This window comes from Aphelocoma coerulescens, chromosome 4 (genome assembly GCF_041296385.1).
Source record: "Aphelocoma coerulescens isolate FSJ_1873_10779 chromosome 4, UR_Acoe_1.0, whole genome shotgun sequence".
Classification (NCBI taxonomy): Eukaryota; Metazoa; Chordata; class Aves; order Passeriformes; family Corvidae; genus Aphelocoma; species Aphelocoma coerulescens.
In genome coordinates, this window is record NC_091017.1 from 52,492,942 (window position 1) to 52,985,652 (window position 492,711).

At 39.1% G+C, this 492,711-nt stretch overlaps 11 protein-coding genes and 1 long non-coding RNA gene across 43 annotated transcripts; 5 read left to right on the plus strand and 7 right to left on the minus strand.

Annotated features, from left to right (window-relative positions):
• The first annotated feature begins 8,769 nt into the window (after window positions 1–8,769).
• LOC138109074 (uncharacterized) lies at window positions 8,770–11,564 on the plus strand. Its single transcript, XR_011150250.1, has 4 exons — window positions 8,770–8,851; window positions 8,987–9,067; window positions 9,157–9,325; window positions 11,224–11,564. It is a non-coding gene; the product is annotated as an uncharacterized lncRNA (long non-coding RNA).
• Window positions 11,565–83,997: 72,433 nt separating this feature from the next.
• On the minus strand, window positions 83,998–96,908 carry SPATA18 (spermatogenesis associated 18). 8 transcript variants are annotated; one of them, XM_069014125.1, is made up of 13 exons: window positions 95,306–95,336; window positions 95,073–95,189; window positions 94,571–94,676; window positions 94,377–94,459; window positions 92,862–92,980; window positions 90,957–91,091; window positions 90,067–90,301; window positions 88,930–89,088; window positions 88,375–88,550; window positions 86,369–86,492; window positions 85,957–86,022; window positions 85,116–85,161; window positions 83,998–84,641 (listed from the first exon to the last, which is right to left on the minus strand). In XM_069014125.1, exons 3-13 carry the CDS (start codon window positions 94,674–94,676, stop codon window positions 84,634–84,636), a joined length of 1,257 nt encoding a protein of 418 aa, XP_068870226.1. In that variant the 5' UTR covers window positions 95,073–95,189; window positions 95,306–95,336; the 3' UTR covers window positions 83,998–84,633. The 8 variants fall into 8 exon arrangements, with proteins under 8 accessions (XP_068870226.1, XP_068870222.1, XP_068870227.1 ...); XM_069014121.1 differs by lacking the exons at window positions 95,073–95,189; window positions 95,306–95,336 and adding an exon at window positions 96,644–96,908; XM_069014126.1 differs by lacking the exons at window positions 95,073–95,189; window positions 95,306–95,336 and adding an exon at window positions 96,396–96,491.
• Window positions 96,909–97,035: 127 nt separating this feature from the next.
• On the plus strand, window positions 97,036–104,359 carry SGCB (sarcoglycan beta). 2 transcript variants are annotated; one of them, XM_069014132.1, is made up of 6 exons: window positions 97,036–97,108; window positions 98,597–98,806; window positions 99,610–99,795; window positions 99,908–100,099; window positions 100,599–100,730; window positions 101,564–104,359. In XM_069014132.1, exons 1-6 carry the CDS (start codon window positions 97,085–97,087, stop codon window positions 101,765–101,767), a joined length of 948 nt encoding a protein of 315 aa, XP_068870233.1. In that variant the 5' UTR covers window positions 97,036–97,084; the 3' UTR covers window positions 101,768–104,359. The 2 variants fall into 2 exon arrangements, with proteins under 2 accessions (XP_068870233.1, XP_068870234.1); XM_069014133.1 differs by lacking the exon at window positions 97,036–97,108 and adding an exon at window positions 97,976–98,046.
• Window positions 104,360–104,541: 182 nt separating this feature from the next.
• LRRC66 (leucine rich repeat containing 66) lies at window positions 104,542–112,852 on the plus strand. The gene is made up of 5 exons (XM_069014131.1): window positions 104,542–104,602; window positions 104,816–105,316; window positions 107,689–107,858; window positions 108,373–108,700; window positions 110,093–112,852. Exons 2-5 carry the CDS (start codon window positions 104,821–104,823, stop codon window positions 112,564–112,566), a joined length of 3,468 nt encoding a protein of 1,155 aa, XP_068870232.1. The 5' UTR covers window positions 104,542–104,602; window positions 104,816–104,820; the 3' UTR covers window positions 112,567–112,852.
• A 2,660-nt stretch (window positions 112,853–115,512) lies between these two features.
• DCUN1D4 (defective in cullin neddylation 1 domain containing 4) lies at window positions 115,513–156,496 on the minus strand. Of its 11 annotated transcripts, none has more exons than XM_069014134.1 (12): window positions 156,397–156,496; window positions 147,824–147,894; window positions 146,837–146,876; window positions 140,895–140,924; window positions 139,485–139,599; window positions 129,919–130,010; window positions 127,548–127,618; window positions 125,981–126,072; window positions 124,993–125,101; window positions 120,514–120,618; window positions 119,954–120,056; window positions 115,513–119,843 (listed from the first exon to the last, which is right to left on the minus strand). In XM_069014134.1, exons 1-12 carry the CDS (start codon window positions 156,419–156,421, stop codon window positions 119,788–119,790), a joined length of 909 nt encoding a protein of 302 aa, XP_068870235.1. In that variant the 5' UTR covers window positions 156,422–156,496; the 3' UTR covers window positions 115,513–119,787. The 11 variants fall into 11 exon arrangements, with proteins under 11 accessions (XP_068870235.1, XP_068870240.1, XP_068870238.1 ...); XM_069014139.1 differs by lacking the exon at window positions 140,895–140,924 and adding an exon at window positions 154,363–154,448 and having other exon boundaries at window positions 147,828–147,894; window positions 156,397–156,470; XM_069014137.1 differs by lacking the exon at window positions 140,895–140,924 and adding an exon at window positions 154,363–154,448 and having other exon boundaries at window positions 156,397–156,470.
• A 3,580-nt stretch (window positions 156,497–160,076) lies between these two features.
• CWH43 (cell wall biogenesis 43 C-terminal homolog) lies at window positions 160,077–190,448 on the minus strand. Its single transcript, XM_069014146.1, has 16 exons — window positions 190,343–190,448; window positions 189,301–189,492; window positions 185,939–186,059; window positions 185,645–185,799; window positions 184,054–184,255; window positions 182,964–183,052; window positions 181,400–181,654; window positions 178,529–178,654; window positions 175,605–175,684; window positions 174,565–174,670; window positions 171,717–171,852; window positions 170,393–170,542; window positions 167,988–168,132; window positions 167,326–167,387; window positions 166,130–166,285; window positions 160,077–164,623 (listed from the first exon to the last, which is right to left on the minus strand). The coding sequence occupies exons 1-16, from the start codon at window positions 190,383–190,385 to the stop codon at window positions 164,536–164,538; spliced, it is 2,106 nt and encodes a 701-aa protein (XP_068870247.1). The 5' UTR covers window positions 190,386–190,448; the 3' UTR covers window positions 160,077–164,535.
• Window positions 190,449–195,916: 5,468 nt separating this feature from the next.
• Window positions 195,917–211,079, plus strand: OCIAD2 (OCIA domain containing 2). 3 transcript variants are annotated; one of them, XM_069014148.1, is made up of 8 exons: window positions 195,917–196,010; window positions 199,212–199,341; window positions 201,714–201,804; window positions 202,608–202,661; window positions 204,484–204,531; window positions 205,535–205,640; window positions 206,847–206,934; window positions 209,341–211,079. In XM_069014148.1, exons 2-7 carry the CDS (start codon window positions 199,282–199,284, stop codon window positions 206,926–206,928), a joined length of 441 nt encoding a protein of 146 aa, XP_068870249.1. In that variant the 5' UTR covers window positions 195,917–196,010; window positions 199,212–199,281; the 3' UTR covers window positions 206,929–206,934; window positions 209,341–211,079. The 3 variants fall into 3 exon arrangements, with proteins under 3 accessions (XP_068870249.1, XP_068870248.1, XP_068870250.1); XM_069014147.1 differs by lacking the exon at window positions 195,917–196,010 and adding an exon at window positions 198,508–198,592; XM_069014149.1 differs by lacking the exon at window positions 195,917–196,010 and having other exon boundaries at window positions 199,193–199,341.
• A 7,554-nt stretch (window positions 211,080–218,633) lies between these two features.
• On the minus strand, window positions 218,634–234,477 carry OCIAD1 (OCIA domain containing 1). Its single transcript, XM_069014150.1, has 8 exons — window positions 234,394–234,477; window positions 232,909–232,993; window positions 229,368–229,421; window positions 228,832–228,879; window positions 225,797–225,926; window positions 223,430–223,638; window positions 221,927–222,076; window positions 218,634–219,056 (listed from the first exon to the last, which is right to left on the minus strand). Exons 1-8 carry the CDS (start codon window positions 234,436–234,438, stop codon window positions 219,019–219,021), a joined length of 759 nt encoding a protein of 252 aa, XP_068870251.1. The 5' UTR covers window positions 234,439–234,477; the 3' UTR covers window positions 218,634–219,018.
• Window positions 234,478–239,541: 5,064 nt separating this feature from the next.
• Window positions 239,542–410,317, plus strand: FRYL (FRY like transcription coactivator). Of its 11 annotated transcripts, none has more exons than XM_069014158.1 (64): window positions 239,542–239,669; window positions 259,397–259,607; window positions 314,616–314,815; window positions 321,224–321,277; window positions 325,716–325,855; window positions 326,314–326,410; window positions 326,993–327,072; window positions 327,557–327,637; window positions 328,100–328,268; window positions 329,114–329,206; window positions 332,683–332,781; window positions 334,178–334,279; window positions 337,080–337,124; window positions 340,365–340,468; window positions 341,103–341,211; window positions 342,224–342,310; window positions 342,973–343,144; window positions 343,837–343,969; window positions 344,215–344,322; window positions 345,533–345,770; window positions 346,394–346,579; window positions 346,670–346,756; window positions 347,521–347,789; window positions 348,174–348,369; window positions 349,325–349,449; window positions 351,593–351,650; window positions 353,156–353,247; window positions 354,353–354,525; window positions 354,960–355,120; window positions 355,608–355,718; window positions 356,611–356,765; window positions 357,011–357,110; window positions 358,229–358,397; window positions 359,180–359,439; window positions 360,655–360,795; window positions 361,982–362,150; window positions 363,433–363,517; window positions 365,293–365,405; window positions 367,719–367,869; window positions 368,210–368,313; window positions 368,882–369,067; window positions 370,756–370,960; window positions 371,801–371,922; window positions 372,422–372,612; window positions 373,308–373,402; window positions 374,393–375,000; window positions 375,589–375,686; window positions 376,679–376,849; window positions 377,807–377,947; window positions 380,047–380,244; window positions 381,432–381,593; window positions 381,885–381,959; window positions 383,099–383,275; window positions 385,876–386,079; window positions 386,945–387,115; window positions 390,937–391,190; window positions 393,346–393,553; window positions 395,482–395,631; window positions 397,974–398,072; window positions 402,687–402,755; window positions 406,076–406,093; window positions 407,061–407,171; window positions 408,514–408,710; window positions 409,133–410,317. In XM_069014158.1, the coding sequence occupies exons 3-64, from the start codon at window positions 314,696–314,698 to the stop codon at window positions 409,389–409,391; spliced, it is 9,105 nt and encodes a 3,034-aa protein (XP_068870259.1). In that variant the 5' UTR covers window positions 239,542–239,669; window positions 259,397–259,607; window positions 314,616–314,695; the 3' UTR covers window positions 409,392–410,317. The 11 variants fall into 11 exon arrangements, with proteins under 11 accessions (XP_068870259.1, XP_068870260.1, XP_068870252.1 ...); XM_069014159.1 differs by lacking the exon at window positions 239,542–239,669 and adding an exon at window positions 240,657–240,714; XM_069014151.1 differs by lacking the exons at window positions 239,542–239,669; window positions 259,397–259,607 and adding an exon at window positions 273,997–274,238.
• A 3,993-nt stretch (window positions 410,318–414,310) lies between these two features.
• On the minus strand, window positions 414,311–415,850 carry ZAR1 (zygote arrest 1). The gene is made up of 4 exons (XM_069014164.1): window positions 415,026–415,850; window positions 414,849–414,941; window positions 414,700–414,774; window positions 414,311–414,620 (listed from the first exon to the last, which is right to left on the minus strand). The coding sequence occupies exons 1-4, from the start codon at window positions 415,842–415,844 to the stop codon at window positions 414,477–414,479; spliced, it is 1,131 nt and encodes a 376-aa protein (XP_068870265.1). The 5' UTR covers window positions 415,845–415,850; the 3' UTR covers window positions 414,311–414,476.
• A 217-nt stretch (window positions 415,851–416,067) lies between these two features.
• Window positions 416,068–418,826, minus strand: SLC10A4 (solute carrier family 10 member 4). Its single transcript, XM_069012169.1, has 3 exons — window positions 418,312–418,826; window positions 417,698–417,908; window positions 416,068–417,025 (listed from the first exon to the last, which is right to left on the minus strand). Exons 1-3 carry the CDS (start codon window positions 418,695–418,697, stop codon window positions 416,510–416,512), a joined length of 1,113 nt encoding a protein of 370 aa, XP_068868270.1. The 5' UTR covers window positions 418,698–418,826; the 3' UTR covers window positions 416,068–416,509.
• A 15,560-nt stretch (window positions 418,827–434,386) lies between these two features.
• SLAIN2 (SLAIN motif family member 2) lies at window positions 434,387–474,165 on the minus strand. 2 transcript variants are annotated; one of them, XM_069014165.1, is made up of 9 exons: window positions 473,740–474,165; window positions 464,128–464,276; window positions 454,083–454,247; window positions 452,520–452,681; window positions 450,925–451,284; window positions 448,677–448,814; window positions 443,660–443,737; window positions 438,755–439,064; window positions 434,387–437,026 (listed from the first exon to the last, which is right to left on the minus strand). In XM_069014165.1, exons 1-9 carry the CDS (start codon window positions 474,096–474,098, stop codon window positions 436,960–436,962), a joined length of 1,788 nt encoding a protein of 595 aa, XP_068870266.1. In that variant the 5' UTR covers window positions 474,099–474,165; the 3' UTR covers window positions 434,387–436,959. The 2 variants fall into 2 exon arrangements, with proteins under 2 accessions (XP_068870266.1, XP_068870267.1); XM_069014166.1 differs by lacking the exon at window positions 443,660–443,737.
• Window positions 474,166–492,711: the final 18,546 nt, after the last annotated feature.

The window sequence follows — 492,711 nt, forward strand, 5'->3', positions numbered from 1 at the left end:
ATCAGTGTTCCCACATGCAGTGCCTGAGCATGATCTTGGACAGCAAGGAAGAGGTGAAACTCTTGGCCAGTGATCTCCAGCTTGGGTGGTGAATGCAAGCCAAGGCTGTAACACATATTATTTCATGGTGCTGTTTCATGCTTCAGATGTATCTCCCCAGGATGGTTCCAGCAGCCAGTACATGGCTGGAAATAACAACTGGGTTGGTGCAGTTCCAAATGTGCCAAGCCCATGCCTGTGGGAGCTTTAGGCTCGGTGCAAACACAGAGGATGTGAGGCAGGCACAGTGCTGCCTGGCGACTTCGCTTTAAATGCTATTGCATACTAGAAAAGGCTTCCTTAAGGCAGTATTTCCTTCAACACAGGATGCAAAAGTTCTGTTTATGGGCAGATTTCCATTATCCTTTTTCACGTTTCATTTAAACGCACCCCTTCCTCCCCAATTCTCCTTTGGGGAATGATCCTTTATATGTTTGGTCCCAGGCCAGGGATGAACTGTGCATGGTATGTGGAAATTGTTGGAAAACTCCCTTCAGCTATTTTTGAGGTACAGCAGTGTAAAACAGAGCCCTTCACTCCTCCCATGCAGATATGCACTTTTTTCCAGTTTATTTCCATTTGTCTCCCCTCAGTTGCTGAGTGTCTGTGACAAAATAACCCACCAGAACGAAAATTTCTCACCAAGTCCCCCAAGGACTTCTCATGGCAAAGTCAAGCTAAGATAACAGGGAATGCAACGGAATAAATCTTATATCAATTCTCTTTAATAAAACCTGAAGATTTGCACACAATGGCAAAAAAAAAAAAAAAAAGAGTGAACAAAACACAGTTCTTTAAGTTTTTATCATTAAACTTGTGTGAATGTTTTTCTGTTTAAGAAACAGCATTTTTAGTTGTACTCTGCCAGCTTATTTTGATTTTGCTATGATTGATAAAAAGGAAATGTTCCAGAAATGGTTTTTTCCTTAACTAGCATTTAACTGAGACAGAAAGGAAATCTTTGTTCCACATCTTTTTCTTTGTTTCTCTGTTTACCAGTAAAGCTTATCTTTAATCTTCAACAGCTTTGGAATGATGGGGAGAAGCTAGTATGATGGCATCTTAAAATAAGGCACACCTGTGAAAGCAGATCACTGGACCAAAATAAGCTTGTTGATCTCACATTAGTGTAAAACTGTAATGCCTCTAGACTCACACCAGTGTTTCAGAGATCAGCATCTGGCCGAAAAGACTTAAGCATTACGTTTTTGGAGGTTGATGTTGATGCTGGCTACAGTTTGGTTTAATTTAATGAAAAAAGATACTGTTTCAACAGCTGGAGAATCAACTCCAGACAAAGCATACACGACATTGTGATTGCACTACATTATATAGTGGAAATCAGTTGCAATGCTGTTCTGGGGGTGAAAATCCACTTCATACAGTTTTGGCTCCAAGACACAGCCTTCCACTTTATCTCAACATTGCACAGAGCCTACAACAATGCCAACATCCTTCAGTGTCACCCAGATGGGCAATTTAGGCAAAGGCTAATCCTAAAACTAGAATGAAGGAATCCAGGATGGGGAAAGCCAGACAAGGCTCAAGCATGGCTAGAAAAGGCTTGCCCTATGGGTGTTATTTGGAAACATGGTCCCTCAAGTATTGACTGCCTAATTCCACCACAGGAATCAGACAGGATGAAGCAGTTTTATTAACTGAAAAATTAATTGCTGTCTAATAGGGGAGAACAGGGTCAATAGCCCTTTGTCTTCACTTCCTTTCTGTAGCATTCACGCTCATTAGTTAGCTTCCAAATCTTTTTCCCCTTTCAGATTTGTTCACAGCAGCAGACAGCCAATAAAACACCAGAGAAGGCATACTAACAACAGACTTGCCAAATGCACTCTTGTGACACATTTTCAGTCCTGTATTTATATTGTCAAGGCCTAAATTCTTGATTTTTTTGTCTAAACAAACAGTCAAAATGTTGAAGGTGTGTCGGGTCTCGCTATATGGTGAAAGACCTGGATTCTGTAATGTGGTTTATCAAAGCTGAAACCTCACAGAGGGTACTTTTTCATCTCATGTATCCATTTGTTTTCAGTGTTTCATTGTTTAAAATAAAGGTGGAAGAAAATCTTACTTTGCACTAGGTATGGCAGAACATCTTATGCTTCTGTGCCTCGATATCCCTCCTATTTTCCACAAACAAATTTCTGAAGGGTAATTTTGTGATGTTTTCTAAATGGACAGCTGGAAAATATAGCCATAACCTTAAGCCACCTCCACTGATGTTCAGCCACAGATGGTGTTGCTATCTATCCATCAAATCCACACATGCCCATAAACTGTTCATACCTAACTCAGAACCAAATAAGAGTTTTTTCTGCACACTGTTCAGATGTAGTCTGAAACTGATGGTAGAAAAGAGCTACAGGAAGTGCTGATGTAGTTTAAATCCTGCTATTAGGACTGTTCTGTGCCTTCAGATGGACAGGGAAGAGCTTGTTTGAGATCCTCTGGGCTGCCTGTTCCTGCCAGCAATGTGTGTGCCTGCCTGGTGGGAGATCTCGTGCTGCAGCTTGAGGAGCATTACAGAGTAGCACACAAACTAATACTTAAAGGCAGTCATGGGACTACTGGGAGTAGTAGTGGGAGATGAGGAGGCAAAGCCAGAACAGAAGTGAAGGATGGTGTTGCCAAGGAAGCAGTGCAAGAGGCAGTAACTGGAGCTGGCAGGAGAGAAAAGAGACGGTAGAAAGTAAGTGGAAGGACAAGACAAGGCAGCAGCAGGAAAGTCAGTCTGCAAAAGCTGTAAGCAACTACCTTATTATTTTGATTTTCTGGCCAAAGTCTCTACTAGTCATTCCTACATCTGGCCCTACCCATGGCTGCTAATGTGCAGTGATTGAAAAGACATTAACTCTTGATGTCTAAGACAACAGTAATAGGGATTCAGCATAGGAATGTTGCTATTAAAAATGAGCACCATTTTTCCAGCATAATCTTCTCTAGGATTAGATTCCAGAGCTGAAATCTCCTTCTGCTGTTGTAGAACTTTTCATCTATTTCCAGAAACAAATAATTTCCTTACGTAAGTATTTTGAGACCAAGATAGAAATCTGTCAACTTTTTCTTCAATCCCTCAGTGTAAGGAAAACTTTACAGACTGGATCATTATTGCATTTTTCTTCCAAGAAACTTCCAGTTTGACAATGTTCATTTTGAAAAGTGTAGACTTCAGAAGAAGTTGAATTTTCTAAACTAGAAAAATGATAAAACCAGTTGTGCCCTAAAACATCCTGAGTTTAGCCTAAAAGCCCAATACTCAGCAGAACCCTAAGCCCTGAGTTTGCAGAAAGGTACTGGAGAACTCTCACTCTATTTGTACACAAAGAATCGGCTCTTGGTGGGATTAAAGCCCTTATTTGAAAGATATGTCTTGAAATTGTCATCACATCTATGTTTTGTTTTGCTCTTTCCAATCAAAGATGGGATTCTTATCTAAGCAAATGAATGCCAGGAGTGCTTTTGTCTCAAATAAAAAACCTAAGCCTGCTGAAACTTTCAAACTTAAATGGAAAGAAAGAATCTGCTAAATCTACTCAGATAAAAGTATTGGATGCTAGGCTAGTCCAAAGAAAAATCTAATTATTAACAGTCTGACCTTTCTATTTTGAGGAGGTGAAGAACTCTTAATTTTGGTTATTGCTGTATGCTTGTCAAACAGAGAGTAGAGACTTTCTTTTCAGGTTAGTGATTTGTCCTGGTGCCCCAACAGAATAGTTTTATCTATCTCATCTTTGAAAGGATCTAACATTATGCTTTTTTTTTTATTTTAGAAAATTTTTAAAACTCTAGAATGTTTCAACAAAATACTGTACTGAGATTTAGACAAGACTTCTCTTCATTCCTTACTTGCCCTCACTCATGACCATTGCTAGAATGAGCTGACCATTTCATGTCTGTGTTGTAAAAGTTAAAACAGTGCCATGTGCTGGTTACTCTCTGCTGAGCCCAGCAAGAAGCTTTGCAAACATTACCTATACACAACAGTCACATACTTATAGACATCCCAAGGCTCTCAAGATTCTCTTGTTTGCCCTCAGATTTCTTGTTGTAGCTTCAGCACTGCCTACCTGAAAAATCAATAATTTCTGAGGGACATACCTGGGTAATCTGAGGGCCATACCAGTGTAGGAAGCTTTCTCTTCACATCCTCAACCCAGGCCCCAGAGTGGCAGCAGACTTCATTAAGTCAGTCAGGTCTGCATATTGGGCCTTCTGTTTCCCTTAAGAGAACCTCCTCTGACAATGACTGTCTTTTTCTTTGTGGAAGTGGTTTTGATGAAGGGCATATACCTCCTTAACCTCAGCAACACCTCCATGCTGTATGAACCATTGTCCTTGTCATTGCTCAGTCCCACTTGCAGAGCCTCACACCTACCGTGCAAGGGCACCTGGGGACGTGGGGCCTGCTGCACTGGGCAGGAACTTAGGAGAAGCTTTGCTAGAAGGAAGGCAGAGCAGGCCTGGAAAAGGCTGCCCAGGGAAGTGAAGGATTCTCTATACTTGACAGTTTTTAAAGTTCGGTAGACAAATCAGTGGCTGATCTGCTTTCACTTCAGCAATACCTCTGCTGTGAGTATGAGGTTGAACCAGAGAACTCCACAAGAAGTTCTAGCCAGCAATTCTGTGATTCCATAATTCACTGGAGAAAGTTCAGGAGTCAACTAGGAAAAGTAGTGTTGATGAGAAACAATATATTACACCTAGATATTATTTTCTCAGAAAACTCACAGGCAAATAAAGACAAGTGACATTTAACTTTGCAATGAATGTAAAAGAAGTTTGGTAATGCTTACATGCATAAAGTGCATTTCTTCAAACTTCTAAGTCAGAATAGCTTTGACAAAAAGCGTCGAGTTTATAAGTAGATGAAGTACATAGACTGTAACCAGAGGAAGATGAGAGAACCTTTGTTCTCTCTGGTACAGCCTTAAGTGCTGTGCTTTCAATGTTTCTCAATGCTGCTGAGAAACAATCTGATTTCTCATCAACAGTTTCATTAGCCCTTAGGGTAAAATCTCTCTAAATCAGGGTGAAAGTTACCTACATAATGGTCAGTTGTAAGAAGCACTTATTATATGAGAGCAGGTATCTGGAAGTACCATAGGTTTCCTTCCAACCACCAGCAGGCGTCCCTGTCCAAAAAAAGAGCACCTGCAAGACACATGGGTGGAAGGGTTTTACTGGCCATTGTTTTGTGATCAGTTGGGTGTCTGTGAGAGAGAGACAAAGAGATCAAAGGAAGAGACAAATGGTGGCAAGGAAAAAGCCAACAACACAGACATAACAAGGGCCAGGACTGTGCCTCTGAGAAAAGCTAAGAAAAAAAGGGAAAAACAGCTTTTAGAGTGTTTAATGGAAAATAGACTTGAGCTGTAAACAGAGGCCATGCCTTTTCTGCAATTCTTGCGGTGTGAAGAAAAAGAGGCCTTTGTACTTTCTTTGCAATTAAATGGGATTGCATCAGAGAAACCTCATTTCAGAAAACATAAATTTCTCCTGGCTGGAACTCCCTATGACCCAGGGGTTTTATTTAAATTTTTACCCAGCTCACATAAGTTTACACACAGTCACCTTGAAAAGCAATATTACTGCTCTATTTACCCCTAAAAGAGCACACCCAGCTCAGCAGTCAGTCAGTTATGTTTCTAACAAGCCCATTGCTGTTACACTGAAAGAGCTGCAGTTCAAGAGGGTTTCAAACAAGATCGTGGTCATGTAATGGGACTGGAGTCAGTAGTGCAGGGCAGAGTGCTGGTGAGTGTGTTTTTCAGTGGCATCTTTCTCATCTTGTACTTCCCTTGTTTTTCGGTCCTGAGAAAATGCTGGAACTGTCAGACCTGGAAGGGGACAGAGACCACTTGCCCTGATACTGACAGTCTGATTTTTCGAAATGCAAGTGAAAAAGGTTCTGTCTTCCCATTCAGGAAATTGACTAAACTGGGAAAACTGTCTATTTCCTCATTTATACTCCTTCTGATCTACTAGATGTTCATGGAATACAATTAGTGAGATAAGAATTTGGGGTAATTTGTAGATGGCAGACATACAATCTTAGAACAGCTGAATTGGTAAGATTGGAAAAGCCCTTTAAAATCATTAATTCCAACCATCAACCCAGCACCACCATTATGTTCACCATTAAACCATGTGCTCAAGTGCCATATCTGCACATCATTTAAATACCTCCAGGGGTGATGACTCCACCACTTGCCTGGAGGGACAGCCTGTTCCAATGCTTGACAACCCTTTTGGTAAAGAAATTTTTCCTAATATCCAATCCAAATCTGGCGTAAGGTTTCCTCTCATCCTGTCACTTGTTAACCAGGAGAAGAGGCCAACTCCCACCTGGCTGCAACCTCCTTGCAGGCAGTTGTAGAAAATGGTAAGGTCTTCTCTGAGCCTTCTTTTCTCCAAGCTAAACAACCCCAGCCACCTCAGCCTTTCCTCACAGAACTTTTGCTCCAGACCACTCACATTTTCATTGCCCTTCTCTAGACTCACTCCAGTACTTCAATGTCTTTCTTGCAGTGAGGAGCCCAGAACTAAACACAGAACTTGAGGTGTGGTCTCACCAGTGCCAAGCACAGGGGGCCCTGGTCCTGCTGGCCATGGTATTGCTCATACAGGCCAGGATAGCATTGGCCTTTCTGGTCACCTGTGCACACACTGGCTCATGTTCAGCTGCTGTCACCAGCACCCTCAGGTTCTTTTCTGCTGGGCAGCTTTCCAGACACTCCCCCAAGACTGTAGTGTGACAGGGGGTGTTATGACCCATGTGCAGGACTCAGCAAATCCTATATACAGACATGTCTTTGGTGTACCTACACTATGTAGAAAAGATGGCATGCTAGTGAGATGAGCAGGTTGTTTTCTTCTTGCAGCTCAACATAACTCATGCTTGCCTTGTTTCCTGCACAATGTTCAAAACCTGCTCTGAAGACAGTACCCCTGATTGCCATAACAGAGCTTCACAGTGAACTTCCTGCACAGTATCACTTCAAAGTGATGAGCTTGCCAGTATCCCTTCGTATTGAAAACTGGTGAGTCCCAGGAAGAGTAAGGCCAAGCATAACCATGTTGGACACGATTTTAAATTCCCCAAACCAGATTTTTTTTGTATACTATTTTGTGTTTGGAGCATGGCTTCCCTGACTTCAGCTGCAGTTGAGAAAGTTCAGCATGCCTACAAGTCCTGCACTAAGAATAAAGGCAATGTAAAATTATTGACAGCTTCTGAAAAGATTGGCTCGAGTGACTCAGCTATCACCACATGGGAGCTGTTTGACAGAAAAAGGGAGAGTATCCAATTCTCCAGGGTAGAACATCACCCCCTTGCCATATGTTATCTTGCTAAATTCTGTCTCATTCTCTATACTCTTTCCCATTTCTGGGACTAGTGAAGTGGGAACAGGTCTTATGGTGTTTTTAACCATGTTCAGTTCCTGGAACTCTCTGTCCTGATTACAGAATGAGCCTTGTCATGAAAGACAACTTGCATAAACATGAGAAGTACCAAAGCTTTCATCCTTGATTATGCTTTAATCAATTGGCATGTGTTTTGCTTGTTTTTCAAAAACAGGAGCAAATCCCCATATTTGACATTGTCCTGCCACTCACAAGGGCTACCAGGAGGTAGATGAAGCCTTTAAAAGGTACTGCACCGATCTCTGCAGTTTGGCTAGTGGCATGGCAGAAAATGATGATAGGTGTCAGATACCGCTACCAGGGAGCTGGAATACACATGTTGATGCCTGGCTCATTTCTCCACCAGCCCCTTATTCCCTCAGCCTTGTTAACTCCTTATCTTTTCCTTTGGCCAGTCACATTTCTTCTCATTCAGATATAGTTCCCTTTGCAGACCTACAGCTGCTCATTCAGCTGTACGTAGTTTCTCCCATCAGGCCCCTGTTCTGGACCTTGACTTGAAACTCGTCACTTTTCCTTTAGAAAATCTTTAATCAGCAAAAGACTCTTTTCCCATTATTTCATTCCCAGCAACATCTAAAAATTTTACAGAAATTTTCCAGGAGAAATCAGTCTAAAGCAATGCTTACCATTGAAATGGTAAATGTTTCAAAAAATTTTAAGTGACTGAAAGCCAGCAAATATTTCAGGTGAGAAGAACAGATTTATCTCCAATATGAATAAAAGTTGGTTGTATAAAACCTGGCATTGTATCTCCAACTGTGTAAACACCCTGTATGGATGATAGTCACACTAATACAAAGCATTAAAAAACAAACAAACAGAAAACAACAAAACTCAAGACAAAGCATTAAATACTGTATTAAAATCTTTATCCAAGGCTATTCATAATTTGATCTTAACACTGGAATATCAGTTTCCTATAAATATGATTTGCTGCCTTACCTCCTGCCATGTCCCCAATACCTGTGCTGGACTTGCAAAACAGAAAGGCACCTTTGCAGAGTATACCCCTCTAGTTCAGAAAGTTACTTTTAGACACCGTCTGAAAAACACCCAATAGTTTCACTTCCCTGAGCTGCAAAGAAAGAGGGAAAGGAACAGCAGTGACTTGTTTCAACCACCTCATCAAGGATGGCTTGAAAACATGTAGAGTTTTCTTCATGTTACGGTCTATGTGGGTTAATGCACTTCTGGGAACGGAGATAACTTGGGAGAACTTGCCTTGCAGAGTACTGATTAGTGCCACTTAAAATACCAGCCCATCAGTCCCTAACTACTAAGTGCTATGGTCAACCTTTATCTGGAAATGTTAGGCAAAATGTTGTTGATTTTAGGCAAAGTGGAAGGCACTCTTGCTGTTTGCTTCAAGGTAGGCTTTCACTTGTCACTTGCAACAGACTCGAGGTCTGACATTGCATGGCCATGTTTCTTGCTGTAGACACCATTCCTCTCCCTTCACCCATAGCCTGCTGCTTTTATTTTGCTTTTATTTCTTTTTTTTCAGGCTGAGGAGAAGCTGGCTAAGAGATGTTTGTTTTGGGAAAAGAAGAAAGAAAACGACTCTGGAATTATTGAAAAATGCAATGCAAGTTTCAACAAAGAGTCACTTAAAGATGGCTAAAGAACTCTATAGATCTCTTTTTTCTCTCTCTTATTTCTTTTTTTTTTTTCCAGAAAACAAAGTTGATGGAAACAGCTGGAGACTATAACTTGGAAAACTGAGAAAGTAAGATGAATAAAACTTCCTGTTTTCCTCTCCTCTCCCAGCCTGCGGGAGACAAGGTTGGGGGGCAACCTCTTCAACCCCTTTTCGAAACAGATGTTGGATTCCTAAAGAGTTCAGGTTTGGACTATTTTTCTTTAAACAAAAATATCAATTTTTTTTTTGTACAGTGCTCAAGTCTTTAGCTCAGCTACAGCTTGTCACACATAAGTAAACGTGGCAGCTCCACTACTTAACTCTGATTAGCATAAAAAATTTGTTTTAATAAACCATATTCTTTAATGCTGATGTATACCATTATTTTCAACTCCATGCCACACTGGAGTTTTCCTAGCTTAGTATCTTACAATTAGCTTATGTTATCCTCTTCACCATTGCTACAATTCATTGAATGTGAAAAAGCAGTCATGAAATTTGGCTTGTAAATGCTCTTGCTGCAGGTAATAGGCCTTCATTCTGCACCATTTCCCCAACTCTTTTCAGTTATCCCTTCGGGTGCACAAGCTGGGACACTTTGAGGCTCATAAAGATAACAAAGTACTGACATGTCTCAGATCAAGCACTCAAAATTTAGGTTTTATTACTTTCAGGTTTATATGGGCTTAAACACAGGTGCACCAAAGCTAAGAGCTGCTGTGGGATAAAGATGCCTTGGCTGCTCTTGCAGCACATTCCACTGCTATAAAAACAGTGAAGACATCTCTAAACCTCTTCTAAAACAGTGACATAGAAACCTATAAAAATGAGTAGAATCAGAAGACCTCATTTCTGTTCCTAGCAATGTTATTGAGACCTCTGAGATCTTGGCCAAGTGATCTAACTCCTCCACAGTCCTACTTCCCACAGCTGAGAAGGGGAAATACTGATTTTGGGCATGATACATTGAGATTTCTGCCCTAAACCTTTAGTTTAGTCATGAAAATTGAGCAAGGGCCTACAGTCAGCAGGAAAACAATGGCAACCGTTTCTCTAAGTTCAAAGATTTCAAATAGTTAGCTCCTATGCAGGAATCTGTAACAATTTTATAAGGCAGACACACTGCAATATTATGGTTTATATGGTTTAATCAGTGAATTTAGTAATTTTATTTTTGATGGTTTCGTTTTGTTAATTGTCATTGATAGCATGAATGTTCCAAATGAAGATGGTTCGGGACTTCTAACATACTCTGTGGCAAGATCTATAATTGTTGGGGTTTTTTCTTATGATATCTGTATCAGCTCTACCTCTATTTCTGTAACCCTGTTATTGAACACTCACTTCAAGAATTAGCGTGTTTATTATGCATCACCCCAGCACTGCTTTTCAATTGTAAGGCCAGGCATGTGTACAGAATAAGAAGCCTCTATGAAGGATGGATTTTAAAACAGATTTGAAATATACCTACCATCATGTAGAAACCATGCCCAGGTGCAATACTGGGTTGTGTGGTTGTGTGCAATCTCACATTGCTAGGTTCTTACTACCTCCCTCAGGAAACACCTGGAGCCCAAAAAGTCTGCTGTTTATACTTTTTAGTGTATAAGTCCTTTGTTTAAATTACATTGAAAGTTTTAAACAAAGCCCTTAAATCCCACATGTGTGTATAAGCTCCTCAAACTGCAAAACATGCCAAATAAATCTAGAAATACCTGACGATACAGTGACTGGGGCAGCAACCACAAGAACCCAGCACAACTGAACGTTGAGCATATCTGATAGAGCAAAGGCATGTAGACCTGTATCTGCAATCTGCAATGGGAAAGAGGTAAAATCAAATACAAGCTGAGGAACCATTCCTTATGTATAGATGGTATCCACTGATAAGTGTTGGTAGTCTTTTTTGTTGTCACGGATGTCTTCTACTTTAACTCTGAAGATTCTAAGTCCTCATGCAAACCTATATCTGAAATTCTGTTTGTTTGTTTGTTGGGCTCTTGGGTCTTAAAGTGTTTACCTGAGGCTCAAAGTCAGGCAGATTTTATCCTTATTTCATTCAGCCATATATTCTACTCACTGTTTTTACCTCCTTTCTGTAGAATCAAGTGAGCATGAGAAACGGCTGATTCTAAGCGATACGGAACCAAAGCAAATTATTCTGGGGCCCATGGCATTCATCAAAGCTGTGCCTTGTGGCTGGAGACACCAGCAGAACTGGGCACATGCATTTGGGCCAGGCAGCCTTGTTGGCATCAAGGGTCATTCCACTTCCCTGCAACAACATGGATCTCACAGTCTTTCTCCAGCTGAGGACTTGGCTCTGAGTCACTCTTCTCTCTTAACAAAATAGTTTCAGGGCTGTAAAGGACCCCTGCCCTTCCTGCTCTGGTCGGCCTCGTTGCAGCCCTGCCCTTCCTTTGTGCATTTGCAAACAAGCAGCAGACACAGATTCCAACTGCCCTTAAGTATTTCTGTACCTTCAGGGTTACTTATTTGAAACAGTACTGAGACAAAGCAGATGAACCAGAGCATGGGGCACACCAGAGATTCAGGTCCATCTCTCTACCCCAAAACACCACACAGAGCAAAATGTGCATTTTTGTGTTTCAGAGGTGCTGGAGCCATGGAGCTCTTCCCCAGACACATCAGGTCTGCCAGGGTACTTCCAGCCTTACTCACTGAGTTATTCCTGATGCTCTCAGGACCTTCAGGATACTTGAAGCTCTGCACTGGAAGAGAGGCTGCTTGAACTGTTCTCTTTGCATTTAATTTTTACCAGAAATTTAGGGCTGGGGACAATAGTATCAGCTGAAGATTTCACATAAAAATGAAATTCTGCTATTATTAGAGTACCATGCACTAGCCTAGTGGAGCTTTTCCACTTTCCTTGAAACAAAAGAAGAAAACACTGCACTCACATGAGACAGAAAGGTAAACAAATCTAGTAGTGCAGCAAAATGTTGCTTCCAACAAATTTCATGGGGTATTTTATCTCCTTGTGAAGTACCCTGCCTGCCTAATCAGTGACACTGAGCACAGCACCATTTGCAGTGTTCCCTTTAACAGGCCACAGTGCTGTCCTCTACCTTGTGAATAAGAAATCTTCCCTGAGACAGCATTACTATGGGAGACTGAGGGGCTCTCATCTCAGCCAGAGCTAGAAAGGTAACAGCCCAGGGCTACCCTAAAAGGCTGGTGTGTGTCATATCTGCTGGCTGGGCTGTGCTCACTTAAAAGAGCCGGGATTTTGTTCTAATTTAAGTCCATTGATCTGACTTCGAGGAAGAAATTAAAGGGTTTATCAACTAGTGTCATTCTAGGAATACCACAAATGTCTAAACAAATAAATTGGGAAGGAGGTTTCTGACTCGTTAAGGACTTGCTTTCCAGGGTAAATAAATTTGCAGAATTCTCATTGTGCTGCCATATGCTTATTTCTCCAAAGTCTTCACCTGGGTCATTTGTTTTAGGAAGGGTTCACTTTCAGATGACACATAACAGAGTCAGTTTAGGAGGAAGAGCTATAAAAAAGTCAAAGGTTTTCAATTATTTCCTCAAATAAAAAAATACACAAGATATGACCTTATTTTCCTCAGGAAGGCTATAGGTTTATAACCCTAGAAAGAAAATGCAGATACAGGGGGAAATTGAAAATTCCCATCTGTGTCTCACAGCTGGATCAAAAATGCAATGGAAATGGAAAAATACTTATAAAATTCAATAAGCTTCAATATAGACTGGTATATTTTTTCTCTAGATAGGAATGTAAATTTGTATAATCAAACAAAGTTCTTCCATCACTTAAGGATAGAATTTCTGCAGAACTTGAGAGACAGCTTGAGAACAGAAAAGTGTATAGCAAAAAAAAAACCCGAATAAAACATCTTATGCTGTTTCATCTCAACTAAGACTCTTTAGCCAGTGATTAGGGGACACTACAAATGATTTGCCAAGGAGAATAGAGGAAGGGAAGGTATTTGGGTAAACTTAAGTGCAATTTAGGCACAAAAAACTAGACTGATATTGATCCCAGTTCAAAATGAACAAGAAACGGTTAAAAATAATCTGCCAAATAATCCTTCAAAGAAAATCCAAATCATAAATTAATGTTGATAGAATAAAATGTCTAATGATGACAGACTTTATGATGACAGGCACCCTGATAAATGGTGGGAGGAGGAAGAACAGAGGGATATTTTTAAAATCTATCATCAGTTTGTGCAGGGAGGATTTATTTCCTTCATAAAGATGTGACGAAAATACAAATATGCCTGTAGATTTATGTTCCCTAATCTCCTAATCAAGAAAACACTGAAAGCACAATATTCAAGAATATCAAAGCACAGTTTCAGCTGCACACATAGGTGCTGAAAATACAGGGATCATCCCACAGAGCAGCTGTTATATCAGCAATGCACAAAAGTGAGTTCAGGACACACAGGAGTTGAGCCACAAAGCAAAACTCATTGCAATGTAAGTGCTTCCAACATGTTAATCAAACTGATTACAGTTGTCTTAAACCACATGAAACAAGAGCTCAAAAATGAGGGAACTAAAGAAGGTCGGAACCAAGAAAAACAATGGTTTGAACTGTCTGTGAAGCATCAGCAATAGACATTATGCTCACATTCAAGAGGGCAGAAATAAAGTACATGTGCACCATTAATCTCAGACCTAGTGAAATTATTTGCAGTTCTTATAATCACCATGGTAAGCAAGTCCACGGTACACAGTTACGTCTCAGATTCAAAACAATTTTTCTGTTTCCAAAATCTGTAAATGTTTATGGGTTATTACACTGGTCAGTGTGCAGAGCAGGGTGGCTGCTCACTACCAGAAAATGATGAGCCACAATCCTGCCACGGGGCTGGATTCCAGGTTCTCTCATTCACACTGTTCCAGTGCTGTGGATTTCCACAGACAGGGATGGGGTGGCCTCCCCAGCACGGAGGAGCCCTGCATGCCCTGGGAATGATTTCAGGGACATGGTCTTTGAAGAGTCCCAAATCAACTGCACCTTTGAAGAACAGCAAGACACTCTTCCAGTGGATCTGGGCAGTATCTCAGGAGAATGGGTTTCTCCTGGGGAACATTCAAAGGGTGATTTGATCATGTTAGAAAATAGGACGTCCCTGAGGAAAGTGCTTGGCATCTGCTGACAGAAACAATAAAGCTTCTGGATAAAAGACTAAAAGCTTCCGGAGTCTCCAAAAATAATTCTAAGCAGAGTCAGTTCAAGCCTCGGAATTAAATACCAGGTAAGAAGGCTGTGAGGGCTTCAAAATGGGTTCAAACAGCACAGTTCATGGAGATTGACTCATTTTAGAGGTTTCAAGTCCTGTGTGGACATGTCTGATCACCTCTGGAAATCTCATTGTGTTCTGTTTTAATTGACACATTCACAAATTTTGTGGTGCCACTCTTATGCGAGGGGTTGAATTGAGCAGGATTAGTATAGTCAATAAAAGTTGGTGGTCTCTGTAATGTATTCTGGATCTTTTAGCCAAACCAAGTAAGAGCTATTTCATCAGAACACTCTCCCTTTTGTTCTCAAACAGAGTAACTGCATGCAGCTTTACTCGGGATGGATACATGTCCCTGAATTTGCATTAAGCAGACACTGCCTAAAGGGATGTGTCTAGGTCCCAGTCAACCTACCCTCCCCTCCCCCCCCAAAAAAACCCAAACAAACAAAAAACCCCAAAACAAATTTAAAACAAACAAACAAAAAACCCCCAAAACAACAACACAAAACTAACCAAAGAAACCCAACCCCCTCAAAAAAATCAATAACAAAAAAAGACTAAAACAAAATTTAAAGAAAAATAACAAACCACTGAGTAAAGCACTAAATTAGAAACAATGGTACTTTTTTAACCTGTGGATCTGATTCTTCTTGCCTTTCCTGCTAGGCACCATATAGCCAAACATTTGGAACTTGCCTGTGCAAAAAAGTTCTGCTTATATCATTAGTCACCTCCATCTGCCAGCAAATAAATCCCACTCAGCTGTTTGTTGAGCCAGCAGAAATATGGCAGGGCTAATGGTTTTATTGTTAAAAGAGCCCTGATTGTATCTCCTCATTCAGGCTCTGGTTTGTTTGAATATAAAAGGATTTATTTGGAGAGGAAGTATCCATTTCGTGCCTGCAGAACAGAATTCAAAGACAAGATCTGACAGGCAGATTTTTTGGGGCAGGCAAAGTTATTCACATGAGTACTAATCGCCTAATTTAGAGGCAATCTCATTTGTGTACCTGTCTGACCTCCCATATACTTTTTCCCCTGGATTGTTATGAGCAAGAGAAGGCTTGCACGTATCCATAGTGGTAGTTTATAGTGGCACAGATTTTTTATTGGTAGTTTTACTTAGGCAATTTGATGCATTGTAATAATACCAAGTAGACTTAATTGTATAAGGTTCACAGTTTTAAGTTTTATATATTTTCATCTGTAGTTTTGGTAAAATAATGTGTGAAAATAAAAGGGGACCATTTGCATCTGCAAATGATACAAGATTCAGGTTGTAATTATGACTTTTTGTTTCACCATTTTAATTTGCAATTGTCTAATCAATAGCTCTTGTTTTATTAATAGATTTTCTCAAAATTACATGATCTTAAAAGAGTTGTAGTAACCTTAGGCTTAAAGCCCAGGCAATAAATGTAGTAAACTTAGATTAACACAACAATACTTTAAACCTGAAATAAGAATCCAAACCCTTAGATTCAGGCCAGCACTAGTGTTGCATATAAGGATGTATTACAAATCAATACAAAAAGATGACTGTATGTCTAACAATGACCAACCAGAAGAGTGATATTATGCTATTCTCATTTACCTTGGTGCAAGCCTGAAAAAAGTTTAGCTACTCCCTGATTATATCAGAATTTGGAAGCAGAAATATACTGCAATTTTCCATCTATGTAATTTATGTATAGAACTCCTCTTAAGTGAAAAAAACCAATTTGGTTCCTTTCTGTCAAAAGCAAACTCCCCCAAATAAAATGTTAAGACATGAATTATGGTGCAAGGCAGTTTTCCCCTATGCTTCTCTTGGGTTATATCCCAGAGATATAAACTGCTTGCAAAGCAAGCAAAATTTGACTAGGTTTCTGTCCATCATATAAAATAGCATCTGAAATGTTAGTATATATTATGACCATTATGACATAAACTTTTAAGGCTTTTCTTTTCAGTAAATTCCTAAAATGACCATTAGTTTTGATGCCTAAGTTGTGATTTCATTCCATCAGGACCCAGGCTCTACTTTGACTTAACACAGTCATTAGGAAACTGTTTCCCCTATTTTCCCAATGTTCCTTAGAAAGAAATATTTTACAGATGCAACCTCTGCCACCAGCTATATTGTGCATTTGAAACCCATACAGAACCAAGCTCTAACAAGGAGTTCTCTTTTCCAATGATGCAATCCTGCCACCAGACCAAGTACATCCTGGCCCCATGACCTGCTTCTTAATTCTGCGCAAGGAAAAATACCTTTAAAAAATCCTCCAGAAAAGCGGGGCTTTTCCCATGATTTATTCCACTATTGTTCAAGGCCTTGTCCAGCTGGGAGGTAGCTGGCTGTAATATTTTGAACTCAGTGGGTGTCAGACATGATACACTTCTCAGGCTAGAGCCATCAATCATTTCAACAAAGCAGATATTTTTAGGCTATCAAATATTGAAAGTTAGACTTTCTGAATATTCAATATTCACCATACCTGGTGAATAGCTGTGCATTTCTTGCTGCTATACCAGGTATTTAAAATATTTTTGATTTGAAGATCTCAAGCCCAGCACTTATGAGATGCAAAGACTTGATAACATTGACAGAGAAGAAAGTCAACAAAATATGTTTCAAAATAACATCGGTGACTGATCAAAGCGAGTTGCTCCAAGTCCAAGATCTGGGGCACAGAATTAGAAACTGACATCCAACACAAATGTAATTCTAAACTACCAATAATTGTTTTAAGAAGTTTCAAATCTTAAAGAAAAAAGAGATTTTATAGTGGCTTTGACCTTAAAATATTTGATGTCTCTCGTTTAACTGGAAATCCTCATACTTGAAAATGACCAATATTTAACTTTGTTATATTTCCATTTGTTTAATGAACGCAAAGATTCTGCTATGCTCTTTGGAATTATAAGTGGACATTTCTGTTCCAAGAAGTTTATACTAAGAAGGCAACACTCAAAATAGTTGTACACAAATCGAAGTGCTGGAGATAGATCACTTTATTGTCATTCCAAGTCATTCTTACTTTTTCAGCCTAGTTTCCTAAGGAATCCTGTTATGTTCATTTGTCTGTCTGTTTCTATGAGATGACCCTTCCACCTTACCTTATACCAATAGATTTGACCTTGTTAGCCAGTACAAGAATTATGTTTTTGGTAGTTCTTTGGAGGCAGAAGCCAATCATAAGATGAAATTCTTCTCTGACCTCTCACAGAGAGAAAAATGAATGGTGTAAGGATGACCCTCCAACATAACCTGGGCATCTCAAAACAAGAAAATTGTTACAACCAGTCTAACCCCTAACATCTTCAGTCAGGGTTTACATTTTATAAAATGCTAGAGAATCATTCTTATAAATCAGCAGAGAAACCAGCTCTTTCAGTTTCTCACCGTTATGGGTTTTCTGATGTCTGTGTTCAGTCAGACTGAAGTTTTCTCAACAGGTTGCAGTGTTCTCAAGTCTTGATCCCTAGGAGTATGCTGATGTGTACTCCTGCTACAGACTTAGCATAATCCCACTGAAATCACAATCGATGACAAAATTCAAATCCACTAAAAATCAGACCCAGGTTCAGCATATGCCCAAACTACATATTTATGATAATTAATGATACTGCACCTGCCAGGACAAAGTATATGTTGAGAATAATATGCAGCAAAAGGGGGATGGGCTTCCTAGGACAGAACCACTTTGTGAAGATTTGGGACTGTGTGGAAGATGGGATGATTCTCGGTTTGGGCAAAGCAAAGGATCACATATGGGTAAGAGCAAAGGCAGTTCTGGGGGAAGTGGAAGAGAGCCAAAAATGGAGATAGGAGAAGAGGTGTCCCAAAGTCCATGAGAGAACAAGACTGAACTTGGTGGTACGTCCTTCCCACAGGCTACAGTTCTTCATGAACTGCTCAAGCATGGGCCCTCCCATGGACTGCAGTCTTTCAGGAGCAGACTGCACCAATGTGGGCCCTCCATGGTGTCACAAGTCCTACCAGCAAAGGTGATCCAGCTCAGGCTTCCCACAGTCTACACAGGGCATCCACCTGCTCTGGTATAGGGGTCCTCCAGGGTCTTCAAATGAATCTCTACTCTACCATGGACCTCTATGGATTGCAGGGACACAGCTCCCTCCCCATGGTCTGCACCATGGTCTGCAGGGGAATCTCAGCTCTGGCACCTGGAACGCCTCCTGCCCCTCCTTCTGCACAGACCTTGGTGTCTGCAGAGTTGCTTCCCCCAGCGCAATTCCTTCTGGACAATAACATTTCCCCCCTTCTTAAATATATTATCCCAGAGGCACTACCACCATCACTGATGGGCTCAGCCTTGGCCTTGAAAAGTCTGTCTTGGAGCCCTCAGGCATTGCGTCTGTTGGACATGGGGGAAGTTTCTGGCAGTTTCCCAGAGAAGCTACCCTTGTACCCTCCTGCTATCAAGACTTTGCCATGCAAATCCAATTAAAATGGACAACATGAGAAGGAGACAGAACTGAATTTTACAGAAGCAGAGTCAAAAAGGAGCAAGGACTGGCCAGGAGAGTGCCAGACCACGCAAAGGGCATTGGTGGCCACCACACAACATTCAAAGCCAAAGGTCAAACAGAGGCATGTGAAGTGGGATTCAAATGGCTATCTATCTGCAAAGTCTAATTCACCATTCTTGTGTTAGGGTGGGAAAAATGAAGTTTTGGAAGGGTGGCTGCTGATAAGAGGGAGGAGACCAAATATCTATGTTTTAAAGAGTGAAGGTGGTCTTGAAAGGAAACACGTCACAAACATACACACACTCACCCACCCACACCCCAAAGAAAGAATAAACAAGCTGCAACAATAGCTCCCATGTGTAGGAGAGGATAAAGAACTGGACGTGACATTGGAAGCTGAACAAGGCAAATGGGGTGGAGAGAGGAATTTTGACAAAAATTAAACCAGCAGACAAAACTCAGAGCTTGTTTTCATCCTCTCAGTATTCAGCACAAGTGTTCACAGGGTAATACGCCAAAGAGACCACTGGAAATACTAAGAATAGTATAAGGAGTAAAAAAAAGCTGCACTTGTACAGCAGATTCTTTCCTCCTTTTTACCTAAGACAGGCCATCACAGTGAATTATTTCTCGGGAAAGACCAAGAAGCTTCAAAGTGTCAGAAGCCAGAAACTATCCTCAGAGTTCCATTATGCAGTCTGTGCTGCAATGCCCTACCAGATGTATGGGCAAAATTAACTGCATGAAAAGGTGCTGTCCTCTAAAATAATGCCATGTATGAACTCAGCACTTCTTATATACTTTGTAAAACAAATAGTAGTAATTCACTGGCTCTGTAGCAAATAGCCTCTGTCCAGAGTGAGCAGTCAGGAAGGCCAGAAAGATTATTTAGTGTATAGGACTTAGGACTTGCTGCAGTGAATAAAGGCTGACAGTGAACCTGGCAGTACAAACCCAGTATTTGCTTTTAAATTCAGCTTCTCAATAACCACACATACTGTAACACCTAGAATTTTGTCCGTGTCCCTCTTCTTTGAGAGAAAGGAATAGGTTTCCCTCCTTTTTGAGAGAGGAATAAAACAGCACTTTGTGTAATTAATTTTCCCCAAGCTTACTCATCCAATCTACTTCTTTTTTAAAAAAATCACTCTTCCCCAGGCAAAAAAAACCAAAACAAAACAAAAAAACCCAAACCAAACCAAAATATAATAATTAAAAAAAAAAAAAAAAAGCCGGAGAGAATCAAATAAAGCTTATATGTAAAATTAGAGTCTTGCACCTTCACTGGTGTTATTTGGATGAACATAGGTTTGCTGGTCTCTAACATTACAGACCAGGAACTTTAAACACTTTCTCAGTACCAATTGAAGTGAGGACATCGCAATTCATAACCGAGGGAAGCCTGCTCCTCTATGCCAAAGAGTAAACTTTCATTTTATGAGAACTATACATGTAGGAAACTTGCTACCAAAAAAGCATAGAAAGCAGCAGATGTTTGTAGGAAGAAATTAAAGAGGTGTCAAAACTAGAATGCCAGAAATTATAGAAGACAAAGGAAGAAAATATGGAAAATGAGCTGTGAACATCATAGACCTATTTTCTGACAGTGTATCACCCATCCTTGCTGATTTTGGAAAGCCATGAGTATGATCTTCCACTATTGCCTTCACTGATTTAAACTGCATCAGCTTTCCTAATGCTTGTATTTCAAACTGATCAGCCAACATACGTGTTCTTTCACAATGTATTGAAAAAAAATAGGCAAAAAACCTCCCTTCTGTTTTTTGTTTTGTTTTGTTTTTAATTTAAAGTGTGCCCCACCCTTTTCATCAGTGTTGCCTTTCAAATGTTCATGTCAAATGAGCTTCAAAGTCAGCACAGGCCAAGCGTAAAAAGCGTGACTAGAACCGTTCCCAGAGAGGAGCTGCAGACCAGATGTGCATCACACCCCCTATCCAAGCCGCCCCCGCAGCAGAGGGATGGACTGCTGCTTCACAACATTGCACTTCCCAGCTTGTTGCTCCAAAAGAGCAATGCCACTCTAACTCTTGTAAAATAAAGCATCAGTTACATTAACATTTTAAAGGAAAAAGAAAACAAATTTGTTGCAGAGGAGTCCAATATAATGAGTGATGTTTCACTGCTGACAAAGCTAGTGCCAACAGTCTGGGATGTATTTAAGGAATAATGGAAATTTGAGACCTTCGTCCTCACCTCAAGCTCTTTTCTTAATAAGGTGTCTCATCCCTTCCCTTCTCACACAGATTTTTCTTGTTAAAAATCCTTGCTTTTTACTGATTGGAAAAAAACCCACAGATCTGGTCCTGTACAGAGGGGAACACTGTTGGATTTCAGTAGCAGAAGAGTAGGGAATGGCAAAAAAAGCAGTGGTGACTTCCATTGTGCATATTACACACGTTGATAAGGCTGTGAGGCCCACCATGAAAATAAAGCAGGCCCTGAAGGAAGTTTTACAGTCAGTGGTTTGGCAGTTGTAATGGAGAAACAATGAATAAATCCACAGGAGGGGAGAAGTCTGTGGTGGATCTCAATCTGTTTATAATATGGGTCTTATTTATAGCATGCACCAGAGAGGTCCTTTTGCCTTGCATAATTATGCTGGCAAAAATTTCCAGTGTAGATGCTGTTTTATCACAGTACCAGTGCTCAGACAAGCATGGCATCCCACTTAAAACTGTGAGAAGGCATAAGAGCTGCATCTGTATAAACTGCTTCATCCACATGCCACTGAAACAATTCAGTGTAAAGGGTTCTGAAAGCCTGTTTTATTCAGAGTCAAGTGAAATGAAGGATGTAGGTACAGGAAGACAAATGGGGTAGAAAAGTGTCATGTGCAGGTGGGACAAATAGCAAAGTACTCCTGTGAACATTTTGGCACTGCCTCTGTGTGGAATTACACAGGTGATCATGAGTAGGTTGTTGTTTCACCCAAGACCAAGGGGCTATAAAAGCCTGATTGTTATATGGTGTCTGGTTACACTTGAGGTGATGATATACCCCCATGCTATAGCCCGGAAAGGCAAGCCTAGGAATGCAGAATAGAGAGTTATAGGGATTGGACACATAACTATGTCAAGGGGATCTAGATGATTCCACAGCCTAAAATATAACTGAGGTTTTCTACAGGTAAATATACAGTAAATCCATATAAATCTACAAACAAAAGCTTTGCAACTGCTCCCACCCCATGTACAGAGCTGCACATTGCACCAACATTTGATCTGACCCTGGGCTGCTATTCACCTGAACATTGCACCAGCTGATAAATCTGAGAAACTGAGCAGTCTAGATCAGACATCTGCTAGAGAACATCTGGTTGACACCAGCATTATTTCTAAAACCAAAAACGTTTCCACAGATTTTCACAGGCAGACCAGAAAATTCGGGTGTGGGCAAAGAACTTGTTTTACAGTGAGCAGTGCCATGAAGAAAGTGTACCAAGGACAACTTGAAGATTTCAGTCACACTTTTAACAGTGTTTATGTGGTGATTAATCAGCCTGGCTAGTAAGAGACTACTTTTTCAGTCTTCCTTTGGTGTTACGTCCATATCTAATACATTTCCTGCGGGTGTTACTCAGTGTCTATTTCGAATATATTCCCTTCAGCAACATACTAATCCAGATTCAGAGGCAGGATTCAGATCTTCATCCCTCCAAATCCAGCTCTCAGCAGCTGGATGGTCACTGACCTGGATGCTCACTAGGTGGATCTTCTCTGTGTTCTCCCACCACTCATTCTCTGTCCCAAAAAAGGAGGCCAGAAGATGTGCCAAGCTCTGTTCTCAATTGTTGCTGGTGCCAGGAAAGCAAACAAACTCGAAAGAGGAGAAGGGCAGAAAGAGCTCACACAGACAAGGAAACCAAAGCCTGTTTGTTCCTGTTGCTTTGTATGGTGGCTGAGATGCATACAGCCCTTACCACACTAGTATCTTTGGGACCTAGTCATAGTCACAAAAATTTTGGGAATGAAAGGGTGAAAAATTCACATTTCAGATGAATCATCCATTAGGAAAAAAAAGAGCTAAGAACTCCCAAAACAATAGAGACCTCTCAACAGAGTAAAGCAAGTGACTTGAACCAGAACACATTTCCCATTGTCTTTCCTAAAGAAATTTCCTCTCTTTATCTAACACATGCTAGCTTTGGATATCTGAACTAATTCTAGTCAAGGGCAGAATATAGCCAAATGCCGTATCTTGGCTGCAGTTCTTTTTGGACAATAGTCAGACATTTTATTGCATTCAAATATTGTTGTACATATCAGCACCTGCTGCATGTGCATATTTTAAGGTTTATGGGTTTATTGCTTTATTGTGGATTTCCTGCTCTTTCTTTATTGAAAGCAGATAGCTGTGATTTTTCACACCTGTTTTAAAAATACATGCAATGGTTGTCACATTTTAGCACTTCAGATGCAAGAATTTCAGCTTCCTGTCTAAAAATCACCCTGCAGATTTTACCACCTTGCAATCCCATTTATAAGTTTAAAACACAAGTATTCAGTCCAGAGTGGCTGGTGGTTTTTCCTTACAGAGGTTTGAAATGCCTTTGAGCCATTCTTCGGAGATTTTCATTTTGAGAAACTGTGGTGCATTTTACCTGTTATTTTTCTTTACATATCTCAGTGTTTTCAACGAGAGACTTAAGGAACCCAGGTTTGATACCGCTGAGGAGAAACATTACTCTAGAATTAATCAGGATCTGCCATTTTTTCAAAATTATATGTTGTGATTTATTCCTATTTTGAGATAGACTGACTTTAGATTAGCATAATCTAATATTTTAAAATGCTAAACTGCTAGCTATTTCCTCCACAACTTTGGCTTCTGTTTAATAGAAGAAGCTGAGCAGATCTATATTCTTGTGAAAATAAGGTCAGAAAATCTGTTTTTCTGAAATGGATTATCTGGCTGTTGACATGTTGCCTGTGCCCATAGCAAAAATTACTATCCAGCTTGTAGACATGATAAAGATAAATACATGAACTTTTGGCATTAAAAGTAAAATTACCTCATGCAATTTAATACCAAATTGCTAATATTAAAATATCAAACAAATCTTTACTAATACTCCTAAATTATCTTCAGAGAAAACAAAACCACATTCTGTTTATTTCAGAGGAATGCTTTAAAGAAAATGAGGGTCAGTAGTGGAAGGCTAAGAAAAATACTACCCTGCTTTCTCATGGCTTCTTTTTAAATCAAAATCAGCCATAGCATCATCAAAAAAAAATTGTAATGACACCTTCATAGACACTTCTAACCACTTGTTTCTATCAATGGGCACAGCCTCTTGAGCAAAGCCTCTGACTTCAAGCATAAGGTATTATCCCAATGGTATGAACCAGCATTTATGAGCTCTCATGGTTGAGTATGTAGACCTCTAGGTTATAGTTTCTGTCACAGTCTGAAAATATCCTCTTGGTGCAGTTCTGATCTGAGCTAGGGCTGCTCTCAGTCTTCCCACCAGCTGAAAGAAAAAAAGTAGATGGAAAAGCCCATGATTAAACAAAGTAGGCACAGCTTTGCTGTTGCTTGTCAAGCTAAGAACACCCTGGAGAGAGTGGGACAGAAATTCAAACACACTAACTTATGAATGACTTCTGATTCCATTAAGGGTAGCACAGAAAAGAGGAAAAGAAGTTAGAAGTGAGGAAGCTATGCAAGGCTGTCCTACATTTCCTGATGGCCCAAAGCAGTTGCTGCAGTACTGACTGTGACCCAACGTGAAAGCACAACCACGTACCTCCCTCATTCTCCAGCACCAGAGAGTGCAGGAGAAAAAAAAGGAGCAAATCATGCTGTCATGAAGCCTTCTTACAAGCACTGTGGCTGTAGTTTGTTGGTCTGACCTGCTTTGCCAGTGTGGAAATTTAGGTTATTACAAGTTATATCCAACCTGCAGGCAGGAAGAGTTCACCTCCCTAGAGTGACCTCCGGTCCTTTAGGGTGCTCTCTCAGAGAGGACTGAAATCCAGGGAATACCTTTTTTTTTTTTTTTTTTTTTATGGCTCTAGTTAGGGACTCAGCTCTATACTGTGAGTGCAAATATTAAAGACCACGAGAAACTGAACAGAAAAACCAAAAGTCCCGCACTTGAAAAGAAACAGTGCTGGCTGGCCCAAGCAGTCACTTAAAAATACAACTGGGACTGGAAAGACACAGCATGTGAATTGACTGTCATGAACAACTCTATTTAATTCAGAGAAAGAACCAAAACCAGAGGTTTTTAAAATAGCTAGGTCAGATATTCCTTTACAGACGGGAGCCCACAGCATGCTCCCAAGATGTCCCATGCCAAGTACCAGAGCAGGGCTGGTGTTGCCCCTCCACCCTCTACTGCTGAAGCTCATCACCATGTCTGGCAAAGCACAGCACGTGCTATGGGACTAATGGACTCTACAGCTGGGCAGGGTGCAACAGGAAGCCACAGTGCTCCTACAGAGAAGAGCAAGTTTCTGTCTATAGACCCAGAAACTGGATCAGTCTACCCAAATCTGGTGCCTGTTCTCAGGAAGAAAGTCTTTTTTTCTTCTTATTTTACAACCTGCCCATTCTTCCACACACACTCAAAAAAGAGAAAACTTGTAGGTGAATGGATTTGGTTTTGTTTCCTAAGCTGGCCTTTGTCTCCTTAATTCCCTTATTTCCTTTTCAGAAAGAACATTTTCCCTGTGTTACTTAAGACTGGAAAGCGTAGAAGAATCTTCATTTCAAACAATACTTTTGGCTGCAATACATGTATTTTGTAATTACATTTGTTTTAAATACTGCCCAGCTAATCTGGTTATGTCCTGGGGCCATTTTCCCTGGTTATAGCTCTGAAACAAATGATGATTTATTTTCTGGTTGTTACTTAAGTGCATATAGATGTGATCTTTGAAGGAACCTCATTTGTCTTTACTCAGATAATTCCGTAATCAGGCACAAGAAACTAATCAAAGTGACTAAATTATGTCAGCTGACTACAATATTATTTTCCAAAAACTTTTAAGCAGTGCTCTGCAGCTGTATGTAAGTAACCTTTCTATTGGGAATTGATGTCTTCTAGGGTTTTGTGTTTTGAAGGAACATGTGTTCAGAGACCTCACCAGCTGCCTATGGAAACCATTTTGCTCTTAAAGCAAAAACATATGTCAGGCCAAGGTAAGGGAAGCATTTGAAAAAAAGAAAAATGTCTTTAAAAGTGATGCTGGAAACTGTCAGACAGCCAGCCATGCATTACAGGAAGTGGTAGCAGATTAGACTCCCCCCAGAGTTACAGAAAGGCAGGGTGCTCTGCAAAGGGATTAATTTCCATTCCTAACCTGTGAAAGCAGGAGGCAAGAAAGTAGAGCTACAATTAGCAGTTTGGCAGAGGCTCTGTTTTTACTGAACGTGGCCCCACAGACTTGTAAGCAACGTGCCAGTTCAGTTTGCCCACAGACAGCTTCCCTTGGTGCTGCTGATGTCAGCACTTCCCGCCTGGGTCTGCTCCCGCTCCCCAACAGCCAGCCAGTGCTTCTCCCACAGGGCCCCCATCAGCCCTGAGGGAAGCCTTGCCAAACCAGCAGAGCATCGCCCAGAGCTGGGAGCGTGGGTTTCTAGCAGCCAAGAGAAGGTTGACAAACAGACATTAAGAGCTATAAGATGCACAGGATGGCAAAGCAGAACAGAAAAGACTGGCGGTGTCTTTCCAAAGACCAGGGTCTAGGGATTGCTAGAGCAGCCCTGTGAAACACAGCACTGAGCAATGAGTTTGAGATTTCAGCACCTACACAAAATAAATACAGCAGTGTGCAGTGTCCTGAGTAAATGTGGGGGGCAGGAGGAGAATCCATGTCTCTATAAATTCACAAAATTCTTTGCAAAGCATGTGCAGTGTCTTGTCCATTCTCCCGCTTGCAATGTGTATTGTAAACAATACACATACAGATCCCATACACTGTACTTATTAACCTTGCTCTTTGGTGATGCTCTTGCAGCAGTGAATATGATTATTATCAGTGGTTAACTATATGCCAAGTAAGTAATGTATGAATGCAATCTCACACTTCCAAAATGGGCCAAAACAAGAAAGAGGATATTATGTCTGTCATATAAGTCACATGTGTGTCAATGATAGAAACAGTAATAAAAAAAACTTGGTTACTGCACCTTCAGGAATACTTGTGGACTACCAGTAGTAGGTCAATAAAAATTATAAATAACAAAACCAGTAGCATCTAGATGTTGCTTTTCAAGCTGACAACAAGCAGGAACATGAACTTCTGGAAGGAATATAAATTAGCACAATTTGGTCTCCTGAAAAAAAAGTATCTGCATGGCAGTACAAATAGACATCTCCCACAAACACCCTTGCACCTGACTTCAAGGTCCAGTACCTCCTCAGCATCCTCCCTCCTCCAGCACTTCATCCTAATCACCATGTCCAGCTAGTCCCTTTCTTATCCTGGCAAGTCAGCCTCCCCACCTGATTTCAGTCTCTCTATCACTGTTCTTCTTCCAGCCTGTCTATGTGCAAAGGACAGAGGACTCACAAGAAAGAGAGGTATGCAACCCCTCTTGACCAGGTACAAACCAAGCAGTGGGAAATGGGCATCACAAAATCCTCCTGGCAGCATCCCTGAAGCCTGAGCCTGAAGCGTGCAATGCCAGGTCTGTCCTGCACAGGAAGCTGTAGACGTTCCAACACACCATGAAGATTTTCATTGCTAAATTCTTCTGAGTATGAATAAGTTGCAATTTGTCAACTGTTTATGACTTGGCAAAGCATGACTGGGTTTTCCCTAAAGGATCGAAAAACACATCCCTAGCAGAAAGGCAGCTCTAGTGCCAAACCAAGAGCCTCTACTGCAAAGCTCCAAGGCACTTGAACTTCCTAAGGAAAAGGTTACTTAACCTTTTTTAGCTTTGGAAACCAGTGCATTGTTTACCCTTAGCCTTTGTTCTCATAAACAGCAGAACTGCTTCGACTGATGTTTTCAGAAACAAAAACCTCCGCAAGGCATGGAAAAATCTCCTACATGTTGTGGTACACAAAAGCCAGAGTTTTACTGTGGGAAATAACAAGAGGCTTGGGTAACGGTGTTGCCATCCCACCTAAAATCACAATGAAATAAGCAGCATTACAGTGGCAGGGTAGCTGTACCTCTCCTTGCTGTCCTTGCACCTGCTATCCTTGCACCCAAACCCATGGGCTTCCCTGCCCACGCAAGCTGGGACTTGTGCATGCAGGTTCCTTCTCCCAGGCCCCCATCAGCCCAGTGACTGGGATGTGTGCATTCAGCAGACATTGGTTTGGGAGGCGACTGTCACCCACTGCAGAGCAGCAGATGCTGGTGACACCAGGACTTGTCCAACAGCTTTCTTTTCCAGCAATATAATATTTCAAGCCAGCAGCATGAGGCCAGGAAGGAGCTCATAAGTCACTGAAGTCCCAGCACTTCCCCTCAGAAGACACTGTACACCACAAGCAGTATGTCCCAACACGACTCATAGAATAAATAGCTACATCTCTTTCTTCCCCCAGACCTCTACAGACTCTCAGGGCCATGATATACCTCATAATGTATTCCCACAAAGCCTGCAATAATTCACTTGTCATAATACACCCAGGATACAGGCCAACAAAAGCAGATTTGTGTTTCATCTTACATTCTGATCTCTTAAGTTATGATAAAAGAAAACAAATTCAAATGCAAGGCACTTTTTTTTGGACTCCATTTGTGGTTTATTATTACAATGAGCTAAACAGACCTAGCAGAAACATTTGATCTACATAGATCAATCTTTCATGAGAGCCAAAAGACCACCTCCACCACTTAAAAGGATGAACAAAGATCAGGACAGTTCCAAGAGGTGGCAAAGGGAAGGTGTGGATCTCAAAGGGTTAGCAAAACCCTTTACAGGAGCAATTGGAGAACCCAAGAACAGTGTCCTCCCTGTTTCCACAAAGGACAGAGTTCGGTAACTTAATTTTCCTTTTCCAAGAAGTAATCAGATCTGAGGTTAAAGTCACATACAGTAGTATAAAAATCCAATCACACTACAGAGAAGGCTCTCTTCCATACCAAACAGAAGCGCACTTGTGAAAACATATGGCAGGAACAAGTTGGCATATTGGTTCAAGTTTACTTATTCTGGAAAAGAGGGGAAGAAACAAATTATTTATAGTAATTTGTTCTTCGTTACAGTGTTTTGCTTTGCATCCCAGATAATTGTCATGTATTTTACTTGTAAGCAGTTTGCTGAATTCCAACACGTAACCACCTTCCTTTGTACTATCCTTTCCATTGGTGTTACTTTCCTGGGTTCAGGTACATTCTTTACACATACCTTCTGTTTTTCCCTTTTTTTTCTTCTTTTTCTAAGTAGATCTCCTGCACCTATTTTTTCGTGCTGGTAGCAAATGAATGTTATTGAACACACCAGCAAGTGCTGACAAGGTGTTCTAGCCTGTTAGCAAGGGGTGTCTTCTTAAACCTGCTGGAGGAACTGCATTTATGTGTCTGTACACATAGGTAGTTCCACTCCTAATCTCAATGCTTGGAACACCCACATAAGCTAAGCCTGAATGCACTGGCAACCCATGGAGGTAGCTGCAAGGAGAAACATATGTCAAGGCTGACAAAAAGCAATGTACAGAATCTACAAAAGTATGACAGGAAGGCAGCAAGCCTTATTCATCTCTGCTGGAAGGAAACTTTTCATTCATTCTCCTGGCAGGTTAGAAGAGTCAACTAAGAGAGCTGCTTCCAGCCATGGTGTCTGAGAGCATCCATGAAGTCACAGTCACACAGAGGTATCCAGGAAACTGTGTAGTGCAGTCACTTCAGGGAATCTGATAGACATGGTCACTTCTTTGATTTGTTCCTATTGCCTAGCCTAGATGTTTGTCTTCTTTCTTTCATCTTCAGCCACAATGGTTTTTTTCTTTTTTCTTCTTCAAAGGAGTGAATGATTTGCTGTCTAGATAGGGATTCAGGTTACAACTGGGATAGTTACACCAAGTCCTCTTAGCACGTACAGGATGAGCCAGTGCATTAGATGTCTTCTCTTAGGTTTCATTTATTCACAAAAATCCTGCAGCTATAGCATTGTAAGGTCTGAGGAAATAGTATTTTGAACATTGTCAGGAATTATTGACTCCATTACATGCCAACACAATGCAAAGACATTGCAGGGGTAAAATTTGCGACTTTGTCACAACTGGTCTCCTTGATAACATGCAGGAAATTTTTATGCATGCATTTCCCATTCCACAGTTTAATAATAGCTGACATAATTAAATCCTATAGGTACACAGTTCAGTGAATCTTCTGCATAATGGAATTTATAACAAGTACAAATACTACCAGATCTAATTAAATTTTATAAGTTGAATGAAGCTTGTGAATAAATTTTATGTATCTGCCCAACTAGATTTGTGTGAGATGCTCTTCTATACACAGAGACATAAAGGTGAAATTTAGACTTTTTACTTCGGTACAAAATAAGCTGAAGAAAGAAAGTGGCATTCACTTGGTTTTATTCAGTTACTGTTCTTTTCGCAATCATAGTGGATTTTTTTCTCTATGATCTCCAGGGACTGTCTAGAATTCTAACACAGGAACAGCTACTGGCAGTGTTATTTTCCTGGACTGATTCTGTATGCTTTCATAATTCTGACATCCCTTTAATTAGCATCTTCAGAGGAAGTTGGGGCATGGATCTCACCATTTTGCACTATTTTTCCATATCTCATAATTATATTTAGCAAGACTAACAGCACTAAGGAATCTGTATTCAATCACTGGCTGTTGTACATCTACAACATCAGAAGATACAAAAGAGAGTAAATGTAGTGCTAAACAAGATATGTGCATGGTCTCTGGGCAGCACATCATGTTGTATGGCATTTATTATGAGTATAGCTAAGAACTTATTTATTCCCACAGAGGAAAATTTTAGGGGATCCTCTAGAAGCCAGCCCCCATAAAAGGATTCAGGGATAGTCTTGCAACTACCAAACCTTAGACTCTTACTATACATGATGGAGGAGATCAACAACTCTTTCTGGCTTTAGATTTAGGCATGCTTGTTATTCCCAAAACCTCTTCCTGAAAATTATTACAGATTGTTGTGGTTATTTTCCATCTATGTGACTTCAGCCTCTTTGAGGTGGTTTGGAAAAAGATGCACAGTATGTTAAGTGTGCCTCTTATCTCGAAAGAGATCACCTTTTTACTGACATCTTTTAACAAGAAGTGCTTACCCAGTGCACTCAGATTCTCTTCTGGAGACTTAGGGATTCAAACTACACTTTTACTCTTCTTCATCTGTTCTGTATTTAGACAAAGAATCATGACAAGAATCCAGTTTGCAACTCAAGCGTGTTCCTCCTAGATATCCTCAACACACCTTCTTAATGAAACAAAGTATCACACAAAGCTTCCTCTAACTTTCCTCTTTTTTCCTATGGATATTAATACAAGGGAGCAGTTCATTTCTGCTTTAGTCAGGTCAATTTTGTACAATTAAGAGCTAACTAGGAGGAACAAGAGGGTTTATGTACAAAGTACGCAAGTGCATGTGTGTGTCTATATACAAGCATGTGTGCACTCACACTCCAGAAACGTGACACTTAACTTCTACAAGATGGTTTTCAAACTGAGACCTCACATAATTGTCTGACGACTGGTTCTAGATCCTAATAATAGGTTCAGAACACTGTCCTTACAAATTAAAAACTCCCAACAAGAAACATCTGTTTTAGTGCAAAGGAAGCCCAAATGCAACAGTTTATATCCTACCCAGAACACTGCTGCTGGTTAGGATCTAATGGGTATAATGGTACAAAAGAAGAAAATCTTTGTTTCCCACACCATCACGAAATAGTAAAAATCTTCAGACGAAAATCATAGCTCTTAGGAATAGAAGCAATTCTACTCTGTCACAGAAGCTACAGCTACACCGGTTTTGAAGCTTTCTCATTTAAACCACATAAAATATCTCCCTGTGTAATCACCACAGAATACATTTGTGGTTCTATAAGAAGGCTTGCATGTTGCAGGTTTTGGGCAAAACTCAAAATGTAGAAGGTCTGAATGTGCAAATGGAAAGTGAGAGGTATTTCCAAGCACTCCAATTAGATGCTTAAAACTTGATTGTATATCCTGTCCCCAAATGCCTCTGTGTAAAACTGCATTTCTAAACTTATTGTTGCAAAGCTAGTGCAGGTTTCTCATTAAAAAAATCCATACAACAGTGGGAAAAAGCCTTCCAGCAAAATGTTATAACAGAGGAGCCACAATGACAGTTTTGTTAAAATTATAAGGAAATAATAATGTAGGCAAGACACAACAAAAAATAAATTAATGAATCAAGCAGTCAGTGTAAATCATCACTGAGGGGTTTTTTTTCATACAGCAACATCAGGCAGAAAAGACTGAGCCTGTCTGAAGATCACAAGAGTCAGAAGACTGCAGTTCCTGTATTAAATTAGTGTCACATACAATTACTAATTATGCTATATATTCTGGACTGAAAAACTTGCTCCATCCAAAATTTGCTCACAACCTGAGAGCTTTCTGTAAGAGCCCTAAGCTTAGTAGTGTATCCATCTACACCTCAGTGAATTCCTTTTCTTCAACCAACAGTGACATGGACACCAGGTGACTGCAGTTTCACTTGGGTGTGATGCCCAAGTCGATAAAGTCTTTCCCCACTATGCAGTAGAGGAGGTAATTATCTGGCTGCTGCTGCTAGCTACACAAAAGCCGTGCACTGCAAATACATGTGGAATGGGGAAACATGTTTCCCTGCTCTTTCTGTGCAAGAGACAGAGGGTTGCAGAGCACATGAGAAGAAAACAAAAAACCTCGAGGGGCAGAAGCTTAAAGATATTTCTTCTGCCCTAAAATACAACTACAAATGTCAGTGTATGAGTCAATAGCTGAGTGTAAATACCACATCGTGCCTCACACACAGAGTTTTCAGGGAGGGAATAACTGTGAGACTATCCTAAGGTTGGCTGAGCCTTGACCTCAGCTCAGCACTGATGAAAAGAAAGCCCAAGAAGCCTCCTGGGGAATTAACTCCAAGTAGATTTCAATGCAGTTCAGATTTTGTGTGTGGCTACCTGAATTTCAGACCCAGTGAGAATCCTTGGTCCCAGGCTATGCTTTTGAGGTGCTATTTTTTCTCCTGTGCTGAAATACAGCCAGTCAACTGCTGTTTTCAGGCTCCTGGGGAAAAGAAAGGTCCCTGAAGAGGTGCCTGAGATGCACATCCCTCCTGCCGGTTGGCAGCTGCATTGGGGAAGATGCAAGACAGCATCCTCTGCCTTCACACTTCTCCCCAGCACTGGCTACTCTATATTTTCATTTTGATAGAAAATGAACAGTGAGTAAATCAGATGTCTCAGACTCTTTCTTTTTGGCCTAATATCCCTCTAGTTTTCCTGGCAATGTTCTTTCAAAGGTTACAGTCCAATCCTCAAATACTGAACACTGTGTACGTCTAGTAAGCATCAAAAGCTTAGAAATAGGGAACTGCTTCACAAATCTTCATGTTTGACAAGCCATGTTCTTTTTCATTTGGAACATGCTTTTCTCCCAGAGGGAAATGCACACATTAGAATGTAAGATCAGTACACTGTGTGTGAACTTCTGTGCTGTTTCCAAAGTAGATTTTAGCCTATAAAGCATTTAGATACATATGCATTTATGTGAAAAACAATGCTATTCATAATGTAAACAACTCACAAATATAATTTTGACCATTCATTTATGTATTGAATTGCAGCCAGCTGTACAAACCAAACTTTGCAGCTGCATCAGTAAAGCAGCAGAACAGTAGCCATAAAGGGAAAACTGTCCTCTTAAGGCTGAACTGTGTTATGGAGTTAGGGACACAGTTTTAGGTGAATCGGCATATAATGCATCACAGTTCTGTAGGAGGCTCCAAGCATTATTCTTCATAATAAATACTTTCAATTTGCATCAATTTTATCCTAAGGAACTAAGAATTAAGTATATTGCTACATAAAGAAATATCACATTTGATGTTTACTCCACGTGCACAAGCATCCCAACCACAACAGCTTTTATTTCTGCTGAATCAGGACCAACCCACTCACCTTCCACCACATTTCCTCTAGAGTTGCCTAAAATTCAGAGACCAGCTTTATACAGAGAATAGAAAACCACAGCACTCTAGATGAGAAGGTTTTGCTGACAAGACTAAAAGCAGTTCCGTTTTCCAGGGTGGTATAACTCTTGACAAAAAGTTTATTTCAAATTTTCTCTGGGGGCAAGGAGAGAAGAGTCTGACCCAATGGCATATTTACTATTTCATGCAAACAAAAATAAACTCAAATGTCTAATTGCTTTCCTTGGGACCCATCCAAAGTGTTATGCAAGTGCTTAAACAGCCAACAAAACCCCTCAGTTAGATCTTCTACTCCAGCTGAACCATGTAGTTTTTCTGACATCTAGTGGCAAGTAACTGTGGAGTTTTTTCTTCATAACAGAAAGTTTGGAATGAATTTACTTCCTCCTAGGAAGTTTTGACAGGACAAAGCCTTCAAAAAAGCAAACTGTGTAGGAAAACCCTAGCCAGCCCCGATGTCCTTCCCTGAAGAACACATTTGCTATAATGTGTACTGAAGACCCATGAGGCAAAGCATCAAATCCAGAAGATGCTAGGGCTCATTCTACAGGCCTGTGAATGCTTTCCACATGCAAGCTCTAGCATGGCTTGTGGGCTTCTTCCCCATCTTTAAGAGATGCTGCAGCTAGTTTCTGTAAGCTGTATTGCTCTGGAGAACTTTTCCTCAGCTGTTATTGGATTGTTAGAGAAACACACAAATACTTCACAGAACTGGCTGCGTGTGAGTTCTAAGTCTTTCAAATAATGTGCAATTGTTGCAAAGAAGACGAGTGGATTTTTCTTTCTCCTGAAAGCACATCTTGAGGCAGTAACCAGTCACCTTCAAATGGTGATTATTCCTCGGGTCCCTAAAGCTCAGTAAATGCCTAGACATTTTAAAAAAGGAACTATTGAAATGCAGCCCACTAGAAGTTCTTGGATTATACACTGTATCAACAGAAGTTGCATGGGGAATGTGAAAGTGAACCACAAAGAAGTTTTTCATCTTTAAGGTTTAACATTCTGTATTCCACACATGGTTTGAGCCCAGTGACTTCACTGGGACTTTGTATACATGAGTAAGTAAAGCTGGACTACAGAAAGAGACCTGTAAAGCAAAATAGCTGGTCCCAGGGATATGATATCCATACAATCTTCCAGTTCATAGGGGACCACCTTAGAGAAGGTCTAGCAGTCCAGCTGCATGGACAGGACAGCTGCCAGTGGCTGCAGCACCAGTGTTCCCCTCGGGTACGCCTTTCCACTCCCTCTCCCCAGAGGGATTGTAGTTTGCATACTCTGAGGCTAAAATGGTAATGTAGATGTATTTTACTCTAGCTTCTTCATGCACGAGCACTATTCTTCCCTGAACATCACTCATCTGCTTGTAACATGCCAGGAGGGTGAGCCACCTGTATTCCTCTTGTGCATTTCCTTTCTCTGGTCACACAAAGCACTAGCAGCTGCTTGTGCTCCTGCCTCAGTATCAACCTGCTCTGTAAAATACCTTATATTCTATGGATTAAAAAACAATTAGACTGAAGCCATAGCTCTTCAACAGAAACAACAGAAAAAGTTATTAACTCTATCATGGAAAAAAACCCCGCTGTGGATAAAGAAAGATTGAGAGGCAAAAGTGACTGTGAGACTGAACATTCCCAGAAAGATGGCCCTCATTATGCACATGACTGCCAAGTAGTAAGATAAATGGTGACTTTGAATTCCCTGAGCAAAACTATAACCCAGCTTTACATATACTTGTGTCTTGCTGTGCCTCTGTCCTATTCTACTCAATGACCTTGGCAGGCACATACCTCTGCCTTTCTAGTTCCCATTCCTTTCTCCTGTCCTTTTCTACCAGCTTCACAGCATTGAGCTTCCTTTATAAAACAGAACAGAGGAGCAATCTGCTCCTGTATTACTCAGCAGTTACTACTCAATAAGTGTTTTTAGGCAGAACTAAAAATAGATTCTGGATCTCTTAAGAAGTCCCCCTGTAGTCAAGAAAATTGTTAATGAAAAATATTTACAAGATGTAGATGTAGAAATGAAGTCTTTTCTTTTAAATAATCTCCCTAATTTCTGCCGTTTCTGATGCTGGCTGCTAGTTTCACACATAATCAAAATAGTTTAATTTTTTCTTGGTCTCAACACACAAGTACATGACAAATGCATATTAGGGTTCTTTTCCCCCTAAAAAATAATCAATTTGCACCATAATTCTTTTATCATGTGGAAGAGCCCCCTGCCCATATGCAACTGTGGAGTGCCTGGCAGACCAACTACAGTATTAGAAAGATTTTTCAGAGGAGCAATGGTGATGTGGGGCTTGCAACAGGACAGGGCACCAAGAATCACCTTCATTCTAAAGAGGTGATGATTTAAAGGTACCATCTTGGCAGAAGAGCACAGGAGAGTTTTCATCAGCATCCCATCCTCCAAGACATACAGATGGTGCATAGGGAATTACAAAGCTTAAGAATTCAGACAGTGTTGTGCCCATTAAAATACAGAACATACAGTACTTTATTGAGAGAAGGGGAAGAAATCTCCCATCTGAAAGAGACCTGTCACCTTGACAAAGACATATTGTCTGTACTGCACAAAGGTCTGCAACACCACGTAAATACTGAACATGTAATGAGTCCTGCAGTTATACTGAAGGGAACATCCTCTTATGTTTCATACAAGGCCTGATTCTGCTGTGCCTTGCAACAGCACAAGGCAGAAGTCACTCACCTGAAGTCCTTGGTGTTAAAATGACATTTTCTAAATCAGAGCTGTGATACTTTTCTTCAAAATAAAAAAGTGTTAACTGCCAAACCTGCAGCCCCTCCAGTTCAACTTCATTTCAATGAGGATCACAGTTATCACTTGGGCTTGAACATCTTCACAGACCCTTCTCCAGTCAACGTGACTGCCCCTGTTCTTAGCAACAAGTAATTAATTTATGCCCCAAGTTGTGACTGAAGTACCTTACATACAAACAGGAAGATGGGAGCTACCTTCTCCCCATTTTCAAAACTGTACTGGCTGCTGCTGTGGTCTCCTATGTCTGTACTAGTATCATATCCAACCAAGTCCCTTGCAAATGGAACAACAAATGAACAGCATAGCCTAGAAATGGTAATAGGAGAGAAATATTAAGCATTTTCATCCATACAAAGAGAACATGGATGAAAAAGGACACTGTTTTGTTCTAGACTGCGTATCTAAGGGTACAGGACAATAATCTTTCAACTGTTGGGTACCCTTTGCTCATTTGGCTGAATGGGATCTAAATGTGTTCAGGTTTTATGCATGGCCCTTCCCTAAAGTATCAGCTCACTCTCTGCAAGAGGAAGAAAGTTTAAAGCCCACCTTACTGCTAAAACAATGGTGCCAAGAAACATGCCTTCCATAATTCTGGGACTGTGAAATGACATCTATTTGAAATGGACAGGAAATTTAACAGTTTTTCCAAGCACATATTTTTTTCTTTAGTATCCTTCTGAGAACAATTTAACCTCAGATGCTGGAAAATCCATGCTTTATTACAAACTGGGAATTTTCTTTGCGTGATGAGTTGGTTTTGCACACATTTACTGACATTTCATGATTCCCAGTATAGCAATTGGGTTAAGCAAGCACCTGCACTGCAAGGTCTCCAAACCTGACCAGAGCAAGTTTTGCTTATTTGTTGGGTATTGACAGTTAGTTGAAGCACAAACTGTGCAATAATCAATTCCACTTAGTTTTGATCCTACTTTTAAGGACCCAGATATTATTTAAAAGTTCATATTTATGCCATCTCTGAATGGTGTAAATGCCATCTGGGAGTAGGAGTCAAAAATATTATGTGGACAGGTATAAACTCAACCAATTATGCCTTTTAAGAAATTCTTATAAACACTGGACAAATAATAAACAAAAAATTGACCTCAGTGCCAAAGTAAGGTAATTAAAATAATATTATAAATGTATTTATAAATTTATAATTGTTGACAATATCTTGCAACATGACACTGTTTGCAGTGGGTCTGGGACAGTATATCCAATTTCAGTGTAAATAAGATAAACTCCTTTACCCTCACCTGTGTTGTTAATCTGCTTACCCTGGGGCTAAATATCCCCTGTGGGTTCCTGTTTCTTTCTACACAATGTATATACATGCCATGTCCGTTCAAAATAAGTGGTTTGTTGGAGCATTATACATCTACCTGCACAGCTTGTTCCCTTCCTCCATTAGAGGGAAGCAGATTCACACTCAAGTACATACAATTTGCTCTTTTTTGCTCATCATCAAGAACAAAACCTGCTACCACCAAATTTTAAGAAATAGCTATGCTGAAAAATGTCTGTGGCTCATTGCCAGCAAACTGGTGACAGTTACAGTGACCATATACCCAGTCTTTTTCCACAGAAAGGTGCTACTAAGATCCACATTGTTGCACAACAGTTTTAAGCTTGAAGGCATCTCAGACAATAGCACAAAGATTGTTTTCTATTCTCAGTCTTGTTTTCAGTCAGTCATTTCCCCTGCTAAATAGTCACTGGTTTACCTTCCAAAAAACCAGAGATGAATGTTAGAATGGGCTCTGGATAACATATCACCTAATTCTGTTCAAGACCAGGAGAATTACCTGTTGGAAATTATCTGGAAGGGTCTTAATGAATACCACAAGGTTTCTGCTAAACAGACGCTCTTAGCCAGTCTAGAGAGATTCTACCTTGGATCACGATTAATTGCTTGGATTTCATAAGGTGCACCAGATGTCAGGGTCAGCAAGTCCTCTTGCTGTTTCAGGAATACTGCCAAAAATATTGGCTGGCTCTGTTCCAGGGGACTGACTTCATGCAGCAGCAGGATAGCAGTCACTGGTCATCCTATAAAGGTTTAATTTCAAGCCTGATTTCTAAATGGTGAGAACTATAGATAAACAGGAAACTCAGGAGTTTGTTATGCCTATAGGGACACACACCTACCAAAATTATTTCAAGCATAGCAAAGGACACTTAAGATCCATTGTCTAAGGGATGGCATAAACACTGACTGTGAAGAAAAGCAGACAGGAAAGCAAGGAAGAGGTTTTATTTATTCACACTCAGACATATGCATTAGCACTGTTGACTGTCTTTTGTCTGCCTGGAGAGTTCATTTTGGCAATTCCAATATAAAATATTGCAGCCCTTTAACTATAAGCTCTCCTGCTGCCGGAGGTCAGCTCTCATCAAGCTGGTAAGTCTCTGGGAGAGTCGAGTTGGAGAAAGCTGCCCTTTCCATCTCAGCAAATGGTGGGAGTGGCTCAAGGCAGAGAAAGGCAGTAGTCCAGGTCATTTGTTATAACAACAGAAATCTGTTTTTCCTTTGCCTTTCTCACACAAGAATTTTTTCACTTTTATCATTTAAAATTAAATGGTTTATGTCCAAAACTGTTCCTCAACTTTTGTTAGTGAAGTTTCTGGAGACAGATACAGATGCTGCAGATCAGTCTTTCCTTGTACCAAATTAAATCTGTTAGTAATGATGAGAACCAACTTGATGTCAGGTTTTTGAGGGCAAAAAAGGCTTAAAGAGGGTAAAAAAGACTGTAGGATTAGGTTAGAGAAAAACACAGTATCCACAAGCAGCAGCCAGGACAGGTATAGGAAACTAGACCAGTCGAACAGTTGCATACTGACAATTTCCTACAGCATATGAAAGCCTATGAGGGAGAAAATCTGGAAAGGAAGGTTGCAGATGGCTGCTGATATGCCTGCTAAGTCTTTTTCTGGCAGTGGTTTAAAACCAAGGAAAAGGGTAACAAGAGACCATGTCCATTGTTACCATGTGCACAGAAAGCTGAGCTGTAGTTAGACAGCTCTGGTCAGCTGAGACAAAGTGTTCCTCGTAGACCTTCTGATATTTTTTAGCCATCTATTTTCAGAGAGTTTGTCTTTAGTGCTTCAGGCTGGTTTACCCCTGGAGAGTTTCAACCATCTGTAAGTAAGTTTGTCATTGGAGAATTTGCTGTAGGTAAAATAAAGGAGGAAAATGCTTGGAGAAAAGTAGAAATGCCCTCACTGGACAGCTTGCTTTCACTGGAAAAGTCATCCATTTCCTCTAATGCTCACGAGTCATTTACTGGACTGTATTATTTTTAGTTGGGTGGTTGTTAAAGATAGGATTATAAATAAATGTATGCCTGAGTGCTCTTCTAACCACTTTTCCTTGACACTGTGAATTGATATTGCAGGCATCATTACATGGGTTGTACTCTAAGGGGTGAAGGGCTCTGTTAATAAAAATATGCTTTATACAGAGCCTTTATGTTAGTCTTTTTAGGCTCAGTTATGATTGACTTTAAGCTATGTGAATTTCTGGAAAACATTCAAAAATATCCATTGCTTTTCAGCTGAAACAGGAACCTTCTGTAAATTAGGTCTCTAAGAAGAAAGGAAGAGACCAAGGGAATTGAGTACGTCATTCTATAGTTACCCAGGCATATCAAGCCTGTCTCAATAAATTACAGCAGACATCAGCTGACAGGCTAGTATGGAGGGGCATAAAAAATTAAAGCCAGTAATCTGCCCATTTAGAAAGGAAAGGTAAGCAGCACTTAACAGTGCTAAAGATTGTGCGACAATTTATGATTCAGGATTTTTACCCATTTCATAATGGGCTTACTGTAGGTTTTCAGTGGGTTATTTTAGACTGGAGGTCAGAAAAATAAGAGCATGCATGCTCTACTGAGAGCAAAAATAATAGCAATGATGTTTCATTGTCAGGTTAGTACAAATATTCATACGTTTATGGTTAACTTTAATTTCTAGCATCTTGGCTTTCCACTAATTCTTGCTGTTAATATTTTAGTTCATACTTGTTTGCTAATGAATAAAGTGACATAGTGGCAATTAAAATAAAGATGAAAGAAGATTCTAGAGGTCTCTAAGACACTGATCTATTTTTTAAAGGAATCAACTGACATTTTGGATTGGGGAGAGCATGATCAATCAAATGATAGACTGATTTAATCAAACCGATTGACATATGTTATAGTTTAACATTTGTCAGGAAAGATCATTGCATAATTAAGACTAATGAGCTACTTTACAGTCATGCTTTCATTCCTATAAATAAGATTACAAATGCAACTAATACAAATATTTTAATAATGCTCTCAAATCTGCATCTCTGTAATGGCTGATTATGACTGAAGCATTCAAATCATGGCAGTGCTTTCATGTACCACCTTTGATACTTCATTGACCACAAGCCCATGAATCACATACAATAATTCTAGTCCAATCTATGCTCCTGCACAAAGACAAAACCCACAGCATCTACACTCTTTCCCACCTTGGTACAAATATCCTGTTGGTAAACTGATGATTTCAAGTAACACTAGTGTGTCTATAAATATTGGTGCTAAACCATTCAGGAGGCTGAAATCTCTCTTTCTATAGGGCAAGACCAGCACCTGCATCCACAGCTTTTCTGGGTATCTCCTGCTAGGTTTCCCAGTAACTTCAAACAGCATCCAGAGGCACCCTTCTTTCTTCCTGTGACAGTCATCTTCAAGACAGCCTGCTCTCAGGACTGGCAGAGCTGTAAGTATTTGAACAGTTATTACTTGAATTGATTATATTGAATCTCTGGATAAAACAGCAACACAAAGTAATGCATATTTAGTGAAATCATATAGGTTATCCACCTCAGGCTTAGAAATGCAGTATTAAGACCCTAAACTTGAGAAACATTTTACACAGAACACATTCAGATTACCATGGAGTCCTAGCCTTTAGAACCTGAGTTCTCATAGGGCAGAAAAAGTCAGGGTTTTTCCAGATCTGCAGAGCTTAAAGGCAGTCAGTTTTGTTCAAGCTTATTCTTAAAATATTCTTGGGTTGATAATTCTTTTAAATAAACCAAGGTATGAACAAAGGGGACTGCAGTGGAAATTTTAATGCAATCTTAAATAAGATGTCTGTTACAAAATGACTGACAGCACAGCAAGGAATACAATGCAGCAGAACAGCCTCTCAGTGGCAACTAAGACTGAAGTCATAGCTTTAAAATCTGATGGAACACTGTCATCTGGTGGCAGTTTGAACAGAGTACAAGCTCTGAGCTTGTTTTTGTTGCACAGCCTTCTTTCCCTTGAAAAGGTTCATTTTAATAATCAATTAATTTGATTCAAATTACCTAGAATTCAGCCCAAGGTCTGGATTGTTCACATCAATAAAAAGGAAGATTGGCACCACATATCCTGCTAGTTAATCCAGAAATAAGTTACCACAATTTTCAACTTATATTGAAAAAAATGCCTTGATATTTCAGTTCTGCAGATTATCACAGGATCCTGCAGCAACCCAGACAAAAGCTTCTACTGGACACACTGCAAATTTGTGCAGAAAATTCAGAAGATCTGGAAGTGATTAGAAATTTAACAAAATTTTAAAATCCCATGCTACGTGAAGGTTGCATCTTACTTAGCAAACTGCTCAGTAGACATTTCTCTTAGCAATTCAACCACTAATTGTGACTAGGAGAACCCATATACATGTTTTTAATCATGAAAACCAGCTCAGACATTCAGATTTTCTAACAATAGGGAGACACTATTGTTGGATGTATTTCTGGTTTCTAATTTCAGATAATTCTTTAATTTCAGAGAATTCTTTGTCAGTAAGTCTCAGTTAAGATCTCAGCAGAGACATTTGTGACCAAATATATACCTGAATATCTGTTATTGAGAGAAACCTTACAATGGCTGTACAATGACCCACACCACAGTCTGAAATAACCTTGTGTGAGCCTGAAAAAAAATCAGATTTAGGTCCATAAGGGGGACAGAAGTATACATGGATTCTTATATATATGGTCTCATCAGCAATAGCTTGCTACCAGAAGCCCCTGATCCTTGCTGAGTTCAGACCCAGAACTGAGGCTCAGCTTCTCTTAAACCTTTCTCTCAGGCTGTCACTGTCCCTGGTGCACACCAGTCAGGGACCAACCAGCAGGCCATTTTGGAAACAAATAGTTTACTTCCCCCTGGGCCACTGCTAAAGCAACGCCAGCAAGCTGAGAGACCAACTGATACCTTTTATTGTGTTTACTGAAGGAACTCAGCAACTGATAACAACTAATAACAGACAGGGCAAGAGTCAGCAGCTGCCACTGAAATATCCAGGGTGATGCAAGTGCTTTGAATCCATCACACGAGCAAAGCATGCTGGCAGCTCTGACACAATACAGATGCAGGTAAATTCAACTGTAAATAGAAAAAAAATCACAAAAAATACTGAAGAGCTCCTTTGCATGAAAACAGAGAAGCAGAATAAACAGGGCAGACTCTTAGTTGTGCTGAGCCGGGAGATGGAAGTAGACCATGAAGATGGGTAACTTCAAACTAATTCTGTATGTAAAACCACTTGAAAACTTAAAAGATTAATATATTATTACTGATATACTATTACCTGCAGATTTATGATAACAGGCTTCAGTTCTAAACATTTGTGGTTCTCCCTTGCCACAACAGAACAGATAAGAAAACCAGTTGTGATAGACTAGAAGAAGCATCAAAGTGTTAATATCTAGATTTTTATTGTGGTAGGAAAAAAGCCTGGGTTCTTACTTACTTTCTATTCAGGCAAACTTTTTCTGCCTGGAGTTAGAGGTTTGTGGGACAGACAGAAAGAAATCTAGATAAATTAGATATGCATTTGTTTTTTAGGGTTTTGGCCTTGACCAGGATTGTTTGCTGACAACTAAATCCCCTTTGGTAGAATTAGGTGGTTATCATTAATGGTCTAGTCACAGCAAGGAGATGGGAGGAGGGAGAGTTATGTAGTTTATCATTTTATGTAGCTGTCTGGCAGGTTGACCTCATTTTTCACTGCCAAGAATAGCTTTAATAATTTGTATTTAACTCTCTGCTAATTATAAAGCTGGCAAAGTTTCAAATTAAGGTTCATTATACAGGCTACTGCTCAGTTCTTATACATGACATTTGATCAGGACTTCAAGACTGAAAGCAGTTGGTTAACTTACTATTTCCTCTTTGTTTAAGCAAAGGATTAATTCCTTGTCTTTGCAGTGAAGCTGTTGAGGCTGCCTATAAATTAAATTCATCAATCTAAAAGAAGCAGTAGCAACTGAAGAATTACATCAAAATCAAATATAGCTGACAAAATTAAATGCTAGGTGAACTACTGTTGAACACAAGAATAGTACCCACCAATTTAACCTTATGGGGAAGGATTCTGGGAATCTAAATAATGATTATGACAGGATAGGTTTTAGTTACTTTTGTCAACAAGTTAAATGACAGTCTGGTCTCTCTAAAAACCACTGCACGATTGTGGGGTGACAAAATCTATTAGCTGTCTTACTTGGAGACATTTGCCTCTTGCCTGAAACTCCTAGCAAACCAGTCCAAGGCAGACAGACACCCAAGCAGTGCTTCCCTGGGTCCTGGTGATGAGGGCAGTTAGGATGGGTCCAGCTGGGCTTTCAAAACTCCAGTGATGGAGTCTACCTGCTCCAATCCTTTACTGTTCCCATGGGATGTCTTGTGTCCATTCAGCTAACCTCCCCACAGGCACTGTGGTTCTCCAGATGGCTCCCTCTGAAACTCCCTCTCCTCCAGGCTGCACAAGCTTTCATCTGCCAGCCTCTTCTAACAGGGCAAGTGCTCCTGCATGACCAGTTTGGTGGCTCTCCCTTGGATTTGTTCCAGCTTATTAACATTTTTTTCTGTATTGGCTGAGAAGCTGAAAGGAGAAACAAACCTAGGTGTAATATCCAGATTTGGTCAATCAGGTGCTGAGGAGGGGGAATAATCCCCTTCCTGGATTAGGCTATGCTCCTGTTAATGCAGCCCAGGATGCTGATGCCCCTCTCTCTGCTGTGAGAGCACACTGCTCCTCATGTCCAGCTTGCTCATCAGCTTTTATAATTGCAAAAGTTTACTCCTTCCCACAGTTCTCTTTTTTTTTTTGCCATTAAATCTATTATGGCTTGAATATCTAAACATCTTAAAAAACAAAAACAAATCAACAAAAACAAAATCCAAGCAGACAAAAAACCCCAAACAGCAAAACCTCCTATGAATAGTCCAGTTAGGTCACTCAATAGTGCTGTTTGAATAAGTTTTATATGTAGCCTTTTTTCTGAAAAATAACCATTTATGCAAGAATTCCAGTGTCTGTAGATTCAAAACAGAGGATGGACTTCAGTGGAAATTCTCCTGCTTCAGGCAGACATCCAGCTGCTCCTAGTACAAAGTACTTTAGTACCAAGTGCTTCCACACCTTCAGCCTAAGTGGAAACCAAAGCTGTTCCAACATTCATTGCCTTGATAACTGATAAGCAAGAGAGCAGTATCTCCTTGATTTCATACTCCAAGAGGCCACACATTCAGAGTGGCACAGGACTTTTTATTTTGCCTTTTTTTCCGCATTAAATGTACCACATTGTATACAGTAATAAGCACCTCTCAACATCTTCGCTCTCCAAGTGGTCGGCAGCATTTCAGCTTTGAGGATAGTTCATCCAGAACCCTAAGCTTAGGGGGAGCCTTGGTGATCCACCCCTCACACACTGAGATACCATGCAAAACCCCTTGCTTTTTGTATACCCACAAATATGTCACTCCAGAGAAATATCTTACATAAATTCCTTCTCCGTACTTTGAATTAAAAGAGGTACTAAGGTCCCCTATTTGTCACCCTTCTAGTGGGAAGAAGCCTATGACCTGATTCAGGCATGACCTCTCCATGCTGTTATTGCAAGGCTGTAGAACCCACAGCTGAATGGCTTCTCCCCACCCTACCCTTACTTAGGGGTGACAGGTATGTCATAGAAGACCCTAGACAGCTGAAATAATTTTGTAGACTGACAATGTGCTGCTCCTGGAGTGCCTCATATTAGGATGCCAGTTTCTGTCATGGAACTACACCTGAACCAGTGGAGTTTCCAGCAGGAGCTGTGCTTCTGCATCTTAATGGCAGTGGGGACTGCGTTGGAAAACAGTCAGCTCACTCCAGGGAACTCCTACTCCTACAGAACAAAAGCACAGTGTCCTTAACTGATGGTGCCATTCCACAGACAAGAGTGTTAGTGATTCCTCATGCAGGGCAAGCACATGTTAAGACTTAACAAGCTACATCTGAAACCCAGATACATTTGCAGGTTGGCTAGATATGAAGGCAGCTGTAATCATCAAAATAAACAGGCTTTCAAATAACCTTAATCAATGATGAAATATCATTAAATAAGTAATTCACAAGGCACTGGATAGAAGGAGCAGGCAGAAAGGAGTACCCTAATGCTCAGCAGGTCCTCTGTCATTTTTGATCTCTAGATACTGATCCAGCCACATGAGATTCTGGCTCACTATATTTAGATCTCAGATGTATGATGCTTAAGTTGCCATATGCCACGACTAGGGTTGAAAACTTCCAGAAATAATTTTCAAGTACAAAGGATATGTGTATTTAACCAGTTCTTCAACATCTCTTTCATAACATTGCATAATTTTTCTGCATGGCTCCACAGTATCATTTCTCCTGTTTGCAGCAATTGATCAACCAAGACATTGACAAGTTAATAACTTTGTTTTCTTCTTACCATACCCCATTTTTAGTACTTTGTTTTGACTCCTGTGACTAAGCAAACTAATATTATGATTCCGCTTTGCCCCAGGAAAGTAACCAAGACCTGTAATTCCAGCTTTTGATGAAATTTGTACAAGATGTTTGTAGGAGTCTCCTAGAGAACTCTGCATCAAAATTAACTTTTCTATTAAGTTAGTCATGTTTCAGTTTATCATTCCAAATACTCAAAATGAAAGTGCCCCTCATTTGTTTACAAAGGCTGCATCCTTTGATGAGATCCAGCAGCTCTTCACAGATACCAGAGCCATGCTCTAGCCAGAAGCCACAGGGCAGGCAGGAATGGAACAGGACTCAGCAGAAATCTCCCTTTTCCAAGGGAGGGAAACCCAGGCAGACAGCTTGAAGAGAACCAGTCCCCAGGGAAGCAGAACTCACTTACAGATGCTTGCAGCTTAAGAAATATTACCTTGTCTTTTGCAAAGCCAAGAATAATCCCAGAATCTAACAAAGGAAGCTGTAACAAAAGCCACGCTGCCAGAAGATCAACTATTTCATAGAATATAATCACTTCAGTATTATCAAGCAGTAACAAGTAGTTGAGAAAGCTGTTTCAGATTAAATTTGCATGTCATGCTTATTAACTTCATTAGTCACAAAATCTCCCTTGGATCTGCATGCAGTTTGACAGCCCATCTGAATGTCATTGGCTGATCAGACAGAGCCAGGCTTTCAAGACCCTGACAGATTATGACCACCTCTTCTTTCTGCCAGTGTCTGCTAACATTGAAGAGACAAAACACAAGATAAAGTTTCGCTTGCCAGCAAAGCCCCATGAGACATCTTCTGTCATCTCAAAGTATGACCCTTAGGAAGCAGAAGCAGCACAGTAGTCTAAAAGTGTTAAAGCAAGTCCAGTATATAGCCCAGCTGGAAATCTCCAAAACAATCCTTCACACTAGGTATGCTTCCAACCCTCCTCTCCTCTTTCCTGCATCTTTATCACATCCTCTCTCCCCCATATCCCCCAAAAGAACAACTCTAAGCATAATACCTCTGGTTTGCAATGGGAAGTCCAGCATACTGCTTACTATATAGCATCAAAAGAGTTCTTGTACATTTTCAGGTTACTTATCTGAGGGCTGCTAAAGAACATGTGTGAATAAAAGAACATGATGGCATTTCAGTCAAATTAAATGTTGGAATTTAAAAAAAAAAAAACAAACAAGCCTGGTTAATATCTTGCATAATTCAGCTTCAGAATTTGTGGCCAAGCAATTAGCAAGATTCAAAAAGCTGGATATTTATATGAAGAGCCAGAAATTCCTTTAGTTACTTATTTAGTTAGAGCCATTAAATATTTTACACTATTACATTCTTCATTTCAAGATTTAAGCTAAATCTAAAAACCAAAATGGGATTTAATAATGTACGTGACCAAACAGCTCTCAGTAAATCACTTGTAATGGCTTGATCCAGGGCTGACATATTGAATATTATGGGCTTTTGATACCATTTGTTCAGGCTTCAGGAATTGCCATGATTTTCTATACATCAAAACATACATACAATGTAGAAGGTAGAAGGTAGTCATTATTACAATTTTACATATAGGAAAATAATCTACTGAAATGAAAGAACTTCCAGCTTCATGCAAATAAGGAGCAGGACAGAGAGGGGAGGATTTTGTTTTCAAACCTCTACTCTAACCATTTTTTAAAAGCAATTCAAAACCACAGTGCTGTGATGCCCTTTCATACAGAAAAGGGCTGACACAACCAAGGGTCTATTTACAGCATGGTTTATGCTCAGTGTGTGCTGAAGTCAGGCTGCTACATCTCAGTGTGCTTTGCTAAACACAGAATAAACTATCCATCTTGTTTCTTAAGCACTCTATGTTTTCTTCCTATTTTACCTTCTAATATCAAATTAAAATACAGCTCCATTATGAACAGTTCCATGTTATGACAATATTTCTGCCTATCTTGTCCTTTCAAAGGGGACAATATACAGAAAATGCACTGTGAATGTGTTTCAAACATCACTCCTCTTAAGGCTTTCCAAAGTTACCTGCAAGACATCATGAGAATCTTTCCTACCTGCACACTGGAAGAGCAGCAGCAAGACCTTGTGGCAGCCTGACAGAGAAGTGTTCAGGCTTTTTCAACTCAACAAAACAGTTTGTTTGGTCAACCCTGCCCAAGGCATCTCATCCAAAGTATTTGATTCTTGTCTCTCTCATCTGGACCTCAGTTCAACAGGTCACTCTGCACCAGTACTGGATTATAGCTGTGGCACAATGTAATGGGCACATCTGCTATACAGGATCAAATGGTGTCCAGGTGTGCTTAGAGGTGACTGTGGAACAGTTGCTAACCAAAATAAATCTGCAGAGGTTTATTTCTCCAAAGAGTTATGCAGACTTTATCCACTAGAGTTACAGTTCAGAATTCAAAACCTCAGGTTTGTGAGAAATTATGAACTCTACTTAAAGAGGGATGCTAAGTGCTACTAGATAAACCATAACTTCTTGCCTGGCAGCATCTAGAAATATTTCTGCTGCCAGTTTTCTGCAACACTAAGAAGGAGAATTTAAAGGAGCAATATCTCCTAAAGAACATGATGATCAAAACATACTATTGGTATTGACAATAGTAAGGATAAACACAGAGCTCTTAAAAATGAGCAAGGCGGGTGGTAGATGTACCAGTGCTTTGAAAACCGCTTCAAAAATGGATGACAGCTGGCAAACTCCAAGTCAGTTTGTGGTTTGTTCAGCAGGCATAAATCATACTTTTTTCTTCACCTTTTACAACTTCTAAAGAGCCACAGCTGGCTTCTGAAGCCTTCAAATTGATCCACTCCCTGAGAATTAAAGCCATTCAAAGTTAAGGTGTATGAACTCAAACCTTTGATTTCATCTGGCTCAGATCAGGTGTCTTAGTACAGGTTTAATTTGTATGCAAGTTCCTAAGGGAAATAAGGCTCTTTATAGTTCTTATTTCACTGAAAACTGCATGCCAGATGCTATGGAAATCCAAATGATCTGTGCCAAAAATAGGAGACTAGAATAATAATTATTATTATAACAGGAGCTTCAAGAGGATCTGGAAAGTTCTTCTTCTTGGTCATTTAAAAAAATTAGGTATGCACACTCAGTTTCATAATAATAACTAATTACTTTTCACTGATTTAAAATTTTCTTCAAGGGCTACAGTTTGGCATGGGCCTGAGCCAGACAGCTACACACCATACATAAGCTTCCAGGGCACCATCACAAGGATCAAAGAACCTGTGTCAGATTTTGTCAGCTAGCTCCATATTTCCATTTTGACTTGTAACAGACACCATATATAGTGCAGAAGTACTCCTAGGTCCCCTGAGCAAGTTAAAGCATCCAGTTCATAGTCTAAGGGCTCACAAATCCTAAGTAAACAAGGCACTGTCAGGCCACCTTGCCCTACTTGAGAACACAAAGAGGCAGAGAAGTCTCCCCTCTGTCAGAGACATGGGCCATGGGACTGGGTGCACCCTCAGCAAATTTGCTGATGACACCAAGCTGTGTGGTGTGGTCATCATGCTGGAGGAAAGGGATGCCATCCAGAGGAACCTTGACAGACTTAAGAGGTGAGCTGGTGCAAACCCCATGTACAACACCTAGTACAAAGTCCTACAACTGGGTCAGAGCAAACACAAATACAGACTGTGTGTAGAATGGGTTGAGATCACTCCAGAGGAGAAAGACTTGTGGATGCCCATGGACAAGAAGCTTGACATGACCCAGCAGCGTGCACTTGCAGCCCAGAGAGCCAACCGTATCCTGGGCTACATCCAAAGCAGCACGGCCAGTAAGTCGAAAGAGGTTCTTCCTCTCTGCTATGGTGAGACCCCATCTGGAATAGTGCGCCCATCTTTGGGGACCCCAACATAAGAAGGATGTAAACCTGCTGGAGTGTGTCCAGAGGAGGACCACCAAATTATCAGAGGACTGGAGCACCTCTCCTATGAGGCAGACTGGGAGAGCTGGAGGTCTTCAGCCTGGACAAGAGACTACAAGGAGACCCTAGACACCTTCCAGTGCCTAAAGGGGACCTATAAGGAAGTCAAAGAGGAACACTCTACAAGTTGTACTGATAGGACAATGGGGAATGGCTTTAAACCAAAAGCAAATATGTCTAGATGGGATATTGGGAAGATTTTCTTTACTGTGAGAGTGGTGAGACACAGGCACAGATTTCCTAGAGAAGCTGTGGATGCTCTGTCCCTAGAAATGTTTATGGCCACGTTGAAAGGGGCTCTGAGTAACCTGGTCTAGTGGAAGGTGCCCCTGACCTTGGAAGGGAGTTTGGAACTAGATGATCTCTAGTCCCTTCCAACTGTCCTAATTAACAATTTTTCTCCTCCAAAGTGCTATTTCACTTGCAGCACAAGAGGGAAAGGCAGTATCAAGTCTTTCCTGTCACTGATCTGAACAGGACAGGATGACCACACCTCTTTGCCTTTTGATTCTACCACCTCCAGAAGCACTGGAGAGACCGGGTCAGAGCTTCACAGCACATCATCCCTAACTCTTCTTAATAGTCTACTCACCAGCAACACCCTTAGTAATTAATCTCTTCAGCTTTTCTCAAAACGCTTCCTACAGCACAGGACAATAATAGCTGAACTCTCATGGCTCCTCAGATACTTAAACCCATGACCAAATCTGGGAGTGCCCTTCTGTCCCACAGCAGGAAGCCACCAAGTCCTCATATTTTAGGCCATTCAACTACTTTTGACCTCACTCAGGCTAATCACTCCTTTTCTCTCTTAGAAATTGATTTAAGGACCATACTTACTCATACTAAAGCAACCCTCTTCTCACATTATCTATGTTCCCTGGCATACCTAATCCCACAGTTTCTCAATCCAGAACACTCTTTTCCTCCGGGAGGTGGCAGCCCCAAACAACACACATAACCTTGTCCTGTAAAATATCCTTTCCCTTGTACTCTTCCTAGCAGCTGCCTTTACAGCCCCATTTTCACATTAATTAGATCATTTTGGTACATGACTGTGGTGGAGTCCCCAAGATACTCAGCTGCTTGCTGAATCAGAATCCCCATCCTTACAATGCTGCTAACTGCTAGAATAAGTCAAGGGAAAGGGGCTAGTAGATAACAGACAGCGTTTGGATGTGAGATGTCTCCTTCATTCATTAGTTCGCTCAAGCTGAAAACCAGGTGTAGGGACTTTGTCCCAGAACTACCACAGCTGCCTCAGCAGTGTATTTCTTTTCCATAATGTCAGAAAAAAAGTGTTTTCAAAAATTATCAGTGCAAGTATGACTATGCCTGTGGAGGAACAGCAGTTCACAAGTTTACCTGAGCAGTGACACATGAATGAAGGACAACTGTGGGAACTCATGCCTTCTGATCAACAAATCAATATGATTTCCCAGAAGCTTCTTATTGTTTAAGATACACTCCACTCACACATCTCACAACTTTGACGTCATACTCTACTTATACACTTTACTTACTTATACATTCTACCTACTTATCTTATACTACTTATATATTTACATATCACTCTACTTATACATTTTCTTACTTATACTTTTTACAACTTCTACATAACACAGTACTTATGCATTTTACCTACTAATTCATCTTAAAACCTCTACATGATACTCTACTTATACATTTTACAACTTTTACATAATACAGTACATATACATTTTGCAACTGCTGTGCATGAGATCTCACATTGCTTGATTGGTTTCTCTATTTTGTCCATGAGCTTTGCATGCACTTTCCTGATAATACGATTGGTTTTAGTCAAGTGTAGCACAGTCCTTTTTTATCTATTCCTTGCTGTCTCAGTATTTAGTTTTCCAGCTTCTTCTTTCTCCATTCTTTTCCAATTTAGCACAGTTTACCTTTCAGTCCTTGATGAATTCCTGAAGGCTCTAACAGGTAGGGCTCCTGATGCAGGCAAGCAGCATTAAGATGATGACAGCAACAAAACCCACCCAGCAATCAGCAGCCAAGTTAGTCCAGGAAAGCCAAACAACAAGACAGCAAAGGACAGAAAGCAGATATAAGCCTGTCCCTCCTCTTCCCTCAAGACTTCAGGCTGGAGCTTAAAAACCCTCTTGGGGCTGATGTGCTGCAGCTGAAGATGGAAAGGCCAGGTGAAGCCAGTGAGGGTAATTCCAGCCTGGTCCCACTCTGAGGGCTCTGGTAAAAATAACTAAAAATGGTTTGGCTGGGGCACACTATCAAGGTTCAAATACCTTATAACAGACAACTGTGATGCTCATGCTGAAGGTAAAGGACTGCCTTTAACTATGGCACACCAAGTAAAACCATCCATGTCTGGAACACCAAATAAGAAAAATCCCAGTTCTGTGGTGGCCGTTACCTTTAAAAGACAAAACAAGAGCTTAGTTTGTATCTTATGAGCAGTCTTGTAGCATAAGTAATGAGATTTCCAGTTTGCTGGAAATTAAAAATATCTTTTAAGTTTTTCTCCCTAAGTGGAATGGAAACACTGAATTTCTTAATTTCCCTAATTAAGGAGGTGTTGTTTCAGAAAGTACAAAAAAGTTCTTGCTGACCTTTTTGAAAGCATAGTGATCCAGGATTCACCTTGAATCCCTGAGACTTTTCTCTGCCCCTGGGAGATCTCCCCCAGGCAGCCTCGCCGGGAGTGGTGAGGTGAAAAACCCATTTTTGTTGTGAAAATTTCTGCCTTTCTTTGGAGAGCTGAGGTCACTGCTGCAAAGCCATGCTCTCCTGCAGGCTCCTTCTACAAGTCACATTCATTGCTCAAAACATCAACATCCTCCTACACATTTATTTCAGCTCTAGCACTGTAGTTAAGAAAACCTGTTAAGGAGTTATGAGCTGTAACTGTATGAATTCTTCTCTCTGCAGCATGCAAGGTTATAAATAGAATAGGAAATATAAAAAAGTTTCATGTCTTACCCAAGTCCTGTAGCTGGCTAAATTCCATGTCCACAGAACATGATTCTTCTTTAGTCTGTGATTCTTTCAGTGTGTAGCAGGTATTTTGGCTCTTGTACTCTTTGTTCACATTGGCTGACAAGCTCCAAATTGGCCAGAGCCAACTTGATCATATTTTGCTAAAAAAGCTTCCTGTCCATGGCAGTCAGGATGCTGATCACCTCATCAGTTCATCTTGGTAAGCCAGAGGTGTCACAACTGCACTTCTCATCTAGACAACTGTTCCTTCACAAATAAATGGTTTTACTTTGCCTGGAAGTATTTTATCTGGTCTTTCTGGGGAACCTCCAAAACCCAAAGCTCCTTCAGTCCTGTGAAGGCCTACTCTTCAGTACTAGCCTTAACTACTTTTGCAAAGTTTCAAATCATTCACATGCTATTTCCATCCTTTAGATCTTCATTGGTTGCTGCAAGCACTCCCATTTTTGTCCCACCTCATCTGAACAGGAATATCCCAGAAATATCCTAGTTCAATTTCCTTGCCAAATGTCTCCTCTTCCTCCGTCAGTTTCTTTAGTTGCCCCTTTCTCCTTGTTCCCTTGGTCATTGTCCCATTAGGCAGGTGTTCTGAGCTGCTGCTTTAGCTCAGTTGGTCAGAGCATGGTGCTAATATCACCCAGGTTGTGGGTTTGATCCCCAAATGGGCCATTTACTTAAGAGCTGGACTCGATGATCCCTGTGGGTCCCCTTCCAACTCAGAATATTCTGTGATTCTGTGAAAACCATCTTCAGACACAGTAATCTCCTGTCAATCACAGCAAGCCTCCTGTGCTTCTCACTTCTTGGCAAAAAAAGATGGGAGATGCTGCATCACACTGGGAACTGCCCACTCTTTTGCTACCATCTTCAGAAAGCCTGTGTTCATGTACCCTTTCAGGAGACATAGACACCTCTTGGAGTGAGACTTCCCATCAACAGGGCTGTGCCAGGAAGGACATGCACACATGTGAATATTCTGCCTAACATGTTCGCAGGTGCAACCAGGTGAGGGAAGAACAAAGGAGCTCTGTGGCCAAAGGGTTAGGGGCCATCCTCCCAGCTATTCTGAATCCCAAACCTCCCAGGTCATTCCCTAGTCTCTCAGAGGCTGCCTGCTTCCCACACAAGCTACCCATTTGCCCCTGGATATGTGAATATGCTGCCCATGCAGAGGCTGAGCACAGGTGAGTTGAATACCTGCAGTCTGTAGGCAGTAAGGGCATAACACACCTAAACACAGGGCACACCTAGAGAACAGATACATGTTTTAAACCACAAAAATACCTAATGCTGACTGCTGTAAACACCTTTTCATATTGCTAAATGAAAGCAGCCATAGGAGCCTTGCATACAGGCTGCTGGCAAGGCAGGAGTCCAGGCAGTCAGTCCACACTTCCCAACACTATGGGGATCACCTGCCTCAGAGACTGGGAAGCAAATGAGTATTGGACATGGGTGTTGGCCCTTGCATCAGGGCTGCTGGTAAGCAGTTGGTCTTGTGTACTGAAGCCAGGGCTCAAGGCATGGAGTCCTTGGCTGGAGTCACACTTATTCATCAAAGCCAGATTAGCTGCAATTTTAAATGCTGAGGTGATGTCTATTCAGCTGGGCACATATGTTTACAGCAAGCTGCACTTACCTCTACTGGCCAAAAGAAATAAGGTACATACAGCCTGTCCCAGGGGTACACCCTTTTAGACAGACCTCTCCCACACTGGTGGGGCCACCTGGAACCCTTTGGAGTCTGTCAGCCTTCAAGGACGTCCATATGAGATGAGTCTGAGGCAGATAGCCTGGAGAAAGACAGCCTGTGGTGATCTGGGCTTTAAAAGCAAAGAGGACCAAAAGGTCCCAGTGTCCCAGCCCTGAGGTGCTCTGCAGAATTTACAGCAGAACAAAACTAGCACCAGTCCCCTGGGGCTCACCACCCAATTCATCAAGTTTTTGTCATCACAACATGTACAATTTTGGCTGTGACAGCCCACCCCACAAAGGCAAAAGCAAAGAAAAAATAAATCACTGCCAGTATCCCCTCTCAGCCTTGACATCCAGCAGCTTCCTCATTACCCAGATCCACCACTGCCAAGGGATTTCCTTGTGAGATAACCCTCCAGAAAGGCAGAGAACATTGTAGGTGTTTCCTCATCCATCTGCTAAAGGTAAATCCATCTGTTGGAACAGCTTAGGAGACAGTGAAATCAGGCAGCAAGATGCCCAGCATGCCCAGATGACTGTTTGGCAAAGACATGGGGATTGTCAGCTCAGTAGCTGGCAATCCCACTGCACCCACAAGCTGCTGAGTGTGCTGACCCCATGCCAGACACATTGCTCTGTGGACACCCCTGAGTGTCCCCATTCCCATTTTCCTTTCAGGCAGCAGCCATCTTCAGTCCCTTCTGCAGCAGGAGGGATATGTCATCTGCTCCTCTGCCCCACTCCCCAGGCCCGTGCAGGAGGGAATGGCCAGCTTATCGCTCTCCTCCACGGGGAAGCATTGAAGAGTGCCAGCTTTGCTGTCCAACAGAGACCATCCCCTCTGACCTGATAGCATCCAGGTGGGCTTACAGGTACACATAGGTAGTTTCTGTATGCAGCCTGAGACCCGTGCACAGACTACAAGTGCTGTGTGTTCAAACAAAAGGGTTCATGCTGGGAAAGGATGTTAGTACAAGCTTGAGAACAAAACCTGGTCCTAGCAGCATGACCTGGATTTGCCTCTATTTTGATTGGATGGCCAAAGGGCAGGACTCCAGTGGTCCCTCTAAAAATGTTGCAGCTCTTTCCTTCAGGTTTAGGAGATCCCAGTATTGACTCAGACAAACCACTCATTGTGTCAAGTCTTCTTCTGACAGCGTCAGTCTCTAGGATCACATCACCCACAAAATTCTTGTCATGTGTCATGCCTGCCACGCTGGCAAGGGGACATGGCAGGGCTGATGAGCTGGCCACAGCACCATTCCCACACACAGCAGTGGCAGCCTGGGACATGCTCAGAAAGGTGACCTAAAGAGCAAACACCAGACATGGCCCCTAAGATTCCTGCCCTGGTACTCTCACCAGCACTGGGACACTGGTGAAACTGGACTTCATGGGCAAACAGGCACAGCTGAGGGCTGAGCTAAAAGAACACTTGATTTAAGCCCAAGTTTGCAAAAATTAAGTCTCAACAGGGATTTAAATGATAAAAGATACCTTTTCCTGCCGACTAAAAGCAAGGTTTAAATTTTTTTTTAAAAAGCGAAAGTCTTGAAATAATTTTTACTATATTCATTTTGACCAGGAGATGAGTTGGCATAAGTTACTCAGAAGGAACATGTTTTAGGAAAGGGAACATATGTGCCTAGAAAATAAAAAGGCATAGATAAAAACTTCATGATCTAATTTGGACCATCTTATGTGAGTTACTGCCCTGGAAAGCAGAAAGTCTTTGCTACTGAATATAGGTGGAAAACGTAATTTGCCAAAAAATCCTATTGAAAGATTAAATAAAATTCCTTAAGCTAAAATAACTCAGATGTTAGAGAATTCGTATCCATTTCTTATTTTGGCAATATTTATATAGCTGACTAAAGCTTTTAAACATTGAAGAAAACAGAGTATGTCTTTATAATACTCCCTTTCATGAAAAAAGGGGGATTTGTTCCTCTTTGGATCCCCAAATAAGCATTTGCCATTGTTTAGCAAACACTTTTTCAGCTGCTTTTGAACAGCTAGGCATGTCCAAGGCAATTATCCCAGAATCACAGAATCACAGGATAAGCTGACTTGAAAGGCACCCTCAAGGTTCATCAAGTCCAACTCCTGGTCCTGCACAGAACATCCACAAGAGTCACACCATGTGCCTGACAGCATTGTCCAAACACTTCTTGAGCTCTCTCAGGCTTGGTGCTGTGACCACTTCCCTGGGGAGCCTGTCAAGTAATACTTGTCCAAGTTTGCCTCTGAAGTATCTCCCCCCTCCATAAGTCTCATCATCAGAACTGTGATTTGCTCTACCTGTCCTCCACATTTTCTCATGGAGCTAGCAGAAGTTAGTTTGATTGTAAGCTCCCAGAATCTATTCCCTGCACTGAGACAATGGAGGTTGCCCTAGCACATGCAGAGAAAAGCATTGTAGGCTCTAGTCCTTGGGAACAGGAGATTAAGTCCATTGCCAGAGCAGCCACATCAGAGAGGAGCACAGACCCTTGATGGACATCAGAGTCTAAGTGGGGCCTGTTTAGATGGTTAAGACCACTCATGAGATGGGACCAATATCCTATTTTTTCCAAAGTGATTTAACCAAAACCAAATACAAACAGGAGTATCTCCTCCTCTCAATCTCAGACATTCTACAGAAGAAAGAAAGTTATCAGACTTTAGATGTCTTATTTCAGTCATATATGACTCTTGATTTATTTCACAGCCTGAATAATTTCTGATGACTATAACGGGTCTTATGATAAAGAAAAAAAAAATTAAAATTCCAGTTAGGAAAATACTATATTCTCATTTAATTTCAGGTTTTAATATTGATGAAGGATTTTTTGTTTCCACACTGTAGTGGTCATTTAAAATAATCTATCCAACAAACAATGAGGAATCAAAATACCACTGAGGTGGAATTTCTCTTGCTGAGGGAGCCACTGTGGTATCTAAGTGATTTCATCAACTTACCTCATTCTCTATACTGCATGCAGCATGACATGTCAAGTATCAGCCTCACCCAAATTTTAAACAGTAAAGAACCCCAGCATTGCCTACATCATACTGTACTGTCCAAAATGAAACCTGAGCTACAGATTGCTGAACTTTTAACTCTTCTGGGTAAAGATTTTCCTACTTAATGTCTTCTCTCATCACAGAGGTCATTTATGTCTTCCTGATGTCTCCTCTGCAAAAGTGGAAAATAATTAACTCCTCTATTCCAATCACTGCATTTTCTTCATATTCTGTGAATGGAGACTCCTGAGGGCTGCCCACAAGCTGATGTGTCTGCTCACAGTGGAGGCTCTTCTGAAGTGAGCAGGGCACTTCTGGCCATGCTCATCTTCTGCACAGAATACTTAATGATATCCTGTCTCCCTTCAGCCAGTCTCACTCCTGATTTTCAGATATTCACCCTTCCAACCCAAGACCAAACCCTCTGTGGAGAGACCACACAGACAGAAACAGCAGAGGTTCCTCCCCTTACCATGCCAGGCACAGCTGGTAGACCCAAACTTGGCCACTAATCTCCAGCTGGGGATGTGATTAAAGCCAGATGCTCTGCCAAGCATGTTGTCTACCTTGATCTGCACTAACCCCCTTCTGGTCCACTTTCCTCTGCCCTCTTTCCAGACAGCAGCAGAAGCCTCCCATGGGCTTCCTCAGGAGGTATTTGCTGGCAAGGCACAACTCACACAGATCTCTCAGCTACACACAGCTCCCTTCTTCTTTGATCAAAGGACACACAAGTCCACTGAGCTCCAGAGCAGGCTGAAAACCTTATTGTTTCCTCCAGCTCTTCATGATGGGGAACAGAGTACAGCCTGGGAGCCTGGGAGCTGACAAGGTATTTCTGGGTTTCAGATTTCCAGCAATTCACTCTCATTCAGGGGTTGTGGTAGTGAAGAACACTGTATTTTGCTTTCTCTTCTTGATATTTATATTGGGTATTGTGCAATCCAAAGAATCAACGATCTGGTTCTTGAGATGCAGTGACCTCTCATGGCACTTGTGCTGCCTATCACCATAGAAAATGTAGCCTCTGAAGTCTGTGGTGAGCTTTACATTCAAACACTCTTCAGTCTAAAAGTATAAGTAGTAACTACTTCAGGAGTCCTCTGGCATCCATGTGGCCATCCAGGAGCTGCTTCTTGCATCTGGAACATGTGAAAATCTGATTTCAAAAGAAGTTACTGCTCATGCATGAACTAGGTTGCTGGTAACAGACTGGCCAATGGATTGCTTCCAGTACACTTCAGCTAAAAATAAAAAATGTCTGGAAGAAAATTTTCTTCCACTTGCTGTAGATTGCTAAGTAGATATCCTGAAGCATTATGCCTTTCTCTACAAGACTCACCTGAGCCCAGGTGGAGCATATTTTAAGCCTTGAGAATGACACCAAAGCTCTAAATATCATTCTTTAATTTGTTGTAGGATCTTTGAAGGCCATCTAACTACACCACTCCCTCCTATTCTGGGACACCTCTATCCAGATGAGACAGGCTCACAGATTTTAGGTGTGAAGTAGAGACATAATCAATGTAGAATTAGAAGAAGAGACAGGAAACTTCTGAGTGTGAAGTTTACTTATCTTTATAGAAAATGTCTCACATAAACCAGATCTATGCCCAGAGCTCTGTCTCAATTCATAGTAAGCCCTTAGGAAAGGATATGTGCAGCTAATGTAAAACAAATGTCTATTTTGGCAGGGCCTGCAGCTAATGTCAGTTTTTTCCCCCTTTGCTAAAGAAATAAGAAAATCGTCACAATGAAATAGACTGACTGAAATACTTTGGTTTTCTCTTAACCGTTTGAGTGCTTCTCTGATACACAACATATGTGACAGACCTTATCTCTGTGGTTCATGAAGAGGAAAAAAATGCTGAAGAAATCATGCTCATTTTCATTAAAACATACAATGTCCTCAGGAAGGAAGTTCAGAGTTGAAAACAGATATGCTTCATGGCTTGATAGCGCTCAGTAAGGACTGTTTTAATTGGAGTGTAACTTCTAAACTTTGTTTTGCTGGACTCTGGCCAGAAACAGAACAAGAGCACCATGCAACCTTTAAACTGTTTTCTAAAGAAAACAGAAGCCTAGAGAGGGCAGAATTATTAGCTGTGGCTAATACCTCAAAGCAAATTAACATAAAGTATAGTTATTGTTCGTTTCTGGGGCAAGAGCAGTACTGTCAACACAAGCACAGAAACCACCAGAAAACAATTCATCATCAGGATTATGGCCACTAAGCCATATAAACCATACCAAACCACAACCCAGAACACAAGTAAGAGTCTGACTTTAACTCAGTAACAACATGAATTGAGGGTCACAAAACAGCCTGTAGGATGCTGGCTCATACCATGGTTGAGAAATTATTAATACAGAATTACCAGGGCTGGTAGAAAATTCCGCGAATTTTACCTTTCTTGGGCCTGAAGGATCTCATTGCCCAAAGCTTTGTCTCTTCTGGGACAGCAGATTCAAAAGGCTGCGAGAGTGTACAGGAGAGGAATCACTCCTCTACCATGCTTCCTTTCCTTAGGCAGCTGCTGGAAGCATGGTTACAGGGAGACCAGACTGGCCTTGGTTTCATCAGGCCATTGCAGTCTTCCACTCTCCCCCAAGCGTGCAGCTGAGGAGGCTCACATGCTGAACCCAGGTGCAGCACCTTGCCCTTGTGATTCCTAAAACCATGCACCCACTTCTTGAGCCTGTCCGAGCTGATACAGGCAGTCACAGAGTCACTGCTATGTAACATTGGGAGAAAGCCACCAAAGAGTTTTCTGGGACAGGAGTTAGAAAATGTTCCTCATGTAAGAAAAGAAACAGTCATCTGGTTTTTGACTACTTCCATGTTAAAGCCAATAAGCCTCTTTGGCCCTTTAAAAATAAGGGGATTTCACCAGAGAAAGCAGTAAGGCAAGTAGGCATTGTAGCTTTCCACATTTGAAGAGAAATTCAAGCTACTGGCATGACCTAAGTTTTGAGACACAGGCTTTTCAAGAAACAAAAGAGGCCAGGAGCTTTTAAACTGATCTGGAAGTTGCTAACATGAGTTTTGCTGGAGTGACTGATATGTCAGGCAGCCATTTCTCTACCTTCAATACAAGGAGTAATATTCCACAAAATAACAGCTCACAGCCAGCAATGACCAAATGAATCTTCTTGTAATCATTCTGTCTGCCCAGACATTGTCTCTTTGCTCTGATCTTCCATCTTTGTGCTTCAGCCCAAATGCCTTTGTGCCTCAGACCTTCCTGACTACACTGACTGAGGCTTTGTTCAGCTTTTACTGCAAGGTCTAACACCCTGGTCTTCAGTCTCAATGGGCACCAGCTCCCTGAACTGCCCCTGAGCTCGTGTCTCTGCTGGTCTTCCTACTTCTGTCTTCCCTACAAATTTAACCTCAGACTTCCTGTCTGCTGGGCTTCTCTGCACACTGGCCAGCAAAGAGCTGCCGATAAAATGATGGAGGTAAGAGTCATTAGATCCACAAAAAACCTAATGTTAAAGACTTCAGTCAAAAGTCACCACCTGGGTAGTGAATTAGGCCCACCAGAGAACTTTTCTACAGCAGGAATTTCACAACCTTTTTGTAGCCAATACAGATTCAGGACATAGACTTCAGATTGTTTCAGTTCAAATAAGGAAAACACCTGCTAGTTTAGGAGGACAATTTGCTAAGAAGCCTGTTTCTCTCAGTTAGTTATCCAGCCACATAAATTGTTGGGAAGATGAACAAAAAGGTGTCTCTATCTTGAAGATGCCAACTCTGAAAGACATAAAACAATAAAGAATATTCTAGGCTAGAAGCTCCCTTCATTTATTTGGATTCGGTTTGATTCAGTATAGCGTGGGGTGGATCTTAAATTAATGCCTTCAACACAGCTTGAAGATAAGTTTTGTTTAGGAACTGTCCTTATCTCAGATATCAATCACAGAGCATCAGTCCAAAAAAGACTGATGCAGAAGGAAGAGGCTCTAGAAACATCCATCTCATCATTTGGTAATTGCAAAGGACAAAGTCATCTTACAAACCATTAAAAATTGTTCAGAGACTTTGGCCATCATTTAGCAAAAGAAAAAGACATCAGAGACCATCTAGAGCTGGCCACAGAGAAGTTACCAAAGTCACCGTGAAGATTATCGTGTTCTGTGCTACACACAGATGTTACCCTTGGGTGCAGGAGTGCACCCACTTATTTTTCTGTGCTGGATTTTAAAAGCAAGCAATGACAAATGGACCCAGACGATGTGGGAAAGCCTACAGCACAGGCTCTGAGTCAACAGAAAAGACTGTGGTTCCAACAGCTTGTAGAACACAGATGATCCTGAAATAGCTGGCAGACCTCTCTAACCATCTTGGCTAAATCTAATTCCAACATGTTGCATGCTAAAAACAAACCAAACCAACAGAGAAGCATAATCAGCAAGGATGGAATTTCCATCAACAAAAGCGAAATAAGACTGTGCAAAACCAGCCAAATTTGCAGCTTTACAGATGTGCAGAGTTCTGTAGGGCTGCCATGACAGGAAATACATTTGAGGCTTCTACAGGATCCTGAAAAAACTCCACACACTTAGTGGAAATGGGAGAATATTTCTCTGCTTACCTGAATGCAACAGAACTTTTCTGGAATTTTAAGAATCCCTCATGACTCCTCTTGTCTTGGTTTTCTTGTACCTCAAAATTCCTAATACTGGACAGAGATGCTACTGCATGTGGTTTGGGGACAGCATTATGACACAAGTACACAAAAAATACCCCATGAAATAATGCTGGTCTGGTACAATAAAATTTAAGACCTTGCAGATAAACAATTATGTCACCCATTCGAAGTATCTGAATATAAATTATCCTTGGCACAGCTCAGGTGTCTTCTAGCAATCACAGCTACTTCAGAAACAAAGCCTCAAACACACAAATTGGGAAATGGAAACCCTGTCAGCAGCCGAAATTGTCATTAATAGATGCTGCGCCTATGCCAGGGTCTTCCATGCTTTCTCTCTTGGACAATGCATGTGCTTTGCATTAAATACAGCCATAGTGATTCAGAAAATCTCACAATTTCTTTTTCCTCTAATCATTTTGCCTCGGAAACCTACTAATGTGTCCATAATCCAATGGGAAGTCACTGGAATTCAAATTGGAGTTTTAACTTCCTGTAATAGTGTTTCTCAGGGATTTAGCTCTCCAGCCAACATTCCTGTGCAGCTGGCTTGCAATGGATTTGCAAAATGGTAACACCAGGACCTCTTCTGGCTCAGCAAGGACCAAGATCTGATCACCTGAATGGTTTTATTTCCTGGAGCCTGATGGAGCTTGTTAGGAAACAACAAGGTTCTTAGGAGCTTATGCTCTCCAGTCACCATCTTCCTGGGCTTCTATGAGTCTTCCTAAAGTACCTGGTGAGTGAGTGCTTCCAGATGTTCTGCAGACTTCAGGGCTGTGAGCAGTGTAACTCCAGCATGAAGTGGGTCCCTGTGGGAGCACAAGGCAAAATTGCAACCAGCCATGACTGAAAGGACTGCTGAGACACCTGAGTAGCACTTCTGGCTACACCAGACCACCTGTTCTGCTGACATTAGCCAAGTTTTTCAGTGTCCACCCAGATTTCTTGCAAACACTGTCCTTGGGCTGCACCTCTCCTTCCATGCCCAACTGCAAGTAGGTAGAGAAGGGACAGAGCTTTTGTTCAGAGAAGAAAAATACTGGGAAGGAATAGGTGGTTAATTTTTCTGACTAAGCAATCAACTCTATTCTTCTCAAAGATAAGATGTGGGAACTTTTTTTATGGGGAAAAGCAGATGATTAAAAAACTGCATGCCTCTTCATTCTTTTAATCTGGAAAGTTTTATGGAAAAGACAAAATCACTTTTTTTCATTTTGCTGAAACCAAAAGGTCTTTGTTCTTTTACTCCCCTACCAAAGATAGGATAGAATATGCCATCTTGTCTTCTGTCTCCCACATCTTTCCCTGCCTCTGTGTCTGTGGCCATGTGAAATCCTGCTAATCCAGCCTTTTGCATGGAGGTGAAGACATCACTCATAACTGTGCACTTAGAGCAGCTCTCCCAGAAATTTTCAAGCAAGACAATCACTATAGTCCTCTGAAAAAGATGCATGAAATAATCTCTCCATGTTAGTATTACATTATTTATGCTTCATTCCAGCTATCTCCTTATTTCCTGTAGACAGCATGTTGATTTATTCATGCTGTCAGCCAGCCTCCTCTGCCTGTGTTTTCAGTAAAAAACTGAAAGGGAGATTTAGCCACCTACTCCCCAGATGTGCAGTGGCTCCAGCTCTATGGCATCTGTGTAAACATCAGCAATAAACTTCTAACTTAGAGATTAAATATGGAGAGTTTTCCTTTCACTTCACATTCAAGCCCCTTGCATTGAAATCTTTTAAAGGCATCTCTGGCATTTTTTGTTATGAAAGCATTTTTCATGCTATCCATCAAGGATACATGTCCCCAGAAAACGATCCACCTCTGGGAGACATCAATTCATAGGATAACCCCAGTGTCAAGGCTGTGACGTTCCCACCAGGGAATATGCCCAGGAAGAGCACAGCTCTGAGCTGTGCAGGTGTTAGACAGGAATCCCAAGGTCTGGTTGAGCTGTGGAGGTGTCACTGCTGTCGCATAAATGAGGATAAGAGGAGTTGTCCTGGAGTATTTAAATATTACCAAGTTAATCATGCTGTTTAACTAATGGTACTTACTTATATGTAGAAAGAAAAACTAATAGATAAAAAAAATTAAAATATCAGCAACTTTCTGCTTATCAACTTAGTGATTAATTCCCTGAAATCAGTGATCTGTTTGAGTATCTTATAGGAGTCAAAGCAATGCTCATATTAAGCAATATACTACAGAAATGGCCTGGAGGAAGGGCACCAGTGGAGCATAGCTGCCTTGAGAAGTGCATGGCCTGGAAAGCTCCTTTGCACATGAGACAGGTCCAGTTCATTACCCTAATGACATTATTTTGTTCTACTCAGCTTGTACAAAACATGCCACTGTACTTGAGCCCACAACATGCTGGGGGGTAGAAGAAGGGCTGCCAGAACGGAAAGGATCAGCACTTGTGTGGGACAGCCAGCAGGGCTGGAGGAGGACAGAGCAGCCTGGTTCACACCAACACCAGTATTTTCTTAATTGTAGCTTACTACAGTAGTAGATTTTGACCTGCAGGACTCTGAAAGGGAAGGGCCCTCTGTTGTCTTCCACATCACTCACTTTTGACTAGGTTTACAACTGCTGGCAAAGGGGGCATTGGCTGGGGGCTGCATTGGTTTTCCTGATGCTTCAGTGCTAGACTTCTCAAACGCGGAAATATTTTTAATATATTTTAATATAGTTTCTCATTAAAACCCACTTAAATTGCCCTGTTCAATGATGAGTTTAATCCTTGAATGATTAATGCCCACCAATGAGAGACAGGAGATTGATGTTATTTCCCTGAGTTGGGAATGTTGCTGGAAGAAGAAAGCACTACACTGACAACAGACAGACAAAGGGCTGTAGACTTAGCCTGTGTGGCTGGTTTTTCAATTCAGCAACAGCTGATTTCAATCACTTCTAAACAAACTTCTGAAGTATTTTGTACAACCAGCTAATGCCTCTATAAATATCTTCTGTTTAACTATGGACAAATTATCTCCCAGCTTGAAAAGCTAACCAGGATTTGTTGAGGGGGGTGTTTCCTTCATCTGTTTATGACAAATACTTATCAATAAGAGACAAACTGTTGCTTTGGAGCTCACACAGCTGAATCCTGCAATGTGTTCTGCGTAGCTATAGAATACAAAACCACTGTGTCCTATTCATCTTTGTGACTCTGGAAAACTCAGCAGCCATACCATTAAACCCCCTGCCTTGTTAGGGGTTACTTTCTGAGGCAAACGTCAAAACCCAAGAGTGCCCCAAACGTCAGCTTAATGAGGGGAGTCTTTTGGCCTTATTTCACTTTAGAGTGGAGTCTAAGATCCTGTGTGATACATGGTCTCCTTGGGCCAGAGCATGACTTTGGCCAGCAGACTGTCCCGCAGAAGGAGCTGCTGACCATCTGCATCCTATCAAAACACATTGGAAATTGCACAAGATAATGTCCTTCTGAGTTAACCTCAGCTTTGTGGAGCTGTCCAGAGAGCTTCTGGGCTAAAGCACAGGCTTCTGGGAGCATTGGACATTATTCATCCCCTAGATGTTTTCTGCCTGTCTGTGTGTCCATCCCACGTGTCACCCCCAGCACCAGGTGAGCTGTGGACAGGAGTTTCCCCTCAAAGCACACAACAGGCAAGCCAAAGAAGACAGGGAGCCAGGACTTAGCTGGCTAATGTAGGACAGGGCTCACTGGCAAACAGCGGTGGTCAGGGATCCCTCACTTTTCACAGCCTGAAACCTGCTGCTTGTACCATCCTTGGAGGAAGATTCCCACTGGGAAAGGGAAGATGGTACAACACAGGCAATATCCTCCTGCAACCCCTTCACATTTTGCCTTAGCCTCCTCTCTCCCCTCCTGTACCAACAGGCATAAGAACATAGGTTGGGTTTTCTGACTCAAACACACATTTCTTGACATGCTTTGTTGTAAGCAGGGCCTTTAAAACTACTTTCATAAAAGCTGATGTGGCTGTGAGAATGATTAAATGTTATATTTGAGTGAAAGCCATGTCTTCCTTTGGTAAACAAAAACCTTCTTAAATAGCCTGATGGGAACTACTCAAAGGAAGCTGGTGCATTGTACATACCAGCCAAGGCAGAGAGAGCCTGAACAAGCCCAGCTCTGAAAAAATAACTTCTTTCAAATTTTCCACTAGGAATTGTGGGTGTGCTGTACAACATGGCTCCTGACAAAGGAATTAGTCATTCGAAAAAAAACCCAAAACACTACTGGGGCTTACATATGAGACAAAATGAAAGCATTTATATTTCTGTCTTTCATGAATTCAAAATACATGGTGTCTTGAAAGTGCCATATCAAAATTTAAAGCAATTGTTGAAATCTTGATTTATGCTACACTTAAACCCAGCTTTGGAACATCTGCTTGTCAATGACTGTATCATTATGAGCAGATGCTGTCTTCAAAGACTCAAACAACACAAGGGGAGGAGATATTTCATTTTTCTCTATCCTGTGTATATGTATGTACACCCATATACAATAATCCAGAGAAATTGCACTTGAAGAAAAATATGGGGCTATGCCACAGCACCCTGGCATAATAAACATATATATGTCTACAGCCATCTATTACACATGAGCCCTATGGCATAGATCCGTAATTTTATCACCATGCAGTTCCCCTTGATTATACTGACAGCCGTAACAGGTTCCAAAGAGTTTGGCTTCCATTATATCCTGCAGCTGAAAAAGCTTGGCAAGCAATAACTTAGCAGTAAACTTCAATTTTCCCCTACCTTTAAAAAAAAAATTAAAGAAAGAAAAGAAAAAAGGAAAAGGAAAACTTTGGCATAATATCCAGGTGTAAAAACAATAGCATAGCAGTAGTGAAACCATTTTGCTGTTATCTGCTGGCAATCAGAGAGGTACCAAAAATACAGTCTGTGTATGTATCACTGTTTTCCTCCTTTTAAAGACATGTAAGACAATCCTCCTAGTAAGATAATAAAGAAAAATATACCTGAACCTCCTTCTTTTCGAGCAGGAAATTCTTATATACTTGAAAGCTCCTGTGCACATCTATTACTAGAATTTTGCGAATACTATCATTATCACAGAGTTATCTGGGGAATGTAGTGATTACCAAGCAGCAAGGAACACATCTGGAGTATGTCTACATAAAGGGTCCAAAAAACGCATACCTTGATGCTCTGTGTCCAGAAGAAAACCTTCACTGTCACTGTTCATTAACTGACCTTATATGAAAGGCATGGTTAGAGGGTCCACCCATGAGGTCCTCACCAGGCTGTGGTTTGTGGATGACACCAATGGTATTTACATCACCACAAGTGATCAGGGGCCATGCAAAAGACTGCCAGCACGTGCAAGAAAACTGAGTTTGGAGTTTGATATTATGACCCAGATTTGGTACAATGGGAATGTAGAAGACTATTTACACAAGAAGGAAGAAAACTATCCAGACAGGATCTCAAAATCACCTAGAAATGGGACAAAGAAATGATTGCTATTGCTGGCAAGGGGCAAACTGACTCACACTTCATTCGTGTGGCTGCACTCTCTTCTGCAGGATCTGGGTTTCCCGTGAGAAATAACTGAGTAAGGGAACAGCTGAGTACAGATCAGGAGATTCTGGTTTTACCAATTTGATCTTGTGAATGACTATGCCTCTGTCCTTCATTAATGAACCTGCTCTCTCCAAATAACATAGGTCTGATTTTTCAATGTAACCTGATTTAATATTACTACTGTGGTTTCCACTATGTTGCCACAAGACAAGGCATTCAATTTTAGAAAAAAAGCCACTTCCTCAATTGTACACAGAACTTGAGTACTCAACATTAATACAAGTGCACAAGCAAAATGATTTATTTATCACTGCAAGGCAATTTAAAGATTGACTCAATTATTTTCTGTATGATACCTAGAATGCACCTTTCTGTTTTTCCTTTACAGAACAAAAGGGCACAAGTCAGCGGCGTCCTCTGTGAAGCCAGGTGCAAGCACATGTGGAATATTCTCCTTTGCACCCATTTTTAAGGATAGCCTACCAAGTGTCACTTTTGCAACATCTCTGGAGAAAGGCTTTTCTCTTCATAGAGACATTTCATCTCTAGGCTTTTTGCACTCCATGAGCCTACATGATACAAAATTTGGTGTTCACAGGTAAAAATGTCTTCTGCTGTCTGAACTGCCCTGGCCTCTGGAGCAACTGGAAGACACCATAAACCAGGCTGCAAATCAGTCTCCGGTGACACTCTTCAAATGTTGACCAAAGTCATGCATAATCCAGGATAAAAATTTTAATAATAATTTCCTAAGAACGTGTTCGCATTTTATTCCAATCCAGTGCAACAGGCATCATAAAACCCCTTAAAAGTCTATGCAATAATAGAGTAACATTATTGCTTCTGTCTGAGTCATTTTTTCTGTCCACAGTGAAAAGTAGTCTTGCTAAAAAGCCACCCAGAGGGTTCCAGTGGCTTCATCTTCTATACAAAGAGGTTAAAAGCCCTCTACAAAATTCTGATGTTTTTCAGCCAACTATTAGTATCACTTTGTCTGTTTATAACAGCAACATAAAGAAACAGAAATTCCTGTTTCTGAAGTCACCATGACACCTATAAAACTGGACAGGCTGAAAGATTAAAACAAAAGCCTAAAAAAAGGTGCAGTATAAATCAGCTATCCAAAAATACTTCAAAGGTGATTTCCTAAAATATCATCACATCCACTTTTTTAGAAAATGATGAAAAGGTAAGTATCTAAAAGAATTTGATTAATACTGACTGCATGGCTATTCTCATGCCAAAACTGGATAGTACTCGTAAAAACAAGAATAAAAAGATCTTCCATACTTTTAAAGCAAGATAATGTTTTATCTATACTTGTCCACCCTTCCAAAAGCAAGTTATATGGCAATGCACTGTGCTGAGAGACATTAAACCTGGAAAACCTATCAAATAGCTACAACATACTTAAAAAAATAATCAGTGATAATTGCAGAGACCAGTGAAAAATAATGACACCAAACCAAGTAGATGGCCCATGCAGTTAATATATTTTTTTTGTGTTCTATCTTGGTACAAAGTGAAGAGCACAAACAAAAAAGAATAAAGCAAACAAAAACAAAACCCATAGAAAATCTCAATTAAACAGACCCTGAATCAAAATTGCAGATCTGAATGCTCTGAATGTCCATGAAAACATCCAAACAGTCTAATCAATGCAGATGAAGTAAAATTTCACTGTTCATTCAGTGAAAGTCACTAGAAAAAACAACAAACCAAAATGAATTTGTTATCAGTTTTACATCCCCCCAAATCACTCTATGGCTATCAAACACGACCATGTAGGACTTGATGTAACTCTGTGTCTTGGTCTTGTCACAGCTTTCTGTGGGAGATGCTTTCCTGCATCATGTGCCAGATGGACCTCTAATAACACTGAATCCCAACAGCTGAATTTGATGTGTTCTACACAATGGTAATGGACATGAGTATGTTTATTTGACTAGAAATAAAAACTATTTTTCTGTTGGAACTCAGTCTTGTTTTGAAAGAATCATTTTGTTCCAAATCACTGGGTGACAACAGAGGGGATGTCAAAAATTCCGTGTCAATAGTCCCTTTGGACAAGAACTGTGTTTGAAGGAATCCTCTAGAAAAATTGCAAAAGATAATTTGGGACTTTTAGGCTAAAGCAAACATCATCACCCTAAAATCACTAAGGCAATACATCAAGAGCTAAACTGTGGCTTCAGCATAGAATAGCTGATCTTTATTGAAAGGCAAAAGGTTTAAGGAAACCAGGCAGACCATATTATACACACTGTGGCCAATGCTGGCTGTCTGCTACCAGATAAGATTTTCAGTCATGTAACAGTTCAACAGAGAAACTGGAAACACTGAAATCTAAATTAGACAGGAAAGCTCACAGTCTAAAGCTGCCTGATGTCTCTCCAGCTTCAGACAAACTTAAGGTCTCTGTTAGGAGGGGAAGGTTAAACAGACTGACACTTCCTGAATGAGCACAGGATTTTACCATTCCTCCATCTTGGCCCAGTCCTAGAGATTTCCTTCCCCTTCCTCCTTGTTTTGGGCAGAATGCCTTCTGCTTGCAGCACCTCACCATCTGGTCCAGCCCAAAGGTACATCCCTGCTTTATCAGTTCAGCACCTCTTTTCATATTTCACTTGAAAATGCACATGCTAGATAAGGAGAAATTTCTTCCAGATGTCAGGAAGTGAACATGAACTTATACAGAGGGAGGTGATATTATGTGATGAGAACACTGTGGGATAATTAGAAATAGAAAAATTTTTTCTTTTAGAGGTCAGTGTTTAGCTGTCTGTCAAGACATTGTAAGTATTTTATGCCTCCGCAGAATTCCCCACTCTAACTATGCCATCCAGAATTCACCTAAATAAAGACTTGGGAACATTTCAGAAATATGGTCTATGTACTGAAGAAAAACCTGAAAAGATGATAAAGACAAATCTCCCTTAAATCCAGCTTGGTCCTAGAATTTGTCCTATTCAGCTCCAAGGGATTGCTTTCCATGCCCTCAGCTTCTCTAAGGGAACTGGTTGCACCTCACCATGAGATATCAACTCACCATTCCCATCTGTGGGGACAGAAGTAAAGAGATACCCTTTGTGTTGTAGCTATAAACTCCAGGTTACACAAGTGGGACATTTTCTAGACTCAAGACGTGTTTTCTCAGCTCCTCACCACTACAACTTTCCTTGTACAATGGGAACAAAACAAATGCACCCCTTGTTCCAAAATCCAAGTGTGGTACATGCACGTGATTGAATGTTTGCTGCCATAGTAGTGGTTTATGACTTACTACATTTAGCCTGGTTCTTTGTAGCTGCATTAATATATATTATTTTGCTTCACATGAGACTAAGTCTGGTTTTGATTAGGCTTGTAGAGAGCTGTCAGAAAGTCAGACTCGAGAAAATAAGCCCCTGTAGGTTGTCTTGGAAAAGCCCATAAAATGTCTGCTGTTCATTTAAATTAGGCTCAGAAAGAAACACAAACCTGAAGGCTGCCAGTGTTCATACATTTGTTTAAGATTTTTTTTTTCTTGTGGGGCAAAGGAGGCTGGGAGAGGAGTTATTCTGGGAATAAGCCTAGTCAGAGAGCAGCCATGGGCCCAGACCCTCATTCCTGCGTACAAAGTAAAGGAAAAACAGGCTTATGCAGGCACCCTGAGCTGTAGTATAAATCCCTCCCACGAATTAAGCCCAGCAGTGGAGGAGCAGCATGACTACTTTGCAGTCATTTCTGAAACCATTAGGTTGTGGCAGTGGCTAAAGCCAGTTCTGAGAATACTTTCCTGTATGTGGCTTGCTTAATTGCTGTTTTTCTACACATCTCTGAGCCTTGGTTGAGGAAATCTGCCTAGGCCACAACCCAGATGGCAAGGCAAGATTTCCCATGGCACCTGAGCTCCTGCACATCTAGCTCGGGTCTTCCCATGGGGCTGCCATCCCCAGAATGTGGTCCCTGTCCTACACTTAAATGCCCCTACACGCAGTAACATTTTGCCCTGCTTAGAATGGATATGTCAATCAGCCCCTTTATGTTGGACTGTACTTTTATCTTAAGTGCTCACTGGTTTATATACCCATGCTTTAGCTGACAGGGGTGAGGTCTGCAGCACCAGCTGAGATGATGACATTGTCATCTCCAACTCCCACTCTGTGCTGTCTGAAACTCTCGTTACAGTTGGGTTTACTTTGGAGGCATCGCTTGTGCGCCTGTCTCTGCTGTTTGTGAGCCAAGCAGGCTGGCTGCTCCCTGCCCCTCTCCCTTTCATTAATGAACATGTGGATCCTCAGCTCTCCCACACCCCTGACTCACGCATTCTCCATGTGTGATAACAGGCTCAAAACTTCATTTCTTTTCTCTGTCTCATCTGGGTCCCACAGGCTCCAGCACGTCCCTTCCCCATGTGCAGATCCATGGCTGCCCTCCAGAGCCTTCCTCCAGGCGCCTGCCTGCACATTTTCCCGCCCAGCACAGTCTCTCAGCTTTTGGGGTCACATCTCCTACTGCTGGGCTGCCATAAATCCAGGACTGCCTCCCAAAGCCTCCGGCTGCATGTTTTTATCTGGGGGGTTTACCTGACCATTGCAAACATGTGCACACACTGTTTTTTCCTGTTGCTCCTGCTCAGCACTTTCTCAACATATTTTTGGCCTCTCAAGCTGGGGCAGAGGACAGGAACAACCTCTGAGGTCCCTGAGGGTCCAGAGCCTCCCCCAGGACCTCCACCAGCTTCTAGTCCTGAACTCTCCAGTGGTTAAATGAGCCCCATCCCTGTACAAGCATCCCAGCCTTGGGGCTGTCACTCTAGGGGGCACAGAGGACAGATTTCCTCAGGATTTTGATGACTGCTAATTCATTAACAGTCTGAGAAATAAGTAGATCTAAACACAACTTGGATGCCCTGCACAACTGTCTTTGACCACTCTGGATCAGCATTTAAGCCCCCAGCAGGGAAATTCATACCTTGGACCCCAGAGGGAGACAATTTCCCTTTCCTTTCTCTGTTTTCTCTCTGGCCATCCACTCAAAAGCTTACAGAGATGTTGTAGCTGCTGCATCTAAGCTACCAGAACAAAGTCCCTTGTTGCCCACTGCAGGGTCCTGGGGACAGTTTGGGTGTCTCTCAGTACTGAAACTTTCTATTGATTGTTCTTATTGTTGTCAGCAGGAAGGTGGGAAGGCACTGGTTGGCTCAGCAGGGCAAGTGACAGGTGCTGCCCTCTATTCGATCCAAACCTCTCCTTCCCACCACATCAGGGTCAGGCTGCATTTGGCTGAACACACACATGCTAATTGTAGAAAGCAGTTAATAGGCACAAAGCATTATCTGTATCTTATCTAGTGCCAGCATTTGATTAATTGTTCCCAAAGACTGAGGCTTTTCAGACTTTCATTTTAATTAGGAGGAACAGTTGCCAAAAGCAATTTCTCTCAGGCAACTTTCACCATGTGTTGAAGTATTCATTTATCTGGTATTATTCCAAGGCCGGGTTAAAACAACAACAACAACAACAAAAACCACCCTATAAGAACAGCCAATCTATTCAAATTCTGAGAAGTCTCCCAGACAGCAGCTAGGGGGGAAGAGCTCGCCTTGTGAAAAATCTCCTGTCCTTGGCCCAGCCAAATCTCCCAAGCAGCTTTGTTCCCTGTGTGCACTCCATGCTTCAGGGAGATAAGGAGGAAGCTACTTTTAAGCCTGTTCAAAAATAAGGGAAAATTGTACAATTACCTTCAAGAACGTTTAAAGGCCCACATATTTCAGGGGTGACTTAGGAAGGCTCTTAGTGTAAGAGGCAATCTGCCTTTTGATCATATTCCCTCTAATCCTTCCTCCCTGCCTTTATTGCTCATAGGAATTTGTGCATGTAAACACTCATCCAGATGCCTGGTTTGTTTTTATTTATATTAGATGATGGAGCTATTGTAAGTGCACAATACTTGGGCACAGAGAGTGATTGATGCTGTGCAATAGGAGGGTGCATGCGTCCACAGCCGACTCATGGCACCAGGGGAGTGCATTGCACCAAGCAGTGACAATGGTAAGGCTGCATCTGCTTTGCAGACACATCACCTGTGAAATCTAGCCCTGCTGCACAAAAGGTAAGAAAATGTTCCTGACCCAAAGATTTTAGTCTGAAAGCTGACAGTAGATGAATTGTGGAGGAAGAACCATAAGAACAATAACCACACCCTGTGGGTGCACAGAGATTTAGATACATTAACAGGGTATTTCAGCGACAGAGGCAGCCCCACACATGTTGGCTGCTTGCCTGTTACTGGTTGCATGATTCAGACAAGAAGCAATGGCACCAAATAGCCTGGGGAAAGTGCCATCCAACCAAGGGAACAGATTTCAAAGCTCTGGATGACCCAGGACTTACAGATAAACAACACAAATCCAGAATCACGGTAAAAAATATTTTTAGAAGGGTATTTTATCTGTGACAAGTGCCATACATATATTGTGGAGATGCCTATGAAGGCCCTTGGCAAGTTTAAGAGGGAGGCAAATACAACTAAGAAAAAACTCATGTCTCAAGAAATGAGAGCCATGTCATCAATAAATCAAAAGGCAAGGTTGTACTACTTATAAAATATTTCAATGTTATTTAAAGCTCTTGCTTTAAATAACAAACCATCAGGTACATAAGTTCCATTCTTTTCATGAGGAGTTTCTAGTATTTCATTCTGTTAATACTGACAGAAACCTGTCCATTGAATGGTCTCCTATATTTCAACAAGTTTTATAGTGATACTCTTCACGTTTAATTCTTCTCTTGGCAAAGTGGACATAAAAAGAGCTAAGATATTTTCCTTTGCATCATCAAGCTTCAGGTAGCTACTTTGAAACTTTGTAAGGCTGGTTACTAAACTCTGTTCAGGCAGTTTATGCAAAGCATCACCCTGCAGTAAGTTTTAGCAACAGAGGAAGCCACCATGATGCATTGTGGCATTCACAGACACCACTGTTATGGTATGCGTGCAAATGGGTGTCCAAAGTTCAGCATTTCTAAAACAAACAGGACATTCATATGAAAAGCATTTAGACACCAAGAGTCCACCAAAAAATTGTGTGGATGAATTAAGTTCTAGGGGGGAAAAGACTCATCAGTTTGAAACAATTGAGGATAATAAAACTTATTAACTGATCATAGATATTGAGCCACTTCCCACAGAGGCACTACAATGGTACAATGAAACTGATAAATGGATGATGCAAAGCTCTTGTCAGGCCTTATCCTGAATACCATGCACCATTTCTAGTCATCTGTGCTCAACAAAAATGGTCTGAAACAGAAATATACCCAGAGCCACCCAGAAAGGATAATCAAGGCAATGAAAAACCTCTCTTCAGAGGAGATGGAAAGAGTCAGTGGTTTTAGTCCAGAGAAACAAAAACTAGGAGAAAAGATGATTGCTCTCATCAGTGGGGCAAATACCAAAGGCGGGAACAAGGACTTCTGAAGATAATCATACTGGCAGAAGAACAAAGAGGTATAGCCTGGAAATGAATAAATTTGTGCTGGATTCAGAAGAAAACTTCCAAGAAACGACATTCTGGAACAACACTGCAATAAAAGAGCAAAGCAAATTTTCTTTTAAAACAGTAATTAATAAGTTGAAGAACATAATTATCCAAACCATTTGCTGTGACAGCAGCATTCCCTTCAGCTCTATCCTGAGGGTTCCGCAGGTGCAATTGACTGTCTTTGATTAGAAAATGAACAGAAGTTGCAGCTTAAAGCAGGAAGTACGTTCCTGATTCAAAGATTTTGCAGAATTCATTAGAAAAATATCTATTTCAGTCATAGAAAAAGGGAATAGTGGAGCAACTTGGCAATCAGCCATCGCAACTGACCAATCACACAGAACATAACAATCTTGCAAGCTGCCATTTTGTTGAACTAGGTAAGAACTAGAAGTAATTTTAAAAGGACAAATGTTAAGAGTAGTTAATTTTCAATCTGAATTTCAGTTTGGGATTTGCTTTTATATATGTTCTTCAAGAGGATTGGTCAGAATATAACCAGATAAATACCATTCACTTTGGAAAGACTCATTAATTTAATTTTGAAAAATTGACCACCCCAAAAACTAAATTCAAACACTTTCTCCAATAATGGATTGATAGTGATGTTCATCTTACAACACATTTGTCAGGATTTTCACATTCTTATCAGGCAGAAAGCTTCAATAGTTCAATCAGCAAGCTAATTCCCCATTTGACATCTGTTGATACTGCTCTGATCTGTGACTATTATACATTTATTTGCAAACCTCACTTTGGTAACAGGCTTTTAAAACTGCAGTTGAAAACCTGATTTTTTTGTTCTTAAGGCAATAGTGCCATCTCGTGGGAAATATTCGGCTTTGTGTCCTATGCTGGGCAGAGGAGGCCGGAGCCTTTCTTAGACAAGCAATTCCTCAAGAAAATGAGACGTAATTTTTTTTTTTCCCTAAGTTGGCCCCCTCCGGTTAACACATGAACTTTCATTTAAATGCCTACTAGCCCTTTCTAGTCACTATGTTACGGTTTTGTAAGGTTTTTGCTCTGCTCCAGGTGTTCTACAAACCACAGTCCCGGTTTGGATACAGCCCAGGGGAGCACAGGTCCTGCATCCGGCCATGGGCAGGAGGGAGAGCTCCCAGCCCAACTGCAAGCAATGCTACTCTGCGTTGTCCAGCAAGACCAGCCTCACCAACCAAGTCCATGCCGTGAGTCCTTGGCTCTGCTGCACAAGTTACACACACATGCAATTGCCAGTTGCATCTTAACCCTGCTTCTCCTGTCAATATTTTTGGATCATTTTATCTGATTTTGTGCCTCTTCTCTTTTTAATGGCTTTTTCCCTCAGTTTCTGCAGAGTCAAAAGATGAACAACATGTCACAAGCCAGACAGCACCAGACACCTTTTTACATTTAAAATGCTGTCTTTCCTGCAGAGTGAAAATGATGAGGATGCATCTGTTTTTTCAACAAGCAGTGGAAGAAGTGTGCCAGAAGCAAAGCTCTGTCATCTAGAGAGCTCCATGGGCATGGCTCCTTGGTAAAGATGAAAAGTAATGGACACAAATCAGCTTGCTTTTACACAAGGCTGGTTCAAACAGAAATAGGCTGCCTGCTTCAGACTCCAGCATTTTCTGCAAGACTTCTCCCACCACTGTGCTGGTGTTTTTTGACTCCTCAAAGGTTTTAAGGGCTCTCACACCAAAATCACACCATCTGGGCACCAGTCAACCTTCTTCTCTGTAAGCAAATTCAGGTAAAGCTCAGCACACTTTTGTTTTGCTAGTTCCCTGATAAAGATAGTGAGTTATGGAGCCATCAGATAGATATTAACCAGAAATAGGAATTAAATACGATCATGTATTCACAGCAAGTTTCCTTTTGCAGTCTGCACTCACTGTTTCAAGACATGCCCAAGAATGAATCCTAGGCTGGTTACTTCCATGATGCTCTTTGTTCAGCATTACCAATGAAGCCAAGCCAGGAAAAGCTGTAAATTGCTACCTTCACTTATAATCCTGGCAAGAGCACACAAGATTTGTATTTATATGTTATAACACCAGTATTATAAAATGAAACTGTCACACCTATCTATTTCTGTCTTCCTGTATGAGGCTCTAGCCTGTTTCCCTGAACTGTTATATATGTGGTGTAAGACAAACATTCACTCCCAAGCTTAACATTTTTGTGGTGGACAATTTATCACAACTCTCAATAAGTTGTGCTACTATAGTTACAAGAGCATTAACAAAACAACAACAGAAATGAAAAAAGAAAAGTTTACAAAGAATAGATGTCACCTTGATGTTCAGCATCAAAACTAAATTCACAGCAGGTCAGGTGCTATAAGATATAAAGAACAGAGGCTTGGTAATTCTCAAAAACACCCCCAAAACAATTTACCATACAGTTTTGAGGTACTAGTTTAAAACACATTTTTTATTCAGACTAATCAAAATGTTATTCCGATTGCAGTTAGTTATTCCTGAAATGTCCATCTGGGTGAGAAAACATATGCTATTAACTGGTATTAATCAACTGAAAACAGTTACATTCAAAATTTCATACACATTTCACTCATTTAATAGCTGAATTATTTGAAGACAGTACTACTTTTAAACCACAAGTTCTTCAGGTTGAAAAGTACACCATACAGTGACTGGAAATGAAACTATTAATTGTACTTCTATATTAAAGGACTGGCACAGCTCTAAGTGTGTCTGGTTTTAGTTGGGTACATTCCTGCCCAAATTACAGCAGCATGAAGAAATAATCAAGTTTCCTAAGCACATGTGTAATGTTCAGGTTAAAGTTGAAGGCTTAACAGTGTGCCTTGGGGAGGACTTCACACTGAACCAGCTGATACTTCACATGCCCTCATGTGAGCAACTCACCTCAGTCTAAGGAGTAAATAATTCACTTACTTGTGGCATGTAAAGGACTTTCAAAGAACAAAACATTCAATTTATGATTGAGACATAATATCACACATAAAGGTTTGTGAAAAGGAAGTCTATCTGCAAGCTCTAACAAATAAGTTTTCATTTCTTTAATACAAAGTTAGAATATTTAATACAACAGTAAGAAAATAATTGTGTAGTTAAGACCATTCAAAAATGGCTGACAAAGTTGAAAGAGTACTTAATTCTGGTGGCACTTCCATGGGATGATAAACATTTGCAGTACATAAATGCATATAAGAGTGAAGTTAAAAGGATCCAGCCCTGAGGGATGCAAGGCATAAGTCTTCCAGGGAGCATTTTGATAAATTTTGGCCATCACATTTACTTTCTTCCGGCTGTGGAGAATTTTTTTGCCTTAACTGACTACTCATGTCCAAAGCTTCCTACAAGACAACCAGCATCCCAGCTCACTGCCAGCTGTGACTAGGTGGCAGGACCCCACCAACCTGCTCCTCTCAACTTTGTTTCCTATGCTGGGAAAGCCTAGCTAAGATAATTTTTGAATTTAAATCTTCCTTCTGCAGTAGCAAATTTAGCTGAGCCATTTTTCTTCAGCATCTGCTAGTTCTGCACAAGTTTCTATAATTTTGAGCTGTAAACATTGAAGAACAAAGACTGTATATATTTTGATGATATTGTATTTTCTCTGAAATAATTGATAAAATATCCACGTTTCGACTGGGTTTGAGAGAGCCTTTGAGTTGAGACAGACAACATCAGCATTCAAAGGGCTGACATGCAAGAGAAACTCTTCAGCAATCTCAAAATCCCTCATAAAAATGTTCTACATGAACACCTTGGCCTAAAGGTGGTGCTTCTTTACATTCTGTGCTGTCTCATTTCTGCCAGTCCAATCTGCAGAGTTTAAAGTGGCTCAAAATCTAGCCTTCTCTTCCCTGATAGTAACACTTTGACCATGATCATACTGTTCTAAAATTATCTTCTAGTTGAAGTCTGAGTGGCTTTTTTGGCACCTATTAGAATTCACCCTCATTGTTTCTACTTTGCTGTACTTACAAGTGTGGCATCATCCACATTTGTGATTTAGAGGAGAAGGAAAAAAAATCTTAATTAAGATGTTAAAAACTCTTATTAAAATAGCAGGTCATCAATTTCACATTCATGATCCATTCTTTTATTGTCTTACAAGCCACTACAGATTCCCCTTTTTATATGTGATTTTGCATTTTTTTGGTTAATGCCACGTAATCTTTATTGGTTATGCATTCTCTGCACTGCTGTCCTGTGGATAAAAAACAGCACAGGAGCTATTGTTGGCAACAAAAGCAATCTGATAAATAGATTTAATTGGCTATAAATAAGCAGCGCAGGCAACCAATACAAAACAGTATACTGCAAAAAAAAAAAAAATACTATGGGCTGCAAAGTACAACTGAGTAGAAAAAGGTTTGTTTAGCTGTTACCATGCTGTGGACTTTCTATTTTTCTGAAAATGGTTTGCTTAGCTCCGAAACATTATGAAAAAGAGAAATCCTAGAGCTATTTTCCCACTACCAAACAAGACATTGGCTGCCATTTCATTGGTTTTCTCTTACTTTGAGACTAAGTAGTTCTCAGGTAGTTGTTGGGGGATCAAGATGAAATCGTCCACCAACCATCGCGAATTTGTCTTATGGCAATTTTAGATCTTTGGGAATACTAGTTTCTGGTGGCACCACAAGCGTGTGCAAGCCTGGAACTACCTTGCTTTTCATGCTTGTCAAGAAAAACATATGTTCTTCCATGTAGTCTTAGCTTTCTCAGAGTTGGTATGGAAACTGTTTTTCATAACACAGACATGTCTTGGTAATTATATGCAGAAGACAAACATATATCTAATTTTTTAAAAAACTACATCTCTTTAGCTCTTGGTAGTTACAAGGTTTTGTGGAAAATCTTCATTTCATTATTTTTTTTCTTGAAACTATACTCAGGATATCTAACTGTCTTCTCTTGCCACACAGGTTGCAGTTGCTCCGTTTTTCCAGAACTGTGGTGATTTGAGTTATGAGATCATTGCTGAAACATGCAGGTTTCCAAGATTCAGTTATGAACAACAATCAGGCTCTTAAAGAGAAAATATATTGCTTTTTATTTTCTCCTTTGACTTTCTTAGACAACAATAATGTACACCACATATGTGCATGTGCCATTGTGCCCCCTGAGTTCATTCAGAGTGGGTCTACAACCATAGAGAGAGTGACTCCCTATGTACAGGACCTCATTTTGCTTTTGTTGGTTACTAATGGGCCTAATTCCAATGAAAATACGTCTGCAGACTAGAGTCAACTCGTGGGAACCATTGCTAAAGTCTGCCTGAAATCTGTTCCTCTGCCAATGAGCCTTGTGCCAAAGTCTTAAGCCACACAAGTAGAGAGAAAGTGCATGGAAGTGTAAATCTGCATAGGATCCTTGGAAAGGGATCACAAAATCTGTTCCTGCAACTTAATTTCAAGAACTAAATAGTTTCAGAACTAACAAAAATATATTTGTTCGTGTTATTGCTGTAGTACTAATGAGCTGTCCCATTCCACGGCATAGGGTAAATAAGAGGGCACAGAAAAGAATTTTCCCTCCTTATACTCCAAAATTTTGGGGACCAATTTGGGAAAACTCCACATACCTTTGAAAGCATCAGATATTGACTGTAATGGGACAGCGCAGCTGGTGAATTACACCTCAGCTCTATTATGACATTTTCTGTGTAAAAGCATAAAGATCCAAGCAGTCACTTGTGTGGCTTGTACTAAAGGCTGGTTCTACAGATCATGTTCTGAGAGAGAGACATTATCAGTTCTCAAAAATAAAAATGCTGATAACAAAATAAACATTTACAATGGGAACAAACTATTTAAAGTGCCAGAATAAAGTCATAGAATCACAGAATGGTTTGGGTTGGAAGGGACATCAAAGATTGCCTAGTTCCAACCCCCCTGCCATGAGCAGGGACACCTTTCACTAGACCAGGCTGCTCAAAGCCCCAGGCAACCCATCCTTGAACACTTCCAGGGATGGGTGTCAACAACTTCTGTGAACAACTTGTTTCAGTGCCTTATCACCCTCACAGAAAAGAATTTCTTCCTAAAATTTAATCTAAACCTATCCTCTTTCAGTTTAAGGCCATTCTACCTCATCATATCACATGCTCTTGGAAAAGTCCATCTCCAGCTCTCTTGCAGGCCCCTTTTACATACTGGAAGGTGCTATAAGGTCTCCCCAGAGCCTTCTCTTCTCCAGGCTGAACAACCCCAATTCTCTGAGACTGTCTTCATAGAAGAAGTGCTCCAGCCCTCTGATTATCTTGATGGCTCTCCTCTAGACTCGCTCCAACAGGTCAACATCTTTCTTGTGTTGGAGGCCCTGCAATAATCCAGGCAGGGTCTCAAGAGCAGAAGGATCAAACCACCTCCCTTAACCTACTGGTCATGCTTCTTTTGATGCAGCCTAATGTGGTTGGCAAGCACATTTCTGAGTCATTGCTGCCCTTGAGCTTTTTGTCCACAAACACCTCCAAGTCCTTCTCCCCAGGGCTAGTCTTGACCATTCTCCACCCAGCCTGTATTTGTGCTTGGGATTGCCCCAGTCCAGGTGCAAGACTTTGTACTTGGCCTTGTTGAACCTCAAGAGGTTCACACAGGCCACTTCTCAAGCCTGTCCAGGTCCCTATGGATGGCATCCTTTCCCTCCGGCACATTGACTACACTGCCCAGTTTGGTGTCACCAATAAACTTGCTGAAGGTGCACGGTCCCACTGTCCATGTCACCAACAGAGTTATTAAAAAGTGCCGGTTCCAATACCAACCCCTGAAGAACACTTGTCACCAGTCTCCACATAGACATGGAGTGACTGAAAGCAACTCTGAGTACAACCATCTGGGCTGTTTTTCTGCCCACTCTCAGTCCATCCATCAAATCCACGTCTCTCCAGTTTACAGACAAGGATGTAATGCAGGACAGTGTCAAATGCTTTGCACAAGTCCAGGTAGATGATGTCTGTTGCCCTTCCCTCATCCACCACTGCTGTAGCCCCACTGTAGAAGGCCTTGAGCTTCACACTCCCCACCAGCTGCTCCTTGTTGGTGAGCATGAGGTCCGGCATACACCCCCCCCTCATTGACTCCTCTGTCACTTAGAGAAGGAAGTTATCATCAGTGCTTTTCTGGAACCTCTTGAACTGCCTGTGCCCTGCTGTGTTGTTCCTTCAACAGGTATCAGGGTGGTTGAAGTCCCTCATGAGAACCAGGGCTTGTGAACATGAAGCTGCTCCTACCTGTCTGTAGTGGGCCTCATCAGCTCAGTCTTTCTGGCCAGGTGGCCTGTAGCAGTTCCCCACTTATCATGTCACCTGTTCCTGTCCTCCCTTTAATCCTTACCCATAAGCTCTCAGTCAGTTCCTCATCCATGCCCAGGCAGAGCTCCATGCACTCCAGTTGGTGGACAGAGAGGGCAACACCACTCGTCTCCCCTGCCTTTCCTTCCTAAAGTGCCTTTGCCCTTCCATTCCAGCACTTCAGACATGAGAGCCATCCCACCACTTCTCAGGATGACAATAAGGTCATAGCCCTGCAGGCATGTCTCTACTTTCTCCTGTTTACTCCCCATGCTGCCTGGTTTTTTTAGAACAGATGAATTTAAGCTGGGACCCTGACGAAGCTGAACTTCTGCCTGGAGTGGCTGGAACTCCTTGGTGCTGTTACTTCTCCACTGACCTGCACACCCTCTCCAGGTTCTGGCCATCTCTTTCTGGCTCAGACATCTAACTGGTATGAGTGTTATGTCATGTTATCCCACATCTTATCACTGTTAAATCTCTTCGGTGTCTCTAATTTTTACACTTAAAGTGCAATAAATGTCCACAGTAAGAGATAACTGGACAGGATTTTTTTCACCAGATTCACAACAATTACTGATCTATCAATACGGTATGAAAGTCCAGTAAGTGTGACACTGAAGAGGCCTCAATCAAATATTTCAAGCCTACAGATACTCAGTGGCACACTTTCAAAGTACTTTTAGTGTCAAACTACAAATTTTTATTATAATAATTTCTAAGTAACAATGTATTTAAACAAGGACTACTACTGCCTTGCTAAAGCACACATGCGTGCATTCATACAAAAATACCAATAAAGGCCTGGGGATTGCTGGAGTATTGGCAGTTTATGACTGTTCTGTGCAACTTCTGCATTGTAGTTAGAAAATTCAGTTTATCACAAGGATATATTTAAAAGGTTGCTGTGTGAGACTGGCACATCCTGAGATTACCACTATTTTCTAAAACTGTAAATAAGCACGAATTAATTACATTGTTTTCAAGTAACAGCTAACCTCAACATTTTGCAACATTCACCATTTAGGTTATATTAAAGATCCTATCAAGATAAACTGCATCATTTGGAATCTGTGGAAAGCAAACATTCTAGATGCAATAATTCTATCTCCATCTGCAAGATTACATCATGGGCTCATGAGAGCTTTGCAGATTTTGCCAAATGATCCTGTACTGCGTGCACTTTTTTTTTAAAATCAAAACAGCTTAGTTTCTAAAATTATAAATAAGCCTTCTATAATTCTAAAAAACACACTGCACACAAACTCCATTTGAAGTGACAATTGCCATTCACATTATTGAGAGATTTGAGGTATTTCTGAAGAGAAAAGGCACCAGCAAAGTTGTTGAATCCAGATGCATTGCACCGCAGGAACATGTTCAGTTAGTACCCTATGGAAGGAAAAGGTACATTTCAGTACAACTATATTTTCTAAATCTCTAAACTGGGTTAGCTTCAAGATAGGCACACATTCATACTGCCTGAAATCCCTCACTTCACTGTCACCACTGAGCTATCTCTTTGGAATTTGAAAGGCAGGGAGCCAGCAGGTGTGCAGCAGCAAACTGTCTCTTGTATAGGGAAGGGAGAAAGTTTTACTTACTGCAGGACTGGCCACAGTGAAGGCAAGCAGCAGAAAGAAACCATGACAGTGGTCCCGGTAAAGTGAAAAAACAAGCTCTCCTCCAAGTCAGAAATCTCAACATTTTTCCACACATAAAGAAAGGGCTACCCAATTTAAAATAAGACTTGGGCAAGTATTATAGAATCAAAGATGTTCAACATGTTATTTTGTTTCTTTGTTCAAACGTTCAGGAGCTTAATGTGAAAACCATGAATCATTAGGAACCAACATGCCCACTTACTTGACGTTTTGATCCTCACTGTTGAAAGACTGCGGCTTCGAGTCACCTGCAAGACAAACAGAAAAGGAAAATCAGGTGTGCTAAAGAACTGTACCCAAGAAAGCCACGTGGAGACCCATCAACATTCAGGAAATTTGCACATGTCTATCCATGCAGCTCTACTGTTATAAAGTCAAGTTCAACAACTTTCTAGGATTTTTTTCCACAGCCTGCACACACACAAAAAAGTGAGCCCTACCCAAAGCCTCTCACGATTTCAATATTCACATTTAAGGGCCATTTAATAAGATGGGCTAACAATTAGAAAAATATACATGTTTTTTACAGAAATAATTTAAAATGTTGTGTAATTATAGCATATACAGAACTCTGTTAAGGTTTCTCATATTTGTATCACCTCGGTTCTTCCCTTCCTGCTCACTCTACAATATTTTCTGCTCCTTTGATGCATTCAGTAAATTAGGAGTAAATTTAGGTTACTAATTCCAGGAGGCAGGAACTATGTGTTGTATATGTACTCCAAGATGACTGAAATACTTCCAGATGATGTAATTATTTATTCAGAAGGGCACTAAAGCAAGGGGAGCAGGGGGAAAGCATTTCAAGATACACAGTTGATACTTCTGAGAATTACTACTTCTCATACAGTATCTCTACTGATCATTTTACCAAGCAACTATCTGTCAGTTCAGCTTCACCTCATTTGAGACCTTCAAGCAAAGGCCTTTTTTCCCAGTGTTAAAATGTACATGTGGCACATCAGCATTTTTAAGAGGTTGCCTACATTCCTAGTTAAAATGCTTGATGCTGTTAACACTACAAACATTCAGCTGAGGCTTACTTGACCAGACCGGAGACGACGGCCACAGCTGCAGCTTCTGCTTCTAATTCTTCTTCTGCGAGAACACTACAAGAGAAGAGTTTGACAAACCTCTTTTGAGAGAGAAGGTTTAATAAAGACAGACTCTGCAAGCAGACTTGCCATGCTGGAGACAAGGTTTGAGGACAGAGAGGAAACAGAGTAAGCTTTCTCCTTAGAACAGGCTCTGCCAACAACCATACATCTGCATAATTAATACATTAAGGAAAATGGAACTATTCATCCTAAATACAGGATGAGGCACTAAAATCTAACTGATATTTGATATACTACTCCACCCATAGGGAACAGTTAAAAACTTACTTTTTAAATTTTAAAAACAGTGTTGAAATTCACTGACTTCCCTTAACATATTCCTTAACAAAATACATACCAGAACGATTTTTTTAGTGACTACCTCTCCCTTCACAATTACAGCACCATTTTCCATCAGAGCAGGCCAGACATGATAGGCCACAAAGGGAGCTGTGAAATCTGAGTCACAACTACGATAGTACCTGTTGAAACACACAGTACAAGAAATGTCTGCATATAAGTGCCAAAAGATAAATATGTTTCAAATCATCAATGCTGATAAAAAGCAACTACAGCTCTAATATCTTCCTTGACAATTTTTCCACATCACAAAAGTAAGTACTCTTAAGGTGATCCTGTAAAAGAAATGCACTTGGAAGACAGACTTAACAGAACATACTGTTTACTTATACTGACAGATATGCCAATAAAGCCATCTAACATTCAGAAGGCCACTAGACCTTAATTTTTCCAGAAGCCCCACACAAGCTAGGGCCCCTGTGTCCACTGACAGATCAAACCTTCTGAGCAGCAATTTGGCAAGCACATTCATCCCCTCTTCCTGAAATACCTTGCTAAAACAAGCCCACTATAAAGGATATTACAGAAATAGTCAACTACGAAGTTACATCCTAGTATCTTATGAGCCATGAGGCAACTTGATTAGCAAGATCCTCATGTATTAATAATGAAACAGTGGCATTTTAGTGATGAAAAATTAAATCAAAGGTATATATACTGCATCTCTAAGTCTGGAATACTGGCTAACTAACATGTCTGGCTTTATGGGTTCAAACTCAGAACAAATACCAAATAACAGAAATTTTTAAAAAGCAATGCATTTATACTTTAGTAATGTATTACAATAGTAAGTTATACAAAACAATGTCACAACCAGAGGCATGAAGCAAGGCATAGGGTACAATGATGTTTGGCTAGCCCTTTATAGAATGGTATCACACATAACAAACAGAGATACTTCAATTTCTACAAGTTTTGCTCCATCTCTGTGTACCATGTATACGTGTAAAGATATACACATGCCACATTTATCTAGATAGATAGACAGATTGAGTATGTGTCTCCCACAGCAGCACACAAAAACATGTTACATGTGGTTTTTTAAGGCCATACACACCAAGTAGGTGGAGAAAGCATCCCAAGACTATCCCACAGTGTTACTGCTTCTTAATTTAGCCAGGAGCTTTGAGTGTCAAAAGCTAACTGTCCAGGATTTGGATAGGATCATTAAGTAGTCCTGTATGACTTTGCACTCTCCTGTCGAGAGTCTACTTTCATCTTCTCTATTTCTCTCCTTGACTTCTCAATCTCTTCAGCACCTAGAATCCATTCTATTCTAAATTATTATTAGAAACCTCCTTACTGATGTAAGGTTCTTTTTTTTATGCAAAATAAGGAATTTTTTATGACCTATCAATCCCATTAATTTTCTAGACAACAGGGAAGCACCCTACAGTTCTCTGCCTGCTAAAAAAGCAGCATGATCCTATAGAAAAAAGAAAAATCATGTCATGGTGTGAATTTCTTATTAAAAATTCCCATTTTTAAGAGGCCATTTTGGTTTTGCTCAGCTCTAAACCAGAAGAGATGGAAGCATATTAATACTTGTATGTTGTACAGCAGCCACAGCCTGGAGGTGGCAGCAAACATGTTGATGATCCGGGTAACAGACACCAACTGCCAGATGCCAGTAAACGTGACTTTCACAGAACAGGCCGGTACAGAGGAACAAAGATGCAAACATTTTTAAAAATGCAGATAGAAACTAAACAGGGAAAGCTGATGATAATTTTCTTTTTAAATGATAAATTAAATATGGTCTTGAGACAGAGGTTTATCCAGAAAATTGCTCTGCTGTTCACTAAAAAAAAATGTTGACACTTGTCTACATGCTGGTATTTATACAATATCATAAACCTTAAAGACATATCAAATTCTACTACAGGCTAGGTTTTTTTTCACCAATTAATGTTTAGCAATCTTAAACTTTTTTATTAATCAGGAAACAAGTAGACTACACAACCTTTAATGGTAAGAGTCTGACTGAATATAAAGATTTCTTACATGGCCCTATTGAAAAGTTCTCCATCAACACCAAGGGCAATATCAAGAGGAGGAATGAGTGTCTGCATTGAAAAAGCCAAACAGCACAACTCTTGAATCAAAGTGCGGATCAGAAAGAAATCAACTTCTGGTGGATATGGAATCTTTGGGTTCACGTTCATGGAGCAAACCACTTCCTGAAAATAAACATACATGAGTCATTTGCACTCACTAACAATTTTATTCACAAGCAAGTATAGAAACCCCCCCTAAATATGCCTCTCAGCCTTCTACATTTAAAAAACAGTATAAAAAGCTCATAGTAATGCTGCCCTCGACTACGCCAGAAAACAATAGCTTAAGAAAGAATGTGCTGCTATAAACAAATAAAACAAGCTATTACTAAGTCATACATATACTAGTCCTACCACTGTTGTTTTGGAAAGTAAACTGCTACAAGTCCATGCAATAACTTTTTTCGCCTTCAGGTTACAGTGCATTTCTAGTTTGCATATTCTGAATTTACTAGCTCCTGAAAGAGATCACCATGTCACTTCCCCACTGCCCTTGACTTACCTGGACACTCTGACAAACATCATAGAGATCCTTGTGGCGAGCTAGATAATCCAGGGCAGCAACTTCAAGTGACTCAGGTCCCACATGATCTAGAGCCAAAGTCTCTTTTACACTTATTTTGAGCTTCCAGAAGGCCATCTTTGCTGCACGAAAAGATTCCTGCAAACATAAAGAACATCTAGTTAAATACAGAAGACCAAGAATAATTTTTTATCAGTTATCTGAGAAAATTAATTTAGCCCACTGTCATCATAATAAGGAGGAACATAATATACTGCTGTAAAGGAGAAAGTTAACTCATCAGGAAGGAATTCTCTGATTGAGTGTAATTGCAGAAGATAAGATTGAAAAGCTTCCCACCTAACCTTCTATATTTGCATAGGATTCCATCACACACCCATGATCAGTTGCAAACACATTCAAAGGTATCATCAGCATTAGCATTTTATGTGACATGTAAGACCAGAACACCTCATTTGTTTTTGGGAAAAGAGGTTGAACTGGAGAGTGTAAACTGAATGACAGTTGAAAGAAAAAACTTTCAGTAAGTTAAATGTGCTTGGGATCACACACATTAAGAGATGCTGCTTTCTGACACAGGTATGTGTTACATCACTTTTATAGAAAAGAAGATTCCATACAGAAAAAATGAAAACAACTTTCTTCACACCGAGCTCACGGTAAATGTGAGGCATCTATGTGGTTTCAAGGGACCCAATTAAACTAAAAAAGCACATAGCTACAAGCAAAAGGAAAGCATGATATGGAAAGATTTTTAGCTTTGTAGTGTTGTAGTATTTAATGCAGCATTCCCAAAAGAATTTTTCTAAATCAGGCAACATTGATCACTGGAGGCATCATCTACTCTTCAGACCAAATCAGTTTTGTTTTAGTACCTGTATTGTAAACCACTGACCCTGTTCCAATCGTGGGACAGGTCAGGTAGGACACTACATTGACTGTTCAATGTAGAAATGTGAGGGAAAGAAAGAAAAATCAAAATAAATAAAAGAAGAAAGCTTTTCTTGTCTGCACTTGAGAGAAATGCTAATTTACCCACAATTTAATCCAATGCAGACATAGTATTTTACAAAACACTTCTGGCCTGTAAAATAAGAAATACTATTTCTTTCTTACCACAGCTGCAATGTATATTATCCTCTGCACTGTCTCTATGTCACAGATGAATGCCCTCAAAAGAGTCTCTGCATCCAAGCGTTCTTGAGCATAAATGAAGCCAAAGCGGGCTATGATGCAGGCGCGATGCGAAGCATTGACCCGCCCGGCCCGAGCAGGTGACCAGGTCCTCACGGAAATGGTGCGGCGTGATTTGCTCACACTGCACCTGAAAGGAGAGCGGCTCCGCACAAGCCTACGACAGATGTGCAAAGAAGCTTCATGTCACTTTACCATCCTCAGATGTTTTTCCCTAGGGCAGATTTTTTCATCAATTTAATTTTACAAGGTTAAGGTGAGATTTTGAGCCAACGTAATTAAAGAAGCTGCAGCTGGTTAGTCTAATATGAAGGCATTTGTATCAGTATGTTTTATGGGATAAAGCCTAAATGGTAAAAGTAAAGTAATTCCTAAAGCATGTGTAGCCAAGCAGTTTGCTCCTAGGAAACACACTTTCAACTAGTAATATTTTGGAGATTTGTTCCTCTTTCAGTACCTCTGAAGAGTACAGTTAAAGTCAAACAAGCGAAAATTGAACACTGTACAATTATAGGGCAGAACTTATTATAAGAGGACTCATCAACAAAAAAACTCTTTATTCTATACAGTTGCTCTCAATGTACTTTGTAAAGCTGCATTATTTGCTGTTTTGTCTGAAACTTAACATAGATGCTTTAAAATAAAATATTTGGGCACTAGAAGAAATCATCTAAAGAGTTTTATGTTCCTTCATAACAAAGTAAAAAAGCTTAGCTTTTGTTTATACTTCAATTTCAAATGAGGAAGAAATTCACGTGACCTAACATGACCAATTTCTATGATTCAGTGACTTCTCTGAATAAGGCCTCTACCTGCTGTGGAGAAGAGACTTTTGGGCATCCAGGAGAGAAATCTCATCCCGTAGTGTTTGAATCTCCTGTTCATAGTCATTCAGTTGCTGTAACAGCCTCGAGGTTTTGCACTCTTCAGCACAGGAAGCCCTCAGACTTAATCACACAGAACAGTCAGTCACAAGATGTCCTTCTATCAATGTAAACTATCTATCAACTAATCCTCAACATCAAGCAACAGGAGCAGAAAAAAGAGGAAAGTTATTGAGCAAGCTCAAGGAAAAATCAAGAGTTTAAAAAAGCATAAAACAAAGAAGACCCTTAATCTTACTTTAAATTGTATAAGTGTATTGTGGCAGGAGAGTGGATACACTACACTCTGTGCTACAGGAAAAATCACTGGCTAACATTTGGTGTCCTTAAGCTAGCTCAGATGATGAGGTCTAATAGAAACTGATTTCTTTCTCATATTTAAGATGTTAACGAAACCAGCTCAGTTTTCTTTTCTACAGATCAAGAACGTAGGTATTTTCTTCTATCATGTTCTTGGGCTCTTTTCTTTGCTGTAATATATTAGTCAGTCAAAGGATATCACAGATGTTATTCAACTGATACCAAAAGCTAACAGTTTTCTCTCCTGCTGTCCCCAAGAAAAGGAGTGTTTCTTAAAGATTGGCAGACAAGCAAGTTTATCTTCTGTCCTTTACTCTTACTTAATATTAAAAACTATCCCAACATCTCTGCTTTCCCTCTAAACACCAGTATTACTGTTGCTTTCCCCTTACCAAAAGTGGAAGGAAAAAATAAAAAAAAATATGTTTTCTATTTATTTTGAAGGTATTCAGTTTGTCCTTCCTTTTCTTTACTGGAGGACCCTGGTGAGATTTCTGAGGATCTGAACCAACAAAAGCTCTAACACTTATCAATTGACAAGATTCTTGTTCCACCTTTTTGAGGAGCAGACTGATTGAGATGACGACAGGTAATAAGGCCAGCAACATCTCCTAAGAGGAAAGACTGCCAGGTTCAATCCCTAGCTCCTTCAGGAAGGACTTCTAGCAGAATAGTGGTAAAAGAGGGCTAAAGAATTCTACTATAAAGGACAACTGGGAAAGAAAAGTAGATTTGGGAAGATGAGTCCTAGAAATAGGCATGGGGAAAATCCAAATTGATATTCTTGGAATCACTTAGTAAGGGCATGAAATTATATCACTTAATGTATTGACCCAAGACTTCTGAACATTCATTGTTCTCATGCTAATAGGATGCATGAGAATGTGTCTGCCACTTGGAGCTACCTCCTAAACGACTCTGGAACTGGTAATAACTGCACAAATTTGTATCTGAAGCAATTCAGTAATTTTTATATTACCGTGCTCCACAAAATATGATTTATGTAACTAGGCAAAAATTGTTCAGGTCCAGCCACTTATCTGGAAATCCAACTCTCTTCCTCCATCTTCCAACAGTGGCTTTTATCTTCTCGGATACTTACATATCAATTACGTAGCATAATTAATTGTAATATTTTGTAGGTCCTTCAATAGATGTTATACTACAGCCACTCAATTGATTTTTTTATTTAGGGTTTGCTCAGAATGCAACATTTCATAGACTATAACTCCACATGGGATTGTCATGGACTATACAAAACCTTTTTATGTAGAATACTTGCATGTTTTCCAACACCTCTTCCGGAAGCAAAACCTACCAAGTCAATTTATGAATGTGGGTGTGACTGTATCATTTGTACCCCACTTTGGATACATACACATGACACAGAGCCTAGATGCATTTTGAAACTCTGGCTTTAGGCCAGAAATGAAACATTTTACAAATCTTCATCAGTCTTTAGATGTCAAGGGAAAAATGTGGCTTGTTGAAAAACAAAAAGCAAACAAAAAGAATTGCAGTTAATTTCCCTACTCTTGTTCCATCTGCTTGATCTGCACACGAGTTGCATATAGTTTGTCCTCCAGCTCTTGCAGTTGACAATTCTGATTGCTGGCCAAACCTCTCAGCTGTAGCTCTCCCCCAATTGAACCCTACCAGGAAACAAAGTCACACTGCGTGAATGTTCTACCTTACAGATTCCCTCAGCAATGCACCATCGAATTATTGGCAGACGTATTTCTAAATATTTCAGTAATGACCATTTCTAAAGAAATTGAGAACAAAAACAATTGCAGTCTCTCTGAGACATAAGCAATACCTTTCAGGCACACCAAACAAAGACTCAATTATATCAAGAAAAATATTCACTTATTGTATACCTCATGGTAAAAATTAAGGAAGGTCTGCTTATGCAGATCTACTGCCTGAATCAGAACAAAGCATTCTGCAGATGTGTTGCACAGTTGGTTTTTTTCAGTTAGTCAGATTCTGATTGACTACATCACCAACTCAAGTAAACTTTTTGGGAATTCATGTATACAAAACAACAGAAGAAGTTATTAGAACAGAGGAGGCAAGTATTGTTATTCCAGAAAGCACACTACTGCACATGGAGCTGTCTTGAACAACCCATAAAATGACCTGATAGTACTGGAATTAAATAAGTAACTGTGCATAGGCTTTTCTTTAAATTTTGAATGTCACATGCAATGACAAATCTCTAACTGGTATGTCTGGTGTACTGTCATTTAATAACATCATTAGTTTATATTTTGGGGGGGTTTTGGCAGAAGCCTGCTCCTGCATTATACTAGAATCTGACTCTTAAGGGATATCACTTTTTATTTGTCCCATTTTAATTGTGAAAGATTTTGACAGAGCAGGTGTAAAAAAGAGAAACCAAAAAACATGGAGACATCACTGTCAAATCTCAGGATCTTGAAGATCTTCCTCTAATCTGAATTAGCCAACTCTCTCATTTTCTTTCAAAGCAGAAAGTCACAACAGACCTCTTTTCTGACAAACTGTTAGTATTACAGCCCCTTCAGTAAATATCAAACACATACTAACTCCAAATACCATGGCAGGAGCATGGTGGTATCACAACACGCAGAAGCACTTCTTTTTTTTAACTCTTCAGGAAATAGTATAATGTTGAGATATTAAGAGTTTTTTCTTAAAAAAAAAAAAATAAGCTCACAGAATAATGTATGGAGTTTATGCACACCTTCAGCTTTCACATGTATTTTCACATAGTGTTATTTTTCGTAACAGACATCTGGCATAAATATGATGTCTCTGCAAATGTAAACATAGCAAATCTTTACCTAGAAAACGACAGCAGTATAATAACATAGACTTCTTATACAATGCAAATTCCTCCACAATAGCACAGCTGTCTCCATAGGTGTCCCCATGACCAACAAAGGACACATTTCATTAAGTAAAATCTGAGAGGGAGGCTAATATTAACAGAAAGTCATTAAAGCTCTTCTGCAGGTATAAATTCACATGGTTCTATTCCCTTAAAATAAGTTTCTTACACACCTCAGTAATAGAGAGGCTGTTTTCACCTCCTGAAGCTAGGCTTGGCAGGTTTTTTATTGTGTCTGCACCTTCATTAAGAGTATCTAAGAAAACACATACATTAAGAAATGGTGAGAAAACTTATAGAAAGAGCAAGAGTTGGGAAAAATGTCACATGTGAAACATGTTAGTAATTATACAAGGCACTGACTTACCTTCTCGAGATGTTTCATTGAGAATTGAGAAGAGCCGCTTTTGAATTGCAGTGTTCAATTCTAGTATTTCACAGCATCGGTTCAGATTTTCACCAAAGGAATTCATCTGTAAATAATGTTCACTAATACATCTGTGTAATCTTTCTTACTTACAGTTATTCCTGTTACAATCATGGCATTTTTCCCACCTTATAATTACATCTTCCCAACCTTTTCTTACTGAATCCATTAGAACACTCATCTTTCAAGGTTCACATTTTTAATAGGCAAATGAACAAGACATCAGGACTTCTATGACCCAGTTAATTCACTACTTGAGAAAACATACTCCTTTTCCATCATAAAGAGGCTGCAACCACAAGCATCTCTAAAAGAATCATAGTAATTGTGAATCTGAGTTACAATCTTTCAACAGTTATTCAAATAACAATCTAGGAGATGGTTGGATTAAAAAAATATAGTCCGAAATCTGGTCTTCCATATTAGCTGAAATAGTACATACAAGGCTCTTATCTTGCTTTGTCAGCAGTCACATGAAGCCTCCATGCAATTTCACCTGATTTTTAAGAGTTACAAACTGAAACAAATACTACTGAAGGAGAAAAACCTAGCATTATGCCTAGAAAAAACAGCAAAACGACATCACTTTCAGCAACTGCAGTTTTGAAAAGGAGCTGATGGAGTTAATCTGTCCAGGATACTACTGCATCTGCCAGGAAAATACACACTTTGTACCTGCTTCCTTAACCTTTATCTGTAGCCTGTGTATCACCTTCCACATAGATCACCCTCTAGGTCTTCAGGTTTTATTGACTCCATATGGTTTTTACAAGCTTCCAAAACAGCTGAAATTCCCACCCATGCCCCATCAGCTTGGTTTTAATTGCTGCAACATGCTTTCCTCAGCGAGCACAGTCAACCTGCTCACCTCCACAAGAACACGGCTGCAAAGTGCATTTTTCCAGCTCATTACAGCGACGTAACACCCACGGTGTTTCCATCTGCCAGCTCCTCTTTTTCTGAAACAGCAGCCTAAAACTGTTCATTTCCCAAGACCTGAAAGACTATTCCCAACTCACTTATTATGGAGAGGTCAGCCCCCACTACTGCTCAGCCCTCCTACCTCCACCATCCATTTGCAAGATTTTAAAATGCATGGCACTGTTCCTCCTCTGGCATCTTCTGTGGTAGTTCTACCAGCTAGTCTCAAACTCCTTAAAACTGTCCTTTGCCACGAATCCGGCAGAGCCACACTGGCTATGTAACTCCTACGCACCGTGAAGTAAAGAAAATGAACTGACTTCCCCCTGAAAACGCTGCATCTGTGCTCAGCACCTTTTCTCACCAACCACAGCACACAGTAGTTACAGGCTCGTGATCAACTATCTGCATCCAGAAGCTACAGAAACCTGGGGACGCAGAAGTGAAAACTCTCTTAAGATTTTCCGCTGAGCAAAGTTACAGCTCTCAAGTCTCAGGTTCCTTCACTTCATCTTTCCCTAAAATTACACCTTCTCTACTATTTCCCCTTTTTCACCTCCTGAGGTTCCTGTTCCTCCTCCATGGATACCACTACACCCATCTGCAGCCTTCTCCTCATACCCGAAACTCTTCCCTCACACTCGCTTCCCTCGTTCTGAAGCCCTCCGGCGGCCGTGCTGCCTTGCAGCAGCCTCTCAGCTCTAAGAGGTTTCCCCACCCAGAAGAGCTGGGATGCTGGATAACCCGTTATCACTCTCAGAACCCTTTTTCCTCAACGTTCTCCTGACTGTTCCGGCGCTACAGCCCATTGCTTCTGAGCACAACCCCCCCGTGGCCCTTCCACCTGCCGGTCTTTTACTCCAACGCTCTCTTCTGTTCTAAACACAGCCGGTACCGCTCAAACCTCGCTTTCAACCTCCAACCCTTGTTTTCAGGGAACCTTGTCATAGACAAAAAGCCAAACAGCTGAAGCTGTGAGTGCTTTAAAGGTGTCAGAACTGCGGTGACTGGATGCGCGTGCGGGGCAGTGTCCCAAACCGGCCTGTGGAACGCCGAGCGGAGGCCGCTGCCCCGGGGAGCGGCAGGACCCACCTCGTAGTCCCGTTGCCAGTTCTCCAGTTTCTCCTGCAGCTCCCGGGCGCTCCCCGAGCCTACCAGACTCCTCAAATCCTGGGCCATAGCTAGATATCAGCTCGCTCCCGGGGGCGCTGCGCTGACTCCCCTGCCCCTCCAGGAGGGCTCCTCGGGCGGCGCAGGTGTAACGGAGATGGTACGGCCAGCCCGGACCCCCTGCCCTGGGCTGCGCCGCGTCCGAGTGCCTTTGCAGCCGCGGCGGTGACGCGAGGGCCGGCGCGGCGGCGGCGGTGCCACGGTAAACCGGCGGCGGGGAGCGCGGCGCCTCCCGGGGAGCGGGGACGGCCCGCGGCCGCCAGGCGGCGCCGCCGGGTAACGCCGGTGGGCGCGGGCCGCAGGGAGGAGCGGCACCAGGGGGCGCCCGCGGCCCCTGCGCAGCTGCGGCGGCGGCGGGGGAAGATGGCGGCGGCCGCCCCCGAGCAGGTTCGTCCGCGCCGGGACACGGGCACGGGAAGGCGGCGGCGCCGCCTCCGCCGGGCCCGGGGGGAGCGGGGTTGTGGGGAGCGGCCAGCCCGGCCGGGGGTTGCTTCTCCCGGAGGGGGCGCTCGGGCGGGGGTGCCATTTTCGCCGCGGTGGGCGAGGCTGGCGTGGTGCCGAAGCCCTCCGGCCGGGGAGGGGGAAAACGGCGCTCGGGCGGCGCTTCCCGCCCCGTGCCCGGGGGTGTTCGGGCAGGACGGGCTTGGCCGTGCCGGGGAGAGGCGGCCCGAGCCTGCTGTCCGGGCGGGGCGGCTCGGAGCGGCGCCGTCCTGCCCGCAAGCGTGGGTGTGTGACAGACAGAAGTACTTTCTGCCCTGGCAGTGAGGCGCCTGGCATTTGAGCATTGCAGGGATGCCGCTATCGCGCGTAACGAGGCGCTTGGCACTGACGAGGGGGCGGGAGGCGGCGGTGCGCGCCTGCGGGGCCGCGCAGTTCGTGTGGGTTCTGCAGGGTCACAGTGGGTCCGGAACGCCTCCGAGGGAGCGAACCCGCCATAAACTCGTCCAGGTCCTTTCTCAACACCATCTCTTGCTACTTCTTCAGCAGCAGAGGAAAACACGGTGTTGCTACATCAGTGTAGACATGTGCACGTGCAGTTACTTAAGGTGTAGCTTTAGGATTCATTTCAAGTGAACAAACTTAATTCCATCCAAAAGATCAAGCTCCTTCTTTGAAGATGTGAATCCCTAAATAACAAACTGTTCATTCAAGGGAAGTGGAACAAAATTTTGGACAGCTACGAAAATACATTACAAGTTTATTGTGACTATGAATATGTACAAGAGTTTCCTCTATTAATTTCTTACTTTGACAGGATATCCCTTACAATCTCGTAACTTCAGATTATTACATGAAAACTACGCTGGCCAAGTTCCCCATGCCAGGTTTGAAGCCTCACAGTTACCTTTCTCAGTGCTGCATGCAAGCAACAGGATTTAAATGCAAACCCTGTGCTATCAAACTAATTTAAAGACTGTATCCACCACACTTTTTGAATAGTCATTGAGAGTCTATCACACATGAGCATGGAGGAAACTAAAATCCTGTGTATTGGCAGATGACCTGCAGGATTATGTCCTTTATCATCCCTGAGAGTTACAAACTTGATGAAGTTCTTTGTAGCTGGTTTGTTTTCGTTTTTTAACTATAACAATGAAATTAATAATTCCTATCTGCCATGATAAAAATGAGATATAAAGTCATATATTATCTGAAACTATCTGGATTTTAAATTTAGTCATTGTGTTAGCAGAGGTTGCTGTGGTTCTAAGTGCATATTCTGACTACAGGGTGGCAGACTGAAATCTAACACTGAACATAATATCCAATATATTCCACTAGTCACTTCAAATTTGCATTTTTTGCATTCATATGTGTGTGTCGTTGTGGGTAATTTACATGTGTTTTAAAGCTAGCCCATGCTTTGTGTTACAGCAAAGTTCTAATGGCCCGGTGAAGAAGTCTATGCGAGAGAAGGCTGTGGAACGCAGGAACGTTAATAAGGAGCACAACAGTAACTTCAAAGCAGGATACATTCCAATTGATGAAGACCGCCTCCATAAGACAGGGTTACGTGGCAGGAAAGGCAACTTGGCCATATGTGTGATTGTTGTTCTTTTTATTTTGGCTGTCATCAATCTGATTGTGAGTATAATAGCTATACTGTAAGCAACATAAGGTCATATTTCATTTTGACAAATAAAAAAAATAAAACTTTTCCAGTGCCGCTGAGGACTTAAACTGTACTGAAGGAGATTCTCATTTTTCTCCTTTCTTTTTAGTTCTTTTGTAGTCTGAGCAAGATTAGATGGAAGAAGGGTGTAAGTTTGGTTATCATGGTTATTTCAGTTATCATGGTTCCAACAAGGAACCTGCTGTTCATGTAGGAAAGAATTAGGAACCTTCAAAATGCCACCCCATGAGAAGTGTTAGTTGTACAAATGTGTTCAGGATATATGGCAGGAATATCTTACATAACAGAGCTGTATGTGAACATTCAGAATTAACCAGCCACTGCACTTCAAAGCTTTATTGATGGTCAATGAGAAGTAATACATTATTTTTCATAATTTCACATCCATCTGTGAGGGTGCGTTCTTGTAGTTCATTGTTAAGTATATACCAAGCTGAACTGTTCAGGAAACTTATTTAGTCAATGATTATCCTTAAACAGAAAAAAGATGTAATTATGAATGTGATTTAATATTTTATATATATATAAATCATTTTAGTTACTGTTTCAAATAAACCTAAAAATAATTTTAAATGCCTTTCGTAATTAAATGCGTTATGAAGTTTTCAGTAGGAACAGACTAAAGTAAACTCACAAAGCTCACTTAAACACTAGCATTAATAATTGTTCAAATAAAACATCTAATTAATACAATAATTGTGGTAGGAAGATCCAAACAATCAACATAATCTTTGAAAATGTGTTTCTCTTTCAGATTACCCTGGTTATCTGGGCAGTGATAAGAATTGGTCCCAATGGTTGTGACAGTATGGAATTCCATGAGAGTGGCTTGCTGCGGTTTAAGCAAGTGTCTGACATGGGTGTTATACATCCCTTATATAAAAGCACTGTAGGAGGGAGGCGGAATGAAGACTTGGTGATCACTGGGAATAATCAACCTGTAAGTTATACCATGAATTGAAAGTTGGTGAGCAACACTAGAGAATTACACTCACATTGCTAATAAATGTTACATTTAAAACATCATTAAGTTCATGACTTTGTTTCTGAAGATTGTATTTCAGCAAGGAACAACCAAGCTTAGCGTGGAAAAAGACAAAACTTCTATTACCAGTGATATTGGTATGGAATTTGTTGACCCACGAACACAAAATACTTTGTTCAGCACCGACTATGAAACTCATGAGTTTCATCTGCCAAATGGAGTTAAAATCTTGAATGTACAAAAGGCCTCTACAGAGAGGGTATGTCTCATTTTTTGTAAGTAATAATAATATGGCCCATTGTTTGTTTGTGTAACAGTAGAGTTAGTGGTTTTGTAGAAGGTTGAGTGTGCCTTTGGAAGCACTGAGCAATCCTGTTGCAGAAAAAACACCCACAACTACAAATACATAGGAGGAACAGATTAAGTGAAAACAGAGGGGTAAGTTTACATAATCTGTCCTAACAGGAAGCCTGTATTTGCTACAAGTGTTACCTGTTGTATCCATATTGTCAAATGAATTGTTATTTTTATTGCAAAACTAATTTTACATACCTTCCAAAATTTAGTAATCCTGTTTTGAAATGTGAACGTGGAAAATAACAAATATGCAGAAGCTAATGGCAGAAGGGCAAGAAGTACATTCAAGTTTTTTATTAAATTTCTTAGTACTACTTCTAAGGTAATTAAAGTTACTCAGACAAACAGAAGTGGCACATTTTCACTGATCTGTAGTACACTTTTTTTGGTTATGTTCTTAGATTACCAGCAATGCAACGAGTGATCTAAACATAAAGGTCGATGGCCATGCCATTGTCCGTGGAAATGAAGGTGTTTTCATCACAGGCAAGACCATTGAGTTTCGAATGGGTGGAAACATGGAACTTAAAGCAGTTAAGTATTTCAAATCAAAGCATTTTTTAACAGCTTAGTTTCAAATTGAGGCTGATAGTAAACTGATGTAGCTTTATATAGTTTCAAATTTTATACATATTAGTCATGCATAAAAGTTTAGTCTGTATATTTAGTAAGATTTAAATAGGTGGTTTATTACTTTTGCTGTTAATTAGTGGTTGAGTAGTTTTCAGGTAACATTGATTTACTACTGTTAAAACACAAAAACCTACTATGCAGTTAAAGCTAAGCTATTGACCTCTGCACTGAAATGAATACCAAAGGGAATTAATATTCTCTGAAGCTTTACTGGGGTCGGCAACCTTTGCCAGAAGAGCAGAGCATATAGTTAGGAGCACTACCTTCTGTGCTGCTGCTGTAAGAGTCACTAGCATTCCTTTAAGATTTTTGGAGATTAAGATGGCAGTATATACAGAACAATGGAAAAGAACGATAAAAGTATATGCACTTCCAAGTGTGAATGAATTTCATGTATGAATTCAAACACTGTTTCCTGTGTCATGTCCATATTTTTACATTTACTGCATTTGCTAATAAGTCTGTAAAGTGAAAAGTCACCCTACTGCTGTCTTTCTCAATATCGATCCACCACTGGAATGGCAAGTACATTGCTCACTATAGCCAAGAAATCCATAGGCATTGCTATAGTTTTCATTAAAAAATTAAACTTCTTTAAACATACCTTTTTTATTATGTTGATTCTGTAGCCATCCTAGAGATGTTATTTATCCATTAAACCAAGTTGTCATTCTCAAAAACAATCTGCCTTATTTACATTAGAAGTTGTACTTTCTTTCTTTCTCCTTAATAGGAAAACAGCATTATCCTGAACGGAACTGTGATGGTGAGCCCATCACGACTGCCCAGTTCTTCTTACGGGGAACAGTTCAATAATGGCAACTGGCTGCGCTTCAAGCTCTGCATGTGTGCGGATGGGACACTGTTCAAGGTTCAGGTGACAGGGCATAACATGGGCTGTCAGACTTCTGTCAACCCGTGTGGAGCCACACACTAAAACAAACCACTGCTGGGACATGTCTCGTTCGTGTTTACATATATTTGTATGAAGTAATTGCATGCCTTCAAGGGTTTCTTTTTTACAGCAGTTTATACTAACATTTCTTACGTAGTGTTTTTAAGGAAAGGCTGTTACGGTCAGCAGTATTAGATCATCATCCTGTTAGATGCAATAATGGCACTGACTCAGTAAGCTTGCAGTGTACATGCATACTGAAGTACCTTCCTGAATTGGGATCAGTAGAATACATGTAAAGAACGTGATCCTCTACTGCCTTCAGTTGTCTCTAGAGGAGGATTTTTTCCTTTGTCCCAAGACCTTGAGGACTGCTGAGAACACAGCTGCAATCTGAAGTTCTTCAAGAGGAATGTCAATTTTTTGTTGGAAATTGATTTTCCTAGGACGGCTGAAGTGGCAGACTTCTGTCTTCTTTCTTGTTGATACATTGATTTCCCCTAAACTCAGGTGGTTTACCAGATGTGTATGGAGAGGGGTAATGGCAGATCACTTTAAAATATCCCATTGTTTCTGCCATATATTTTCATGTTGTTAAAAAATTATGCTATCATAAATAGTATTTGGGAAGTAATATTGAGTATGGAAATGTAACTTGAATTTTGAAGTAGTTTTGCAGTTATTGAAATGTTGCTTGAGCTTCCATTCTATCTATGCAGTTAATGCATTCTGCAGTTGCTTAATTCATGTAAAGTACTTATAAACATGTTTATATTAGAAGTACATTTTTAAAGATGTGCTTATAGCTTGCTCACTATCCAAAAATAGTGTTTTCCTGGGTGTTCTAATGTGAACAGTGTCTGAGTCCATTATTCAATAGCTAATAATCTAAAGCTGTAGCAGTGTCTGAGGTCAGATTTGTCCTTCCCCATAAATGTCAGTACTGATGCATTACTGAGAACCTAAGAATTAAATTCTGAAGTTAAACTGTAGGACTGTAATTCTAAATGTGATGGTAGGACATCACGGTAAATACATGTGTATCAGAATTGGTCAACAGTGAAACTGTGGTGAACTGGAGCCTATTACAGCCTTGCAACTCCTTTTGCAGCAGTGAGGTGTTTTGTGCTAAAAATAGACCAGCTATTTATAAGATTCCTTCTTTCCCCACCCCATGTATTTCTTCAGTTTAAAATAGCTTTGTTTTGCAGTAGCATCAAGTAATCTTAATATTGGAGGCCTCAAAGTGACTTTGCAACAGGTTTTTGACAAGTTTTTTGATAAGCACACACTTCTTTATCTAAAAGATAATGCAAATTTTACACATTAACTTCAGAATTAGTTACTCGTTACTGGAAGGAAGATCATCTACCCTTGTTTTACAGTGCTCCAAGTACATAGGATTCCATTAAATACAAATCAGCCCCTGCTGAATTCATATCCAAGGTCCCAATTTCTGAGTTTACTGGAAGGCAGTAAGCCCTGATGCAGAATGTGTATGGGTGGAAGTGATTTCTGGAGGGCTATTCCTAAGTCAGGCATTACAGCACATGGGGGAGGTCAGAGGAGTCGTACTTCCCTCACTGCTCAAAGGCAAAGCCAGATTTTGATGCTCAGTAGTTGGGGTTTTGGGGCTGGACAGCAGTGGAGCTGTTCTGACAAAATCAGAATAAGCAAAATATAATGAAGCAAAAACTTTGAGTTCTCACATTAAAGATTATGGGGAAGTACTGCCAATTTGCATACTGCCTTCATGAACCTCATAGTTTTACTAGAGTTAATATTTACTAAACACTTTAACTTTGCTGCTTTACATCCATATTTTCTGCTAAGCAGTGCCTCAATTAGTATCTGTTACAGTTAAGAGGAGGAAATAAACTAGCATTTTTAGAATTTTCACTCTCATGCTAATGGAAATCTGTCACTTTATTTTTATGTATACAAATGCATACGCATATAAAAAAATATAAAGAGCAGTATCCTCAAAGCTGAAATACATCTTGAAAATGACAGATACTGCCCTGGTCAAGTAGGTTTCACACATATTAAAGCTCTTCTCTGATTAACACTGACATGCTTATATGCTATAATTAGATTCTTATAATTATCAAGAGTTCTTTGTAAAATAGTGTGCAATATACAGCTGAAAGATTTCAAAAAGGTACTCTTATATCATGATTTGCAGAACTGTTTTTGAAGTGTGGATTTTTTTTGTCAAAATGTAGCAAAACCAATCATAAAAATACCAAATGAAATAAATTATCAAATTTGCTAGCCACTCTCTATGTGTTAATATATTTTATATTTATATTACACAGTTTGACAAATGTTGGCACCACATATGCCTTCTGTAGAGGATTTACTTGTTCATCTCCTAACTGCCTAAGGTACATTTTTCTATATGTATTTAAAACACTGAGTGGAACACTATTTATTTCAGTCCCACAGATGCACTTAAGAGTCTGTGTGTATAAAGTGCATTCTACATGCCTCTGTAAAATGGGTTCACTGAAACAACTTGCATGTAAAGAGTTCTCACCATCTGTAAATGTGGTTGTTCCAATGAGTGAAAGAAAAACTGAATTTCAAATGTTTGTTTTGAAATGAAACAATAAATTCTAAGATGCAGCTGGAGTTCAGAAGTGTTATTTGTAAGAATATAGTTTTTCATTAAAAATACATTGTTGTGTTATTGATGGGGAAACTGGAAGTATGAAAATTGTTCCACACCTGTTTGTTATAGATTGTATGTGGTGGACTTTGCTCAGTGCAATTGTGTGCAATACCTGAAGCAGAGTTCAAAAGTCTCCCTTTTGTTAGATCTCAAGCTCCCGAGAAGTTGTGTTTCTCGACCAAAGGGCTGGAAAAGACAAAAAGGTTCTAATTGTTTTTTGGGATAGATGGAGGGAGGGGGGAGGTTACCAGTTTATGAATGTTCTTTTTAAAAAATAAGACTCTAAAAGGGAATGTTTAAGGCAGAATGTTGGTAATGCTGTGGTTATTTGGTGTTGATTTTTTTTATGTCAAACTATTTTCGCTTTCTATTCTTGTTATGCTGAATTTAACCATAATTCTACATTTTACACATAGATACTATGGATAACCTTCATTTGCATGTCATAGCCGTGGTCCTTTACTTAAATCTTCCTGGATCAGTGGGAACCAAGTCACAGTGGACTCTTCCTGCTACACCTCACCATTCAGAGTGCCGGTGGGATGGGCAGTTCCTACTGAATTGCTCTTTTACCAGAATATCTACTATTCCAGATGATATATCACAAACAGCAGTAACAGCTGATTTGAGTTACAATAATATTAAAACTTTTGTGTGCCCTGATGGAAGAAATGAACAGTGGATGCTAAAACACCTGAACCTCAGTAACAACCGGATTTCTGAACTCACTTTAACTACTTGTACAAATTTACCCATTTTAGAAACTCTAAATCTCAATGGTAATGCCATCCACACCCTCACACTGGACAAGCCTACACCTGCACATGGGTCTAAAAAGTACAGCGTTGTTGATCATCTCCTGCCTGCTTTGAAAGTATTGTCAGTTGAAAGAAATAATCTTCAGACAGTTCCAAGAGGTAAGCATTTTTGGAATCTTTAAGGACTTGACTCCCAAGGGGTAAGTTAGTTTTGGATGCAGTTCATACATCTTACTGAATCCAAAATGTGACTGTCTCATTTTATTATATTTGAGGTGAGGGAAAGTTCCAGCTGCAAATACAGAGGCTGAAGTAAATCAGTTGTTTTGGTTTACGTCATTAGGTATTTTTCATACAGTCTTAGCAACTGTACTGCCTTAATAGCAGTCAAATATAACCAGATGTATGCTCTAAGAGCCCAAGCAGTATTCTTGCTTGTTATATAGAAATGGGGAGTAAGGATCTTTGGAAAAACACCAGCCTCCACATCCCAGTCCTGAACCTTAAAGTCAAAAAAATCGCAGATCATTAATTTCATACTACCTTTCAAATCAACATTCTTAAATAAAACATGCTGCAATTTCACTATTTCACAGAGACAGGAAAATATATTTTGTTCTGTCCAAACAATTTTACTCAGCGCTGTTTAATAATCAATCACAGCGACACCTTGTTGTAACAGGAGAGAGCTGTAAGGTTTCGAGAGACTTTGAGAGACTTTGACGTCCTGGTCACTGAACTATGCTGGGCAGCTCAGCCTTTATCCAAGGATGATTCACAGTGGCCAAACTGTTTAAATGAAGCAGAAGCTGCCAGATGAGCAGCCCTATCCTATACAACGTGTTGAATTTATTAATCTCTGATACTACCATCAGGCTCATTACAAGGACATGTGATAACAAACAAAAATACTGCTTATCCCACAAAGTCAGACAAAGATAGTCTTATTTGCCCCTACACAGGGTGATGAAAGTTCCATTTTTCTCATTTTATGCTAATTGAATAATTCTCTGGCATACAGGAAACCCATTTCACGTAATGATTTCGTAGTGTCTGTAAGGTATCTATAGACAGTATAGAAAAGCTTACATTATAAAATACATCGATGAAGATTTGATTTGTTTTGACAGATAAATATGCCCATTGTAGGATGCCTCAGAAGGTCAGACAGATCAATCCTCTTCTGTAAGAGACATTTTTAGATATCAGATACATCTGTATAAAAGAATTTTTAGATGTTAAAGTTCAAATTGCTGTGCATGGTACCACCACACTTTTAAGTTATACTTAAATCCTATATTCATTTAAATACATGCTCAGAACCTTATTTTCCTTATCCAAAATACTTCACTAAAATTCTGGGGTTTAAGTTCTGGAAAGAAAACATAAACTGCAGTTCTGTAGCAGAGGTTTCCCACAGAGAAATCCTTCTCTCAGCCTCCCCCCACTCAGGAGTAAGGCTGCTGTCCACTGCTGCCACACCAGTGTGTATTTCTGGCACAAGCATAGATTGAGGGAAGTATCCACAGTACAATTCCTCATGCAGGTGTACTGATGAATTTATGAACTGCCAGAACTTCTGTATGCTTTTCCTATCACCTACCTCTAGTTTTACAGCAGGAATGAATGATTCCCTCTGCTTTTCACAATAAACCCAAAGATCGATTACATAGCAAACAGAACTGCTAGCTGAAAAAAGAGGTTTCTGGTAAACAAGGTGACACCAAGGGCAAAATTTTTAAGAACTAGTAGCTTCTCAACAATGCTGTATGATCAAAAATCACTTTAGAGTGACATTGTGATGTTGAACACTCAGCATCAGTGGGAATGCTGAGTGTTCAGGTGCCTGCCTTCCCACTGGAACTTGCAGGTTGGAGCTTCAGGGGCTGCCTACACAGCACCTCAGAAAAATGAGGCATCTCCAGCAATCAAAAGTGTTCCTTATGTAAAGTGGATGTTATTGTAACTAGGATACACTGAAGAATATACTGTCATGCTTTATAATTCACAGGCAGCCAGGCAGAAGCAACAACATGTTTTTGTTTTCATTCAGTTTTACATCCTATGAATACAGTTCAAATAATTCCACAAATGAAAAACTCACATGAAATTGCCTATGGCATCTCCATCTTTTACTCAGAATTAAAATATTTGGATCTTGTAAACTCAATATATTCCACACTTTTCACACTCCTTTCCTACCTCCAGTTCTCCAGAAAAGCTTGCTCAAAGTACAGAGATCACAGTCAGAATAATTTTGTAAGCACAAAGAAATGTTAGTGCTTTTATGAAAGTGTCAATTTTTAAGACATTCATTGACTGTGAATGTTTTAATATGCCAGCTGTTGATGCTATGCAGCTTTTAGAATGGGACAACCCCTGACTAGGAAAGGCATAACACAAAGGCTGCAGCCACTCATTGCAACAGAGAGGAATGGAAGGAATTTTGTTGCAAAGAATTTTATAAAGACACTTGATGCAATTAGGAAAACAAGAATATGAAATGTGAAATAGGTTTTTTTTCTCCCTAGGACTAGGCCTCCTGCAGTCTTTACAAACTGTCTATATGTCATCCAATGCCATACAACAGATTGACCCAAAGGATTTTCAAAACTGTTCACAGCTGAAGGACATTCACCTGCGAAACAACAAGATAACTAAAATTCATCCAGATGCCTTCAGAGATCTCAACAAATTACAGGTTGTAAAGGAATAAAACTGTTTCAATATTTTATGTTAATCATTAAAGATATTAATTACCAACAGTTCAGCATGATTATAATATTAGTGTACAGTTAAAAAACTAGAGCAAATGATGAACATATTATTTTTATATATTTGCTTTTTATATATAGGAAAACATACACGCTGAAATGTACAAGATATAACCATAAATTCACAATTTCTCTATGCCACATACCAATCCATAACTGCCTTAAACACACACGTCCCTTTCTACCCCCATCCCTTCCATGGCAAGAGCCCTGCAGCTCCCTATTCACACAGAGCTAAGTCAACAATGGGAGAATTCTAAACATACCACAATTTAAACTTTCATCTACATTAAAAAGTTTAGAACATTATTGAAATCCTGAACAGATGTATTGTTCACAGAACTACAGAAGTGCTTGTACACTAAAACACTGTTGTAAGATGTTGCAATAAGGATTCCATTGTAAGCCTTATCAAATTAATTCTGTATTATTTCCAAATAGGTCGTGGATCTCCGTGAAAATGCTCTGACAATCCCTCTACCACAGATACTAGTCAGTTTGAACTTTTTTCAACTTGAAGTGTATTTGTCAAAGAATGCCTGGATCTTTAACTGCAAGCTAAATGCTTTTAAACATTTATTTCATTTTGTCTTTGACTCCACAAGGAAAAAATGGAGCCTTTCATACAAGTCTGACAACAACTCCCAGAAACCTCTGCTGTATCTTTCAAGTTTCCATTTAAACTGCAGGGACAATGTTTTGCTCAAAAGGGCTACAGTGCCAGCAGGGAACACATCAGTGCTGACGTGTAACTTGGACAACATAAGGGGTATGTACATCAGGCACTCCATAATGGTGCTAAAATCCAAATGAATACAGAATGATCAAATAAATCTGGGTTTAAAAATGTATTTCTAAAGATGCTGTTTAAAAATAACTGAATAACAATTTAATGTGCAAAAATATTTCATTAGAAAGTAGTATTCTGCTTAGAATATTTGAAAGTTAGGTTTTCCAAGTCTTCATCACCTTCATTACATTAAAGGAGTAGGTGATGTCAAATTACACAAGTAAGTTTCAGTAAGTAATGCACTGCAAAGGTATTGGTTCATTTTGGACTGAGACAAAGGACCACATAGTGGGGTGGCACTTCTGGGGCATGTAGAAAACTGAGAAGGATGCAATCGTTTTCAGTATTCAGTTACAGCAAAATGAAATGAAGGTTTATTTGCATGGGAAAAGATTTCTATTTCTTCTAAAAAAGTACAGCTACCATAGCACACACTTCACTTAAGATTTACAAGTAATAGAGAACACTGAAAGTATAAGCAACAAAACCTACAGAGCCAAGACCTACCATGCAGATGGAAAAATAAGACCAAACTTAGAGCAGAAAGTGTATTTGTCATGTGTCGTAAGGCAGAACAGTTTAACTCTAATGTACTAATAGCACTTGGAGGTGGTAAGGCTTTCCCCCGGGAATACTTCATCCCCGAATGAAAATATGCAGGACTATCAGAAATGCCACCTGCTTTGTCTGTTTACAAATCGCAGAAATCTGGATTAAAATCAACACACTGGATTGCAGCAAAACTCAGCTGGGAACAAAAGCTGATCCAAAGACAAAGCTGAAAATACGACCTTGAAACCAACTGCTAAGAGCCAACAACCAGCTGTGGGCCACACTAGCTCAAGTTTGAGTAATTGCTCAATCAGTACAAAGACCCTTGATTTACAGACTTTTTTTCTGCAGTCAGATCAGCAGCTACAGGAAAAACAGTGGTTGAAGCAGTGACAGTTAAGAGGTCCTGTTTTACTCACAGCTGCATGCAGTGCCCATGGCCAGGCTGCAGAGCAGCTGGCTATAGATGTGTCTCTTCCACAAGGAAGATCAGCAGGTGTTTCTAATACAACCCTGAACTTGCTTAGATGATTTCAGTGACCTCCTCCCTCACTACCATTTTCCTTGTAAAGTCTGCTATTAAGATCCCACATGTACTGTGCTTTTAGATGGGAGGCAGTGGGGAGGGGCCTATAATATGGTTTAAGAGACTTCAGACCATGTTAAATTACTTAGGATGGATAGAAGGAAAATGGGGTTTACAATAAACTGTTAAAATTATCAGAGATAGTCCAGAGTATATTCTTAAAAATATCACTGGACCCTACAAACCAAGTATACTATGCTTTTAGCAAAGACTGAGTTTGTATTTTCTTTCAGGTAATGGAGTCTCTTGGTGGACACCTAAGGGCAGAATTTCAAAAAATCATGGTTTTCCTCATATGACACTGGATAAAATGAATAATTTAGTGATATACAATGCTGAGAAAACTGCTGAAGGATTGTATTTGTGTCTTTTTAATACAACAAAGGAGAAATACCTCATTTACAATATACAGGTGAAAGAAAGAGTTTCGGCATTTTTGGTTAGAAAAGCCCGGGATACTAACACTGTTTTTAGAGAGAAAGAAACAGAGCCAAACTTTGCACTGGCTGTCTCCCTCTCTGTGCTCATTACGTTTGTTTGTGCTTTCTGTCTGGGTGCTTTTGCTAGACCCTACCTGGAGAACCTTTGGAGACTCATGCGCAGGAATAAAAATTCAAATTCAGAACATACTTATTCTAATCAAGCTTTTTCAGATGAAACCTTGAGCAGAGAGTCTTCTGCAAGCAGGCCAACAAACACACAGCATAGTGTGTTATTTTGTGATAAGAACTCTTTAGGAAACACATACATTTTTCCTACAGAAACTTCTAATTTGTATGAAAATATCACTAGCAGTGGCGTACATCCACCAAATTCAGAAGCAAAGTACCAGAAACAAAGCAATACTGAGATCAACATGAAGAAAACACCAGTGTTTTCAAAAACCCAAACTAGTATTGACAATAATGAAAGTATAAATATTTATGATAATGGACTATGTTCTGTAAGGACAGATTACCAGAACAACAATGAAGTAACGCCAAACAGCAAAGTAAGCAACTGCTCTGGTCTGCTGCAGTCTGAGATCACAAAAGCTACACCAGGATCTCCAGAAAGAAAAGGTATTGTTTCACATAATGAACCCAGACACACTACAAAATTTATGCAGGGAAGGCAAAGCTGTGAAGAACAACTTGGTCTAAACGGCAACGAAAATATACCTAGTGATGTTGGAGATTTTATTTCACCTGGTAGCTCCAGAAGAGATGCAGATACTGAGAATTTAAGCATCTATGAAACAATAGAAAACTCTCCCTTTACAGAGCATGACTGTAAAAGGATACATTCAGATGAAAAAGACGCTTCAGCCGATATATTTGGTGACAGTTCTTCAGCTGAAGGTACTCCATTCACATTGAGTGACTGTAGCTCTTTAGCAGACTTTGAACTGGAACAAGCCGAGGTTAGTGACAACGTGCCCGTCTGTCAGTCATCGCTAGAGGAAGCTGATACAAACAGTGGAACTGAGAAGCTCTCAACACTGCCAGAGTCTCTAAACATTACTGGTGAACTTCAGCAGATTGGGAAAAATGCAGATGAGAACAGTGCCTATTTTGAAACCACTATTAATTATGGATCAGATACCACCATGCATGAAACAGCATCCCCTTATACTGATAAATGCAGTGGCCACATAAGCATGTCAGATCCAGATACAGCTAGTTCTTCAAATCAAGAAGTTCCAGATACATTTGATTATTTTACTAATGAGGAATCAACAGTACAAAACTGTATTTCTGATTCTCTCTACAGTCAAAGTACAGATTTTGGTAATACAGTGCTTAAGTTAAAACATTTTTCCACATGTGACACAGAGAACACTTCTGAAGAGGCTGAACTGCAGCTGTCTCTGCTTCCCAGAGAACCACAGCATTCCCTCAGCTTCAGTCACACAGAACAAAAAGAAAATGCACCAGCGGGAAGTACAGATGAGCACACAGCCAGGAACTCCCCTGAAAAGAATCATGGTGGAGAAGACATTACATTAAGAAGAAACATGAGTACATTTGAGGACAATGGCTTTATTTTTGCTCCCATTGATACTGGTTTGAATGAGGTTGTTAAAAAAACATCACTGCTGGATTCCAGCAAAGAATCATCTCTTGAACTGCTGCCTGAACACACAGCTGAAAAACATTTCATGTTTATTACACAGCAAGATGACTGGCTACTACAGGGGAAGCAGGCTTATGCAGATAAAATGCAAGGAGGTTCTGATGAGAAAGATTCTGATGGATACACAGAATTACAGGATACCAGCAATTGCAGTCTGCCTGAAGAAACACAGTCTTGTAATCCTACAGCAGCTCTGCTGCAGCTTCATAGTTCTTGGAAAACACAGTCAGGCTTGACAACAGATGATCACTTCCAACTGGATCAGAGTGATGAGGATGCATATTCCTTCTCAATCCCACAAGGTTTCTTCAATGAAAGCACACCATACAGTTCATGTTCCTTCCCACAAAAGCCTACAGTAAATACAATCTCTGAAAGCACCGATTCCAGCAAGATGAAGGATCACACTACTTTGTCAGAACTGGAGAACCATTCTGCAGCAGCAGTAGAACACCTTCAAAATTCCAGTGAAAATGTCAGCCAAAAAAGTCAGACAAATTCAGGACAGGACCAGTTTTTTGTTAAGAAGAAAAGAGCATTTGATGGTTTTGCTAATATTTTGCAAAGCAGGAGAACAAACTTCAATAGTTGAAACATAAAATGGTAATACTAAGCTCCCACAGTGTGTATGTCATTACAGCAGGTGCAAAAATTTTGTTTCAAAGTGAAATGACTATTGTTTAGAAGGGTACTTGTAAAAACAACAGTAATAGACTTTATAAAAAGCTACTCCAGAATATTAAAAAAGCTTTTCCTAAATTATATTTACTTTCTCATTATTGGTAGTTGATACTAATACATCATTTCCCTTGGAATTTGCTTCAGATACTCACTGGTTTTTGTGTCTTTGTCTAAAATAAAAGCAACACTGAAATTTACATTATTACTATTATTGTGTTTTCTTATGGGACTCAACCTATACAGTGAAATAGTACATACTACTGTCTTCTGCTTTTTGAACCAGATTTGTGGATTATCTCTGAATTCAGTTTTGCAAAGATAAATGAAGTCCAAGCAGCATTCAATTACATTTCAAAAATTACTTTTTAACTTGGCAAGAGAGAGAAAACCACATTTCTCAAAGAAACAGAATAGAACTCAATTCTTGCAGAAACGTCAGTTATAGAAATGTAGCTATAATGGGACATCACCCAAAGTTTGCAGATGTGATGACACAGGCAGGGTAGTTCAAAAAAGACAAAGGATCCTATACTCACTTGAGAATTTTACTTAAGAGTGGAAAATCAAGAGCAGTTCAAAACTGCTGTTTTAGAATATCAGTAGCCAAAAGACAGAAAATATAAGGTAAAATTACCTCTAAATATATCCCAAGGCCCTTTCAACAGACTCAGTACCACTGATGTAGTCCTTGAAGGGAAATGTCATCCTGAAGGGGAGCAGACCCAGTTCTGGGAAAATGCAGGAAACTGGCTACAACTCTGGGAAAACTCTTTCATGAAGACACAATCAACTCCTAAAAACTCCAAACAGAAGGAACACATTTCAATTCCATCACATGACAAGCAAGTCCAGTGGCACACTACATCACACCCACTGACAGAACAAGAGGACAGTCTTAAGGTGCGCCAGGGGAAGTTTAGGTAAGATGTCAGAAAAAAATTCTTCACTGAAAGAGTGATTGGGCAATGGAATCATCTGCCCAGGGATGTGGTGGAGTCACCATCTCTGGGCGTGTTTAAAAATAGACTGGATGTGACACACAGTGCCATGGTTTAATTGATGAGAACGTTTAGGTTCAGTCATAGGTCGGACTTGATCTCATAGGTCTTTTCCAACCTAGTTCATTCTGTGATCATTGAGACTACCTTTAAAGAAAAAAACTAAGAACAAAGAAGCCACTGCTAGCTTTCAGTAGAGCTCATTATCCACACAAGTTCTTTGTGGCTAAAACAACTTTAAAAATGCAATGCCTGAAAAAAGCACTGACTTGCTCTTTTTGGTGTCTGTGAGTCTTCAAACACTGTCACCTTTTGGCTGTAGCAGCTGCTAACATACTAAGAAATCTAACCATACAAGCAAGGCAATTTTGTGAATCATGGGGAAAAAAAACACACTTGAGTGCTCTATTGATGTCTCATACACTGAAATGTTTTGCCATTTGCTTGTGCAACAGTCCAATAGGATTTCAAAATATACACTGGAAAATTATTTTCTCATCTTTTTTTCTGACTGTGAGAATGCTGCTGTGGCAAGGCAGACAGTACACTACTTGTGAGAAGCTGCAGGATTTCTAAGATTCCCTTTATGCCATAAAGCTGCAGAAAGTTTCTGTTCTTGTCAGACAAAGTCAATTCACTCCTGTATCACGAGATTTTAACATGAGGCAAAGTATTCATTCTACTGTCAAAATATTATGTTTCATCTCAAACTTTTCTTCATATTTCTGCCTAATCTTGCCCACTGTCCTTTGCTACTCATCTCTCCCCTCTTATTACCACTTCTTCATTCAAATCCAAACACGCAGTTGCTTCTCCTTCATATTAGTTCATTTCATTAGCAATTGCTCCTTAATACAAAACCTTTCTATTTTCTGTGACTTCCACGCAGTAGTCATCATACTCTGCTCCTCTCTACCCACCCCATGTTAGCATGCCCTTCTGTATGCAATTAGTTACACAGTCCCATACACACTGACCCCAAGATTGTATCCTCACTTTTCTTTACATTTCATCCACTGTATCTTGTTCACAATGAAAACTGATTTAGCTTATTTGGCCACTGAGAATTTTCTAGGACACCTATACTAGTAAGAAGCCAACTGCTGTTACTATCCCAGTTGACTGTGGGTAATCAGACAAAGTCACATAATAAGCTCAATAAAAAAGGTGCCTGTGTGTATGCTGTATGAATTTGTAAATGAAGCATGAGGAGTCAGCCAAGAGGATGTTGGCAATAGTCTGGACACACCTTTCTCACAGGGCAATGGCATGCTGAGCTCTGCAATTGACAGGACACAGAATCCCTCACACCGTGAATCAGGACGGGAAAAAATACTTTAGTTTCAAGAGCAGATCAAGAACTTCAAATGCAGTAATCAGAATGAAACAAAAGTCTCCTTTTCAAACACAGACTTATGATAGTTTGGTAATTATCAAGTTATTTGCTGTAGGAACAAAGCATTTCAAACTCTCTTGAGTCCACCTATCTGCTCTTCCATACATCAACAGCTTTTCTATGAGGACCTTGTGGGTCAAAAGGCTGGACCAAGACGAGTGGGTAACGATCATGCTTCTGTAAAATTTTGTCTTGAGACATTTCTGCTCAAATTGACTTACTGCTGAAAACTTTGGTATTATGATACTGTTTTACACTCTCACACTCCATTTGACCCATAACCGTTCTGAAACACGTACCTGTTCCCAAGAGTTTTAAATACTGATTTGCTCTACTATTAGAAACAAGGGTGACAAGATCCTACACACAAGTTCTCTGCTTATACTTGATAAAGGTTGCCTGCTGATTTATGTTCAGATATGAGAACTTCTGAAGTATGAATCACAGAAAAATCTGAAATCAGTTGCTGAAACCAACACAAATACTGTTTATTTGTGGGATGCCATTTTACATCAACACCATGAAAAGACCTAAAAATCAACCAGGTTAACTCAGGTTAGATGGCATAATAGTATTTTCATCATATTGTGACTCACAGGAGTTTAGCACACCTTGTTTATGTAATATCCAAGTAACTAAGACGTAAAGCATTCACAGTTAGAGGTTAACTGCTGTTCCTGCAACAGCAGCATCAGTAGGTGCTATTTTGACACAAGTACACATGCACACACACACACAGAGTGGGGGGGAACGGGCAAGGATTTAAAAAATAAAAGCAAACAAAAAAATCAAGCTGAATTTTGGTCCCAATTACAGAAAACAAACTTTAGTTTGTGGATGGATTCTATATACTTTTACAATATGAAAAGACAAAATATAAGGCCTAGAAAGAGGTATGTTAGCAGCTATAATTAAAACCAGGGCACAAGCTAACCTTTAAAGCTGTCTATATGAATTCCAAGAGTATCAAACAGTTTGTTAGACTTGTGACCAAGGATCAACAGAAATCTGGGAAAACCTTAACACAACTGAAGTCCATTTTTGTCCTTCAAAATAGTGACTTGGGAACATTAACCAAGCAGCAATAAGCTGTAACTAATTTTGATTGTGTGAGCATATTTGTGATGAAATAAAATGCACATGTTTGTGGTAAAATGGGAGAAGCCTCTACAGAATTAGAAATGGTTACACAAAGATAACCCAAGTATTTATTGTAGCATAAAGACAACCTTAAAGAGGTTTTAACTGAAAACTCAAGTACATAAATAATTTCAACAATTTCTATGTTCTTTATCTTGCTTTCCTTGCAAAAAAGTGAAAAAAAATCAGTAATAGAATTCTATAAATACTTTAAATACTTAGTATCACTTTGCTTTAGAAAGAAATTTAACCCATGGACTGTTTTTGTTACTAACATTAGTAGAATCGTTTAGGTTGAGAAAGATCCTTAAGATTATTGAGTCCAAAGAGCTCCAAATGTGTGGCAAAGAACATCAGCTCATATAGCCTCTGGACATTGTTTTCCTCTCACTAACTGTCTTTCCAATTTACATCTCCCAAATACCAAAAATGAATTGTACCTTGATCATCAAATTTTTGCTAAAAGTTCAGTAATAGTACACCAGAAATATTAGCACAAGACCCATGACACTTTTTCAGGAATGACCTCTCAGTGTCTTGTCCCAGAAATCAGCATAATCTCTGTACATTACTTTTCAAAAGGGGAGGGGGGGAAGCCCACAATCAAACAAACAAAAAAATCCACATAAGCTATTTGATGGCATAATAAACAAAAAAGCAAATGCCACACTTGTACTAAATACAAGATCAACTGAGTAGGCTAGTTAAGTTTCCACAACTATTAAAAAATTCTCCAATATACAGGAGCAGGCAATGTTAGGATCTTCTGCTTATCAGCATGTATCAGCAGGATGGATAGCACAGGGAAGCTCATCAAGCCACACAGGTCCATTTTAGTCCATTTGTTCACTGTACATGTCAGTAAAGCTGTCTCTACTAGCTGTAATTGAATCTGTGGTTTACTTTATCAAGATGCATGTTTATAAACCTGCTGATGGCTACAGATTGATCCTGTTTCAAATGGAAGAAAAAATCTGCACCATCTGATTCATTTCCAAACATATTCTTCCTTTCCATCACTCCCAACTACTTTTACCCAAATTAAAAAACCAAGTTTGTTTGCTTACACAGCACAAGCACCTTCTGAGGTTTCTCTTCCCATTTCTTTGCTTTTAATTAAATTTTGTATTCTGATAAACATTTCAAAACTGCCAACACCTGGCTGAACAGATTTCTGTCAACCCTGTTATATGAAAGCTGTACCTGTAACAGTAATAGATTAAAAGTGTCTTTGGCTCTTGCTTCCATTATTAGAAGCTCAGTTATTTGTGACATACAAAACCTTTTATACAAACTTGTATTTGTCGGAGGATTCACACCAATTTGTTCTGTGAACACAAATTCTGTGTTCAGAAACTGTGAACAGTTTCCTAGAGTCAACAGCTAGCTTAATGTTTTAAGAACAATTACACCTATTTCACTTAAAATCTTGGCAATCACAATTTGGCCTAATGTTAAAAGTTATATTGCTTCTAAGTTCATTCTTTTAAGAACTAAACCAGCAGCTCCACTGGTACTTCATTACAGTAATACTATTGTAATATACACATTTACATCAGAAGTCTTAATAAAACGTGTTTTCTTAAGAGGCTTATTGTAAACACTAAATACCACACTCCACTCAATTAATTTCTTGTGCAAACTGGCATCAAACATCTAATTATGGTTATGTGCTTTAGTACACAAGAAAGCACTGACTATGTATGTTTTACCACTACTAACTTTAAAAAGCAGTATTTAGTATTATGGAAGTCCAAATGTAGCTATTTCATGGGAAAGGTAGTATTTTCTTCTTAGCATCATGAAATTCTAGGTTTTGTATATGCATATATATTGTATATTTATGTATATACAAATATACACAAACAGATACAAACATTTTTTGTCTTTGGCAGCTGAGCTTGAAAAATAAAAACCACCACCAACAACAAACAGATCTGAACACAACTGACCACCTGTAGCACCCCAATTACAACCTCCTGGTCCAGGGCAGCAAAATAATGTGCTTTTGCTTAACTAGACTTAATCCTAAAAGGAGTCAAGTCAATGGCAGTTCCTGACTTGACAGCAAGGATAGAACCTTCAACACAGATGAAAATTTCACTTTCAACAAAAAACGCTTTCCTCCTGCTCCCGTGGATCACATTCTAGGGAAAAAACAAAACTGCCAGTATCTTGTAAAATATTTCTACAGAAAAGTAATGTTATTTGTTGTTCCAAAACTCCCACTGGCCCTTTGTTCTTAAATGCTCCATGAATCGATAACATTTTAATAAATCCTTAGGGATCAAAGTTTAATAGCACCAGATACTTCAAGGACCTGTTTATAAATATCAACAATAACATTACTCAATAAAGAAGGGTAAGGCAAAGACAACATGACAAAATTACAAAACTTAAACAGTATTCCATTCATCCATTTTTTTTCCCCCAAAATAATCACTATAACCATCCTATACAGACAAACAAATGAGTGAAACAGGCAGTGGTCCCTACTAAAAAGTACTGTCATTTAATGCTGGTGTTTTACATGCCCATTGCCTGCAATGGACGTTCTGCCAGGAAACTAACTCCCAAAAGGAAAGAAAAAGTAATGTTTTGACTATTCAACATCGTATTTTTAGTACTCAGAAACACAAAGCTGGAGGCCCCTGGAAAGACTAGTGTTACAAACAAAAAAATCCCCAAAATCTTTATTATGTATGTGCTAGGGGCGAGCATACTTCATTCCCCAAACCACAAACTTCAGCTAGAACTTTCAGTGTCATTGGGTCACTAGATCACAACATAGACCAAACACTCTTGGCACAACAAAAATTAAAAGGAGTATGCCAAAGGCAATTTACAAAAGTCTAAAACCCATTTTTAAAAGGTACTTTAATTTGTTCATTTGTACCTGTAATGACTACTTCAGTTTTAACATTAAAAAGTCAGTACTTTTTTCTTCAAATGGAAATCATCTGTGGCATGTACAACTATTACAGTGTTTAAATATTTATATGTATATATATATTTTTAAGACACCAATGTTTCATTCCTATAAAGCATTAGGTCAGGTTTGGCGAAGTCTGGTGAAGGAAGTCACAGCATGTCTTCTCAGAAACTGGCATCTCAAATAGTAACATTGAAACCGACAATAGTTCTTCACATAACTATGTCCAGAAAGTCTGAAATGCTACATTTGAGACCAAAAGAAAAACAAAATAACTAAAAGTTTCGACAGACATGTTAAGTGATAGTAGAAATATGCCACAAAATTATTTTTACAATACATTTCTGCAGAAATAATCCCTAGGTGAAGCCTTTTTTATACACATATACAAAATTTAGACAGCAATATACACATAATCACAGTGAAGACTCTGGCAAGTTCACCAATTCATAGTGTAAATACAAAATGCAAAGCAGCCTTCAAAGAGAACAATGCTAAACAGCAAGCATAGCTAGCTTGTTAAATAGCAAACATCAAAAGTTCCCTGCCAAAGGGATGCAGTGCAAGAAAAGCAGCATGCACTTTGATACAAATAGCAGTTTATGGCTAATGGTTGATGTAACTGTGGTAACAGTGACTCTTGAGTGGCTGTGCATAGTTAAACTCCTATGTCATTTGTTTTCCTTTATACCATTCCACAAACTCATCCAACAACACTGGCCCTGTAGAGAGATCAAATAACTGTATTTTACAAAATTTTGTAGAAGCACACTGAACAATTAAGCTCAGAGAAATAACTTATTTTAGAACATCAACATATGGTAGTACTTACAGGCTCCATCTTCATCATAGTTACTGAGGTCAAGGTTAATTGTTCTGCTGAATTCAAGAACATTACACCATTGGTCCTTATTGATGACTTTGTATTTTGACTGCTGCTTGAGGAAAGAAACAGAAGTTACTAAAATGTATTTTCAACTGTCTCAAACTCAGATTTTCTTACAGAAAATTTAAACTTTGTGATGCATTATTAGTTTAATCTGTATGTCATCCAAAACTAAAAAGGATTAAACCAGCGAGTATTTAAACTAGTGTTGAATCATGCTTCTGATTAAGACATCTTTTAGAAGGCAAACATAAAGCAATAAAATAAAGTCCAAAAGCAAATAAATAACATTCTATATTTTGTTCTGCATTACACAAACCCTAACAGCATAGGAATTTGGGAAAAAGGAAGAAAGGAAAGATAACCAGTTGCATGTGCTGCTTTGGTGGTTACAATATCCTAAATCAGGACACAGCATTCTTAGCCGTTCATTCTACCTCCAGTGAAAAGTATCAGAGAGAAGACAGATTAAAAAGCCCCCTGTCATTCTGTTTCCAATTCCATACCTCTAGAAACTGATGAAATACTGGAAAAAGGGACCATGCTTTTCCTAAAAGAAGGCCCAACATACACTTGGCAGTATTGATATCTAGGCTGCGCTGGTCCTTTTCCTGCATGAAAAGGTCAAAAAGGAAAACGGAGCATGAATTCAGGATTTTTCACTTCCCTCACAGATCACCCATGCACAAAATAAATTAACAAATAAATAATATATAGCAGTATATAACAGTGTTTTTTAATAATACACAACTTGCCAGTAAAATTTCCTTCCTTACAGGTAATGGTTTGTTATACGGACATGTTGCTTTCCACAGATGTTCCAAAAAAAAAATCACCGTCAAGGCAGATGAGGCATAAGGTCATTTCTGACTTCACACCTCCCTAGTAAGCAATGGCCATCAGATCCCCAGCCATGTTTGCACATATCCTCTGCACAGCCACACCTCTCAGAATAGCAGTGCTGTACCTATTTCCTGCCATATCATTACAACTACATGGACTGTCAACAGACACTCAGGGTTACTTGACAGCTCCTCAACTCTGCGAGAGTGAGCCAAGGAGGATCTTTGCTCTGTTATTTTAACTGATTATATGAAATTCAGATTAAATTATCAAATGAGCAGAAAGAACATAATACACTAGCACATCAAGACACCTCTCTGGACTGTCCAGTTTTAGTTCAATGTAGCAGCAGTATATTAAGGCTTAAGGGTTGATTTTTTTGTTTCTGCTAAGTAAAAGCAGCAGCACCTGTGTCCAGCATATGTTAATCAGTGGCAAAATGAATATATTTAGTAACATAACTTCTGCGCATCTCAAAGTATCGTGTATGTGTATGATTCCATTTTGTTAAGCAGTTTATCCATCTACATTTGTTGACACAAAATTAAACCAATTTTGCTGAGAAGTGAGATGTAAACCCCCACATTTTTATGCCTCGGTTATAGCACTGAGCTACAAATTCACAAGTCAATGAAATCAGTAAAAATGAATTTCCTTATTAGCCAATGTATACCTTGTTCTCTGTACATATTCATGACTGCAGACTGCAGAGTCTACATTAAGAAAATACAGGATATCACAGAATCATGGAATGGGTAACTGGAAGGGACCACAGTGGGTCATCAGGTCCAACCCCCCTGCTCAAGCAGGGTCATCCTAGCACATGGCACAGGATTGCACCCAAGTGGTGCTTGACTATCTCCAGTGAGGGAGACTCCACAGCCTCTCTGGACAATCTGTTCCAGTGCTCAGTCACCTGCACAGTAAAGAAGCTCTTCCTCATATTCAGGTGGAACATCCTCAGTTCCTGCCTATTGCCTCTTGTCCTATTGCTTGGCACCCCTGAGAAGAGCCTGGATTCATTCCCTGACACCCTCCCTGCAGATACCAATACACAGTGGTAAGCTCTTATCCTTTAACCATCCTCAGTGCCCTCCACCAGACCTGCTCCAGAAGCTCCATGCCCCTCTTGTCCTGAGGAGCCCAGAACTGGACACAGCACTACAGATGTGGCCTCACCAGGGCTGAGTAGATGGGCAAGATCACTTCTCTCAACCTCCTGGCAATGCCCTTCCTAATGCACCCCAGGATACCACTGGCCTTCCTGGCCACAAGAGTACACTGCTGACTCATGGACAGCTTGTTCTCCACCAGGATATACCCCATTATAGGGATGTTCTAGATACAGGGAGTGTCTAACAGATCACTGCAAGACAGCTAGCTGCCCACGACAAAGGGAATTGAGTCCTGTGTTTCACCTGCACAAATGCAGTTCTATGTATTACAGAATACGCATCTTTATTAAAAAAAAAAAAATCAAGCTCAAATCATAACTGAATTGTCTTCTATCACATAGGATGGATGTGACTGAGCAAGATCCCAGTTCTCAATCAACAACTGAATGCCCTAGTCACAAGGTTATGTTCATTTCATGCTAAACACTCCTCAATTCTAAAATTGTGTGGACAGAATTTAATGCAGATGTGTTTTGAAAGTAAAGTGGGGAGACCAGCAACTCTGAAAACATGAGAAACTGTTTTGCATTCTAGGCAGTAAATCCAAGAGGGATTTAGAGAAATAAAGTAAATTCCAGGATGAACAAAGCTCTTCAATTAGTAATAAAGATGAAAAAGAAACCTGCAAAGGCATTTTTGTACTAGTATGATATAAATCCTTTGTTTATTTCCAACATCAGAAAGTTCTAAAAACTAATTCTCTTTCCGAAGTCCATCTACCTTTATGTCACAAACACCTTTAAGCAGAAATCACACTGCTGTCAGAATACATTTTATTTTACATATTGCTTATATTCTGAATTCTTCCCATACACTCAAGTATTAATGAAATCAGGCTCTATTGCCTTCACTTTGGCCACATTGGTTTTTCATGCCTTATATATTTACATTCCTACATTCTTTTTCTCTGACTACTGATCAGAACAAATTGTTCAGATAAGCCCTTTCTACCCACCTCCAACTGCCTAATGGCACATCTGCCATGACAGATGATCCAACTGCACCCTTAGCACACATTCCAGACACTTATATTCCTTGGATACAGTTGAAGGAATATATTAATAAACTGTTAAATCTGAGTATTTGTTTTACACTGATGATAGACAGCCTTCCTGAGATTTCCCCCCATAGTATTACAAATTAAAGATCTATTTAAGCCATGTAATGCATGTATGTTCTCAAACTTGGCAATGATGAGGGCAAACATGGATTGAGGAATGTATTTATGTTTAATATCAACATATGGTATTTTAAATTATTTCCTCAAATCTATGCCGATTTAAATCATGCATGCCACACGAAACCTTGATGATACATTTTTATTCACAAACTAACTTTAAATGCCAAATCAACAGACTCTCTTAAAAAAATTTCTCTTAAAACTTGGGAAGTTTAGACAAGTGCTTTGTTGCCATGGAGCACTTCCTTGAAAGAATTATCCTTAGGACAGAAATTATGCAATCTCTCAAATTGGAAACCATCACCTTTTTTCTATTAATCACTTCCATGACCCTGAAAAAAACTATGCCCAGTTTAATCTGGCATCTATAAATATACTTGCCTTTGTCAGCGTTCTTTTCTGGATGCCATTCTCCTATAGACTTTCCCCAAGTTTGTAGTATCAAAAGTTTAATAACCATATTAGCCTAATATTGTTTTGGTAATTCCCCAGTTTATATGCCTTTGACTTGAAGTTCCATAATCTGCAGGGGTTTTTTGTTGTAAATAAAGTCACAGTGCCTGTGTCTCAAAGTTTAAGTTCTTTTCCAAGACCACCGTTTTTCACATCAGTTTGGTACCTCTTGAAAAGAACTCACACACTAGCTACCTCTTAAGTTTCTGCACTTACTTTTGACAGGCCATCAGCTGGTGCGGGTTTGCTCTCTATTCCAAATATTTCATCAGTATCTTGAACTTCTCGGGCAATGCCTTTGCATTTTACATTGAGCAAAACTGGCAGAACAAATCTTCATACAGCAAAGGAGGAATTAAGAGGCTGATAGGGCTATTTTTTTTTCCCCTCTCACACTACTAACTAATCCCATGCATTTTTTTATACTCAGCTCCAAGTTTCCTTGTTTAAAAGTGAACTACCATAAATCTGAATGCTGAGATGCAGAAAGCACTGAGGTGCCAAAAATCTGAGTTGCTAATGAGAGACTATTAGAACTGCTATCAGTTCAATTTCTTCTTATTTCTCATGCTACTTTTTGTTTGCTGCAGATTTTCTTAGTATTTTTAGTTCTCTTGCACTGAAATCTGAGGTTCAGTTTTACCTTTTTATGTTAAATCTTCTGTACATTCCATCACATTAGCAAAATGGACGTCCAAATTTTATTTCAAAATGTTATTTCAGAAAATAAAGTTCTGTTACTCTGTCCTAGTAGGAATATTCTTATGTATATTATGGGTTCCATGACAGGAAAAATTTCATCAAAGCATGTTTTATAGCAGGAAGACTGGTATCGGGGTCTTTTTTAATAAATACTGAAAACATCATTAAAGCCATTCCAACAATCTTCTGAATCAGTATTTATATCATATCCAGTTTTTACCATGTTACCCATTTTTACCAGCTACTGAAATGTGTGAAGTGTCTTCCCATTTTAAATATGTTTATGCTCACAAAATTCAGAGTAAGAAAAATCACAGTAATTATAAAGTCAGGGGAACTCAGTGGTCAAGTTCCAGTATACAACGGAATGGGGCTTAAATTATTTCCCTGAAGTCATAAAATGGCTTGAGGCACAGACATAACAAAACATGTCACTAAACCACTAAATATTATACATCCAATATACTTTTCTGGTTTTGACATCTTACATATACTGTTTTAGAACACAAATGATTCCATTTGTTAGAAGCAATCTTGAGTGGCACCTTAAGAGGAACAAACTTAGAAGTACACAGTCTTTCAATTATTACTTATGACAGTAAAGTTTTTAATTTCAAATGCACAGTACTTACCCGTGCAAAGTCAAAGGCATATCTATAAATAAGTTTAAAATTGGTAGGCTCATTTAATAAAGATCTCAAGTAATCCAGAGAGTTTCTCAATTTTTCTGTAGTATCGCACCTATAAAACAAGCACCAAGTGAGTTGAGTCTGCATTCTTACAGAGATGTCTGATGTTCTAGGAAAGAATCTCTAACATGTATCCCCATTAACCTGCTCAAAACACATCACTCTGTACAGAGGCATGTTTTTGAGTCTATCTTCATAAAATGTCTTACTAAACCCACGGTGTGAAACCAACTTGGATAAAGTAGCAAAGCCTAACACTGGGACTGGCTGGCTTCGTAAAAAATGCACTCTCCAGCAGATTGAACTAAGAGCTTGTCCATGCATGGCAAACAACAACCAGTTTGCAGTGAAATCAAAGCAGTGAAAAACACTTCTAAAGTCTTGCTGAAACTACAGAACTTCCTACACAGTTTTAGTAATTCTCTTCTGAAAGGTAAGTCAAAACAGTTCTTTCTTTCTCCAACTCTCTGTGAAACATGGTTATTCATCTATACTTATGTTAATCCTGCCATAAAAACAAGCTCTTAACCGGAGACAGCAACTCTTAGAAAGAATAGTGGAGAGTTACAGAAAGGCTTTGTATTATTCAGCATTTTAAACCAGTCTAACAACATACCAATATCTGAAAGATTTGTGCCATCCAGCAACAAAGATAGGTGTCCTTGGGGACACAGAGAGTGTCAAACCTCATGACACTTCTCTTTTATCGAGACTGCAGACATTTTAATCCAACTGTATTAACATGTGCAACTTCAGGTTTCAAGTTGTCTCTAAGTGACCATATCATCATCAATCAGGCCAAAAACTTATGACTTCTACTCCATGGTAGAGCTCTCTGCTTTAGGTGTTATGAGTCAAAACACTGAAGTGTGTTTTTTCTGAAAAGCTGTGTTTACTAGAACAAACTTAAGAGAATTTTCAAGGCACTTACTGTAGCGATGTCATTCCTTTCAACCATTCTTGTAATGTAAAGTAGCCCATGTTTTGTGCATCCAACTTCCATGCTAGCACAAGCATAACTACCTGTTTCAAAGAGAAAAAAAACGGAGATGGAAGAGTTAACAAAAAGATCCATGTTTTCCAAATAACCACTGTTTAGTAGGCTACAAATGCTTTTACTTGTATAAGTGGGAAGTTCAGAACTTTGCTACACTATTTTAGAAGTTTAAAAAACCCTGTAAGTGACAAACCTGTACACAATCCAAATGAAGAGAAGGTAACAGTACAAATATAGAGAGTGAACATCCACCCAAGCTATCAGAAGGGACTTCAAGGGAGTTTTGCACAGTCATCTCATGAGCAATACAATGAGGAAGTTGGTGCAGAAGCTACAGAAAAGGTTTCCCAAAGTAACTACAAAATTTCAGTAGCAGTTTGACAAGTTATATCTGACATTTGTTAAACCTTCATCTCAATGAACCATCAGCTGCAATCCACAAAATTCAGTTATTTAAAAGCTAATAACGATCCCACAATTCAAGGTGATGTTAAGTAAAACTAGAACAAGTAACATTAACACACATTCAAAGACAGGCTGATACATAAATACTTCCGTTTTGGTCAAAAGGAAACAGTCTCTTTCACCCCTCACACAGAAGACCAAAGCAATAAGGAATTTAGATAAAGCAATACCCTAAGATTATTATTATCTTATTCGTCAACTTAAGAAAACACTTTTGACAAATACATGAAAGAAAAACTTGCAGGATAATTGACCCTGCCAACTAGGAGAAAAAAAAAATTCAATCATGAAGTCATTTAAACTTGCAATTCAGCCATTATCTAACGTTAGCGCAGCTCTGTACAGCTTTCAATGCAAAATCAGAATACCTGCTTATATATCCAAATATCTGCATAAATCACAACATTTATTACTTTCATAAACTCTGAAATTAGCAAATTACATCTTATTTTTCCAGTACATCTTTCAAAGCCAAAATTCTCATTTACTTATATGCTCCATGAATTCTGCAAAAGACACGACTTCCAAATGCATTTAAAGAACAATGATTAGGCACTATGAAAAATCCTGTAAAAGGCAGAATTATTTTTAAAATTTTTTTCATACATATATATACACACACACCCCTATAGAATACGTATCTGTAAATATATTTATATTCCTTATTTGTTTTTTGAAATTGTATAATCGTAGTGCCACTACTGCCCACAATATTTGAAATACTTTTCTCTCCTAGGAAACCTAAAGGAAACACTACTTGTTTGTTAGCTGCTACATTAAATCTTGAATGTTGTCTCATTGTTCAGACAACCATCAGCAGCAAAGACAAATTGAGGTTTTACAGGTTGACAGTCTGGGGGTTAAAATAATGGCAAGTTGTTCCCAAAAGTGTTTCAAAACCTCCCTGGTTTATATTTCTTGAATTTTTTTAAACTCTCAAGAATTTTTAAACTCTTGGTGGAAAAGCAAGAGCTGTAAGACTGGCTCATGTACACCATAGCAGATGAGGCATTTTTTAAATGGATTCTGAACTTACATTTTCCGGTTCAACTCCAATGTCTTCACAAAATTTCTCCATACCTTCTGGCCCTACAATGTCATCTGTGCCTGCAAACAGAATGCATTTTACTAATCTCTAAAAATTAAAATAGCCTGTCCTTTACAGCACAAAAGAAGTGCAATCACACAGTACAATCTAACTTTCATACAGTTAGCTTGTTTTGACATGAAATAACTATTTCCATACTTACTATCAGACTTGGATACACTTAAATCTTTATCTCACCTTTGAAAACAGAGAAACTGTAAAACAACTTTTCATCCCTGCCAATTTTTCTACTCATTTACTGAGATAATCTTGGAAGTGTAAAGTAATAAGATTTTTAAGAATGGACTTAAGACCAACAGAACACCCACATAACACTACCATGCTTAAATGAGTGGACGATGTCTAGTGAAACTCATTTCTTGGCCTGAATCTCTACTGTTATCGTAAGATCAAATCACACAAAAACGTGATGTACAGGATACAAGACATTATCATTTCCAGAATCTCATTCCTCATTGTCTCATATACTATCTTTATATAACGTTATCTTGCTTATTCAATATTGCTACACCATGGCCACATGTCATCTGAATAATAGTAACTGCAACAGGAAGGAAATAATGAATTAGTTATTTCTTTGCCTACTTAAAAGGAAAGAAAGATTCAAAATATAAGAGCTATTAAAATGCACTACTAATAAAACATTACATCAAGATTTTTCTAACTTCTATAATACTTCTGAAAAATTATACAGGCATTAAGAATTGTACTGTGCAATTCTGTTTTTAAATACATTTCAAATATTTGAACTATTTTATTAGAATTATTTTACTCATGTTTAAAAGGGTTCATTTGAAAAAAAATACAGGCTGAAATGCCTACTTTCCTCCAATATAAAGATCACATGTTCAAGAAAAACAGGGTTTATAAAGGGAAGATCAATCTGTATTTTATTATTAGGTGATCTATTCTAGAAATAACAAGGTTTAATTATGTCTTTTCCCATCTTCTCATCACAGCCTCTCAGTTCTCCAAGTGTACACAACAGCCTTTAAAAAGATTCGTTCTGTAATGCAAAAATACACCAAGGGAGGGGGGAAAAAAAAAAAAGAAATGCAGTCTCAACATCTCCATACATAAAGAAGACTTATGAAGCAAGAACACAAGAGATTATTCCTCGAAAATTCCATTTTTAGAATGTTACTCAATACTGTAAACACAATCGTACTCTCCACTTTTCTGTGTTTTATCTTGGTGTGTGCATCCAGTGGAAACACCAAAGTTCTTTCACAAACAGCCTTCCTTTCATCCTTTCTTTCCATGAAAGTCTTGACAAAAATGAGTCATGCCTGTTGCTAGAGTAAAAAAAATAAATCAAGCTGGTCAAAACGGCAGAGAACCTAACAGGTTAGATTTGCCTTGAATTTGTCTGAATCTCCTCTCACAGACTGCCACAGACAAGTATGATCTCAAAGTATTTAATTTCATTTATGTAATTTTATTAGGAGAAAAAAATGGTTGATTACATCAAATTAAGTCAGTCTTGATTATGTTTAAGAAGTAGACAAAACAGAAGAAGCTGTGAGACATGTTATCCAAGACAGCACCAGAAAACTACAAGATGACATTAAACATCTATTTAATTTCTTTTTGGTCTTTACAGTTATGGGATCATTTTTACCCATACTTTCAGAAAAACACATGCAGGAAAACAAATACAACAACCAACTTCACTATAATAAAGGAGCATCTTTTGTGACCACAGGCCATAATTAACATTCCTAGAAGTAATGTCTGAAGAAAGTTCTCATACACAAGGGCAAGAATAAATAATACAGACTACCTTCCCTATACCTTGTGATGGAAAACTATCTGATAAAACTAGTATGGGATATTTGAATCCATTCACCTCTTCGCTTAAAACCCTAAGCACCAGATTCACAGCAGGAACAAAACTAACATTACTACCTCCCTCACCCTTTGGGTGTTTTTAATTAAAGACACACCATTTCTCCTGAGGCTAGTTCTGTACTGTTCAGCACTATCATGGCAGATGACAGAGAGGTAACAGCATGTTCAACAGAAGTACAGCTTTAACTGTGGATTAGAATAGTAAAGTACACGTTCCAAAACATTTCAAGTTACACACCTTCTGTATTCTTTTTATAGGATATAGACAAAGACAAAATTGAACCTTGAACTCTTCAACCTCATGCTACACAGAATATTAGGAAAGTTTCTCTAAGACTTTTACAAGAAATCCTTTATATTCAGTCTTTCAAAAGGTCAGTTAATGCAATTTTCATATTACAATATAAATTAAATTGTTATAGGTAGGAAATTTGCATCTCACACTTACCTGCATATTCATAGAACCATTCTAAGCATCGCTTACTTGAAAAGACTTCTTCCTCTGCTTTAATTCTAGTTGAATCATATTTTCTATACATACTTAGAAAAAAGAAGGAGAAACAAGTAATTATTTCATCAATTTTTTTTAAAAGCAATGTTTTAGTCAACAGCCACTCTCAGCAGAAACATTATTCCTTTCAGTTTACCCAACATTCTGTCCTCATATCCAGTCATTTGGAACACTGCTTAAGAATCACTGAAGCTAAATACTTTGCTCACTGTCATACTTCCATTGATTTATAATCATTACCCATGTAAACGACCTTCCCCTAAAACAAGTACAGGAGAGTTCAAATTCAACCCCAAACTGTTCTGTGTAAGTTCACAGTACAGCCCTGCCTTACACCACCAGTTACCACAGTCAAATGATGGGCTGCAATCTGGCTGTAGGTCTACGGCCAGAGCAATTCCATGTCACGGTCAACACAGGTCCTACCTCTAAGTGCACACATACTCTGTGCACTTTGAATTATAAACTAAAGAGAACTGCAAATACTCTTTTTGCCGCCTCAAAAAATGCTACAAAAGGCATAAAGGCCAAAATAGACATGATCTATACTTATATTATTCTAAAGCCAGTAAGTTGGTAACATGGAAGAACCACAACAGAAAAGAGGTTAAAAGTCCTCATCAACAATAACTCAAGGAACATCATTTATCATGGAGTAAAGAATCATCTGAAAAGCTGGCCCCTTTCCCCAGAGACTACCAGCAGGGTAATGCTCCTCTCCTTTGACAAGAAGTGCAAGGAATTTTAACTACACTAAGGAAAAAAATTTAGTATCTGAAACACCTAAAGCACAGAAAACATAGACAGAAATTAAAGGGTTACTCCACCCCAGTTAGAACTTCTGAAACAGGGACAATATCATTTGTGCCTGCTAGAGGAAAGAGACTCAGCAGTCCAAGTAGTTATCCACTGCTGCATATGCATTCTCTGATCCATTTCCACCACTCTTCAGTAGCTTGGGCTCATAAAGGCTGAAAAGAGCAACAAATAAATGGTTTAATCTAGAGGAGGTAGCCAAGAACAGCTCTGTAAGTGTTCCAAGCATGCAGAGCTTCCTCTCACAATGTCAAATCCTGCTGGGGAAGGACAATGAAGCAGCTAACTGGTTCAAGGAGAATTTTGAAACAATTTGAATAATAAAATTAATTTGGAGTTGATTTCATCACTGTTTCGTCCTTCTAGAATGACATGTAAAAGACACCTAGATTTATAAGCTTAGAGTACACTGATCCCACTATCCTCCACCTAGCTCAGCTATCAGCTGTGAGAACTGTAGCTAGAAGTTAATTGCACACGGATCATTCTGACAGGAATTCAAAGAAATATTTAATGTTTACTGTGATAGTTCCTTTAAAGCAGCTAACCTTTAGAAAAGTAATATTAGTCAGAGCAAAATGATAAACTGCTAATTGGAAGATAAATACAAATGAGGCTCTTAAGAAATTTCTTAAGAAAAATTGACACTGTACTGAAACACACTGATCTGCAACAAACTGGAACACTGCACAGAAATGTCAGCCATACGTGTTCCAAACATATATTCATACACCCACAATTTTAGATTTGGGGGGTTTTTTTCCATTTTGAAAATACTCTTTTCCTATTTGAATTACCTATTTTGCATAAGCTTTACTGAAGTTGCAAAGGAGAAGGCTGACAGCATCGCCTCAGTAAGTAAGGAGCTAATCCAGAAGGTATAAGTCTGAGTTGGAGTAATTTTTTTTTAATACGTCCGATAACATTTTCATACTTGCAGGATGAACTGTGATTATGAAAGACCTATCCAATAATTTTTAGGCTATTCTGAATTCAGAGCAATCAAGACAAAGAAAGGAGGCATTCTGCCACTTTGGCAAAAGTCTTAATTATTCAGTATCCCCATTTTGTCACAAACAAACGTGACAAACACCAAGCAGAATACCAAGTTGGAAACTGTAGCAGGAGCTAGTCAACATCCTTATTTTATTCTCCTTATTCAAGAAGTCTGTAAGAGTATTGCTGAGACCGAGGACATGGCAAAGCTAATGAGGTTCACAAAGGAAGATACTTATCACAAGACTCAATGCTTTTTCTTACAAAGGGATGATAACCAATTGCCTTGCCCTACTTATTCATGTAACTCATCAATACATTAAGCTCTCAGTGTGCAAACAGTGGATTTAAGAAGGAACCCTCAAGAAACAGACTTATTGACACAGCTTTAAGTCATCCAGGTACTTCAGAAAATAAGGTTTCCTGCATCTACAAATGGCAGAGCTAAATACTGCAGCCTGAAACAAGACATCAGTGCCAGAATTACATGTAATAGGAATGGTGAGCAAGAACAGAAAAAAACAGCCCTTTTTATACACTCTGCATCTGCACATAGCAGGTTTCCAGACAACTGATATGAGATTGAAAGTCACTTGTTGTGTTTAAGGCTAAGGTCACAGTTTGGAACTGCAAGAAGTAACAACAGTAATTACTAAATCCATGTGCCCAACACACGGCCAAGTAACTCCAAGGAAAATGCTCTCTCCTGAAACTTATGATTGTTCAAAAAGCTCAATACCTGACCACTGGAGTTCAATTTTTGAGAAACCAGAACTGATTACAGATATTCTAGTTTGTGCCAATTCACAAGTTCAGAAGATAAAGTCAAAAGGGATATAATCTTGAGCTATCCCCCTCTATGCTACAAGCTAATTAGTCAGACATTCATTAACAGTGCGGGCGGCATTATCACATTTATAATGAAAATAGACTATGCATGGCCAGAACTATAAAACCATGCCACAAAAACAGCGATGAGTCTCAGATATCTTGGATGCCTCAGCCTAAAGGAACTATACTAGATGACATATTCTGCAAGACAAGGATCACTTGAAAAAAAGTACAGTAAAAATGAGTAACATCAATACCAACCCAGAATTAGGGATCTCATGTATAAAGACAAACCCTTTTCTCTCCCCGCTTACTCCAAACATTCAATGAGTTTCTTACCCCAGTCTAGCCAAGCCAACTATTTCTACTACCCAGAGACTCCTAGTATCTGAAGTGCCTAGTGAAGCAAGATGAGTGGGGAGATGCAAGCAAGTAAGCAGACAAGCCTCTGAGATTACTTAACCTAGGACAACTTGGTTCAATCTGGCGGCACAAAGTAAAGGCGTTTTCAAGGACTACATCCACTGAACTATCATTGATATGGATTTGATTCTCTCAAGAACCATATATGCAGAGGAAAAAAAACCACAAACTGCCAGACACATGGCATCTATTTTGTATCTTGCAATATTCCTCATCTCCTTGGAATTTCTCAGGACATACTGCAAGATGATGTGCCTTGTCTTTGTTCTAATGACAGCATCTCTTGCTATGCAGAAAAATACAAACTGCCAGAGTGCACAGGGTAGGTATCTGAATACTTTGTGAGTTTCAAACAGCAGGTCCTCAAGGGCTCACAGCTTCCTCAAGATGATCAGCATCAGTACCTTCAAACAGATGGACAACCATTATGCCAACCAAGTTCTGCTTGGTAATTCGCTTCTGTATTGATGGTCTGTAAGAGGAAACTGCAGTGTCAGGTGTCAGTCATACACCAGATGTGAAAGAACACATTGCCAAAAAAAAAAAAGACAAGGTGCAGGGGGCAGGGGAAAAGTAAAAAATTCAAAAAGATGCCTTCCATAAAGGAAGGGCAAATGAATAGGCCTGGTACTTTTGGTACCAGAATTTGTACCACTGTCAAAGAATGCTGACACTGAAACAGGATTGCTAAAGGGCATTTCCTCCATCATCAGTTAGAAAGGTGCATGCACGATTTTTCCCCAGTGTCTGCTATACCTGTCACTACCAGAAATACCAAATTCAGAATCTTTGTTTTTAGAATTACCCTTCATTTCTGAACCATGTCATGATACCCATCAGGAATAGCAAGGAAAAAAAAAGTATTACCTATAGGCATAAGTATGTATTTGCCTCTCAGACAAAACACACATGTAGGTACAATAACTCAGAAAAATCTTCACTTGAAAAACAGTATTTTTTGTTAGTTTAGCATGACACTGTGTCAAGACAGTGACAGCTATATACAAGTTATTTGTAACAAATAGCTCTGTAAGGAGCATTTAGGTTTTTCTCTTTTATTATCTCTAACAGCCATTTTGTCAACTAGCACGAGGAAAGAATGTGGGACAGGGCAGGGCAAAAGCAATATGAGATAATCTGCCTGAATTTTGTAAAAGTGGTATCAGTTACTTAACCACATCAAAATGAAATAATTTTCTCAGAGATGCTTGCATGTCCATCATGACGTAAGAGCTGACTCATAACATCCATGTTTAAACTTATATTTGAAATATTCGTGTGAGCTAGGGAATTATAATATACCAGCAATAAAGGTAAGGCAATGTAGTTTATGACTGAAAGTGTTATAGGCCAACACAAACAAAAAAAAAATATTTAAACTGAGTGTCTTAAGGTATTTCATCCTTCTTTGAACACACGGTCGTTCACATATTTTCCAGATTTTCTTCCCTTCCTAACTGATTTGGTGGGAAAGCAAAACCATGAAAATTCCATACAGCTTTTATGGGGTGACTAGGCAAGTCATTGTAAGAGTTGATGGTTGCTCACAGCAAAAAGAACAAGGTAAGGGCAATTCTCTTCAACCCATTGCAGTCTTCAAAGCTGGGTTATCCACTGCTCTGAGCATGTTTCACCTGTACTGGAGTTGGATAAAGCTCCACCCACAGCCCCTCCCACTGCAGCAACTCTGGGCTGTGTAGTTCCAGAATACTCAAACCATGATCAGTGAAAACATAAGAGTCTAGATCACACAAAATACTCTCTCCATGGTAGAATCTGGTAATAATTCATTGAGGAGGGAAAAAAGAAAAGAAAAAAGGAAGGGGAAAAAAAGCTACATTTAATATGGTAAGTCAAAAGTTAACCTCCCATGAAGATCAACAGCCTGGTTATTTCAGATGGCCAATGCTTACTGAATGAAGACATCAAGAAACTCACCAACAGAAGCTTTGTTTCTAAGCAACCAGAATTTAATCAAAATCTCTACTGGATTTCGTTTGAGTTTTTGGATTTTTGTTCAAGTAGCTGAACTGAGTAACTAATTGCTTCCAGATTATTTATATTTCAAAACGTGCAAACTTTTGATTGAAGAAGATGCCCCACACTACTTCCATTAATACTAATTAATTTAAAATTTTGGCTGAGAATTTTCATCAATGCAGCACAATGAAAGTATTTTAATAAAGCCTTATCTATTCACTCACAAATATGATTCTAGCAATAATTTCATTAAAACTGTAGTAGAAACAGAAGGGTGGGAGAAGAGATGTTCTGCAATTTGCAAGATGTGACAAAAACCATTTAAAGCAACCCTCAGGACCAACTTACTTGACTGTTAAGTTTTATGAATGAATATGCCTTATCTCTCCCTGTTTCAAGACTTACAATCATATCTAATCTGTTTAATGTTTGGAACTTTCAGGCTTATTTAATGAGCAGTATGTGTAACAACACACATGCTGATAGTCACATGTCCAGTTTAAGAGAAGTGCACTGAAAAGCTACAGAAAAAGGAAAAATTATACTTGTGTGTACCTGAAAATCCCTACTTGAAGGAAAAAGATCTACACTTTTATGACAGCTGGGAACACAGGCGGTCTGCATGGGGCAGGACCAAAACAGTTAGTAAACAACAACAACAGAACAAAAACCAAACCAACTCTCAACACCGAAGGTTTTGAAAACTTTGGAAGTTAGTACACCCCATGTTAATGACACCATGTTTTCCAAAATTACATTTTTCCACTACAGAGTATGGAATTTAAAATTCAATAAAGAAAATCTGTTTTTCATGTTAGTAGGCCCTTTTTTGGTTCCTACACACATAAAGGTAAACTGATAGAAAACATTTATCTAATTGTTTGAAAACATAAATTTCAGGGAAGTAGATAAATATTCCTAGTTTTCATCCTCCTAAGGTGGCAATATGCATTACTGCAAGACTTTTGCCCTCAGCGTGATTCCAGAATAAGGAGCAGAATTATTTTTTAAATGAGACTGTAAAAAAATTAAGACGTTAATACATACTGCTCATTTTTCCCTAAGGAAAAAGAACAATATTTGGCTAGATATTGTGTAACAGATAAATAGCATTAGAAAATTACACAGTGAGGACTATCTTTTTACCTAGCAAGTATTTTACATGAATCTTGCTTTACCTTTCTGAAGATGTTTAACACAATGATGGAAGAGCGATGTACAGAAAACGTAATTTTAACTCCAATTTGAGAATACTCTTACTGTGACAGTTTTAAGTACAATAAAGTCAAGACTGTGATATTGAGATAAAAATACAAACTAAGTCTTCAAGTCATTATGTTCAGGTTAGCACATGCTAAACTGTTTATTTCCAACAGCTATTCTTTAAGGCAAGATAAATCTTACTGTGATCTATAAAACACTTGAGTTCTTTTTACTATACATCACCTGGTATAAAAATTCCCTCCCTCTGAAACAATGCAGTCATGCATGGTTCAAGGTGATGTTATGAACATTATTTAAGAGAATTCAAGCTCTTCTTATGTCAGGGTAGAATACTAATGAAGATGTTTGGAATCTTCCATAATCAGTCTATGCACTAGATTGGCATTTCCAAATAATTTCACAACAACTAGATTTGTTCCTATAAATGTTTTTCCTCAATTGCCTGTGCATTCCACTAATGCTTCTGAGATGAGGCTGTATTCCTAACAGCCTGGAAGTAAGGGTATAAGATGTGTTTAAGTTTATGACTTTAAGAGTCTTTAGAAACTACCTTCTCTTTCAGCATAGAGACCTGCTGAAAGAAACTTTGTGAAAGAATACATATCTAAAAATATCACTATCAGATTTGAAGAGATTATAGGAGTGAATCAAAAATAGTGAAGACTGAAAATACCATCCAACAAAACACTCCATGTACACATTTTTAAAAATGATACTTTTTTTTTAATGGACACACCAGGAGAAATCAACATTCACTCTCAGCTGTGGTAACACCACTAATGATGACATCCTTTGAAAATCTTTGGACTACCACCCAATATTTTCACACTGAGAACAAACAGGAGACTTGCAATTACTGAATTTGTTAATGTTGACCCTATAAGTATGCCACTGTAACTGAGAAACATACAAAAATTTATGTCATTCCATTAAGTATTTGAGGTGACAAATCGCTTCTGTTAGGAAATACAGTCTTTTCTGGAGAGGACACAGTGTAGTTTTTCAGACACTGACTGCCCTTCTTCACTTCAGACAGAATCCACACAGACTAATGTCCCTTGAAGGCTTATCCTGAGTTACTAGAATGCAGCTTCTACGAAGTCTGTCTCTAAAACAGAAGCTGAGAACTGGGCCTAGAAGCCCCTTATTCTATGAACTGGCATTCCACCATCCATACTATTTTTACTGTATATAGCATTCTCTGCACACAGTGTAAGCAGAACTGGCTTTGCAAATAACTAGGTATGCTACAGGACACTGCTGTAGAGCTTCCAGATTTCAGACCAATTCCTGCTTGACTAACTGAGATGTCTGATCCAAAACCCAAACTTGACAGGTATGAACTCCACCTGACAAAACAAGCATGGAAGTAGGAGACTGCTTTTTCACTAACCTGATCACAGAAGGTTACAGGAGTAAAAATCCTTCCTTGGAAGAAAACAGAGCTTCAAGACCAAGCTGAATGTCCAGCAAATAATTTCATACTGTCAGTCATGCTGAAATAAAAAACTGTTTTCTTGAAGACCAAAACAAAAGAAACACTCTGGGAAGCAGAGAAAGCTCAAAAACCTTTAGAAGAAGGAAGTCAGATAAAAATTGGAACCACATCAGAGGATATTACCCTATGGTTCATGACTAGCAGATCTGGTTTCTCCTCCAATTCAAAAACCAGGCTGAGGTCTTCCTTTTAATAAAGACTTAAATGGCAGTAAAATGAAGACTAAATGCATTAGTTAGAGAGGCAGATACAAAAAAAATCCTTCAAATTACATTTTCAACAAGCTCTTAAAAACTACTAAATATATAGTATTGATAGAGAAAAAAACCCCATGTCTTTATAATTTTCTTATGTCACTACACAAATCAGTATCTCTTACAGACAAGCTTACTTTTTAGGGGGTTGCTTTTTTTCTATCATCAGTGTCTTGGCTAAGGTAGATAGAGTTCAGTTTTGTGAACCTCTCTATATTCTAGAAACCTTTTGTCCTCATATTGCTTCCATATTGTATGGCTATCTTTGAATAAGCTGTAATGTCCTCTATCAACTACTTAGCTTTTATATTTCATTATTTCTGAAAAGCAACACAAAATATTAAGAACATGAACTGCTTTTTTGTTCTAGTGTTACAAAGCAATGAAAGAGTTGAAATCTTTCTTCTGCATCAACAGATCATTTAATAAATTCCAGTGCAGTTACAGTTGTGCAACCCTATTAAACACAATGGAGTTATGGGGGCATGACCAGATGCTTAATTTGGCTACCAGTATTTTTCTTACTCATGCTAGAGTATAAAAAGGAGAGTACCCAGCCTGATTTCAGGCTGACAGTTAGGAGAAAAATGCCTCTTTTAACCTCCCAGAAGGTACTTGCTATGTAAGCGTGTGTTTTCTGAGACACCAGTAATACATAAATGTAGTAGAGCTCAAATTCCACTGACTGATGCAGTGACAAGCAAACTTTCTAGTTGTATAAGCCACTTTTCAACATCAGAACAGTCCTGCATCTATCATGCAGGATTGTACAGTTCTATACTCCCACAAGTTCTGAATTTAGTCCACATAAATAGTGATTCCTGCACACAGGGAACACATTCAACGGTTTCTGAATGACTCACTCAACATACTACACATACTGGAAATCCAACACTTGCAGAGCTCTCAGCTATCCAATACCTATGCCAAAGAATACACTGTTCATGCACACAGCTATAACCTAGTTGGCTTCTGTTGTCCAGTGAGAAGCACCTCAATAACCACTGAACCACTGGCTATCACCTTACCTGGACAATTTCCCCTTACATGATCAGTATCAAATCACAACAGGGAGAGACCAGCAGGATTTCAAGTAAGATCTGAGTGGACTATAACTACATTCACTTTTCTTACAGGCTGGAGACTGGTAATGCCCAATCCAGATCTTATGAGTGCATATGGGAAAATACTACTGCATCTCTTAAAAGCTGTTTTTGAACAAACAAGTATGTATTTTGACAGCTGGCAACTAGAGCAAGGAGAAGTTCCCTACATGCTTCTTGTACAACTAGAGAAAGGTGAGATGCAAACTGAACCTACATATACTTATCAATATCCCACAGTTCAATCATCAGCTATGGTTCCACATTGAGAAACCAAGCATATTTCAATATAATTTCCATTAGTATTTAAACACATGATATATCAGCTATTCAACTTCAGATATTCCATCAGTCTTAGCTCATGGTAAGATGACATACCCATCATGTCTACTTTTCTTAGCAGATAAATCATCTCCTGCTGCAGGTCTCCTCTTTTTCCTTGGAGGCATCACTTTACTAAAGCAGTCTGATGAACTGCAAGACCGAAGACTTCCTACAGAGGGAATTAAAAACACCAGCACAAAGAAATGAAACTGTTGCAGACCAGTTAAACTGCGTCCACTAATAGGCATATTACAAAGGGAAGGGAAGGGAAGGAAGTTAGTGGATTTAAAAATTATAAAATAAATGGTCTCCTTTCAATAGCAAAATCCATCTCACTTTTACATGGTATTCTATGACCAGATTTCCGTTAAGGTCAAAAGTTACAGTAAAATATAAAGTAGCACTAGTATTGCTTCAGTCTAACAGCGGTCAAGAACTGAAACTATCCTGAAGAAGTATTAAAGTCCTCAAAAAGTCATCCTTATTTTTAAGTCATTTATTCAAATCAGAATTTCTAAGAGTTGATCATTGCTTTTTGCAACACAGATGTGAGTGAGCACCTACCTCTAGAAAACAGAACCCTTTCTTTTCAAGCCCCAAGCTTTTTGTGATACAGAGAGCAAGAGGTAGGAAAGGTTTTGTTTGTTCTCTGGCAAAAGGGTCTTTTTCAGGTTTTTTGGGAGGTTTTTTTTTGTATTGCAGGGACAGGAAGAGACATCCAGCAACCACCAGGGAAAAAAAATAAGTGGCTGGCTGTATAATTTGGACTGAATAATTCTCAAAGAATAAGGGTCCCCAAGTAGGAAACAGCCAATTCAAGACACTGATGCCAATCAGGTGGCAGCCTTTCCATCCCCTTCTCTCAGCTACATACTCCTATGTCTCTGGTAACTCTTCAGTGTGCCAATCCAGCTCACCAAACCTGTAGATAATTAACCAAAGAAAAAAAGAGTAACAACTTTCTGTACATTAGCACAAGAAAGAGCACAGGACCAGCCCTTTTGACCACAGCAAGTCATTAAATTGCTTTTGCTGTCTCATGAAAACAGTAGGCTAACACTCTGGGCAAAACTTTGTCCTACTTTCATATGCTGAAGACCACATTGACACCTGAGAAAGGTGTGTGTAAGAGCAGCTCAAAGAGCTATCAAAGCTCTAAGTGTTACACAGAGAATTTTAAAAGAAAAGGAAGAGACAAGTGAGGTATAAAAATTCAGACACAAAGTGATGCCAAAGAAATCTGCAAGAAAATATTAAGAACTCCAGCATTTCTAAGCTACCTTCTCTTTGCTACAACAGCATCCAAGTTTAGCTATGCTCAATTAAGATGCCCACAAAATCTTGTATCTTACATCACAGCACAGAAGCAAGCAATAAAATGTTGACTACTTTTTGACACCAAGGGAACAGACTGAAATCAGAGGCCCAATTCCCAACAAATACTGACAGCAATCTTTTGCTTACCTATTCTTCGAATCTTTGAAAGGCTCTCTCCTGTTATAGGAGAAACACATGTAAGGAACCTTACAGCCTCACAGGCTTTGCTGCATGCACGTTATTTCAAACATGCACGGAAACTCTTACGCATAAGAAAGTACAGGTTTTTCTAGTAATATGTAAGATGTTCAAACCAGTTTTTACATCAAGATGAACTAATCTGGTTTCAACTAATAAAGCTTTTGCACTAAGTATGCCTTCTTTGGTCTTATCTTTATTCATTTCTTTTAAGAAGAGAATTAATCTCTCTAGTTCAATAAAAACTCTCAAAAAAATTCTTCCTATATATTCCTCTTTTTTTAACCCTAAAGCTCCCTCGCCAGCATTCTCCCAGGAAAGTATGGCCATATACTACCTTTTTGAAAAAGAATTAAGAGCATTGTAAATTCAAATTACAATTTAACTAGTCATCAAAAAAACTTGCAAGTATTACACTCCATAAACTATTACCACATGAAAAAATCTTAATGGCTGTGTCAGAACATACTTCTAGAAGCACTGTCCAGAATGCATTATAAAAGGAAATTGACAACAATAATATTTATTTTTGTCTCACCAATAGCAGATATATTTGAAACAGGTAAGCCAGAGACCATAAAAAACTCACAGTGCACCGAATGCATTTTACTACAAATTAAACAAACTAAGGAACCTGACCTGCTGAATGTCATTTGTTCCATCTGAATATGCTTGCACATTATTGATACTGTAACACTGTATTCTCCTAAGTTATTGAACCTGTGATAATTTATCATTTAGAACAAATTTCTAAAGACTCTGTCAGCAAGTATTTTTTGAAAGCCTACACAGACTAAAAACACTTAAGATGACAGCAGAACTTAAGAGATGGCTACAAAGAGCCAACAGACTTAAGACACACGCTGAACTTAATAAATGGAAACATGATAGTGAACACCTTTGGAAAATATGTATGTACTTGAGTACAACCTGTAGCTATCTCATTCCTTTGAAAGCAAATGGATTGTTTTTAAGTGCCTTTCTTTAAAAATACAGAAATCCATTTGTGATAGCCACAGGCTTTGGATGCTGGCAAAATGCAAGAAAAAACACACCTCCCCCTTACACCCCCCAAGTTTGTGCAGTTTACTGGTCAGTTGATTGTGAAAAGAAATATGCAAGGCCTATGTGAAAAGAGAAGCATAGCAAAAGATAAAAATAAAATAAATAAAAGCAAAATAAAACAGTTATAGAACAGAGAAATCATTTTGTCAGACCTGCAACCCCATACAAACCAAAGAATTTAACTCAAGAATTCCTGTTTGGACTCTTTGCCTCCTTAAATGACAGGATATTTCTAAGAAGACTGGTGAACTTGTTTTAAAGGTTTAAACTGATAACAGAATTCACTACAACCCAATTTCTCCAATGACTCCTATGAAAAACTTGTACCCTTTTTGGTTTGAATGTATCTAGTTGCAGCTCTCAAACTGATAGAAAAGGGAAGAAAAGAGACAGCTCAGAAATTGGTAGGTGGCTATTAAATGCACACATACACTGCCCTCACTCACTGACAGCACACAGACACTAGGTGGACAAACATATTGTACATGCTTTCAGAGACTTAACATCTTAATAACTGAGGTTTGGACCAAGTCTTCACTAGGCTTTAGCTGTTGAATAATCTCTAAACTACTAAAAAACACGGTGTAAGAATTTTCATTTCAAAGTATTTCTTTTGTTACTAAAATTGGTATATTAAATTTGAGGAGCAGTTATAATATTTCTGTAACAGCAGCAGAATGTTCCTATCTTTCATTTTCATATAAAGCTAAAAAGTATAAGTTTGGGTTTTTTTGGTTTGAATTCCGGCAATTTCTTAAGTTATACTGTAACTCACTAAGTAGCAGCAGTACTAACCTTTCCTACACAGAGCTTGCTAATTCTGAATGTAATTTCTAGGTCTAGCACTGCACAACTAATTTCACTTCCATAAGATCTGACCACCTGCAAACAAATGTGCAGCTACCTCTGACTACATGCAAAGTTTGACAGAATTTTACTTACCAAATGCAGCTTTGCTGATGTGATTATCTTCAAAGTTTCTCACTCCTGGGTCTCAACTCAAGACTGGCAGAACCCTCCTAGTTCTCACTGGTTTTTGGACACTTGAAGCTAGCATTTTCAAGGTAGAGCCTCCAAATGGCTGCTGAATAGGCCACCACCAGCCAAAAGCCTGCCGAGTTTAAATGCTGTTTGCCAAACATCCTATTCAGTACTTCCACATTTGGAGGAGACAAAGCTTCCAAAGGGAAGTATCAACTCAAGAGCTTAAATTCACCCTAGGAAATTTAAAACAATATTACAAAATAGAACCCACAAGGGAGGGACAGTCCTAGAAGAGCAATAAAACCAGAATTTTTAAAAAAAAAAGGAAAAAAGTCAATAAAGAAGAACTCTACAAGCTGTGTCCCTACAGAAATGATTTACAGGCATGGAATTTTCACCTTCTCTCTAGATAAAGCCTGTGAGTAATCCTGCTCTTCTGATGCTTCAGTAGAAGGATGCTTCAAAGGAAAAATAATTAAGAACTGTGAATTCTGAAGCAATTGGGAAGATAGAGCTGCTCACTTAATAATGCAACAAGACCACCACAAGCAGAGTTAACAATCATCAATTTTCAGATGAGAAAACTAAGATACTCATCAAAACATTAAACAACTTGCAATCCTGTTGTAAAAGGAAAAATCATCTTCTCTGTCTTGAATTCCACACTACAGAATTGCTTTGGACTCAAGAGGGGTTTCTTTTTTAATATAAACAAAAGAAAAAGCCAGCAGAAGCAAAAGCAGTTTCTCCTTCTCCAAAGCTTCAAGAACAGTAATGAAGCCTTGTTTTTGTTGAAGATATTACCTCACTGTTTTAAACAAGCCAGGTGACAACAGGAAGCATACTTTTAAAGACTTTTTAGTCTGGATAAGTAAGTCACAATTTAATTAGCAAATCATGACTTTAGCTATTAACAAGCTGCAAGATTTGTAGTTATGACATAAAAACAACTATTATTTCAAATGTGAGTTTTCCAAGTTAATGCATATACATACTAAAAGAAAAAGAATTGTTTAATCTGAATGCTTGCTGTTCTTACACCTGTGAACAGGTGAAAAGACAAAGGCCCATGACACATTTGAAGTCTACCTTATTTTTCAGATAGATATGCATACTGAATGATAGCACATGAGACTCCAATCATTGTAGGGGACTGGAATTTTGAAACAAGATCCTCCTTAGCTCTCAAATCACTGAAGGAATTTTGAAACTGCCACTTCCCTGTATTTCTTTGATATTTTAAGGCCTGGTTCCAGAAAGGAAATCTGGCAAATACTTAGAAAAGACACATTTTGCTTTAAGTAATTTAGATGTCCAATACATTTATGTTAGCTTAGAAACAACTGCTTTGAAGTAAATGTACTATGCATTTAGAAGTTAATATTATTATTAATAAATATTAACCTAAACCTAAGATTTTTTAAATAGCTTTTAGAAATCTCAACCAAATTCAGATATGCATTTATTAAGTCATCCCAAAAGCAAAGTCCACAATGTAGTAACAATAACCACAATAATGTCAGAAAATGAACAGCGATCTTTAAGAAGAAGGCCTGGGCCAGAAGACTTAGAAGATTTAAAATAATCTCAGAACTATTAAAAAACCCTTATATGGGTTTGGCAACACTCAAACCTTTTGCAGTTCTTAATCTGACTTTCAAATGAATTCTAGACACAGAATCTCAAATTCACAGCACCTAGGCAGTTCTATAAATTGAGTAACAAAATTAATAGGTCTTGACAACTTCTTACTGGGAAACAGAAGTTACAGAAGTTTAGGCACATTGAAATCCAACAATTTGCAAAATAACTCTTTATTGATTTACATAAGTTTCCCCAAGTAAGATGTTTCAGAAGTGTCAAGTTCCATACAAAATGGAAATAGGAGACCTCACTGTACTACATTCACAATTACCTATAAAATAGCTCCTTGCATGTGTATTTGTCCTCGTATGAGTCAAATCAAGCACACATTTCAACTGAACATCCCTGGAACTTATGCAAACATTTGGGCTTCATCTCTTTCCATAAGGAGACACAAAATAGGGCAGAAGCATAAGAAATACTGGAAATAAAATCTGAAGATTAGGAGGGAACCTGGCATTATGAACCTCTACTTTTGGTTCTAATTTCCTATTTATTTCTGGTTTGAAAGGTTCTTTTACAACTATTGCAAAAGATTACACTCTTTAGTGGCATTTTGTTTCCCAACTCATTCAACAGACATGTTTAAACTTTTGAAACAGCTTAATTCAAACAACACAATGCAGGCAATAGGTTACCATGGGTTTCAGTATAAAACTGTTCATCAAAGCCAGTAACATGCTCAAGCACCTTCTAACAGAGGTAATGAAAGTGCCAAGGCTAATTTCTCATACTTTATGATGGAAGTGCTAGGCAAGAGATAAGACAAATTCCAAATACCTCAAGTACATCCACACTTACTGATTAGTGACAGAAGGGGACTACCTCAATGCTTCACAACAGGTCTTGGTCATCAAGAGTAAACCAAGATTATAGAATACATTTTCATACATGAAATCAGTATGTATCCGTTTAGTTTAGAGCACCTGGATCACATAGGAGAAAATTCCAAGTCTCCATCAGGAGATGGGAGAGGACATCAGATCTGAAATACAGACATTAAAATCTCTGTCTTGAATTACCTGTAACAATCTCTTTTGCAGAGGCTTTTCATTTACACGATGAGCTAATTTCACTAACCACGCTGAAGGAAAGTATTTCAGAGAAGCCTTTTGTGGCTGGGGTAAGAGTTCAAGCATGAAACGAAGTCACTTGCTGCTGTACAGAGGAGGGTGCATAATCCCTAAGTGAGTTCTGTCCAATCCCAAGCAATGCAGTCCTGTGCATCTCTTCTCATTGCTCTAGGCTGTGTGCTAGGTTTCTAAGTGTGTGCCAGAAATCTCCAGGAGGAGATGACAGCTCTCTCCACTTTCCTAAATGCTCAAGGTAACATCAGCAAATACAGCCATCACCTCAGGATAGTGAAAAAGCTTTTGAGTCAGATGGTAGGAGAGATATGGTCAGTTTTAAAGAACAGCTCTGCTGAGTGAGTGATCAGGGCTTAAAGACAGTAAGTTATTTCCCTCCCTCCTCAGGTATCATGCCTGAAATACAGAAAGGAAGGGAGAAAAAAATCAAGGAAACTGCCAGCTCACAAGTAAGAAGTGCAAAAGGAGATAACAACTCTTGCCCAAAACATCAAGTCACAAAGCCCAAATGCTGACAAATCAAGAATGGCAGGAAGCTGGTACCAGGCACTGGAGAAGAAGGCCTTGAAAAATGATGACATTTCATTGAACAAAACACAGATATGAGCTATTAAATAGATAGTCCTCAGACACTGACTGAAAATCTGCACAAGAAACAGAAATAACCTGCATCAAAAGCACTCAAGAAAAATGCTGGTTGTTTGGAGCACAGCATTTAAACTCAGTCACAGGCACCACAACAGCCAGAAGAGGTCTTGCTTCTGCTCTGTTCTCACTAATGCTCTTTGAAGACTCAAAACACTACAAGAACATGGATATTCTGTGGCCCAATGGGTTGAGTCCCAGGAGTGAGAGAAATTTTTCATTAAGTCTTCTAAACTAAGAAATAGTAAAATTACAGGTACTGCTGAAACTTGTTCAAGTCCTTTATGATTGGATAACTTAAAGGCACAAACATCTATTTTGATAAAAACTAGGAAACCCTGGCGCTTGTTTCCTCAAACTCCTTTAGCCTTCTAAAAGGTCATTTTCAGCTATGTTAGAGAGACTTCTTTATTAAAGTGTGTTTAAATTGTTTCAATCTATTTTTACTCCATTCCTATTAAATACCTGTCTGGTGATCGTCTTGACCAACGTCCTCTGTCAGATTCTGCAAGAGAACAGGAATGATACAGTTAAACAAGATGGTGATCTTCGTTCTTCTGTACTGTTTTTAACTTTTACTTGGTTAATATTCCTCTTAATTACTTAAGGATCATCTACGTAAGATTGTAGTCTTTGGGTTTTCAGCTCATATTTACCTAAAAAGTTACCATTGCAAGTTTGTCTAAAAAGTTCAAGTAAATTGAATTTGAAAAATATTTTTGAGTTTTTTTCAATCAAAAACTTACCAAATTATTTCAAGAGTGAAAATAACTAGCCATTAGATGGGGAATTGACATTACTGTCTTGAACAATTCTGCCAATAAATGCAGCATTAGAAAGACTGAATTTACCATTTAGCACAGAAATGGCTTTACTTAAGGATAAACACACATAACGTGTTCTAAAGAAAACTGATTAAAAACCAACTGAAATATTGGAAACAAGTTACCCCCTTCTGCAGGCAGGGTCTTTTCCACTAAATTTGCTGTGTACACACAAAAGCCGTATCACCATTTCCAGCTATGGTTGCAATAAAACAAACGTAAATACACAGCAAATAAGCAGGAAGCGTCTTCAAAAAAACCTTGTTTCACTTTCTGCATGGGTGTAAGAGGACAGCTTGCTCATTCAGTATGTTTTTCAGAAGAACTGTAGGAATTTGGGTAACCATGATGATTACCATCATTTGGTGTATCTAAGAAAGCTTCTTGAACGGAGGCAACATCTAATCCAATGTTCAAACAAAGCTCAAACTCCACTCTGACCTCTGGAGTACAATCTTTCACCTTTTACTAATACTGCTTATCTCTTCACCAATTCAAACCCAACAGCCTTTCATACAACACGGCAGTTATAATTTTTAGAAGTGTAATCACTTAACAATTTCAATCATGAAATATTCTGGACCAAAGCCCTAGCTAATTCTGCTAAGAGAAAATGGCAAGTCATTACCAGCCTATTGAGGGTGTGGTAAATCTTGTGAATATTTGCCAGTGTTGATAGATGAGAATTCAGTTGAAAATCTAGAGGGGGGGAAAAAATGGTTTTAAATGTCTGGTTTCCAGATGTAGCAGTCAAGATCTTTTTATGTTCTGGCTATTTAATAAAATCATCACAAAACTATAAAACAGAAGAAAATCTCAACACTTGAGTAGAATAACTGAAATCTGCAAAAAGATATTCTAGATACGCATTTTCCTTAAGGCACGGATGACCTCAGCAGAACAGAACTATAGTTGAATAGAAAAAAAAAAAAAAAAATTACAACTTTCTTTTCCTTTACATTGGGAATCATTATAACTTCCATGTTACCCAGTCCTTCTGTTTCATCTATTCCAAAACCAAGTTAAGTACCATGTAACATTCTAAAATCATTACTAAAAATCCTAGTTTTTTAAAAAATCTGATTTTATTAATTAATACACATGTATTATCCTTTATACTAACTTCCTTGCAAAAATAAGTGGCTAGCATACACTTACACAGTTGAAACATGGCTTTTTAATAACAAACCAAAGGTCACAATGCAGCAGCTGTTAAGACAAGAGCCAATAAAACTGATAATAAAATATTCTGACACTTCTTGGAAGAAGCCATAGCATAGATGTTGATTTTGCTTCCACGCTCCAAATATAAAACACTCGCGTTTGTTTCAGTTGCTGAAGAGCGACCAACTAATTTTCCTCTATTCTTTTGAATTCCCTATTTTTACTAGGAATGTGTCAAGAACAAAACTGGAAAGTAAGTAATTTACAAAAGATCAGCTGAGATCCAGCCAGACCACAAGCAAACTAAGTAGTATCTCAAAAGCTGAACAAAACCAGCTGAGAGGGCTTAAAGACTGCCAACTTCTACAGAGTATTTCCATTTAAACTAAAAATAAATTAGCTACCCCACTGGAACTCATGTGCCAAAACACTCTAGAGAAATGTACTGTATGACAAGCAAAGTATTTCAAGCAAACTTCTTCTGTATGTGAAAAGTTTCTGTATGTGCCTAGTGTCAATACCCAGCTAATGCACTAAAGCATTTCTAATATGAGACATTTAATTTGGCTTTGCCCAGCAGCTGATGCAAGATGCAAGTAAGGTCAAAAACATAATTCCTTTATTTCCATCCAGAGCATTTCAAAGGAATGCTCTCAAGATACATTTAAGATGACCCAGATAAACAAGAGTCATCATTAAACATCTGATTGCCAAGTCAGTGAACCACACTGCTATGAAGTTAGCAAGTGGAACTGAAGAAACTGCCTGCTCTAAGTACTTCTTACATCACTAGGGAATTCTCTTGTCACAGTGAATTAAAAAAAAAATAAACCATAAGATACTTTTAGGAATCATACATTTCATTCATTACATTAGCTAGAGTATCATTTAATTAATTACTACCTATTTCTTAACATGTTCTCCCCAGTCCACCACCAATACAATTGCTCTAAGTCAGAAGTACCAGAGATGGAGTTTCCAACTTTAGCTAACCTTATATATACAAAGTCAAAGACAATCCAAATCTTCTTACCAAGCTACAATAGGAAGGTTTTGAACCTTCAACAGGGTGCTAGAATTTTTCCTGCATTAAGTGCTCAATAAAGTTCCATTTTGTTAGTCAAACAATACTAAGCAGAACCATTCAGCAAGAAAAAAATAACTCTGAGTTTCTTAGTCAACCCTCAATTCAATATAAAGTAATGAGAAAAAACAAAAGGAGAGAGGGACAAACAGAGATGAGGACAACAGGGAACATAAAAGCCATTCTGAAGAGGGCAAGATTAAAAGATAAGATTTGATTTGTTAACTGGCAGATCAGACTAAACTTTCTGGAATATGAATTTTACAGTTTCCCTTACTGCTTAGCCTAAACTCTACAAAAAACATGAGTCATTAGAGAAATCAGTTATATCTGGAGGTAAGCTGAGAACACTAAGCAAATATTTTATTTATTCTAATCTAATATTAATTTTAGATAGCACTCTTAAAAATAATTGAAAAAATATTCTAAAATTAGGATTCACCTGAATACAAGAGTATCAAAGCACATTAATTGGTCTGATTTATTTTTTTTCTACAGAAACTAACATCCAGCTCTGGGGTCCTCAGCACAGGAAAGACATGGACCTGTTGAAGCAAGGTCACAAAGATCACTGGAGGAACAGAACACCTCTCCTGTGAAGAAAGGCAGAGAGCTAGGGTTGTTCAGTGGGAAGAACAGAAGACTCCAGGGAGGTCTTACAGCACTTTGAAGTGCACTTACAGTACTTTAAGGGGGCTTACAAGAAAGCTGGAGAGGAACTTTCCAGAAGAGCATGTAGTGACAGGACAAGGAGGAATGGCTTCAAACTGAGAGTAGGTTTAGATTATATATTAGAAAGAGATTCTTTACTGTGAAGGTGGTGAGACCTCCACACAGGTTACCCAAAGAAGCTGTGGATGTCCCAAGCTTGAAGTGTGAGGCTGGATGGGGCTCTGAGCAACCTGGTCTTGGTGGAAGGTATCTGTACCCATGGCAGAGGGATTGGAACTTGATTATCTTTCAGAACCCTTTCCATTCAAGCCATTCTAAGATTCTGATGTACCACACAGTTTATTGATCTCGTACCAGAAGAAGGAAACCTGCTTGCTTTGTAAATACTGAAAGATGATGTGTGGAATGCTTGCTAGACTTTAAGGGGTGTACCTCAAACAAGCATACATATTTTGTTGATTAAATTATTTTTCATGCAGAGGTTAGCTGATCTTCAGTGAGGACTGAAGCAATGAAAATTCCAAATGGTATTAAATATTTTGCAGTAATTCAGAATGTAATGGCAAAAAAGAAAAAAAAATCTGAGTAAAATAATTGCAAATCCAGAACCCAGAACAGAGAGAAATGACAGAGCCAACCTAGTTTCATGGAATTTAAACCTTGTCTGCAGTCTGTCACTAACACAATGTTAAGTGTTAAAGGCTGGGTTAGTCAATTAGTCACAATAATATACCATTTAAAAGTAAAAAGAAAACAGTTTAAAAATAACTTTTAGAATATTAGAGATTAAGATTTAAACTATGGACCTGAGAGTTACAGAGGTAAGAAAAGAGCTAGCTGAGCTTGCTTCCATAACAAACCAGAGAAAAAACATTCTACAACCTCTCATAAATGCACACATGAAATACAATAAAGAAAACCAAAAAACTCAATGTATCTTAAATATAAGCAAAGTATACAGGTAAACTGAACTCATATACTTTACTTTGCTATCTGAAATGAAAAAACTGAAATGAAAAAAGGTCAAGTCCCAATTTTTTAGAAGGAGCAATGTGTTGCCAAACTATTTAAATGAAACCAAAAATGAATGCCAAAAAAAAAAAAAAAAAAAAGTACCTGCCTGAATAAAACCTTTAACTTAGTTCCTGCTGTCAAAATTTAAAGTTTGGACAAAACACAGCTACAGGCTGCAGTACAATCTATTAAAAACCTAGTAAAAAATTAACAATAGTAGTAAACAAGATCAGCAGCTGACTCCAAGTTTCCTTTAAAAGCTTCTAATTTTTCTAACCAAATACAAAATCTATAAAAAATCTCACTTTAACTGTATGTCTAAACATAGTTATCCTTGATAGATATGCCATATAAATTCTATAGATACAATATTAAAACTTAAATATAGAAATAGCAGTAGTAATAACATAGTGGTAATTCCTATTACTGCTAAGATATACCTGTGAACTTCTCAGAAAAAAAATAACAGAAAACACACATCAGGCAAACTCATACCTAAAAATTAAAATAGAATGCTTAGGCTTTTATTTAATTGTTTTCCTTGCTTTCAACTAAGAGAACTAGAAAAAACTTGTAGTAGTACTGGCCATAATAGTTCAAAGTTCTATTGCCTTAGTTTGCTTTAAATAAATTTTACTTATTCAAAAAAGAATAATTTAATCTTCTATGAAATATACCATTTTATGTTTTGTAGTCTACTTACAGCATTATCCTAACAGCAATACAACTTATATTGATTAATGATGAATTGATTAATGAACTTAGAAGTTCAGATCTGAAACCTACACATTTGGTGAAAGCCCTCAACACTTGCATTCAGGAAGCAGAATTTTTATATTCATTACTGAATACAGAAGGCAAAAGAAAAATGTACATCAGTCTTATTTACAAAAAAACATCACAATACACCTGAAGACTGAGAATCCCAAACTGCAGCACAAAGAAGCTAGGAGCTGACTCTGCATTCCTGTCAAAGAATCTATTTCCAATGTGTCTGTAGCTGTATCCCTGCAGGCAGTGACACCCTACACCAGGGCCAGCCTGCAGAAGAAACCTTTCTCCCAGTCTGTAATGTGACAACAAGCCTTGGGTAAAGGGAGGCAGAGAACAGGCTTGAAAAGCAGGGTCTCCCCTTGATCTGGTGTGGTCAAATAAAAGGCATGATTCAGAAAGTAAGGAAAACAGAAATGAATTCCAGCTTGGAAAGCAAGGACATGCAATTAGATGGGATGATCCAACCTATCTTGAGGAGCATCAGGACCTAGCCATTAAAGCTAAAGACATGATACTGCAGTGTTTCTCCTGTCAGAGCTGCACCGAGCTCAGAGCTACTGCTGACAGCAGCGGTATCCAAAACCCACAGTTGCAAATTTGTGTACATTTTCCAAACACAACCACCTAAAATGTTCTGAAGCAAAACACAGACTGACTTAAGCTAGTAAATAAAAAAACTCTACAGAAAACCCAAACTCAAACAACAAAATGTGGTAGGAATTACTACGTGCACTATGAAACATTCACATTCACACTCAACTCACAACATTTGGTGTTACCACTCAGAATGACTTACTGCAACAAAATACTTTAAGATCACTGCATGCTACATAGATAGGAAAATGTATAATTCCCCCCCCCGCCGGAACAAATCTTTATTCTACCTAGTTGTTTTTAGAGTACTCTAATCTGAAGGCTTGTTTACAAAAAGAGCTACTGCAGTTTTAAAGTTCATTGAGAATTTTAGAGCAATTTAAGCAGTGCAAAATTTGTGTAACTGCTACTTTAGTTTGAATACATTTCCATTTACCTTAAATTGACTGAAGAAGTAAGAGCTAGGCTAATTCTCCTATACTAACATATAGAATAAAATATTCTGCACAACTGGCTCATGGCAGGATTTGGGTTTGCTTTGGAGGCTTTTGGTTGGGTGTTTCGTGCTATATAGCGAAGACCTAACACTAAGTGGGTTTCTGGTGCAAAACATCTGCTTCTGTTGATGAAAAGTGTTCATCCAGTCTAACACTTATTCCACCATCAGATTAATTCAAATTCAAACAAGTGTCAGTGAGCTAGTTTTGCATCATTGGCTGCCATGACCTGAACGTTGTTTGCAAGCATTAGTCTTAACTTCATGCCAGGTGTCATCTGGCATCCTACAAAGGGCATAAAGCTAATACAAACTTCATCTCTTGTGCTCTAGCTAATTCAGCAGAAATGCAACCCTGTCAAGCACACGCTACTAGGGTATCCAGCACCATGCAGATATGGCATGCATCACAATGGAGCTGCAACAGCCTAGGAACAGCTATGCCAGTCAAAAGCATTACTGTCCCAGCTGCTTGCGTCTTCATCCCTGCCAAAATTTACTGACTCCACAGCTCTGCCAGCACCACAGGCCGTGGTAACATTCCCTAACCCACTTCAGGCAAGAAATCAACCCGGTCAGTTTAGACAACTCAAGTGAGTGGCAAGAGCTAACCCAGGTACATTTGACTTGAGTGGATTAGAAAGTGCTCCTACAAACCACTTTACCAGCAGAGGAAGGGAAGCAGTAATCTACAGCTAATGAGCAGTAACAAGCAGCTGCAGCAGACCGAGTCCCACAGTCTATGCAGCCACACATCTGCATCAAGTGTGTCACTTCAGTCAGTTCCCCACACAATTTTACATATATATACACGCCCCCCACTGAACGAACTGGTAGTTGTTTATATCTCTTTATGAGCCAAAAATAAAAATTCTGTTTAACCTCAGACCATGATTTTACATAAAACAACTTAATTGGACCATACGACAAAAATGGGTTCTGCTTCAAGCCCCTGTCAGTAGTCTTATTTATTGTAGAAGAAATAACCATACTATTAAATGCTCTTAATATTTAAATTGGATACAAGAGTTGAACACTTTCACAGGATGTACTGTACTTCCTAGTGCTATGTTTTTTGGCAAGCACAAGACAGACAAATTAAGCAAGTTATCTTCTTCTGCTTGAAGACACAAACAAAACTAGGAAATAATGCTTTGAAAAAGCCCAAAGTCTTTGCCGTCAATACCTGCAAAGAAAGTGGGGGAGGAGGAGAATTAAAGAAAACACAAGATTAATAATTCACTAAGAGTTAGCACAAAAAGTACTCAGACAAAACTATACTTAAATGAAGTGCTGCAATTACACAAATAAGAGCTCACCCTGATACAACAAAATGAAGAGAAGCAGTAAAAAAAAAAAACCTCTTTACCTGCCTAATTCAATTTATTGCATGGTCTTGTACAGAGAAGGCTTTTCCAATTATACAGGAGCTGCAACAAACTTTTAAGCAAACATCTTCAAAAGAAAAAAAGGAAAGTTGATTTCCTCATATAATATGAAAGGTGTGTATTCAGAAAGTAAAACTGAGACTGAGAAAAAATGTATTAATAGAGTTTATATCATAAGAACAGATAAGGATCTAAGAAGGATCAAAAAGGTGGCTCAAAATAAATGTTCACTCAAAAGCCAGCTTTTATATGTGCAAAACTATGCTATGAACACTTCTTGCTTCAAGCATTTAGATCAATGAAAAAAAACCCAACCACTATGAAGCTACAGATAATTAAGTTAGCTAATTTATGAAAACATATCTATTTAAATAACACATATACAAGCCCAAAAAAAAACCCCAAAAACAAAGTGAGGTGTAAGATTTGATCACTCCAAGGCACATTTTTAATGAAAAGCCTGTAATAGCTGAAGGCTGAGGAAGAGTACTCTTCCTACTTTCTGCAAACAAGTTAAAATTTTTAAAAATTAAAAATCACTATGTAGTCTAAACATCCTACATGAGGGAGCTCTGGAATATTTGTAACTAACTCACATGCGTATAATGAGGACCTGAATTTTTTTGCATGGGCACATGACAAAAGACACTGAACAGAAAGCATTTTCTAGAATAATTACCCTGCCATTTCTAATATGAGGCAATTACTTGTGCTTTAATGGCAGCCTGCACCACCGACACAAAATGATCCCCAAATATAAAGGTAAAATAAACCAGAACCACTAAAGAAATGATACAGCCTTATGAGTTAGAGCCTTTACCAGGCTGCCCCTGTCCGACATCTCATTTTGAGAGACACGGAAGGATTCAAGAAAATCCAGGCATTATGCAGCATTTCTTTCCACCATTGCTTTAGGGACTTTGTCCAAAAGTCAGACCATCATTCATTAATGCATGATCAAAGCTTCAATTTTCATTATTTTTCCCACAAGCAAGTTCTACAGTAATAAAGCATCTCAGAGCTGCAACTCCTGCCACAGCGAGAACACGTTGCTGGGAGATTTCACAGGGAGGTCGTTGTGGCAGGACAGCTTTGTGCTCGGGATGACAGCCTGGTCTCTCCAGCGGACGCGGACGGTGCCTGTCCCCCGGCCACCCCACGGCCACGCAGATGCGTGACCGTCCTACGCCAAGCAAGCCGCCTACAGCATGTGGTCCCTGCTGTTCGGAACGCACAGAGAGAAATTCTGTTGTGGAAATAAAGCCCTCGCTACGCTCCTCCAGAACAGGCGGCGCGATCCCCCCGTGCTCCCCGGGGCGGGCGGGCACGGCGGCTCCGGCCGGGGGTCCGCGGGGCGGGGGCAGCACGCCGCGCCGCCGCAGGGCCCGCTGGGAGTTGTAGTCCGCTACGCCGCCTCCCGGCGCCCCATTGCGTGGGGCCGCCGCCGAAGGGACTCCACCTCCCACCATGCGCCGCGGCTCCGCTCCTCAGCACACGCAGCCCGGTTCTCCCGCACCGGCCAGACGGAACCCGCTTAATTCACCCCCGCCCGTCTTTCCCCCACACACCCAGCCCCGCAGCCCGCGCCCGCCCTCCCCTCAGCAGCCCCAGCCTTCTCGCAGCCAGCCACGAGGGCCGGCCGCAGCCTCACCCGTTCGCCAGCCGGGTCGGGCAAACTGCGTCACGCCCTCCGAGCGCCCCCGGCCCTCTCCGGTGCGGCTGCCCCCGCCCGCTCCCGCCCCCGCATGGGCCGCCCCCTCCCCCTGGGGGAGCGCGCCGAGGGCCGCGGGGCTCCCGCTGTCCCCGCGGGGACCCCACCGGCAGGCACGCACACACCGCCCCGATCCACGTCGGTCCCGCACCCGCGGGCCTGAACCCTTCCCCGGCATCGGGAGTCCCGGTGGCACGTTCGGCCGAGCCTCACGGGTCAGGGGCAAGAGAAGCCGCCCCCAGCCGGACAGTTCTTACGGCCGGGCAGCGGCGCAGGCGGCGGGCCCGGCCCCGGCGCTACTCACTGACAGCGGCGGCATCCGAGTGCATTTTCGTGCAGCGCTGCACACGCTGCCGGCCCGGCCCGGCTCCTGCCCTGCTCCCAATCCAGAGCCCGGGCACGGACCCCTCCGCCCCGCCCACTGCCCGGGTCCATTGGTCCGAGCTGCTGCGGGAGGCGGTGAGTGCCGCCCTCTTACTGGGTGAGGCTCCTGCCACTCTACCCCCGCCTGCCCCGCACCACCTCCCTGGCCTCCCATTGGGCAAAAGGCTGAGCCGGCCACGCCTCTCTCCGCTCTGATTGGCCTCTGGCGCTGCCAGTTTTTCCCGGCCTTTAAAGCGCGTGCAAGGAGCGCCACTTTGTGTCACCCGCTGCACTGATTGGCTATGGGGGCCAATGGCCGCGCCCATGCTCTGATGCGATTGGGTGAGCGAAGAAGGGGGCGTGACCTCTGCGGCTGCCCCGCCCCTCAGGGGCCGCGGGCGGGCGGGCGGGCGGGCAGTGCCCCGGGGCGAGAGGGGGGAGCCGGACTGCGGCACTTTCCTGTTGCTCCGTGATCCCCACGCGGTTTTGCCAAATCACCGGCCAGTCTAGAACGACTTCCTTATTTCTTCCATCTCCCTCTTCCAGAGGAGAACAAATGGCAGGCTGCCAACGCCAGCCGAACGCACACAAGTGTCAGGTCAATGTTCCAGCAGCGGCAGGATAGGCGGTGGGGAAACCTGGGGCCAAGAGTGCTCCTTGCCGGACGATGACAGAGGCTCATACCCCTAGGTATTGTCCCCGATCCTAGAAATCTAGTGCGTGGAGCCACCCTCCCTTCTCCCTCCTTGCACAAAGAGGTCTCCATCCCCGAGCCGGAGGAGGAAGACACCTTGCAGGTCATTGCTGCTTAGCATGCGAGCTCAGCATCCCGTGTCGTTTCAGGGATAAATACCGTCCCTGGCACTACTCGGTGCTGAAACACAGATGAGAAGAGACTGCTAGAGCAGCGCCTGTGTGCAGTGGAGGATTATAAAGACAGAACTGAGCACTGAAAAAAACCCTTCTGCTAAGAGGTTAAGTTAAAATAAAGTCAAAATTATCAAGTGCCAGATAATTGTCCTCTTTGGAGTAATGCATTAACATACAGTTCTGAATTGATCACAGGCCTGCTTGTGTTTCTTTGGCGTTTTTTATAAGCTTTGCCTTAGCTTTGAATCTCAGTGAATCAGTCAGAATATGCAAGTGCAGATGATTTATTTTGCTGAGCTACATCTTATGTTTTCAACTGCCTGTTTTACAGAGAAGAGGATGGAGTCCACAAGAAAATGAATCCGCTTTTCAAAAGTCATGTACTAAAAACCATGTCAGAGCAACGAAAGATCACATTATTTGAAATTCTTACTTACTCACTATGTCGTTGAAATTATTTCCGTAGAACTTCCTGCCTTTATCTCAGGATATTTTCCTATCTTCACCATCTTTTCTTTAGCTCAGTTGGTTGCTGTTAAGAACACTAAGGTTGGTGTTCAGTCCCCATATGAACCATTTACTTAAGAGCTGGACTTGGTGGGTCCCTTCCAATTCAGAATATTCTGTGATTCTGTGAAACCTTTGCAAAAAAATAGTAATTGTAAAGCAACGCAAACTAGGTTTCACTTCTTGGGTAGTTCTATAACATCCCACATGCCAGACATTCATATCAGCATGTGTCATCCCAAGTTCTTTACCCAATAGGGGCACCACTGAGTTGCAGTTCATCTGATCTAATTCTGGTTTAAGAGGAACGATCCCTTTAGGGGTGTCTGTTCACTTGACCATAAAAGCATGCAGGCTGCTAGTTCAGAATAAAAACGTATTCAAAAAGAAAACTTCTTCCATGCCTTACAAAGTCGTAAATTGATACAGATGTAAGGAAATATGGCACAGAAAAACCCTTTTTGGTTCTATCTGAAGACAGAAAGGTTTGTACTTCCCCCCATTCATATTAGTCTAAAATGAAAGATACTACTTGGCCTTAAAAATATTTCCTTAGACTACAGCTTCTGTAACTACTTCCATTCTAAACTGTAAAGCAAATAAGCTTGCCAAGCAAAACTTCAATGTATTTTTGAATGCACAAATATAATCTCTGACCCTTAAAAACTAGATCTGCAAAGAAATCCATAGGGAAACATAAAAGAGACTTTGTTTTCTGCTTCTGCCTGTTAAACAGGGGATTCATGCATCAGCCAGAAAAGGCCTGCCCCATGAGAACAAGGTGCATTAAAACATGCACCTTCATTCCAACCTCAAGAAGTTATAAATGATCCCATTTGTTACCACTAGCTGTAAACCACTATGGAGGTCTCCAAGCCAACAGATGTTACAAAATCAGGTCTGTATTTTCTTTCTGAAGCCTGGGTTTACAAAATGCAGAAATGCTTCATTTTACATACAGCAGACCAATCAGGTCATGGCTGATCAATCATTGTATTGGGTCGCTTGGCAAGGTTCTGATAGCAGGACTACAGGAGTGGCTTCTGTGAGAAACTTCCCCTATGTCTGACAGACCCAAGGCCAGACAGCTCCAAGGCAGACAAATCAGTGATGGGGGTAATGCCGCTGTGGTAACATATTTAAGAAGGAAAAAAACATTAATGCACAGATGTAATCGTGGCCAGAGAAGAGAGGAGTGAGAATATGTGAGAGAAACAGCTCTGCAGACATCAAGGTCAGTAAAGGAAGGGGAGGGGAGGTGTCCAGGTGGCAGAACTGAGGTTCCCCTGCAGTCTGTGGTGAAGCCCATGGAGCTCCACAGGGTTGCAGAGATCCACCTACACAGCCTGTGCTGCACAACATTGCAGCAGGTGGATGCCCAAAAGAAAGGCATGGCCCCGTGGGAAGGCCACACTGGAACACGGTCCTGATAGCTAGCACTTGTGACCCTGTGGGAGATCCATGCTGGAGCAGCCTGTTCCTAAAGGACTGCACCCCATGGAAAAGTGGCCCACGCTGGAGCAGTTTGTGAAGAACTGTAACTCATGGGAAGGACTCAGGTTGGAGAAGTTTATGTAGGACTGTCTCCTGAGGGAGAGACCCCACACTGGAGCAGCTGAAGGACTCCTCTCCCTGAGGAGGAAGCAGCAGCAGAAACCACACGTGATGAACTGACCATAAGCCCCATTCCCCATCTCCCTGAGCCACTGGGTGGGAGGAGGTAGAAAACTGGGAATAAAGTTAAGCCCAGAAAGGAGGGAGGGGCAGGGGAAAGGTGCTCCTAAGATCTGTCACTTCTTATTGTCCTGCTCTGATTTTGATGGGCAATAAATTCAACTAATTTCCCCAAGTCAGTTTTGCCCATGACACTAACTGATGAGTGATCTCTCCCTGTTCTTATCTCAACCCACAAGCCTTTCATTATATTTTCTCTCCCCTGTCCAGTTGCACAGGGGAGTGACAGAGAGGCTTTGGTGGGCACCTGGCATCCAGCCAGGGTGGAACTACTATGTGGACAGAGACAGCTTAAGCAGTTCCATCATGAGTGTCTTAATACTAACCCTCCTGGCATCCTTTCTTTTGTGCCAGAGCAACCACCTGGACAGCTAAATAGCAAGATAGGTCAAAGAGCAAGACTGTCCTCAGTGCTCCCAAAAAGCAAAAAATTCCAAAACAAAACAAACCCCTCAACACTTCTTTTAGTTTTATTTGTTTGTTTATTTTCCCAGCCAGCTGAATATCCAGATCTGGCTTACTACACATACGTGTAAGTGCTCCCATCAATGCACAGGAGAGGAATAACAAACCATGAAGTGGCAGTAAATGCACCTGCTAGTTTACACACTGTTAAATCAAACTTGAAACTGCAGACTTTTTTTCTTTTTTCTGAAGAAAGACTGCCATTGTTTACTTTTTTTAATGTTTGCATTGCTTTTTTAAATTGATAGCTAAAATGGCAACCACATTAAAAAACTCATATTGTAGGACTGTGAAAAATACTGGATAATATGAGAAAGAGGAGCCATCTTATAGGAGTTGTATCTTCTTCACTATCAGAAACCGTGCAGATGCATCTTTGAGAAAGAATTTCCAAAAGGAAACTCTTCCCCTCTATATCCAAAGGATATCAGATTCCAGATTGCTAAAGCCGTTGTATCACTTGAATACCTTCATTCATCTTGCTTTGCTTCGAAACAAGCTTGAAAGTTAATTTTAGGCACAAGAATCACAAGTCATGATGTGTTTTACAAGTCAGAGGGGGAAGAGAATTGTATTGAAAAAAAAACATTACCACAGAAGAATTTGCTGAACATTAAGAAAGCAGATAACACAGCAACAAAGCACAGTACAGCACAGGGTATTGTAAGAAAATAAACAAACTGCCTACAAGAAGCCCAGCAAACACAGTTCTAAATCATTTGCAGATTTGAAGAGGTAACTGATACCCAAGTCAACACAACTTTTTGTAATGCTTCTGAAAAGATTTTTTGCCCTCAGACCTACAATGAAGCACCTAACACCTGATAACCTGTGAGTTATTCCTGCTTCGTATCAGCAAACTGTACTAATTAGGGATAAAAGAGGACCTCAAGTGGCAGAAAGCAGTAGCTGCAGATTTTACGAACTGCTTCAAAGCGCTACTCATTAAACAACAGTTCAGCTCGTTTTAATCTCCCTGTCCCATGGGCCCATACTATGTTCCCCGTTGAAGTGAAAAGGTCTATAACACTTGCTCCATGGCCATATTACTTTGGCCCCAAAGATCCTTTTGTAACACCCTGCAAACAAATGTCATTTTACATATATGAGAAAAAACATGTTTCAGGGCTGTTGATAGCTGATACTTAAATTCTTACATTCAATTTATAGGGTTTTTTTCAACTTCAGTTTAAAAGTTTAAATTCTCTTCATTCATGATGAGACAACTCTAAGCAGCCAAGCTTGAGAGCAGCTCAGAATTTCTTCCTGAACCCTGGAGGTGCATCAAAACAGCCAGCACCTCTCTCTGGGGGCACAAAGCTCCCTCACTGTCAGTAGAGGACCGTGAACATTCTCAGTGTTCTGTTTCAGTGAGACAGGTGGGAACTGGTTACCTGCACACTTAAGCTGCAACAACTTGTTTCAATAACATCAACTCTGGTTCAAAACCAAAGGGCGTGTCCTACTTTTGCTCAGTTCGTAGCTGCAACACTGTTTTTGGCAATGGGAAATAACAATTCAGGTCTTTCTTAGCCCAAGAGGTTTGAACAGCAGACCCCAGGTTTTGGAGTGCTCTGTGACAACACTGGAGTCACTGCTCCTGAAGCTAAGTTTACAATACACATAGAAATGCCTGAGTCAAGGCAGGAATATATATGTAAGAGGAGACTGAGTCCCCACCCTGCTGAAGAATCCAGTACAATTACTCTCAGAAGTTGCTCTCATACATGTTACCTAGAGTTCTTTTTTATTCCAAGATAGGCACTGGCAGACTCCTGATGTACTGCTGTCTCTTCCTGTACATTCCTACAAACTTCAACTGACCTGCACAAAATGTCAGAGGATGACATTTGGAGTACAACAGAATACATATCATTTAGAAGTCAGATATATGTAATCTAGACCTTTTACAACCAGCAAAAGTTGAAACCTTTAGTAAATAATGCTTATTTTATACATTCTTTCTTTGCAAGCCATCTTGGAATGCATGAAGGTATCCACAAACTTCTTCTTTCATAATATACTTTCTTATGAAAGCTGAGATGTAGAGAGTATGATTAGAAAACTAAAAGATTAGTCACACACCCCTGCAGCAGGACCTGTTCTAGCACATTTCTGTCATAGTTTGAAACAGTGATTGTGACTTAGATATATAACGCACATTTTTCTAAATCAGTGAGATACAAGAGACTAGATCAGTGTATAGATGTAAGGACAAATAAAGTTTAGTTTTAGCTTCCCGATTCTAACCACAGTAGTAGAAGTATACAAACAGTTTGTGGTCATGATTTTCTTAATCATTCTGATAAAATAATGCAAATGTCAACAAATATTAGCTACGAATTACATACATTAACCTACACAAGCTACTTAGAAGAGAATATTCAAACTTTAGATTTTGTCACTGTCCACATGAACCTTTCTAATGGGGTGAACATGTCTAAATCAAAGTATGCTCAGAGACTTTAAAGATTACATACAGATATGATTTATAATCTGATCTGTTATACAAGTCATGTTATGCTGTCTGACTTCTTGAAAAATATCTTCATCCTATTTTTCAATTGTTAAAAAATTAGGAGTTTTCAAGCTTTTTGTATTTATACGTATCATTTCTTGCATTTCACATTAATAAACTGCTCACATTACAAGGTATTTGCAAAGTCAGCCTGTGGAGAATGTTAAGTAATGTGGCAAGATAATTTTATGTGTTCTACAGACTATGAAAAGGCAAACCTGTGGCTGGATGTGCATCAGAGCTAGCATGAGGGCATGCTGAAAATAAATTAGGGTACTCAGAGCACTGTGCAATGTTGGTGCCAGTGCCAGCTGCTTTTGCAAGATGGGAGAAAGTAGAGACAAGGGCTACTGGTGTTTGCAGAAGAAAACTGCCAGAAGGGCAAGAAAATCACTTCTATCACTCCAAAACATAATTCATCCTGTCTTGCTGGACAGTCACACAGAGAACAAGTTCAGAGAGCTTTTAAAGACACCCACAGCACACATAGGTGAGAAATTAGTTCAACAACGGCTGGTTAATTGTCAGTTACATCTGAGATGATGAATATATAACCACTGAGACTTTTAAATGGCTTTCAGATATCCTCTGTCCACAAAGACCAGTGATCAGTTTCACCCTCAGAAACACAGCTCCACAAACGGGGGAGCAAAACAACAGGTGACCAGATAAAGTGACAAGTTTGGTGCTGGCAGCAATTACCTGACTCCATAGAACAAGAAACCCTGGGTAAAAACACATCCTGTATTTGCTTACATAGAGAAACAATAAAATAGAGTATGCTCAAGCTGTTCTCAACATATATGGTGAAGAATTAGAGGGAGAAAAAAATATCCACCCTCTTTCCTGTAATATATCCTATTACTTTCAGTTATGGTATGCTTAGATATTACTGGAAAGACACACAGTACTAAATACCAACATCACAAACGTGGTTTCCAAACTGAGTGGGTCACTTAAATTATCTAACGTTTCTCACAAGCAGGAAACATCCTTTGGACAACAATGAAGATGTCCTCATTGTTTAAGGGAAGCTCTGCATGTATACAAAAGGATCAGGAGCTAAAAATAAAAGACGTTGCCAAGAGACCCCGAGATGGCACAACATTTTACATTGTCACGTGCATTACATAATAAGGAATTCACTGCCTAGGTCAAAAAAGCAACACCTCTATTTAGTCCTACTAAAGTGTAATGATAGCAAAGGAACAAAGATTTTTTTTTTTTTTCTTTTTTACACTTCATTTTAAATAAAAGTTAGAACCAACTTTTTTTCCATCTCAGAAACCTTGTTATGCTGAGCATGATTGTTTTTAATTCTTCATCAGTGTGTTCATGTAGGTGCCTCACAACTATAAGTATTCAGAGGTACGCCATTATTCCCTTTGTAAAAGCACTGAAGTGTCTAATGTCCAGTTAATGAAAGGAAGTCTATAGAAGCCACCTCTTTTTCTCCAGTATTATGAACATCAATTATCTGCAAATTGTTGTAAAACTCATTTAAGAATAAAATGTAGAATAGCAGCAGATGTAAATACTGTTTGAGTCAAAAATGCACACACTTCAACACATACTTACTGTGTATCTTCCAATTAAAAAATGCACTAGTTCCATTCCTATTTTGAAAAACCTATGACCAAGCTTTTTATTGCAATAGCAGCAATAGCACTCTGAAATTTCACGATATATGATACCTACACAAAAGCTGAAGAAGTTGTTGCCAAAGCAAGTTCCCACCCTTGCTTGGCTGCATACAAAGCAGGGATCTGGCCAAGGTAGATACCAGTTTATCAAAATGCATGCATCTTCCCTCCCTCACAGTGATGGCAGCTCATTAAAGAAGAAAGTCACAACTATCACATAGACATCCACAGTGTTGTGCAGCATGGGAGTTGCTCATCCTTAAACAAGGTAGTCTTTTTGGCTGCCAAGTCAGTTTCCAGCAAAAAACCTTTCTTGTTGGTCCCAATATTTTATTTTCTTGCTCTAATTTGTCCGTTTAAAGTATTTAGGAGTGCTCATATGAAAGTGATGAATAGGCACATAATTATGTCCATCTTTATAAGATCCAAACCTAAGAAAAATATTCAACAAAGCAATACTATTACAACATTATTTAACCCATGCAATTAAATCATACAATTACTACCCTACTTCTGAATGTTCTAGGCAGTTTATTTCAGAAACAGGCCCCAACCCCTCTTAAGTGTAAATCAGATTCTATGAACCCTCTCCTACTAAAGGTCTTTGAGTATAATGGAGACAATTAATTATATTGATTCCATTGATGCCATAGGCAGTCTGCAATTGGAACTCCTGGTGACAAAGCTGAGGGTTGCATTTATCTACTCCAATTCTAAGCTAAGTTTTTAGTCTTGATTTCAGTGGAGATGTAATTTAAACACCCATAGTATCAAAACAGTCAACCCTGTTACTAATATTGTACATCTCACTTTTGAAAATTATTGTGAAAATTGTAATTTTTCATTTTTAAATATGAAAGTTTTGACAACTGACTGTTATGGTAGACAGACTTGCAAAAGTAAAATGGAGTACTTATTCAAAATATCAGTGCAAAGTAATATTTAAGAGCAGTATCACTGTATTTCTAAAGAAGTAGAGTTAATCAGAAAAAACTAAATCTATTCCAAAAGGGTCTACATTTTCTGATTATACGGAGACAAAAGAAATTAGGACAAGATTCTGTACTGAAGTCAACTGAGAAAAATCTGAACATGAATGCTAACTGTAGGCAAGTTCCATCATGTGGAAAAGTCTGAGCAAACTCCTGCTTAGACAGGAAGCCAGTGGCTGAGTGGTGCATAAAAAATGAGTAAGCTCAACTGTTGGGTGTGTATGAGAAAGCAACATACTCTGCATTTTGCATGTCAGGAGTAGTAAACATGGCATTGCTGGAAATTATCCCTCTGTGGCAACATCTATCACAAACTTCATGACTCTTTCGCTGATACTAATATTAGAATAAACACCTTTCTCCATATTTCTCTTCCTTATGTAATATCAGTGGTAAAATGACAGCAATTTAGAAATATATAACTCTTTTACATTAAACCTAGTCCTTTTCTTTTCCTTCTTGACACATGTAGCATACTGCCTCAGGCATTCTCTTGAATTTTTGCTCCAATTATATGGTAGGTTTTGAAATGCTTATGCAAAAAGTATTTAATGTATATATTGTAATTGGTATTCTAAGTAACAGTATTTTAAGACCCCCAATCTCCAAAGTGCTGAGAACCATGGGAGATCTTTCATCATCTATAAAATGAGTCACCACACCACTTGGCAAATATCCCTATCAAACAATCTCAGAAATTAATCTCCTGGGTGAAATGAGCATTGCTTGCAATTTATGCTGTGACACAGCAGACTGATTTTCCCAAGGTACATGCCAAATCAATCCAAAAAATGGAATTACAAATCAGAAGTTCTTGACTCCTACTCTTCTGCCCAACTGGGTACTGATCAGTGTCTCCCACTTTAGAAAAAATCTTGTTCCTAACTTCTCTTTCACAAGATGCCAGCTACATCATCCCCTTCATTTTCTATGAGACACACTGACCTGGGATTGAAATGGATGTCCTCAGGAACTTGGCTGGGATCAGTGACAATTCTGTCATTGTCAACATAGCTATCCACGTGATCTGGGATTCTAAACTTGGCCATCTGGACTTCTGAATCACTTAAACCAGCATGAGATATGCGGGCATAACCCAGCCTATCAAATATGAGAAGAGTTAGTTTGAAGAAATAACTCAAGGTAATTTCACCATATTCTTAATGAATACTGTTCTTTTTTCCTAAGAGTTATGCTTTAACTTATCAACACAATTTTCCATTTCTGTGAAAATCACCTTCAAAAAAATGAAAGTGCTCTATAAACAGGATCATAACACCATGTCACAAGTAAAAATACTAAAAAACCATAAGCGTTTGACAATAAAAATAAGTTCTATGTCTAAAAACTTTTTTTAAAAATTACAGCTTTAGAATATGAAAGCTGGTATAAGTTCACCAAATTTTCACTGAAAAGATTTCAATATTCAAGAAAGAAACTCAAGCATCAATTGAATGAATAATGAGAAAAATTCAAATTGCACATAGAGTTTAAGTTGGGCTTTTTTAGTTGCCTTTTTTTTCTTTTTTACTCAATACTGTTGAGACAGCTATCAAGTTACTCCTGTAAACACTGCAGAACTAGCATAGTTTATTCAGGATAAGCTGAATTTCATTCTGGTCCATCCATCACCAAGAGAATGATTTACAAGAAATTTGGTATTAAAAGACATGGAGTGCATAGGTCCTGTGCCTCAATATGGGTCTACACAGTTCAAGTTTCCACTAAATCCAGCATAAAGATTGCCTGGATTAGATCAGCATTTTGCTTCAAGAAACCGCAAGATCATAGTTCAAAATTTGTATCTTCTATGTCACATACAAACAAGGGCGTAGCCTTCACATTTTAGAAAGCCAGAGCTTTGGAAAAATGTAGTTTTATGCTACCGAAGCAGAGTAGATCTGAAGGCTTTTGACACAGAATGATAAAACCTGTAATAGTGTCTTTGCAAATTATATTCAGAAATACATCAGCTCTTGTGATCCTGAGATCACTGTTCCACATTATTTTATGATAGACCCAACTGCCCATAATAATTGTTCAGGGATGTAAGAGTCTTCCACAATCACTTACAAAAGATTATAAAACTGATAACCATAAAGATACTTAAACCAACAAATAAGTGATTCACTTTAACATACCTTATTACTCCACGATACATAATATAGCTACACCATCTGTCACGATCTGTACTGTCAATATCCTAGAAGTGAAAGGGAAAGAGGTCAAAGAAGTAAGGTAAGTGTTCATCTGGGTAGGCTTTAAATCAGTAACAATGTGTAAACTCACGGCAGAAAAATATTTTGCCTAAACATTGTAATAAGGTAGAAAGAAAAAACCTCACTGTTAGACAGGGACAAATCAGACAACTTTTTGACGTCTCTTAATGTGGAGCTCATTTTTAAAACAAAAGAATCACAGAATTAGAGGCTGGCTGGAGGTCACCTACTCCCAACCCTGGTCAAAGTAACTTAGGTCGTTCAGGGCCTTATGCAGCTAACGTTTTAATATCTCCAAGGATGAAGGTTTCACAACTTCACCAGGCCCCTGTTCTAATGCTTGACAACCCCGCGACTTTTTATTTCTTCTGACATTTCCCTTGCAGTGACGGCTATCCATTGCCTCTTGTTCTTTCACTGTGTAACTCCACCTTCTCTGCAAGATACCATGAGGTAGCTAAAGATGGTATTTGTAAATGGGCAGGTATTTTCTTCTCTGCCTGTATTAAGTTACCAATTTGAAATATTAAGCTGAGTGTTTCCAATATGTATTTTCTCTAAAGATGCAGTGTTTCTTATATTACCTGGACATTTCCATTTTTTATTAATTCGGTATAGTCTCTGGATCCAGGAGCTGAAGTGATGTATCCTAGAAATACAACTTGCTTAGAGCTAGTCTTCAATAGGTTTGAAACAGCTATTGCTTGGAGTTTTCTGTCCAAGTCTTCTCTGAAAGAAATGGAAAATACTTTAAGACATATACATTTTAGCTCAGAATCTTTGTGCTATGACATAGTAAACCACAAATTAATCTGGTACCATTTTTGTTGCTCAGTATTAGAGAGTATAAAAGTTCACAGAAAGCTCATTGATTCAAAATTATCACTATATCTAATAAAAGCCACATGGCCATGGTAGATGTAATTCACATTCTCTTTCTATCCATTACAAGAACAACATTTTCTATTACTGTTTTGTTTTTAATACTGATCCCATCACTAGGAAATGTGAATGTTAGTGTTTTGGTTATCTAAGGCTTTGTGTCTGCTTGCACTTAAAATTTAACTGCGCTAGCACGCTGTGGTGCATAACAAAGAACTTATATGCTAACAAAAATTTTATGATGGATAGATCATGGTAAATATAGTCTTAAAGTCTGGGTCCCATAATTTATGAAATGTAACTTGGGTTATATCATTAGCATTACTTAATTACATTTGGCATGTGTTCTACATCTCCTTAACAAGATTTACACAAGAGTTCCAACTTGACCAAAAGTGATAGCACAAGTGGGGCCTGGTAAAATACTTCACTGGATCCCAGTCCCTGTGCTTGGATTTGTCATAAAATAATGCAAAAGCAGTTCTCTTTCTATGATTCTTCACGTTAGTGACTTTAAACAGTTGTGTAAATCATGTTGTCCTCTAGAATTTGGTAGTCTGGGCTAAATAACATTGACAGAGAGAGCTGATTTTGGAATCTGTAAACCCAAAAGAAGACAACAATTTAAGTGCAGCTATGCTTTCTAAATAGTGGTGCTTCTGAGTGAAGCAAATGCATTAGGGAGAAAGAGCACACAGACAGGAGACAAAAAACCCCCCAAACACTTAAATAGAAACCTGACCTAGGTATATACGAAGTTGCCTGCTCAGCTCAGTTAGCTGCTCTTTCCATAATTACACCTCTCCAGAAGATGGGATCTTTTAAAGGCACAGACATAGTTATATTCCCACATTTTAAAAATTGTGTTTAAAAACAACCCTAGTTATCCAGTATTCTGTAGTCTATGTCCACCCAAGAAGCAGAAAAAAAAATACTAAAAACGAGTTATGCGCAGTATTTAGTTACAAATTCATTCCCCTCTAAAACACAATTTAATTTGCACTCATTTCCCATGCGTCTCCTCATATTTTCTCCTCCATCTTTATCTCATTTCTCTGCCAGGGGAGAATACAATGTTATTTTCTTCTACTTTGACAAACAGTTTCTCAGGCTGGCAAGTCTAATCATCTGTGTGAGGCACAGAATTAAATTCCTTTCTAGAATTAAAAATGGGGAGTCATTTCTGACAACTATATTTGTTTAGTAAATGGGAAAATCTATAAACAATTTGCAGGTTTGGTGCAGTTTCTACATAGGGGAAGGAAATCGGATACAGAGAATTCCTATGGCTTTCTGAGCAGCTTCTTTGCGTTATAATATTCTGCACCCTATCCATAAATTTGCCTCTCCATGAATTGTAATAATTTTTTTTTAATTCCAAATCTTACTACATAGCCACAAACATACTAGATATCCCATCAATTGTAACAGAAATTACAGCTACATGGAGCATTCACAAAACTATCTCTTATTAATACACACAAGTAATCAAAACATTGTTTTCAAGAATTGAAATATATACCTTATTCTTTTCCATTACTTGAGTTATTTTGCTTTTCTCAATTCAGAGATCAGACTTCATATTTCCACTTGCATACTCTCAGAAGGAAAGTGATGGATATTTTTGCTGCTGTTTCAACACTGTCCTTTCTTGGAGGTTTCAGATTTTTTACTTTTTATTTTTAATAAATAACATTTTTCCATTTATGCTATCTATCTCTAACTATACCTATCTACACTTGTTGTGGAATGGAATAGATCTATTCCACATGCAAAAAGTCAGAAGGATGCTATCCTGCACTGAGATGCATCTGTAACCCTATCATTTGTTGTGACTTTGCAGAACAGTATCTTGAAATCTCTACTAATTCAGATAGTAACTTCAGCTGAGTTTTGCATGACACATTTGTCCTACTTAAAAAATGCTTCAAAATTTTAAACCAGTAGTTTAACCAATTTTAAACTGTCATACTATTTCTTCAAATGTGCCCTGTTAGAACCAGTATTACAGCACCAGATTTTAAAGGGTACAGAAGAAATCCCAGTTGTTCGCAAATTACATTACGTGACTTCCTACACTATTGTTAAAAATAAATAAAATACACACTCTTCATTTCCGAAGTGAGCGACGACAAAATCAACCAGCTTCCCTGTGAAGTTGACAGTCAGGGAGATGGCTGGTGCAATCTCTCCCTCTGGAGATGGAAGAAGGTGATGGGTCGATTTTATAATTGGATATCTTGATAGTGCCATAATCCTACATGAGGAGAGGCAAAAAGTTACATTTTGTGGTTCACAAGCATCAAAGGTGTAAACTAAGCAGGCAAAAGTGAGCAGAAGACTAACAGTCATTTAACAAAATTATAAGACCAGAATACTAACCCTCTCTAGTGGATTTTTCTGAACATAGAAGGTTTCCCTCTAAAATACTGCTTAAGTACGTCTAAAAATGTATAATCAAGTTAATTCCTAAACTAAGAAATATTATTCCATAAATATGAATTCTTTCACTGAGCTTTTCACAATCGGTATTTCAGGCAAAACAGAGTTTTGTACTACCAGAAATTAAAATGCATTTTATTAAAAGTAGAAGCAGGTAGAAATACATCCTTAAAATGGGCGATTTCTCTGTTTTCAGCTTCTGTTTGGACATTTTGCATCAGGTTTTTCAATGTATTTCATTAATAAAATCTCAGAGAATGACTTCTATGCCCCATTCTGCTTCAAATAGACAGGCTCTGGAAGAAGAAAGTTACTAAATGCCCCTCACACATGGCAAAATTAAATAGCCATTGCACCATCAGTAGGAAGATCCATCTGCCACAGAGATGTGTATATCCCCCTGAAAAATAAAAGCCACATTATATGACACTATTTTTCCAGAGGGCAAAGATATTTAAAGGTATTCAACTGGTAGGTGGTCAAGCATTAAGGTAAAATTCGACAAAAAATAGCTGGTCAAATACATAAGCACCTTTCTGTTCTCATTTCCCATTATACAGCCCAAGCTGGATTTAATGAATTGAAAATTTCTCATACCTTCTGATGCGCTACATTTTCCAACTGCTATCACGTTTTTAAGTCTAAAATATAAAATTCTCAGAGCCCAAAACAAAATAATGTGAAAAGGACATCAGATACAGTATATCCAAATCTGTATATTAAAGGGCAGGATGCCGTTCTCTACATCACCAAAACCAAAGTAGGTTACAGGCAGGCACCAAAACCTGATCATGTTTAACAATGAGAAAATTCCATCCACATTGCATGGTAATGCTAATGAATCAAAGCCTCTTCCTAAAAGACAAGCTTCAACAAGTGATTATAGTGATTATTATTCCAACTATTCTTTGCTTCTGTATTAGTGCAGTTTGTATTGGGCAGTATATTTACATCTATTTACTGTCACTGTGCATGGAAAGATGACTCACCCCCAAGTGTGATCTCTTGTGCTTGGACCAAAATCTGTAAAAAATCCTAGTCTTTCTCCTAGCCACATTGTTGGATCATGGTTTCCAATGAATGGTTTAGAGGCATCACTCTCTATAATAGTGATAAAATCTGCTTCTAAAATGGGCAGAAAAAAAGAAAAAAAAAATCACATTTATAACTGTCACCTATAACTACATAATGTCATTATTTCCCTTTTGATTACAGAGGGATGGACACAAGCCCTTCAGGAGTCAGTCAAGGCAAATCAATGTTGGCCACAAAGTCATGCCCAAACTTCTGGCTATTGCAGGCCACGCAGCCTCTGATGAAGACGTACTTAGTGTCTGCTTGCCATAGCTCATCCTTGGTACATAACCAGAGATACGTGAGACTGCAGAGTACAGCTGGCCTGAAGAGACCTCATGCCATTTCAAAAGCATTAGAGATACTGTGCACACACAAATTAACAGCAAGTCTACTGCTTTCAACTCGATGAACAAACACTACATAGCACATCTGCACTTCCCTTCATCTACCAAATCCTATTGTGCTTCAAAGGGTCCTGTCCAAGACAGAACTGGATGCTGTTGCCAAAATAATTATTCAGCCCAGAGCAACCTAGCATCAGCCCCAGGGCATGGTAACAGAAGGGTTCCCAGCTCCAATGAATTGCTGACCATCTGCAGCCACTTCACTTTCCCACAGCACTCTGGTCCCTCCCTGTTTACATGCAGAGGTATGGTTTTGCCAGGGGAAAATGATGGGTTCCCCTGTATTTTAACTGTAGGATACAAGAACTATGCAGTCCTTCGAGGAACTGGCATCTAAGAAAGACCTGCCCATGTCTGAAGGAAGGTGGGAGTCTGCAAGCTGTCCACAGGATGGCTGAACCATCCAGACTCAGCTTGAGCAGCAGGTCAGTATAGCTGCAGCAGCAGCAAGTGCTCCAAGTGCTCCCTTCTTGCTGCAGTTATGCCCCCCTTGGAGTGTTCTCCTACACAGGAAGGGAAATAGTCACCACTTCACCCACAGCCCTTCCACAAGGAATTATGGCTACTCCATCCAGCAGCACTCGACACAGAAGATTTTTTGCTTTCGAAATCTCATATGTAGCAGTGTAAAGCATCGTCAACAGGGAAAATGGGAGCTCAGAGCTCTTAAGTGGATTCCCAGGTTTTTCCTTCTACATCATTAGCATACATGCTGATCACAGGAACAGTAACTGAAACCATTAAGAGGGGTTGATGTTGCATCCCTCCAGGGCAGACAGAAGTTCCAGTCACAAAAGCCATTACATGTTGCATCTTCACTATTCCAACAGAGAGACGAGCCCAAGTAATGCACACCACCACAGTTAAAAATAGAAAACCCCTATCCTGAAGCAGATAGCCACTCTTTCCTCTGGGGCTCTCAGAATCAGGAACTCTTCTTACAGGAATCTCTAGCCTAATTCTGAATGCATTAACGAATGCATTTACTGACAATGTTAATGTAGTATTTTATATAACAATATACATGTAACATAAAACTCCAGAATACTGTTTCCATCTATTAGAAATTATGATTTATTAATTTGTATTTTGGAATTTGCTGCCTTTTTGACTGACCAATTGTCTTTTTTAGAAGTGATATTTTATTACCACAAAGAAATGCCAGGGGACATAACCAGGTAATCAACTTTTTCTAACATTCATTAGTTTGAACTATAGGTACCAGAAATAAATGCATTCATTAAAATTCGTAAATAAATATGCAAAGATTAAATAAGCACCCAGACATGACTTATGTACAAGAATGCTCCAAATTTCAATTCATTAAATGTCCTGGCTGTTTTCTCACAACACCAGACAGCCAGCATAGCCCAGATCTCTGAACCTTTGGTCATGGGACAATGGAGTGAACGATGCTAAAATCTCTTCACTAATTCCTGCGTATTTCTGCCACGAAATCAAGACTTGCACAGGAGCACCTGTCAGTGCCTTCTCACTGCGTGGGTCCGTAAAGCCTCAGCTGCTCGGGAAAATCCTGTGGTGGACTGGAGAACAACAAATCCTGGAATGCAACGTTTCCTAATCTCCTGAACTGCCTTAGATCTTAAGCTGTCAGTCCCCTGTCTACCCTATCTCATGGGCATCGCAGGAAAAAAAACACCTACAAGCACTCCTGGCCAATTCCTTTCCATGCCCTCTGCAACAGCACTAACCTTGCGTCCAAATTCTTCATTTCCTATAGTTAATTTTCCAACCAAAATCCTGCCCATGAGCAACAGCTTAGACACTCTTCTTTACAATAAAATCATGACAACCAAGCTACAATTGCTACTTTTCTTGTATACATTGCTCTGGGTCAATGATGGAAACAGACTTGTCTGTTTCTCCTCTGTATTCATTGTTTAGGACAGTTGAATTTCACACCCTTTAGGAATTATATAATGCTTCATATCTAAAAAAACCCACAGAGAACTTATAAAACATTGTATTTTATCTAAAAGGATATTTACCTATGTAAATACCATTATACTTTACCTAAAAGGATATTATTTATGCAAAGAATTTCTCTATAGACAAGTAACTCATCAGCAATATGAGAAGAAAAATCCAAGTAAGAAGTGTTTCCTCTGACTAGAAACCTCTTTAAAATATATTAAACAAATTATCACCTCTGCAAATGGATTTTTGACAGAAGTGATTGTATTGGAGCAGCTCATAAATTGAGGAGAAAGCCACTATAAACACAGGTTCTTGTGTTAATGCAAAAATGGCCTCAGTTACCAAGCTGGTGTTTTCACTTATGTCTCTTCAGATGAATCCTCCCAAATAGAAATGAAGTGGGGAAGAAAAAAGTTACCTGTCTGATTAAGCAAATTAGCTGATCCTTCCAAATTAGACCATCCTTCATTGTCATATCCAAATCTAAAAGGCCAGATCATTGCAGAGAAATCCCTTTTTGGAACCTCAAAGAATAAATGGATAAAAGTTAAATACAATTTGAATTTTACGTATTATAGCTTTGCAGTAAATAACATCAGACACACGGTGCCATAAAAGAAATACAAGAAGAGATGTTTTAACCAATATATTTTCCTAATAAAGATGTCAGAATTACAAAAGACTAAATCTGCTATTAACAAGGGAATAAAGTCATCATACTTAAAATTAATTTGTACAAGTAACAGCAAAAAAATGAAGAGGAAAGAAACAATGCATCTTTTCATCTTACTAAGAGGAACTACCCACTTTTTGCAGCGCAATAAGGTACTACAAACCTGAATTAATTGAAAAAAGCAAGCCACCTGTATAAATCTGTGCGTGTTTGTGAATCTAACACTAAACTTCCTAAGTGTTAACCATCTTGTTATCACCATTGCAATACTTACTTTCTTGCCAGATAGAAAACTGGAATCCTCTAATTTTTATCCAATTTCCATAACTAGTCTAAGTCAACCAACTTTTCAGAGACCTTCAATTCAGGGCTATGGTACAATATAGAACCATAGAATTACTTCATCTGGAAGAAACCTCAGGATGTTATCTGTTTAAACTTCCCCTACATGAGGTCAGGCTGCTAACAGCATTGTCCAGTTTGAATACAGTTCAAATAAACTAATTTATAAAAGTAATGTTCAAATTGAACATATGAGGCAAAAATCTCTCAAATTTTCAAAATATTTTTTCCTTTGTAGCATCACTATAAATCTCCAAAGATCCAGACATTTTAATTCGACATGAATTTATAAATTAAATCTTTGCATCTTCATTTATGCATTAGTTTTTCTGAATACTTGGTCACAAAGATTTCTTCAACAACAATTAACACACCTAAGCTATCACACACACACATATTACTATGTATTTGGAAGTTACTATTCTCACAAACATCCTACTCACCCCTTGGCCCAACTTCTTGTGGTAAGTTTTATAACGCAAACCTAATCCAAGCAAACCAACACCAACAAACAGCCACAATACTTGAAATAGAAAAACATAGAAAAAACGTTTTTAATGCAAGAAAAAATAATATTATTATTGCTGTTAAACAGGACACCGTTATTCTAAGGTGTCCTATTCACAGAAAGAGAAATGTGTACATTTAAGTGACACCACCAGATCAAGGCAGTATCTATGCATGCAGAATATGTATATGTGTGCAAATACACTTTCCAAAACACAACATGCTGAGCAGGTAAAATGTACCAAAATTCCTTGGAATAGTTATGTAAAAATCATGCCTGCTGAAGAATTCATTATAGGACATGAGTAAGAGCATCATGTAAACCCTTCAGTGTTTTCCTCTCTGTGTCCAAGTATGCATTTGTAGTACACAATTTTTATTTTGTATTAATACAACATGTGGAATAAAATTCATTTACTTTGCAAGCCTTTAGATGTCAGAAAGATGTGACTCTTGCCAGACTTCCAGAGCGGTCATTTGTTTGACACACCCTTGGAAAGGCAGTGCAGCTTCACAGAAAGCATATTCAGAGCTTTCCCATTGCTCCTGCAGCCTTACAAATAACCACAGTGTGCACTTAAGAGCTTCCACCATTCAGCACAATGTAATTTGATGACCAAAGCCCTCTGCAGTTATTTCCTTTACCCAGTGGCATATGCTATCTACAACAATTTCAGTAACTCCAGTTTATTCTTTCATATATTTAAAAATATATGAAATTATTTTAATGCAAGTTTTCTGGAACAGTTTTGTATAAAATTTAAATACATTTTATAGTGGTTGCTGTCAGAAGGAAAGACATGCTACTTATATTAGCATGTCAAGGGATTTCATACTCTGCAAGACACGAAGGTTCTTAAGAGAGGAAGCTGAGAAACAGTACAAGTCTGGGCATGATGAGGAAGTACAAGAAGTACTGTGGCAAAGTTACAGGATTAGTTGAGCAAGGGCTGTGCTTTGTGACAGGTAGTCTTTTGAAATATTAATTTACTTTTGTGAAATGTTTCTTAGCAGTAATATTCAAACTACTTGAAATGGTGTACATGTTGCCTCTGACACACAAACTCTCACAGGCCACATACTTTTGGCCCCTGAGTAAACAGGGTAAAAACCTCCATAAAGATTCCAGAAACAGCCCTGAAAAACTGTGAAGCACTTTTGTCTCATTTTTCCAAATGCAGCAAAATGTACACAAGTGGCAAGCAATTTGTTTCAAAGTCACAGAAGAAGAAAAGATGCAGGAATTGGAATCTTCAGCATCACGATCTCTGCAGCGTTACATGCCCTAATGCCTAGCATTTTGTTCCTTTACCAAACTTCACACTATTGACAGACTTTTTCTTTAGAAACAGTAAGCTGACAATGAAAACAAACCAGGGGCTCAAATGATTGTAGAGAAATAGTTGAAAACATTTGTATGATTTAAAAGCCAAAAAGTGATAAAACCTCAAATCAAAATTTGATTTTCATTTCTCTTCAAAACCTAAGGAAAGCAGCAGACCCCATATACACAATCTGAAAAGCTGGGATCCTTAAGCATAGTTTACAGGCAGCAGATGACAACGTTTTCCTGAGGATATGACCACAGATTTTAAAAGAAACATGAAGATTTTAGTTAAAGGTTAGCTTTGCTGAAATTAGTTAAAATAGGTAGATAAGTAAGCCTGTCTGGAATTAATTAAAAGTTAATAATTTGTTAAAAAGAGCCAGACTTGAAATAAGCTTTTAAGATGTAAGTAACTGATTGCCTATCACTTTTATATTTGTTTAGCTGTGCTTATAATGAGAAACAGAAACACTGATAAATAGATCTAAAGAAATGTAGACAATTACCAATTTTTTCCCATCTGAGAACCTATTCAGAAATCACAAAGAGAGGAACTGGAAGTTCACCAAGGGTAATTTGTATTGTCAAAATTCAGAAAGGTAGAAAGGTCAAATCAAGGAAGACTACTTTTACTTCATCTTCAAGACCACTGACCCAATTCAGAGCACATACTACACATGCTTAATGATATTTAAGCTAATTTCCATACAAAGTGGAGAATGGGAGGTGTCGATGTTATAAATATGGACTTGTATTTTGGATATTCAGAACTTTTGTAGATAAACAGACTTTGTAGTGGCTTGTAACTTCGCACTGCATATTAGGGAGCTACCCCACGCAGCTGCCCGGTGCAGGAATAAACATACACTTTCTAACTCTAAACTGTTAGAGAGTCTTTGTCCATCTCAGTTGGGTACAGATATTAGATCAATGCCCATATTTAAATGAATCAGATAGGCCTGGTCTGAACACAGAGCCAGGCCCAAGTGCTGTGCTGTGATGTTGGCCACAGCAGGCCCTGCAGGATGGCCTCCCCACACAGGAGTGTCACACTGTACAGCAGCTCTGGGCCAGCCCAGTCCCACCACACTGCCAGCCAGCCCTTTCAATGCTGTCACACTGAACTGCTTCAAAATTACCATACTGAATGGGCTGGGAAATCATTCACATCTTTTGCACACACAATGTTAACCCCAAGGTTCAGAGAGGCCTCCTCCTCAACCACTAAAATGAAACCACAAATGATGCTGAATACATTTTCACATTTTGGTTTTTGCCCAGTTTCTGGTCTTTGTTTAACACGCTCCATTAGGAATAGCCTCTGTCAGTCACAATCACAGTGAGTCAGATTCTCCAGTAGTATATGTCATCATTGACCTGGAACTAGGGAAATACCAACTACAAATCTGTCTCTAAAACTAGTACCAAAAAAACATTTCTAAAACATCTGAGCAAAACACTCCGCAGTGTTACCTTTTTTCCTCAGACAGTATTCCTAGCGTCATGGAGAAAAGGAACTAAAATTATACTTACATAGTTTAATATAGTTTTTACTCTTTTTGAAGAGTGGTTTTTGATTGCTTTTCACTTCAAAGACAGAGCTAAGGTCTTTCTTGGGTCCTGTTAGAAAGTCTACCCCAATGCATAACATTATAAAACCTGTAAAAATATAAGTAATTAGTTTTGTCATAGGCCTTTAACATTTAACATTGCTCATAAACACATCTTTAATAAACTCCCAGCTGTTGTGTTACAACACAACAACCTTATGGCTCCAACAACAAAGATGATTCAAAGCACAAATGCAGATAAATGCCACACTTAATGTGGCAATGCAGGAACTATGAGATTTATTGACAGCACTCTCAAGTAAAGACTGATTTGCAGCACAGTTTCAGGGTATTATGTCAAAAAGGCTAACAACATGGTAGATAAATTAAGCTAAAATCCTTCCAGGCAGTATTGATAGCTACAACTCTCAGCTGGGCCCACGGTTTTCAAAGTTTACTGAAATTAACCTGGACAAGAACAATTGAGTTACACCTCCATATAACAGAACCTTGATATAACATCTTGATGAAAAAAGTCCATTGATGATTGCAGATATCTATTATCTTTGACAATGAACTGCTCTGTCACCAAGATACAAGTAACACATTTTTCATATAGTAAGTACAAAAGCAATTGCTCGACATTTTGTTTTAGAACTGTGCATGCAGACTGCAGCAGGCTGTAAGGCCAATTTAGCATGGCAGCAGCTTGTATCCTGGAACTCCAGAGCCAACAGAAATAGTTCTGCTTTTTAAGAACAGACAACTAAATACACCTACAGATACATTTTAAAAGCTAGTAAGCAACTTCTGTGCACTAACTGTTGCAATGCATGGGGATGGTATCTTTTCAATAAATAGCTCAGACTGATAATAGTACAAGGTCTTTTCCAATCCCTTATGAGATAAAGGATCCAATTACCTTCAAAGAAAGCAGGGGGGGATAATGAATTGGATAAGAGCTCTGCTGGAGAACATATATGCCCTTAATATCTTTGTGGCATAGTTAATTAATTATAGAAGCCATGTTTTACTTCAGAGTAATAGCCAACTATTACTCAGTATTTTTTTATTGACTTTACTTGTTACATTAGTTGTAGTGAAAGTTTACAAACCAGGACACTGGGTCTAGTGCAATGACTAAGGGGGCACACACAAAACCTTTCTCAAACGGAGACTGAGTCACAGCCATTAAAGTTGATGAAGACCAGGAATCTGATCCCTCAGCATTATATCACATCACAGTGAAGCAGCACAGAAGTTCTGAATATAATGATCTTACTTTCATTGTCACTTTTCCTGGTGCAGTTCCCTACCCAAACCGCAGCAAGAGAAAGGCAGGATATTGGACAGGAGAAGAAAGCAAGAAATAGCACTTGCACCTGAAAGAAACCAGAAGAAAACAAGCAGTTTTCCAGAAAGCCAAGCTGTAAGGGTAAAAGCACTGCAACAAATACACAGTCTCATGGTATAATCTTTGATAAGCTATGGGATGGCATCAAGAAGATAGAAACTGGATGGAATTTAAACTCATGTAGTGCCATCAGCTGAGATGTGTTCCATTTACAGTTTTCTTTACCGAAGAAAAACTTAGGGCCATCGCTGTGCTACTACACAGTGATCATGCCAAGTAAATTAATCACAAGTGTGCATTTCAAAGGAAGTAACAGAGAGGGATTTTGAATGAAAGTATTTCTTTTGTCAAAGCATTACTCAAGAAAGTATTTGACGCTTCTCTACCACATGCTTTTTTCATATAACTTAAAAAAATAAATTTAATTAGTTAAGATAACTGTTGCTAAAGACTCCTCAGAGTGCTTTCAGAACAAATAAAATAATGCAATAATGGAACGAAACTCTTTTCAAACCATAATGAACTCAAATCCACCATCTGATTGCTGTAATATAAGTAATACACATGGAGAGTAGGAAACTGGAATGACACAAAGTGGTTGCAAAGACATTTACGAAATCTAAAACCTTTGCAGCAACAAGTTAAGCACAGCGTTCATTAATCCTTTCCAAATAAAATACAGGCTAATGCATCACATTTTAAAAATGTGTCACACAATTAGCCCAAGACAATGTTTGGCATTGTTTAAATATAGTTAGTGAAATATGCCATTGAAACATGTTAGTATCTATTGCAAAAATATTTCTGGAGACAAAACCAGGAAGCGTTGGTTTCCTTTCCACCTCTCCACCCTCATCAAGTGATCATTTTGCTAAAGCCTTTATATTTGCTCAACTTAGTTCTTCCTTATTTGCAAATACCTGACAATTTCTTTTCTTCGTGTCCTGGTCACATGTTTCTGATGCTACAGGCTCATCAAAATTCCCCCCAAACACACTGGTGTGTCCACAAAACATAAGGTAGGGCCACATGGGAAAGAAGCTCAGGTCTCAAATGGAGACTACCTAGATCAGCAGGATGCTGCACTTTGCTCTGTAGAGCAGGGCTAAATAATGCACTGAATTCTGTTACAGTCTCAGTAGCTACCCCGTTACCTGAGGCACTGCTGCCTTAGGTAGCCAGCATATTTGTACATTCACACCCTGGATTGCAGCCATATTTTTAGGGTGACTGATTAACAGATCTCTTCCTCCACTGCATACTCAGTTATCAGACATTTTTTCACTTTGACATTTCCTCTTAACTGAATTCCATTTTCTGTTCACATTTTAGACTATTTCTAACAGTAAAGAAACAAGTAGATTATTTTTTGCATGTCTCATTAATTTTTGCTCTGAAACTCTTGCCATAGTAAATCAAACAGTGACTGAGCATTTGAAAAGACTCTTTATACACTAGATACATTTCCATATTTGTATTTGTTCATTATCGCAAATGTACCTAAAAGAAGATGGGAGCTTTCTCTAATGTAAACTCCTCCAGGTACAAATTTATAAGCTGTACACCACACACAGAAGAATAATTCAAGAACATAGGCAAACATGGCTGTACTCATGGCTTTCCCAGGATGCAGACAGCTAACAAAACGTCCAGCTAGTTGAGGCCACACACACATAGTAAAGATACCAAGAATGTTGCCTGCAACAGCAGCACTCCAGGTATGTAAATAAAGGAGACCAGCTGAAGATGCTAAACCTGTGAAGGGATAGAAAAGAATAGAGTAAGTCTCAGTCAGGTATATTATCTACAACATGCATTTTCATATTCTGTCTAGGGAAAAAATAGAGTCTGGGAAATATAATTGTGCTTTGCAGCCATGAAAGCTGCATCAGTAGAGGGACAGTTATTCACAGTAGCCAAAGACAGCCTTTTATCTTTCACAATATCTCATTCTTATAACATTGCCTATTCAGCTGAAAACAGTATAGCAAAAAGACAACAGAGATACATCATCAAGAGCCAAAACTGAACAGATTTTCTTACAGAGTTCTTCAGCACAACAGAGAAATTATGCAGTTCTCAAAAGAGTAACAGGTTTGCCAGTTATGAATCTCTTTTACCATAATACAGAAAGAAACAAAAAGGTTAATATGAAGAGAAAACATATCTTTTCCTGATCTTCTCTCCCTGTAGATAACCATATGATGGGCAAGAAAGCAGCAACTATTAATCTTTTACTACCTGCAAGATCCTTTACTTACCATGCTATCTTTGATTTGGGGATTTGACACCAAACAGAACATTAACAACCACAGAAACTCTGTATAGTAGGACAACTTCATTTTAAAATGTTATTATAGGTAAGAATATTTACTGTCACACCATGAAAGCAAATGTATAGAAACACTTTTAATGTTTAACTCTTATACATCAAGGTTCTGAGCATTTTAGAATACATTGTTTGAATCAACTAAAGAACCTTTCTGTACTTGTCTTAAATAATCAGTGTGTATACATCAAAACTCAATTGTCCATGCTTACATTACAATCTGCACACACATTTCTTAACACTAAAATCTGCATGTTCATTCTATTTTACTGCCTGCAGAACTTGGAAAATAAAGAGATAGGAGGTAAGCTTGTCTCCAGGTGGACTGCTTGTCAAATTACAAGTTATTTTGCCTTCTGTGGAATTGAGAGGCTTATGTCATCTCAACCCCATAACCCTAGATATGGCCTTATAATAGAATCACTAAGGTTGGAAAAGACCTCTCAGATCATCAAGTCCAACTGTTATACAATGTAGATGCCCAGAAGCGAGATGCTGCTCAAGGGAACAGAACCTTAGCAGGGGCTTCTGAAGACAGTAACACTGCTTGGCAATGGCCTGGAGATTTGGCCTGTAATCCTTAGTCAACTGGTCAGACATACTGTACTATAGTCAGTGGCAGAGAAAAGGAGGCTTTGATTAACCACACTTTTCTGAGATGTGCTGTAAGGTCAGAAAACTTGAGTAAAGGGAATAAGGTAACAGACAAAAATTCTGCTCAGGATTTGCACCTACCTATGAGAAACAAGGCAAAACTGATGACAGAAGACCAGCTCCAAAATGAAAGCATCAGCCCATGAGCAAGGCCCAGCAGAACTGTACCTCTAAAACAACCATAAGGGAAAAGAAAATATACAGTAATATGATTTTAAAAACACCTGGCATTTAAAAAGAAACCTCTAGATATACAGATAAGGGTCCTAGGTAATATATTATAATTATTTTACTTTAAACAGAGCTAAATTTTGCTCACACCCAACTACATTTTCTCCCCTTTATTGGATGTAAAAACATCCATCTGAAAATAATGGCAATTTATTGTAATGTATAAGTGAGGTGTGTTCAGCAGCAAAAGCAGTCCACTGAAATCCAGGTACAAAAGGCAAAAACAACTCAGAGAAAATGAGAGGGAAGAATCCACCCCAAACAGAAGTATTTTCTTCATGTCAAATAAAGGATCCTACAGTATCTAACACTGCTATCAGTCTTGGGTAGGTCTTTTGTATACGAATTACAAATTACAAACTCTGTCACCTGCCACCACATGTAGTTTACTCAGAATAACTAATTTGGTCTCTTCCTAGATTTTGGAACCTGAATGAACCACACACAGCATTAAGACAACATTCTTACTAATCAAAACTTCTACAGAAGTGTATCTTTTAATACTGCACACAGTTTACTTTATTTATGTGCATGCATCCCTGATCATCTCTCTGAAGCCTAAACTGCTAGACTAATTTACTGCATATTATAGATGTACTGCATTCATAAGTCCTTGAAACTCATTTAAAAATTGTTTTGCAATGTGGCAAACCAAGATTTTAGTGCTGAAGTAAAATAATTCTGTATCAGAAAATGTTAAGATTTCCAGGTCTGGACAAAATGCTCAGAGATTATGGAAAGGAAGAATGAATCCTCTGTGTGAAGTACCTTGTACCCGCTTTTTTCTATCTAAATTCTTATACCATCATCTGGTTGAGTTTTAACTTTTCACCCACTACAGCACTGGATTTTGATTACAAATTTGAAGTAGTAGTAGTAATAATAATAATAATAATAATAATAATAATAATAATAATAATAATAATAATAATCCACTTACCCATATGGATTAGGATCTGGACCTGTATGTGGATGTCCACTTACTGCCCATCTAGAAATTAATGAAACCTCCCCAAATATCCACAGAGTGAGGAACATGAGGCTGCCAAAAGCAATCCCTGATAAAAACCAATGAGGATGGGAAGCAGTCTGTCTAACCACATTACCAGTTTTGTTTGTTTCTTGTTTACTCTTGTCTCCACCTAGAATAAGAATAGAGATACAGCTAAGCAAACTGTCAAATCCTATTAGCAAGAGTTTCTGATAACAATAAATAGCCAAAATCACAAATTTACCAGAATAAATTATATGCACAAAAGCTAATTTATCTGATTAGGATTGTGTTATCAGAAATTGATAACACAAAAAAAAATTAAAAATCTCTACTAACAATCCTAGGTCTGTAAAAAAAATATACTCACCATAAGTGCACAAAATTACAACCTGCCCATCTGATTATTTTCATAATATTGGAATTTAAATATTTAAATCTGCTTTGAAAATCAGCAGAAAACTTACTAGAATTTGTTCAGAGGATTCTGTTGTCTGAAACTCTAAACTCTGATAAGAACAAAACCTGACACTTCCAAATAAGCCAGAAATAAACTCCTTCCTTCTCCTTTTTTCCATGTACTTTAGAACCTCTCTCATCTAAGGAGAAAGCAGCACCTTTAATTGCATAGGTATATCACTTTGTCACCCACAAACAAGACAGATTTCCTTCCTAATCTCCTGCAGCAGATTCCCTTTCTAAATTCTGGTGAATTTGTATCATGTAATGCAAACTTGCAAACAATATGCATTATGCTAATTTCTACCCACTTACACACAGATAAGGTTTTATCTTTCAATTAATTCATCATGGTTATACTGAGAAGGAAGGAGATTCTGAGGATTTAACATGAGCTGCCTTACCTAATCAACCCAACCTTGCTCTCTTCCTTGGCAATACCACCTCCACAGTTTAGCCTGTGCCAGCCCCCACTGCTGTGTACCCCATACAAACACTCCAAGAACTTGGGAAAATTTTAACCAGACAAGCTGTCCACTCTTCCAATTCTTTCTGTTTATTTTGACATATCAGCTGCTCCCCAGTTTCATCCTGTCTCCCCTTCTCTGTCAAAAGATATGCATTGGCAGAGAAACTCAAAGTGCAAACTGAATTAACATACTAACAAAAATACTATAGATGTTTCATGCTGGAAAGACAATAACCCATTCTGGTTTTATTGGTCTAGCTTATGCCTTTGTTTGTGCTACTGTCATATTATTGACACTGCAAGTAGGAAAAAGAGGCAGGTCTAGCTTATGCCTTTGTTTGTGTTACTGTCATATTATTGACACTGCAAGTAGGAAAAAGAGGCAGTTCCAGTACCAACTTACTACACCTTGTATGAATTGTAATACCAGTTCTGCCATGTTATGGGAAGATGGAAGTACCCCATGGCTTCTAAAGCCTGCAATGCTCATGCATCAGGTCAAAAACCAGACTGTGTTGGGGAAAATAATCAAAGAATGAAAACCCAGTGACACATAGCTGGGTATACTTTAGGTTCTTTTCATAACCACCATCTTTGCTGTAATATGCTTACCTGAATGAATTTGCTCCACTGCTGCTACAAAACCAATTGTCAGTATGATAGTATTGGCAACTTGTGAGCTCCACACTGGATTAAGTGATGTATACCAGATACGAAGAACAAGGAGCATTATCTTGCCTAGCATGAAGCCCCATATCCTGATGAACCTGGAAGAATCAGTTTTTGAAATAGTGAGGCATTTGGGGAAAAAAATAAATCTTAACTTCTAGGGGACAAGAAAAAAAAAAGAAAACCGTTTTTAATATAAAGAAACATCAGTTAAGTTCCATCAGGATAAGAAAATACCTTTGTACACTGTTTCCAGACCACCATGTTACTGTTTGAACCAGCAATGAAGAAGAAACACCAGCAGCCAAGATGAGTAGTCTAATTGAAGCATTTGGTGCCTGGTATGATGCTAAGCTTCCTATAAAAAAATACACACACACACCGGATGCTTTAAAGGGCAATACAGATCAGGTAGTAAGGATTTCCTGTACATTAGTCCAACCTTGTCTGTAATTTGAATGGCTATACCATTCATCTGAAAACACATGACACTACACATTTTTAAACAAACCAAAGAAATGTAGGTATGCATAGAAACTGGGTATACATGACTTTATAGCAGTTATCATTTTCAAAGAAAAAATTATATGAAGGAACTATCCAACAATCCAAGTGATTGCCCTAATTTAAGTACTTACGGTGATCGATTCCACAAAGAGGATATATGGATAAAATATCTAAGCATACAGATAGTCCTCAATCATGCACTTAGACAACTCAAAAACCGTAAAGTTTTATGTACGGTGACTGCTCCTGTCTAAAAAGGATATGGCTTTTGCCACAGTGTACTTACTTTTATAAGTGGGCTGTGGCAAAAGCCATGTTCTTTATTAGACAGGAGCAGTCACCAAACATAGCACAGGGATTAGTAATCAACTGCCTTAGCAGGGGTGAACAGGGCTTTCTCTGGCCCAGTATCTGGTCTCAGAGTGGTCACTACCAGCCTGTGCCATCTCATTACTGAAAACTGCCACTTTCCCAGTCACTGAAGTAGAGCATGCACACATCTCTTTGCCATTTCCCAGGGCACAATGACCTCACATTATCAGCAGTTTTAAACTCTGCTAACAGGCTTCCAATTCAAGCGACTATGGACCACATACATTCTCTTCTAATCTCAGTCAGTGTGGCAAATTCTGGCCCAGGACCAATGACCAACAGCAGAAGAAGCAACACTGTTATGCTACCAGCCATTTGTTAAGTAAGCATGAGTCAAACTTGAAGAGACATTAAGCAAGTAACGTCAGAAATGGAGCTGCAGATTCTGGCAACACATGCTAGGAATCCTCCAACTGTTTACCTGCTCATTCTGCTCAGAGTAAAAGATGCAAAGCTTAGAGCCAAGATGATAAACAAGATCAATGTGAAGTGAAGGTGTACTTCTGTGGACTTCAACAGAAGTTGCATGTACAGTACAGGCAGATTTCTGTCCCTAAATTGTGCTGGCAATCCATAAACCTGCTTCTTCAAATATTTCATCATGTGGGCTACCCTGATTAAAGCTAGCATGGGTTTGCCAAGTTAGAGCAGACACACCTTTTGTTGCTGGGCAAGTACACCCAAGACTTAAATATATCTATCCAAACACCCAAACTTAACATATATTGTCTGAAGACACAGATGCAAATAGACTCTACTCAGGGTACTTTGTTATTGTTTGTTTGTTTGTTTCCAAATAGAACATAAAACCAAGTAGTATGAAAGGATACAGAAATTAGAAGTTGCAGGGAAAATAAAGCTTTCAGAAAAGGCAGAAAGAAACAGAACAGAAAAAAAAATTGTTTCACTCACAGAAGACTACTTTTATAATAGCCCCAAGCTGTTCTGTAATGTCTTGTCCATACCCATTGTCACAATACAAAAAAGCACCTGTTCTGCTGATATTTGAGTGATACTGAAAACACCTTTCCTATTGGGCATCAATCATACCAAATTAAAATTCTAGTTTCAGCTAAGCATGAGGAATTTTCATATTATTTGATAGTGAAATTGAAGACTGAGTAGAATGGGGTGGAGCGTGCATGGGGTAGATCGTTCTGCCTGACAGTTCAACAGGTCCCATAGGAAGGCCATGGCCTTTCTGAGAAGGAAAACAGATCAAAAAGAGAATGAATAAGAGTGTCTCAGTATGAAGGAGGAAAAAAGCAGGAAGAATTGAGAAATAGCAGAATCAGTATGATGGGACAGAACTAACATAAAAGACCGTCACTGCTCTTTATTTAGCAGAACAAAAATTACACACTCTTAAGGGATTTCCATTGCTTTTGAGAAAGTGAACTAATAAACACAGAAAGGTGATCTGAAGAACTAATCTTAAATAAACATGGCAAACTTTGTGTTATTGTCACATCTGAAGGAAGGTAAGGTGCCATTTTAAATGCTCACACTCACAGTTTCTAAACTAGAAGATATTGGAGAAAGCAAAAACACTGAGCACTGCTGCAGGAAGGTGAAGATTCTGCTCACTGAGAAGCTTATTACAAAACAACAAAAAAAGCATTGGGATGGATATAATGGGAAGAATAGGAAAAGTAAAGAACATGGTAAGACTATGCTTCATCAAAATCAATGACAAACAAACTATGCTCAGTTCTAGTGTTTTTCTAGAGATAAAGAAAAAGAATTCTTTTTTTAAAAACTACACAGGGAAAGTAAATAAGATGATCTTACTCCATCTTCTAACAGTAAAAAACTATCAGAAAAGTGATTATCTGACTATCATCTTTTATTAACAAATGAGAAGCCAGGAAATGCTGCTTCTAAAACACATCACTCAGCAGCAGCATTTTCACCTCTACACAGGATGGAGACCCTTGTCTCCTGCTAGTTCATCCAGTGTGGCAAACTCTTCAGCAGTAACTTACTTCTGAACGTGGCTGTAACTGCCAAACCTTCCCCCAAAAAACTTTCAAAAAATCAACAAGAGCTAAGATTTGCACCAGTTAGCTGAAGACCAAAGACGGAATCCCAGCAAGACTATGTTTAAGGAGGAGCCTGTGGAATGGGTAATGGGGCATCTTTTTCCTAAGAGCAAACTTTCTTCCTGTGCAACTGACCATATAAGGGTTATTTCATATTTAGAATGAGCCTATAACCCCATCATTATGCTACAGAAAAGTAGATAGATTCAATTTTAAAAATACATTCCTAGAAGGAAAAGACTGCCTCAGAAACTGAAAAAGGATGTTTCACTCACAGAAGACTAATTTTATAATAGCCCCAAGCTGTTCTGTAATGTCTCGTCCATACCCATTGTCACAACAAAAAAACCCACCTGTTCCGCTGGTATTTGAGTGATACTGGAAACACCTTTCCTATTGGGTGTCACTCATACTAAATTAAAAGCGCCTAGAAATAAAAGTGAAATGAGATTTTTCTGTATTTATGCAATACAACTGCTGCAAAAAGTACTTCTCTGATTATAGCTAAAAGCTTGAGAGGATAAAAAAGAAACCAATAAAACATGAGTATGGGGAGAGCAAGAACTTCTTACTCCTGTCTCTTTTTGTAATCACCTGAATTTTAAGGCAATTTGGACTGTTGGTTCTTACAGATTGATACCAAAATGGAATCTATAACTCACTGCAGTACATACTTACCAACCATAGTCAATCTCAGAACGGCTAGGACATACTTATTGTTAGCCAACCTCCAAAAAGGGCCTATTGTCAAGAATACTGGAGAAAAGAAGGCAACAGCAAAAACTTCTAGGCCCGTGAGTGCCAGTGTCTGAAGGGGGAAGTAGTAGATCATTGGTGGCAGTGCATGGTAAAGAGACCAAGAAATGTAGCCTAAAAAAAAAAAACACAAACCAAAAAAAGAAAACCCCGTCATGTATTTTCAGCAGCAAGATTTCTTGGAGATTACTTTAAAAGTACCATTTTATACTTCTGCATATAGACTATCAAATGTATTTGAAAGTAGTTCAAGCAACAACAGTCACTTTCAGTGAAGAAATATTTGGTTATTTTGAGTTAAACAAACACATTTTCCGAGGAAATAGAATGATGAGAATAAAACAGCTCTTCCCCCATACTCAGTTCTTTGATCCTCAGTGAAGTGCTCAACTTCGGAAAGGATTAGTGTTCAGAAGGCTGGCTAAATAAGCACTCCACCCACACTCTCAAGGCTCCTCAAAGGCAGACTGGTGGCTAAAGGAATTATTCTAGTAAATCGGTGTGGTGTTCTCCCCTGGAGACACCTTATCCAGGCACACCAGCACAGCGCTGTGAGTTTCCGTGCTTTGCAGGAGATGCACCAAGCGGGCGATACCGCGGCTGCTGGGTCTGGCGACCACCCTCGGCGCCCTGCCTTGAGCAGGGCAGCACAGCACCGGCTCTGCAACACCTGCACAAACACTTGGCCGGGAGCAGCAATAAATTCTAGGCTGATCCAAGAAACAAAAGGCATTCCAGCGCTAGAGGAAAAAAAGAGCCCAAAGAAGCACACTCAGATGTGAGCACTATTTACTCATTGCAGAGGGGAGCCGTTCGGCGGCGACACGCCTGGCCGTACGGTGAGCCCCGCGACACCCTGCCGGGGCCGCCCTGCCACGGCCGGTCCCGGCTGAGCCCCGCGGGCGCCCTTCACCGCGGCCCCTCGCCCCCAGCAGCCCCGTCGGGCGGCACCGCCGCCACCTACCCAGGAGACTCTCCGAGAGAACGGCCTTCCACAGCGGAAACATCGCCCCCGGCGCTGCCCGGCTGTGCAGGGGCTGCGTCCCTCTCACCGGGAGCCGAGTCCCGAGTGCCCGGGAGGGCGCGGCTCCGCCGCCCGTCCCGCCTCACAGAGCCGCGTCCCCGCGGCGGGGGCGGGCAGCCCGCTCGGCCGGACCGTGTTCTTCACAGCCCCGCCGCGCGAAGCGGCCAGGAGATCTCGCCCCTCCATTTATGTGTCAGCAAAGGAGCATTTGTCCCCTGAACAGTCACACCAGCAAGAAAAATAAAAGCAAAATGTTGTCATCGCACAAGCTGGCGGGGAAAAGAGGAGCTAACCCACTTGGCAGCTTGTATAAACACATGGTTGGTTACGCGGAGTTCGGGGATGTGCGAAATAGTACTGTGCTCACCTTTGTGAAATGTGAGTTGTTTTATAGCAGAGTTAAAGACAATGCTGTCTACAAAAAGCACCAAAAGAAGTATTTCGTTTGCTGAGATTACTGCGTAACTACCTTTGTTAATTTTAGAAGAAATCATGAGTTAAATCGACCCAGCCATGATCACAGCTGCCAAGTTCTGGCAAAAAGATTGCATAAGCAAAATCTGAATTTTAGAATATTTTTTTGGGTATAAAAAGTAGAATTGTAAATATGAACTAAGAACTAAGAAGTCCTTCTGCTGTTGGAATATATCATCATATTAAGTTTTATTAATCTTCATACAGCATTCTATGGAACTGCCATCTGTATCTTCTCATTTGTGTTAAAACTACTGTCCCATTCCAAATAAATCGTATGGTATGCATTTTCTTTCCCCCGTTTGTGAAACTCTAAATCCATAGGAGTAAATTATAAACACCTGACATCAATATGACCCGTTATTAGCAATAAAGTCAGGTCTAGACATTTGAGAGGACAGGGTACTTAACTAAATGTTGCCCCAGTAGTCTCAAAGTCAAGTGATTCATTTACCCTGCAGTATGATGGGGTTCGGCTAGCTACAAAAACTTTGTTGAATTTTGGCTGCTATTTGAAAACGTGTTTTAAAAATTTGAAAGGTGTTTTAAATGTCCACAAAAGAATTCAAGTATTTCGATGGAAAAGTTGACCTCACTAGGGAAGGAAGAATGAGACCCACAGATTTAATGAGCTTCTCTGTTTTCTCCAAGTTCCATGTCATTAAAGGCATCTTTTTCTTCATTAAAGAATATTCATACCAGAATAGTCACCAAGTTCACTTATCATTGGTTCAGGATTGTGTAAGTGATGACACCATTTCATCTTGCTGTGCTGTGATGCAAATGGAACTTGGAAGATGAGATCCTTGGCCAGAATAAACCCAGAACTGCTGCTTTTGGAGCTGCATGGCAGGAGCGTAAGGCTCACAGCATGTATTCAGCCAATAAAGATTTGAAAAAATTTTGCAACACCTTTTGTAATTACAGTATCTTGCTTCATGGTTCAGAGGTGGAGTTCCAGTAAAACTAGACATGACTGGAATAGTAAACCTGATACGCTTGTGTGGCTTCCATTAAACTCATCATACAATGAAAATAATGCAAATCCTGACAAATTTAGCAGTTGTATTCTGGGTACTCTCTCTGAGATTCTTAGTAACTATTAAGTTTGGTTTCACATGTCACAAAGTTACATTCCAGTGCTCTCCATAGGGCACTATATATATGTATAAGCATCAGAGCAAAAGAGGAGAGAGTTTTCAGGTGTAATGTCTTAAATACAAAAGCCAATGCTTGCAAGGTGCTTAGTTACACATGTATGTGTAGCAATGACTTTCACTATATTTTTTTTATCCCTGGAGTGCCATATGCGCACCTGATAAAAAATAAAGCAAAACCATTTGATCTTTACAGGAATACAATGATGGCAAACCAGCAAAGTCAAGAGAACATACTACAGTAGGAGTTTCCACTCACAGAACAAGGAGCATTTTCATTTTAGAATAGTATTTAATACACCCCTACCCTAAAACAGACATAAAAAATTATCTGAATTTAACAGCCCCATAAATACATTGGTTGACAGGAGTAAACTTTTATAAAGCTAGTGATTGTAAAAAACAATGCTTTATTTGGGTTCAAACTATAATACAAGCATGTTTTGAAACCTGAGTAAACACATGGAATTTAAAACAACTTTCAGACCACTGAGAGAAGTTGTCCTTGCATATTTCCCAGTAGAGATGTGATTGAATGGGCATGATGAAGAAGCAGAAGAAAGTGCCAGAGAAATGGGGGGGAAAAGCATGAACATATGAGCCCAGATTAGATTAAAACTGCAACTCTGGAAAAAAGCAAGAGTGGGTGAGTTTACAGTTAGGCACCTGTCACAGTCTCAGTGGAAACACAGACATGCAGGTCTCTGCAAACATTTTATTGGGTTCTTCACACTGACCAGAGGAAATCCTATATCTTGAATATCTCATAATTGCCAGCTACTCATTTCTACTAAAAGATAATCCAGACAAGTATAAAATAGAAGTACATCCAAGAATCAGCCAAGACACAGAAAACTTACATGATTTCTTGCAAGTAGTGAGGACAGTTTAATGTTTTACTCAGAAGTATGTTGACTGCTTCCTGTGGAAACCATGTTTTTACTAGAAAATGGACATATCGTGAACCAGCCATAAAAGAGAAGAACCAGAGCGCATAAGACAAAAGGTCTTAAGCATCTATACAGGGGGAAAAGTCCATGGAAGGTTGTGAGAAAGGAACAAGCAGCATTGGGGAGGATGTGAACAAGGAACAAGCAAAGGAAGAAAAGGATAAGAAAATGCAAACTGAAGGACAGTTGTGACATACACGACGGATGATGTGACACACATACAAGAGCCAATCATAAAGCATAAAGTAGCATGAGAAAATAGGCCTTGACCAATAATAATTATGCATGATTGCATGTAGGGAAAGCAAGAATTGTATATTAGGGACAGTAGTTCATCAATAAAATGGCTTCTGCCTGATTCACATTGAATCGTGTAGAGTCCATTGTTTTTCTCCGCAGTTTCCTGCTGTGACTTTTCATGTCTTTTCATTCGCCCTTAACTCCTACTCCCATCAGTGTGAGAACAATGCCCTGCCGTGTAATACTTACTTGGTTTTCCATACTCTGTTATGATTACAAAGCAAGGAGGGGGAGCTTTGTTTCTCAGGGAATTTTTAAGCAATTAACAGTGTTCAGTTTTGTAAAGGACAAATAAACCATGTTTATGTAAGTGGGAATAGTTCCTCCTTCTGGCACGCACTGTATATACAGGTGGAGTGTTTCTGTTAAATATGCACACTGGAAAGGCTTTGCTTTGGGGAATGTGGTGAACCTCAGGACCCTGGCAACCCTTCAGTGGTTTCTAAGAGGTTCTTCAGCTGAACAGCCAAAGCCTGTAAACCTTCCCTGAGTTTGTGAAATCTCAGTCCTTGATCTCTTTCTACTCTGACAACAGATAATTCCTCAGCCAAGCATTCAACTCCATATTGGTTGTTTTATTTTTGGTATCACTTGGGTTTTTTTTTCTCCTTTGATGTGTAAAGTTGGTTTTGTTCCAGGAACAATAAAAATCTCTCTTTTGCTTTGTGTTTATTCAATTGTGATGACTAACTTTAAATTTAATGTTAAAATTAAAAAGAAGCTTAAACTGATTTTTATAAGCATTTTTGCACAGGAAGGTGCAAGAATCCAAACAGTCCTATCTAGGCAACCACCTAGGCAACCACTATCCCCAGGCACACATATGCCCCACGAGAAAACTGTCATCCCAATGCTCTTTCATTTTATGTTCAGTTTAAGCTGGACCAGTTAAGAAGTTATTGGTTAATAAGTGCTCACTCCACACAGGATTTTCCTGTGTATTGTATTTTTCAGAATAGTATGTAGCCAGTATCTATTAAATAGTTTTCATGTATGTTTTCAAGAATACCTTTTAGATCCCAGGAAGTATTAGATACCCTTTTAAGACTTGTTTTAGGACATCACTCTTGCCGAGTCTCCATGTGAAAAGCACATTTTGCAGCAGCAAAGTCTGATCCTCTGGTTTGGCAGGCTAGAGTGGAAGAATAGTCTGGTGAAAGGGGCTTCAAGTAGCCAAGACTCTTGGAAGCTGAAAGCTTTTTTGGACTTAAGAAAATCAACTACGACTTATGTTTCTTATGAAACTGAGATGCCAAGGTCATGCAAAAAGAGGAAGTTTAACAGTGATCTCACAGGCTATTCACTTCATGATAAGCACTGAAGTGTCATATCATCATTTAGGATACTCTACTGAAAACTTATGTCTTCCTCTGAAAAAACAAAGCAAAACAAAATAGAAACTGAGACCTTTTTTATTAAAATGCAAAATAAAACTCATGTTTATATTTTTTGTTTTAGAAAACTCATCCTTAAAGAAGGGCATTACATTTCTCATTTCAGAGAAAGTGGAACCATTTTTTTCAGTATTTCCAGAACAACCCCTCCCACACCCTACTGACATTTTCAGGATAACTTTTTCTTGCAAAATTATTTGCTTGATGAAAATGCCTTTCTTATTTGTTTAATTCTTGTTAAATTAAAATTTATTCATTTACTTACATAAGCATCGTAATATTAAAATCGAGGTAGATAAGCAATGCTTTTCATTCCAAAATGGTCAAAGTAGAATTTGTTGTTTCTTTTTTAAAGAACAAGATTTCATTTCTACAAAAATATTTTCAATTCATACAACAGACCCCATATGTTGTATGCTGGGCTCCTCACTACAAGACAGACAAGAAGTTACTGGAGAGGGTCCAGCAGAGGCCACAAAGGATGAGGGGTTTGGAGCATCTCTCTTACGAAGAGAGACTGCAGCAGCTGGGCCTGTTTAGTCTGTGGAAGAGAAGACTGGGAGTGGGTCTCATTAATGCATATAAATATCTCAAAGGCAGGTGTCAGAGGATGGTGCCAGACCCTTTTTGGTGGTGCCCAGTGATAGGACAAGAAGCAGTGGCCATAAACTAAACCACAAGAAGTTCCACCTCAACTTGAGGAAGAACTCCTTTCCACTGAAGGTGGCAGAGCACTGGAACAGGCTGCCCAGGGAGGTCATCGAGTCTCCCTTTCTGGAGACATTCCAAAGCCACATGGACGAGTTCCTGTGTCACCTGCTCCAGGTGACCCTGCCCGGGCAGGGGGGCTGCACCAGATGACCTCCAGAGGGCCCTTCCAACCCTAATGATTCTGTGATTCTGTTACCTTCATTAACCCCATACCCTTGCTAAAAGACCGTTCTGAATTTCACTGGGGAAATCCGAGAACGCGGAATTTTCTTGGCGTCCTCGGTGTTTCTCTACCGGAGCAGCCCACGGGGAGGCGAGAAGTGCTCGTGTAGTAGCAGATCCTGGTAGGAGCGAGGAGCCGGGGCACGAGAGGAACTGGGTGGCACTGCGGGCCGGCTGCCCGGGCTGTCCCTGCACCCGGCGGCCGGGAGGTGGCGGTGGAGCCCGGCAGCACGGGCGGGCCGGCCTCCGCCCCAGCGCCGCTCAGCCCGGGAGGCGGGCACGGGCTGCAGCCGCTCCCCGCCCGGCCGCGGCTCCTGTGCAGGCGGGCCCACTCGCGGGCTTCCGGGGCCGGCCGGGCCGGGCCGGGTCAGCCCAGCCCATTCCGCTTCCTCCGAGGAAGGTAAGCGCGGCTGGGGGGCTGTGAGTGTCAGACTCCTCCTTTCCGCGCCAAGCGGCTGAGCTCTGCGGGGCCGGGTTTCTGCGGCGTCACGGCGGGGGGAAGGCTGGAGCCGGGGCGTGGCTCTCGGCGGCCGGCCCGGGGCAGGCGGGGTCTGCGGGGCGTGTGCCGCCTCAGCCCCACGGGCCGTCTCCCCTCAGTGTAGGAAGCACATTGATGTGCTGGAGGGTCTGGAGTGTAAGTCCTGTTCGGAGCGGCTGAGGAAGCTGCGCGTCTTTAGCCTGGGGAAAAGGAGGCTCAGGCTTATTGCCCTCTACAACCACCTGTAAGGAGGTTGTAGCCAGATGGGGATTGGTCTGCTCTCCCAGACGACTAATAACAGGCCAAGAGAACGTGGCCTCAAGCTGTGCCGGACGAGGTTCAGGTTGAACATCAGGAAGAATTTCTTCACAAAAAGGGTGATTAGACATTGGAATGGACTGCCAGGGAAGTGGTGGAGTGGACGTGACACTTAGTGCTATTATCTAGTTGACAAGGTGGTATTCGGTCATAGCTTGGATTCGATGATCTCAGAGGTCTTTTCCAGCCTAATTCGTTCTGTGATACTGTGAAAGCAATCCTCTGTGCTGGCCGGGCGTGGACTGCCCGGGGTGAGGGCACTGAGCAGCTGCTGCATTCCCCAGCCCCGTGCTGTCAGGTGGTGGTAAAGAGTTTTTCATTGACGACCTAGTGCAGCTGCTCTATAGACTCTCCTTTGAAATAAGAGCCTGAGTTTAAAACAAAGAGCCAGTTTAGTTAGATGTGAAACATGTTGTGTCTTGCCACCTTTCGTCTTCCTCACAATGGTCCTTGAAGCGCCTCTCTGAAATCCTTGACGAGTTGTCTCGGTGATGAGTGCCCTGGGCATCACAGCCCACTGCATGTACTAGTTAATACGTGCAATTTTGGCTCCCTCTTTCTTCCCCGAAGTAGTCCTAGAAATTATGGGGTCACCATTCCTATTCAGAAGGAGGCTTTTTATTGAAAACAGAGTATAGGAAGTTGACAAGTCTCACATTTGAAAAACTTAGCTATCATCTTGCATACTGCTTCTTTATCATCCCATTAGAGGTATTGAAACCATGAGATATTTCAGGAGCCTGATATTATCATTTTCCTCCATAAATGAATAAATGATCCAGAACAGTTCTTGTAGAAGACGAGTAAGTTTTTTGAGTATTTGATCCTTGCAAACCACATTGATTTAATCTTGTAATACATAGGTATTTCACTTAAACTAATATAATTGGGGAATTCTTCCCAGAATATATAGTTAATTGTTACACTTAGAATTACATGTCAGGTTGAGAAAACAGCAATGAGTATTACAGAAAATTACAAGAAAGTTAAGTTTCTTCAGTAAGCTAATGGAAATAAACTTAATTTTTGGGATGACACTTGTCTTTGCAAGACACAGGGCCTCAAAATACTGGAACACTTTTACATTCCTCAGATAGGAGACACCATGTCTGCTAGGTATGAATATTAATAATTCAGTTACATAATATTTTTATGACATCACTTCTGTCTATTTGTTTCATTCTTGCCAGTATAGCTTTTGGCTTTCATCCCATGAAAGATGGGATGATGGCAGATGTACCATGAGGCTGCTTAAAGGGCTAAATATTTTTGGGGTTCATAATGTTGAAGCAGTAGCATAGCTGAATAACTTATAATTCAGGAGAAACATGTACTTTGGACAATATAGGAGTCCAGTGGCAAACTGGAAATCTTTATAAACTTAATTTATACCCATTCTTTTCCCCTTGTTTTATTATTATCCCCCTGTGACTCAGCTGTTTTATCATCATGAAAAAGACAAGCGCTTTAAATCTGTTGCAGCAGTTAGAAACTGTTTCCAGTGATTATTTTTATGCAGCCGTCTGCACAAGTAGGCTTTGTGAGTAGATAAGAACAAGAAAGCAGATAAGAATAAGAAAATTTGATTGATTTTTGATTGACGCAAATCTCTTTAAAGTTTTATGCATCTTTCTCATATTTTATGTCCTTTTTTTGCATTAAGTGACAAGAGACTGATAAAACCTAAATTGCTCTCAGACTGAGGAAGACAGTGCAGAGCTGTGAGCTTCCCTCATATAATATGGGTTTTCAAACCTACGTTTTTTCAAAGACACAGTGATCACTGTCATTTCTGCAAGTGTCTGAGAATAAAGTGCAGACTGGTGCAAATGCAATGCTTTATTTAAGTTTTTTTTACCAAGGGGAGAGGAGGTTATGTTGTTTCTGTTCCATTTCTTAAAAAAGCTTCACTGTCTGAATATCTAATGTATGTGAAGCAGACGTTGCTTGAACTTTATAGCTATGTAACTGACCCCAAAATAAGTGCAGGAAGTGGTTTATACAGTAATATTGTGAATGCCAAAAAACATTTAGGTCAATAAATTGTTGCATATCTTTTCTGTTTAACTCTGCCCTTCACAGTCACTTTAGCCTTGCACAGTGCCACCATTCTCAGAAGGTACTTTTGGAAAAGCAGAAGGGCCCTCTATGTTAATAAAGTGCCAGACCATGCAGCAAAGTGCTAGGTAAAAATCCAATTTACATGTTTGAATTACTCTATAAATAAATGAGTTTCCTTCTTGCTTTTCCCTAGCAGTGCAGTTCTCAGGCATGGAAGATTGCAACTCTAAAACTCTTTGGAATCTATTTATTCTTTCTTGTTATTTTTTTAAAGGATGTTTGTAACTGAACTGTGGTTTTGGATTTACAGATATGGTTTGTGATAGGCTTGCCTGGTGGGTCCCATGGAATCCAGGCTTCAAATGATGGCAGTGAGGATAGAAGTAGTGCAGTAATGCTGGACAGCACTCTAAAGAGGCTATTTCTTGGACCTGCAGTACATTAAAAAATTAGGAAGGTTTTAAATTACTTGCTCATATTTATTTGCATTTCTTCATGATTGAGCATACTGTACTAGGTCATGATTCAGCATTTAATTGTAGTTACTGACTTACCTGCATAAGTTAGACACAAGTCTGTGTTGCTGATAAGTGATACACTGTGCTATAGACTGTATCAGGTGACTGAATGCTGTGTGCTGTAAAAAGTACACTCCTTTCAACCTGGTCATTTTTGTTTCTAGGTGAACATTGGACTTACAAATATCAGTATGATATCTTGACTTTTTACCTTTGTACCTAGCAGAAAGTAGCCAAGCATAAAATGCATAGCTTCTGCTGAACAAGAGCAGTAGCAGAGTACAAGGAAAGAGACAATGTCTTCTGGAACAGTCCAACAGGAGAGTCAGACACCTCCAATAAAGCAACCTGGATGGGTAAGCTGGGTTTCCTCCCTTTTATTTCAATGCTATTGCTAATGAATAACTAGGATTTTGCCTCAATTGCTCTTACTGAAGAGAGAAATAGGTGTCTGTTAGCTTAAGCGTGTACATGAAGAGGGGAAAGGACAGTGTGTTATTTTTCCTGGTTCACTGTGCTCAGAGGGCTAGGAGTTGTGAATCTTAAGTCTCTGATTTATGCCCTGAGTTACAAGCTGGCATAGCCATGGTGTCAGAGTACAAGTCCAGTACAACCTGTCCCCAACAAGTTCCATATGCACATGTCTATGTATTCAGAGGGGGAGAAGGGAACAGTATGGCACAAGGATCTGGTCTACAGCTGTACAGAAGATGAACATTCTCCTCTGATAGAGAAATCAAGGAATTTAAGTGTGGTACAGTTTTTTGCTAACCAGTCACTACCAGGGGGCAGCAGTATTGGGCCGATCTGCAAGGAAGGGGCACAAGTGACAGCAGGGTGGCAGGGGCTAGGGCCTCAGGTGCAGGGAGCACAGTACCCAAAAAAGGAAGAGAGCAGATCCAATGATGTTAACCAGGGTCAGCCTACAGTCAGTTCAGTGATGCCAGGCAAGTCCATAGGAATAAGGTAAGTCTGATGCTAAGCCAGGTGATCAGGTTAGCACGGCAAGGTAAGACATGGTATACCTACAAAGTTAAGGCAAGGGCCTGAGCTTATATACAGCTCCTGAGCTGAAAGGCAGAGGCCCTGGGCAAAGCTTCTTGCTGCTTTCTCTGAGCTTTGCTCTTTTCACAGCAGTCTAATTCAGTATTACACAACTGTGCCATGTTAGAGCTGACTCTGAGCCCAAGCAGCTAAAACCCTGGCAGGATGTGTATGGAGGCAGAAAGGTTGCAAAGCCTGTTGGTGTGCTTGGGGCTCTGATACTCATTTCCTTATCTTTCAGTCAGCCTGTTTGTATTTTACTGTATTTGCTATGACCTTGCTCTGAAACCAGTTTGAAGTGGTTCTCTGTGGTCTGGAGTGGAGTCAATTCTGTGTTGTTCAGCCAAGCAGCACCACCATTAACCTCTGTGGGAGCAGTGCTTGAAGAAGGGCTGAGATATTAATTAGCTATAATGTGAAATGTGTGGCTATGGCCAATAGATTCATTTCATTATTATGTCTATAAAATCATGGATCAGTCAGGCATAAAATGAGATAGAATCCTGTAACAGATGAATGTGCTCTTTTTCCCAAGATATTGCTTGTTCTATGATGTCTGGTTTTTCTTTCAAGAATATGTGTGTTTGAAGATGTTGTGTTTTTACAGAAAAATGTAAACATTTCAGTTAATTTTAACTTAATGACATCTCCGTTCCCTTGGCTTTTCTTGATGAGCACAATGTCATGGTATGGAATTGGAATATCCCTTGGATCAGCTGGGGTCAGCTGTCCCAGCTGTGTCCCCTACCAAATTGTTCTGCACCCCCAGCCAATTTGCTGGTGGGGCAGCCTGAGAAACAGAAAAGGCCTTGACTCTGTGTAAGCTCTATTCAGCAGTAATTGAATATCCCTGTATTGTGAACACTGATTTGGTCACAAATCCAAAACCTAGCACCATAGCAGTTACTATGCAGAAAATAAACTCTTGTCCAGTTGAAACCAGTACACCCATTTATTTCAGATGTCTGATAATGACACTACAAGTGCTAAAACTGAGTCTTTTCTTAAAGAAGGAAAAATAATTTTATGTCTGCAGGTCAATACTCTGGATAGTAGACTGCAAGAGAGAATACTGTCACTTTTTCCTCTCAATCACAATGGGTGAAAAAAGAGCTACCTTAAAGAAGTCTATTGGTGGCCTAATTTGTATTAGGGTGAAGCCAGTATGGTTGAGTTCAGTTAATGCCATGGATATATTTAAATTGCTCAGAGAGAAAGTTCTACTAGTGGGGAGTCTGGCAGAGTTTATGTTGACCCTCTTCTGAATACTTGCAAAATCTGCTCTTACTGAACTTCAATTGACTTCTATACAGAGCAGAACTTGATTTTTGAAACTGCCACTCTGCCTTTATTTCCTGTCATTTCTTGCTGGGAGAGATAATGTAGCTCATGAGAATAAAATTACTAACAGATATAAAGCAATATGCTTCTGAGGCAAGCAGCAGCTGAGTAATTGTAGGAAAGACCAACAAGATGGGTGGTTTAAACTTAAAACCTATGTAGTTCTTTCTGTTTCTGTATTGGGGCATCAAGATTTTGTCACACCGCTAACAGAATAGGGAATTTCACTTGGAGGTTTTTGTATTTTATTTGTTTTTTAAATAATTTATCTTCTTTAATTGATTTATTTTTTTTCTTCCTGTAAGATTAAATTCAGCAAACTAATCCAGGTTTATGCTTTCAGCCAATGTTGTTTTGTCCCATCTCCCAAATTCAAGATGGAGAGATTGCAAGGATCCGTAAAGAATGCAAACAGGAAAGTTTCTGGTACAGAGGTGGGTGATCCAAAGTCATACTTACCACACAGAATGACTTCTTGATGTATGTATGCAAAACTGTCTGCAAAATGCTTTTTTGTTGGAACACTGTTGTGGGTTAACTATGTCATGTTAAGTTAAGCATTGTATTCTTAAAGGTTTAATTGAATTGTTTGCGTAATCGTTGTAGGTAAAAGTGGTTGAATTGAGGTCTTGTTTAATGTGAACTTTAGCAATTGTAGAGTTGGTTCTATCCTTGAAGTCCATTATTACAACCACCTTAGAAATGTTTTACTTCATTACATACTAGTGCCTTTGAATGGAAGGCAGGCATGGCTACATGTCTTTGATTTCTGAAATTCTTTGTGTGTTAGGACATCGAAAAGATTAGTACTCAGTGTTTTAGTGCCTTTTAAGTCCACCCTCTCAGTTTGTATCTAAATTACATATTTCCTGAATAGAGAAGATTGAAAAGGGTTTCAGCATTTCATCGGAGCTGCTGTCGTTACAAGTGTTGCAGTAGTTAGAGGAGATACTCAGATTGTGGAAACTATTATGTAATAAATATATATATATATATATAGCATTACCTCCAGATGTTACAGCATGGCTGATGTCTAATGTGTGAGGACATCCTTGCTTCGAAGAGAATGTAATCTGAATGAGCAGATATAATAGGTGATTAAGACAGTAGGCAAAGTTAATGTTTAGAAGTAGTATGTTTAACATTAGAAACATAAAACATTTAACATATAAGAGTATTTACCAAATAAGTAGTGAATTTTGGCTGATACCAGCTACTCTCCTTTTCATTTTCACAGCTCTTCCTTTATCTCTTGGAAGCATGCTTGTCACCCAGGGGCTAATCTCAAAAGGTAAAGATATAAAAAATACATTATTAAAGTGCTGGTTTTTAAGACCAATATTCCTCTCACTCATTACCGTCATTGGTATGGTGATTTGATTATTATGTGTGCATTGCCACAGTCATTCTTTTGAAAGAACATGAACTGAAAAGAGAATTTGCAAATCCAAAGACAGGTGGCTGGATTCTGTCTCCATGATTACATGTATTTGAGTAGAGCCTTCACTGGGGCAGCCTGTGAGGCAGAGCATTGTACAACCCGAGCGGGGGTGTTAGAGTTGGGTACAGTAGCTCTAACTGTTTGTTTATTTGAAAAATGCTGGCAATGTTTTTACAGTGACCATGTATCAATATGACTACAGCTTTGGTGCAAAGGGACAAGGAGTACTGCCAAAGTGAGGAGACAGAGAACTTTCTGTAGAGATGGCTTACGATCTGCAGGCTAACACAAAAGAAAATTGTATTCTGTTTATGTGGTGGATGAGCCTGGTTCTACACATGGCACCTTCAGTTTCCCTGCTGGGGGCCTTGACTGTGTATAAGGTTGAGGTTAGTGTTTTGGGGAAAGAGTGAGGGGCATCCACCCTGAAGTCTGCTAAGCTATACCACAAGAGGCTGATGTGGGTTCCCAATTCCATCCTTGACCTACGAGCTTGTAGGGAGACAGGGAGGGAAGAAGAGAAGGTGTGTCAGAGAAGGAATACACATTCAAGAAAGGGTGAGCAGCGATAGGAAGGGCACTGGGGCTGTCTCCGTAGCTAACATGCCAGCCTCTGGCACCAGGTACTCTTCTCAGTTTCTGTTCATTGTACTTGGATGTTTCTGACCAGCTGTGAAGTAACAAATGCCCTTATTAAATAATCATTATCGTGTGTCAACAATTGGAGGGGGGTGATTAGAAACAAGCAACACTTTTGTTCCTCCCTCGCCTGAGAGACACAATATAAAATTGCATAGATCAAAGTGGGCAAAGGCCCTTGTGCTTAGCATAGGCTGAATGCTTCTCTGTCTAAACACTCTTCTGATGGCTGCACACAGTACCCTGCCTCTAGAAGAAGCTGGAGCTTCTATGCCTCATTATTACTGTCTGAATGCATGTAACAGTGCAACCAGTGTTCGCTTCCCTTCCTTTTGCCACGGTAGTCTTGCTGTGTGGAGCCCTCCTCCACAGCATGGCACTCCTCTGCCAGACACATAGCTCTCAGAGGAATACTGGTTTCACCTCCTGAGCTTAACTGGGGGAATGTGGATTTTGGTGGAAAAGCTAAAGACAGCTTTTTGCTTTTCTTGTTTAGCACACTGTGTTCTCCTCTTAAAGGCCCAAATGTGTGATCTTCCCTCTCCAGAGGAGGAGGCTAGATACCAGTGGTACAGTTTTAATCAATAGCCACAGAAAGCTGCCAAAGAGCAGTTTTGTCCTACTTACACAGCACAAGGAGCTGGACCCTGTGTAAGAGATTTAATTTTGCTGTTTTATATGCAGGGTTGGTTTGTGCTGAAACATAAGCCACCATCACTTCTGCAATGCTGCAGGTGTCACCAGTGGCAGACATGCTGCTTTCATGTTGGTTTACATTCTGAGCTCCTGCCTGAGCTGAATCCTGCAAAGTCCAGGTTCTCTTCCTCTTACAACTCTAGGACTACCCCAAAACACATGCACTAAGAACTAGTGGAATGGAAAGTGCCCTGATGTACTGAAATCTGAGTTAGTGGACTTAATACCATCCTCACCTTAAGAAATGCAAAAGCCTGTAGGAAAATTGGTGCCCTGGTTTTGAGGGCTGATGAGTTCCTCAAGTGAATAAGCTTTCTGCCCATTTCCTTTTTTGTAGGCATTTTCTCAGCAAGCGCAAGATTTGGTCCATACCCCAAGATGGCAAGTAAGTTGTACCCAATTCTAAAAGGAAAGGAAAGGTTCTTTACAGGCAGTATGCAGACCTTAGATGCATCTCTCTGAATTTCTTTCCAAAATCTTATTCTTTTGGAATTTATATGTTACCCCAGCAGATTAGGAAATCAGGTTTCTGATGTGTTTAAAAATAAATGTATGAAACAAGATTCTTCTAATGTAAATATTTTCAGTAGCAGCTTATGTTTACGTAATGCAATCTCTCAAATTGGTATAAACTCCAGTCTCCACTTTGTTTTATAAATTATGTCAGCCTCGTTGATCAGCTGTGCTTGGCAGATTGCACAACTTATGGTATCAAGAAGTCACAATACTAGAATATATAAAATGGTATGGTCCTTTTCGTGTTTTCATTTGATTGATCTCAACTGTCTAATTCAAAACCATGGATTGATAAAGAAAGCAAACGGAAGCACAGAAACTGTACTGTACAGTAAGGTGGCTCATAAATGACAAGAAATTAAATTGATTCCTTCTTCAGTAAAAATTCAGCAGGAAATCAAGGATATTGAAGTAGTCTTTTATTCTGACTCCAATGAAAGCCACAGTGCAACAGTATGGCAAATTGATGTTCTGGCTTCTTAGAAGGCCAGAGAAATTGGTGTTAAAAGTGTGATCATTAGAAGTAAACCATGGTGTGCAATTAAAGGCAAGAACAATTAGTGCTGACATTGTGTATTAATTTTATTTTCACTAATCTGTTCCTCTAAATATTACATCCTTTTCCTGTATGCAGGAATATTATATCCTTTTTCTGTATGCATTGTTTTGTACCAGTTGCTCTCTCTCATGATAGGTAACCAGTTTTCAGTAGTTATTTAAATTCACCCTGTAATCCCTGTGTAACTTCACGTGTTTGTGACGTGTTCTGAGAAGATGTGATACACAATTTGTCGTATGATTAAAATGGAGCCAATAGCACACTCCAGATTTAAGCTCTTCTATTAACAATGTTTTGTTATCTGTCTCTGTAGTTGCTGGTGTCTTAGGCTTTGCCATTGGAAAGATGTCATACATGGGAGAATGCCAAAAAAAGTTTCAGAAAATTGGTATTGCACCATTTGGTCCACAACAAAAAAGGTCTGTGCTTATTTAAATTATTAAGCCTAGATCAAAATAGTCTAAAACACACTAAAAATTATATGCAGCAGAACTATGAATTTAAATTCTGTGATCAAATCCTGAGGTGCTAGTCATAGTCTTAGGCTATATATTGCAATATTAGAAACTACTACACATTCTTCAGAAAATGCAAATTAAACTCACTGTAATACTTGTTACTAGGATATCCATGATTTCAATGAAAATTTTATACTTTTAGGTGTGATGTGACAACAGTTACTAGTTCTATTCTCATCTAGTATCATACTGCTAAGATTGTCCATGTTATCACTTTGACCCTTTGAGTCTTCCTTTGGAACATACATCAGGCCAAATATGCTACAGATTTTTTTATAATGTTCTCATATTTTAACAAAAATTTAAATCTCAATCCATATTCCAACTTTCCCCTCCTCTGTGGCTTTGCCCAACCTCATACTGTCATGCCAAACCATGAAGAGCACGAACTGAGAGGGTGTTTTTTCCACCTTGCACCTCTAACCATAGAATAAATCTCAGTGGTTGACTTCTGTCGCCTGGCACCTCCACATTTCAGTCATTGTTTTCTCAACTTCACATAAAGTACTCCTTCACATCCAATCAGACTCTGACTTCCTTCCCAGCTCCTCCTTCAACTGCCTGTTATACTCTCTGTTCTCGATATGGCTTCTGGTACAAACCTTTACTCACAAAATTTCCAAAAATTCTACACAAAAAATTGTTCTCCTTTGTCTTTCCACATCTTTCCCCCAGACCAACATGAGCTTTTATGCCTATAAAAATGCCTGACTGATAATGGGAAGCTTCTTCATTGTTCATCTATTTCTCTACTTGTATTCTTCCCCCACATAAAAAGCTATATACTTGGTATTACACAAAATGTTATACACCTTACTCCTAGCTCAGTTTGCTCATAGGCACAATGGCAAGGACTATCTTTTGCTGCTTAGAAAATCCTGTTATATTTTGGCAATTGCTAGAAGGAGTACTTAATATTAATTAATGGGGGTTTATTGGCTGAGACATTTAGATGTCATATTTTGCAGTTTATATCCCATATTACAAGAATTGGGGAATATAGGCAAGAGATAACTTCTTCAAGAACTTTTGCCATCATGCTGTACGGTTGTATTAGAAGAAATCCAGCAAAATTTTTCAATGTTTTATTTGCTTTCAATATTATAGGCAGTGTCATCATGCTTGCAAAGAATGTAAAGCAAAATTGGGATCAAATGAGAGAGAAGATTCAATTCCTTCAGCATCTTAGTCCCAGGTAGTCAACCTTGTAATTTTTTTTAAAAATCTCATGTTATTCTCCATGTTGAATGGTATTCTTCTTTTGAACAATATAGTGAAAATCACAGATTTTAATAATGGATCAAAATCCAAGCATTACTCAAGGAAATACTCCGTATCTGTAATTTCTGATTAATTTTGTTCTTATTTTTACATTGCATACCTTTTATGCTAATTTTAAATCCCCCATCTCTGAGGAGTTTTTTTCTTTAGCTGTAGCAGAGTATTACTGATTGACCTGAGTGGAATTAATTTGGATCAACTGCTTGTATTAAAACAAATGCAACTCCTTTCAATTTCCAGCTTGTTTTACTTAAGAATCAAATAATTATGGATTATGTTGATATTTAAAAATGTACTGAGATATTGAGAACTAAAAGGAGACACAGCTAGGTGTGGGATTTTTGCATTCAGTACTACAGTTTGACTAGAGCCTTAGTGCAGTAGCGGAATAGTGATGCTCGAGCAGCCTGCTGTGGTGGGGCAGGGGACATGACTCATGTGGTGTTTTCACCCCAGAAAGGGGCAAGTTCCCTTTATGAAAAAGGAGGGTTTACAGGGTGGAAGGTAGGGGAGTGTTTAAAAGGACTTGTACTCTATGAAAAACAGGCCAGCAGCTGGGTTTTTTAAGAATGCTTTCACACTTTCTGCTTGTGGTAAGCTGGCCTACATTTCTCACAGGCAGGAGAATGTGTGAAAGTGTTGCAAATAGCTTGGCTGCCTGCAAGAGAGAAGAGCACAGGGCCTGTTTGAAATCCTGCCATGTGAGTTTATATAGCTAAGAACAGAAGCCTGATGCAGAAATTGTTGGATTAAGTCTGGCATATATTATGTAGGAATTTAGACAAGGATATTGATAATAGTCCCTTTCTTACTCTTAAGTGCGTGCCCACAGAGGAATAAAGAGGAATATCCTATCAGAACCTGCTTACTTGCCCAGAAGAGAGATTTTGATGGACTTTTATTATGCAACAATGCATTGTGGCAGTGAGGATTGAAAAGAGTTTTCAGAGTTCTGAAAGAAGCCATTAGAATAAAGTCCTGATTTTAATCAACTTTGGTTCAGCATTTTATATCAAGTGCTGCAAGTGCTCAGCCACTAGCAGAAAATGCACTTTGGCTTAGGCTCACCTAATAGGGTTGTGCCAAAAGAGCAGTGCTTCCCTTGTGCCAGCTATAGAGATCGTCAAGTGAGTTGGCCCTCCAGGTCAGCTCTCTGTGCTAGTTTGGTATGAGGAAAGGGGTAAAAAAACCCCCAAAACTTTCTGAAAGGTTTCTTGCTAGTGCCAGCATGAGGGAGGGAGTTAGCAAGACTTAATGCTGATAATTCAGATAACTCTGAATGAAGAACATTCTAAATCCATTAGCAGTTATGAGTTTAATTAACCTCTTGCAATACTGTGCCGATTAACTGCTTTGGAAGATTTTCTTTTAAATAAATGTTTATGTAGGCTCACTTATTTCAAGTAAGAACCCCAAAGCATATTTAATTGAGGATGGTCACTTACTAGCAATTACCTGTGTAGAGAAATTAAATATTTATGGTGGGATTTACCTCTGCTGTTTGTCAGAGCTGCAGCTTGCTGAACCTTCAGTCCAAACACATTCTGTTTTTCAGCCTTCCTCTGTGAGCTGACAGTATTTTTTCTGGTGTGCCAGTACCAGTTAGCTTTTAAATAAATTCCAAATTGTCTCAAATACAAAGGAGCCTCTCAGCTTTTTGAGGGGAAGAACATAGGATGCCAGAGGCCCCGCTCTTTGTTTTCTTCCTGTAATGGGTCCTGGAATTTCTGCTGTGGAACCTGTTCCCTGTTCCAGCTCACATGTTCATCAAAGACATTTTAACAGCAGCTTAGCTCTTCTTGTTTGGTTTTTAGAAGGTCTTGAAAGCTTAGTCAGAAACTTAGTTTGAAAACAAACGTAAGATAAGTGTATTTCTTTCAAGTTTTAATTGCTGTAACGAAAAAGCGATTATATTTGGGCCAGTGTGGTATTTTGAATTTGCCAGAAATCAATTTTGATGGACAGGTTTTAGAAACTTAGGAAAAGAAGTACTGTAAGCATTGTGTTGTTTTGTGTATTGTTAAACCTCTTCTCTGTTTTGATAAAAGTACTTAATTTAGCATGCTATGCTCTAAAAATGTGCAGACCCCTTGCTGAGCACATCTTGCTACTATCCATGCTAAGCATATGGTGCAAGCTCTGGCAGTGCTTAGGAAGACCACCCAGATAAAATTGTATTCATGTTTATGAGTCCAAAGGTAATGTCTTTTATCCTCAGGGACTCTGGAATGTTCTCAGAGAAATCACCAAGAAGCTCCATGTTTCACATTGAAAGCAAGGTGCCACTCATAAGTAACAGGTCCTTTTATTCTATTTACAGATGTGGTGAACACGATAAAAACCTTATGGACCAGCTTCTTTCAAGGCACTTTTCTGTAGATGAGAAATAATAATTTCGTGATTCTATCGCTTAGATTTGGTATAAATTGACTTATTTGAAATAGTTGTGTGTTGTTATATAGTTCGGTTTGCACTAAATACCAATTTTTTGTAATGCACCTTTTGAAATACACTTCTCTCTTTTCAGCATGTGTTGGTTTATTTTCCTCTCTTCTGTGCAATTTAGCTCTTAGTGCTGAAAAATTGCATTTGTCTATTGTATTTAGATGCTGGCAGTACTTTGTGTAGCAGGCAAAGTGGTTTATGATGGAATGTTTGTCTATGTCAAATGGAAAGAGTGTGAGGATGTTTAAGTGGTTTGCACAGTGAAGCAGCTGTTCAGTCTCTGAGCTGACCCCTTGGTTATGGAGTACTTTAAGAGTACCAAATCCAGGGAATTGTCACGCTGCAGTTACTATGCTGAATGAACTTCCCATAAGCCAGTTTTACACAAAGGTCCACTTTGCCAGGGATACCAAAAGTGTGTGCCACATTCATGAAAAAGAACACACAATATTTTGGAACAGTTTGTGGTCTGCACAAAATCTGAGGCCACCAGATGTTGAAAAAAACAACCAAACCTAGATGGCACATGCTCTCTACAAACAGCAGGACACACAGTCTTCCATGAAACATCTCAGGAAATCAAAAGCAGACACTTCCCCTAAACACAGTGATGGCTTTCACATGGAAAGAAATGCACAGCTACTGAGAAGTTTGGGCTTCAGTGTCAGCTGATGAAGTCTGTCTTCTGTGGGGTTCTTCTGTTTGCTTTTATCCTGTGCCTATGGTTAGTGCCCCTTTTGAACAAGCTTCTGTGGGCATCTTTACTTGGACAGAAAGAGATTCTGCAAGCAAAATATATAGTATGGAAAAGTGTAATGTAACTATTAATTAGTTAGTAAACACAAAAGACATTCTGGATTTGACAAAGTGATTAAGACTGAGTACTCAGCTTCCTGATACAGCACTTGGACAGCCTTTCCTCTCCAAGCAGCCACCAGGCAGAAGGGGAATGGTTAGACTGACTAGACTCCCTGTCCTTTTCTTTCCTACAAGATTTTATACTTTTCCACTTGGTGTTTAGCCTCTTGAATTCTTGAGCTGCTAAGAACCCCTGTCTAAACAGGGGCTTCAATTTTACACTTGCTACTTTTCTGCAGTATTTTTCCACCGCTCTTTCAATTGGAGTCAGTGATACACAGCTGATGCTGTCACAGCTGATGCTGGGTGCAGGCAGGAGAGCCTTGGAAAGCCTTCCACAGGGGCTCCAGGGTGAGGGGCTTACACAACCACAGAGAAGGCGACCTCCTTTGTGAAAATAATGTAATTGTCATGGGTGTACTGTGATAGCCACCAAAACTTGAATGGTGACATGTCTGAGCTACTTCCCCTTCATCTGTCATCTGCTGTCAAGATAACAGCAAGAAGCTGCACCAAGGTTAGTCATGCCTGGAAGGGAGGGAAGCCATCACATCCAGGTGGTGCCAAGGAGAGTGATGCATGTGACAGAGGACCTTTCGTGTCAGACTCTCAGAGGCTGTTCTTGTGGTCAGTGTTACCTCTTGATCAGTGTTACTGCTTGATTACAAGTTAGCTACTGAACTTTGCTTTAAATGTAATTTTGGCTATTTTTTGCTTTCAGTTATTTTTCTGTAATAAATATTCTGATGTATAAAATTTCTTGTCTCTTTTTTTCCTAGCTTTGTTTCCATACTTTGCAAAAAGCTGATTAGCTAATTGTGTTAGCTAATTGTGATCTAAGTTCATGAGCTACTGTGATACAGGTATGGAAAAAAGGCAGTTTGTGAATCTTAAGATGTATTAGCACTAAATTTATGCATATCAAAGGAAAAATGAGCACAGCTAATGGGAAGACACTTCTTTGAAGGCCTTTTTACTACAAAACAGCTGCTTTTAATTATGTCCAGTTTAATGAGCTAATCTTTGTTGACCATTGCTATTGTGCATTTCATACAAGCACGTTAAAGAACTTATTTTTAATTGAAGCAGAAGTTGAATGCATTGAATTTACGGGTGACCAATGAAAAAAATAGGGAAAGATTTGTGGTAATCAGTTGCTTCTTTAATAAGATGGGAAGAGATCTCCAGGAGGAAAAACAGTTGACCTTGCAAAGGTAAACTAAACTTTTCTTAGTGTTTTCTTACGCTGATAATAGGCTGTACATTTCCTTTTGGCAGAAGATGTTACTAAAAGGCTAAAAAAGCCAATGAACTTACACAGCTTCCTGTGAATCATTTGTATCTGGAAAGCTGAACTTGTTTTCTTCACCCAGAGACAAGGGAGTTGAACTGTGTGCTTAGGCATATCACAGCTTAGTTGAAGTCCACATACATGTTAAAATCAGGAAACAAAATTCCTCCTTCAGCTGTGATATACAGAGTGAATTGCTGTATGGAAGCCTCTATGCACTTTATGAAATTATGACTAGAAAAAGGGTGCAAGAGGAAAGCTGTAGTGACATTAACCTCAAACAACTGCAGTATCTTTGGGGACTTTTGTATTAGCTGTTTGCAATCCTTTTACAAATATGGTATTCACATCAAATTTTAAAAAAAAAAAAGTGTTTTAGAAGAGAAAGCAGGTTGAAAACAGCACATTCCTGTTTAAATCCTTAGTAGGTGGACTCTAGGCAAGCCAGCTGGTCTGTAATTATTTTTTAAAACTGGGAATGAAAGGGACATGAAGGCTCACTATCCAGGTTTTTGTAAATCTGTATCAAAGCCAAGATTTGGGGCTTATTTTATTGTTAGAGAAGAATGGGAGAATAGGGCATGCTATGCAACAACAGGTAATAGGAGGGGAGAGCTCTGGAGTGAACTGGTAAGAAGAGAGCAGGTTCTGGGGCAGGATTTACAACAGGAGCATGCTGGAGCAGGCCAGCAGGAAATACAAAGTGGCAGCAACGCTAACTTGCAAGCAGGAGCCTCTTCCTAATGACTATTTCTACCAGTGAAAGTGCTGCTGGTAATTTGTCCCACTCACCCAACTTGTTTTTGGCATCACACACAAAAATTCCATTTGAGAGGACAAAAAGAAAGGAATCCAACTTCTGACATCAATATTGCAGTAGCTCCACATCCTTGAGGGACTAAGCTGCTTGTACTTCGTATGGGTGTGGAGGGCTTTCTGTTTTGTTTGTTTGGGGTTATTTTCCTAGTAAGTCCCTCAAAAAAATAAGGTTCCCCAGGAAATAAATGAGACTCTTCTCAAGGCCAGTTTAAAATCTAGAAGGCCTGAGAGAGCTTCTGGGGACATGTTAGGGGGCATCTGGTCAACATATCAACAGATAATCTGACAAAGGAAAACACAAGTGTTTCCTGATGACAAAACTACAGAGCTAGGAAAAAAATCTTCATGTGAGAGGCTGACTAATAAGCTTCATAGTTATGCAGAAAAATACTAAATGCATCACACAGTTGGTTTTAAATTACTCTGACTTTTTCAGTACAGGGACCTGAGAGTCATTTTGCATAGTTGCAAGACATAGGATCAGTGGTCCATGACAGCCAAAAGGCAAGCAGAACATTAACAATTCCCAGGAAAAAATTAGGGATAACTTAGACTACAGAGCAATTCTATGGCATGCCCTCATTTTGAATATTATGGTGCTTCCAGTGCATCTCAGAAATTGTACAACACAGAGACAGAAACAGGAGAAAGAAAAATTAAAATAAAAAAGAATGATCAGAAATAAAAAGTGGTTTCTTCAAGAGAGATTAGGTAACTCACTTTCCAGGCTGAAAACATCTCAAGGTGAGGAATACTGTGTCTGTAAAAGTGTGACAGATGAATAGGGAGTAAGTAATTGCTGTTTTTCTAAAATCAACTCATTGGCACTCAGTGAAATCAGATTTAAACAGCACAATTCCATCAGAAGGATTCTTGCCACAGGATACGGTAGAAGCAAAGAAAACAGCTTCAAGAGACATGACCTACACAGAGACTTGGTGTCTGCAAAACACCTGCATTTGCATGATCCAAATGCAACCTTTGTGTCACGAAATTTCTCAGCTGTGATCAGGGGAGGACAAGAGGGTGCACCAGTGAAGGATCTCCTTCTAGAAGGGTCACTAGCCAGGGTGGGAGACAAGGTGACCATTATGGCAATTCTTATGTTCTTACAGCTATTGAAAAACCAAATTAAGAGCCTTGCCAAATGAACTAAACCCCAGGTGTCTCATACCTATAAATGGATACTGAAACATCTTCATGTGCAGAGAGCACAAGTTCCAAGATTCCTGAACACACCTTTAAATTATTTTTGTTACAGTATAGTGACTTTCTCTGCAGATGAAGGGTGAAAAAGAACTAAGGGTGGTAATGGGTGCTTTTCCTATTGTCTTTGGCATACAGATTGTTTGAGAGCAATGGCACTTCCAACTTCTTGCATAGAAAAACCCCACTTACCTGAACTTGTAAATGTTTCTTCTCACCTGTGTGCATTTTGAACATTCTGCAGCCTGTGCTAAGGTACATCAGCAAGCTCAGGTATTTCAGAGCAAGAAAGATCTTTAGTACTTCCTCCCAAAGACACATTTTAAACCTGTCCTTCACTCAGCCAGCTGGAGGCTGAGGTCTGCCAGGGCTGGGCTGGACATGCCCAAGCTTACTTCATTCTACACTGTCACATCTGTAATACTTCAAAATACAAATCGGAGACCTTTTCTAGCAGCAAACGCTTGCCATTTACTCACTCCCATTCTGCTGCTTAGCTCCACAGATCCAGTAGCTCGTAGTACGCTCAGGCGCTGCTCTGAGCCGTGCCAGGCACGGAGCCTGCCCGTGGCTCATGCAGCACAGCTGCCAGCTGTGGCCGGCGGCCGCCGCTGGTCAGCGCAGCTCCAGCAGCCCGGCTTCTCCGGTCCCGCGCCGCTCCGCTGCTCCCGGCATAGCGGGAGCTGCCGCGGCCCGCAGGGCTCCCGCTCGCCCGCGGCTCCCGGCCACAGGGCAGCCTCGGAGCGGGCTGGCAGCTGCGCCTTCTCTGCCGTGTGGAGGGGCAGTGAACTTCCTAAAGTCTTCAGGGGACCCTAAAAAACACACTTCGCTCCTCAACGCAAACACACAGCCATCTGCACTGACTCCATGACACTGTACCAGCAGAAATGTTTTCTACTTACCATAGCTAAAAATTATTTTGACATTGTTAATAATCCATTATTGATGTTTAGGTATCAGCTACCGCAACCAAATTCACCCTTACTTGTATCAGTTGCACTGTTTTAAAATGTTAGGTATCCTAAAATAGTTAAGATTAACAATTGTATTTAAAGTACAGAATTAGGCAAAGCAAAAGTATTTATTTTGGCATTATATTTATATAGAAACTAATTTTAGCTTCATAATTAAAAAAAAAAAATTAATGCATGAAATGTGCTGCCTCTATGGGTTAGTGGGAGTAGAAAAGAATGTGTATCATTCTGTGTAAGGAATGAATTGAAAATTTCAGGGTTTAGAAGCTGTCCATGCAAGATCTCATATCCTGAAAATGGAGTCCTACATGAGCAACTGGAAAAACAGCAACACAAAGGTTATACACTATGAATTTTTAGTTCTGAATAATTTACTTCAAGTTTTGGCACAGGAAATCTAACTCTCTATTTCTCCTTTTGTCTTAAAATTTTTCTCCTTTCAAGGATAAGTGAAAATTGTATTTCATTGAATATCCATTGCATCAGATGATTGTGCAGTGTCTTTATCATACATCCTTTGTTTACTGCAGCATCACATTATGAAAGTAGCTCATACCAGTCTCTTGCTTTTTAGTTTTGCAAAAATATGCTTCTGCTAGACAGAACACATGACCTTAGGTTGAAACTATGTATTACCATTCTGCCATGCATCTTAAAATCTCAGGAAATTTTGTATTGCTCCATCAAAAAATTAGCAGCAACTTAATAAAAATAAGTAGACAAGCAGTAAGTATTAAAACACTGATATATAAGTAGCATAGTACCTGGTATTTGTTAGTATTAAAGAGAAAAAACAGATACTTTAAATCATGACTGCTACTGACTGATTCTTTTATACTTTTTTCATTTATCTGAAGTAAATACATACTAATTATGTTCCCAAGGATTATCATCCACTCTCTGGCAGCTCTCTCAGTGCTGTTAGATACAAGAACCTGTTTGTTTTTCAGCATATCTTATAACTCAAACAGTTACGCATTTCTGGTTTTGCTATATTGCTTGACTTAAGTTAAATGAAAATACTAGTTGTTCATTTCCCTCATTATTTGGAAAGAAAGAATAATATGCTTGATGGTCTTGTGAGCTGGAAATCTGTACCCTGGCCAAGGTTCCAGTTTCAGGTTCTAATGTAGGTATTCAAAGATACCTCAAAACTTTTGTACGGTGCTGGTGGTTCATGTCCAGTTCTGACATCACCAAAAAATATATTTGAAAGTATAAACTCGAGGTATATGTGTGTCCAAGCCTGCCCTGGCTTTGCTGAATTAGCACAAACCCAGGGCAAGGGTCTGAAATGGTAATGGGATGCAAATTGTCCCATTTGTTACTTTGATATTAAAACCCAAGGATTTGTGGATTTCTACAAACAACTTAATAGGCAACTAAATTGCAAAAAGTAAGACAGTATTTTTGGACCTCCTCTTTCATGTAAGAGATTACAGAGAACTTGTTCTGGTTGCGAGTCAGGAAGCTGCAAGTAAAGCCTTCTTATGGCAGGTCTGGTGTATTTATGGGAGCCAAGGAACTGAGCTGGACCTGCCTCCTGCAGATGGGCAAGGTCTTCACTCAGGGCCACAAACAAGAGTCCCCCATGAGAGAACAAACAGGTCTTTTAGCTTCCAGCAAACAGTAGACAAGTGAGGATTTCTTCTTGAATCGCAAGGAGGCAAGAAAGTTGTGGGTTCAGTCTGGAGTATTAATATTTCCCCAGGTTTCTGCAAATCTGCTTAGCTTTCATTAATCCAATCCAATCCAATCCAATCCAATCCAATCCAATCCAATCCAATCCAATCACTTTTCATTTACACTTTTCTATTCCACATAGCTGTGTTCCAAACAACTTTAATAGAGAAAAAACCCTGGAAAGGTCAGATTAATACCTACTTGGGGCTCTAAACATGCCTACTAATTTGGGGAAATACAGAAACATTCAGGACCAGGATTTTTGGTAGCTTTACCAGCTATAAAAGAGCTGAGGCAGATTTTTGCAACCCTCTTCTCTCTGTTCATGCACATTAGTAACAACTAACTTGGGGATAATGCTACCAGCTCCTTAAACTGGCCTGCTTATTTTTAAGAAATTGTGAAAATTATTTTATAGGGTTTTTTTAGAAATGTTCATAATGAAGCATTCAGACTCCTTTCCTGGTGCTTGACTTGCGGTATAAGAGGGTTTTTCTAATGTTATTTTTAATTTGAGGAAGAAAATTTACTTAGCTTTACAATAAACATTGGGTTAATTCTCAGTTTTTGACAAATATACAGGTATGATGGCCCATAGGAAAACTTTAAGTATTTTTTAACACCACTGTTCTGTACATCTAGTCACATTGCTTTCAGCAACTGTAACCCTGCTGTCAGCTCCAGGACACTTGGATTCAGTTAAAAATTCCTAAAAGTCATGGAAGTGCAATATGAGCAAGCTATTCATGGGTGACTGGGGAGCTGCTATGAAACCATGAGACTGTAAAGGCCCACTCTGAAACAAGGGGGTACTAATGGAAGATATGCAGGAAAAGAGAAGGAAGAAGATTGAATTCCCATGGCTGTTCAGTGAATCAGGGGCTCAACATACACATTGTCACAGCAATGACAAGTGACCCAACTCTGACAAAACATCAGTTCCCAGTACCCTACTAAATTAACAGCAATGTTTGTGAACTCTCCTGCATTTAGTATGTATTAAGGATGTGAAATCCAAATAATTTAAAATTGATTGATAGCAAACCAAACTTGTTCAAGTACAAAAAAAGTATGTCCTCTGAGAGACAGTAACTAGATGCAACAGAATGAATGCGTTATATTCAATCTAAAACCGCTATCTATACACAATGTTACCTCAAGCAGAACAACATTAATTGACATGCCTTTTATTTTCTCCTCTAACAAAGGAAGAAAAATTATAATACAATTAATTTAAAACACTGTGCTTGTCCACCCAAAAATATTAATGTGAGGCAAGACACTTTACAGGAAGGCACCATCATAGGAATATGCTCTATTATTATCCTCTCAATCTTCTGCCTCCTGTTACTTGCATAACTTACAACTAAGAAACTCTGTAAATATTTTCATGATAAAGCTAATCAGCTTTGGAATAGCACACTGAAAACCACAGCAATGCAATTCTGGCAGACTGTATTTTCAGAGTTCACTCATCACAGCCATAAGAAGCATTCTCTACAAGGTAAATTTCTGATACAACTTCAAGATTATCCAATTAGCACATTTTGTTTTTAGAAGATCAGCTTTTCTGAAAGCAATCTTCCTGTTTTGATTATTTTGAGTAGCATTTGGCTCCTTAGGCATCCTCCTCTTTCCCCCCTTGATAGGCATGTTGTTTTTCAGCTCCAACAAGGATGTCAGGAATGCTTTTGTGCTATCAACTTCATCATGGTTTTTGCTCCCGTATAGCCCAAACTTCCAAATAAACACAACGCTGTGAGATAAAACTGCACACGCGAGAACATGAAAACCCCTAAATGAAGGCAACATTTTGATTGAGACAGAGCAGGTGATGCAAACACCAGGAAATACTCTTCAGTTTTGCCAATGTAGCTCTTTTCTCACAGGCAATAATAATAGAACGTTCCATTGATTGGGATCTCTTCTCCATAAATGATGGTTTTGTCATGACTTGCAAAATTTGAGAAATACAGTGAAATATACAGAGCCTAACATTAACAGTCAATATATCATTCAAGGTTTTACCAAAGTTTGTCAGGTTTAGCCTTCTGCACTTAAATGTAGCTATTTTCAATACCTGCAGTTTAATTAAATTATTTTCTTCAGAAATGACTGTCTTTAGAAACCCGTTGTGGGCAAGTCAGAGTATCAGTCTAAAAATACAGCTGGCACCATGAAACAGTTTTGAAAAAGTTATGGTTACTCCTGTGTCTGGCTCAGCTCCTCAGCCCTTTTCCCCTCAACAGTTTAGTAGTATTCCTAACATTACAAACCAAGTATGACAACAATTTTAAGTTCCCAGAATATCACTTTCAGACAAAACAAAGTCAGAGGTGAGTTCTACAGGTAACTTTTAATGCAAGTCTTGAAATTTGAGAAGATTCTTCCCTTCTCAATACATGGGATTGCATTTATTTACATGTATTTTTACCTTATGCTATACATTCATATTACCAGTTACCCTTTCCATTCCTAAACTACAGCACAAATGGTTTATAGTCATAACACCTCACAATAGCCTTGTATTCCATTTATGCAAAATTTTAAAAAATTAAGCATAAACATATCTTTTAATCTTCTGGCAAGTCAGGATTTTCTCCTCATTTATTAATAGCTGTGTCTGGCAGAGCATACCAAAGGTGCTGATACTCATGACTAATCTAGATGAAGTTCAAGTTAGCTGGCAGGAGGTAATTGTCTTCAGTTCTTCATTTGGCTCTTACTCGTCCCAGGTATCTCCATATTTATTTACTTTAACTAAAGAAAACAAAAGAAAAAACAAAAGTAGTCACGTGATAGTTTAACTGCAAAAGTTTATCATGTAAGTGCCAAAAAGTATAATGAAGTGCACTGTCATCTGAAGTGGTGCATTGGGGGAGTGTCAGTCACAGAACAACAGATTAAATTAAATTAATTAAAGCTACTTTTGAATAAATGGGGAGAAGAGTTTGTTAATCATTTTACCTTAATGAATTAATAGTCAGTCAGGAGGCCTACTGTGCTAATTCCTGCTCTACAGAATTTGTAATTACTTTGAAACAAATGTAACGTGGATGAAACAAAGACAATTGGAGGAAACAGGCAAGGAATGTTACAATAAATAATGAGGCTACATAATCTGGTTACGTGCACAGTTGGTTGGATTCAGGATAGTTAAAAACATTCAAAGACAAACAAACTGAAATCGGTAATCCCTACTAGGAAACTGCTCAGCCATTATTATTTGGCAGCTTCTTTTAGCATAGGAGTGAGTCAGAGAGGAAAAAAACCTGGGTACTGGTCTAATGGCCTTGTACAGAAGTGTGTCACTGTAAGTGAACAACAACCAGAAAGTGAAAACAGGCTCTCTTGAAAGTGAGCTGCAAAGTCCTCTGTAATTGACTGCCATCACTGAAATGGTTAAGGATGGCTCTACTTGATCCAGTAGAAATGCTGACACTAGTCAGGCACCCCTTTATAAACCCCTTGCAAGTTTATTACTAAGCTCACTGTTTCTTAATAACTATGCAACAGAACAAATGGAATAGAGCAAAATGCCTGGTCCTTGTCTCAGTGAGCTATCAGCAAACTGAGCATAATGCCCTGACAAATCTCTTTGGATCAACTGATATTGCAGTGAGACACAATGAGAAGCTCTTTCCAAGTATGATTTGATTTCCATTTCTATTAACCATGGCAGCTGAACAGGCTGCACTCATTCCCTGGGAAATGGGCCAGTCTAGATCACTATGCAGATGCACGTATTTGTGCCACTGCAAGGAAGGGAGAAGGCACCGGCAGATGGAAGTCAGGGATTGCTTAAAGCTGGTTTAAACATAGTTTGGTTTCCCTTCTGTCATTGCAAAGGAGGGCAGAAATTACTGTCTCCTATTTGGGAGTCTGGGACCCAGAGATAAGAGGATGAACCAAGGGGTAGTGACTGAGAAAGTATGAACAGGCACACAGCAAGTAACATGTCCAGTATGACACAAGAAGCTAAATCGGATCTTAGCCCGCAACATCAGTGTAATCCCTGAACTGCAGATTTAAATGTACTTGCAAGTGTAAACCATTCCTGAACTTTTGTATTCCCTCCTTACTCCTTTTCCCTAAAAATGCAAAGAAATACTTTAAAAAGTCAAGAGATACTTTAAAAAGTCTGTTTACAAATCTCATGCACTGCTCAGTTTTATTCTCAAAGCCCAGGTACAGCCTTCAAGTGGAACACAGAAATATAATAGAAAGAATGCAATATTTGGTCAACATTTTATAGAGATCTTTTATATACCTCAAGTAACTAAAAATAAAGTTACAAATGCACATTCTCATTTCACAGCCACAACATTTGCCATGGAATATGGCAAGGTTTTCAGAATGCTGCTTAGCATTTCTGTGTATGGTTTTCAAGTGACATTTCCAGGCTATTTGTGGAGAAGTATCTTGAAAGAGAAGCATTCTGTAAAGCCATGAAGTGTCAGCCAACAGAATTTAAAGGCAATCTGAAACCAGAGCTTCAATAATTTTTTCATGTCTCCTTTGGCACAATTACATGATAAACGAAAGCCTTTTATCCTTGAAGTAACAGATAAAAATCATTACACAAAAATTGTTTATAAATTTTCTTTCAAGACTGCAGATCTGTTCAAAGATAGATGATCTGCAGAAAGTAATTCACAAGCATCAAAGAGGCTGACACTCTTAAGCAACACTGTTCCAAAGCTTGATATTACGACTTCAGAACTTTTTGCTTTAATATATTTTTCTATACTTACTACCACCTGTTATGCCTAATAGGAGACAACAGCTATTCCTAAAAGTCTTGTTGCAACATGGCTGACAAAACTGAGCAGTGCACACAAACCCAAACAATTCAAGGTGACTGGTCCATCACTGTGTTAAATGGTAAAACATTCCTCTTGCTACAATCGTTTTTACAGATGCCACATTAAATTTAAAAAGTTCTAGAACAAGCAATTATGAATTGCTTCTGTGTCTCCTTTTCAAAAAATTGATTGAGTCGGAAAAGTTGTCTGAATGGTGTCTTATTCTTCAGGACATTGCATTCTTATTTTGCTCTGTAAAGTTTTCTTTTTCACTGCGAAAACAAATCTCAATATTGCTGCCAAATACCGTTTCCTTCCTCTGGGTTTTAATGTAGAAAATGAACCTCTACAAACAATGCCTCTATAGAAATCCACTAATTCCACATGAAACAATTCATACAAATAAATACCCTCCCCTTCAAACCATCAACCATGTGCTCTATTTTGAGAGAACAATGCTATCTAAAACACACACCCCCTTCCCATAGCTAAAACTCCTTGGTATAGCTCTGAGACTTCTTTGTTGAAAGAGGTTTCTCAATATACTCAATGAAGCAAAACTTAGAAGCTTTTCAGTCTGGCACCAAGCAGTATGGCTAGAGAAAAGGAATTATTATTTTCTATTGGATGATCTAAATTTTTGAAAAAATAATTCATCTGAAATAGGAAACTACAGACAGTATGTATCACATATGAGATACCTACAGATACTGTAAATATAAATTGCTTAAAAGGTCTGCAGAATTAAGCTTTGTGTTGTGATCATTTTAAACATTATGGCAAATATTTGAATTTAGCAAGTATTTCTGTAAATCAGAATATTACCTTCCTTAGCTGGTTTTTCCTGTGGAAGCTTGCTTGGAGTTTCTGCCTTTGGTGGTACCATTACATCATACGTTCCTCTGTGTTTATTCCTTAATTCCTCATATGTGATGCCTTTTTTTTTACGACTTTCTTCTGGAACTGGAGCAGGTTCTGAAAACAAAACGAACAGAAAAATACTAAAGATGGCATAACGCACCAAAATTTGGCTTCAACATATTGTAGAATAACAGTTAATTACTGCTTAATCCCAAATGAAGAGCATGACAGCTGCAATTCTAAATACAACAGTGAGTGTGTATGGTCTTCAAGTAGTCCATTCCTTGTATCCTTTTCATTTTGTCAAACTGTTTTGAAACACTGGCAGCTAATTAATTTTCTTCATTTTACCATAAGAAAATCTGATGGCTAAAATAGTTCTGGTCCCTTTATCTAAAATTTATGATAATTATACATTTGAGATATATATGATTTCTGAAGAGAAATCTACATGAAGCTCAAGGGTTTGCATTAGGGCTTTAAATTTTGCTTACAAAGAATTAGGACAATATCTATCATATGTTGCCTGTTGAACATTTGATCCTTTTATCTATATTTATAATGCAGAATCTTGGATATATAATAAAGGTTTTACCAACTACTGATATTTATGATTAAATGCAGTAACAATTTTCTTGACACATTTACATCTGATACTTTCACATAATTATAACCAAGTTTCATGAAAGGGCTTTTTTAGTGAAATAAAACGTTTTTCATAAAGAAGTTGAAAAATCCAAACTAATTCAAAGTACAAAACTTTGCATTTGACAGTAACTTCCTCCTTTGTGTACCAGAGACATCTGAATTCAGAATCCTGTGTTTCCCCTGCAATAGCTGAGGACAGTTCATACTGGAAGGAGGGGAACAGCAGCATGGTACCTGAAAACCATTTTAGTTCTCTGTGAGAAAATCAGGCTGTTGGTAGATAGAACACAATAGACATTCAGTTCCCCAGAGACATAAATGTTTGTCACATTATGAAAACACTTTAAAAAAAGTTTAATGTCCCAGAGTTACAGCAGTATCCAGCTACACCCCCACGGATGGTAGAACTGCAAACATCTTGGAATGGCCACAGGCAATTTGCAGGCTGTGGTTTATTCAGCAGAGTGAAGGCATGGCATATTCTCCCTTCTTTCAATCAAAGAGAACTTTCAGTCAGGCTGGGGTTTTTTGCAGCTTTAGTTCCACAACAGATAACATCTTGTAAGTTAATTCAGGATCTTTACTTGCAATTAGAGCTAGAAAACCCTGAATTTAGTTTACAGTTAGAACACAAAATAAAATTTATATTCATCTTCTGTGTAAAAACAATTCTAGTAATTCTTCAAGCTCTTTCACTCAAAACCACTATATTGTGCCATGTGTGTTTGCATACGGTGAAAATACATAGTTTATTAAGATCAGTATCTAAAAGAAAGGCAAGAGTCTTTGCAGTACAAACTGCTAAATACTAAGACTCACCTTGAACAGTGTAATCAGTAATTCCTGTAGGTGAGGATTCGTTCAGGGAAGCACTGAATGGAATGGGTTCATAACTTGAGAGGCCTCTATCTGTAGAGCTGTAATCATCTGAATAGCTAGAAGAAAGTGGGAATCCAGCTCTTGAAGAAGATGACTCAGTAAATGACTGAGAAGGTATATCTGAAAATTCAGATTTCCGACTGGAACGGCTGGAAAAGAATACAACTAAATATGAAATACAGAAGTACTAAAGTTAAAAATGGAACTGTAAGAGTAACAATACTTGCAATTCAAGAAAATGTTCTTTCATTTTAAGAAGTTTACTTTCCAACTGAATCATCATCTTAAAAATATTTTGGGATGTTTTGGGTATTTTCTGTACATTGCAAAGATTTCTGTAGTCTCTTCCCCAACATTCTTCCCTTCCTCAAAGAATATTAGCTCATACCTCCAGAACAGGAGACAAAACCTATTGCACTTTACAAGACTAAAGTTACAATCCTTTTTCCCAAGGAAACTTCAGAAAAAAACACCCCACATCAGACACAAATAGTACAGGGTATGCCCATGTAACTAGTGGTAGCATGAACTATAGTTAATTTTAAAAGCCTCTTAGGAAGAATTTGATATTTAAAACCCTTCATCATTAGAAGGTGCTGTAATTGATCAGTACTGAACAGCAGAAGGTCAACAAACAGCTATCTTGGGGGAATTAAATTATGAAAATTAATCAGGTTGCTGAAGTCTGCAAAAATATTAACGAATTTTCTCTTGAGAGGGAAAGGTAGTATCATATAAAGAATATTCTGGAAAATGGTGCCAGATACTTTAAAGTATTCATTATATTCTTAGAATGGCCTTGCAAGCCACTACACAACATGTCCTTCTATCAGGAATGCCACCACTTGGTGCCACTAGAACATCTCTAGAGTATTTATTAATATTTTACTTTTAATTTCTGCTTAGCTGTACTTTTAGTTTCCTATGAAAAACATTTGCAATTAGTCTTTAATTGTCATAATAAACATACAGAGCAAAGCTATTTTATTGCCTCAATTATGTTTTTAAAATATATGCAAACACAGCTTTAAGAACCACCTAATCTCTTAGCTCTCTACGAATTTTTAACTGCAAATCAAATTACCAAAATACAGTAATTAGTAGACATACAATGCCCAGGAAAGTGTATTGATTTCTGTTGCTGGTTTAAAAGGGTAGCCTGTATGGGTAATAATGCAATTGAAATTAATTTAAATTATTCATTCAACCAAGAAAAAGGAATTTATCACTTAGGAAATAAAACTTTACAGATACAAATGGGCCATTAATGGTTGAAGGAATTTATTGGTGTGGCAGATGATGGTACTTAAACAAGTTCTCATGTAAACACAGTTAACGAGCATGATAATTTTGTATTAGAAACTGGAGGGGGTGAAGTGGCAAGTCCAACTCCAATTCAGCTGATTCTATACAGTAAGTGCATGAAGTGGTAATTCCTAAAATTATGTTTGATGTCATAAAACCATAAACATTTCAGAATAAAGGTAAATCTTGCAGACAAAATATAAACTGTCATAAGTCTGAATTTATAATATAACTAAGAATTCAAGCAAATCTTTATAAACATTTAACAAATCTCAGCACATACACAGGAAGACTACTACTCACTATCCAAACACTATTCGCCCAGTTTTGAATCAAGGGTTTAAGTGACATATTCTGAAAGCAGCTTGCAATTAAAAACCAGTTGAAGTAGAAAACATTCTGGAAGAAAACAGGAAATAGTTTTAAGAACCTGATGAGTTTCTCATATGTACAGCATAATGCTGTTACAGATGTAAGGCATTTAAACAAACAGCAGTAAGTTTGACCACCATACTTCTTCCTGCACTGATATTGTTTACTGAGCTCTTTCCTTTGATAAACACTGAAATCATTTCCACCCTTTTCCTACTTCAATCAAACTAAACCATGGGAAAAACTTCCAGAATGTTACACTATTTTATTTCAGTTAATTTAGTTTACTTCTAAACTAAGGAGGCAACTTGTACTGTCACGCTTCTGTAAGCAAATTTCATGAGAAACACTCTTAATTTTACAAGGAATACAGTTTGCTAAGTAAAATGTTTCTTTTTCTACTCTTTAAAGTAATCAGTTGTATGTAAAGAGCTCAAAATACATATTTTATAGCTTGTCAACTGATATGAATACAGATTCCTGAAAGGTGTAGATTTGAGGTAATGGGGAATGAGGAAAGGTGCAGCTCTGAAGGTGTTTGAAAGCTGCAAAAGCTGTATTGATCTGTTAGTGTTTAAAATACCCTATTCAAGAATATGTTATAAATTTAAAAGATAATTCAATTCTTACTTAGGTGAACTATGTCTCTGAGCTTGTCGTAGAACATCTCCTATCGGGGAATCCTTCAGTTTCTTAAACTTCTCGCTACAGATTGGCAAGTAGGATATCTTTCCAGCCAGGTATCCACACATTCCAGCAACTTTTTAAAAAGAAAAAGAGATGGGTTTATATGCTGCACTATAGCATTCAACATAGTTTTAAAATAATAATTTCAAGTAAATCATGTAGTATCTTGAATAAAAGAAAGAAAACCAGTTTAGATCTAAACCAAAAACATGCAGTAATCATCTCTGCTTCTTCTGCAGACAAAGGGTACTAAAACCAAATGCAACAGCTGAACAGAGACATAAAGTAATGATTTAGACATGGTGTGAACATCAGATTATTTCAGCTAGTACTTGATGAATTAAAGGTGACCAAAAAAAAGAAAAATAATTGCATCATTTTTTTCTCAAGATGCAGAAATCACAATTAACTACCAAAGATGAAAAATCAGTCAGAAATAAATACAGGCAGTAAATTCTGCTAATTTAATCCAGCAGAACAGTCAGATCCTGAAAAGGCTTTCACTAGTATGAAGAGGAGTCTAAATAAACTTAGCATTAGACTCAGTATCTTCTGAAAAGCATTCTGTGATTTGGCTGCCAGAGGGCAAACAACTAAATTAGCTGAACCCTTCCACTCACTAGGCAAACACTTTCAATTTAGTGCATGAGCTATTTCCATCTGCTGCACAGGACATAAGAATAAATTATCAAAATAGTTCTTTCTGGGCTTAAGACTTATGATTTCCATCAACTGGCTCCTTCAAGTTTTATGAGTGGCTCAGTGGAGTATGACAGATTCTGTGGAATTAACAGTTTTGTTGTCAACTTTGTAGGAGAAAATGATTAGACCCTTCTTTCATGTGCCGTGAATATTTCCTAAATAGAAGGACTAAGAGTCTTGATTATCTTTAAGTCAGGAAAGAGTTAATTACCAGTAACGTTAATCGTCTGCTGTTCTCAGCTGTAGATTACATTGTCTGGGAATCAATATAAAAGGGGATTTTACCCTAGCCTGCTGTACTGGTACTGAAATTGTGATTCCTGTTCTAATGTCTTATTTTCAAAAGAACGGTAAAAGTCCTTTTCGAAGGGAATAAAGAAGAACAGCCACAACTATGAGTGAAGTTTACAAATGAAGAATATAATGATTTAGGTGTTTAGCAGGTTAAAAACCCCCAAACATCTCAAATACAGTAAGTATCTGCAAAGAGAAAAATTACAAGCCCTTAAATCAGCCTAAGAAGAATTAAAACTATGTATTTAGCAAAATAAAGCTTAACAGAAAAACTGATTAAGAGAAAAAGAGAAAGTCTTTTTTCTTGAGGCCTTCTAGTCAAGAAAAGGGGCAGTATCCCTCTGGAAGACGTTTCAATCAAAGTAATTATTGGCTAAAGTATTTGGTTTATTTTATTACAGAACTAACAGCCAAACGATCCACATTTTCTAAGTTAGCACAGTAAATTACATATTATTGTTCTTTGCTTCTATATTCACTGTGACAAGATCTTAGAGAAGCTGATTAGATATGGCCAGGTCCCACTGCAGACTAACATGAAGTACATACAGGCATATGAATCTTCTCCTTCTTTGTCAGAGAGAGGACCAATAGCTCTCTGCTGTGTTGAAGGGGATGCTGTCAATGTAGTGAATCAGCCATGACTAACTAGAAGTTTCAGTAAATTGTCTGAGTACCAAGAAAACTACTGAGAAAAGTATAGTAATTCCTACAGGCAGAACATCCTGGCCAACCCAGCTGCACCTTATTTTTTCCCCTGATTTCAATAAATTAGTTCTATTAAATAAGAAGAATGTGGTCCTTATGTGTAGGAGTGATTGGGGAAATAGCAGTTCTATTATTTATTAGAAATGTTTGTTATACCATTGTTTGGTGTTCAAAGAAAGTAACCAGAATTTAGCATAAACAACTGGGGGCCCTAGTCTCTCACATTCATTTATCTGCTCAAACAACACTTCCTTGACCACAAATCATAGGGTTTACCCTCTTCCCACTGAAGTAAACTGGCTGTATCTGCACAGATTGGCAAGATGGCAGCTTCCTGTTTTACTGTCCTGTATTACATTGAAAAGGTTAATTTATTAAGTTAATAATTTATTTTTGATTATATTTAATCCAAAAATCATTCACATGAAATTGCTGTTTTCCTACAATTGTACGTACATAATGTCCAGGGAAAAAAAAGGTAATTAAAATAGCCTGAATGGGACACGTGAGATACATGAATAAAGACCTTCAAATTAGGAAGGGTGGGGTGGGCGTATTCCGGCAATGTAATTTAAAGTAAAGTTGTACAGTATTTATTTACAATGTTTTTATCTTAAATGATTAGGTTAAATTTATCAAGCAATTTTATATAAACCTTATAAAAAAAAGTTGTCCAAAATCCGCAGTACAAATTCAGATGGTGAATAAATCACTGAGTCATAAAATGGCTTGGGTTGCAAAGAGACCTTAAAGATCATCTACTTCCAACCCTGCTGCCATGAGCAGGGATGCCCCTCACTAAGCCTGGTTGCTCAGGTCCTCATCCAACCTGGCCTTGAACACTTCCAGGAATGAGGCATCCACAACTACTCTTGGCAACCTGTCCAATGCCTCACCACCCTCAGTAAAGGATTTCTTTCTAACATCTAATCTAAATCTCTCCTCTTTTAGTTTAAAACAATTGTTCACACTGGGATTTAGGAAAAGGTTCTTCACTGAGAGGGTTGTCAGGCACTGGAACAGGCTCCCCAGGGAGGCAGTCACAGCAAGCCTGTTAGGGTTCGAGGAGCATCTAGAAAACACTCTTAGTCACACAGTGTAGTTTTAGGTAGTTCTGTCAGGAGCAGGAAGTTCAGACTCTGGTCTTTATGGGTCCCTGCCAACTTGAGTCACAGTGAATTAGCCAGCCAGTCTCAGGGGAATTACATCTGCGTAAGAGACTCCAGAACACAGAGCATGAATACAAGCTGAATTTATATGGAGCTTTTACTTACATGCAACTTTAATAAAAGAGCCAAATCTTGAGGTATCTCTTAGAACACCTGAAAATGAGGATGAAATCAGATATTAAGATAAGATATATGATATTACATAAGCTATATGTAATCAGATATTAAGAATTAAGTTGAAAAACCTCAATTGTAGTTATGTTTGTAGGTAGCAGGTTACTCTTTTACACTTCACGTTAAAGAAAAATAAAAAAATCCTAACATCTGAATTCCCCAAAACATTAAAGAATCTATGAATTATCTCTTTAATCATATTTAATCACAGAGTTATTACACACTGAGAACATATTGGTTCATAATCAGTGAGATATTGCACTTGTCACACAACATAAAACACACATGAACTTGATTTTAAGTTCAGCTCCCTCTTTTTGTTGAGGAACTGCAAATCATGTAGCTGCAGAGTCTGAACTTTAGTTACAAGTAGATTAGACATTATATTATCATCATAACTTTCCTAACAGCAGATAGTAGTTCATCTGAGCAAATCCAAATGAAAGGGAAGTATTTTTACACTTTACCTTTTCTAATTAAGAAACTAGTACCAAGCATGCTCACTGCAGCCAAAGGAAAAGCTGTGAAGAAGAAAAAAGCTGTTTAAAATACAATTTTCAGTATTTTTAATCACATTTAACAAAATTTGCAAAAATGAGAGTTGCTATGCCTTCCTAAGCTCATTTGTATATGAATATAAGGAAATACATATATATATATAAAATTAACAACCGGTATATAAATTATCAAACATTCTTGATTCGATACTACAAATTATGTGGTACTAATTAATGAGTCATCTGACCTGCATTATACTTCACGCTTCCTAAAATACAAAAGCTGGTGTCAGATGGAATAAAGCTCTCCAGACAAGACTCAAGTCTAGCTACAACTGCTACAGCATCAAGGTGCAGGACTTTAAGCTAGAGAGGCACACACAGTTCTTCACGACAGAAAGAAGTTATAAAGAGGCCAGTGCCTCTAAAAATTTTTGATAACCAAAACTCTTGATGTTTTAACATAAGAACTTTGGAAAAAGTTTACATCTTATAGAGTTATAAATCAGATTGATTAGAATTAGATAATGCTTTATTCACCAGTAAATTAAAAAACAGGGCAACTTTTTCTGTAGCTTACAGATCAAATTATACAACCTGGGGTTAGGGTCAGGAATGCATAGAAAACAACTTTATGGAAGACCATCACTGCCTACCACAACCAGCTTAACAGTTCGCATCAATTTTTATTATATTGAAAGGCTTTGGGTGGCAAGAAGCATTTGAAGATGGCAAAAAAAAAAAAGGTATACTTCTTTCAAACAATGATAACTATTATATTGGGAAGATTAACTGTACAACTATTCGTAAGGACCACCACCCCTGCACAAGATACAGGGACAATGAAAAAACAAACATGACAGAAGACTAAAATTATTTACATTAAAGATTTAGATATGCCACAATGAAATTTAATTTCATGCAAATCTGAAAATATAGATGTTACAAAAAGGCTCAGTGACATCTAGGAGAGAAATTTTTGCAACAGCACTAGATGCTTATAGTGTTTTGATGCACACAATTTGCTAATTAAGTTCATATTTGAAGAAAAATCACTTTTTTGGAGAGCAAAGTATTAAAGAATACTTTGCAAATTAACAGTTTGTTCCCTCACAAATTCTGACAGGTCTAAACTAGTAAGGTGTCCAACCAGCATCTCAGGGTAAATGTGACTGGATGTCACTTTTAAAAAGAAGTATTGGCTCCTTTGTTCAAAGTAAGATTACAGCAAAACTTCAGAATAGAGACTAAAACCTTCCAACCTATTAGATATTAAAAATCTGATGCTTTTAGAGATTCCAGACCCAGATTTTCCAAAATTTACAGTTCTAGATTTTCTGAGATATAGAATGACAGCACAGATTTGAAACTGAATTGTAAAAGAAAAAAAAACCAAAAACAAAAACAAACAAGGGGGGGGTGGATGTGTTGAGAAAAATACATTCAAAAAGAACTTATTACAGTTAGACATCAGTCTAACTCTTAGAAGTTTGAAATTATTTATAGACCCAACACAAATATTCCAGATATCAAAGACAGGTTATACGAGTATTGTGAGCATGTAAGTGACCTGAAGTGGTAACTAAAAATTAAAATAATAATAGATAAATAAAAACTGGATTCACACATAAAAATTAATATGAATTATTCAACTGTAAGGAAAAAACCCCAACAAAACAAACTTAATAAATCCGAAAATATCAATGCTATGGGCAAAAAGTACTTTTTCTGCTTCAGGAACAAAATAAATCCAGGGAAAATAATGGAAGGCTGGTATATCAACAGCACATAAGGACAGTTATATAAATACCCTAGTCAAAATTGTTTTATAGGAAAAAAGTTGTGTCAGTATGATTTGATTTTGTTAGCAAGATTAGAAGTGCAAAAGACAAAGTTGTAGATTGTAGGTAGTGTGAATTTTTAAGAGTGTTAGAACTTACATGATAACATGATTACAAACTAGTAACTCCAGTAAAGCATGTATTAAACTGAATTGTGAAATGACTAGCAGCAGAAGCCGTCGAGAGAAACTATGTCAAAACACAGAGGGTCTGTAAAAATGAGTAAAATTTGCCACAGCTTGGAATTTGAATAAACGAACTGAAAATACACACATTTATAGTAATTTCAGTGAATAACAAAAGCTTACATAATACAAGGTGAGGAGTTCAGGGCAGTCACATAAGTAGCCTCTTGCAAAGGGGAGTTCAAGCAATATGTGTTTAATACAGTGAATATAACAGTTTAGTATGTGTATGCAGAACAGGGAAACAAAGACAGGAGACCTAGAAAACAGTGATGGACTTTAGCCTCTCCCAGAGAGATAACAGCACAGTACACAACCTCTGGAAAAAAAAAAATCTGTTACTGTTGTAGCTCCCTAAAGAGAAATGACTCCAGAACTAATTAAGGGCTTCCAAATACTACCTACATGTTGTTTCTTCAGTGACTGTATAAAGATGCACAGGGCAACAAGCTACACTGCCAAGCAGCAGAACAGCTCGGGAACAACAAACAATACTCTCCCCTCTTTGTCTTTCAGAAGAGACATTATCAATAAACCATAACCAATCATCATTGTACCACTAAGGGACCTGCCTCTTTTCACTTATAAAATTATACAGAAAATGGTTACGTTTTAGCAAATATGTAGAAGATTTCCAAGTATTTGTGTCAAAGTGGATGAGGAGAATGCCAAACCAATGGAGAAAAACAACACAGAACTTTGAATCATTAATTCAAAATCACAGTGCCTTAGAAGCTAAGTCCCTGAAAGTGCTGGCTTCCATGAGAAATCAGAGCCCCGGTGTGCTAAAATTAGCAAATCAGCTGCTAAATTCTTCATCCATCCTGGTTTTTGCCAAGCCACCAGCATCAGGAGTAACCTACTAGTGTGTGATAAAACAGCAGGTAACAATCACATCAGAAGGCTTTTCAAACCTCGTGGCCAGGTGTACAAAATCAAGTATGCCTTGAGCCTTTGGATTACAGAAACTATGCCCAGACATCTGGCTACGCAGAGACACAGCAATTTTCCCCAAAAGTTGAACTGAGTGACTACTTATATATTGTTCTCTTCACAAGTCTCAATAAAGATGAAAAGCAATGGTTGTAAGTTAAACTATTTTATTCTTGCATGCTAAAGATAACAATACAAATTTAAAAAAAAGCAGAAATAATAAACAAAAACTCCCCAATAATATAAATGAGACTCATTAACTAGATCTATTTTCAGACTTTTAATAAGCACATTAACTTAAAATATGAAGAGACCTTGTTATAAAGCATGAAACTTAGAAATTATGTTGCACCTTTTATGAAACTCCTGCCCTGCAAACTCTTAGGAAATACTAAATGGATCAGCATTTGCTGGGATGCAGTTCTAGTGCATGTGAAGCTTGTTAATGCAGCGTTGTGCTGTACTGACCCAGGCCCTCCATAATGCCTCAGATAACAGCAAAAGCTAAGGGTAGAAGGAAAGTAACCAAGTTTACCAGCAAAGTGAACTTACCTCTATACCGGAAACTCTCTTCAGCACATTCCTTGAGGAGTCTTCTTTCCTCCTCTGTTGGAACATAAGGCTTAGGTACTTCCCTCTTCCATCAGGGAAATAAATTAGAGAAGAATGGACAAAAGAACAGTTTGGGGACATTTTTCAATCAAAAAACTTAGTGTCTAGCTTTCACACCTTGTAGTTTCCATTCTTTCACCCAGCTATACTTAAGAAACCAGCGCCTTTTGTCCATGCATGTCACATGAAAAATCATTAAAAAAATCGAATGCTTCTAAAAATCACGAGAGAGCAGAAAATACTTTGTGCATAGTCAGATCCCAACTCAGCTCAGTCCTTTTACTTCAGAAAAGCCTGCTTTGGTCCCTCCAACCAGCCTTCCAAGTGGCTGAAATCTGACAAGTCATTAAGTGTCTTTTTAAGGTATTTCTCAGGGTTTCAAAGACACAGGGTATGTTGTTGGTTCACAGGGATGTAATTCAGCGAGAGCTGATCAGCTGTTTCGCCAGCGTGTGAGAGGTTTGTGTGGAGGTGCCTGACCCTGTCCTGCCGTGAGAGCCGTGCCGCCGGGCACGCTGCCAGACGCCGGCCAGGAGAAGCACAGCAGTGAGAAGGCCATCGACACCACGGGAACAGAGAATCACAGAATCAATTGGTTGGAAAAGACCTCTGAGATCATCTAGGACTGAACACCACTTTGTCAACTAGACAGTGGCACTAAGTGCCACGTCCAGTCTTTCCTTAAACAACGCCATGGACGGTGACTCCAGAACGTCTCTGAGCAGTCCATTCCAATATCTAACGACTCTTCCTGTGAAGAAATTCCTTCTAATATCCAATCTAAACCTCCCCTAGCGCAGCTTAATACTATGCTCTCTTGAACTATCGCTGGTTGCCTGGGAGAAGAGGCCGATCGCCACCGGGCTACAGCCTCCTTTCAGGCAGTTGAGGAGAGTGATAAGGGCTCCCCGAGCCTCCTTTTCTCCAGGCTAAACACCCCCAGCTCCCACGGCCCTCTTCATAAGACTTGTACTTCAGACCCTTCACCAACTCTGTTGCCCTTCTCTGGACATGCTCCAGCACTTCAGTGTCCTTCCTGAATTGAGGAGCCCAATTCTGAATGCAATACTTGAGGTGTGGCCTCACCACTGCCGAGTACAGGGGGCTGGTGAGTTCCCTGGTCCTGCAGGCCACACCATTCCTACCATTCCTGATACAGGCCAGGATGCCATCGGTACCTGAGCACATTGTTGGCTCACGGTCAGACATGAACACCTCCTTATCTCCTGCCAGCCCCCCCCCGCCCCCCCCCGGCCCCCAAGAGGCCTCAAGGGCACCATCCCCGCGGGGAGCTCAGGGCAGGGGCGGCCCAGCGGCTGACAGGGATCCCCTTTCCCTGGCCCGACCCCGCGCCTCGCCCCTCGCAGAGCCGCCCCCAGCCCCGCCGGGTTTCCCGCGGCAGCGCCGCCGAGCCAGCGCAGTTACCTCGGCCGCGTCGCCGCCGGGCCCGGGCCCCTGCCCGGCCTCCATGGCCGCCGTGACCCGGAACTGCGCGCGGCGCCGCGGGGCGCAGTGCGCGTGCGCACAGCCGTGACTCCCGCGGGGCGGCCCGAGGCCGGCGGGGCTGGTCCGGCGCCGCGGCGCTGCCTGCGGCGGGCACGGGCCGTGTTCTTGCGAAAGGGTAGCAAAAAGATTTTGTCTGTCCGTGCCTAGGTCGAGCTGTAGGTACGTTACCCACAGGTTTGTTAACCGCTTGCTAAAGATGCGTGGCTAGAATTTCCTAAAAGAAAAGGATCTCTGGTGCCTAAAAAAAGGGCTTTTCTGAATCAGGACTAAGCAAGGGTCTAGGTGGGCAACTCTTGAGCTCGGAAGTGGTATAAATTTGGTGGTTGATTTGATTTTGATCTGGTGGTAAATTTGATTTTGATTGTCTTGAGGAGGAAGACTGGGAAATTGTGTGCTTGCTTCTAGCTAATGCTGTGGAAATGGCAGCTTTAGTGGGTGCTTGCAGTTTATGAGAAATAAGGAGAAGTTGAGGAAAAAAATAAAAATATGTTTCTGACAGTGCAATGTATGCCTTGGCATTTTCTTGTAAACAAGCAGTACTGTGACTTGAGCTCATCATATCCTGATATGCCTGTACTTGTTTGTGGAATGCACCACTCCCTTTAAGCCTTTCATAGAGCAAGTTATTGTCTCTTTACCCTGGAATTTGGCTTAAATTGCTGCTTTCTGATGGCTGTACAAAAAAGGGTCCATGCCTGAAGATAGGAGAGGGAAGGTTTTCGAGAGCGAATGTCTGAAACTGGTAGAGAGCTATAAAAGGAACACTGTGAACATGTGAAGGGCCTAGGACAAATGGACTAATCAAAGTTGTAGAGGAGATTGGATTAATGAAAGAAGATGGGTGGATAGAACCAGGAAGTATGTATAGTGGGGTTCTTTAATTCATAGCTCTCATCATACAATGAATGCATTTCTAATCTGCATGAGATTGGAAGTAATTGGTGTTATCAGGCAGTCTTTATCTCTGCTTGTCCCCTGGGCCCATGCTAATGAAACACTCTCCAATACATGACCATCCATGATGCGCATTATTAGTTGGAAGGCAGAAGATTTTGGCCTCATCAGCTCAAGACTGTTTTGTTATGGGACCTTAGCACATTTATTAAGACAACTTATTTCATGCTTTTTTCCACTTATCTTTCAGTACATTCTAGGCAAAGAATACAATGGGTTTTTAAAGCTTGAACATTTGGGGGATAGGACATGCTTATCAGCTGCACCTCCCCTAAACACGGAGCTTCAGTGGGGAGGAAATGGCAATCAGTCTCCTTCATTGTAGAAAATAATGACTCTGAGGTGCTGTTTTGCTTCTCTATTGTAAAATTAATAGTTATCCTTTCCATTTTCTCACTTCACTGTCTCCAAGTCTCTTAGACTTCGAATGGGACAAAAATAATTAAAATAATGCAGCAAACTGGTGCGTTCACCATCCATTCAAAAATCTTACCTAGAACAGCCTGCTTGTGAGATGCTTAAAGGTTTCACCTGGCTATATACATCCATTTGTTGGCTTAGATCTTCAGTTCTAGGGCCATATGCAGCATAGATGGTAGGGCCTATCTACATCCTTGGCACTTCATTCTCTGTACTCAAGACCTGTTTTTGAAGTTCATCCATAGAAAGAAATATCAACAAGGACACCCTTCTGACCCTCTGGTCTATTTTGACAACTTCCTTTATACTCATGCTATCTTTCATGCAACTATGAGAACTTCAGTCTATAATCAATGTGGCATCAACAAGTCCTCCTGATAAACATAAAATGTTGTTCTCTTGCAAGGCTTCAGGCTGGATATTTAACTCCTTTCTTGAATACTATTTTCTCTACTTTCTGCTTTAACCGGCGCCATTATGCAATATGCCATTTTTTGTTTATAAATCTATGCTCTAGAGTAGTTCTTAAAAGAAGAACTCTCAGGGATCTTGAACTGTTTGTTTTAACAACAGGCACAATGGTGGTTTGATGCTTCAGCAGTTGTTTTATAATTGCTGTTCTGTGTGGTTTTAAACACAAAAATGGTAGATTATTTGTAATAGCATAAAGTTATATATTTTTGGACTGCTTTAGGAGTCAAAATTATTTTTAGAAGTATTGCAACTCATGTATCTATGTCTCTAAACTTTTCATCTTTTATGACTTAGTATCATATAAGAATGAAGAATATATTTGAGATTCAAAATACTGTAATACAAAAACTTGATAATTAACCTTTAGAAACTGGGAGTTATTTCTCATGAAGGAAATGCCTCCAAGGAAAAATGAAAACTTTCAAATGATGAGATTTTCTTAAAACGAACTGATTACTCATATTAACAAGAAGTTGGAAGGTGTGAAAATTACATGGCTTCTAATTGCAGTCCTTTGCAAAACAAAGTAACTGGTGAATATTTAGAACTCTTGAAGGTGGAGCTCGAAAAATTATTAGGGTGAGTTCTATGCAGTCTGTCAAGTGGTTTAAAAGTTTAACTTTCTGATAAATTCTTTTTCATCCCCTAGTTAACAGTCAGTGACAGGTTTTATACAAATCGACTACAAAACAAAGAGGTGGCCTAAAAAATAAGTTAAGATTTACAATACTGTGTAAGACATAAGTAAAACCATTAGATATATGAAAGAGTTGGGGTAAATGCTGATCTGGTAAGGAAAGTCTCCAAAACAAGTGCTCGAAGTTCATGTGCTTAAGTACATAGAACAATGTGAGTGGTGATTTTTTTTTTTATATTGTTTTTTGCTTGGTGCTCTGGACAATACAGTAAAATGCAAGAGCTGAGAGGTTCTCGTGGCTGCCAAGAGTTAACAGGACTGTATTTGGAAAAATCTCTCCCTAATGAGGAAATAACAGTGCCTCATTTAAAAAAAAAAAAAAAAGCATTGTTGTAACTACTACAACTGGTGGCAAACAAAGAATCAGTTATTTGCCTGAAGCATTATGGCACATCAGCAAGAACCAAGAGTGGGTGTCTTTGAGGAGCTGATACTCAAAGCCTCAATTAGTAAGGACTTTACCCACATAGATAATAATTGCTATTAATATTAACTGGTACTGTAATGTATTTTGAAAATTACTTTATATGTTAACTAATCTTTAGAGCTATTTTGTAAAGCTGGCAGGTAAAGGAGCATTTGGGTTCTGAAAGTGGTGTGATTGTACATCCTGTAAAGTTCAGGTGCTCAGTTAAATACCAGTGGTCTTATTTGCATTGGTGGTGAGGTTCTGCTGCTCTTGTCTCAGTTACATGCATTTATTGGGAAGATCACTGAGCTCCTAACTCAGGATAATTCAAAATCAGAAGCAACTTGTGGCGTACTTTGCATCAATCAATTGTCGGAAATGATGCACAACACCAGTAGCAATGAATCCTGTTTTTCTTGTTAGGTGCTCTATCACCCAGCATTTAGACTGTGGTACAATTGTTAAAATACAATAAAAAGTACTCCACTCCAAAAAGTCTATAGGGAAGAGTTAACCTCAGCTACCAGGATACCATTATTTTTTTCCTCTCCTCTTTTCTTTTCCTACTGGTTTCTGCAAGTTGGTGGGCTTCATCTGTCTTAAGGGTATGCAGCACATGGACATAAATCATTGAGCATGGAGGGGCTTTTACACCAAATAAATTATAATAATACAAAGTGTGTTACAGAACTTTGAACTTCTAATAGAAATTGTTACAACTGTTGTGCTGCTGCATTTGTTGTTTTACTGGTGCATTTGTTCTTTGTACTTGTCACTCAGTTCTGGTTTTGTTGGATATGCTTATTATAATACAGTACATGCATGACAGGCTTATGTTTAACAGTGGGAAAATGGTGACTTCAGGATTCTTTCTAATACTGTTTTGCAAGTCTTGTGTTATTTTATCAGACTTCACATGTATTTATTTTTCTTCCCCCCACCTCTGTTTTCTTTTAAAGCCTGGAAGCTTTGAGGCACTTTAACAGAAGATAGTTACTTTCTAACCAGTTAGAACGTTAATGTTGGTACTGTTTCTATTAACATTGGCTCCCAGGTCTTTGCGTTGTTTAGAAATACATTGTTACTTCCAGCCACCAGACCTGTTGTATTAGTGTAATCCTGGACAGCCCCCGGACCAGCTCAACTGAGGATGATGCTGTGAGTTATCTCATTACTCCTCCTCGCTGCCAGTGCATTGCGATAAACCTTGCAGCTTGGCGCCTGTGGGAACTACACGAAATCAAAGTGAAGTTCCAATGGCCAGAGCAGTCCAAGTGCTTCATATGCCATGCAAGGGTGGCGGCAGCCTTCCCTGCCCTGCCCCGCAGGCTTCCGGGGAGCCAGGCTGCTTCTGCGGGGGAAGCCCGGCGGTTTGCGTTGGTAGAACAACGCCAGTAATTCCTGGCAAAAAGGCGGTATCTTAGCATTTGTGGAGCTGGCCGAGACACAAGTATTTGCCCTTATTCGCTTGGGGGAAGGGCGGATTTTCCGACTGCTTCCTACGGGCGAAAGGAGCGCTCTGACGGCACGGGCACGGCGCGGCGGGACGTCTGCGCGGCCTCAGCGCCTCAGTAGCCAGGACATTTCCTTGACGTTCCCCAGCCACACTGCTGCGTGCCCATAAAGCCGTTTTATTCCCGGCTACCTTGGTGATACCGGCCTTCTTAACGGCAGCGATCGGCCCTGCTCTCGCCGGGGGCACGGAGGCTTCCTAGGGCCGCGCCCCCGCCGGGCAGGCCCGGTGCAGGGCTGCTCGGAGCCGCCGGGGGCCGGGGCGCTGCCCGGGCGGGAGCCGAGCGGCTCGGAGGGAGCGGCGCCCGAAGCACCCCAGGGGGCGGGACCGGCCGCCGCCCCAGCCTATCACAGCAATGGGAAGCGGGCAGGCGCCGCCAATCGGGGGCTCGGCTCGCCCCTCGCCGCCTCGCGATTGGCCGGAGTGTGGCGAGGCGGTGCCTCGGGGGCGGGCCGGACGCTCGGGAGCCAACGGGGAGGGAGCGCGGGGGCGGGGCCGTGTGAGTGCTGCGCGTCTGCCCCAGTGAGCGCCGGGGCCGGGCGGGGCGGTGCGTGCCAATGGGGCGGCGGGGGGGGGGGGGGGCGGGAGCTCCGCGCCGGGACGTCGAGGTACCGGAGGGGAGAGGCGGCGTCGGGATAAAGCCGGCGGGGGATGCCGGTGTCGTGTGTCGCTCGCCGGCTCCTACCAGGGTCGCTCTGAAGTGTGGGGGGAACCGCAGCCGCGCTGAGGTAGGCGGCGGCGTCCGGGGCTGTGGCAGCTTCCACCGGCGGCAGAGGTGAAGCGGCGGCGGAGCCGGAATCCGGTCGTGGCTGATCGGAGGGAGGAGGGGGCGCCTTGCCCCAACGGGAACGGAGCCTGCGGGTTGTGCTATACGGCCCCCGGCGCTGGCCCGGCCCCGGCCCTCGCCGCTTTGTTTACGGCGGGGAGGGGAGGGACGAGAGGGAGGGCAGCGTGTGGCCGGGCGGCCCTGCCCGCCGTCGCTGCGGGGGCACGAGTAGGGCGGAGACGGAGCAGGGGTCGGCGGTGCTGCGTGCGCTTGGCGCTGCCCGGCCGGCCCCCCCTGGGCTCCGGACCTCCTGCCCCGGGGAGACGGAGCCTGCCCCGATCCCCTTCGCGGCCCGCGTTCCGTCGCCTCGCGCCCTCTTCCGCCCCTTCCTCCCTGGCCGCGGCCCCACCCGTGCCTGCCCAGCCTTCTCAGCTTCCTAGCCGGCGGCCCCCGGAGCTCCCGGGGTGGGAGCGGTGCTCGCACAGCCCCGCGGGCCGAGCGTAAAGTGGCGGCGGCTGCCGCCGGGCTCGTCCCGCCCCACGCCCGCACCCGTCCGGCCGGCTCCGGCCGCCCCCCGCGGCACCGGGGCCGCGCGGCCGCCGGGCAGCCACCACCGCGGGGGATGGCGGGGCTGGGAGCGGGCCAGGCCGGCCGGGAATGGCGGGACGGAGCGGGAGGGTGGCACGGAGCCGGGCTTTGTTCCCGGCCCCGCCCCGCCTGGGGGTGCCCGGGGGCTCCGGCGGAGAAACGCGTGTCCCGGCTCCTGGTGGGGAGGGCGGCGCGGGTGAGCAGCGACGCCCCCGGCCGCCCGCGCCGCCCTCCGCGCAGCTGGCCCGCTCCCCCGCCTTCGGGTGAAACTTGGGAGACCTGAGCGGCAAAGTAGACGTGTGTGCGCGCCCTTCGCTTAGTGTGCAGCGCCTCGCTGATGGGGTCGCTCTGAGGTGCTCTTAGGACCAAGTTTGGCTTCTACAGTTTTTACAGTCTCAGATAGGCGTGCTTGTGTGGCTGTAAGTATTGTAGGGCCTTAATTAGTTTTCCCCTCTCTACTTTCATGTATATGTTTCTAGTACTTTGGTAATGTGATAATTTTTGCTGCTCAGTGGGCGGTTCGGTTTGTGTCTTGACCAGAAATCACTGTCTGGCAATCAGGGTAGCTCTAGCTAAAACATCCTAAGGAATCAGATGGAAAACTTAAAAAAAAAAACCCTGAAAACCCAACAAATCTCAAATATTTTGGTGGTCACTTATACTGAGGGAGTTGCAAAAGCGATTTGCTAATACGGTCTTGAAGGCAATCTGGAGATGAGGTAGAGAGATTTCCTTCAGAATTACAGATCTGAAATGGACGTTAGGAAAGAAATATACTAAAACAGAGAATGAGTTCTTTACTCCTTTGTGCACTGCATATCTCCCTGCTGCAGACTTCATGGAGTATATAGAGTACTTCGAGAAAGAAGGTGATTTGCTGATTGAGGGTTGAGCAAAGAGTGAAATTGACTGTAGTTTCTTAAGTATTTCCTCAACGTGTCGTTTCATCAGTAGCCTGTTTCAGTTGCTTTGCTTCTGTGTTGTTACTGTCATGCTGAGGATATGTGCCGAATACTTTAGAATCTTTGTGGAAGATCGTTGACCAAGTGCTGTAAAACCACACTGATTCTTATCTTGTGACACTGTCTCAGGAAGGAAACAAAACTCTCCGTAAAAAAAATGTGTTGCAGGTTTAGTAAGTCACGTATTTAAAGATGAGAACATTTTCACTGTCAAAAGCTTGCTTTATCTGTGTTTTTTAGAGGCCCTTAGTGGTACTTGATGGTGGTTGTTGTCAGTAGACAACCGACTTCCCTGGGCAAATTGCTACTGTGAATGACTCCTTATTTATATTCCAAAATTGATTTGGTTAAGGTCTGTGCTGACTTCTCTGGAAGTGGTATCCTTGGAGCAGAGTGGTGGTATGTTGCTTTGGGATGTTGTAGAGCCCTGTTGCTGAGCTTCATTTCAAAAGAAAAGTTGTTTAATTCTTCTGCGAGGTTAGTTAAGGTAAAGTTGGAAAATTCAACTAATTCTGTTTCTGTTTGGCTGGCCTAAGTGAACTGAAGCATGGCAATAGGTGGTTTTTGTGTAATAGCATAATACTTTTGGGGAGAGAAGTTGTAGGTTGTAGAGGCTAAGGCAAAAAGTAGAACTGTTCATTTTTCATGTTTAATGTATTAAAGCTTTGGAGAGTCATCCTGCTAGGCTTCAACAGCTCAAGAGTGGTCCCCATATGTTTATTTCACTGTGAATGCTTGTCTTTCTAATTTTGGGTGATAAAATTAATTGCTATGCTGAAAAGTTTTTGCTAATACAATTGAGATCATGCTGTCTGTATTTACTTTTTCTAAGAACTTAAGAAGATTATAATTCCCTCCAGTGGGTATGCATCAAGGAAAACAACTTGGAAAACAGTGTGTTCCACATCAGGCAGGAGTTGCCTATTTTACATCTAGCTTTGTATTTCAGGGAGTTGTCTTCATCATCTTGCCTGGTGAAAACTTCTTCATTATTGCGTAAAGGACCAAAGGACAAATTTAATTTTTTTGTCTGAGTTCCTTAGGAGACATGAAGGCAAACTTTTTGTTTCAGTGGTCTTGCATAATACAGAACATCGGTTTATAATGTGCTCCCTCTAGCTTAGAGTGCCATGAGTTTTTAGCAGTTTAGCTTACATTTAAGCCTTAGTTTAACAGAAACTATAGGTGTTGTGCAAATAATGTCAGAGGAAGGAGCTATATGCACATGTGGGTTATGTGAGTTACTGTGAGAAAAATGAGGATAATATTTCAGGGTTTGTGACCTTGTACCTGTAGTTATTGGCCTCCCTTACCAGTAGAAAATGTGATGTATCTTATCCGTCAGTGGGAGGGCAGCTGGCCTAGCACAGAGCCTCGCTGTGGTCTGCTGCTTTGTACAGCTCCTGCGTGCTTGCACCCAAACAACCTTGAACCTTTACAACTTTTGTATCTGTAGTAATCCTCCCAGGAATCACAGTGGGCTGGAGAAGTGTTGCAATGTTAGGAGGCTTTAGAATTCAGCGTTATTCTTGTCTGGTCTTGCTCTAAATCCTGATGAACTCCAGTAATAAATGTTAGCCAGACTGACTCAGCTAGGGTTGCTTCTGCCTTTTCATATTGACTAAAAGAGCAATTCTTTCTGGTATTTAGCTTGCTTATCCTCAGTGCTCGACGGTTAATTGTCTGAGTATCTGTGAACTGCCATATAGCTCTGTCTCTTCTAAGACTTGTGTTGTCCTTCCTTTCCTTCCTTCCCCTCCCCCAAATCTATTATAATCCTAATTCCCTCTGACATGAACACCTCCCAGGAAGAATTACAGAATACAATCTCAAACAGTAAGTGACCAATACCATCAGTGGAAGACATCAAAAAGGAAAAAAATCCCCTTGAGCTAGTTGAACAACAGTATTTGCTCTGGACATGCTTCAGTTTTGAGGGATTTTTGTATTTATCCCAAAGTTTTTCCTAGATTTGTTTGTGTGCAAAAATAGAAGAGGAACAAGTATTAAAAACAAAACCAAATGAAACTTCTAAGGTTGAGTTTGAGGTTCTCTGAAATGTCTAAATGTTTGGTCTGGTACAAGGACTTAGTGCCCAGAAGCTGTTGCTTTGGGGTTTTATTGGTTTGTTCTTTACATGGGTATTCTTGCCTTTGTCACCAGAAGCAACATGAATTGTTTTTTGTGGTTAGTGACAATAGTCAAAAGCTGAGCTGCATGGAGTTTGCACAGACCTTGTGACAGGAGGACCTTTCTTCCATCATTCCAGCTGCTGCTTTGACAGCTGGTCCATACAGGTGTAAGAGAGCTTTACTTTTCAAGAGCTGGGGCTGGGCTAGCCTGAAATAGCTGCAGACAAGAGTGTCTAGCAGTAGGCTTGGGACTATCGACATGCCACTAGAGTGGTGCAGCTGGTTGCTTTGGAATTAGTGTGGTGATCTATTTTCTTCTTACTCCCTGTTTTCCAGAAAATGGGAGAAGACTCCTGGCTTGGACCTTTTTTTCCCCTCTCTTCTTTGATTTTTAAATTTTTTTATTACAATTGAAGTTAGATGAGATGATCATGATAATAAAACAAGCTTTGTGTGTTTTGTCAGCTAACTATTGGAAGGCTGCTTCAGAATTAAATAACTGATACTTGGGGAATATTTGGAATATTCAGGTTATATGTTAAAGCAGTTTGTCAGTTGCAGTTGCCAACATTATTTTTTGTCTTAGGTAGCAATTCTTTCTTTTTATTGTTTGTTTCCCCTTATCTTTAGTGTGTTTCTAGAGAGTAATAGTGTAATTTTGCTAAACCAGATGAACCAGACTCTCTCTTGTTTGGGTGAGATTTCCTGTTCACCTTATCATACTAAAATGCTATCATTGCCTTCTTCATATATTAGTCTTTTTAGCATGCATTGGCCAGACTTCTATAAAGTATTCCAGTGGGACTTTATAAAGGTTTTTTAATTCTCTGGTGGGTGTATCTTGCTGGTAAACCTTAGGGATCCTGGTTTCCTTCCATAGTCCTCTCAAGGTTTCTCTTTGTCTTCATAAACTGCAACTTTTAACAAAAAATATTCCTGCTCAGGTATGTTACATTAAGGGGGAAGAGAAGCTGTAGGTTAAATGCAGCTTTAGTAAGTATCACTTTTGCCAACAGTCCTATAGTTTGGGTCCCAGTGGGCATGATGTTAGTCATAGTTGTGCAGGGAGTATTCAAGGAACTCAAAGATACCCCAGCAGCGTGCAATAGGCAAGGGAGAAGAGCACAAAGTAAAACGGTGTGTGCTGAAAAGATCCTTGTGAGGTTATGGGTAAGACGTGCCTTGCAATATGCAATCCCATTTGCTTAGCCTTTCACAAGCTTCCTGCTGCTGGAACTTTCACTGCTCGTTTTTTGTAGTAGTCTCAAGGACAATAATTGTGTAGGTTTTGCCAGCCCTATGCAGTTAAACTTGTTTGTTTGGAGTAACTGAATATAATGTTGGACATGTTTATAAAATAAGAGCTGGAGAGAGCATAAAAACTACAAATAGAGATAGTTTTGTTGTACTTGATCCAGAAGATAAGCCTCTAATAATTCAATGTGAGAGACTGTTAAAAGAGAATAAAAGAAGTGTAATTAATTTTTTTTTTTAAAGTGAAGAAATATCTATACCATAAGGCTTGGGAATGCTATGATAAAATGAGACCTCAGGAATTTGCATTTGAAGTTGATATTGCAAAGAGTGACTTTATTTCTCCACTGGTGTTGTCCAGTTTTGCAAAGTAAAGAAGCATCTTCTTTTGTAAATGCCATGCCCTAAAGCGGACTTGGAACTAACAGCAGACCTGGACAAAGGCTGACTCTCTTGAGAGGCATTAGCATGGAAGATAGTTGAAGTATTCCTAGTAATTTTCATCTGTCTTTCATGAGAATAGTCCTTATCAACACCACTTCTGCTCTTGTGCTAAATGAGAAAGCTGTTGGGGTTGTGCCCATAGCAGCTGGACATTTTGACATTGACAGAATTTTTCATGATTTTTAATTAATCTAATCTGCCAGTAATGCTGATTATGTTAAAAAAATTGCTGTAAGCAAATTTCTACCTCTGTAGACATCGTCCAAAACCAATGTCATCCGAAAAGCTGAAGAATTACTGCTCTGTGCACTGTGAGTGCTGACTGGGTGATGAGTAGTCGCTGGTCCCATGATGGCTGTTGGAGTGACTCAGGGGGCTCCTGGATACCCCACATCAGCTCATAAAGAGAAAGGAGTTGCAGATGAGTGCTCTTATTCTTGGCAGGAGTAGCAGTATGTGGAGGTCTCCCTGACATCTTCACTTGGATGTGGCAAACCTGTTTCTGTTTCTTGACACAGAAATCATGGAGATCATGCCCCATTTGCTCTGTTTCTTCAGTTTAGACCTTACCACTGCCACCCTCTTAGAAACTACTTTGGTGGTAGATATTGCATATAAAATTGGGGATCAGAGATGTTTCTTCAGATGGAGTTGATACATGTGTTTGTGTATATGTTTATACGTATTTACAGGCACCTACTTGCAGAATTGATAGGTGAATAGCTGGGGAGGGTGAGAGTGGTGGATAGGAAGTGTGGGAGCAGAAAGCTGGGTAAATAGAAGCACAAAATAAATAGAACAAGCTTTTGGTGCAGGAAACGGAGAGTTTTTACCTACACATTTCTTTAACACTTCTGTATAGTTTTGGGCCTTTGCTGTATCAGGGGAAAAAATGAGCCTTATTTAAAAGCATTTAAGAACACTTCTCTTCCTGTAAGTAGCGATCAGGCTATGATATTATAGCCTGTAATTCGAAATCTGTAAACAAACCAGCAGTTAGGCACAGATTATACTTGTATTTTTTGTGGTGCTGAGGTAAATTGTGTGCAACTGGTTTGATTGAGTTTGAAGCCCAGCCTTGTATCTCCTGTGAGAATATCTAAAGAAGGTACTGCATAGTGTATTCCATTTTATGCCATAGTGCAAGTTGTTGTTCTCTTGTCTTGCCTTTTTAAAGTAAGAATAAATAGTTCTGTTTTCAAGTATTTCCTAGTCTCCATAATTTGAAAGTAGCTTTTATTGCATGTTCCCTTCAAACCATATCTTATATATAAAACTCTTACATATAACTTACATAGTTTAAAGGCATAAAATCTTTGTGTCTCTAGTTCAGTGATACAGATGTTCCAAGTTTAAGAACTGGCATATGTTAGGGACACAAGGCATTCTGAATTTAGCAGGTGGCTGTTTGAAAACTACTATGTGATTATTATGGGAAGATTAGAATGCATAGGAGAGAGAGAAATCACTAGGGCTTTAATAATGTTTTGTGCCTAGCAACAAGAAGAATAATTCAGCTACTTTAGTGTTTATCTTATTGTTGTGCTGGAGAATGCAGACTGGCCTCATTTGAGCTTTTCTAAAAGTGAAACAGCAGTTTCATATCTCACCCTGTGTAAATACAGATTCTATGAACTGTTCAGGTTAAATGCTGTTTAAGAAAAAAGAATGGGTTGAGAGGGTCTCCAAGTACAACAAAGTCCCCATTCTGATCATTGTAGTTCAAAAGCAGTTAGCACTACTGCTTTTTATGCAGTGTTTGTATTCTGTTTCCAGAGGCCAGAGATAATTGCACTAGATTGGAATGTATAAATTGAAATGTTTTTCTGCAACTGCTTGAATACCTAAGAAATCTGCTGACTGATGTTATACTTGCTATATTATACATTATTGATGTTCTACTTCATTGTTGTCTGATCAGCATACTTGAAGAACTACTGGTGTTTTATATATAGGACCTGAGTTTAATCTCTGTTGAAGATGCTTTGAGAGGAGGAAGTGGGGAAAGCAGCTTCCTGCTTTGTTCAAGGGAGTAAAGTGGTGTGGCTTTTTTTGGCGTGAGCGGGGCAGTGGGGAGGTGTTATTTATTTATTTAATTTGTCTAGACCTTGGTACTGAATGTGCATAATGTTCATGTTGGTTCCTCCTAATGTTATATCATAACTAAGAAAAATTGCCACATTTTTCCTTGTATAGATATATGTACTAGTTTGAAAATAAACCAGTGAGAGGCACCAAGTCAGAATAACAATTTAATGGAAATTAAAGAAAAGGAAAAGAAAGTAAAAGAAAACACTGACAGAGCCAAGATACAACCTGAATCCCTACTAGGCAGGGTAGTGGTAGCAGTCTGGTGGAATGGTGGCTGCAATCCTCTGAAGTGGTGATCCTGTAGTAGAAGGGGTCTGCTCTTCCTCAGAAAGTCCAGCGATGGCTGTGTAGCTCCTGTCCTCTGGAAATCCAGTGGAGCCCGTCCCTTTGATGCTCAGAGTCCCAGTTATATCCATGATGGGATGCTTGGTTCCTCCCTCTGGGTGGAGCATCTCACAATGAGGTAATGAGTCATGAGGCCAGGTGTTGATTAGGCTCGTTAACAGAAGATAGTCCGGAGGGAGTTATCTCTGAGTCATGCAGCAGGACAATGATGGGCCATTAACAGAAAGATAGTCTGGGGGGAGGAGGCAAGGAAAACACTGCCCCACCTGATTTCAACAGCTCATGAGGATGGTAATAGAATACACCTCAACCCAGGACATTATCCACCCCTTATTCTATTACCATCTACATCATCCCAAATCAATACCTTCTTAAACTCTAAACACACATACATATATATATATATATATATACAATGAAACCCTACACACCGTTCTCACCTAAGATTAGGTCTCCCTGTGGTACACAACGGGTTTCCCCATCTTTTTGCATTACCCACCAAGTGCAACCAGGTCCTTGAGCAAAGACAATCCCACGGATGGGTTTGCCTTTGCCTGAGGTGGGATTAATCCAAACAGTCTTTCCTAAAATACCTCTCAGGTGTACCACAGGGACTCTATCTCCATCCACTGTGTGCAAGGGTTCAGACTCGGCAGGACCAGCTCGATTGATGGACCCTCGGGTATTGACCATCCAGGTAGCCTTCGCTAAGTTCGCTTCCCAATTTTTGAAGGTTCCCCCACCAAGTGCCTTTAGGGTGGTTTTAAGTAGTCCATTGCAGCGTTCAACTTTTCCGGCAGCTGGTGCATGATAAGGAATGTGATATATCCATTCGATACCGTGTTCTCTGGCCCAGGTGTTGATGAGGCTGTTCTTAAAATGAGTCCCGTTGTCTGACTCGATCCTGTCCGGGGTGCCATGTCTCCACAGGACTTGCTTTTCCAGGCCCAAGATGGTGTTCCGGGCTGTAGCATGAGGCACAGGGTAGGTCTCCAGCCATCCAGTGGTTGCTTCAACCATGGTCAACACGTAGCGCTTGCCTTGGCGAGTTTGGGGAAGGGTGATGTAATCAACTTGCCAGGCTTCCCCATACCTGTACTTTGACCATCGTCCACCGTACCACAGAGGCTTCACCCGCTTGGCCTGTTTGATTGCAGCACAGGTCTCACAACTGTGGATGACCTGTGAGATGCTGTCCATGGTAAGGTCCACCCCTCGGTCACGGGCCCATTGGTATGTTGCATCTCTCCCCTGATGACCAGAGGCATCATGGGCCCAACGAGCTAGGAATAATTCTCCCTTGTGCTGCCAGTCCAGATCCACCTGTGATACTTTCACCTTGGCAGCTCGGTCCACCTGCTCGTTGTTGCGATGTTCTTCATTAGCCCGACTCTTGGGTACGTGTGCATCCACGTGTCGAACCTTCACGGTCAGCTTCTCTACTCGGGCGGCGATGTCCTGCCAAATCTCAGCGGCCCAGATGGGTTTCCCTCTGCGCTGCCAGTTGGCTTTTCTCCAGCGAACCAGCCATCCCCACAGAGCGTTAGCTACCATCCACGAGTCGGTGTAGAGATAAAGCCTCGGCCACTTCTCTCGTTCAGCAATATCCAAAGCCAGCTGGACGGCTTTAAGCTCTGCAACCTGACTCGATCCACCTTGTCCCTCGGTAGCTTGTGCAACTTGCCGTGTGGGGCTCCATACTGCAGCTTTCCACTTCCTGTTAGTGCCTACAATTCGGCAGGAACCATCAGTGAAGAGGGCATAACGTCTTTCAGTCTCCGGTAGCTCATTATATGGTGGGGCTTCCTCAGCACGAGTCACTTGCTCTTCCTCTTCTTCAGAAGATAATCCAAAAGTCTCACCTTCAGGCCAGTTTGTTATAATTTCCAGAATCCCAGGGCGATTCGGGTTTCCAATACGGGCACGCTGTGTGATGAGAGCAATCCATTTGCTCCATGTGGTGTCGGTGGCGTGATGCATGGCAGGAACCTTTCCCTTGAACATCCACCCCAGCACTGGTAGTCGGGGTGCCAGGAGGAGTTGTGCCTCTGTGCCGATTACCTCTGAGGCAGCTTGGACTCCTTCATAGGCGGCCAAGATTTCCTTCTCTGTGGGAGTGTAGTTAGCTTCAGATCCTCTGTAGCTTCGGCTCCAGAATCCCAGTGGTCGGCCACGAGTCTCACCAGGCACCTTCTGCCAGAGGCTCCAGGACAGACCATGGCTCCCGGCTGCAGAGTAGAGCACGTTCTTCACCTCTGGTCCTGTCCTGACTGGGCCAAGGGCTACCGCATGAGCGATTTCCTGTTTGATCTGGGCGAAGGCTTGCTGCTGTTCAGGGCCCCAGTGGAAATCGTTCTTCTTGCGGGTAACCAGGTAGAGAGGGCTCACAATCTGGCTGTACTCAGGAATGTGCATTCTCCAAAAACCTATGGCGCCTAGGAAAGCTTGTGTTTCCTTCTTACTGGTCGGTGGAGACATCGCAGTGATCTTGTTGACGACCTCGGTGGGAATCTGACGTCGTCCATCTTGCCACTTTACTCCCAGGAACTGGATCTCTTGGGCAGGTCCCTTGACTTTGCTCCTTTTGATGGCAAAGCCAGCTTCCAGGAGAATCTGGATGATTTTCTCTCCTTTCTCAAATACTTCCTTTGCTGTGTTTCCCCACACGATGATGTCGTCGATGTATTGCAGATGTTCTGGGGCCTCACCCTTTTCCAGTGCAGTTTGGATCAGTCCATGGCAAATGGTAGGACTGTGCTTCCACCCCTGGGGCAGTCGGTTCCAGGTGTATTGCACACCCCTCCAAGTGAAAGCAAACTGGGGCCTGCATTCTGCTGCCAAAGGAATGGAGAAGAAGGCGTTGGCAATGTCAATAGTGGAGTACCACTTCGCTGCTTTGGACTCCAGCTCGTACTGAAGTTCCAACATGTCCGGCACAGCAGCGCTCAATGGTGGTGTGACTTCATTCAGGCCACGGTAATCCACTGTCAGTCTCCATTCCCCGTTGGACTTACGCACTGGCCATATAGGGCTGTTGAAAGGTGAATGGGCCTTGCTGACCACCCCTTGGCTCTCCAGTTTACGAATCATCTCATGGATGGGAACCACAGAGTCTCTGTCGGTGCGGTATTGCCGACGGTGTACTGTTGCTGTGGCGATTGGTACCTGTTGTTCTTCAACTCTTAGCAGTCCCACGGCAGACGGGTCATCTGAGAGGCCAGGCAATGTACTCAGTTGTCTGATATCTTCTGTCTCCACAGCAGCTATCCCAAAAGCCCAACGATGTCCTTTTGGGTCCTTGAAATATCCATTTCTGAGATAGTCTATGCCGAGAATGCACGGGGCCTCCGGGCCAGTCACGATGGGGTGTTTCTGCCACTCGTTCCCAGTTAAACTCACTTCAGCTTCCAGTACAGTCAGCTGCTGGGATCCTCCTGTCACCCCACAAATGGAAATGGGTTCTGCTCCCACATACCTTGATGGCATCAGAGTACATTGAGCGCCTGTGTCAACCAAAGCCGTGTATTTTTGTGGGTCAGCTGTGCCAGGCCATCGGACCCACACAGTCCAAAAGACCCGATTATCCCTTTCCTCTACCTGGCTAGAGGCAGGGCCCCTCTATTCCTGGTTCTGGTGCATGTTGCTCCCTTCCGGTGAGTATGTTCCTGAGGTCCCTTCAAGAGGATCAGTCATACTGTCATTCTGGTACCGTCTGGAGTTCTGTGTGCGAGAGACCGGAGCAATGTTGACTCTAGATGCGCTTCTTGTGGTAGTTGTCCCTCTTTTTAGTTCACGTACCCTGGCTGCTAAGGAGGAGGTGGGTTTTCCATGCCACTTACTCATGTCTTCTCCATGTTCCTGAAGGAAAAACCAGAGATTACCTCGTGGCGTGTATCCTCTCTCCCTGGTTGGGGGGCGCCGGCTCCTAATGGCAGAGACTCTTGTTAGTTCTGGCGAGATGTGATAAATCTCTTCCTTAAGTTCCTTTTTCAATTTCTGATGGCCTTCTTCAACCAAGCTCCGGACTTGCTCAGCCAAAAGACTTGTTTCCACGGATGAGACATGGGTGCGAAATGGGGCTGTGACAGTGTCCTCGTAAATCCTCAGCTTGTTCACCAAGACGCCCACCCTGTCCTCGCCTTCCCTCCATTGCAGCGTTGCCAGGTAACGGGAGTATATCTCTGGTCCAAGGCGTGCGAACCTCAACCACATCTGTGATGTGCACTGGACACCATCTGGGCTCTTAGGAAATCTCTCATCTTCTGAGAAAATGATCTCCAGCACAGCCAATTCCCTCAGGCACCGGATACCTTGTTCCATTGTGCTCCATTTTCCTTGGTGTACCTGGAGGTCTTCTTTACAAAGGTACCTGTCCCTGACACTTGTAAGCAGTCGCCGCCAGAGGCTGAGGGTTTCTTGGGTTCTCCCGATCCCCTGGTCAATGACCACATCCCGGGACAGAGATCCCAGTTGCCTGGCCTCACTTCCGTCTAGAATAGTGTCATTGGCTGCAGCGTCCCAGATGCGGAGCAGCCAGGTCAGGATGGACTCATTCGTCTGGCGGGTGAATTCCCTCCGCAGGTCACGCAGCTCACCCAGGGATAGTGACCGAGTGATGATCTCTGGCTCTGCCTCTTCTGCTGGGTGCGAAGGTCCTGCTGCATCCTCGTCAGTCACTATGCGGACTGACTTGCTTTTTGATTTCTTCTTCTGCACGGGGGCAACTGCAATCGGTTTAGGCTGTTCTGGTTCAGTGATGGTTTGCGTGGGGATGCTGACAGTGCTTTTGGTTCCTTTCTCCTCTGTGTCAGTCTGCGTAGACATGGGCGCTGTTGTCTTGCGTCTGGCTTCTTTCTCCTCTGTGTCAGTCTGCGTAGACATGGATGCTGTCGTTTTGCATTTGGTTTCTTTCTCCTCTGTGTCAGTCTGCGTAGAGATGGACACTGTTGCTTTGCGTTTGGTTCCTTTTTCCTTTGTGTCAGTCTGCGTAGACATGGACGCTGTTGTTTTGCATTTGGTTTCTTTCTTCTCTGCGACAGTCTGTGCAGACATGGTGTTTGTTGCTCTGCTCTTCTTCCCTCCCTCATCCTGAGGATGCTGTGCCATAGCTCTGATTCTGAGCATGGTGTACATGGTGCAGGCTGTACAGAGAAGACAAAGCAGAACTGACAGCAAGTTTATGCTATCTTTGACATCCAGAGGGAGTTCAATATTTTCAAAAACTGCTGTGCCTGGCCTGAAAGGCTGGAAGAAACCACTCTCTACTCCTCCCACCAGGGGCTGGGTGCGATTGTTGAGGAGATCCCAGAAATAGGAGCCCAGACTAGGACAGCCAAACAAAATGGAGTATATTTTCCGAATGGCATTCATCGCCTCGCAGGTTATTATGCTATAGACATAATAAACCATTAAAGCAATTCTCATACCATTCCCTGGTTTTAACAGGAGTAATACTACAGGCAGGTAGTTCCCCATGTGAGGAAAGATATAGAGAGCAAGATACAGTACCCATGCAGACAAGCTGAGCACCATGGTGAATACAAAATTGTAATTCTGACTTTCTCTCAGAGCAGGCCCCACGTTGGGCGCCAAATTATGTACTAGTTTGAAAATAAACCAGTGAGAGGCACCAAGTCAGAATAACAATTTAATGGAAATTAAAGAAAAGGAAAAGAAAGTAAAAGAAAACACTGACAGAGCCAAGATACAACCTGAATCCCTATTAGGCAGGGTAGTGGTAGCAGTCTGGTGGAATGGTGGCTGCAATCCTCTGAAGTGGTGATCCTGTAGTAGAAGGGGTCTGCTCTTCCTCAGAAAGTCCAGCGATGGCTGTGTAGCTCCTGTCCTCTGGAAATCCAGTGGAGCCCGTCCCTTTGATGCTCAGAGTCCCAGTTATATCCATGATGGGATGCTTGGTTCCTCCCTCTGGGTGGAGCATCTCACAATGAGGTAATGAGTCATGAGGCCAGGTGTTGATTAGGCTCGTTAACAGAAGATAGTCCGGAGGGAGTTATCTCTGAGTCATGCAGCAGGACAATGATGGGCCATTAACAGAAAGATAGTCTGGGGGGAGGAGGCAAGGAAAACACTGCCCCACCTGATTTCAACAGCTCATGAGGATGGTAATAGAATACACCTCAACCCAGGACAATATAGTAACAGAACTGGTCAGTGTTTTATAGTTTTTGGCACTTTTTAAAAAAGAGAATGTATTTTTAGCCTTAACAGGCTGTTAAGGGAGAAAATGTTCAACATAAGATGTTGATTTTTTAATCGTTCATTAATTTCAGGTGCTTGAACCCTGCTAGATGCTGATCTCCAAAAGCTGATTGAATAAAAAGGGATTGTTTGTTTTGGTTTGAGATACTTTCAAAAATAGGAAATTGCCAAAAGCAGTTTGAAGGTGTGATATAAGGTCCTGTTCTTTGGATCTAATTTATTTCGTTTCATGCTTATAGGCTCACTTTTAGTTTAGCTGTGCTTGCAATTTATTTTGTAAAAAGGGAAAAAAGGAGTTTAGTTTCTAAAGTCATTTAGCCTTTTTTGCCTTTTCTCAGTTGTTGCTATAGTGGTGGTTGTGCAGAGGTCAGAGTTTAAAGCTCCTTGCCTACCTGGCACTCTCATGGAAGTTCTCACTTTTCCTGTGGCTGAAACTTTATTAATATAGATGATGGTGAGCAGGGGTGTTCAGATGAATGCAAACACTCCAGACACACTGTTGTGTTTTACTGTTGCAGGCAGCGGTGCATCTGAGGAAAAGATGATGGTTGTTGCTCTTGAGAAGGGTCTGCTGTTTTCCCTTCCTAGCACACATGAAATAAGGCACACGGGTGATTATGATAAATTCTAGGGGACATAACTGCATATTACACAGACTTGGTTTTAGCTGTTTGCCTGGTGGAAGCAACATTCCTTTAAGGTAGTCTGAACATCTGGATTAACTACAACCTCTGATACTAAGAGGGAAGAACTGTATTTTCTTGGTCCTCTGCAGATCACTTGCAGATTGAGCACTCTTATTTTGCAGTTTCATGAAAAGCAGCACAGAAATACTTTCTCTTGCATTGCTAGTCCAAATTTATAGTTGGTGTAATAGAAGATAGCTAAGGTCACTTTTGGGGGGGGCCTAAAATATTTGGTTCTGTACTACAGCTGAGGAAACACTCCTCTAAATCAAGAACCAGAGAATAGCAGGGGTAAAGGAGCAATGAGAGGGCATTAGCACCACGGGAAGGTGTAACTGCATCACTGGTTTCTGAAGGCAGTAGGTTCCTTGTCTTGTGGCACTAGTAAAGGCAATTTTTCTAATGAAAATAATCTGAGAAACTGAAAAGGTTGTAGGCCTAGATGAAAATATCCATTCTGAATTTTGGCATAGTCCTAATACTTTGAAATTAGATTCCAAAGGATAAAAAAGTTAAGATTCAAAGAACAGGCAGGCAGGGTTTGTGGCCCTGGCCCGCTGGATATGATTTGGGATTCACTTCCTTTTCATGCTAACTAAGGAAAAGAGAATTCAAATAACCCATTTTAAAATAATTATTACACATTTAGTACCAAGCCCTCCTAAGTTTATCTTGCAAATCCTTCTTCACTGCAAATGGAAGTTCAATTTTCAATTGAACTTTGTCAGTTTGTAAATGGAGAGCTATTTGTAATTCTTGGGAGAAAAAAGTGTTGAACCAGTAAAACACATGTAGTTCTCAAGTGCAGGTGGTTGGATATATTCCAAAGTTTTGTTATGACAGAGATAAGCAGTGTTTTCTTCTTTTCCCATGAATCCTCTTAGGTGATCTTGATATACCTTGTGAGTGTTACCTCATTTCCATATCAGTTATGTAAAAGCTGAACCTACATTAATTTCATGCCAATGATCTATGCATCTTCCAGTTGCAATATTTGTATTTAATGAAGTTCTCCCTGCCCAAGTCCCCTGAAGGGTTGGATTTTGTATTCGTGACCCTCTGTCTTTCCTGTTTACGACTTTTGTAGTTCCTCACAGTTAATTGATCAGCAGCCACCCAGCCTCACTGGTTGTGTGGATTGTGGAGTGGGAAAAAACCTTACTTTTTTTTCAGTAAGGAGATGGTTGGTGAAATTGGGAGAATACTGCATGACTACTGTGTTCTTGACAGCATTTAGTAACACTCAGTTCATTATGTACCATTTTAAATTTGTGGTGTTGATTGTTGTTATATACTATTAATATACTTAAAACTTTTACAGGAAGCAAAAGAACCAAGTTGTTACTAAAAATCTGTTGATATACAGTGTGCCAAGCTTCAATAAGGAAATGGAGTATATTTGGGTATGAAGAAGGAAACTTCATTCCCCCTCTTTATTCTTATGGCATCCAATTTTATGAGGTAGTTAGCTTAAAAGTGGCTTCTGTAATATTCAGGTGCCCTCAAGCTCTTGTTTTTGCTATTTCTGATGTCAGTCACCAGTATCACTTATTTGAGAGGACAGCAAGCCGTAAGCTCAGTATAGTCTAGTAGTGCAGGCTATTGCTGAGGAAAAGGTTGGGAGAACAAGGGAACTGGTCAGCCACTGGAAATATTTCAGCCCTCTGGTATCATTTCCCAGTGCTGTAGTGGAAAAAATGAGTAATTAGTTTGTAACAGGGAAGTCTTGTATATAGTCAATATGTTGTATAATAAATCTAGTTTATAGTTACAATGTTGTTTTCTTCCTTCTACCCCCTGGTAAGTTGACAAGAGGACAGGCAAGCTCACAGGGGGTGGTGTGTTGTCTTAGGAGTGCTTGTGACAGCAGGTTACTTAGCTCTAGAAAATGCTGAAGTTACAGGCCAGCCACAAGTTTGGGTGACCATAGTGCCATTCTGTAAATGTTTGCCCCTAAACTTCAAAATTCTTGTTGTAATTTTTAAAACGATGTCTTAAAAACTGATACAGTGTGTCTCTGCCTTTATTCTACCTGTGTAAAAGCAAACAGTGTGTTGAAGCCTGGTTAGGGTTTGTAGCATGGAAACACCAATTACTTCTAGCAGTTGGCTAAAACTATTAGTATTTCTTTCTTTTGAAGTATCATCTTATTAAATCTTTTGGGCCAGTAATTATAAAGAAGGCCCTAATTTAGTGTGTTGTACATATCTTTCTAAATGAACGTGCTGATACTTTGATTTCCTGCAACATCCCTGAAGTTTTTGGAAGTGATCTGCTGTACCACCTCTCCCACACTTAGCATTGGCAAAAAGTATGCTGAATTGGAGCATCTTAATTGCTGCTCAAAAGGTAAAATTGAGTTCTGTCTTGCATAGTAGCCAACATTTTAACAGCTACTCTGTGAATATAATACAACAGCTTGAAAATAATGCTCTTTAAACACACCACCACCCCCCAAAAAAAGTTTATGTAATAAAAAGTTACATGTGCTGTTACTTGATCAGGTTTGAGGTTGGCTGGATTTTTAGTTGCATTTTCCAATTCAGGTTGTTAGAGGAGTTCTCAATTCTTTTAGATATAAAAGCTTAGAGGTAGCATCAGTTTTCTTTCAACTGGTTTTTGAACCTTATGATAGCAAACCTCTTGTACTTTCAACTTCATTATGTTTCTTTTTTCATGTTCTACTTCTTAACTTTTCGTCTTCCATCGGAGTGAACCCCAAACACTGAAACTGCGCCTGTGTGATACCTTTGACTTCAAATCTGGGAAAGGATAGTTACATTTTAACTTGTCAGCTGTGGTTAGGAAATGAAGCCCAATGAACCGACAATATGCTGTAGCTACTGTAAGCTTCACTGGCATCTGTTGGAGACTTTTGACCTTTTTGCTACCTTTACTGATACTTTATTTTTCCTGTAGTCGGAGTTAATCTGATCAGATTGATTCTGTAGAATACCTCAGGTTGTAGTCAAATTCAGCTGTAGTTCTACTTGAAGTTCTGAGCAGGAGCTACAATATAAAATTCATTATTGCTCAGTGTGTACCAAAAAACTCGAGTACATTGCATGGGTTTTCCCACCCTCTGGGCTCTTTCCAAACAGTCTGCCAGCTGAACTGACAGTACCTTCCTAAAGCTTGGATGATCAAGTCAGTTTTCAGCTTAACTTTATCTCCTTGCTTAAGCAGCTGGGCTGTTGGGTGGTGGTGTGGTATGAGAGTGAGATGGAATCTGATGAGGTAAAGAAGGACGATGTGTTTGTAGATGTTTGCTTTGAAGGCAGCAAGCAGGGAAGCCCCTAAACAGAACGGATTATGTACCTGTGAATGTATGTTTTGCTTGAGATAGTGAGCTAAAGTCAACATATGCCAGGGTGGACTTCTGTCTGGGTATTCTTTCAATTCTATGAAGGGTAATAAGGCATGGGTTTGATTTTGTTAGAGTGCTGCTCACAGTGAGTGTATTTGGGGAGGAGTTAAAGGACAGCTGACCCACTCTCTTTCAAACTGGGGTGAATGTAAAGTTTGGCATGAATTGATTTAAACTATTGCTTACCTTAAATTAAAAAAAAATGGAGCAAAAAGAAGAGAAAAAAGTGAATAGTACAGTTTATTGATGTAGATAGGATGAAAGGTCATACATTTCTGCTGTGCAAAAAACTATGTTAACTTACCCTAATTGTCTGAAGAGGTAAAAGTGATGCTGATTTGATGCACTGCACTGTCAAATGCACAAACTATGGAAAGCAGTCGACATTTTCACTGAAGAGTTGCAAAATTTAACAGGTGAATTTCACAGTCAGAATTTTGTCTGTCTTTAAATGCTTCCCTTTGTAACTGGTCAAGTCTTTAAAAAACTTGACTTGCTTTTCCAAGGAATTATGTAATATGTACTCAATTTAAATATAAACATCAGCTTGCCTCCTATTTGTAAAAGTTTATCTAATTTTCTTGCTTGTCTCACAGTCCCACTTTTAAGCTTTCTTTTACATCTTAAAATCTTCAGGACGTGGCTTTTTACTTTTAGATTACACTTATGTGGGTCTCTCTTTTGTATTTTTGGAAACACTAATTAAGAAGTGGAACAAATGGTACATAAAAGAATTGATGATGATTGAAAAGTTCACGCATCCTTAAAGGAAACGACTACATTTGTGCTGCATCAGAGCACTGAAAATCGTGCTGATGTACAGGGTTTTTTACCTACCTGGAATTTTTCAAGCTATGAATTTTAAAAAGAAGAAAAAAAAATTCCACATATAAACTGGATGTTCTGGAGTGGTGGATTGCTACTGCATGATGAGACTTGAGTTGTTAAAAGCAGTTGAAAGTGCCTGATCTGCCTTCAGGGTGAAATTAAAAATACTGAAGTGCTTTTACTGTAGTTTGGCGCTATAGAAGAACAAAAACAAACTGCTGCTTGGGCAAGTTGTGGCAAGTATGTCAGTTGCATACAAATTTCTATTCTGAAGGAATCTCCAGAAGTTCTCAAGGCTTTGTTAGGAAGACCCAGCTGAAGTACTGTTTGTTTCTTTTTCTGACCACATCCTCCTGCTAACTGAGCAGAGGAAAAAAAACCCCAAAATCAGTAAAGAAATAAATAAAAGGACTAATATGAAAAAATTGATTCAGAATTACTTGTATTTTAGAGTGGTTATGTATGATTAATAAAAATATGTTTGTAACTAAAGATAAATTAAAACCCTTCATAAGAATGGATGGATGCAGAATATGCTGAGCGTGGGGAACCAGATGTTATTTTGGTGTCAGTTTGAATTTTTCTCTTTCATGGGGGAAAAAATCATTAAGAATCATTAGCTTCTGAGCAGAACAGCAGTTTTGAAGACACATGTAACAGATTTTTATAGTTAACTTTTCAATGATAAATTCATAATTCTGAAAGATTGGGAAATTGTTGTCATCTCTGTTAAGTGTTTACAGTTTGATTGTATTTTCTCATTTCTTTTTCAGAGTTCTGTACTTCATTTGTCTGTACTGTGTTTGGAGATCTTTCTCCAGTTTTTGGCTACATACCAGCCGACTCAAAGCTGTTTACATCTTTGTCTACTCTTACACCTCGAAGCACAACGTTGGACTCGGGGGGGGAAAATGTCTTGATGGATTGATCCTAAGTGCGACATGCTAAGAGCCCGCCTCAGTGGTTAACAATGGCTTCTAAGTGGTAAGGTCTTTCTCGCAGTACTGTCATAAATAGATTTTCATGTATCTTTTTCTGGGTTTGTTTGTCTGTATTGTACTGTTAACACATTTTGAGCTGCTACTTCACATATCAATTATCTGACTACAAGACCGTCGGTACGGTGTTAAATCCAGTAAGAGCATTTGATTTAATACAGTGTAGTAAGTGATCATGGCCAAAAGTGAATGTCTAAGGAAGAGGTCAGAAACAGGGCAAATAGCCTCCTAGTCACCTGCACCTTGGGGACTTCTGAAGCAGCTGTGGTCTCTGTGCGTTTAGTAATTCTCGAATTGTAGTATTGATTTTGTGTAATTTCTGTATGTTCAACAGTTCTCTCCAGTTCTTTCAGGAACGTCAGTGCTCGGCGCAAGTCGGAGCTGGTGGGAACAGAGCCCTCCCTCCTTTGGGTTGTGCGCGCGGGCGTCTGCGCTCTGCCCCCTTGTGGGTGAGGCCGGGTACTGCAGTGCATTGGCAGAGGCAGTCATGGAATCGGGGAAAGGTTTGGCTTGGAAGGGACCTCTAGTTCCTTAGTCAGTGTTCTAATTCCTAAGTCAGTGCCTCACAGACGCTCTTTTCTTTGCTGCTTTTCATGTAAGGATTTTACCAGTAGGAAATAGATATGCACTGCTGTTAACTACAGGGCAACTATTGTCACTAAAGCACTTCTGAGCTGAAATGAGTATGGATAGATCTAACCAACATCTAAACTGTCCTTCAAAAGTAATATAATACACTGCTTTTCTATAGTCAAGTAGTAAAACTGATAGATCATACTTTCTTTTGGCCTTTTAAAACAGAGAGTACATACACCAAATCACTACAGTGTGACAGGACAAAAATATTGAAGTGCTGTTGTTGATATGCTATTTGCTATGTGGACTTTTGTATTCAAGACATTTTTATTAGTTATATATTCTATAGTACTCTATACAATGTAATAGAATATTTTATGTTCTGTTATTAACTGTCATCAATAATTAGAATATTATATGTTCTACAGTATTTTCTCATAGCTCTCACTTTCCTTTATTTGTTCTATATATTCTATAGAGGAGAAGTATACAATAAAATAGAATTTGAATGCATGCTGAGATCTGCCACTGGAACATCTCCAGTGTATCACATACCCATGTTTGATTCTGTTACTGATTTTCATTTCTAGTTATATAACATGCTGGCTTGCTTAACTGTTTTTGTTAGAATTTTATACCATAATTATTTTTGTTCTGATGTATTCTTTCTCTCAAAGTATAATAAATTTGTTGCTGCAGCAGTTTACCTTGAACACCATATCTTGCTATTGCTGAAGGAAGGCAAATACATCTTTGAACATTAGAGTGGGAACTCCAAATCAATCTTTTAAATGAAACAGAAAAATGGAGGCAGAGGGTTTGAGAACATTAGTATAATTTTTTACTGTAAGTTTTTGTTCTGTGGATGCTTTGGACAACTTTGGTTTTACCTAATTTTAAAAGATTTTAGTGCTTATGTATGTTTCTACACTTCTATATGTTTATGTAGAAAATGTGCTCCAATTACAAACATCAAATGTTAGAGTTGTGTAGTTTTTCCTTATTGGGAACAAGGCTGTCCAGTGCTGATCTAGTTTTTGGACTACTTCTCAGTAATTATTGTGCTTTTTATACTTGCTGCCAGATGTTTAAAAAGCAATCAGGTAGTAGGTTTAAAGCAAATATTCTTAGCACTGGATCCACAGCTTTTTATATCTATTGTTTTCTGTATTAAAAGCCTACTGTGTTTTGTATAGGCAATAAACATGTGTTTGGGGTTTCTTTTTGTTTTTTACTTTAGTAAGAAGTTGTCTTTCAGGGTCTGTTTTCCTGTTGGAGAATGCAGAGAGTTTTATCTCAAGTGCTTTCCTTTAAAAATGTGCGGTAAAGAAAAATAACATATAGGTGGAAAAATGTGCCAGCTGCCATTCTTCGGTGTTACTAATTTAATCCCTGAAATCAGTTCCCTGATCAGCCTTGGTGCTCAGGGCTTTATCCAGTCAGGTCTTGAAAAGCTCACATGACTTCTCTGTAAAATTGTCTGGAGCACCAGTTATGCTGAAAAGCCTATTTCTGTAAATGCGATTCCTGAACAATATTCAAAATAATTAATGTCCCTGTTAATACTTGACAGGCATTTTTGCAAGTATAGCACCTAAGTTTGGTTAATTTCTTTTTCAGCATAATTAATAAAGGACCATCACAAGGAGAAAAGTGTGGTGGTTTTTTAAGGTGTATTTTATTAAAAAAAATCATCTTATTCTTTCTTTTCTTTTTTCTTCTCCTTAAATAAACATTTAGGATTAAAGCAGTACTTGGTACTCATTACCTTGCTCAGCAGTTTCATTAGTTGTGTTTATATAAACTCTAAAGTGGACATTGGAAAAATAAACAGAAAATTCAAGTTCTTTTTTTATCACAAAGTTTCTATTAAGATATAGCTCAGTGAGCCTCACTGACTTTTAATAAGGCTTTTTGTGGGCTTTCCCCCCGCCTCCTGCTTCATTTGAACGTTAGTTCTCACTCTGATGCCTGACTAGAGAGGTATGTTTCTGCTGAAGAGCTTTGTAGACTGTACTGTACTAATTGTAGTGACAAATTACTTGCAGTGACAAATGCCTCACAGTCAATGCCTCATGTTGTTCAAAAAATGTCGAACGTCTGAGGCACATCACATCTACCAAACAAACCCCAGAAGATGGAAATGATAATAGGGACACACAAGAGCTGCTGTGAAGTGGGAAAGTGTCTGTCAGACTAGAGGGGAAAAGAACTGTTGAACTTGTCTGGTAGGATTTACCTTCCTCAGGATTCTGGGGACTTTGTGCTTTGTTTTTGTTTGTTTGGGTTTTCTTTTTAGGCAGTATTCAACATTCATAAATTTTATGCTTTCAACATTTTGTAAAGCTTTTTCATTTAGAACTTATTTTCTGGCTTGAAGAACAGTTGTGTATCTTGATAATGAATGATAAATTTTAGTTTGATTTTTCTTTTGACCACATTTTTTTAAATGTCATCTGCTTGCATATTGAGCATAATATACAAGGCACTACCTTTAGGTGTTTTTTAACACCTAAAGTGAAATACATTTGGCCTTCAAAGGGGCTAGACCTGTGGTGAATTTCTTTTAGAAGTCTCATTATGCATCAGCAGGAAGATGGTGGTGAAGAACTCTGTATGCTAAGTAATTTTGCTCTTGCTTAATGTTGCAGTATTACAGCCCTTTTAAAAAAAATATATATACACACATATATAGAGCTATCTGTATCCATATATATCTTCAAATTTAATTTTTAATGCTTTTTTTTGTCAGACAGCTGTTATATATTGGTTGTGGAGATGCTGCTCTGCATTTGCAGCCAGCGACTGCTTGAAAGCAATTCACTTGGAGAGGTGCTTAATTTAAAAGTAACAGTGACTTCTACATTAAGGTGTGGGGTAACTGCACAAGTTACAATAAAGACTCTGTATTACAGTTTGAATCTATGATAAATAATGGAACAGAAATCCTTAGGGAACTGGAAGATGCTTATTCCTTGGCTAGTAGCTAATGAAAACACTGTATGTCTTTAAACAAAACAAGTACGTCAAAGATAAGACAATGAAAAGCATTTTCTTTCAGAGGTTTGGGTAAAGCACAAGTGATGCAGCTACTTCTGATATCTCCTATGTAGCTGCAGAGCTTTCCTGTGGAAACTCTGAGTTCCCCTCCCTTGTGCCCCGGCCCATCAGGGCACCACTGGTCATGAAGTTCTTGTCTCTGCTATCCTTAGCTCCTCCTCAGTAATGCTCTGGCTCAGAAATGCCTAATGAAGTGCAGCAAGACTCACTTCTGATGCAGAACTGTTGTTTTGATTTGAGCCACTCCTTAAAGAATATAAGAATTCAGTCTAAAACATACAGCAGACTTAAGCAAGGAATAACAGGGTTGTGCGAGGAAAGGAGCCTTCTCCCTTTCAGGTGTACTTAGCTCCTATTCTTAATTTTAACCACGTTTCATTGGCTCTTCTGTGTGAGTGATGAAAGCTAGTATGAACAAAATGACAGTCTTGACACCACTTTTACATTTCCTCAAGGAGGAAGTAATTCCCATCTTTGAAAACTTTTGGGAAAGAATCCTCCTGTCTTTCACTATTACAATTACTAGTCTTTTATTATTAAAAATCACAAGTGAAGAAAACACTCAGGTCTTCTTTAGTCTTTCTGTTCTCATCAGATGACTGGAGCATCATTTTTTTTTTCTTTAAATAAAGGAATTTTTGCCTTCCTTGGTGCTCATGCTCAGCCAGGTCCTTAAATTTCAGTGGTTTCCTCTCTGCTCTTCAAAGGCAGCTTATTTTTCTCCTTCTTGCTTCTAACAGGAACAGGCTTAACCTCTCCTTCAGATAGGTGTAATACAGCACTTCTCTTCCATAATAAGGAGTTCTTTCATAAATCTTTTACAATACATGCCAATCTCATACATGTTTCTTCTGGCATTAGAAATTAGAATAATCCTTTTAATCTCATGATATGTGTGAGTTAAAAGTATGCCACCACTCTTTTGTCTTAGTCTGTACTTTACAACTTATCACTCATAGTATGTCTGTCTGTTCCATAGATCCACCTTAATGTATGATACTTGGGTAGAACTATAAATACAAGGAAGTGCCCTTTGAGCATTTCTGTTGCCCCCAGGTGATTGCCAGAATGCCTGAGCAGCGGAGTGTGTGTGTAGGAACAGTGACTTTGCCTTGACTGCTGTCTTTTAAGCAAAAGTCTGTTCACTCACCTTCTGAAGCTGCAAAGTTAGTGTGCTGTGTATTGCTTCTGTTTTTTAAATTTTATTTATTTATGGTTTACCTCTCTGCAATTTTATGAGCTTTACTGTGATAATATGACTATATTTAGCAAGCAAATCTGCATGGTTGTACATAAGTACATAAATATTCCATATAGGGTAAAAATTTCTCTTGGGTGGCTCAACAATTTTTTGGTTTAGTTCCTTCGTCTTTCTATGTGTTTGTTTACTTAGCGACTTTGCTATACTGAGAATTAGTTATTCTAGCAGTGCTTTTAGCAACTGTGTTTAGTTACTTGCTAATAATCAAAAATTGTTTGGTTTCAAACCTAGGGGTTTTTTCTTCCTTTCTTACTAGAAACATTTTTGAACTTTAATTTAGTAGTTTAGTTGGACCCCTGTTCCATTCAAGTATGTTGCAGCCTTCCAAATAGGAAATTAGATTTCACGTAACATCTAACACTGAAAGTTAGAATTTCCTCTCCTGTGCTCAAAGCCCTGAAACGAAAACCTCACCAAACCTAAACTACATCTATTCTCTTTCCTTTATAGATATTCTAAAAGTGGAAATTCTCCTCCTCTTTTCTTGTTTTCTGTTAAACACGAATGATATTTTGCAAATGCTTATGTATTTAAAGCTACAATACAGTGGTGCCCATAGGCCTATGTGGAATTCTACTGGGAACATCCTCTGCAGTATCTAGTGTTTTGGTTGTTACTGATTTTTTTTTTTCCCCCCTCTTCCTTAAGACAGGAGACAATTGTATGTTAATTAGAAAACAAACCCAAACCCAACAAAAAACTTCCTGGTTTGTTCAATGGAAACAATATCCTTAAGCATTCTATGCTTGCTACACAAAAAAAACTTTACTCTCTTTGAGGGATACAAAATTTACATGGAAGAATTGCTTGAAATTAGTAGCAGGTGATGTATTACTATGGTGAATCATACTCAGTCATGTACTATCTGATAAGTAAGTTCCTTAAGTATCTAATTTTCCACCTGCCTTGGAATTTGATATAGTCATTGTGTGTCCCCAGTAAGGGGAAAGCATCTTGTTCAGACCAGGAGTGAATTTGTTTTCCTTTGATACAGGTGCTAATCTTTTATAAGCCACAAATGTTGAAGGCTTCAGCCCAGAGTACCATAGTACAACTACATTTAGTGTAAGATTGGGGCTGTTTTCTATTCAAGTCAAATTGCATAGTTCTGCAGCATTTATTCTTTGTGGTTATGTTCAGATTATCAAGTGGAAATGCATTCAAGTGTCTAAGTAAAAAGAAGGGGCAAAGACATTTGTATTGCAGAAGAACTGGCGTGCTGTTGCTTTACACTGAAGGAAGTCTTTCATTCATTATTTAAATAGGAATAATACTTTTTAAAAATCAAAACTTGGGTATTTTCAATTGAGGAATCTTGTAATGCTTTAGAGATTATTTCTGTCTGACATAGAAAAGAAGGGAGAAGGTTTAAAGTTCTGTCGCAACATATATGTGGGCAAACATACAGTATCTAACTTTTTAAAAATTCTGTTAGGAAGATAGATACAATAGTTTTAACTACCTCTAGCTAAGAGTAACTTTCTGAAGCCTCACAGCACCTCTCTGTGAGAAATAATTTGTTCATCAGCTTGATTTAGCTACCATTGTACAAATGGTTAACAAATATCTAACTTAAGAAAACTAAGTACTTATTTCTTCCTTGACTAATTTTAATATTAATCCATAAATCTTCATCTCTATTGGGACATCCTTCTTTTGACATAGTGGTTTTGTTATGAGAGAGATATGACATTATGCAATTCTATATAGGAGAACTATATATTGTGTGAGATTTATAAATCTATTGCTCCACAGCTAGTATAAATCCTGTAATAAATATATTTCACTATATATATAGTGTTTTAGAGTTTTAGTAGTATGGTCTGTATAACAGACCCTAAACTAGTAGAGCCTTGAGCATGTCAATCCACATGAATAGACTTGTGAATGCAGCCACCCAGGTGGGTTTTGTTTTTTTTTCAAGTAGGTTGAATATTAGTTTCTACTTTCTGTTTTGCCATGTAGATTAAACTTCCTGTGGCCATGTTTCAAGAACCTAGTTAATTTTGGAAGAGAAGAACTAAAATAGATGAGACTGGATGAATGCTTGGTAAACCAAGACAGAACCTGTATTTAATGTAGGTGTTGAGAACTTTTTCATTGATATTGCAAATGGAGCTTATTCTATGAACTCACTAAGCATGGTTTTCTTTCTTTTTTTTTTTTTTTTTGCATTTTAAATATGCCTGCCTTGTATAAAATTTTAAGCAATAAACTAGAGTTAGGTTAGGCTTGGTAAGGGAAGCAAGATAAGTGTGCTGTATGCAGTTTTGGGATTGGAATGAAGGTTATTTTGAACAGTGCTGTATAGATTTCCTTGCCATTTGACTTTTATGCTTTGTACATGACTTTAAAAGTTGGCCATTCAAACATGAGTAATTTCTTCTACAGATGTGTGCTTTTATGTGGTGCTAGAGAAACTTAACAGAAACAGTGACAGTGGCTGTAAAAATAATAAACTAAATAGCCCAAATACTTGTTTAAGAAATACATGTTGAACCACTGTCTTGAGTAATTCTGGAAATATGTGTGTGCTTGGTCTCTAGTTATCACTTACTGTCTATGTTCTGATTGTTCTATGCATTAACAATTGGCAACTCTAGCTTTTCTGTAAAGCACTTAAAAGGCTTTTGGTAAAGGTTTTCAGGTCTCAATTCCTTAGAGATCCAATTTCATAGCAGTGTTGCCATTGTTGCTCTGGCTTACTAGTAGCTGTTCCACAGAACCTTTGGTTTTAAAATGTTGCTAATTTTAATGTCCTTTATATAGAGATATCAACATCAAGGTTGTCATCATTCACTTTGATTATTTTATAGGAAAAAAAAAAATCTGGCCACTTCTATTGTTACAGGATTGTGTAATGATGCCTTCTCTTGCTGTTTCTACTTGCATGGAAATGCATATGGTTCAGGTTATGTACTGCTGCAGGTTCTTATTTGAAGAAAAATCTGCCAGTGGGAGAAATTCATAGGTTTGGAACATCTTGTGTGGTGTATCAGGACTTGGAACAAGCAAGAGGTTAGCAACAGGAAGCCCAGATCCTTATCCTGACTGATTGTAGAAGCTGTGGGATAGACAATACCTTGATCTTCTCAGGAACTCCTAATGAGTTCAGGAAAGCATTGTATTCTTGCATGTGACCTCAAGATAAGAACAGTTAAAACTTAATGCATAAATGGTAAAAATTTTGGGGCTTTTTTATTAAGCAGAATAATACTGTATTCAGTCAGTGAACATAACAGTTCTTATGTTCAACTGCTGATGGATATATTTTGACAGATATTTCTATTTTTTTTCATATTAATGCTAGATAATCAAAGCCAGATTCTGAAAACCCCCCCTCAAATCATTCCCAGAAATCTGCAGACTTCCAAAGAAAAAGCCCCACAACTTGCTCCAAAAGGATCTCCAGCCCCCAATATAAAGCAAATGAATACAACCTAAGTGTTTGAAAGAAAAGTGAAACTTTACGAGAAACTGACAGTTTGTTTCTTTCATTTCTCAGGAAATAGCTAGGTGTGTCTAAGAAAAGCATCGGGATAATTGAAACTATTTACATTTTTACATTAAAAAAAGCAGTAAACCTAAACTATAGAAAGGTTAAATGGCTTAATTTTAAAATATTTTGTATGCAAAATAATAGCTACAACAAGTTTGCACAGATATAGAAATAGTTTATTGCAAAATTGCACATTGATTTGTCCCTGGTTGTTTTTTTTCTGTGAAATTACATTAATTGAACTTAACCAAGGAAGCCATTAATGCCAAGTAGCTTAGGAATTAACTGTAAAGTTAAGTGTAAGTTATATGAAGGATAGCCTCTTAAATATATTTTAGAACTTTGAAACAGACATGGAAAGTTAATTCCTTTAAATATGTTAGGTCCTTACATGTGGTTAGTGCAAATTGCCAAAAGATGAGATGACTCCACAATATTACACTATATACACTGTTTTCTCCCTATGTGTTTGTTTTTCTATGCTATGTTCTTTGTTCAAATTTCTCTATCTAAAAGAAAAAAAGAGAGCTATGTGACAATTGTAGTTCTAAAGCAAAAAGGCTTGCCGTTTAAAAAAAGTGCAGCATATACAGAGGAAGAAACAGGGTTTCTCTTCCCTACCCATGCAGTCTTTGTGAAATTATGTGTGTCCTGCTATTTGCCTAGAAGGTAAAACATGGATGTCCAGTACCCACTACCTCTCATGAATTTAATGCAGGTGTATTAATTTATACCTGCAGGCTGGACTTCTGATTTCTAACTCTACTGCTTTATTCTGCTTTCAGTTGTGTATCTCGTATCTTAACTTTTTTTTTTCTTTTTTTTTTTTTTTTGTAAGAATAGGTCGTTTTCATTGGGGTAGGACAAACTATTACAAATATTCTTACAAATTTGTCTTCTATTCTAAGAATCAAGAAGAAACTTCCCGTACTTGTGTTTTTCTCCTAAATATTTGGGTGTTCTTGTAGTTGCTGTATTTGCTTAGCAGATTCACTCCCCCATGAAACAGTGATGTCAGGTTGAAATGAGGAAGTTGGTGAAAATAGTAGTGTTTATTTGGTGCACACTGATGCTGTGTTCAATATGTCTTATATGCTATGTTCAGTATGGGATGCATAGTTAACGCCTTTAATCTCAAGGAATATTAAAGTTTCTTGAAGAGCTGCAAACAGAGATGACTGCATCACTTGGCCTGCTCACCCTTTCAAAAGGCAAAACTTGCACCCTTTCTGTACTGCTTTCCTGTTGAACTCCTTTGGTGATGCCTCCAGTACCAGTGTCCTAGCAGGAGGGATAGTTTTGCTTTGTAGGTTTTTGTTTTGGTGGGGTGGTGGGTTTTTTTGGAAGGGAATGTTGATGGTTTTTTGGGGGTTGTTTTGGTGTGTTGTTCTGTCCAATTAACGTTGTCCCGTTGCTGAGAAGCTGGGAGAAAGCACAGGTTCTGCGTGCCTATAGATGTGCCACACCCTAGCAGTGTTTACCGAAAGGGGAGATCATAGAATTGTTTAGGTTGGAAAGGACCTTTAAACCACCAAGGTTTGCAGTGTGACCTTCCACTTCGCTGGCACGGGAACGCCTCCAGCTGCGTCCTCTGTCAGCGTGGTTGTACCAATGGCCGTATTGCCAGCATGGCTGTTGAGGAATACATTCCTCGCATGTGGCTCGGCGTGCAGCTCCAGGCTGAGCTCTGCTCTGCGACGAGAGGCCGTGAAGTGCCGACCCTTTGCACAACGAAGGGCACGGGGACCTGTGTTGCCAGCCAGGGGACCGGACACTCAGAGACACAGGGACGCAGCAGGAGCTGAGGACTCAGCTGGGAGACCCCAAACGGCCCTGCGCTTTGATTGTGAGGGTGTAAAGCCCAGGGGCTCCTTTGCTCGGGGTCCCTCCCCGGAGGCACCAGCTCAAGATGTTGTGATTTAATTGTTACACGGTGATTAAATTATTTTAAGGATCTGGACGTCTGAGACTCTGCTATGGGAACCCTGGGATAGAACATACAGGGAAACCTCGTCTGACTGTGAGTGCGAGGCGTGTATCTGCGAAGGGGTCTTCGTCCCAGCTCAGGTGGTGGCAGAGTGGTTCCCGCATGGGCGGACAGGGGAGTTTCCTTAAGATAGCTGTATTTTGTAACATGTGTTCCCACCGTGCCAAGCCAGCTCCCTGAACTCGTTGCCTTCTGCGGAGGTCCGTGGAATCGGGCGCAGTTCTCCTCTTTCCTGTGCCGGGGCGGTCTGTGCGGCACCGACAGGCGCACCCAGGCCACAAGCGGCCCGCTTGTGAGGGCAGTGGCGCGGGCCGGCAGCTCGGGACCAGGAGGAGGACGAGCGGGAGGGCGGCGGGCGCAGTCCGGCCTCAGGCCGCGGGGGGGCGCTGCGCGCAAGGCCCTCCGGGCGGGGGCGCGGGGCTCCCCGGCAGAGCCGCGTTATTCCCTCAGCCGGCGTGCCTTGCACGATCCCGGTGGGACCGGCGGCACCGCGCTTCCCCCCGCCCTCCAACACCCCCGCATCTCTCTTGATCTTACGCGTTAAATATAAAAGAACCTTTGCCCTCTCTCCCACAGCAGGTAGGGCTGGGCTCTACTCTGGCATGGTGGGGAAGTTCTAGAAACGTTTTGTGTTAAAGCTGCAGGTTTGCAATGCACGCTTGCTCGGGAAGAGACCTGTCAAAAGATGTTGTTTGTGGTAGGCTATAGGGCCTCTAGGCGATCTTCCAAAATTGTACTTCCCAGTGTCTTGTCTGGTTTATAATTGTCTTTTACTATTATTGTTGCTAATTCTAGGAATTCTCTACATATGTGAATTCAAGTCACTTGCAAGTAGTTCTCTCTCACATGGATCTTTCTTTCATTGACTGTGTTTTGTTTTTTCAGTACTTCTCGTTCTTGGGTTGTTCCTCCATCAGCAGGTTCACCTGCATCAATGGAATTCCCATGGACGTGGCCTTCTATGCACCGCTGCTAAACGGCTTGGCTGTTTGTGTCCTGAAAGATCAAATCCAAAGAGGCAGTGCTCTGAGAAGTGCTGTTACACTGTGATCATTCACTGTGTCTCCCACTATTATACTTCTGTTTCGTGATCTGTTTGTAATCCCTTCTGATACGAAGTCCTGCTTTGTGGATTCCTGTTAGTGACAGGTGCAGAGCTCAGACATTATCTTGCACAGCTAGTGATATAAACATCAAGAACCGTGGCAGGGAGAGCCTGAATGACCTCAGCAGGCACTTCAGTGCAAAATCAGGGTCATCCTTTGAGTGTAACAGAAGTGAAATACACATGAGAAGACAACAAAGAATTTATTGTAATGCAAATAACAGTTCTACCTAAGACCAAATCTTCTATTATTTTTAAAAATTTATTTAGAGGTTCCAGAATAAGAAAGTGTTAAAATTTATTGAATCAGGCTTTTTCTAGCCTGTTTTGGTTTTGTTTAAGGATGACTTTAGGTATAATAATTGTAAGACTTCTGATATGTTTTACACTGACAGATAATCTGTAAAACTTGCTCAGGTTGTAGAGAACCCACAAATGTACATTGTACTGTTTAGGAAGATGGTAAGAACAAATGTGAGGGAGGAGTGTATGTGAAATGACATACCAAGGCAAAAACATAAGCCTTGCATCTTGCCTTCATTTTTTATAAAATGCTGTTTTCATAGAATGTTATGAAGTATGGAAGTTCTGGAGTTAATCTCCATCCATCCATATACATGTATAAACATGCACATATGTGTCCCCAACTATCTTCTGTTGAAAACTTCTTGATGTTCTTTTCTTAAGAGTCAAAAGCTACCCTGAAGGAAAACTCAGTCAAAAGCTTTGATAAGTCTTTGTAGTATAAGCTTTATTAGTTTATCCTTAGTTTATTGGTTTAATCTTGAAATACGATCATGGGTATGGAGGGTGGGTTCTATTATTTGCTTGGGTTTTGTGTCCTATTACTTGAAAGGCTGTTGTTTTCTCATTTAAAAAAAGTATCGTTTCAACACTTAATTGTTTTTTAAATTCATTATTCACATATGCCGCATGTTGTGTAAAATGTCACACCTTGTGCACTTAATTTAAGTGATGGACTAGGTACTTCACGTGTGGTTAAGAGCACTTTGATATGTAGTTTGAGCTTTTCAGAGGGTGTTTAAGATGGGTACAAAGTGAAATATCTGGTTGCTCCATCTGCAAACTGCAGTCTGGCAGGTGGATGGTTGGAAGCATTCTCAGCCTTACAGAAGCATCTGAATTTCTGTGTTGTTCCCAAATGCTAGGAACTGCAAAGTAGCTTTGTGGCAGGATTTCAAGGGCAAAAAAAATTCTATAGAAAATAATGCTATTACAAATAAATGATGGCTTGAGTTTGTAATGACTCATGATCTTTTGTAATCACAAATTGTCTTTGTGGTAATCTTTATTATTTGTTCCAACAATGCATAAACCCACTTCTCTGTAATTTTTTTTGTATTGTGGAAAAAATACTGTGAATGAAATCATTATAGGTAGAATTTTCTGCTTGATCTTCCTACAGGAAGTAGTATTCTTGCAATATGTCTTTTATGATAAGACATATCATATAAGGCCAGAATTTTGTATTCATTTATAAGGAAAGAATTGTGTAGATATTTGTATTCATTTAGAAGGGGAATTTAGACTAACTTGAATATCTGGGGATTTTAATGCAGAATTGATTAGAAAAGACATTTTCAGTCTACATAGAACTTGTAAAATGTCTTAGGTGGCAACTTCAATGAACTTGTACCAACTTTTTCAAGTTGTGGCATTCTGAACCACAGATGTGGCAGTTGAATAAGACTGACAACTTAATCCAGTTGAGCAGCCCCTTGTGAGCATTTAACTGAAACTCTTGAGACCTAAAGCATGTTATGCTGCATACCTTTCATAGAATTTCTTTTTAAGAGCTAAACGACAGTAGTGAATTTCAGATTAAATACCTTCTTTTAAGGAATGTACAGAAGTGTGCTATGCTTCATGTGTAGCTTGGGTAATTGCAATGCATGCATTCAGCAATGTCTTGGACCCTGAGCTGCATTCTTAAAAACAACAGTAGCATGCAGGCTGCCACTGAAATGTTTGGAGTGGGTATTTAGTGTATTTCCTCTGAGCAGTGTGTACAGTCTTTGGTGGTAAATGAGGTGGGAATATTGCCTAGTATTGTGTCTGTCTAAGTCTAGTAAATAAAAGAATACTTTAAATCAAACAATGATACATATTCCCAATTGTAGAAAGCCTTAAGGAACATTATTCTTCTATGCTAATTCATTTATTTTGTCCTTGAACTTTCTGCTCCAAATGCAAGGCATCTTTCTTAATGGATTCTTTAAGCTAAATACAAAACAACATTTGAACTTCCTGAAATAAAAACAAAATACTCAGCTAAACCAGGCATGTATGGAGAAGTAGCCCTAGGGATAAAGTGGATATTTGGACAAGAGACAGGTTATTTCTGTACTTGCAGTTTTTTGGAAGGTGGTGCGAATATTTTAAGTGGTAAAAATAGCACCAGAGTCCCTGCAAAACAGAACTTAATATATAATAAAAGTTAGCATTTTTGTAGTTAGTGGCTAAAACTATATGAGAATGTGAATGGTGACATTTTACACCAGCTTTACAAAGTGCCTAGACTTTCTGCATGGTGTTATCTTTCAAATACAGATGAACGCTCTTTGTGCACTTCATGAAAATTAAGAGCTATTGAACTCCGTCAGATATGAGTTTGCAAATGTGTTGTGAATTTTCTTGGTGCTTAAAATTTTTGCAGTGCTAAATAGTGTCTCCTTGGCGTGCAGAGTTTAGCATGCGTTGGTTAATATATAGGCTTGGTGGTGTTTGGTTTTCTTATCAGTCCGCACAGTTAAATGTCTTTAAAATCTGCCTTGGAGCAGCTGGCTGGCAGCTGACGCTGCTGTTGGCACCACCCAGGTTTAACATGACATCACCAGGAGAAGTCCACCTCTGTGCTCAAGGAAGTTGATGTGGGAGCCTCGCTCTGTAAAGTGGAGCGAAACTGCTGAGAACACAGAGGGCATGTAAAAATGGAATTCCTGAAAAAAATTGTTCCCACTGTTGCTCCTGGAGATGTTGTTCCGGATGTTGGGAGTACTGCCCGTGAAAGCTCTCCAAGGCTACTGAAGATGAGACGGGTCAGACTGTTTTCGTTAGGACAGACAATAGATGAAGACGAGGAGACACATGTTTTACATCCTGAATACTGTATGTATCCATGTCATCAACCTGGTGAAAGCTGATTGCTAAGCTCTTTCTTCTGATCATGATTATTTTGCTAAATTGACAAATTTGATTGTAAAAGGCCTTTTTGTCAGAGTTCTTATGATAATGGTGTTTTGAGCTTTAGAACTACTTTATCATTGACACATTATCCTTTGTTAGTGACCTATGTGGAAGCAATTTTTCAGGATTTCTAATTTCAGGATTTCTTCTTGTCTTTGCATGCCTGTGTGACTTTTTTCCTCCTCTTTCTGGGATAAGAATCTGTTTAAGTTGTTAAACTGTAATGTATGTAAAATTAGGCAGTAAGTTGTCTAGACAGAAGCATGCTACACAGAGATCTGTGACTGCAGTGCAAGGTGTGAGTTTTGTGTCATCTTTTCTTTCCCTGCTTTTCTGGTCCCCTAAGTTTTCAAAGACTTTCCTTTTAAGAGTTTTTTTGTCTTGAGACAGTGTAAATTTCCCTTTTCTAGTGTTATGAAGATTGCATATTTTTAGTAAACATAGTATGTAAGTAAGTAAGAATATGGATATTGTATAGAGAATTTTTAACCTTAAGAACATGGGTAAGGTTGCTTATATGATTTCTTTTTTAAAAAAATTTTTACTATGTGTTAGTGGCTAAATATTACAGTGTATTGTGCTAATAAAAAGTAGAATTAGTTCATGTTCCTTTTTCAGATAGTACAGCTGGGTGGTAATGGAAAATTCAGTTTTACTTTTTTTTTTCTTTTTGCCTTCAGCTAAAATAGTGCAGCCTTGAGCCTTTATGGTCTTGGATTCTGCTGGCTGTCAGATGCAGTTTCTGCGCTTTGCTATGTGGTTGGATATTTTCAAGAATTAGCATGGCTCTTAAATTTTTTCCTTACCTGCAGTTTTTTTCCTTTCTGTGTGCAGTGGTGGGAGATGGAGACATTCGTCCATCTTACTGGGTGATGAAGTTACAGCCTTAGGGAATTAAGCTTGTGGTGGTGGGAGAAAAGGATTTCCTTAGAAAGACTTCTCTTAGCCTTTCTGATTGAAATGTGAACCACTTTTTTCGGTACATCAGGTTGAATAAGATGGGCAGCTGAGTAGAGCAGGGACAGTTCTGTTTTGTTAAACAAGTTGTTCCTGTGCACAGCAAATTACAAGTTAACATTGTAATGGATTATTAAAGGCTGCCTACAGAATGAAGTCTGTTCAGGCTGCCTATATGCTTGAAAACTGATAAGAAGCCCGTGGTGTCTGATGGCGAAGGTTTTTTAGCCTCATTTAACTTGGCATGCTGTACCACAGCCCTGGAGTTTACAGTTGGATATCACTGTGAATTTAATATCTCCACAGGTATATCTCATCAATTCTGCTTCTATGCTCTATTCTCATTTCTTTATAGCTCTCAATTTAAATAAGATTTTATTCCAAATGTTGTAATTTCAGAAAAAAAGAATTGTCTTTGTGTCAGGTTAAAAGAAAATGCTATAGGCTGATTGAAGTTTGTAGACAAAACAGATACATTCATCTTTGTTCAGTGTTTTGTTGATCGTTCAAGCAAATGAGGATAATAAACACAGAATACACTAGTCTTACTGTTAAAGATTAATTTTCCTCTCTTGCACGTTAAATATGTGCCAAATGGTGACTATTAGGAGTAATTTTGTGGAAACCAGCAGTGCCTGACTAATATCGCTTAATAGTGTGATGTCATCATTTACGAAATGAAGACTTATCGTCTGTGCTGGGATCATGCTTTTACAATAGCAGATAGTAGCTGAATCCTCTTTAAATTATCTGCTTATTTCTATTTTTGTGTCTTGGTAATGGAATGAACTGCTCTGCTGGAATAGAGCAAAAGAACTACTGTGTTTACCAGTTGGGTATGCTACGGGAGGCAGGTGCTGACCAAACAGGTAATAAAACAATAGAATTATTTGAAAAAACATTGTAAATGTTTACTTGCATAATGTTGTGGTGCAACATTATGCAGATGTGGTGTTAATGCACTACAGAATTTAATATAATGAAGCAGTTGAGGAACTCAATAGTTTTTTAAAGCTAAGGTGGTTTGTCCTAATAATGTGTTTAAATTTGAGAGTGTGTGGGGCTTAGGTTTTTTTTTTTTCTTTTTACTTTCTGTTCCTTATTGCTGCTGTTTAAGAAATTTTTTTTGTTTTGGTGAGAATTTAGGTGAAATGCTGAGCCTGACAATTGTTATTAAGTATAAATGTATTTTAGAAGTTCTCAAACAGACAGACCAAGTAAAAAAAACTATTCCTGGCATTGAAATCATAAAAGTATTATTTTTATAATACCACCTATTTGGGTTTGCATCTAACTGACCTAGAAATTTTGGTTTTGTTTGTTACTAAAATATTTATTGTATTGCCTTTCAAAATACTTAGTGTATACTTTGTTTTGGAGCTGAAAATAGGGCCTTACAAATATGTGCTCTGTGATAAATCTTCTAAAATATGCAGTTTCCATCAGAATGGTTTCAAGTGTATTTTAGAAATCTTGTCAGAACTGTCTTTTTATATGTATAAGATTAGTAGAATTGTAGAAGAAAACCACAACTGACTTGTTGAAGTATTTGTATATGACTGTATGCATCACAACACTTAATAGAGATTAGTAAAAGAGCAGACAGTTTTTTAAAATTTGTTCTAGCAATTAAGAGTTGGTATGTTCTCAGTTTTAAATTTTTTTTCAAAAAATCTACAATCCAAACAAAGCATTCAAAGGTGAGCATGGAAGATTCAGATTGTGGCATTAAAGAAGGGAAACGCCACAACTGCCCTGTGTGAACTGGCAAATGGCAGGTGTACCTGTGGTGTGTGAAATGTGCCCTCCTGTTGCAGCTCTGTGCTTTGGTTGTGCTACAATGCAGGGTAGCTAATACTGTGGAGCTGTCTTAATGGCCGGCTGTGTAAGTCAAATCTGCAAGAACTGTAGAAGAGATGTTAATTTTACCAGTGATGTGAGTATTCTCACTGCTCACAGTGCCCATGTTATTTCTGTGTATAGAAAACCTGCTTCCCTTCAAGTGCTTCTGCTAGGAGAAAATAACCAACAGGAATGTGTTCTTTGGTGGTAAAGAAATGAGTGATGGAGCTGCAGCTGCCTCAGGGGGTTGGCAGCAGGGGCTGGATACACAGAAAGTACCTGTAAGTGCTGTGTCCCTATAATACCAGCAGCTCTGCAGGGCATATTCAGCTCCCAGTTGCATCTCTAATCAGCCCTGTACAGCAAAGGATGACCTGGGATGTGATGTTTATATGTGAAATAAAAGTCAGTTTCTGTACCCAAGTACAGAGTTTTGATTAGAAAAGACTGGAGGGGTTGGTGGGCAACTAAGTACCATGGCTTCCCCTCACAATCTCTGCTCACTTGCATTTAAAGACTGCTCCATAACCCTGTTTGGGATCCAGAATACTATTTACATAAAAGTCTCTAACCCTCTCTCCTTGTTTTCTTATCACTGCAGATAACACTGTTTTTGCTTGAGTAATGCCCCAGGAAATTGTTCTATGTATATTTTCCATAAGAAATAGTAAATGAACCTCTCCTAAGGGCCTTTGGAATCTGTGCTTAAAGCTCTTTGCAACAGAAGGTAGGGAAAGGAGATTTTGGTTCGATTTTTGAGTGCGGTTTTACAAGCGGATCAGGCTGCTCTAACAGTTTGCTGTCAATGAAAAGGGCAATCTCACTCACAGCTGTGCAGCCTTCCCCATCTCCTCTTGGGTTCTCATGTGGCTTTTCCCTGAGCTGATTAATTTCACAAAGCCATCGGAAAATGTTCTCATATTTTTGGGGCAGTTTCTGAAATGAATTGGCAAGGGGAATCAGCTTGCTGAAAGGGCCTTCTGGGTCAGTAGTAGGGACAGCAGTAGATGTCTTACCATCACCAAAAGTAGCAGTCACCTTCTGGATATCCTCTGTTGTAATTGATTTGTGGGAAATGAGCTCTTTAATATTTTAGATAAATGGAAAAACAAGCATCTCTCCAGAATTTTATTTTAAGTGCAGGGATGATATGTTTTATTATTACTGCTTATAGGCAGATAAAATGACCACTGGGTAAATGTTTATTAAGGAAGGCATTAGCTTAACATGGAGTCAATAAAGAACTGAAGTAAGGTCCAGAAAGTCTTTTAAAAAGTAAGCTCAAATGGAAAGAGAGTACGCCTCTGACTTGTTTATTTTACCATTAATACAGAAAATCGACTATAGTTGTTTAATTGTCTAAGAGACATGTCAAATATAATTTTTTACTTTATTTTTTTTAAGATCTGTTTTTTTTAAATTGCGTACTTGACTAATATACTTCTGCTGTAGTTGTCTCAGGGTTTCATCTGTAGAATATATGCAGAAATTTACAATGAATATACTTTAGTCAAGTGGTGAAGTAATTGTAATTTAGTGCTTCATACAAGGTGTGTATCAGTACAAATCAAAGGTGGATCTAGAAGAAGTATTTCTTCATACTCAACAGCTACTCATGTGGGGTATATTTATATAAATGTATGGAGTATATGTATATAGTAAGGAGGTAATTCACTTGTTTTCTTCTGACACATGGTGAAGAGAATGTACCAATTTTTTATTGCTATTGGTCACTTAATAGATTATCTTTGTATTGCATTTGCAGGGTCTGTTTTTATGCATCTTCTGGACTTCAAGCACTTAAAAGGTTTTCTCAGACATAAGAATGCTAGTATAAGCTTTCATGTGACAGCTGAATCAATGTAATGGCTCAGTGTTTTGAACAGGAGATTGGACCCTTCCACCTGTGTAATTGTCTTGTATATTAATTTTTGGTATTCCTGTTGCATATCTGTCTTTGGTGAGACTATTCAACTTGCTAAACCAAGAGGAACCCCCCCCATTCGTTCCAGTACCAGTGGATAGGCAGCAAACTGGAACACTGTGAAAAATAACCAACAGCAAATTTAGGAAGTGAATGTCAGTAAACCTTCTGTTTGGACTTTGTTTTTCTTTCTTTTTGACTTTCTGTCCTGCAGATTGTAAAGTGAAAAGTAAGAACTAATAAAATCTCTAGTTTATTAATGGGAAAAAAATAAAGGTGAAATTGGACAATATTTAGCTGCAAATATTCTTTGAAATGTTACCTTTAGGCTAATTCTTTGAAATAATGCAGATGAAATTTAGTGGGAGGATTGTAAATAAAGCAAACATCTTTTGAGCTTTCCAATCTACAGTTATTTTTACGGTAGTTGTGAGAGGGACAAAATAATGCTTTTAACTTGAAGGAGAGGGGAGAGACGTAATACATGTAGGGGATGTGAGAAAATGTAACACAGACAGAAAAACAAGCAGGTTTTCAGAGGATTCTACAAAAGCTGATTAAGGAGAGTTGTGAAGTGCTGAAGTCAACAAGATGTTGACTTGTTGCAAAAATAGTATCTACTACTGTAAAACTGTTCTATGATATACTGGTAATACAAGAACAAAAATATTCTTTAAAATTCTTTGTATCTAAGGTGTCCACAGGCCTTGAAAGTGATATTTTGAGAGGGAGAGAAGAGTTTAGCATGTTGTTCCTTTTTGATTTATACTGTAAATATCTTGCACATAGAACAGATTTTAAAACTTAACCTGCTATCAATAATGTCTGTTAGTGATCTCAAGGTAGAGTATATAAAAGGCTGGACAGCATGTAAAGTAAAAGGATCAGCTTATTTTTAAGGAGCTGTTTTCCTTGAGGTAAAGAACTGTTATCCTTTAAAACATTAAAATTGATCTATGGGCTAAAAAATCCTAACTAATATCCTCCTAATGCTCAAGAATGTATTTGAAAGGTCAGTATAGTATTTACTAGCAGGATTAATTCAGCAACTGCATATGAAGATGCCATGTTCATGATATCAGCAATTCAGATTAAAGTTACAGAAAGATTAGAACTGGAACATTGTTAAATAGTTTTTAAATTTTCACTTGAAAAACAAGTCTGTGTTTCAAATGGAAAAGTTTTAGTTTGTAGGTGATCAGACGAGTCTTAGTCTCCTTTAGGGGTGATTTTCTGTTTCTAATGAAAATGTGAATTTTAAGTGAAAAAGTCAGGACATTTTTCAGTAATTTGTATTCTTGATGACTGTTGGTAGTTTCTGTTGGCTGCGTTTGCTAATTGTTTCATGTCTTGGTTTGTAAACTTCTATGTTTCTAGTTGCTTTTGTTCTAAGCTCTTCAATAACAGGATGATTCTTACCCTGTGAGTTCTAACTTTGTATGTGTTCCTGTATTGTGGGGATCCAAACTGAGGGAAAAAGAATTTCAGCTACTTCCTCTTAATCAAGAGCTACTTTGGAAAGCCTTTCCACTTTCAGTAAATGTCATTCTTTGTGTGTCTAACTTAGCACTGAATAGCCTCTAGCTGCTCTTCAGGTAAGAATATGTTCTCTGAGGTAGTAAATGTTATTGAAGAACAGCTGTGATATGGAAAGTAGCATTAGCAGCGTTGGTTGTTTTACTCGACATGCATTTTGTTCTCCAACCAAGTTCTAAAAGGTCCCATCAAGCAAAGACCCATCCTCCCAGACAGGAGGATTCTTTGCTCATGCTTGTAAATTTTTGATGTTTGTATTTATTTATAAAAGAAAGATTTTGTTATGAGAAATCCAAATGCACTATGTTTTGAAGAGACAGGTAAAACTTTCAGAAAGCCATGTAACTTTAGCAGTGGTAACTTCTGAAGAGATTAAGTTTCTGTCTGCAGCAGTTTTTCATTACATGTTCTGGAAGTTCAGGACTTGGTGTATCCTCACTTCATGAGCTGTGCTATATGCCTCATAGGGAGATACTACATAAATAATAATAGTTCTTTAGCTGATTAGTACCAGTGAGGTCTGTAGTGACAGACATGTTCTGTACCCTGATTTCCTGGGAGGCTTTCAATGCTCATTGACAAGACCAGTGTGGCAATATAAGCTTCAGGTACTCTAACATCATGATGCTGTTGCACAGTTGTATTAGAGACTGACTCAAAACTGGTGATGCTTGGCATCTCTTGAAAGTGCACTGATGTGAGCTTTGTCTCAGTTACTTCTTTGAGAGGATGACTTGCTGAAGGAAGGATCTTTTTAATCTCAAAGTATTTTCTAACTTAAAACAGGAAAACCAGTAAGTAATACATAGAAAAGAAATTTAAAACTTTTATAAAAATACTGTATTTATCTAGTATGTTGTTTTCAGTGTGTTAGAGTTAGTTTAAAACAGTTTTTTCTTTGTTGATTGGGGTTTCCTAAATCCCTGTTTCATGGAAGGAGCCGTGCAGAACAGAGTAGGTTAATCTGCCCAGATGTTGAGGAAGTTATACCATAGATGTTTATAGGTACGTTGTATGTTTGGATAATTAAAATGTTCATATCAGTTACTGGGAGAAATGAACACTATGCAAGTGCTCTATCAATAGATAATGACTGACAAATAGGGAGAGCCAGTTGAATGAATGGAAAAAGCTAAAGCATATTGTCCATTTTATGTGAACATGTTTTTACCACCAGATTTCAGTTTTTCATTTTTCATTAATTAGTAGGGCTTGCAGTGGCGTGACACCATCCCTTTTGTTTGATGTGCTGTGCAGGATGCAGGTGTGTGGATGCAGAGCTGCCTGACGTGGTTCATGTGGAGCTCTGGGCTTCGCAGCTGCTGCCCCATGTGCAGCTACTGGCAGAGGCTATTTTGTAGTCCCCCAGCTAAGGCACTTTAAGGAACTCTGTGTTGTGGGCTATTTGCACAACTTCCAGACGCATGCGGCCTTGTAAAGTTTTAGTGTGTGTTAGGTGTTTAGTATCTAACTGTTGCATTTAGCTGCCCTTGGGTTTGTTACTACTTCTGGTTCTCTCCCTTTCTGATATTTGTATTGCTTTTCTTGATTTTCTTTAGTGTAACAGCATGCTTGCTCAAGATAAAGGTTCAGAAATGACGCTCATATGAATGCTGTTATTTCTGATTTGCAAAGCAATGTGTATTTTACCTTTTGACTACCTTTTTAAATCTTAAAAGCATTTCTATTTTGTTGCTATGAGAATATCTGTTGTTTCCTAGAGATGGGAAAGCTGCAAAATTCAGCATTAAAAGCACTTAAGTGTTTAAATCGTGGTAACTAAAGCACTAAAAAAGGCTTTTGCAAATATTTACTGGCTTTGGAGTGAAGAAATATGCTAGTTTGGTTCTGCTGTGAAAAATGCCATGTTAGTGTAATTACTACATTTATTTCTGGTATTGGATGATGGAGCTCCATATGCTCCTGCCCTGTGTAACTGAAACATCAGGAAGGGCAATTTCAGGAGTAGAAACCTAAAGAGAAAATTGGCTGTCCATGCCTTGCCCCTTCTTGCTTTCCTTTTCCCGACTCTTAAGTACAGCTGTCCAAGTCCTTATGCTATGTGTGCAGAGCTGCCGCCTACATAGGGATTTGAGCCATGCTGCATGGTGGAGTAAGATAGCAAGCTTATGATTGTAAGGGGGTTTTGTAGAGACACCTGTAGTAGTTCCCTCTTGTAACTGCTGTTCCTCATCCCTCTGCCTGCTATTGGTGCCCTGTGGCAGAGGTGGCTGAACCAGACATACATCTGCATTTTGCAGGGCTCCACAGTACTTTAGTGTATGAACAGGAATGGACTGCAGTGACAGTGACTCAGGAGCAAACATTCAGCTTTGCTTATGGCAGAGGGAGGAAGGCAGGAATTCACCTCTAGCCACAGGGCAAGCACATACACAAGGATCTTCAGCTGCTGTGTGAGTTTAGTGGTAATCTGCATCCAAGAATATTTTCTGCCCAAGTACTGTTGCGCTCATGAGGCTTAACATATTGCGGCTTCTGTGCTGAGTTTATCCCTATAGGTAACTCTTGCCTTTAACTTTTTCTTCTTTGACGTTTTCCCAGATGAATCAAACTCTCAGTGGTTTCCCCCCGCCGGTGCTCTCTATAGGGATAGAATAACTGATCCTTACATAATGCAAATATGATGTTTCCCATGAAAGTGGCACAGACATCCAGCAGCTTGAGAGGAACAACAAAAATAGAAACATAACTGATTTGTAGCAGTTGTCTTGAGGCCTTGTAGGGTAACAGAGTTAAGCCTTTCCTTTCTCTATCCATTTAAATGCCCAGCAACTAAGCAGGGATTTTCTGTGTAGCTCTGTAACTGTTTCCAGGTTCTGTTTAAAAGGTTGGTGAAAACCAAGGGCTGGATCCCCAAATCCAGCACGTTGGTATGTTAGTGCTGAAGCACAGTGAGGAGACTGACAAGGTACAGCATTGGACCTTAAGGCTGTTATTTCAGGTTGTCTGACATAGAACCATCCTAGTTGGGCTTTAAACTTTTATTTGCTGTCATTGAAGATTGAAGTTTAGCATCTTAGAATGGTGTAAATCACTCTGTTTTCTAGAATTTTAATTACTGGGCTGCTTGTGACATTTGAGAAACTTGGATTTGTCAGACTTATGAGATATGGTAGCAGCTTTAGGCTTGTGTATCATTTTACTGGGCTCGTTTCCTCTTGGAGGGAGATTGGTTAAATATCATCTCAGAGCAGCCTATTGCGGTTTTTGAAATGTTTCACCTTTTTATTACTGATTTGTTTCCTTGTAGTCTTACAATGTTTGCTGATCTGGAAAGCTAGATTTTCAGGAAGGGCCGGTTATTTGTTTAGTATAAGTTCTTAAAAAATTCTTACAGCTGTTGTTAAACTACCTTGAAAATGATTTTTCAGGATTTAATTACTCTTTCTTGAAGGTTGTGGGGGATTCTTTCTCTTTTTTTTTTTTTCTTTTACAGCAGACTTACTATTCAATCTAGATACTGTTAATGAAAAGTTAGATATTAACTGTAGCCTCTTTGATCTTATTCAAAGACTGTGTTCTGCAAGAAAGCTGTGAATCTTCAGTGTCCTTCCAGAACTAGCTGGAAAATTCATAATTTACTTTAAATGGGAAATATTATTTGTAGTTCTTTGCGTGAATGCATTTTCTGTCAGTCTGTATCATCCTGAAGATGAATGTAGTAGGTCTGAAAACGGTAAAGAAACTTCTGGAAGCAAGAGTAGCTGCATGTTTTTTGTTACTGAAAATGCCTTTAGCTGTGGTTTTTAAATTGAGTGTTAATGCCAGAATGATTTGTTCAAAATAATCTAAATTATTTTGTAGAGGGATAAGTAGAAAAATCGTATTCTGTTATCTTGGCCATTCCAGTAGAGAAAAGCAAGAGCTGCTCTGGGGGTTTGAGGGAGGGGAGGTAGTGTGTTATGAATATGCTCATAGGGAAATGAAACTATTGTAAAACTGGGGAATAACACTTCAAATGAAGAGGGGAAAAAAAAAGGAAATGAAGCTAAAAATCTGTCATGCTCCCTGTGAAAAACAAATTAATGACTTATAAAGTGTTATTTCTTTGTCATTTAAAAGAAAACTCTTTGAAGTTAAATATTGCTCTTTTAAGATAATATATACAGCAATATCTTCAGTCATGAAGCCCCCCTTACCTTTTCAGTCTGTAGAGGTGAAGCAAAAACAACATTGTGTGAATCATATTAATTTTTTTGGTCTTTCATATCAGTGTTTGCCACAGGCCAGATCTCTGGCAGTTACTGAAGCAGCAGTTATTATGCATGTGGCACTTAGTTTGTGTACATTGTTCAAAATAGTTGCCAGCAATGTCTCTGGGCAGCTCCTAGAAAATGGCATGATGTTACTTGAATTAAAGCAAAGCTGTGCAAATAGCCTTTGCACACACATTGGTGGTAAAGATATTGATTCTACTATGGATAGTGATCCTTTTAGAAATGTTTTTATTAAATACCTAATTCTACAAATAAAGAAAAGTTCTGTTATCTGTATTATCTACAGTGCAATAGTTTTTGGTCTCTTACATTGCTTTGGTCCTTTAGCTATTAAAATGCTCAAGGCAAATCTTACCCGTCATGTGACTGGACTTGCTGTACATGTACTGAATATTCCATCTAAAAATCTGTGTTGAAGTGCTGAATGGACTTTGCTTGTACAGGTCACACGTGCTATGGATGAATGGTACCACAAATGGACAGTCCTCCACTTCCTGGAGCAGCTGGGCTTACGGTGTGTGGATCTTGTATCCGTCTATTTGCAGCCTGGAGTCTGCTGACGTAGGTCACTGAAGCACCTTGAGCAATTTGCTTCTAGCCATCCTCTTTTCTAAGAGTTTTTCATATCTGAGCAGAAAGCATGGTGTGGACTGGGCGCATGGATTAATAATTTTTAACATCATTTTAGTAGAGTACAAACAGGTTGCATCTGCAGATTGAGCACTTCTGCTTTACTGCATTTACAGTCCAATTCTTGTCATGTTAAGAGCTTACTGATACCAGTGTGCTTATTCATGCATACCTCACCTTGACTCTTGAGAAAGATAGACTTCATGGTAGTCTCTTCCCTTTAGAAATGAAATTGATCCAGAATCAAAAGGCATGCAAATACTGGGATCAGTATATAATCTGTGTATTTATTGGAATTGTGTAATGTTCAGCCTACTAATAAAAGTATGCACAAATCCTCAATTTCATATTTTCTTTTTGGATTTTTTTTCTTACATGAACCAGCTCCAGATCAAAGCTATTTGCTTATATTTAAATGCAAGTACTTTATTTTCCATTTTATCTAAAATAGTAAAATATTAATCTTATGACTTCTCTTAAGACTTCTAAGTACTCAAAGTGATAGGTATTTTTAGTGGTCATACTTGTTGCTCTCCATTTTAGACACAGTGTACTTTCCAGAAGACTGTTTCATTTTCCTCTCTGTGAATGAGGAACTGGAAAAAATCCATGCTGTAAATGACATTTTTCTAACACAGTTTTAGAAATACAAGGTAGTGATATCTTGTAACTCTGCACGATGAGTTTTGTTGGCTTCTTCTCAATGAATTAGCCTTGTCTGTGATTGTCCAACGTTCAGAGGCTTCATAGTTTTTCTTTCCTGTGTCTACTATTCTTGTTTTGATTAAAAATAAATGATTACATTTTAAACTTTGTGGTTTATACCAAAATCTTCTGTTTATTCTAGTATTTGGTAGGTTGTTTAATGAACTCATTTCAAAGGAAAACCGCAATCCAAAAAGTCTGATATGGGAGTAATTGTTATCCATACACCTTTGGTTATAAAAGCAGTTAAATTGAGCTGTGAGGAAGAAGAAATGTTATAAGGCTTGTGCACAGTTGTACAGTAAGATAACTCTTGTGGCACTGATGCTTGTATGATAGGTCTAAGATACTGACAGACCCATTACTTCACTTGTTAAATGGATTTGGACTGATAATTTGTTTTCTTCTTTCTTGGGGGAAAGGGAGGGCTGTGAAAATATTTGGTAGAAACCATTTTTAAATTTAATAAATTAGTGATGTTCGTTTAATCAAAGTTGCTATGTGTGGGCATGTATGTATGAGAGCACACATATTCATGTAGTATTAAAGGAACATTTTTCCTTGCAAAATATTTTTGTTCCTAATATTATATATTCCTAGTCTTCAATGCATCTACTGAAATCTTTAGAAGGAAAAGCTTATACTCTTGGTGAATAGAGTTCTTATTCCTTAGAAATTGTTAATGGGCTAATATTTTCTATTCATTGTTTAAAAGCAATTGCTAGTATCCTTGAGGAAACCCAATTGATGGTGACCATTAGTTGATACAGTGAATAAATAACAGTGTTACAAAATCTCAGACGCCATGGTGGAAGGCCACGTAACTTGTTTGGCCAAACACCTCTATGTCATAAACAAATGCAAATTTTGAAAAAGATTTCCTAATAATAGTTTAATTTTGAAACACTACCAAAATACCAACAACTTCCCTGTTTGTTGAAAGTCTTCTTAACAGGACTCCAGAAGGTGGAACATGGAGATCAGTATTTCTGTAGGTTTTAGTGTATCTCCTGGGGTTTCTGGGATGATTGTTTTTTAATAAGTTTCTGGCACTAATAACTTAAAGAATAAAAACTGAGGGGGGGTGGAAAGGGCAATTACAAAGAACCCAAAGTATATTTTAAAAAGTCATTATTTTTGAGGTGCTGAGAGAGTTGGCTCATGATATTGGAATGCACACTGTTAACAACGATTCCTTTGAAGAAGTCTCTGTAGCCCAGTGTTAAAGGCAGTCAGAGACCAACCATAATTAATACAGTCTTTCAAATTAGTGGTGAAATTCATCAGCCAGTTCCAAAATCTGACCTTTATATCCTACTCATAACAAAATACAACCTCTGTTATATCTTATTTAGTAAGAGGAAAAAGGAATGCTTGAAGTGTAACTTTGAGTGTATTCATAAAAGGAGTGATGAAAAGGAATATGAGGTAATACTACCTACTACAGAGGCAATACTACCTGAAACAGGCTTATGAAAGATTGATGCAAAGTCCCAAAGAGTTACTCTGTGGATGCATGTTCTGTACCCTGTTTGGGAAGAAAGAAGTCCTATTTGGATATAGGTAGCAATTTAGTATCTTATTATAGAAAAATATTTTTTGCATGGGGAAATTTGGATTATTTTTAGTCTATGAAAACTGAACGATATTACCAGTCTCTCTCTTAATAAAACTTCATCTCCTGAGTGACTGCAGCTGGTGCTTGAACCAGCCTAATGCATTGATAGTCTTGTCCCATTCTTTCTCCAGTGTCCTGCTGCTGCTGTGTTAGACTGTCACGTAGAACCACTTAGTTTTACATCAACTGGTTTGTGTTACCTCTCTGTTAGTGATAATTATTTTGTCTTTTTGGGGTGGGGGATATAGATTCAAAAAGCCCCAAACAAACAAAACCAAAATCATAAATGCCAAACCTTAAAAGTATTTGATGTACACTGTTCTTAAATCTTTCCTACAACTTCAGATAAATTACAATTATCTGAGGACACAGGTATTATTTCCCCCTCATGGCTTGTTTACTCCTAGTACAGTATGGGCAGCAGTTTTGAAACTGGATTTTTAAAAAATCACCTTGAAGCGGATTTAGTTAATCAGTCTACCTTGGATCCACATGATTTTTTGGTTCATGTGTATGGTGTGGGTCAAGTTATGATTTAAGTAGACCTAATTAAACTGCTGTTGGCAGCCGCTGGTACAATAATCTCAGCATCCAATTCTCTCAGTTTCTGTTACTTGGCGCAAGGGTAGTGTTACACATGTAATTTGGTGGCAGTTACAGAAACAAGCATTACTTTCTTCATGTCATTTCTTCCTGTCAGTATGTAGAAATCTTTCTGAAATTTTTAAATTGTCCAATAAAATTTTGGGACACTTTCAGGTGTGTTTTTGATCTGTGTAAAGATGACACCTCAAGGTGACAGAGAGCCACCACTTTTTGGTTGTATCTGGTAGTGTGGACAAGGTGAAGGAGGTTTATCTCAAACTGCTTTACCCAGTGCTGAAGTGGGCAAAGGCTATTGGTATCTTCCTTTATCCAAAAAGAATGGCATTAAAGCCTTAGTGCTACCTAAAGCAGCATTTGGATTGCATCCCTAGGAATCCAGAACCGTCAGTTCTAAGATACTTTCACTTTCCATTGTGGCATTTGAGATTATACTGGACGGAGTAAACTATCACAAGAACCAAAATTGTGTCAAGTCCTTTAGAAGACACTAAGAAAAAAGCCTAAACCAAACGAACCCCTACCACTTCAAGTCCTTTAAAAGACACAAAGGAAAAAACCACCACCAACCAAACTCCGAAGACCTAGTAGAATCATGAAAGGCTTTGGAGTGGAAGGGACCTTAAAGCTAGTCTAGTTCCAGCCTGCTGCACTAGCAGGAACACCTTCACTACACCAGGTTGCTCAGAGCTTCATCCAGCCTGGCCTTGAACACTTCTGGGGATGGGATATCCAGAACTGCTACTGGCTGTAGGTGTCGGACATAATTGGCTGTAGTTCTCTTGCAGGCAGCCCCCTGGGAGTACTTATGGCCTTCCTGCCCTCCACTGTGATTCTGTTTTTCCCATTTGTGATTTTCCGTCCTTCCCCCCCCCCCTTTTTTTTTTTTTTGGTTTTGCTGATCTTTTAACATAGAAGGCTTATTTGGCTTTTGGCACTGTGCAGAGCAACGCTGGGCAGTTTATTTAATTCGTCACGATTTTAACAGATCGGTTGGAAGTTTATTTAAAACTCGGTAAAGCACAAACAGCCTTTTATAGCCACTTTTGGTTGTAGTTGCAAGGAGTCTCTTCGGCTGCCAAGGGCTGGGTAGCTCCGTCGCTGTGCCTGCGTGGGCTGGGAGCATCCCTCGGGAGGAGCGTGGGTGCAGCCCGGAGGCGGGAACACGCGCAGCCCCCGCGGCGCGCCGGGGGGGCCCTGCGGCGGGGCGGCCCCGGGGCGGGGCCCGGCGGGCGAGGAGGGGTCGGTCCCGGCCGGAGCCGCCCGCCGCCCTCCGGGCCCTGCGTCACGGCGGCACCGGCACGTCCCTCCCGCGGCTGCTGGCGGAGGCGGCAGCGCGGCTGGCGCCCCGCTCCGCCCTGCCCGCACCATGCTCAGCCTGCAGGACTCCCTCTTCTTCGAGATCAGCATTAAGTCTCTGTTGAAATCCTGGAGCGGCAGCAGCAGTAAGTATGTTGCTGCACCGGGAACCACAGCAGCGTAGGAGATGCCTTATCCTTTTTTCTTTTTTTTTTTTTTTTTTTTTCTTATTGAATGCTGCCGCGTGAATTTGCCCTTTAAAAACCAGGATTTTTGTGGTCCTGTGTGCTGGTGCAACTTGGCATAGCCCGTCTGAGAGCTATCCGCTTCTTAGTTTGCATGTAAGATTTTGTATGTATGTATATATTTATTATTTTATTTTCTTAGGCTGCAGTTGTTTCAGTCTGGTAAAGTTCTTTGCACGCTTTGCTGTCCAAGAGAGGGGACAAGTAGATCCTCATCTCTGCAGAGTTACCAGATGCTGACACTATGTCTTAGTTCTGTCAAGCTCCAAGTGCTCCTTTGAAACAAATCAGTCACCCTTGGACAGTGTATTTCATAGGGGGGGGCATTATTTTTGTGCCTCAAACCTATTATTATGTCTACAAAAACTGCCCACTTTGATTTTCTAAATGGCCTAAAACAAGAGTTTCTAGGAGGATTCCTTGTCTGAATTGAACCAGCGAAGCAAGGATGCTGCTCTTGGTTCAGACAACCCATCTGTCCTCACATCACCCCTTCACACATGCTTCAATGCAGGGTCTCAGGCCGGGAGCTGCCTCGCACTGTGTAGAAAGCTTTGCTAACGTAAGCACAGCAACTTCATGACAGGACACCAGGAGGTGATAAAGATGACGTAATCGAGTGTCAGCTGAGTATTTCGTATGTCTTCAGTTTCTTGTATTTGTAAAAATGAAAAAAGTTAAAATCTGGAGGTAAATGGTATCTCCATGTTACATTTCATTAATTGCTTCTTGAGATGTACTGGGATGCACAGTTTCCACTCACCATCCACTTCATCAAAATACCTCCATTAGGATTTTTACCCCAATACAGTAGTATATATTCACCTGTCCAAACTCTTGTTTGGAGTAACTAGTAGCAAATTATTTATTGTACAGTGTATTAATCCATGCTTGGAGAGTATGCAGATACTTAGTTTGTCCTAATAGCTCATTCAGAGCTGATTTGCTTTTGTATTAACTGCTGTAATTCATATTTTGGACTTATAACTTCTAGGCTATTGTCTTATGAGTTAAAGCGATTCGTGTTTCAGAGCAGGTGTTCTTATAGGTTTTGCTTTTTAGTTTGTTTTATTTGTATTTTGCAGATTAACAGTACGTGTTCCAATTTATACCTTGTAATTGTATTTGGTAGTTATTAACATTCTTGCTGCAATAGACATGACTGGAAGGATTTTTCTAGTATTTTATAGTAGAAGTTGAAGCTGCCATATGAAAATGATTGAAAGTTCTTTAAGTTGATTCCTGTATATTGTTTCCAAACTAAAGTAAATCATAGGATACAATGAGTTACAATAAATTCGGTCTGCAACTAGATATATAATTGTATAGATAAGGAGATAAATTGCAGCTTCTAGACTAGGTAATTGTCAGCCGTAACAAGATAGAGTAATAATAACAACAAGATAGAGAGTAATAATAATAAAAAGGGTGTCTGAGAAGAGGTTTTATATGATGCTGTGTTTTCTCCTTTATGCCCTCTGTTATGTAAGCACAACGGAGTAAGATCTTCCTGACTCCTTCATCAGGAAGTGGCACTTGGATCATCTACCAACAAACCAATTTTCTGTGTGCTCCAGTGAGATAGCTGGGGTTTTGTTTCACTTTTTCAGGAGTGTGACTCCATTTGTGAAAATGGTTGCGATTCCAGCATAGCTGCACGTCTACTCTGTGAGTGTGTGAGAGTCGCATTCTGATGGCGCGCTGTGCAGACTGGCCAGGAGCAGAACCCTCTGTGCAGCCTGTACCAGCTCCAAGGATTGTGATTCACAGGCATACCTTAGTGACTTGAGCTGAAGTGGGCAAGCTGTTTGCTTTGTTCCTAAAACATTTTCTAATCAAGTGATTCAGTATGTGCAGAGCAAGGAATTACACAATATTTATGTTGAGGATATATTTGGAAATTCAGTAAACATTCATATGCTAAGAAATTACTTGAGAAAAGTTTTTGCTGTGTTTTCATAAAATTTTAAGGTGCAAATGCTACTTTCTGTGGTTTATATCTTAACTTAAAATTTTTATATGGTGAAGGATGTCAGAAAAGGAGTGGGTATGCTTGCATGCATCTCCATGTACATAAAAATAAGCATCTGCAGAGAGTGTTTAAGTGTGTAGCAGAAAGGCAGCAAAGCTCCATGGGTCTGGTTAAGGGCTTGCTTAGCTGGCATAATGTTGCAGTGCTGGCTAAGGTTTTATTGTAGTTGATCTTTTTTCTTTCAGTAACAACAATGAAGTGACATTCATACGGCCTAGTTTCAGAATGCTCTCTCTGTGCCAACAATTTTAGGCATTACTTCTTTTTAAATGGAGTCAGGAATGTTCTTTTAATCCAGCAGTGAAGTGAGGATGTTCCTGCATAAGAACTATTTGCTTACTGAAGTTGTGAATGTAATGGGGGCTTTATACTGGCTTGTCCTCAGGTTGCTTGGCTCCACAGTATTTAAGGAATCTTAGTTGTGATGATGTATCTCAATGTTCTTGGATTCTGTTGTTTAGCCCACTGCAGTTTCAATATGTGGTCTGTTTAACTGTTTTTCCGAGTTTCTAAACTGTTGGAAAAAAATTAATTTTGATTGTTATTTATATTGGTTGGTGTAAGAAAGCTCTTATATTTTGTCCATAAAAAGCTCCATTAAAGGTTAAGGAGGTCGGATGCCATGAGAATTGCATTTAGTTATGCAATATGTGGGTTCAAAAACCAAATGTGGTGCTGCTAGCAATGAAAAGCATTAAGTAATAAATACCTTTCTGTAAGACATGACACAAGTTTTAGTGAAAGCTAGGCATGTATTTCTGGGGCTTACAGTCTGGACAGGAACAATGGCTTTCCAGTAAACACAAGTACAATCCATTACTACTTTATTAAAAGCTTTTCTGTGTTTCCAAGATATACTGTATTAATAATAATTCCTGTTTGGAAATTAAGAATTATTTCTGGATTTTTTTGTTTTTTTAGTAGGATGTATAGTCTTTCTAAAACCTATCCCACAGCTTTCTGTTGCTGCGCTGCAGTTGTCCTGTGTCTATCTGATAAATAGAAGGGACTGAACAGAAGGGTACTCCTGTGGGTGGGTGCTTCTCTGTCCTTGAATTCATCCCTATCTCCTTTTGGTAAATCAGTTTTGGAGGTGCGTCATGAGATGTTTCGTACCACCTTGCTCAGCTTGATTCAGAAGTCATGCATATGTTTCAAGAACTTACGCTGGTTAAGAGAACAGGGCTGCACTTTAACGATGCGCCTGCCAAAGCTACATGGAGGTCGTTGCCCATGGCCTCTTTTTGATAAGGGTTTGTGGCAGTGATTTTCAAAGTTACTTAGACTTGTGAGCCTGGGAACAAAGTCCTGCCAGGAAAGTGAGCTGTATCTGCCTGTACAGCAGTTGGTTTGGAAACTGTGTTATAAAATCAGAAAGAAATGGAGCAACTCTAAAAGCAAGTGAATTATTGGAGCTATGGCTGCCAGGTGCTGACGAGCACGTGAAAACTGGGAACCTGCCTGGCAGATGATTTTGAATCATTCTTTCTGTGAATGAAAAAAAGAACTTGGAGTTTGCTTTTTAAGATTTCACCTACCTTCCCATAGGATTAGTCTGATTGAAGATTACTTCCTCCTTTGCCAACCAAAAATGAACTCTTGGCTCTCGAGAGAGGTTCTGCTCTGCTAATACAGTATTTAACAAAGTAGATGTAATGGATTCATTTTTATCCTGTGACTTTTTGTTTGAGGACAGCACTGAAGCTGTAATTTAAATAAGAAAGGTCACGTTACAGTGACATGATGGGAATGTAGATGAAAAGCACCATAGGAAGAATTCTGAGAAAACAAATGTTTTGCTGACAGTCTTGTTCTTTAGGAGAAGATGGGTGAGGTGGAGTATGTGTGGAGGTGTGCATGGCTTTTTAGCAAAATCACAGATTTGCTGCTTCTGTATTTTGTAGCAAATTTGCAATTTGCTAGTGGATTATACTTTTAAAGAGTGATAAAAGCACAAGTTTTTAACATATTAGGAATCATTATTGTATGATAAATTTCAACTTGTTTCCCCATTAACTGTTAAACTGCAAAGAAAAATAAAACCTGAGGAAAAATTGGTCTGAGACGTTACATGATTGCTTCTCCTCCAGACTGTCCTTTGGGCTAAGAGTTGTTAGTGGCACTGTGGTGCTCTAGAGAATTTTCATACAGCTTTTATATTCCAGTTGAAAAATCAGTATTACTTCACAATTTAGAGAAATCCTGTTTTCATGAGATAATATTTTTGGTGCCTCTAAAACAATAATAGTTATTAAATAAGTACAATATTAAGTTGGATGTTAACTTTATTTCTCTAGTGTTAGGCATCCCAAACAATAATATGCTTAGTCTTTTTTGTAGGAAGCTTTTTCTTTTTTGTAACCTTGACTTCAAAGGATCATGTCAGTTAGTAGTGTTGCCTTGTATGCCAAATTCTACAGAATGTAACAATTTTTTAATGATTATATCTTCCAAAATTGTTTTGACATATTGAAAAGTTAATTTTTTAAATGAAAAGTGAATCCAAATGTGTTAAGTTTTGAAAAAGCTACTAAATTTTGCTTTTTTGGAAAAAAAACCATCTAAGTGTACATTGTGTTAGTAAATGTAGTTACAGGTCCCTGTACTGCTGGAGCAGCAGATTTTTTTTCCTGTAGAAGGGACGTATGATGACTTTTCCATAGTCTTTCAGTTGTCATGCGAAAAGCAAGTTTCTGTCAGTAGTTAATCACCCAATACAATGTGATTTTATCAATGTATTAATGTATTGTGGCGTGTAACCTCCATGTTAGGCTCTATTTATGAACTTAGGTGGCCTTTGATGGCCTCTTGTGCAGTACCTCTTGAGTCACATTCAACAATGTCGTTGCATTTCCTGATATATGGTGTGTTGGCATATATTCCATTAAATGAGGTGCTAGTAACGTTCTGTGTAGTAAAATTTGGTCTGTAAAGAGAAGACTGGGTGGGATTTTTTTCCCTTTCTTTCTTTGTTCCTGGGTAAGTTTGGAATAACAAGATCTATAAGTGGGTGTAGGCTGGAAGAAGATAATAAGGCTGTCAGTATAGCATCCAAACTAGTCAGAGCCAAGTACCACCCTGAAGCTGAGGAATATCCAGCATACATAAGTGAATGATCTCAAGAGAAGGAGGGTGGATGTTGAGGCTTATGTAAAAGAATGTTCAGGATCACCTGCCTAGCAGTGGTGGGCATGTATGGGTGTCTCAGCTCAGCTGGATCACTGTCTTTTGCATAGAAGCCTTTTTATGTTTGCTCATTTTTCTTCTGTATGACTGAAGATTTGGGGGGGAGGGAGGGTGTTTGACTATTTTGGGGTTCCATTATTGCTAAGCATTTGTACCTACATGTATACTTACCACTTGCTGTACCTATTTGATGTCAGCAGTCTATACTGTAACACCTTCCATGTAAATTGGGCGTTAGAGTGTGGATGCTCATTAGGGAAGTGTATGTATCCAGATTTTTACCAGTCTTAATTAGCTACAGTTATATGATGTTTTGGGCCTTACTTTGGACCTCTCTGCACGTAAAGATAGAAAATATTGAACTTTTATTTAAAACAAAAATTATTTTGAGTATTGTTTTGTGTGAAGTTCTTTGTATTATTTTTTTAATAAAAGGTGTGTGTTGTAGGAAGTACATTATATGTTGGGATATACATTATTTATCTTCATCAGGCACAGATATGCTAGAATGAGCTTCCCTTTGGGACACTGTTTCTATGAAAGTAATAGACCTTTTGCTAAACCTATAACTAGGTTCTGTAATGATTCAAATTGCAGAAGAGAATGCTGTTGAAAGGAGAAAGTGCACCAAATGCAAACCACTCTGTCAGCTACTGTTGCTGGAATAAACTGCATGCACTGCATGGACTTCAGGAAAGCTCCAGATAAACCAATTGCAACAAGCCATATCTAATACCCCATTTCTGCTGACTTTTTTTTTTTTTTTTTTTAACACTCCAGCTCTGGTGCTTTTGTATTTGAAGGGGAATGGTTTAGACATTAGGGGTTTAATAGCATTTAAGAGATAACTGACACGATGACATTTATTTATTTAGAAAGGTGATTGCCAGCTTTTGTTTGCTATGTTATGTCCTGTGTACATGTAGTTAGAGGTTTTTTCCTCCACAGAAATAAACATTCTTCCTCATTCCTATACAAAGAGTAATGATGCTAGTCAAAGGGAACTATTTGGTACAGTGCAAAGTTCTGTTAGGTACAGTGCAAATAAGGGGTCAGTTGAAAGAGGAAAAGGCCATTCTAAATCAGAAAGAACACTTGGAACCTAAAAGAAACTGGGCCATGCTACTGTAAATAAGAATTAAGTTTTTGAACTCTTAACATTCCCAGTTGCCTGTGTGAATGTCAGAAGCAATGGTTTATATTAATAGGTCTGGTGGAGACTACATTCTGTGAGAGATTTCAGGGGAGTTAAATGAAATATGATTTGTATAATAGACTACCAAGCTGCAATAGAAAATTAAGGTACAGAAAGAAATAAACTTTTTATCACTGAGTTTGCATTGATAACTCTCAGTAGACAAATCCAGGAGTCTCTTACAGACTGATTTAGAAGTACTTAAAATACAGTGATTGTCAAAAAGCTAGATGTGGAAAATGTTTCAATACAGTTACAGAATTACGTGGTTTATTATTCTTTAATTAATTTTCATCAGAATGTAAACTTGATGCCCTAAGTAGGCATAGTTAGAAAAAACAAGAAAAGCACTATGTGTAGGACAGATTTTACTCAGTTCAGAACAAATTCTACTAATGAATATATATGTATATATATTTTTAATGCTTTCAAAATAGTAGTGGAAAACAACAGGCATATAAAACATTTTCTTCATTCTTTGCCTTTTCTCATTCTTCTCCTAAGAATCAAGAACTTGAAAATCCAAAGGAAAGAAAGAGTACTTTTTGCCAGATATATGTAGCCACAGAAACAGACCACTAAGAGTTAAAAAAAACAACCATTTCAATCTTTAAAAGTAAAAATTTTAATTTAAGCATTAACATTTATAGGTTTCTTGCTCAAGAATTCGTTTAAGTTCTAGAAGCAACTAATTTTGTAAAGAGATCTTAGGAAAGCACAACATGGGAGGTATAAATAACTCCTCTGCTTCTGCTCAGCAGGCACGTGATTTGGGGATATTTTCAACTTTATTTTTTTAAGTTTTCTTTGCAGGCAACTGGTACAGGCAAGAATGGTGGTCTAGAAAGATGTATGGATGCCTTAAGCACTTGCAAATCAGTGGTAACTAATTAATGGATATTTGAAAAAGTTGTTACATTCACAGCGCTATCAAACCCTGGGGGTTGTTAATTTTTTTCCTTTTGCTTCTTTTATTCATCATCCCCGTTTGCTTCCTTTGTTCATGCTGCTGAACTAGAACTGAAGGTGTTCAGGTTAGGAACAGTGATGTCTGTTAGGGTTCCAGGGTCAGTGGTCAGTAACAACTCAGCAGCTCTTAATGCAGCCCAGTTTCGGCTTAGAAAAATCGTGTGTCTGACATCTCAGTGGAAACCTGCCTCTTTTTTCTCTCTAACATCTTGCTTTATGCTGGCTGTCAGCAGGACATAGCAGCTGGGCCAAATATCACCAGATTTTTACTGTTCTTTCAGCTACAAATGAGGTCTTGTCCTGAAAAAAGAGAGGATGGCAACTGGCACTTTGTTTTTATGACAGCAAAGTGAAGAAGGAAGCTAATCCAGGTGTACAGAGGTTTGGCTCAGAAGTTCAAAGTTTTTATGATAGTTATTTGAACACTGTGTCCGGAAACCCCTGGTAGACTAAGCCGGGGATATTAAGGTGGAATCATACATTGTTGTGCTTGTAAGGGTATTTTTATCTTTGAACCTCTCTCTCTTCAGAAAGTAACTGAGTAGGAACCTAGAAATAACCCAGCAGAAGTGCGTGAATGGGAAAGATTTTGCAGCCTTTTACATTTTTGCTTCTTAAATACTGATTAAAAAAACCCCAAAAGAGTACTTCAAGTTATAGTTTATCTTCCATAGGAAAAATAAAAAGTTTGTCACTAATTCTGAAAGAACTACCTTAAAACTATGGGCAAACCCAGGTTTCACATATATGGCGAAAGGTGACCAAAAGGAAAGTGATTTCAGTGTTAAAAGTTTTCCTAGTATCTATCACTGTAGTACTGCTCAAAGATTTATTTGAATAGTTGGCACGTATGTATTTATTTTTAATTTATAGTTCATGCCTATCTTTTATGGCCACATTGTCTTTAAAGACATTACTGCAACTGGAAAACTGGAGTGCTCATCTTGGAGAAGACAAGGAAAACAAGAATGTGTTTAATCAAACAGGGGAGAGGATGGTGGGACAGAGCCTGGGAGGTCCTTTGGGAGAGCACAGGCATTGGTTCTATATTATTTGAAGCAAACTGTAGTATTTCACTATCTGAAATGTGGTAAAGGATGTGAATTATGCGTCCACTGAGCACGAAAACTTTTTAAAGCATATTGAGCTGGAGTTGAGCATCATTAAACTTCAATCTTGCTGTGCCAAACTGGTGTCTTCCTGTAGATGCAAGGTTTTTTAAAAAAAAATAGTATGCACTGCACTTATTCTGAAAACCTGAAGTGAGGAAGTACTGTGTCGTTGGTTAACTTTAATTTAGATACTGTTTTTTTAACATATATTCTTGCACACTTGTAGTTTTTTCTCAAGCTTTTGCACCTCTTTTCTGCTTGCTTACTTCTACCTAATGGTGCTGAGAAAAATTATGTTAAGTCCTTGAGAATTGTTTGCAGTTTTAAGACTGAGATTGCTAAGATTGGCTGCCAGAAAGCAATTGTGAATATTGGATAGTTTTAGCTATTTGGAGACTGAGGGAGGTGACAGAGACCCATGAGGTGTGGCTGTGCCATCCTAACATGATTAAATCATCTTGGTGTTTTATGGTGGTGTTAATATGTGACCACACAAACTTAAATATCACATCCTGAGAGAAAAAGATGAGCAATGAGCTCTGGATGTGAAACGCACATTTCCAGGTCACTGGCCAAGAGTGCAGCTTGGCAGAGGCCAGAGCTTGTTATCGTTTTGTTGTTTGCATTTGGTCTCCTTCCAGGTGTCAGCATTGGAGCGCTCCCTGCTTTGAGGCCCTATCCCCCAGCTGAGCTGCACAGTCTCACCATGGCCAAACTGCATCTCCACTTCTGTTCCCCCCAGAAGTTGTTCATTTGTTATCTCACCTGTGTTTTATCACTGTAAAATTATTAAAGAGGTAACGTTTTATTAGAATACATACAGAATTTCCCTGTGTAACCGTGATATACTGAGAGAGCTTGAGGTCCAAAACCTTGACCAGAGAGGCTGAGATTTCCAGGGTTAAGTGGGAATAGCTGGGCAATGCATAATACCAGTTTTGTTAATAGTATACCTGAGCAAGAATGAAGTGAGTATTGCTCCATTTTAAGACTAATGCTGCCAATATATTTATATATTGCAGCTTGGGAGTTGGCAGCATTGACTACCTGTCTGTACTAATTCTGGTCGGAAACCCAAGTAACTTTTTTTTTTTTCATCATGTAGCAGTAGTAAGGAGCCCTACAGATTATCAGACCATTATTTATTTTGTGATATTCTCTACTAGGAGATTTCACCCTCTCTTCCTAAAAAGGGATGAACATTGGAGAATTTTTAAAGCAGAATATTAATAGTTTCTTACCTTTTTTCCCTGTATATTTTTATTTCTTATATTTGTGGTGAACTGTGTAGTCTCCTAAATATTGTGCAAGTACTGCTGTCATTAATGGCCAGCCTTAGTTGGTGTCAGCACATACAGTTAGATGCTTAGTTACTTTTCAAGCCTCAAAACCTGGTAGTATTTGGATGACTGCAATTCTGAATGTAGCTATGACATAGTTGTCTCACCTCTTTATAGGCAGCTCTCTTTAAAATATGGTTTTATGTATAAACATGTTTTTATCCCTGTCCATCAGCATGGAAGATTTTACAATACTTCATTTTGTAGGCCAGCATTTCTGTTACTTTGCTGACAGATTGTGGATATTTTCCATGTCTTCCTACAAAAATACAAAACCTACTATTTAATTTTTACCGCAAAACTGTGTAGGAAATGCTGTTGCAACACTGTATAAACCATGTAGCAGATGTAAATGTGAGACCTTAGAGAGGGAAAGCAGATGTTATTTAAAATATGAACTGAGGGGAGCAAAGTGTATGTGTCCAAGAGGTCCACCCAGCAGCCAGGCACTATGACGGCGGTGCTCAAGGTGTCTGTCCAGCAAAAAGGCACCACAATGCACTATTACATCTGTAATCTATGGTCATGGTATGGGAGCCAAGAATGCCAGGTGTAACATCCTCCACATGTCCTGGCCTCCTTTTCAGTTGGCAACAGATTTTGGAGCTGTTTTTTTGGAGTTGTCACTGTTCAGTGTGCCCATCCTGTCCCACTTCTGTGAGTCATTACATGGTTCTTTGTCTCCGGATCTGGGTGTGCTGTGAAACTGCAGGTGGGTGCAGGGGGCTCTCTGTACCTGCTCAGCCAGGTGTTGTTCATGCAGGCCATGCTGAGAGCCCCACTTTCCCTGGTGCCTCCACAGCCAGAACTTCCCATTCATGCCAGTCTCAGCCTCTCAGTTACAGTTCTCTGCAAGTTCTCTTACAAGCTTTTTAGAGCTTGTAAGAATGTATTGAAATCAGAGAAAGGTTCCTATTGTGGAGGGAGCAAACCACTTTTGGAAATAAATTAGAATGAGATAAAAAGTTAAAATGAAAGCTGAGGAAGGTAGGAGAAAAAAAGATTTTTCTTTTTCCTTGTAATACCAATACATGCAGCTCGAATCTTTTAAATGACCAATTTAGCCATGTATTTTGGAGTTCCGTGGACAAGCATATGACAACCTATTTTTATTTCAGATGTGACTAGTCTCCTCCCATGAAACTGACAAAGAAGCTGTTAACTCTGAAACCTTGGTGTGTTTCTGGTGGCTAAGAATAGCTCTGCATGGCACTGAGTATTGTCTTCTTACAGAAGTCCAGTTTGAGTGCTGGCTACGTGCATGCTGGGTAGGATTTTTTTTGCCAGGTTTGTGCTGTGGCCTTGTGCTTCATCTAAGGACATAAAGCCCTGAAGGCTGTCATCTGTTTCCCCAAGGAATTGCACAACTTGGGATTCTTGCTAACTTAGTTTAGTTTTATTTGCAGTAAGTGTAGATAAATTTACTCAGAAGGTCTGATTAGAAATACAAGTGTCTCATGCTTATTCTTAAGAAAAATATTGTTAGTTAGGGTCTCATGAGAACTCAGCACTACCTTTTGCTGTTAAAGACTTAAAAAGCACTGAGAAACCTCAAAAAACAATACCCACACTAACCCACACATGCAAAGCAAATTCGGATAAGCGGTGTAGTGAACATTCCTAAATTTTCTATGTATTTGTTAATTTTCATATTCATCTAACTTTTTTTCCCCAAGAAAATAGATACCCCAGACTACCAATAAATTAAGTAGCTGACACTGCTGTTTTTCTGTAGAATTTGATGAATGAAAGGACTTGGCTTACAAGAGTGTGTTTGATAAACATAAAGAACACAGACAACTAACTACACCTAATTTAAAAATAGAACTTACAACAACATTATAAGATATGTGTATTCCATCACAATTTATGCTGTAGTTGAAAAATAGTCGGTCTCTCCTATGTGCTAGTAACTCTTTGGTAACATCTACTGGGAACTGAAACCCATTGGAGTTGAATTTTCAGAAGAGCGGATCCCCTGACTCAGGGCAGAAAATTTCATTCAGGGAAATGATTAGTTTTGGTTTTTTTTTTACAGTTAAATTTAGGTAGTTACCTGGATGTGAATTAAAAGTGTTTCTTTTTGATTCCTCAGCAAAATTACTGTAAGAATATGCTTTTGAAAATGTTGGTTTCACTTTTCTATTTTTCTGTTCTTGACATACTTGTGTTAAATGTGGCAGATTGAGTTAGTCTAGTTTATTTTCCTTTTCAGCTCATATGGAGGATTACTAGGCAAAACTGACAGAATCGGAACATAGAACAGTTGTTCTTTTCTGAAATCGATATTTAATGCATGAGACATTTTCTCTCCCTGATTTGTGTATGCTTGAGCATATTCCAATGCTTGATTGTTTATTTATTCTCTTCTTTGCTTTTTTAAATCCTTGTGTATATGTATCTAACACTTCCATTTTCAAAACATACCTTGGTATCAGAAATACTATTACAATATTTCTGAGCACTTCACTAGACAGTTATTTACAAAGATGTGAAAGTGCTCTCCAAGTCAACCCAGTCTGGGCTAATGTATTGGTTTCGGGAGTTTTTGTTTGTTTCTTAATGATACATGATTTGAAGTTCTTGGTTACTTTATAACAGATGTTCCAGAGTCCTTTTCAGAAATAGTCTTTTAGAGCAAAACTGCCAGCGTTCAGTACTTTTTTGCATTTACTCAGGAAAGGTATCAGTTTGACATTAATGAGAATAATTGAGGATAATGAGCATAATGATGATAATGAGGAAAAGTATTTTCCTCTTTGAACTGGGAGCTGGAATTGCCCTCTTCTCAAAAGAAAAGAATAAGCAGGCAGCGAAGGGAGAGAAGGTTAAACAAACTACCTTGGGTTGTGCTCTGCAAGAGAACTCTGCAAAAACTGCTGGCTTCTGACACAATCTTTTTGGAAGTAATATCAAGCATAAATTTGTTGAGCATTTTGACATTGTTTTTTCTTCAAGTACAGTACACCAATAGAGTTTGTTATATCCTTAAGTCTGCAAACTGAGGATGTGAAGTTTTGTTTTTCCAGAGAACTGTAGATTAGGAAAGAGGAGATAAGGTATTTAAGTTTCTGTTTGATGGTTAACAAAGGCATGCGTGTGGTCATTTTGGCCTTGTTACAGGATGCATTTTTTGTATGGGGTGTATACATACCTTTTAATATATTGAAAGGAAATAAAACCTCATCACAGATGCTATGTTTGCAGTGAGAAGTGTTAGAACGAAGTTTGTCTGTGCAGCCTGTATTTGCGTGTATTCCTTTGCTGCTGTATCCTTGCCTTAGTTTTAGGTTTTAAATGCTACTTCTTAAAACTTTAGATTTAGTTTGTGTTTTTCTTTCTCTTTGTGTAGTTAGCATACCATGGAAATGAATTCTTTATTCAGAGTAGGTTCAGTCTTATCTTTGCAGTGGAAATGTGTGCTTCCTTAACTTACAGAACAGTGTATAAGGAAATCTGGAATAAACACTAGCAAATACAATTCTCTTTCCTTTTTCTTCCTATGTTTTCACTCCCCAGGCCTGACTAGTGTAATCTTTCCACTGCTGCCTTTGCCTCTCTTCTGCTTTTTAGTTTAATATAATTTAGCCAAGCATTGATATAATTTTATAGCCTTTGTTAGCTCATGCTTAATACAGGATTCAGAGCATTGGTGTGTTTCCAGCCTGGTGCAGCCTTCAATTTGATGGTAAAAATGGGTTTCTCTCTTAGCAGTAAATGTTCTGTTCTCTGCCCCACTTCCCTCACCCCATGGGCTGAGCAGGGCACACTTTCTGTGCCAATCAGAAATGTCATGAGTGCATGCAAATTTAGTAGTGCACCCTTACCTGTTGCTTGAAAAGTTGACCATCAGTCTGTGGGTCTCAAATAGGAGTCCACTGGCCAGGGGAGGGAATGATGAGAAACCAATCTACCCTCAGAAAGCTTAAATTTGCTCAGTAGGAATCTGCATCGCCCTTGGAAACTTCTTCTAAATAATAAGAAACTCCAGGAGACAGAACTGAAGGAAAAATAACGCTAGTGAGTTGTGGCCTCTCAGCTGTTACATGAATGCACAGTACCATCTAAAAGCATGATAACTGACTGATACGGTGATGACCCTGAGCTTATAGGCCTCCATGAAAAGCAGGGAATACTACTGGCTCAGACTTAGAGGAGGCTTGGTTTACATTTTCCAAAGTGCAGGTGGATCAGAAGAACTAACAGAACAAGCCAGTGTTATGTAATTCTGTCTTTGTTCTCAATATTCAGTGCTAAGTTGACATCTTTGTTCTTGTTGCAGTAATGAAGTAAAATAAAAAATAAGCATCAGATACTGCCCTTTAAAATTAATATTGTCATTAATTTTTTTTGGCAAGTTAATCATACCGGAATAGAATTGCTTCTGTGTTTGGTTTGCATCATTACTGAAAGTATGACTTGAAATACTGTAGAAGCCTAATGCTAATGAGGATAGGAAGCAAAGAAACAATTTTAGGGTTTTTTTTTATACTTATGTGGTTATTCTTTTGGGAATACAAAATTTGTAAATGAGTGAATCTTGATAGTTATATATGCTCATTTGTTAAAGTTCAGTGCTTTGAAGGAAGCTGAGATACCAGGATAGAGACCTACATTCTTTGCTTGTGCTGTGCAAAGTAGTTTGTCAGTAAGGGCATGTTAAGTCTTCACGAGGTCTACTGGGGAAGGAAACTGTAGGTACCAGATGTGTGCTTGAGGTGATACTGTTTCTCTGAGAAGTTTGCACCTTTATTACAGAATTGTTTTTGAGCAGAAATTCATGTGTTAAAGTCTGACTTGCTTTATTATATGTGCACCTGAAAAGTGAATTGGAGGCTACAGTTGTATAAAACATCAGGACAGTAAGAACATTTCTGAAAATAACTGTTGGGAATTTAACTTACAGCCCTGAACCTTTACATTTCTACCATTATCCTGCTTCCAAATGTGATGGATTATATTTAGATTATTGACAGATGTGACTTATCCTTTACATTCTTTGAAGCTGATCTTGTATGAGAGCAGCTCCCTGACAGTGAAACAAAGCATGTTAAATAAATTAGTAGTTTGGAAGTATGCTGTTGATTAAATCTAGCTTCTTTCTAAGTAAGGGTTTCTGTGAAATTCAAAATATTATTTTTGATGAAAATATTTTATCTTAAGAGGTTTTCTATTTTGGCAGTTGTTCTAGAAAAGGACTTACATAAACTATATTTTTAATGGTCTGACACTTTAATGGTCAGGATTTCCTGATGGCATGCCGTAATCAAGAGTGACTGGGCAGGACTTGAGACAATGGAGTTCAAACTGATTTCCTCTTCCCCCTCCAGTTTTTGTGTTTTATCACATTGTTTTCCACTCTGTATGGTTTGGTCTTTTGGCATCTTGTGCTATCAAAATTATTTTGTAGTTTTGCTTTTTTTCCTGTCTGATAATAATCTACATGCGTGATGTACCATACAAGGCTCTGTAAAATGAGTCACATAGCGAGTTGTGCTTCTTGCACATGCTAGTAGCAATTTCAGCCAGTATTTACCATGTATGCCCTAGCTATTGTGTTGTTAAGGATTTTTTTAAAATGTGAGTATGTAAAATTTATCTTATATTCATCTTCATGAATTTTTTTGGAATTATTATCTAAGTTTCTTGTTTGCCATGGTGGTTGCTTGTGCCGTAGGTGGGACATTCTGCCCTGCTGTCAGACACTGTGACAGAATTACGTAGCACTAGAGATGAGGGGATCTTCAGCTGTATGTTTGGGACTGTAGCTTCTAGCAGCCTTTGATGCTGTCAAATCCAACATTCTCAGTGGACAGAGGGAGCCCAGTAATGACTAACAGTCTATTTCTGGCTATTGCCCTGGGTATCCTCACACTATCCTGTATGTCAGATCTGACCTCTTTTTCAACCACTAAATTTCTTAGTAAAAGTATTTGTGTGTTCTACTTCAGTAAATAAAAAGTACTCTTCCATCTGATTTAGGTGACTGTACATTATGTACATGGCTGTTAGTCCTGTTCAGTCACAGTTCTGTAAAGAAGCAGGTGCACTTTATACAGTATGGGGATAGAGGTTTAGAAGGAATGTTTTGTGGAGTTGGTACTTCTCACATATATATAAAGATAAGAGGAGTTACTACCACAGTCCATAATGTCAAAGCCAGTAGGATTTACTTGGAGAAATTTATAGCCCAGTTTCTCTCTTACATGTCTGAGTTTAGGCAAAATAAGTATTTAAAAATAATTTCTCTGATTTTATCTCTAATACATTTTATCTTTCTGTCTGTTTTAGAGTTTCAGGAAAGAAATCCTATACCTATCTTATTTCAGACTGTTCAGAGTACGGAAGGGTCTGTAAGAGATGAAGCCCCATACAGGAATTGGAGTATTTGCTGGTTAGAGTTTGCTTAAAGCAGCTGGACAAGAAAAATGTCCTGTTCTCTTCATAATGCTTCCTCAAAGAGCATCTGAATATTAGTACAAAAAAAGGGGAAAAGGAGCAATGTGGCAGAGAATATAGCAAAAAGTCTCCAGAGGATTATGGTGATGGGGAGTTTAGAAGGGAAAAAGACCTCTCAAGGACTTTTTTGTGTTTGACACACAGGGAATTCACTTCATACATCCCAGACAATGGTTATAGGTGTGGAAAAGATGGAGGAGAAATTTTCTTCTAAACTGAAATATTTGGGGTTTGTTTGTTTGTTTTTTTGTTTGGGTTGGGTTTTTTAAATAATAAAAACATCACTTTTAAGTCTGATGCAACATTACTTCTCTTTTGGTTTTTCTCTTGTGGAAGACTAGTTACATTTCTAGGAAATTTATGCCAAATGAAAATCTAAAAATCCCATTTTAAGAATGAAAATGCCAAAGATATTAACAGCAGTGGAGAAAAAGACTACTGAATCTCTGGAAGGACTAAATTACTTAGTTATAAGGCAAAGCTCCAAATTTGAGGATCATCTGTAGCAGCAAAACTTAAAAGGGATTGTAGTCTGGCCCAGATACCTAGAAAACCAGATATTGCCAGACAAGGTTTTATGCCATAGATTTTTTGCTGTGTCTTTGTGTTGGCAAGAAGTAATGTTTCTATTACCATTCTTGCCTGTGTTTTCAGAGACTTTGAGAGCAGAAAACAAGCTTCATGTGAGTACCTGTTACTAGACAAATTGACAACTGCTCTCTCAGTTGAGTCAGCTTTCCTTAAAGAAAGGATGTTCATAAAAAATCTTTATGATAAAACTTAGAAGATTTCTGTGAAGATTTTGTTCTGGGGGGTTTTTTTTTGCTGTCATAGTACCAGTTCCCACAATAGTCAAAAAGACATCTGTATTCTCTCCCAGGCCATCCTTCATGTTACAGCCATATGGTTAATTAACTACTTGTTGAAATAAATTTATCTTCTGTTTATTGATGCAGCATTCATTTATGTTTCTTTGTCCCAGAGTTTGGCTGAAATATAAACATATCTGAAACTAGATAAATTGTTAATAGGGAAGTGTTTCTACTGCAGAAGTAAAATGTAAGTTCCGATTTAGACGTGGAGGGGAAGTTATCAATACACATAAAACTTCCTTTCACTGAAAGGTTTGACTTGGCTTTGCAAACATTACCACTGAACCATACCACTGAACTAAGCCACTTGTAAGCTTGTTTCTACTTCACAGGTAGGTAATCCATTCATTTTACCATCATGTGACATATCATAAATGCATGACAGAAGTACCAGCTACTATTGCTGGTTATTTAATTATTTCCATAAAAGTCACTTAAAATCAGTAAAGAATTGAGAGAGATGAGGTAAGAATTTGCAGTCTGGGCTTAGTCCATGTGACCTGTTAATGAGATAATAGTTCTTCTTTGCCTGTTGTGTAATTGGACACATGTGTGAAGCCAAAACCTTTGTTAAATATCTTCCAAAGAAAATTCACTGTATACTGCCAACACAGAGAAAGAGGAGAGAATTCCATAGCTGGTGTTGCTGGATAAATTAGTTGTGTAGTCTGTACTGAAAATAATAGCATGCTTGTTCATCAGGAACTATGTATCCAAACTAAGATATGAGAAATAGGGGAGAAAGAGCAGGTTTGTTTCCTTGATCATGTATATTCTAATGTATTTGGATTGATTTCTGTTTCTACTGCTGTGTTTGTATTTGTGGTGTTACCAATCAGCACATGTGTATTATGTAAAGCAAAGGAATATCTAGATATCACACTTTATGAAAATGTGTGGTTAGCGGCCCTTAATAGATACTTAATTTCACTGTCAATGACTGTGGATTTTATTCACGTTATTTAGGTTATCTCGTAAAGTGACATTGCTCTGGTGTCAGGAGGGTGCTGTGCCTCTCCCGTTGCTTGCAGTGTTTCATACCAGTATCAAAATTAATATTCATATTAGGTATGGGGGTTTTTAAGGACCTCGTAAGAATGCCTCAAAAAAGGGCATCTAGCCCTCAATTCACACTCAGTTTCTTGGTCCATCTAAAGATGTTATTGAGAATAATTTACATAACTGAGAAAATCAGAATAGCATTTGTATATAACTGGATGTGCTTAAAATGAGTATAGATTTTATGAGTTTGCAATATTTTTCTCTTTTATTGTATCTATTAGCACAGTTAAACATTAGTAGCATCTTGCTGGTAAGTGTTAATGAACTAAATGAGAAAATCTGGATAAATGCAGCATAATGCAGAAGTGTCCACTAATTCTAGTGACTCCAGTACTTGTGTGATGCTGGTGAAGCAAGAAACCAGCCAGAGCCACGTGTGCCACAGTACTGGGTGCATGACATCAGCAGGGATTCAGTGCAGTTGGAGCAAGTAAGGCAGGCATAAATGCAGCTTTCAGACAGGCTTCACACACTGTCAGTAGTGCTACATAGTTTGAACAAAAACCAGTGAAGTAGACCTCGTGGTCTGGTGTGCCATCACATGCTGCAGCAACCCAGGTCAACTGCATCCTTCCATCGCTACTGTGAAGGCAAATCCAAGAGATTTAAGTGGAGAATGGCTCTTTCTTTATATTTGCCTATAGGTTGGAGGCTGAGATCTGGAATGTGCACCTGTTACTAGAGCAGTGTATGTTGAATTTCGTTGTGTTCATAAAGGTGTTCACTGGCCTCTTCATTCAAGTCATAAGACTTTTTTTTTCTACTGGTAGGAGTAAGCAGACTTTGGAAACAGTAGAAACCTGATGATCAACAGGAATTTTAGAATTGTGAAATAACAATAAATTTATTGAAGAAGTTGCTCTAGAAAACAGGGGATGCTGATCAGTGACATGGGAAACCTAGGTTTAACATTTGGGCTCTATTCATAATTTGTTGGGATGATTCTGGATACGTTGCCATCTCTTTTGAACATTGACGTTCTTTTTAGGAAAAAAATGATTGTTTTGGTAAAATAACTAAGGATTTGTTGTTATGAAACACTCTAACAATCACTACAGACATGTTTCCATGTATATTAATATCACTTCTGTGAGGCAGGATAAAATGTTCTAGATGTTATCAGAGTAGAAGGCAAGGAGCTTAATTAAAATTCCTTTAAGTAACCACACATAATATTTTTAGTCTTTAAAAATTTTTGTATTGTCAGTTGGACATGCAAACCCTATTCTGCAACAAGTGTCACAGGAAATATAAAGTACCTGTGAAAGTACATGTGCTGCAAAAATAACAGTAAAAAGCTTAATTGCTAAATGTGAGCCATGTAAAATTATCTACTACTTTAACAATTAATTAAAAATAGCAACCACAAATATAATCTGCTTGATGAAAACTGTGGAGGCTCCTCAAGATTGTATTGAGCATGCTTATTTTATAGCTCGGTACCTTATTTTAAAAAGCTGTGAAGTCATTCCAAATGTGTTTTCAGGTATCTGGAAGGAGGGGAGATACCTGATGGAAGTTTTGCTTCAGTCCAAGCATTCCAACTTCCTGAGACACAGGAGCAACCAACCCCAAATTTCAGTTAAAGCCAAAACCATGAAAAACTTAGGAAAAAAGCACATAAAAAGTGCCAATACTTGGCTAAGTGTAAAGCAGTACCCAAAACAAGTCCAAAAGATAAAAATCATGATTTTATATTAGCCATGACATAAAATGGACGCAACTGTCACAGGCTGGGGTGCATTTGTTACCTTTCGGTACCTCCTTTGTATGTTTGAACCCTGAATAGTCTCTTTGGTGAATAGGATGCTACTTTATATCCTCAAATACTTGATGCATTTGGGCTATGCAGAGAGAAACAGAATGATAAAAAAATTCTTTACTATCAACTTGGGTATTAAATAACCTTTCCTAGTTCTAGACACTTGTGTTTAACATGAAACAACTTTGTTACTCATTTAGCATACATCAGGGCATGTTGCCTTTTGACCTAGAAGTGTGTTGTCTGTCTAATTACCCTCTGTATTGTTTCACTGTTCCTTGCAACTATCCAAACAATTTGGTGTGGCCCTAGCAACCAAACAATACTGTTTAACAAAGATTTCCTTACTGCATTGCTCCCACATTTCCCACGTAGCAGTAGCTCACATCAGAGCAAACAAACAGGATATTGTTTCAACTGAATAATGTTCACTGTTTTCAAGCAATTTATGAAAGTAGTTTTTTAGTTTTGAACTGTTGCAAGTTGCCTGGTTTCTGGTTCCAGATCTCATCTGAAGGAGATGCTGAAGGAGATCTGTAGGATGCTCCATGTTTTGAAGCTTTCGAACGATGTTTGAGACGTACATTTTCTCCGGCAGCTAAGAGTAAAGAATGGCTTATGCTTTGATGGCAAAGAATAGCAGAAAGAAATTATTTAATCCTGTCCTGAAATAAGATTTTTTTCCATTAAGTACATTTAAAATCCATATAGTCCTTCCTACAATGTTATTGATTGCAAATTCATCAGTAAATGGATTCCACTGAACATAATTATACCAGATAATAATGTTGTTTGACCTAGTTAAGAAATCTGAGAATAGATTTTGAGTTTTCTTTAACGGACTCTTATATATTTTGTTATTAAACACAGTCGAGCTCCCTCTCCATTTTCCCTCCTACATGTTTGTTTTCTGTGTGTATTTAACTAACTTAATGGTCTTACAAAGTGCATAAAACCATGAATATTGTTATATGCAAGACGAGGGTCTTGACATTAATGTCAACCATTAGTGGTGTCGTAAATTAGAATCCTCAGCAAGTTCATGGATGAAAGTAAATCCTTGTAGTTTTTTCTGCCTTTTACATACTCTGGCATTTTAGCAAAATGAAGGTATTTGTAATTCTCTCATGGCAGTGTTTATAATTGCTTCAGTTTGACAGTTTTCGCTTGTTTTTTGAGGGGTAGGTTCATTGCCACCTGAAGAGTTTGTGCATGTGAACACAGAGATTAGTAACACCTATGGCTGTAGGATAGCCTTGACTCTGCTTTGCTGCTGAAAGAGTAAAAAGGCAAGCCCTGTCCCTGCACTGTGTGTGCTGGCACACACCTGTGTATGATGTGTGCCTTGGACAAATGATTGTGTCAAAATTAACCTGGGGAAAAAATTAATACATGTGCTGCTTTTCCAGTTCAGTCCTTTGCACACCTGCACACTTGTGTTTCCGCACTTGTGTTTGCTCGCTCAGGAAAGGAGAGAGCTGGCTGGAAGAGATTGCATCCCTTGACAGTACTGCAGCTTATGCCATCCAAAGTGGGCTGTGTGCAACTACAGCCAAGGACTGGAGTCCACAGTATTGCTGGTGGATATAAGGCTGTCCTGGCACCACGTTTCCTTGGCTGCATGGTCATGACCTCCGCCTTGTACTGAAATTTCTGGTTCAGTCTCGTTATAGTCCAGTTGCTTCTTTTTTTCTTGCCAGTGATAGATTTTTGCCCAGTTTATCCATTTCCTATGTTTTTGCATGAGCCTGAGGAGAGAATTTACCTGGGATTAGATCAGTGTAGACAACCTTGGTGTTCCATCCTTAGTGGGGGAAGCTGTTTTATAGCTTTGAAAGTTAATACACTAAGGTGGTCCCTTACTGAGGATTAAATTCTTATCATGAAGTAACACTTAAAGATGATAAGGTCTCAATGTTTTCCTGATTCTTAAGTGACAGGGTCTTTTTGAATGTGATATTTTAAAATCTGACAAATGTATTACGTAAACACACTATTAAGAATTGTCTACATAAAGCACATCTAAATACAGTTTTGGGTTAAGGAGCACAATGCTCTCTCTTAGTTTCCCCATAGAGCAAAAAGAGCTGGTTGAGTACCAGCTCCTCATTCTTCAGGAGTTGGAACTGGACCAGTGCTCTGGCATTTTTGCTTCAGTCCAGATAATGTGACAGTTGTGGCATATCCAGTAGGTAAGTCTAGAATGAGCTGAAGCTGCTGCTTTGCTAAATTTCTTCTGCTGAGACGCAAGTAATGATATTCAAAAGAGCATTTAAACACTCTCATTTCTTTCCAGCCTGCTAGCTTCAATATGTCTTTTAAAATAAGACAGTCCAACTTGTCTGTTGACTAGAAAAAAGCTTTAGCTTTCTTAGAAACTCTCATATTTAGGATAGAAGCAACTGCATATATTAGAAATCCGTGGTATCTGTTAATGGGTCCGTAGCTACTCAAATTTCTGTTTTGTTTATCTGATGGAGATGAAAAGGGAGTTGTTCAAAATCTGTATGTTGCAGCATTCTTCTGTTTTGCCTATCCCATGCTTGGTATTTCTGTTTGTTACCTGCTATGGCTAGGAAGGATGTATTTATTCCTTCTTTTCACCTCTTCTCAAACCTCTGTGCTCTTGTTCTTGGCACATAATTAATCTCTCTCATTTTCTGGGCTTCCCTTGGAAGCACTGGGGCTTAAGGATGGCAAGAGTACGGATGCTGGAGGACATAGGCATTGTAAAGACATGAAATATTTTTTGAAGTCCCTGAAATATTTAAGTTTCTGTACTGAAGGACAAGGCAATCATCAGATGTGGGATGAGAAAGTTTTGGGTGGTCATCTTCCTTTTGCAGCGTCCACTTCATTCTGTTTCTTAATGTTTTTGTGTACTTCTATTTAGTGAACTTCTACCATAGGTATCTAGATCATGGCAGTGACTGTGATGTCCCATTGTCTCTGCTGTGTGGGACATGCTCTTCTCTGTCTTTTAGGGCCTCTGTTACTGAGGTCAAAGTGCTGGATTGAAGTGTTAGAGGGTGTTTAGAAATATTTTATGAGATGTGCAGTTGTGTGCATGTTCTGGTGTTAGCCCTGGTTTCTGGGAGCTCAGTTTTGTCATCTTGTGCAAGTCTTTCCAGCCTCGAAGAAAGGATACTGCAGTTTATGTACAGGAAAAAATATGCATTACTCCAGCTAAACATGGGACTGTTTGTGCAATAGCCTAGAGAATAAAAACAGGTCATTTGTAGTATTTACAGCCTTATGCAAGGTAACCTTCGTTTTTGATTAGAAGCTAAGGTAGTTGGGAGCATTCAGTTTTCACTCCTGCAGAATTGCTCATGTCACAAATGCATTTGAAAAATGATAAATTTCAGTAGAAGTTGCAGGAGTCTCTGTTATGTAAAATGTAACTTTCTGAATTCATAGAAGATGGAATGAATGGCCAAGATGTAAACTTGAGAAGATGTGAAGTACAAAGGTTTGGTCTCCATGTTTGGTCTCATGTATTTTCATAAATGAGTTGAAAAGAAAGTTTGAGTAAAAGCTGTGGATAATATTTAGCTAAAGGGGTTTGCACATGTAAAAACTGAGAACACATTAAAAAATTTTCAGGTTCAGCAAAATAAACCAAATGCGTCTCCTCACACTTTACCTGTAAAAAGCCCTTAAAAAGCTTACCTGAACAAATCATGAAATGTAATAGAATAAAACAGATGGGAGCTAGGCTCCTTGCATGACTGTCTTAGGAAAATAAAATCTTAATATCAACAGATAAGAATTGTTAATATCAATTCCTAATATAAATTCAAAAATAACATCTTCAGTCATGGAATATGCTAGGGAAATATCAGACCTCCCTTGGTACATCTGGGTCATCGTTAAGTGGAGTCAACAGTTATTTTGACATATTGTGTGCAAGACAAGAATTGTAATTATTTATCCTAATTGTTTTGTGTATTAAACCTTTGTGTGAATTCTGAAGCATCACTACAGTACTGCAGTTCACATTGCTGGCAGCTTTCACAATAAATAAAGATTTTGGAGTGCTTAGAGAGAAAAATAAAATTAAAGGTGGATAACTAGATGTAAAGTTTGTATATGACAATTTTGGTATAAAAGCAAAAGCATTAATTCTTAGAAAATTAGACTGATATATACATGATATTTGTATTGATTAATTAATATTTTTTACAAGGAACAGGTCTTTAACATGTATGACTAGAAGATCAGTTAGCCTGATATGTCTAAAAAGGGTTTGTGTTATTGTTAGGAAAATCAGCTTACTGACAAAAAGTGCCAAGGAAGTATTTATCTTGAAATTATTTGGATACCAAATAGAAATGTGAACTTTATGGGTAATCTATAAAATGGAATCAAGCAGATGCCTCTCATAATATAGGGGGATAACCTTTTTCATTCAACCTTCTGATTTTTAGTCATACTTGGACTGAAGGTACTGTATGTTAATCATGGTCATTGTAGAGTATTTTATCAGTAACAGAAGTGATCTACATTGTAAACCCTTGTGCAACTAAAGAGTTATTCCGACCTAACTAAAACAAATTCCTGTTTCATGTTACAGCTAGTTGTTTCCTTCTGTTTTAGAGAATTTACTGTGTGAAAATGTGTGTGGGATGAATGGGAAAATACAAAGTGACTGGCATCATGTTTAGAAGCTCTGCTTTATAGCTCTGTGTTTTTCTTGTTTTTTTCCTATAGCCTCCGCACCACCCAGCAGAGTAAATAAACGTAGAGTTTCTCCAAGTGTTGTTTCCACCTGGGAAAAGAGAGGCATCATCATGTCTAACATTACTATTGACCCAGATGTGAAACCTGGCGAGTATGTCATCAAAAGCCTCTTTGCTGAATTTGCTGTTCAAGCTGAAAAGAAAATTGAACTTGTAATGGCTGAACCTTTGGTGAGTCCTTTTTTTTCATAGTATCCCTTGAACAGTCTTATTTTTTTCTGAAATAGGCTGATTTATCATATGTATGGTTACTGAATAAAGCACTCCCAGATACTGTTGACTTTTCAAATGTATTACTTCAGGAATAAATAAGCTTCTGCAAACAGGGTTGCTACCTGATTTGTTTTATTGACTCGTGTTAAAACTGTTACCTAGTAGTTACTGGAAACAAGACCTCTTAATATCCCTAAGGTCTGTGAAGTTACAAAAGGAAATAGCAACAACAAAAAACATTCCTTCATTAATACTGTGAAGTGTGTTTCCTGTCAATGTTTCTTTGAAGTAATACTTGGGCAGTATACTTTCAAGAAAAGATTCATTTGCTTTGTTTTCCAAAGTAATGATACTAACATCTGGAATAATATAGTAGTCCATGTATGTTGCAGATTAGGCAAAAATGCAAAATTCCATTGGTGACCCAGACCTCATGGTCTTGAAATAAATGGATTTCTTTTAATTTGGGAATTTCGGGGGGGGGGGGGGAACAAACAAAAAACAAAACCACAGCAAACAAAACCAACTTTTTTTTCTTAAACTTGGAAATTCGCTGGGCAGGTAAGACACTGTGGCTTGCAGAAGGCCAGCTCACAGAAGGCATCTGTTGGCAGCCACTGTTTGCTGAAGTGTTCATGTGCAGAAGTGCATATGTGAGCATTTGAGCCCCAGTTTTGAAACTTTAGGAAAAAGTTTTCTTAAGAAGCAGTCCAAAAGAACAGATATGAGGCTAAAACTGTTTTGTGGATTATGGAATCATCTTCAACTACACCCATTAGTAGATAAAGGGCTGAGGAAAATGAAAGTTTCTTCATACCTATTCTTTATATACATGCCTGTGTGTACCAGGCAAGCCTACAACACCAGCATAACTTGTCTCTTTGCTTTTAGACATCCAAAAAGGTTGCGCATTCAGGAGGGGTTTATAAGAAAGCACAAAAACTTCATAGCAAAAGGAGCATACAAGTGATAAAGGGTACCTGACTGAAAAATGAGAGGAGAGGTGTAGTGGCAGTGCTGCTTGCTGTGGATGGAAAGGCCGGTAGCTCCACTGTCCATCCGTGGGATGAATGCTGCTCCTCCAGCCCCATTTCCATTCATCTACTGAACAAACAGGGAGGGTGGTGCTTGACAGAGGGACGCACTGCCTGTAATTGAGATGAGCTGAAGAGGGCTTTTCCTGCAGACACAGCTAGTTTGGAGTTAAATCTAACCCAGAATACTGGTAGCAAGGTAAATATAATAGCCCTGAAGTTCACTTGTGCTGCAAAACTTGTCCCTAGACCAGATTAAATAAATCCTTTGTCAACCATCCCAGGTTGTGTCTCCTTGCCATGCTGTCGACTGTTAATTAAACAGATGTTTTTAAATCTGTTAATCATACAAAATTGAAATATCTTGCCAGATTAAAAATTAGAAACCCCATGAAACTAATGAAATAATGCACTTTTCACAGAGGAGTGATTCCCAGTTCTGTTGCCTGGTGAGGTTTTATGGTGATTGCATGAAGTCTACCTTAGCCAAGGTTTTTTACTGATAAGAATCTGAAGTCAGTATTTTGTGTGTATACAGTGTGTATAAAATCCTTTAGGATAAGGTAAGAAATTACAAATACTACTAAAGTAGTCATCTATGAAGGTTTTAAACAGTTTTGTCTGGGTTCATTTGCTAAGCTGAATTCCTTTAAAGAAAATGTATTTTAATGGAATCAAATGTAATTTATATGTATAGCCAGCTTTCCTTATTTTATATTGGTGGGTGAGAAGGACTGTATAGAAAACCAGCAAATTAAGAGAGGTGCCAAAAGCTGTGGAAAAGTGAAACAACCTGAGCCTGTATAACATAAAGAGGTAGAAGGGAATCCTTAGGTGTCCCACTGCAAGGAAATACTAAAGTATTGAAGCAGCTTTATTTCTGTATGTAGAATTTAAGTACTGAACATTCAGTTCTAGTGTATGAAATTTAAAAAGAAAGATACAAAGGCTGGAAGAGCACCAGAAAGACACTGATTGTCATTGGATAAAAGGCTTTAATGGAAGAGAGGAAAGCCCTTTATTATTTTAGTGTGATTTGATTTTGTGGAATGACTTGGCTACAAACGAAAGCGTGGAGAATATATGTAGGGTTACATAAATCTTTAATGAAGCTAGGGTGTTGGGTGAGGCTGTTTGAGAGAATTTAAGGCCAGACCAATCAAAATTGGGAGCTAGACACTTCTTAAAACTTGAACATGCCAGTAGGGGAGCAAAAATTAATTAAAATATAAATTTTAAAAATGTTGCTGTGGATCAAGACAGCATCTCTGGGTGAGGGGTAGTATCATTTTTGCTGGATGTATGGATTACGTTTAAAAGTAACTGACTTGTGATTTTAAAAATTAATGGAATGGTTTCTCTGGCTGGGAATTTTACCTACTTTCTTCTTACTAATTTAATTAAGAGTTCTCTGCTTGCAAAATTTTAATACCTCAGCATTTTCAAAGTTACAGGCAGAGCTTATCAGCAAATGCTTAAAATAAATGATTACGTGAAAGTAGCAAGTGTAATGACAGGATGGAAGATCATCCTTTTAGTGAATAAATGAAATTAAAACACTTTTTTTTTTAAATCAGTTATTCTAAATCTTTTGCAGCTGTATATAGTTTTAAAGGAAAAAAGAGCCCAAGAGTAGTCTTGTAGCCTAAAAAATACTCTTTCTCCGCTGAGAAATGACGCTGAGGAATGACACCAGCCTTCCCCATATGTGACATAAACCATACCAGTTAAAAAGATTAGTGATAAACTCAATTATTTTGTATTTTGTCAAGCTGCATCTAAGTATGGATGGTTAGAATTTAAGCAGAGAGTTTAATATGTGCCACCAAGTTGATAAGCTGCTGAATTACTAAACTATAGTTATCTCATGTTTAAGTCAAAACTAGCGAGAGTATTTAAGCCTGTTACTAACACAAGCGATTTTATTCCATTGTGGAAATACTAAACAAGGCTCAGAGTAGCACTGTACAATTTGCAAGTCTTGCCTAGGTGCTTTCAAAAGCTGGTCTGAAGTAAAATTTAGTACAGTACTCTGTTTGCCCCTGGGGCAAGGATGCAGGCACTGCCCAACCCTCAGGCTGGAGGAGGTGAGGCAAGCATCCCTTGTCCCATTTCTTTCCTGCAGCTTGGAGAGAGGCACACTGGTCTGCTGCGCACACCTGAGCCACCCTGCTGAGGTGTGCTAGCCAGCAGAGGATGGTGCCAGGGAATATTGGAGAGGGGCCAACGGGTGGTACCTTCTTCTATGGGTGCAGTTGTTTGCGCAGCACATGCACGTCTGTCTACATCCTGATCCCTGCTGCCTGCCATATGTTGACATTTCTCCTTTACACAATGGATGCAAACTGCTCTTTGCTTAATGCAATAGCGTTTTGTTTTTTTCATTTCATTTGTAAAAGATAAATGTAGACCTATTATTTTCATCTCTCTCTGAACTTCAGGAAGTCAGGAAAATAAATCTTAAATTATTAATTCAGTTAGAGTTTCCAGACCTTTACTTTATGCTGTTGAATAGATTTTTGTAAATCATGTGAGATGACTGGAGCCATGACAAAGCAGAGGTAGAAGAAGACATTGAAAGAAAATAAATTTTAAAGCCATACAAATAATTCAAAGGCCTTGATAAACCTGTGACTGGGTTCAAGAGTATTATTTGGCTATGTCACCTTTTTTTGGTCAGTGTTACATTAACTCTACAGTGGTATTTACCTTTTAACAGTTAAGATCCTTAGTGCTGAGGAAACATAATAGGGTTATGAACTTGTAAGGTCTTTATTCTTTCTGACCTTAAAATCTTAAACATTTGATATACAGAAGTGTCTAAATTAGTATGGATTATGGGAGGGAAGCTAAACTTTCAGAACTATCTTTAAAAGTTTGCTCTCTATTGGCATGGATTTCAACTTCTTTATCAAAAGACTTACAGATTATTTCACTTCTCTTTGATTTGTCATTCTTTTCTTTAACAATTTTTGGGTTTAGACACATGCAATGGGTATAGTGAACCCAGGGTTTCTTTATCTGTATGATAGTTTTGTAGTGTTATGGTGGGAAACATGGTATGTTGGGAGATTGTATCCTAAGGAGGCTTAAGGAACCTGCCTTTTCCCATCTTACAAGAAAGTCACTTCTCCGTCTCCTAAGGAAATAGTTTTCTGGTTTTTCTCTTTTAGCTTAATTAGCAGTGATACAGTATTTGTATATAGTGGAACATTTCTTGTGCTTCTGCTTTACAGATAAGGTAACAATTATTTGTGCAGTTTATCTGAAAGCATAATACAGATAACATGAATTCACCTACAGCAGGCGTTTCCATGTTGAACAAAAGGAGGGAGGAGTGCTAGCTAAAAGGAAGTTCTGCTTTGCAAGTGCTCTCTGGAGCTTGTAGTATATGCTTCAAAATATAAATTCTCATAACAGTATTTTGAACAGATTTAGCATGTAAAATTACATTAATTTGAAAGAGTTAAGAAAGTGAAACCTTTCCCCCTTGCTTTTGAATAGACAGTGAAAGAATATTAACTAATACATCAGTTGATCAACAGAGCTATTTCAGAATAATAAATGCATTTTTTAGAAACCCCCTTCTTAAAATAATTTTTAATTTCGGCATACTGGAAGTGAACATAAATGGTAGTATTTTCCTAGATAATTAAGCAGATTTCTTTGGATTATGGCAAGCAAAAATGACTTGTGAGTTGGTATCTGTATTATTTCACATTATACTTTCAGAGTAGGGAAATGCTTTTTGCCTGGGCAATGTTGAATTAAAGTTTTCAGAGGCTGTAAAAGTTGCCTGATACTGTGTTCTTTTGAATACCAAATACAGCTGCATTTATAGGAGAAAATGCCGGATATTGTGCTGTATTTTCAAGATTACAATTAGGATAACAAAAAATAAGTTGCCAGTTCAAACCTTGGATTTGGTACATGCAATATGAATTTTTATCTGTTGACTATATAGTCTGTCTCGAAGCCTTGCAAGTGTTAATCCCTGAGCAATGTTGACTTTCTAAGTTTTTGTCAACAGCCTGACAGCATGGGTGTTGTCTCATACTAAACTACTGAGCAGTTACTTTGTGCTAACTGAGTTACAAGCTGTTGAGAGAAGTACTGCCTATCGTATTGCTCACACCTCCTTTTACATGCTAAACCAGGCAAGTTAACTACTTGATGTACCTTGCTCCACAAAACTTCCTTGTTTGCTTACTGCAATCTAATGTGAGCTATAAACTCTTTACCCTGAGTACTTTTTCTACTTTTCTTGTGAAAGATAATATTTTGGACTCATTTATAATATTATTAAGTGAAGAGTAGTTTGAAATTTTTTAAAATAACAGAAAATGCTCCTCAGATCTTTATATATGTTACTGCTTTGCAGTGTGCCCTTAAAGCTGTTACTGTGGCACTTGGGTTGCTGTAAATCATTGACCCTCAGAGCCAGTGCACAGGACTCAGTGTTCCTTCTTCTTTTTCTTTTTTTCTTCCCCTTTTTTCTTCTCTTTTTTTTTATTCTTCCTGGGTTTTTTTTCCTTTCTTCTTTTCGTCCTCCTTATTTTCTATTTTTTTTTACTTTCCAGGGTACCTGAGCAAGTATAAAATTTGTATTTCTTGTAAGTGTGTAATTTTGTACTCTACACAGTGACTGGTGAGAATTAGTATTAGAGTTCATGAATGTTTTGTTTCTGTAATGCTTTAATCCTTACTAAATTATTTTGTCAGGAATATAATTTAATTCTGCTTTTAACAGCGCAGTATGTCATATGCTACTGGTAGCAATAAATATTGTAATAAGTAAAATACTAGTAATATTGCTTCTTTTTGGTCCCTTACACAGTTATTTCAATTTAAAGCAAAGGATTATTCACATTCCTCTTTTCCTGGAGTGGGTCTTCTAGCTATGTTTCATTGCAGTTCAGAAGAACTGATTGGATATGCATTGAACACTTGTCTTTGCCTTTATGAAGACATTTTAAAAATAATTATTGTAACTTAGAATAATTGCCATTATAAGAACATTAATACGCTTGTTAATTGAGATGGGAATGGCTTTCCTTCTAAGTTACACTTGACACCCACCACCAGCTGGTCCCTGTTTGGCCCTGACATTTTCTGTTTGTCAGTATATCATGTTATTATTGTTTAGCTACTGAATTAACTTTTGGGAGTATGCTTCACATCTCCAGAAATGTTTCTATCTGAAAAGCAATGTAAATATTTGCATTAAAAGTTATTTCTTTATTCTGTAATAGAACTGAGAAGGAAGGAATCTATCTTTGATGATAGTTAATCACACTGTGAAATATATGTTTCTTTTTTATTTTTTTAACAGGAAAAGCTCTTGTCCAGATCTCTTCAAAGAGGTGAAGATCTTCAGTTTGATCAGGTAGGAGACATATAATTGAAGGCAACTTTTATTGGATTAAGGTGGGCTCTCTTTTTGCAGAATATTGATTCCACAGCTGTAATAACTTAGAACATCTGCTTCTGAATCTGTGTCAGAAGATTTAGACTCTGAATGTTAGTTAGACTTTATTTTCCATTGTAGACTATGATAGTAAAAACCACTAGAGTAGGTAATTATTTGAAGGTTGCAGTGAAAACTGGTGGAAGAAAGATGCCGAAATGTGCTAGAGGACAGAGAGTCTTAGTTTATTTCTACTATCACTTATTGTTTGAGTGTTTGGGGTTCTGTTTTAATAAGCAAACATTGTTAATTGTATTTCAGTAACACGGCTTTTACTGAGGGCTTTTTGATTCTATGGCAGAACCTGTAGGGTAGATTAAAAGTGTTACTTTGTCGTTTGCTGAGAATATAGATACACTGCTGGGCAATCCCATTTCACTTACTCTCAGTGAACTGTGTCTGGCATGACTCTCTGCTGAATTTACTCATATTTATTGTCTGTATTTCTAATTCTTCAATAATACAGGCATGTTTGTGTCCCATAACCACTTTCTTGCAACGGAGAGGCAGCGTTCAGAGGAAGCCCCATTAATTGCCTGTTGTGTTCTTGGCTGTTACTAAATAGCATCTACTGTATGAAGCTCAGTGTTCTGTCCATATCTTTTGTAACTGAATTTTTGGTTCACGCTTTCCATTACTCTTTGGATATAGGTATTAGACATTGCAGTGAAATCCATGGACCTGCCTCTACTTTTCAATGAGTAGGCATCCATGAACCTCTTTTCTGTCCTCCCAAAAGAGGCAAATAGTAGCATGTAATATTTTGTGTACAGTTTTCTTTTCAAAGAAAAACAAATGGAAAACCACCACCGAAGACTTCAGACAGCCCTTTAATATCTTCTAATCTAACCTGCTGCCTTTATCTCCTAAATGGAAGTTTACTCATAAGCAAGGGAAGTGGGTAAGGGGGAAGGGTTTAAATTCTTTGGTAGCTACAGGATATGATATTGTTTTAAAGCTACCCAAAACCTAAAAAATAGGCATGATAGGGATGATCTAGGAAAATACATAAATCAGTACTATTTTTAATTTTTTCAACTAACTGGCTCCCTCCTACTGCAGTCTTTTTCCTTAGTTAAGGATGTTTTCTATAAATCACTAGTTGTCATTTATTAAACTAGAGAGAGGTTCTAAACACAGGCTGAGTGGAGAGAAATAAAAAAGCATGTAACTTTTAAAATTTGGTAATATAGAAACAAACTAGTTTCCCTGAAAATACAGTGCTTTCAAAAAAACAGTTTTGATTGTGTGTATATATATGTGTATGAGTTCTTATTTTGTTCTTTTGTTATTTGTAATCTACTTTGGATTCATTGAGATCTGAATTTTAATGCAACTGAATAACTGCTTTAGACAGAACTGAATGGCTGCCTTATGGTGACAGGGATTGGGAACTTTGTTAGGGAATTTTGCACATTGTTTGGCAAAAGGAATTAAGACTGCTTCTCTCTGTTTGTTGCTCAATGTATAAAACCCATATTAAGAACAATTCTCCAGCAGTGCAGAAGATTACAGATTTAAAAAGTGATTGGCAAAGTGTGGGAATGAGGAGGATCCAGAGGTCACAGCCACAGCATTCAGCAGAGAAGCTAGAGCTGTTGCTGGGCCAACCTTCATCCAGAGGTCTTTATGGAGCCAGGAATCTGAGTCTAAAATGTGGCTTTACCTGTTCTGATAATGGGGTCTGAGCTAGTAAGTGTTGTACTTTGTGAATAAAGGGAGCATGCTTGGAACACAAGAGGGACTCTGGGACTAAGGTGGTATCTAAGACTTGTTCTCCCAGCTCAGTAAGTGATGAGAAGAGGGATGGAGGGGGAGGGCATGTAGTGTTGCCTGCCCCTCTAATGAAAAAGTAAAATAATGTTTAATGGGATTTTAAGTCATTTTTGTTGGAAGCATAACCACATCAAGAGGGCTGCTGTTAAAACGAAGTGTGAAAAATCAATAGCTTTTAATTTTCAAACAGTAGAAATCTTCTGTTTGTCATTCAGTTTCTTAATTGGAACAATAATAAAAATTCAGCTAGAAGGGATGAAATTTTGGAAAATGAGAAGAAAATTTGTATGTTGATATACTTGTGAACTGTTAAAAATGTTAGCATTTTAGTACCAGCGCTTTCCCTTTATCATTCCTAGCACATCAGGAAGCTACTGGACAGGAGGTTTTTTATAGAGCATATATTGCATTTCTTAAAATATTTTTGCTTGTACAGCTTGAAACTGAAATAGCTTGTATTTTTCTTTTTTTGTTTGTTGTAGGAAACATACTTGGCAATTTCCTACTCTTGTCCTAAGACACCAAAACTTTATGATCACACAGAAGCCTGTCTTGGCCTTCTCAGTGACTGAAAGCAGATGTGTGAGGTTCAGGCTTGTTCATGGTTAGGCACAACTTGAGCAATGTTTTCAGGATCAGGATTTTGGCCAAAGTTGGAATTTGTGCTCTAGCATCTTACTGTAATTTGGCATCTCTCTTTTTACCTCTCACTGTGCTGTTGGATATGTTATGTGAAGCAATAAGCAGTATGTTGCATCCTTTAAGACTTGAGCAGGATTTGCTGTTTCATTCTAAGGAACTGAAGTATACGTCATGATGACTATTGCAGCCCTGTCCTCCTGAGTATTACAGGAGCACTCTTTGTCTGGATTGCTGCTTTCAACCTAGGCATAATGTAATGCTAAAATAAAAGAGTTTTCTTATTTAAGAAATGTAATGCATATTTTTAATATAAGAAAGTCTTTTTTTAATATAAGATGATTTTGAATTTAGTATCCAAGCAGTATAGTAATTATTTTAAACGAGAAATAGCTGATGTTCTGCTTAAATGCTGTGCAATATGAGCAAAGATGTCATCTTCCTGGTAATTCCAGGGCCTTTTCATTAGAATGCTAAGAATGCAAAACTTGGCAGGAAATAAATAGTTATCATGCAAAACTGACTTTTTATTTTTCAAGAGGAAAATGCTTTATTATGCCAGTAGTTTCTGGGTTTAGCACTTTACCAATGACGTTTTTGAATGCATGTGATACATGCTTGTTTCTGTGGCAGCCAATGTAAATTGCCTAACTACTGGAACATTTATGAATGGTAGTCGTATTGGTAAACTGTGTAAACTTGCAGGAAAACCTAAGGAAAAATTTAGTAAAGCTTAAAATGCAGCTTGCTTCTTTTTCTTCTGCTAATAAATCCATCAGTTCAGAACACTATTTAATTCTTGTGACTTGTATAACTGACTGGTTAAGAAGCTGAGTAATGTATTCAGAAGATTGAAAGAGGTGAGAGGTCCTTTTGAAGTTTCCTCGTGGTTAACTCGTCCCCATCCCTTCCACAAGCCTAAAAACCCAAGATACTTCAAACGAGGAAAAAGAAATAATAGCATTAATGTTATATCAGAACATGTAATGCCATAGTATTATATTGTTATCTGGAATCGTGAATAATAAATAAGTTACAGCATGAGCATGGCTTCTAGTAAAACCTCTTGTTTGAAAGATCCAAGAGGTGAGTAATACATGGCATTAGTGAGCCATGTGAGATGAGTGGTAACTCTCCCATTCCAGCCTGTGTTTTGGGAATGGGCCTGCTCCCTTCTGCCCCCTGGAAGCGAGTTTCTAATGGCATTATGCTGTCTTCAGTCATTCTTCTCCTTGCCAAGCTGGGGTACTTATGAGTCCTCTTAAAGTTTTTAGTTAAAGGAAGCCTTGGAGGATTTAAGTTTAATAACGTCTTAAAGTCTTCCTTCTGTAATGGTTTCTATTGCCACATCTGTTGCACAGATGAGTTTACTACTCGTGGGTTTTCTGAAAGAAAGCAAGCAGTAGATAGGGGAGTTGTACTAAAAGTAAATATAGCTTGAGACCTGGACCAGTCAGATGTAGATATTTCCATTGTAGATGTATCAATGTAGAATATCTAAAAGGCTCTTATTTTTGTTTATATAATAACCAAAGAAGCAGGTTTTCTAAAATTATATACTTCCTCAGTTTAGGAGGGTTGCCTCTTACCTGTCATTTGTGATGTGAAGGTGTGTATACTTCAGAGATGCATACAGCAACACTCAGGGACATTCTAAAACCTCTGCTGTTTCCTCAATGGTTTTATGCATGTTATATATGTATAAATTTGTCATTTTGTGATCCCTGTGAGCTTTGGAACACTTTGCTGAAATTTATTATAATAATGGACTTAGTGTGTAATATTAACACTAATTGTCCTAGGTGAAAATGACTATTAAGTTGCCACTTTGTGAAGTTTCATGATACATGTTTTTTAACATTAAAAAGCAATTTGAAAGAATAACTAAACTCTAGGATTTTTTTTGCTTTATCGTGCTTAAGTATTTTTCTTACTCTTTCAGTTGATAAGCTCTATGAGCTCAGTAGCAGAGCACTGTCTCCCCTCCTTACTACGCACCTTGTTTGACTGGTACAGGCGTCAGAATGGAACAGAAGATGAATCTTATGAATATAGACCTCGGTCAAGCACAAAGTCAAAGGGGTAAGAGTTTTTCTTGCAGAAGTCTGTTTGATTGTTTTGTGCTTTCTCATAAGAAAATGTGTGCTTTGTACTTATGTGACAAGTATGTTGTGTTTGGATTTGTCCTTATCTAACTTTGTGTAGAAAGAACACAGACTTCTTTGAGGTAGTATATTTAACTTGTGTAGATGATATGCATGAAGTGACTTAATGGCTTTGGCGTGGATATACAGAAGGAAGTTGGATACTGGTAATTCCAAGCTAGTTTGTCCCTTTTCAAGTTGTTTTGACTGTTGGCAGGTCCTTTCAGGAGGAGGGGGCAAGATGTCAGTGCTGTGCCAAACCCCCAAGTCTTTCCAACTATCCATTTTATACACATCTGCAACAGTGATTATGTGAAAAACAATGCAGACATTGTCTCTGCAATATTTGTGTTCAGGCTTGTATATGATACCTGCATTCTTGGTTTCTTATTTTAGGGATGACCAACAGCGTGAAAGAGATTATCTACTTGAAAGGAGGGACTTAGCTGTAGATTTCATTTTTTGTTTAGTTTTAATAGAGGTTCTAAAACAGGTAAGCTCTTTTGCTTTGGAAAATTAATTTTAATACTTTGCTTTTAATGTTGGTTTTGCTAATTCCCTTTACACTTTTATTTTAAAAACTAGAACGTGTCTATGATGAGCATATGCAAGGCTGTAATTATACTCTCAGTTACATAAAGCCTTTGGCCTCTCCTGTCTTCTCTTTACATGCCTGCGTTACCTCAGTTCATGTGTCTTGGAAAGCTGCTGATGTACTGCAAAAAGCAAAACTGTGAAAAATAACATTTTATTTATGTTCAGTACCCTTCGTCAGCTTAAATGTTTTTGAAATAAAGGGTGAAATTGTTGAAGAATGAGACTAAAATGTCACCTAAAAAATTAGAGAAGCTATGTAACTTTGCTTAGAATTATCCTCATTTGGCTAAGAATGCCACTGCAGATGGTGTAGATGTTCATATATTGCAGAGTTAGTGTGATATATGCCAGCAAAGGGTGTGTCCTTGGACACTGGTGGGAGAGATTTCTGCAGGGCATCTCACGGTACTGTTTATTTGCTTCATACATACATGTATGTATAGGTGTTACATACATGTACATGTTATGTGCATTTCAGATACCTGTTCATCCAGTGCCAGATCCTTTAGTACATGAAGTTCTAAACTTGGCTTTTAAGCACTTTAAACATAAGGAAGGGTAAGTTTCACTTCTGTACTTAAAAATATTTTGTATTTCCAGCCTGTGCTTGATTGTTGTGATTGCTCGCCTTTGCCTCGCATGTAACATGTCGGTGATAATACCAGTGTAAATGAACACTACTTGATGTCTTTAAATTGAAAACGTATCTTGAAAGAGCACAGCTCTATTCAATGTAACACTGAGTTTATTTTGCCTAGAATATACAGAATGATTTGCATATGCAGACACAGTAAGAAAAGTCTGAGTTTGGATAACTACAGTAAAAGTTCCAGAATACGTTTCTTGTGAAATAAGAAGTGAAGCATTACGTTAGATGTCCACCTGTGCATTTTATGTTTGAATTTAATTGTTTTTATGGTAATAATTTGCCTTGCTAGGGGACAACCTTTTCATTTGTAATTGAGAGCTTGCTTTGGGTTTAGAAGATCAAAGTTGTATTTAATGGGGTTTTTTCCATTTATTGGGGTTTTTTTCTCTTTAGGTATTCAGGAACCAACACTGGGAATGTGCATATTATTGCAGACTTATATGCAGAAGTGACAGGGGTTCTTGCTCAATCAAAGTAAGTTCGGTCTCTGACTCTTTGTGTTCAGGGACAAACCAATGTAGACTTAAAGACTATTTAATACAGCAGAATCTATTAATGTCTCCAGTAACTAATCCTGTAAGTGTCAAGTGTAGCCAGGTGTAGTCTGTTGTCTGTCTTATGTTCCTGCACAGTAAAATTGAACAAATCAAGAAATAATCTTTAGTACAATTGCTTTGCAGTCAGCTTGTTAGGGGCAAGGAAAGGAAGACCCTGTGCCAGCCAGCTGCTGTTTAGTTAACTGGTACATTCTAATGTGCTGATCATTGTAGGCGTTCTTACATGCCTGGATTTGAAGTATCAGGGTTCATCTTGTTTGCGTTTCTCATACAGTAGCTGCTGTTATCCCTACAGACTAAAGAAATTGGTTCAAAATTATAGACCTCATACAAAAGTAACTAAGAATGCACATAATTGCCATCTGTGACCCTTGTTCAGGTTTCAAGCTGTTAGGAAGAAGTTTGTCACTGAATTAAAGGAACTGCGACAAAAAGAACAGAGTCCTCACGTAGTACAAAGTATCATCAGTTTGATTATGGGAATGAAGTTTTTTCGAGTAAAGATGTATCCTGTGGAGGATTTTGAAGCATCATTTCAGTTCATGCAGGTAAATAAAGGTTATAGAAAACTGGACTGAGTATAATTTTAAATGTTTAAGTCATGAAGCTACAATGACACGTGCTGTGATCAGTCACTCACTCTACTTGTGTGCCATCCTTCATCCTTTTCTGTTCAGCCAAGTTTTCAGGGGTGTGAATTATTTGTTTCTCTGCAGTTTGTGAGTACCCAGCATCAGGAGAAACCTTTCACAATTGTCTCAGTAATGTGGCAAACCTGTAATGTATGAATTTAAGACTGAATGAAAATGGGTAGCAATGAAATAATTTTCTGTCTTTATGAAAGCAGTGTATTAAAGAAAAAGAATTATTTGATATATCATTTTCCTAACAGAAGAGATGTCTAGACATACTTTTCTTTAGAAACACCTACTATGGATTATTTATTGTGTATGGAACATTTAATTATTCATTTTCTTTGCATCAAAGTCCTTTGAAAAGGAAAGTTAGTATATAAAAATAAAGTGTAAATTTCTAATAATTTTAATAGAGATAAGCATTAATTTTTTTAAGCTTCAGAATAATCTGAGGGGAAATGTGCTTATTTATATTCTATTGTATTCTGAGTAATCTTTATATTCTGAGTAAAAAGTAAATAGCTATGTGGTATTACAAATGTTCTTTCAATTTATTGAGGTGTATTGCTGGGCAAACAGGTTTTAAAGTTTCTTACATTTTGTGAAGTTGATACTGTTAAGGAATATAAGACTAACTGATACATTGCATGTTTTAAATTAAAACAGGCAACTAATGTTATACTGCTAGGTTTTTTTATGGCATAGTTGTGTTTGTATATTCCTCTTTCTAATTATTTTTCTAATGTTTTCTTACCAAGGAGTGTGCTCAATACTTCCTGGAAGTAAAAGATAAAGATATAAAACATGCACTTGCTGGTTTGTTTGTGGAAATTCTCATACCTGTGGCTGCTGTAAGTATTTTAATCCACCCCTGCCACACTGTTCCTCCCACATTAAATTGGGCTCTCATTATTAAAATTGCTTCAATTAATCCTCAAAATATTACATTTTTTTAGATTAAAAAAGACATCTGGTACCTAAGGAGGGCTTACAAGAAGGCTGAAGAGGGACTTTTTACAAGGGCATGTAGTGATAGAACAAGCCTGAGCAGCTTTGAACTGAAAGAGGGTAGGGAGGAAGTTCTTCACTGGGAGAGTGGTGAGGCACTGGAGCAGGTTGCCCAGAGAAGTTGTGGATGCCCCATCCCTGGAAGTGTTCAAGGCCAGGTTGGATGGGGCTCTGAGCAACCTGGTCTAGTGAAAGGTGTCCCAGTCCGTGGCAGAGGGGGGAGTCAGAACTAGGTTATCTTTAAGGTCCCTTCCAACACAAACCATTCTGTGGCTTTTAAGTAGATTGTAGATATGTTGGTGTGTGTTTTAGCTAGTTTCTAAAGTTTTTTCAGAACTTAAAAAAATTGTCTGTTTTCTAGACACCTTTATTATCAGAGCATTGTGTAATTTTGTACATGCTCTAAAAATTTGAAATTTCCTTGGTTTAATATTTGTTTTCTCAAGGGTCTTGTTGACTCTTCTTTGTTAGCTGAAACCTCTTAAGCTCTTTCTAGAATAAGCTGAGATATGTAACAATTTTGCAGTCTGATAAGGAGAGTGTGAACTCTTATGCAAGAAGGAAGAATGTATGTTTTGACTAATTAAATAAAAATCTTTTGTAGAGGTGAATGTCCACTAGACTTAATCTTTCAAGTGGAAGTGCAGTCCATTGTCTCCTGTGTGTGTTTTAAATCTAAAAGTAGAAATTTCACACAGCAGCCATGAACAAGGAAAAAAATCCTCGATATCATCACAGTGTTGGATGTACAGTAGCTGTAATGCTGCTTGTGAGAATGTTTCAGTCAAGACAGGCTCTCTTTTCTCCCAGGCTGCTCTGCTTGGCTGTGTGAAGCTTGTTCAACAGGTCAAGAAGAAATAATGGCACCTGAGTATACATACTTCAAGTTGACATCACAACTCAGTTAATTTCTTCATAGTAGATTGATATTTGGTATGATTGTTGTCTAAAATGTTAGTTGTATAAGCAGATGCCAGGCCACACTGTGTTTGGCATGCAGTTCCAAAATTGGCAGATTGTGGTTCTATGTTGCAGCTAATTATAGGGACATATCTTGCTATATATGGAGAACTGGGACATGTAGATCTTGTTTTGTAGAATGGGATCTACAAAGACTAGCACACTGGGTGGGCATCCCATCTGAGCAAGATCATAGGAAAAGAAAGATAACTCTCTCTGAACTCTTCATCCTCTTTTAAATAGTTCACCTTGCCCTGGGCCATGGGCAAATGCTTCTTTTCCTTCCCTGGTCTGAGTCATGGTTTTTTGAGGGGGTTTTTGGGTGGGGTTTTTTTTTTGTTGTTTGTCGGTGAGTTTTTTGGTTTGGGTGTTTTTGTTTGGTTGGTTAGGTTTGTATTCTTGGGGGTTTGGGGTTTTTTTTAATGTTTAAATTAGAAAGGAGACAATCTTTTTTCATAAGACATAACTAGAAAGAGGTAGTTCTAGTAACTGTTTATTGGAAGAAGTTTTGATCTTACCCAGGCATGCTTACACTCTTCTAGAGAAGAATTTCTTGTCCTATTGAAGAGTGAACACATTTTGTCATTTTGAGTTCCATATTTGCTTGGCAGTTGGTGTGGGAGTGCCGAGTGAAACTACTTAGCATTTAGGTAAATGCAAATATTAGTTTGCAGAATCATAAACATGGTGAAAACTGCCCTTACAATATGAGGAAGAAGCAGCATTTGGGAGTTGGGACTATCCGGTGGCAAGGGTGGAGGCAGGAACACCGGCTGTGCGGAGCACTTGTGGTGGTGTGTGATCCCTTCCTACAAGCACAGCCTGAATCAGCGCTTCACACAGTTGGGGAGGGAGGCTTGATCTTCCCTTCTGTCTCATTGAGTGCCTAATCATTTCATACAAATGGAGCTTCTTAAATAGAAGCAAAGAGCCTGCTCCCAGAGTGAGGTGCAGTTGAGCAGGTCAGTCATTCTCTTGAAAGATGTGAGATGCAAGTTTGAATATTTTTGATGCAGCTGAAGGAATTGAATGTAGATTTTTCTGTATCTTGGATACAGAAAATCACTCAAGTGAAGAAGCTGTTGGGTTTCAGCATTGAGACTTCTTTACTGTCATTCTCTTGCTTAGTCATTCAGGCATTTTAAGAAACCTGACCTGATTTGGACCCTGCAGGTATGACAAATCACAGCACACTTTGTAGCAGGGAAGTAAGGGCTGCTCTGAAAGCCTGAGGTTATATCCCAAAGCAACAATGTGGTGATGACAACTGACTGATTTCTCATGTGGAGCTAGCAGAGTACTAATCAACCTATAGCTTAAGAATAGCAAAAGATAAATAATTTGGTGCATAGGAAGTGATTTAAATAGTAACTACTTTCTCAGTTCTTTCTTGGATCTGTACACATTACGGAGATACATGCTATTTTTATGCTTCTACTCCATGAATGTTTTTAGAATGTTCTTAGCAAGGTGGGCATGATTTTTCTTTATATAGTGTTAGTTGATATCATGTCTATATAGTATTAATAACTACAAATAACAAAAATTATCTTACATTGTTAGGAAATGATATGTACAGAGGACCTCTTCCAAGAAAAGCAAATTCAGTCTCCAACATCCCACCCTTCAATTTGATAAATAAAGCAATAACAGGTTAAAACAGTAGATTGAGAGTATTGTTTAAATGGATCATCATAGGTATCCAGAGAGAAGCCTAAGAGCCTTGCAGAGGTTTCAGTGAAGAAGGTGATAGCTGCCTGGGTTGTGGAAGGAAACCTATTCTGTGTGCAAGAACAGAGCAGGTCAAAAGGATGTAGGGCTCCATGTATGTTCCATTAATTCTGAAAGCTGAGCAAAGACAACTTGCATGATTGGTTGACTGGTAATCCTGTGGATTATTTCTTAAATTTTCAGTTTTCAGTATTGGAGGACAAAAAAGAAAACAGGGGCAGTTAAGAGGAGAACTGTTACAGTTACAGATATTAATTTTTTAAATAAATGAAAATATGCATATAAAAAGTTTCAATGTAGTTTTTATTTGTTAGTTGGTATCAAATACATTTTCTTCTTTAAGTATGGAACGGAGACCACATTCTTAAAACAGTTATTTTAGTGGACTGTTTTGCTGGGGTGGGGTTTTTCATATGTTTGCTTTAATTGTTAATTTTAGCTGTGTGGTTGTAGTGTTTGGCATGATTTCTTATGCTTCTGTTTATATTTCAGATAAATACACTCAAATGCCTTCCTAATGTAAAATTTAACTTTTGAATGGTTTTAAATTCGTAGACATCTTAATGTATATTTAAATGGCCTTCTGTGTAAATTTTTCAGCCCATTAATTTGTGTGTTTTTTTAATAGGCTGTTAAAAATGAAGTGAATGTGCCATGTTTGAAAAATTTTGTGGAGATGCTTTATCAGACTACCTTTGAATTGAGTTCAAGAAAGAAGCACTCGCTGGTATTTTACAGAAATATTTCAACTTCTCTATTTTGTTCATCTTAGGCTCTTAAGCTAGTACACTATATGAGGAAAAGCTTATCAGCCATGTTAATTTAAATCTTAATGTCTCAGTATAATTAAATTCCCACAGTGTATGTGCGTTTGTTCTAATTCTGCTTTGTTTCTTTGTGCAGATATGTGCTCTTGTTATCTCATATGTGAGATTGTCTTAAAATCAGTACTTGTTTTTGATTATTTTAGTGGGTTTTAGCTGAGTTATTTGACCTAATTTTTTTTAATAAAAAACTTGCATTCAGAGAGTGTGAATATATTTAAATTAGGGTTAATTAAAAGATGCAAGTGCCAGACAAGACTTTTCCAGTAAAATAGCATCCTCTTAATAGCCCTGCTCTGTTTGTCTCCTCTTTCTGTTTTTCTTTTTCCAATTTTTTTTATTATTTCTTATTTATGCACTATTTGGTTATTTTTGATGACTATGGCAGCCATGTTTCAAGTCGATTCACTTCACTTTGCTGAAAATGTAGAGCTAATTTTTGCATTTCAGTTGGTATATTCAGTAAGTGCAAGTGAATTTAAAATGTTTTGTTCTCACTTTCATGTCAGGGACAAGCTTTACTTTCTAGTATTCTGCACATATAAAGCATATATCATTGTATTGGTTAAACTTCTTATGTAAGAAAAACATAAAGTGGTTGATGTTAGTATTCAAAATATCATTTTATTTATGAAGTTAGAAACATTGTATCAGAGTACAATTTACCTACTCATCCTTTAATTTTGCTTCATAACAAGCAAATCTGCAGTCAGATTTGGTACTAATCACCATTATGTGTTAAAGTATGTGGTACTTAAACAAATTGTATATTACTAAAGCAAAGCTAAATCATACTCTGCATATTCACAGATTTATTTAAATTAAATTATATCATGGCTCATTCCTCGCTAAAATTAGATCTTGAGTAGAAGTAGCATTTCTGACAACTTAAAGTCTGCCTCAGTTTTTACTGAGTTGATGTTTTTCCTGAGTATTCTTGGAGGCAGTTCACCTGCCCAGCATGTAGGACTACATGAATTGAGACTTGTGATTGCAGGGAAAGCATGAGTATTGTATGAAGGGTCAGACTGCTCTCAGTCCTTGCTGGAGATCAGGCCTTGCTGGGGGATGAGCTTCACCTTGGTGTCACTGCTGCAGTGTGACACCTTGAGCTCTTACAGCACCCAGGAGGTTACCCAGGGCACTGTGCCTGGCACGAGTGTCCCAGCGCGGGGGAGAGGCTGCCATGCAGTGCCAAAACTGTGAGAGTGAGAGGCAACAACCGTGTGTCTCAATGTACAACACTTAGGAGGTCTGAAAAGAGCAATTTGATCAATTCTTTTTCCCCCCTACTCATAGGCTTTGTATCCATTGATCACCTGCCTGTTGTGTGTCAGTCAGAAACAGTTTTTTTTAAATAACTGGCACGTTTTCCTGCAGAACTGTTTGTCACATCTAAAGGTAAGAATCCTTTTTAATTTAGGAACTGTTGCAAATCACTAGCATTTATTACAATATGTTCTCAGCATTTTTGTGCCAAATAAACAATAAATAATATTTGGCTGTTTAAAAGGACACTGAAATACTTTTCTAAAAAGAAATTAAATGTTTCAAGTCTCTGTATTAAATTCAGTAGTAAGTTTTTGTGATACTGTGTCATGTTGGAAATAAGTGTGGTCCCCTTGGGGATTATAATTTTTATTGAGTAAAATCTGCAGAAGTGTCTGCTAATAAGGGCTATTCATGCCAGAAAAAATACAACCTGTAATTCTTAGTGTGCAAATTATATGTGAGAAAATAAGTGACTTGTCTGCTCTTCTGAGTAGAATGTATAGGAAGTGCAAAATTTCTCTCTCTTATTCACTTACTGAAGGAATAGAAAATGAACTGTGAGACCAGAAAAGATGTTATATCTACAGCCTGTGATACCTATTTAAAACAAACAATTACAGTGTCCCTTTAACTTGTGACTTCTGTTGATATAATTGTAAGCATCAATTGGTTGATAAAGACATCAAGATACTTAAAATTAGTGACTTTCTTGTAGCATTAGTTGTTGTACATGTTCTTTCCTTGATTATAATTAACATTATTCATGATTTTGCCTAATGTATTGATTTTGAAAAGGCTAATAAATTCTTTGATCCTCCTTCACAACATTGATTCTGGTTAGGTATGAGTGACAATTCTGAAGCTTATTCATAAAATACGTAAACCGGCATGAGGTCAAAAGGAAAACGGTTTAGCTGCTTGGATTGTTTTTAAGGGTCATTTTGTTCTTACAACATCTTTCACACCTTTCTGTTGCTTGTTGGGTTCTGTATATTTTTCATCTAACATTATTGCAGTTCTTTTGCAATATTTGCCTTGATTTTTGTTTTGTGGTTTATTTTGCTTATGGAGGCTGCTTGTGCTTTTTTTTTTAAAGCTTTCAAAAAAACTCCTTACAATCTAGGAGTTGCCTTTTTCTGGCATAATGTCCATTGCTGATAATGGATGTATTAAAACTATAAATGCCAGTGAGTTTAACTGGTAGTTGCTGAGCATGCATTTTATATTTTACTTAGTTTTGTTAACCACTAACAGCTTAACACATTTACTGTAAGGCTCTATTCAGCAGAAATTCCACATACGAATTTCTGCAGTTCAGAATTTGCAGTGTTATGATGCTATGCCATCAATGAGTTCTTTAGGATATTTTATGATTTGGTTTAATTTGGCGCACCAAATACTATCAAGTTTTTTGGGTGCCTACCTAGTTCAGAAACTTTGTTGAGCTTAATCTTGAAAAATACACCCCCACTGTCCTCATGTGTCTTATGAATTAATGTGTTCCTTTGTTTCTGAAGCTAATTAAATGCATGCACTCTGTAATAAGTAATCTCATTAATTTATAAATCTGAATTTCACAGCAGTTTAGTCTTTCAGATTCCCCTTCCCCATTTTATTTCCTGATTTTCTAATGACTAAAATTATTTTATTTGCAGTTATTTAAATATGTAAAATAAAATAAGAAATTCTGAATCCATTGCCTCTAGTGTCTTTGTAACTAATAAAGTAATTTTGAGAGTTACTAGGAGATACTTAGAGCAATAATAGAATTCATCTACCCATACTATATTTGTTGGCATTAAAAAATTAGGAATTGAAATAATGATAACACACAGAGTCTGTCTCAGGGATATTCTGTGAAGAGCACAGGCATGCTAGCAATTCACCAAGAGGTAACATAGGTCGTGGATTCATGGTGCTCTCTTTATTCCCTGTGATTGCCCACTGCAAACTCTTACTTAGCCATGAACAGCATGTCACACTTTGGTGACTGAAATAAGCCATTTCCCGTTTGCCATGGTGTGAAAGCTCACACCTTTGCAGTTGCCCCATAGTACCTGATGCAGAGTTTGTTCATACCCTGCCTTACCTTCTGGTGCTACATTAAATTTGATAATACTCCTGAGAGTGCTCTAAATTCTAAACCTGGCAGTATTTATGGCCTTTGTAAACTCTCTATGCTGGGTTTCAGTGCACATTGCCTTTAGTTATCCTCAAAGCAGGCTTAGTGTGTGGTGAGAACATCCTAGCTGTGCTGAAAGGAGGAAACCTAGTGGTCTGGACCAATGCAGATAGCACATCAGTGAGTTGTAAGAGTCAGTTTAGACCAGGAGTGTACTAAAGGGCTTTTTTTTTTTTTTTAAATAAATGTATAGCTGGCTTTGTCCTACAAAGCTGCTGGGATGCTGCTTCAGCACTGAGCCCAGCAGGCATTTTTTTTACACACTGTAGTGTAGGCAAAATTCTGAATTTGTTCAGCAGACAGTAACACTGGGTCAGTACTGTAAAACACTTTGCTTACTTTTTTTGACTAGTATTTAGACAGACAAATTCTAGCAAGTTTGTCAGAAAGTTGATAAATTCTTGGATGAATCTGAGTTGTTGTGGTATCTTTACTACCTCTTTTGGAGAGAAGAAGGAACATTTTTAAAAGCTGCAGAAATGGGAGAGAACAGTGTCTGTCATTCTGCACCAGTGTTGGCTGGAAAAAGAGTATTTTTTTTTCACAGTTTACCCATAGTGTCTGTTACCACAAAACCTTGAAAGCTGAAGGAACGTTTTCTGCCACTATAGCAAACCCTTTATTTCTACTGAATAGAGTCCTTGCTAGACAGCTATCTGTTGGTTTTGTGCTTTTTTTCATCTAACATGCATGTGCCTTCCATTCTCATGTTTGTTATGTTTTGCTGTCTCACATTGCTTTATTTAGATGCCATCTAACAACAGTATCAGAAAACAAATAGAAACACTGCAGGTGAGTTAATATGTTGTTGTAACTCAGTGAAATGTTGCTTTGTCTCATGTAAATACTTTTGTTTTGGTTTATGTTCTTTGTTGTATTTTGTGCTTTCCTTTCTTTGTAAAATCGCTGTTAGTACTGTTAAGAAGCAACAGGACTAAGAATAGCTAATGTTTCAAAGATGTTTTTCTCTTGCCAGGGAGTAAAGGAGAAAGATCAGAAAATTGTCTGATACCAATTTTTCCTTGGGGGTGAAAGTGTGGCTTTGTAAGATTGATTATCAATATCACAGCTGGTTTCCCTGAACAGCAGTGCATGTTTCCACTGGAAATAACTACCTATTCAGATGTATGGGGTTTTTTGTTACTTCATTTCAAAAAGTGTCTTGCATGTGAGCAAACTGAAGAAACATTTTCACAATAAAAGAAATGTGAAACTGATTTACTGTAACAACTTGCGGTGCACTAACTTGAAAGACTTTTACACTGTTGGTTTTGCAGGTTTTAAAAAATAGAAATTGTTTTAGTTCAGAACAGAAGAAAAGTTTAACATCAGTATTAAAAAGTACTTTCTTCAGTAAGTGACTACATTTGACTAACATGGAAAAAATGCTATTTTGTTTCTTGCCATCATTGAGATTTGTTTCATTGACTCATTTAATGTGTCATGTAAAACCACCATAATTTGCTCTTGCGTTTTTGGTTTTGTAACAGATACTGTTCTTGACAACTTTTTTCATAGTCCGCTGATACCATAATTTATGTTAAAAGTTTTAGGATTTTAAACTAAGCTATGTTTAAAAAATACCCCATATACAGCACTTTAAAATCTGATAGACATAATCTAAAAAAAGACTAAAATTCAGCCAGGTTGTTGAATTACATAGCCATCTATTCCTTATTCTCTTTGCTGTAACATCTAAGAAGAAAGAAATACTGACATGTTAACACCAGGTGTACACAAAGTGTGCTATAATTCAGATCCCCAAAGCAATTTTCTTCTAGCATATTTGTTTAGTTCTTCATTATAGGAAGTGATAATGAAAACTTTCAATGCTTAAAATAATAAAAGTACTGCAGGATTTATTTTGTAACTCTTTTTAAAAGGTGAATGCCTCTTTATCTGCTCCTTTTTATTCTTTATATCAAGCAAACTTTGTCATAACTACTCAGAATTAGCTCTCTTGGATGATACACCTGCTAACAGATGGAATGTTGTTTATACATTATTAAAATATCTGCTATATTACTATTAAAATACCTGCTACATTTACCATTTTTTACTAGATGATTGAACACCAACAGTAATTTTTTGGTTTACTTCTGGGCCTCTAAATTAAGTGCTCCTGTAGAGTATCAGAAATAAGAAAATTGGAGCATTACTCAGTTCCAGATGTATTTCAGATAGACTTTGATAACACATGTACCAATGAATTCCCCAGCCTACTTTGACAATCAGTAATTGTTGGCCTGTAAATTAAATACAATGAGTAATAATACTGTGGGTTTTTTGCTGTTTAAGGTGATTAGAATCAAAGCTATTACAGTCTCACCTTCTGGTACAGTTACATTTGCTTCTTCCTCAGAGTAGCACTGCAGGTAAATTAACTGAACAGTGGGACAGTTATGAGTGTGAATAGTAATCAGGGACAGGTGTAACTTCTTACTGGGTAGATTTTGTCCAGATCACTTTCCTAAATTCACCCACTGCCTAGTTACAGGTGCTAATTCAGAGGTGATGGCAGCACACATTGATGAGTGTGAAGGGAGGGTAGAACAGCGTTACCACAATGTAAACTGGGTTAAGTTATTCCCTCTAATATTCTGGTAGTCAGTCATGTATGTTACTTGTCTGTACTACTTTGAAATACCACTTCTGCCTCTGTGATTCTGTGATAGGCTTTTAGCCTTTCTTAAAATAAGATGTTGCCAAAACTAGTAGTCTGGACCCACCTGTGTTAAAGCCACCAAAATTACTCTCCTTTGTGTATATAGCCTTTTACACAGACATGGACATGAAATTACTTTGATCAGCTTACTGGTGCAAGTTGGACTTTCTTACTGCTAGGATTAATGCAGAGGGAGTGTTGAGGTTGTGGAGGAGAGAACCATGAATGAGACCATCTCTTTTTGAACAGTATGGTTGTAGTTCCGCTTACACCTTTTGTGAATTTGCACTCCATTTCTCCTAGAAGGACTAAGTCAACTGCTATTCTGACTCACTGGCTTGTGGCACAAAATATGAAATTAATTATGTTCAAGTCATCTTATAGATATGTCTTGAAACAGAGAGACTTCACTGGAGATTGGAAGGTGTGGTTTTAGGATTCTTTTGTTGTTTTTTTGTTGTTTGGGTTTGTTAGTTTGAATTGGGATAATGCCTAAAAAGTTGGCAACTGGGAATCATTTATTATATTTGGAAGTTTATACTTATGGCCAAGTCCGGAATCTTGCTGGACACTTCTAGATTGTAAGTACTCCAAGAATCCCTATTTGGAAAGGAGGTTTCTGGAGCTGGTATAAAGAATGTTAGTTACTGTTTTACACAGCTTAAGAGCTTGGAGGAGCAAAGACAGACTCATAGTAGCAGCTTAAAGACAAAAATTGTTTTGCACCCAGTACATAATTTAGACTGAATTGTGCTGCAAGATTTTATATTAATTCAAGAAAAGGCAGCATAATTGCTACAATAAAAATTCATTGAAAGTGGGTGAACACTAATACAGCCTGCAGGAAGTGTCTACATTGTGTGAAGCCACACCCAGAGAAGCATCCTGTGCCTGCCCTGTTTTGCATTCTTTTCTTCTGCACCTGCTACTGTTTGCTGTCACAGACTGAGTGATGGAATGAGACCTTGTGCCTGATCCAAAGCAGCTACTCCACTGTTTTAGACAAACTATAAATTAGTTTGCTGTGAAGTAGGTATTTGTTGCCAATGCCTTTCTGAGAAAAGTTCTTGAAAGCAATATGCTCTTGGTGTGTTCATCTCAAGAGGAATATCTGCTTTCTAGTTACTGCTCTGCCCTCAGAGTTAGAGATGTGTAAAATGAGCTGGAATTACTAGTTTAAAATTTAGGAAGTATTGGAAATATGCAATACAGGCTTGTTTTTATGAAAAATATCAAAACCTTGTAGTCAGTATTAAACCCATCTGCTTTCATTGTTAAAAAGTTTATTTTCAAAAGTAAATAAACATAATTAATTTTGTCAGTGTCTCACAGGCAACAATAACTGTATTTTAAAATTTATTTTACAGAATAAAGATCCCAAAATGTCCCGAGTTGCACTGGAATCTTTGTATAGGTTATTGTGGGTTTATGTTATTAGAATTAAATGTGAAAGCAACACTGTAACTCAAAGGTAAGTTCATTATGTAAAGTATTTTAAACTATTGATTGTTGGAGATTTTATTCCCACCTAGTGGTAACAGAAGAGATCTTGAAGCCAGCTCAGGGATAGTTTAGTCAAGTAAACAGGGGACCAAACATTTTGTCATAATAGAGAAAACCAGAAGCCCTTCAGTATTTTGATGGAAAGAAGGAATAGAGTCTAGAATTGTCTTTGCAGGGATAGAAGAGGGCACAGAGATCAGCAGGGAATTTATTAAAGTTAAAAGGCACTAATGGTGCCAGAACAAATCGGGTCTGAAGTGTCCATCACTAAGTATGGGCTGGAAATGAAAAGGTTTTCTTTATAATTGTCTATAATGAGAATTTGGAATAGTCATTCAGATTTTGCCCCTCCTCCTGACTATTAGTAACAGGTTTAAAACAGGATATTTTTCAGTTCATAGAGTTTCAGAGTTCACGATCCTGCTGCCTGTGACAGCTGGGGTTGTACTTCCTGTAGGTGGTCCTACCTGTCATAGGCTTCTGTATTATTTCATAGTAGCCACACACCCACACTTCCAGATTTGAACTGTAGCATCTGTGCTATTACAAGGAGCGATTTTTAAAAGGCCTTTTTATTTCTTCCTGTTTCTAAATTCTTGTAGCCGTCTCATGAGCATTGTATCAGCACTTTTCCCAAAAGGATCGCGTAGTGTGGTCCCACGAGACACACCTCTGAATATATTTGTGAAGATTATTCAGTTCATTGCTCAGGTAAGAGTACATCTAGGTAGAGCTGTAATAAGAGGGTGATCATAATTTGGAAGAAATGTAAATTTAAGGTTAGTTTTTGAAATATTTGCACTGAATTAATGGTCTCATATCTTGAGTAGAATTTCCCCAAATATGTGTAACAAACGAAAGAACTCATTCTCTTTCTAGTAGTGGCAAAACTATTTTTTTTTAAGCTTCAAAAACTTATGTATGAACATTATGATGATTAGTATTTACATTTGTATTGCACTGTTGGGAGCTCTGTGTGTGTATACATATATTTATATAGTACACTAATATAATTACTATATCCATTATGATATTTTTATAAGGGACAAAGCATTAGAACAGTATTACCCACTTATGTTTAGCCTGGAGACTGGCCTCTATAGATAGAAATAGTGTGCAATGAATGCAGTAGTGTATAGTTGGCATTACATTATTGTTTATATTATTTTAGGTACTTCTCATGTCCTGATATCAAAATGCAAGATACAATCTCACAAGATGAACTCTCATTAATCATTAACCTTATAGATTATAGACATCTTTTCCTGTTTTAGAAATAGCTTGTCTGTGCTTCAGCTTCCAAAATAATTTGCTTTTGGTCATACAGGGATGAGGCAGAATACATAACTCATCACTGTTCATATTTTTTTGAATTTATAGTGTAATACTTTTTTATTCTTTAGGGCTTCTCTTTATCCCTAATTTTTAGTTTTCTATAAAAGCTCATCTTATTCGTAGAAATATGTTTGATCTGAGATGAATTGGCTGGGAATTTTTTCAGGAGAAATGGTTCAACCATATCAGGGATGAGCTGTGTTGGATTGTACTAGATTTAAAAAAAAAAAAAAAAAGTTATAAAAATAAAGAGGAAAAAAGGGTTATTTTCTAAACTTTTTTTGTTTTTTTAGCTTTTAAGACGTGATACCCAGTACCTGTGCAAAGCCAAGAAGTTATGCATATTAACAGAAAAGAGATGATCATACTAATCTATTTTCCTTTATAGGAACGTTTGGATTTTGCAATGAAAGAAATAATATTTGATCTTCTTAGTGTTGGAAAATCACCTAAAACCTTCACTATTAATCCAGAGGTAATAAAAGCTCATTACTTGCATGCCCTGAGAAGAGGGCATTGGGGGATTTTTGGGAGGGAAGTGGTTAACTATGTTTGAGCCAAGTTAAAAGCGGATTAATGATTATCTGAAGGAGTGTTCTGTGTTCTCCTAACACTAAAGAAGTAATTGTAGTTGTGCACAGTTGCTGTTTGATTTCAGGTGAGCAACCCAGCAGCTGTTCTACAGTTAAGACTCATTTCGACAATAATTTCAGGAAGCTTTTTTTTTTTGTTACAGTGTAACTGTAAAGCATTTTTTTCAGGAAAGTCATACCTAGCTCTTCAAGACCCAGTCTAACAGATGGGATTTTCAGCAAGGTCTGTCTTCAGTGTGTTGCTCTGGAGGTTCATATCAAGTCCTTTAGTGCTCAGTACTATAAAATGTTCTCTATCTTAGCCTGGGCCAAGTCAGTTCTCTTGAATGAGAGTTTGGAGTGGCACTGAAAGCTTAAACTTTATTCCTGTTACTTTCATTACCCTAATATGTAACATTTAAATAAGCCTATCCTACTGGAACTGCACTGCTGTTTGTTTAAAAGAGAGGAAAAATGCAATTTGTATTTTATCTCTGTGTTGCTTCAATATTGTAATTTCTTATGTTTTCTCCTTCCTTTTTTTGTCTCTTTTTTGCTCTTGAAGAGGATGAATATTGGCCTCAGAGTCTTCCTTGTCATAGCAGATAGCTTGCAGCAAAAAGATGGTGAACCACCAATGCCAACAACAGGAGTTGTTCTTCCTTCAGGAAATACTCTACGTGTGAAGAAAATTTTTCTTAATAAAACGCTGACAGATGAGGAAGCAAAAGTTATAGGTATGTTGTATTCTTTTGTAAGTTTTTAAGTTGGCATTTCAATATGTATGCATATATTCTTAATTATTCTCAAGCAGTACATTTGTGTAACTTTATTTATGTGTTCATTTTAGTTGTTAGCAAGAATTGCTTTGATTCGTTAGAGAGGGCTGCTAGACAACATTGACCCTCTGGTGTCTCGGACCAAATCCACGTCTTTTCTTGAAGTGTTTTGCCTTGCCAAATAAGCACAAAGAAGCCTGAGTGCAGTTGGTGTGGTAAATAGCACAGCAAGTTTTTTTCCCTTGATGTCACTCTAAAATGACCCAAATGTCTCACAGCCGGGCAGAGTAAGACAGTCTTGATCCCTGTGCTCTGTTGATCATCTGTGAATGAGGTAGTCATCTCTAAAGGACTGTTTCAACATACTAAATTTAAACTAGAACTAAAAACCTTAGAATTGAGAAAACAGAGAAGCAACTAATGGTTACTTCATTGCTTATGTTTTTTCTGAAGGAAACGTCTACTTTTGTATAATATCTCATATTTGTATATTTATAGATGTATATTTCATATATACATCCATTTGTTTTGACACTTAAGGTATGTATTTCATGTCATCTGTGCAATAAGAAATTTGTCCTAAGCTGAATAACTGGCAGATATTTTAATAAAAATATGAAAAAAAGTGATGGAACTCTTTGGCTTTTCAGGGATGTCCATCTACTATCCTCAAGTCAGAAAAGCACTGGATAGCATTCTTAGGCATTTGGACAAAGAAGTTGGAAGGCCCATGTGCATGACTAGTGTGCAGATGTCCAATAAAGAACCAGAAGACATGATTACGTATGTACTGAATTGCAGCATTTTTGCTGTCACAGTAGCATCACATTATTTTTATGCTCTAATGTTGCAGATGCCATCATTAATGTGTTACAATTTTACTTGACTATTAAGTGAATGTTAGTTTCATTGATTATTGATAAAAATGTTTATTACCTTATTAGTTTTGGCATGAAATCAAAAATATATGTCTGGTGTACTGAAGTAGATTTTCCTGTTTCTTTGTTGGTTATAAACTGTTTTTGCAGGGGTGAGAGGAAACCTAAGATAGATTTGTTCAGAACTTGCATTGCTGCTATCCCAAGACTGATTCCAGATGGCATGAGTAGGACTGACCTCATTGAATTGCTTGCAAGGTAAGAGAAATGGAGTTCTGCTCTCAGTGGATGTTCTTTTTTAAATGCTGCGTGTGCACGTTTGTCAGTGCACTCACTATGCAGTGTGAGTCACTGCATGCAGACTCCGTCCTTGCTCCTCCTGCCAACCTTATGCAGTTGGTCAAGTTTTACTGGCCATGGTAGCAGGAGGTAAATTTATCCTGCAGACCTTGCACTTTTTTTTAGAGAGAGTATTTTGAGAAGTAGGAATTTATTTCTGTTGCTTTGTTTTTTCGAACTTGTTTTATCTTTTTGTTACTGCTATGATATTTTTTTCCCTTTCTTTTTCTTTCTGTTGAGAATACTATAAATTTTCATAAAGCCATTCTTGTTTGACATTGCCAAAATTTGAGACAGGCTCTTGGGGGAAACTTTATTATTTTTCTCTACTAATCCTGCTTTTTTTCCCCATTTTTTTGATCCAATGCTACCCATATTCTTCCATCCCTTATCTCAGTTTAAATTGAATGTACCTTATCAGCACTGATAAATAGTTGAGACAGACTTTTTAAAAATTTTTAATGCAAGAATAGTCTTGGCACAGAAATACAGAACAGCTTATGTCTTTGAAATTATAAATTCATTTTTATATAATGTGTTAAGTTGAATATATAAAAAGTTAGTAATAACGTAAGAGAATAAGATTTTTCTAACACTCTTCTTCAGTGTTAAAAATCATATAAAAGACCTGAAAGTATTAAGTAATAATATAATGCTGGGATAAGTGTCTTCTACCATAGCAGGCTTAGACATATTTTTAAGTCTATGCAGAGGATTTTTTTGTGAATTTTTCTCATATCCAAAGTAAATCTCCTTTAACTGAAAAAATAATGTGTTATTTTCAGTTTTAATTTGAAGAAAATAGCCTATACCTCACAGGGTGCTGGTCTGCTGAACTCTAAGGCAGTTGTTCATAGGCATGCAAAGATGTACCTTTGTTAAAGTATTGATGATCTCTCTTGAAAATTGTTTATTTGTATTAAGTTTTGTTAAACCTTGCATCATTTTGCTGTAGTAGAAGTGCCTTCTGTCACTAGCCAGTTTCAGGTTTATTCAGTGCAGAAAGTGCATCTCTGTGGAACTGTTCTACATTGTACAGTAAAGAAGGAAAACACCAAACTTTATATGATAAAGGCTGGTTAAGAGTATGCCTATCTAGGGTGATGATACCAATATTTTTTCTAAACAGGCTGACAATTCATATGGATGAAGAACTTCGTGCCTTGGCTTTCAATACACTCCAAGCATTAATGCTTGATTTTCCAGATTGGCGGGAAGATGTTCTTTCAGGATTTGTATATTTTATTGTGCGTGAAGTGACTGACATCCACCCAACGCTTCTTGACAATGCAGTAAAAATGTTAGTGCAGCTCATAAATCAGTGGAAACAAGCAGCCCAAATGCACAATAAAAGCCAAGATTCTCAGGTATATCTATATAAGGTCCTTTGATGTTAAAACATAGTTTGAATCAACATACAGACTTAGTAGTGGGCTTTACTGGCTTTGTTAAGTAATAAAAATTCAGCTAAATTTCTTACAGTGCTTGTAGACTTTCAGATCTCTTATTTTAAATCAACATTTTTATCAAAACAAACTTAGTCTCAAATTATTAAATATTACCTAAACACTAATTCATGACCACGTTTTGCTTAGATTGTAGGTCATCATGTGTAACTGGAAATATGTAGGAGTTATTAAACAGTAGAACGAAACCCATCATTTTTTACTAGCCAGTAGAATGGGTTCAAATAATTTTATATTAATATCTTTTACAAAAGAGTATTACTCGAGATTTTTTTAATTGTGCTCTCATTGCATCATCTTGTGAGAAAGTGAAATAAAGATGTTCTTCTGGTATTTGTTTGAACTAAATTCAGAGACGTAATAAAAAATGAAGTGACTAATGTCATCCTCATAATGCAAAATTTGACTAGTAGTCAAAAATCGAAATATTTTATGATTAAATCTGCCATCACCAATAATGGAACTGTATCTTAGTTGTGTTTATTTTTTCTTCGTTTGCTTAACTTCTCTGATGTTTTTCCTAGCGTGGTGTATCCAATGGGGCTGCCCATACCCTTCCCTTGGAGAGGACCCTTTATTCCAGTGTATTTCATGTGGTGGAAGGCTTTGCTTTGGTCATCCTTTGCAGCACAAGGCCTGCCACCAGGCGATTAGCTGTCAGCGTTCTCAGAGAAATAAGGGCCTTGTTCACACTTCTAGAAATTTCAAAGGTAAGAGCTGATGACCCATTCTTATGACTGCCTGGTGAAACTGCTTTCATTTTGACATTCTTTGAGCTTGGTTTGCTCTGTGTTTTGTAGAGCGATGATGAGTTGGCTATAGATGTAATGGACAGACTAAGTGCCACTATCCTGGAAAGTTTCATACATCTCACGGGGGCTGACCAGGTAGGACAGTTTTTACGGAAAGTTACTTGTAAGATGAGGTTATTCTGCAAAGCTATTCCAAATAAATAGTATATATTTTAAATGATAGTGTCAGTACATTCATGCGAATTCTATCAGCAGTTTATCACCACAAAGAGAAAACGGCAAAAATCTTGAGGAATGTTGTGAGCCTGACACCGCTGTCATAAACTTTGTTTAATAGTGTGTCGTTATCACCACCATATAGACACTGACAGCTGTGTCTTTATCTGTTTTTTCTCATCTTGCTCATAGATGGCAATTTCTTAAAAGCAAAGGGCACTGCTTTTTTCTGCAGTAATACAGTATCATAAGAGTCAATGTGCCCCTTATCCATGATGAAAGCTGTAATAACTGTCAGTGAATAACAGTTGAATTCCATACTTACGTATTTATTGTAAACTCCTAAGTATCAAGGAAACTTCCGATTTTAGGATTAGGAAACAAGTTGGAATTCAGTAGTAAGGCTTTTGGAGTACAAATCTTTTGGAAGAATTAAATCTTTAGGCATGAAAGGGCCTTTTCCTAGGATTTTCTTTTTCCTAATATCAGTTTGTTCTCAAACAATGTGTTTCTATAGCTGTTCACATTTAAAAATTCTGTAAAAAAACCCATAAATTACTTTTTTATCTGTTCCAGATGTGGTTTCAACACTGATACTTTATTAGAAAAATAACAGTGAAGAGATTGTTATTTAATATACATGGGTATTAAATATTGCCTCATTGTCTTTTCTGTGCACACAGACTACTTTACTGTACTGTCCCAGTTCAATAGATTTACAGACTCTGGCTGACTGGAATTCCTCCCCAATCAGCCACCAGTTTGATGTGATCAGTCCATCACATATTTGGATATTTGCACATGTGACTCAAGGCCAAGATCCATGGATTATAAGCCTCTCAAGTTTCATGAAGCAGGAAAATCTTCCAAAACACTGCCCAACAGCTGTAAGCTATGCTTGGACGTTTGCTTATACAAGACTTCAGCTGCTGTCTCCACAAGTGGATATCAAGTAAGTTGATTTCTAAAATAAATACAGTAAATGTCATTATTGTTTCGGTGAGGTAACATATAAACTCTTTATATCATCTGTGGATTTAATTCAGCTTTATATAACAAAAAATTAAAGCAGATTTATCTAGATAAAAAGATCATCTGCTGTAAAGATTAATTAATTAATGCCTTTGACCATATTGTAGTTCAACAGATTTGAATATAAAAGCATGCATTATTGATGTACAAGTCTGCTCTGAATAACTTATTTAGCATTTACCGTGTTAACAATTTGGGAGGCAATGGCATATGCATAATTGAAAAATAAATTCAGTAGTAAACCTAAGTAAAGTGTGGTAGGCTTCATTTACTCTACTGAGTTCTTCTCTTTCTTTTTTAATAGCAGCCCTATCAATGCAAAGAAAGTAAATACTACTACAAGCAGTGACTCCTATATTGGGCTCTGGAGAAACTACCTGATTCTTTGCTGCAGTGCAGCATCTTCTTCAAACTCCTCCACTTCCACAGGCTCTGTGAGATGTTCCCCTCCTGAGACGCTGGCGTCTACCCCTGACAGTGGTTATAGCATTGATTCAAGAGTAGGTCCTTCTAATGCTTACTGTAAATAAGTCTACATGTTATTGGAAATAGAAACACCAGGGGCTATAATAACTATAATGATTAGAAACTGGTACTGGTATAATTTTTGTGAAAATATTTTTACGATACATTTGTTTATCATTTGTTTAGAATAGTGTTTTAGTTTGCTTTTCCCAGTCTGTGCTGTGTATGTTTTTAAGGCAAATCTCATCATGTAATGAAAACATTTACCCAATCTCAAAGTCTTGTCTGGCAGTAATAAGGAAATGTTTTGTTCGCTGTTAAAGGGGTGGTTTTGCTGTCATTAGACTTCTGCAGTTCTGAGCAAATAACCTGTCACTTCAATAACTGAAACACGGACCTATTCAGGCATGGTGTATCTTGTTATATTTTTCCAATGACAGACATTTTTCTGTCTGCCTTGCTTCATATCATCTGCAGATTTTTTTTTTCCCTCTTCTTTGCTTGTTTTTGCTCATCTCCTTTTTGGCATCCTTTTAAAGGTACAGTAGACATGAAGATAATTCATGGACTATGCAGCAGATTTTTGGCAGAAGCAGCCCATTCCACTTGTTTGTTACCAAGATACTTTCCCTAAGTCTGAGAAACTGTAGGCTGAAAGCTTTGTTCTCTTTGAGAACCACTTGGGAGTCTAAAGAGTTGGACACCAGAAATCTGCTTTTTCCCTAAGAAGGGCAGATACATTAAATATGCAAAGCATCTGTATGTCATGTTGAGTCATTCATTGTCATCTGTGAAAATTCAGTAATGCAAGAAGTAGTTAATACTACTTTACTATTTCAGAAGATCTTTTCCATGTCTAAGATAAGTTTCACTTTTATAATTTTGAGTCACTGGTCCAGTGTGAGAAGACTGTGAAATTACAGTAGATGTTTTCATGTCACCACCTTGTGGTAACTACTTCATTGTGCTTTACTCTGGTTTTCTTTTTAGATTATTGGCATTCCATCCCCTTCCTCCCTGTTTAAGCACATAGTTCCAATGATGCGCTCTGAGAGCATGGAAATTACAGAATCCCTTGTCCTGGGACTTGGCAGGACCAACCCAGGAGCTTTTAGGTAACTGTTGTCTTTTGTCTGTTTTTATGCTAATTGGTTACAAAGCTGGGGAATCGGAGCTCTTTTTTTCTTTCTTTTTTTTTAAATTTTTTTTTCTTTTAAGAGTTTTTTAAAAAGCTGTGACAACTGATTGTCACTGTCTTTTCTAGCATTTAGAGGCATGATAGAGATGGTTAGAGGTCATAAGAATTTTATGTAGAGGTCATGCCTGCATAAAGAAAAAGAAGTTAGTAGAAAGAATAAACAGCTTATTGGTATTAAAAGGTGTCCTGATCTGAAAGACCAGATTGTGTGGACTAATAACATTTGAAATGTTAATTAGAATCAAGTTTGTAAGAGTTGATAAGCTCTCCTTACTGGTATTGCCAATTGCTCTTTATGAGGATGAACGAAGAGTGAGAACATCTGAGGGGAAGAAAACCTCCAGGGAAGGCCATCAGATGTTCTCTGACAGCAGCCAATCTCTTATAATGAGAGTTACAAAGTTTTACCATGCATAGCAACCAACTCTGCTTCTGTAGAAGGAACCAGGGATTGCTATAATACTGTTGGTTTTGAATGAGATGATGCTTCTCTCCAGTCACTTGTGTCCCATATTATCACAGATAAAAAGCCAATATTGAAACTGCGAAGTCCTCAGGTGTCGTATTCTTGTTTATATCTCTTGATAATCTTATAATTTTATATAATATCTGACTTTACTCTGCTACCAGGAGTAAAGCAAGACTTTGTGCCATGATCCTAAAGATCTGCTTAACAGCTCTAAAGTGTAGAAAAAGCTTTCACAGACAATTTTACCAGAAACCCTTGATTTCTAAATTAGAAGCAACTCATTCAGCAAGTAAAAATAAAAAATCTGATCATCATCAGTTTTTGTAATTTCTCTTTTCAGAATATGTTTTGTTTATGATGGCCAGCTTTTTTCTCTGTCCAGTGCATGTACTCACACCGGATGCTAGCTGTAGCCCACCCTCCACCATTGCTGCTCTGTATTGATTTGGTGTTTAGCTTTTGTGGTTTTAGGCACTTTCCTCCCCACTTGTTATGTTTACTCTGGAACTTTTTCCATTGTAGATTATATGTATATGCAATCCACTTAAATTTATTAGAGTATTATTTTTATTTTGTGTAACTGATAATAAGAACTCTTCTAGGTATCTCTTGATCTCCATTGTAAGCTGACCCTTTACTATATTTTAGCTCAAAGAGGTTTCTTCCAACTTATTTTCTGTGTTTTCTATATTTGAAAGAAAGTATAGAACAATATCTAACCATGCTTAACTTTCTTGTAAGTGAGTACACCACAAAAGTTTGTGCAGCATTCTGATCACCTGGACCCATTCTCTGAAGGAGAAACTTTGCATGAGGTATCAGAGGACTCAGTCATTTACCATGAAAACTTGAAGTGATTTATGCTTTTGATATGTCTCAACTACAGCACCACAGGAAGTAGAAAAATGTGTCCACTACAAAAAATCTGGAGGCAGTAGTTACTATGTTAACAAATAAAAGTAAACCAAATATATTTTTACCTTAGGATTTTGTCTGCACAGTTCCATACTACTGATCTCCTTTCCCTGCCTCCTTTTTGAAGTTGTAAGAGAGTCTTGGTTTGGCAGAAGGAACTGAGTAGTAATAAGACTGTGGAGCTTCAGAACAAATGGGGAATCTAAGCACAGTGTCAAAACCTGTTTCAGTTTTCAAAGAGACTGGTCTGACTTGCTGGACTTAAAGAAACAATATTAACAACTAGTTATATCTAGTCTAAATGCATCATAATACCTGAAAGAGCATTGTATGATAAGCTGCCAGCATCTTCTTTTTCCCCCTAATGGTATCTATTTACACCATATGGCTTTGTTAAACCTCTAATATAAAAATAAATGAAAATCATCTGTGATAGAAATAAGACATAATACTTGGAGAATGCAAATTTAGGGATAATTGTTTAGACATTAATTTAATAATCTGCTTTAAATTAGGAAAATATCTTTCTAGGAAAGTTCTCTTTTAAAAGCTATAGGTAAAGAGGAAAACCTGAGGGTATTTTAACTTATGTTGTAACACTAGTTCCTGAGAAATATCTTTCAGTTGAGATGTTAATTTGATGTTTGTTTTTATCCTTTTAATTATTCTAATTCAGGGAACTAATAGAAGAATTACATCCTATAATTAAGGAAGCACTTGAAAGAAGGCCAGAGGTAATTAAATAATTTCCATTATACTGAGTACAGTTTTAACTGTCTTTCCACAAAGAGGAAGTGTTAGTTATGTCCTTTACTTTCTGCATGTAAAAACAGTCAGTATAACAGATAAAAAGGTGAAATGTTGCTTTTTTAAATGATGTGAGGTGTTTACATTAGAAGAACTTCATGTTTGAGCTATTATTTCTGTATCAGAGATTTTGTTTCAAATGATGAAAAAATACTGTAACATTTTCCACATTCTTTTGATTTCTTTAACCTAATCATAGTATTACACAGTTGTTACTTTGGTATATCATCAGTGACATTCCCACTATTAGTGGTACCCATGACATAGAATTGAGTTTTACTGTCCAACTTTGTTGGGGTTGTTGTTGTTTTAATGAAGCAGGTTGTAAACTCATCTGACGGCTCTAATGAAAAATTTTCCAGTGGAGAGCTTGTTTTACAGCAAGGTTTAGAACTCTCAGTAGGTATTCATAGAATAAAAAAACAAATCCAGAGATGATTACTCAGTATTTTTTGTGGTAACTGTAGTATTCCTATAAGTAATAAATTTGTAATTACAGATGATGGGAAAGCACTTCTGTTTCAAAATGTTGCTGTAGTGTAGTGTATTTCGTCAGGCTTGCATATAAATTGGAGAATTGTAGAATATTTTGGGTTGTAAGGACCTTTAAAGGTCACATAGTCCACCCACCCTGAAATGAGCAGGAACATCTTCAGCTACATCAGGTTTCTCAGAGCCCCATCAACCTGACCTTGAATGTTTCCACAGATGGGGCATCTCTCACCTCTCCGGGCAACCTGTTCTAGGGTTTCACCACCCTTATCATAAAAAGTGTCTTTTTTATATCTAGTCTAAATCTACCCACTTTTAGGTTAAAACCATTGCCTCTAGTTGTATCACAACAGGCCCTGCTAAAGAGTTTGTCCCTATCTTTCTTATAAGCCCCTTTTGAGCACTGAAAGGTCACAATGAGGTCTCCCTGGACACTTCTCTTCTCCAGGCTGAACAGCCCTAGCACTTGCAGCTTGTCTTCACAAGAGAGGAGTTCCAGCCCTCCTCTGGACCCCCTCCAATATGCCCATGTCCTTCCTGTGCTTATGGACCCCAGAAGATAGTACTCCAGGTGGGGTATCACAAGAGTGGAGCAGAAAGACAGAATCACCTCCCTCAAAATATGTAGGAAGACTGCCTTTTGCACTTCACTGTTTCCTGTGTTACACTTAGTGACAGGAGACTGACAAAAACCATTATCTGGATAATACATATAATAGCAAACCTGGTGTATCTCTGAGTTGCAACAGGGAAAACATTTGTTCATTGTCTGGTTTATTAAAATTGTTAGCAATTTTGGTAACTTGTCTTAAACGGTTCGCACTTCTAGTAACTGATGCCAGCTGTAGTACAGGTATAATAATGCTTTTATATTCCACACTGGTTTTCTACTTAGTTTTTCCTCTGCTTCATTTAATTCTGTGTTTCCTCTGATAAACAGAACATGAAACGGCGCAGGCGTCGAGATATTTTACGAGTACAGCTAGTACGAATATTTGAACTGTTGGCAGATGCTGGTGTCATTAGTCACAGGTAGGGGCAGCATGGATGAGAAGTTGTTGATGTTTGCAAATTGTCACTGATATAGTTATGACTCAGTATAACAAGCTTGCAAAATTCATCAATGAGTTTTAGTATACCACTAAATAAATTGACATGGGTTTATAAAACTCAGAATTTTGCTGGCTTTCTGATCCCTCTCTCTCCCATGTTCTTTGTCACCGTGTTCTATGTTTTATTTAAAATGTTACTATTCCTGAGGACATTACTTTGAACAGGCAGTATGTCATGTTCCTTCTTGTTTGTGTGTGCTCAAACATCACACCAGTTGTGCAAATCGTGACTATTCTGTGATAATTCAGGGACTTCTGCCTCACTTGGAGTGCTGGTGCTAGTCAGCACATCCTGTGCAGAGAAGACTACTGCTCATTAATGTTGGAATTTTGAAGGATGCAGAATATCAACTTGGTTATTGAGATTTTTTTCCTCAGTTTACCCTACTTGTATAGAGACGCTTTGAAAGAAGTAGTTTTGGCATATGTTTTACAAGTCCCTTGGGCATTTTTTGCTATGCATGTGGAATTGTGTAAGAGCAGGTAGGCTAGGAGATGGTTAGCCCCCTCCTCCCACTCTGTTAGACAATGATACTTAGACATGTATTTGTCAACCTTAACGATGTAATCACTGTGAAATTCTCAATCCTTAAGCAAGCTACTACAGTATATTTCAGAATGTTGCCTCAGAAGCATTGCTGAAATGTCTTTCAGCATGCTGGTATTTTAGAGTCCAGCTATTAAAATCATACTTTCCTTTATCTTTTAAGGTTCTCACTAGGGGAGGGGGAAGAGACTTTGCATTTGGGGTTTTTAATTATTATTTTTAACACTTGTTCCCAGTATAGGAACTAGTTCTGTAGAAGTATGAGTGACTTTGGGTAATTAGGTTTGACTATTAGTTTGCTTTTGCTGGACTTTTTTATTTTAACACTGGTGTAGAAGCTGGATGAAGAAATTACTTTGAATTAAGTATTTGCAGTGATGAGGGTGTAGGTTTTTTTAAAGATAAAATAAGAATGATTTTCAAATGTTATATGTAATTATCATGCTATTTGGTTTTCTAAATTTATTTTATTTTTAAGTGCAAGTGGTGGCCTTGATAATGAAACACATTCCCTCAACAACACTTTACTTGAGTATGTTGATCTAACAAGACAACTCCTAGAAGCAGAAAATGAAAAGGATTCTGATACATTGAAAGATATCAGATGCCATTTTAGTGCCTTAGTGGCAAATATCATACAAAATGTTCCAGGTATGTACAAATGTAACTTCTGATTACTGTATTAAATATGCAGGATATTTAAAAAAACCAAAACCAACCAAGAAGAAACTAAACAAAAAGACGCTTTTTATCTGGACTTTCAGAATACTTTTATTAAAATAATTTGTGACATCAGTTCTGAATATAACTTTAGCAGCATGAGTTTTAGGAGAGATTTTTGGTACTATTTGGCAAAGTCTTGTTGGTTGTCTATGTATTTGAATTCTGTGGACTAAAAAATAGCTTGTTCTTGTACACTACTGGCATTAAACAGGACAAACCTACGTCCAGGTATTATGGTGTTAAAATAGTGGGTCTTTCATGGATTTTCCCTTTTATATTCATTGTTTGGGTCTGTTTGGGTTACATACTTTGTTTTAAAGAATTACAAGAGGAGTGTGTATAACTGTGGGCTTTTCTTACAGTACACCAGAGAAGAAGTGTCTTTCCACAGCAGAGTCTACGCCACAGTCTATTTATGCTGTTCAGTCACTGGGCAGGTCCTTTCAGTATCATGTTTACTCCCCTGGACAGATACAGTGATAGAAACATGCGAATAAACAGACACCAGTACTGTGCATTAAAGGTATTTTAGCATGTTTGAATTTTGGAAATAGATTGTTATGTTGATGTGATGCAAATTTGACATTTGGGCTTTTCAGATGTGGTTTTCACATCCATGTTGCCATTCATGACTTAGCACCTTTTTTTTTCTTCTGCTTTATTACTTGCTATAGAAGTTTCTTAAAATTACTACTGAATGTTCACTTCCTGTGACTTTAGTTCTCATTTGCTTAAGTTAAAGGCTTTAATCTAAATGTACATTAACAATGAAACTGGGGTTATTAACTCTTCAATATGTCAGCATTTTAGTATTGACCCTTCCTTGTATTTGAAAGTTGAGAAAAATATGAATGAATAATTTCTTGAGTAAAATGTTAAACATTTTTTATTACCCTTGGTCTTTCTCCCTTAACGGGTTAGAATTCACTTACCTGATATTTTAATGGACTTGGTAAGAGCACTTCCTGTATCTGAGTTATTAAAATGTGTTTTTCAATTGCTTTCCAAAGGCTATGTCTGCTGTACTGTGTTGTGGCCCTGTTGCAGACAATGTTGGGCTTTCATCTGATGGCTATTTGTACAAATGGCTGGATAATATTTTGGATTCACAAGATAAAAAGGTAATACAGGCAATGTCAACATTGCTTTGCAACTATGAGTGCCTTCAAATATATGTTTTAGTGAGTTTGCAGTCAGATTTGCCTAAATGCTCTAGAGTGACTTAAGCTCAAAGCTGTTTCAGTACTAGTGCAGGGTTTCACACTGTCCTTCATGTGTATTTGCCCTGTTGAGGAAGGTGGCCCCTAATCACAGTCTAAGAATCAACAGAGTGGAAGAGGAAAGGACAAGGGGTGAAGCACTGTGTATTGGTTATAAACTGATGAACTATGTTAAGTTGTAGTAATAAGCAGGTGTTCCACAAATTTAAAGGAATGAGATTTTGAACATGAACTCTTGTGTGACTGTAGAGTTCCTTGGGGTCCTTTGGCGTTAGGAGGACCAAACTTTTCATATAAACAGTAAGGCAAGCTTAAAAGGTAGGACCTCTATTGCCCTGTATTGCTAGGACTACATAAAAATACAGCTCCTGTGGACTACTTTGATTCCAGGGAAGGTGCAAATCTCCATGCAGATCTGTCCCTTGTATCCCACTGGAATTCCTGCACGTGTTTAAATGCTTCTCTGTATCTAGTGCTTTCAGGGCAGTGTTCAGTGCAAGACATAAAAATAGTAAATAGCTCAAACTAACCTTGGAACTGAAGGGGAAAAAATGTCAGTAGAGCTCTCTAGTTATTTGTGTCCATAATTTATGACTGTGTGCACGTTGAACATTAAACAGTGTGATAGAATTTTCTGCTGTTACTTTAAGCTATTGTGTCATTGGTTTTGGATGGAACAGATTTTATGTTCCCAAAGGTTTCAGATTTCTTAAATATTTATTTCCCTATTTTATGCCATTTTGTAAGTTAGTCTTTTTTCTATATTTTTAAATATATATTTACTCTTACCTAGGTTCACCAGCTAGGCTGCGAGGCAGTCATGCTGCTCTTGGAACTCAATCCTGACCAGAGTAACCTCATGTACTGGGCCGTTGACCGGTGTTACACAGGTTCCAAGCGGGTAGCAGCTGGCTGCTTTAAAGCCATAGCCAGCGTGTTCCAAAACAGGTACTACAGCATTTTTCAAAACCTTCAAACTTCCATTTTCAGTGTGTGTCTTCATGTAGAACTGTGGGGTTTGCTTCTGTAGAGAGGAAAGATCACCGCTGTTTGTGTGTATGTGTTACTAGAGAAACTTCTCCAAATATTATGCTATCCCCTATCATATCCCTTGTAAATTAAACTTCAGTAAATTCAAATGTTAGAAAACCAAATGCAGTTTTACTTTTTTCATACTTGGAATTTTTTCCTAGGGATTACCAGTGTGATACAGTGACCCTCCTGAATCTGATACTATTTAAAGCAGCTGATTCTGCTAGGGCTATCTATGAAGTTGCTATGCAACTATTGCAGGTTTGTAAGCTAATTTTGATTATTATTTTTTTCTTTTAAAATAAGAATTATCCTATATATTAAAAAAAAAATCTGTTACTGTTTGGTTGTCTTCAGTAATGATATACAATGTGTATTTTTTTCTTCTCTATTTCAGTACATAGTTAGGCCAGATCTGTACCTGGCACAAGTAGGCTTCCCTGAAAGTGTGCCTATTCCATGCACTCAAGACCTGTATTTTCATAATACCTGTTTTTTCAAGAAACAAAACCTAAATCAGGATTCTCTTGATTTGGCCCCAAAACAGTGATATATAGCTCCGTTTGTCCGAAAGCACCTCAGAGAGAAATAAATTGCTTCCCAAGCCTTCACTGTCTACTGGGGTAGCAGTCAGTTCTCTGATTTTTGCACTATTACCAAACATCTTTTCATCTGTCCCTGTGGAGAGATGACAGTGAAATCTTGTTACCCATTTAATTTACTTTTGTATATTCCTTTCTGAGGTCATTCAGGGGTAAGCTTAATCTTACAGGCAGCATTAGTGTGTAAAAATAAATAAATCTGTGCTGATTGTGGCTCAGACCTTAAGTCTTGGAGTTTTTTTCAAAGGTTTTCGCTGTCAGCTGAATTCAACAGTGAAGTCCCCACTGAAGTCACACTGCTATTCATACATCATCCCTATCTTTCTTCTTAAGTTGATACTACTGCTTAAGATCAGCCCAAATTGATTTTTAAAGTATCAGAGTGCTTTAGCCTCCGGCTGCATGTCTATCACATCAAAGATTATGTTGTTCCTATCCATGTCTCATAGATGAGCAAAAATCGTTATTGTGTGGTATGCAAATGTTAAGTAGTATTTCACAATTCATTATAGATAAATTTGTATTTAAGATGGTATTTTGTGAAAGCAGATTTTGGAACTTTATTGCTGGAAACTCATCAAGTGAAATGTATCTAGGCTAGTCTTCTATTAAATTACTACATTAAATATATAATTAATTTACTACAGTGCTAGCAAATGCACTGCAGAGATAAGAAATATTAAATGAGAGTAGATACATGAACTTAAGTGATTTTTATATAAAAATTTCTACAGTAGCTCTATAGTTAACTTCAAATTCTGAACATTATTGTTGTAGATCTTGGAACCAAAGATGTTCCGTTATGCTCACAAACTGGAAGTTCAGCGGATGGATGGGGTTTTGGGACAGCCTTCCCCTTTACCACATTTGTATTCTATGTCATATTATCAACTGTCAGAAGAATTAGCAAGGACTTATCCTGAACTGACACTGGCTATCTTCTCAGGTATGATTTTAAAACAAAACAAAAAACTTAATCAAGTCAACAGCATTGTACAAAATACATAATTCTTATTTTTCAATAACTGATTTATATGTAATTCACTAAAATCAGGACAACATCATCATCATACCAAAAGGAGACAAAAAAACCGAGTGACAGTTTTTGTTCACTTGTGTTTGAAATATATTCAAGGCGAAAGAAGATGAATCAAAAATATTTTTACTTCCTTTCTAATAACCATGAAAAATCACATTAGAGAAATAATTTGCAATTGGTTTTTAAAATCATTCTTTCATTGTTCTCTCTGGTGTGTTTTTATTTACTGTAGATTGCTTAAATACATTTTTCTGTAGCATTTTTAAACAATTGTAGAATAATTACCTCTTACATCAATTAAAAAAAACTTACTAAGACTAATCTGGGAAGAAAAAAATTTTAAGTGTTTTTTTGTCAAACTTGGTACATTTTTTTATGCTGTAGGTTTTGAGTTCCTTCCTCCAATTAAAGGAGTATATATACACATACATACATACACACACATATATGCATACTAATGTGATTTCTTCCACATATTGTTGGTCAGCAGCATCTTCAGTTAGCTCTGCTGAAGACCATGGGCTTTTTCATTATGAAATGGCACTAGTCAGCTAAGCAAATAAAATCGCATCTGTATCAGCATTACATTATATCAGTATGGTGTGCTGGGCTCATGGTTGTTGTTATCACCAAACCAGTTTTCATTATTGTTTTGGAATTCATGTATGTACCTAATTTTTGAATGGCAGAAGTAAGTCAGAGAATCCAAACAGCTCACCCAGCTGGGAGACAGGTGATGCTCCATTATCTGCTGCCATGGATGAACAATATTGAGTTGGTAGACTTGAAACCTTTGCCAACCATTCGTCGGCAAGACGAAGATGAAGAAGATTCTTTGAAAGACAGAGAAATGATGGTGAACAGTAGACGATGGCTGCGAGGAGAAGGCTGGGGATCACCACAGGCTACAGCTATGGTTCTGAACAATCTGATGTACATGACTGCAAAGGTAAAATTAATTACTTTATGTGCTTGTCTTGTTTCAGTGGATTGTTTTGTTTAGGATGCAAGAAAATACTGTTCAGAGATACTATGTCACCAAGCTTTCAAGAGTTATTGTTCATATTTGTGGAGGTGCTTAGTATGCCCAGACTACACCCTATAGTTTTGAAGTATTCCAAAAAATATGTAATATGTAATATGTAATATGTAATATGTAATATAAATGTTATAGTAATTGTTATCTATAGTAACAATATATAACTGATGTTTTGCAATGTAGATGTCTAGCTGAATAGAGAATACCAAGCTGCCTGTATACCTATGATCTCAAAGTGGGGCTTTGGAACCTATCTTGCTACCAGAGGCTGACTGACTCTTCTTCTTCCTGTCATAGCTACTTCCAACAGAGAAGAAGTATTGCTCACATGCAGTGCTCCTGCCAATTCATGTTATATGAGAATCCTACTGATGAGAGATCATGTTTTGAAATCTAAATTAAAAACTCCTGTCAGTGTGTGGTCTGTGGAGTTTTATTCAGGATTGTCAGCAACTGGGAGACTGGGTCTCTGCTAAATTTCATAGAATTGTTAGGGTTGGAAGGGAGTTCTGGAGACCATCCGGACCACCCCCCCTGCCAATACAGGGTCACCTAGAGCGTGTTACACAAGAACTTGTCTGGGTGGGTTTTTGGTCTCCATAGAAGGAGGCATCATGACCTCTCTGGGTGGCCTTTTCCACTGCTCTGCCATCCTAAACCAAAATAAATTCTTCATGTTGAGGTGGAACTTCATGTGTTTTAGTGTATGCCCGTTGCTCCTTGTCCTGTCACTAGGCACACCAAAAAGGGTCTGGCACCATCCTCTTGACCTTTGAGATATTAATATGTATTAATGAGACCCCCCCTCAGTCTTCTCTAGACTAAAAAGGCCCAACTTCCTTAGCCTAATGTATTATATATCAATAAATATATGGTATGTACACATATCTTTAGATATATTTTTATACATTTATATCTATAGAAGAAAATAGTTATTTCCAGAATATGTTTTTAAAAATTAATGTGTGTGAAAGCATAATTCCAGAACATTAAAAAGGCAACAGTTTCCTACAAGATTTTTGTCTCCTTTTTCTAGAGCCTGTTCCACTTGATCAGTACAGATCACTTCTGAGTACAATGTTTTCTGATGGAGTTTTCAGGACATACATTTATTTTGTTTTCTAGTATGGTGATGAAGTGGCTTGGTCAGAGATAGAAAATGTCTGGACAACTTTGGCAGACAGCTGGCCAAAGAATCTGAAAATAATTTTGCACTTCTTGATCAGTATTTGTGGAGTGAACAGTGAACCCAGCCTTTTGCCTTATGTGAGTATGTGACAGGTCTCTCATTGGTGCTTATTTATATTTTAAAACTTAGTAGTATGTCTTGCAGCAAAGATCACCAAAAAAAATGTGAGGTAAGATTTATAGTATCAAAATCTCCACCCTGTATTTTATGACCACTAAATACTATGAGCAAATCAAATTTGGTTCTTTTGTTTGCATTACTTTGGACATCTGTGTCAAAATTACAGGATCAATTTTTCAGTCAATTAAATCAATTAATTTGTCATTCATGGAATGGACTTGAGAAGGCAAATTAATGAGAAAGGATATCTCACCTTGAAGACTGCTGAGGCTTCCTTAAGGCAACTTACTGACTACTGCAATTTGCTGAGGGTGATAAGTCTGAAACATCCACTAGCTGTCTTAAGAGTTACGTGTTGTCAAAATTCAGGACTATATGAGGACCACAGACCTTATTTAGTGATTAAGTAATAAAAAATGTAAAAGAGTTACTAAAATTCTACATATGTCTTAGCATTTTATTTTCCTTTGTCATAAAAAGAAATATTAAGAGTTTGATAGCTAAATTCAGATTAATTTTATTGAGTATACACTGAACAATTTTTTCCCCCACACTATAATTTAGTATATATCTAAAAAGCAGACAGATAATACAGGAAAACAAAGCACCTGTTATACCATGTAGGGCATCATTCTCTCATGACCAAGTATTATACCAAAAAACCCCACCAACCATCCCAAGCACCCTCAAAACCAATTTTATTTTATGTCAAAATGTATGTGAGAGCACTGCAGGATAGCATGAAGAAAAATATGATAACTGCAGGAAAATAAATAGTATAGAACAGAACTGTGAAGTATCAAAAAGAAATTATATCAGAATACATTCATTCCAGTGTTGATCTCAGGTGCTGCTAAAACCTTTGTAAGAAAACATTTTGCTTCTTAAATAATTTTCAGAAGACATACTTTCAGACTTTATTGTCAGAAGATTGGAACTGAGAAAATTTACTTTATTACTGTTGTGGTATATTTCCCATGCTTGCTGCTATTGACAACTGGGAAAGCCATTTTGGTTGCTTCTAGAACTAGAGTAAGCTTCACATGTCCTCGCTTGCAATGCAGGTAGAAACTGATTCTAACAAGTTGTGGTATTCAAATCTCTTTGTATAAATATATATATATATGGGTTTTTTTATGGCAGGTAAAGAAAGTCATTGTTTATTTGGGTAGAGACAAAACAATGCAACTACTAGAAGAGCTGGTGAGTGAACTTCAGCTTACAGATCCTGTCAGTTCAGGAGTCACCCATATGGATAATCCACCATATTACCGCATTACATCCAGTTACAAAATCCCCTCTGTCACTTCAGGTAAGCATTTACTGACTTAACTAACTTACACTGTTATTATTGTCAATTATAAACATACTGCTATCAATCAGTTTTGCTACTGGAGTTCATTTGTAAATACTCAATAGGAGTGCAAGGTTCTGTTTCTAAAAATACCTTTAAAAGTTTGTCTTACAAGATCTGCAGTTTTTGGTGTACCCAGAGTTCCTAATGAAGAAGATCTGATAGGTTCACAAAGGACAGGTTTGTCTTAATATAAGCATCTGACTTTGTGTTCAGACCTTGCACTGTTTACCCTCACTATATGACTTTTATGTCTAGTCAGCCAAACCATGGGGAAAATGTATATAATTTTAAATCCATCCAAGTTGTTATTTTAAGTTCTGTGACAGACACAAGCTGCATCCATAGGAATTGTTTCAAGAGGATTTAAGTTCACTTACTTAGGAAAATTTATCTAGAAATAATTAACAATAGATCAATCATCAAAAAAAAACAAACTGCTGAAAATACCAGAAGTGTCTCCCTCATGCTTCAGTCCAAGAACATGCTGAGAAATGTGGGGGAAAGCTGTCTTGTTTTGGTGGAGTATCTGTCAAAGCAATCTGCAAAAGACATGGATGTGGGGAGGGTATCTAACCAAGGGCTTAACTTTTGTGCTGCAAATTTGTCAGTACTATGAAGCAGCCTGAACCTATGATATGGGGTTATCTGGATCACAAGGTGAATGCATTGGCACTTGTTCTTTAAAGTGTTTAAAAAATATGAAAAAAATTGTGGGGCTCTTGCACTTAATATAATTTAGAATAGCAAAGGCTGGAAGGGTGCAAAATTGCTTCCAATTGGGCCTGTCAGTTCAGTGTGATGCTTGCAAATTTCTCCTAAAAGAAAATTGTTAAAAGCTTCACTGCAGGCTATTAGGTTTTAATCCTTAATCTGTTTGTAGTTTGAATTAAATGGATAACCAAAGTCCAACTACATTTTACAGATTATGAGGTGTATAATACAGGGAAAAAGGAAATGGGTCTCTGCTTAAAAAACTTTCTACTTAATTTACATTGAAGAATCAGAGATTCCTGGAATAGATTATTTTTATTTTTTCTGGTTAGTGAAATTACGGTAGCAGCTCACAATCCTTTATCACACATGAAAGTAGTTTGTATGGCTCAGTTTGTGCCAGTTGCTGCAGAGTAAACCTGATTAGGGCTCTTGGCAAGGACAAGAAAATAAGGGTGATCATGTAGTGCTTAAGACTACTTTTCCTTTTTACTGACCAACATATTTCCTTGTCCATAATTCACAGGTACCACTTCTAGTAGCAATACAATGGTGGCTCCCACAGATGGCAACCCTGACAGTAAACACATGAAAGACAGTATCGAAGAGAAGTAAGTATCTCCTCAAAGAGCAGTTATTAGTTGAATTACAGGAATTCCTGGTAGGTACTGTAAATACTCACATCTTAGCAGCTCCAGGTATGTCTACATTGCAAGGATTACATGCCACTTAATGTCATGCATGTCAACAGAACTAGAATACTATTTGGGATTAACAGTAGCAGCCTCAGTTGTAGTTTGAACTCCAGTCCAGGTCAAGCATTATGTTGCTACAGCTATATTGTTGTTGGTTCCTAAATTAGCTGCTGTTAAACTGGACTGTGTATGTTCACATAAGAGCAATTATACTGTAAGGTGGGGGTGGTGAGACACTGGAACACATTGCCCAGAGAAGCAGCTGCCCCATCTTTGGAAGTGTTCAAGGACGGGCTGGATGGGGCTCTCAGACCTGGTCTAGTGGAAGGTATTCCTGCCTGTGGCAGGGGGTTGGAATGAGATGATCTTTAAGGTCCCTTTCAACCCAGGTCATTCTGTGATTTTATGATTCGCAAATTGGTTTATTACCTCTCTAGAAATGAGCAGCACCTATGTGTTGCAAGCTAGTTTATTTTCCCTAATTGGGGTATTTGAATGCCTGGTGCCTATGTCAAGATACATTACAGCTAACTTTAAAACAGATTTCTCCCTCCCTAATTTTTGAGCTATTTAAGGATAATCTTTTGGAGAAATTTGCCAGACACTGTTACTGAGGCTGGTGGAAAGCAAGGAGCTGATATAGGCTTAGTCAGGCTGTGTACTTGGAGCTCAACAGTAACTGACTGTGGGCATGCTGTAATTTTGTGTTAATATGGATAGCTAACCTTAAAGTGAAAAGGGAGTGGAGACTCTGTAATTAGCATGAGTAAAAGTGTGCACGTGCCATTGTATAGAGTACCAACTATGTAGTAAATTTGCAAACGAGTTTCAGACAACTTGAGAGCCTTAATAATTACAGTTCTAATATAGTTTCCCAGTTGGACACTTTTTTCCTTCCCTACGGTAATTATGTCTATATAATTAGAATAGTAAATATATTGGCAGAGGCAACCCCAATACTAGGATTAAATTGGGGTGAGTTGTATGAAAGTAAATCACAGAAACCTGGAATGCGAGGTGTCATTCAGAGTTAAGCCTAGCAAGACACAGACAAGCACCTGGCTGCTATGGGGGCTGGAGCTGAAGAAACTGGTAAAGTAGTGAAGGCAGTTTTGAAAGTCTCTGCAAGTTTTGGCATATACTGTAGGGTTGTCTAAAACCTCCCCAGGTTATATGCTTCTTGGCAAGATCTACCCTATACATCTTGGACTTGCCAGGAGGAGAGAATTAAAAAAACTTATGTAGAAACAGCTTGGAAATGGTGCTTTTAGCACTCTCATTTCTCTGATTTCTTTATAGTTTATCAGATTAGTGAGGTAGGATCTTGGACACAGCGTGTGTATACCTGCATATGTCTCTGCCAGGTCATGCATGGATTTCCTTATTTTGTTCAAGAGTGAGAACGACTTACGTATAATGGTAACAAGTATTTTAATGTACATAAATGTTAGTGAAAATGTTCGAACAGAAATACAGTTTATAGTGGATAATCTCTTTGAATCCCCTTATCTAGTGTTGCTAGAGAAGGTATGTCTTAAACGGCTGAGATGCTTTGGCATCATGTTGGTTATCCTTTGTAAGATGAATTGGTTTTTGTATAAGAGTTTTGCTGAAATAGTTTTGCTGGGAGACCCTGACTAATGTTTGTCATAGAACGTCAGTTACTAATTCTGCTTTATTTGCACCTACAGCTACGCACACCTGGACATCTACAGCGGGTTGAACAGCAACTTAAACCGCCAGCACCACAGACTGGAATCTCGCTACAGCAGCAGCTCTGGAGGATCATATGAAGAGGAAAAAAGTAATAGTCTTTATTTTAAAACATTTCTATGAATAGAAAACAAAATTTTCACAAGTTAATACTTCTACTGGAGGTTGTGGAACATAGAGAAATGGGCATTATCAGTGTTTTTTGCATAAACCTATTAAAAATTAGGATTTTTTAAAATCTTTCATCTTATTACTACTATTGAAGTCTATCATACATTTGATTGCAATGAAATGTATAAGGAAGATAATACACTTCGTTCCTTTCGTTGTCACCTGGAATGAGTTGTGAACATCTTCCTAAATGAAATGGTTTTACTGTATTTCCTTTGATAGTTAGGCACAAGAAACAGAGATGATCAGGATGAAGATGAGATTTAGAAAAAGGTGATGGAAAAGAAGTTCTTTAAAAAAGAAGAAAATTAGAAGTAATTGTTCTTTTAAAGGATAGCATTCCTTGGCTTGTTTAAAAAAAAGGGTACTGAACTTTTTTGAAGCCATAGCAAAGGAAAATATATCAGGGAAAAAAGTTCTCTTTATGTACATCTAATTTTCAAGCTTGTTCTGAAAACATGTTTGGGGTTTTTTTTGTGATCTATGTTTTGTTTTTTCTGACGTGCAGAAGTATGGAAAGAGATAAACATTTCTCCTGAAACTCCATTATGCTTTTGGAAAGATTTCTTTAAGCCTCTTTTAGAAGAGGCTTATTAACTGTGGCTACTTTTGTACCAATGCCTAAGATACAAAATCACACTGACAACACTAGGGAAAGCCAAACAGGTCATGTAACCAGGCAAAAATGAGGACAGTGGTCAGACAGTAAATGATGTGTTATATTAGTGGGTTCTGCGTGCTTGGTCAGAGGAGTTGTTTGACTGAACAGGTTGTTAGTAATTTAAATGACTTTATACTTCACCCTGCATGGGATAGTCAGATTTATTTCAGTCACTATAGTGGTCCCACAGACTTAGGTTTCAATGAATTTTTTACTGACAGTTGATCTTCCTACCGGTTGTTTGGGTGTGTTACAGCGCACGGTGCAGCACTGCCTTTTCCTTACTTTTCTTGTGTGACTGAAATTTCTGCATTTTGAGCTTTCGATGTCAGTATGGAACCCTAGCCCTGTCCGTGCTATACTGAAGCAACAAGAGTCCATTAGGATCTTCTGATACACTCCTCCATAACTGATTCTTTGCGCACTGTGAAGATTAGAGTGAATATGTGGTTCTTACTGCCTCTGTCAAGGAGGTGAAGCCTAATGTCCTCTACAGAGGTTGTTGTAAGGGCTGGACAAACTAATGCAGAATCTGCTGAACTTTGGGTCAGTAACAGGTTAGTGACCTTCTGGGCAGCCAGGGTGTTTATTACTGATTGGATAGGCATTGTCTGTTATCATGGCTGCAGTAATTTTTGGTTTTGTTTGCTGTTTGTGATAGCAGCACTGAGTATCCTGAACTAGATGATACTTCACATGTTCCATCAGTAAGAAATTTGTCACTTCCAGTGGAGAAGGTGATAACGAGCTGATACATGTGTGAACATCTGAAACTTCAGCAGCTATACTTCCAAAGAGAGAGCTGGTAGAATCACTGAAACACTGAGCTGTTGAGGCAGTTTCCTTGTTTCTGGTTTTAACTGATAGTTATGAAGTCCAAAACAGCTTTTAAACCAGAAAAGTATTTGGGGTGTGTTAACACAGTATACTCTCATACCAAATAGCTGATGTTTTTCTTGCACTTTTGAAGCTTGCTTAATCAAAAACTAAATGTCTTTGTCTTTTCTTGACAAATTTACTGATTTTCTGGGCAGTAACTTTTGTCAACCAGTGGGATTGGGGTATGCTGTTGTAAAAGTGGCAGTTTCTGAGTTACCCCATGTATCATGCCAGCATTATCTGACACATAGAACTGGTGGGGTTTTGCTGTGAGACCTATAAAGATGTGCTCTTGAGGAATATTTCCTTCGCCTATGATTAAATGCTCTTCAAGATGAGTTCAGTTAAATCTTAGGAACCAGCCTCAATTCACTCCCTATATGACATGAGGTTTGAAATTCAAGGAAATTACATCAGATTACTTTGCCTTTTATCATAGTCTTTATGAACCTATTCAAAAACATCTTACTCTGTTATGTGTGTAACTTCCGTAGAATCATCCTTATACTAAAAGAAATAACCACTTTTTTTCTTTTAAAAAACTTTGTCTACTACTACTGTTAACATGTGGCTCCCCTTCCCCTCTCCCAGGTCTTAGCTTTTCAAGAATTTAAAAATAGTTCTTCAGAAGACTGTAAGATACAGAAATATGCATTACTTATATATTTCTGGCTTAATTTTCTGTTGTGTTAGGTGATTCAATGCCTCTGTATTCAAACTGGCGGTTAAAGGTGATGGAGCACAACCAAGGAGAGCCTCTCCCTTTCCCACCTTCTGGAGGCTGCTGGTCACCACTGGTGGATTACTTGCCTGAAACTTCTCCTCCGGGCATGTCGCTTCACAGGTAGCTGTTTTGGCAATGCCGATGGCAATTCATTATATTTTCATTTGTGTTGCACAAATATAGTAATTTGAAGATAGCAGATTAAAGTGCAGTTGATAATACATTTGTTTTCCGTGGGTTTACTCACAGGTCTAGCAATTTAAGATTACTCAACCTTTTAATCTGGAGGATTAAATTGTTTCTATTTTAATTATGAGTGTTCATCTTTTCCCTTGTAACACAACTGTGTGAATATTTATAGACTGAAGAATACAAGTTAGAAGCATATGAAGCTCTTTGCAGCTCTTCATGAAGTTCATGTTACATTCTTCTAACAAATTTTTTTGTTTGTTTGTTTTAGATGCAATATAGCAGTGATTCTTTTGACTGATTTGATAGTTGACCACAGTGTAAAGGTGGAATGGGGAGGATACTTGCATCTTTTGCTTCATGCAATTTTTATAGGTAACTAACTTCTTACAGAAACACAGTAACCTGAGGAATTCTCAGCTGTTCTTTCTGATATTTAAATTAATTTTTGCCATTGTACTGAAATCCCATTAATTTGATAATATTTACAGTATTTTTAAAAATTCAATTAAATGTCTTTCAGCTTGATTAGAATAATTAAGTTTTTTTTGAATTGTTTTAAGGCACTTTCTTTTTGAGTCACTTTTACATCTTGTAGAAGACACAGTAAAAGTCAATTTTTTCTTTCTGTTCCTATATGTAGCAATTTTCATACAGAGCACAGATTAAGTTCTTACTTAAAACTAATCTTACTTAAAATTACTTTGTACTTTAATGCTGCATGGGATTATCAGATATATTTTAGTCTGATCAACATACAGTTTGTTAAACTGTATGCTGTTGTTTCTATATTGAAGCACTGAAAAAGCATTGTTTATTGAATTATATATCTGTTATTTGGTAAAGTATAGCAGACCAATCTGAATACTGCTATTTTTTAAATAATGTAATTCAGCATTCCCTTCAAATATCATAAAGCCTTGTCATTTTCCTTCTGTATTAGGTTTTGACCACTGTCACCCTGAAGTCTATGAGCATTGTAAACGACTACTTTTGCATCTACTGATAGTGATGGGCTCTGGCAGTAATGTCCAGTCTGTTGCTTCTGTCCTACTCAGAAACAGAGAGTTCAATGAGTCCAGGGTGCTTACTGTCAAGCAAACTACCCATTTAGATTACACTTTCACAGGTATGCTTTTGATTTATTATGTGTTGCTGGTTAAAATGACATGGGAAGTTCTCTTACAGGCAATATTAAGATTTCTGTTGTCTGTAATGTTTTCCTGAGCCCTTGCCATTAAAATGTATTTCTTTGGATTTTAATGAAGTCAAAATGAATAGAGTTCTCATTAGCATTTTGTGCTCAGTCATCAAAGTATGGAGCACAGTTGAATGATGAATAGTAGTGGAAACGAAAGAGGAAACTCTGGGTTTTGGAACTTTAATACAGCAGTTTTTATTATGCCTTTGAAAATAAAAACCAAGAAATTTACTTGTTTATAGCAACTTTAAATTTCCAGGTTTTGTCAAATGTGATTGCATTCTTTATTGGCTATCAGAATACTTTTTTGAGATACTGCCTTTTAATATTCACCTTAACTTCACAATATTGTAATTATACAATATACTTTATATTTCTATGTATCTCTTTATGAAGGGAATATTCTGATGGTGAAAGTGTATTGTAGTTTCTTTGAAATAGTTCTTTTTTAAAAAAATATGGTATTTCATATTATTTCAGTAGGTGGCAGCATATTGCCATACAATTGTTTATTCTGTTTTGTTCACATCAGCATTGGTTTTATTACTTAGCAAAAGTAGTCATCTGATTTGTGAATTTGGTTTTTGTAGCAATGAGGAATTAAAAACTGTGTATAGTGGAAGAATTATTTTATATTAATCTGTTTGGCAGAACTTTAACGTTGCATCTACACAGTGGCATATACAAACCATACCCTTCCTAATCTTTAAGGGCTTGGATAAAACTGTCTAAACATGACACAGTATTCTGCTATTATTAAAACAAAGATGTCTGACAGAAATTAGAATAAGGTCAGCATCAAACATTTCCAGCTGGGGATTAGGATAAGGTATTTACAGGTATGCATGGCTAGCACAAGGTTGGACAAGCTAATTTTAAATTTTATTTGAGCTGGCTAATACCCCAGTCCAAACTCTGTGGTTCTATAGGGTGAAAATTTGCAGTGGATGTCAGTGAGTCTTAAGCTTATTTAAATACAAGGGTTAAGAGTCCAAGGCCCTGCCAGTTTTCCTTGCTAGTTTACTTTCTCTCGGCCATTCATAGATGGATAGAAGGGCAATGTGAGGAGTCACTGTGGTTGTATTTTTTTGCCACCTGATTCTTTATACAGAAGAGAAAAATCTCCTGGCCACAAGTCTAAGCTAACTTCAGAGAAACTTTGTACAGCCACAGGGGCTCTGCTTAGGGTCGATTCACTAGATAATACTTAGTATTCACTGATTTCAAGTACTGTCAGTTACACTGGGACTGGGTTTTAACAAAAAAAATTATCTGCTCATTACTAGGAAGTAGTTTGTGTAATTTTTTAAATTAAGTTGAGATGCCTCCGAAGCTGATGAGCTCTCATAGTACTAGTACAAAATCAAGAATAATACAGGGGTTTTAAAAAGGGACCTAGCAGTTCCCAATAAAGATCATATAAGTCATGTGAAGAATTTGCATATATGAGGCTTGTTGATTTTGTTGAAATTATTGCATCCAATAATTTACTCTCTTTTAAGTATTCTCATTACATTACTAAGTTATCGATCTTTTTAGAGGGCTATTTTTTCTTTTTATATATTTAATATTGACTGTCAACTTAAAAGTGCATAATCATCTTGTTTCAATTTCAGCAGGTGTTCATGATTTTATACCTGATTACCAGCCCTCCCCTATGACAGACTCAGGGCTTAGTTCAAGTTCTACCTCTTCTAGCATCAGTTTAGGAAATACAAGTGCTGCCATTTCTCAACTGCACACCACAATCCTCAATGAGGTTGACATTTCAGTAGAGCAGGATGAAAAAGTGAAAACTCTTATAGAATTTATTACCTCAAGGTAAGATTTCAATTTTCATTTTTGTCAAGACATGTATTTTGTGGAAGAATGGCAACCCTGTTACTATTTAGCATCATGTTGTCTAATTCTGTCTCTGTTTCATCATCAGTAACTGTTTTTATGTGATACACATGTGAAAAGCTCTAACTTTCCAACACTTTCAGAGAATTTTGACCACCCTGTCAAGTCCTGAGTGTTTAAAAGTATTTTGCCATGTTTTATTCTGAATTAGGGCAGGAATACACTGAGATGATTAGGGAGATGCAAGACTTGTGTGCAGTTAGGGATTACCTAGTAGTAGAGAGCTGACTATTCAAAAATGAGGAATTTGTTGCGACGAACATTTGTGCAGTTTATATGATAGTTTATATAAAGCTTTCAAGATGGTGTAAATCTGAAATCCTACCTGTTTCTCCATGCTTTTGATACTTTTGCTTTACCTCAGCCTAAATTTATAACAGTGTGGTGTATCGATGGAAAGAAAATGGGAAGAAAGGAAGTTAAGAAGTGCATAATGGTGGTAGTTGTACTGGTTCTTTCTTAGAGAGCTAATATTATACTATAACAATACCACAGAATATCTCTGCCTAAATTTACCCAGTTATTTCAATTGGATCTGATACGTTGCTTTTCACTTTGTCTTAACTTGTTGTTTGTTGTATAATATTGGTCAGCTGTCAAAATTCTTTCCAATTTGTGCCTGCAGTTCTAGATGGTTTCTTTTATGTGATACATAGTAGATTCTTTTGCAACTACCCGTAAGGTTCAAATTCCATTTAAATTATATTAAGGACAAAGGCTATGTTTTATATTCTGTTTACTCTGTTTATATATTTTTAGGAAAAGAGGCCCACTTTGGAATCATGAAGATGTTTCAGCCAAGAACCCTAATATAAAGAGTGCTGAACAGTTAACTGTGTTTTTAAAGCATGTGGTATCTATATTTAAACAGTCTAGCTCAGGTATGTTAGAAAACAGACAATGCATGATCCAATGTGCAAGTCTGCAAACTAAATAAATTCTTTTTAACACGTGCCAACACATAGGTTATCTATAAAATCACTCTAGGTAATTACTGCTTCTAAATAATAGAGTTTTCTTGTGTCTTGCACACTTCAGTTCATGTTTCTGTTATGACAGATTTAAATATAATCTTTTAGGAATGAGATAAAATATCTTATTAGTTTCTTGTGAATACTTAGTATTCAAATCATAAATGTTTTATTGTCTACAAGTCTCTCTAGCATTAAGTGTTTGGCATACTTAATGTATAAATACACCTGTATTTGGTGTTTATATTCCTGTAAAGATTTTTGAGACTAATACTTCTTCAGAGAAATGTAGAGTATGTGAGAATGTTTTAAATTTAGGAATGACTCTGGCAATTTACTCTTCAGTAAATTCAAGTGGATTTGGTTTTTTATAAAGCAGTGTTGCTTGAGTATTTATTCGCCTTCATAGGAGGATATCAATTGGAACATCGTCTCAGTGAAGTCGCTTTGCAAACTGCGCTTTCGTGTTCCTCTCGACATTATGCTGGGAGGTCCTTTCAGATATTCAGGGCTCTGAAGCAGCCTCTCACTCCATCTACACTTTCTGATGTTCTCTCCAGACTAGTAGAAACTGTTGGAGATGCAGGAGAAGAAGCTCAGGTATTTGAAATTTTGCCCCCACTTTATTAGAAAGCTAAGTCTGCCTAAATGACGTACGTGCATTGTTAGTTCAATGACAGCAAAATTTAAAAGCATCGTTTTATCCAGCTGCTTTTTATTTTTAAGTATTTCAAATATCACAACAGTTTTAATTGTGACGCTTTCTGAATTTCACCTAATTGACTGAGGAAAAGTTGTGCACATTCTTTTCTACAGCAATAGGATCTTTCAGAGAGTTTGATACATCTATTTCCAGTAGACACCTTCTTTTTCATTGCTAGAGAATACTGAGATCAGCCATATTAAAAAAATTTAGGTTTTCTTTTGTTAAGAACTTAACCTGATAAAGTGTAAACAATCATTCAACTTGGTGTCATTGTACATCTTAGGAGTGTATCTAATCTTTTAATACTGCAAAATGAGTATGAATGACTTCATCCTTCAATCCATCCTTAAAATAATGCAAACCAGAATTAATTCAGTAAATAAATAAATTTACTTACAAATAAATTGAAGTTTTTCCTTGTCTTGAAGCTATACTGCTATCTTGAGCTGTCCCATCAGGATTGTATTCTAATTGAAGCATTAAATAATTTAGTTACTGATTTTATATTTTTATATTACTATTCAGTAGATTTTCTGTGATCTTCCTTGTGCATATTGCATACCTTATAATGGCCTTTGGCTTTCCCCAGGGTTTTGTCATAGAGCTGCTTTTGACTTTAGAATCTGCTATTGATACATTGGCTGAAACCATGAAGCATTATGATCTGCTTTCTGCCCTTTCTCAGTAAGTTCTTTTATTAGTCAAGCTTCATTATGCATTTTTATACATTTGAATTATTAAAAAGCTGTGTTATAAATGTGACAAAATAATTTCTTATAGTCTTTGCAGAATAATTGTATCCATATAGCAAAATTGCTTGCTGTCATATATTTTTATCATTCTGCCTCAAGCAAAACATGTAAGAATCTAGATTTCCTGAGAAGGATATCTTAGTGCCTTTCTGATTTACCCTCTTGAGTCCAATATTTTAAAAAAAGGTGTTCAAAGAATTCCTTTTGGCTTAGTTCTGAAATGTTGTCAGTTCTCCTTAAACTTCTTGAATTTAAAGGCTCTGCAGATGTTAGTCTGTCTTAGACCTCAGGTTTGTTGTCCATATTTAAGAAGTGTAACTGAACAGTCTGAGTCATTTGTGTGTTTCATTACAGTTTGAGTGGTTACCTTGACGACCTTTTATCAAACTAGAAAAAACTCCCCACATGTACAGACATCTATATTTGTTTGACTTCCTCGCAAAGTTTTTGAAAATGCTGAGATTTCTAGGAATATATTCAATTTCTCAGTGTCAGAATAGAAAGGTGTTGGGTTTCCTAGGTCAGATACCTCAGACAAATACATGGTAATAATTGTATTAATTAATAATTTCTCTACTTTTATCACATCTTTAAGTAAGTTGGGATGCTAGATCATCACTTACACATAATCTTTTACATGCTATCAGCTAGTTTTTCTAATTTTGCTGTAATTTTTATGGTATTCTGGGATTGTAATAAATACATTTGGTAGAAGAGATAACAGAATGCTGCAGTCTTGTCCTTATGCCATAAGGATATTGGATATTTTAATAATAGATACAGAAATCCTGTATTTACATGTGTATTAACTGCATGTGTATGTGATTAGTGTAACATCGCTTTTCTTTCTTGTCTTTTTCTAAACTCTATGTTATTAAATTATTTTTCCTGTAACAATATGTAATACTGATTTTTATTCTAGAACCTCATACCATGATTCTGTAATGGGAAATAAGTATGCAGCTAATAGGAAAAGCACTGGACAGATAAATCTAAGCACAAGTCCCATTAATAGTGGCAGTTGTTTGGGATACTACAGCAATACAAGGAGTAATTCCTTGAGACTGAATTTAATCAGTGAGCGGAGAGGCGACCGGCGACGGAGCAACACACTGGATATAATGGATGGAAGGATAAATCATGGTGGAAGTTTGGCCAGGACTAGAAGCCTCTCCTCCCTAAGAGAGGGAGGGATGTATGATGTGCAGCCCACTACTGACCCTGTCAACATGATGGCCACCATATTTTGGATTGCAGCTTCGTTGCTGGAGTCAGATTATGAGTATGAATACCTTCTGGCTCTCAAGCTACTCAACAAGCTTCTTATTCACATGCCTCTGGATAAATCAGAGAGTCGGGAGAAGATAGAAAAGGTGCAGAATAAACTGAAATGGAATAACTTTCCAGGCCTTCAGCAGCTTTTCCTGAAAGGCTTTACTTCAGCCTCTACACAAGAAATGACAGTTCATCTCCTCAGTAAACTCATCACAATTTCCCGGCATGCTTTGGTGGATCCTTCTCAGTTAGCAGGTATCGTTAGTAAATATGTGATAAAAATATATTCTTTCATCAAATTAAGTGGAGTCAAAATCAGTACTGATGATGCATTTGCCTTGAAGAAACACTTCAGTTAAATGTTTTCTGCAGTTGTCTATATTGCACTGCTACATAATGGGAATACATTACAGACTATGATTATCTGACGAGCAAGCTTGCATGTAAACTTTATGCATTGACTGTTGTTTGCAAGTGAGTTTTAAGAGGTGTGTATTTTTTGTCATGATCTTGTGCTAACTAGCTCAATTAGCACTATTTACACCTTTTTAGAAACAATGTGACTATAGTGCCTAAAATTATCCAGTTTCATGGTAGTTTTGCTTAATTGGTCCAGTGATGAGTTTATTTTTATCATGCATTTTTATACCTAACACAGACACATTTATATACATTGTTCATACATACATACTTAGGTACATCTGTGTGTATATATAATTTATATATCTGTGTGCATGTATGTGTCACGCTGTAAGAGTTTTAAATACCAGATAACTCCACTTTAAATTAAGTCATATTAAAAACCATAAGGGCTCATATAACTCTGTTTATATATGTGTTTAGGATTTCCTCTAAACATCTTGTGCCTACTTCCTCATCTGATACAACATTTTGATAACCCAACTCAGTTTTGTAAAGAAACAGCTGACAGGATAGCAAAGGTATGTAACATGATGCTTGGAGAAGTATCCAGGAGGATATATATAGCAGCATTGGTTATGTATTTTTTGGGGTCCCTTATGGTTCTAATAGTAATATACACGTAACTATAAGAGGTCATATTTTAAAGATGTGATCCAGTCCTAATTTATGTAGCTGGACCTCATATCAACCCCTGAGTTTCTGTTTATCAATGAAAAAACACATTTAGCTTATTCTGTAAAATTTAGATTTCGAGAATAAATTTTCTTACTAATGATATCAGTTACTTTACTTTCTTACTTGTCTGATTTTTCCATTTGTAATTTTGGGTGTAAACCTAATCACATTTTAAGCGTGCTTCCTAATTTTCTTATGACAAGGAACTGATTCTTACCTTTCAGACTGGTAGACAGGGAAGAAAAGGTTGTATATGCTTTCTATTACTTGTACACATTGAAACACACCCTGAAATATTTCTGAACTGTAGTGGCTGTTAAAGCAGTACATGGTGCACACCAGCTGTTGTCAGCCAAGATGGTGTTGCAGTGTCTTGACAGAATCTTTCTTTTGAGGAAGAATATGGAAAGGGGCATAGGAAAGAGCTGTCTGGCATAGGAGATGCAGTCATACACCTGTGGCTGCCCAGGCTGTGACACGTGAACCACTAAGCTGTGCCCAGGATGACTCTTAAGTGTAGGTGCCTGATGCAAGTCCAGAAATTACTGCTGCCCTTCAGTACGTGCATTATTAGAGCGAGAGATATTGGTTGATCATACCAAATGTATGATAAATAGATAAACTTGAAACATGAATGCCACAGTGCCAGAATTCAACAGAAACTGTAGGTCATGCATATGTGATTAGTTTGACTTCAGTTATTAGAAAATAACTGAAGTGAAATCTTGGAAATGAAATCTTGGAGTGAAATCTGGGAGAAGTGCATAATGACTCATGAACGCTTGGATTTAAAAAAATAATTTCTACTATAATTAAATATGGTTTTGCTTTTCAGGTTTGTGCAGAGGAGAAGTCACCAACTCTTGCCAATCTGGCTCATATGATGAGTTTATACAGTACACACAGTTATTCCAGAGACTGTTCTAACTGGATTAATGTAGTGTGTAGATATTTGCATGACTCTTTCTCAGATGCCACATTTAACCTCATAACTTATCTTGCAGAGGTAAATTTTTACTAAAAGTATCTCATGTTGACAATTCATTGCCAGTTCCTAATTTCTCATGGTTCTGAATATCGAGGCGAATAAAGCACATCTTCCATAACAGGAAACTGTTACTAAAATGTTCTAGGATGTAGAAAAGGGATAACTACTGCCATTTTAGAGTGCAGTAATTTATATACCTTGAAATGATAATCCCTCTAATGAAAGATCTCCTTTTGTGAGAGAAGTGTTTGGCAGTAGATGTTTGTATTTTGTACTACATTAATAGACACTGTCTTGACTTCAGCAAAATACGCTCGGTGCAAACTTTAAGAGACTTTCTTTAGTCAGGTACATATGTCTTTATGACAGCTTTAAAAATAATTGCAACGTTCAGTTGTAAGTAGTACATAATATATAAAAAGATAATTTAAATTATAGAAATCCATGTATCATTCTGTCAGCCATTCATATGGGAAAGCTGTTGAGTACCTTGTATGAAGAGCTTGTAGAGCTTGTCCTTGAAGTGTATCACTTCAAACTGATGGAGATTTTTTAAAAATTTGTTCATTCTTACGAATGACTTTATATGTACCCACTTTGTTGGTAAAACTGCATTTACCAAGCTTGTTTAAGGTGTAGCTGTAATTGTTTTTCATACAGTTTTAAGATTTTTTATTAGTATGAACACTTTTATGTAACAAAAAGTGTTTTGCTATTAGATGCTTTAGGTCTGTGCTAAAAACATGTCAAAATTCAGGGGCAAAAATGAATCAGGAGAAAAGCCATTGTGCTGTTGCATTACTGGGGTTTTTTGTGCTAAAACAAAAGTTTGAAAAACAGTAAGTGGTACATTTAAATTTTGTGATGGGGACAATAAATATGTGTGCAAGTTAGCTGTATTTAAATGTATGCTTTTACTTTTTTCTACAATTTAAGGCCCTAATTAAATTTTGTACTTTAAAAACCTTTTTTTAGCTGTTAGAGAAAGGCTTATCCAGTATGCAACAGTCCTTGCTGCAGATCATTTACAGCCTTCTGAGTCATATTGACCTATCCACAGCACCAGTGAAGCAGTTTAATTTGGAAATCATAAAAGTTATTGGTAAATACGTTCAGGTAGGTACTCTGAAAAACTGTAAAAGCCTGTCTGCTTACTATCAAAATGGTACCAAAATTACACTTGAATTTTGGGGGGAATTTATTTCAGATATAGAAATTGTTGTTTGAAGTCAGATTCCATAGGGTTTGGGTTTTTTTCCTATGTACTTAATTCACTAGATGCTTGTGTATTTGTCCAATGTGATTTGCATCTGGTGGAACAAGTAATCTGAGTGAATGTGCATCTTTTTACAGATGTAAGCAACTCGCCATATGTAGTTAGAGAAGATGATCCTTCAACTATTAAAATACAAGGAAGTGTTTACTGCTAAGCTGCACAAATGTATTATTTTTGTGTATATGTTTTAAAAAGAAAACTTTACGGTTAAATGTGGATTTAAATCACTTTCAGTAATATATCCATGAGGAACTTTAAAGTGCACCTTAACAAAATGGAGTACATTTTTTATTAAAGAAGGTCCCCAAAAGATGAACCGTAGTGTTTTGCCCACGGTAATTTAAGCCTTTGTACTTGAAACACAAATTCACTGAAAATCTATTTCACAGAAGAAAGTCTAGCATCTTGCTGAAAGATTTTATGAAAATGCCTGGAGCATAAAACCATTTCAGTGCACAACATTCTCTTCACTTTTTTCTTCTGAATTCCATTATTGCTGAATGTATTTCAGTCAAATGGTTTAATCATAATTACCAGGAAAAGTCATGTTCCCTGGCTGTTTTGTTATTGATGGATATATACTTTAGATATTGTGCTCCTGTCAGAGTGCATTAGGCAAAATGGAATGATTAGCATTAGCTACAGTTTCTATGGCCTGGCGGCATCTTGCTTCACCTCTAACCTCTCTCTGAGCTTTGTATGCAAGCCCTTACTACCATGGAATATAATCTTAATTAGATGTAAACTATTAAAAGATGGTACTAGTGAAAAATATTCCAGAAAATTCTTAACATATTTTTGATAAAATAAACATGTTACTATAAATGACAAAAGAAAAGATCATAAATTATCATGTCTTGTTTAAGTGTGCTTCTTCTAAGCTGTGGGTTTTTTCAGTCCTCTGCAATCACAACAGCTGTAAATAAGTTTAAGTTGCTACAGGATAGTTCCAGTTTGAGACTCCTTTTTTTTATGTTTATGATGCACAGAAATTCAGGAGATTATTGAAGACTCCCATTATCTACAAAGAAGCATAAAGCATATACTACTTAGAGCATTGAAAGGGGTGTTTATTTTTTTAATGCAATAAAAAAAATATTTTTACAAACATGGCCTCCTAATTAAAAAAAAAAAAAAAGGCAGACATCATGCTGATTTCAAAAATTGGAAGATTTAAGTTTCAGGCAGAATCCTTGCATTTCCAGGAGTAAATCTTTGTATAAACCTGCTTTTATTTTATGTCTCTTCTTCTAATTCTCTCCATAGTGTGTATAATTGAAACCACTGAATTATTTACGTTGCCTTAATCATCTTTTTAAGGAATGTGCACTTAACTCAGGCTCTGCCTCTTATATTCTCACACTTTTTCCATAGCTTTTTTTAAGCACTCCATTGGTTTGATACTAAAAACTTCGTAAATGTTTTCACTTCTTTGTTAAAATCTTTTGTATTTCCTCATGCTTTTTAAGCACAAAATAGTTTTGCTTGTTTCAAATTCCATTTACTCTGCCCATAACTGTAAAACAATTAAAGATGCCAAGAGGTGGAATAGTTAGTTTGAATACTATCAGTTACTACTGTTAAGCGATAGTTAAATACTCTCAGTCTTCTGGGTCACAAAGGGCAGATGCTTCAGACAATGGTAAAAAACACTGTAACTACTGGGAAGGAGGGACATAGACCAGAGTCTGGTGTGGCTGGCCCAGTGACCTGGAGCCCTTGAGCCTGCGTGGCTGGACCTGGCCACCCACCATGGCATGGCCTGATATCTTGCCACTGCTTTCCTGGCACTTCAAGGTCCGAAGCTTCCTACCTGTGCTAGCCCCTTCAGCCATGTGTAAAAGATCAGAGGTTTTGGTTTGGGGATTCTTGCAAAATGCATAAAAATTGCTGTCTTGGTTGAAGGGATTGTTGTGTGATTTTTGTATGTTCTCTTTAGAGTCCATATTGGAAGGAAGCCCTTAATATTTTGAAACTGGTGGTGTCTCGGTCAGCAAGCCTTGTTGTGCCTAATGATATTCCAAAGTCTTATGGAGGTGACATAGGTTCTCCTGAAATCTCTTTCACGAAAATTTTTAATAATGTCTCCAAGGAGCTACCTGGGAAGACCTTAGATTTTCATTTTGATATATCAGAGGTAATTATTATATTTAAATGACAATGCACTAATGACTTGCTGTTGCAAACTCAGGTGTTATTTTCTACATTTATATGTTTGCAAATAAGTACAATTGTTAAGAATGGCAGAGATTGAAGTTTTACATACTTGCAAATAAGAGTCATACTGGAAGATAAATGTCAAATTCTTTTATGTTGTGTATTTGCCTTTTCCCCCTTTTGAATGTCTGGAGAGTTAATTACTAAGAGTCAGTGAGATTGTTCTCAAGGGTATCTCAGCTGTGTCAGAGAGCAGACAATGCAGCTGGCTGCTGCTTGCAGCTGAACATACCAGGCTTTCAACAAATGAAAGGTTGTGTATTCTAGGGCTGAGAGGATTAAAACCCTGTACTGCAGTTTTAGCATGACTTTGGAAGGTGGAGGAAATTTAGAGGAGGGGATAGGATACAAAATACAGGAAATTCAAGGTAAGAGGGATACAACTGGAGAAAAACCTCCTGTAGTTAAAAATACCGCCCATACCACCAATGATACTCATTCTACATCTGGAAAGGGGAGCATAGGCAAGTGACTGCTGAGTAATGTAGAGATGTGAAAATTGTAGAAACCTTAGAAGTGATCAGAAGTAAGAGTTCCTGGTTGAAGCTAACCCTAGATAATGATTGGAGATATAGATGCCTTAGGAACATTACTTAAATTGGTAAGTACATTCACTACTGAAGTTTCAGGGCATATGGATAATTGAGAGGCATGATGAATTCCCACAGAGTTCATTGGATTAGCATTTGCTGTCAAAAGGGTTGCATTTGATCACTGTTTCTTCAGAAGCGTGTGTGTGTTTGTGAAGTTGCTGGTCTGTGAAAACAGTTTATTCATGTCAGGGAATGATTCTACAGAGAAGCTTTGCCGCTTTTAAAACAGTTGGTTTTAAAGTGTGTTTAAAAATATAATTGGACTGTCAGCATAAAATGTGCATAATTCAAAACCACACAAGTGGGCAGAATGGCAGCTTCCTGCATAGGGTACAAGTACTCAGCTTTGTATTTCCCAGTGTACCAAGGCTCAGTGGATTAGACATGGGCTTTACAGAATGCTTACAGACAAGCCCTCCTACGTTTCATATAATGATGAATTCTGAAGTCAAATATGTAGTCTTTACTATTATAGATTTGAGTTTTAAGAAAAAGTGTTTGTTGTCTTTGCTAGACACCAATTATTGGGAATAAGTATGGTGATCAACACAGTGCAGCTGGTAGAAATGGGAAGCCAAAAGTCATTGCTGTGACCCGGAGCACTTCTTCAACTTCATCAGGCTCCAATTCAAATGCACTGGTTCCTGTCAGCTGGAAGAGACCACAGCCATCTCAGGTACATTGTGCCTCAAACACTTTATACATGTATTAGAGACAGTGTTTCTGAATATAGAAAAAAAAATGTATTGAAGTGTAATTTGAAGTCTGTATTATGTCTTAGCAAAACAGTAAATTAATATAGCTAAAGCTGTAATATAACTAAAAGCTGATACTGGTGAAAAGTAAAAGATTTTAAGATTCTTTTTAGAGGATGTCAATATGCAATATGACTAGTTAAAAATTTATATTTTTACCTGGACCTTCAGCAGCTGCCATGCTATGTGATTTTCTTTGGTAAATTTTTCAGAGAAGGACGAGGGAGAAGCTAATGAATGTGCTTTCTCTGTGTGGTCCGGATTCTGGTCTTCCCAAGAATCCTTCGGTAAGTGGTGATGGTGGTTTGTTTTGGTTTCTGAACTCAACTAGCAGAATGCCATTGCATTTTTAGGTGTTGGTGGAGTTATGAGCAGTGGATTTGAACAAGCTAGTTTTGGTTCAGCAGTTCACAAATCCAGTCGAAGGATTAAAAAGAAGAATCAGAAGTAGTGGATTACTGTTATTCCTCAAGGACTCCAGTGGGCATGGTTGTCTCGGCTAGAAAAGAGAATTGAACTAAGAGGTCTCCCCTATTCTGACTAAATCTCTATCTAGTCTATAATAGATGCTTTTGAGAGAAGGGGTAGCCGTAGCTGAGGACTGCAAGGTTGTTGATAACTGTATTGAAAATATCCTAGAATCCATTGAAAATAACCAGTGGATCATATACCTTGAAACTAAAATGGTTATTTATAGGAACGATAGTCGTAACTGTTGAGTAAAAATAGGTTGATGGTTTTACTTCTGTGTAAAGAACCCTGCTGGCATAATACGCTTGATGGTGGTGATGACTTTGACAGCTTTTAAAATAAAGTGAGTAGCCTACCTTGGTTATCATCTAGAACATTTTTTTGTTGTTGCATAGAAGTTCTTAGCTAGGGAAAAATACTGGTGGGAGAAGGATCCTTTTAATCTAGTGGTGGAAGTTAAAATAGATAAAAGTAGATGCCTGAAAGCTGAAACTGAAGAGATTTAAAAGCATTGCATGGAAATAAATAGAATATTGTCATTTGTGAAGGTTATCATCACAGTAGGCCAGCACTGGATCCCTTTTAAAGGTGTACAGTCCTTCCACAAAAATTTGTAGTTGAAAACAATATGGTCTGTGTCATGTGGATGGTTATTATGATGGATTTTTTGATTCTTAAATTTGACTGATGTTGTGGTTATGAAAATGAAGTTTGGATGATATATTTTTCTCTCAATTTATACCTTTGTAACTCTTAGTTACATTAAGGAGAGAATGATACCACTAATTTAAAGGTGTAGTTTAAAATCCAACTAGTCTCGAAGCAAAGTATTATCAGTATAGGGGTATTCACATTGAATGCCACTAATTCCATTAAATGGCAGGAAGCTGGATAGCTGACTTTTGGAGTTACAGAAATTGGAGGTTTTTACTTCTATTTTTACCTATATTTGCAGGTTGTGTTTTCTTCTAATGAAGACTTGGAAGTTGGAGATCAACAAACTAGTCTAATTTCAGCAACAGAAGAAGTGATTCAAGAGGAGGAAGTGGCTGTAGAAGACAATACCAGTGAACAACAGTTTGGAGTTTTTAAAGACTTTGACTTTTTAGATGTTGAATTGGAAGATGCAGAGGTGAGACCTTGGGGTTTCTTCTGTGTATTTCCATTTGAGAACATTTTAAAAATAAGGTTGTGTTGGTGCAATCCTAAGGAATTGGCAGCTCTGCTAACTAATCCAATTCAGAAGAATTTATGACGTGATGGAGCTTAGATTAAGAAACCTGGGCCAAAAACTTTGCAGGGTTAAGTTATTGCAAATTGTTAGCTGGTTTTGGAGGGAAGAGTTGAGATTTTTTGGGGGGGGGATTTAAGTGACTTTATCTGAAAGTGAAGTGATATGACAGTGTAAGCCAATGTCAGCATGAACACCTGGGTACCATGCAGGAGAAAACTTAATTATGGAACAGTGTGTTAAGAAAATGGCATAATCATTGTTTCTGATATGTTTCTGGATTTTGAAAACTTCATGAAAGGCTTTCAGAGTAACACACCATATGATACACTATCTCATTATATACTTGCTCTCTATAATTGCTTGCATTGGCTTTTACATTATATCTGGTCTATTGCAGTTCTTATATTTCCTCCATTTCTCTTTCTGTCAAAAAGAGAGAGGAGGTAAACAAAATTAAGTATTGAGAAATAGTAAAGATTCTCTTAACAACTGTTACTTGTTTTGGATAAATAAAAGGCTTCAAAATTTGCTGAAGCTTAAAAGTATGACTGTAAAAGGACTGGGGAGGAAAAAGTTAAATGTTTTTGTAGTTTCTTGCAGTGGTTTTGTTACACTCTGTACAAAATATGGAATTAGCAATGGAGATCCTTGCTGGTCATGAGTCCACAAGCTGCTTAGAATATCTGCCTATCTAAACACTGATTGTTCTCCTCTTGATTTATCTAGACCTTTTTACAGGGTTTCCCCATAATTCTTTAGTTTTACCTCCCTTCCTCCTGCTTCCTGTGTATTGCTTCACTTCAGCCAGTATTTGCACCTTCTAGGAAAAGTACAGGCTCATTATGGTCTATTGCACAGATGTAACCACACACTATAGAGACACCATTTCCTGTATTGAATGCAAGTAATCAAGCAGTTCAGAATTCAGGCTTAGTAGTATTAAAACATTAACACTAGACAGGACTTTGTAGATAGGATGACAAAAGTTGAAAACTTTGCCAGACAAAGTTAACCTTTAACTTCATTGTCTGTGTTAATTTAATAGTAGATAATAAATAAGAAAATGCAGTTTCTTTTTTATTACTTGCCTGGATGCAACATGTAGTTCTGTACTAGAAAAAAAAAATTAAGAGCACAGGTAGTAAGAATTCAGGGTGTTACATATATATATATATATGTATGAAAGCTCTGGCTTATTTTTTCACCAAAAATATAGAATGTTCTTTATTGCTAATAATTAAATTTCAACAGTATGAAGTGGGGCTTTTACATTAAAATCAGAGTAATATTCAGATTCAGTGTTTCAGCCCACAGTAGTAGTACTTTGTTGTGCTTGAAATTCTTTTGCTTTGCCATAACTTTCCATCTTCTCTTAAGCAAAAGAAATCACTAAGAGAGATTAAAAAATGTTTCGTTTGTGTTGCATATTTAATGCATCATGGTGATTTGTTAAGCCACAACAAGAAATACTCTCTTTAAGGCAGTTTTGGAGCCGTGTTTGGGGCTAGATGTGGTGAACTTCACCAGGTTTTCTATATTACTTAGCTGAATTGTTGAAGGTTGATGAAGTGCTTGAGAAAATCAAAGATCATTATTGTACTTGTGAATTAAAATAACAGTGTTTTTAAGATCTGGTGTCACTTAGTATGATGGATATTTGAAACCCAAATAGCTCAGCTTGAAAATGCACAAAGAGAATGGATCCAGCTATTGGTAATTCAGGGTGCACTTCATAAAACTGACACAAAGTAACTTGTAAAACAGTGACAACATCATCTTTTCTACACCCCGTATATAATTATTGTGGATAGTGTTTTGTCAGTTGGATGTGGTCAGTATAGATTCATGTGTGTTAGTTAAAGAATTTCATCAATGTTTGTTGAAACAGTTGCTTTATGTGTTATGCTAGAGAAAATGTATCATGAGCATGCTGATTTTAGTGTTTTGTCGTCAGTTTGGGTTTTTTTTATCTCATTAGAAAGACATTCTTTTAAATACTAGCTTTTTGACTAAAGCTTTTTTTCAGAGCTTGAATCAGTCTTTTACTGTTGGCAAATCCTATGTAATAAAATATTTTTCCCTGGTTCTAGAGTATCTTTAAGTGTTTGTCCTCGTTCTTTCTAATTATATGTGTTTTCCTTTTTGCTAACCAGGAGCTGCAGGTAAGTTGCAGCCTGGTGCCCTGGCTTGTTCATCTGTTGTTGTCTGTGATGTGTTTGTACTTTCTAGTCAGATTATAAAATCAGTACTGATATAGTTCTAGATTACATATTGAGTTACTTTCCAAGAAGATATTCAAAAGACTTCTACTTCATTTGCCATATATTTTATTTACAAGCATTTAACAAGGTACTTGAATTTTTAATAAAACTAAAGGGCTGATTGAAACTCTGTTCATGATGCGTTCAGTACTCATGTTTTCTCTGTCGCATTTGTGTATTAATTTAATTATGTTGAAATTTGTACATACCATATGTGTGCAAATTTTTTTGTTACAGGGTGAAAGCATGGACAACTTCAACTGGGGCGTTCGCAGGCGCTCTCTTGACAGTATTGACAAAGGAGACACACCGTCCCTTCAGGAGTGTCAGTACTCTGGTAGCACACCCAGCTTGAACTTGACCAACCAGGAGGATACTGATGAGTCTTCAGAAGAAGAAGCAGCACTGACTGCAAGTCAGATACTGTCTCGTTCACAGATGGTAAGTTATTTTTCTGTGAAAGAAATCTGAGAACTCAAGCTTTCCCTAGCACATTTAATGGATAAGTGTGGCTCACACTTTCAGTCTAAGTGACATAGTAAAGAACTAAATTAATGTGGCTAAGCTTCTTTTTCATAACAGCCTCAATGAAGGAAAAAATTTGCTTTACCACATTGGTGGTACATAACAGATTTATAATCTTAGTACAATATTAATTTTTTTAATGTCTTTACATTTACTATATTTGTTTAAATGTAAGCACAGAATTTCATGTGTTTTATATAAAGTGTGTTTCTTTGTGGATTTCTAGATCAAAAAACCCCCCCAAATGCTAAATAAGATCAAGAGTGTTAAGTGGTCACATGGGGGTCACATGTGTTTAAGCACAGAAATTGCTAATTTAATTATGGATTTTGAAGTCTGTGTACATATAACTTAGGAAAATCAAGAATGCTGGCCACTCAGAAGTCTCTCTGCATTATATAAATGAAATTAAGAAAAAGTTGACTTCATAGGGAGCAGCTTGATGAGTATGTTGCTTTTCAGACTTTAGGCAAAGCTTGTATTAATGTTGCTCCCAACAAAGAGCTCTTACTTTTCAATTGTTTCAGTCTAGCAAAAAAACTTTTAAAACAAGAAAGGAAAATAATTTTCCTTACAGGAAACCCGTTTTTTTCAAAGTGAAATGTTTCAGAAATGCATGTGATGCTTGTAATAGTTCTAGTGCAAAGCTGTGAAATTCATAATATGTAAATAAGTTCAAATAGCTAACAATACTGAAAGAGCCTGTTTCAAAACTAATGTATTTTTTACCTGCAGTTTGTGTTTCCAGTGAAGAATTTTGTTTCTTTCTTTTCTGTCTTAGTTAATCAGTGATTCTGCCATAGATGAAACAGTGTCAGATCATGCTGGTTTATCACTTCAGTCTCAAGATTCCACTAGCAGTGTGGGAACAGAAGAGGTGCTTCAAATCAGAACTGAGACCCCAAGTTTGGAGGCTTCTTCTCTAGATAACTCTAGCAACCAGCTGCCTGAGGTGGGGAGAAATGTGGGCTGGTGCATGGCTGATTTGGGCTCCTTCTAGTTTTAGTAGCAACTTTGGCTTTCTTTTCAACTGAATTTTCATCTGTTACACTGATTAGTTGATTTGCTTTAATATTTCTAACCTGTTGGCATGTTCTTACAAAATGCTCCCTCAGCATGGAGGCTACTTAGATGGATTGAGGGAACTTACCACAGGTTAAAAATATTCTTGAAGGGCTGATTGTGATAATTTCATGGTGCAGAATGAAACAGGCTAATTCAAAATGCTTTTACCTTGATATGGTTGAAATCCTTCTTGAGCGACATTTTCTTTCAAATACTTTTTTATTTCACTCCCCCTACCCTCCCCCTTTTTGTTTTTTGCTTTCTTTGGGTTGTGATTGGTGCTATATGGGAATAAAACCTCAGGCCAGCTGTGTTGGCAGTTGGTCCCATTAAATAATCCTTTAGAAAGGACTACAGATGCTTGCTAGTGGTATACTTTTTTGGAAAGGCCCATGTGGACTGAGACAGATTTCAAGCTAATGGCCACCTGCAAATCCGTGAGTACTTCAGTTTATTGTGTTTTAAAACTTCTGAATAATCTGAAATTTAAAAAGACACCCCTAATTTAAAACAAACTCTCATCTGCTACAATTTTTCTTGAAGTGGCTTGGTTTAGGTGGACTTCTTATTTCTTCAGTTAAAATTATTTATGCTACTGGCAATCTTTTTTTTTTTTTGATAATGTTAGCTAATTCCATCTTAGCTATATATAAAAGCAGAAAATTAAGCCATCCCTATGTGTATTTGACTAACCAGTGAGTGCACTCTACACTTAAGAATGAGTCTTCAGCCAGCCTGGTTTAAACAGTCTGCTGACTAGTTCAAGTGGCTGGGCTAGTTCAAGTTTCTAAAGGCTCTAGTTTACCTGTTTGCTACTAGAAAAACTGCTCTACTAACAGGCAGACCACAGATGTAGCTAATACTTAATGAAGAAAACTGTAAGAACAAAAGAATACAATAAAGGGAGAGTGGCTGATTTCCTGTGATAAAATCCACACCTTTTAAAGATGTAATATTGTGATGTTCATAAAGTGCTTTTCCCCACATTTCTTCATATTTTACCATTGTGATTATCTATGTGCTTTTTAAAAAAAGTGTTTCATTGCACTGCTGTTGATAAATTATCTCAGCTGTTGCAGAAACCTGTGCTTAGGCTGTCAAACAAATTGTTGTTACTTCATGTGCTCACCTACAACATGCATTTTGATCCAATAGAATTTTGTTCGAGGAAGAACACTTAAACTGGATGAACTTTTTCCACACAGGACAGATGTTTTATGTTAAGATTTCAGAAGCAAGAAGTGATATAGAAGCTGGAATTTTACAGAATGAAATTCATCACAATAAAACTTTTGTCTTCTCCATTGTTGGCTTGTGGTAAATCCTCAGCTGTAACTAATTTTTACATTTTCATAGTTCTTTCTGAGACTGCCCTTAGAATTCATTGTTATTCTGCAGCTCCCTTTATAAAATCACTATGCTGCTATAATCCAGGTGAGAATATTCACAAAAAAGCACCATTGTCATTAAAAAATATTGAAAACATTTAAATTGGGCTGTAAAATAATTTGATGACTAGGAAGCATTCAGAATGAATTTCTGTATTAAAAAAACATACAAGTGCATCCAAATGCATTCACTAGATGTGATGTTTTCCAGGTTTATTTTGTGCTTGTTAGAATATGGAATTTGAACAGTACAGGTTTCTTCAAGCACAATTCAAACACTCAAAGTTATTACAATACAGTACTTTAGCTATTTAGTTGGATTTTGTTGCTAAAAAAGTTAGCTGGCTTTATGCCTCTTACCAGAATGAGCTTGAAAATGTGCACACTATTGACTCATTTTGAAATATTTGTGAAGCCAGTAAAACTGATTTTGTTCTGAATACTTATACTGTACAACTTGTAGCATAGGGCAGTTGTTTTTTTCTGTGCTCCTGTACTTTATATATAAAACTCTTCCAGCACAAGCATTTCATTGTATGCCAACTGTCAGTTATCAAAATGTTTTTAATATAAATAAGTATTTATCAAAATTTATCTAAGACAATATGGGAAAAGTTGAAGCCATTATTCATAAGCAAGAGCATGCTGGTTAGATGAGTTGAGTAGTTGAGTACCTTGTTTGTCTCATAGGATGCTATATTTAAATTAATAGTTTACTTAAATATATTTGGCTGATTCCTAGAAAATGCAAAAAGACATTTCACATTCCAGTTAAGAATTTACAGTCTATCCGAGAAGAATAATTTTGTTCAATAAATTTTACAAGCTTATGTATATGAAAGTTTCTGACTAAAATGATTCTCTATTTTACTCACTCGCACTGTAGATTTTTGAGGGAGTGGTTTACTGGAAGTAACTTTACTAAGGTTCTGTGGCATTGGTAACTATATAAGTCACCTTTTTAAGATACTTGAGGAATATTCATACTGGTAGTCATGTCCAATGATACACAGAAAATGAAATCAGGAGTCGTGGCACTATGAAGACTTAAACTTGGCAGTAAATTTATTAACTAATAATAAGCATATTTTCAAAAAGCATATCTCTCATATGTACATTTACCAGTCATGATCAGTGCAACTCTGTATCCTATGTTAACATCTGTAACAGAAATGGACCATTGGTTCAATCCAAATTATTTTGTTGAGGTACAAATGTCCTCATTCCCATGTGCCTCAGCTGCTTGTAGGACAAAATGACTCTTCTATGAAAAAAATTTCCAGATTTTACTTTAACAAAAGAGGCATTAGAAGTGAAGTCACTAGCTGTGTCAAATGGCAGCAGTGTCACATTGAGGAGTACCATGGTCAAAGTGAGATTTGGTAAAGATCACTGTGAAAGAAAATTGCGTGGTTCTGTTTAAAGCTGAATTGTCTTTTCTAATATGTGTACAGTTATTTAATCTGTCAGAGGATCTATCTCAACTGATGAAAGCCATGAAATGATGTGTATGGTTAGAGGATGTCCAAAGGTTCCTTGACCAGTTTCAAATATGCCAGTAGAGGAAGACCAGGATACTAAAAATGAAAATATGTGATAATTTGTGCCTTTACGAAATAGCAAGTGTTATTTTTACTCCACAAGGAAATCCAATAAAAAGGTTTCAAGTTGATTCATCATAAATTAACTGAATCTTAATTTGTCTGTTCAATATAGTGATGTTAATGAATATAATAATGCTAATGGAGGAAGGGAGAAATTCTAATTCATTCTAATACTACCTACCTCAGTTTAATTATCCTCCCTCTGTAATTGCCAGTTAATGAAAGCCTACATTTAAAGATTCAGGATAAAACCCTTAAAGGCGCCCATATTAGCAGTAATGGCAAAATAATAAAAATACTGGAATATCCCTTTTCCACTGTTTATCTATTACACTGTTGGTAAGTAGTTATGCTGTTAAAATAGGGAGTGGAAAGGACAAGAAATGTTCTGGTACTCGCTGTAGACCCCAAAGGCAAGCATGAGGCAGTCATTTTGATCTTTACCTAGAAAAGTAAAATATGGAAGTTTTTGAGGAATTGTATTTGCTCTAAATAAGTCACATTCTAGGATATTAATGTTTACCAGAAGTTATAAACATTACAAATAGGCTGCCTGTCTTTGCCCAAGTAGAACTGTGTGAACGAGCCAAAGAGCTGAATAGTTAAAGTAAATATTTGTAAATAATCTTTTATAACTGTTATTTTACCATTATAAAACCTGACAAGAATACATAGGCCCTGACAGTAATACTAATAAAAGGATGTGTGATTCACAGGAAGGCAGTTCAGCAGTAAGGGATGAACAGGTTAGCACTGCTAGTGAAGACACTGGGTCATACCTACTACATGAGCAGCAAGACTGTCTGGTCTGTCACGAATCTCTGGAGTTGGAAGAGACCCCAGAACTGGTAGAGGCAGCAGCTCCTGGAAGCTATTCTGAATCTGTCTGTGAAGAGGATGTCACTCTGGCTTTGAAAGAGCTAGATGAGAGATGTGAAGAAGAAGAAGCTGACTTCTCTGGTTTGTCTAGGTAAGATTAATACTGGTTATAAGTAACAGAAATTACATTTTATCAGTGCATTAATCAAACAGGCTTTCCCATAGTGTGGAGATTTCCATTAATCCCATAATGCAAGAATATAAAATGATGGTTTGCATATCTGAAGTAATGGCTGATCGTTTTTGCCTGTTATAGCAACTAAACTCAATACTTTTTTCAGCAATTGTTTGTGGTACAAGGAAAACAGTTGTGCAGGAAAATATGAGAATTCTTGAATAAAAGAAATCTAGCACTTTTCTTCAACATCAGTAGGACAGAAATGTGAAAAAACAGCTGCAAATAGTATAACAGAGAAAAGCTCTTGAACTGCTCTGAATTATAGCAGCACCCAAAGGCATGAAAAAAGCAGGGAAAAATGTTGGGGGGTTTTGTGTTTGGTTTTTGGTTTGTTTGCTTGTTTTATTATTCAAAACTCCTGTAGAAGTCAGGTCAGTTTGTCTTTGAATTTGCCCAAGGTTTATTTTCATTATTAAGGTTAATAAGTCTCTTATATACTTTTAAGACATTTTAAAGTAAATAACATTTTTTTCATTTTAATACGGAGAGCAAAAATAACTACTGAGAGGAAAAGTTAAAGTTAGTCCTAGCTGGTTGAGTCATATTTAAAGTAAAACTCTTAAGTCCCCTGGTGGTAACAGTCTAAGAAGGAAAGAAAAGGAACAAGAAACCCCGAACAAGCAAATAAAACTAACCATAACAAACAAAAAAAATCCAAATTGTTCATAGGCTTGTTCATATTTAAAATTTGTTCAGAAGTTTAGATTGAATAATACAGAGACTTGGTATATATAGGAAGATAGACTTGACATCTCTTCTTTTAGAGAGATCTCTTAAGGAGGCTTTTTCAGAAAAGAACTCAACAGGAGATATAAAAGAAGTGATTTGAGATGGTTTTATTGGGAGAGACAGAGAAACTGACTCTTGTGATCCCATAAGTGACCTACTGCACTATGTCTTGTGAGAGTTCAAGGCTGGTACCAGTTAAGAGCAGTTTATTTCCTCATTTGCAACTGAACAATCTCTCAAGGTTTTATTTTATTTACGCTAAGCAAGCAAATGAAAAACCTCATCGCTCTAGTCTAACAAGTGACAGAGGTGATTGATTATAGGGTTGGTACACTAGTTAGGAAATACCTGAAAATCTTTTTTGAAGCTTTGCTTACAGATGATAATCAAAAGGGTTTTGTCTTAGCTTTTGAGCTTTGTGCAAAATACAAATATATCTAAAACTAGCACCACACTTCTTGTTTAAGACATGTTTGTTCTTGTTTAAGATGTACTTAGTGCTGCTGTGGATGAGGCAGTTGTCATAGAGAAAAACCATGTGTTTAAAAAAATTATTTTAATAAACTATCTGTATACTTGGAACCCTCCTACACATATTTGTGCTGCCTACATACAGGTATACAAGAAGTGTCAAAATGTATCATCCTTTGTAATACAGAAAATTTTAAGTTAATCATTATGTTAATGATACAAAGTAGTAGCATTGATAAATTTATAGTTTGATATTTTTATTGGATGTTTGGTGCCTAATGGAAAATATGATAGCAGAATGCTCTGTGAACAAAGGTCTGTTAAACTGATTGCCCATAAAAATGAAAGTGTTTCGATCTATCTCCATTTGCTTCTGTTATTTAAGACAGTTATAAAGCAGTATTACATTGCTAAATGAGCTCTTGTGCTTCCCTTAAGGAAGGCTAAAACTTCTTACAGATATTGGGGGACCATCTGTCCAGATCAATAAAAATGTGAAGAACTGGATGTTAATTCAGTTATTGGGGGCAAGAAAAAAAAGCCTGTTTCTTAGTGGTGTACATATATATAGTGCTGTATGTACCCATATATAGCCTCCAGAGAGCTCTTTGTCTGTAGTTATATGTAGAACTGACATGCGTTAGTAAATTTTGGAGAGTATAAACAATTTTTAATATATTGCAGTAGCAAGAGCTTTTGATAGTTTACTCTCTTCTTGGCTCATAGTTACCTTAGTTGATCCATTATTTATTTTACAAAAGGCTATTCTGAATCCAAAATACTTATTTTTTCCTTCTTACAAAAATGAAGGTGTTTTTTCCCCAAAAGGTTTGCTGAGGAGATAATTTCTGTTATTTACTATTTGTAGCCAAGATGAAGAAGAACAGGATGGTTTCTCAGAAGTGCAAACTTCCCCTCCTCCTTCACCATTTCTTTCTGCCATATTGGCAGCTTTCCAGCCAGTGGCATACGATGATGAAGAGCAAGCCTGGCGCTGCCATGTCAATCAAATGCTGTCAGATACAGATGGATCTTGTGCTGTCTATACATTTCATGTCTTCTCAAGATTGTTTCAGGTCAGTGAATTCTCAGTGTATGATTGCTCATCTGAAATCCTTTCCTCCTAAAGCTATTCTTCCCCTTGAAACTGCAAAAGCCACAAGATTATGGTAGCAAGAAGCTTTAGAAAGCAAATCAAAAGCAGACCAGAAAAACACATTGCTAAAGAAGTGTAACATTGTCATACACTATTTTTCCATAGGATATCTGCTGTATTCATTGCCTAGGAGTGAACCTGCTCAGAAAACAAACAAAATTGAGAAAAGCTCAAAAAAAAACCAGTTCAGTGCTTCTTGCAAGCTCTTAGTTCAGGTTGTGTCCCTTCTTTTATTTTCTGAACATCACCCAGGTTCTGTGATGATTACAGAATTAATGTCTTTCTCCTGGTTTTTTTGTGGGAGTCGTTATTATGGGATCGCAGCATGACAAACATTAATGAATTTATCTTGCACATGTCTTGTGAGAAAAGGGTTTCCTTCTGCAGAAAAGTAATTGAAACACCAGGAGATCCACTGGAGCTGGATGTTTCAAATGCCTCTCTTTAAGTATATTTACCTCACAGATTTGATACCAAACACAAAATGCCTATGGCTTAATTTTTCTGTCTCTCTCCTCCCTCTATGTAGGGGATGAGTTTTTTACATTTTAAAAGTAATGCTTCTTTGCAAAGTCCTATGGGGTAGAAGAAGTATAATTAATTCATTTTATGTACAGGCAATGTGCCAAATGAGCTAAGAGAATATTCAGGACAAGACCTTATGACTCCAGCCCTTTCTTCTATATCTAATATTCATTTTGCCTGCTGTTTGGATTGTCATAATAAATTTCTCAGTGGAAGACCCACACTAGCACATATTTTGTCCCATGTGTATGGGCAGTAACTTAGATGTGAAGAATTCATACTCTACCTTTCCGATGGAATTACTTGTTTGCACATCTATACCCATTTTCCATTTTATATTGAACTAAGTATTTTGCCACAGTGCCATGAAATTCCTGTTACAGATTGTAGATTTTTGTCTTTTTGCTTCATCTAGACATCAGGGATTTGGTTTTTCTGTATTATTCCAAAGCTTAGCTGCAGTTGGTTTTTACATATTCATTAATTTCCTGAAAGTGGTAAAATGAGAGCTCATATTCTCTTGTGTTCATTAAAGAGGGAGCTAGGAAGAAAGATAAAACTTGTCTTAACAGCTGTAAAGTTGGGTACTCTGCACAGTAGCAATCCAGTGTTCAAGCAAGGGCAAAAAATGCTCCTGAGGAGTTATTACTGGGTGCAGAGGAGGGTTAAAATGATCAAATGATACTCAGGAGGCCTTGTTTGACTCCGTGTTTGACTGGATTTTTCCATTTTGCCTTCTGGCTCCTTCCTGTGTTTAACTTTGCAGCTCTCTGTATAATCTTTATATAGTTTTATTCTACATGTAACTTCCAGGATTAATGAAACAGTCCATAGCAGAGTGCAGTGTTACGTTAGGCTAAGCTGACAGTCTGCATAATCAAACATGAAAAACTCAGGACTGATTTTTGAAGAAGGTAGAAACCCTGAGGTGGCAGCTTTGGACACAGATTGTGCTATGCAGGTCACATACTGACTCATAAAACTCTATAATTTTCTGCAATACAAACACTTGAAAATAAATTGAACTATCTGTACTTCATAAAGACAAATAGTCATCCACCTATACTGAGGATAGAGGCCTAGATGTGATAGGAGTAATTGTCTTCATAGATACTGGCTGGTTTTATTGATTTATTGCATTTTCCAGAGCTAATTTTACATAAATATTCAGAGAAAATTACATATTAGTTTGTCATTTAATGAAAAAATACAACGCGATGGAACTTTGTCATGACGGAAATTTGCTCTGAAATTCTTACCTAAAAAGCCGAAAGAATAGTAAAACACGTAGTAAGATAAATGTTTTTCTGATTTGACTTCTAGACCATTCAAAGAAAGTTTGTATCTATAACAAATGACTCAGTCAGCTTTCTTGGTGAAAGCCTACAGCGCATTGGAACAAAATTTAGAAGTTCTCTGGAAGTGATGATGTTATGTTCAGAATGTCCCACGGTCTTTGTGGATGCGGAAACGGTAAGAATCTCAAACTTGCACGTTGGAATCTTGTCTGCTCAAACATTTCATGTAACATACAAAATGATGTTTTAATATGTGGAAAAAAAAAGAAACTCTCTGAAATCAGAAGGGAATTAAAATCTTAAGTGGCCACTATGTATCATGAACACTGGAAACCACAAGTGAGAAGTGCATTTTCTCAAAAAACAGACTCCAGCTGTAACAGTGAACAGTAAGGAAACTCACTGATAGTACACAGCACTTTAATTCCCTTACTACTCTTCACTTTCCCTGCTTGTTCATATTTATTCTATGTTCTCTGTGCAGGTAAGAAAAAGGGAGACTACTTATCTAGCAGCAACTTTGCCTTTTTATATTACATTGTTTTATGTATATATTCAGTGATGCATGAGAAGAACATTGTTGCTACAGATATACAACGAGAAGACTTTGAATTGTTTGTTGTCATGCAAGTTGAAATCCTGGTTACAATAAATATTAATGCAAGAAGTCAGCTCAATGTTCAGCAGCAGTCAAAAAAACCCCTGTGCTAGAATTATTAAGAAAGGAGACAGCAAAACAGGAAACATCCCTGAATTAATGTACGTATTCCCAGTATACCTACATCCTGAATTTTGGGGGCAGTTTTGGTCCCCTGCTCTCAGAGCAAAGGTAGTAGCACTGGAAAAGATTAAAGAACAATCACAAGGATGATGAAATATGTACCGTGGCTTCCATGTAAAATATAAGTATATGGGCGAGGATTTTTAGCCCTTCAGAAGATAAATCTGTCCATAGATGTCTTATCATGGATAAGTGATAGAAATTATTTTATTTTTGTCTTAATTGATGTTGAGGGTGATCAAATTTAGCTAGCAGTTACTTACAAAACATACAGAACCAAGGTCCTTCATGTGATACATAATCGAACTCTGAAATGCTGTCACTTTTTACGGTGTCTGTTCATGTATTCAAAAAGCCACTAAAGACATCCATGGAAGAAATAGCCCTGGACAGGTCCTTTGAATATGCAGAACAATGTGTTGACAGAGGCTAAGAAAGCTCTCTGGAGCAGGTAGATCACCACATGTTTGCCCTTTTTTAAACAACTGCCATTAGACATTGTCAGATGCAGGGCTGAGGTGGATGGATCTTTGGCCTTGACACCCAGTGTGAGACACTTCTCCTGACCTGCTTCTTTTCCCTTGGTACTAAGGAGCAACTCCTTCTTAAGCTCTCGCTTAAGAATATGAGGACTAAAAAAGCATGATACAGATAGTGCATTTCAAGGGAATCACCTGTAATGTTTTTTTGTTTTCCTTATGCCACTTTAAAAGCAGTAGAAATTTACCAAAGAAATAAATTTCTTTGGGATAAGAAGCCATAAGAAAAGTTGAACTAGTACCTAACTAGAACAGCATGTGTATTTTAAAATAAAAAAGCAAATATACATAAACACAAATATAAAAAGGAATCATAAATATAGCACACAAATACTTGTTTGTGTATATGTGTACATACACACATTAGTGTTGTTACTTGACAAATACTATATAAATAAATCTTTCCTCTCCAAATAATTTAGGTGAAATGAACCTGCTTGTCAGGTTAATTCTCACTGATAAAGTACAGAGCTCTTAATGTGTGCAAGGACAGACCAGTGTGAGGGAGGAAACATGTTAGAGATTTTTATTACAGGAAGTGTCAGGAGAAGGACTAATGAAAAAACCTAAGTGATAATAAAACTACAGGGAGAAATGGTGGAAGAAAGCTGAGGTAGCAGTCCCTGAGGGAAAAAGAGATTGTGAAACCAGAAAAGAGGTAAAAGAGGCAGTCATTAATAGTAGAAGATTCTTCAAATATCCAATGGTTCCTGCTTTGACAAAGTCCTGTTTCTTACAGACTGCAGAAGCCTTTGCTGGTGGTATAGTTTGTATATTGAGAAGAGCAAGTAACCGTCAGTGGATACTCCTTAGGTTGCTACAGGAGCAATCCAGCAGCAGTACCTTTCCTTCCTTCTACAGGCTGTTCTAGTTACACCAGTGGTGTGTGTATCAAATACTATTCTTCATTATGAAAGATCTAAAAATTGCTTTGAAATCTCTTTTTCACATGTTAACTAGGTACTACTCTTCTTATTTTGGAATCAAAACTGTTGTTCACTGATTTAAGTGGTACAGTTACATGTGTTAATTCACTTACTCAAAGGTGTCACAAGTGACATGTGCCTAGCTAATTCTAATTTGTTTGTTTTTCCAAATGCAAACATGGGATTCTGTATTATATAATTTAGATATTAGACTGTACGGATTATAGTCAGATATTACATGATTACAGAGTTATTTGCCTTTATCTTCCAGCTACTGTCTTGTGGCCTGCTAGAAACATTGAAGTTCAGTGTTCTAGAGCTCCAAGAACACTTGGATACCTATAATGTCAAAAGAGAGGCAGCAGAACAGGTGAGTCTCTTGTATTTCAAAACAAAAATATTAGAACCTACTCATCAAGAAAATGTTGCAGGTCCTTATCTCTCATCACAGGTATCTAAAGGTAAACTGTGGGAAAACACTTCTAAAATAAAATCCTGTTTCCTTTTCTTCCTACTATGCTATGTCTATTATCTGAACCTGAGGGTTTTTTTTTAACATGTAATTCATTTTTGTTGCACATATTTCTGAAACTGATTTTTAATATACAACACTGCACAAATCCACTAACAGTGGGAAAAGCACATTCTTAATTTAAAAGTCCTCTTTTAAAAATATTCAAATATTTCTAACATTAAGATCAGTAAATAATGGATTTTTAAAATTTATGTTCTGCTTATTTTATTAGATTTGGGACTCACCTTCAGATTAAGACATTTACAGATAACTATCTATATGGGAATTAAGTGCATTAACACCCTTATTCAAGAATCAGGTCAATACAATAAAAGGAATCAAGAAAGCAATGCATTTATCCTACTACAGATACTGACTTGTTTAGCTGAATAATTCTTTAGACTTCTTTTTGGTGACTGAATCTCCACCAACAGTAATGGGGGTTATACAGCTGTGTCACACAGACTCATAAATTTACGGCTCATCTTACAGCTGGATCTCATTGAGGCTGATATTTATGTGTTGTTGAATAATTCAGTTTACTTTTCAAGGTATATGTTAGTGGTTATATCCTTTTTCTGAAGAAATGCAGTTTAGAAGTTGAAAATTTCTGTAGCAAGGGTCTGTATATTTGGTTTTGTGAACCTGTGTGTGAAGTTCAGAAAGTTAAGATACTAACTTCAGTAAACTGAAACAGGTAAGATTTGTATTTCAAGATCCAAAAGAAGACATGGATCTACAATCAGTTTTGCAAAGAGAGGGAGAGAGAGAATATATGGGGTTTTTGTTGTAGAGAGATAATGATTTCTAGGAAAATTGAAACATGCTGAATTTTACTGATCTCAGCAGCCTGTGAAGCCATGACAATGGCGGTATAGGCAAGTGTGAGGGATGCAAAAGAGAACCAGAATTCAAGCCATGATGCCTTGGCAGGGCTATATTTTGCAGCACAGTGGCTCCATGTTTCTTAATCATGCTGAGTTTATTAGGAAATTACGGCCTTTGCCTTGCAAAGATTGCTGACAGCTCATCTGTTGAATAGACTAGACATGCACTTTTTTGTGGAAAGGATCTCAAAAGAAATGTGGTTTCCTCTAAGCCAGTGCTAAAGTATGCCACACAGCACTGTTAATGTAGATAAACTCTTGGTAGGATCCAGGCCAGCATTTCTGCTAAAGAGTTGCTGCACTTGTTTGCCCTGCTCTGTGGTAATAACAATTTATTTGGTCTAATATAATGAGCTGCATTCTGCCATGTAGGCTTAATCAGAAACAAAGTGCTCATCTAATGACTTAAGATTATTTTACTCAATGTAATATTTAATGTCTGGCAATTTCCAATGCATAATGCTGTCAGCACTCCTATGAGAGCATAATGTGTTTCATTCCTCCTTTTAGAGAGCAGCACTGAGGCACAGAGGGTGATTTGCCCGCTGGTCATACAGGAAGATTTATGACAGGGTAAAAAGGGACTCATATATGTGTGTAATTAGAACAATGACTATCCAAACATGGAGGAATTTTACATCAGCTCCCCATTTAACCTAGTTTATCACAGCAGTAACCAATGGTATTGTTTTGTTGATTTGTGAAAATATAACAAGCTAGAATTACATCCCTTTCAAATGGCCACAAATTCACGAAATGTATTTTTAGCTAATTTTGCACTGCCACGTTTCATATTGACATAAATCCATGCTGGATATTAAGAACTTCTTTGTATTTTATTTTACTAGGTAAACAAATAAAAATATCAGTTTGATGGCCTCTGTCATTATATCATAGTGAAGGAGTTGTTTTTTCTGTCATAAGGGAGTCCAGTAACATGTTTCTGTGGTCAGCCTGTCTTCTGCCACAGTTTTGTGAGTGACTGGAGCAGGACGAAGGTTCACAGGGTTAAAGGAATTGTTCTGAAACAACTGAGAGCATTTTGTCAGGGTTTTATTTTTATTTAATAATTTATAAATAAAAAGAAGCAGTACTAATAAGCAAGAAACATTTAGCTTTGACCAGTCATCTCTGACTCTTGATAGCATGTCACTTAGACAATTTACTGCATTAAGTGGCTGTTGAGCATGTTAATTTAGAAGTAGTGACTATCTCGGATAATTTACTTTTCTAAAACTTTTTTAGAAGTATTTCTTTAGCTGTTTACCCTCTTTTTCTATGGTGTATTGTATATTAAATGTAAACTAAGAATCTTCTAAGCTACTTCTTAGATATGTTTTATTCTTTTCTTACTCTGTCCTCTTGAACAGAGTATAGGGAATGATTGAACAAGACTTCCTCAAGTAAAATCTGAATTTCTGTTGTTGGGTACAGTTGTGCTGTGTATACTATTAAATCTGAAAGTATTAAGGCAAAATGTTTAATCAACTTAATGCAGACCCTTGCTTTTTTCATAGAAACACACAGAAAAATTATCAAATTAACTGGTTGGGCTGTTGTATAATAAAGTCAATAAAAATTAACAGATATTTAAATAAATGTAATTTGCATGTTAATTTGGTGTCCTCTAGAATCAACCACTAGAAAAATCTGTATGTTCATTTCTATAACGAAAAACTGTTGTTTAAACTTTATCCTAATAGATGATGTTTGTCACTCTCAGTGCTGTGTGGTGTTCAGGCATTCACATGAATCAGATTGAAAAAGTGAAGGCTTGGGCTGCAGTTGCTTGAAACTCTTGCCTATGCACCAAGATAAGACAGAAAGGTACCTATAGTATAGGGAGTTTACCATGTCTGGTAAGGGTTTAATCTGGCAAACCAACCTGTGCTATGACCAAGACCAGCCCCAGATTTCCCTGTGTTATGCTTTCATCAACACTTTGTAGGAGATACATGGAGAAAACAGGAGTTGATAAAGAGCAAACACATAAAGAAGCTTATTCTATCACACTATTCCCAAAGAAAAAAAAAATAGATCTTTCTACCATGCTGAACATATTTTCTGTAAAAATTCTTAGCAAATTAATTTTGTCACCTTTTTGGAGCTATTGTTCTATTTTCTTGCAAGGAGACTGCTTGGACTTCATCTGTGTATTAGGGACAAAGACACTGAATCAGATAAATGTAATAGAAAATACAAGCTTATAGACACAGCATTCTAGGCACACCCTTTATTCAGACTGGTTCTAAGATTTACAAAAAGATCTTAAAAGGGCAGCGTGTGAAAATAAATACTAGCTGCCCAATTGCTGATCTATTTGTTCCAGTGCAAACCTATTCCATCATTCCTGATGGATGCTGTCTGATAAAAAGAAAAATGAGATTTGCTGTGGATGTTGGTATCCATGTCACTAATTGAAACTGACACTGCGATGTTCAGAGAATTCCATTTCTCCTCTTGATGAGCACACAGGCCTAGTTAATTCACTAAGTAACCTTTATTAAATTGAGCAGATGGGAAATCACATTTTTCTTTTTCTTGCATCAGACAGAGGTTAGAAAAAGGTCACCAAGATTCCCTCTGAGATTCAAAATACCAAACATATGCAGTAGGCTAAATTATTCTTCCTTGGATGTATAGAGCCTATTCTTCATTTCAGAAGACATTATGCACTTTCTCTCAACATGATGCATTCCCATTTCAGTAATACCCATGCTTGCAGTTGTTTGTACTGCACAGAAAAATATGCTGGGCCCTGTGTCAATGGGGTGATCAGGTTTTATTGTCCAAAAACAACATATTTGATTCTGTAAATGCTTTATAGTAACATAGATACTCGTGTGAATGCCAGTACCCATGGAGGTTATTTTTTGAGAAATTTGCATGGTTGGTTTAAGGGTAGAAAAAGAGACTGCCCACTGAAATTAATAAACTTGTTGTCTGCTATAGGAATTGGAGTTAAATACAGCCCTGAGTGGGACCCGCAGGTTTGCATTGTGTAGTGCAAGAATACTTTATCTCATTGGCTTGTATGAATGGGAGGTGATGCTAAACTCCTGCTGGAGAATTTTGGGTTTTTTTGTCCATTCTGTAAACCTGCACTTACATCTACTTACACAGGAGAACTCTATTTCCTTCTGTTTCTAAAGTAGTCCCAAGAAGTGTAACAGGCTTATTCTCTAATGTGAATTAGCAGTATATTTTAAAAGCTGATAAATCATGTTGGTGTAAACCTTGTTCCAGAAGTAAAGAGAGGGACGTTTCTGCTTCCACTCTCTCACACATTTTCCTGTAACAGTATCAATTCAATCATGGGTTAGTATTTATGCTGAAGTGTACTATCTCCATCTTGGGTAATGAAGGCTACAGGAAAATTACAAGACAAGGGACACAATAAAAGCTACAAAGTGATTTATCAGAGTGGATACTGCAAACAACATTGGTAAACAACTGATTTCATATCACAATTTCTTATGTTACCCGAGATTGTATAAGACAAAGTGTCTTAAGCAGCTTTAGCACAGTCTTCAGTTTGTTCTGTTTCAGAAGATGTTTAATCTTGTTTGTATTTATTTTGCAGTGGCTGGAAGACTGCAAAAGGACATTTGGTACTGATGATGGTATTCATGGGACTAACACAGATGCCCAGGTAGGTGTATGTCATTTATGAGTCTCAGGATATGAGATTAAAAATCATCTTTATGACACAAAAATTCTAATACTTGTAGAGAGATTAAAAATGTATGAAAAGCTTTTCATTTCAGTTATCATCCTATCTTTTGGAAACTCAGAGTCTCATGAAGTGGTAATAAGAATGGGTCTTCTTAATAAAAGCTGGCAATCTGTCTTGGGTTCTAGACTTAATAACACTGAGTAGATAAGCAGACTAGATACCATCTGTGTACCAGCAAGTCTGCTTTTCTGCTGCTGTTTCCAGAAGAAAAAAAGATTAATATTCTGGTTATATGCTCAGATACATTGTCTACTCAAAAACTTCTGTTGAATTTAATACAGTTAGTACTATAGAACTACGTAAGACCTTTCTGGAGCCAATTTGGGTGAGAAGGAACAGGGAGTAAAGTAGCAGTATAGCAAAAAGCTCATAAAACACTTCTGTCAAAATATTATCTAACAATAGGTTAAGTAACCATTAATATTAGTTGAATATTTTGTATGTATTTGCATGGCAGTCATCCATGTTTAATATTACTAATTGCTATAGTAAGTGATAGCTTTTCCCCAAATGGACTAGGACTGGGGGTTTTTTTAAATAGAATAGCTACATAATACTGATAGTGTAAAAAAAGAAAATCCAAAACCCGACATTAGCAGGTACCAGGAATCTGCCATCTGAAGTACAGTGGTAAAGACAGTGAAAGATGTAAGAGTACTGCAGGTGGCAGATGAACTTAACTTTTCACAGTGACAGTTTGACAAAAACCTCAAATCCAAGCTGAGAAAGGAGGAATTTTATTTCTTTTATTCAATTGAACTATTCATTGATGCACTTGGTCATGTTTCTGCTGCTGAAGATGTAGTCTTCAGGAACAGAAATGTCTGCTGTATCTTTGGACTATTTCTTCTTTTATACAGTTTTCCTTTGCATATATATATTTCTTTTTGTATATATATATATATATACATATACATACATGTTTGGGGTTTTTTAATTCAATCACAAAATGTACCTCAGTTTCTAGAGCAGTGAACATCTGATAATATACTGTTAATTTTTATACTGCACTGAAGTTGCACATTTAAAAAAAAAATCGTGGATAATCTTAGCTAATATAAAACCAGCAAAATAATGTGCTACCATTTGGAAGGACTTTTGTCTTGCCTATGAACACATACTTTAGTGTATTTTACACAAAGTATACATGTTTGTATACTGACTGGTATATCTTTAGAAATAGATACAACAACAATTACTATTACAATACAGTACATGCTGTATATATTAATAAAAAAATTTATGTATTTCAGTTCATACTTACAATTTGGTTTACATACACCAAGAAACTGTTTTAACATTTAGTTGTTAGAACAGAACCATTCTTACCATGAACGTAAATGTTACTGTTCCTACTGTATAGCTGGGGGAACTAGGAAATGGAAGAAAAGCAACATGCAGGCTTTCAAATAGCTTGTACAGAGAGAATCCATGACTCCCCAGCAAGGCAGTTTGGCCTATCTTCTCTGTTTCTGCAAGGCTTGAAGATAGCCTCTGAAAAGGAGTTTGTGACCAATCACACTGATGATTATTTGTGGGGACCTGTTTTGATTTTGGCTTTTAATCCTAGCCTGTGAGGGAGGTGTGCTGGTAATTCTTCAAAAGTCCTTGTAAATGGAATGTGGGGCTGCTAAGTCTAAGCAGTCAGCCAGTTAATGCTAAAAATGTGTAACTGTTATCTTGCTCAGGAAAACAGATATTTTTCATTCACTAACACAAATAAGATTTTCTTACTAATTTTTAGCACTGTGGTCCATACAGCTAAGAAAGAGCAAGATTAATTCTGTTCTGGCTTGTGCTTTGCCAGCAGACTTGCAAGTAAATCCAATTATTCAGTTCTGGCTATTAGCACAAGCAAGCCTGAAAGAATGCATCTGGATTCTGGCTAGACTGTTTCTACAGGACAGGCAGGTAGAAATATCAGATTATTTCTCAAGTAAGCATTATGTGAAAGACACTGAAGCAGTACAAAGCCATTTTTAAAAGAAAACCTCTCTTGAATTTTTAAAACTTAGCTATCAAGGTGTGATTTGGGGGAAAGAGATTAATTATGGCTTACAGTAATAATGAGACTTGGCTTTAAGACCACTACTACTTAATGACTAAAATTATTAGTCAACCTTGCCATTTCTCAAAATCTGATTCTCTGTGCTTCATTGAAGTGAGTCATTGAATGCATGTTAACTTCTGCAGTTCAAGATACTATGTCTTCAGTGTTCTGTGCATCAGAAGTTTTCACTTATATAATAATTGTGCTGTGTATATAATAGCACAGAGTGCAGAACAAAAACATGCAGTGCAACAAAAACATGGCAATGTTTATAACCTGTGAAGCACACAGTATGTAGCTTACCATAACATTGTGTACAGCTATGTGCTTAGTAAAGCTCAGCTGCTTCTGTCTGTTGGGAGTCAGACATCTTCATATGTTTTGCTCTCAGGTACATGGTGTGATTCCAATGGGGTTGTCCTGTGCAGGGCCAGGAGTTGGACTTCAGTGATCCTTGTAGATCCCTTCCAACTCAGGATATTCTATGATTCTGTGATCTGGTTTGCTATGACCACTGTACGTGCCTAAGTGCCATCAATATGCTTAGTGCTGTACAAAGCACAGGAGTGGTAAAGTTCATGTCCCTAGTCTGACAAATATATTTTCTGGCTATTTCTCTCCCTATTCCTCTTCCCCAAACATTTTTTTTTTAAATGGCTTGTAAAAAACGAGTGCAATTACATTACAGAAATCTCTAGAGGTGTTGAGAATTAAGTTTAGCAAACCCAAGAATTTCTAAACTGATTCAGAATCCAAATTAACCTTGCATCTCCAATTTTAAAATGCAATATTTTTGCTTAAATTGTTGTGATACAGAACAAGTAAGAAGCATTGTACAGATGTTCAGACCTAAGTGTCCTTGATTTTGATTACCTTAAATTTGTGCACCTTTCAGACTACACAAGGTATAAAGACCAGACAGGGTTGTAAGAGTGTTACTGATGCTGTGGGACAACAAAGCCAACACTGTCTATCTTTAGTTATAGCAGCAAGTAATTTTACACCAAATTCAGCCTGTTAATTTTTTTTTTTTTTACATTCAGGATATATTTGGAGCATGTTACTTGTATTTCTTCCTCCATTTTACCTGGGACATCTTTTACCCTAATTAAGATTATTTCCTACACTAATTCTTGCTCTTTTTTCTTTCTTTGTATTTTTGTGACCTGCTCATCTTCTTGCTTAGCAAATGGAAATTCTAGCAGTAAGTGACAGTTCTTGATTTATCAAATACTTAACCAAGCCAGTCACCAAACTAGTCTCCATCTGTCTTGTCCATTTGTGAAATAATGATGTCTTGTCCTAGACTATTACAGAAATGCTGTGTGCTTCAGTTTTGCATCATCTAACCCATTAGACTGTTGGTCCTTTGTAGATAATAGGATCCTGTAGTTAGTAGAATGTTATAAAGATTATTCCATTAGCACTAGCTTTTATGTCTGTATGTGAAGCAGTATTAACACTGCCTGCACTTCTGACCAGTGTTTTAGAGGCATAAAAATGGAAGCAAGACAGTGTGTAAGTTAATACTGCTATTTCATTTCCTTAAGAATATATAATGTGTTATTTTCTAAAGAAGAATAAGGGCTACCTTTTATAAAGAAAACATTTTTCTTGCCTCCAGGAATGGAATTATTTTCCTCCTACTCTGTCAGGCAGTGTAAGCTAAGGGCCAGGTTATATACTGTGCTTACAATATAAATATTAATGGTTATGAAAGATCCTACACTTATGGATCATAACTGCTTCTTTTGGATATTAGATCTTGAATTTAAAACAGTAAAATATCAACAATAAAAGTAAGTGATCTATGAAACTCTTACCTTGTTTTTGAGACATGAAATCTTTAAATGTTCCAGACATTTCAAAATGCCTTTTGAATCACTTCACATCCCACTCCACCCCCCTTCTTGGAGATGTAACTTATTAAAAAGTGAACTTTAAATCTATGTAAGATGCTACTTGTAAATCTAGAACTGAATGAAGCTTTCACCTGCTTTTCATTAGCTTACTGTATGTTAGCTTCTGAGTATTTTTGGCATTTTCTTTAGTAACCAAATTAACTACTTTTAATTTTGCACACTCTATACTGAAGAAGTTGTGATTTATTGTCTCTTGTACTGGAAGAGGTTTGCACTTCCTGAATATAATAGTGTTGTTTACATTTGTAGGAGTTGGAGTTGTGTCGGAGGCTATACAAGTTGCATTTCCAGTTGCTGCTTCTCTTCCAAGCCTATTGCAAACTCATCAGTCAAGTAAAAACAATCAAGAAAGAAGCAGAGGTAATGAAAACCATGCCATTCAGCTAGTAATTGTTGACATTTTAAAAGCAGACAATTTAAAATACATTTTGGTAATGCTTTCGTCAGTGGGATATCTTTTTAGAAACTGGACGAGGGTTCCAGCTGTTTTATAGCCAATTAATAAAATATTTAAGTAGAGCTTACAAGAATTCCCTGAGTTGTTCAATTACCTGTGTTGATTTTTGTACAGCTTGAAAGCTCTTTAAAAAAAGACAAGAATGTAGGGAGTCCAGTGATGAGGATTTAAAATATTTCAGTAGCACTCCTGGTGTATTCTAATCAAGCTACAATCAAGGCACATCAACTCCACTCAGCAGAGTTCTGTGATGAAAGCCCCTTTCCATCGCCCTGGTGTTTCCTATAACAAACATCATTGCTTGCTACCAACTGATTCATTTAACTGTGTCATTTCAGCCACCATTCAATTACTCTGCAACCTTAGTCCCCATCCTAAACAGTTAGTGCATTCTAGACCTCTTATGCCTGATTTTTAGTTGTAGTAACTTCAGAAGTAAAAGGTATCTTTCAGCTGTGCACATGTAGTACATACGTGCTGTTAATCGAGTTGCGTCCATTATGCTATTAATAATGTCTTCTGTAAGTTCTCCTGGGGCTGGAATGCAATAAACAGGGGTAGCAAAAAAAAACCAAACTAGCTCTTGCTTGATATAGAGGGGAGGAACATGAAACACTTTAGTGAAAGTCTTTGGTTTATGAGTAGCTTCAGAAAAAAACTGAGCATGTTCCTCACTTGTATTTCCAGATTTTTGTAGAGGCTGCAAATAAGTTTGTGTTTGAAGAATGTTGTGGAAGGTTGGCATCACATCAGTCCCACTTCTTGCCTAAGTTAGTCAGATGCAGAATCATGTTCTGCCTTGTGTTTTACTCAGGCCTTGCAGCTAAAGCCAAAGATTATATACACTGGCTGCACTACTGTGCTGGGTTACCAGTCTTCCATATATTTTTCTTCGTATTTAAGATGTCTTTATAATGGCACCATTGCTGTCATACTTTTTTGAAATGTTTAATTCTTTTTGTCAGTTCGTTATTAAGTAATGTGGGGAGAAAATAAATTTACTTTTTGAATTAAATTTTAAAGGAACTAAGATGGAAACTTCATCGGGGAAAGCCCAAATACTTGACATGCATGCTTGGGCCATTAAATTAACTGTATATTTAAGCAACTGCAGAAAATACTTGGGTGTTCTTTTTCTATTTCTCATTATTGCATTGAGGAGGAAAAATAAAAATCTGATCTTCTGAAAATTAATTTGGCTGAAAACGTATTTAAACTAGAAAATATAACTTATACCTGTTTTAGGTAATAAACATGTCTGAAGAACTTGCTCTTTTGGAGAGCTGCCTGAAAGAGGCCGAGGCGGTGTCGGACAGTGGTATCGAAGAAATTGAAATTGCAGAGGCTTCCCAAGCTAGCACAGAAACAGCTATTCACTCTCTCATTGAATCCCTGAGAAACAAGGAGTTTGTGTCAGCTGTGGCACAGGTCAAGGCTTTCAGGTAAGTTTTTAAGGATTGCTTTCCGATCTTGAGTTTCTTAATAGACCTTTTAAAATTAAAAACAGAGATAGGCACTATTCCTTTTTTCTTCAGTTCTTGCTGGATGTCCTTGTCATTACAGCTTGTCTTTTTCTTAAAATAATTAAAAAAAAAAAAAATCTGTTTTAGTAGTACTTGTTCTTTAGAATTTACCTCTGAGAAATGATACTGTTACGTACCTGGACTATGGAAGAAACATTTCTCTATGTCTTTTGTTCAAATATCTGCTTAAAGAACAAAAATATTTAAACTTTTGATTTTTAAATCGAAATTGCATGTTATATTCTTTTGCATTTTCCTGTCTTCTGCTCAAATGTCTGTTTAAAGAACATTTGAACATTTAAATTTTTTTTAATGTTTAAATCCAAACGGTGTGTTTACAGATCTATTTGGCCCCACGACATCTTTGGCAGTTCTGAAGATGACCCAGTTCAAACATTGCTGCACATCTATTTCCGTCATCAGACACTTGGCCAAACTGGAAGCTTTGCAGTAGTAGGCTCCAACCAAGATATGTCTGAGGCCAGCTCAAAACTGATGGAACTTAATCTAGAAATTCGAGAGTCTCTCCGTATGGTGCAATCCTGTCAGCTTCTAGGGAGGATCAAACCAGGAATAAATCTTGTCACCACTGGATTCTGAATAGCTATCATTTAGAAAAGAATTGATGATGAAGACGCTTCAGACTATTATTGAGCACCTTTCACAAAAAAAACCAAAAACAAACCTCCAGCAATCTTGACAACCAACACACTTTTATCACAGCAAGAAACTCTTCATCAGAAGTAAAACCCTGAAAATTGAAGTGAACATCCTACTTGACTGCTCTTTCTACACAGCAGCCTGTGTGGCAGTAGTATTTTTTTATTAAATTTATGTGTAAAAACTACATGAAAGGAAAAGGGCTTAAATGTAATGCATACCATATGCATTATTTTCTGTTGTAACAGAACTATAAATGATGATTGCAGTAACAGCCTCTACAGGTTGAATCAGTATCGCAGGTGGGATGAGGCTAAAATCAAGGCTCATTTATTTTGGCTGAAGACCTGCAAGGCTTCCTGGCTTTCCAGCAGTAGTAGATAAAATCAACACCTAATGAGACACTTAGCAACGTCATGAAGAATGTGCAGTCAAACATGAGTAGAATGACAAATGACTGCAAAAACCATTGACTTCTCGGTGTTTAATTTGCTTTTGTTGTCTGTAATAAGGAAATGATGTGTGTGAGTTAGAATGTATGGCTATGTGACAGTTGTTTTTTGAAGTATGGATGATTGTTAAATAAGGTCCCAGAGCATGCTTAAAAGAGCTGCAAGATTATTTTTGAAGAAATTTTATTTTATTAGATCTAATCCTCATAGTGTGTAAATGTTAGGACATTTAATAATATTTTAAACTGGGATTTCCCAGTGATTCTAAAAGAAATAATATATCTGTTAACTTTATTGGAATGCTGCTCAGTTCTCTGACCAGTGCTTATGTTACAAATATTGATAACAACTAACCAAAAAGTAGCTGCCTGCAGAGACTTTAAAATGTATATTAAAGATATATGCTGCCCATCAGCAATTCTCATTAGAAGTTAACTTATTTTATTCTGTATATATTCTAGAAACTGTATAGTGCAAAACCAGTATTTTTCTTGTAAATTTGTGCAATGCACTGTTAAAACAGTAGGTGTATAAAGCTATGAGGAGAAGGGGGCGTTCCCTGGTAGTCACATGCAGTACTTGCAGTCTGAGTAGCCTGCAGGGTTTGAAGAGTTTGAATGCACATATATGCATCTTCATGACTCAACTGAAGCCTAAGGAATTGGGACTATATAGAGAAAAAAACAAACAAAAATAAACCCTGACTACTAAAACATGCAAACAGGCAATATACTCATAGTTCAAAGTCTGTAGCATAAAACAAACTGGATTCTGTTGAAACCAATAGCATTTTGTAGGAAAAAAAAAAAAAGCAGAAGAAAAAAAAACAGAAAAAAAGAATGTAGTCCCACAATTCCTGTGATTTGAAAGGAACACCCAGTATTTTTATATACATCTCTTACCCACTGTGATTTTTTTAATGGGCTCTAATTCCAGAGTTTAGAATGTAGAACTGAAATTCTTAGCTCTGCCTTTTTGGGGGAATTAGGCCCCACTAGAAATGTAATTATGCTGAAATGCATTAATTGAAGGCACTGTGCACACTGTTGGACTGCTGACAGTAGTTATGTTATCCTAACAAGTTCTGTAACTGGTCAAGGCACATCCATATTCACTGTATTTTTTTCCCCTGTCCCTGATAAAATTGAATTATTTTGATGGTTTTGTGGTACTGTAGATGGTGTTCTTAATTATTTAACTAGTATTTACCGGGGATAAGTAGTTTTATTTAGGGGTGCATTACACTTTTATTTACATCATCTTTTACCAGCTTTTTTTGTAAAAATAAAAGACATTGTATCTGTCATTTTGTGTATTTTTACAAGCTAGAGTTTAAATACTTTAGCTACACAGATTAAACACTGACAGCAGAGGCCCTGAAGTAACTTTTTTCCTTTTATGTCCTGTCATTGCAGCAGCATTTTTCCTAGGCATCTTCTGAAGCTGCTGATGGATTTATCATGAAACTCAAACCTGAATTCATATATGTAATTCCTTATGTTATACATCTCCTTTCATTTATAATGACTAGTGGAACCTGCCCTATGGAGCAGAATCATGTTAGGTGTCTTTTGATATTGCTTTAATTTCATGAAGCTTTTCAAAAATTATTCCTCAACTACTGCAGTAGCTGTCACCCTGCATTACCTGGTGCTAGGTCTGTGCCAAATCTGAAGCTATGGTAAAGCTGTTTAGAAATAAGCAAAACATCAGACATCTCGTGTAAGATGCAGAAAATACAGCACTGACTGAGCTAACATGTGCAACAGAATCCCTTAATGAAAAAGCTGTACAGGGCAAGTTCAGGATAGCTTTGAAGAACTGGCAGTGAGAAGGCTGTTCCTTTCCACATGGCATTATCACATAAGTCAGGAGTAGCTTTCCTTCTTTCTGCTGAGTCTAGGAATCAGTGCCCACAGTCAGTGTGTGCTGCCATGGACATGACATGGCAGTAAAGCTGAAAAGGAACTAGAAAGTACAGAACTGTACTTTGGCAGCAGCAGTAAAAGCATTGAACATTGATGTAAGAGGGATGACACATAGAGTTACTCTGGAACTGCAGAATGCTACAGGATTAAGGAAAGCTTGTTTAATATGGCTGCCCAGTGCATTGTACTCCTCCAGCCACAGAGCCTTGCAGTAGCTGATGAAAGCAGGGGTGGCTCCTTGCTGCTGCTTACCACTTGGAACCTTCATCAGCTCCTTGCTTGATCAGTTGCTGCTGAAGCACAACATCCAGTTCATATCAGCTAGGCCTGTTCTACATCTTACCAAGCAGAACCAACTGCTGCTTTGACTGTAGTTCACGGAGATGACAGCCCTTAAGTTGTACTAAATATCACTTTGGGTTAGTACTGATAATCACATAAGAGTCACCATATTCACAGAAGTAATCCTCAAAGCAATGTTTTGTGAGGATTCCTGTATAAATCAGAAGCATTCAACTGCTCATATTGCCATGACTTCAATACTGACATGGCACAGGGCTTCATGACCAAGGTGCACAGACTCATCGCAGTTTCTCACCGCACACATAGGGAACAGACTACAGCCATTAGAATGGGAAGGCACACAGGAAAACATTGAAGAACATCCTTGGAGGGGAATAAGCTCAGAAATAAAGACATCCCAGATCAGAGCTACAACTGCCAACTGAGGCAGTGTGGCCAGGTGGCTGCAGAGAGGACCCCAGGTGCATTCCTCAAGCTGGAGGCTTGCCACTGCTCATCACAGTAACTACAGGTGAGTACAAGGCACATGAATCTATAACAGAACACTGCCCAGCTGCAGGGGTGCTTGTCAAATTGAACAGGGCATGGATGGAACTTTCTGTGAAAGTCTGAGTGAGCTGGTAAAACAATGGATATTTCCTTTTACTGTGATACATGGAAAAACACTTCAGATAGAAGCATGAAATAGAACCATGCTCTGCTCTGGAGGCAGGAGGTCTGCTTGTTCCCAGAATGCCTCACACTGCTATAATAATGAGTGCAGTACAAATAAATAAAATTACTTAGCAATAAATTGACACTGAGGCATTAAGCCTACTGCAGTAGGTTCAAGGGGCATATTGAAATAAGGCAGGAATTTACAGCAAGATTAGTTAAGCCTATAGAATTAACACTCGCTGCCCCTCAAACCAGACATGTTGATACAAAAGATATTGTTTGTCTACCTCGCCACACACTAGTTTCTACTCAGAGATACAAGACTACCTGGCACTGAAACTGTTCTACAGCATGAGCTCAGACTGGTTCTCCCTTTAGCCTTTAATAGACTGGTCCCTCAAGTAAGCTGGGTACAGGTGTAGGTAAGTGTGTTACAGCCAATATAAAAATCCCTCTTTTCAAAGAGAGCTACTTCAAGAGTTCTACAAAAGGGTTGGTGCATTATTATGCTCAATTTCAAAATTTACAGTGTCAGTAGCATCCTCAGAAAATTACGTTTTCCTCTGTGTTTACCCAGCTCCACAGCTAAAAGGTAGACTGGGGTGGTGGTGTAGGTTTTACTAGCTTGTGAATCTGCTCAGATGGTGATGCTGTGGTTAGTCCGAGTCAGCTTGTAACACTTTGCAGAAGCATGGTGTTCTGATAGAGGACACCACTATTGAGAGTATCATGTGCAAGTAACCAGTGCTGGTTCTGCCTTTACTACCAAACACTAGAAGTACAATTCCTAGCTGCAAAACCAACCCAGAAAAGTGTGGGAGTTCAATCCTTCCCTGATGGCAGGCATCTAAACTATAACTAGATCAAACTCTTCAAGTATAATCCACTAAGTGCACAGCTCTTGCACTTCATCTGCAGGTTGAAGAGGAAGCCAAGCAGATGGAGTATTGTACCTTACTCCTCTGAAGTGTCCCTTCTCTCCACAACCTTGCGCAAGTAAGATGAGAACACATTTACCAAGAGACCATCACCATAACATCAGTGACTCCCTCAGCATTTTGTGAGAACCATCCCTGAAAAGCTTTCTTTGGCTTTTGTCTACAGACAAGAACACCAACTTAGCTAAATGCCGATCAGCTGTACCAGTAGAAGTGATTCCATACTTACACAGCATTTCTCAATCATTTTCTAGTGATGGCAAACAGGTGCAGGATACTTCGTACATCGAATAGAGGTATGCAAAATAAGTGAATCCTGTTAGGTATTTTGTTCATGAATGATGGTCTACTACCTACTGCAGATGTCAATTTGATGTTAACTTCAAGTGTTTGATTAGTTCAAGAGCAGGAGCAGTAACAGAAACCCTTTCCACCCAAGAGTCTACAAGGTCCTGAGTCAGTTGCTTCCAAGGCCATCACTGATTTACAATATATCTCTAAGGCTTGTCATCTATGCAAGTTACAGAATTTACAACGTGCACCCTTAGAGCTGGGCACAAACCCACCTGATCATTCCAGTGTGCTTTGCAATACTTTTATTTTCATGCTTTCCTAGCTACATCCCACCAAGTACCTTCAACAATACCAACAAAAACATCTGCTCTACTTGCAGTTTTCTAGAAGAGCCCTAAACAAAAAAAAACAAAAAAAAAAACAAAAACAAAAACAAAAAAAAAACCATCCCATTCAGATGATGTATTTGAAACTGAACGTGCTATCGCAGGAGAGGCGTTTCCCTTTGCATCTCCCACAGAGGTCCTGGCGGTGGGGCCTCTTGGGATCCACGTGGCGCATCTTCACGGGGCAGGTGCACCGCGTCTGCTTGCAGCTCTGAGGGAGAAGGCGGCGGTCAGCGGGGGCGGCCGAGCCCGGGAGTGGCCGGGCTGGGGGCAGGGCAGGGGTCCCTTACCTGGCAGGTGATGTCCTCCACGCGGTACGGATTGTAGGACTTCTGGCAGGTCCGGCAGAACTGACGGAAATAGACCTGGGGGGAAGGCCGGGGTCAGCAGACGGGCGGCGGCGAGAAGCCCGCGCCGGGGCGATCCGAGCCGGCCCTACCTTGTTGGTGCCCTGGACGCACCACACATAGGCGCTCTCCCAGCGGATGTTGCAAGCCTTGCAGTGGTAGTACCCATACTTCTGCTCCAGGAACTGCCGGAGACAACGTTATTCGACGGTGCGGGCGCCTCCCGGGCCAGCCCGGCCCCGCTGTGCTCCCCTGCGGCCGACACTCACCTGGAAGCGCAGGCGGGTCTTACCCGCCGACGACTGCCGCTTCTGGGGTGAGGCCGGCGGCTCTGCCGGCTGGGCTGGCGGCTCTGCTGGCTCTGCCTCGGCTGCCTCTGCCGCCTCCTCCTGGCTTGCCTCCACCGCCGGCTCCGGGGGGGCGGCCGAACGCTGCCCGAGTGGCTCGGCCGAGCGCTGCCCCAGCGGCTCGGTGCCACCCGCGGGGGGCTTCTCCCAGCTCGCCCTCACGGCAGCCGCCTCCGCCTCCCGCTGTTCCCGCAGCGCGGCCGGCTCCTCCTCGACGGCCGCCGCCTTGTCCTGCTGCTGCGGCCGCCGCTCCGGCTCCAGGCTCGGCTCCTCCAGGAAGGTGGTGAGTCTGCGGGACGCCACGGGCGAGTAGACGGCGATGGTGCGGGGGAAGCGCACGGCGCGGGTGCTGGTGGTGGCGGGGCTGCCCAGCTCCTGCTCCGCCTCACGGGGCCGCGGCGCGGCGGGGCCGGGGCGGCGGCGCAGCAGCGTGCGGGGCCCGAGCGAGCATTGCACCGAGGCGTCCTGCCGCGGGTTCACCTGGACGCCCACCTCCTTGGTGTTGGCCTTGCGGAGCCGCGGCGTCAGGTTGGGGTTGACCTGGGAGAGGATGGCCTTCAGCTGCGCCCGCTGGTAGTTGTCGAAGTACTCGGCGGCCGCCTCCCCGTAGCCCGAGAAGTAGCTGCTGCCCCGCGGCCGCCAGCCGCCCGCCGCCCCTCCTTTGCCCTTAGGCGGCGGGTAGCGGTAGGAGTAGGGGTGGTAGGCGGTGTAGAGATAACTCGCCATCTCCTTCTCGGCCATCGCACCGGACCCGGGGCAACCCCCGGAAGGCGGCCTTAAATACCCCCGGGGAGGGGCTGGGCTTCCCTCGCCCCCTACGGGCGACGGCCTTGCCGCCCTTTCCCATCCCCACCTGGTGCGGGGCCATCCCCCACCCTCCTCACAGCTCCCCAGCTGAACCAGCCAGCGCGGCTGTTAATTGCCTCCAAGGGACTAAACAGCGGAGAACACGGGTTTGGTTCGGCTTCGCCATGTATTTGTGGTGAGAGCAATGAGAACAATGCTTTTACAGCAGGTGGGAGGCACAGAGAAATACGCGCGACGTGGTTTTTTTTCTGTCATCCATAGTGACGCTGAATTGGCTTTGACTCTGTAGAACACTGTTTCCTTCCTTCTACCCATTCCTGCTGCACTCAGCCAGGCAGCAGTCTCCTTACATGAAGTTTTACAGTTACTGGTCTGTGTTGCAGTAATACTTTTTCCTTCTTTTTTTTTTTTTCCCCCCCATTTATTTTTGAGGAAGTAGAACTGTCACGGTAATAAACACATATCACCTTGTACAATGGGAGCAGCTGGAGAAACAATGGAGGCTGGGCAGCTCCGCTTGCACAGCAGCAAGCACAGCCCCAGCCTGGTTGCAAGCACAACACACATTCATGTCTTGGGGAGTTACCTCTTTGTCTTGCCTAAAGCGCCGTCTGAGTCGGCTCCATCTGAATGGAGTTGTGCTCCTCTGTGGTCACTGTGCCATATGAAGTATCGGCTACCTCCTCTTCCTTCAGTTTCTTGTACGAAATATCGGTGTCTTCTTCTTCACCAAGTGTATCTTGCTTGTAGCTGTCTCTTCCGTACATCTTGTATGCCAGCACAAACAGTCCCGCTTCTGCTGACTGAAAAAGCGCATAAAGCAAGGGGAACATGTACATGCTCCCTATGAGCTCCGGGGAGAAGGTGAGTTTTAGGATGGCGGTGCAGAGCTGGACGTTTTGGCACCCTGTTTCCAAAGACACTGTTCTCCTGCAGTGTGGGGGCATTTTAAAGACTGTGGCTAAGCCGTATCCCAAGGCGTACCCTGCCAGAGGCATCAGCACTGCAATGGCATAGACAGATGCAGGAATCTGTGCCAGCAGATCTGGGCCCAGCATGGTCCCAGTCAGGATGAACAGGATCACCAGAGTCACCAAGAGGGACCACAGGGAAATCTGGCAACAGATACAGACATTGATAAACAACATCAGGGTTATTATTTTAAAAGGATAAGCGCAGCAGGTAGAGGCTTGCTAAAGAGTCTAAACTGCAAAACATGGTTGCACTGCCCTTCCCAGACTTTCTCCTCGCCTGGGATTTTGGTGGCGTTTGATCATATCCCCGGAAAGGAACAGGTTGAGGTCAGCCTCCATCATTTTGCTTTGGGATGACTTGCTGGGAAACAAGAGTCAGGACTTGTGCCTCACTCTTCCTTTCTCAATTAAGCTAATTTCGTTGCATGTTTTAAGGCAGTGTGGCCATACCTGCAGGTTGGTTTTGCCTGACCTGGGTGCAGCAAGAGTGGAGATGAGCAAGCAGGATGTCATGGAATGCCTCTGCTACAGGGTCCAGGATGTCTGCCAGGGTGCAGCAGCACGCTGCCCTCCTTTCCTGTGCGCTGCGATAGGAGGTAACCCGCCCTTTCCCTCGCTTTCTTTGTCCCACCCTTTTATTTCAAGACTGTAAGTCCCTGTGTTCTACCTAAGTAGTTGAATATGCCTGTGTGAGACTAACATCGGTTTGGAGGGACCCGAAGGCTTACTGCCGTCGGCCCCCCGTCCCCGGCGCCGTCCCCGGGCATCCCCCGCAGCGTGGCCGCCCTCCTCCCCTCCGGGCGCCGTGCCTACCTTGACCAGGAGGTCGGCGGCGCGGGGGTGCCGGTAGCGGATGAGCACCCCCAGGCCGATGGGCAGCAGGGTGCTGCCCAGCGTCAGGCTTACCGCCCCCAGGGGCAGCAGCTGCACCACGGCCGTGTTGATCCAGTAGCGGCTGTAGATCCAGAGGCAGAGGGGCATCAGGAAGAGGGCCAGCAACGTGGACGAGGCCGTCATGATAATGCTGCGCCGGGGGAACCAAAGAAATGCCCCATCACTGCCCGTCTGGCCGGGGGCAGCCCCGAACCCCCACCCCCGCTGGAAGAGGGTTCTGCAGCCGGCCGGGCGCTTCTCACGGCAAGAGCCCGCTCTCTCTCCTCTCTACCCTCTCCATCCTCCACCCCTTTCCCTGCCCTGGCCAGGGCGCGGGCAGGCAAGCTTTTTTAGGGAAGGAGGCAGGAGGCGTGTGTCGGGGCTCATGTAAGATCCGCCACGGGAGAGGCAGGAGAGCAGTGCTGGCGATTCCCAGCGCGCCGTGCCCGCCCGTCCCGGCTCCACCGGCGGCAGGTGCCCAGCGAACCCTCCCCGCGTCCCGGGGCAGCCCCAGCCCCCGGCCGGCTGGAGGCGAGGGGCAGCGGGGCACCTACCTCAGATTCATATCCCCGTCGACGAGCACCGACATGAGGTTGGAGAGGTTGCCCCCGGGGCAGCAGCCGCACAGCAGTACAGCCACGGCCGCCACCTCGTCCAGGGCGAAGATGAGGGCGAGGAGGAAGGCCAGCAGTGGCATGGCCACGAATTGTCCCAGCAGCGCCAGCAGCAGTCCCACGGGCCGCCGGAGCTGCTGCCCCAGCTGTCCCAACTCCACGGCGCAGCCCAGCCCCAGCATGGTCACGCAGAGCCCCAGCCCCACCAGCACGCTCAGGCCCTGGCTGAGGGAGCGGTCCCCGAAGGTCTCGCCGCCCCCCGCCAGCGACCCGCCGTCGGGGCCGCCGCTCCCCGCCGCCGCCGGGGGCTGCGCGGAGCTGGCCATGGGCTGCGCGGCCCCGGGGAGCCGCCGGCTCCCCGCCAAGCCCCGGAGGAGAGCGCGGGCGGCGGGGCAGCCGTCAGTGCGGGACGCCGGGAGGGCTCGCCCCGGCGGTCGGCGGAGCCCGCATCCCTCCCCGGCTCCGCTCGGCTCTCCGGGCGCTGCTGACGCGCAGCGGCCGCGGTCCCTGACCGCCTGTCTGCTGCGGGCGCCGCCCTCGCGTCCCCGGACCCACGCGGGGCCACCCCCGGCGTGGGCGGTGTCTCGCTGCCGCCTCGACGGCGGTCATCGCCGGCCGCCAGCGCCGCCCGGCCCCGGCGGAGGGAAGCGCAGGCGGAGGCTCGCGGCCGCATCCCCCCTCTCCGGTGCGACCCCCGGCAGCCCGCCTCTGGAGCCGGCAGGGACCGACCTTTCCAGCGGAGGACCTGAGGTATCACAGGATTTACTTTGGCGTCGGCATTAAAAAAGGTCAGTTAGCGTCGCAGTGTCACCCGGTGTGTGTGGGCAGCACTAGATCCCTCTGCTGAGAGATTGCCAAGCTCGTTCCCCCTCCAGGTAAATTGCTGTTGATGCGAAGGTTTCGAATGTGTGAAGAAGGATGGAAAGGCCTTTTTTGATGTCGAGGAGGCAGCACTTTCTGCTGGTGGGACCCAGAAACTTGCAAGCAGAGGTGATACCTTTTAAAGGGTAGTCAGTACGCATGAAGGAAACAGGAAAGCCCACAGGCACACAAATATTCAAACCGGGGTAAGAAATCTAGTCCATCACCCAAAAATCACATCCAGGGGCAATTAAACTGTTTTCAGTCATAAAATTGTGCTTACAACATTTACTTTTCATTTATTAATTGTGTGTCACTCTGTTCCTTCAGAAGTAAAGTGCTGTATAGAATGCCCAACTAGATTCACAAGGGCGGGAGCTCTTGAGAGAGGAGGGCAGCTTCCGAGGGCAGGAGATATGTTGGTGACTCTCACTCTTGGCACTGCTATTGGCCTCATCTTAGGAATGTAACTCTTCCTTGTTCACCCACAAGGTTTAGAGGGGTCACAGCCACCACTTCACATTACCACTCCTGGGTGAGGGTAGCTGATTCAGGACAGAGCATCCCCAGGGGCTGCCCCTTGGCTTCTGCACTTCGTGTGTGGCTCTACTTCTGCATGGAGCATTTCAGGTCACAGCTCAAGGGGAACACACCGGATTTGAGGAGAGAGCCTACAGGAGCTGCTCTGACTGGCTGCTTCCCTTAAGCTCCATCAAACAGCAAGTTTCTTAAGCATTTATTTGGGGAAAATTTTAGGCTGTCCCAGGGCTCGAGTAGAAATTATCGGTGGCTTGAAAGAAAAACAGACTGTTTGCTTATTAAACCTTTGATTCTTTCTTGGGGCACAGGTGACACAAGAAGTGCAAGGAGTACCTGGTGACAAAATCCCAGGTACACAACTTTGCCAAAATGATGCCAAGTTCAATACTGTTCTGCCTGTGTTTGCTTCCTTGTCATTAGCCTAAGGAGAGCTCAGGGAAGATGAGTCATCAGAGCTGAATGACCAAATAGGATCTGGATTGCTTTAGTGCATTCATACTTTTGGGCTCTAGAGGAGGGGAGCTCAGGATCTGGTTGGCTTTTTGAGCCAACAGTATTCTCTGGATTTAATTTTCCAGTTTGCATATGCAGAAAAGTACTTGCAGTGCATTTACTGTGCTTCATAAAGTCTTACCACTGTTATATCTTATTCCATCTGTCATGCAGCCAGTATGTGGCTTCACAACATGGAGGTCATTTGCTTATCATACCCTCCCTGGTTTGTAAGAAATGCCCAGGCAGTTCCCTGCGGTGTGGCTGACCAGGGATCACTGTGGCAGACTCAGGATGGATCCACTGTGCGAGCACAAGGCGGCTGCTTATTGAGCAGGTGGGAAGGGCACAGCCAGGCCTCCTGCTTTATCTCCGACCGTCACTCCCCAAGCTCCCCACTGCAGCAGGGCTGGTCATGGGAAGATACTTTTATATCATAATGTGTGGCACCTATGGTGCAGGCAGTTAAAGGAGGAGTCCAGTATCCCTGGATACAGTGAAGCAGATGCAGGCTCTTTCAGAGCCCACCCACTAAGCATAAACTTCAGTTTCAAGGGACACTGAAGTGGGAAAATGTCATGAATGCATCGCAACAAATCAGGACCTCTTGAGATTTTTCTTACAATTTATCAGCTAAAATTAAAGTTCAGCTCGTGGTTTAAACACGAGCAGTGAGGCTGCCTTCAGGGAAAGCCAACTCTGAACCCAGACGATGTGTGTTGCTAATTGTCCATCCAGAAAGTACCTCCACCCCAGGTGGGTACCCTGCATATTTTCACATGCAGTGTTTAGAATGAAAAAACGTTGTACCTGCTGCTGAGCATGGTTCTTGTCTCTAACTTGCTGCAGGCTTCCCTGACATGTCATCATGAAAGCACAGTCTGGAGTCTGGAGTGATACTGAGTAGTTTTGCAGCATCTGGCTGTGAGGCAGCCAGCTCACACATAGTGAACACCTCAGTGTAATCTAAATCCATGGATAATTCCTTTCTGCTTTCTTTTGTGGAGGGCAAGAGAAAGGATACTGCCTACCCTGCTATTACTGGAAGCCACAAATTGAATATTTGAGTATAAAAAGACTTGGCAAGTAAACCTGATCGTGTATCATTCTCAATTATTCCTTGTTAGTCCTTCTGTTGAAAAATGGGTGAAAGGATAAGAGTTAGCAAGAGCAAGAAGAAGGAGGGAAAGACTACTGAAATATTGTAGTTTGTAGCTTTTATTAAAAATATTGCCTTCTATTATTCTTAGAAGGGGGTTGATTTCCACAGAAGACCATTTGTGCTATAAGCCAGTCTGGAGAGGCAGAAGTCCTTCAAAACCAAGGAATTTTGTTTGCTCCTTTATAACAGGATTTCTGTGCCTTCCCTTTATTCAACTAGAATCAAAGGTGAAAAATAGAGGATAAACTTGTAAGGGATTTTGATAGTACTGTAAGGAATAAGCAAAGCAACCTTGCTGTTTGCCCAGTTAGTGACTGCTTCAGCACACTGTGTGATGTTGTTTCAATCACTTGCTTCTCCTGACAGAGATTAAAAGCATCCGGCATAGCCCAGGACTACTGCAAAATTGCAATCGTTGTGTCTATGGAGTGAGTTCCCCTTGGTGACACCCCAAGGGAAGTCGCTGCAGGTGTTGTTCACTGAGCTGAATTTGGGGCAGCAAGAGGAGGTTTGATGTGTGCTGTTGTAACGCCTGTCTCTCTGCGTGCCCTAAAGCAAGAAGGGTTGGTTTGCAAATCCCAGGTGAGTTAAGGGTAAACCAGAGTCTTGAACTTGGAAGCCTAAATCCCAAACATGTTGCACTTCAGGTGTGTGCATGCTGTAGTTATGAGCACTCCATAAAAGGAGCCAATGGGGATGGGTAAGAAAGCAAAGTGTGGTCACCCCCTCTTTTACTGCTCTTCCCATTTCAGCTTAATATCTGTGTCAGCTCCCCGCTCCTCCCGCCTTGGCTCCTGCGTGCTGTGCCTGGCTCTGCGGGAAGTGGCGTCACCCTCCCATAAGTCATGCCTCTCTGCATGTCCGTGCCAGCTGATCTGTGGAGCTGTGCCGGGTGTTTGCAGAGGAAGAGAGGCCTTTAAAGGATAGTCCTGGAGGATGGAAAGCTTTCAGTCAGCACCTTAAGGCAGTGGTGCTACTAAAGAGGCTGGGACAAAATACTGCTGTGAAAGTGATGCTCAGGTGAGACCTAGCAGGAGTAGTTTCTGATTTCCAGAGGATGTACAATCCCTTCATTTCTACCTTATTTGCTATGCACCTAGGCTATGGATAGAAATAAAATTAAATTTAAAGACTTAATAGGGCAATAATCATTTACCATGGGAAAAAGAAAAGTCTTTGCTGTTGCCTTGAATTAAAATATTCCTTTAACATGTATTGTATGATCCCCTATATGCAGTTTAGGGTAATTATGTGGTAAACTCCATGAAATGCATATGCTTGATCATATTTATAATGTAGATCCAGAGCACTTACTTTTGTGGCTTAGGAGAGTTAGGAATTGGAGTCTAGTTGTGCAGAGATATTGCTGCTTTTTCTTGTTCTTCCATGGTTATCTTTGTGCTAGGAAGGACGTGTCACCCGATCCTTTGCTGAACTAGGACCTGTCTCCCACTGTCTCTCTCAAGAGCAGCAGCACAGAGGGGACTTTGCACCTTTTGTCATCCCCACCCATAGCCCACCTTCATGGAGGCAGCAGTTGTAAGATGTTAGCAGACAAGTGACTTTTTCTTTTTTAAAAAATTTATATTTTTGGGGAGCCTGGGTCACTAAACAGCTGAGAAAATACATTTTTGAAATAAGACGAAGCATTGAGATCTGTGCAATTAAGTTTTTCCTAAGAAACTTCCCCAGCCAGACACAGGCAGAAACTACTTTGGTGAGGATGTGCCGATTGATTGAGGTTGCTCCTGCCCCAAACTGCTTGTGTTTCACACAAAGGCAGAGTGCAGTTGTACCATGTAGGTAGTGAACACACAAGAGCCATGGGTTTCCTGCTAGTTCATTGTTCCTGCAGCTGTCTGTAGTGCAGAAGCACTAGGACAGACCTGCCTTTCCTAGCTCCCAGGCTTTTCTGCTACTGTTCGGTGTGACACCTGGCCCCATTTCAGCACCGTTATGTCTCATCTTGGGCTTGTTTATCTCAAACTCTCCTCTGTGTTATCCTTAGCATGCTGCTGCTGCTCAATCCTGCTTGCTAAATCTCCACAATAATCAGCATCTTTTATCCCACAGGCAGCATCCTCGACCAGACCCAGGGTCTGAATTTCAGGGTGCAAAAATATCAGATAAATGTCCCTTCCCCTCCTCTTCAGCAGCAGTCATCACTGCATCTCTGTTGTCTCCTCTTACAGCTGAGATCCCATCAAATCATCCTTGCCTTCTCCTTGGCTGAGGTGGCAAAGGCAGCCAGACACCCTCCTCTGTTGCGCTGCGTCTGCCTCTCCTCTTCTCTGCTGTCTTTGTGATTTCTCTGTTCATGGGAGTGCTGTCCCCCTTTTCTCATGGATTCCTCTTCCTAATGATGCTTTTTTCCATCCAGTCCTGCTCTGTATTTATGCTGCTTTGGGGCCAGTGCTCTCTCCCAAGCAACTTAGAGTCTCTGAGGTTTTATTAAATTCAAGTGGTGTGGAAGGGAAACAAACATAAGCCTCATTACCCAGCTGTGCTGTGTCCTTTGTGTCCCCCTGGGTGTTCAGTCTCTGAATGTATGGGAACAGATCCTTTCACTGAAGCTCTGGGTTAGCAGTCAAGGGCAGAAATTATTAAGATAAAATCCTCCTGTTGCACTTGGTGTTCCCCCATGTTTATTTTTAAGATGTCTGAAGGCCATTAATCAACAAGTAAGTGCATGATGCCTCAGGTCGCAATGTTCCAATAATTCATAATTAGAACTAAGTGTATAAGGCTGCGTGATCTGCCTTCTAAATGAAGAGGCCTTTTGCCAACCATCCCATTAGAAAAGGTCTTCTGGTCCATGAAAAGAGATGAAATCAGGGAATCATTGAAGAATAATTTTGTAAATTGACTGCTGACAGTGAGTTGTTGAGGCAGTTGTATCCCTACAACTGTAAAACAATTAGTAGCAGCAAGTTTTTCTTTAAGCAAATAAATGCCTTTGTGTGGTGTACCCTTACCCAGATTCAAATAAGAAAGGAGTCTGCCTCATTCACTGTTCCCTTTTGTTGTCATTTAATCTTTTCCTGGAGCTGGAGTATTATCAAGATTAAGATGAAAAGTCGTAATAAATGACCTAATGATTAATGCATGCATTGGTCCAGAGGAGCCAAAATTAGCATGCTGCCCCATCAGACAAGGACAAGGAGGTGAGATGAGGATGACTCTGAAAGCACTGGATTCAGATTTAAGAGTCTGTGATATTTTGCACTGCAGGTGCAGGTATCTCTTTGCACAGGCTCTCACAGGCAGATGGTCATGGGACGTTAGAAACAGGCATGTCTTGGATGTCACAGCTCTGCCTGAGAGCATCACAGCCTGCTCAGCATCATCAGGTGTGGGGGACCCTGATGGATGTGAAGGACAGTGGTGCCATCAAGGCTGGAGAGCACAGTGATGATGGGATGTGCACAACCTGGTGAATGGTGGGGCTTTAGGATGGATGAGCAGTTGCAGGTCCAGGTCCAGCTGGATTTACTTGGCATCCATCACCCACTGAGGGTCCCAGCCCCCTCTTAATTTGCTATGTAGGAACCTGGGGTTAGGGACATAAATCAAGAGAGGTAAGGTGGAGGTAGATAACACAAATGTGGTTTTGTCCCTATACAATCCATAATTTGGGTTTTGCAAAAAAAGCCAGATAAGAGTAAATGACACCAAGATATTGTCCCACAGATTAATTTAGTTGTCAAAAAATGCATAAATAAATAAAACTAATAACTTCTACATTAGCAGTTGCTTCATAGCACAGAATATCCATTTAATTGAAGAAAGACACCCAAAAGAAAAATTTCTTTACTCACCCACCAAAGCTTTCTCTGTATTAAAAGGGATGTTAATGATGAGCCCCATGGGAATGATAGGAGTTAATAGCATCAATATTCTGTATCTCAGGTTATACACAAAAAATATCTTTGCACTTAGTTGCCAGCCATTTGTATCATGGCATCTAAGGTGCCTGGATGTGGGCTACAGCTGTTTTGTGTTAGAAACTGCATAACCATAGAATAAAAATGCTTCTTGTCCTGCTGCCAAATTTTTACCAAATATTAAAAACTAGTATCAGTAATGCTGATCAGCAAATAAGAAAGCCTTTCAAAATAGGTGCACCATTACCTAAATTAGCTCACAAGCTGTCTAGAAAAATATCTCAGGGAAAAGGGGAGAAATAAATCTCAAACATAATAGGCATCGCTTAGTACTTCCCTTAGCTAATGTTGTATATTAATCCTATGAAAATAACCTTGACACAGTGTCATGTGCACTTTTAAAACTGTGATGAAACAGAACATTTTTGAATAAACCATGGTATCAGTAGAACCTGTATGTCACTGCAGATGAGGCAAATGTACTCTGGGCTTCGTATATTTGTTGATTTGCCAGAGAGATGAAAGCATGAATGTCTTCATAAACAAGATCTTTCATTTCCTTTCTGTGGTGCCTAAGCAGAAATGCTGGGTATGAAACCAGGGGAATATATATTTGTATCTGGGGTGTCCATTCTACCACTAGCTGAGAGTAATCTCTTTATAGTAAACTCACAACGCCGCAGAAGCACAATGGGTTTAAACTGCTTTGAGAGACATTTGGATTAGATACTGATGGGGCAAATAAAAGCAGTGGTGCTGAAGGCTGGATAGTCCAGGCAGGCAGCAGCGATCTCCCGGGAAATGTCAGGCAAACATCTCTGCAGCAGCGTGAGCTGCAGCTGCTGACTTCGTTTTGGGGTGGCACAGCGAGACCAGGTGACCCTGCAAGGCTCCTCCTGGCCCCTGGTTACCTGGTTGTCTGGTACCTTGTGCAAATGCCCTTCGTCTTCCGCGGTGACACCTGCCGGTACCAGTAACACCTCACGTCTCTCTGGTGCGTGACTGCGCCTGCGGCTGGAGCTGCTGGCAGCACGTTGGGGATCGCAGCGATCTGCCCCAGCTGGAGACGTCAGGTGCGGTTCACAGCCCAGAAGTGAAGTCTGTGTCCTGAACTGCTCGCAAATTTTATTAAACTGGGAGCATCTTGCATCCTGCCTGCCAGGGAATGAGCCTTGGACAGAGCTGTTTGGGATTGGATAGTCAGAGGAAGGAATAAAAAGCCATCAGCCCCTTCTTTCAGGGTGGAAGAATTAAAGAAAAACAAAGGATTGGAAAAAATGTACACAAAAGGGCCACCTTAAGAGCTCCTTTCCTCTGCTCAGTCCATTATAAGAAAGCAAAATATTAGAGAGATTAGTGAATTCATTTTAAGATATTAAAATATATCAAATTATTAAAATAATGTAAATAAATATATAATATTTATTTAATACATACTGTTAAAAGCATATAATTTCTAAATAAAATATTTGAAACATATATTTTACCCATATATACGTGGGCAGTCTAAATGCTGAGGAAGTATCAATAGGAGACTCTTGCTGCTGAAATCAAAGCCAACTGGGACCAAAGGAGTAGCTGCCCACAGACATCTGTAGGGTATCAGTGCTCAGTTTCCACCCAGGTGTGAGCGATACCGTGCAGTAACCCCAGGCCCAGGAGGGAAAGTCCACCCAAAAAACCCCTGCCCAAACCCCTGCAGGCATGGGAGCCCTGCGCAGGATAGGAGCTGAGGATGAACAGGAGGTAACAGTCATCCCTTCCCATGAAAATACAGAAACATATTCTTGAAAAGCAAGGTGCTTCAAACTAACACCAAGAAGTCTAAACAAATCCAGGCCCCAAATCCAAGGTGCAAATGCAAAACTAGCTAGGGAAGGGACCTTCCCCATCCCCAAAGAGTTTATTATTAAGTGCAAAGATACATTAGGGTCATTACATTATCATGCTCATGTGCAGGTGGGAAAGTTATACATGGGAGTGATTCATTTGCTTAAGATCATGCTGGAAATAGTGGCAAAGCTGCACACTGGGGACAAGTGCACTAAGCTCCAACTGGTACCGTACTCCTGAGGAGGCAGCATGTACAGTGTGATCCCTCATCACAAAAAAGTTTCTGTTTCTCTACCACTGCCAAACATCCACAGAATCAATTTTCACTTGTAGTTTCTTGAAGTGTTTCAGTGGTATTGCTGAGACCCTCTGTAGGACCTGCCATAGGTGAGCAATCACCTTCAGTCTCTACAGACACATGAATTCTGCTCCCAGAGAGACTCTACAGGGAGGACAGCTTGCTGGGTTCCTCCAGCAAGCAGCAATTCATTGTAAGGACTTCTTTAAACCCTTTGATTCAGTGGCACAGGAAGGGTGTCCAAGCACATTTTCCCTTCAAGTGAAGAGGCTGTCTCAAGCTTGTGGCTGCTCCCTGTTCCTGCAGTATGCTGGGACTCGTTAGCATACCAGGCCTTTTGACATTCAAGACATTTTTGGCAGTGATCTTAGTCTTTATTAGATAATGAAAGATATTATCTGAGAACTCAGAAGATTTTAGAAAGACCTTAAATAACCAAAAATTTGATTTTGAGGGCATAACAAACTGTAAGAGCAGTTGGCCAACCAGCATAGGAAGCACTAATACACCAGTGCAAATTCCACTGCTGCTTGTGCAAAAATGCATGTCACAGCTGAGCTCTTCTCAGCAGATTTCTTGGATCAGATGCCCAGATCTGGAAGCCCTGAGAAGCCAGGCTCTGCAGAAAAGGAAACTGACCCATCCTCCCCGTTGCAGAGTAGTAACAGCATCAGTTTGCTGTCACTGCTGTTGCCCCAAAGCAGAAGGAGTCCTGGTACAACACAGACTCCCAACCCCTCCAGTTATTTCACAGCCGCGCCAATGGGAATTGGTGGCTCATCGCTGCACTTGGATTACTCAGAGGAGCTGCTCTGGGGGTAGGCTCTGCTTGAATGCTGTGCTAAGAGCAAGAAGAGAGGGGTGCAATGGCTTGTGTAATCCATGCCATCTCTGAGTAGCTCAACGCAAGCCTTTTTGCATCCCACAATCTTGAGATGATGCTGTGTGGTGCCACACATTTAGCTGGAAAAACCCAGACCAGTAGGAAAATATTTCTGAAATCCTAAACAATTTAAGGAGGTTTAAACCTATGTGACACTGAGTAAAAAGTCTAATGGTTGGTGGTTTTTATGGCCAGCTGTGTGTGGCTTCATCTTCCCTCAGACTAGGGCTTTCCTGGCATAAATGCAGCTGTTAATTATATTCAGGACCTTACAGACAATTCAGTGCAAGCTCAGAACGATGTGGTGAATTGAAGCTGAACTAGACCAAACTTCGGATTAGAAAGCACAGTGAAGCAAGATCACCCTCTAGTGTCTGAAGAGTCCTGGGTAGGAAGCAAAGAACAAAAAGAAAACCCTGAAGTACTTATTAGAGTAATAAAAGGCAAAAACAACAGAAAAATAGAAAGGCTAAAAAGAGTGCATAAATGGGCTGTAAATGTAACCTACCAGTTGTTTCAAATTTTGAAACAAGGTTTCTGGTAGGCCGATTTCAGTGACTTGTTTTGGTAATTAATATTATTTAATTATCTTCATAATGAGAAGGATGCAGAAAGTGGGAGCACACAGACAGAATCTGCTCATGAAAACAGTTGAGAGACCTCAGCGTGGAGGGCAGCACAGAAAAACGGCCTGGGTGAGGAGTGGGGGAGATAGGCTAAATCAAGGCCCTGAAGGGGGTACGTGGTTGGAGCTCCTTAACAAGAAACACCTATTTTTTGTACTTCAGTTCTGCCATTGAGGCATTTGGGCTGGGAAAAGGAGTCTTAAACTGATGTTGTACCTTTGTGAAGGCGGGGAAATAGGGTTCAAAATCAGCAGAGCCTACTACACAGTAGCAAGTCTTGAGCAGTAAGTTGTGAGGTGGCTCTGTAAATGGAATTTTCCATTTCTTCCACTGACCATGGACCACTGAGCAGGAGAGCTCAGAGGCACTGTTGGCTGGTGTAGGGACCTGCAGAGGATTGTATTTCACTCCCTTGGGCTAATTTTCACATGGGGATAAATTGTAAAGGTGAGAAGTCCACCACATATCAATGAAACCCCTGTGTTCTGCTCTGGAAAAGGTAGCCTGAAATTGCCAGATTCTATCTGAGTCTTGTTTTGCCAAAAGCTGCTTTACTGCTGAAGAAGGCTGAGCTGGGCTTGGGTGCTTTACCAGATCCATGATTTTAAGCAAGTCCCTTTAATATTTCTCCAGTATGTTTGTGTATGTGGACAGCACCATTCATACTGAGCCTGTGTGAATGGCAGCATCAATAGTCACTAAATCTTTGTTGATGTTCTTTTAAAGGGAAAATAAAAATCCCTTGACTCTGACATTTACAATAGATATTATCTGCTCTCTGACATTTGGGCTCATAAACCGAGGTCAACCAAATTTCTGTTCTTAACTTACCCCACTGTGTCAGACTAGATATGAACTGACTGGCTACCCCTTTCTCTAAATAGCAGCCATCTGCCCCTCTCTCCCAGCATGCAAGTCAGGAAGCCTGGGAGTCATTTCAGTGATGATGAACTGAGCCTCAAGAAAATAAACGAGCCTCCTTGAAAGTGTATGGCAGAGCAGGGAACCAACTGTGGGTCTTCTATAGCCCATTCTTGCACCATAATGAATTATTTCTTTGCACCCACAGGCATCCAGGAGGTCTGTGTGCACTGAATCAACCATGCTGGCCCTGCAGCAGCCATGCCTGGTGTTACCAATGGCTGCTATAGCTGTGCAGCTGCAGCCTCAGGCAAGGAGTTTTGAGTGGCGGCCGTGACCCTGCTGCCAGTGCTGTGTGTGCAGGCAGGGGCATCCTGTGGCTCAGGAGCTGCTGGTTCCTGCCAGCAAGGCTGGCTGTGGATGGAGGGGGATGCCCTGGGCTGCTTTCCTGAGGCTGTGTGATGGAGGTGGTATCATGTTACTGTCTCTGACATATAGGCATGGTTTTAAAGGGATGAGAATCAGGACAAGGTTTTCATAACTCCTTTGAAGACAGGTCCCTTGAAGCGGCATTAACAGCGCTTTTCTGTGTCTGCATTAGCCCCGTGGGGAACAGATGAACAGAAACAATATAACCCTGCCCTGGGCTCAGTAGTTGGGTGAGTAAATGTAGGGGTAAATGGATGACCATAGAGCTGAGAAATAGGAGACGAAGACAGGAACTGAGGCAGAGCATGAAAAGCAGAGGGTTTGTCTGATCTCCCTCCACTGCCTTTTTCTTTGAGAGGGGACTCAAAATGGTAGCAAGTGCTTCAATAAAATTTTTATTTTTAAAGGAGGAAAGTGACAAAGATATATTTATGGTGGCACAAGATACTCTGTCCTGCTGCCCTCCATTAAGACAGCTTTGAACAAGAATGCTCACACTGCCTTTAATTTGGCATGTAGTGGGGTCAGTCAGCCAGCAGCACATTTGGCCTTACCCTCTGCCCTGAACAGGAACCAAACTCACTGTATTCCAGAGCTTGGTCCAGCTTCACTTTCTCCTGGCAGCATTTTGGCACTTATGTGCAGCACGGGAACCAGCAGCAACTGTAAAATTTGCTCAGTAGTATTAACCCTGCTGAGTGAAAGGCAGGTAAGCATCAGTCAGATAACTAAGCTTTTGTAATGGGTTGTGCAGTTTTGTTTGCTGATAATGTCTAAAGGGAAACAACTTAGGAACAGCACCATAAGCCAAATAGAGGAGACTGCTGGGAGTTGCAGTGTGGTGGTGTTGGTGTTAGAGCAGGGGTAGGTACCCTGTCCAACCCAGTAGCTGATCTGTCAGTGGCCAAGGTGGGGTGCCTGGGAAGAGCAGGAGACTGGGGAAAGCCCAGTATGCTGACCCCCTACCCTGACCCCTCTTCTGCCACCACCAACACATCACACCCCAGCTATTTCCTGATCATCTTTGTGGCTTTAAGCAGCCAAAGCCACAGAGTCCCAAGTCAAGTCACTGATGACCTACTCCCACATTTAATAAGCATCTTTTTCTCTTGGGCAGGGCAGAGGCAGGGAACAATGTGGAACGGAAGTGTCTTTATTCACCTTCCCTTTGCTTTGTAGACAGATTCCATGAAAAAACCCCTTAGCCTTGTTACTGGAGGAGGGTGGAGGTAGCTGGTGTCAAGCTTCTGGAGATCATGTGTTGGGTGGGGGGCCAATAGTTTGTCTGACATTAGACCAAGCTGTTTGCACTAGTGAGGTTTTTAATCAGCCTGTCATAGCAGGGCTGTGAAAGGTTGCAATTTTCCAAGTCTCAAAAAAATCATAGCAAAGAGAAGGGAAAAGAACAGAATGGAGAAGAATATATTGTCTGTATTCTGTGCATTGTGCATGATAACCAGCAGCCGAGTGGCACTGGGAACGGACCACAAAGTCATCTTCTCAGTAAGGCATATCCCAGTCACCCCAACGGGTGTACTGTCTTGAACCTCTCATGCTGTAGCGCCAATGGAAGCAAGCTTTCAGGGATAATTTAAAAGCAGCAAGGAGGGGGAGAGGATGCTGGGGGAGGAGGCATCACATGCCACTCTCTTTTAAGCTTTACTGCTACTAGTTATTAAAACTATTATTTACTGTATTTACTGTTTAAGGTATTAAAACTATTTTCAAAAGAAAATGGATTTACATTATTTTGTTGCTTTCAGGGCAACGAAGCTGGTGAGCGGTCTGGAGCACAAGTCCGATGAGGAACAGCTGAAGGAGCTCAGGGTGTTTAGCCTGGAAAAAAGGAGGCTCAGGGGAGACCTTATTGCTCTCTACAACTACCTGAGAAGTTGAAGTCAGGTGGGGATTGGTCTCCCAGTCAGCTAGTGACAAGAGGACATAGCCTCAGGCTGTGCCAGGGGAGGTTGACGTTGGACATAGGAGAATTTTCTTCATAGAAGGGGTGATTAGACATTGGAATGGACTGCCCAGGGAAGTGGTGGAGCCATTGTCCCTGAAGGTGTTGAAGGAAAATCTGGATGTGGCACTTGGTTAGATTTGATTTCAGAGGTCTTTTCCAACCATGTGATTCCCTCTACTTATGCTGCTGCTGATAGAAGCTCAATTACAATATAACTATCTTCTTTTGTTTATACAGTCTACTTTTGTCTCTTGAGAGTGCCACACTGCATAGAGATCTCAGGCATTCCAGTTTTCAAATCTAATTTTTTTTTTTAATTCCATTTGTAACAGGTAGATGATGCACCAAGTTCAAAAATCACTTTGCTGATAAGCAGTCATTTTGGTTACCTATTCCTTTAAATAAGTGCTGAAGAGCTACAAATCAGCTTAATCACTACAGTTATGTTTTGTGTCCTTCTAAGTGTTTAACGTGGTCCCAACAGAATTTATCATTTAGTGCAAAAAGGACAGTTACACACAGCACAACACTATGTGGTATCACAGCTGAAAATAGTTGTAAAAATATCTTGTGGAAAGTGAGCCTGGTGGAATTTGCTCCTTTCAGTTAACTCTTAGAGCCAAAAGCATCTTCACTGGGCAGTGGTGTTTAAAACATGGACGCTCCTGAGAGCACCTGAGTCCCAGCCTCACCTTCCTGAAGCAGGATGAGTACAGACAGGCTGCCTGTAGGTGTCAGACTCGGACTGCACAGCAGCATAAATGCAAGTCAGGAGCAGGTGGGGCTTCTGGTTTGTTACTTAAACCAAAGCAACCTCACATCTTGCTTGTTTTACTTAAAAAGTAAAATTTAATCTAAAGTTTGTTCAATTCCAATCAAAAGAGGGAGAACTACAGACATACTGCTGACATGGTCATTTCCCATACCTGTTTTAATGCAAACACTTCTGAGAAAGAAAAAGCTAAGTTTTAAATGATTAAACTCTGCAGCCATCTCAAGACCAGCAGCATAAGCATTTTCAGTCTTCTGGCGCCTTACATGTTCATCACTTATGTTTCTTCACCACTGCAATCCGGCTGGTAGAGGGGCACACACATCAAATGTTACGAGGACCCAAAGGAGCTGTCACACCTTCCCTTAGAATAAGAGAACTGAGAAAAATACTATTTCTAATCTTCAGTCTTGCAATATGGTGATGATACTAATTATAAACAACAGCTTAATATAGAAGAGTTTGTTACAGAAACCTACTAAAAGAGAAGGGTGAAAGGCTATTAATTACCAGATTTTGACACTGCTCTACTTTCCTGAAGGAGTGGGGCCAATGGTACTTAACTGCATGACTAAAAAGTAAAAATACCTTTCAGAAGCAGCAGGTCTGAAACCAGTTCTACATAAATACATCAGGAAACTAGGGGGAAACATTTTAACCCACTGGCTTAATTACAACGTAGGAGACTATGCTAGGATAAACAACTAGAAGGTTTATAGCTTAACTTTTGTTAAATTTAACATTAAGTCGCTACCAAATAGAATTAAACTTGCCTTTCTTAATGCCAAGATAAGACAAAGATGGCATTCACATTACTATTACATCCATTGCTTTGTAGCAAAATGCACATTATGGAAAGTTACCAAGTTCAAAACTAACTTCTTGCTTGGATGTGAGGCAAAGATGGAGGCATTCGTGTGGAAGGTAGATAAAATGTGTACTTACCAGTTCAAGAGGGCTTAGTAGGTACACTTTTACATTGCTCAATTTTCTGCATAAATTTAAGAATTTTCAAAATGAAAATTTTGTTTCATGTGGTGGTCTGAAGTGAGCACAAATCCTGAAAAAATGGAAAAGCAGACTTGTATACTTCAAACTGCCCATACAAATCACTCTGGATGAAAATTTAGAATACAGTTTTTCATGCAAGTCTGAACTATGCACAGTCCTTCCCAAGCAGAGGCACAAGTCCACCTCTGTCAATGAAACCATAGATTTCACCCAAACACAGTGTTGTACTCGGTTCATGAATTACAGTGAGCAGAAGCCAATACTGGCAACCTCTGGAAAAGTGAATACAGTTCCTGAAAAACAACCCAAACAACCAACAAAAAAGGCATAAAATAATATCCTTTACATTTCTAAAAGCTTTTAAAAACATTTCATTGTAAAAATAATGATCCAGGAAATATTTTGTGGTAAGAATATTTTATATATTTTTTTACACTTTTAACACTTACAAAAACATTCAAACACAAAAAAAAATTAAATAACTTTGGGAGCAGAATAAATCCTTCTGCCTACACACATACATCAATTCCAAGCTGTTGGCACAAAAAGTAATCCACATTCATAAAACCCTTACTACTATATCAAACATAAGTTAAGTAAATCATAGGCACTATTTTATCAAATCCATATTTCCACAATTCTGCAGTAAATCTCTACACAGAACCCCATGATTTCCTGATATCAATGAACTGGTAATGCACAAAGGCTTTCTAGCAAACAGTCTGTCGTCTCAGGAAGTCATTTGCTGTATTTTGGGGGGAATAGCAGAGAAAAAAAATCCCTATAAAACTTAAGCTGAATTTACCCAAGCGATGAATTACTTAAGGAAATGTACGCAAGTTTGATGCAGCCATGGTAAAACCCCCAATATCATCATCTAAACTGACTTCTAAAATTTGTAAGTCAAGCAAAGTTTGATAAAATCCACCAATTAAAATTCCCCTTTCTTCAGTGAAGACTGCAGCATTGATTTGTAAAATGCTGAAATATTAAAAATCAGGCTTTAGTGAGAATATGCACATTTGATCTAGTCCTGTCTTCTGCTGAACAGTGACGTGAGATACTGACATCCATTCCCTGTACCTGCAGGTGACTCAAGGCTAGATTAGTGGTATGTACTGCTCTGTACTGGTAAAAGGTGGTTTCTGCTGAAATCTGACAATTACAGTATATATGACACCCCAACTCTGAAGTCTTAGCACAGATCTTGGTCTGAGGTGTGAAGTCACCCATCAACCCAGAGCTTGCTTGAGTAGTTTGAGCTGCAAATTAGTCTCCACTCCTTCCTATTTGGTTTCTTCCAAGTCAAGTAGTATTGCATGGCTTTTCATCCAGGAATATGTTAATGTTGGCCTAAAATTCAAGTGCTAGAATTTCAGGATTAGTTATCCTCTTAGTGGTGGGAGGCAAAATACACCAGCAGTCCCAAACTCAGATACTAATGCAGTTGAAGGCTACCTACCGTCCAATCCAACTTGTAGTGTTTGTCAGTCATTGCACAAAGGATATACCACTCACATTCTCTTACTTCATCAACTGTACATCCAAAATACTGAAAAACCTTCAAACAAAATCCCTTCCACTTAACTAGTCCCACCCAATACAACTTTAGCTACAGATTTTTGCATGATGTCTTCCAGAACAGAAAACAATGGTTCAATGCTAAATACATCAGTTGTTCTGAGCAAAATGTGTTAGAGTAAGTCAGAGTCACCAGAGGAGTTTAATAGCTTGTAAACAGACAAAGCAGGTTTCATACTCTGTTACCAGTAATGTAAGATACACATATGTAAGGCAAAGTACATATTTAAACACACTTACATGGGCAATATCTTCTGTAAAAATATTTACAATTTAAAACAAACCAATTTAAGAAATGGATGAAAGTAAAAAAATAGGATACAGAAAACTCCCTCATACCATGGAACATCACCTAAATGAATATCATTTGGCATCAAGAGTCAACTCATTTCCTTAAAATTTGTATGTTACAAGTGCATAGTTGTGTTTCCTTCTCCTTAACTATCAGCATTTACAGTTGCTGCAGGCTGCAAGTATAGTGGTATGGTATTAGAACAAATCAAAATTATCACTTGCTCTTTCTTTTGCAAGGAAACCTGCTATTAAAAAAGTTTTCCCCAAATAGCAAGCCATGTGTTAAAAATGTGGCTACAATAGTGAAGGCCATCTTTCCTGAGCCAGGAACTTTTAAGGTTAGATAGATTGTACAACTGAACTAAGCCCTTTTGGCAATCAAACATAAGAGTATGTAAAGCCAATAAGTCAACATAGGAAAGATGTGATCTATACTATTGCATTGTGTGTGTCTGCTACATTCAAACCTTCTGATATGATAAGTCATTGCTATGACCCCCTGTTCTGCCTAATCCTCCAGAGTAACTGCTGATTCTTCCTGAAGGGTATACGTACCACTCTCCCCAGTCAGGATCTCACACAATTGTTAAAAGCAGTATTTCCCCAGCACTGTAGCAGTCTGCAATCAGAACATTAGTTCTGATTCATGTAGCCTTGTTTCAATAGTACATATTCACCAATCTTTCTGCTGAGTTAAAACAGGCTGAAAATGAAGTTTTGGATAATGTACGTTAATAGTTATCCGTGCTGTTTTTCAAGATGGGCATTTCTTTGGCATTCATTCATTTTTGCCCAGACATTGGCCACTCTCATAAATGCTCATATTGATAACATTTTTAGCAAGCAATAAAAAGCCCCCAGAACTGATAGCAATTCAATGTAGAAGTGATTGTATGACCACCAAACATCTGATGTTAGATGTCATTAAAGTGCTGCTTTATAATAATCTCTGCCAGTTTGTGCTAATTAGAGACAGAGCGATTTGGAATTTTTACAAATCCCAAGAGTCACATCTGAACAGTTTGTTTAATCAAGCTGTCTTTTAGCCTGGTGAGGAAGTATCCATGAGCACTGGAACTTTGCATTAAGCTTTGCAGATCAGTAGCAGCCATCTTTCCAACTCTCATCTTTCACGTTGCCATATGTCTTGGGAGTGGGTAATGATCTAAAACGAAATGAAATATTTTTCAGTTTCATATATAACTGTTGAAGTTTCTACCTACAGTATATAAGAATTTAAACATTTTATAAATAATTGAAATATAGACTTAATTCATTTACTTCTCTGCAATACAGTTTACTTAAGATAAACCCCAGAGTATTTTCAGTTTCAGGTCATATGTATTGTATCTTGGCAACTACCATGTCAGAAAAAAAGGCTAAATAAATAAATAGACAGAAAACTTACTGCTATTATACTCTGTGAAAATGCAAACTTCATCTGATTCCACCTGAAATAGGCCATTTTTTCACTGATGTATATAAACAGGCAAATCCTTGTTCAGTCACATTTTGCTTACATCAAAATCTGACATTCGTAGAAACTTGATTATTGCATTGTGTACAGAGTCTGCATTACAGAACCGTGAATTGTTTAGGCTGAAAAAGACCTTTAAGATCATCAAGTCCAACCATTAACGCAACATTGCTAAGTCCACCACTAGAATATGTCTTGGAGTGCCACATCTACACATCTTTTACATATCTCCAGGGATGGTGACCCCACCACTTCCCTGGCCAGCCTCTTCCAGTGCTTGACAACCCTTTTGATGAAGCAGTTTCCCCTAATATCTGATCTAAACCTCCTCCGGTGCAAGCTGGGACTGTTTCCCTTTGTCTTATACATGTAAACTTGAAAAAAAAGACAATAAAAGGCAATTTAAAAAAAAAAAAGTTTAGTAAGTGAAACACTTTTCTGTAAGACAAGCTGTGATTTGGACAACCACACTTCACTACTATCAGCAGCTTCCTAGCAAAACAACTGCTTTTTATTACACAAAGTTCCATACTGCTGACCAGTGCTGGCTCCAACTGCAAAACAGTCAGTGCTGTGACAGTCATTTGTCATTTCCCTGCCCAGCACTCACTGCAGAACAGAACTTTTCCACTGTGCTATTTACCACCATTTTATCTTTTTTTACAGGACTAGAAACTAATTGTTTTTCCCTTCTGTTTAAGGAGATTCTTAGTATTTCTCATGGATGACTGCTTCTTTATGTCAGCTTCTACTTGAAACCTTCAGTGAAAACTGGCATTCACAGTTAATACTCAGTCTCTCTTGCAGTAGTTTTCATAAAGACACATCAAAAAACTTGTGTAGCTGAGTGCTAGCACAGTTATGTTTAAGCTAAAAATTCTGTTTCATCCTGTGGGTTAACTGCAGTGATTTTTATGTTAAGTTTAGCAAATGCTATGGATGCCTCCTCTGTCTTGGTGCATCTTCCTTCTGGGAGATGCACCAAGGAGAGCTGCCCAAGGAGAGAAACTACTCTCACCATGGTACCACTGCTTGAGTTATGGAAGCAAGTAGTTCTGACTTCAGAATGTGTCACACAAGTGAATTTTCTCTTGCCAGCTATATTTTGGTAACTTTTACACATGCAGACAAATTCTTGCTGCCTTCTCAGCCCAGACTAAGACTTTATTTACTTAGTTCAGTATCTTCCATTACTGATTTCACTTTCTTTCATTCACCTTCACTCTTTAATACAAGAACCTTTTTCTCTCCGTTTGGATTCAAAACCATTTTGGAAATACTTCACAAGGAGGTCTCCACTTCTGTTCTGAACACCTTGAGATCAAAATAACAACTGCAGGAAGAAGCAGCACAAATACATAGTGTACAAAATTAATTTTGAAAACTTCAACCTAAGTCTACCTGTCAGAGACTCACCTGCGAACAGGCTGTGCAAGTTTGCTACGAGGCACTGGGATGCCCCCCATGGAAGGGGCACTGGGTCTGGGCAAACCACTCCTCATCCCTGCTGGTCTGGTAAGAGTAGTACTGTTAATACTGCTGGCAGGGCTTGGCAAGCCTGAGCTCTGGGCTGCAAGAGGCCCTGGTGAAGAACTACTGTGCGACAGCTGTGCGGCTTCTGGAGAGGCAACCGAGCCGGGTCCATGGTTACTGAACGCTTTCACTGGCTGTCGGAGGGCTAAGGGAGACGGTGCCGCAGGCGAGCGGAATTTACTCGAAGAAGGTACTGGAAAATACAGAAATTACTTTCAGCTTATGTTACAATACTACTGAAATTAAAAACTGGAAATTATTTATGTGATTATACAAACAATATGGAATGTATAATGGAATACAGCCAACCAAGCAGCAATGAGAAACAGGAATTCAGATGTCCTCTTTGTCATGTGTTTTTGATATTGTAACTCTAATGCCCTCTTTGCTTACTACAAATATTTATCTGGATTTGTAAGTAATCCTAATTTGGCTATAACTGTTTTATCAATCAAGTCAAAAGAAACAGAGAAGAAGATATTTCTTAAGAAGAAATTTAACTGCTTCAGAAACACGTAAACTTAATTCCCATCCATGAAAGAACACGTTGAAGAATATAGTATTTTAGTGTGACACAGTCTTTAAATAGATTCAAAGTGTTTATTAGCCTTCAATAATGAAATTTTGAGTGCAGAGCATCTTGGTACTTCTCTTATGCTGTTTTTTTTAAACCACTGAATTAGAATTCATCTAAAGATATGGTTACATCCCACAGATGGAAAAAAAAAAAAAGATGGGGTCAGTTGTCCTGGTTTCAGCTGGGATAGAGTTAATTTTCTTCCTAGTAACTGGTATAATGCTGTAGTTTGGATTAAGGATGACATCAGCCAACCCCCAACACAAAAGAGGTTAAGGTGCTGCTATGAAACTTAAACCAGACAACTCTAACAATTTATAGCCTTCCTCTTCTTACAAACATTACCAAATTATCAGTATAACTAATACCTGTTTGTAACTAATACCTGTTTTCTAATGCTTTGTACCTGAGTTAGTATGCAAGGTTTTGTTACCAAGTCCTTTCTGGGATAGGTTAATAAGACAGAATATTCAACAGTCCTTTGATAATGCCAAAACTTAAGCATAATTCTTCACAAGTATGAGAAATATTTTCAAATTACACAATTTATCACTGAACAGAATACTTAAATTAATGCATAATCTTAGTAATGGAATGAAATTTCACCAGCTTTCAAATTGATTAGGGTGGGTCAGTAAGAGTCAACACAGGACGATAAAATCAATCACGTAACGAAAACATGTTTGCATTTAGTAAATTTGCATGAACTGTTCTTTCCTCCATTAAATAAACATTTTATAGTGAGACCAAAGTTGTATTGTTTTTAACAGCTGTTGTACATAAAGCAGCTGGTCCTTAACACAGCTTTTATTATCATTTTCAAGGTAGATCCACTAAGAACATGAGGAATGAGAAAGGAGACGAGTAATCCTAAATGGGGTATAGAGGAACTGGTAGTTTTGAGATTGTATTTTGAAGCCGCTTCTTATAGGGAATGTCTAGGAAGATTAATATGTACCTCATTACAGATGTGAATTGGATTTGATTCCTTTCTGCATTACCCAAGGGGGCCTTTCCCCTGATAGCAGTATCAAACACAGCATGAAACCGCTCATGGGAAAAGCTGACAAGGAAAGGTGACAGAGAGGTCAAAAACACATGACAGTTGCTAAGTGGCAGGGAGAGTAAGTAAAAAACCTTAAAAAAAAAGCTGGCGTCAAGCCAGAGTATGTATTAAGGAAAGCATTAACAACAGAATGACTGGACAAGAAGAGCATCAAAGTGCTCCTAGGACTAAGATAGATTCTAAGTTTTTAAAATGTGACCTTGCCTGTAACATTGATGCAATCAAATCTGCAGAATTTCCAAGTGACTCTACAGTGTAAATATAGGGAGCTTTTATCACTGAACTTCTCATTACAATGGTTGGAACACAAACACAGCACCATGTTAGCAGCTACCAACAGAGCAATGCCAGTGTATAAACACTGAATACAGCTTTGGGCCTCTTACAGGCACAAGGGAGAAAAGGTTTTTAGGTATGGAATATAAGCAACAAAACGTTGCAACTGAAAAAAGCTTGTCACATTCCCAGCAGAAGTAAGGATCCAGTAAATCAGTCTTCTCCATTCTCTTTAGCCTTCTGCTGACCATATTTTAACCATGCTGCAAACTTGAGCTGTCAATTCATAAAACATTTCCTGTCAGCACAGCATTGCAGACATTGCTGAGAACTGTATTCATTCTTGTACATAAAGGAATGAACTGTCTTCCAGAGCAGTCCACATGATGCAGTCTGGCAAACTGCCTAATAATTCTGTTCTACAGATAAAGAATTTGGTCTCAGAGCAGTTTTGGATATTCATTATAGTCAGTTTGGCCTATCTGTAAGACAGGATTATAAAGAGTGAGGTACTGCCTCACAGACTATTTGATAATTGCGTACCCATGTATAGTATTTAGCTGATCCATGTTTAACAAAAACATGTAAACATGTAAGGGTAGTGCTTAATAACTTTATACAACTCAATATCCTTAGAAAGTAAACTACAAACAACTACAATTAAAACATCTGTCAACCGAAAGAAAAGAAAAGAAAGAAAAGAAAGAAAAGAAAGAAAAGAAAGAAAAGAAAGAAAAGAAAGAAAAGAAAGAAAAGAAAGAAAAGAAAGGAAAGGAAAGGAAGGAAGAAAAGGAAAGGAAGGAAAGGAAGGAAAGGAAGGAAAGGAAGGAAAGGAAGGAAAGGAAGGAAAGGAAGGAAAGGAAGGAAAGGAAGGAAAGGAAGGAAAGGAAGGAAAGGAAGGAAAGGAAGGAAAGGAAGGAAGCATGGTGCAGTCATGACATTTAGATGTCCTACCCTCTCTGGATTCTGTCCTGGATTGTGGGCATGGAGCACGAGATCTCCATGTGGCAAAGTAAGATACTGTGAAGCTGCAAACTTATTTGGCTTGCACTCCAAGGCCAGCTGCTGCACACCAACTTGAAAACAGATTAAATTCTAATGCAATTGTTAAATCACAGCCATTATGATGACGTGAATCAGCTCAACATGAAAGAACAGATGAGGTATAACTAAAAGAATCAATAAACGGATCTGTCATCTCAGTACAGGAAAGATGTGGACCTGTTGGAGCAGGTACAGAGGATGGATGAGCACCTCTATGAAGAGAGAGGTGGAGGCCTTCAGCTTGGAGAAGAGAAGGTGCTGGGGAGATGTTACCACAAAGTGGTAAAAAAAAAAGCCAAAGTGTGTGTGAAAGGTGTCAAGCTACGTAATGATCAGTATTTTAAGAAGGTAAAATCAATTGTCGCTCAGCTGTTCATTTTTCTGAAAGGAAAGTCTTGCTTCATTACTGCTAAATACTTCTACGTTCATAAGGATCTCAGATCAGAAGAAAGAAAACCAACACATTAAGGACTATAAAATAGCAAATAACTGAAAAAGACAAAGCAAGTAACTGAAAGGGTCCTCATTTGCAGTAAGGAATGACAACAGCCATGAACTGGAATATATAACTGGCAGTGCAATGTGTACTGTTCCTCATTCTCTAACGTTTAATACATTTTTACAAATAATACAAACTCAAATAAAAGCTAATTTTCTGTACAGTCCTACAGGTTCAGATGAGGCCATTGACCTAATAAGTGTTCCAGACATCCAGAAGAAGGCATGGCCAACTGGAAAGAAAGCCAAGAAAGCTCTGCAGAGGAATAGCGATGGTGGTCTTATGCCAAAGCAGAACATTGTGCAAACTTTACTCTATTGGTATGAAGTATGAAAACTGTTAAGAGACTTCCTCTTAGGACATGTGAATCTGTTTCACAGTCATCATACTTTGCTAAAGCTTTCTGCATGGCATGAAGATGACTCTAAGGAGTTGGCATTGTTAAACCCCTGGAGAGAAACACATACATTCTGTCAGCCACCCTCATGTCTGCACAAATGACTCTTACAACGCTTAAAAAATTCTAGCATCTATAAACTCATGAATTAGTCTTGAGTGTAATATGATCTTTACAATGAGATCTTCTTGATTGTAATAGACAACAGACCAACTATGCTTAAAACCAGAATCACTGTTTACCTTAAATGTGAAACTGAGGAAGTGTCACATACAAGGCTGCCAAAGCTGATTAAAAATCAGATAAAACTTGTCTAATTGGATTAGAGACTCAATATTTATCTTCTTTAAAAAAAAACAAACAGCCAAGTTCAGCCATTAGCAAACTGGAATATTATATAAGAGTCTCTAATTCCTTGAGTCAAAAAAAACTTAATTAATCTATGTTGGGATTAACCTTCTGGTTTTGTGAAGAAAAGAGAAAGCACAAGTGCACGCAAAATAAGTTGCTAGTCCATGCTCATCTTTTCAAGGATAAATTTGTTAGCTTTTGTTTCCAGCACAAAGGATTGTATGAGTATTTTTACACCTTTTGTTTTAAAAACTGTATTTTTCAATAAAAAAATTCCTATACAAATACAGCCCTAGTGAATATGCATTTAGGAGTCTACTTTTCTAATCCGTATTTCCTGATAAATGTTAGAAAGTCACCATTCCTTGGGTTTTTATCTCAAAATTCAATCTCCTAAATAACAGTTTATTTTCAATATTTAGACAAAGAAGTTAACTTTTATACAGCAAGGACCACTTGGTTAATCTCTACAGTACTTTCAAGATCAAGTTTACTAATCTAGAACATGTGAGATTTAATGCAGGTGAACCATTATTTGAGATTTGCTGGAGCTTGATAAGAGGTTGTAAGTTAATTACCTCCTTTTGTAGATGGAGTTTGAAGAAACTGTTTGGTTTTGAAGGCAGCACGAGGCAAATTTTTCTGCCTTTGCAGAGCTGTTGAAAGACAAGAAGTGTTATATTTGTCTAAGAAGATAAGAAAACTAAATTTACTGGGAATTTCAGAATTGCATCCACTTGTGAAGCATCAAGGAGCAGTGTGAGTAAAACACTCAAAAAAGCTGTTATGACTCTGGAAGTGATGGGGTTTTGTGAATGGTGCTTGCTCTTAATGGCAAAGAGTTACAGAGGAGTGTGTCAGAAATTTTGCAGTGCAAAATGCGCAGATTTGATAAGAGTAAAGCTTCTTGCAGGGCAAAAAGCCCAGAAATGCAAAACAAAAATTAAAACACCAAAGGGAGAACAAGCCACCTAGCAAACATGCTACAGCAATATGAGAGCAAGATTAGATACAAAGATGAAAATTAAATTTTCATATTTGACCTAGCAAGACTAATTTTTTCATTTAAAAAGTGTTTTCAAAAAAATATTCTAACATTATACAAAAGCAGAAATCTTTGTCTAATATGATCATCATATAAACAAATTGTATTCTTCAGTTATGGAGACTTAAGCCTTCTTGAGAGATGTCTTTTTTTTCCCCTCTTCCAAAGGTATGCAAGAGGACTTAAGCTTAAAATGAAGACTTAACACTAAGACTTATCAGCTGCGAGCATGTACACAGCATGATGGAAATTGGTTTTTATTGCTCCTTTGCTCCCTTGTCCTGCCTTTTGTCTAGTAACATTCAAGGGCTGGTTCTGCCTTGAAATGACCTCACTACCTACCAGTTACCAAGAGGAAGCCAATGTTCCAAGAGCTGCAGAATCTTGGCATGGAGAGAATTACTTATTGCCAGAAGGAACGCATTGACTCAGCCTATTTTCACCGCAGCATATTTAAGGGGGGGAAGGAGGAAAGTAGTCAGTGAAATAAAGCTTTGACTACACAGAGACTTCGTAAAATGATAATGTATGAATAAACATCTCTGCTTATCTCAGTGTATGAAGATTTATACCAGCATAAAGCTGATTGCACTAGCACGGCTTATTTCCATAGTGAGAAGGAAGAAAGATGGGGGAACAGCTGTGCATAAAGATCCTGACCCTGAGTAAGGAAGCTCAATAACTCCATCACCAACTAGTGAGTATCACTATAAAGAAGGCAGGGGAGGAACAATTCCAATCCTGATAATAAAATGTTAATCCTTTTGTTTGATAGCATATAATGATTGCTATCACCTTTCCTATCCTTCAGTCAGTGCAAAATACACAGTATTTTATGAATTATAAAAAATTCATCACATGTTTTAACATCATGCTGAAATTATGACTAGACAGTCTAGTTAGTTTAGTCTTACTAACTAACTAAAACTGTCATGTTCAACAAACATCAAAAAGGAATTAAATTGTTCATCAACACAGTAAAATTCTGCCTGTGCCTTCTACTAATAAAAACATTATTCCTTCTTCCAACTAGAATCTAATGCAAAACAGCCTGTGGCAATATGTAATTCTAACTCAAGTGGCACATGGTCTTCCTAGAAACTTTTTCTAAAGCATACATGTGAACAGCCAATTAAGCATAATAAGATCTTTAAATATGAGCATAATTCCTAGAAATTTACTGAAGCAGTCCATTGGCCAGACTGCTTCAGTCCTCAAATATTCCACTTTATTATTTTTTATTGAATCAGTGTTTTTGTTATACCACACAAAATGAAGAACAACTTCTTCCTTCATATTTTGAATTTGTTTTGTCCTAATTCACTAAGATTTCAATATGCTACTGCTCACGGAACTTCCTTCCCTCATCATTATTCACACTTCTTGCAAGTCAGAGATGTGGGATGATATGGAAAGGATTTAAAATATGCACATATCAAATTCCTTCCTTCTCAATGGAGACTCCAGGAAATAAGACACTCAACAGCAACACATTTCTGTGCACCGAATCACTGAAAAGAGCTTAGGCAGTACTATTTGAGCAATGCTGAGCAAACATGCAGTTTGAGATAAGTGCCCAGTGCATGTTTATTCACACTACTTGCTGCTCTTGATGTGCTCCATGTGCTGTGACATTACCTGTCACAACTGCTGCGTGCTGAATACATGTAGTTACATTTACTTCTGATCAGCTGAACTGGACTACTTGGTTTCTTCAAAACTTACTCTTCCTCCTTCTATTCTGAACATGCCAAGCAGTTGGATCATGGCAAGCAGACCAGTCACTTTACTGATAGTTTGAACAACCTACAGCTCTTTGAGAAAGCTTTGTATTTAGCTCTTCTTAAAAGCATCCATGTGCTCATAGTTCTACTAAGTACAAAAGCATCACACACAATGCAAAAACAGGTAGCTCCTACATGGAAGCCACCCTGCAACTTCTACAGCTTTGTACAATCTGTGTGGTGTAGGACTGCAATGCAGGGATTTCCCATCACTAACACTTTAGATAATACCTGTTCCTTGGGGAACACACATATTACCGTATCTTCCAGTGTTTTAAGGTGAAATACGTACTAGCTTTCATATAAAAAAGTATTTTCTGCAGAATGGCATGGAGAATCAAAGTAAATGAAGATTCTAATTGTTACAACTGCTATTTAATTCAGTCTCTTTTCAAAAACAATTTGGATTGTTCACCACATTGCAGCTAAAAGTTAAAATGCCAATGTTTTCATGTTTACAGTTGTACCTCTAAACACATCATATGTGTCTTCCCTCTCTTCCGTAAGCAAACGAATACAATTTGGCTATAAAACTGTAAGAGGAATTGTCTTTTCAGAAACTTACTGGATTCCTAGCTCATTTTTGAATGCCAGCAACCATAGCAAGTTCAGTATTGCAGCCACAGCAAATGTGCAAGTAAATTATGAACCGCAAATCTTTGACAAGGAGCAAAGTAGTGACCTCAGGTGGCAAGCCAGCATCCTTGCGAAGGTAAGCTCATGCAAAACTAGCAGGTGTATGAGGAAGCTTCAAATCCCAATACCCAGAAATAATTGCCAAGGGAAAACAAAAATTTGCTGCAATTTAACAGTGCTTTGTGCAAAGTGACAAAATATAAAACCAATAAAACAGAAAGTATACAATAAAAAAGGACACAATTCTGGAAATTTTTATACAATGTACAGTTTTGCAGAAAATTTTTTAATCCAGACTAAGCAAAGATACTTACTCATTGACTTCACACACAAACCGTTTTACGATTGTCAATAGCAAGACTCTGACAAACATCTGTAAGAGCAGGGAAACTGTAAAAGCTAGAAATCTGGCCTTTATTAATGATACTTAACTTACATTTAAATGTAAGTTGGTCTAGAGTGGTTCACATTTGGGGAAATAGTCTATGAAAGAGAAGCAAATTCACCTAGTAATTCTTAATGCATCCACAAGTTGAAAAAAGAAATATAAACACAATCACACCACTTTGGCTCCTGCAGTGAAGTAATCGACTAAATATTGAATACTGAGACTTCTGTTGTCTGATCTTTCCAGAAAGTTTAACCATGAATATACTTTAAATTCTGGAAATAGCCTTCTAGCTAACTAAATTGCTCTCTATGCTCTTCCCTTCCCAGTTTACTCAATTGTAAAGCACCAAAAAATATCTGTAGAGATTTTTACTAAAAATATTTTTTCCTTCACTTTCTTTCAGGTCATTTTGAGAATTCTTCGAATCACTGAAATAGCACATCTGTAGACCTGCTGTCCAACTGTTTCGAGTACTTTATACTTTGATAAGCCTGTCTAACACATAACAGTCATGCATTTGAACTACACTGATGTCCTTTCAGCTGGAAATTCCACCAGAGTGTCTGCAAAAGGTGGAAGAAGAGGGCCAAGGTGAAAGGATGCTGGAGTAACTTACATGAACAATGGTAAAGTCACACTAACTTCTATCTACTACAGTATCACACACCTGGGACTGACTGCCCACACAACCCTTACATCTGCTCTGAGTCTGTACAAAGACAGAAATCTTGTGGTCTTTGGCATGGTCTGTATTCCTTATTCTGTACTTAACTGTATGCAGTAGCTTTAGCACATTGTTTTGAAAGTTTTAAGACAACCAATTAGGTATGCCACAATACCTTCACTGTTCTGTAGGTAAAATACCCCTTAATTCACAAACATTATTTTACATTTCCTGTCAAATATTTAGATTACTGATGAACTTTTATCACAGCATTTTTATAGTTCAAAGCTCTACACATAATAATATTCATAATGTGTTCTTCCCTTGAAAATGTCACACAAAGTTATTAAATTCAGAAACTTGCTTTAAAAAAATGGTCAGGAAATATTTAAACAACAGGACCTGGCAATATTGACATGTAAACACTGAATATTTAATTTTCATTTGCTTTGGCTTCTTTAAGGTCACCATTTTTAAGAGATTTGTGAGAATAGCAGCATTCTCATATCAGCACTTTTGGACAAACTAGGAAGCAGGAGTCCAGCCATGGGCTAACGTGTTTTGTGAGACACAGGTTCATCCAAACCTTTTTTAGGAAGTAACTGACACTTGAAGTAAATAAAATTTGCAACAGGATATATAATCCATGTGCCAAAAAAAAAAAAAAATAGAAGGAAAGAAACTGCAGACAAGAGTTAATTTAAAGTATAAAACTGAAATGAACACTTTCAGGTCATGTTTTACTAGTTTAAAAAAAAGCAATTAACATTATCTAGGTGATTTTCAGAGCCTAGAAAGAAAACAGTTTCTGACATGTCCAAATACTATATTTATATTCTTCATATTACTTCTACATATACTTTTAGGAAACTATGAATGCCACCTTAATAAGAAATCAGATGTTTTTTGAGTATTTTGTGTACCATAAAAACAGATTCACAAAGGCCTGATTAAAAATCAAATTAGCATCTCCAGTGTGGCCTGCAATGTTTTGCTTTGCCATGAGACTGGAAGACAGCCGAGTACCATCACTTAATTCTGAAATTTACATTGAAGTAGCACTAAAGGTACTTACTGGCTGAGGCTTGAGGTTGAATGCGAGGTATTCCTCCATTTGGCACTTGGAAGTTTGAGTCACTTCTGCTGTTTTTCACAGACTCAGCTTGGATGTTAGATGTCCTGGACAAGTTTGGAAGACTACGCCTTAGTTTTTCTGTATGAAATAATACAAAGATACCACAACGTGTCATCTGATGCTGGACAAAGGTCAGATTGAGAACCCATAGTTGAACTCCAAATGTGACACAAAACATTAGCCATTTAAAACTACACTGCAATTTAAAAGTGTGTTTTGTTACATTAATTCTTCTCAAATCTATCACATACAAAATACTTATGTATCTAAAAAGGCAAGAATGAACATTTTTCACCTATGGTGAAAAAAATCAAGCATATTGTGTTTCGGAATCGAAACACATCTGGATTATGGTTCTCTGGCTTTTGTTGTACTACTATGAAAGCTGAACAGACAAACTTAATTTGCAGTTTTGCACAGTTTTCAAATTATTTACCTGCAAAGTTATTTGTAACAAAATGCTTGCCTGAAGAGTAAAAGCAACATAGTTGTCTGAGTAAATTTTTGAGACTGCCTTGTCCCATATCAGTCCATTTATACAACAAATAACAACCACCCACTTGGAAAGAACCTCTTCATACACAGCATTCAAAATTATTGAAGTGTCCAGTTATGCTTCATCTTTCACATATGACTTGACTTATCTACTCAGCTAATGCTGATACTTCAGGGGCCTTCTAATATTTGTACCACTGTTCACAGAATATGGAAAGATGCCATTAAGTATTTCTCAAGTCTAATGACATTCTGTGTATCTCCAACCCATGCAGAGCTGGGTTGGTAACATATTTCGGACAGAAGACTGCAGATGCCTTGACAGGATGAGTGGCCAACCTGATTCTGAAGAGGGATGCAGGGAAGAAGTATGTTACCCATGCACAAGCACTAAAAGTGAAAACAAAACTAAGCCTGCATTAGCTGAATATTCCAACAAGTGTACTTTCTGCCCTTAGCAGTTTGCACTGCTTTGCACTGCAGCTGATACACTGTTGAACCCTGTCAACCAAATTTCCCTCCAATCATTCTAGAAAAATAAAATTAAAAAAAACCAAAAGAGAAAACCTGAACAACTCTTCTTGGCTGCTGCATGATCAACTCTGAATAACCAAGCAACACTCAACTGCACAAAAACCACTGCAAGATAATTCCTTGGAAGTGTTTCAGAAACACATGATCACACACTCTATTTTGATACTTCTGGTAGGTGGGATACTAGCTTTTGGTACCTTTTCTCTCATAGGATATTTTTATTGCAGCTCATCTAGCATGCATTAAGACTTTCATTTTAAGAAATGAATGGGAAAAGAATTCTCAATTAAGTCAAAATGTAATTCATTAGCTTTCGTGTTGTACATTTTCCTGGATACCTAAAATTTCCCCAAACCATTATTACTAATAAGAGGAATTCTTAATATCTAAATGTATATTCTTTCTAAATTTAAAATCTTACTTGCCAGATAAAAACGATGTTTGTTGAAATGGGAATATGCTTGCAAAATTTCATCCCAGTAAAAGGAGTTTCTGCCAGATTGCTACCAGGAGAAAGTACATTCAAGAAGGAAAATCGTATCAGGATTATATTATTTTGTTCTATGCCAATATAGTGTAATTGCACTGAATTTACTGCAAACTTTATTATTTATTATGCAGCAGTTTTCACAGCTTGAGATATCTAAAATACCCAACAAATGCATGAGGTTAAGTACTAATGTTTTTAAGACTATGTTCATGATTGAAAAGTTCTGGAGTCCTGTGCAACCAGAAGAAAGCGTTCAGCTGCCTCACAGGCTACAGGCATGTATAAATCGCCACAGTACTCTTATCTGACCACAGTTACTTTCCTCTGCGTTTTATTCTGTCATCTGCAAGGCCTAACCCTAGCAGTAAATGATAGTTTTCCTGCTTTATTTTAGTGCATTTGCCTGCCAAATATAGACCTTGGTCACTATGAAACTCAATTATACCCATTGACTGGGTAAGATCTAAAATAAATATAAGTCTATCAACTCATCTGACTGTAAGGGTGTCCCAGAGAACTTCAGCTTTGCTTGCTCTGCGATTTCTTCAGCAATTCAGAGATTAAACCATGATGTTACACAGGCACATAGTTTTAGGACTGCACACTGCTGGAACTCCTTTAGAGAAACTACGCAACTACTTGTGTAATGAATTTCGAGCAGTTTTTTACCTTCACTTTTGACATTACTAGTTTGCAAGTCTGTAGGATGGCCTTGAAGCGAAAGACGAGGTTGCTGTAAACGGCTAATCATAGGCTGTGGTGACACTCTACTGTACTCTATGCTTCGAGCAGGTGATCGGGAGCGAGGGGAATTTCTTGGAGATTGTTTTGGTGAAGGCCAGGGAGAACTGCGAGGTGATGGTGAGAACCTGCTAACAGCAGGGTGCACTGTGTGATGTGTGCCATCTTCCTCATCTTCTAAGCTCTGTGCATCAAGCTCTTGGTCGCTGAACGTGCCTCGCCGGGTGGAATTGCAAGAGGAGCCAGAACTACGCCGAGAAGCTGTGGCTGCGTACTCTTGCCGCAGGCCTGGCAACAAAAACGTTGTTTACTTGCTTCCAGCCCACAAATGGTTCAAACTAGAGACAGTGCACACAGATATCTGCACAGTTCTCAAACTCAAATTTGGCTCACCTTAACTCCTGTTATTGGAGGCATTAATAAATTCTGATTAGTACCAAAAAGTTATCTACCAGCTAATAATGACCGGAAATAAGTAGGTGAGCTCATTCCTTTTCCTAGTACAGCTGTCATCAATCTAGGTGTGTTGTGTATGTACTTGTTCATCTCCTCTCCCAGGCTGGATACCAGCAACAAAGGCTACATCATAATTTTGGTATCATGTAACATCCTGTAACAATTATAGCAGCCACAACAAAAGTCTCTTGCAATGTATTAGTGAATCTAACCAAAAAAGTAACATGATAAGCTACGCCTAGAGAAACTGGAATTGTTAGATCAGTGGTCTCGGAAGCATGGTGCCAACACCCCTACGGATACGCAAACCAATCCACTGGCATACAGGAAGGAAATTCGGGACAACTAGTATTTTTAAAACAGCATTTATCTTGTCTTTATTTCATATTTTTTTTAATTATAAATTTGTGTATATTTGTGTATTTTTGTGAACGTTATACATTAGCGTAATACACATATATAATTTATTAAAAAGTACATATATTGGGCATTTGGTTTTGGTTTTTTTTCCCAATAAGGATGAGCAATAACAGTCTAGAGACCACCTAGTTAGACAAATGAAATTACTACCACTTTCTGCAAATTCAGAGGGACAAAAAGACAGTCTCAACTAAAGTTCTAATGAAAGAGAGACATCTATATAGGTGCTTTTCTTAGCTATTCTTTGCCATATTGACTTTACGTTTTAGTGATTTAAATTATGGTTTAAGCACTGATGTGAACAAGACTGGATTACATCGGGAAGGCACCATCTCCTGAGAAGAATGGTGATAGGCTGTAGTCAATTCTAACAACCATTCTTTTAGCAAATACTGTATCTTAAAAATTCATACTCTCCAGCATTTTTTAGTCTATTGTTCCTAAAGAAAACTTCCACACAGCAACTTCCTTTCCTTAGCCTGGTGGCTGAAGTCCTTAACCAGCTTTCTCGAGTGAACTATATTTGTACATCCATAGTAGAATCTACACCCCTTTTCCAATCTTACTAAAAGTGCTACTGCAATTATTCAATTTAAAAAAACCCCCAACAGCTCCACTTTGATTTCAGGAAAAAAACGCTCACTTACTTTCTTCCTGCATTCGTGCTAAAATTTGCACATCTGTAACATCATTTAACTTGTAATTAGACCCAATAGAGTCTTCATCTATCTCCGATGCACTTAATTCACTGTCCAGAGAGGACTGTGGACTTAGCGGAGGATTTCTATCTCCTGAAATTTTAAGATGACCTGTGGAAAGAAAATAAAGTAACAGGAATTGCTGTTATTAAAACAAACAAACAAACAAAGGCAAACTGCATTTCCTTTCCTAGTAAAAGAACCACCAGTCTGAAGAGATTGCTACTGAGACAAATGTGACATTTGAAACATTTGATTATTTTATTGCAAACCTAGGTTGAAAATGTAACTTACAAATCTTAGCCATTACCTTCTAAAAATGGGCAACTTTATAAAATCATTGCAGTAGTGTCAAAACAAATTAGTGGCATGTAATTTGGTCTATCATACCATGTTTCAACTGCTAAGAAGTTTGCACAGCTCTACAAAAAAGCAACTGCATACCTGGTTCCATTTGTGCTTTCATTCTCATCTCTGCATACTACCCTGTAATATTGTAAGTTTGACTGTATCTTTCTTAACAATAAGGACTTGCTGATCCAATGAACTGATTCAATTTGGAATGCTTAAAATACAGTTTATCTGAAAATACTACCTGTTCCACCTACACACCTTTGCTAAACTGTAACATGGAAACTAACAAGGAAAAACTTCCTGTTTGCTGCCTTCTGGCTGACACCCCATTGCCTGTTACATCTCTGTCCCCCAGGCAGATATGTCATTGTAGCACAATGCAGAGCAGAGCTACCGAGATTAAACCAAAAACTGGGTAATGGCTCTCGTGCAGTGCAGGCTTCTGTAAAAGTCCACAGTGAATTAGTGATAGCTGGATTGTCAATGTAATGTTTTTTCACCTTCCCTGTAAGCTAATTCAAATTATATACAATAAGCCAACAGTCTAACTTCAGAGTAGAGATACGTTCCAGGCGTCAATTTTTCTCATGCAGAGGAAGTGTCTACAGTGCAGAATAAAAGTACAAAATATTGCCAGAAGTTAATGCTTACACTGCTGGCTGCAAAGTCTCATGGAATGCTTAACTGCAATGCGTGCTTCTTCCTTGTATTATACTGTTCACATCTCAGAGGTACTGATGGATACACTGCATACCAAACGTTTCAGTTAGTAAACAATGGGATAGTTGAAAAGACTTCACAACTACCAACCCCTAGCCTTTGAACACCTACCATGGAACTTACACCCCTGTCAATTACAGGGTGAATTCCAGAAGCCACTTGGAAGTCCACAGAATGAACTCTGTGTGTTTTGGTCTAACTGCTAATATGTATCAGTGATTTCTGGGACACGGACACCCAAAGAAAACATTTTACATGTATCTCATGACAGTAAGTATGTAAAAAAGCTTTTCCGAAAAAGCTTAAATACATCCTACAGAACACTGAAAAACTCTGGAGTCTTTCTTATTCTAGTTTGATGCAAATGTTGTCTATCTGAGCATGTTTGTGAAAGGAAAAGGAGGAAGTAAGGAAAAGACCAGACACACACTGACTTACCTGAGGTACCAGGAGGTATGAGCTGTTTCACTAAAGCAGATTTCACTGGTGTTGAGGAGGGAGAGTTGAAGCCACTGCTGTAGGGGCTACCGGTATTTGGACTATAGGAACTTGCGTAACTGACTGCACTGAAAGGGCTGCTGTACAAACTCTGTCTCTTGAGAGCTGCAGGAAAGAGGGGAAAAGTGATGAATTATACTAAATGAATGAAAACCAAATACGATACTGTATTATGTCTTCCATGTGATTTAATTACTATGCAGTTCAAGTAGAAAACTTCAGTCACCACGAAGTTTTCCCACTGCTTTCTTCACCCCTAGATATAACCATAATGCAAAAAGAGTGGGAGAAGAGGGCAAGACAAAATAGTGAAAAGTCTTTTCCTTTTAGAAGTCAGATCTAAGCTCACTGCAGCTGATGTCTTTGAGATGCCCAGCATAGGTGCTTGGAAGCAGGAGGGCAGTAGTACCTCAGTTATACTAACATATATCCTATACTCAATTACATACAAACCAGAGCACACCACGAAGTCACATTCTCCAGAACTCTCAGACCTGTCTAGATCACACAATACTTCCACAGTAACCCCAAGACTGGCACCACACAACTAAGCAGTATCACCTACAAAATTTCCCTAAGCAAATGCTAAAATGAAAAACCATTAAGTAAGGCAAATGCTTGTGTTTGTATTTCTGGGTACTATGAACCTACCAGACTAAAGCAAATTGACTATTTCCTCCTGTTAACCTTCTGTTCTAATGACTTGGGATTTTTTGACCATAGGCTTCGGCCTCATATGCAATATAAGATCTAAACTGGGTGCTTTCCTCTGCCATGTTTCAATGTTGAGGTATTTTCAGATGAATTTTAAACACTGGTGAACATTAACAATGGTAAACAGTAAGATACTGCAATTCCACTGGTTGTCAAGTGTATTACTTGTTTAGTTACTTAATTGACTATTTAGTTCAAAAATTTACATTTTTAATATAACAGAAAACGGAATTTCAAAAGGGGTAGTGGGATCCAAAAGATATTTACACACTTTTGCTAAAAATCAGCTCCTTCACTGCTGGAAGTGTATTTATAGAGAAGTGTATAAAAGAACAAATTAAATTGCAAAATGTTAAGATGAAAAAGCTAGAAATCCCAACTTGATAGTACATAAATCCAGATTAGCTTTAGTTGCAGCTCACCCAGCTGCTGAAAGTAAGCTATTAAAAAATACTGTGTGACATTTCTCTTAGTGAAAAGGGGCTTCAATGTAATAATTAGGCTACTGATAGCAGTGGACAGAAAAAAAACAGAGTAATTGAACCCAAATTTCCTTACTAAAAATTATTGTTGCTTTGATATTAGAAGCCAAAACAGACTACAGTTGCATGAAATGCTGCTTTCAGCAGCAAAGCTTTGGCTGCTCCTCCCACCCACTTTGCTCTTGGTCACTATATCCTCAGTTGTCCAGTGCAAACAATGGTGGGGCTGCACTATTATCTGACCTACTGAAGTAGATTTAAGTTGAAAAATATCTAGAGTATTTTAACTGACTGCATCATTTAATCAGTTTTTAAGAGTGCCCCCAAAAAAACATACTGTCCAACCTAGCCCATAGCAGAATGTAGTACAGAGGCAAAAGCAGCAGAAATTAAAGCTGACTTTGCAGCAAATTCCTAAAATTACACCTCATGTAAAGATCCTTTCTAAACCAGTTAATATTACCAGTGTTTTAGTTAGAGTGAAAAGACAGTTATAGATGAAGGATGGAAGGTTTATATTCCAGCTTCCACTGCAAGTCTTAGATAATAGGTGTTAATTTTAGCAATTTGTGAATTCACTGAATTCTAGCAAGTATTCATGAGGTACCTTCAATTTATTTTGAGTGTCAAAAGGGAAATCTCTATTTTATTACAAAGCTCAGTAAACAAAACCAGCAATTACAAGTCACTCTACGCTGGGTGATTATGATGAGGCTTTTGATAACAACTTCTGGCATTCACAAAGGAACCCCAAAGCATCTATTCCAATTGAATCTTTGTTGTCACACCAAAAAAAAATTTACTTTTCATCTCTTGCTGAAAATATCATTAAAAATCCCTAAAATGTAAGTCTGCACAAAAGTTCTTTCTTCTGTATTTATTATACAGATAAGTATTGTAAAATACTAACCACAAATTAGAAAACAATTGTACTACTGTATAGCCTTCAAAACAGGCTCTTTGTATACATCCATAATGATACAAAGTATTTGATCATACACAGATTTTTTTGGGATGAAACTTAGCATGCTTTTGCTACATATAAAAAGTTTGCTCTAGTATGTGGTAAGACTTGATACATACAGTAGTTTGCATCGTAGCTAATGTGAACCTTCTTCAGCATGATACATTTTCCCAGGAAAAAAAAGTTGGATTCAAACCATTTTTCTGGACCACAATTCCTAAAGGTTTTCCTACAGGGGTTTCTGTAACTCAGGAAGACATTGCTATTTTTACAAATAGAGATAAGGTCTTAGGAGCGTCAGACAAAATTAACAAGACAGGTAACTAATTTGAACATTAAAATGATCCTAATATTAGATGAAACAGTGGCTTACAAAAGATTGCACATTAGCTTTCAAAACGCCAGACGGGAGGGTTGACAATCAACAGCTTTATTTTAACGTAAATTTTCTTTTATAACATCCAGAAACAGTTTGCAGCATCTAATTCCTTTTAGCTGTGATTTTGCTGAAATGGTCATGAATCTCGCTTTCGCTGTAGGAAATAGGAAAATGTGAGTGCAGAATATACCTAAAGTTCCCTCTAGTCTGAACACACTTCCAATACTGAGCATGACTTGCTCTACAGTTGTGAACCTGAACTAACTACTGACAAGGCCCTGTCCATCAGTAACTGCTCTCAGTAGCGTGGAGCTGAAAGCTGCTCTTCCCTCCTTTATTATTATGCAATGAAAAATATAATGAAAGAAGAAAATGTGAAAGACGAGAGTACATTTGAGACTGAAAAAGAGGAAAAGATATTAAGATTAGAAAGACGTAACAACAGCAACTGACAATGTAAAAATAGTCAATGCAAAAGAATCATCAGCAAGGATTCAGGAAAGTTAAGCAGTGTAAAAAGCCTTATCCATGGAGACTGGGACCAGAATCGATGAACTGCACCAGTAGCTACTAATAGGTTAGGTGATGGGTCCATGAGGTACAAGTACTATGCAAAATGCAAGTCACAAGATACTCCTGAAGTTGCGGAGTAGGAAACACACACAAAGTTACATGAAACACTACTTGTCTTCTCCAGTGGAGCTCCCTGCTACCCTAAATCTGTAAAGGAGGCTGGTTGCTCTAAAGGACAATTTTCTGTTTTGTTAAAAATTCATTTTTACGTGCAATCTTCTCCAACCAGCATGTGCCCATCTTTTCTACTGTAAGTATTTCCACCTATTAGTACTATAGATGAATTGTGGTATTCTTGCAAGTATCACTGCCAGAAGCAGATCCTCAGGTCTAGGGGAAAACAAAAAAAATAGGTAAAGTTACCTAAACACATTGTTTGATTGTGCTAGTTTGAAAACAAACCAGTGAGAGGCACCAAGTCAGAATAACAATTTAATGGAAATTAAAGTAAAGGAAAAGAAAGTAAAAGAAAATACTGACAGAGTCAAGATACAACCTGAGTCCCTATTAGGCAGGGTAGTGGTAGCAGTCTGGTGGAATGGTGGCTGCAATCCTCTGAAGTGGTGATCCTGTAGTAGAAGGGGTCTGCTCTTCCTCAGAAAATCCAGCGGTGGCTGTGTAGCTCCTGTCCTCTGGAAATCCAGTGGAGTCCCTTTGATGCTCAGAGTCCCAGTTATATCCATGATGGGATGCTTGGTTCCTCCCTCTGGGTGGAGCATCTCACAATGGGGTAATGAGTCATGAGGCCAGGTGTTGATTAGGCTCGTTAACAGAAGATAGTCCGGAGGGAGTTATCTCTGAGTCATGCAGCAGGACAATGATGGGCCATTAACAGAAAGATAGTCTGGGGGGAGGAGGCAAGGAAGACACTGCCCCACCTGATTTCAACAGCTCATGAGGATGGTAATAGAATACACCTCAACCCAGGACATTATCCACCCCTTATTCTATTACCATCTACATCATCCCAAATCAATACCTTCTTAAACTCTAGACACACATACATATATATATATATACAATGAAACCCTACACACCGTTCTCACCTAAGATTAGGTCTCCCTGTGGTACACAACGGGTTTCCCCATCTTTTTGCATTACCCACCAAGTGCAACCAGGTCCTTGAGCAAAGACAATCCCACGGATGGGTTTGCCTTTGCCTGAGGTGGGATTAATCCAAACAGTCTTTCCTAAAATACCTCTCAGGTGTACCACAGGGACTCCATCTCCATCCACTGTGTGTAAGGGTTCAGACTCGGCAGGACCAGCTCGATTGATGGACCCTCGGGTATTGACCATCCAGGTAGCCTTCGCTAAGTTCACTTCCCAATTTTTGAAGGTCCCCCCACCAAGTGCCTTTAGGGTGGTTTTAAGTAGTCCATTGCAGCGTTCAACTTTTCCGGCAGCTGGTGCATGATAAGGAATATGATATATCCATTCGATACCGTGTTCTCTGGCCCAGGTGTTGATGAGGCTGTTCTTAAAATGAGTCCCGTTGTCTGACTCGATCCTGTCCGGGGTGCCATGTCTCCACAGGACTTGCTTTTCCAGGCCCAAGATGGTGTTCCGGGCTGTAGCATGAGGCACAGGGTAGGTCTCCAGCCATCCAGTGGTTGCTTCAACCATGGTCAACACGTAGCGCTTGCCTTGGCGAGTTTGGGGAAGGGTGATGTAATCAACTTGCCAGGCTTCCCCATACCTGTACTTTGACCATCGTCCACCATACCACAGAGGCTTCACCCGCTTGGCCTGTTTGATTGCAGCACAGGTCTCACAACTGTGGATGACCTGTGAAATGCTGTCCATGGTAAGGTCCACCCCTCGGTCACGGGCCCATTGGTATGTTGCATCTCTCCCCTGATGACCAGAGGCATCATGGGCCCAACGAGCTAGGAATAATTCTCCCTTGTGCTGCCAGTCCAGATCCACCTGTGATACTTTCACCTTGGCAGCTCGGTCCACCTGCTCGTTGTTGCGATGTTCTTCATTAGCCCGACTCTTGGGTACGTGTGCATCCACGTGTCGAACCTTCACGGCCAGCTTCTCTACTCGGGCGGCGATGTCCTGCCAAATCTCAGCGGCCCAGATGGGTTTCCCTCTGCGCTGCCAGTTGGCTTTTCTCCAGCGAACCAGCCATCCCCACAGAGCATTAGCTACCATCCACGAGTCGGTGTAGAGATAGAGCCTCGGCCACTTCTCTCGTTCAGCAATATCCAAAGCCAGCTGGACGGCTTTAAGCTCTGCAACCTGACTCGATCCACCTTGTCCCTCGGTAGCTTGTGCAACTTGCCGTGTGGGGCTCCATACTGCAGCTTTCCATTTCCTGTTAGTGCCTACAATTCGGCAGGAACCATCAGTGAAGAGGGCATAACGTCTTTCAGTCTCCGGTAGCTCATTATATGGTGGGGCTTCCTCAGCACGAGTCACTTGCTCTTCCTCTTCTTCAGAAGATAATCCAAACGTCTCACCTTCAGGCCAGTTTGTTATAATTTCCAGAATCCCAGGGCGATTCGGGTTTCCAATACGGGCACGCTGTGTGATGAGAGCAATCCATTTGCTCCATGTGGTGTCAGTGGCGTGATGCGTGGAAGGAACCTTTCCCTTGAACATCCACCCCAGCACTGGTAGTCGGGGTGCCAGGAGGAGTTGTGCCTCTGTGCCGATTACCTCTGAGGCAGCTTGGACTCCTTCATAGGTGGCCAAGATTTCCTTCTCTGTGGGAGTGTAGTTAGCTTCAGATCCTCTGTAGCTTCGGCTCCAGAATCCCAGTGGTCGGCCACGAGTCTCACCAGGCACCTTCTGCCAGAGGCTCCAGGACAGACCATGGCTCCCGGCTGCAGAGTAGAGCACATTCTTCACCTCTGGTCCTGTCCTGACTGGGCCAAGGGCTACCGCATGAGCGATTTCCTGTTTGATCTGGGTGAAGGCTTGCTGCTGTTCGGGGCCCCAGTGGAAATCGTTCTTCTTGCGGGTAACCAGGTAGAGAGGGCTCACGATCTGGCTGTACTCAGGAATGTGCATTCTCCAAAAACCTATGGCGCCTAGGAAAGCTTGTGTTTCCTTCTTGCTGGTCGGTGGAGACATCGCAGTGATCTTGTTGACGACCTCGGTGGGAATCTGACGTCGTCCATCTTGCCACTTTACTCCCAGGAACTGGATCTCTTGGGCAGGTCCCTTGACTTTGCTCCTTTTGATGGCAAAGCCAGCTTCCAGGAGAATCTGGATGATTTTCTCTCCTTTCTCAAATACTTCCTTTGCTGTGTTTCCCCACACGATGATGTCGTCGATGTATTGCAGATGTTCTGGGGCCTCACCCTTTTCCAGTGCAGTCTGGATCAGTCCATGGCAAATGGTGGGACTGTGCTTCCACCCCTGGGGCAGTCGGTTCCAGGTGTATTGCACACCCCTCCAAGTGAAAGCAAACTGGGGCCTGCATTCTGCTGCCAAAGGAATGGAGAAGAAGGCATTGGCAATGTCAATAGTGGAGTACCACTTCGCTGCTTTGGACTCCAGCTCGTACTGAAGTTCCAACATATCCGGCACAGCAGCACTCAACGGTGGCGTGACTTCATTCAGGCCACGGTAATCCACCGTCAGTCTCCATTCTCCGTTGGACTTACGCACTGGCCATATAGGGCTGTTCTGGTTCAGTGGTGGCTTGCATGGGGACGCTGACAGTGCTTTTGGTTCCTTTCTCCTCTGAGTCAGTCTGCGTAGTCATGGACGCTGTTGTTTTGTATTTGGTTCCTTTCCCCTCTGTGATAGTCTGTGTAGAGATGGACGCTGTTGCTTTGCATTTGGTTTCTTTCTCCTCTGTGTCAGTCTGCGTAGAGATGGACGCTGTTGCTTTGCATTTGGTTTCTTTCTCCTCTGTGTCAGTCTGCGTAGAGATGGACGCTGTTGCTTTGCATTTGGTTTCTTTCTCCTCTGTGTCAGTCTGCGTAGAGATGGACGCTGTTGCTTTGCATTTGGTTTCTTTCTCCTCTGTGTCAGTCTGCGTAGAGATGGATGCGGTTGCTTTGCATTTGGTTTCTTTCTCCTCTGCGACAGTCTGCGTAGAGATGGATGCGGTTGCTTTGCGTTTGGTTTCTTTCTCCTCTGCGACAGTCTGCGTAGAGATGGATGCGGTTGCTTTGCGTTTGGTTTCTTTCTCCTCTGTGTCAGTCTGCGTAGAGATGGATGCGGTTGCTTTGCTTTTGCTTCCTTTCTCCTTTGTGACAGTCTGCGTAGAGATGGGTGCGGTTGCTTTGCTTTTGGTTCCTTTCTGTGTGGCAGTCTGTGTAGACATGGTATTTGCTGCTTTGCTCCTTTTTACCTCCTCCTCAAGCAGACGTTGCACCACACTAAGTAGCGTTCTGTTTCTAAGCATGGTGTACACAATGCAGGCCATGGAGAAAAAAGAGAATAGAACTGACAAGAAGATTATACCATCCTTAACATCCAGAGGGAACTCAATATTTTCAAAAACTGCTGTGCCTGGCCTGAAAGGCTGGAAGAAACCACTCTCTACTCCTCCCACCAGGGGCTGGGTGCGGTTGTTGAAGAGATCCCAGACAGAGGAGCCCAGACTAGGAAAGCCAAACAAAACTGAGTGTATATTCCGAATGGTATTCATTGCCTCGCAGGTTATTATGCTATAGACATAATAAACCAATAAAGCAATTCTCATACCAGTCCCTGGTTTTAACAGGAGTAACACAACAGGCAGATAGTTCCCCATGTGAGGAAAAATATAGAGAGCAAGATACAGAACCCATGCAGACAAGCTGAGCACCATGGTGAATAGGTTTCTGTTAATACAAGATTGTAATTCTGACTTTCTCTCAGAGCAGGCCCCACGTTGGGCGCCAAATTATGTGCTAGTTTGAAAACAAACCAGTGAGAGGCACCAAGTCAGAATAACAATTTAATGGAAATTAAAGTAAAGGAAAAGAAAGTAAAAGAAAATACTGACAGAGTCAAGATACAACCTGAGTCCCTATTAGGCAGGGTAGTGGTAGCAGTCTGGTGGAATGGTGGCTGCAATCCTCTGAAGTGGTGATCCTGTAGTAGAAGGGGTCTGCTCTTCCTCAGAAAATCCAGCGGTGGCTGTGTAGCTCCTGTCCTCTGGAAATCCAGTGGAGTCCCTTTGATGCTCAGAGTCCCAGTTATATCCATGATGGGATGCTTGGTTCCTCCCTCTGGGTGGAGCATCTCACAATGGGGTAATGAGTCATGAGGCCAGGTGTTGATTAGGCTCGTTAACAGAAGATAGTCCGGAGGGAGTTATCTCTGAGTCATGCAGCAGGACAATGATGGGCCATTAACAGAAAGATAGTCTGGGGGGAGGAGGCAAGGAAGACACTGCCCCACCTGATTTCAACAGCTCATGAGGATGGTAATAGAATACACCTCAACCCAGGACATTGATAAAACTTTCAAATGTGTCCATTTCACAGGGAAGTTTCCTGCCATTCTGCTTCAGCTATGAATTTTTAAAGATACCCTAAGAATTTGTGGTACTTCTGGAACACTTCTACTCAGTTCTGAAAGAAGTTAAACCAGAAACAGAATTAGGTCAATCAACTGCTATCCATTCTTAAATACTCAGTGGTATTCAGATTCCCAAACTTGTATCATCATTCATAAATGCCTGTGATCTGAGTGCTTTTCGTTGTTTAGAATCTCAGTCTTTGCCTGTACCAAGCCATAGATTATGTTAACTGTTCAGGTACATTTTTATTAGACATTTGTCCAGGCAGCACAAAAAAGCACAAAAAATAGGGAAAGATCGTAGGTGACTCACACTAAGGGCACTTTCACCACTATGCCCATAATTTTTACAAGAATAAAAAACAGATTCAAATTTTATTAAGAACAATTTCAGCACAAACCAGAATAAAGACAGAATTGCTCCATAAAACAATACAAGGATAGGAAAAAAGTTACAGTCAAATAAACTCAGCACAAAGTTTACGTTCCATAGAAAGGCGGTGGCCATTGGAACCACTACTGGAACTGCATGTTCATACACCCTTAGCTCAAGTCCAACCATTCTGCTAATTCCTGAAGATAACAGTTAAACATGTAGCAGTAGCAGACTACAGAAAGATGGAACAGGAAAAGAATAGCTATTAATAGCAAGAAAGTAAGTTGTCTCAGCATCATTTAAAAAAAATACGTTCCAACAAAGAAATAAAATAAAGCAAGAAACCAGATGGACAGAGAATTCTAATCAGATCTTCAGCGTTTTGCTGCTGGTTTGACATAAAAAAGGCTGGTAGGAGAAGGATGGAGAATGCAGACTTTCATTCTCACAGGGTCAAACATGCTCCAGTTTTGACTATAACCAACTAGTTAGTATTAAGGAAGAATAATGAACCCTGGGGTTTTTTTAATGTGACTGTAACTAGATCTCAAGTTACTGGGGATGGAAGGAAAAGAAATCAATATCATCTCCCCAAAGTATGCAAAAATTTAAACCTCAATTTCCTTAGATGAAATAAAATAGGTAATCTAGCAGAAAACCAAGTTCCATGCTAACATACTGACAAGCACCTAAAAATTATGATACCTTAATACAGGCTTCTATTTAAAAAAAAACCAAGAAAACTTTCAAGTTAAAAACATTGTTTTTTCCTGAAAACATCTGACCAAACTATGCAGGTATTATAGAACTCTGAAATCATGACTCATGATCTAATGCCTTCTTTCATTTTATTTCATTCATACAATCCAGAAAATGAGTAGAAATTAATGACTGTTTGTAAACCATAATGAAAGCTTTAGACACAAGTAATTGATAGATGTCTTATCTCACAACCATCAGCTAATTTTGACTCTGTTTCAAAATAAATACACACAACCCAGTGGTTTTAGTGTGCAGAAACTCACCCGACATTGTTTGTTCCAGCTTGTGGATCAGTGATTTCTTAGCACATTCAACATCAGGACTTGGGTAATCCAGTACCTGTCTGCACCAAACTAATGGACTGATACATTTTTGCACTGGATTCAGTTTCTTCTTTGGAGATGTATATAACCTGGAAAAGAGAGAAAATATATAATTTATGAGAACAGACAAATGAGCATAAGATCAGCATGCAAGAAAATACCACATAGTATGCCGTTTCTGTTTTTATACTCTACCTACACTATAGTACAATCCCAAAAGATAAAGAAAGCACAGATTTGACCCTAAAATTAATCATTTTGGATAGAGTATAACAGTGATAACATATGGCTACCTAAGGACTTCAGACACTTTATGTAGATGGACAATTTCACAATGTCACATAAACCTACAAATGAGGATTAATCTTTTCAGATTCACCTGAAGGAAGGAAATTAAGCACTACACAATAAAGAACTCTTGTTTTCCTAAACAAAGGAAGCAATAAGCATCTTAGTAGCCAAGGAGCAGTGCTAAAGTACACAAAACACAACTACTGTTTCAGTAGCCTTGAACAATACACAATTTATTTTTATTTATTATTTCTATCCTAGCACCTGATCTTTTTGTCCTCTTTGAACACAGAACAAAGGGACTATCTCTGTCCTAAGGAGGTATACAATCAAGCATTAGCAACTAGGAAAAAGAGATAATGCACATAGGAGAGTAGAGAAAAATAACGAGATTATATTGTTCTGCCAGATGTGCTGGCAGATGTGCTTTGTCAGCATCTCCATTCATTTATTTTAACATCAGCATTCCATGACTGAAGAAAGTAGCAGTCCAGTTTAAAGGCTGTAGAAATTTAGCTGAAAACATCTCCTCCCTCAACAGACAGATTAAAGGAAAAGTCATAACCAATCACACACTCAAACCAGGGAACTTTAAGCCTTACTTTGGACTAGAACCAAACTTGGAAGTGTGGTTCAGCAAAAGACAACAGTGAATTGCAAGACATACAATGCTAACTAGAGATTATGCCATGTGTAGAAACAGCTAAACGAGTTTCTTCTAGGAGTAATGGCAGACTTCATATTCCAAGTGAGTATGATTGTATGCCATACAGCGTAACTGAGGAACGCCTGACAGTCTAATCAGACATGCTTCTGTACAAAACATATAACAAAACTTGTTCCCTTTATGCCAATGACAATATCAACACAGAAGTTATTTCCCACAACTTTCATCTCTACAAGATTATTTCATCTCTCATCTGTAACACTAGAACTTGAACTCTGTTTGTGTTACAATAGCTTTTAGAGATTTTTTGTAATTACTACCATTAAGTTCACTTCTTACAAAAGCTTCCCAAGAAACATGTCTAAAAAACAGTCATCTTTGTTAAGAGCAAGCTCCAAAACACTCTAACATTGAAATTAGCAAGCTATGCTTGCAAATCCAGGAGAGAAAATATCTATTGGCTGCCAGGTTTTAAAACAAAAATGAAGCTGTTTGTTACAGTCCAAATACTCACTGCCACTTACTGTAGTTCAAGGGATTTATGCTTTGGCCAATATCATGTTGTCTGTTATAGCTGATTTTGTAGAAATTCCCACAATCTTCACAGGCACTCAGCCTAGAAGAAATGCTAAAACTCTTCATGTATTTATAGCCCTGAAGATCCTTGAAAAGCACAAGAGTTGCTCAATTTTCACAGTTGTGTAAACAATGATGCCACTTTCTCTTATTTCTATGACTATCTCCATAGCATTAAAAGTAATGTTTAACATTTACTATCTAACACTTTAAATTTATTGTCTTTTTAGTATTTGCCTGTACTCTTTTCTGTCCTAAGGTATGCTTATACAATACAAAGAAGTGTCAAAGGCAACAAAGCCAAATTTTGTCCAGTACAGGCCAGACTCACTCCTAGTTCTCTGGATAGCTGACATGCCTTGCTGCGTTTGACAAGTTCCATGCACGTTCGAAGTGTTTACAGTAGTACCCAGTATAAAAGGCAAGAAATTAAAGTGCATGTTCTCTTTGAGAAACACACAAAAGGGGTACCTTCAACAAACCTAAAAGAATGTTCTAATCAAAACTGCACCTGGTATTTTAAGCTTCAACTCATTCTTTTCAGGAATTCCCAACTGTTGCATTTGTTTCACAAGTAGTTTATTTACTGAAGCAATCCAGGCTCACACAGTTCCCTCTTTTCCACCTCCCTTTCTCACCAAATATATACTGCATATTCTTCCACCTCTTCCCAGTCAACTGTTTTCCTTCATCAGTCTTTGTTTCATAACTTAGACTTTAAGATAGAACTTGAGAACATACGTATTTCATGCAACTCCACTACCTCTCAACACACACATGTACATTGATGCAGTGACAAAACAGCTTTTTCAGGGCAGCTTCTTGTACATCATGCAATTATGAAGCCTCATTATAGAGCGGTGATCTTAATATCCCACCTGACAAAGAATAGCCAATCTCAAGTTTTGTGACTGACTTAATTCTACTTGCTTTGCCTAATTTGGATTTTACAAAAACCAAAAGGACCAAGAGCAAGGCTAAGAATCAGAGTGATGCCTCTATTACCTCTTCTTCTCTTCCCTCCATCAGAAAAAGAACAGATATATATGAAGCATGTACAAATAACTTCACACAGCTAAGTGGTCTTCCTTATCAAACTGTTTGACCCAAAAGACATAGGTCCTCCTTAGCTGAAGAACCTTCCAGAAGAGATCCCATTTGTACCTGTCAATGCATTCTACAGCAATACAACAGCACTGATAAGCAGCACAGCAACTCCAAGACTGAAGATTACCAGCATAACTTCATACATCTTTAACCACTAATAATCAACTCTCTCAAAACAGGAAGTTAAAAACAATTGAGGAAGCTGACAACTTACAATTACCACCCATACTACAAATGTTAACACACCAGAAACATATACTCCAATCTCTCCACAACAGAGTAAAGACTCTACAACTCAGTGACACAAGGTAAAGTAGAAGAAAATAGTATATAAAAAGGAGCTCAGGAGCTTTGATTTACTTTGAAACAACACTAAGAAGACCAAACACTATGATTCTGCTGCAGCCACTAATATTTCCTTCTTTTGGCTCTTGCTAACTATACCACAGCAGCACCAACATGAGGCTGAGAGCAGCCAGAGGCTCTCCTGAGATGCAGCAGAGAAAAAGGCAGAGCTTTTGCAGGAAGACTGCTGTGACTACAAGTATATATGATGTCAGCCAAATGGGGCAAGCTGCAGCATGCTGCACTGGGACACAGCTGAGTCAGAAAGGCTTTGAAGAAAGAGGACACATCACTGCATTAGGAGTGGAATATCTGTGTATGGATTACGTCACCTGAGGAACAACTCCCAGTACATTAAAATACAAGAGGCTAGTTGCCACAGGCATGAAAGAAGAAGCCAAGATTCTAACTGGGGGAAAAGAGGGAGAGTCTTTTTTTATCAAAATCCTTCCACTGCTCAGTATCAGAGAGAGGGAAAACATGCAGATGAACGTGAAGTCACAAATCTGAATTAGAAAGAAGATGGCAAGTGGAAGGAACTTGGAGCTAGTGCTCACTTATTTTAGCTACATTAGCTTTAAGCAAAAACTGGTAGGTGTAATAAAGGAAATTAACTGGGAGCATACAAAACAGGATGCATGGAAAAGCAGGATGAAAAACCTGAAAACATCAAGAAGAGAAAAAGCTGAAATCCCACGACAGATCAGTAAGAAATGCGTAAAATACAAGAAGGAAATAGGACAATGAAAAGCTACTGAAAACATATAAATCAGGGGACAGTAATACTGGACAGTCCCGGAAACAGATAATTTAGAACACAACGGTGTCAATCTAAACTCTTTTAGGACAATTTAAAAGTTTCAGGAAACCCTATCTGAAGTGGCTTAAGTAAGTCAAAATTTAAGACAAATTTTGAATAGACACATAAAGATCTGAAAAGCATCGCTGGCTGAAAGAAAAATCAATCACAAAATTAAGTGTCATCCTCCCTGCACTTACGTGGCCCACAGATTTCCTTTCCTTCTCCCCACCCCACAAAGGTCCTATGTACAGCTGTAGCTGAATGAGATACACATTGCTTAGCCTGTAATTATTAGTTTTCAGCTCTACTTCACAGAATGCTTTTAGTTCCAGGAGATGCACAAATTACAGCAAACTCCAGTCTATGAATATAAACTCCAGGATGTGAATACTACAAAAATGCTTTGACAGTCTCATTAAACCTTCATTTTAGAAGTGGCACATCTCAGCTATGCAATGCGATTTTTGCGTAGAATTAAGAACATCCAAGAGGTTGCAAAGTGGAATTTGGAACACAACTATCTTTCTCTGCTCAGCAATTAAAGATAGTTATGCCCTGGCTAGTTGCTGGAAATTACTGGCATTATTCATTTCCTCATCCAAAAGAACATGTTGGTGTCTGAAAGGGATGTTGTAGATGGGAAATGGGCAATCAATAACACCATCCTGTAGCTTCCCTAGAACCATCAGAGAAATTGTACAACTCTCCACTATTTAAGAAGCGTTTCATAAGAAATTTTTTAGAGCATATGTGCTCAAACACAGCATTGTTGATACTTACGCAGAAGAGAAAAAAGTTGAGAAGTTCTGTGTCCTACTAAATGTGTTCCAAAATAAAATTCTGCTTAATGACTTTGCTTGGGAGCTCTAACACCTACAAGTAGTAGAAATGTGAATCATGCCTAAACAATACATAATTATATAGTAAATTTCAGTAATATCATTAAGACAGTAAAGGAAACTCGTATCAAAGCTTTCATTATATCGAAATATCAAGCATGTTTAAAAGCTATAACTACCACAGAAGAAGACAGAAGTGGAAAAAGTTCTTCCTCAGGATTCTTCCTCCAGTCCTCAAATATGTTTCACAACAAACACGGATATCTCAAAGACAATAACCAAATTATTATTTAATCTTACCAGTTGTTTTTTTTGATAAAACTGGCAACTTCCATAATCCTTGGTTTTCCTACATGCTTCTTTTCATATCATCTTCTTAGTTTGTGAAGACATTATCTGAATTTGGTTAAATCCCAACAACTTTAAATCAACTTGACATTTTATCTGCCATAAAATGAAAAGCATCCATTTCTCTTTTACTTACACCATGGAGCAGAAATTGATCAGAACCTGTCTGACTTCCAAGGGGCCTAAACCACATTAATCCAATTAAATGTAGCAGTTGAACAGGAAATGTTGCAATGTAATTTCAGCAATAGGATTTCATTCAGGTAGAGCTCTATCCTAAAATAGTCATGCTATACTTTACCAGCTCACTATGGCAAACCAGGATTCCAAAACAATGTTAGTGCTCAAGGGACATCAAGCAATATGAGATGGAAGACAATCATTACAGATGACAATCATGTATCTCAAACAGGCCCTTAGCCAACTAACGGTAATGGATGGCTAGAATGGAAACATACACTTACTATAAACAGGCGCAAATTAGAAATAGCTGCTGAATGAGAGTGTAATAGTGAAAGCATGTGCCTTCCATTTTAACTAGTCAGGATACACAACCAACCTGAGGTCTTAAAAAACACTGAAACTATTACTTTGAACTACTTAGTTAGTATAAAAAACCCACCGATAATTTCATTTTAAATACACAATAACTGCCTCTTGTTTGTAAATGAGGTCAGTCAACTGTCAGCTATTTTAACTCTGCCAAGGAGACTTTATGCTGACATGAAAACATGTGCTAGGTTAGTTTTTATAGCACTATCATTTAAAGAGGACACAATTGTTCTGAAGTTTCCTGAGCAATTGCATGCACAAAATAGAGACACAGCAAGCTCTATACTCTTATGCACAGGCTGCAAGTAATTTTTGAAGAAAAGCACTGCATGTTTTGCTCACATTTAAAACAAAACTCCTCAGAAAGCTTAGGTGAGTGACCATGTAACAAGTTACCACAAAGGAAGTTACAGCGGATTCACAACACATTAACTAATCTACAGTAATTGCCCACGTGTGCACACTTATCCTGCAATAAAATCAAGACAGCTCTCTTTTTAAAAACAGCACAGCAAGCCACCCTGCACACTGTTACCCAGATGTCTCCAACATGATGCACATCCACACCCAACCTTACCCAGCAAGTCAGGCAAGGAGGTGCACACCACTTCTCTGAAGATTTCTCCACTCTGGGCGCCCCTCTGCCCTTTTATCTTTTCAATTAATTAGTAAGAAAAGACCCGTTCAGATTGAAATTTGAAAAAAAATTAAATTTGATCCAATCTGGTTTAAGAACAGCCAAATAGGAACACCCGATTATGAATGTTGCTGATAACTTGAGGAAATAATCAGCAGGCCTAAAGCAAAGTCTCCATGGGCCTGTGTAGAGCTCAGTACAGTGTGCAAGTACAGATCTGCCCATCTGCAACCCTCAGTACCTTATCAGGAAGAAAGTTTCAGCACATTAAACAGTATTCAGAAGCATATGGACAAGAAACTCAATCTAAATTCACTGAAATATTTTTAATAACTTACCACATACATTACACATTGAAGATTGTCTCATGCTAAAGTGTTTAAAATTAAAGCATATCTGAATTTAAGTAACCACAAAGAAAAACAAGCAAAAATACAAACAGCCCCAAAGTTCACTAATACTGTAATGCTGTTTTAATAGCTAAAGCTCCTATTAAAACAGTAGTGCCAAAGTTCCTTTGCTTGTTTGATAGCTGTACCTTCTCCTTTACTTTTTCACTTTACACTTCTCTTCTGTATACTTATCTAAATGCATTTAAAGAATTATAAGCTAAAAGCAAGCTGATCAACTCTACAATGTAGATTTAAAGAAACATGTGACATTTCAGTATCAACTTCAATCACAGTATCAAGTGTTCTGTCTTAAATTCACAGCCACTAATGTGAGCATTAAATGTAAAACAATGTAATTTTAACAGTTAAGAAAATTCTTCTGCCATGACAAGGCTGCAGACAATTTCATAATGGGGTATGAAAATGTCTTTATTTTACAAAACAGAAAAGAACAGAGATAACCAGCACCCTTTACCACCTATTATTGCCCACAGCAAGGCCCTTCTGAAATCAAAAGTAAAGACAAATCTAAACTTCTCTATAGAGACAAGCAAAACAGGTAAGATGAATCACTTTTTTATGAACAATGATTTAAATTTAGTTTCTTTCTGCAAGAGGTTTCCTCAGCTGCTAAGAGGTCTTTGATTTTTACAGTGTATAATCCCATATTTTAAGCAGGATTTTGGGTTAAGCAGTAGCGATCCAAAACCATTTGAACCTCAAAGAGTTCATATGAGGCTTAAATTTCATCGAGTACATTCACCCTTTCAGTTGATTGAATTACTTTATGAGTGACCTTGCATAACCAAGGCTTTAGGAGCAGGATCTTTATGAAACAGTTTAAGGGAAATCCACTTATTCACATCAACCTCTCCTATCTTCACAGGCTTGCTTCTTTTTGATTGCTCCACTAGCCCTCTGAAAATTTCAAACTTCATTAAGAGCAATAACCTTCATTAATCAAATGCATAAATACAAAGTCATTTTACCTTCATAAGAAAATAAAAGAGGTTGGACTATTTAGTGTCTCAACAGTTGAATTAGAAGGTGTTTAGAAATTCCAAGAGCTTGATTTCCATTTTTATTAAGCACTTCGGAACAAAAATCTTCAAACTAGCCAAACTATGTTTATCATTAACTGCATGTAAAACCACAGCAGGAAAACACAATTTTTTAAAATTACATATCCATATTTTGTCATACGTATGGCAATAAGTAAATTTTTACAATTTCTCTTTTTTTGTTTCATGCATTTGTGTCTCTGTCAGTGTCACATGTCTGAGATTGAAAATTACCTGCTAAAACATTTTAGCTTTACAGGTGCCAAAATATTAGTAAAGGAATGAAGACGTGCAAAAGACTGCCTCTAAGTCTTGCTGTCTTTTGAGGACTAGAACTTGCACAGAAACACGATGGTGCCACAATAACTGGCAGCCAAACACCTGACACCAGCAAGGGCAGTGCTCAGGCAACCATGTGGCTGCCCCGTGAGTGCCCAGAACTGCGTCAACAAAAACACACAGCACTTATGCCACCACCGTCACCATACGCTCTGTTGGGACATTAACTTTTACTCAGGAGACCCATTATGTTGCCCCTGATTTAGGATGAATAGATAAAACAGTAACATCTCTTGCCAGTAGAATTCATGTAATTTACAAATTCGGCCATCCCAGCCCAAACATGCTGTGCAAATTTACCCTATTCTATTTCCATCGAGGGCTGTAAGCCAGTAGATTACAAGGCATACAGTGAGAAATAAGAGTAGCTGCCTTGCACAGACTCATCTTCTGGGAGATGATGCCTTGTGTTAATTTAGTGTTGGATGAGAATAAACTTATGCTCTCATACTTCTCCAGTGGGTCAGGCTGAATGTCAGGCAAATGACTTCTCCAAGGAAGTGCACACACTGTCTCCTCCCTGAACAACTAAAACATTGCTCATGCATGGAATCATTCCAGCATTCTTAAAGGCGTTTCTAAATCTGAAAGACATTTTTGTTTGTTTTGTAAATTTATCTGCATGTTTGCTTCCAAAGACCTTTGTAGATGGACCTACAACCAGTTCTGCCGCAAGTCAGTTTGCCTGTGTTACACTTTTTGTCCCTGCACATGCTTCCCTTGCATTTTTCCATTGACACGGTGTTGACACGGTGCTCCTCCCCACTATTTCTCCTGCAGCTCTAAGGCTGCTCCTCAACAACTGTCATAGGAAACTTCAGAACGACAGCTGGAGACAGCGCGATGTTTGGAGAGACTGAGTCTTCTTGATTCTCAGTGGAAGCTCATCCAAGTGTAATAATGACAAGGCAAACAGCCACCTGCAGCTGTTTCTGCTGGAGCAGCAGGGTAAGCCGTCCATTTAGAACGAGGAACCACCTAAGGGAAACCGTGATCCTACATCATTAGCAATAAATTGGAACACCTAAGGGCAACACGTCTGTGAGATAAAAAAGTGTTACATTTGCTGTCTTTACAACTGAAAGAAATTGAGACATAAAACATACGTGATGCATGTCTGAAGTCTAACAGTACAGTTAGTGTACGGTGTGGGCTAATTCTGAACTACCCTAGAAAATTCCCCACGTTTCTCAACGCCTCCCCACCTCCTGCACTCGCGGAAACACTGACGTGAGATTTTGCGGCAGCACTGGAGCCCGCTCGATGTCCGCGGGCCCCGATGTAACGCTCCCACCGCGGCCGAACAGCAGCGCAGGGCCGCGGGCCTCCGGTGAGCTCCAATATCGTGTGCAGAAAGCGAAACACCCTTCCCCGGCAGGCTTCGGTACGTATCGCAGAGCTCATTAAGCCCTTCACCCAGCCCAGAGGGCGAGGCTGCGTCCGCACACAAAGCCCCGAGACCCCCCTCCGACATCACACACGCGCCTGGAAACAGCCCCTTCCCCCCAGGCACGGCGGGGGAAGGGGGACGCGCAGCCCTGCCCGCCTCCTCACCAACCCTCCCCCGCCCCATCCCCACCCCGGCCGCCTCCTCACCAGCCGGTCTCGTCCTCATCGCAGCCGGCCAGCCGCTCCAGCTCCTCCGGCCTGAGTACTGCCGCGTCGTCCAGGAGGCCATTGCCGCCGCTGCCCCTATCGCCGCCGCCGGGCTCCTCGGGGAGCGAACACCGGGCGGCGGCCCTGGGGCTGAGGCAGCGGCCGTCGAGCGACGGGGAGGCGGCGGGGGGAGGCGAGGAGGGCCCGGCGCTCGGCAGGCGCTTGGGGCTGGCGGGGGCGGCGGGTAGGGCGCCGTGACGGTTGCGGAGCTGCTCATTCTGCTTCTCTAGCTTCTTCACCAGCTCCTGAAGCTTCCGCACCTCCGCGTCTGCGTTCACGCCCGAGCCGACGTCCTCCATGGCGGCCGCCGGCAGAGCGGCGGCTGCGCGGGGAGAGGCGGCCGTGCCGCCCCGTCTACGCGGCCGGGCGGCCGGCGGCGGGGCAGGGCCGGGGCGGGGCGCAGGACGCACATCCGCCGCCGCCATGTCACCGCCTCCTGGCTGGGCCGCCGGAACCGCCGCCCCTCGCGCAGCCTGCCCCGGGCGGCACTGCGCGGAGCGGCGCGGAGTGGGGCGGCACAGAACGGCGTGCGATGCCATAGCATGGCGGCGGGTCGCCGCCCCGGCAGCGGGAGGCCGTGACTCAGCCCCGCTCGGCGCCGTCCGACGGGCTCTTGCGGCAGCCTCGCTCCTGAGGGAGCAGCCTGGTCTGGCCTGACATCCAGTGTCTTGGGGACCAGACAGGAGTTGTATGGGAAGCCCCAGAATACCGTCTAAAAATGTTCAAAACCTCTAAACAATACAAGGTGTGCCCCTGGTCCAAGGCCTAGGCGATGGTGTTGGGCCTACTGTGTGTGACAGATGTGTGAACTGAACTTCCCTTGAGTCTTTAATTTTGTATAAATATATGCATATTCATGTAAAGATTGTGGTGGTTTTGCCATCTATAGCAAAACTTAACACCTTTAGTTTGAAGTAATTAGTGGGACTTTGGGATTTGTCACAGAATCACAGAATGGGTAAGGTTGGACGGGACCATGGTCATTGTTCTGGTCCAACCTCCGTGCTCAAGCAGGGTCATCCTAGAGCACAGGGCACAGGATTGTGTTCACTGGGCAATGTGTTCCAGTAAAGAAGTTCTTCATAATCAGGTGGAACTTGCTGTGCATTACTTTCTGCCCATTGCCTGTTGTCCTGTTTCTTGGGATGTTTTGTGTCTTGTGACAAAATGTCTCCAAATTTCATCAGCTGGTAGGTATTGTGGGGATGCTCTGCATTCCCCTTCCCTGAGCCACTGAGACAGTGTCCTTAGTGCCATCCTTTCACAATTTTTTCCTCTTCCCAAATTCCGTCGACTCAACAGCATCATATTGGAGCCTGCTTTTGCTGGGGAGAGGAAGAACACCAGCAAGTGGACCAGAGGATAGCTGGAGTCTGCAGGAGATGACACTGCAGTGAATAGTTTTTACCATGCTCAGGAAGGGAAGAAGGAAAATGAGACGGGTCCTCAGACCTGCGGGATGTGCTGAGAAGGTGCAACATTTAGGGGCAGTAAATGCTACACAATCTGGGTTGTGTTAGGTATGGTGCATGGACTGCTGGCATGTTGAGACTCCCAGGCATGAGTTTACAGCATCCTTACCAGACTGGGTCACTTCCTTGCCTTATGCAACACTCTCCCCTTATACACTCAAAGATTACATTCTCCATATGTACAGCATTATTTGAGGATTTATGCTGGGGTGGTTTTCCACTGTTGCTCTTAGCTTCTCAGCAGAATCCAGGCCTTTGATCCATAAATGCAATTTATATCATTGTTTTCCCAAAACAATTATCACCTTAAGTGTTTAACTGTATTAAAATACTTCAGGGCTGGTATCTTTCAACAAAGCAATTTAAATTACTCTTATGGTAATGTCTTCATTATCTGCAAGTGAAACAAACTCCCTGCAGGTGTGTGTGGACAAAGGGGGAGGAAAGTGAGAAATAAGTTTCAGAAAAAACTTTCAGAGCTGCTGAATCATCTATTTTTACAAAGAGTAAGGGCAGTAGAGATGAACAAATGGAGTCACTGCTTAATAGTCACCCTAGCCTGTGCTTTGAATAGCAAGAACCATGATTCTGCTTTCTCATTCATTCTTGTGCTGTGAGTGCCCTTCTCATGTGCTGGGAATTGAAGAGCAGCAAGGCTTGGAGCATAAGCTTCCTATGAAATATCAGGCCAATAATAGACTTTGATGACCTTTTTGGTCATCAGATTCCAAGCTTGCACTGGCCAGATGTGAGACCACACCCAAGCAGAGGTCCCTGGGTGATTATAAACAAATAGTATTAATTGTATCTATAGTAATGCCACAAAAATGAAACCTTTCCACTGCATCACAAGAGCAAGAGAAATTCCTCTGCATGTGAAATTAGTTCTGTTGCAGAGCTTTTTGTGAACAGCTGCGATTGCACCCACACTGTCTCTTCCCTTTCCTCAGAGAGGGAGGTGAAAAGCAGCCTTTCCACAGCACTATTTTTGAGATCTCAGGACATGCATGGTACTTCTTTTGTCTGACTTGGGGTAGTTTCTAAACTCATGGGATGAGAGGAAATGAGGAGCACTCTCTCCTAAGGAAAGGAAGTCTGAGCAACGCTCTCGTGTCACTCAGATAATTCAATGCACATCCTTCTGACAAGTGGTTCCTAGTAAAAGGCCACCAGGAGCCTTGTTTTGCTGACCTTTGAGCTCTCTAGCATGGACAGCCCTATGGTTAGTTTCTCACAGCTGTGATTTGCTGAATTGTTGTCTTTACATCTGTCAAAACTTTTAGAATCTGACTTTGAAACCTTGATTTCACTTGTCACCTGGGAGGACAATCCCTCAGGGGGAATAGTTCATGAAGATGGGCAGATGCATGGCGGGAAGTTAATATTTGTTGCAAATACTTAACTTGATGCCTGGAGAACCGGACTGGTTTTTAAGCAGCTTTGTTTATTCTCTTGCAGAAGGGTTGTTGCCTGCCAGACTTCTCAAAGGAGGTGTTCAACAGGCCCACATGTTTGTGTTAGGCAGTGTTTAGCTAAACGTTTGACAAAATATAAAGTATTGTTTATCATTACAATATATAGTGTGTGCAGACATTGAATACAGACATTGAATATGTTCCTGTCATAGTATGTCCCTTTCAGGATTAAAGTCAGAACTGTTCGACTGGTTCTACTAAAGAACCAACATTGTAACTTCAGTTACTTGTACAAGATATCTCTGAGTATATCAGGCTCATCAGTGGTGAGACAACATGTTTAGCCCTTTAGATTGGACTTTGGAAACTCAGAAATGCACTCAGTGTCTCAGTACCCATCCTCTAAAAACTGTAAACATCAGTGAGGTGTGCATAAATACACTTAAAAAGTCTTTATAAATAATTTTTAAAAGGTATTTTCTGCTGACGATGTCATGGCGGAGAGACCCACAATCAGTACATCGGTCTCCTTATCAAGTTACAAGCCTGCCTGAAGGGCAGGCAAAATTCCAGCTAGGTTCTGCTGTTGAAAGTACATCTATCTTTGGTATCATCAAGTAGAAAATGTAGCTCCTTGGCATGAATTTATGTGCCTGTTCTTTTTCTGCACAGAAAAAAAAGATGTTAACATTTTGACCACAACCATCTTTAAATATGTGTTTTGTGCTCTGGAGCCAGAGCAATTCTAGAATACTGGACAATCAGATTCCTAATGAGTCTGATATTCATGGTATACCATGTGGCTAGAAAGTGTATTAACAGTATGCACATCAACCTTTTTAGTTTTTTATAATTAGTTTACTGATTATCCTTTTCAAGTATTATCATCACAGTTGAGCATTGGAATAAATATTTCATATCACAAAATTTCAGAGTGGCTGAGGTTGGAAGGGACTTGGAGGTCATCTGGTTTAAGCCTCCTGCTCAAGCAAAGCCACCTGTCTGACTGTCCAGATGGCTTTTGCCTGTCTCCAAGCATGGAGACTCCACAACCTTGCTGGGCATCATGTGCCAGTGCACAGTCACCCTCAGGGTAAAAAAAAATTGTTTCCTGATGTTCTTGTGGAGCCTCCTGTGTTTCAGTTTGTGCCCACTGCCTCTGGTCCTGTCACTGGAAATAAGCTGGCTCTCTCCTCTTGGCACACGCCCTTCAGGCATTTGTATGCACTGGCAAGATCCACTTCTTCCCTACCTACCGAGCTCTCAGCATTTCTTGATAAGAGAAAGGCTCCAGTCCCTTCATTTTTGTTGCCCTTTGCTGGACTCTCTCTGCAATGTCTGGTTCTCCCTTGTACTGGGGAGCCCAGAACTGGATGCAGGACTCCAAATGTGGCCTCCTGAGTAGTAGGGAATAATCATCACTCAGCCTGCTGGCAATACTTTGTCTGAAAGAGACCAGGATACCACTCGCCTTCTTCACAGCAAGGACTTGTAGCTGGCTCACCTCTGACTTGGTGTCCACCAGGACCCTCAGTCCCTTCTCTGCCAAGCTGTTCTCCAGCTGGGTGGCCCTCAGCAGGTACTGGTGCAGGGGATTGTTCCTCCCCAGCTGCAGGACTTTGCACTTCTCCTGGATGAAGCTCATGAAGTTCTCCAGCCAGCTGAGGACCCTTTGGATGGCAACATGACTCTCTGGTGTATCAGCTGCTCCTCCCAGGGTGATGTCATCGGCAAAGTTGCTGAGGGTACACTTGGCCCCATCATCCAGGTCATTAGTGAAGACATTGAACAGGGCTGGACGCAGCTCTGACCTGTGGGGTACTGTATTAGGCACTGACCCCCAGTTAGACTTCGTGCTCTTTTTGGGCCTGGATCACTGCAGACACCTGTTATGCCTTGGTACAGTGAATTTAGGGGAAGGTTGTTTGATTCACTCTGGGCGAAGCATGGCAGAAAAAATATCAACAAGTTCAACAAAAAAACCCTTTTATTTACAAACTTTAGAAGATTAAGGGTAGAGTAAGGTACTTGGCAAATTTTAAAACAACATCTAGACAAAATAAGGCACTTCACAAACTTTAACTAAGCAATGTTAAACTTAGCCAAATTTAACTTACTCAGACACAACAAGGCACTTTCTAAGGCATTGACTGGAATTTTTTAGTCTGGCTTACAGTGCATTTTGAGAAGAAGTTAGGAGAAGAAAGAAAGAAAAGGTGAGGGAAGGGAAGATGGGAAGAAGGAAAAGAAAAAAGAAGAGAAGAAGAGAAGAGAAGAGAAGAGAAGAGAAGAGAAGAGAAGAGAAGAGAAGAGAAGAGAAGAGAAGAGAAGAGAAGAGAAGAGAAGAGAAGAGAAGAGAAGAGAAGAGAAGAGAAGAGAGCAAATTCAGTTGTGTCATGGCGTTAGCTACCAGTAGTTCATGTTTATCAATCACTTGGAAATAACTTAGTTGCTCTTTAGAAAACTGCTGAGCTCAACATACTTAATATGCTGTGGTGACACTGAAGTGTCTTAAAACATTGGGAAAGGATTTTCTGTTGTCAAGAAGATTAATGATTTATGTTCATTTGAGAGTGCAGTGATTTTAATCAGTTGGGTAACATTAAGTGAAACCTTACATGTCTCCACCCTTATGAAGCAATCTGTTCTATCATTCAAAAAAAAGTTCCTAAATTTGCTGAGAACTCTCCCAACAAGCTTTTATTAACAAGCCAATGCTGGAAGGAAAAAGCTTCATTGCACTCAAGAAGTTTTTAAAACAGTTGTCCCTCTGCACTTTATTTAGCAGGAAAAAGCACCAATTCTTCAGAATGCAAAGTAATTGGAAAGTCAGCAACTTTCAAATCTGTTGAAAATTTGAAATGCTGCATACTGGAAAAGCTAGTATGTTTTAAATGTCTTTTTGCTTATATTTACAGAAAAATTTATTGCTGAATAGGAGAGAGAGGCTATACAGATTGCATAGACAAAACTTTGCAATTAAATTAGGTTTATGCTCAGTTGATTTATTAATGGCTTGTGTTTAACAAGGCTCTGCTTCTCTCTGAAGACAGTATGCTAATACTGACAAAAGTAATTAAGATTTGCAATCAAGAAAGGAAGATGTGTGACCATGAGTAACCAAAATACTGTGTGCAAACAGTAATTCAGAATTACTGAATTTGGTAATTCAGAATTACTGAATTACCAAAGAAGCCTGAGATACTACTTTGGTACTCAGGTCTGGAGAGAAAACGAGAATATGTTATTTGGGAAGTAGCATATCACTGTATTATTAAAAACAACACCGTAATGCAACTTTTGCTCTTCCCCCCCCCCCCTTCCCTGTTCTCTTTTGAGAAAGTGTTTGGCTATTTTGCACAGTATCGAAGGTATCCATCGCCATCTAGTGACGCCACGTTGTGCCTGAGTCGGAATTGAGCACGTTACAGAGCGTTCCCAGGGAGAAGATGGTGCACAGGACTCTTGCGACCCTCTTTCAGAGGACTTGAGGTCAAGAGACCTCGCTCACGGCTTTGGTGGCTCAGGGCTCACATCCTGAGGAGGTGGCTCAGGGAGGGTACAAATTTGTGTGGAGAGTTTTTAGTGGGACATGGCTCTTGCCATGCCTGTGCAGTGGGGAGGTAGCACAGGTAATGTGTGTGCTCTGGCCTCTGCACTAATATTTTCCTGCCCACATTTTGGGAGCACTTGGAGAGGACCCCCTGCACATTCCACTGTGGAAGAAGTATTTGGAGGATGCCATGAAGTAAATCCTACAGTGCAACCAGTCCCAACACTTACTGATCTTCTTTTCTTCAAGACCAATGTTATTTATCACAGTGTCATGATTTTTTCCTTTTGGATTCTTGTATGGTAATTTTTTAATATATCAAATGAGGGCTGATTTTACTCAACAGTGGTAAAACAACAAGTAATTCATAGGACTGAGTAAAACATTCCCTCTGTGGTGTCCTGCTGCTCAAATAAACCAGCTAAACTCAGGGAAAAGCTGAATTAGCCACTGTGGCCTCTGTCAGCAAGGACAAGCAAAAGGAAAACCCCTGCAGGGAAACTAAAAGATAATTAAAATTCATTTGTTTGCCAGAGAGTGTTTCTCAAGGGTTAATTAAGTGCATACCTTTTTGCTGAACTTCACAAGAAGAACCATCATTAGATTTCCTTCTGCAAGAATATAATAGAGTTTGTGAATGAGAGGCAAATTGGGAAAATATTGTTTAGAAATCAGAGTGGAATACAAGAGCAGGCTGTGCAGGAAGGGTAGGCAGGAGACCCCCTGGAAGGGCTTGCAGGCAAATGGCCCTCTCATACTGGCTCTCAGCAAAGTCAAAGGAAAATACTCTGACCTTGATAGGACAAGTCACTCCCTAAAAGTCAGTAGGCTTGATACAGAGATTCACCTGCCCAGTTGCAGGTGGATCTTGATAAACAATTTGATGTAAAAAAACAGGACAAATGTATTCCATTATTCTCTGATTGAATTATTTGCTTCCCTTCTAATATTACCATAATATTCACCAAGTAGACTGGGATTTTTTCTTTTTCAGTAATGACTACAACAGCAAGATCATCCTTCAAAATATACAGTACAACTAATCTTATTTATTTTCATGTGGTTTTGCTTTATTTTACAGACATTTTAGAGACCATTAAACATTAGAAAAACCAACCTGATAACATGGTTTGTGTCATTATTCATACTCCTGCTTTGTATTTCCTCTGTTATTATCCCCTTCAGATTTTAGGATCTTTGTTTGGAGCAGTCATCCAGCTTTTGTTTTTAAAGTGCTTCATTTGTCACCAGTACACCTAATAGAACTACTTAAGGGGAAGTCAAGCTCTGCAGACTATAACTAGCTGAAATATTATTTTAAAATAATTCTTGGTGCTACTCAGTTGATTTGAAGTATGAGCACATAATGAGCCAGAATGGTTTAGTCAGATAACTGTGGAAGGCAACTGGCATTTCTTTAAGCCTAAAGTGCTCCAGAAATTATCTTCACCATGTATCCCAAAGGGAAAAATTATGGAATAGCAATTAACTGAGAAACCCTGAACTTTATAAAGTGAAAGAGTGAGTCTACAAGGAACAGAAAATGAAAAAATGTCTTGCCACACAAAAGGCATGTGAAAATGTCAAAAGTCAAGCCTAGGAAGAGGCTGCAAAAGAAATTTAAGCAAATAGTAAAATGTACCTCGGCCATATAAACAACAAAAAAGGAGTGGATGTCTTATAAATCATGGATGTGGTTGCAATTAAAGGTAATCAAGGTCCCACCCCAAGCTACCTGACTATTTGGCTCAGCATGAGTAATTATAATGTCGCAGTACACAGAGGTAAACCCAAAGATGTTCATGAGAATGGGTGTGGAAAGAGAAATTGTTGTGTGCAAGGTGAAACTGAAGGCTAAAGAACTCACTTGTCAAGGAGGCCCAGTAGCAGAGATAATAAATCCAGTAGTAAGGTTTTTACTAAAACAGACAACAATAGCATATGATTAAAAGGATAAAAAATAAAGTTGCAGTATTTAGGGAAAAAAGTGATGCACAAAAGTGCATTATGGTGATTTCAGTTGTCTACAAGGACTCAACATTTTGTGAAAGAAACAGATATGAAAGTAGATAAAAATTGGAGACATAGTTACCAAAGATAGATTATGACAAATCAACTTGGTATTTTTCTTTGCTAAAATACACAGTGTTTTTAGAAAATTAAATTGCAGTCAAGTAAATCCATATAGATTTCAGTAAAGTGACTTACATGGTGTTATATGGAAATCATTGTGATAATGCAGGAAAATCAGAGGAAAATGAGTCACGGTTTTAAAAGGTTAAAATTTTAGCTAAGAGTTAGAAGAAATTTGTATTGATTAAGATACAAAGTAGAAAACAAAAGATAAGTTAATGATTATTAGATGCCTAAGCTAGAGTTAAGTGATGTATTATTTGCCATTATATTTTTGTTTTAAGTTTTGCTTATAGAAGGAAACAGAATAAATGAACTGTCATCAAAACAAATTGAAACTAATAGAACCAAGAACAGCATCTGGGTTTCATAATAATTAATCAAAAGTAGGAGATCTTGGGCTGCACCAAGAGGTCATGAAGGCCTGCCAACAGTAAGAAGGTAAAAAGGTCAGTGTGAGGAAGATATTCCTGACTTATCTTTCAGGACCACTGACCCAATTCAAGAGAGAAACTGCGCACGCGTGAAAGACTGATGATCTCATTTTAATACAAAGGAGGATGGGAGGTGCTGGGGTCATGCATATGTAGAAGGTGTAAAACTTTGAGTAAGAAATAGAGAACGAAGAACCTTGTACTTCCCTGGCATGTCTTTAGGACACTACTCCCATGCCGCCCACCAGTGCCTGAATAAACACACCACTTTCTAACTTTAATTAGTAAGAGGGTCTTTTGTCCGTGGATATCAAGATTTAACAAATCAAAAGAAACCAGCCAAAGAACAACAGCGATTACTGTACTTAGAGGAAACTGCTCTGGTTATAGGGGATGATTTGTATAACTGGATTAGGGACTGACTGTATTTATCATTTCTGTTAATGGCTATGTCCAAAGAAAAGAAATATTTAATGAAATACACTTGTGACCGAAAGAAAATATCTGGACTGAACTGCTGTAAAACAAGTCTCAATTAACAGAAGTCTAAAGCAACAAAGATAAGGTACTTAAAAGACTGGGAGGAATTTCTTCAGAAACTACAGGTTCATCAGCTGCTGAATAAAAATGAAGAGAAAACCCTGGCTGGAAGTATTCATGCAACTGTTTAAGCTGAGACCTTACGGAGAGTACTCAGAACATGTCTGTCACAGTGAAGAAAGATTAATACACAGTCAGAGAAGTTTAGGAGAGAAACCTTAAAATGGCCAAGGAAATAGTGATACCTTCAGTGTAGGTCAGAGGTGTCTTGTTTGGCTCAACCAGATGAAACCAGATGTGGTTTCTGAGAGCAACAAGAGTAAACACTGGGGAGGAAGAACTGTGCAAGTCAAAGAACAGTGCTCCACAAACATGTTTCCCAGCTTCCTCCACATTCAAGTTGCAATTCTACACAGTCTGAACATTCCCAGTGCAAACAATACATTAACAAGCAATACACTGATGGTTTGCTGTAACCAAAAACTGATCTTATACTCCCTATTTATTCCTATTATCAGTGGGAATGAAAAGCTTGCAGCATCGGGTTCCCTCAGGTCCCTTTGTAATTCAGGTAAGCTGCAAAATTTACAAGATTCAGTGTTGGGTTTTGTTCTTGCATGTAATAATTATGAGTGTCAGTACACATACTACATTGCAAGTGTTCACTGACGTATTTCTCTGTATACATATATATGTTTTTGACTTCAATCAAAATTTTAAGCTGAGGTATTAGAATATGACAAGTAAAATAGCAATAGAACTATTCTACCTTGTTGCTAGGTAGAATATAAAAATTTTAATACTTTAAAACAATTATATTTCCTCCCAAAATTAAAAAGGAGAAATAATATCTGAACACGTAGTTACCATCATGGAAAATCTATTCATTGAGGGCTTGACAATAATAAGCACAGCAGAATATGTACATTTTATTAGAAGTTACCTTCTGTATGAATCCTTCTCTGTAAAAATCCCTGGCCCCTTGCAGTATCGTACTTTGTATACATGCAGTTTAACTGATTTTATCATTTTCAGCTTGAAACAATCTTTGGAGTGAGCTGTGACCTTCTAAAAGCCTTTGTTGCTTGGTGGAAAGGCTGAGTCACTTGTTGTAAAGGATTTATGGAGGATGCAAAATCAAAAGAATATATGGGACACATTCAGCCAAGGTGGCTGAAGTCAGGGGTGTTCTAGAGCTAAATATGAGTCACATTTAGGCTTCCTCCAGGAGAAGGGAACTGTTTTGGGCTGAGGCATATTGCCCCCATCACAACCAAGCCTGCACATTAGGGCATGGTAGGACTCTGGTGTCTGGCTCAATAAGAAACATTTTGCACTTCCTTTATTAACAGGTCTGAACCTGTTCCACTGCTGCACAATTCTTGAAGTACAGAAAGCCCTACATAAAAGCTAAGCTATATTCAGACCTCAGAAGATGTGCCAAAATGACAAAAGTCAACCCTTAGTGGAAAGTTCAGAGTAGAGGGAAAATTAAAAGGCCTCTTATTTTTAACCGAGAATGTAGCAGTTTGTCTCAATTTCCCAGCTCAAACAATGTGGCAGGCTGGCAAGAGTGGGATATTTTCTATGGGCTCAGTTCCTGGTATTGTTTGCAAGCCAAATGTGAGGGTAGATAGTAATGCGTCAGCCCACTCGTAGTCATGGCACAGGCATCTCCTATGAGTGACAGGCCTGGGTACTAGAACAAACAAACACATGAGGCAAGGGACTTAAAAACTTCTTCCTTTCTCGTAAGCATTTTGGCAAGAAAATTTTGAGAAAAGCGTTAAGGTTTGTCCAATGTCCAAGTAATGTAATTATTATTATTTAAAAAAAAAAAAAAAGCTTTCAATGCTCTTGACAATTGATTTTTTCCCTAAGAATTAAGTGATAGCTAAATAGTTCTCTGAAAATATTGGAATCAGAATCTGAAGTTCTCTTGGGGATTGGGTGTGATAGCCTTCTAATCAATGTGGTTCCGCTGCATCTTATAATTACATCAGTGTAACATGGTTATATACACAGTGATACAAACCTCTCAGAAACAGAGAAAAAATATTCTTTTCTCCTGAGAGAGAAAAGGTGCTTGCGTTTTTGCTTGTTTTCTAACCTTACTCAGTCTACATAACACTTTCCATACAAGCTAAAATTACACATTGACAGCTACTTTTCCATAGTATATTCTAGTTAAACAAACCACATCTTCACACAAAATTTCCTTTCAGCATTTTCCCTATAAATTTGGTATAACTCCACTAAAATTAGATATGAAATTCCAGTTTTGCTGAGATCAGATTCTATTCACTGAGCACCCATGTTAATTGGTTAAATTTTGCTTTGCCACCTGTATCTAAAGGCTAAACTTGCTTTTGAACATTAAGAGTTGGCTCTTCAAGCAGGCTTACTGTTTCCTTAGCAGCAGCACGTGCTAAACCACATATGATGTGTCTGAGACTGCCCTGCAGTGTCACCTAGCCAGAGTTTTTCCCATGGCTCCTGGTAGCTGCATGCTTCAGACAGTCCACATACTAATCCCCATCCTTGTCTTTTTAGATAGTTGTTCTTTGTACCAGTACTGGCAAAGAATTTCAGTGTGCTCCTTAGCTGACCCTGGATATCAGGTAAAATGTGCAAATGAATGAAGACTCTTTATGTTCTTTTCCACGTTATATATTCACATTACTTTCCTGTCATGTTAATACATTAGCACATTAAGCCACCACTCAAATCAGGCTGCACTGTGCTGAAGACAGAGACCTGTTTTTAATAACTAACTCCCTTGGTTGTGTCAAGTTGCACTGCAGGATTACACCATAGCACAGAGAAAGAGGAAAGGAAGGTTTGACAGATGTGTGTGGTTATATGATTTTACCAAACATTCCAGCAGGCCCACCACTTATTAAAGAAGTTTCATAAGCTCTTTTGCAAGTTTATGGGTCTTCTAGCTTTAGAGAGGTGTATACATGGATTTTTGAAGGCTATCTTAGCCTGATACGTACTTCTTTTACCTTTTGTTCATTAAATCAATAACTCTATTAGTGTTCCTTGCAAAGTCTTCTGAGTTTTACTCCTGGTATTTCAATAACCTGACTGTTTGATAAACTATTTCCACAGTTTCTCTTTCCTGTACGGAGTTAGCATTCATTTCTGACTCCTGCCTAGACTGTGGATATGAAAATCCCAAAATGTCAGGTTACATAGCTGCATGCCGAAGGAAAACCTGGCATCAACTGACAACAGCTCACACTGAAAGGATAAAAAGTCATCATGGTGGAAATCACCCCACATCCACAAGAGGATTAATCCAGCTAGATCAGTCAAGGTTATCACCATGGTAGGTCATGGTCTGCCCCTTCCCAGCTGCCCAGCAGTAGCAGCTACATCCTCCCACTTGGAAACACTAACTTCCTAGTCTAGAAAGTTAAGTTCCTAGAGGTGACTTTTCAGAGGAGATGGTGATCAAGAAAAGGACAAGTGATACATATGGGTAAGTGCTGCTCCATAAATCTAGATTATCACCACAGCTTGTGCACAGATCTTCCATGTTGTGCTGGGCAATGTTTATAATGAAAAATGCTACAGTATTCTAAAGCACTGGGTAAAAACCCAGATTCCCTGTATTCCAATGAGCTTTCAAAACTCCTTGGTATTTTGATTGTACCTTCCAGTTGTGACTATGATATCTTGTAAATCACAGAATCACAGAACATTTAGGTTGGAAAAGACCTCTGAGATCATCAAGTCCAATCTTTGACCAATCACCACCTTGTCAATTAGACTATGGCACCAAGTGCCACATACAGTCGTTTCTTGAACACCTCCAGGGATGGTGACTCCACCTCCTACCTGGACAGCCCATTCCAATGACTAACCACCCTTTCAGTGACAAAATTCCTCCTAATGTCCAGCCTGAACCTCCTCTGGCATAACTTGAGGCTATGTCCTCTTGTCCTGCCACTTGTTGCCTAGGATAAAAACCCAATCCCTACCTGTCTACAGCTTCCTTCCAAGTAGTTGTAAAGAGCAATAAGGTCCACCCTGAGCCTCCTTTTCTAAACACCCCCAGTTCCCTCAGACACTCCTCATAGGACTTGTGTTCCCAACCCTTCACCAGCTTTATTACCCTTCTCTGGACTCGTTGCAGCACCTCAATGTCCTTCTTGCAGTGAAGGGCCCGAACTGAACACACGATTTGAGGTGCAGCCTCACCAGTGCCAATTACAGGGGGACAATCACTGCCCTGGTCCTGCTGGCCACACTATTGCTGATACAGGCCAGGATGCCATTGGCCTTCTTGGCCACCTGGGCACAGTTGGCTCATGTTCAGCTGCTGTTGACCAGCACCCCTACGTCCCTTTCCACAGGGCATCTTTCCAGCCACTCTTCCCCTGCCTGTAGCCCTGCAGGGGGTTGTTGTGACCCAAGTGTTGATCCCAGCACTTGGCCTTGTTGAACCTCACACTACTGGTCTTGGCCCATTGTTCCAGCCTGTCCAGATCCCTCTGCAAAACCTTTCTGCCCTTCAGCAGATCAAGTGCCACCTAGCCTGGCGTCGTCCACGAATTTACTGAAGGTGCACTTGATCCCCTCATCCAGATCACTCATATAGATATGGAACAGGACTGGGCCCAGTACTGAGCCCTGGGGAACACCAGGGATGAGCCACTAGCTGGATGTGACACCATTCACTCTCTGGGTCCAGCCGTCCACGCAGTTTTTGACTCAGCGAAGAGTGCACCCATCCAAGCTGTCAGCTGCCTGCTTTTCCTGGAGGATGCCATGGGACACAGTACCAAAGGCTTTGGTGAAGTCCAGGCAGAAACATCCACAGCCTTTCTCATCCACCAGGTGGGTCACCTGCTCATAAAAGGAGATCAGGTTGGCCGGGCAGGACCTGCCCTTCCTATACCTGTGCTGGCTGGACATGATCCCCTGGTTGCCCTGTACTGCATTCAACATGATCTGTTCCATAACCTCATCAGGCAAGTACCTTTCCCTAGGGTAGCATTTGTCTGTAGCAGACACATTTTACCAGACATAGCACAGTTGATAGTACCCTGCACCACTGTCCCAACCTGTTGCCATGTTGATATGATGCTTTTTTCTTCTTGACACAATGTATGTCTCCTCAAAACCGTGGTACAGCCAGGATACATCCTCACATTTACTGCAACAAAGCACAACCCGGTGGCTGGCATTGAGCTGGCAAGAGTGGGCTTGAAAGTAGGAAGGAGGTAAAAGCTGCTAAAAATTATGCCATCAGAGGCTATCTAAGAATGGCTTAAGGAGACAGGATTTCTCTTTTTTTGTTTGTATTTTTTGCTATTCTATTTGACTATCCTGTCCATGTTTGACTATGAAAATGGCTATGAGATGAAAATGACCATGATATGAAAATAAAAATTACTATGAAATATGACTATTTCACTATGACTATGAAAATGAACTATGAAATATTTAAATAGTGAATGGTAAGTGTCCATTGAACTGGCCTACTAGTTCACATTTCTATTTTTTGTTCTCCTACAGACACATGTTAATGATACAGGAATGCTCTTTTTTTCTCTTAAATTTTCAGATCTCTTAAAATTTGTCCCAGAATATGGGCAATGTTTACATTGTCTTTTTTCTCTGAATTATCTGTCGTGGACTGTACCAAAGAGAAACCCTAATCTGCAAGGATTCAGAAGGATTCTAGAAGAAAGAAGCAATAGTGACAGGGGAGCCTTCCATGGCTTTGGAGAGACCTATACTTAACCTGATCTGGCCATTGCAATGAAAGGATCCATGTCTGATGATAGCCCAATTACCCTGTTCTTACCCCATTAATAGGGGGTGGTAAGACTTAAGAGTTTTCTCCTCTTCAGTCTCTCTTTTTTCAGCCTTCCATTGGAGCATACTGTTCCCAGAGGTCACTAAAGAAAAGCCTGTCTTTTAGGGCTTCCTCCAGCCAGCAAACTTTCTAAGAATTTGCTTGCTAGCATCTTGCAATTACAATAGGTTGTATTACAATCGGTACTGATTACAATAGGTACTTCTGTATTTTAAATATGTAGTCTGCTCTCAGAGCAAAGAGCCCACAGGGGTCTCATGCAGTCAAATCCAGTATGTAGCCCACCACTACAGCTATCTATCCCACTGATGTGCTGGAGAACCCATTCTTTGTGTCAGTGGAAGGGTAGCCAGACCTGAGGCTGAAAGCAACTTTTCTTCTTACGATAACCTAATTATAATGAGTTCAGAAAAGAAGGTTTTATTTTATTTTTTTCCAAATAAATGTCCCTTTCTTTAAAATAAGAGGACATGGAACATCTTTGTATTCTAGCCCTGTGGACAGAAAGCTATTTGTTGTTATAGCGGTAGAGGAAATATGGTGCCTGCAAAGAGGAAGCAGCGGGATAGAAATTGTTTAACTGTTTGAATTACTTAAGGAGTAGAGTAGGTAAAAGTAGATAAAAGTAACATTCAGTAGCAGACAGTTTTCTTGTCCTCAGAGCTAGGAAGAGGATTTTCCAAATATGTGGCTGTTATGCAGGTGTCTGGCATGTTTGGTGATAGTGGGCCCAGGTCACTTCATGACCACTGGGTCCTCAGAGCATGATGGGATTAAATGATTAAACAAAAGATGTCCCCTCAAACAGTAGGCCACATGACATACATCCTTGCAGATCATTTTATTGATCATGGAGATGGGACTTGCCAATAAAAAATTACAGTGGCTCTTGTGTTTCTAGTTTTCATTTCTGAACCAAGCTGGGAATCATATATTCCAAAGCACAGCTATATTGGAGATATACTCAGATACTCACTGAAACACAGCATTTATGAGTTTTGTAGTTGGCACTGGCAAATACATCTGTCCCTGTATAAGACATGTCTATTCCCTGAAAGACACGTGGTGCCGCCTAAATGTCACAGCTGCATAGGGGCCTTGGTGGGAGATCCAGCTGCTTCCATCGTGCTCCCTACTTTTCATAAATTTCAATCTATTGCATCAGTAAAGGCTTTGGAGGACAGAGAAAGTGGAAGACTGAGAAACAGATCATGGGCTGTGCAAGACAGAGAAAGGATGCTAGGATGACCTCGTTGAGTTACTGTGATGGCTTGTGGACAGGCAGTAAGTATTGGAGCAATAACTCACAGGTCTGTTCTAAAATTACATTTATTTTTTTATATTTGTGAAAGGTGGTATCCATCCAGCCCAGCATCTTGCCTTCTATAGTGAACATGAATGGATGACCAGGGATAAACAAGAACAGAGCAAGCCTTTTTAACACCTTCATGCACATATTCCTCACGGCTCTGTCTCAAAAGGTGTCTGTGTTGAAATCCATCTGATCTGCTTCATCTATAACATCATTTGAAAATCAAAAGATTCCCCACATCTTCTAGCTGCTGCATGGTGAGCCATGTCAGGTTTTTTTACTTCAATTTAGCTCTTACTGGCTTCATGGAGAGCCTGTAGGTCTTGAATCAGAAGAGACAGGGAACAGCAGATTCCAATTCACCCATTCCATTCCATTCCATTCCATTCCATTCCATTCCATTCCAGATTTCATGGACCTTTATCATGCCCCTTTTACACCATCTCTCTTATAAGCTGGAGATGATCCATTCCAGTCATTTGTAATGATAGATGCCACAGAAAGTCCCATTAATATATCAAATGCTTCCTCAGAGTAAGCTTCAAAACTATATGGAGAAAAAGAAAGCATAAGGGTTGGGCTTCTTTGAAATATCTGTAGGAAAAGACTGAAGAACTGATCATTTAATAAACTTTACCCTTGCAGAATGAGGAACCAGACGAGTGGAAAAGGAGGCAGAGGAAACACTGTGATTGTGTAATGAAATATTCTATCAGGATGTACCCACTTAATGTCCTTGATCAAAATCTCCCCAAGAAATGTTCAAAATGTCCACCAGCAATCCATAGCCCACTTTGCAAATTGGTCTGCCAGAGGGCCCATGGCCTCTTTGCCACCTGGTTTCTCGTCTCCTAACCAAGCTATATTCAAATAGTGCCTCTGTGGCCATGTTTTGCTGGGTTCTCCATCCACCTTCAAGACAACAATATTGACTGCAAGAAAGAGTGCTTTATGGTAGGTCTCTGTTACACTCGACTGTTTAGTTACTTTCAGTGGTACAATGGAATTACCACTCCCAAAATCTCTCAAAACTGGGCCAAAGCTCTAGAGAAAGGAAAACCAACATATTTGCTAATAGGGAAACCAGATAATGAAGAATGACAGCAATTTTTCTCTCATTCACAGGGTTCCCTCTTAGGAGTGAGAAAAACTCTTGTCTATTATCTCTGCCCACAGTGAATGAGGGAATAGAAATAAACAAAGAAAATGCTTGGCGGTTAAATTGACAGAATCCTTTTGAGAAATGAAGGTATAAAGAGGATTAGACAGGCATGAAAAGGAAAAAGAGGAAGAGCCTCTCTCTGATCAAGGGACTGGTATAGATGCAAAAATATTGCAGAGTGGCTTTTGAACCCAGAAGCTCACACAAAAGAACAACACTGGCTTCAAAAAGAGAACTGATATGAACCATGAGATGAAGCATCAATAGGTGAAAAACTGCTGGAAAAGATGCTTTATTAAAGTTGCCATCCAGCTTGTGTATTTCTCTTTCTCTCTTTGGTACTTTACACTACATGTGGTCCTGAAATTTCATAAGCCTCAGTCTCTCCCAAAATGGAGACTTCCTCCTTGAAAGTTTGCCACAAGTAGTCTTCACCACTACTCCTTCCTTCGTAGTAGAGCAAAATCCTCAGAAGCAGAGTCATCCTGTAGTTGCTTTGATCCCACCATCCTGATGATGTCCTTTGTCTGCCATTGTGGTAGAAGAACATGGGAAGGGAAGACAGAGCATTTTTAGAACTGAGAACTACAAATTCCATAAAGTTTGCAAGCAAATCTGTGATCCACATGTCCACCACAAATGCTCTGTTAGCTGACCCATCAACATCAAAGTACTTAACCCCTGATCAGTAGTTGTAAGAACAACTTCAGCATGGCAATGGCCACATGCTTTGAACCACAGAGATGTGCTGTGCTGTCCCTTTGCTTCTGCTGCAGCTCTGGAATGAAGCCTCAGGAGTAATGCAGCTGCTGCTGGTTAAGTCACAGGGTAGCATAACACATAGTCAAGTTCTCTGCTAGACAACACTTCTTTCTAGAGCTCAGAAAGTGCACCGTATGGGGCAAAGCTATTTCAAGTTCCTCCTTTAAGCAACTGTTCATTTTTATTGGCCTTTCCCTGTGCCACAGCAGCAGCAGAGGAGGTGAAGAAAGCTGTAGCTGCCATTGCTTGAAAAATGAAGCAATAGTTGCCTGTTTTGCAAAAGTGACCGCATCAGT

What these genes read in the sequence shown, in the direction of transcription:
- SPATA18 (XM_069014121.1), bottom strand. Translation starts at nt 96,730, where the DNA reads ATGGCCCAGGATTTGAGGAGTCTGGTAGGCTCGGGGAGCGCCCGGGAG. An exon ending in TAATATACATTGCAGCTGTG is followed by an intron (nt 89,089 to 90,066) that starts GTAAGAAAGAAA and finishes TTATGTTTGCAG; the next exon opens with GAATCTTTTCGTGCAGCAAA. An exon ending in ATGTTTGTCAGAGTGTCCAG is followed by an intron (nt 88,551 to 88,929) that starts GTAAGTCAAGGG and finishes GTTTATTTTCAG; the next exon opens with GAAGTGGTTTGCTCCATGAA.
- SGCB (XM_069014132.1), top strand. Translation starts at nt 97,085, where the DNA reads ATGGCGGCGGCCGCCCCCGAGCAG. An exon ending in TGGCTGTCATCAATCTGATT is followed by an intron (nt 98,807 to 99,609) that starts GTGAGTATAATA and finishes TTTCTCTTTCAG; the next exon opens with ATTACCCTGGTTATCTGGGC. An exon ending in AAAAGGCCTCTACAGAGAGG is followed by an intron (nt 100,100 to 100,598) that starts GTATGTCTCATT and finishes TTATGTTCTTAG; the next exon opens with ATTACCAGCAATGCAACGAG.
- LRRC66 (XM_069014131.1), top strand. Translation starts at nt 104,821, where the DNA reads ATGGATAACCTTCATTTGCATGTCATAGCCGTGGTCCTTTACTTAAAT. An exon ending in GAGATCTCAACAAATTACAG is followed by an intron (nt 107,859 to 108,372) that starts GTTGTAAAGGAA and finishes ATTTCCAAATAG; the next exon opens with GTCGTGGATCTCCGTGAAAA. An exon ending in TAACTTGGACAACATAAGGG is followed by an intron (nt 108,701 to 110,092) that starts GTATGTACATCA and finishes ATTTTCTTTCAG; the next exon opens with GTAATGGAGTCTCTTGGTGG.
- DCUN1D4 (XM_069014134.1), bottom strand. Translation starts at nt 156,421, where the DNA reads ATGCACTCGGATGCCGCCGCTGTCA. An exon ending in AAGAAAAGTAGACATGATGG is followed by an intron (nt 130,011 to 139,484) that starts GTATGTCATCTT and finishes CTTTTTTCTAAG; the next exon opens with TATGTATAGAAAATATGATT. An exon ending in TATTTCATCAGTTTCTAGAG is followed by an intron (nt 120,057 to 120,513) that starts GTATGGAATTGG and finishes TTCCTCAAGCAG; the next exon opens with CAGTCAAAATACAAAGTCAT.
- CWH43 (XM_069014146.1), bottom strand. Translation starts at nt 190,385, where the DNA reads ATGTTTCCGCTGTGGAAGGCCGTTCTCTCGGAGAGTCTCCTGG. An exon ending in TAAAAACTATATTAAACTAT is followed by an intron (nt 175,685 to 178,528) that starts GTAAGTATAATT and finishes TTCTATTTCAAG; the next exon opens with TATTGTGGCTGTTTGTTGGT. An exon ending in ATGTATCGTGGAGTAATAAG is followed by an intron (nt 166,286 to 167,325) that starts GTATGTTAAAGT and finishes CATATTTGATAG; the next exon opens with GCTGGGTTATGCCCGCATAT.
- OCIAD2 (XM_069014148.1), top strand. Translation starts at nt 199,282, where the DNA reads ATGTCTTCTGGAACAGTCCAACAGGAGAGTCAGACACCTCCAATAAAG. An exon ending in CCAGGGGCTAATCTCAAAAG is followed by an intron (nt 202,662 to 204,483) that starts GTAAAGATATAA and finishes CCTTTTTTGTAG; the next exon opens with GCATTTTCTCAGCAAGCGCA. An exon ending in TTTGGTCCACAACAAAAAAG is followed by an intron (nt 205,641 to 206,846) that starts GTCTGTGCTTAT and finishes TCAATATTATAG; the next exon opens with GCAGTGTCATCATGCTTGCA.
- OCIAD1 (XM_069014150.1), bottom strand. Translation starts at nt 234,438, where the DNA reads ATGGAGGCCGGGCAGGGGCCCGGGCCCGGCGGCGACGCGGCCGAG. An exon ending in AGAGAGTTTCCGGTATAGAG is followed by an intron (nt 229,422 to 232,908) that starts GTAAGTTCACTT and finishes TCTTCTTCACAG; the next exon opens with CTTTTCCTTTGGCTGCAGTG. An exon ending in CAGAGACATAGTTCACCTAA is followed by an intron (nt 223,639 to 225,796) that starts GTAAGAATTGAA and finishes ATTCTTTTCCAG; the next exon opens with CCGTTCCAGTCGGAAATCTG.
- FRYL (XM_069014151.1), top strand. Translation starts at nt 274,061, where the DNA reads ATGGAATTCCTGAAAAAAATTGTTCCCACTGTTGCTCCTGGAGATGTT. An exon ending in TCAAGCACAAAGTCAAAGGG is followed by an intron (nt 325,856 to 326,313) that starts GTAAGAGTTTTT and finishes TTCTTATTTTAG; the next exon opens with GGATGACCAACAGCGTGAAA. An exon ending in AACAAATAGAAACACTGCAG is followed by an intron (nt 337,125 to 340,364) that starts GTGAGTTAATAT and finishes TTTATTTTACAG; the next exon opens with AATAAAGATCCCAAAATGTC.
- ZAR1 (XM_069014164.1), bottom strand. Translation starts at nt 415,844, where the DNA reads ATGGCCGAGAAGGAGATGGCGAGTTATCTCTACACCGCCTACCACCCC. An exon ending in AGACCCGCCTGCGCTTCCAG is followed by an intron (nt 414,942 to 415,025) that starts GTGAGTGTCGGC and finishes TGTCTCCGGCAG; the next exon opens with TTCCTGGAGCAGAAGTATGG. An exon ending in GCGTCCAGGGCACCAACAAG is followed by an intron (nt 414,775 to 414,848) that starts GTAGGGCCGGCT and finishes CCTTCCCCCCAG; the next exon opens with GTCTATTTCCGTCAGTTCTG.
- SLC10A4 (XM_069012169.1), bottom strand. Translation starts at nt 418,697, where the DNA reads ATGGCCAGCTCCGCGCAGCCCCCGGCGGCGGCGGGGAGCGGCGGCCCC. An exon ending in GACGGGGATATGAATCTGAG is followed by an intron (nt 417,909 to 418,311) that starts GTAGGTGCCCCG and finishes CCCCCGGCGCAG; the next exon opens with CATTATCATGACGGCCTCGT. An exon ending in CCGCCGACCTCCTGGTCAAG is followed by an intron (nt 417,026 to 417,697) that starts GTAGGCACGGCG and finishes ATCTGTTGCCAG; the next exon opens with ATTTCCCTGTGGTCCCTCTT.
- SLAIN2 (XM_069014165.1), bottom strand. Translation starts at nt 474,098, where the DNA reads ATGGAGGACGTCGGCTCGGGCGTGAACGCAGACGCGGAGGTGCGGAAG. An exon ending in CATACCTCCTGGTACCTCAG is followed by an intron (nt 452,682 to 454,082) that starts GTAAGTCAGTGT and finishes TTCTTTCCACAG; the next exon opens with GTCATCTTAAAATTTCAGGA. An exon ending in AACTCCATCTACAAAAGGAG is followed by an intron (nt 439,065 to 443,659) that starts GTAATTAACTTA and finishes TGTATTTTCCAG; the next exon opens with TACCTTCTTCGAGTAAATTC.